This window comes from Athene noctua, chromosome 2 (genome assembly GCF_965140245.1).
Source record: "Athene noctua chromosome 2, bAthNoc1.hap1.1, whole genome shotgun sequence".
Taxonomy (NCBI): Eukaryota; Metazoa; Chordata; class Aves; order Strigiformes; family Strigidae; genus Athene; species Athene noctua.
The window spans coordinates 94,105,243-94,681,958 of NC_134038.1; the positions used below are offsets into that span (position 1 = coordinate 94,105,243).

At 41.0% G+C, this 576,716-nt stretch overlaps 6 protein-coding genes across 14 annotated transcripts in view; 2 read left to right on the forward strand and 4 right to left on the reverse strand.

The window, feature by feature from the left end:
• Window positions 1–14,704: 14,704 nt before the first annotated feature.
• Window positions 14,705–28,813, reverse strand: RPP40 (ribonuclease P/MRP subunit p40). 4 transcript variants are annotated; one of them, XM_074897888.1, is made up of 8 exons: window positions 28,111–28,274; window positions 26,803–26,947; window positions 25,486–25,554; window positions 23,990–24,085; window positions 22,700–22,825; window positions 18,456–18,654; window positions 17,542–17,676; window positions 14,706–15,694 (listed from the first exon to the last, which is right to left on the reverse strand). In XM_074897888.1, the coding sequence occupies exons 1-8, from the start codon at window positions 28,168–28,170 to the stop codon at window positions 15,496–15,498; spliced, it is 1,029 nt and encodes a 342-aa protein (XP_074753989.1). In that variant the 5' UTR covers window positions 28,171–28,274; the 3' UTR covers window positions 14,706–15,495. The 4 variants fall into 4 exon arrangements, with proteins under 4 accessions (XP_074753991.1, XP_074753989.1, XP_074753990.1 ...); XM_074897887.1 differs by lacking the exon at window positions 28,111–28,274 and adding an exon at window positions 28,534–28,813 and having other exon boundaries at window positions 14,708–15,694; XM_074897890.1 differs by lacking the exons at window positions 22,700–22,825; window positions 28,111–28,274 and adding an exon at window positions 28,534–28,813 and having other exon boundaries at window positions 14,705–15,694.
• A 19,272-nt stretch (window positions 28,814–48,085) lies between these two features.
• PPP1R3G (protein phosphatase 1 regulatory subunit 3G) lies at window positions 48,086–51,620 on the forward strand. The gene has a single exon (XM_074899632.1). It carries the CDS (start codon window positions 48,138–48,140, stop codon window positions 49,113–49,115), a length of 978 nt encoding a protein of 325 aa, XP_074755733.1. The 5' UTR covers window positions 48,086–48,137; the 3' UTR covers window positions 49,116–51,620.
• A 127-nt stretch (window positions 51,621–51,747) lies between these two features.
• Window positions 51,748–159,636, reverse strand: LYRM4 (LYR motif containing 4). Its single transcript, XM_074899633.1, has 3 exons — window positions 159,415–159,636; window positions 135,902–136,022; window positions 51,748–57,861 (listed from the first exon to the last, which is right to left on the reverse strand). Exons 1-3 carry the CDS (start codon window positions 159,498–159,500, stop codon window positions 57,799–57,801), a joined length of 270 nt encoding a protein of 89 aa, XP_074755734.1. The 5' UTR covers window positions 159,501–159,636; the 3' UTR covers window positions 51,748–57,798.
• On the forward strand, window positions 159,576–417,668 carry FARS2 (phenylalanyl-tRNA synthetase 2, mitochondrial). Of its 6 annotated transcripts, none has more exons than XM_074899631.1 (8): window positions 159,576–159,687; window positions 166,166–166,252; window positions 194,781–194,830; window positions 231,285–231,444; window positions 238,201–238,332; window positions 312,141–312,301; window positions 335,046–335,197; window positions 416,022–417,668. In XM_074899631.1, exons 4-8 carry the CDS (start codon window positions 231,369–231,371, stop codon window positions 416,158–416,160), a joined length of 660 nt encoding a protein of 219 aa, XP_074755732.1. In that variant the 5' UTR covers window positions 159,576–159,687; window positions 166,166–166,252; window positions 194,781–194,830; window positions 231,285–231,368; the 3' UTR covers window positions 416,161–417,668. The 6 variants fall into 6 exon arrangements, with proteins under 6 accessions (XP_074755732.1, XP_074755727.1, XP_074755730.1 ...); XM_074899626.1 differs by lacking the exon at window positions 194,781–194,830 and adding an exon at window positions 219,608–220,243; XM_074899627.1 differs by lacking the exons at window positions 159,576–159,687; window positions 194,781–194,830 and adding exons at window positions 159,703–160,104; window positions 219,608–220,243.
• An 82,814-nt stretch (window positions 417,669–500,482) lies between these two features.
• Window positions 500,483–509,276, reverse strand: NRN1 (neuritin 1). The gene is made up of 3 exons (XM_074899624.1): window positions 508,962–509,276; window positions 504,928–505,072; window positions 500,483–501,863 (listed from the first exon to the last, which is right to left on the reverse strand). Exons 1-3 carry the CDS (start codon window positions 509,014–509,016, stop codon window positions 501,632–501,634), a joined length of 432 nt encoding a protein of 143 aa, XP_074755725.1. The 5' UTR covers window positions 509,017–509,276; the 3' UTR covers window positions 500,483–501,631.
• Window positions 509,277–551,680: 42,404 nt separating this feature from the next.
• Window positions 551,681–576,716, reverse strand: part of F13A1 (coagulation factor XIII A chain) — a 65,093-nt gene continuing 40,057 nt past the window's right edge. Inside the window, exons 9-15 of the mRNA XM_074899625.1 lie at window positions 567,026–567,129; window positions 566,134–566,222; window positions 565,004–565,157; window positions 564,146–564,433; window positions 561,098–561,258; window positions 557,956–558,092; window positions 551,681–553,918 (exon numbers count right to left, since the gene is read on the reverse strand). Coding sequence (XP_074755726.1) covers window positions 553,774–553,918; window positions 557,956–558,092; window positions 561,098–561,258; window positions 564,146–564,433; window positions 565,004–565,157; window positions 566,134–566,222; window positions 567,026–567,129 — 1,078 coding nt within the window. The 3' untranslated portion in view covers window positions 551,681–553,773. The remainder of the gene's footprint in view (window positions 553,919–557,955; window positions 558,093–561,097; window positions 561,259–564,145; window positions 564,434–565,003; window positions 565,158–566,133; window positions 566,223–567,025; window positions 567,130–576,716) is intronic.

The following is a 576,716-nucleotide window of genomic DNA, read 5'->3' on the forward strand; positions in this document are numbered from 1 at the left end:
CCCTCTGGTAAATTGGTTTTGACTACTGAACTTTCAAAACCAACTAAGCAAGTAACATAGCAGTCTGTAACACTAATATATATAAAATAATTAAATAAGCCATATAAAAATTGTCCAGAAGTTCCTTAGAGAGGTTGGTTGGATGAAAATAAATGTAATTTTGCCGGTGTCTAGAAAAAGACATGCACAGAGTCCCGGACTTTACATTCAAAGACTTCAGAAATCCTCAGCAGAGTTTTGTACCCCAGGAAGTTGGTTTGAATCCAGGTAATTCCCTGATGGAAAATTTCTGGCCAGCAGTCTACAATAACCTGACATACCATCATTATTTCCCTGTCTCTGATGTCCCCAGTTCTCTTCTAAATTCACCTGATGAAGAGCAAGTGTAACCTGAGAAGAGCATCAGCACTAACAGCAAGGACCCACAGCACGTTCCCCAGAAATGTGTTTATCACTGAAGACACAGCAGCCCAGCAGTGCAAGGCACAAGCAAGATAAGCGCTGGATTTTCTCTCTCAGACCACCACCTCGTCACAAACTGAAACCACTTGCAGGGACAAAGGAGAATCAGAGCATCCCACCCAGAATCTCCATGAAAATCAGGAGAGGCACAGCTCCTCTACAAGGATGACAGATGAGATTAAGGATCTTTTACATCTGTTTTTCCTATCGTGCACAACAGGAGCTGTGTTCAAAGAGCTGCGCAAAGTCACCCATGCGCCGTGCCTGGACTGCTGCCATACTTGACCCTGCAAATCGCTGATGATAAAACAGCAGAGTACAACGTTGTTAAGACTCCAGACTTGCCCAGTTCCCCCACTAGATCAACACACACTATCACCACCTCACAGGCTTTTTCATGAAGGAAGCTGCAATCCCAGATCACACCAGCAAGATGAAACTGCACCTTCCAGCATGCTCTTGCTGATAACTAAAGCCATCCACATCTATGTCTAGCCAGTACAGCAGACTGGGAAGAGTTGGAAAGCAGTTATCTAGGAGCCTGAGAGAAGCAGTGGCTTACTCTTCCTGGAGACCATAAGGCCAGAGGCAACAGTGCAGTAAATACTGTGTTAACCGAGGGCCTTCAAACCATGGGAACACCTCACAGCACTTGCAGTCCAAAAGCTGCTGGGTGGCACCTGGCGCCAGTTCTTTCTTGCCGATTTGTGTTTTGTGGAGGTGCATCTAAATGCTTCAAAAGTATTCACCGACCAACTGCTGGCAACTGCCACAGAAATGGTGTGGCCATAAATGAGGAACACCACAAATGCCAAGGCCTCTCAGCCTTCAAGTTAGACATATATTTAGAAATTCTGCGTTAACCCATAAAATTAAAAAAACCTGAACACTGTGGGTCTCCTAGCAGCAAGAACTTGCTTTGCTGGTTGAGACCAACAGGGATTTGATCACAGAATGGTTTGGGTTGGAAGGGACCTTAAAGATCATCCAGTTCCAAGCCCCCTGCCATGGGCAGGGACACCTTCCACTAGACCAGGTTGCTCAAAGCCCCGTCCAGCCTGGCCTTGAGCACTGCCAGGGAGGGGGGCAGCCACAACTCCAAGTGGGATCTCACAACAGCAGAGTAGAGGGAGAGAATCCCCTCCCTCGACCTGCTGGCCACACTTCCCTTGATGCAGCCCAGGATACAGTTGGCTTTCTGGGCTGCAAGCACACATTGCTGGCTCAGTCTGTTTTCCATCCACCAGTAGCCCCCTCAAGTCCTTCTCCGCAGGGCTGCTCTCAATCCACCCATCACCCAGCCTGTATTTGTGCCTGGGATTGCCTCTACCTATGTGCAGGACCTTGCACTAGGCCTTGCTGAATTTCAAGAGATTCACATGGGCCCACCTCTCAAACCTGTCAAGGTCCCTCCGGGTGGCACATCCCTTCCTGCTGGAGGGGAGGCGTGTTGACTGCACCACACAGCTTGGTGTCATCAGAGAACTTGCTGAGGGTACGTTCTATTCCTCTCTGTCCATGTCACCAGCAAAGATGTTACAAAGATCCCAAGGAGCAACACGCTGGCTTGTTGCTGCCTCTGGAAGGATTACATTTGTCAGAGTGCCAGAGAGACTCTGGAACTCTGCATCTCTGTGGGAACCCCTAAGGGGAAAATTAGGGTCTCCTCAGAACTGACAGAAAAATTTAAGACTTCCTCGAAAAAGAAAAGAAGCATGGCAGAAGAAATCTGAGAGAAGTAGTGGAACTATTCTAACAATCATGATAACTATAGTTTTGTAAGTTAGGCTGGCTAGGTGCCCAGAATGGGTAAACAACCCTAAACCAGTTTAACTGACAAGCATATTGCAGTGTGCACAACCCTGGAGCAAAGCAAAATGACCTCTAACTTTTCAAAAATCTTAGCTACAGATTTTCCCCCATCCCTACTTTTATTTGTGTAAATAAAAAAACCTATGCTCTAAGATAGCGGTGAAGTTTGATGTTTCTGACAGTAACCATAAGGTTTAGACACAGAGCTGTCACTAAAAGCATGTGGGAAATTGCTCAGATCTAAATTTTTAAAATCCCTTATATATTTGCAACACATAAACAGCTGATTGTATACACACAGTGCATAATGTGCAGTTTTCACATGTATATTCTCCATGGAAAACTTAACCAATGTTTACAAGCTTTTGCCCATCATAAGAGTTTTAACCACATTTTTTTAGTACCTTTTCTTCTTTTTTAAAAAAAATGTTTTACAAACAAGTCACCCAATTATCTTTGTATCAAGACAACTTTAAACTCAATGTTATCCCCTTGTTACACTGACCTAACATTGTTCCAGCAGAATTTCTGAATTCAACACTTGTGAAGATCAGAAGCGTTCATAAAACCACAAAACAGGGCCTGCTGGCACAGCTTCAGGAGCTTCGCTTTGAAGATTCTCGGTCCAAGATTATATATGATGGGGAAATTTTCCCAAGCGATTCTAGGAACTCTGGAGGTAGATGTCAGGCATCCTCCCTGATGTCCTCTGTTATAAACAAAAAAATTAATATTTTTTTAAACATAAGATGGAACAGTGCAATGATTTTGCACCGTTATTTGACCTGCACAGGCTTTTCCTGTCTAGAAAGACTTGATCTAAATAATAGTTTTCTTTCTTTAGCAGGAATTATGCATCCCCTGATCAAATCATACGGAAATGCAAAATTATAAAAAATTATGTCCCTCAGCTTTACTGATGGAAGGGGCAGGAGTCACATGAAACAGGAATCCCTCAAAGGCTGTGCACTATATCCTTCCTTGCCTTTCGGATCAGTACTGCATCCATCCACATATTTAACACCCTTTGCCCCTCTGCTGTGTTGCCTTTATCCAACTGCAACCTTGAAGCAGAACTTTACCAACACTCATAACAGCTTTTGACAAGGACACATAAAACCACTTGCCATTGGAAAAGGTCAGCAATATCTGTAAAAGAAACACAGGGGTGCTAGAGGAAGCCTGGCACCCTTCTAGCTTGACCTTCCCAGAGCTGCTACTATGCAGCGTTAAAGATGCTAATGCATTTAGCCTTCTAATTTCTTCCTGTTCACACACACATGAAGTAGGCCATGAGCATTGTCAGCTACAATCTGCCAAAAATTATACTTACTACCTAATTTTAATAAGTTCATCTTTCTTAGTGATCATTTTGTATCAAGAGAAAATAAGCAGTCCCTTGGGATCAAGTTCTGTTTCTTTTGGGGCCTTTTTAATTTGGTAGTTTCTCAACCTTTGATGCCTGCTCCCCAGATACTCAGAATCATATAAATCACAATTTTATCTAATCTACATCTTTCCTAACAAAAAGAAAGCCTATTTCTCTCCTAGCATTATGTCAGTATTTCTCTTTGAAGTCCCATGGAGCCACATCCAATTCATACCAGAGTACAAAAAGGACCAGAGCACAGCAACCTTTTGGTTGCCTTCATTCAAACCCTTTAGGCTCTTCTGCTGTTACCCATCTTTCCCACAAATCCAACCTGATGCCTGCTAACGCAATGCACAGCACGCTGGCTCGAGACTCACTGTTTATGCTACTCTTGACACTTCTCTCTTCCCTGCCCCCTACCGTCTCAGTGCTTTATTTATTCTTCTGACTTGTGCCAAACACTGAAGTCATAGTCTGAGATTTCAGTTTACTCACATCCCTAGATCTTTTTCTCATTCTATAGCTGGCTTCTCCCTTTCCTCATAAATGTTATCAGGTTGGAATAACTGAGTCTTTCTCTTACCTGCCACGTATTTACACAACAGACAACTGTAGTTTATTTTCCTGTCCCCCCCTCTCACTAAAACCTGGCAGCTCACAATGCTCAGTCCTTGTGCATTTGCACATCGTCTGGGATAATGTGGACCTCCCAGTGACACGCGGGTTAAGAAATATGAAGCTTATTTTGGCTCCGTTGTGATTCCGACTCCGAGCAGCCAACTTGCCTCTTTCGAAATGTCATTTTTCAACAAAACCCACAGGCTTTAAGACTTTAATTCATCCCAAAACTACATGCAGATGAACAGGCTCCAGCCAGTTCCCACTAGCCATGAAGCCAACATGTTAATAGAGCTCCATCTTTGCTTTCAAAAACCTCATGACAGGCTAATTAATTTAATAGTCCAGACTTCTCTTTGGTTGGCTTCGATTCCCTTCCCAGAAGGCTTCCCCTAGCCCTTTACAGTATCTTGAAACTGTTTTTTCACTATCTCAAACCGTTACTGTTCTTGACAAACTATCTCCGGATTTTCCATGTACCAGCCTTTTCCATCACCAAGCCTGATGCTACTGGGAGAGAAGAAGGAGAAAATAAGGAGTGACAAATCCCTTTCATAATTCCCTAATACCTCCAAAACCTGGTAAATAGCACATTATTCTGCTGGCAATAACACCCTCAGAACAGCTACAGGGACACAATTCAACAGGCAACCTGTCTAACCACAGTACCATGGGGCAAGGACAAACTTTCTGAACCTTAAGAACAACCAATCGAGTTTAAAAGCATTAGCTTGGGTAAAACACTCTACAGCACTTACCTCCAGCCTCCCTATTCTAGTAACAGCAAAATCTTTTGTGCAACTTTACCACTTTTCTCCACTTTTTTTTTTTTTTTTTGGAAGCACTGGAAGACAGAGGTGGTCTCTTTTTATACATTAGTACAGCACTTGACATAATGCTGCTAGCAGACTACAACATTTCACGTTCAGTATAAGAACTTGTTACAAACTCAGTGAATTGGTCAGAAGCTGCACTGTTTCCCTCTAAATTCCCTACTACTGATAGTGAATCCTTCACTGAGAACATCCACACAGTTCATGAGGGAAGGTTTTAGACAGCAGGAATCAAGTTTATCCCCTCTGTAATAAAACTGACTGTAGTAATTGCAGTCTACAGACACAGTGAAACATCTGTGGGGGTTAAAAAAAAGAACCAGCACACTACAGATCAGTGAAGTCAAGAAAAACTTAAGTCCACAAGAAGGCTGCTGCTTGCTTCTAAATGGAAGCAGCATTCTTTGACAAGCCTGACCCAATATGCCCCCACTCAGGGTCACACAGAACAGCTCAGAGATGATGAGAAGACAGCTCTTGTGGCCACCGTCACGAGATGATGCCATTCACAACAGTAGCTGGTTATAAACTGCATGCAAGTATGATGGTTTAACAAGAAAATGTAAATGCCTTTCATAGGCAATTTATCAAGAGGGGTTTTTTTCTTGCCATACTTGCACAAGGGCATGAAACCAAGAGGGATTGTTACAATGCTGATCAGTTTTTTTATTTTTGCACAGATTCTGGTATTTGTAGATCTTCTCTTAGAATAGGGTGGTATTTCGTCTTGCTTGAGTGTGAATGGAATAAATCTAAACATGCTTAGAGGTGTTTGGCACAGTAAGCTATTTGTTCATTAGGAAGAAGAAAACATGTTTTTACCAAATTCAGGACACTATGGAAGAACCTGGGAGTTCTCTATTTGCACTGAAATCAACCATCTTAACACATTCTGGTCTATTCTGCCCCCAAAACTCTTAGAGAGTTTGGAGAAAAACAAATCAAAGCCTCAACTCGTTTGTAAAATATTGTATCTTCTTCTGTATTGCTATCTGAAAGTTCAAAGGCAAAGTTTTTCATGTTTAGTCTCAGTCCAAGACCAATTTCTAAATTCTAGTTTTCTTCCTTATCCATTTTGGCTTTTTTGTGGAAATTGAATCAGAGGAATGAAGGGGGGCACTTTAGTAAATTTTAGAGTAGTAACGATGAGCTGGCACACTTTCTTAAGAACCTGCGGGGCTTCTACCATGACTTCACAAATTACAGGAACAAGCACCTATGACAGAGGGACCTGGGGGGGTTGATTGACAGCCGGCTGAACAGGAGCCAGCAGTGTGCCCAGGTGGCCAAGAAGGCCAATGGCATCCTGGCTTGTGTCAGCAATAGCGTGGCCAGCAGGGACAGGGAAGGGATCTGACCCCTGTACTCGGCACTGGTGAGGCCGCACCTCGATTCCTGTGTTCAGTTTTGGGCCCCTCACTACAAAAAGGACATTGAATGACTCGAGCGTGTCCAGAGAAGGGCAACGGAGCTGGTGCAGGGTCTGGAACACAGGTCGTACGGGGAGCGGCTGAGGGAACTGGGGGTGTTTAGTCTGGAGAAGAGGAGGCTGAGGGGAGACCTCATCGCCCTCTACAGCTACCTGAAAGGAGGGTGCAGAGAGCTGCAGATGAGCCTCTTTAACCAAGTAGTAAGCAACATGACAAGAGGTAATGGCCTCAAGTTGCGCCAGGGAAGGTTTAGACTAGATGTCAGGAAGTATTTCTTTCCAGAAGGGGTTGTTAGGTGTTGGAATGGGCTGCCCAGGGAGGTGGTGGAGTCCCCATCCCTGGAGGTGTTTAAGGGTCGGGTCGACATAGTGCTGAGGGATGTGGTGTAGTTGGGAACTGTCAGTGCTAGGTTAATGGTTGGACTGGACGATCTTCAAGGTCCTTTCCAACCTTGGTGATTCTGTGACATTTTGGACAAAATCTGGTTCATGAAGCAATTTCTATGCTACTGAAAAAGCTTCAGCCAAACATCTGTCCTATGGTACCACTTTTTTTGACCCCTTAACTTTTCAAATCACACTTTTGGGGTTCTTTCAGAAAATGGCAAGTATTCCTGAAATGACAGATCTCTGAGGGGGAAAAAAACCCCTAACAACAAGCACCATCTTAGAGCTATACCATTTGTGAGTTAAAGAGGAGAGTGAGATCTCAGTGCTGGGGGCTTTCTGCCTGTATGACAGTTGTCAGACTACTCTTCCAGAACAGAGGCCAAGAACTCCACAGTTTATATTCCCTGGAAGAAAATCCTGCTTGCTCATCTACACAGGCTGTGGCAACTGCTGGGCAAGCAGCACACTGAGCAGGCCCCTGCCTGCAGCAAAGCCTGGCTGGTTTCTCAGTTTCAGCACAGTGAACAACTTTAGAAACAGATGCCAGTAAATCCGGGAGCATTTGAACTTTCTGAACCAGCCCACAAATGCTTACTGGAGTAACAAAAGAAAAAACACACTGCTCCAGATTACCAAGTACCAAAGCAGTCCTGGATGGGGCAGACCTACCTTCTGACAGGCACGAAGGAAGATACTTTCTTCACAGCTCCTTAGAGGTCCTCAGCATGTAATTCACTTGATCAAGCCATACATTAAAGAAGGGGCAGGGAGAAGAGCACCTGGAGCTAAAGTAGTATCATATTTAGTTGAAATTTAGCAGCAACTCCACTTACAACCCCCAGGGAGGAAAAGTCAGTGGAGATTGTCGTTCACAAAAGAAACAAATCTATAGAATAAAAATTGGCTTACCCACTAGTCTACCAACACCAGTGAAGAGTTTTGCATAGAGCATGTGTGCTTTCTTACATGGAAGTGTCATGGCTATGCTCCAAGCTCCCGGTTCCATAGGAGCTATACAGAGAGGTTCCCACGGCCAACAATACCGTGGGGACTTGAAAGGAAGCTACAGGAATTCTTCAATGTTTAAAAATGCACTCACTTCTTTTCAAGAGAAGGCACAAAGGAGAGAGGTTCCCATGCAAATGTGGGTGAGGTTGGTCTGGAAGACCTTTTGAAGCCACATCTTACACAGCTCTCTGAAACTGTGTTCAATCCCTGATGAATCTTGCCCCTCTAAAACCTTCATGCAAGGCATGAAGCTTTGAGTTCACTCATTTAATTGGGCTTAATGTCTAAATGTTTTGAGCACTGCTTGGGGAATAGCAAAGGAAACCTGGCAGCAAGAAGCTGAGAAAAAGGAAAGAAAAAAATTAAGTCTCTGACCCTTTGAGAAATCAGGGAACCAAACAAGCATCCTACTGCTCTTGTAAAGTTTAAGGGACTTCTATCAACAGGGATCAAAACCTGGCTTCTAAACCTCATGTATAATCCCCCAAATAAAGCTCTGGCTGCTTCGCACCAAATACATCAATTTCTGCCTAGATCACATAGAACTGACATGCTTATAATGAAAGCCATAATTAATAGTGTTTTAACAAAACAATACATGGGAATTTAGCCATGTTTCTCTGTTTGACTGAAAGGGAAGTCGTACAGCTAAAAATCTGAGCCTTCCTCTTGGGGAGAACAGAACAATGAATCTTGCTGCAGAGTGACATACTCCAGGCTATTACAAGAGCTTCAGACCTCAAAGCCACACTCTGAGCATGACTGGAACATAAATAGATTAGCAACTGCTAAGGATTGCTCTCCTCCTAATTTGGAAAGCATTTTCCCACTTCGCTTTTGTAGCCTTTAATGATGCACAACCATTCTTTTACCAAGAAAAGCCATTTCACATTTTTATAAATATCCCAAATGCTTCATGTTACCCTTAGTTACCCCTTCATCCCTCTGTTCTCTGTAATGCTGCTGACTAAATGGAGTCACGTTTTCCAGCACATTATGGACTTGTTTCAAGCAGAGTAAACCCCATACCACTGCCTTCACTTCTATCACCCTCCAGTCATGTAGAGGAAAGACAGGACTTGTTTTGTCCTGGAGTCCTGGATAAAACCACCCCTCTCTGATCAGCAGTCTTTGGAGGAAAACAGATGGGGCAAGAGCTGATTTCTAGATTCTGAAGTAAATTCTGTGAAGACTGAATGATAACCTATGGCACTCTGAGTGCTTTACAAAGTTCTAAGTCTGTTGCATTGAATGGGAAAGTGACAGAGCAGCACAGAACTGCAAAGCTATTTGTAGAAGGTCACCCTTGATATGTTATCAGAGCTACGAGTAAAACCCAGATGTCTATCACAGTTCTTCAGGCAATATTGCCTTTCTATCTCAAACTGTTCACCCCCATCCCCCTCTGCCAAAAAAAGAAACCCAACCAAAAACCAAACCCGCACTTCCATGAGAGCAGGCTGAGCCAGAATGTGAAGACGCACCGTAGTCCTTCACACTGTCTACCAGCTAGTGTAGGTAACCCACTACTCAGCATGCTGGCTTTTCTGGATCTCTGTTCTGAGCACAAGAATAAACGTGTTTCATGGGACCAGGTATCCAGCCTGAAGGCTGTTAATGCCATTGGGGAGTTAACCGCCTACAAGTAGGCACCACAATGCTCTGCTTTTACAGATCTTCAAAAGTCTTTTACAAGTCTTCAAAATCATGTAGGCACCCTCAGGTTAGATCTCAAAAAGCAGACCTTGCAAACCCATGCTGGTCACACAAATACCTTCAATCATCTGGCCAAGGCATCCATTACTCTGAAGGGCTAAATGCCTGCTATTCCTACTGACCTTTAAGATCAGTGCAGCTACAGAGGTTCCACGTGTCTCAGACTGCGATTCCACAGTATTTAACATGAGATGTGAGTCACGATATCCTGTACGGTAGTACAAATTTCAGTGACATATGGAACACACAACCACTTTTCTGTCAAATCAGCCCCAAATACATGATATGGCATTTATGCCAACTACGGGAAAACAAATGATACTCAACTGTCATAAAGCTTACAAAAATATTTGAGCACATTTAAATAAGTTTATGGGGCTATAACATCTTATTTTGACACCAGGAGCTCTAAAGTTGGATTTAGTATCTAATCGAAAAACAGGCTCAAGAACCAACCTATCACTGCTTGGTTTTGTCCTGCCCTGCAAAAGCTGACCATTTAAACTTGTAATTTGCTTCAATAACAAAGAAGAAACCTCTCTTTGTAAGTTGTAATCGGTGTTGCCCCAATGGAAGTGTGATGCCTAGCTCAGTAAGGCTTTTATCCCATGCCAAACTACAAAAACTTGCAGTGTAATAGCACTAACTTCCCTCAGAGCCTTAAGCTATATCCTTAAAAATGCATCTGGTAGCACTCAAGAAAGGTACAAACTTCAACAGTGACAAAGATTAGAAATACTTGTCTTCATGATAAATCAATAAACATGTTATTTTTCACCTGCAATCACATAATAAAACTTAGTCCCTTTGCATTCTCAGCAACCCTACTGGCATATGATGGAGAAAGATTGTTGGTATCCAGCAAATCTAGGCATCTGGCTTAGATATTAATGACAATACTACTAATATCAATGATTACCTGTATTTTACACAGGGTGACAGAACAAGATATACCACCGCTTAGGATATTCTTCAATACCCCAAGTAAAACATACCCATATTCTAATAACTAAAGCCCACTAAATTGTTATAATAAAGCCAGCTAAAAGAAACTTGCACCACCAAGGCACCTTGCACCTTGCTCTCTGGAAAGCTGAACACTGCTCTCATTTTAGCTCCTGTATAAGGCTGCATTAAACCAAGGAATTTTAAGTGGTGCTGGAAGCTACTTCCAAGGATGAAACAGAGGACACTCATTTTTTAAGACATGCCTTCGTTTCTAGTACACATTTCTGAAATTCTTGTTAATATTCAGGTGGTTATTTAACAGCCCACTAATTGAATTAGTCTCCAGTTTTGCTCTTTATGCTCTATTCTGTGACTGAAAATGATTAAGAGAAACAGTTCAAGCAAGTTCCAGTATAGCTACTACATAAAGAAATGCTAAAGACAGAGTCAACTGAATTCATTAATCTTTAATTAACAGCATCGGATGAACTATAACCTAGCAGCTGGAGTACTGGACTAGCTACGAAAAGCCTTCACTCTAATCCCAGATCAGCCACTGATTTGCTATGCACCTCCCATGAGAGGGGGAAAAGGAATACCCCTCTAAACTTCTGTTTTCCTTTTTACCCTTTGTCTGCCTTACCATTTGTTTTTGCAGTAGTTGTAGCAGGGGAGATCTCTACACGTGCAAAACTCTGCAACGGCTCTGAAGCACTGGGTGAACAGCCCAACTGCTAATTGCAATTAACAGCAGTATCAACATCACCCAACCTAGCTCAAGACAGTTCAAAATCTTTGGTGTTTCTGTAACACCCTCAGAAACCTTACAGATAAACCAGGAAGAGGCAGCCTGTAGCAAGGGATAATAAAAGCCCACAAATTATTTCCAACAAAAACTTTATAGCCCATCTTTGAGCAATCTCCCTCACTCCCACGATTGCTATGCAATCCCCAGGCTCATGACGAATGAACCTGTTTTCTTGCTGGCTTTTTTCCAGACATCCAACATTTACATCTTGGCTAGTCTCTCCAAAATGGATATTCTCCAGTAAATGACAGGCAGGACGCAGCCAAAACAAAGCTGCTTCCATTAAACCCTATCACCTCCCTTTCAAGGAGCCTTAGATTAGCACTTATTGTTGTCTCTCCGGCATTCCCCAGATCTAAACTGTGTCAAATCTTGCTGCTTTCCTTCTGCAAGGGAGGGGGCATCTCTAGAATCTGAAAGTTTTTTTCTCATCCTCACCTCTTAACTTTCTCAAGAATCCCCAGTGCTAATATTCCCTTCCTCACACAAAACACTACCACCACATTTAAGCTCCCATTCTTCCTATTATGATACACAAACCTTTATTTCTCCAGGCAGGTTCCTGACTCAGTCAGCATTTGCAAACCAAAAAAGGCAAATATGCTCTATTTAGAGTGATTTTGCATAACACACGCTATCCAACTGCCTCAGCTTTTATCTCCCCTTTGTCAACATGAAAGTTTGTTCTCTATTTGTTCCACACCCACCGATTTCTGAATACACATAACCACTTACTCAAACGTGTGGCTGGAAAAGCACATCATCTTTGCAGCCCATTACCAGACGGTTCTTCTACACCCCCAGTAACCTCTCAACACAATTCCCTTTCCTTCCACCAGCGGAGGCAGGAATGCACAGCTCAGTAGAAGGGCTGAAGTTAAAGCAGAGCAGCTCCCTAGCTCTCAACGACTATCTTAGCAGTCTGTCCACATACCAAGACAACAAAAACCTCTACTCCTCACACAACCATCTTACCCCAGGCTTGTCTCTGCATTCAAATATTTGGCTCTCTTTCCCCATGCTAGATAAAACACTCCCCAGAGGCAAAATTTCTTAGTAAGCACTCACTCCTTTGATCTCTGAAGCAGCTGGTGCACAGCTGCTCCCCATTACTTTTGCAGCTCTCGGGAACCTTTTGCATTTTCCTGTCCTCCCTCACAGGCAGGCACAAAGGGCAAGAACACCACCAGCAGCCATCTTTCATTCTCAGGCAAAAACTTTTATCCCCCTCTCATGTGCCCTACCAATTCTTCCTTGAATTACTGCCCACCTGGCCCAGTCTCAGATCTTCCCTCCTCACCTGTTTGCCAAGCATGTGAGCAATACCCTCCTGTTCCTTTTCTCAGCAAGGTCTCCCCATGCTTGGGAGTCTCCTGGGGACAGTAGTCTGTCCTTACAGACAGTAGGTTAACAGAGGCTGCTGTCCCTCATCCCAGGAAAATCTTCCCTCAGGTCACAGTTTTTTGCAGGTGGTAAGAAAGAAGTCATTTCCACCCCACAGTTTCTCTTCTGTGCAGGTACAAAGCGCAGCAAGCACAGCAAATCCCATCTCCTAAGAGGCAGGCACAGCCTTGGACCTTGCTAGGAAAGAATGAATCTGGTTCATGCAGCATCATCTCACAGTCTAAGAGTAGAACAACTGCAGTGACTATTAACAGCACAAATTTCTCAATGATACAGGTTTCTTTAAAGAAAACAAAGAAAAGCTAGAAACCAACTCAGCAGCTCAAGTTACAGGATTCAGAGACAGTATTTTAATCCCTTCCTTAGATGGAAAAGCCATTTGAAACAACTCCCAGAAGACAACTAAGGACTGTAGGAAGCAGCATAGCCAAATGCCGCCTACCACACTGGGCTTTGAGAAACATTTAGTCCATTGCCTATGTAGACAGGAGGCAAAGGGAACTGTTGACCAATCTGATGAGATTTCCCTAGATAGGCATGAAAGATTAACCTTAATACTCACATGCTCAGGAGAACTGATAAGAGCTGAAATGCCTTCTTCATAGTTTGCCTTCCAGAATTGTCTCAGCAAAGCTACTTCAGTGATTCCAAGGTGCTCTGCAACCAGGTGCCAATTAGAAAAATCACTTCACCTGGTCCTACCGCTGTCATTTCAGAGCCAAGTCCTTATAGCTGCTGCACTCCCGCTGGGACTACTAAGAAGCATATGCATAAGACTTCACTCCTTTCTCTCAATTAAGATGAGAAATGAGAACACCAATACAAGATTCTTCTTTTTGGATGTTTGGGCTTTCTTCTCCTAAAGCAGTATACATTCCACTTGTTTGTGTGCATGTTACACACATTGTCAGAGAAAAAGCTTTATGAGAATCTGACAAAGATGAGCACATTCACTGGAACACCTACAAACTTCATGCAACTTTTTGTAAAGATTTTTAACTCTGTATTAGAACTTCTGCTGTAGGTATAACTTCCAGGAAAGCCCAAGCTTTTAAGAGACCTTCTGATCAAGAGGAAAAAGGAAGACACTTCTAGTTACTAGTGTCTTTTGTGAAGTTGACACATGGCATAATCCTTCAACAGACACTTTCAAACGGAGACTTTAGCCAAGAACTGAGGCATAGTAATAGTTTGCACCAATGCAAAGTAATGAAACAATGTTTGAGCCAGCTATGTAAATAGTTACTAGTTAAGTGTCAAGAACTCCCCCAGACTTGTCCATTCAACTTCTGATCATGTGAGTCTCTCTGCACCTGTGACAAGGTGGCACTTCTGCTCCCAGTAACCTACTAGAAACATCTCATGGCAGGATAATTTTGAAAAACAACTTGATTTGGAAAGCTGTTTGTTTTGAAAGGTGTAGCAAAACTTGAGCAGAAGGGGTTATGTTTAATGGAGGTGTATGACAAACACCATCCAGGATGATTCTCCTCACTGAAGAGAGCTAATAAAGAGATAAAAAAAGAAAACTCAACTGCTTCCCATGGTCCTTCTGCTTTTCTGTGTCACTCACCCTGACAGGAGATTTCTGCTTTTCTGTGTCACTCACCCTGACAGGAGATCTTGATGTTTCCACTACAGCTATGCCCTAACTTCTATTACCAAGCTCTTGCTTCATCAAGTGAACAACTCCCATTTTAGCACTGCATTGGTATGTACTTTAATGATACATACCCACTCCATAAAACAAAAACCAAATAACCCCTATTCCCCACACCCCTAAACCACCATCCAACCTTTCATGGATTTCAGCAGGAGTTAACCTGGATTCTTTATAGCTGCCTATGCTCTCAGCATTATTGCTTACTGTTAATGAAACGTGCTTCACTTCAACTGCATTGTTTGAACGTAGTCCACAGCATTCTTCCCACAAATGTGTCTGCAGTACTGTGACAGTGAAATCTTAGCTCCATGAGTTGTCCTGTAAGCAAGAACCACAAGCTACTTTTAAAAGTAGAGATTTGGCTGTGGTCAGGGTGTGAGTGTGTGTGTAAGTCAATTAGGAAAGCAAGCAGCAGCCTTTTGTATCACTGGTAAAAATCAACTTCTTTCTGATAACCAACTGTGATCTGTGAAATCCAAAAAACAGGTCAGTAAACCTTTACTTTTGGTGTGTTTAATGAGTGCTCCTCCCACTGTCACATACCTCCTTATCCTCACCTTTTTTCTCCTCCCCCCACCAAATTATGGAGAACACATCTGGGTTTTTTTATTCACCAGCATGCAAGTTGAAATGTCTTAAACATGAATTTGAAGGTTTTAGAGACCTTTAATGTAAAGAAAGAAAACACTAAATCCTAAAATGAGCTTTCCTCCCAAATATTTTAGCTAGCAATCTGTAAAACTAACTTTCAAATTCCAAAATTACTCCTGGATAAAAGGAAGCCACCTGCAGTCAATTACTGAGAACTTGAACTCTCAAACTGTGAAGTCTTTCAGAAGGCACTGTATGACAGTGAAGAAACAAAAATCCATTCCTTCCATTGTAGGTCATCCTTTAAGGGCTATTAATAATGGAGAAACATATACAGCCTCTTAGTACTTAACTTGTTACCTAATTACTTTTATAAAACCTATCTTATTAGGTGTCTATACAGTAACATGGAATTACAAGAAAACTGCTGTAGATGTAGCTTTATGGAGGACAGTCATCATTAGTTCCCACAGCCATCTGAAGCCAGTAGTCCAGATTTCTAAAAATGACAAAGTTGTACAAGTTCTCTCCTCCCTTGTGGAAACCATGTTCACTTTCTCTCCAGGAAACAGGGCTGTCTGCAAAGCCATGCACAGTTAAGGTCAGCCAGTATGCCAGTTTTGGTTCACCAAAGTAGGAACTGCAAGGAAGAAGACAAGGTAATCGATAATTAAAATGAAATAGCATCTTCAAGTATACAATATAAAGTAAAAAAAAAAACAAAACTCAAAGACACAGGCACTTTAGTGAAAATCTGTAATTAACAGTTTAAAGAAACCTACTTTAGTACATAATAAATTTGAAAGAAAATATTCCATCAGAAGACATTAGGAAATGAAATAAGATTGGCTCTTGATTATTCTTACCATACTTTTAGACATGGTCAACCTGCAAGTTACAGCAATTAGAAAAAGTTCTAAGTTGTAAAGTAGTTGCTCTGAATTCCCTACAGCATGCATTGTCTTTCAGAAAATAGAACATTTACTGAGAACAGCTGTTATCAGGGAAAAAAAAGACATTGGAGGAAGAAACACAGACAGGCTATGCTTGACACAAATACTTTTACCACCAGAAAGAAAGTGGATTACAAATAATCAAGAGCAGCAGATAATGTCTGGCTTTAACTAGATGTCCTGGTTTTGGCTGGAATAAAGATAATTTTTTCCCCCATTCTTAGTAGCTAGAACAGTGCTGTGTTTTGGATTGGTGTGGGATTTGATATGAGAAGAATGTTGATAATACACTGATGTTTTCAGTTGTTACTAAGAAATCAAGGACTTTCCAACTTTCCATGTCCTGCTAGTGCGCAGGTGCACAAGAAACTGTGAGGGATCACAGCCAGAGCAACGGACACAAACTGGCCAACAGAATATTCTATATAATCTAAAATCATGCTCAGTATATAGATGAGGGTTGATCGGGAAGCTCACTCTTGCTTCCAGGATTGCGGTTTCAGGATTCTCTCTTCTCTGTGATCACTAGCCGGGAATGGGCTGGGCATTGATCAGCAGATGGTGAGCAATCACACTGTGCATTTCTCATTTGTATGTTCTACTATTAGTAGTATTTAAATTTTTATTTAAATTACTAAATTGTTTTTGTCTCAACCTATGAGTCTCCTTATCCTTACACCTTACTCTAGGGTGGGAGAAGGTAAGCGAGTGGCTGCATGGTGTTTGGTTGCTAGCCAGGTTTAAACCATGACAGTAGAGAATAAAAGCCAAGGAGATATGTGTTCCAACCCTAGCCCAGGGAGGCTTCTGCACACGACTTGAAAATTGCTCAGAGTAACAATCACACTGCAGATAAAGCAACAGCAATATTGTCATGAGTCAGTGCTATAATCATTAGCCACCAGCCACTTCAAGTGTCATCTCACACAGAGAGCAAGGAGCTTCCAGAATTTGCACTAATACACAATATGACATCAATCCATGATACACTAGGATCATGTAGTTTAGGTACTGAATTAGAACTACAGCTACCCCGTTCATCACTATCCAGCGTCTTACGTTACAACACCTGATTCAAAAAACTCACTCTAGTTTATCGCAATGTCATAGTAACCTTGAAGTATCTTGTGATAGTCTTTTTGGTATCATAAAGGGATTTCAATGATATTTTCCATCAGTAGATAAAAATACTAAGTCAGACATATTTGAGAGCATCTGATTTTTATAGACAGGAAGAATTTGAAAAATGCAGGTGCTCAGTAGAGCCACTGTTTCTCAGAAATTAAGATAAAAAACAAAATCATTACTAGAATATAGGGCAGGCACTTTCAAATTCGAAGTACCCAAAATCGTTTATTGCTTTTTTTATACCGATGTTAAGTTTCCAGTTCATTTCCTAATTAAAAAAAATTCTTAATTTTGTGTATTTTGCTATTTACCTCCAACAACACTACCGCAAAGTAGTATTTAAAAATTATTTATAAAATTAAAAAGAGTACAAATGTTTCAGTAATGTACTTCTGTCAGCCCTTACCACAGCTGCTCCAATAACTGAATTATCTTCTCAGGAATTATGAAGCCTGTGATGGTACACAGAAAAGCTTTTTCCACTATTGTGTTGGGCTGAGGACAGCAATAGGTTGATATGAAGCTAGATGATTTGTTGTCTCTGGAAAAAAAAAAACAACAAAAAAACACTAAAATAAATATACTTTAAATCTTCTACAGGAAGTTTTAGCAATCAAAACTTGTACCAAAGAAGTAGTATCTATGTATATCATCTAAATACTGAAGCAACTAATGGCCAATCAATTAATACACACAAGATGTCATGGTGCTGTGGGTTAACCCTGGTAAGCACCTAAGCACCACACAGCCACGGCTTACTCATTCCTCCCTTAGTGGGGGGGAGAATTGGAAGGGTAAAAGTGAGAAGACGCATGGGTTGAGATAAGGGCAATTCAATAGGTAAAGCAAAAGTTGCATGTGAAAAGAAAGCAAGTTAAGGAATTCATTTACTACTTCCCAATCTACAAACAGCTGTTTAGCCATCTCCTGGAAAGCAGGGCTTCATCACGTCTAACTGAGTTGGGAAGACAAATACTGTAACTCTGAACATCTCCCACACTTCCTTCCCCCAGCTGCACAGCTCAGTGATAGCTAAAACAGCCCTGTGTTATCAACACCATTTTGGTTCTAAATGCAAACCAGCACCACATCAGCTACTGCGAAGAAATTTAACTCTATCCCAAGCAAAACCAGTACACATGGGTACCCCTAAAAACACATAAATTATTCAAGACTTACAACAAATGCTTAAGGGCGTAACAGACTTCCCACTTAACAGAAGCGTGTCTGTCTTAATTCTTACTAAACTCTTCCTTAAAATACATTTTGGCTTTCCATACTTAAAATGTATTTAAAGATCAAATTAATTCAAATACTTACAAGCTAACTTGATTTAAGACAGCACCTAGCCATTCGAACAGTTCCTCCGTACTGCAGGACTCATCTGGCTTTCCTTGTAGTTCATTACTTTGTAACACTGGACACTGCAAGTCCCTTAACATGCTGAACGTTATTTTTGGCTTCAGTGCCTGTATTTGGTTTTTTGAAAAGTATGACATCAATGTTGATCCCTCTGCACCTTAACAACACAACACCACAAACAGCTGTTATGAAACTACTAAACAAAAGGAGCACTGAATACATGAAACCTTTGTATATGTACACCAGAAAATGCAGCACATGAAACTGCTTACATGATGTTATCTTTGGCAAAAGTCACAGAATTTTCAGCTTCCTCATCTTCCTGGAAATAAAAATTAGTGCAAGATCCAACAACACAGTAAATTTACAATTTAACTAGCAAGCATAGATCTGTCAATAGAAAATACAAGCAGAATTAACTAGGGAAGTAATAAAATAAACTCATTAGAAAGTGTTCTTGAAAAGGCACATGCAGAAGGGAGCAGGAACACGTTAACTGCTTCCCAAGACAAATTGGTCTGCAAAGGCACCCACACTGGCAGTATACCCCTGCCTATATACATGAGGCCAGAGAACATTTTGCCTTACTAGTGCCCATACAAACATCCCCTTCATGCTCATGCACAGATACATGCTGCTGCAGAAGGGCAATGCACGCCTTACACTATTAGGACATCTCTAGCTCAGCATCTCTAGAAATTCCTCAGGCTTGAGTGGGAGGATATATGTGGTAGATACACAAATATAATGCATCTGTAAGAACAGGTAAACGGAACTAAGCTCACATGAATTCAGGAAGTATTCCCTCAAAAACCACTGAGTGTCTAGAGGGATCCCAGCATCACTAGTTCACCAAGAACTGCCTCCTAGAGACAGTATGGCTTCCAGAATCATGAACAATACCCTATAGAATAAATTTCTGCAGATCTCAGGAATACTTTGCAAAAAGCTACAGTGTCATTTAAATTCTTCTGGAACATGCCTTCACAATCGCAGAAAGTTTCCCTTTTCATTGTCCTAGAAGGCACACAGTCAGGTTAGTGGATCTCTTAGTTCTCAGCTAAGGACAAGAGTCCTTCTGAGAGGTCTTAACCCATCACTAAAGGCCACATACTTGATTTTCTAGGTGTGATGTCAAATTTAATTCAGGAACGATAAGGTTTTGAAGAAAAATTATTGATTTACAGTAAATTGAGAAATGACCTTCAGATAAGGTACATCTAGAAAGTCTAGTCATCAAGACTAGAGACTCTCCTACCCACCTGGCTAAAGTGTCTGCCACCCCAGAACATTATTCTCCCTGAATAGTGGAAAAGTGAGCAGGCGACAACATGTTTGAGAACAGATTTATATCAGTGACGTCAAGAGGAATTCTTATGATAGTCTGGGAAACGAGGGTTGAAGAAAGAAGGGGAGATAGTAAAGAAATCAAACTGCATCACAAATCTCACTTTACTAGAAGAAGAAAAAAAATAAGAAAAAAAGTGATAAGTCTTCAAATAAAAGTACATCTGTAACAGGTGTACTGTGAAGGACTTATGGGAAAGGCCATGTTTCTTCAACTCTAGTAAGTGATCCAAAACAGCAGATAAAATTCTAAAAACCTAACCTAGACCAAAAACCTAACCTAAGCAAGCATATTGCAAATTAAGAGATATTAACCAAGTTCCTTTTTGAAACAGTAAGATAACTGACGTGGAATCAATTCTCATAAATTTGAAATTCCAGATAACACATTTTATTTCCATAAAGTAACAAAGGGTTTCTAGGAGACCAAGAAATAATATCTTATTTATGAAAAGTCTGAAGTCCAGACTAGCACTTAAATAACACACGAAAGGCATGTATGAACAGAAGAAATTCAAGAACAGAATAGAGTTCATTACAGAATACAATATCCAAGACTTGCTATCAAAAATTATGAACTGCCTAAACTCCATCAGCCATATTTATGTCATCAAGCAGAATCCCTTCAGGGAGTAGGAAAAGGAGGATTGATCCTTTTTTGCCATCCTTCAAAAAAGGCTGCCTAGTACTGAATGGCACAGTGATAAAGACAGGCAGCCACTGAATTCTTGTTAATTTAGTATTTTTATACAGATATAATTAAGTCTGAAGTGTGCTAGAACAGATAATGTTCCTTCAGCCTTTATTTCCTGTTGGCATTTGTTAGACTAACAGGTTCAAAGAATGTATAATACTGCCCTAGAATTCTTAGTCAAATATAAAAAAATTATACATTTTAAATGTCTGCTGCATATGGGAGCCTCAGCTATAGCCCTAACTTCAGGATATCTCAAAGACTACAGTCAAGAGTCCAACAGAACAATTTCTCTAGTTACAGCATAGCTTTCCATGTCAACAACAACCAGGCACATTGTCAAAGTTTTTTGGAGGCGAGTGAAATTTCAGCCAATAAACATTTAAAATTGCCATAGAAATTACAGTAATAGAAAAGAGAAGAAAAGATTGTTTTGCCTCTGTCATTAAAGACATGAGACACTCCATTTCCCTTTTTCTGTTCCTGTTGGTGCCAGAACCACTAAGTGGGAAAAATGGGTATGAAAACAAAAAAATCCTGTTTTGGGAAGTGACACAAATGTTTATAGGTTTGCAGCAGTGCTGGCCACAGCAAGAAACACGTTATCAGCAGGAAGGCTGAAAGCAGAATGTTCACAGAAGACAATGATTCTCGACAAAACACAGCCCTCTTTTCCCCTTCCAGCAGAACCTACACGATGCCTCGTCTATTAATAAAAATCTATAAAAGTTTTATTTTTGTGAGTACTAAGGAACTAACGAGTCTTTCTTGTGTTAAGAGCACAGAAAGGCATTCAGATTTAACTTCATATTCAGGAAATGATTGACCTGATCTGGTTTTTGCATATTAAAAAGTAAGGATAAGAAATGCTATTCTTCCTGAATGGCACTACACTGGCAGCAACGAACATAAGAAACATAGCAGCCCTAGAGGCATTCTGCTCTCTGCCTTGGGCCAATAAATACAAGCAAGCTGAGCCTGAAGATCCACCACCTTAGCTGGATTTATGTCACCATTTATGGTAGCAACAGTCTTCACTGTGACTCTTTCCTGAGGACTATAAGGATGGAAACAACAAGCCTTTAAACAACTTCATACAAAAAACAAGGAGAGATCCTTGTTGTACAATTAGTACTTAAAAAGGGGGAAGAGAAACATGAAGGACAAAAGTGAAACATGGGACACTGCTAAAGGATCTTGAAAGCAGCTTTAATTTCTCAGATCAGTTAACTCCCTCTCAGACTCGGTCTTGAAAAGCCAGGAAGGAGTGACAATGTAAAAAACAGATAGGAAAGCACTCCCAGGGACCTCTCTAACATGCCTTTGCACTAGTGTGGTGACTCAAAGCAGAACCACACTAAAAGCTACAGAGCTATGATGAAGAAAAACATTTTTTTGTAGTACTGACTACTGAAGTTTTTGCCAATTCTATGCAAATGCTATATATCCCTAAATGCAGCCTGTTCTGAGGTAATAGAAGCAACTGAGGACTTTGGAAAATGATCCTCAGAAGAAGAGCAATACTTAAACTTCAGAAGAAAAATCAATGTAATTAGAAAACAGTAGCTAAACGAACATTAGAAGAAAGGTGATTTGAGACAATACAATTTCTTAGAACAAGTTCTGACTCTGCTCCAATCTCAAGCAAGTGCTTGAGGCTAAAATGATAAAACAGCAAACTGTGTGTGTACACAGCACATGACAGAAATAGGGACTCTGTACGAGTCCTATAACTACTGCTCAAATGAAAGCTCCCCATCTCAAGTACTACACCAAAGTAACCTAAATGTATTAATAAACACTCAAAAATGCATATTAATAATGGTTACATATATCACATTTATAAAGAAGAGGCAGAACTATCAAACAGGCAAAGTTATGCCAGAAAGCCTGGGCAACATAGAGACAAGGAAATGAAGCAACTAATGTGTCTCCTATGAATCACTGTTGTGTTCCTGAAGTGTTCTGCTGTGTAGGAAGTAACACGCACACCCCCCAAAAAAATATACAAAACCAAAAAACCTCACCCAAACACATTTTAATCTAACATTTCCCTTCACTAAAAGTACATTTGGACAATCACCTGAAAAGAACAGTAAACTAAAAATATTTGGACTTCATGTCAAGTTACATTTTGGTTTTACATTTAGTTTTATATTACCTGTATTATACCAAGCCAGTAGGAAGTCAAATTCTAAAGGTTTCTTTTCTTTCAAGGCCCAAAGCACTCTGTTATGTTTCTTGCTATCAGGGTGAAAGCCAGAATCAGTCAAGTCAATAGTTATAACTGCAAAAATGTACAGAAAAAAATTGTTACTCAATTGCAATACATTTCAGTATTAAATTCATTAAGAACTAAAAGAACACAAAGGAACCAAAGAACATTAAACTTCATTTTCACATATACATAATCTTTGTAAATTATCTGATTATGCAAATAAGACTGCCTATTATGTAAATAAATACTCACCTTCTGCTGTCCTTATTTTGATATAATCTGGAACTGCCTTCTAGTGACCGGGACATGCCCATTTTGTAAAGGTAGTGACAGAAGTCCCAAAACAGTGCCTTAAAAATATCTTGGTAATTAGGTAAGCTATTAGTACTAAAAAAAGCTAGTTTCTAACATCAAAAGCCACATATATGACAGTGATGATTTTTCAACTGTTTTTTTCTAGATTAATTGGTCCTAGGCTAAAGGTTTATTTTTCAGATAGAAATTTCATCATACATTTTACTGGCCAAACTGAATAGTAAATGATGTCCCATTTTGCCAAAATTCTTATTATAGATAACAAGTTTTCCCTTCTAAACTCTTTACGTAACTACCTATTAACTATTCCAGGTTCTAATGCATTTGAGATAGCATAGTGTTCATGTTTTTTTTAATTATTTACCAAAAAAATTTACAAAAATCACACTCTGTATATCTCCTCTGCAGCGGTTAAAAAATGACAACATTTTCCAAGTACTTGGTATATGGAGACTACCATTTTAAATGGGTCAAAACGATTCTCCCTTTCAAGCATGCTGTCTTGGGTGAGGCTCTTCACTGATATTTTTTTTTGTATAGTGTGCAAAGATTAAGCTCGACCTAAATTAGTTTACCACTTCATGATTTAAATCAGAAGGCACAGATACAGTGCACAGTATACAGAAATTCTTGAGTCCTGCATCACTCCAGTATAAACACCACAAAGAAAAACCCAGAAATTAAAAATTTTAAAGAGTACTCAAAAGATCACACATCTGCTTCCTTATAACCGCTTTATTTGAAAAAAGTAGTTTTTCCCTCTTCATGCAACCCTTGTATCTGCATCTGGAAAAATACGACCTAGACCAGAACCAATTTTAAAGGAAAGGGAAGTTTCACTATTGCTGATTTAGCATCCTAACAAGGTGCTTCACTGACAGATCTGAAATTAGCACTGTTAATATAAATAATACTTACTATATCTCATTATTTTTTTTCCAGAATACTGAGAAGGGCGACCTTGCAGTCCAAGTTCCTCATAAGTATCCTTATCCACTGATAGAATTAGTTTTCCTATAAACAAATCAAACTTTAATACAAATAATCTTCTATTTAGTTCCCTTTGAAGTCTTCTGAGAACCGTATACCTTATACAATGTTAGCTTTGGATCAATGGCTTTACTAATGTAATCCAGACTCCTTAGTTCCAGTTAAAGGGATTATCAGATTAACCCTTGAAAAAATGTTAGAACTCAATTACTGTTTTTCATCAGAGGTTTTATGAACTAGAATGAGAAAAGTGTAATACTATTCCGGAGACAGTCATAGCTTTTTTACTGTCCTACCTCACTTCATTGCTTCAATCTTCTCTCCACCTGTCCCCTACTGTTTGCTGTGTCATTGGTTGAAAACTACATTACACTAGGGCCTGATTTAGTAAACAGTCATGCCCACACTGCTCAACTAAATGTACAAAAGCAGTTCCTCCAACTCCAGTGGGACTACTCACATTGAGTAAACTATGCTTATTACCAATAAGCTGATACGTGCTGGAACAACTCCACTTCCATGTTCATAAAGCAAATTTGGCAGCTGCCACTCTGTACAGCATTTCACACAACAGATCTCTACTACAGTTTTTTGATTCTACTGTATAGTATAATGTAGACTACAAACAAATAAGGCTGCTGCTGAAGATTTCAGAGAGTGACATCACCAGGAACTGTTACTGCTGTCTCTGCATTAATTGTGCATAGCTTGTTATAACTGTATCATACTATCAAGTATCCATTTTGCTAGACTAAGCTAACAGCACATAAAAGAATTCCTACCCTGAAGAATCTGAATTTACATCTTACATATTACAGAGTCTTAGGCTAGAGGGCTGATATAATAGAAATACAAATTGGTCTATCTGATATATTGTTAAATGGAAATAAAAATACATATTTGAAGCCCAAAATAACTTCATTATTTCCTCTGCATGTAAAATCCCCTGAGATGGAACATTGTTATAAAACCGTGATGTAAACACAACACAGTATATTAACACATCACATAATTCTCAAAAGAATAAACACTGAATATTTAAAAAGTGTTCCTAAGCAGTGCTGATAAAGACAGAATTTGTACCAAAACAGAAAATTAAGACGAGTAAGAAACAAGAAGTTAGAAAGCAATATTTTCATAAAAAATAATCCTCTGTAACAATTGCAATTACAGTTGAAGTATTGACAATATGACACTATACATAAGTGAAGATGATTTTTTTGTTATTTCCTTTAGATTAAATAATTTTAACTGCATGAATGAAAAAAAGAATTTAAAATGAATATTTTTTGATTCAAACATATTTCTAATAAATTGGGAAGTACAGTAAGCATTAAATTTTCCTATTTACATCATTCATAATGGAAAAAAAACAAATCAAGACCATAATTTATTTGCATTACTAAAACCAAACCAAAACATACCATTTGGTAGCAGAGCTGCAGTATTATCTTGATCAATTTTTGTGTTATAGGTGAGCGCGTAGCATGAACCTTTAGTAGTAAAGCAGAAAGCCATGAGATTACATAGTCTCTAAAGACAAACATGACAATATGAAAGATTCACCTCAAGATAATCAAACATGCCAAATACCATTTGAATCACTCTAAACTCTTGTCTTCATCAACTTTCTTCCACCTTCTTAAACAAAACAGCATTTTGTTACTAGTTTTATAAACCTTTATGAACCTTCTAAAGGACCTATAATACAGATAACATTAACAATATGCCCCAATATGCAAACACTTTCTTTCCACCTGTGACCTTCCCCAGTCAGCAAATGAAAACCCCCCTTTTTTTTTTTTTCCAGAGGCATTCCTATTGTTAGTTAACAGGAAGGCAAGGTGGAAGATGTTCACATTACTAAATATATTTTGTAGCATTATCTGCCACAACCAATTTTGTTTTTAAAAATACAGGAATCAGATCCTGTAAACTTGGTATACAAATGTTGCACTGCTTCCATAAAACTACTGACATAAAAGTCATTAATGAGACTAAAGGAAATATGAAAAAGAGTCCCACATTTAAACAGTAATGGATCTCATTTTCCTATTTTACCCATATGTTCTCTGTTCTCCTTATTTGCCTTTGAAGCTTTTTTTCTCCCTGACAATCACCTGAAGGATACATTTATCATGAGCCAAATGAGCACGGCCAGCTCGATGAAAACAGCATGCTCTGAGAATGCAATAGCAAGTTGGCGGGGCAGAGGCAGCATCTTTCTTCACATCATCTTTGCTCTTACTGTGCAAGGATGAGCTGCCACAGCTCCATCAGCAAAAAAAATCCAAACGCAAATACACACCACTGCCCCACCAAAAAAAAAAAAAAAAGCTTATTTCTTCTCTTTTTGTCTTGTGTAGTGTGGAACACAGCTAACACAGCTGTGTTGAAATATGAAGGAATCAGAAAGGGTAAAGGGAGCTGATTTATGGAGGAATCTGCATAAAAATGAGACGTAGAAGATAAACAGGTGTGACTTGACAGCTGGCTTGCAGAACTAAGATGGAATAGAGAAAAATGAAGAGGGAGCAGTCACAGAAGTTTTGGACCCATTGGATATAAACAAATGCTGACACAGCAGAAAAAAAATCAGATAAAGAAATTAGTACAGAATTTTCTTAGTTTTTTTTTTCCTTTAAAATGCTTTTCAGAAAAAATAATAATGAATGGATTTTACTGTATTATGAAAAACATACACTATTACTGCATCTGTCATGTTCTGATTACCTCCTTACCTTTCTTCACAAAAGCATCAATGAATTCATGAGCAACCAATTCGTGAATTGATAAATTCCTCACCACGTAGTACTCTCCAATATCCGCAATAGTACTTTTCAGCACTTCAGGTAGTATGCCACATTCAGGGATCAAAAAAGACACCTAATAAGAACATATTTGTAATGTAAATCATATCCTACAATCCGTTCTGGTAGAAAACCAAGAAAAACTCTTATTTTCGAAGTCGTCAGTACGTTACACCAAAACAAAATTAAGAAAAAATAATTACAAGCTATTGTCTCAAAAATTTATCAATTTGCAAAAACTTTCCAAGTACAGCAAAGACAATATTTGGTTTTCGCATTTCACACACTATATGATAGCATTTGAGGTGTTATGCAAAGGCATGATTTTACACTGCATGACTTAACTAACAATCTTTTTTCAGGTCATTATAAATTTAACTTGAAGTCGCACTGGAACATTTCCTTCAGCCCTTGCTGCAGGAAGCAGCTATAACTAAAAATGTAGGCTAAGCATTTATGTAATCTCAGTAGAAATACAAAGACCAAAGTAGAATTTAAACTACTTTTCAAATCAACAAGTTCTCCTCTGTAGAATATTTTGGAGGTCAGGAGAGTAGAACAAAACTTGAAGATAGATTTATGATTTTCAAAAAAATCGTACGGAAGACGTACATTAAGGCTACAACTGCTGTAGGAGGTTTCTAATTTAAGGGAAGAAACTGATTTTTAAAAGAGATGCGCACCTAGGCTTTCTTACTATACCAGCATTCGGTCTTTTGTTCCAATTGCCTACCTTTAATTACCGTTTTGTTTAAAACCTTTCCTGTAGATGTTTTCATAGATCAAGAGAACGTTTAGGCCTGGGAGCCCAGGGCAAACGAGGTTATTACATAGGCAAACAGCAAGCTTCCCAATAACCATGCACAAGCAGCATAAAGGTTCATCCCCCTGCTCCCTCCCACTTCACCCCTTAAAAAATTTTTTCTGGAACAAAGGAGCTCACAGAGAACAGTCATGTATCTCCCTTTGCACACATACACAAGGGAAGTAACAGCTTAGAGGTGGGCTGCCTGCCACATAAGCAGAAAGCTTTCTAGTTAGCTGCTAAAAAAAAATACTAAAGAAATAGCAAGAGGGTCTGACGGACACTTGCAACAGGCAAAGAAAGGAGAGCGAGCTGGCAAAAACTGGCCTTTGCAACATCAAGTTGTCCGAGACAGCGAAGCAGTTGTTGATGCCTGCACGACATGATACGTCGGCAGGAGGGACAACATGACAAAGAGGACTTTCAGGGCACACCTGCTGCCAGGCTTCAGCGCTGAGGGACTGAGCCTGTCCCTCACGGCTTGGAGTAGGCATTTGTGGTGCCGCTCCCTGCGTAACTTGCCAGGCAGCGCTGCCGGAACACAGCCTCCTCCCCCACCGGGGGTGCTGCCCGGCACCGCCCGGCCAACCGGGGCTAATTTTTATCCTCCTTTTTATAGTCCCGAAAGAGGCGTGCAGGCCGCCTTTGACGAGGGGGGGAGAAACCCTCCAGGAGCACGAGCAAAGCGCCCCGGTCGGGGCGGACAGGCGGCGGCGGCACCACCGGGGCCCCGCCGCCGCCGCTGAGGAGACGCTCCGGTCCCACTCGGGGGGGAGGCGCGGAAACCTCCGCCCGCTGCCCCCACCGCGGCCCTGCCCGCTAACCCCTCCCCGCCGCCGCCTCGCGCCCGCACTCACGCGGCAGTTGTAGGCGTGGTCCCGGACGTGCGCCGCGTGCCGCGAGCGCGCGTGCCGCGCGTGGCCCTTCTCGCAGACCAGCAGGTGCCGCGGCGCCTGGCGGAGCCGCCGCAGCGGCGACGGCGACAGCGCCGACATCCTCCGCCGGCCCCGACAGCGCCGCCAACGGGGGGCGGGGGGGCACGACACCCGCCCCCCGAGAGGGCTCGACTACGCGGAACGGGCGGGAGGAGGGAAGAGGGAGGAGGAGGGGGCACGCAGCGGTACGACGAGATCACTTCCGCCGGCTCCGGCAGCGCAGCTGCTTCCGGGGCGGTGCCGGCGCGGCGCGGCGGGAGGTGCGCGCATGCGCGGACACAGCGCGCGGAGGGCGCCCCCGCTGGCGGGGCGGCAGCCATTACCCGCCCCGCCCCCCCGAGGTGTGTGAGCGCTCGGCGCGCTCGGTCCTCACGGGGTCAGAAACAACCCGGGATGAGTCGGGCGGTGACACCCGGATGGGTGCTGTGGTGCAGCAGCTGTAGGCCACAGCGGTTAAAGCACGGGCGTGCTTGACCGAGTAGCTCTGCAAGCGGGAGCCGGGCCCCGCAGGTATTGAGGGGGAGCCTTGTTGGTTCCCAGGCCATGCTTCCCAACAGGGAGCGGTTTTAGGAGAGCATTTAGGGACGTTGGGAGGCATAAAACAGATAGTCAGAAGTGTGTCCTGGGGTGGTCGGTGGCACTGGGCAGCCTTCAAGACATCTCGAGCGATATCCTTCCTTCTGTCCTACAGCAAATACGAGAAATATGTAAACCCCAGGAGCTGCGAGGGTGCGTGCGCTCAGTGAGACAGGCCACTACTTACATGCTACCCAGTTTTATCCAGGCCCCATGGAGCTATACTGACTATGTGAAGTGCTAAGTCTTGGACAACTGGCCCAAGACAGAGTTGACCTACAGATGAATCCTGTATATTTTATAACTGATAACCATTGTGCTAGTAGGTATTGTACTAAGTTATAACAACCCACTTATGCTGATGTAAAAAGTGCTAAAGCATTGAAGTACTGAAGCCTGAACAACAGGCCCCAAGCCGAAGCTGCTAGCTTGTTATGTAATCATTAACAAAGTATGTAAACTCGCTAGTGAAAGATGCAGCTTAGACAAAATATAATCAGTAGTGAGGAGAGAATGTATCCAGCTTCCCTTGTTTATCCTTGTTCAAGGCTGAGAACCCACCTATCTGGCCTTCTTAGAAACTCCCTTGGTTTCCCCCTCCTGGAGCCCTGGCCAGGCTTTGGGTGGAATCCAACAGGAGAATGAAACCAGAAATTTTCCGCTCAAAACAAAGATGCCAGCTATTCTGGCTGGTCGATCTCTGGTATATAAGGCTGGGCCCATTTGCAGCAACTTTGGGTGCCCCACCTGTGGGTGGACGCACCGCGTAGGATTTCCCACTTGCCGGGACAGGCTCTGCAAACCCTCGCTGTAACCGGGGCTGCCCAGCCACTGCGGGTCTGGATGATGATAATATATGCAAGTGGTGATGTATTTTTCTTAATCTCCATTCTCTCTCTTGTGTAGTAATGATTTAATGCATTACCCTGGTTTTTGCTGTTTGCACTATTCTGCTTTTTCTTACTGCATGTTTTCTGTATTACACTGTTATCACTAGTAAAATATGTCTACTCTTCACTCTGGTGTCTGAGTTTAATTGGTATCCTTAATCAGCAGAACACTATGTGAATTCCTACGGAAAATTTCTGGTTTGTTAGATCTCTGAGTATATTTGTAGTAATACCTGCATTTATACAAGATCGTGAAGATCTTTGTCCGCTGTCACTCCAGATGGGACTGCTCAGGTTAGCGAGCATGGTGTGCAAGGGCTCTGCCTCCAGTGTGTCCTCTCACTGCTTGTTGTGTATATTGTGTATTTTATATAAAGCATGTACAAAAATCTGTGCCTTCCTGCAGTATTCCTCTTCCTTCTTTCCTAGTTTCATGGCTCGTCATGTAGTTTAAAATGGTACTGAAGTGAGGAACCTTAACAAAATGGATGCAGGACAACTAGGAGAGACACTGGACAGGCAGGATAATGCAATAAAAGGATGAGCTAGCTACAGCAGGGTGAGCTCTCAGCAGGGAGGGGCTGTTGAGATAAGGAAGGAGCTGCAACTACTGAGTCCCAAGATAAGGAATGGGGACTCAATGAATACTGAGTTGTCAAGACTATGGAAATGCTGGAGTCACGGTGACTAATAGAGCAGAAGACCTAACTGGGTGAAAAGTCACAAGAGGAAGAGGAGGCATCTTCGGTCTTCATCCTGAAGACCCCTGCCCAAGACCACCAGGAGCCACTGCGCAGGCGCAACGGAGAGGGACTTGGGGCGGGATTTATGTGAATGATTTCTCAAAACTAATGATAATTTATCTCCCTATTCTCAGAATTATAATGAATATGTAAACACTTCACGCTATAGAAAGGAGACGCTTTTCACTCCAAGGTGTGCACACTTGTGGAGGAGTGATCCCCCGTGCACCCAGCGCTGAATAAACATACCTTCTTTATAACCTTACTGGTGTAAAGTCGTTATTCCGCACGTCAGTACCAAGCCATTTTCTTGGTATTTGCTGCTTCCGTACACGGTATGATGTAACCTTACTTAAAACACCACTCAGGTCTGTTCACCAAACATCCATCAAGCTGGCAAACCCAATGGTTGGTTTTGATGCCAGTGTGACAATAGTAGTTCCAGAGATCTCAAGCTTGCTCTAGAAAGATCTTGACCTGCTATTTCTAAATGAGACTTTCAGTATTACTGCTCAGGTGTACATGAGTTTGATTATTCCTCTCCCTTAAGGGTTGGATGCCAAGAGGGAAAGTTTGTCCAGGATAGATTAGTATAGGAACTTTGTTTAGTATAGAAAAGTACAGGTTATGGTAAGGTCATTTGTTCAACAACTGCAGCGTTACACAGATATGAACCATCAACTGCCTGTGATTTTACTCATTCACCAGCTACATATCTTGCTGGTTTGATATTGTAACTTGAGCGTTGTTGTTCACTACCTGGTCAGTTACTGGCTGTTTGGTTGAGGTAAATAGGTAGCACATAGGTTTTCTAGATCTGTATATGCAGTCTGGTGAATTTGTTACAGCTCCAGCTTCAGCGGTAGATATGCCCAAGCTCTGCTTGTAGCACAGACTGCACTTGTCTTGTGCTCTGTCTGTGTTTGGGTGTGCCTGACATTCCTGACTTAACAGCTATAAATAGCTGGCAGTGTGAAAAGGCTGGTCCTTGCAGGGTCTGTGTTACAGAACTGTGCTTGCCCGATGGAAGGAGGGATGCTACTGAGGAGTTACTAGTTCAGCGCTTCTGGCTTGTTAGGCTGATTCAGACCCACTTGTTTCAGGGCATGTGCTTTCTTAGAGCTTGTCTACTGAAGTGACATCAAGACTGCCTCTCTGAATTCAGTGGCTTGTATCCACTAATGTGTGAGACTGAGATGAAGCTACACGTCACAAGGTCACCGGCTCACTAACATTTATGGAGGAGGGCTTAATTCTGCACTTACATTGCCGGTATAAATTGGATTAAATGAATTATTAATCCATCAAAAAAGGCTATGTAATCACAGTAGCCTTCTAATGTAAAGCATGCAAACATTAATGGGAAAAGCACTAGGTGATTAATGTCAGTTATTATCATACCTGTAAGCAGTAGCCTCTATGCACAGACGAGCATCACACTGTGATGATCAGAAAGCCTGTTCTACTAAAGGGTGAAAAGTTCAAGCCTCTGATCAATAAGCCCAGAGATCCAGAGAGGAAATTCAGCTATACTCAAAGCAGCCTGTGGAGTTGGGGGTTTTTTTGTGGTTTGTTGTTTGGGGTTTTTTATGAGCTTCTCTATGCTAATACAGTTTACGCTTTCTGCTAGGGATACAAATGGGTAGGAAAAGAAATTAGGAGAAAATATGTTGGGAAAGGGTCAAGAGAGTCAAGATTCATGGTTGCATATTCAGAGTTAAGTCAGTATTTTAGGGATCTTGCCAGGAGCGTATTTCACTGCAGCTCAGTGGAGCACTGAAGGATTCACATCAGTTAGTTTGGTTCATATGTCAAGCAATTAATTTTACTGCACCCTTACTCATATACGTTGGCTGTCCTATTATACAGTACGTGTGTTTTAGACAACTCCCGGAAGACACTGAACTACATTGAAAAAAACCAAATATTTGGCAGCCCAGTAGTCTGTGCTGTAACATACAGAATTTGCCTGTCTTTAAATGGGCTGTATATATGTACACTAATTGTTGGTAAGTGCTGACATTTTTATAGTGGTTGTTACAGTTTTGTAAGTAATTGGGTATGGGATTTCTGTATATTGTTAAAAAAACCCCACATTTTATAACTTAAGTGACACAGCCCCTGTAAAGCTATCACAGTTTTCCCAAGGATTTCTAACCTGTGACAGGATAATGCAGTTTTACAATTCGGTTTCTGTATACATCAAGAGAGTTAGAGGCTGTAGTCAAGAGAAGAGCAGTACCTTGAGGCAACCTGTGGCAACAGCTTGGAGTAGGGAAGGATCTCTAAAATATTTCCTGGGACTGGTAAAATTTGATTCTGGTTTTGCATAAAATGACTGAGTTTGGAGAGGAAGCCTGATCTTCACATTATATACAGTATCTCTAGTTGCAAAGCCCAGCAGCTTCTTTCATGTACTTTTTTTCACTATTGAAGAGCAATCTTAACTCATTCTTTCTGCTGGATTTTCTGATTTAAAAAATAACATTATAAAAATACCTAGAGTTTCATAAAATCAAATTTAAGCAAGTATTTCACACAGATATTTTGAAATTGTCTTGTGTATTTAAGAGTCATCAAAATATTTTTCTTTTCAGTCACCTTTCTCTTTCTTAAATATTGTTGACTGCAGAAGAGAAGGAAGTTGTCGAGATCTCTTAACCTTGGCTATTGTAATTAGCACTTTGAAGAACAGAAACAAACATAACTCTGGAGCTATGTTCATCTGAAATTAATAAAGTGTGTAAAGGTCTGAAAACTAACAGTTTATTTGATCAGTGTCAACTGCTTTGTTTCACTGAGGAAAGTGGAAGGATGATAAAGACATGGATAGTCAGCTTTATATCCTGTTTTTACACACTTTGGTCCAAATATTCAGAGCAGTGATGGATTTTAAAAAAGATCCCACTCAGACTTGTTTTTCAAGGATATTACAAACAAAGCTTCTGCCAAGCTACTCCCCAAAGCAGCTGTTCAAGTCAGGAAGAACAGTCATTGCTAACCATAGACTGAGTTGCTGGATTGGGTTTAAATGCAATTAAAAAACCCAACCACCACCTGATCTGTTTTTTTCAGAGTTAAAACCCCCTATAATCTGGAAACCTCACACTCACTCACTTTTGTGATACTACAGTTGGAGAAGAAATGAGAAGGATAATTCATCTGACAAGGTTCTGGGGAGCAGGAATGTATTTCATTTATATTCAAGAAGAGTCTTCAACTCTACTTGCCTCCTGAGGATTTGATTTTGGCTGGGCCCTGCATGATGATGGGGAATTTTTATGTACTTTCTCTCTCCCTCTAAGCAGATCAATTGTCATTCACATTACAGCTATGACGAGACACATGCGCTCTTACAAGATGCCTGTTGGGGCAAGCTACACCACAGTGTTTGAGGAAGAGTCAGGAATCTGTTCCCTATTCACACTTCCTTGCAGAAGGTAACAAACTGTGGCTGTGTTCCTCTGGTTGCTCCTTCATCTTCTGGGAAACGTCCTAGGGAGCACTTCCACACATGCCTCAACCTTCCACGGGAAATAAATACGTGTCCCTCTCCTTGTCCCATAACAAGACAGGGAAATGCTGCTGCCTTTTCCATTGCTAAGGTCGCCTCCGCCAGCTCTATGGATAACAGGCACCGTTTTTCCTCAAACTGACTAACCAGTTGACATGATCATGTTAAACTCGTCGTAGCAGTCTTGTTCTCAACCTGAAGGTAATTTTTCCAGTTATATGAATGATTCTGCCAAAGGATATTAGATGTCCCTGCAAAAATTGCCTTGATAATATCCTTAGAGCATTGTATTTCTAGTAACATTAGTGCTGCTCCTGGGATTGCAGCAGATCACACCGTTACTTTATACACCATCATGAAGATACAGAATGCAAAGCAAAGAGAAAATAAAACTAAGCATTCCCTCCTGTACACACCTGTAAAAAAAAAAAAAGAAAAAAAAGAAAAAGTGTACAAATTTAATGTTCAAAGTAGGGTGCATTTTCTATTAAGATCAGTGCAGAATAATTCCTTCCTGTCACAGCTTCCAGCCTGCTTCAAGGAGAGGATTTGCTGTTCCCACCAATAAATCAGTAATATTTCCTGTACTTGTTATTGTGCACTCATTTGTATGTTAATGCATATTGCTGATAAGCATTTAGATTGCACTGGAAGTTTTCCCCACTAAACTGTTTCTTTTACACCCCCAAATCATAAAAGTTCCCAGGCTGCACTTCACACTTCTGCAAACTCATGTGGGGCTGGCAGTACATGTTTTGACATGCACTGTCAAATGGGCAGCAAAGTTTGGCCCGAACAGTAAAATTTCAATCATCTTTTTGCAATGCAGCATCAAAGTCACGTGGTTGCTTGTTTCAAGATGGTGCCAGCAGAGGAAGAAAGCCGAGGAGAGAGGACTGTCCTCTCAGCCAGCTGGAAGCCTCTTTTTCTACGGCTGGATGGTGAGCTTGCCTCAGCCACCCAGCCTGTACACAGGTAGTCACAAAGCAGTCACTGCCTGGATGCCTGATGTCTCCCTTTATTATTAGCTATCAAATCAAGCAACAGAAACCGTGTAGTAATTTAGAAGAACGCAAGATTTTTAAAAAAGCTACATGTTCCTAGGTAAGGGTAGTATTTTTAGGAGGATCTAAGTATTTAGAGAGCAAAGTAGCATTATCGGAAGTGAAGGGTGCAAGATTAAAGTTAGAATTGTACATTTCATTCACTTCAGCAAAATTCAAATTTTTAATCTAGAAATACACTAGAAAAAACCTCAAGTTTTTCTGGAAAGCCAAGTTAAGAAGGATTTTTTACACATTGCCCCCTGTTTCAATACACTTATTTTGGAGTAAATCCTCTTTTCCTATTTCACTTAATTCCTATTATTAGAATATTTACATACTGAGTTGTTCAGAAATGTATGTTATTACATTTGCAATTATGGACATAGACTTGAATAGCCTGACATATTATAAATCACTTTCAAAGAGATGATTTAAAGTTTCAAATCACTTTCACTTAAAAACTTTTTAAAATGTTATTCTGTATTAGCAGGCTGTCCTCATCATTCCACTTCAGATACATTTTTAGTGCTTGGACTATTTTGGAGTACTCCCATAATGCCCAAGCATGATTCGTATGTTGGTATTTTGGTGCCAAAGCATGGCATTTTCACAAGCTGCACCAAAGTCAGTGTGGGTATCCCTGTGTCCTTCAGAAAACATTCTCACACTGAGACTTCAATGTGAATTCAGACTTTTAAATTTAGGTTCCCATTTTTAAGTTTTAGATGTAAATTATTTTCAAAATTTTTGACATTAATGTTAAAGAAATGCCATAAACACCTGGTAATTGTACATGTTATATTAATAAGGCTTTGAACCATTTCTCTGCTTTCACCTGGAAGCTCCAGTATGAGGAATGAGTTTCATGGAGCCCTTGAAGAAAGAGGTAAGGAACAGGAGCCTGGCTAACATCACGTAAAAGCCTGCAGGGTATTTATATCACTAAAGCTATTATCCCTGCACCCACCATCCCACTGTGCTTGACAGCAGCTAATATTAAGCTGGATCATAGGATCAATGGAAACAAGTTTTGTTCAGGAAGTATTAAAAAGACTATGTGAAGGGAAACTCTCAAATTAGCATAAATATACACATACATAATGACTATAAACACATGAGAGTATATGAGAACACAGAAGCCTATATATGTGTGTATGTATATATGTGAGTTGAAGCCCATAACTACAGACATGACATTAGCTTTTTCCTCTGGTCCCCATGATTTTTAAGACTGGAAGTCTCCCAAGCACCTTTCCGAGAAGGAGCGCACAGTAAGATGCTACATGAGCAGACTGTTCTAGACTGCTTTCCCTTTTCTCTTGTTCTTCCCCGGGATGTTCATACATGCAGACTCATTTACTGTTTTTTTTTTTTCCCTTCTATTTTTTTGCAGAATGACTTTAAGGTCTTTCTGTTTCTTAAGTCTGTATTTTGAATGAAATATTAAAAATGCCACTTTGAAAGACAAGTAATCTGTGAATTTTGATTTCAGTTTAAATTTTGATGAACTTAATTGTGTTTACTATAAATGCATTTTATCTAAACAGCTGGGGAAAATGTGAAATTTCCTCCATTATTTTTTCATACATAAAGTGTTTGAGAAAAAAAAATGAAGACAAGCTCTACCACTACAGGTTGGCGCTTTAGCTGAGGTCCAAGGAGCTTCTGTGTCATTTGATACACAACCCATTCACAGCAAACCAGTTGCTAATTGCCATGAAGGGAAGGAAAATTAATTTTATCTTTAGAGCTTGTGTCCTTGTATTTTACCTGCTAGCAGTTTGTGTTCAGATTAGCTTCCCAGCAAAGTGGCTGCTGCTGCTTCTGGCTACATCTGTTAGGATCAGGAAAACCTTTGTACATGCCTGGAATTTTGTTTTAGACGAAAAATCCAGACAAGAAACTGCACCATCCATTCAATCAAGCAAACAGCAAAAATTGGATCAGTGTGAAACAGCATCTCAAATAAGCTTTTAGACTTCACTGGTTGCCTGGAGGATTAGAGCTCTCTGCAGAACATACTGTAAGATCACCACCTCACTGCTTTTATCCACTGCACTTAAATGTGAAAAATAAAGAAAGCAACTTGCATCTTTTTGCAGTTCAGTGTCCGTATGTTATGGGTCTTCCAGTTCTGTAATATGAATCAAGAAATGATGACTACATAGATTCGGTCACAAACCATAATGATAAGACACCCCCTGAACATATGGCAGGAAGGAGACCTAGAATTTTACATAGAGTCATTAATCTTCAAATTTGAAAGTAAGACAGGCTTTCGCAGTTAAATAAAAGCACTTTGCATTTGGCCATGATAAACCTTTGGTTACTGGAGTGAGAAGGAAGTGATTTCTGTTGGAAAATGGATGCATCTTTCTTGTGGGAGGAATAAGAAATGCCATTTTTTCTTCACTTGGGGGGATAAGTAGAAAATAGCATATAAAATTAAGTTAAATTAAGCTGCAATCTTCAGGACAATGGGTAAAAAAGGAAACGGGGAAAGAGAGAAAAATACTCTTGAAATAGGCCATTGAAGTAATTTAACTTAATTTAACCACTGAATCCATTCAATAGTCAGAATGAAAATTAATCCATTGCTCTTAAACTCTTGCTCAGTTCATTAGTTCATTCTTCCCCCTTGGTTGTTAAGCTGCTGCCCCTTGTGACTCCAGCCTGATTAATAAATCACTCCACAAGATAACTAAGGGTTCCAAATTTTGGTTCCCTAAGACTGGCCTGGCTACTCTTGATCTTGTTGAGTTATCCTCAGGTCTGGAAGTAAGATGCTGGGATGGAAAGGATCTGGGTAGGACTGCTTGTATGATTAGGAAGTACTGGTATGTAGGGGAGAGGGACATTAGCTACCAGCAACCAATTCGTAATTGAGACTCTACAGTCTATGATTTACTTAAAAGATTCAGAGTTATATCCTGCACTCATTTACAGCAGCATAAATTTGGAATTGCTTCCTTAACATCTGCAAAGTTATTCATGGTATAAAGCAACAAGACCAGTGTGATGAGTGGAGAGTGACAGTGACCTGCTTACTGCTGTTGGGAACAGGATAATGTAGAGCAGTGAAAACTTTCTGTTCACTGTAATAGTGCTCATGTGCTTCTGTTGTTTGGATGGGAGACAGAGCAGGGTGTGAATGGCACCACTTCTTATTCAGGAACATCTTTATGTCAGAAACAAAGTGTCTTCTTTCAACTGAATTGTTTTTGAACTCCTTACAATGTGGTTTCTTCTTGAAATATTTTCAAAATGAAGTGAGTTGAGTCCTTCTTCACCAAGTAAAAAGATAAACAACTCAGTTTTGGCACCAATAGGTTGCATTTACAGTCTATTATATAGAGAGACAGACATTAGAAATTATGTACTGAAGCACGGAAGTAACAGCCTTTAAATGTCTCATCAGTTTGGGAGTGAAAAGAAATGGGAGATGTGGGACTTGTCTTTTTGTTTCAGCTGGATATGAAAATGGAGACAGAAGCAGAGTTACAGCAGAGTAGTAGTCCAGACACCAGCGAAGGAAACATATTTAGCTAAACTTATTCTTAAATATTTACTGTATGATAATGTGAACTATGTATTATCTGCAGATGGCTCATGAATGGAACAGCCCTGAATTGCGCTAAGCTGGTACTGGGAAGAAGGAGCCTAAAATAACTTTATTAAGGTTGCAATCTCAATTCATGGGGACAATTGATAATGTCCCAATTCATGACATTATGAATCATGATAATATTCTTTGATAAAGCTTTAATGCCACCATCACATACTACTTACATGGCTGGAGAACTTGGAGTTTATTTGCTTCAAATTGTGAAGAATGCAGGAAGGCAAAGGATGGTCCTGCCATGGAGGCAAGTGATTTATAGCCTAAAGGGACTAAATTTTATTGCGGCTCCTGACATAAAAAGCACCCAGCAATGCTATGCAAATTGCTTAAACTGACTTGGTTGCTAACTTTCTACCCTGAGAACCCAAGCAGTCAGGTTTCTGAGGTACTGTGCACTTACAGCTCTAGCTGAAATCACAAGGAGCAATGCTCTGAACCCGTGAAAAATCTTCTATACTGATAAGCAACTTCAAAAGTCAAGTTACACACTTCCAAAATAAGCACTTAGAATATGTGGACACTTTCTACCTTTACGTCTCCGCAGCTCAGCTCTCTAATGGTAAAATCAGGAATACTTCATCTCATAGCAGTCAACTGCTTCTGAAGCTCTCGGAAGATACTGTGGTGCTGAGCACTGTAGAGGATCCAGTGAGAAAATATGATTATATATCCAGAGCAGGACTGGAATACTGTTCAATAAACAAGGCCTACAGCTACACATCGAGCAATGTGGAGAAAAGCAGTGATGACACCACTGAGTAGCTGTCTATCTTGTGTGCTGAGTAACAGTCCTGAGGGAAAAATAGCCTAAGAATGCATAATTAAAGGCTGTAACCTAAATGATACTCTCAAAAAGGCTGCATTAAGGTTACAAAGGCAATCTGATTCTGGGCAATTTCTAGCATATTAGTGCTCAAATCTGTATTCTAAACATTATTTTAATGTGAATGTTTTTGTGGGTAATTAATACTCAGGTCTGTTCTACACTTTACTAAGGCAAAGACATACTAATTTGATGAAACGAACCATATATCTCCATTGAAATGTGGGCACTACAAAAGAATAGACAAAGTATAATTTTTTTACCTGAGTTTGCAGGACAAATTTTATGTACATCTGTGTTTAAGACTGCTGGTGTTTAGCAGAAACCTCAGCTAGGATACTGTCTTGAGAGAAATTGCCAGGGGTTCTTCAAGCAGTAGTAGCAGACGTGAGTTTGTACATGAAACTAAGCATAGAACTTCAGTGGCTAAACCCAGTATCATTTAGCTAATTAGTTTTATATTTTATAATGCTTATAACATTTTGTAACATCAGCTTGGGGGAACATATCTCCCAATCCTTCAAAGCGGTGATTTTGCTAAAATTACTCAGATGCTGCATCTACACATATATTTTCAATTAAATAGTTGCTAAAATTATTTGTAGGCTTAGGCAAAATTATTTTACTTAACCATGAGCATCACTGCAGCTTGTTGAGCAATTCTTTGCAAATACCCAGTACAGGTGTTTTCAGCCTGATCTTTATTTTTTCTAAGCTGTTCTGTGCATCCAGGTTCCTTTATTACACTTGTCAATGCATTCAAGAAGTCTTCCATTTTCACAGCTCAGGTGGTAAGAGTATAGTGGAGGCAGGAAAGAAGAAAGCAGCTTCCTAAAATGTAGTCATTTTATTACATAAAAAACATTATTAAAGTGCCTGCTTTGGTTTTCTTACTAGAACAGCTGTTTTTCAGCGAGAATATTCAGCTAGAACCGGCTGAATAGCTGTTTTTCAGCTAGAACTGTTCGAGATTCTTTGAAGACAGGAAATAGCATCTTTTCCAGTGAAATTGCCATTTGGTCATTGCAGAAAGTTAAATTCTTATAAAAGCAACAAATTGAAGAATGGTTTGTTTCCTTACTGTGAGATACAGCAATAACTTTTTTTAATACCTCTGTGAACTTTCCATAAACTTTTATATGTCAGGTTCAGCAGCAACCCTGACTTCACATTCAGATGCCTCCTCCTCCTTCACCCTCTAACCAGTGATTACTGCCTTCTCTTCTCCCCATCCCAGGCTGCAGCAGGTTACCTCTTGAAGTGTGCTAACGCCCCTTTCATTTTTGTTTGATGATTGTTTCTATCCCAGACTAGCACCCTGACAGGATCACATGTGCCTTGTATTGAAAGGTTCGAGTCTGCTTTGCTTCAGATAGAAGAAGGTCCTGATTTTAAAGTATTTTCTGATATTGAAGTGTTAGGCAATGCTGGTTCTGCTTAATTTTTTTATTTTGTTGCAGGAATGTATTTACAATTAAATTAAATCTAAAAGCAATTACAATCAACCACACCACCAGATGGAGCTTCTTTTCTGCCTTTCCTGCTAAAGGTGCTGAAACTGGGGGACTGAATTCCCCGGGGATTGTGAGACTTAACTGCATTTATAGTCAATGATAGGAAAAGGCTTTTTTTTTTTTTTTTTTTTTTTTTTTCCCATACTTCTGGTGATGCAGGATTGAGCATCCCTGCATTCATACATGGCTATTTCAGTGATTTTTGTTTGTGTACTGTAATGATAGCTATTGTGCCAGTCCTTTGCTTATGCAGGGTTAGGCCGTATCATGCAGTCCTGTTTCTTGTTCATGCAGTTGAGTTTTCAAGTATAGGTTTACTTGTTAGAATGGTACAGGAATATTAAAGCAGCACATATTTCTGCTCTTTTTTTCTACTGTAAAAAACTATTAACATTCTTTAGAAATGCAAATCTCTCTTTGTTCAGACCACTACATAATCTGTTTTATTCACTGAAATTCAACTCTGAAGTCTCCTTTTGTGCTTTTAGCAGTACTGTATTGTGTTATAGATACCTAGTTGCTGGTATATGTATATATACACATCAACTGAAGTTACAGTGTTCTTAAGTCATGGGGATCAGTATAAATGACTGTGATAAACATTCTCTGTCTTACAGGATATACTCAATCAGGTACCTGTTTTGCCATCTACTATCATGGCATAGAAATTGTGAACAAACTGTAACTGAGGCTGTCCTGGGGAACTACAAAGAGACAGGGCTGAATTTATTCTTTTTTCAATAGTTTGAACAAATGCACAATCGAGCAAACAATTTTTAATGTAGGGTTTACACAGCAAGATTACTTGGAAAGCCTATTCCTGTGTTTTAACCCAAGTGAAAGAAATGAGACTGACATCCAACTTACTCGGTTGTGACTGCTGGACTGAAAAGGTTGGCCTGCATTTGCCAGGAGTTATTAGAACAGATCGTATTGCACAACTCTATTTTCCCAAAAGACAGGGAGGTATCTGAGCAGATGAGGTCAGGTAGCACTCCACCATGCCACGTCAAACACAACTCTAAAGAGTGGCAGAGGTTTTGCCAGCTGGCGTCATGAAGGTCCTTCTGACCAGCCAGCCAATTCCATTACCCTGGGAGAGTCCAAGTGAGTTCATGCTGCTATTGATTTTGAGTGAGCTACACACCTCACTGCGTGTGACAAAGACAAACACAGAAGTACAAAACAGAATTAATGTGGGTACAAGTTCATGTCATTTTCCATCTTTGTGTCTTGTTTCCAATGGGCAAAAATCTAATGCCTTAGAGGGGGAAAAAAAGGGGGAAAAAAATCTAATGCCTTGGACATCTAATGTTCATGATGTGCTAACAACTCAAAAAGCTGGTCTAGAGATGTGGGTTTTTTGTAATTTATGTTTTATATACTTTCTAGGAGTTCATTTTGGAGGGTATGTCAAGCATTTGGGATTTTGGAGTGTCCTTAGTAAAGAGGTAAATGTATCTTCTGTGCAAATAAGTTTTATTACTGAGTTTTAAGTAGACATCGGTTTTTCTTTTCCAGAGACAGTCTGCTAGGTGGCAGGGCAGGAGCAAAATCCAGCAATTTAAGACAGACTGCAAGAAAAAAATTGATAATTTTAATAGCCCAGCATCAGTTTTGGGGGTACAATGTCTTTATATCAGACTACTCTGGATAAGATGGAGCTTCTTTCTCACTGAAGTCCAAAGCAATATACTAGCATAATGTAGGGCAAGAATTTGATCCAAATTATATTTTTCCTAGATTGCTAAATAAAAATTATATATAAACATAGAGGGTTTACATGTGAGAACCTGGATCCTAGTGTTCATCAGAAACCTTTGAAAGAGACGTGGTTCTGCAACTTTCTGGAGAACCACATTAAAACAGACAAAACCCATAAAACAAAACCCTTTTCAACTCCTGTGCTGCAAATACATTTTGGAAGCTGAAATCACTTTTCTCACTCACAGCCTGAACTTTTCTTTTTCAAAGACTGTCTATTTGGGTTAAATTGTTGAAAAGCAACAGTAAGTCTCTCTATTAGGACGGCAGCTTGTACATGGGAGGGTTTTTTATCATAATATAGTTTACTGTTTAAAAGTCTGACAAATGACTTAAGATTTTCAGTGTACCACATAAATATAAAAATTTTAGATAAATATTTTGTAAATAGCAAAGGTATTAAGCCAATTCTTGACATCTCTAAGAGCACAGGAACCAAGCGACATTTCAGAAAATTTAGTGAATTAAAAGGTTTTGTGCAACATGTTTTTGTCACGGTTAATGCCAACTTCAATCTGAATTTAGTGTTTGTTCAAGCACTTGGAATCTTTTCCTTACAATTTCTGCAAAACAGAAAGTAAAAAAAAAAAAGAAAAAAAAAGAAGATGAATCCTTTGTACCATTACTATATATTTGCTTACCACAGAGAATGGGCTGGATTTTATGCCAGATGCAGAGAAATCTCTGCTCTACTGAAATCAGTTACAAAACTCCACCTTCAAAGAGGTTAGCATTTCACCCAAATGAAGGGACATTCCTCGCTTTATTGCCAAATACTCGGTATGAGAAATTTTAAAGGATATTCCACATCATTATGGGAAACACAGCCATTGCTGCTATTCAGGAATGCTGAATAAATGTATTTTACATTTTACATCCCGTAAGGAACATCAGATGCAAGACTGCTGAGAGGCAGACATCTCTAAAAGTGATTGTCTGAGACACTCAAAGCTCTGAAGGATTTTGCTGGCTGAGCATCCTGCAGAAATTAGATTTAAATCTTCATATTTAAGATTTGGAAACTAAGGTAATCACTTCCAAATATTTGTTTCCATTTTGGTACTTTCTCTGTTACAGATCTAATGCATGCCTTTTCAGAGTACGGCTGCTTGGTTTTCTTTCCTAAAGAAGAAAATTAGGTATAATAAACTTAACTTCTGAATCATTCCTATTCAGGTCATATAGACCCACTGAGTTTTTCATTCAGTGTTTGACCATCTTCACAAATATAATAAACTGAAATCCTATCCTTATTAAAACCACAGAGAAGATAGAATTTCCCATGGGATAGGGAGCATTTTTTTATTATTGAAAAATTGAGGAGGCTATTAATATCCTCCCTGCCATTTTTGTACAAGCAACGTGACTGTTAAAATTGGGATGAAGAACTACATGATTTACAGAGTGAAGCAAGACCATCATTCAGAACAAACACTGCTAGAATTTTAGAAAAGATGTTACTAATTTTGTGTATGAACTGTGATAATCCCTGCAGATTTCTAAATCCCTGTAAATTGTTTCATAGTGCTTAGGAGTTATTACTCATTCATGTTTTCTGATAAGCTAATGTCACGGGAGATTTTCTTAGAAAAGACTTGAATGGGAAATTGGAGAGATTTGGCATATTTGAACAAGGTACATGCAGGAGTAGAATCCTTTCCTCTTGGACTAACTGGAAAATCTGCTCGGTTTTGATTTGAAGGTTGAAGCTCACATTAAAAGCACATAAAAAGAAATGATGAACAGTGTTTGAATGACCTTCTGGATTACATTGTGTGGTTGAGTTGAGTCAACAGAATCCTCCAGTGACTTGACTCTGGGTGTCTCTAAACAAGGATTTTCATGTTCATTTTGTGGCCAAATGATGACGACTATTTATTCAAGCAGCTTGACCAATTTATTAAATTGCACATCAAATAGAGCTCCAACCCAAAATATTTGATCTAGTGAGTCCTGAGAAATATATACCCATGCAATCATAGTGAGAACTGAGAAAGCAATACCGTGGGTTGCTTAACAGTGATTTGTGTGTTTGTTTTTATTATTTTTTTTTAATTAATGTCATTCGTTAGCCATTTTAGGATGCAAATGCTCCTGCAAGATGTGTGTGGTGAATGAAGGATTGGGACAAGGTGAACAGTTGGGAAACAAGAAGGGGGGAAATGAAAGAAGGTGGTGCTGTTTTGATAGTGTGTGTTTATGACCTTAAACATAACTGGTCAAGGCCCAAGGGAATGCAAAAAGCCTCCTGACTGAGAATCCGCTGTTTCTCTTTTACTAGGAAATCCCTCCACTTTTATCTCAATATTTTCTTTAATAACAAACGTGGTAAATGGTACTTGGGGACTGAGACCCCGGTTGCCCCGTTCTTTTAAGAGAAACCATTTTGAAATACTTAAGAGACAACACTAAATGCCTCCTTAACTAATGTCCACTGGCAACATTTGTCTCATAGTTGACCATCTGTTGAAAAGGTTGATCTGATTTTAAATTACTCGCTTTCAGAACGGTAGCAATCAATTACCACTAAAAATCCGACTTCCCCTTTTATGCCATTAATTGCCTGATTTTAATTATTTTCCTGCAATATGGATTCCTGTTGCCTCAACTGCTTTTGCTTAATTCCTGTTAACAGTGGTCCTTTTCGCAGGCCTGTCTCCCAGGGTTGTGGAATATCTAAGAAATGTATATTAATTGCTACAACATTACTCAACTTATATCAATATTTACAGTGTTTCTCCTTTTGGTGTCCCTTATTTTGCGTGAACCTTTCACATTCCTCTGTAATTTCTACAAGTCCAAATGGCTTTGCCTTATCAGCAAATGGCACATTTTTTTCCCTTTGCTGCTCAAAACATTTGTTAATGATTTGGCAAGATGAGGAAGCATGCATTAGTGGAATAAACAGCACGGGAGGAAGTAAGGGCTGGTTTCTTCATTTCTGTTTTTCCTCATCTTAAAATAGATACTATGAGAAAGTAAAGTAGTAGTGTTGTATTTTATGTAAAGAATCTTGAACATATTGTAAATACTAGGCACCATTACCTACATGTCATCTACTTATTTTTCTTCTTTCCGTCTTGGTAATTTGAGGTGCCACAAGCCTCGGGTGGGTGGCTCATGCTTGCAGCAGAGTGGTGGTGACGAGCAGTTGATGGCAAGCTGGTATTTGCCGTGTTTTCCATTAGCACAGCTGGTGCCAGTGAGAATGTTTGTCCTTCGGTCCTCTTCTTACACTGCTCTAAACCAAACTATTAACAAATGTCGAGTGCAAGACCAGAAGCTAGAGGAGTCAGATTATTTGGCACTTATAAGTAACTATTCGCTGCGCAACTGTTTGGTCAAGGCATAGTGAGAACATCCCCACAGCAATATCTGCTAAGAAAGCTGTTTAGTGGTGTTTCTGCTGCTTTGACATTCATTCCTCTGCGAGACCCAGACTGCACACTCAGTCGAACTGCACTGTATTCACTCATGTTGGGAGGCTGCTTTTTGGCAACCAGACTGATGCTAAAAATAAAACAAACTCTGCAAAACAAACAAAAAAACCCCTTGATAAATCCATAGTGGGAATACATTGCTTCAGAAAGTACCGTGTTACTTGCATATGCTTTTTAGTGTCTCTTCCATGAGAAAAAGAATGGAGGGAAGTTTAATAATGTGGTATTTCTGCAATCATCCGTGCAAATTGCCCCCAGACAATAGCGGTGGCATGCACAATGTATAGAATTAAGTTTGAAAAATTCTCAGATCTGGATCTTAACCATACTGATAAAAATACCTCGTGGTGAGGATGTTGTTTACTATACATCATGCTCAGAAGATAAAACTGAGGGGGATTCTGCTTCTCTATTTGTTTAAAAGGTAAAGCCTGTATTTTGTCTTTCCTTTTTTTGGTTTGTTTTTTTTTTTGTTGTTGTTTGTTTGTTTGTTTGTGTTTGTTTTTGGTTTTTGTTTTTAACTGGAAACTTTGAGGACAATCTGACCTTCAAAAAGGGTGCGTGTGAACACGTGTGTCCCTCCTGAGCCTTTGGATTTGATTTTCCAGAAATAAGAGTTCGGCTGGCACCGAGTGTGGGTGAAAAATGGTTATAAAGAGATTTGGTTACGAAAAACTAAAAAGCCTTTGGTGTTCCTTTTAGCTTTGGGGTTGTGTCCTCGAGCTTGGGTCTCAAGGCTTTTCTCTGCAGCGAGGATGGGTGGAAACCCATTTATTTAAACGTGAAATCTGGGGGGTGGGTGCGTGGGGTGGGGGTGGGTCTCACAAACTCTCACGGCTGCAGAAGATGGACCAGTGGTGACGGGCGCGGCCCCGGGGCAAGCCCCGGCGCTCCTCGGGCCCGGGCCGGGGGGGCGCCGGGGGGGGGGCTGCGGCTCAGCCCGGCGCCGAGGGGCCGCTCGGTTGCCCACCGCCGCCCCGGGGCCCGGCTGCCCCTCCGCGGTGATGCCGCGTGGTGCTGGGCCACGTCCTGCTGAGTCCCGGCCCCCCGGGCTGCTTCTTCGGGGTCACCTCCGACGGGCGGAAGCCTACATAGTGATGAAGCCGATGGTGATGGCGACTGATTCTAAGGATGGCGAAGCCTGCTCCCGCGGCCCCTGGCCCCGGTCTGGCTCCGCGGCGGGGCTCGGGGGAGGGGGGGGACACACGGACGGGACACACAGGCCGGTGGGCCCGGCGGGCGCGCCCGCCGTTTCTCCCCGTCTCTCCGCCAAAGCCCATAAAGCGGCGGGCGGCGTTGCTCGCAGCTGCCTCCTCCGCGCCGTGGTAACGGCGGCCCCCGGGCGGGAGGACGTGCGTGGCCGCCCGTCGCGGCCGCGGCTGTTTCCGTATTGCCCGTCCGGGAGGTCCCGCCCCCGCCCGCAGCGCCGCGGCCGCCCCAGCCCCAGCCCCAGCCCCGCGGGGAGGCTCCGGGCCCGGCGGGGGGGCGCGCCCCCCGCCCGGGGCCTGCGGCGGGGGCGCCGGATAAAGCGGTGCCGGCCCGTCCGCCTGCCGCCACAGGGGCGGCCGGGACGGGCCCAGCGGGGCGCCCGGCCATGGCGAGCCCCGCGCGCCCGCGGCAGGAGCTGGCGGCGGCGGCGGAGGAGCAGCAGCAGCAGCAGCAGCAGCAGCAGCAGCAGCAGCAGCAGCAGCAGCAGCAGCAGCAGCAGCGGAGGCTCCGCGGCGCGGCCCCGGCGGTGCCCCGCGACGCCAAGCGGGAGGCGGCGGCGGGGGAGCGGCTGCTGCTGCTGGAGCTGCGCCGCTGCGGGCGGCCGCCGTCCCCCGGCCCCGGCGAGCACCGGGAGGAGGGGGAGGAGGAGGAAGAGGAGGAGGAGGAGGAGGAGGAAGCGGCGACGGGCGAAGACTGTTGCAGCAAGTGCAAGAAGCGGGTGCAGTTCGCCGACTCGCTAGGGCTGAGCCTCGCCAGCGTCAAGCACTTCAGCGACGCCGAGGAGCCGCAGGTGCCGCCCGCCGCCCTGTCCCGCCTGCAGGGCCCGCCCGCCGAGGAGCGGGGCCCGCCGCCGCCCGCCGGGGACCCCCCGCCGCCCGCCCTGCGCCTGGTGCCCGACTTCCCCGACGGCGGGGAGCCCAGCGCCGAGCGGCTGCGGCGGCAGCGCGTCTGCCTGGAGCGGCTGGGCCGGCCCCCGGCGCCCACCGACGTGCGGGGCACGGTGCAAGTGCAGGGCTGCCCCGGCCCCAAGGAGGTGACGGTGCGCTACACCTTCAACGAGTGGCTCTCCTTCCTGGACGTGCCGGCCGTGCCGCTGCCCCCGGCCCCGGCGGCCGCCGGCGACCCGCCGGCCCAGCGCTACAGCTTCGCCCTCTGCGTCCCGCCGAGCCTGCGGGAGGGCTCGGCCCTCCACTTCGCCATCCGCTACCGCAGCCCGCAGGGCGAGTACTGGGACAACAACGGCGGCCGCAACTACACGCTGCGGTGCTGCGGCGGCTGCCCCGGGGGCGGCCCCCCCGCCCCGCCGCCGCCGCCGCCCCCCGCCGCCGCCAGCCAGCCGCCCCCCGCCGCCCCCCGCTACTGACGCCGCCCGGGCGCGGGGAGCCGTGGGGGAGCCGCGGGGGTCCCGGCCGGGCGGGGGGCGGCGGCCACAGCCCCGAGGCCCGACGCGGGAGGGCGGCAGCCGAGGCGCCCGTCGCGGGGACTCCCCGAAACCCGGTGGTTTTTAAGCGGGCGCCTCGGGTTTGTCAGCGAGGGCGTGGATGTGCGTAGGCTCGCATTGCTGTGGCTTGTGGAATCGATTTCCTTTTTTTTTCCTCTTTTTTTTTGTTTGGAGAGAACAAGGAGACTGAGTAGCGTGGGCTTTGCTTTTCCCCTCTTGAAGTGAATTTTTGAGGTCTTGATTTGGGCTTGACTTCACTTACCCGATTAGTCAGAGATGCACAGAGGACTTGTGTGAAAACTCGGCGGCGTGTTCGCTGCAGATTTAACTTAGGATCCCAGTTTTCCAGGTCTCGCATCCATTTCGAAGACAGTACTGCGACAGCAATGGTGTACTCTTGTCATTTTTTTAATTATTGTTTTAGTTCAATGGACTCCATAACAATACGACTCACTGTTGCGAGCACCTGTCAAACTCATGACAGGCTTGCCTGCCTGTCCCACCTTTGCTGTGCCTGTGGCGGCTCTGAACAACAGGCAGCCTGTTTCAGGGCTGGATCTGGGGCTAGACTGGGCTGCTCTGGTTTTTGTCATTCAGCACACTGATACCGCTCCCCGCCTTCTGTGTAGATCCTGTCTGGCTCATAGCAGCCAACAGGGACTTCTGCAAAAATGTTTTTCCTTAAAATAGACTGGTGACTTCTTCTCACACCGTTGACAAGTCTAAAACTGGGACAAAGGAAGAGTTAAAATATTTGCTGATGCTGGGTTTATCAGGAGAACTTTGGTAACACCTTTGAGTAATGCACTGTGAAGTAAAAGATGGTGTCTGTCTCGCACACAGTTCTGTATTTTCAGATTTGGGGAGCAGTGACTGCTTTGGATGACCTCGCTGAGGAGTGACGATGTGATACAGAGAGGGCGTCCTCAGTAATGAATGAAAACAAGTGCCTTAGTTCAGCTCTCCTTATGTTACATTTTGCACCACATTTCTCAAGTATTTATAATTTATTCAGCTTATTTTGCTACCTATTTTTCAGTATTTGTTTGTTGCTGGGAAAGGTGTTTGTTGTGCACATCGTTGGACTTTATAGCGCTGGACACCTGAAATGATTTCTGTAGTCTGCTCTCTTGCATTGCAAGCCTGGAGCTTGACTACTGCTGGTGTCCTGAGTCCTGAAATGAAGCAAAAAGTACCAATGAAAATGGGTTTGTAAGAATAAAAAAAGCTTTAAAAAAGTTAAAAAGCTTACCATTACAAATCTTTTTTCTGTATAGCAAAACATAACAGGATGCTTCTTAGTTTTGCACCCTGGTTGTGCCCCGTCCCTAACGCGTGCGGTGCAGAGGGGATGAAGCTGTCAGCGTGCCTCACGATAGCCAGGGGCGTTGCTGGCCATAAGCAGCGTTTAGGGCTAGAGTTGAAAATGGCTGTCGGCCGGCCGGAGCCACAAGGCAAATCGCCCTCTAAGTCCATGACAGCCCCCTGTGCTCTTGTAACGGGCACCTTGTGCAGAGCTGTGACGTGAGGAAGCTTAACTAGCACGGGTGGAAAAGAGGCAGGTTTCGGTTGAGTTTTGTTCTGGCTCTTCTGCAGCTTTGACTCGTTTTCTTCTGATACAGTATCTCAAAATTCATTGCCAGAACGCAGAAAATGTTCTGACGTGGACGTATGTTCTTCAGCAAGACCCTGGAAAATTATGTTCCTTTTCAAAACAGAGCATACTGTGAGTTTTCTCACGTTTTCATTTCCTCTGAAGATGTAAAACATCTTAAAGCCCACTATGAGCACCTTAGAAGAAGTTGCTTCTGTGTAAAATTCCCCATACTTGAACATAAGCCTTCAGATAACCTGCCTCTTGAGAGAGCTGGTACAGAATCAGAACTAGAAGCAGGGGGTTTACTGGGGAAAAGACGTGAAGCAGAGGGAGTTTCAGACTAATGTTCCTGCAGTTCTGACAACATGCACGCTACTTCTGAAACACAGCCTACCCTCCCTCCCCTCTAAAAAAACCATACATAAGCCACAGTGTGAGAGTGGGGCCAAATATAAAGAGGTGTTTAATGCCCTCAGAAACCATCTTGCTGTTAGGCTGGTACCAACTGCTTTGAAAACGTGCAGAGTAAAAGCTCTACGCACGCAAACAGAAGAAAGTTCTTACTGTTGTTTTCCAAGTTACACGTAACCTCTCGCCAAAAGCATGAAAGGTTTTAAAGGAGAATAGTGAACTCTACTAGTTCCCTACACAAGTTTGTTTTAAAGCTAGCATGCATTACAGGATTACATGGAATAATCTGGTGTGAATTAGCCTTTCTTCAGATAGCTATGTCAATGAAATAACGTGCTCTTAAACTGATACGTGATGCTAAGATTGGTTCTTCGTTTAAGTAAAATGTAGTGTTTGGGGCTTCTGGGGCCCATTCCTTATTCTGTGTTTATTAATTGCTTTAGAGAAGAAGGAAGATTTGCCAAAAAATGGGAGGGATCTCTCCTTAAATGGAATTGAAAGGAGTAGCTATATTCTGATGGCTGTGCCTGGGCAGTGCAGAGCTGGTACCTTGCAGAATCTCAGCTAGCTGTGCTTATTGATAGAGGGCTAGAAATGTCCCCTGGCACACTGTAAACTGTGGGCAATGGGTGTAAAACGTCGTCATCCAGAAAATATGACGTTTATGTGTTCTCTTCAGATGTGTGATCTCAAATTCAAAATGCAAGAAAGTATTTGCTGAGACTAAACAGTAAAAATCTTTTGAGTGCTTCAGAAAGTTGGTGCCAATCTAAAATCCTGCAAACTGTGTTAATTAAAGCACATTTTTGTGCTTTGATAACAGCTAAAGTGTTTTTATTATTATTACTTTTTGTGAAAAAAAAGGTAGAACCTCTCTCAGACGAGAATCGCTTACTCACTTTTTCATAGCCAGTACATTTTTGTACTGTTAAGATTTTATAGGAGCATAGATTTCCAAAGCAGGTTTCAAAGACTGCCTACACAGAGTTCTCTGTATTTTCATAGATGAGGTCATTGGGGGCTATAGAAATGCAAGGCCTTACCAAAGATTACATCGGGCAGCAGTGTAAAAATCAGAACCAGACCATGTGCGTACCGAATGCTAGCAAGCCGGCATCAGCAAAGCACACGGCTGCTGCTCGTGGTCATAGGTTGAGACACATGGTGTAATTGCAACTTTAAAAAAAAGTTTCAAAAAAGCATATTCAAAACGAAGTAGTTCTAATTCTATAAGATCAAAAGGCCCAATAGGGTAAAACGTTAAGGGAAGCACTCTTCTTGTTCAGCTGCATTACTGTTAATGTAGTATTTTATGAAGATTTGGAGCATAACTTTCAGAGGATGTGCTCATGAACACCCTGCCTCCCCTAACTTAAGGAATAAGAAATTACAGAGATTTGTTAGCACTGTCAGAAAAACTCCAGGTCCAAAGATTTTCATTTTATGCAGATTTCTGTGCCCATGGATTAAGGGCTTAGAGGAGAAATAGCTGCCAAATGGTTTTATAGGTGTATATAAAACCGAAAAGTTTAATATAGTTGAAACTCCATAGTGGGTAACTGTGAAGAACATCAAAGTTAAACCTTCCTTAAGCAATCTTTTGCTGCTTACACTTAAATTCAAATTTAAATGATTCAGAAAAGGACTGTGAAACTTAAATTCACTTTGGTGTCATGAAGAACTGCAAACTTGCATGCAAACTACTTCTGTTTTATTTAAAGCTGGGGCTTTCAGTTAGTGCTTGAAAAGCCTGGTTTCTGCTCCCATTGGCTTCCCTGGGATTTGGACCCAGCCCAAAGTCCTGCAGGAAGGTAGGGGAAATGATCTAGGTTTAATTGTCTATTCTGTTCAGAGGCTTCTGTTATGGGGTTAGGATAACATGGCACTGTGATGAATGTTCATCTGTCAGGAGTTCAAAATCTGCTGTCTATGCGTGGCAGTAATTAAATCACCTTAATTGTTTTTCACGCTTCTTTTTAAGAGAGAGAAGATTACTTGCCTTGGATTAGCATATTGCCAAAGACTGGTATAAATATTTATGGAGGGCACTCTTTCAGTAGAAAGCCTGTACATTCTTCACAGGTCTCCTTAGTTCTCTTACTCTGAACACAGAAGAGTAGTCATTTGAATGCACTACTCACCATCACTTCCCCCTCTTGTAAAGCTTCAGTAGATACTGGGCTTAACAGTAAAAAAGGTAAGTAGTGTAGAAGGAAGCATCTCTTGCAACACATTATTTCCTGTGTAAGCTGCAGAATCCTTTGAAGGTGCGTATGTCTGTGAAACAGGTTTGAGAGTTCTGAATTTTTTTCCTTTTACAGTTGTGAAAATACACAGCATTGGAAGAATTACTGGCTTCCCTCTCTCTTCTTTTCTGCTTCCACATTAAGGGTTCATGAACTACTCTTATACTCTAAAATACTGAAAAAAGAATGTCAGTTCTCAGTAAAAGAGCTACACACCTTCCTTCTTCTTTTTATAAAGGTCATTAAGCAAAACATTCCTAAGAGCATGAAATAATTATGCCTGTGTTAAGAACCGTGGAACAAAGCGATCAGTATACTACTGACTTGAATAATGCCAGGATTTCACTGTAGATCATTATGGAAAACTCAGGAAAACAGCCGGTGCACAGCTCTTTCATGGCTCTGTTTACGTGTACGTATGGTCCGTGCTGGTTATCTGGAGAGATGCATTTATGTTGCATTGCAGGAATTAAAAGTGGAGGGGCTAGTGCATCCCTAGAAAATTATTCTTCCTCCTGATGTTAAGAGGGTGGAAGTAATGCTTTTAGTGCCTTGAAACTTGGTGAAGTTTTATATAGCAATACCTTTCTAGAAATGTGAGTAGTAAGTTAAAATCCTTCTTGGCCGATTTCAACACTGTATCTGAAGTGTTCACCTGCTACTCTCTTGGACTGCTTTCCTCCAGCACAGCTCTGATATACCTGGGCATTTTGAAACTGAGCTTTCAGTTGCAGTAGAATCTCCTGAGAAGTTGTAACACAAAACAGAAATGCCTGTCCTTTAAACACTAATATTAAACAAATAACAAATTGTCCTTTTTTTTTTTTTTCTCTCAGAGCGCTGTTTTCCAAGTTCATACTGTCAAAGTTATGACAAGCTTCAGTCTATGTAAACATTCAAATTTTGATGCATACTGCTGAGGGGTTAATAGTTTGCTATAATTTTGAGATCAGGAACAGGCAAACATTTTTAATACAAAAGCAAGCTTGTTTTGCTAAGACACTGCAGCTTTATTAAAGATATTTATTGAGTTCCCTTCTATTCTAAGGAAAAAAGTTATACTCTTTATAATAGTGGACATTGTACATAAGTCATGGGATCATTCCTTTGTGTTTTAACTATTCCTGTTGTTTACACTGCGTTGACAAAATCCAACAAAGCTCCTGACAGCGTGCCAAGAGAGCGATTTAATGAGTATTGCAACGTAAACGGAACTGGTGAAGCACAGAAGGTGCAGCTGTAAGAGCACAGCAACTCCGAGGCTGGACCACAGCACCAGCTCTCCAGTTCGCTGCCTCCATCAGTGACGATGAGCATGTGCCTAGCCAAGAGTAAGAACAGGGCAAGTGGATATGAACATAATACTAAAGTCATCCCAGCCTACAACTGTTCTTTCTGCGCTGGACTTCCTAAGCCAGATGTGGTTTCTAAATATTTTCCTTCCGTAGTTTGTGAGATTTCAATGATAATGCAGTTGGTAATCTGTTTTCATAAAGAACCGGGTATGTTGTGCCAAAATTACTCGAAATGGACATTCGGTAAGGAAAAAATACTATTTCCAGGTATCTTCCAATCACATACAACTGACATGTGCATAACTAACACTAGTGGAGGGTGCACTTACATATGTGTTGGTAAGGAAAGGAAAGAAAACACACAGATCTGTCCAAAACAGAGAGGGAACAGACATCTAAAATGCAGCACTTGTGCTGGGTTTGAGTAGTAAATGCCAATACCTTTGGTAGGTTTGCACTTTTGTTAACAGGTTAGATAGCATTACACATTACACAGACTTTCAGTCCTTAGCAGCATCAGTTTTCTTAGGATACTTATAGTAAGTAATGTATAAATACTGTACGGTAAGCTGCTGGTTAATTTGGAATAAGAACTAATTTTTCCTTGACTAAGAAAGTGAGCTGTCTTAACCTCTGCACTATGGACTGGGGAGAGGGGGAAATTACAGAGCCTGATTTTTTTTTTTTTTGTATCGATGGGTCCTCTCTGTAGAATGTATCCTGAAGGTTAATACTGCTCCTTTGCAGGTATAAATAGCTAAAGGAGAGATAATCTGAGTGGTAACCTTGAGACAGAAAGTAGGAGCAGATGGCATGAATTAGGAGTGCAGTAGTGTTGTATCAACCACCAAAACTTAACAACAGAATTTTCAGGCATTAACGAGGAAGTTATCTCCTTCATACTTTCGAGAGAATTAGTAAGAAATTTCACATTCCCATGACTGCACACCTATATGACAGCATGTACCATCTACATCTGTATTCTTTTTGGAAACAATGATAGAGAACTTCACTGGAAAGGTATTAGTATTTTGGAAGAAACTGTTACATATTGCAAGGGCCTCTATTTGAGAACAGTCTTATAGTCTTTATTTTTTATAAGCATGGTGAAAACTTAGACGTAAATTGTAAAAACATTACTGATGGAATTATTCCTCTTTATAAATTAGGGCTACACTATTTATAAGGCTGTTTGTTTATTTTGTTCCCTAGCATACATTCTCAGATCCTGAAATGGTATGCAGTGCTTGTTCCAGTAATTAAGCTGTTTTAACAAGGATTTTGCATGTACTGTTTTAGGGACCCAAGTTCCTTAGAGTATAAAACTGGCAGCCCTTCCCAGCCTGTGTCCTTTGAAAGTGGAAGATGTGACATTTCTTTGAGTTCATTGGAAGCTTAAATAGTAATCAAACCTTTCCTTCCCTACACTTCCACCATTAAGTGCACTTAATTATCCAGTTGTGAATATGGAGGTTTAAAATACAGAATCTAATGTATTTTACCTATTAAAATAATTAAATTCAATTTTAATAAAATGTTCACTAAAAGCAATTTACATTGAAATACTTACGCACCTAATAAGAGGAGAATTATTACTGTATTTGCATTTTATTTGGAAGCAAGAATGAAGGCTACATTTGTAGTCTCAGGTAGTCACAGTATCTTATTCTGTACACTGTATTGTTTATGGAATGCATTATTATACATTTCAATCTAATGGTACCAAGTTACAAAATACACTTTAAATGGTTTGGTCTAAATTAGACACTTTGTCTATCCTCTGCTTTAATAATGTTATCACACAGCATGAACAACACAAAACAATGTAAGTTCTAAACAAAGATGAATTTTGGGATGAAAAAAAAATAAGGGGAGGTTTTTAAAGGCCACTGTATCAGGGAACTAAGATTTGAGATTCTGTTCTTATAAAACCCCACAACAATCCCCTGGAAAAAAAAAAAAAAAAAAAGGAAGCTTTTTTTCTGTATGGCACTAAAAAAGCTTTGCACCGCTTAATTCTTCTGCATATATCTAAGAGAAAACAAATTTGAGCACAGCAATGACTTGAATGGAACCTGATCGAAATTTTTGCTTGCTTTTTTTTTTTAACATACTCTCTTAAAAGTGTTGATTATTTTACAGATTTAATAATAATCAATAGAACACTATACTGAGGGTTCCACTTTTGCTAGGCAAAGCTTGCTGCCTGTTCATGACCTACAGTGCTAGTTATTGTAGTAGTTAGGTTCTTTTTCTCCTGCAAAATTCAGGAGCTTTGTGAAAAAGGGAAACTTTGCATAAAGTGATGTGGTGCTTTCTGCTAATAGCTGCAACTTAACAAATTTAGAAAAGAACTCAGTGGTGAAAATACATTTTAAAGCTCCCAAGCCTTGGTGATGCAATTCTTACATTTCCTTATTCTGATCTGTTGTTAAAGGGAGGATGAGACTGGTTATTAACTCTTGGAAACTCAAGAAAGAACTAGTGAAATTTTTATGTCACCTCCTGAAACGTCAGGGGATGCGCGTTAAAGAAACCACACAATGCAGCTTGTCTAGGAGATGAAAACTGTTCACCTCTGTTTTTAATCTTTAAAATTAACTATGTATTTAGTAATTTAATTCAGATGCAGCATATTTTTAAATGAAACAGGATCAATAAGAACTTAAGTCCCAGTATCTGGGTGAGGGTTTCTAAATCTAACACATCTTTTATGCTCAGTGAGAGACAAGGTCAGCAGCAGAATAATGTATCTGGTTACAGGTAGTTTAACGAAGTTTTATTGTCAAAGTAGGGCAGGAACTATTCCGTCACATGGGACATATAAGCACAAATTTTGAGATTACCTTATATGCTATTATAAATCACAACAATAGAATTCAGAACATGTGAACCATTAGAAAATACAACGTTGCTTGCCAAAAACTGAGTCTCTCAGGCATTTCTTCTGCTAAACAGAAAAGCTGACATGTGCAGTGAGTTTACGCATCTCTATGTGGCACTGTAGGATGCTGCAGATGGTCCAGTGTTGCTTCAGGATCCGAGTCTTCTCACAGCTATGTGTTTCCTGGATTCTCAATAACCAATTTCTGCGTGGAATACAGTTGGCTGATAGTAACCTGAAACCAAACCAAAGTGTCAGAAAGCTGAACCCAGAAAGTAAACAGGTTATAATTTCAGCTTCACAAGAGAGATTAAAAAAAAAAGCCCCAGAACTGAGTAGCCCACATACTAAGCTTTTTCATAATGACATCTTTCTGTAAGCATTTTTTTTTTTTGTAAATAATACCGTTACCAGCCTAAACCTTAAGAAAAATAACTGATACATAAAATATCTGCATATATAAAACTCTGAAATAATGACATTGAGGAATACTGTTCAAAGGCTCGTATTAGAAGTTAACATTAGAAATTACTACAGAGAAGCAAACAGGCTGTATATTTAGAAAAATGATAAGATGGATATAGTCAGCAGATACTTATTATGTTTTTTGGGTGGAAAGCCTAAATATAAATTGGATGGTATTGTATTGTTTTCCAGTTACTTTGGAACCCTAATTTAATTTGCCTTACAAATGGTGAAAAGAGTTACACAGTTTGTTCAGCAGTAACATTTTACATGTACTGGAACTGACCTCTTGTTCATGAGATGGTATTCATACCTCATATATTTGTGCTTTCTAGTGCAATGAGGAAATGAAAAAGGACCAAAATGCAGCACTGATGCTTTGATTCCTCTTGTTCTTTAGTACTTTCTAGTCTGCATCGTAACACTGATAAATTGTAGTCAGATGCACGCTTGGCTGCAGTCACACAAAGCTCTTCACAGTTCAGATGTGGAAGGAAGAAGTTTCATAAAAGTAGGGTAATGTAAGCAGGAGAAGACAACATTTACTTTAAAAGTATGAATTTCAGAGTCTAATTTTTAATATCTGTTATGCTCTTTCTTGTCCCTACTTTCTCCCCAAGGCCTGGGGACACAGTAGCTCTGTGTCCTTTTCACATTGAAAAAAGTTCATATATTTATTTATGGAATTAGGACAAAAAAGGCTAGATGCTTAACTACACTGAGCACAATATATTTAGTAGAATTTAATACTGCACAAACTAAGCCTGACAGCAAGCCAGGCTCTCAAAGTAGTAAAAAATTAGGGAAAATTTTTTTTCAGCATTTTTCCTTTACCATTTTTGAGGGGAAAAAATCCTGTCGGCTCTTAAATAAAAATTTCTCATCTATCATCATTTATATTTTAAATGTTAATAATATTGCCTTTTAGGAAACGAACTATTTGATCTTGATAAACAGCCTTGTGTGAAGCTTGTAACGCATTGATTTTAATCTTGAAATATTTATTACAAGAGACCATTTATGAGCCATTCTTAAAGAAGCAGAATTTATCCTTGCCAGCAAATATTCTCCTCTTTTGGCACTCTGAACTAAGTTAGTAACAGCACATAAACAACTCTGATTATTTTTGCAATTACTTATAAAGTCTGTTGCATACAGAATATTTAAAATAAAGGCTGTACACAACTGTAGCATGTGTTACCAAAGTACATTTTAAGCTGTCAACAAGTGTTACTTATCAAAGAGAACTCGCTGCTCTGGGTTACATGGCAGGCTATACACTTTAGTCGCTGCCTTACCACAAACCATGCTGTAGTACTTAATTTTTGTATACTGTGTTTTGGAGCTCAAAGAATCTTTAATCCTTTCCCACACAGTACAGCAAATTTAATGGGAGGCTCAGAGGGATTACAAAAATGCTGAAACCTGAATTGCATTTTTTTTTCTCCACCAACTGGGGAGATAGATGAGGCTGAGTACGTGACTTCTCAGTCAATCATATTCAGCTGGGGCAGACGGCTTTGTAGGAGAAAGGTATGAGCTGTTGTTTGCTGTCTCTGTGCCAACAGGTGATATCATCTACTGCTGTACTTCTTGACCCGAACGCAATAAAATCATAGATGTGGGTATTGAGCTGCTTCCTTGGTAAACCACAGGCGTGCACGCATTTCAGCAAGCGCACAGCCACCAGTGCTGTGCTGTCTGCCTTTGCTGGGCTGCTGCAGCTTGCCTGCTCTGGTGCCTCCCTTCCAGATGCTATGCCATGACATTTTAAGCTCAACTTTGAAACGTAAGGATTTTTTTTTTTTTAACCATTAGCCTTGAATTTCTAACATTATGATCAAGCCTTTCCCATGCACTTTAGACAAAACAAATAGACCTTCCGTTTATAGCTGCTGAAAAATTCACATCTGTAAACATCCACTGCCTCAGCAGAAGTACTGCACGTTACAGTCCTTAACCCTCTGAATCAAACCAGTGTTCCTACAACATCCTCACCGATGCTAAATCTAAAGAAAGTACTTAAACAGCAAGCATCACTGTGGATCATTCTCCCAAATGAAAGACTTAAGTGGCGATGTGTTGTGTTCTTTTTTCATCGTGTGTGTTTGTAGCTTGTACGCTGCATGGCATTTACTCTTCTGGTAGGTGGCTGGAAGCCAGTGCACAGGTCAGTGTCAGGGTATTTTCATCAATCACAGGAAGCTTTTGTGGAAAAAGGCTCTACCGTTTCCTCAGCAACTTTGTTACCCAGAATTTGATTTACCTCTGTAAGGTAACACATTGCAATTAAATTCTGCAGGAAAGAATGCACCATAAAGAACCACTTTGTCATCAGAAGAAGACAATAAATGAAATATAAAGTCTGCTTTTCAGATCTTACTGAATAATGTTTAAATTCTGCCTGCAAAACTAGGTACTTTAAAAATAAGTCTGACAAGTCCAACCCTCAAAACCTGGCAATTTGTCCCTTTTCAAAGATTTAGTACAAATCTATACAGTCAGCTTTTTCTTGTGAACTTGAAAAACTTAATCTTGCCTTCCATCTGAATCCTGGAGAAGACTTAGGGTTTCAGAATGGGATTTATCAGCAGATGTGAGTGAGACAACAAACGGGGAAAAAGAAACTACTGAGCAGTAAGCACTGGTCCATCCTGTAACCCACCATTCTCTGGTTATTAGGTATCTGTGTGTTCATATGGAAACACTATTTTTCCTTGCTTGTAGCTGGCAGCAGCAATCACGTGGAGAAGCCACTTGATGGAATATTTCACTGCTCTTGGGGAAAAAAGCAAGTAGGAGAGGTTTTCTCCAGATACCACAATATCTAAGATGTGTATGGGGAGGTGCAGTAACAATTAAATAGTAGAATCAAGTAAGAAGAATTAAAGAAGCAGAACTAAATATTGAATGAAAATCCAAATGTCCTAAAGACATTATAAGAACATGCTATCACCCTAAAAATTCAAGAATCCAGTCAAACTGACAGCTCTGAACTCTGTCCTTTCAAATGGTCTATGGCTGGCCAGCATGTGACTCTCAGGGACACATGTGGCTTCCAGACCAAGCCATCAGATAGATACAACTGCAATGGGACAGTGGTGACCTAGGAGGTAGCCTGCATCCTTGGGACTGCCCTCCTATCTGATACAGCCAGTGGAGTAGACCCTGCAGACCCACTGCCACTGCTTGCAAAATACTACTAGAAGATCTTCAGCTTTTGAAGGTATGTAGCGTGTCTTGTGGCTTTTATCTATATGAAGATTTTACTTGGCAGCTCAGAGTTGAGGTAGAAGTGACTGTTCCTGTTTCTACAGAGCTGAAAATAAGGTGACTGGGTGTTAAAACTTTTCTAATTTGCCTCAGTCATTTTCGTGTGCATGGCTCTCCTCTGAAGAGTATGATGGCATCTTTCCTTGACAGCTTGGTATATATTCGAAATGTTTGTCCACTTTAATAACTACCACATTTTTTCCTCCTTAGTTGTGTGGGCTCTGCAGTACAAAGGTGGCCAGGCATCTCTTTTTCTCAAGTGCTTTACAGAATTATAATTGCGTGGTGAATAACTTGTGAATTCAAACAAATTCTGTTGAGCCATGATGAAGATACCTTTTTCTCAGTGTCACAGTACTCCTCAATTATCTTCCTGCCAGACTTGACAGTCTCTGAACTACTAGCTACCTGCTTGGGTGAGGTCTCACTGACAAATTTCAATGTGAATGCACTAAAATTACTTAGGTAAGTAGCTAGGTGGCGGACCTGAGGAAGGGTGATGTCCAAAGGGAAATGGCAATGTGCAGCCGAAGCTTATACCCACATGGGTGGATCTGAAGAAAGATGTCTGCATCTTCAGTAAACAAATATAAACAAAACAAAATGACAAGAAATCTGGCTCGTAGTATCTCTTAGCAGGACGGACACACAAGAAGGAAAGACAACAATTTAGGTCTCAGCTCTTGGAGGAATCTTAGCACCTTGCACAGCTGATGATGTATCTTGATGGAGTTCCCCAGCACATAGAAACATCCTTTCCGTAATCGCAGTCAGGGTACACTGTTATGTAAATCAATGCAATATGATTACAGACCCTCATAACGGTACTTTTACCATCACTTTCTAAGTGAAATCAGTATCAAGAGTCATACAGAGGAGTTTCCCTTCTCTGTCCCTTCTATGTCTCACCCCATCTTTAACACAAATTACAAAATTAGCAAACACTGTTTGCTTGTTTAATAACTCCTCTCATTTAAATATAGTTTCTGAAGTAATCTTTAGGGAAAAATTGTCTGCCCTCAAAGGCAAATCAACGCCCGGGGGTTTTTCATGCTACTGTTTATTTTTTGACAGCAGACAAAAGCAGGAGCAGCCTAACAGCAGATGTGCAACACTCTTAATCTACCTAGAATGGTCTTGGTAAATACAAGGCCTGAACAGGTAAAAGTGACCACAGCATGCAGAAGTAAAAAATGTTTCTTGTTTTTCTTAAGATGATAACTAAAGTTGATGCACTACAGATAGTCTTGGACATTAAACACATTTACATATAAAAGAAATATATATAAGTTGTTATATATATACACAGATAAATAAATATAAAAATATATTAAAACCCAATCTCTATATAAATATAGACATCTTTTTTTTTTGCATATCTGCTTGCGGGGAAGAAATGGTTACCTCATAACAGCCAGGGATCACATATAAATATATGCATTTTCATAGTTTTTATTATGGAGAAAAAGGAAAAAAAGTCCTGTTTATTAATATACCTATACCATATACACACATATAGATGTATTTTAAATCAGACTGGCTTGTCCTGTTGCACCTGAAAAGCTGACAGGTGTACCTCACAGGCACACTGCTGAATCTTAACTAGGAAAAAAAATTCCCGATGATACTGAAGTCATATCACATATAGTGCTGTTAATCTTGGCCTCTAGCACCATATGAAGAAGTTGCCCATTTCTATTTTCTTGCGCTATGATAATAAAATGCAGATTAAGTGAATGCTGACAAGAACAGAAATAACAGAAATGTACAAGAATAATAATTACTTCTAAGAGCTGGCAACAGTGCTGTAAGTTGTTTACCTACTATCTTTCTGGTTGGATGATGCTAACCAATTTGCAATCCTATTGCAAACGTGAAGTGGTTATTGTTTTTAAGAAGCATTATCTTTCTTCTCCATGCCCAAAGTCAGATATGTCATACACAGCACACTTTATCATAAACATTTTTCATATTAACCAAAGCCAGTTTAATGTTTTTTAAATTACTATGGACAGCAATTTTTGAAATGATTGTGTATTGCAATAATAAACACATCGATGTGTTTTTTATAAAAACTCAAAAGGAACCAAAAATTCATCAATAGCTTCAGTGCTTTGCCAAATCTTTGTGTTGGTATTAAATGCAGTAGCAGCAGCCTTATTTATTTTTGCTTAGGAAACAATGTTGAAAAACTATATTTGGCTCCTTAAATACATAGGTTGTTTCAGTTCTCCAGAGCTGGAATCAATATGGAAAAAAAGTATGATTTTGGAGACGCTTCCCTTATTTTCAGTGACTCCATTTGCCTACAAAGGAATGGGGAAGGAAGTGAAGGAAAGCACAGAGCTGAGAAGTTAGAACTATTGTGTATTTTACTTCTGCCTGTGTTCAGCAAATGCCATTTTCTTTTTTTCCTTTGTGCCAAAACATCCTCTACAGCTGCTGCTACATGAAGCTTTTGAAAAGGCAGGAAAAATTAATTTATAGCTACCATTTGTCTGGCTTTCACTAAGTAGGAAGGTGCGAAGTAAAGTAAATCAGCTAATAGGCAAAAATCTATCTGAATGTTATTTCTCTTAATAATGATAAATTATGCAATTTTGTTAGCACCATATGCACTGTATCTTGGTACACCTTTATTCAGCCTATCAGAAGGAGGATGACATATTAATTAATGCTCTTATTAATTTATTCTGTGGGTCTCTGAAGAGATACTCTTCAGTGAAAAGAGCAGAAAATAATTTAATCCAGCAATGATTAACACATAAAATACTGTAAGCATATACAATCATGTGTATTTGTATATGATGATCTACTACAGCAAGTGATTCTTCTTTTTAAATGCTGATTATTTCTTAGTTAAGAGAGCCTCTTTTTTTTTTTTTTTTTAATTACACAAACATGCTACTGTCCTTACAGACAACATGGGCATGACAGACGTGGCCTTTGCTCCAAATAGCTACACACTTGATATAGCTTGAAATAACAAGTAAGAGCCCTCAACAGATAAAGAAAAACATTGGAAAGCCAAACGGACAAGATCATGTGATCCTTCAGTAAAGACACTGTTTCACCTCCATCATTTCCTGCAAGCCTCTCGGCCTACAGAAAAAAGAAGCATGACAAGGAAAATACCTTCTTACAAAGTACACAGGGCCCAACAGCAGATGTCACGGGCAGCAGCCTGATGCAAAGGAGAAGCAGAGACATCAGACAGTGGGTCAGAGGAAAGCAAGCAGTGAATGATTTTGCACTTAAACAGCCAGGTGAAGGTTTGATAGAACACACATTTGAGGAAGATGCAGATCTGCAGAGGTAACACTCTGACCCGGTGTGATCTTTGCATGCTTTCAGCATTCTGGCAATCTCCAGGCTCCCATCTCTTCTCTCTTCCCACTTGTTACTGCTAACGTATTTCAGCATCTTGTCATTTCTCTCTTGTTTACATATAAAACCTCTATCTCCACAGAGCAGCTCAAACTCTTTGGAAAGCCAAACACAGACGAAGCAGATCTTCCAAAGAGCCAGTCCCGTGTGTGTGTGTGAAGGGGAACAACTTAATATAGGCTGATCTCCTCTCAACATAGCATGCAGAAGAGAAAAATCACTCAGTTAAGATGCTGAGTGTGGCAAGGAAAGGAATACAAAACATTAGTACTTGAAAATACAGAGACAAAGACCTGGATAACATTGTGCTGAGTGTGGTATAACAGGTACTCTAGTAATGCTGAGACATTTGGTATGTAAATGCCCAAACCATTCACAGAGGACCCTATGTTTTGTAGCAACTACATAAGCAGAATTCATCAAAGCCAGTGGGAGTGCCTGCCTTACTTTTGTCAGTAGTATAATACAACAGCCACCGTCACAAAACACACATTCTGCACTACGTCCAGGAAAATACTGTAATGTTTGTGTATCGCAGATAAACTAACTCCACAATACATACAAAGACTAAATTGTCATTATAAAAGGAAAATATTTCATTCTTCAGTTTCCTCCTGGATCATTAATTGTGAGAGACTTTTGGAATGAAACACTGAAGAAAATTTAGTCCTTACAGAAAGGTATAAACAAATGATAAATATGTTTACTGAGAAGTGTGATAAGGTAATTTTGCAGCCCTAATAGGCTTTCATACTGTGAACTACTGTAGAACTAAAATGAGCTACCACTTTATGCTCAACAGCAGTCATAATTTAAAGATCACCTGTTACGACATTTGTATTTGAAGCCAGATGCTAGAAATGCAATGTACTGAAAGAATCAACTTTAGCCTTACTTCTCATGGAAACTGGGGAATGTGGCTGCTAGAAAGAACTCAAAATGGTTACAAAAGGATGTGTATGACATGTTTGTAGGTTAATGTTTTTCAGAAAATTAGTTATCCACCTGTGTGCCCCACCCCTCACTCTTTTTTTAATATGGCACGTCACCTTCTACATTTATCCTCCCTCCTAGTTCCAGAAAATGTCTACAAGATTTCTGATTTTGTCCTGAACTATGGAATTTACAGAAAGTTCCAGAGACAGTGAATGGCACATATACTTTCTGTCTTTTTGACTAAGATTTGCCTGTCTAAATGATGATTGTCTAAAGCCTTGAAAAGCTTGCAGGCTTTATTTTCATCATATTTTTAAGTGAATGATTCATAAAGTAGGTGCAAGGTATCAACGTACATGCATTGGGAAAGGCTGATCTTCAGGAGCTATGACATCTTGAGGCGGTACCAAGGTACTAAGGACTGAAAAGCAAGACTGGCTGGCTGTAGTTCTGAGAAAACGCATCTGAGGGTCTGTGTACAAGAAACATGCCAGAGAAGATGTCAGATCTCACCCAAATCAAAAGTAGTTCAGGAGTATGCAAGCCCAATGTGGTGAGAACAGCTGAAGTCAATGATTCTTCAATGAAGAAAATGCTGTCAGTGCAGTGGCACAAGACAATGCAGATTGCTCTAGAAAATGTGTTTGGTTTGGCAGCATAGAAAACCTCAGTCACCTGCTGCCTTTGAAGCCAGTAGCTATTCTGATCCCAGCTGGGCCTGCGCTTGCTTCCATTCTAAGTTCATACCTGTAGTATCTTACACGGCACAACAGTCACTCATGCACATTCACTACACTTCCCCTTTGATTTTTCTAAATGAGACGTTTTCACAGTATCTGCAGTATGAAAGCATGTGACTGCATGTACACCTGCAGTAATAACTCCATGAGACAAATGATAAGTACACAACATGTATTATGCTTGAGGACTTCCCAGTGGGAGCTGAGGGGATACCTCTCCTTGCAGGATCCTGCCCAATATTTTACAGACCGTATATACACATATCAGAAGTATAGGAAGATGTAATTAATCCCAGAGCTCAGATCTTAGATTACCTGCTTAAACAAAAGAATTAACTGTAACTAGTAGGAAAACTGCAGCAATTAAGACAGGTTGACACAATCACCTACAACAGAAAGATGCACCAAATAAGGAAAATATTTTTCCTTTCAGTCAGAACATACTTGTGTACATCTGGTAAGGCAATACAGTATTTAACTAAATAAACATGGATTTGTGTTTTTATTTATTCTGAATCTTATCCAAAGCACCAAACATACAGGGGAAAAGTTCAGGTGACTCAGAACTGTATTACTGTTTAATCTACCAATTTAAATTTTCTGTTTGGTTAATGGCCTTTGAGCCACAAGAATATTTAAAAAAAATGCATTTTTATCTGCTACTAAAGTTGTATTTTGGGAGGTGAAAGACACAGTGAGTGAATTTCTACATGAATGGGTGTTAGCCACAGATTAATTATTCAGTGGTGATACATGTGCTTCAAGACTCCAGACTGTCCTTACCAAGATTCCTAGTGCTGGTTACAGGATGGCATAAGGTATGTCACATTTCGTAAAACTGCCAGGTGCTTTAATATAATTTTAAACTAACAAGGCCTTTCAGGGTTTTATAAAAAAGTCAGTCAATCCTCTAACATATACACTTTTTTCTAGACATAAGATACAGAGAAACTCCTATTTTCCTGTCCTTCAAGAAGTCTAAACCAAAGGATTAAGCTTAATTTTATGAGGAACAATTTACTTTAAAGTTCCAATATGTCTCCTTCTCTGCTCTGATGTTACCTTACACAGACCTCAGATGTGATTTCAAGCTGAGCTTTTCTCTGTGCACATTCAAATTACAAAATTAAATTTGAAAGAGAAGAAATAACTAACTGGATTTATCTTTAGCAAATATACCTGTATTTCCATAGATAAATTTTGTATTGGATATTTTTGAATTAATCTGTATCTTCACCCAGAAAGGAGCATCCCATCTACGTAAATACCTTCATGTTAAGTCCCTACTACAGAATTTAACTTATCTGTAAGTGTATAAGGAAAGAACTAAGTTTTTATTTTTCTGCATTACCGAGACTTCCTTTTTTGGCAAAATTCTAACAGATTACTAAACTACAGTCATCTGTTCCTGACAGAATCAAAAAGATAATTTCCTTGTTTATTTGACTTTTGCTGATGGAGAATATCCAAGAATTTCTTTTTTCTTGCTCAGCCATCATTCTCAGTTTAGTATCTCCAAATCCCACACCTGAAAATGACCCATACTTCAGGAAGCTTTTTTCTTCCCCCCCTCAAAGAGTTCCAGTGAAAACCCTACAGAGCACACAACATCCTTGTTCTCACACCGTCAGGGTGTCCCTTTAATTCTTGGGAATCAAAGGCATCAGCATTTGGAATTTCAGCTGGAAAAAAGCATGGCCTGGACGGTCTACACTCTTCAAAAACCTGAGTAGGAAGCAGATAAGAAAGGACATTGATGTTTTAGGACTGAGGATGGATTTGTTGGAATTTCAGTCAAGGTTTGTGACTATGAGTCGTCACTTGTCCACTGTAGCATGGAAAGCCTGAGATCAGTTGGTTCAGCTCAGTTCCCAAAGCAACACCCCAGTCAAAAACTGTGACTATGTTATTAAGCAGTGTCCACAGAGCCATAAAACTGCAAACACAGTGAACCACTCTGTCCCTCTTGAAGATAATCCAGGTGAAGGTGGGTGGACTTCTGTCTTCCTACAGCCTCTCCCCAGGGCAGGGATTGCTACCCCTGCTTCTCAGCATGGAGGCAAACATTGCTTGCAACACCACACTGAAAGGAATCTAAGTCCTTGTGCTTGAACCTGCCCAAGTTTAGGCCAGTGTTCTGCCATCAAACTGCTCTCCAGCCAGCGAGCTCATGCTCAGGCGGTTCCATACGCAAATGAGTGTTTTTCCCAGTCCTCCTCAGCCCAGCCCTTTTTACAAATGCTAAAAAGAATTAACGAGGGAGAAAATAATTATTTGCAAACCCTCCAGCTTTTGAGCAAGAGATATCTGTGTTTGTGTGGATATAGGGTATAGTTTACATTAATTTGTTTAATTGGAATAAACTATAGCAGCACTTTTTTCTTTTTTTTTGGCAGAGATAAATGATTGGGTTTAGCACAGCTGGGAAGAGCTAATTCTGTACAAAGAGTTCTTTCCAGTAGTGTGGGTGGCAAAACACTTTCAGCAACTGGCTTAATTAGTTCTTCCTCCTTTGCAATAGCACAGGACAGTTCACAGAAGGAAAAAAAAAAAAAAAAGATTGTAACAGAAGATGTGGTATATAATAATCCTGTTTGCTCTTCTGGTTTTGCCAATTCTCCCTTATTTAATGTCACACTAAATGGCGGCTTGCCCTGGCATTTCCCAGCACAGATAACGATTAGGAGTGAGAGGCTAGCACTTACTCCAAATATAGGCAGGGAGCAACCTCTGTTCCTTTGCACAGGATTGAGTAGAGCATTCCTCAAATTAAACACCCCAGCCAAATCCAAACAGTACAGCAATGGGATCACCACACAGGGCTTTTCCCTCAGCAGACCTACCATACGGTTTGTGGGTGGCTTGTTTAGCAAGGACTGGGAAGCCCAAGCTGCTAATGAGACCCTCTCTCCAGTGCAACCTCTCTGACACGGATCATTTATATGACAAAAAACAACACGGGTGCCAAGTACAATCATTTCAGCTTCACTGCTCCCAGTGTACAGCATGCCAACTGCAGTGTAACAACCCACTGACACAAACGAGCACTAACTTTAATGCACAGACACCTTCCTTCCCATATGAGCTGGCCAAAAGCACTCAGGCTCTTCCACCAGCACACCCATGGACGTGCAAATGCTTCGCAGCTGCCAGCAAGACACAGCATTTTATGCCAGCAAGCCCATAAAAACTGGGCTTGCAAGATCCACTTGACCTTCTGAATGTTAGTCACACAGAGGGTGAAAGGCCAGGAAGGGTGCAGATGTTTGCATTTACCTTCATTATAGGCTATTTAGGAAACAGCTGGAAACTTTTTCTAGCTGTTTTGTTTTGAATAATGACTCTGGAGCTGTACTTAAGCAAGTCACATATCTATTTAAAAAACATCCCAAAGTGTTACAAGCCATTACCAGTGTTCCTCTTTCTCCTAACAAGGCTTAAGAAAGGCAGGAATGAAAAACTTCTGTTAGAAGAACAACGTGCAGGGGAAAAACGAATTGAAACTGCAGGAGTATTTTATGAAGACAAACAAAATAACCACTTAATGAGGAAACTCTCCAGATACCTTCAAGAAATAGAGGCAGTGTAACTGCAAATAACAGTGTTCACCTGTATCTACAGGGTTTTTTTTGTTGTTGTTTTTGTTTTATTTTTTAAAATTATTTTTGTATTTGCCCATTCATTTCTTTGCCAGCAAGTGGAAGAGTGGAAAACAGGGGGTTACTCCTATAGATAATATTAGGCAGACTGATTAAAAATAAGAACTAAGCAAAACTTCTTATAACTGCCCACTGCTCATTTACTATGTGAGCAGCCTGATACTGAGAATAATATTTTCTAATATTATTAAAAATAATAATTCTGTTATTTCCTCTCCATAACAGTTGTTAGAAAGCCTATGGAATTTTGGTCCTTGGAGAATTGTTAATGAATCTTGGAAAGACTGTTTAAACTTATGTTGGGGGGAAAAAAAAAAGGAGCCAATTAAGGGGACTGTATTGAATCTAGGAATTTGTCAGTGAAGAGTCCTGGCAGAAATAATTTCTAAAACAACACTTCCCAGTTTTTGTGGCTCAACAGCTTACATATTTCTTCATTTTCTTTCCATTTATTTGCATAAAAACATTGAAACAAAAAGGGCAACTGACTATAGACAGAAAACAGTGAAGCTACTTGCACAAAAGCTACAATGAGGTATGTAAACAGAAAGCAGAGATTCCTCCGTTCTTTCAGTACTAATCATCTTAGAGTTACTTTTAACAAAAGGAAAACAAGATTAACTGGCAAGAGATTCAAGTGATTCTTTAATATATGTAATATATTATGTCATTTAACATACATATGCATCCAAAAAATATCTTGCTCACTCTATGCCAGCTTGTTTATTTTGCCATTTAAAAATACCGTACAAACATTACTTATCAGCCTGCATACAAAAGAAAACTCCCTTTTGGAAAAAAACACAGAAAAGTGAGCCAGTAGATGGCACTGTGGTGCTTCAAAAGTCATTCCAGAAAATTCCACTTAAAAACCATGCAAGCCTAAGTACTGCGTTTAACCACTTAGTGCTTAACCAATGCAATATTTTGCTCCTGCTCAGTGCTACATATGCACAACTGAATAAACAAAACCACATGATGTAGCTGCACCGTCATACTAGCCCTGAAACAAATCTTCTCTGCTCTGGTTCCCATATCCAATTAGCTCTGTATGCTAGATTTACAATCCCAGTCTTGAAGAGATGATCCTTATTTGATGACTAATGTCCCAGGAGCCATGGCCATCAAGGGGATACCAGAAAGGATGTGATTAGCTGAAAAATATTTCCTAACAAGTAATCATATACAAGATCTTAAAACCAATGCAGATTATTCCTTAAAAATAAATTTCTGGAGTATTTTATGAATATTCCCATTTTCTTTCAGTTAAACTGCTGATATGCCCTGAAGTGAGAAACTTTAACAAAATAGATGCAGGGCTCTCAGCAGGGTGGGCTCTCAGCAGGGTGGTCTCTCAGCAGGATAAGCTCTCAGCAGGGTGGGCTCTTGAGATAAGGGAGGGGCTGCAACTACTGAGTCCCAAGATAAGGAACAAGGATTCAAGGAATTCTAAATTGACATGCTGAAAAGACCTAACTGGGTGAAAAGTCACGAGAGGAAGAGGAGGCATCTTCAGTCATCATCCTGAAGACCCCCACCCAAGACCACCAGGAACCACTGCGCAGACGCAACGGGGAGGAACTCGGGGTGGGATTTATGATAATGAATTCTCAAAACCAATTGTAATATCTCTCCCTATTCTCGTGATTATAATGAATATGTAAACGTCTTACACTATAAAAAGGAGCTGCTTTTCGCTCCAAGGTGTGCACGTTTGTGGAAAAGCGATTCCCCCATGCATCCAGCGCTGAATAAATGTACCTTCTTTATAACCTTACTGGTTGTAAAGTCGTTATTCCGCATGTCAGCCCCCACAGCTAGAGATGAGAAGACTGTCGCAACCCACCTGTTTCTTGTGCAAAACAGCAGTTCTTTGTATTGCTAAAACCACAAAAACTTGAAAACACTTTGCAGAACTCAACATACAGAAAAACTCAGGAATTTTGTTTAAGAATTATATTCCATACACAGGCAAACTTATTTAAACTGAAGTCAGAGTTGCAATGATCAGTACCTTATCTGCACGCTACTTTACAGATAAAGCTGCTTTATCTTGACCAGCTCTAAGCAGGGGGTTGGACCAGAGACCTGCAGTGGCCCCTCCAGTCTCAGGTATCCTATGAGGCTTACATATCAATACTCCTCATGATATTAGTCTTTAAGAAAAGGTCTAGTTTCACTGTGGTATTCGTTTTCTCAGGAAGTTATAAAAATCCCTGTATCATAACAAAAAACTTTTGGGATAGTGTAATTGAATCTGCCTACCTTAAAACTCTTAATTAAACTCAATTGTGTACTCTAATGTCCAGTTGTATATATTCCCATTTTTTCCATGTCCCTTCTACTAGAGCAAATTAAAGCTCTCTGGTTTTCCTGATGGAGAATTTCAACATCAGGTCTCCATTACTGAAGTGCTAAGGCTTGGACAATAGGTCCAAGCCAGAGCTGACCTATAGATGGATTCTGTATATTTTGTAACTAATAACCATTGTGCTAATAGGTATTATTACAAACCACCTATTCTAATGTAAAAGGTAGAGGTATTGAAGCCTGAACAACAGGCCCCAAGCCAAAGCTGCTAACTTAGTATGTAGTCACTAACGAAATATGTATGCTTATTAATCAAAGATGTAGCTTAGATATCATATACTCATTACTGGTGATGGATGTAATGAAAACATGTCTATCCTGAATGTATCTTTCTTCTTCTTCTCTATGTAGGGGTAAGTTAACAAAGCCACGAAGCCAGTGGTCCAGCCTTGGGACAGATGTATGGCCTTGTTTTAGAAAGAACATAAATAAATGAGATAAGGAGGGAAACTCCCTTAGCTTCTCCCTTGAGCCCTGGCCAGACTCTGGGGGAATCTAATAAGAGAGTGAAACCAGATGTTCCATTCAAAACAAAGGTGCCAGGTGTTCTGGCTTGCTGATTTTTGATATATAAGGCTGGACCCATGTGCAGCAACTTTGGGTGCGTCACCTATGGGTGGATGCACCACGCAGGATTTCCCACTTGCCGGGACAGGCTCTGCAAACCCTCGCTGTAACCGGGGCTGCCCAGCCACTGCGAGTCTGGATGGTGGTAACATATGCAAGTGCTGATGGATCTTTCTTAATTGCTATTCTCTTCCTCAGCTAGTAATGATTTGATGGATTACCCTGTATTTTCCTACTTGTTTAAGTGCACTATTCTATCTTTTCTTACTCTATGTTTTCTGTATTATTCTATTACATTATTTAGTTATTTTAAGTAAAATAGGCCTGGTCTTTTCACTCTGGTGTCTGAGTTTAATTGGTAACCCTGATCAGCAAAACAGTTACCTGATAGGTTAATAATTGGATTAAGAAACAAACAAGAAACCAAAACTTTGGCCACAAATTAATAGCTCAAATATTTTTGCAAATTTAATATATGCAAAACCATCATGCTCACTTGATCAAAGCTGTTCTTTTATATGTAAAAATTCCCTTTTAAAATTATAAGTAGCTTTTAAAGATATGGAAGAATACAAGAAAATGTTTCTTCTAGCCCCCTATGAAGGTATGAGCATTACTCTGAATGTTTAAATATTAAAAATGAATGCCTCCTTTCTGGAACAGTTAGTCAGGTTGGACTGGAGCCCTCAGGAGAATATGGGAAACAGTTCCTTCCTCTTACCATCACTTCTTTCTAAGTGATTCCATCTGTAGAGGTAGATGGCAAGTATCACAAACTCCAAACCATTTCAGAGCGAATGGTGTAAGAGAGAACATGAGCACTGTGGTACTGGATCAAGCCAAGGATCCATCTTTTCCAGATTGCTGTCCCCACCACCGGCCACCAGCAGTTCCTCAGGGAAAGGGAGCAGGAATATGATGCACATGCATACATCCTCCTGCAGGAATGCCGCCTCTGCTACCAGTGACCACAACTTATTAGCAAGTTCAGGGCCATGTAGCTACAACCATGCCACTACTTGAACAGACTTCATTAATTTGCCTGATCCCTGTTAGATCTCATCTACCTGCTGGCCTCCCCAGAATGCTGTGGCAATGAGTTCTACCATATAAATGTGCACTTGGTACTTTTGAACTCTCAAGCTTGATGGCTGATCATTTTGCTTAGACCTTGTAAAACAGTAAAACAAGTGAAAAATATCACTCTAAAGATTCCTTCCTTCATGTACAAATATCCAGATACCAGGAAAAAGGATAACAGCCTACACCAGAAGTACTCAACCAGCTAACATTCACGTGGTCAGGAGCAGAGTAAGAAGGACTAATAACTGACATAATTTCTGAACAGGCTGGGAGAACACCTAGACACCTGAAACTGATCTGACAGTAGAAACTGGCTGAAGTAGGAAAAGACGACCTGACTGACTGATCTTGCTATTATTAAGGCAGAATCTTTCAGAGTGCCCAGCTGTGTCTAGTTACCACACTGGTTCAGAAAATCTATTGTATCAGAGTGGACCCTTGGAATAAGTACAGCGTGACCTCACGTGATGAATTCTCCAGTAGTGGCCCACAGGCAAATGAAAACATCCTTCACCATCTTATTTATGATGTCTATTTGGTCTTGTATCCTGTGACACTCAGTGCTTGGGACTGCCACAGAACCAGCAGAGGGTGACACTGGGTCACCTGATGGTTTTGCCTTCCAGGAAATTCACATGCAACTTAAAATTGTTACTAGCCTGCATCAAACTGTGATTTGCAGGGGACACCACTTATGTGTCAGTGACAAAAGAAATCTGTTATTTTCTTGTGTTCATCGGTAACCCTCTGCTATCATGAGTGCTTGATGAGGAAGGCAGCCTGACCCTCACAAGACAGACACTTTTTGTGGCAAGACTTGGCCATTTTGACCTTGCAACTGAATCCATGGAATCTGATTTCTTCCCAAATTCATCCAAGTGCTTGAACTTTTTGCCCTTTGGCATACTCATAAATGTCAACTTTTCTTGTGCAGCCAGAGCTTCAGCAGAACCAGAGTTGGAGCATATGCAAAAGTATTCGTACTCTAATCATGCCAGGTGGTATTTTCTCAACCCATTCAGTGGCTCCTGGTGTAGTAGTCAACTGATACTAAACAAATCATGCTATACCTAGTTGTTTGTTTTAGAGAACGGCAATTATAGCTAATCCCAAAGACAAGAGATTTTCTGAAGATGACTGTTGTTTCAAAATCCACATTGTAAACAACTGGAGTAAATGATTTCTGAAATTTTTTAAAGTGGGCTTGGTGCTGATTCACTAGAGCAGAGGTCATTGTTTAACCCAGCAACAGTCAAAAGAGATCTTCTCAGATACTAAAAAAACAGTGACAACTGTGGTTGTGCCACAGGCTTTCATTGCTCTTCTATTATAAATTATAGTAAAAAACCCCCAAACTGCCCTTACTTGCACAGACATAGGGAAGATTTGTGGTAGACTTCACACTTACATAGCCTTTGAAGTTCCCCCCCGCCCCGATGTTACACTGCTTAGAGGACTGGTAACTATTTGTGGAAGAGCAACTTTCTAAACCATACCCACCCTACAACCATGGACCATCTGGATCAGGGGCGGAGTTCAGTCTTACAGTTCCCTTAGGCTGGACGCTCCCCATAGACAACATCTGTCCAGAACGAGAAACAGATGTCCAACTTCTCCAGTCTTTTCTGCCCAACTGACCTGATATTCTTTACACCAGTTACTTGGGCAGATTTAAAACAGGCTGGTAAAATCCTCTGGGTAAATTAAAGAGATAATTATGTGACAATACTTCTCAGTCTTAAACACAGGGCTTAATCACTGGGGCTCTCTGCACACTTTCACTAAAAAAGCAGACCTACATAAAATGTATTATCCTCAAGATACTACATTTGCTAATTTGCTGTACAATTCCAGGGTTAACTGACAACTTCTTGCCATTTCTGAAAGCAGTTTGACAGATTTTTCCAGGCATGCCAGCACTCTCTACAGCAAATCTATGTGAGGTGCGATAATATCTACTGCTCCCAAGTAAAATTTCTCAACTCAGCAAGAATTAAGTTTCTTAGAAAATGTTTTTTAAATCTTACAAACTGATGCACAGGATCTTCTGTACAAATCAGCATTTATAGACTAAAATTTCTCACTTTGTTGCAAGCTCACAATCCAGTCACCAGCAAGGTATATTTTAATATTGTGTTTAAAGTTGCGTTAGCCAATTAGCAATTTCTTTAAACTGCAAGCATGCAAATCAAATTTAACTAGTAAGTTAAAATTTTCTACTCTTAATTTTCAGGCATGTATAGTCTTCCCTCCATAAACTCATTCTTTAACTGCATAATTAGTTAGAGGAAAATTCTTTCAAGTGACATTTAAACCATTTTCCTAAGCCTAGTAGGCTTTTATGGTTATATTGTCTGCATTTATGCTGGTAGTAACTTCTGAAGCTGCCAACTCACTTTTACAGCGAAGTAAAGATATTAAGTTCTCACAAGTTCCTACCGATACCTGGCAAACACCTACAGCAGAAAACCAAATTAATAGCTTCTCTGGAAGAAAGGCTACTGCTTAAGTGCAAGTCTCTCTGTTTAGCCACCAGAGAATCAGTTTGGGAGGGGGGAAGTTGTAAATGTTTCAACTACAGGGTAAGCTTATACAAAGCCTTTTAAGTGATGAGAGAACCATGATAATTGAGACATGAGACCCAACAACACAGAAAAGCAGATTTTCTAAATTCACATGTCCTCAAACTGTCTTTTTAATGTTCAGACAGGAGAGACCAGAAAGCTACTGCAAAATAAGGAAAGGCGTATTCAGAGTCACCACTAATGCCCAGGTGTTCCTCCCCATGCAGTGGCTAGCTACTTCATCACCTACCTTTCATCACTGGTTCCCACTTCCAGTGCCAGCTAAAACTACCTCTTGCTGAAAGCAGGGCAAAAGCCATGCAACCCAATGGTCGCAACCAGGTCACGCCTTTCCTGCAAAGTTACACTGTAGCAAGCTACACATGGTGGCAAATACCTGCCCATCTCTCTCCTCTCTCTAGTTTAGATACAAACCCTTAACATGTATAAATTGGAAGCAACAACCAAAAGAGCTTTTATCTCACTGTGTTACTTTGTCCTAGCTGACGTTAAGGGATATAAATTCAATTTTTTTCAGTCACAGAGGGAAATGTTGAATTGTTGGAGAATATTGTAAGAGACTGTTTTGCTGATTAAGGATATCAATTAAACTCAGACACCAGAGTGAAAAGACTAGGCGTATTTTACTGGTGATAACCAAATAATGTAACACTGTAATACAGAAGACATGCAGTAAGAAAAAGTAGAATAGTGCACCTAAAGCAACAAACAGGAAAATACAGGGTAATGCATCAAATCATTACTACACGAGAGATAGAATAGTGATTAAGAAAGATCCATCAGCACTTGCATATGTTACCACCATCCAGACCCGCAGTGGCTGGGCAGCCCCGGTTACAGCGAGGGTTTGCAGAGCCTGTCCCGGCAAGGGGGAAATCCTACACGGTGCGTCCACCCATAGGTGAGGCACCCAAAGTCATTGTGAGCGGGTCCAGCCTTATATACTAGAGACTGGCAAGCCAAAATAGCTGGCACCTTTGTTTTGAGTGGAAAATTTCTGGTTTCATTCTCCTGTTGGATTCTACCCAAAGCCTGGCCAGGGCTTGGGGTGGGAGAGACCAAGGGAGTTTATAACAAGGCCAGATAGGTGGGTTCTCAGCCTTGAGCAAGGCTAAACAAGGGAAGTTGGATACATTCTCTCAGCATTTCGTCCTCACTACTGATTATATTCTAGGCTGCATCTTTCACTAGCTCTGATGCCTTAGTTCTACAGTGATGCCAAGTTTCTTTTCATTACAAAAGCTCTCAAGAACTACAGAACAAGCCCTTAAGTTGTGGTCTAATTAAAAAAGCACAGAGCAAAATAGTCTGAGCAGATGCAATGTTTGGCTTGGCTCATGTTAGATTCGTAAGTCTTCTACTTTATGTTTTTATACCTGAAAAGTGAATGAATGTGTTTTACTTTGTCTAACTTTACTTTCCTTAAATAAAATGGTGCCGCCCCTGCACACGATTCAGCCCTGAAGTAACCCTGCCAAAGAGGTATCACTCTTACATAATGGATCTCAAGCAGTTCATTCATCCAAGAATCTAGTCCAGGAGGAAAGCAAAGACAGGTCACTCTGGATCTGATGGCAGACCCTATAGGTTCAGTCAAATGCATAGAATAAAATTATGATGTTCAACAGTGTTCAGTGTCCCACCTGAAGTGACTAGTTTCATGGTAAGGGAACTAGGGAGAGCGATGCTGATGTGATAGCAAATCATCACTTGGAGGTCTGCTCAGTAACACCCCTTGAAAAGGCCAGAAGCAAGTAATAGTAGGCCACAGCTAATGTAAATAAATAAAACCAAAACCAAACATTAGTCAGTATTGGACAAGAAGAAATCATCTTTTGGAGGGTGAAAAGATACTGGCAAAAAATTGGCAACAAATTAGAAATAATCTGTTAGTTTCATAAGAGGCAGGAGCTTTCCATCTATTTCAAAACACAGTAAGACCCCTTGAAGTCAGACACCATTTACTGCTAAGTTAAACAATGGTAAAGAAAATGCTACATATGAGTGCTCAGAATTTTAACACACTGCGTTTGCTTTTATATTCGTAAAGGGCCATCTCTACACTGTTAAACGCTGAGAACATCAATTTTTACTCAACGTGTTTTGCTTCTGCTATAAAAATATAAGAAGGAAAAAAGTCTCTAGCATAGAGATTTGGTCTCTTTGTGCCAATAATGCTAGTCAATATTAGCATGTAAGTTTTTAATGATTCACTATACTGTTTGATTATCCACTCCAAAAAAACACCTTAATTAGGAGAAATATTGACTTTACAATGTTCAGTCCTACAAGCTTAAGGAATATGAGCTGATAAACCTAGTCCTGAATAATAAAAAATTAAACTGATATAGTAATAAAACCATACCAAAGAGAAAATGTCCTTCTGCATCTAAATTGAGTTGCAGTAGATAATGTTTTACAAAATTTTAGTTTGAATCCTGCTGAGGCAATCATTTATAGAGTGCTGCCTTGTAAGCAAGTTAACAAGTGCTCCTCGAGATGATGTGCTTGTACTGTTGCCACAACGTACTGTCTGGTTCAAAATATTCTCCCTAAGAGTCATTGCACAAAGCAAACAGTGCCAAAGGTCTAGCTGACAAGCTTTTCCTATAAAGGAGAAAAGCCACCTGCTCCAAATTTAGTTTTTAAGAATATCAGAAAGTTAGTGCTTTTTCATTCAGCATACAAAAAAAAAATAATCCTGTGAACATTTTTTTCCAGTTTTCTATCTAATAAAAGTAAAATTTCTCCTCTTTTATATGAATAGAAAATTCTGAGCATCTTTTCAGTCTTAGAAACCGTAACATAGTTACGGTCAATGGACATATGTTTAAAATAGCAAACAGAACTCCACTCTTCATGACAGTAACTCCAACAAATAGACTTTAAAGTCTGAAGGGACAAGCATAACACATCAATGTTACCTTCTGTTTTAAAGCAGCCACAGTATTGACAGTAATTCCCGAGATAAAGCTGTAACTATTTAGGCTACAGAACCTTCACTTCTTTTAAATTCTGCATTTGCACAAGCGTATTTGAAATAAAATGTTAGCTGCCTTCTATAATAAAAGATTAAACACTCTCATTAAGTGCCTAGAATGATAATTTAGTGGAAGACTCTAGACACTTCCTACGTTTTAGTAAAAAAACAGACACCCCCAACAACCACTCCCCCTCTTCCTCATTTCTTTAAAGGACCACCCTACACTCCTAGGTCGGCACTCATAGAAAAGGAGGGAGGCAAAGAGTTTTTAAGTAAAAAGAACACATTTTAATCCATTCTTCCTTGAAAGTAAATGTATCTTTCAGGAGAGATAAAAAGCATGTCTTAGCTGTAAGTAAGTCCTTATGTAAAGAACTAAAGTAAATAACTAAATCCTGGCTAATATTTGACAGTTGCTGCCTTATGGAAACACTGAGGTCTGCAAGGACAGTGGTAGAATGATTAAATGGTAAAACAGTATGTCAGCTGTTGGAGATTAAAAACCAACAGCCTGTATAATAGCAACAACAAAAAAGATCAACAGGACAACAGCAAGCAGTGGCATCAGCATACCAGAAACATGTGTGTAAAAGAGGTTTTAGTTCCTATTTCAGCATCTAAGTGAGTACCTTAATTCTCAAGCACCCTGAGGTGTGGAAGGCAGTGAGACCTACTAAGGTTCAGCCCATTCAACAAATTATGTCTGTCTAAACATCAACTTGGAAACCCATTCTTCCCCCCCCTCCTTTTCTTTTTAAAGAGGTTTCTGGCACTGCTGGTGTTAGCAGCTGGTTCTGAGTGTTGGGTGCTGGAGCGTGCCCCCTTCCTGCTACTGGAGAGCCACAGCCCTGGGGCCTGGCACCACTGCTGGGAGGGAGCCCACGCGGAGCAGCTCCAGGCCTGCCGCTCCTTGATGCTCAGGGTTATCAGACAGCACTGTGAGCATGCTGACATGTCCATAACGCCTGTTATGAGTCATATACACAATGCAACACAGCCAGGACTCTAAAGTGGTATCTCAGGCAGAGCATACATTGGCACATTTCCTTCCCACTTGCAAGAACCAAGGCTCCGTACCTCGACTCATTTGCTTCTCCAGAAAAATGCACCACAGTAAAAACCAACTAGAGGGGCAGGCTATGGAAGGCATTAAATCCCCCCTACAACCACATACGTACAAGAGATGGTCTAAGGAAGTTTTCTTATGGCTGGCTGTGCTCCTTCAGTTCCACCTATGTCAGAAATGCTGTTCTAAGTCCCAATGCAAAAAGGTAAACTGGGGGGATTGCCAGTGTAAACACAACCCTGAGCAGACCTACCCGAAAAGACATTCAATGACGAGCTGTATGGACTGTCAGCATCAGTCAACAGCTGATATGTGCCAAGTCTCTCCCTGTTGTCAACAGGCAGCTAGGAGAATGGCAGCCAGAGGGCAGCTGATTTTGGAGCGTTCCTGGATGATGGCTCTAAACTAGAGTAGGTACGCAGCTACAGTCACCGTGTGGGCTTCCCACAGATGTGGCTAGTGCTGGGTTGCAAGCAAGTGATGCTGTAGCAGCTCAAGCTTTCAACAAGCTGTTTCAAAGTTTTCCTTCGGATTGTTTTAGCTTTAGGTATGTTTTTATTTTCCTTTCATTGACATGATTGAAAAGATTAATGATGAAAACCAGATCTATTGAAATTTGCCTCTGTATGTGAATGGTACCTTCAAAGTTCACCTAGGATCTGGCAATAGAGTCCTTAAGGCTGCTAATAAAACCCCCAAATACTTTATTTGAATGGATGCAGTATGCTGCTTGTACTGATCTTGATCTACTTACCAGAGAAACTAATTAGTAGAATTTTACTAATTAGTAGAATTCTACTAGTTAGTAGAATTTACTGAGAAATGAATACACAGGATAGGCAGATGCATGGAGTTAATAAGTCAGCAAATAATGTAAACAGAAATAAAAGATTATCTACTTAAAAATAATTAGGTAAATAGATTCCTATAGAGAAAGCAGTTCTTAGGTCATAATCAGTGCAACTGTAACAACTGAAATGGACTGGGTACTGATTTCTACCTGTTGCCACAGCTTCTAATTCTCACTTTTTCAGTGTTTTGCACTAAACATTGCATAGTGTTCTCAGTACTGCAAAATACTTTGATCAGTAATATGGAAAAAATATGTTCAGTTCTCTGACAGCACATTTCATCACAGGTAATCCAAAACATTTTGCCAAGATCAGTTAAATTTCACAAGTTTGCTGTGATGTAATGCAATAAGACCAATGTTTTTTAGCCCTTACCTGGTTAAATCTTCTGGTAGAAAACTTCAGTATTTCTATGTTGTCCTGGTTACAGCTATTTTTTTTTTTCCTTCTTAGTAGCTAGAATAGTGCTCGTTTGGATTCAGTGTGGAATTTGATATGAGAAGAATGTTGATAATACACTGATGTTTTTAGTTGTTGCTAAGAAATCAAGGACTTTTCAACTTTCCATGTCCTGCTAGTGCGCAGGTGCACAAGAAACTGTGAGGGATCACAGCCAGAGCAACGGACACAAACTGGCCAACAGAATATTCTATATAATCTAAAATCATGCTCAGTATATAGATGAGGGTTGATCAGGAAGCTCACTCTTGCTTGTGGGATTGTGGTTTCAGTATTCTCTCTTCTCTGTGATCACTAGCCGGGAATGGGCTGGGCATCAGTCAGCAGGTGGCAATCACATTATGCATTACTCATCTGTATTTTCTATTGTTACTGTTATTATTATAAATATTATTTTAATTTTATTTCAATTACTAAATTGGTTTTATCTCAACCTACGAGTCTCCTTACCCTTACCACTTCAACTCTCTTCTCCATTATTCCCTGGGGTGGGGGAGGGTAAGCAAGCATGTGCGTGGTGTTTGGCTGCCAGATGGGTTTAAACCACAACATATGTAACAAAAAATGATTTTTCAGTTGTCAGGTCTGCTTGACATTGAGAAGAATGTCGTCAACACTCACAAGCTACTTTCAGTTCCTGCTGCTAAGATCCATGTTGCTGTCTGTGAGTCAGGATACACAGCATAAACTGATAAAATTTGAGAACAGTGAATCAGAAGGCCCAAGCAGCTCACAAATGAAGGTGAAATGTTACTATTTTGTCTAAAATATTAATTACCAAGTACAGCTTTTGTTCTTACAGATTTTTCTGTTGACATAAGTTCCTGATTCAAAGACAGCAAGAGAATAAGGATGATGATTTCTAATATTCTAATTTCTAATACAGATGATGATTTACAACTGAACAATCAAAGACAGTGATCTGGTTAGGTCGCTACTTCATTATCATTGTCCTGTTACTGAATGTTGTAAGAAGATGGGTATTCTTAGGAGACCTTTTAAGAATGCCAGCAAGAAGCTTCCTAAACAGTATTTTCTTGCAGTTGCAGAGCAACTTAAAACTGTATTCTTGTAGTACAACCATGACTGCAATAAAATGAATACAAAGGCCTTGCAAAAGCAAGCACCAAGTAAAAATGACTGGTAGTGTCTGCAGGAAGGAAACAGCTTAGACGTGGACCTTACAGACACACAATCCTGTCAGATCTCCTCTTCTAACCACAAAAGAAGTTGAAACATGTGAAACAAAAGTAACACCTCCAGATTTGTCTCAAGACTTCAAGCATGGCTGCTGAGTTACAACGCCTACACCGGCAGCTAAGACTTCCCAAATTCTGAAAATTTCCCGTTCCTACAGAAGACAAGAGGTTGTGGATGAATAATCCCAGAGGCTGTGCATGTACGAGGAGAATACATACCTCACCAATTTCTCCAAACCGCAGCTATTATTAAAGGATGATATACTGTGGATGGAAAATGACTGCATTTGTTATTAGAAATCTCTGGCCTCTCAAAGCATGCATTGCTCCATATGGTATTATCCCAGGTGAGCAGGTAGGTATCTAATAATTAGATTTTCTTGCAAGCTCAAGTTTTTAGGCACAAGACTGACGGTTCAAAACCACAGCTTAGAGCCAAGTGGAACTACTGCTGTTATTTGTTGTAAAAACCAAAACCAATTTCTCTCAGTTATAATGTATTGACAGAACCTTCTGGCAGTCTCTCAGGTTGTGAGAGACAAAAAACCCCAAAGAATACACTTTTACAGTGTCACCTTCCCCCCAGTCTTTGGTGTTCAAGTATGTACCCTAACACATTGTTCCATGTCGGGAATGTAATCAACAGGTGGTAGAGGAAAGCTCTGCTTACTTGGCTAGTTCTTGCAGTGCCAGTTCAACAGTATAGCTCAAGTGGCTCAAATGGGTTCCCTGTTAATCTTCAGGTATCTTGAAAAATATGTGGAGGAGAAAGATGAGTGAAGTGTTCTATGCTCCTGGTCTACAGATTCATTTGATGCTTTGCTGTTATCCAGAATCAATCCAAATAAAGTAATGTGGACATACAGTAACTAATTCATAGAACTCAAAACTGATAACATGCAAACATTTATTAAAGACACAGGTGTGGAAATAAAAGTAAACCCACAAACCCTGGTTGTCCGAACAGCCAGGAACCAGCTTAGGAAGGCCAAAGCCCTGACAGAATTAAATCTGGCCAGGGACATCATGAGCGACAAGAAAAACTTCAAGGGTACATTAGCAATAAAAGGAAAACAAGGGAAAATGTGGGCCCTCTTTGGAAGGAAACATGAGACCTGTTTACCCAGGATATGGATAAGGCTGAGATACTCAATGGCTTTTTTGCCTCAGTCTTCACTGGTAAGTGCTCCAGCCACACCACCCAAGACACACAAAGCAAAGACAGGGACTGGGAGAATGAAGAACTGACCACTGTAGGAGAAGATCAGGTCTGAGACCACCTAAAGAACCTGAAGCTGCACAAGTCCATGGGACCTGAAGAGATGCATCCGTGGGTCCCAAGGGAACTGGCAGATGAAGTGGCTAAGCCACTATCCATCATATTTGAGAAGTCATGGCAGTCCAGTGAAGTTTGTGCTGAATGGAAAAGGGGAAACATAATTTCCATTTTTAAAAAGTTAAAAAAAAGAAGACCCATGGAACTACAGGCTAGTCAGTCTCACCTCTGTGCCCGGCAAGATCATGGAGCGGATGCTCCTGGAAACTGTGCTAAGGCACATGGGAAATAAGGAGGTGATTGGTGACAGCCAACATGGCTCCACTAAGGGAAAATCGTGCCTGCACAAATTTGGTGGCCTTCTATGATGGGGTTACAACATTGGTGGATGAGGGAAGAGCAACTGACGTCATCTACCTGGACTTGTGCAAAGTATTTGACACTGTCCCACGTGACATCCTTGTCCCTAAATTGGAGAGACATGGATTTGATGGATGGACCACTTGGTGGATAAGGAATTGGCTGGATGGTCGCACTCAGAGTTGTGGTTAACGGCTCCATGTCCAAGTGGAGAGGGGTGATGACTGGTGTTCCTCGGGGGTCAGTGTTGGGACTGACGCTGTTTAAAATCTTTGTTGGTGACAGGGACAGTGGGATTGAGTGCACCCTCAGCAAGTTTGCCGACAACACCAAGCTGTGTGATGTGGCTGACATGCTGGAGGGAAGGGATGTCATCCAGAGGGACCTTGACAGGCTTGAGAGATAGTCCCATGCAAACCTCATGAAATTCAACAAGGCCAAGTGCAAGGTCCTGCACATGGGTCAAGGTAATCCCAGGCACAAATACAGGCTGGGCGATGGGTGGATTGAGAACAGCCAGGTGGAGGACTTAGGGGTATTAGTGGATGGAAAACTGAATATGAGCACTGACTATAAGCCAGCAGTGTGCACTTGCAGCCCAGAAAGCCAACTGTATCCTGGGCTGCACAAGAGAAGTGTGGCCAGCAGGTTGAGGGAGGTGATCTTTCTCCTCTACTCCACTCTCGTGAGACCCTACCTGGAGTGCTGTGTCCAGCTCTGGGGCCCCCAGCCTAAGAAGGACATGGACCTGTTGGAGTGGGTCCAGAGGAGGACACAAAGATGATCAGGGGGCTGGAGCACCTCCCCTGTGAGGACAGGCTGAGAGAGTTGGGGTTGTTCAGCCTGGAGAAGGCTCTGGGGAGACCTTATAGTGGCCTTCCAGTACCTAAAGGGGGCTACAGGAGAGGTGGGGAGGGACTCTTTATCAGGGAGTGTATAGTGATAGGACGAGAGGTAATGGTTTTAAACTGAAAGAGGGTAGATTTACATTAGATATGAGGAAGAAATTCTTTACTGTGAGGGTGGTGGGACACTGGCACAGGTTGCCCAGAGAAGTGGATGACCCCTCCCTGGCAGTGTTCAAGGCCAGGCTGGACGGGGCTTTGAGCAACCTGGTCTAGTGGAAGGTGTCCCTGCCCATGGCAGGGGACTATCTAGTTGGATAGTTCCATAGTTGGAACTAGATAATCTTTAAGGTCTCTTCCAACCCAAATCATTCTATGATTCAGTGATAACCTATCTTCACTGAGGTAGGTTACATCAAAGATATCTCTCTCTTCCTCCTTCATCTTACCTTTTCCTTTCCTTACAAGATCGCAGACAGATTTCCAGCCTTTGTCCATGTTCCCCCCTCCTGACAAAATACCTTAGTTTTTAGAACTGGTTCATTACTGGGAACACATTCACTCACCCCACCTCCATGCAATGAATGATATCCAACCTCTCTCTCTCCAGCAAAGCATAACTTCTAACTTATATATTGGTGTCAAATGCATAACACCTAAAATCTAGCAACATTTTTTTATATAAAACTAAACAAAATTCACCCTATAAAATACTAGTATTTCATGCCAAATATTTTAAGAATAATGTCATATTGGTAAAAACATTAATCTTCTTAACCTTTGTAAATGAAAATGAAGGGGTTCTGACTCTTATTAGGTCCCCTCACCTTACTGACCTTCCTTGATAGCCATAACCATTGCTCCAGTACGTACAAATATCTGTACAGGTTCTTCTCTGCCCACATATGCAAAATAGAATCACCAATCTACTTCTTATATATGTTAATTAATCGAGTAACTTAAACCGGATTACATTTAATAGGTGATTTTTAACACCCAGCTTAAATTCTCTAGCGTATTTTCCTGCTGTATTTTCTGAGTAAGCATAAAGTGGACTTGAAATAAAAAAAACACAAACCCAACCCACAACAAAGCAATAAACCACAGAAACATCTGATAAAAGAATCCTAATTCAGCATGGAAGGAGAAGCAAGGAACAACCAAGGAACTTTATTTTATTTTAGAAAAATCATATTCACAAGTTAGAACAGAACTTGGGCAGGTCTAAATTGACATTTTCTGCAGCAGAAATATTGCCTAAGCTCTTTTAGAACTTATTTGCAAGCCAGAGCAAATATTTTCGTTTCATCGAACTTGCTAGGCAACTCCCCAACATAAAGTGTATGGTAAAAACACTATTCAGCAATGTCAAGCCTGGAATATTTATTAAAAACATTTGTGATCTATGAAAACAAACTCTAATTCTATGCATATTCAAACTATGAACTACATTTTGTGTATTAAATAGCACAACAGAACCTCATCTAAAACAGGTTTTCATATGGGAGAGAAGAAGAGGTGGTGGTGAGTCGATGCTCTTCTATACATTATTGCTAAGATTTGACATTCTGAGCCACCACTGACTAAAATTAGCATGCCTCATTTTGAACTTGTTTGGATGCACACTGTACTGTGTTCCCCTGCTCGCTCTAAAGTAGAATTAGCAGCAGGATTTAGAAGCATTATAAGGTATTTCTTAGGAGAAAATAAAGGGCATATTAGGACATAAGTTGTGAGTCTGCCTGTACTTTTCTCTCTGATATACCTAACACCATGCAGGCCTAGATGATTACACCTTTTCATCTGCATCACCAAAAATTAGGATATATGTTTACCTACCACTGTAGCCTCTAAATAATAGAAATGTTAGTGTGGAAGAGGATCTGTTGTTGTGGTCTTACGCAGGACAGCTTATGTAAATAATACCATTATATTCCAGGTCCACTGCTTTAGAATACTTAGTCAATTTAGAGGAAAACTTGTTCTTGCATAATTCTTTAAGATCCATCAAGATGACATCCTGTTCTTCTCTAACTCTGTGGCTGACCTTGTTCTGTTAAGTAGTGGGAACAGGGAGCTTTTATATGGCTGAACAAAGAATTATTATCATCCAGTTTCACAACATGGTTGAATGCAATGTTCAATGGTATTTATTTAAGCAAGAAATACCTTTCCGAAATGAACTGAATTCATAATGACTGATGTTGCTTTAGTTTGCTGACAGTGAATTTCACCCATTCTTGAGACACACAGATGAAACAGGAGGGTTTCTACTATATACAAACCCAGAAGCAACATTTGTTAGTGTTAACAATGCAAGACAGCATAAAACATGCCTGCCTTTTGGAGGCTGATTTATAGGATTTTTGGTGCTGAACCTTTGTACTGTACTCAAAATTAACAGCAAAATGGCTGTTACTGTCTTCATGGTTAAAGTCTCATTCTCACAAAGACAGAAAGCTTATTTATGTGGATCATTATTTGCCGGGCTCTGATCCACATTCTCAGTGGAAACCCATCTTGGCAAAAGTGCTGTGAATTTCATTCTCGTCCTTAAAAGGATCACAAAAGAAATGCACATAGACAAACCAGTTTTTGAACACTTGACATTTCTGACCAAGAATTACAACAAGGAAAGAAAGGACAAGATCATAGTCACCGTCATCTTAATACGTCAAAAGAAGAAATGCTAAAGACAGAAAGATCAAGTTCCATAGATTTTAAAAAATGATTTCCTGGGGCTTGGAGTCATCTTACAGTTTGACAAGTTTTTCCATAATACCCAGAAACCTAACCAAGTGACCAATCCCCACCGATGGCCACTCCCTGCTTTGCTTTTCACCTTCTTTTATAAATGCATCCAACTATCAGATTGTAAATCCTGTAGAAACACAAAAACAGCAATGCTCTTCATAATGGACTGAACTGTCCTGGAGGAAAAGGAAAAGGGAATTTCCTATTGTTCCTACTGGCCAATTTCTGTAAACTGTAAATAGAGAATAGAAATAGCTTGTCCCTTTTTGGGTTTCACAGCAGAAATTAGAAACTAACAGCTGGGAACTGATCAGATGAATATTGGAAAATGAGGACTAGGTGAAACAGGTTGGATCAGATGTAGAACATGCAGAACATACCTTCACATAAGACTATATTCACATCCATAAGCTAGCAGAATATATTTAGAAAGAGGAAACTAGAACAATGGGAGTAGAAAAATGTACTGAAATAAAAAACTGCTGATAGAAGTTTATGAAACAACATGCAGAGGGTCCCAAAGAGAGGAAAGAATAAAATACTGTGGGAATTGTGATATTGTCTCTGGGCAACCTGATGATAGTAATTGCTTCATCTTTAAGAAGCAATTTTTTGTGCAAGGGGAAAGAAATAGGTCGATTGTGACATTTCTATGTCACTTGAAATATTTTGCAAGTATCAACTGGAAATTTCCCCCTTAATTATGTGGATATCAGCTTGTGAACTGTGAAAAGTTAGAAGAGGATGTATAGAAAAAAATGAAAAATACATAAATGTTATTGGAAGAAGTACAGAGAATCAAAGATTACCTGGAAGTAGGATGTTATCAACTACCACTGACCGCTTGTATTTTTGTTTACACATCACTCCAGCTATGATGAAGACACTCAGTTTGCTAGAATCCAAGCAGCTTCAGAAAGCTGGGCATTTGGTACAGGCAGGGTAGCCAGGTGCGCAGTCCTACAACACTTGGCAGCATAAGAGCTGATAGACACGCACACTGCATACGGGGCTGATGAGAGAAAGAGAGACAGAGCTAGGAGTTCAGCTGCTTCCCTGAACAAGCTTCACAAGTCCTGGGTGTTTATTGGCTCACCCAGAATCCCTGGTTTTGACAAAAAGTGATACTGGTTGCATGACATGAGGCATGCCTGAACCACTTGCAAGTGCTAATGGAGTTCAAAAAGACAGGCTTTCCACCCCTGCTCCTCCAAAAGTTTATTGCTTTATCTAGAGTGTTTACAGTGGGACTTGGCTGCACAACGTTTTTCTCTTGATTTGACTACTCAGAAAATGTGGACACTGCTTGTGAAACAAAATTCTAAACTATTAATTTACAAGCGGACCAATGTATAAAACTTTCACTTGTGAATACTGAAAAGCAGATACTGAGGAGAGGGCAGTGGAGAGGAAGGTACTTGGCAAACTGACAAGTGAATCAATGTAAAAACTACAAGTATCATTTTAGGCTCTTCACTTACAATATAAATCCCTTATCCAGAACCAAATTAAAGTAAAAAGAGTTGCTGGACAATGATGCATAGAATCTGCTAGAATTTGACACTCCCAAAACAGCAACGTTGCAGTTACTGATTGCCACTGCATACCTGTAAAGCGTCAGCTTCAATAGTGCACAAAAGGCAGCAACTTAAACAAAACATTGAAGCATCTCCCATGGATCTGCTCTTCAAAAAGATTTAAAGCCACTGATTTGCAAATACAACACAGTTGTTTTAACTCTGGGGAAAAAAGCTAAGGCTTGTTTGAAGCTTGTACTAGTTAGCAAATGGGAATCTAATCCCCCAGGATGATTTGAATAAATATATACATTTTTTGCAAGGGCAACATAACTGTAGTAAAAACTTGCTTCATACCAGAGGATAAACATATACATTTCTGAAAAATATGTAACTGTAAAACAGTCTCTTTATAAGAAAGTGCATTCCTTAACAGTGATACAGACACTTTCCAAAGTGTGTGTTTAAGGCATCCAGGCCAAATTGGTGACGATGCTTTCTGAAACATCTAAAAATATTAGAAGTTTGCCACTTGCTGAGATAAATGTCAGTAAATGAAAGAGATGACAGAGCTTTTCAGGTACAATCATTTTGAAATTCAGATGCTCATCTCTCAACACATTGTTTATTTAAAATTCATAAGAATCAACATCCGAGTGCCTTTTGGAGCAATGTAAAAATTAAAAAATTGTGTTTCAGCTTCAGTCTGCCTTTACTATCACAGACACTACTCTCAGACTCCTGAGACTACTTGACAAGACTGAAATTCATACCAAATATGAGTAAGTCTTTGACTGAAACTCAGCATATATTTTACACAAGGCCTATACAGAGTCACGAACATACAAATCTTTCCAGGAGCTCTTATTTTTCTTTCTCCTAGCACACTCTCTAAAACAAGAAACACACAATGCATTCATCCAGACTGAGAAAAACCACAGCATTTCTGTCCTAGGAGGTACAAGGCGCAGCATTAGGTCAGTTTATTTCTAGTTACGCTCATCACACAGCCGCTGGTGCTGAAATCTGCCAGATATAATATATAAATGGAGTTGCTGCTGCATGGCCAAGATTCCAGTGTGCATGGGCAAAAATAACAGCAGTGCAGCTTAGCAGGAAAAGCACAGGGGGAGACAACATTTTATAGGACAAATAAGAACAGTTAACAGTGGTGGTTTAGCCCTGTTAAACCCCAAATTCATGGCTCTGTACATTTGCTGTTGTAAAAGATGTCCTTTCCAGGAAGATAGTGGAGAAAAAGGTGGAAGTTTAAATCCTGTTCTTGCTGAGTCCATTAGTAAAATTCTCGTGTGCTTTAGGTGGGATCAAACTCTATGGGATAATTTTTTAATCTGGTTTTATGATTTTTTGATTAAATTTGAGATAAAAGAATTTTAAAAACAGATAATTCAGACTGTTCTTAGATTTTCTAGAAACACAGAGGCTGCTTCAGCTCAAGAGAAACTGTCTGCCTCAGCAAGCTCAGAAGTATCCATGTATCAAAAAAACCCCTTAATTGGAGAGACTGAATTCACATGGAAATTTTCAGATTTACAAGCTTACCTATTCACATCTGTTTACCTCTCTGCTACTGAAGAACGATGAAATACACCTATAAACCAAACAGAAACTACCAAACTCTACCAGTAAAAAGGGTTTTTAAGAAGAAGACAGAGGCTTGTAAATGGTAGATGAATCAATAAGACTGCTGTTCTTCATGGAGACTAAAGATCAATAAATGACCCTGTATTATTCCAGTGATGCTTCTAAAGGGTTTTGTTAGCATTCCAGAGAAGATGTGCTTACAGGGCTGATCAGTGCTGTGCAACTTTGTTACACACTGTGATAAAGTGATGTTTTTTAACTCTGCAGCCAAAAAAAGAGATTTTTGCCATGTTTCTTGAAGTAATGGAAGAATCATCCAGCACCCATGATGAAACACTGTCTAATCATATGTACTGTGCTCTGAACCCAGTCTTTGTCAAAATGTTGTACAGACCAGAGTCCTCCTAAATTCTGCAGGAAGTTTCAAAGGTTCACTTACTACAAAATGTTGCATTTAAGCTGGTTGTGTGTTACAACGTGTCATGATAAGCAGGTCACATTTTCATCTTCTGATTCACCATGTAAAAATTGTCATCTTCTGATAAGACTGAATCTTGGCAATGGTGGACAGAAAACGACAGCCATGCTACTGCTTCCTTACTGTGCTGATCTGGCAGGAGTAAAACAGAAGCCACTGAGAGAATTTGCATCTTCTCTACTGTTGATAAATCCATTTCATGGCTGCAGAGAAACACGTCTGCACTTGGCAAGGGCTCCACTTAAAAACAAATAGATGTATCATTGTTTTAGTGGACATTACAGAAATGTAACTCCCCAAGTGAATCTGACACAATAACACCTCTTTAACCACCATCTAATGATTTGTGCAGACATGAAACGGAATATTTTACTACTACTTTCAGCCGTCTGTGCTGCTTTTTCTTTCAGCTCAGTTTGCCAAAACTGTAATGGAAGTCTCTGTGCTCTACGCCATCACATGCTTCTTAGTATCAATACACCAATTAAACATATCAGTGGTGTCAGAGGTACTAATAGTTGAACTCTCACACTGGCAGTTGTGTGTATAGCTAGAGCCTGCTAATTATTAAGCCATACTCCTGTTCTACTTTAAGGTTTCTCTCAGTAATAAAGGGAATTCAGAAGGAAGCTTGCCTAGAAGTTATAACATGACGACAGGACTGAGGACTGCCGCTAATTCCTTGTTTGGCCACACGCTCTTGTCACTGTGGACAAGCAATCTTTTGGAGTGCATCTACACTGAAGTTTTACTTTGTATGTGGACCACACTTGCAAAGTGAATTTCTTCATCCTCCATGCTTTGCTCCACATCATGGCCCAGCAAGCATAGGCTGGATTCTGCTCTGACTAAACTACCCAAGAGATCTTCTCCAGAACCACACTGAGTGTGCTCCAGCAGTAAGTGAGCATTGAACGGTCAGGACTAGGCAAGAGGTAGTCCACAGCAAAAAACAAACCCCAAAGCATATACAATGCAGATATCAGGTTCCTGACAAAAAGTACTTTGCTTTATTGACATGTTTCTACAGATCTGCTCTATGGATTAATGTGGACAACATCTCAATTTTTTCAGATCCCCAGGTAGACTGTACCTTTTGGGGATGATGATGTTTGAACCCACACCTATTTGGCACTCAAGCTGCATGTACCAACTTCAGTAGGTCCTTCCGTCACCACCTTAATTCCTTAATTATTACATATCCTTTTTACAGAAATTATTATCCTTAATAATTCCTGAATTATTACAATAAATACTTTCATGGCCATGAGGTGAGCAAGATAACTTTCTAGCAAACACGAAGAAATAAAGTGGTGAGAGAATGACACCTCTCCTCTTCCACAATGATAAGTAAGACAAGTTACTTTTCAGCTGGATCAGCTCTGATGATCTAGATCACTGTTTTGGCTTCATAAATTGAGACACTATCACAAAGAATGTGAGGAGCTGCTTATTCTGACACTGAAAACATGTTAACCAAACTATAGCCTGAACCACGGACATAAAAGTGCCACAAACCCTTCCAAAACAGACAGGAAGATTACATTTATAATATTTACAATATTTTATTTATTCACAGTAGAGATTATTCTAATGATTAGCACAAAAATCAGGGGCATAATACACAACCTGCAGAGTGAAAATCAAGAGTTCAACCAGCAATGCTTTCAGAAAGAGTCACACAACCTTGTAGAGGTTTCTCTTTGAAACAGGTCCTTATGGTTGAAAATTATTATTCTCTATTAATATGTAACCTGCATTCAACTCTTGTTCTACTTAGTGACATACTACTATTTCCCCTCCCTTCCCTGCATTCCTCGACAGTTGAGCAAAATGAATAGCATGTAAACTAAATAAGGGAAAAAATAGAAAGCAAACATCTTTATGCAGATAAGCAGTATTAGCTGAGGTAGTGTAGCCAAATTTATTTGCATACATAATTAGAGAAAGGCTACTACAAACTGACAAGACAAAGGAAGGCTAACTCACAGGTAGCAGCAATGGGATTGACAAATCATTCACTGCAGTAGAAAAGGATTACTTAGAAGGAAAAGACTTAAAGATATATATGGACAATAAAGTGTTTTTTTCTTCCCTTTTATGCCAACCCTTTAAAGAACGGCAGCTAAAACCAGAACTAATACATACAGCTAAAGGGCAATTCTGTACATGCAACTGTCACCCACAAATGATGTATTTCATTGCTTTGTTAGACATGTATTTATAAGCTGCAATGGTGCTAAGCAAGCATGCAGTTTTCCTCACAGTTCCCTGTGTAAGATGTGTACTTTTTTTTGTTCCTGCCTTAGGGCAATCAGTTTCACCACATAAGCTTTGTCACAGAGGACTTTTCCCAAAGCTAATTTACAAGCTGTTTTTCACACACCTATTCCTAAGGAGCATTTCTAGTATAACACGTGGCCTGACAACTGGAAGTACACATCAGAGTGGTATAAGAAGTTCTAACCTTTCAAGTGAGGTACAGCAACTGACTTCAGTGCTCCTAGTCTATCATGATGCAAAACAAAGTAAGATTACTTAGGTACCAGTAGTTTTTATTTGCACTGCAGCAGGCTAAGGATGTACCCGCAGCTGGTTACTGCACCTCAGGTGAGGTAGCAGCCACTTTCAGCAGAAGGATCCGCTTCGCCAAACCTAGTTCAGCTGCTCTCCTTTTGTCTATATTCTCAAAGCTCTTTCCAGCCTCACCTCTCACTCAGTACAGCAACCAAGTTTAAATATTCATAGAGTGCCTTCTGTACCTCATTAAGCAAAAACTACCGAATATGAAGATATGAACGATTTATAGTAGGTGAAATGAGGATGCTGGGGAAGGATGAAGACTGGGGAGGAAGGCAATTGCAAAAAAGGAAGACAACTGGGTTCAAAAATTTTCTATTATGGCAGGAATGTATACACGTCTATTAAGTGACATGGTCAAAATTTACATCAAATATCACTCAAGTAAATCAAGGTGAAGATCTGTGCCTTCTAGAAGTTTTTACTCAAGGTGGAAAAGTTAGACTTAAGCAATAATTTTAGGTTCAGCAGACTGTAATTTATGGTAACATTCAGCTATTGGCTTGTAGGGGCAGGTTAAAAAAGAAATGTCACACAGTATTCCAATACTAATGCTAATATCATTGACAAAAAAGACACTCCGGCAGCATCGGGCACTAAATAAATTGATGTTGCTGATACATAGTTAATATGCAATGTTTTCTGCTCTCAAGGCCAGCTGAGAATGGTCAGCATGAGAGGAAAATCTGAGTGCTGCAAGAAAGGTTTCTAATGATTTAATAGATGGCATCACTTATTTCAAGTTAGTCCTGGCAGAATTATTACTCAGAAGCACTGGAAACCACTTGCATGTTGTCATCTTTAAACCCTGGGAAGTGACGGCCCTGAAGCTGAAACCACCTTGTGTGGTTTGGTTGACGTTTCTCTCTGTAGCAGTGCAGTCTACTTTGGGGTCCTCCTCTGCTGCTTAACTCTCTGATGTGAGCCACTTGTGATTGATCCTCCAGTCTGAGGGCTGCCTAAACATCTGAACTGGGAAACCAACCTTCTGTTTCTCTAAGGTGGAACTACTTATACCACCACTACTGCTGAAAGATGCTCTTTGTATACCTCTGATTAAGCTCCAGTTGCGTCTTTCAGAAGATGAGGGATGTTATTCCACAGCTTTTAAAAATCAGTGGCTGTCATTTGATGCATGTTTTATCCTGTGACTGGCTATCTGTCACTGAAAAAAAGCAGTCATGCCCCTTCCTGCATTTTCTCCTCTGCACACGGCTCCTGCTGACGCCAACATCTGTACAGCTGTTTGGTGAAGCCACTGGGAAAGTAGCCAGGGTAACTACCACCACCACTCTGGTACTTGCCTGAAAAAACCTGCTTCTTAGCCAGCCTGATCCCCTTTCCTATGTACCACACCAAGTACTTATACCCAACACAAAGGACAAGGCAGGACTGTCGTTTCCAGAGGCAGTGCCAACTTAAGAGTTTTTCAACTACAGACTGATGGTTGCAGTCTATCCTCATGAAATTCTTCTTTGGTTTGAAACACATACCCTGCATTTTCTTCCCTGAGCTGCTGAGTGACTAATCCTACATCACAGGCGTGTCTCAGTGAGGCAGCTAATTAACCTCTCTGAAGTGTTCAAGTTTCTGCCCAAGAGCCAACAAAATTCTTTGGAATACCTCAATATCAAACATACTACACAAGATCTCATTTTTAATTGTGTTCAAACTGCAAGTAGAGAAAAATGTACCAAAAGTAACAGTTTTAAGCTATCGAGAAAGCAATTAAAGCAACAGCCGCACTACAAAATAAGTTACTACTACTACAACAAAGATGCTTAAGGAAAAAAGTGCTGCGGTTCTATACAAAGTGTAGCCATCACGATTTGCAAACATCAATACAGAAAGTAAAATTTGTGCCCTTGGTGACAGCTGTCTGTTTGACAGTAGTGGGAGCCTTTTCATTTTTCAATATACTGGGTACTGCTTTACATCAAATATATTTATTAGAACAGCAACAGATATCCTCACTATCTGTCTTACCTGAGGAAAAGTGTGGAAAGCACTATTGTATAACAACATTAGATCCTTGCTGTGCATTTTTGTAGGGGCTTCTTCAGATCGCTACAGGCCATTAACCTTTCACTTCAGGTAAGTAATGAACAATGACTTTTCCAACAAAGGAAATCAGATGTGTTACCAATGGCAACTCCACTTTTAAATGCATGCACCAACTCCCTGTGCATGCACTTGTTACTTTTTTTTTTTTTTTTTTTTAAATCAATTCTGGTATGAAATAAGAAAGGTTCCCTTTGGCTTCACCTTGAGTTGATAATGAACAAACCCTCAGTGAAGCCTGCTCCCAAAGAAGTCTTCCATAATGGCACTGATTAAAAATAAAATTAAATTTCTACTTAGGAAGCAAGATGTATTGCTTCCTGCTTTCCTTCACCAGGGTATCTTGTAATTGGATGAGTGCTAATTGGACACTTGAGCCAAACAATTTAATTTAAAAAGGGGAAAAAAATAAAAATACTCCAATTTCCCTTGATTTCTAACAGAGCTAGCGTCATTGACCAACACCAATAGGCTGAACTGTGAAATCAACACAAGACCGTCATTACACCAGGGGAAAGCTTAGGAAAACCCTGGTGGGTTATTCCTTTTTCATTTTACTTATGTACCATATTAATGTACAACTTCAAGCAGAAACACAGAAGTGTTTCCTAAAGAAGCTGCTCGGACTTAACATGTTTTGTACAATGGTAGGATGGGCAGAATAGGTGCAACTACCACAGGTTGAAAAATGTCTCCGTAACATTGGTGTGATTCTGTATCTGTATCAAATAATCCACTATAAAACAGGTTGAAGTTTTTTGCCCAACATCAGGGCATATAATTTACAAAGGAAGTGGTAAAAGTTGACAGATTCAGGACAGCAAGCTAGAAGAAATAGAGACATAATTAAAAAATAGGTTATTTCTTAGGCAGACACTAATTGGGAAAGACTTGTATCTCTCTGGTTTTTGTTTATACGAAATACATAAATAATACCAGGAAGCCGAAAATCTTAAGTAGTTGGGGGAATAATGTAGTAACAACTGATACTTATTTTTCTTTTCCCACCCTGCTTCATTCCATCTGTTAATTCATCCTTAAACCTTGTGCCCTTAAGTCTTCTCTTCCTTTCATCATTTCTCCTATTAACAGGGCTTCCTCCTCTCCAAAAGCAGCAGCTGTGAACTACTTCCTTTTAACATCTTGCTTCCAAAAAGGACTTCCTCCATGAAGAGGGCACACACCAGCCTGTCTCAGCATAACATGTAAGAGCCTTGGAGAAGTGCTGGAGAACAAAGGAGAACTAGGGGAGGCTGCCTTCCATCTTCTAATGCTGCCTTTCCCTTTGTACTTTTTGTATGGCAAAACCACTAAAAAGGATGCACTGAAAAACTGCATCCCACTACTTCCTTTAATTCCATATACTGGCAGTCATAATTAGATTTTGTTTACGAATTTTAAGACAGATTTAATTTCATGTTAATAAGATGATAGCCTTTAATTTTCTACAAAATATTTGTAATATTTTTGTGGCAGCAATACATAGTTGTATAATGCCTCAGTGTATTTTATTAATCTTCATTCATACTTCCTTAATATTCTGCATGCAGAAACTAGAGTCCAGAAAACTGCTGATGGGATGAATTTCTAAATTCTCTATTGTCTCAAATACCAGCTCAGTAAAGACTTAAAAAACCCCATAATTAGAAGCCCCAAGAGATCAGAGAGACCACTATCTTAATCTGTTAAGGAAAGACAGATTCAGGAGAGATTTCTGATTCCAGCAGTATAAAATTCACAAACCCAGAAAAGTCCTTCTTTTCTTTTTTCCCATAGAATAAAATACATAATGCCAACATTAAAATAATGTTAAAATACATAACCAAAGACACAAAAGATGACTTGACATTTATCTGCTGAATTAAACAGGGCTTGCAGCACATTTTGTATTTTTAGACCTTCTGTCATATAAACATAATTTAGTTTCAATCAATCATTTCTGTATAAATGTGAAAGAAATAATTCCCACAGTGAACCTCTTGATTCCACATTAATCATTCCTCTGAAAGACCATTTAATTACAGCAAGAATTAAATACATCAGAATATTTCCCTAAAATTGTTCTGCATTCTGCCCAGAATTTTCTGCCATGTTCCGTCTTTGTATGAGACCCCTTGTTCCCTACTAACATTTGGGGAAGCTATGCCTGCAAAGTAAGATACAAATACAGATTTCTGCTATTCAGACTGCCTGGCAACTGTATACACTGGCTACTTCCCCTTCCCAACTCCTGAAAAGTTGTTTGCAGGAGAAAATTATAGAAACATGATAATGTCTGAATATTTGCATAAGGAAGATGTATGCTCAATTCAATCTGGGGGTCCTAATTAACAAGCAGCTGAACATGAGACAGCAGGTGGCCAAAAAAGTCAACAGCATCCTGGCTTGTATTAGAAATAGTGTGACCAGCAGAAGTAGGGAGGTGATAGTCCTCCTGTACCCTGCACTGGTGAGGCCACACCTTGAGTATTGTGTCGAGTTTTGGGCACCTCAATACGAGAGAGATATCGAGGTGCTGGAGTGAGTGCAGAGGAGGGCAATGAAGCTGGTGAAGGGCCTGGAGAACAGATCCTATGATGAGCAATTGAAGAAGCTGGGACTGTTTAGTTTGAGGAAGAGAAGGCTGAGGGGAGACCTCATCACTCTCTACAACTACATGAAAGGACATTGTAGAGAGGTTGGTGCTGGTCTCTTCTCACGGGTGATGAGCAATAGAACAAGAGGGAATGGCTTTAAACTGCAACGGGAGGTTTAGACTGGACATTAGGAAAAAAAAATTCACAGAAAGAGTGGTCAGATAATGGAATAAGCTGCCCAGGGAGGTGGTGGAGTCACCACCCCTGGATGTGTTTCAGGGTCGTTTGGATGAGATGTTGGGGGATATGGTGTAGGGAAAAACTTTGTAGAGTAGGGCTGATGGTTGCACCCAAGGGTCTTTTCCAACCTGAATGATTCTGTGATTCTGTGATCTTACAGCCCAGTATGAAGATGCTGACTGGGCTATCCTCAGCTCTAACAGTCGCTTGAACACATCATAGCTTCCCCCAAAAGTTTAAACAGTGAGTGATCCCATGGAACTGTGGATGCTTTTGTAAACTTTCAAGAATAAAGGACCAAAGGAGACCCAGGACAAAGGAGACAAACAGCAGGCTTTAGCAATACACTTTCAGTAGAATAAAGAAAAATAAATCCACTGCAACAGGTATATTAGCTATTCCTGTTGTCTACCTATGTATTTGGAAAACAAAATATCCTGTCCAGCCTTTTTTTTGTTGCTTAATTTAAAAAAAGCCAGAAGTCACCTACAAAAATATAGAAAGTGAATACTAATCAGAGGGCAACTATAAACTTATACTTTATTAAGTCATTTTGCAGTAACTGAATTACTTCACCATCACGAGCAAAGTCTAGCACCAAACTTAGAGGTGGTGCCTTTTTTTAAAATTCTCATTTTCAGTCTAGCATTTTTGCTAGTGTCATGGTAACATCAACTAACACAATGTGATCTCATACTAAAGAAAATGAAGAGTAAGACAAGTTATTATAAATAAATTTTTCTTTGCATGAACTTTGCTTTAGTGGTAAATGTAGTCTCAAAGAAGAAGAAAAACCTCTCTATACACTGGCATGTCTTTAAAAAAAGGGATTGCTCTGCTTGGGAATTAAAAAAAAAAAAAGTACAGATAATTACCAAATACTGTCTCTAGTAGTATGGGTACAACCCCATGAGATGAAACTATTGGTTTCTTGCTTTAGATAACAGTGATGTTAAAATAATTTGTTGTCATGTGGGAAACAAAAACAACTGCATCAGGTTGGGTTTTACATTACCCACATTGTCCAGTAACTATTAGATTGAGTTCTTCTCTTATACTACTTCTCTGCCTCATTCCTTGGTCCTCAGAGATGCCTTTCCAGACTGAAACCATTAAGTAGTTATACATCACTGATTGACATAGTGCTGTTAAACAAGCAGTTTCATTTGTTCAGGGTGTCTTGGTTGAATTGCTCAGCCATAATAATCCTCTTGGCGTAACATTATGGTTCTTTAAAGCCACAATTCACTGCCACAGCAGCACTGCTATGCCAACATGATAACCATTACTGTGAAGAATTCTCTGTTAATTTACAAGCAGAGACAATCATGAGTTTCACTGTAGGCATCTTATAATGCCCCACTAGATCTCTGAACTTGTTCCCTTTCAAGACTGAAGCATATTTTGTTTTAACCTGCAGAAACCTTTTAGCATTGGTTGCCAAGAGCCACATTATGGCTCCATTAGCAGGCGTTTTCTCAGCTACCATTAAGGGTTAATACAACTCTACTGCAGAAGGTAAAGCTGACTTAAAACAGCATGTATGTATCCATTGGGCTATGATGCATTCAAATTTCCTTCATAATAATAAAGAGAATGGGGTAGACTCAGAAGCTTTATTGAAAACTGTTTACTTCCAGGCACACTCTATAAAGCAGAAGGATGCTTTTATTACATGTAGAGGATGCAGGAGATTCTCTAAGCAAAATTGAGATCTAAACACAGTATATGCAGGCCTAGCAAACTGTGAAGTGAAACACAAATATTCCTGCAGTACTACAAAACCAAATGCACACATAGACAATAACCAGCTGCAAAAGATACAAATATTTTTGTGGAGAAAGTAACTCTACTTCTGTAAGAGTCCCTGGGGATATACGTGGTGGTGGCAGCAGATAATGCAAGATATTACAGCTGTGGTGTAATAACTATAGCTGGCCTGCACACCTGTTAAAAACTTGGGTGATCATCAGGTAATAGCTCAGTGTTGCCAACAGTTTCAAGGGATGCCAGATAACAGCAATGAACAAGAGGTTGGTGAAGGAACACACATCTCTCCCCATTCTTCAGAGCATCTGTCACTCAAAAAGTGATGCAACAGCTTGAGCATCGTTAGGAATATCTGCCTGTGTAGACATGACCTACGTGACGGTCATTACACCGGAGATAATAAATACAACAAATTTCTCTGATACATGCATCATCACAAGGTCAGCAAATATTTGTCAGGATTCACTGAAAGAACTATATAACCTGTGCTATCCTCCTTATTCTACAGCAAAGCTTTCTGAGGAGGTGTGCAGAACTAGCTAACTTTCTTGTGTACTGGAACAGTTATGCTTTCTACATACACAAGGAACAATATTTTGCTTCTTTGCAGAAATGCAAAAATAGACTCAAAGTGACCATTCAGGAAATTGCCTAATGTGAAGGAGGCACCCCTCAAAACCCTTTTTAGAAAACAAAAGCATGGCTGTGATTACTTTCTTCACATGGCAAGAATGACATACACTCTTCTTCATTTTCCCCTCTATGTATTTATTTTGGAATATGACTTTTTGTTCCCAGTTTAGTCTTCAGTTGCTTTCTAAGTGACAAACAGTGTGCTATGGGGAAAGGAGCTTTACCTTAGATTAAAATTCTAAGACAGCTTCGCCCTTCCCTGTCTGGCTGTATTTACAGCCACACCTTACATTGCTGAGTCTCAGGCAAGCAAAAAGTGCCTTCAGAAATGCTGCTGATTCAGAGCACCTACAGTGAGACAGCCTGTTATACCTACTTCAAACAGGAGTAGGTGTCCATGCAAGACGTATAGCAGCAGAGTAGCAGCAAACCTCTGTTATAATTCTCGTTATGGCTTTGGGAATTAACTTTTATTTATTTATTTAAAAGAACAGGACATTAAAAAGCCAACAGCTCTTCCCTCACCCACAAGAAAAGACATTCAAATCATATTATATAGTGTTATTACTCACTTGAATCAATCATAATGTTCCAACATGTCCTTCCCTAACTGAAATGTCATCTATACTACATGCTTTATAACTGAGCATAATGAGTGAGAGGAATTTTGGTACAGCATTAAGGAAAATGTGACCAAGATTAAAAAGGAAGTGATGAAATACTAATGCCCCTTCCCGAGCTGAGCGCTGGCAAAATGCTGCAACTTCCAGGGACATCGCTCTTCCAATCATCTTGAATGATGACTGATGCTTCTTCACCAGCTTAAAAAGATTTTGGAGTGAGATTGCAATTAGAGGTTTCTGTGATGGAACAGGTAAAAGTGACATGAAATGCTTGAAGTCTGTCCGGCAAAAGAGAGAGGCAAAAGCCAGATGCCATACCCTCTGAAGACAGGCATGGGAGTGTAACTAGAATTGAATGTAGAGTATGTTATTTTGTCCTTTCTTCCTTCCCATCATAAGCAGCCGTGTTCTCCTCTGCTACAGGTATCTAGAGCTACAGGGGATCCATGAAATTAAATATTCTATATTTAGTGGTCTTTATTTAATACTCTATATTCTGTAACTGTTTCTGCTGAATGGATCTTACCTAAACAATATAATGCAGCTGAACTGCACATTAAAGATGCTAAATGTTTGCTGGAAACTTGGAACAGAACAACACTGAAGGATAAATGGTTACCTTGCCAGTTCCAATACCTGTTGCTGTTAGAATTATCAGCATCTTTGACTCTCAGAAAATATCAAAATCCAGAAAATATTTGAGTGGAAAACTGAAGATCTAAATAAGTGAAGAAAGCAAAACCACACAAGGAATTATAAGCCAAAACAAGGCTGAGGATGTTAAGTCTCTATGGAGGATGTAAAATTTTTACTCTTTCACCTTCTGACTTTGGGGGCAATAGAGTATTTTTAAACACGCAAAAATATTTGACAAGTGCATTTATATAGATATTTATAGTATCTATACTATAAATATCCATATTTACGGTATATTAAAAACCCATCCTCATAACCAATCAAAAACCAAAACCCATCCTCATAACAAATCATATGGACACAGTATTCTATTAATTCCATTACAGTCATATTGTGGAACAAGTCACCTCTCAAAACGTCCAAAAATAATATTCACACATTACGTGAAATATGTTATACTTGGCTTTTTGGATTAAGAGATGCAAAATTATTTCAGTTGTATCTACTTGCAAATCATTTCTTTGTTTTTAAAAGCATGTACAAATAATAGAACTAACATTTATTTTCTTAGTTGAGAGAACTATCTGAAATAACTGGAAAGTTTAGTCCTTTGAAGAGATGACTAGTTTCACAATATGACTGAAATGTATGCTACAGGTTCTATAACGAACAGAGGAATGAGGGTGGGCTGTGAATTTTTTTTATGGACATCACATCTCTACAAACACCAAAGATTGATAAACAATCTTTTTCTTTACAGTAACGTGCCCTACGTGCATTTGCAGTGGGCAACCTGAGAAGTGGCTGCTTTTCTGGAAGGAGTATCTTGGAGTTTCCAGGCAAACAGCATCTGTAGGATAAGTTTGCTCAATGTGCCATCACCCATAGACAGCTCTGTGATGCTGCAGAGGTTTGATGCCTGTGATCTATGGGCAATGAACCAATACATCCTGTGCATGCTTTGGTTATTCCCAGCAAGCAGCCAGGTGATCTTGTCTGTTACAAGCAGCAGATGAAGGTCTCGTGCTGGGCCCCTGGGAGGAAGGGAAGAAGTCACTGTAGGCCACAAGTCACAATACCAGAAGAGGACCACATTTTGAGCACTGACAAAGCAGCAAACTCTGAAATTTAAAAAAAAAAAAAAAAAAAAAGCAGCAAACTGCTGCAGCTCTTATAGGGCAGATAAACATTTCGTGCACTGATGGTGCGAGGGTGCGAGGGTAAGTCCAGCAGGACTGACTGACAGAAGTGTGAAGTGCTGTAGCTCCATCTCTTCTGAGCATAACAGTTATTCAGCACCAGTTGGTAGGAACGAAGGGGGAAAACAGTATTGACAGGTGGAACAAAGGAACAAGATCCTGCAGCATTTGTGGTCCTGCTCATCAAACTGGAAGTGAGTTGGAAGAGTAACAAGACCTCTGGTGCTTGAATTTCCTGATTAGAACTGATTCAGCTTGGGTAAGATCTCAATGTGCCTCAAGGCTTATGAGCCCCATGAGGCAACTTGCAGAGCCATGAAGTCTCAAAGCAAGGCCAGAAAGGAAACACCCATTCTTGGGATCCATCTCAGCAGACCAAGACTCACTCCAGCATACGAGGATGTAAGGTCACGTAAGAAAACACCAATCCTGTCATCTTGGTAACCAGCATGAACATGGATGAGAATGAGCCTGCAAGGAGGTACCTCTGGCAAGGGAGTGGCATTTGAGAAGAGACCTAACACTAGATACACAGCAGGAATGAGGAGAAAACTGCTCTTCATATCTACAAGAAATGACTGAAAAGGAATAGAAATGGAAAGATCACAGGAGAGAAATCAAAGCAGAATGGAAACATGAGCCCCCTTGCCCCCAAACCCTAGTTCCAGCCCAGGGCACTTAAGAGGAACTGCAATGCCCATCGTAGAAGGTTTGCTTTGCACAAACTACATCTGTTCATTATTATAGTTTCCAACAGGACATTGCTGGAGACTATTTCCCATGCACTTTTAATAGTACATATAACAGAATATCTAGAATGCCAAGTTTTGTAATGACCACAACAAATGTTTTATGTTAAAAACTGAAGAGTAGAAAATAGTCATCCAAAATGCCTGTAACTCTGCTAACACCTTCCTGCAAATATCCACACACCACAGACAATGTATCAGTGAAAAAGCTTCAAGCTTGGAATAAAACAACATTGGTGGGAGAATATAAATGGAAAAAGATGTCCTGTTGCTTTTTTCCCCTTCACTGCTTTGGATGTACACATTGTCAGAGCTTTGAGCTTTGTTTAATTATTTTGTGCAGGGGACTGGAATCCTCTAAGTGTTTACATGTGCATGTGAGAGTGTGAACACACAGCAAAATTCAGTAGCTACGCAAACAAGTTAATAGAACTTTTAAACTACTACACTATTCCTCAGCTTCTACTGTTTCAATTTCTCATTCCTTAAAATTCAGTAAATCCAATACCAAATCATTAAGCAATTGCTTCAACTAACAACATTAGATTAATGATAAGAAGAATTACACAGGATGGTATTACCAAGCAGACCCATGCAGTGCAATGTATTTTACCCATCCTACTGGAAAAAAATATTGGTTTACTTGGAACAGTACTGTCTAGCAACGACAGACCTTCAGAGTGGAAATTCGAGGGTGCCATTACTGTATTTGTGACCTGTGAGGGCTGCACAGATCCGCTGTTTTTTATCTCCCCCCTGTGGTCAAGTGAATTCGTAAATCCTCCTTATAGAAGCAGCTTCCTCCCCCTCTCTAGAGCATCTTCTACAGTCAGGCGAAAAGGGGAGGGGTGGGCTAGGAAAACTTTAAAGCCGAACAAAAATTCATTAAGAGGGTAGAAAGCACAGAAAACGCCCAGTCTCGAAAGTAACTCAGTTACTCCACATATTCCCATATAACCCCTAAATCTAATTCCTAACTCCCTTTCCAGCATACAAGTGACTAAACTACAGCTTGAAATAGTACTCATGTTTGACAGTTTGCAAGTGGGTTTAATCACCTTGGTACAGATTTACTAATAATTTATAATCCAATTTGTCTTTGAAATAACTAATATTTCAAGCACCTGACATTGGAGGTATCTGAACTAGTATAATCTCACTGCAATTAATAGCCTCAAACCATTTGATTGCAATCTATCACTACTTCTCAAACAGCACTGATTAGTTACTTTCCATTTTTCTTTAATGTCTCCTGTAAATTATAATAAATAAGCAGAAATCCTTCACCCTTTTAGTTATATCTATGTTTAAAAAGTGGTGAAAAGGGTATGGAAAAAGAGGGCGAAATCTGCACTGTTATTTTAGCTATACTCTTAATCTGTTACAAACGTTAATGTGTCTGTAGGCCAATTTAGACAGGATATAAACGACTGTCCTCTGCTTTGCTCTTTTCTTCAATCATTAAAGTTTACTTAATATTCATGAAAAATACTTTATATCCCTGGAAGCTAAAAGCCTCTCTTTATTCACAGAACAATTACACCTCTGGCTGCATCATAAATTACCTACATTGTCAGGACAACATACTTATAACCTTATTTGGAGGACCAATCCTAGATACGAGAGAAAAGATTTCTTTTCATGCCTAGTAATTAGTAAAAATGCTTTGCTGTTTATTTAAGTTATAAAGAGTGCTCTTTATTTATGGTTGTCAAATATTACCAGGATCACTAGGAAATATTTCAAAGTCAGTGAAAAATTTGAAATAGGGCATTTCCACCGGTGTTTGTGCTTACTGCTCACACACACTGAATTTCCCAAGAGACATATATGCGATTTTGTGATTGATCTTCCCAGAGAAAGGTCTAGCTGGAGGCAGCTGGCTTGGGCTGGGAAAAAGCAGTCACCAAACAGGCATCTTTCTCATTATGACAGGCAAGGGTGGCATTGAAGGTGATATTAAAGCACTTTTCTTGCCTTGTCAAAGCTGTCCCTGCAACTGGGAAGAAACATGCACAGCTTTCCACAAACTGAAATTCAAAAGTACATCTTAACTTCCACTTCCATTGGAAAAACCAAACAAACAAACAAGCAGAGTTTTGTGGAAATGACTTATGAATTACAACTTTGGCTTCAGGTGTAACCTTATGGATCCATTGCTGGTTTATGACCAGAACTTTATTTTTGATTTCTAATGGCAAGTGCTGGTTTCTACGACAGCTAAAACTAAGATGCTGTTTTAGTAAAATTTCCATTCTCACCCCATAAAAATTTCAGAAAAATTCACGATGTTGATTTACATTCCAGTGTTTATCTATTCCCAAAGTAGTATTTTCTCCCACAAAGAGCCATCCTAGATCCAGTAGAGAATACAGTAAAGACCCATTAATAAAAACATCCTTTTGATCTTAAAAAATACAGCTAAAAATATGCTTAAAATCTGAAAGCTGACACAGATAGAAATCTCTGCTAAGTACTACTTAAATGACACTTTTTATACCAAAAATAATCTGTAGCACACATACCAGAGAGCAGTGATAGGATTACTTTTAAGTAATCCAGACACAGAAAATTACTGTCAATAACCAAAACAATTGTTTCTAAAATTGCAAAAAATTAACTGCAGGTTTACAATACTTTTTAAGTGTTCAGTCAGGATCATATAGTAAGCATATAAAAAGCCAACCTGGATTTAGAGAATGTACCAGGCCTGCAAGTGTCTTGACACAGCGTAAGTAAATTTAACGAAAATATGACTTATAAAGTGCAGGGGCAAAAAAAGCCCTAACAAAAGTAAACAAAACCAAGAAACCAAATCAAATTCCAGAATACTGAATTGAGGCATGCTATCAATAAAATTTACATATCAAATTTTGTTTATAAATTAAAGACCACTTACCCTTTCACATATACACAATGCAAAGAGATTTACTGAAATACGGTTATATAAAATAACAGTGAGCTCTCTAAGGTCCACTTAGTGCAATGAAACCTGAATTATTGGGAAAAAATAGGTTCAATTTTCTGCAGAGTGATAACATACTTTACTTGTACTCCATAATCAGGCTAGAGAGATACCTAATGCCCAAGTCTACAGCATGCTTTGATAGGGTGTAAAGAAACCGCAGGTACAGAACTTTGTATGGAGACAAAATTCAGCCACCTTCTGACTGAGGTCAACTGAAAGCCGGCTTTACACGTGAGATCAATAAGAAAATGGAAAACATTTCTAACCTGATGCTATCTGTGCAGTGGTGATTGTAAAATACTGTTGATATTTCCAAAATAACAGTATGGTTTACAATGCTTTAATATCTCAAATTCAAACAAACAGATATCTATCATGTAAAACTGGGTTAGTTGTTTTTTGGGGTAGACTACACAATATATTTTACTGTGACTTTATGTAGTATTCCATTTAATGCTTCTTGACTCCTGCATGAAGTCCAGTTTTGCAAATATTTGTGCCAGTAAAATAACAAAGGCTGAACAGAACCACAGAATCATCTAGGTTAGAAAAGACCTTGAAGATCATCCAGTCCAACCATTAACCTAACAAAGACAGTTCCCAACTACACCATATCCATCAGCGCTATGTCGACCTGACTCTTAAACACCTCTAGGGATGGGGACTCTACCACTTCTCTGGGCAGCCCATTCTAATGCCCAACAACCCATTCTGGAAAGAAATGCTTCCTAACATCCAGTCTAAACCTTCCCTGGTGCAACTTGAGCCCATTCCCTCTTGTCCTATCACTTATTGGTTAAAGAGACTCATCCCCAGCTCTCTGCAACCTCCTTTCAGGGAGCTGTAGAGGGCGATGAGGTCTCCCCTCAGCCTCCTCTTCTCCAGACTAAACACCCCCAGTTCCCTCAGCCGCTCCCCGTACGACCTGTGCTCCAGACCCTGCACCAGCTTCGTTGCCCTTCTCTGGACACGCTCGAGTCATTCAATGTCCTTTTAGTAGTGAGGGGCCCAAAACTGAACACAGGAATCGAGGGGCAGCCTCACCAGTGCCGAGTACAGGGGTGAGATCCCTTCCCTGTCCCTGCTGGCCACGCTATTGCTGACACAAGCCAGGATGCCATTGGCCTTCTTGGCCCCCTGGGCACACTGCTGGCTGTCAATCAATACCCCCAGGTCCCTCTCTGACTGGCAGCTCTCCAGCCACTCCTCCCCAAGCCTGTAGCGCTGCTGGGGGTTGTTGTGGCCCAAGGGCAGTCCCCGGCATTTGGCCTTATGGAAACTCCTCCAGTTGGCCTCAGCCCATGGCTCCAGCCTGTCCAGGTCTCTCTGCAGAGCCTCCCTACCCTCGAGCACATCAACACTCCCACCCACCTTGGTGTCATCTGCAAACTGACTGAGGGTGCACTCGATTCCCTCGTCTCAATCATCAATAAAGATGTTGAACAGGAGTGGCCCCAAAACTGAGCCCTGGGGGACACCACTCGTGACCGGCCTCCAACCAGATTTAACTCCGTTCACCACAACTCTTTGGGCCCGGCCATCCAGCCAGTTTTTTACCCAGCAAAGCCTGTGCCCATCCAAGCCACGAGCAGCCAGTTTTGCCAGGAGGATGCTGTGGGAAACGGTGTCAAAGGCCTTACTGAAGTCAAGTAAACAACATCCACAGCCTTTCCCTCATCCAATAAGCAGGTCGTCCTGTCGTAGAAGATCAGGTTTGTCAGGCAGGACCTGTCTTTCATAAACCCATGCTGACTGGGCCTGAGCATCTGGTTGTCCCTCATGTGTTGCATGATGGTGTTTAGGATGAGCAGCCCCATCAGCTTCCCGGGCACCGAAGTCAAGCTGACAGGCCTGTAATTTCCTGGATCATCCTTCCGACCCTTCTTATATATGGGTGTCACACTGGCCAATTTCCAATCAGTCGGGACCTCCCCGGTCAGCCAGGACTGCTCGTAAATGATGGAAAGTGGCCTGGCGAGCACCCCAGCCAGCTCCTTCAGCACCCTCGGGTGTATCCCATCTGGTCCTACAGACTTGGGTGGGTCTATGTGATGCAGTAGGTCACTATCTCCTCCTGGAATGTGGGGAGTTCGTTCTCCCAAACTCTGTCTTCTGGCTGAGGAGGCTGGATTCCCTCAATATAGCTGGTCTTGTTATTAAAGACTGAGCCAAAGAAGGCATTAAGCACCTCAGCCTTTTCCTTGTCACTTGTTACCATGTGTCCTCCTCCATCTAGCAGGGGATGGAGGTCCTCTCTGGTCATTCTTTTGCTGCTCACATACTTATAGAAATATTTCTTGTTGTCCTTGATTGCTGAAGCCAGATTAATTTCCAGCTGGGATTTAGACCTCCTGATTTCCATAATTCTAAACAAATTCACACCAGAATTAAGAATAAAATATTACTCAGTATTAAACAACCAGAAAACCCCCACCGTGCCTCTCTAATATCTGGTCAAACTCTTTATGCATTTGGTGCTTTTCAACAATAATCAGGAAATTCATTACCAAAGCTCACAAGTTTTTAATCCGCTAGATGTCTATTGCTTATTACGGTTTCCGTCCCCAGAAGCTTAATGGGAGCAGAACTAAAGACTGAGGCAGGACAAAGTAAACTTGAGTTTCTTCACAGATTACACAGGAACTAAACCAAACTCTTTAGGACTCTTGAGAACAAATTCAAAACTCACATGAACTTTAAATCCAAACCACTGTAAGCTCTTGTGCTGGTTTTGACTGGGATAGAATTTATTTTCTTTATAGTAGCTAGTGTGGGGCTATGTTTTGGATTTGTGCTGAAAACAGTGCTGATGATACAGGGATGTTCTAATTATTGCTGAGCAGTGCTTACACAGAGTCAAGGCCTTTTCTGCTTCTCACCCCACCAGGGAGTAGGCTGGGGGTCAGCTGACCAAAGGGATATTCCATACCATATGGTGTCATGCTTAGCATGTAAAGCTGGAGGAAGAAGGAGGAAAGGGGGATGTTTGGAGTGATGGTGTTTGCCTTCCCAAATAATTGTTATGCATGATGGAGCCCTGCTTTCCTGGGGATGGCTGAACACCTGCCTGCTGATGGAAGGTGGTGAACAAATTCCTTGTTCTGCTTTGCTTGATACTGTTCTGCTTTGCTTAACATGTGCAGCTTTTGCTTTACCTATTAAACTGTCTTTATCTCAGCCCACGAGTTTTCTCACTTTTACTCTTCCTGTTGTCCCCCGTCCCAACAGGTGGGCAGTGAGTGAGTGGCTGTATGGTGCTTAGTTGCCAGCTGGGGTTAAACCACGACAGCTCTCTAAAGCAAAGCTGAAAATCTAAAGGACATTTTCTAAAAGAAAAATATACTCACAGCACCCAACACCAAAAAGTGTCTTCATATTAAGTGACCTTTAAACCATCTTTGTCATATATGCAACTAAAGAAGTACCTGTTTTAAAAAGGGAGAGTCCAAGACAACAGGTAAAGATAAAAAAAACCCAGAAAATATGTTCTACACTGCCAAACTTTGTGACAGAACCAGAATTAAAGGTGATCTTTCTAAACTTCTGTTCCCTGAAACTAAACACTTTATTATATCATAGCCTTTGCAAGTTTCTTAGATATCCAGAAAAGAATATGAATAAATATATACAACTTTTCCACATAGCTTTAGGTCAAAGGGATTACATTATTTTACCCTCTCAAAGTTTCATTAATACTACTTAAATGTCTTCTTTCATCTCAGGAGAGACCTTGTTTCCTGTGTCATCTTCTTCACATTAATTCTTTAGCCACTGCATTGCTCTCAATGATTCCTCTTTTTGGTAACTCCCATTTAGTATAGGTTACTGCATAAACATCTATGATTAATCTAAAGTTGTGTCACAGGAGCATGAAAAGACTATGCCAACAACTATTTGTACCACAGGGGGAAAATCTCAAATTGTTTATTAAGAGGCATGTTACCACAGCATCTTTCTGCTGCCTTATAGTAAGTGCTCAAAGACAGCTTTGAAAGAAATGTGTTCCCATTAGAAAGGGTCATACAGTAATCACCTAACTCTCTCTTACAATGCCTTTGAAAACTGTGGGGAGAAGAACGCAGTACATGCCTTAGCCTTTGTTTTCCAAAAGACTTCTGATGAAAAGAAAGTCTGAGTTTAGCTAATGGTTAAAACAGTCAAATACTAGCAGTAATAGGACCAGGACAGGAGTGCAGCCTCCTGCAGAGCAGGGAAGCAGAAACATTGTCGAGGTGGGCTGAGCAGCACCCTAAAATGTGTCATCACTGCCTTATAACTTTGGTATCATTCAGCGTCACGTGAAGTTGGAATTGGTTTGCTGACTATATTGGTAGTCTTATCTTCTGCTACATAACTGTAAACTTCTTGCATTTTAGTTCAGTTAGTAACAAATGGTAGAAACAAGCCAATATAACTGTGTGCTGATACCTACAGCACAGGAGGACAGTCTGCTAACAAGGATAGAATAAATGTTCCTAGAAACAAGAAGTTTAGTTCATTTTTGTAGTTACTACAATAGAAATGAAATGATTAATTCTAAATATACAGTACCACAATCCAAACAAATCTTTGAAAAGTGATTTTTCCATTCCTGCTCTCCCACAATCTCCTGATGCTTTCAGAACCATAGATGAACAGCAACAGTGAATTTTCAAACACACCAATACTTCCAAAACCTCAACCCCAGCTAAAACCCAGTGGAAAATTTTTGCAATAAACATTTCTAAAAATGGCCCAATATATCAACATACTACAGTACAGATTTTTACTAAGGGTGTAAGATTTTCTCAATGGGATATTGGAAACAGCATTTCAGCATCATTTTAGTCACAGTCTTCTGAATGTGATAATAGAGAACAGGAACATTAATGCAAGAAATGTCATCAACTCCTCCTCCTCCTTTCAGGTTTTCTGGCACTTGAAGCGCTACCTTACTTGATTTGAAACCAATACAAATGTGACCCAGAGACACAGACTGGCAGAAAAGCCAGTTGGATCAGGGCAGATGTGGATGTGGCTTCGTATTTCAGGACTTAGAGCCCTGCCTCTTACAGAAACCTTCTTTTGACCACAAGCTGCTCTTCTATTTTTTTTTTTTTTTTTTACTTTTCTTTTATAACTTGGATTGAAAAATAATAAGGTTTAAGATTAAGGTTTAAAAATATCTGGAAGTCGATAAGCACATACCCAAAAGAAAGAAGCGCACAGCACAGTACCTAAATGAGTACAAGACTACCCAGAGCCATTTAAGATATGAGCAGAACTGCAAGAGGAACTTCAGTGGAGGTAAAACCTCTGTGTGCAGTCTTCTTCATGATGAACAGAGAGCACAAAAAGCACATGAAATGTTTACAGCTTTGCTGTTTACCTTCTGACTGATCCTGGGATTAACAATCATGCCATGAAACCAAAGGTAAAAGTCCAGTTGATCATATGATGCAGGACTTGATGGTCTCCCCATATTAGCCCCAAACCCTAGCATTTCCAAATCAGAAATACCTGCAATTGATTATTTTAATATACACTTATTCTAGAAGAGATATTGCTTAAATGGAACTCAGTGACATAGAATTTACATTGTTCTCCTCAATGTGATTTCTACCAACTGCCTCACAGTATCCTATACTATAAAACAATATCATGTACTATAATAGTATCCTATACTATAAAAAAGAAAACAAATAGAAATCTGAAATGCCCCCATTATTACTCTGAAGAAATGGCACTGAGAGGTTCTTTGTGTTAAATAAGGAGATCAAGCTCTTGGTTTTTCCAAAAATTTTAGATGAGTCTGGGAAGTATTTAATGTTTTTTACTACAAAAGCATTCTGACCTGATGGGTTCACAGTAGTAAGCTGTTCAACACCATTCTTAAGAGACAGGGAACAGCGAAGAGAAGAACGTAAGTGTAACGGTACCACAGCTTAAAATATCAGGTTGAAATACCAGGTCTTTCTAATACCATATTCAAATCTACTCAACTCTTTGTTCAAGGAAGAGAGATGGAACTTTTTTATTACTTACTGCAATGAGGGACGTTCTGCTTAGAAATTAAAAAAAAAAACACCACACACACTAAATTTCTGTCTCCATATTCCAAAAAACCCCAGATGTTAACTTCAGTGAGTTTGCTTAACTACTGCATCCATATCCCACATTGGGATATTCCATATCCCATGTTCTGTAGTTTGATGTGTGACTGTAATACCTAGGGCGAAATTGTTATGTGAAATTGAAATCTTTTGCAGGAGTGGCAGGGTTTTAAAATGTTGTATTTAAGCTACTAAGTGTTAAATATATGCCATCTGACAGATCTGAAAGAAGACTGAGACACAAGTGCTATCACAATTAATACAGCACTTCAGAAGCTTCAGGTTAATAGCAATTCAATGTAAATTGCCAAGAACTGGCAAGAACGCTAGGTTTGGCTTTTGCTGCTTTGTCAAAATCCTTCAAAGAAACTTACTACTACTTCACAGCTGAGACCTGTAGGAAAGGTCATTTCAACCACAGCTTTTCTCTAAATAACTCAAGCCAGATTATTAGTTTAGTTGAAAAAAATTACACTACCCAAAGGACTATCTGATTATTCACTCATGTTTCTACAGTTAATACACAAACAAAGTATTATAAATCAAAACTGGATTTTGGAATGCTTCACGTCTCTATGACTGGAAGTCAAATTTGGAAAACAAATTCCAGATCTTACCATCATGTGATGTAGATTTCAAAGCACAGCCTAATTGTAGTAGTTCCTACAGTAGGAACTCTCATACAAATGCTTCATTATTTAATTCACAAAGGAACAATCTGATCATGTCTCACAATGATTCAGAGCAATTGTGCTGGTTTTGGCTGGGATAGAGTTCATTTTCTTTATAGTAGCTGGTATGGGGTTATGTTTTGGTGCTGAAAACAGTGTTGATAATAGAGATGTCTTAGCTATTGCAGAGCACTGCTTACACAGAGTCAAGGTGTGCTGGGTTTGTGTGTAGCAGGGTTTTTTGGTAGCAGGGCAGGGGGCTACAGTGGTGGCCCCCTGTGAGAAGCTTCTTGAAGCTCCCCACATTCCAAGTTGGATTCGCCTCTGGCCAAGGCTGAGCCAATTAGTGATGGTGGCTGTGCCTCTGTGACAACATATTTAAGAAGGGGAATCTGGGAGGAGGCGTTGGAGTTGTAAGGAGGAATTGTGATGAGGACACCTATGTGAACATTGAGGTCAGTGGAAGAAAGGAGGATGGGTTGGAGGTGTGCAGGAGCAGGGACTACCTTTCAGCCTGTGGTGAGAGGGCAGGCTGTGCCCCTGCATCCCACGGAGGTCACCACTGGAGCAGAAGCCCACCTGCAGCCCATGGAGGACCACCCGTCGGAGCAGGTGGCCATGCCTGAAGAAGGCTGGGACTCTATGGGAAGTCCTGGCTGTTGTAGTTTGGTGCTGGGAAGGACAGCAACACGTGGAAGGGAGCAGCTAGGGAAACACTGCAGTGCATGGGAAGGACTCGCGGTGGAGAAAGGTTATGGAGGTCTGTCTCCCATGAGAGGGGAGCCATGATGGAGCAAGGAAAGAATGCAGGGAGTCCTTTCCCTGAGGAGGAAGGAGCAGTGGGACTGACCACACCACCCCATTCCCTGCTCCTTTCAGGGAGGAGGTAGAGAAATCAAAAGTAAAACTGAACCCAGAAAGAAGGGAGGTGTGGGGGGACAGTGTTTTTAAGATGTGGTAATGCTTCTCACTGTCCTACTCTGTTAAGTGTTGTTGTTGTTGTTAGTGTTTGAATTAAATTGATGTTCTTTTTCTTCCTCTAACAAGTCTATTTTTTCCCATAACTGGGAATCATCCCTCCCTGTCTTTATCTTGATTCCTAAGCCTTTTGTTATATTTTCTCCTTCCCATTCCTGATGTGGAGGAGTTGAGCAGCTACCTGGTACTCAGTTGCCCTCTGGGCTCAAATCACAAGGCCTTTTCTGCTTCCTCACCCCAGCTGACCAGTAAGTAGGCTGAAGCTGCACAAGAAGATGGAAGGGGACACAGCTGTGACAGCTGATCCCAGCTGACTGAAGGGATATTCCATATCATATAGCATCATGCTCAGCATATAAAGCTGGGGGAAGGAGAAGGAAAGGGGGACATTTGGAGTGATGGTGTTTGCCTTCCCAAGTAACCGTTATGCGTGATGGAGCCCTGCTTTCCTGGAGATGGCTGAACACCTGCCTGCTGACTGGAGGTGGTGCTGGAATTCCTTGTTCTGCTTTGCTTGCATGTGTGTCTTTTGCTTTACCTATTAAATCCTCTATCTCAACCCACAAGTTTTCTCACTTTTACTGTTCCAATTCTGTCCCCCATCCCACTGGGGGTGGGGGGGAGTGGGGAACAAGGGAGTGGCTGTGTGGTGCTTAGTTACTGACTGGAGTTAAAACATTACAGCAATGTTAACCTGTTTCAGAAATTGCAAGTTCAAACCACAGCAGGCTTCAGAATCAAGATTTTTGAAGTGTTTCAGGTCAGTAACATCATTTCATCTCAGGACCATTCTAAGTAGCTGTGTTCCATCTCTGGTGCCGGAAATTAGTTCCCTCTGGCAGCAGAAGGAAATATAAATTAGAATGTGTATGTCGCAAGTAAAAAGCAATGAGCAGTTATTGCCTGCTTGTTGGCTAGGAGAAACTCCACATACTGCAGAAATGATGGTTTTTATCACTGAAGTTCATCAAGTATGCTGGCACTGCAGTATACACCCTACCAGTACCACATGATGCGTGGCTAAGAGTAGATATCAAGACCAATTAAAAAAAAAAAAAATTATGAGCAATAAGAAAGTGGGTGAAACATTATGACTGAAGATCATAATCTGTTGTTTTTTTAACTACTGAAGCAGACACAGGTATGCAAGCAACACTATGCAACATCAAAACTGCCTGAATGATGTGGGGTAGCTCTGATCAATTCGGCTCACCACGGAGGGTGAAGGTGGCCAGAATACAGCCACATGCATTTCAGAACTGGAATTGCCTTAGTAAAACATCTTTTGTTGCTCTTTATTTCTAATCAATTGCATGTGGGCAAGAGGATATACCCCATTGCACATATGTTAGCAGAATATGCAAATAAGCAGCTGAATATCCATGCCAGTAATCGTCTGTACAGAAACTGGCTTGTTTGGCAGCAATGAATGTCACGGGCAGAAAATTGTAAATGTCTGCATGTGACTAGAGATACACAAAAAATACTCTTCACATGACACTTTAGATAAGAAATTCTGGGCCCCAGGGAAAGGCAGAGTAAAAGGGAAAGATGATTGTTGGGATTCTAGAGGGCTTTGTGTGAGAGAATGGCCATATGAGCAATCCTCTGTGAGAACAAGACGGATAAGAGCCTCAGCAGAGCAAGAATGCGATAAGGGTGTGACCCTGAATGAGGGGGGAGAAACTCGACGAGACAAACAACCCCCAGAAGGGGTTGGGATGGAAGAGTAAGTTACACAAGGCAGGAAGCCTGGCAAGGCTGATGTGGCACTTTTTATCCAATCATAAGAAGGTTTAAAGCGTGGGCTAAGTTAACTGCCCAGTCTTGAGGACTTGTACTGCATGTTACTCACGTGTGCGGCAGAACATTATAAAAGGGCTTGCTTAGTTTTAATAAACGCGCATTGCTTGATCACATTGGTCGTGTGTGTGCTCAGCTCTCCCGCAGATGATGGACCAGGAGGGTGAAGATGGGTGTCAAGCTAGTTAGGGTGTGGGAAGCCCGATGTGGATACCAGGCAGGAACATTCAGCTATGGCTGGGTTGGTCCTTTGAAACTGCAGAGGCCTGAGCTAATTCGGAACATGAATTATTACTTTGTGTCCAGAATTAAGAAAAACATATCTAGCCCCAAACCTAAAGGACTGGTCCATCCTCACCCCAAAATACTAATCATGTGATCTAGTTACAATGTTTTAAAATACTTTTTCATCTGTTAAAAAGAACCAGCCACAATGCACACAGCTCCTAACATGCCACCACTGCAAACATAAACTCAACATTTCAGAGAGCAGGTCTCATTAGAAAAAGGAGAAAGTTGCATCTAGAAACTCATCATAGAGCTAGTGCAGCTCACACAGAGCTGATACTGAAGCTGCACAGTCTCCCATAGTCACAGAGAATTATATGGAGAATCATGATCACAGCACTCTGCATTTGCATTTATTTACTGATCTACTTCCAATCCAGTAGTAACAGATCTACCAGTAGCATGCATTCATACATGAAACATCACATTAACAACGCTGTTCTGAAAGAGATGTTGCAGAAGACGTGGTATTAATCTACAAGTACACAACCCCAAACACATATGCCTCACTGTGAAGAGCTGCAATTTGTGATTTTATAATTAAACATAAGATAGTGGGTATTCAGTATCTCCCCACATGCCTAAAAGAACCTCCTTTAGCTGTACATCTCTTCCATAACCCTAAAAGCACCAAGCCAAAATGAAGTAAGCATTGTGTTTAGGAATATCAACTTTTAAGAACTCAGAGGCTGAATCTGATGCATAAAGGTTGGATGAGAATTAAGGAAAGGAAATAAAAGCCCCCAATTTATTCTGCAATAAGACAGGCTATGCTTTTATTGTCTTTGTTGAAGAGACTAAGGAAAGCATTACTATAAAAACATGTTAAAATGAGAAGCAAATGGCATTTAAAACAGCTTCACTTCCTACTTAGGGTAGACCTGAGAACAAGGGGAGCAAGCACGTAGGAAGGAGAGTGCTTGAAGAAATAAAAGCACAGTAGCTGGCACTTCTCTGCAATAATATTATCAGCCTGCTGAGAGCAATTACAATAGCACAGACAGCACTTGCTTTACTGTGACCTTATTGAATTAAATCTGAAGAAAAAACCTCCGAGATTCAGCAGGGAATTTATTAGAAAATTTTAATGCCAACTTAAATTTGATCCGAAGGCCTCAATATTAAAGGTCATATCCATTACTATATGGTGGGAAACCCTGGATCTCTCTGTTCCTGTGTTCTACCTTTTCTCAGTTTTGTTTTCTTTTGTAAGAGTAGGTCAGATTCTCCTTCTCTCAGCTTCACAGCACTGTATTAGAGGTACAAGGGTGCTATTTACATTTTAAAAAGCCTTAGCTAGCAAGTCAAAGAAAGAACTCCAATCTTACTCTAAATGAAAAGTTGAAAACAAAACCCAAAATCAAGCAGCAGTAATGAAACTGATGTGCTACACAGCTGGATTTTTACCACTTCAAGAAGATATACAAAACATATAACCTGATCTTCACTGAATTATCTGCCACTACACCCAGGTCAACTGTTATCATGACAGGGGAGTCAGATATGAACTGACTTGAGCAGAATGGTAAAGCTGTGTAGCACTGTTAAAAAACAAATTCTTAACTCTAGATCATACCAAACCCTTGAAATTGTAAGTACTGTCACTGAAGTCTGATCAGCTGAGTTTCAGTCTCCTTGTTTGTATGTCAGCAAGCACAACCATGGCAATGGTTACTGGGTACTTCTTCAAGCCCCAACATTCCCCTACCCAGAGCTTTCAGCTTTACAAGAGATGATGCACATGCTAAGCACCTGTGAAGACAAAGTCTACTGTGTAGCTAGCTCATGAATTACTGCCTGAAGGAAGAATTCCCCACTGATTTTCAGAATATCTGCCTGAAGTTACTCTTCTTTTAGTTGAAGATCTAGTAAAGAAATAGAAACATAGATGGCCTGTACTTTACTAGAAGATGAAAAAGACCACAAGTTCTACTTTTACATTGTATTGATTTTTTTTCTTTTTCCAAATATGAAACTGTATTAGAGGGAAAAAGCTCATGTTCTCAAATGCTTAGGCAATTTTGAATCTTACATTCCAGTGACTTCCAGAGTACCTTTAGTTCTTAAGTGCTCATATTAGTCAGCATAAATGTGTGAACACAAGTATACATCCTTGCTATCAATCTGCTCAGGCACCCTTTGAACAAAACAGATACCCTCTTGACTCAGCCTATGAGAATATATATTATGGATATTCATTACACACCTTACTTTTTCAGTAGCCTCAGTATTCACTCAGTGTAGGATGTCTGAGGAAAGAAAGAAGGTTAAAAGACAAGCTAGTACCAGGCTCACTTAGGTTTCAAATTATAACCCACCTGATGACCTGGTAGAAGCAATTTTGGTCTTCCTCAAAAGTACTGGAAAACCTGGCAATTGAACTAGTTTAACCTGATATTCAGGCTATGCTGGCATTAAGTATTTTTGGAGCACAGTGCATGAAAATAATATTTTCTGAACTTAATTCAAACAAGATTTTACATTCTTCATGCTAAGAGACTGTATTGGGTTTGCATGACAAGGTTTTGGTAGTGGGGGGGCTACAGAGGTGGCTTCTGTGAGAAGCCACTAGAAGCTTCCCCTATGTCCAACAGAGCCAATGCCAGCCAGCTCCAAGATGGACCTGTCACTGGCCAAGGCTGAGCCTATCAGCAATGGTGGTAGCACCTCCGAGATAACATATTTAAGAAGGGGAAAAAATTGCTGCACACCAGCAATTGGAGCTGGAAAGAGGATTGAGAATACATGAGAGAAACAACTCTGCAGACCCCAAGGTCTGTGAAGGAGGAGGAGGAGAAGGTGCTCCAGGCACCAGAGCAGATATTCCCCTGCAGCCCGTGGTGCAGCCCATGGAGGGGCAGGCTGTGCCCCTGCAGCTCATGGAGGTCCATGGTGGAGCAGAGATCCACCTGCAGCCTTTGGAGGACCGCATGTCAGAGCAGGTGGACATGTCCTGAATGAAGCTGTGATCCTGTGGGAACCCCACGCTGGAGCAGGCTCCTGGCAGCACCTGTAGCTCTGTGGAGAGAGGAGCTGGAACAGGTTTGCTGACAGGACTTGTGATCCCCTGTGGGACCCACACTGGAGCAGCTCATGAAGGACTATCTCCTGTGGGAGGGACCCCACACTGGAGCAGAGGAAGAGTATGAGGAGTCCTGTCCCTGAAAAGAAAGGAATGGCAGAAACAGCGTGCGACAAACTGACCGCAACCCTCATTCCCTGTCCCTCTGAGCCACTGGGGGGAAGGAGGCAGAGAAAATTGGGAGTAAAGTTGAGCCTGAGAAGAAGGGAGGGGTAGGGGGAAGGTGTTTTTAAGATCTGGTTTTATTTCTCATTATCCTACTCTGATTTGATTGGTAATAAATTAAGCTAATTTCCCCAAGTCAAAACTGTTTTGCTTGTGATGGTAATTGGTGAGTGATCAATCTCTTCCTGTCCTTGTCTTGACCCACAAGCCTTTCTTTATATTTTCTCTCTCCTGTCCAGCTGAGGAGGGAGAGTGATAGAGCAACTTCAGTGGCCACCTGGCATCCAATCAGGGTCAACCCACAGCCAAACTAAATTTAGTTTCACTTATGTCTCAGGTATCTTAGCAGGTTTGAAACCGAAAGGGCAAATACAATTGGAATGCCACTGAAAGGTCACCACTTCCTAAAACACTTGCGTTCACACATTCATACGTCGACCCAAGCTTACCCTTCTAGAGATGGATGCAAACGACCTCTAGCTCAGAACCTGTGCAGCAGTGTCTGGGCTGACATGATGTATCAGCTGCACTCCAGGATGCCTGCTTTTGAAACTAAATATAACTTATTCACACAAGCACCCTACTTCAAAGCCCTCTACAGACAACATGAATTTACTTAATCTGCCATGCTAAAGAAAGTGTCAATGGTTTTGTCTTCTGAATTGCTTTACCCTTCACAAAGAGATTGATTAAACATCTTTGCTTTAATGGAACTTGATTTGGAACCACTGTAATTTTGTTTGTTAGATAGCTGTGTTTTATCAGAACAAAATCACTTGGTCTTATTTGTTGTGTTTTTGGGTTTGGTTTTTTTTTTTTTTTTATTAGGACCTGGGCAACACATGATTTCTTCAGTTAGTAAGAAGAGAACAGAAATTACAGAAATAGAAATTTCAATCATGACGCTGGGTAGGATGGCATCAGGCTTCATACTAGTGTTTAACTCACCTGTTTGCCAGACATTTGTCTCTCATACAAGTTCAAAGAAGTGAAATAAAAACTATCAATCTATTAACAATAGTTTCCAACTAACAGCATCTTATTTGAAATACAGAGAAATACAGTATTTTAGAGTACTAAGCTAGAGTACTATGTGAGGATGGAACTGGGACAGAGAATAAGAAAGTCAAGAGGAATGGGAATGTGGATATGTCTGATCGTGAATTGCTCAAATGACGGGGAACTTTGTTATTTGCATCAACATATGGATGTTTAAATCAGTCCTTTTGTTTCCTAGGACTGAGACCCTCGTGAATTTTTTACTCACCCCTTGATAAAGGGAGTTTATTATCATCAGGTAGCTATATAAATACTCTTTTCCTACTGTTTCAACTTATTAAAGAGGCTAGTCATATTCATTCTCCAGCTTTTCCAACTCCTCATCTGTTGTTCTTTCCCAAAATAAGTATTTATTTTTCTAATCTCATCTTCAATTTAAGCAAATGGTATATCTCTAACTATGTAAAATACCATTTAATTTTACAGCATTTCAGATAATTAATAATTTAATCAACAGTTCCTTCTACAAGTAGCATGATAGTATTAGGCCCTACACAGTAAGACATTAAAATAATTAATTTTATATCATATTTGTTAAAACATTAATGAATTTTATATGAATTTTTGTATGTATACCTATGTTTACTTGAAAAACTTCAGTTCACTCTTAGGGTGTCAATTAAAGATAAGTAAAATTGCAAACCCCGCAAATAGCTGCTTCCCTACTTCTCTCTTTTCCTACCCTTGTGTCCACACTGGCTGTCACTTAACTAGAAAATAACAGCATTAAGTCTTTCTTCACTGCTTGTTAGGCAGGTTTTTTAACTCTTACATTGTCTTCAGTGTGGCCCATAAATAATGGCAAGACTAACACAATGTGGTCAGCATCCCGCCAGCTTTTTGTCTATGCAGATTTTCTTCTCCAGTGTACTTACTGCTACTTGGATCTAAACAGGACAGAGAAGAGAGCTATGTGGATGATAAAAGGATACCTACTGAGATAGACAGTGTTGTAAGACTTGGAAATGCCATGCTTTAATTCCAGCTGCAAGCATATTTTGGGAACCTGGGCAAATAATTTAGTTCCCTATGCACCAAAGTCTTTACATACATGTTTCAATTTAAACAGAAGCAGCCTCCTTTCTTCCTCGATATTATAAGGATAGGCATGTGGTGAAAGCAGTTAAAATCTCCCAGAGCTAACTGCTACTTCTGTAAAGGAGCAGTAGTACTAGTAATTCTCTCTGCCCTCTGCCCTGCTTGTACAGCTGAGAGAAGAGAAACAGTCCCAGCCCTGACAAGTCCCTTTGGATGGCACAACAAATGTATGTGTACTATCATACTCACAAAATTATTAGTAATAAAACTAGCACTTCGAAAAGACTTACTTCCTCCTTCTACTAATAAAACATACCATAGATGTGGTAAAGGTATTTTACTGTCAGTGGGTCAGTTCTTCAGTATTACTCTACAGCACGATTTTGCATACCGATTTTTTTCTCCTCTTCCCCCATGAGCATACATACAAATCATTTAAAAGCAATTTACAACATGTCAAACTGCTTAAGGAGACTCTTGAAAAATCTAATGTATGAAGTTAACCATTGGCATGATTTATTATTGAAGTTCCACTGTTATAACTTGACAATTAAGAAATATTGATAAATGTAAACACATTATTGATGTCAATTAAATAGCACAAGATTGATTAACCTCCCAGAGGTATACTGGCACAAGCAGTTAGAGAGTAATCACTCCCAATAAGTACTCACAACTGACAAATGTACATAGAAATTATACTTCTGTGAGACAAAAAGTACTTTCAGTTAAAATTAAAATCATTTGAACACATAACCAAAGCATTGGGTCAGCAACAAAATCAACACAATTACAAACAAGAACTGTATTAATGTGAAAGGCTAAGTGATTAGGTTGCATAATAGCCTCATTAACCATACACTCAGGTGAAAATATGGTTGAAAATTACCAAAGCAACTGCTCAGCAAGTGTATTATGTTCATAGGAAAAAGACTATGAACTTACTTGGCCACTACGCTGCTGTATTCATAACTACCCCGGTGAGGGACAAGACCTTGTTTACAGGATAAATATCAGATCTTTGTTTCAAAGTATGTATTTATGTACATTCTACAGGTGATCAAATTATAAAGGTGAACTCAGAACTCTGCTTGGCAATGGTTCACTTCCTCCAAAGCAAACAGCTTAGGCAGGACATTCAGGCAGTCCATACCTCAAAGGGAAGAAGCATACATCTGACATACCCCAGAGAGAATAACAACAGGAATCAGTCAATTTGTGATTTAAATGTGACTGGAAGAGTTTGGGCTTTTTTTTTTTTCTTCTTTTACTTGCTTTCAGAATTAATGTACTGGCATAATGCCTGTCACCAAGATGAAGGGCACTGCAGCTATAGCTTTTAATGGCCAAAAAAAACCCAGGCTCACCTCAGAAAGCACAGAGCTAAAGACAGCAATGCACCAGTACCAAGGAGACTGCGTAAACACTAATTAAACTTCACTCTACACTCTTGTCTAGAAAACACTTTTCCCTGCTTAAACTTCCAAGGGCTGGATCAGACATGCTGATAATGGAGTCAAGTAACTTTCTTACCTAAAGCTTGGCCTTCACCACAACTTCATGGTTTTCCATGTATTTCATTGTATTTCCCTCAAATACAAGCAGCTTACTACAGAGACACTAGACAGAATCCAAATTACTGCAAAAAGGGTAACACTGAAACATAACACGTCAATGATAAAATTTCTTTGTTTGAAAGAGCTTTATGTGAAGGCCCATATGTTTATGTTTATTGCCAAAATAAAACTAGATCACTGAATGTGCCTGGCTGCAAATTCAGTCAAATAGTATTAGTGACAAGAGACAATGTCTGCTGCTACGCTAAACCACAGGGGTACTCAGTGGACCCTCAGAGTGGATGTCCAGAAGATTACAATACATGCAGACACACTAGACACAGAGGACCATGAAGACGACTGCATTTACTTTTTAAGTAACTTTTTTTCAGATTTTATCAAATGGCAGTTAATGTTGGTGGGGTTTATAAACAGGATTCATTTGACAAGTAATTTTAAAATAAGAAAAGAAGCGGCACCTTTGCAACTGGGATAATGGAAGAGTTTTAGTGACTGAACTAACAGAAGAAGCATGAAGATAAAAACATGGGGAAATAAAAAGCACTCATGAGGCCAGATTCTTGGTGCAAATAGGACAAATAGAGCTCTTTGCAGGCTGGCCTTATGCTAAGAATGAAGACAAGATTAAATTCTATAGACTGGACAAACTGTGGAAGAAACAAAAAAAGTAATCTGATTTAGAGTGGCAGGGGAAAATTTTACATTCAGTGTGCTGAGAGGAGAAGCATGGCCACCTGAAAGGACAGAAAAGAATGCAAGTACCTTAAAGAGAAGCTAAAATGCTCCCTCTTCCCTTTGTTAGCTGTAAAGGGAAAAACTGTAACTGTAATATGCTGAGAAACTGATGACTGAGCATGGGGGCAGAAAATGTTACAAAAAATCATTGTACCACAGCTACAGGACTAGGTGACTTCTCGAATAGTGAGGGCGTCAACACCAACATTGTCATCCTGAATTACAGACTGCAGTTCAAGGGCAGCAGAACACAGTCCTGGGGATCTGAGACACCAGACGAACGTGCCAGAGCTCCTCCTGGAGGGAAGTGTGCCTGCTCAGCTGCACTGTCACTGAACCTGACACTGTCTCCTTTCAATAGACAGTACAAAACCAGGAAGGAAAGTTTTCTTAGCAAGAAAAGCAAAATGAAACAACAGATTAAAAAGCAACCAACAAACTGTGGGAGATCAAAACAGATCACTGTTGTAATAACAGCACTGTTGTCTCTCTTATTTTTTCCTGAAGTCCTCCAAACAGCAATACTTTTAATTTCCTCAGGATCTGCCTGTACTTAAAATTGGTTTATCCCATAACACCACTGAAAAGGGGACACTCAGGAGAGATCTGTGTTCTGACATGAACATCACTCAATACATATGCAAGGCTTTTACAAGGTTACACGTTTCCTAAGTAGCACATGAAACTGCCATACTTCTCTTTTTCCGATTGGGTAAAAAGGAGGTCCTCCACAAATGTTCCATTCTGCAGCAGGTACCACACAGCAGGAAAGACAAAGTTGCTCAAAGGTTAATATACTTTAATGCTATAAACTCAATCTTCAAACCCTCCCTCAACTGACACAACTACAAACCAGACTGGCAGGCATCAACTCAGGATCCCACAGTCAGACTAGAAACATGGCAGAAGTCATTTGAGCTGGGATCAAAACTACCAGCAGTTACTTCTACGTTCCCTCTCAGCAATATTTTATATTTGTACTAAGACACACATGTATTTGCTGTTACCTCATTTGGAAGAGGTCCCCCTTGAAGTTGCAACAGCCCCCCCTATGAGCTGTATTAATTTACACACTGGGCAGAAGCCCTTGAGACACCAAACACTGGAAAGGAGAAAGCATGAAGGAGTGACAGATGAACACGTCCCCTGAAAACATGAGATTCCCTTGCTTCTGAAGCTTTCTTCAGCACAGACTGGTTCAATCAGTGCTGCTAACGGTTTCAAGAAGCTACTAACCAGCCAGGCTAATGAAGCTTACTCTTTTCCATGTGGAAGTTTACACCTAGCATTTAGCCGATCGGATGTGACATACTGCTGTGCCAAACTGCCCACTAGAAAGTAAGTCCTTCTCCTGTCCTTCAGACAGCCCTCCTCTGTGAGTAACATCAGATGCTCAGAGCTCTGGATGCATTATATAACTTACCATTATTTATGATAAGGCCCCAACCTCACTGGATTAGCCACTAAATATATGTAACAAAAATAATGACAGCTCTTTATGACAGATAATTAAAAGTATTTTAAAAGCAGCTGCCAACACTCAACAGTCATTATTTTTTTTAGGAAAAGCTACTGCGTACATCAAATGCTGTGGTTTACACTAGGGCTCTTAGATCAAATAGACAAAGCCTTATTCTACCTCTGAATTGCCTTTGCTTGTAGCCCAAAGGTTACTTTCAATGCAGGATCTACCTTGGTATTTGATACTGCAAGCAGAACCTGCCACTTGTAATTTAGTCAGCAGGGCAAACAGTAGCAAATCAGTTGTGAAAATACAATCTTGCTCTCCATCAGGGAGTTAAATGAAAGCCTAAAGAGTAACACTGCTCTGGAGTCTCACACAGGTGTAACCTGGAGAGCCATGCCACCTGAAGACATGTAAAATGTTTGTTATACTTCCTGCACGTTCAGATGCTAGAAATTGATCTGATATGGCAGCTCTGGGCTTTTGGCATCTATTACAATACTGCATATCTCCAAAGCTGTCCTACATGCCGAGATGAAAAAGCTATTTGAAGACGCTGGACAAAGTGGACCTCACTGCTAACATGTCCTGCCACGGACCAAGTTCTGATTCACCTGGGTTTCTGTTCAAATTTACCAAACGCTTTTAAAATCCACTTCTATTACATCTTTTTCTTTGTTCCTTCTCCCTTTTCCCCTGCCCCAAACCTTATGGATATTTACCAGAGCTAAAATGAATTTACTCTCATACTGGAATAGAAAACTAGTATAGCTCTGAATTTAATGACCCCTCACTTCAATTTCAATTTCAAGCTTTCTCTTGTTTACTAAAAGACAGGTATTTATCCATCCTAGGTTACACCTTCGTCCACCTGTATCTGTGCCTCTTTCCAAGTAAAAAGCATTGAAACTTAACATATGTTAAGAATTTCTGTTGCTTTTGTAATCATATTATTCCTTGTAGGCTACTATTAAAAAAGAAGAAATAAACAAACGTATATTTATTGAGTTATGTCTTCAAATTGCACAGAAAGTGCAACTTGAACATAACAAATAGAACTTAAATGACTGAGGAAAAAAGTATCTAAAAATGTCACCCCAAAGAGCTTTGGAATGTAAAAAAAAAAAAAAAATCCACACAAAAATCCCCCCAGTGCCTTCTAAAAATCAAAGTCAGCTGATTTAAATTCAATGTTTGGCTTTGCCACAAGCTTCCAGCATAATTTCAGTAAAAGCATGTAGAGAACCAATCAAGTGAGAACTCATGATACGCTAAAGCAATTAAAAACTGACTACCAATATTGCAACAGGCTAGGAGCAAGAGAAGTACAAGAAGCTCATGCCAACCATTTGCTAAATTCTAGATGCCATTGCAAGCATTTAGAAGTGTATAGATGCCTTATTACCTTCAAAAGCTGACAGCATGCAGTGACTTGATAAAACTTTTAATAGGATCTTTGTCCGTGTTTGATTATGCCATTCATCTCCTGCTCTTCTTCTGTGAACAATGCATTTGAAAACTCTTTCCTGCATCTATACTTGCTTTAACAAGTAAATGGCTTGAGAGGTAGGAATAGTTCTTTTTTGTGCATAACATTGGCTCTATCCTGGTTGGAACATGTAGGTGCAACTGTAATAAGTAGCAACTGTAAAAAAGCAGCAAACTTCCAAGGATACTCCTCTTAGATAAGAACTGTAAGTCTATAAATTTTTGTAGAAAAATAGGTATTTGCCATTGTGAAGCTGAAAGGAAAAAATTAAATAAAATTCAAGGAGCTTCTCAAGAAAAGCAGTAAACTAACCTGTGATTTTAAAACTTTGTTGCAGTGACAAACTTGATAAGAGAAAACCACTTCAGAGTTCCAGCATAAGTGCCTGCCAGCAAGAAAATGTGACTTGCCAATATAATATACATTCCTGAAGAGTAGTGTGGGTGCTGCACCCTGTTCTCAGAGTGCTTAAAGAGCTTTTCCAGCTATTCTTTCCTCTTGGCTTCAAAACTGCTGCTAACATAATCAAATACATTAAACTGTACTTTGCAACTTTCTTACATATTCATAAAAATTAGATAGAAATGTGACTTGTAGCCTGAAGCTAAAACTAGTAATAAGAATTTTCATCATGAACCCTCTCCTGCTAAGGGCATCCAGCCTACAGTGCTTTGCAGTATAAACACATGTATCTTCAGACACACAGAATATTTCTTGAAGGCTGAGAAGTTCCTTGAGACAGTCAATTCCAATGTCACTCACAACTGTGTAAATTGGTACCAGTCCCCTGAATGCTCAACAATATGCTTTCAGTCCAGAAATATATACACCTTGAAATGTACTAATTTACCTGCTATTGCTGCAAATCAATCACAAAATTACTAGAACTGAACTATGGAAGACAACAGGAGTATCTGCTGATAAAGCCATAAAGGATGAGCAATACAATTCAAAGCAGGTGCAGTTAACTAAGGTACTTCTACCTTCTGTTTTTCAGAGTAACAATAACTAAAATGGCTTATCTTACTAATATTTATTAAACATGGTTTAATATTTATACTATTTTGATTAGCAGAGATATGTTTCCTTATGCTGTGGCTATATTATTACCAGTTCATAATATTAAGAGTGCTATATTAGTACATTCATTCAGTGTCATTTCCACTTCCATTCAACCCTTACCTGAATCTATGATATTGCTAAGACAAGATACTGCTAATGAATGCCTCAAGAAGGTGCAGTACTTGGCTACACACAGCTGCACTTGCAACTTGGTTTGCTAAAAAAAGTAAATATCCAGAAGAACTGTTCAACTGTTCGTATTTTACACAAATTTCAAAAGATGACCATTCTAATAATTTTTACTGGATGTAGCAAATAGGGAGAAACACAAGAATATGAGACTGAAATCTCACACTAAGTATGACATGGGCTTTTATCAAGGTACAGTCATGAAGCACTTCATTGAAAGAAATGGAGCTAAAGTTACTATAATCAATGAATATTGCAAGGATTAGAGTGTACTTATAATATGCTGCAAAAAGGAAAAATGCTGCAAGTATCCAATATTTATGATTATCAGTGGAACTTTTAAAATAGAGTTCTCATACTTTAAAACCACATTCCTTTATTCTTCTACACATCTGAAGGGAACAATAGAAGAGGTCAAGCCTGAGGAAGATCAACTCAAACTCAGAAAAGTTCATCTGTTCCCCTAGAAAACACCAGTGACCAGCCAGCTGTAAAGGAAGCAGATCCACACGTCCTGACTGTCTAACTGCTCATGGTGCATCTCTTGTCTCCCTGCTAAAGGTCTGTGCAAACCATGGTTCTCATCAGTTTGGAATATTTAAAGGGAGAAACAAAGACTGTGAAATATCAAAACTGTTTTACTGAAGAGTACTGTATTTGCATGATGTCAAAACCAGTACAATTGATATTAAAGCCTTCCAGAGCTGACAGGAAAACCTAAATAATCCTTCTTAGCTGGACAACAAGATGACTGGTAGTTTTCAGCTACAATCTAAAACTGAGGAGGAAGTACTGTGGAGGAAGATGTAAGAACAAGATGTCCTAATAAATTAAAACAAGGATTTAATCAGAACACATAGATCTAATATAGCTTTTGAATTTCACTTTTATATTTTCAGTTCAAAACTTAAGACAGCATGTCACAAAGAAAACTAGCAAATACTTCAAAACACTCAGTATTTTCCTGTCTTCAAAGTGGCTTCTATAAATCTTGACTCTCAGTAACATTTCAGGGCAAATTCTCCTACTGATAATGTATTTCAGTAGAGATGGAAACTCACAAATGAAGTCCATATTAGCATAGCAGGGAAATGGCTGTTACGAAAACCCTCAAAGGACCTCAAGACTTAGCCTCAAAACTTTTTAAAACTTTCTATTTCAAACTTATTTGTGACAACGCATTTCTCACAACGCCCTTCTTTACAGGGAAGATACCACAAATTGTGCTGTTTACACAGTAAAAACACACACAAAAAATCTTCACAAACATCGTTGAGAAAAGAATCAGAGTTGTTCCTTCCTTTATCCAGACTATTTTTAAATCGAAACCAATAACAAGCAGAGGAGGACTAAGGCAGAGATTAATGTTCCTCCATGCTTTTCAGCTTTATAAAGCTACTTTTATAACATTCAAGCAAATTGTACAGTGACTGACATGAACAAAATGACAGTAATCTGTCACTATTTCACATTTCCCACTAGGCTGATTCAAATAGTTATTTATGAACCTTACACTTCAATGGTCACTTTGATGACTAAACCATAAATTAGAATGTAAAGTGAACATAAATTTGATTTTGAAGTAACAACAAATTGTCAGCAAAGTGGGATATTATTTAATTTCTATCGACACGCTATGAAAAAGTCAGCAATACCAAGATGTGCTACATCATAATAAATCCCAACTTAGCAAAAAAATGTATGCTACATCTCATGTTTGCTTCACTGCTTCTGCATTTAAAAATAAAAGCACTTTATATTATGCTTGGTTAGTTTTAAATGTAAGGTCTTAATAATGTCAGATGACTTCATTAGTTAGATCTTCAATTAAACAGCGAGCAAGAATGATTTTTTTTTTCACAGAGCATGATTAAATTTGACAGCAAGTAAATATTGATATGAATTTAGATGCTAAGGTTTTTAATAGTCCTGATGAAAACCTTACTTTTAAGACAGTGTTGCTATTTTTCCAACATTCATCTCTTGCTTTACAGCTAAAAGTGAGATGATGCTGAAACATAACAGGAACAACAGTTCTCAATGTTTTAGAAAAACCTTTTTTTCTTGGGCAGGGGGGAATGACTCAGAAAAAAAATAATCCTTAGTACCCAAGCATCAAGTCTTGCAGGGACTCATGTCAAAAAATTAGCTTGAAAAACAAATTTTCTTTTACCAGATTATTTTCTGTTAAAAAGTTCCATTGTCTATTATGTTACTGTGTGTGTTACTTTCTGTTACTCCTGCAAACATATAAGATAAACACATACACCCTTCCAAAACTGAATGCAGCATGATTATACTTTGGAAAATTTCTAGAAGTGTGACACAGAAGAGATATTTCAGTGTAAGTTTCACTGGTTTAGCAGTGTTAAAAATTGAAAGTTGTGTCAGACTCTTTAATATTCCTTACTTTTCTAGTATATTTTTCCTGAAATTCTTACATGGAACAATGCAAAATTGTGATCCAATTTAAAACTACTTTGGCATTAGCATATTGGTTTTGCATGTGGGAGAAACCCCTTAAATAGCTGAGATTTGAAACAAGCAAAGAAGCAAAACCCTGCAGGTTTAGCAATAACTGAGGCTGTTCGGCATTATTCTTGTATGTCCTAGTGACAAAGATATCCTCCAAGTAGCAAACGCCTAACAAAAAGAGGTAATGTCATTAGCTTGACAATAGTTTGATTATAATATATTCAAGATATTTGTATTAGACACTAGTTTTCTATGCTTGCAAAACTAAAACATACATGGAGAGATTTTAATAATCTGAAAATTCAAGCAATGCTATTCCAGGGAACTAGAACCCTACACGCCCTTTTTGCTTCTGAACATCTTTCCGGCTGAAAAATTCACACCTACATATAAAACATTTTAAAGGAAGATTTATGTTTTATGTGGTAGAGCAAAATGTGGCTCTCAATGACTTCTCAATCTTGGGTCAAGAAAGATTTCTTATAAAATTTCTTTGCCATTACTACAAAGTAGCAAAATGGAACAAGTAGCGTATTAAAATGGTTTTGCTGGTGTAATAAAAAAAGCAGAATCCAGGCTAAGACAAAATAACAAATCTTGTCTAACCTTTTGTTGCTGTCATTTTCTTGAATCAAGTGTTAAATGCACAACATTTTTACTAGTGTAAAATACAGGCTGGTATATGAAACTGTTACCTATTGTTCACGTACAGGCTTGTTAAAGATACTTGTGTATGTACAGGCACATGTGTAAGTTTATGTATGATCAAAATGTTCACTAGCAACCAGAGAACATAAAATGTCCTTAAGCCCAACTACTCCTTTACAAAGTACAGTGGGTATACCAGTCAGAGATTAACAAAGCCTGCCTGTTCTTCCTCTCTTTCCAAGGCAGCTGAAAGACCTATCTGATGCCGAGAGATAATCTTTAGTCTAAAAAAACTTCACAAAAAGGTGCAAGACAAGACCCACACCCCAGAAAGAAGAGTCCACCCTATTAAGAGTCAGTTTTAGAGAAATGGTACCTTTTTTGGGGGTCTACAGTAACAAGGCAATCTGGCTGTGAAGTCAGACAGGAGAGTTTTATTTTAAAATCTGTCCCTGACCCATTATGGCTCAGATGAGTCAGTAGAACCATGCTTTGTCAAAAGAAAAGCTGGAAAGCTTTTATTTTAGCAAGACTTACCCACCATCTGACTTAGAGCTGTTGTTTACTATTTAGGCTCATAGAACCAGCGAGAGCCAAATCCTACCCACATCAAGTTAGGATACCCCAAGTATTAAATGTACTATATATAAATCAGCATCCTCATCACCCAGATACATACCTACAAAGCAGGAACAGAATTTCCCACCTATTTCAAGTGCTTTGATATGTTGAAATCGAAATATTTTCAGAAAAAAAAGAGTACTTGCTATTATAAAAGAGTTGCGTCAAGTAGGTAGTAGTTTAGATATTTTAAAACAAAAATAAATTCAGTACACTTTAGTCATACATTTCACAGCAAAACAGTTATTGTGGTAGCCTCACTAATGTTTTCCTGATTTATCAAAGATATAATGTTTACATTCTTACCTACAACCATTACAGAGTATTTTCTGACATGCTGAAAGGTATTTATCTTAGTCACAATCTAGAAAATATTTTCTGTAGCTTTTGACTATGGGAGACACCACATCCACAAATTGTTACTACTTTGATAGAGATTTCTCTAAGTGGCAGAATCTGACTCTGTGAGTTCTTATCTCTTGCTGTGACGGATGCACTCCTCCTGTTTGAACTAACTGATCTTTGGTCCAGGCAGATGCTCAGCAAGTAGGCCTAACTCAAGTTAATCCTGTTGTCAGAGGCTATCAGTGAGAACTTAGCACCAAACGCCCCCAAAAATGGTTTGGCTGGAGACTGGGCTTATAAGCAGCTGAAACTGCATTAACACAGCAGAAAATCTCACTACAAATCCACTACTTCATGTTATAAATATCTGCAGTCATCAGGGTCTCCTCCATAGCAGCTGGCTCCATGGTGATCTCCCCTTGAGTAGGAATGCCTCTCAAGGTTACCCCTCAAGGCTGAGAGATCCCTTACCTGACACCAGGCATCAGCTGGGTGGTAAGTGACACTTTATGCATGCATGTAACATTTAAGATAAGCTTAAGTGATAATCTTTGTATCCCACACTAACTTTAAGTGCAGTAAATACAAGAGTATTGACGACCAATCCATCTGCACTTATTAAATATTTTACATACCGAAACTTACTGATTAGAACTCAATAAACTAACTCCTAGCTCTGATCTGAGTGATCTCTGACTCTTCTCCTGCAACACCCCCTCTTTCACTGTCTTCTCCAGCTTCCAATACTTCCCTGGAGAATATTGGATATCAAAGCTCTCCAAGATAAAAACCTCAAAAAGAAGAGCTGAAAATGCTACTCATCACCTACAGATATGAGTAAAAACATCACAACATTTAAATATAATCGCATTGAATCAATCCAATCTGAATTGCTTCTTTGAGAAACACTTTTAAAATACAAAAATAGCAGTGTTTTGGTTCAAAGAAGATAGCAAAGCTATGGCAGCACAAAACACCACCTGCTCCTCAGAGAAGAAATTCCAAATAAATAATTTAGCTTGCACCAAAATATTCATATTTAATTGCTGAATCAAAGGGCCCAGCTTCCTACCAAAATAAGAATTCAGCTAACTGACCTGGTGGTTGTTAAAAGATTAATTTTAAAACAGACCATGGAGGAAGAGGTGAACATATTCATTTGGTATTTAATAAAAGTACTGTTGAGCTCTGACCAGTGTCACTAAGTGCAGATTTTGCAAGGAGGCACAGTTTAAGCATTGCAAGCGCCCTTAGAGTTCAGAGGTAGAAGCTTGCTTTCTTCAAATTTCCAGTGGTCACTCTACATAAGACAGTGGGTATTTATGAGAAGTAACAAAGTATCTAAAGTTCAATGAAGTATAATTCATGTCTAAATAACGTGGTACCCAGTGGAAGGAGCAGAGATCCTATAAATGATACTCAGACAAGGTCAGAGAAAAATATTGCAAGTGACTAAACTTTTTCCAGAGAAAAACCTATCACCCTGCTTGGACATATTTAACCAGCATTTACTTAATTCACTTTAGGATATTCTTATACTGCTACTGTTCTAAAACTGTATCTGGAGGTAGGGAAATACAAACACAGAATGCAAGACTATTTGGAGTGTCACAGCCACTCTTCTAAACCTATGATGGAAGGAGGAAAGCATGAGGAAAGGAATCTAATACACAAGCTAGAGGAAACAGATTCAAAGGAAAATTAGGGTAGAACATAGAAGCAAGTGAAGAGATAATAAAACAAACAGCAGAAAAAGCAAAAAGGGCATATAAGCTTTTAACAGTAAGGCCTGTTCCAGTTAATGGAACAAACATCCCTAAATACCCTATTGCAATCATCATGGATAAATGGATGTTTCCCATCCTCTCTAACTCATACTGTTCTCATACTGTTCCTCCAGAGATGTTTTGAGCAAGCATCTATTTTTTTCTATCTGTAGTGGCATAAGACAGTTAACTGAGGAGTGTACAACTTAGATAAAATGAGAGAAATAAACATACCTGCCGATGAATAACCTCTAGGTTTGCTTTGGCTTTATTCACTAGTTCTTCTATTTTTTCAGAATCCTTTATATTCTTGTTTTCTCTGAAGGCATCTCTTATCCTTCTGATGGCATACGTTCTAAACACAAACAATAAGATGACATTTATTTATGGGTGTGATGCAGTTTATAACATTTCAACATTCTTTAAATCATTATGATCTTTAAAAATAAATACACACACACATATGTTTTGCCCAGTTTTATACATATATCTTTTTATTCAGGGTCTTGTCTTGCCTGAGTTGAAACAGTGACCAGATTCCTTAACTGAAAAAAAAATTGGCTTCACTGGAAGGTATTATAGAAAAATTTCATACCAGTCCAGTCCTTAGCGCATGTTATTGCTGTAAACATACTGTTGGATGCCCAGCATGGATAGTGCAAAGCTTAAGAACATACATCCCCAAATTATTTTGAATCAGTGCAACTATTCTTATTCTGCATAACCTTAAAGATCATTGAGCAACCACTCATTATACCACCATTATATGTTATTACTAGTTCTGACATCTAGCAGTCAACAAAGGCAGATGGACCAACCATAACAAAAGGGGCTCCTTCCCTGTCACCCCCTTCCCCTCCTGACAAAGTATACTTCACCCCTCAGCCCAACACTTCCTCATCCATTTCCCCACGAAGAAGGAGGAACTGGACACAATATCTTCAAGTAGGATGAGGTTATGATCTCTAGTTTCAGACAGGTACAAAGCTACAGCCATCTTCAAATCTCTCCCGTTCCTTTTCAACCTAGTAAAGAACCTTTATGCAGTCTGTAATGTACTGCTCAATAAAAAACAGGGCCTATATCAATATTAAAATAAATTTTTCAGACTCAACAGTAGATACTTTCTTTACACATATGCTTGGCAGGGGAAGGAGAAATGGCAGTAAACTGATCCTGCTCAGCTCTCTTGATAATGTCCCACTTCCCTGTCACCACATCACATCACTATCATTTTTACTACAGAAAGTAAAAACCCTATGTGTGGTGCAGGAAGGAGAAAAAAAAAAGGTTGCGGCAAACACCACAAATAGTGTAATATTTCAACAACCATTTTCAGTCTTGTATAAAAGTGAAACATGAAACACAAAATTGTCTGAAACACGATCATAAACCACTCCAAAGACGATGTTGAAAAATAAAAATACTGGGGGAGGAGACTGAGGAGGGGAGAGCAAGAAGAGGAAAGATGAACAGCCAGCAGCACTCCGTACCATTAGATGGTGCTATCCAGCTCCTAATGCAGCCTCCACTGGCCAAGCGGCATATTTTCTCTTTGAGCTCATAAATAATACATTTCAGTCACAGAAATCAGGATGGTTATGGAGTACCACCCTGCTGCCACACACCGGCAGATGGTGCGTGCTTTTAATTAGGGCCTGTTCACCTATAATGTGACACCGGGGTGCGTGCGTGAGTGAGTGAGTGTGTGTTTGTATGTGTGAAGTTAATAGAATGTATTAAATATGGAAGCTCATTCTCATCTGCAGCTGCTGTCCTAGCGCAAGATTTGAAGGGGAAGCTGCTTATTTCTTCTAGAAAAGAAACAGCCCCAAATAATTAAGATGTAGTGTAATTTTGTTACTTCATAATGGATGTAATTCTAATCACTCCATATACATATGTAGGGTTAAACTGTGCAGAAACAGAAAATATTTTCTGAAAAAAGGGAAGGGTTTCCAAAAAGATACAAAATACCATATATATATATATATATAAGCTTAAAAGAAAACAAGAAAAAGCAAGTATCCATTACTGGGTACAAGTTTTTCAAAATGAAATACAAATGAGTAAAAGCTATCTATATGAAAAACATAGATGGGACTAAAACAAATTCTTGTTCAGTATAACACCTACAGACTGGTTTTTTTTTTTTGTTTTGTACATATGGTGCATTAATTGTTCTATTTTTTCTCTCTTCCTCTCATTACACCCAACAGTGGTTGAGAAAGATATGTACTTAGAAAACATCATCAGATCAGTTTTGATCACTAGTCAGAAAGTTGCACTGTTTTTTCCTTTTAAAATTTCTTTAAACCTTTATAAACTTTGACACCCAAATTAAGTTTTCACATATGATTTAACACAATCTTAATTCTACAGCTAAATCAGTACATCTCCAGTATTCTCTAAACACACTTCAAAGACTAGCTCTATGGTACTACTGTTTACTAAGGTTCCACTGAGATTCAATATATCACTTAAAATAAGGATGAGCTGAACTCAAAGCTCAAACCCAATACTATAATGACTATAAAACATCCTTTTTTCCCCATTGAGAGGTGCCAGGGAAACATTTCACCAACACTCAAATTCTTTCAAGATTATGTAAAAAGTGTTAAGTCAAGATATAAACAAACTGGCAGTCTTAGGTTGGTTTGTTTGTTTGTGGTGTTTGTTTTTTGTGGTTTTTTTGTGTGGTTTGTTTTGGTTTTTTTTTTTAAAAACATCTTTTTATATGCAGTAACAGTTGTGAGCAGTGTCAATTCCAAACCTCGGTACTCTCTACACTTCAAGAGTTTCTGAACTAAAATGTACTAAAAGCTAGTACTAACATTAGGTCTGTGATATTGCTGAGCTCTTTTGAAAGTACAGTGAAATAGGTACAACATGTAGTAAAGATACACACACTATGAAAAGACCTTGTTAATTCAGACATATATCTGTCGATCTTTTTAAAGAGCACTAATCCAGAGATCTTCAGGTTGATGAACAGGCTGGTCAGCTGATCAGCTACTCTAATGATGTGTATTTTCAGTTCAATATGCATAAACACCAAAACCAATCATGTACCATTTGAAGGCATGGCTCGAAATACCAGTGTGGCAGAGAATATATGGCTATCTTCATAAAACTTCACATTAACCTAAAAGCAGCAGCAGTAACTGAAGACAGACGGACAGATGAAAAGCCTACCAGCAAATGAAACACTTCCTGTATTTTATGGATGATTATTTACGAAAGCTGGCACAAAGGAACTGAGGGCAGTGTGAGTGAATGGGAGCTGCTGCAGTTTTGCCACCTCCTTGGTAGGCACAGACCTTCACTCTGCCTCCTTCAGACCAGCACAGACAGTCTGATGTTTGGCCATGAGGTGAGCCAGTAACCTGACAAAAGGCCAACCTACCAAAAGGTTGTTTTGTTTTGTTTTTTTCTGGATTAGTGAGTTCCATCAGCTCTGCAGGGAACTAGATCAGCATTAGCTCTGAGGAGGAGGGAATACCACAGTACTAATTTAGATGGATACAGTTTGTTATAGCCCCCACTCAGAGAGGCTGAGCAAGCTGCATAAACAAAGAGGACTCTTCAGTGAGAAGGTACTAAGCAAACTCTCCAGAAACAGAATGGGAAAGCATTTCTGCATACAAGTACACTCAAACAGCTCCTACAGACCTTGGGAAAGGTCCTAGGAATGCAGTATTCATTAATACTCATCATGTTCATTAAGAAACATCATTGCAAATGAAAACTCAAACTGCATTTCACAACTTACTATTTTTCTCACTATTCTTTGGAAAGAGATACTGAAAAATGGCTGAAAGATGCAACGAGGCATTTTCTATTTGTCATCCAAGCACACTGAAATTTTAATAGAGAACACCTCTGATTTTATCTTCTGCAAGCACCTTCTAGCAAGCTAGTGACAGCAGGTCCCAAGCAAGAGTGTACTGTTGAATATATTCACTCAGCACTCTCTTAGATATGCACACTCAAAACACTTTTTGTGATCCCTACTTATGTGCATCTGTCACACAATTAACTCCCAATTAAATCAAAAGTATGTACTCAATGGGTAACAGACTCAGTGTGATGGCTTCAGACCAAAGCCACCGCAGGTGGATGGCTACGCAAGGTAACAGATGCACATCAGTAGAAAATAGAAAGAATGGTTGGGCATTAATACGGGAACAATGCCAGGGCCGAAACATTACCACAGACTCACAGGGAATGGACACTACCAGCTAATGTTAAGTCAACAATGCCCCCACATAATAGTAAAAAACCACAGAGTTATGGTTAGAAAACAGTATTTCCCCTAATACTCAGTCATTCACCTCTACCTTCAAAGAGTTCATCTTTTTCCTTCCCTGAAGCACAATTGAAAACCTAACATGTGTCCTCATAAAAATGAAGCCTACGAGAAGCGAAGTCTGAAACAACAGCTATTAAGGAAAAATGAAATCACAACAGAGGTACTTTAGAAAATAATAGCTGCTTGGGGATTTAGATATTTTTATTTCAAAATGTTTACTTATGTCATGCCTGACCAGAAAACAAAAAAAATCCATTTCCTCTTCAAGTCTTCACTCTTGTATCTGTGCTCTGCTAAACAAAGTGTAAGAAAAGAAGCTGAAACACTGTGTAGAAATACCTGCTTTTAACTAACTACACAGTACTATGTCTTCAAATTAAATCTGCCCAAGCAATATTTTTCTCAGCACCACTTTGCATTTACCAGTATCACAACACGGTAAAGGTGTAAGTCATCTTTCCAAGACAGCTTTACAAACATGTCAACATCTTGTCTTTGTGACTGTGAACAAATATAATGTATTAATAGATCACATCACAGTTATAGGCAACATACTGCGAAACATAATGGCTATTACAAATTGTAAGTCGTTGAGCACGTACACAAAGAGGAGGATCGCAGTACACAACCTGTGCAAGCAAAACAGTTACAAAGAAGAGGCCAACAGGTTAGAATATTCAAGTCTTTCAAAAAAGATATAAAGTAAAATGTATTTTTCCTTATTAGCTTAAGTTGTATTTAATAGATTAAGGCAAGTGATCAGTAGCCAACCTCTAGGATGCCCGCTGTGGTTAATAACTCTGAAATGAAGTACACGCTTTTATTTAAGGACACAATGTGCAAAAGTGAGATACTGATTTACAATACAGTAATATTATATCAAATGAGGGATCGTTTTCATAACAGGTCATTGTCTCCTTTCATTAACTGTATTTTCTTACCACTTCTCCCTTCCAATTACCAATATAATTTTTCTATTAAGGTAGAAACAGCATGATTTTCAGAATTTCCCATTATTACTTGCAAACTGTGCACCAAATTAATTTCCCTAACTGAATTTTCAGAATTACATATAATTTAAAAATGGAAAGTTTTCTAATTAAAAAATATCTGCAAATAATCATTTTAGCTTGCTTTAAACGTTTATTAGCATTAGTGAGGATGTCTCCATGTACAGAATTATTTCAGAGGGAATGATTATCTTTATATATGTGTACATATTTCCATATATATGTATGTATCTACATCCTTTTTTTCTCTGTAAAGGTCTCAGTAAAAACACCAATAAAGGTGAAGCAAAAGCTGCACGCAATTACCATTTAATACTAAAAAAAGAAACATTTGACAACAGATGTGTGTTTGATACAGTAGTAAGTACTTCACAAGGGAGTAGCTGTGACTTGTCTAATTAAACACAGGATGCACAGAAGGGTGTGGACGCACTATTTTATCAGAAAGGTGTTCCTCAAACTCCATGACTAGACAAATTTTCAGCACTGCCACCTCAAGTTACAGCACAACAACAGTGACACCTGCCTGTTTTCTAAAACCAAAGAAAAGCCTATTCCTGGAAGCAGGATTTGTTTGGGAGAGTGGGGGTGGTGGCTGGGACAGGAGGAGAGAAGTGTAAAGAAACAGATAAATAAGACTCTCGGTTAACCCAGTATTATTTCCTTGAATTTTCTGTTCAGAGTCCCTAAACAGTCTTCACAAAAAGTCTATAGAAGGAAACCTACAAGCCACTACTTGGTTTCTCTGCTAATATACAAATATGAGTTGCAATTGAATTGTGAAGAAATATGTCCAGAAGAACAGCACTAGAGATACTTTATGAGAGATGAGAGAAAGAACAGAGGAAAGGGATAACAACTGATGAACATTAGAAAACATGCTTGAGAACTGGTGACAGTGACTCAGTGTATATGATACATGTCGTATGATCAGATACAAGGATCTGTAACTTATTTCTAAAGCAAATCTTGCTCCTTTGTGTCCCTTATCTCAAAACTTCTAATAAAAACTTCAACTGTCTCTGTGCATGTTGCGCTAGATCAGAAAAAGCTTCTGAGTGCCTATTTCAAAAGTTTCTTTCAATTTTCTTTAACCAATCTAAAACCTGAAAATTACTCCCACATTTATATATATATAGACACACACACCCCCCTCCTGTGGCTGCTTTTAGGAAAGGAGAACTTTTTTTTCTGACTGTATCCTTTCATCAGTCTGTGCTTGTACCCTTTTCAAAGAAGAGAGCATGGATGACCACTCAATCAAAACGATCACAGAATCACTCATGTTGGAAAGCAGCTCGGGGTCTTTCTAATCCAACCTCCTGCTAAAAGGCAGGTCAGCAATGGGATCAGACCAGGCTACTCAGAGCTTTGTCCAGTCAAGTCTTGAACACCAGGATTGTGACTAGCCTCTGGGAAACATGCTCAATTGCTTGGCTGTCCTTGTGAGAAACATCTTTTCCTTCACTTTACATCTGCTGTCTCTTGTTCTCCTGCTGGGCACCTCTGGATACTTTGAGGGAATGGCTGCTATTAGGTTCTCTCAATGCTTTTTCTTCTCCAGGCTGAACCAGTCCAGCTCCTTCAGCCTTTTCTCACAGGGCAAGTACTTCTATCCCCAATCACCTTTCTTCAGGTTATCCATGTTTTTCTCGCACAGGGGGTGGAGGCAAGATTGGATGCAGTACTCCAGCTGTGGTCTAACAACCTCCCCTCAATCTGGTGGCTGAGCAACTGCTGATACATTTCAGGATGCTCTTGGCCTTCCTTGCTGCCAGGGCACACAGCTGGCTGTCTACTGGGCTCCCTAGCCCCTTTTTGGCAGAACTGTTCCCTGGCCAGTCAGTCCCCAGCCTGTTCTGTGGCTGAAGCATCTCCTTCCCAGGTGTAGGACAACACACTTGTCATTACTGAATTTCATAAAGCTGCTGTTGGCCTTTTCCTTCAGGCTTCTGAGGTCCCTCTGGACGGTAGCCCTGCCTTTGAGCACACTGGCTCGCTGATTTGGTGTCATCTGTAAACTTAATGAGGAAGCACTGATACTTCCTCTGGGTCATTGATAAAGATGTGAAAACAATCAACCCCTGAAGACTCATTAAATACCATCCCCTAAGCTCCAGCATCCAAACAGTCTTAAAGGTGCATGGCTATCCACCCACCCAGACTGCAATACCCTAACATGGATACAAGAATGTTGTGGGAGTCAGTGTTGAAAGCCTCACTAAAGTAGAGGTAAACAATACCCATTGCTCTTCCCTTGTTCATAAATCCAGGCAATCACATTGGTCAGGCATGATTTACCCTCAGTTCCCAAACATCACCTTCTTCATGCTCCCACAACACTATCAGTGCCATTCATAGTTAACTATGACTATTTTTGCAGTTCAGTTTTTGTTGCTATACTTCTAAAAATAAAAGCAGTTATTGGCTTAATTCTAAGTGTAAAGAATCTCTGCAGAAGGGAGTGCTTTTCAGAAGGTCAGGGTTAAAAGAAAAAAGGAAATATGTCCAAACAAAAGCGTTCTTTTAATCTTAATTGGAGTTGCAACTGCAATGTTATATTGTAGAAGGAGGTTAAAAGAGAGGGTTACCAGTGAAGGACCCAATCGAACAAGTTGTTCAGTTAACGAGGCACTGGGCAAGGATGTGCTGCTGGAACTAGAAACAGAATTTGCCACAGATGAAATAATAGCTCTCTGCTAAGCTTTCACTGCCAAGACCCTGCCAACTGCTCACCAGGACACTTGGGATAGCTCAGCAGTCCAATTACCAGGTGGGGACTGCCTTGAAACCATACGTTCAAATCCTGACAAGGCTGATTTCTCTCTTCTTCCTTTTGAGGCAGATATATACTGTTCCATTTGCTGTGCTGCTGTTTCTGAACAGTTCTTAAAAATGGCCTGGCCTGCTGTGAAATGCCATTACAAATTCCATTATACTTTTCTCTAAAGATTCAAATTTTAGTCCAACGCAGTGGCCAGATTTTCTCTCTTCAGCATGGCTAGGGGTTACCTTCCATCCTAAGAACAGATGTAGCTTAGCTTGTGATCATACAACACATGCAGGACAACCAGACGATCAGGTCCAGTCAGCATGGGTTTATCTCCTTCTACGACAGGGCAAGCTGCTTATCGGATGAGGAAAAGGTTGTGGATGTTGTTTACCTTGACTTTAGTAAGACCTTTGACACCGTTTCCCACAGCATCCTCCTGGTGAAACTGGCTGCTCGTGGCTTGGATGGGCACATGCTTTGCTGGGTAAAAAAATGGCCGGACCCAAAGAGTTGTGGTGAACGGAGTTAAATCTGGTTGGCGGCCGGTCACGAGTGGTGTCCCCCAGGGCTTGATTTTGGGGCCACTCCTGTTTAACATCTTTATTGATGATCGAGACGAGGGGATCGAGTGCACCCTCAGTCAGTTTGCAGATGACACCAAGTTGGGTGGGCGTGTTGATCTGCTCGAGGGTAGGGAGGCTCTGCAGAGAGACCTGGACAGGCTGGAGCCATGGGCTGAGGCCAACTGGAGGAGTTTCCATAAGGCCAAATGCCAGGGGCTGCCCTTGGGCCACAACAACCCCCAGCAGCTACAGGCTTGGGGAGGAGTGGCTGGAGAGCTGCCAGTCAGAGAGGGACCTGGGGGGGTTGATTGACAGCCAGCTGAACAGGAGCCAGCAGTGTGCCCAGGGGGCCAAGAAGGCCAATGGCATCCTGGCTTGTGTCAGCAATAGCGTGGCCAGCAGGGACAGGGAAGGGATCTGACCCCTGTACTTGGCGCTGGTGAGGCCGCACCTTGATTCCTGTGTTCAGTTTTGGGCCCCTCACTACAAAAAGGACATTGAATTACTCAAGTGTGTCCAAAGAAGGGCATCGGAGCTGGTGCAGGGTCTGGAGCACAGGTCGTACGAGGAGCGGCTGAGGGAACTGGGGGTGTTTAGTCTGGAGAAGAGGAGGCTGAGGGGAGACCTCATCGCCCTCTACAGCTCCCTGAAAGGAGGTTGCAGAGAACTGGGGATGAGTCTCTTTAACCTAGTAATAAGTGACAGGACAAGAAGGAATGGCCTCAAGTTGCGCCAGGGAAAGTTTAGACTAGATATTAGGAAGCATTTCTTTCCAGAAGGGGTTGTTAGGCGTTGGAAGGGGCTGCCCAGGGAGGTGTTGGAGTCCCCATCCCTGGAGGTGGTGGAGTCCCCATCCCTGGAGGTGTTTAAGAGTTGGGTCAACATAGTGCTGAGGGATGTGGTGTGTAGTTGGGATCTGTCAATGTTAGGTCAATGGTTGGACTGGATGATCTTCAAGGTCTTTTCTAACCTAGACAATTCTGTATTGCACCTCGTGGAGACTATAACTGTTCATTTAGAAACCCACTGGGTGCTAAGCAGCCTTGCAGGATGCAACTATTTCCCACTTGTCAACGGAAAATTATTTGTCTCTGATGAAGCAACAGTGCTTAGGTTTTTTTAAGCAACAAGGCAAAGAGCTGTAGGGTATTCTAACTTCTTGGACTGCAGTCTGGTTAGTGTGGATCATGATGAGATTTTGATAGGACATTTCTGAAGCACAGCATTATTTCTGAAACTAAAGATTTACATTTAATAAATATCTAGTTACAGTCCTCATATTATTCTTTTAATATGGAAATGATAAAAATGCCAATTCCTTAGGAGAAAAGGGATCAAATATCAGAAATGCATTGACAGCATACAGTTTTAAAATATTAAGTGGGATATTTTGACCTAGAAAAGACTTCAAGAAACAGTTCTCTGAAGGCTATGCGAGGTGAAGCTTTGTTGGTCATTTTGACAGGCTAGTAATCTTGAGCGTACAGAACATTCTCCAAACAAACTTTTATTTTGCAAAAGTGATTCATGGATTCTAGTAATAAAGATGATTAATTCTGCCTCTTGATTTTTGCTCAAGTAAATCTGCACTTTTTGAGAAAGATTTTAAGCATCATATGTCCAAAATGAATCTAGTAAAAACACCCTACATTGAAATTAGATAGGATCCAGTCATCTCATCATGAAGACAGCAGTAAACCGTAACTAATTTATTAAACAACCCACAAGAAGTAACAGACCGTTGTTCTGTCTGTTTATAGACAACACACTAGACGTTACAGGACTTGGAATATTGAAGTAATTCTCCAAACTTTATCCTCTCATCCATTTCTATCAGCTTTACAGCTTATCCGAAAACCTTTGTTTCTTATAACTCAGTCAGCAGTGAGAAACATCCCCCACTGCACCTCCCATCACCATACTGCTATAAATGAGGGAAGGTCATTGAGCCAAGCACTACATGTTTAGTTTAGCAAATTTAAAACATCAGTTTTGACAACAATGATAGATATTTGAAATTACAATGGAATACTCAGCAGCACAGAAAATTATAATATATGCAAAGCTTATTAGTCAAACCTAGAGCCTAAAAAAAAAAAATCAATTTGGAATGCATAACAAACCCACCATCCTACTCTGTGCATACAACAGAGTACTGAATATTATTTTTAGACATTTAGGATTGTAAATAGAGTGCCTTTGGACAATACAAGAAATGCTTCAGGAAGCTCAGATACAGACTACTGTGATTATGTTACCAGAGGCTCCAAAAAAAATAAATGCAGCTTGTTTTGTGCACTATGAATGCTACCTAAGGCACAGAAAGTCAAGTGAACTAGATCCTTCCTTCTGTATTTTTTCTATTTAATTAGTTACAGGATATGGAGGTCTTCACAAATATTTCTTCTGAGCTGTGTATGGCCTCCACCTCTAAAATTGCAGTGCATACACTCTTACTCTCCAAACTGTAGATCCCAGCATACAGTGCAATACTTTGATCTGACCAGACAATATATCATTTAATATCAGACAGAAAAATGAGATTAAATATAAAACATAAGCTATGTTTGTCCAGTGAACACAAGTCATTCAATAAATGTGCCAACAGACCTTCTGTGCATTGAAGCAGCTTAGTCTAACCACAGGACCGGAGATCAGAAACATTCAGGTAGACAAAGAGACAAAGAGAGAGATCAATTTTCTTTCTCCAAGAAGAGAAACATCGACAAAGTATTGGGTTTTAACCTAGTCAAGACCAAGTATGTTAAGTTCAGATGTTAACATTTAAAGGTGAAGATAAAGCTAAGGGAAAGGTCAGTAATTTTTAAACAGTTTTCCAGTCAAACTCTTTAACGCTCTTAGACACACTAAGAAGAAAAAACAATCCTCTTATTCTATTTCTATATCTATGTATGTATTCTATTGAATGAGAGTAAGTTCAGACTGGTACATTTATGTATCACAAAAGGTTCTGCATTTCAAGCCAAAAATGTGTTATGAAAAACCCCAGATAATACTTAATAGCTAATGAAAAGTCACAAGAAAATATTCACTCACATGAGTGATGGCAGCACTTTTCGTTCTTTATTTGTGATTAAGAAAAAAGCTCATACAGCAAACACCAACTCCTTTCCCTCCCATAAGCACATGGCTGTAAGGAGATAACAACTACTCTAAATGTGGAATTAACATCTGGCTTAAAACTCAGTAACTCAGACGAGCACTGGCTAAGGTTACCACGTGTGACATTAGGAGAGGAAAAGAGGTATGAAGAGTGGTCTATTATCATAACAGTGTTTTCAGTATAATGTTTTATTATCAGGGTAGATTACTTTCCCTTTGACACACAACATGACCTTCCATTACCCAGAGTAGCAGATAAGGTTTCCAATCTTGTAATAAATTACCCACAGAAGTTGCAGAAGAAGTCCCTAGCTAATTGTTGCAATAACTTCCACTGATAGAGAATTTCTCCTTCAAGGATTCCAACAAATTATTGGGACATAAAACCCCACAGTCAAGCCTCAAAATCCAGATAGGTTGGTAAGTACTGCCACTAGTTCACAGAACAAGCAGTTCTGTGTCAGTATGTAAGTGTAGTATACTTGGTTGCCCAACACCGCATCTCCATAGCTGGCAGGAATTACGTTCATCCTATGTTTTCATTGCTTTCAGATGCTGATGATAAAGGTGCCACCATCAGTTTGATAAATATTCACCTTCACATGGAAAATCTGCAAATAACAGCCAGCAATTTTTCGTATAAATTATAGACTGAAAATAATAAATCAACAAATTTAGTAAAAAATGTGCTCAGTAGCTCTGGAAATCAGGAAAGCTATTTAGAGGTCTACATGAAATAAATTTCTTATTGTTTTGTAAACAAAACACTTGAACATTTATTTTCATATGGTAAATTAGTCAGGTCAGGAAAAAGCATTATGAGTGAGACATCTAATTTACTTTAGACAGTGATAAAACTGCTTAAATCAATCAATAAATGTTACTCCCTTCAAAACTAGTTTACATAGAAAGACCATTAATTTGAAAACCTATTTGACAATCTATTGGACTAAAAAAATGCTGTGATATTTTAGATGAGTCAGAGATGTTTTCTGGAACTTAGCAGGTTAGTTTCAAGGCAACACAACGCCCTTCTACTTGACATCCAGAACATAATTCAAGCTATAAACTCCGAGGACATACTGCAGTTTCTACTATGTCTTAAGCACTTAATTTGAGCTGTAGTGACTTTAAAGCATTTTCCTAAGAAGGAAGCAGCCTGATGTTATTTAAATAAATAAAAACACTGATTATAAGGGGAGGCACATTTTGATGAATAAATGAATTTATGAAGAATTCCATTAGTGATTCAATCCAAAACTTGACAAAATGTGATTGCTTGAACCTAGCCCCTTCCACTCTCCGTTTCCCTGTTCTTAGCTGTGATTAACAATGCAAATAAATGATGGCTTCTGAACTCCCCCCTCCTCCCCCCTCCCTTAAAACTTTCACAGCTATTCTAACATAGCCTGCAGAAAAGTGTTTAACATTCACTGAACATGTAACCATCAACAGCAGCTATCCACAAGATAAACTGATTCTCTCCAACACCAAGGCTCTGAAGAAACTTGTATCCACATTTCTCCTGCTTATGAAAACGATGATCAGAAGTTTACACCTGCCTGTAACTGCAACTGAGCATAGTGATATCTGTATGTTTGTTGGAGAAAGCCAATGCCAGTAATTAAATACTACCAAGCAAAATTACCATGTATTCCACAAGCAAATACTAGTTAGCAGAAATACATGCTGTGCAAGAGAAAGATGAAGACAACTCTGTAAAGACTGACCTCACAGGATACAATAGACTATTCTCACAGGCACTTAAAGTCACAGAACTAAATTGAATTATATAAGCTTCAATACAAGAATGGATTAGTGATTATTGCAAATATATTAGAACTGATTGTAATTTTAGGGAGAGATTTTTTTTTTCCTTAAACACATACTTTCTCTGACAGCTATAATAAGACAATCTTACTTTTATACAAGGTAATGATTTAGAAACAGGGCTTTAATATTTCCAGACAAGGGTATCCCACACAAGCAGACTGAGAAGGACTGTCAAGGCCTGGCAATGAAGTTTGTGGAGATTCTGTTATATTGAGAATCCCACAAGAAATTTTTAATCTCACGCTGGTTTGATATAAATGGAGCTGTATTTAAATAAATACTAGTTTCTTGCAAAGTATATTAAAAAATGCAGTTAATTGTGTCAATTTACAAATCAGCATTTTCTAAATTTAAGTTAAACACTGTTTGATCTAAATGCTATCAAGTTCAAAAAGAAAAAAAAAAGGTCTGCAATTCAATGAAGATTAATTTGTAATAACACTAACACAACTATTATACTTCTGGCTTTCACAATAGCTTCACAGCTTGCTTTAAAGAGGGATTTTTGAAAAAGGATTACTGGGATGAAGCAGAAGTGAATTCCTGACATCCTGATACCAATACATTCATACACACACATAGAAGCATAGGCTTCTTTTCTTTAGAAGATTTAAACGTGATTTAACCAATTGCTACTTATTTTAAAAGTTAGAAAAATATATCTAAGCAGCAGCTTTTCCCAAGACTTTGTAACAAACATGATGCTGAAGAAAAGTCTAGTCCTAAGTATTATGAGTCTCTGAATATTAGCCAAGCCTGGCATTTAGCCATTCACAGCACAGGAATTTCAAATTTTCCTGAAGAATAATTTAAAGATTTTATTTCATACACATTCTGTTAAGGAAGACAGCATCTGAATACAACTGAATTCTTTCACTTATCATATTAATTTATCATATTAAATATTCAGTTGTACGATGCAGCCTGAGAAAAATGTTAGAATTTTATACAAAGTTCAGGTGAAAAGGAACAGAATAAAATTAAAAGTAGAAAAAATCTGAGGGAAAAAGGCCATTTTCCATAATGCCATGCTAGCCAAAATATTGTGTGAATGACTTGCGGCATCTTCGTTCTTGAGAAAGAACTATGACAACAAGCAGAACCCCCAAAAATATTCCTCACTGAGGACATCATCTGTACCAAGTTCTGCACAAAACATTTGTCCAATAGCTGGCCTGAGTATTCACACATTGCAAGAAAACAATCAAGAAAGTTTTGTTTTCATGCTCATTTTTCTTGGAAAACCATGTAAAATCTAGGACTGTACTTTCTTGGTCAGAACCCAAAAAACCATGGGAACAGCTTTATCAAAGAAGTAGTTCAGACAGCATCCTTGCTATTGGCTGATGCAGCAAGTGGTTCTAAACATTGCCAGATCGACTGCAGTTTCTATTTTTTTTTGCAAAATTACATTGATTTTTTAAAAACCCAGAATGTCGATCTTCTAATGATTACTTGAAATAATAGCCTGTATCTACTGTATCTTGAATAAGTCAATGTTAGGTAATCAGCATCTTTCCATCATGGGCAACATACAGATGGATACAGTGAACTAAATATTAAATCACAGAATCATAGAAAGGTTTGGGTTGGAAGGGACCTTAAACATCATCCAGTTCCAGCCCCCCTGCCATGGGCAGGGACACCCTCCACTAGACCAGGCTGCTCAAAGCCCCGTCCAACCTGGCCTTGAACACTGCCAGGGAGGGGGCAGCCACAGCTTCTCCATACAACCTGTTCCAGTGTCTCACCACCCTCACAGAAAATAATTTCTTTCTTATATCTAATCTAAATCAACCCTTTCAGTCCTACACTCCCTGATAAAGAGTCCCTCCCCATCTTCCCTGTAGTCCCCTTTAAGTACTGGAAGGTTGCTATAAGGTCTCCCCAAAGCCTTCTCTGAGCTGAACAACCCCAACTCTCTCAGCCTGTCCTCACACAGGAGGTGCTCCAGCCCCTGATCATCTTCATGGCCTCCTCTGGACATGCTTGAGCACACATACAAGAGTAAGAAAAGGAGGAGGTATGCTAGGACAGCATCTCAATACTTAAAAAACTATTACTACATTACAAAATGTTTTTAATTTACCAGAAATCATATGCATATGTCTACTGGCATGAATCACTGCCAGAGGCAGTAATTTTTCTATTACTCTCGTTAGTTCTCAAACAAATTCTACTGGTAATTAAATCTTACATAAAAAGAAAAACGTCCTTGTTCTACTGTGCTATACAAAGAACACAAATAATGTCTTAAATAACAATCACATCAGATTAACTCAATTTGGGTGCCTTTACTAAAATAACAAAATCCATTAATCAGTCTTTTGAGGAAGCCCCCACTCATGTGTCTTCCGACTATAAAACTTCAGCTTTTCCAGAACTCTGTATGCCATGTATGTGCTACAAACTCTCCCTCCAAGTTATTACTATTCAAAACTCTGCCAAAAAAAAAAAGGAAGTCATGAAAATTACATGAAAACCAATGGGTATTTATTGTCTAGGAAGAGCATAATTTTACAAGGATAAAGTGAAAGTATTTGGAAAATGACAATTACTGTTGCACCTTTAAATCCAAGAAGGCAACTCTTAATGAATATGATCAACAGAACTTTGATGGAATGATTTTCAGTTGGGAAATGTTACTATAAAAAAAAAATATCAAAATATTTGGCAAAATTGTTTCCATTTGGTTTAAAATTTCTTTTCATAGAAATATGTTCTGATGGTATCAAATGGTTGTTTTGACATTTTTGGAACAGAATGCTTTAGTTGTCTTTCCAAAATATTTTATATATAGAATACTGAAGTCAAATAGAAATACTTGAATACTGTCAGACTCAAAGTCTGACAATGCAAAATCATGTTCTTACACCTCTAGATTTTCCCCCAAAGAGCATGCATTTCCATGTTTTACTACAATTCAGAGTATAATCATCTCAGTCCTCTTCACAGTTCCCATCCTAATCAGTGGATTGAGCACCATCCAGGTCTCTAAAAGTGCCAGCATCTCTATTCAAGCATACATGGTTCTGATAGAATAAGGCAATATACATAAAAGAACCTAAAGTAACACAACAGCAAAATACCTTCATGGTATGTGGTCACTGAAATAACAGCCAAAATTTAACTGTCCAAAGAAATCAATACTGATAAGGTTAACCTTAATCGGTTAAATCTGTGTGAATGCTCTACAAAACTGATCTGTTTTGTGCACATGCAGTGCCTGTTTTCCCATGATTTCAGGTCACACAGCTGCCAGGCCAAAACAGGCATTTGCAACAGTTCAGGATGATAAACACCCTGTACCCAGGACACGTCTCTGTTTTCTCATTATTGTTTTTGTTTTGGATTTTTTTTTTTTTTTAAATCACCATTTAGGGTTTTTTTTCCTCCCTAACATGCAGAAGCATGACACCAAGATCTGACAATCTGCTGGCAGATCTTGTCAATCACAAACTTCATTTGGATAACCAGTGAGAAAAAGGCTTATTCAGCTTGGATAACTGTCACATGTAAAATTTTAACACAGTTGTTAAATTACCTGAGTGACAGAAGTGCAAAAAGAACCAGTGATCAGATGCTATATACTAGGGCCTTAAAGCAAAGAAAGATTTTTCAATTAAAGTGACCAAATAAGGTATGTTGGGAAGAAGATAAAAAAAACGATTTCTGAAAAAGTGTATTTTTAAAAGATTTTATTTGTCGTGAACTATTTTGTTGAAAGAGCTGTTAGCAGAATCTTAAAAGCTTTATGCCCCCTTGAAAGAACAGGTCATCATGAAAGTCCAGGTCAACTCAACCTATACTCATGGAAAAAATCCAGACACTTTCATGAATTGGTGCTCATGTTTATCTATCTGACTATTCCCAGAGCCTGCTCCTTCCCCAGTATCAGGAACCATTGAGAGAGGCACCATGCAGAAGCGCACAGTCAGAATTGCTATAGCAATAACAACTTACTCCTGGACGTCTTTCTTCCTACTGTTACAGCAGTAGGAGAAGGCACCCTCTGAGCAGCTCCCCTCCTTTGCATGGGCTCATTTGGTGTGGCCAGAAGGAGCCTTTGCTGAAATCCAAGACCATAAACCCCTCAGCCTACAGCCCATGCACAGAAAGCCCTTGCAGCCTGCCAAACCAACCTACTTGATCAGATCTGGGTAGCCCTTTTTCCCAAAGGAATAGACTATAGGCTAGACTGACAGGCAAAGCAACGTGAGGAAAGTTAGTCTATTAAATAGACAACAAGAGATTTCTTCTGAAGACAATGATTTCACCTCATATAACCACCTGTATAAGTTTCTACATCAGGCATGCTGCAAGAGGACCCACAAAGGTCCTATACATCGAATTAAGTTGCAGCATGTAAGAAACCTTCCAGGTCCTATATGTAAGAATGGAATCAAGGCACAAACGCAATATACTGACTTTGCATTGATGCTCCACCAAAAGTCCATCTCATTCCAAGTGACACAAGGTATTAAGGGACTAGATGCAGCATCTGTGCCCAGCTGCCAAGGAGGAAGAAAAAAGGTTGCATTCATTCTCAAACAAATAACAACAACTCTCAAACAACTCTGACACGATAGATGGCAATAAAATGATCCTGTAAAAAAAACATAAACACCTGGAAGATAGATAAAAAAAAAGAAGGCAGAAAGCTGAGGTACGATTTAATAGAGACATGACATGATTTTTTTATGTTGCTTCTTAAAAAATAAAGAATTGGAATACCATCTAGGAAATGAGAAGATGAACACATTTAGAATTTCTTCTTTTTTTAGTATCTTGTGTCAAATTTATGCTCAAAGAGTATCCTATAGCAGTTTCACATCTTTCTCCGGAGTACAGTATCTAAGAATCTTGCCATTATGCATGCAGAAAAATTAAAATAACAAAGCGTATGCCAATATACTGCTATGTCCCAGTTCCTCACCTTAGCATAGAAAGTTGATCAGCACACTCACTATTTGAGCAAGGTTTTAATCTGGTAGCAGTTAGCAAGAATTCTCAAAATGGAAAAGACTGACATTAGTGGAACAGCAACAGAAACAATGAGAAATGGTACAATGCTAAACAAGACCCCTCGTCCAAATGTTCAAGGATGGCTCTTTGTTTATTTTTGTGTTTAATCAGGAGTCACAATCAAACTTTACATAATAACAGCTGGCATCTGACACAGTTCCTTCCATTTTCCTATTTGCAAGAAGCAGACTAAATCTTGCATACACAGCAATGATCAACAGCTGAAATTTCTTCTTAAACACAGATCAGCTTATTTTTTATGCATATCAGTAAGAGTTACCCCTCTACACATACAGGATACGCAGCCATTCGTGCCAAATTTAATGATACTGACTACGAACAAGACTTTTTTTTTTTCAGACCCATCTGGACTTAAAGAAGTAGCAACTCATTGCCATGAAGAAAAAACAAACATTTTATTTGAGTGATGATCATTGTTCTTTACTGATTTCATACATGCAGAAGACCTCAAACTGTAGAAACATGTCCTAATATTAAAACTTCATCTCACCAAACTTTTACATTAAATTCAGATATTAAGCTTAGTACAAAACCACAGGAATCACAAACTTTTTTATTGAGAACAGCTTTAATGCCACAAAACTAAATACATCTTAAGAACATGTTCTGACCTATCTAGTGGAATCCCTAAATTTTTACTTCCTAAACTTTCATTCAAAACAAAAAAGCCACATTTATCATAAACACCTTGGGATTTTTGAAATGAAGATTGTCTACATGTTGATAAAATCATTCAGAGACAGACTAAATCAAATTCTGTATGACATTTACCAGAAACAAGTGGAAGGTCCTGCATGTGGGAGGACACAGTCAAAGAGCCCAGCACAGGCTAGGATCTATGTGTTTGGAGAACAGCCTCGCCAAAAAAGAGACCTGGTGGAGAACAAACTGAACGTGAGACAGCAGCATCCCACTGCAGCAACGAAGGCAAATCAGATCCTGGGCTGCATCTGCAGGGGCATTACTAGCAGAGACAGATGTGATCATTCCACTCTGCTCAGTGCTTGTCAGGCTGCACCTGGAGTACTGTGACCAGTTCTGGTCCCCATGATCCAAAAAAGATGTGGACAGACTGGAGAAGTCCAAAGGAGGGCCACAAAAATGATCAAAGGGCTGGAGAACCTGCCCTATGAGGAAAGACTGAAGGAGTTAGGTCTTTTCTACCCAGAGAAGAGGCAGCTCAGGGGGGGAGATCTTATCACAGCTTTCTGATACTTAAAGGGCAGCTACAAAGAAGATGGAGGTTCTCTCTTCACAAGGAGCCAGATGGAGAGGATAAGGGGCAGTGGGTACAAGTTGCACTGGAAGAAGTTTTATCTGGACATAAGAAATTTTTTACAGTGAGAACAATCAACCACCGGAACAACCTCCCCAGGGACGTGGTAGAGTCCCGATTCCTGGAGATTTTCAAGACACAGCTGGACATGGTGATAGATACATGGAGGCTCCCTTTCCCAGAAAAGGTTGGTCCAGATGATCTTTGGGGGGCCTTCCAACCTGGGCTGTTCTATGGGTCTATGACTCCCTAAAATCAGATCAACAACTATGTCGTTCAAAGCCAGAAAAACAATTGGTGCTGAAAAAACAGTATAACTTATTTTGCTTGGTTTTGTTCTTAGGTTAGCAGAGATTTCCTAAAAACAGACTTACTAGTTCTAAAATCTTGAAGGACATGTCTTATGAAACTGCATGCATTCAATTAACATGTTTCCAATGCAAAACCTGTTTTGACAAATCTCCTTCCCTGATTCTTCTGTATTCAGTAGTTTAATTAATCAAAGAATATTGTCCATTCTAATAGAAAAATTAAATTCCATTAAAATGTAATTTACACAGACAAGAAAAAAACGTATTTATAAACAAATATGCAACATCCACCAGTTAACAGAGAAGATAATGGATAACTGAAATAAAGAATTAGAAAGGACACCAGCTGGAAGCATGTCATATGATGTTTCCCAGAACTTTTTAGCCAGCATTAGTATCTTCATAGGCCATAGGAAGGCTGGGAACCTTAAAATCATAGTAATGTCGGTTAGCTAGAATGTCTGGAGCTTATCCAAGCCAATTTCCCACTTGAAGCAGGCCTACCCACAAGAAAGTCAGGTCAGCCGTGGTACTGTTCAGTTAGACCTGTTATGAAAACTTTCAAAAACAGAGATGTCAAAATCTCTCAGGTTGACCTGCCTCAGTCCTGCGCTACTCTTCTAGAGAAAACCCTCTTCCCCTAGGTTCCTATGGGTTTTGACCACTGAGCTTCAGTCATGTTAAACTTTTAAAGTTCAGATTATCCTTGTTTGCAACCAGATGTATTTTAACAGTTTTCACAAGTTTACAAATCCTTTTGTTTTCTGTACCAAAAAGAGACACAACAGAAAGCCATTGTTCAATCACAAATGAAATTCTATTTAGAAATTAACCCTTAAATCAATTTAATTGAGACCGTAAACTGACATTTTTTAAACTGTCAGAGTATCTACTTTTGTTAACCAAGCAGAAGAAAACAGTAGGCTCATTAAGAACCACCTTTTTGACTCAAACCCTAATATCTCCCATTTGCATTCTGATTTTCCTCCAGTACAAATCACCCTTCCTCAGACTGTCTGCATCGGTAATAGGGCAGACATGAAATTACTTACAGTCTACTAAATTCTCTCTTCCTGCTGTTAAAACCTGGCCTCCACATCTGGGCCTGCAAACACTCCATAATATTTACTGCAGAACTCTGGAGATGCCCCTATGTGTTGTTACTCTGAACACTGTCAGTGGTGACCTCAGTTACTTTAAGACATGAACGTTATTCTCCACATTTACAGTACTAAAAGTTCTTTTGGGTGGTAGAAGAAGATTTGGTAATACCAGATGATGTATGGAATATATTTACTAGGAAAGCCACAAAACAAAAACATCTAATTTTCCATCACAATCCATATGTACAGGTTTAAGAGAAAAAGCACAGCAACCAAAGGAGACAAGGAGGAGACAATAACCAGCTGATCATACTCCAAACACACACTTACAAATATGCACTCTTTACGATAATAAAACATTCTGAAGTTCTATAACTGAAATCATGAATCGATAAGATTAATCTGTAATACTTTCTACTTTGCTAGAAGTTGGTTCTTACAAAGGCATTAGGTTTACTCCAGGGTATTACCGTATCACATTATGGCAGCCCTGAGGACATGCCAGGACTGCTTATCTTGGCACGGAAGAACCTAACGGGGTGTCCATTTCATCTATGGGTGCGGCATAAACTCCAAGGCAGAATTGTTGTTGTGGTCCCCACAGGTGTCTACATGTAATAATTGCTGATAGTTTCTTGCTACAAACTGCTATTGCTTTTAGTGCTCACAAATGTGTATACATCACAAGATTTTATATAGCTGCTGATTTTATAGTATCTAAGGACAGGCCCATCAAAACCTGAGATCCTTCCCTCAAGGAAAGGTAAAACTTGCACTGTGATATGGTGTCAAAAACTCAGATATCCAAGGTAAACACATATCCTATGATTTCTATCCTTTAAAATTTGCTAGTATAAAAACACTAAAAGAAACAGAACAAAAAGTTTTACATTGTGTTAAGCAGAAAACTCCCCAGTGCACTTACTGTTGTGTGATAGTTAGCCTTGCATGCCAAAATCTCCATATAGCCAAGATCCCTCAGGTACATACTTAATTCTGGGGGACCTGGGGAGGGCAGTTGGGATCCGACTATGGTTTATAGTCGGGGATGACAACAATTTCCCAAGTCCCCTGTGCGCCATCAGCAAGGGGCTGGGCAGAGGCAGGGCTACTGGTGGTCTGTGAGGCTGGTGCCACCACTGTGAGGTGGTGCTGGCTTGCTGTGGACTGATCTACATTCAACTGTTCACCAACTGCACATCTCATGGGCTTCAAGCCATTCCTGTTACATACAATCCTCCCTTTGTTAGTCAGAATAACGGCAAGCTGGGATACTCAGGTCAATGAAAGGCAGGGGGAAGCCTTGAGAACAGTGGAACTAAAGAAGGAGGGGAACATGATGCACACACACGCTGCTATGTGGAGTCAGCTCCAGCTCGGTTTCAGCCCCACAGCCTTTCTTCTCAGGGCACTCCCTCACACATGAGGTTTGGGGAGTACTTGCGCTATGAAGACCACAGAGCTCACCATGGTTATCCAAGTTCAAAGGCTTCTGTTCCCAATTCTCGCCAGGCTGGAGATGATTCACTGCAAAGGTAGCTCACATGTCTCTGCCCGTAGTCGAACTGAGGGGTAAAGTGAATATGCTACCAGAGGGTAATACAATTTTGCCACTGCTGGTGGGGAGCACCCCTTGTGAATGCAGCAGATACCCAGTGGAGATCAGGCATATGCCTGTAGCAGGCCGACAGGCATACCCTTTGCCAGAAACCGGTGCATGTCTTTCACAAACAGCCAGAGAAGGCAGCCAGCCAGCCACGCAGCACGGCATCCTGTGCAGCAGGAGGATTGAATCCTGCTCTCTCATCACACACAGCATCCTGAGCTTGGGCACAGCACATGGTGACAGGGTTTGCCAGGGAAGCCAGGCTCCTCCAGCCCAGCCAGGGCTGCAACCTGGCCCCGGCTCTCCTCTGCCAGGAGCAGGGCAACATCCACACCAGACACGAGCTTTTTCAGCCTGGGACAATCTGTCTTGTCCCTTCTTCCTACAGCAGGAAGGGCCCATAACCTGGTGCTTTTGAGGCAGCCCGCGGCCAGGCCCAGGGGCCGGGGGCTGACCCTCCCCTGCGCCCCGAGTCGCTCCCCGGCCCATGCCCAGGCCCAGGCCCAGGCCCGGGCAGGACGCCGCGGCCGGGCCCACTCTCGCTGCGACCCGCAGGGCACGGCTGGGCCTGGGCGGCCGCCCGCTCCCCCGCGGGGTCGCCGGACGTCACAGCTCCCCTGCGCCCACTAAAAACGGGCTCCTCAGGCAGCCCCCGCCCAGCCCCAACCAAGGCCGGCACCCGTCCCCCCCCCCCTCCCCGCCGTTACTCGCACGCCTTCGCGGGGCGAAGCGGGGCCGGGGCAACTGCCCGCCCCGGAGCCCCTCCCCGCCCGCCCGGACCGGCAGCGCACCTGTAGTTGTAGCTGCCGAAGCACTGGCTCTCCCGCAGCAGGGCCCGGTACAACCGCAGCACCTGGGCCCGGCTGGACGCTGCCATGTTGCCGACACCAGACGGGTCCTTCCCGCGGCGAGGCCCCTTTCCCCGCCCGCAGCGCCCGGGGCCGCGCCGGCCCCCGGAGCCGCCTCCCGTCACCCGCGCCGGCCCCTCTGCGCGGCTCCGCGGCGGGCAGGCAGGGGCGGGGGCAGCCGCAGCGGCGGCGGGAGCGGGAGCGCACGGCCTGGCGGTGAGTGGCGGCGCGGCCCGCGGAGCGGAGGGGGCAGCGGCGCGGCTCGGCCTGGGCCCAGCGCAAGGCCCGGGGCGGGGGCGAGGCCGCGGCCTGAGCGCCTCGGGGGCGGAAAAGGCCCTTCCCCGGTGGAGGCAGCCCTGAGGGGCGGCGTTTCGGCGCGGAGGGCTTGCGGCCGGTCCCAGGCCCGCGCGGTCCCGCCGGGCCGGCCCTGCCCGGCGCCGCAGGTGCGGTAGCTCCGCCGGGCCTCCCTCCCCTCAGCCCCGCCGCCAGTGCACTGCTCAAGCCTCGGCCTGCCCCGGAGGGGCGCCGCTGCCCCGCGGGGCTCCAGCCGGGTCGGCCGCGAACGGCCCGGGCGCTGTCAGGGTGGGCAAGGCCCAAGGAACGGGGAGGGGAACACTGCGTTCGAATAAACTGGTGGGTGACAGCGGTGTACAGTTGCGACTGTTTTTTGCATGGGGAGGGGGATGGTGGCCAGGTGGGATTGGTACAGGGCCTGGAAACGAGCAACAGGTGATTGCTTCGAAATCGTTATGTGAGTTTGCAGTGAAGGCTGACCGGTGCTCGTGTACGGGGCCTGACGTGTGACAGTCATGTGTGAGTTGTTCCTGTCAGTGTCCTGTCTTGAGTTCTGTAATTTAAACTAACTTGACCTGTGTAGCTCATCTACTGTTTAAGTTAAGTAGTGAGAGACTCTGAAGGAGGTTTGCGAGGATTTCCTGCTTCTCTGCTTTTATTTTCAATGGGAAATCTCAATTTACTTACTATTTTTCTTATTTTTTCCACAGCCCCATTTACTTACTATTTTTCTTATTTTCTTCACAGCCCTTGGAAATGACCACATAGGTTTTACTAGTGCTTTTCTTTAAGGTTCCTCATTCGTGCAGGTTTTCAGAAAAGGAATAACTGTATTGAACTGTGGGTGAATTTAACACCCAGACCCACATGTGTTGCAACTGGCCTCGAAGAGGGCAGTTCCCAGTCAGGAATTGGTGTACCCAGTGCCTGTGGATCATACAGTCCACATAATAGGTTACCTGAGCTATTTAAAAAGTGTGTTCTGCCTGTTTATTTGGTAAATCTTGGTCTTTATTCTTCTCTGCTGTGAGGCTGGGGCTCTTTCTCTACTTAAGCAGTTATTTTATTTTCTGTACCAGAGGCATCCTGATCCTTTTGTTGCTGGAAACAGCATATACCTAGCATCCTCTTCTGCTGCAAGTTCTGCCACTGCAGAATAAACTGTACTTTGTAACTTACAGATATGATGACCCAGCTGTATTTAAATATTATTAATAATATGATTTACTTCTAGTCATTACAGGGTTCCTACTTTCTTCATGGTATGTTTTGTATGTAGTAGATGTTTATATACGTTCTACATCTCTCTGGTGAAAGTGCTTCAATTGCTGCTACTATTTGAACACATATTTTATGTGTATGTACTTTAAGTATTATTATTTGTGTTAGTTGTACATCTGACACAATTTACAGTTTACTGCATAGAACTGAAATAATTCTGTGCTTCTGGATTTAAATAGTATATACACACACGGATTTATCTCAAATTCATCTTTACAAGTGTGCTATATCTTAGCAGCCCTTTTAGGCTTCTAGAAAGAGATTTTTCTGGATGTAGAAAATTTCTTGGATGTTCTGTTTATCAAAACCAAAACTAGAAATGTTATTGGAAATGTTGCATTTTTGTGGAAAAATGAGGCGCTGTGATAAGCATCATGCTTTTGAGGCCTTCTCCTGTAAGTTACAAAACTAGGTCTTTTGGGCTAGCTTTTGGCATTCAGGAAACCCAAAGAGAAAAATGTAAAGCAAGCATGCCCTTTAGTGACCCAATTCTCCTTGTAGTCCAAGCCATATTGTTCACACAGATTGCCATGCCAGAAGTGAGTCTGTCTGAGGCACTGGTCCTCCCCCATTTTTGCAGCTGTTGGCAGCTGGGGTGCTTAATACGTGTTAAAGCAGATAAAGCAGAAATCTTGCTTTGTGTCTGCAGGTTTATTATTTTACCTGAAAGCAGCAGTGGCAACCCTGTCCTTTGTTTTGATCATGGGCTTCAGACAGCATAAGAGATGTCTGTCAGATGCAGAGCAAAACCTAGTTTGGAGAGTTTAGCAAAATTATTTTAAATCATTCTGTAGATGAGTGTGGCAGTTAGTTAATCTAATTTTACAACTGCTCTCTTTGTGAGAAATAAAGTTTTGAAGCTATAATCTTCAGCTCTAAAAGATGAGAGAGTAATTGGGAAGAAAGCAAAGCACATTAAGAATATTTTGTTTACAAAACACTATTGATTTAACATTTGTAAAGTAATTGTAAACGGTTTTGAAATAGCCTCAGGTGCTAAATCTATTCCTGAATCTTTTTTACAGTTTTTGTGATTCTTTAAAAAAAATTGTACATTTTTATTAGATAACCATGTTTTTCTCTTAAAGGAAATCTTGTATGTTTAGAATTAGCAGTAAGCACATGCAATGTACTATCAAAAGCAAAGTAAACATACCAAAGGAAAAAAGACTTTCCTCTTGTCTCCCTTTCCTACCTTAATCTTTATTATACTCAAGGAGGGAAGAACAATTTTTTGCAGAGACTTCTTTGTGCAGTTGGATTGGTGCTGTTGTCTAGAAAAATTCTTAGGTATTTTATGTATTTTATTCTTGGAAGCAATGGATTATGGTCTCAAAAGTTCTGTCATTCTGCAGTAAGTGGGGATGTCTTCTGCTGTGACTGGGGTACATGTGTTTCTTCTAGCCTTCTGTGAATGTGACTCACTGTAAGCCTGCAGAAAATCTGAAGGACCGACACAACCCAAATGACCATCGTTGTGTCCTTTGACACTGGAGCCTAGGTATGGAGAAGCAGTAGTCATCACTTTCTTAGCTGCTGCCTCATTCTCTAGGGGGAATCCACACCTGAATTTAATCTAGACACGAAGCCAGGACCTATCAAGACAGGGGCAGAAGATTTTTGTGGGGTTTTTTACCCCCAAACTTCTCTGGTTTAAAACTCAGTGCTGTTCTATTGTTACATTTTAGAGGGTTGGGGCTAGAGATATGTTTTTCTTAATTGCAGTGATACATATAATCATTGTTGAAGGGGATTGGTGGGTGTTAATTGGTACAGAAGTCTTTGGTTTTGGCATTTGGTCTGAGGAAGGAAGGTGGCCCGTGCCTTGCCTTCCTGCATCTCTTGTGATAAATAAGCACTTTGAGAATGATATAATAGTATCGATATTTGGAACAGTTACTAATACTTAAAATGTATAGCTGCTTTAAAAAAAAAAAGGGTGTGTGGGTGTGAATTTGGATTAAATACCTCCAGAGACTGTGGACTGGTGTGAAAGGAAACAGCTGTTATATTCTCCATTACATATTGGATGTTTTGTCGTACGTTGCTGAATTGTTCCTTGTGGTACTCTATTTCAGCTTTATGTCATGGCATTCAGTGCTTAAGAGAGTAACTGTTTTCCTGGTACACTAATGTTCAGGTTCACTATTTTTCTTTGGGGGTCAGAATGGTAATTGATTTTTGTGATATTATCATCTCTCTTAATTATTGTTTTTCAGTTTGTGAAAACATGCTAACTTTTCCCTGCTGCTGTGGTGTGGTTTCTCTCTCTTCTTCCCTGCTCTTAGTTCTTGATGGACACAGTGGGATCCTACCCAGTGTTGTGTAGAACCTTTAAAAAAAGGACTAGAAATCACAAGAATTTTGGGATTTCAGTCACAAGTGTAACAAATTATAATTTAAACATTCCTTATAATGAGTAAGATTTCCACAGTATCAAAAGGAGGCTTTGAATAACTCTACTTTAAAAAAAAATTATTATTTGGTTTCTATATAGAAGAGAACATTTTTAAGCAGGAGGAGAAACTTCCATGTTTCAAATTCAGCTACGCTCCTACATTATTTGTGCATTTTGGAAAATTCTTCCTAAGAGTTCAATGTCAAGAAAAAAAATGGAATAAAACTCTTCTGTCAGTAACGTTTGGGGAGTTACCCCATCTCTTTTCAGATTGGATTGCAGAATGTTGTGTATTGTTTAAACTAAGACTAAGAATAGTAATGATAGGGAAAAAAACTAAACCTGTGGTGGGTTTTCTGTTGTAATACTTGGTTGTGTAAAGGAATACCTGTTTTTACCACTGCTCCTAAGCCTTTGCTGATTTCTCATGCTTCAGGCATCAAACTGAAAGAAACACTGAATTTTGTTTTCCTTTCTGGCTTCGGTTATAATCTTCTCATTTCCCATGGCCTTGTGCAACACCAGAAGATTTCATGGGCATCACATTGCTTATTAATTATGTATCATGTTAAGCAGCTAGACAGTTCAGCAATTGTGGGATAATTTCTGGATCAACAACCTGCAAGGCTGATATATACATATTGATTTTGAAAGATGTTGGTAAAGTACTTTGAAATGCCTGAAATAAAAATGCTATAAAAATCCAGAATTAAAAAGATAATTTTGTGTAACAGCAATAGGCAAGAGAATAAGTAACAGGGGATTAAAATTACAAATAATGCTTAAATAGTTCAGTGTGATGATTAAATGTGAATGACACTTCTAACCTTAATGCTGATGAAATCCAAGGTACTTTTCCAAGACAAGAACCCAACAAGAAATGAATGTATTTTTGCTGTGTGGTTGATTGTTATACTGAAATCTTACTGAGACACCTAATTATGAGAAGCAAGAAGGACAGGACTTATTAAGTGTTCTTATCCATGACCTCATCAATTCACAAATGCTTTCTTTGTGTTTTATCTAATTTAGTCTTAAATAACTTCCCTTTCTGTGGGGAAAAATATTTTACTTTATGTTGTATATTGCTGTTAAAAAATGTTTTCTGATGCTCAGCCTATGCCACCCTCTTCCCTAAGTTCATCCCACTCTTTCATTTATGCCCCTTAGAGTCATGCTGTGTAATTCCTCTTGCTCCTGTGTGATTTACACTATCATCATATTTCTCAATAGCTGTCATCCAGCCAGGCTAACTTAGTTATTTTGATTTTTTTTTTTCTTCCTTTTTTAGAGGATATTGACATTTTTAGCTTAGGAAGCAAACTTAGCTGTAAATCAAGGACTGATATTTTGTTTAAGAGCAACTGAGAATCAATTTGTAGCCACGCCTGTATCTTTTTTCCTGACTTGCGATTTCCAGTTTGCCAGATTGGTTACAAGTGGTACTGCCAACCTTTTTAGTGAAAGATCATGATTACATTCATGATGTCTTGCTACAGCAAAGTTCTTTCTTCTCTTAAGTTTATTTTTGTCATATATGAATGTGTATGTGACTGTGTAAAAGCATGTGAATATGTATAAAAGCATGAGCACAGTCATGTCCTGGTAGTAAAGGTCATGCTGCTCATCCCAGATTCTCCATGACACAGCATTGGGGATTCATGTACAGGTTACACAATGTTGTGGGTTTTTTTCTGGTTACCCAGCCTCATGTCTCTGGTATGGAAAAACAAAGACAACCTGCTGCTTGGATGCATCCCAGTTCTGCTCCCTGCATTGTGGGCATGGGCCCTCTTGTGAAATTATACTAGGGGCTAGCTCCACTCAAGTCATGGGCTATTGCTTAAGTCCTTCCCTGAAAATCCACTTCACTAAGCGTTTTCTTATTTGTGAATATTTCCTGGAAGCAGTTCATAGCACAAAGTATCAGTGGGGGTAGAAATACTACGTTGCTATAAGGTAGAGTGGAGCTGATGTAACAAAACATGTTTTCCAAGGTAAAATAAAAGTGGAAAGTTTTTGTATAATATGTTGAAAAGGGGAAAGGCATAACCTCTGAGAATGGGGTGTAGGGAAAACACTTTTTTTTTTTAGGGAAAAAAAGTTTAAGGAAAACTGTGGCTTACAATGTACGTGTAAAGCAGCAAGGACTAAGTCAACTGTAAGTAGGCCATCTGTTTAGTTTTCTGACTGTGTGATGAGGGGAGAGGGAATATGATTTTCCACTTGTAATGCATTTTCATTTTATATGGTGCTATGCATCCACATGACTTTTTGTTCTGGTAGCTTGGACTCTTGGTCCAGAAAAAAGCCCAACAATTAAAATATGAAGCTGAAGCAAAGAAATCCAAAGAGAATATTTATGGAGAGGAAAGTAAACTATGGAGCAATGTTTTCATTTGAATGACAGAACCAATATACCCATATTAGCAAATTGTAGTAATGGTAGAGTTTAAGATAACTTAATTTTTCATGATCCTTGACATTCTTGATCTTTCATCTTGTGCTACTATCAGTTTTATGTCCCCAGAGCTCTGGGCAGCATTCATGATAGTACATTAGGGACATATGTCTGAACATATCATGCTTCTGATGCATTTGTAAGATAAGATGAGTTGTCAATATTTTCTTACATGCCTTCACACTTATAGACAGAATTTTATTTTACTTCTGTTTCTTTTTTTTTTATCTGGGGTGACTGTGTCAAAATTTGTCTTTCAGCCAGTCCCTGAAGAGAAGAAACAAAGCACTGACTACAGCTAACAGGCAAAGGAAGCAGAGCTGATAAAAGATTGTTTCTGCTTGCAGGTTAGTAACTACAAATAAGTTTAGCATCTGAATCTTTGACACCAGCACTTCCAGCCTTTTTAGGTAGTATCAAGTTTCACCAGTGAACTCTTGAGAGAGACAATAGTTAATGGCCTTACAAATCCCACTGTTAATCTTACACTCTGTTATGTTCCTGTACCCTAGGAGAATAAGCTAAAGGCAGTGTGTGTCTGTGTCTCTTCATAAAGTTTTGTGTCTTAGCTCAAGCTGGTGATGAGGCTGAATTTAGGTGGATGCATAGCTATGAAACAGCTGCCAGCTTTCCTATAGGATTGTGTTTAGCGCTTAGGGATATGGTGTAGTTAGGAACTGTCAGTGCTAGGTTAATGGTTGGACTGGATGATCTTCAAGGTCTTTTCCAACCTAGATGATTCTGTGCTTAACATTCTGCAGAAAGGCAGGAAAGAGAAATGGGCGAAGAAATAGTTCAAAGTACTGTTCTGGGAAGATGTATGAGATTTTATCTGTCTGGAGTCCTAAATTAAGTATCACCTTGTTCTAGAACTTTTGTGATTAGCTTTTTCAGGTATGCTTTGTAGACTAGGATCAGTTTTGCCCAATATCAGGTTTGGTGGTTGGTTTTGTGGTGGCTTGTGGTTGTTGTTGTTTTGTTGGTTTTTTTTTTCTGGCACTCTATATGCTTTGTTTCATTTATTTTTATGCAGTTGTTTTTCATAATTGTTTTACTTTTGCCTTTTCTGGAAATGAGTCCTTGTGAAGTATGTGTGCTGCATTTAAAATGGAGACAAACAGATAAACAGAGACAAATTATCAGGGTCCTTGCAGAGATTTAATGGTGCTTTGTTCAAAACTTTTTTGTGTATGATTTCAAAATTGATTTCACTTTCAAAACAGTGTTCAAGACCTTCATTGAGAGTGTTCTTATTTTTGAGATTATTAGCATAATCTTTTCATTGTTTTCTTATATATTTTGCTGTAAACATAGCCTTTTTTTGCAACATTTGTTTTAACTTTGATTTTCTTTTACTAATTACTTTCAGGGTGAAAAAATGCATAGTGCATTACAGTAGCTCTTCCCTTGGGAAGATAATATTCTAAAATGAACAGATATGGTATTGCATATGTAAAATTATCAGATATTGAAGAGGTAACTAAATATCAGCTCTGTATACGTTTGTTGAACTTAGAAAAGATACTTGCTTTTCACACACACTAGCTTTGTCAAGTTTTATGGAAGAAAGTTGTTCTAAAGAGAGATGTTGCTTGGTAAAGTTAGCTTTTTATTTTTCTGTTTTCCTTTCTGTCTCCCTCCCTCCCTGCACAGATTGTGATTCTTATTGCCCCATCCTTCTAATCCCAATGTATCTTATTCTGATACTGCCATTTTTCACTGTTTTCTTGGGGTTGGTTATATTCTTTGTATTTATTCTAAAATGCTGCTGGGTAGATGAAGACTTGAGCAAAGTATGTGGGAACACCATGGTTATTGTAGTTGCTTTTCTCAGACTTCCTGTGTTGTTTTTTAAATGATTTCTTTATAAACACTAGTTAAGAGAGATTGCAGGTTCTACCATCCTATTCCCTCACCTGATATTAAGAGTTCATTTGATCCCAGTGTCCCCTGACTGCTCTCATTCCAGATCGTGAGTGACAGAGCCTGCTGGGCCTGTATGAAACTTGATCTTTCAACATGTTGCAAATTAAAATTCTACAAATGGTTTTAAAGAAAAAAATAAGAACACCTCTGTTTTAATTTTGATTCTCTGGGTACTTAATGGACATGGCATTAGCTGAAGATTGTTTTGCCATATGTGACCTTGAGCTGTAATAACACCTTACTCTTCATTAATAATAAAGATTTGATTCTTTCATGTAATTGTTTACTTTTTTTCCTAACTTGTATAGCTTTTTCCACCCAGTTGGTGTGTGCATCTTGGCTCAGAATGCAAGATGAGGTTGTGTTGCCTCTGTTATCTAAAGAATGGATGGAGAAATACTTCTGTGCACCAGAGCTTGAGATGTGTATCCTGAGCTCTAAGTTTTCTTTCACTGAGGCTTGCTCTGGAGAGAAGTATGACTTTCAAGTATCTGGTGCCACAGAAGGGTTATCTGACATAATTAAAATATATGGTTTTCTCAAGGTCTTTCAAACAAAGGCTTTGTCATTCTTTGTGCTGTGCTTTATCTGGAGTAAGTACATCAACATTAGCAAGCCTTATAGGAGATATTATCTGGTAACATTAAGGATAATAAAGCATGAAGCTGCTTGGGAGCCCGTTATCCTGGGCCATGTGGCCATGGACCCAAATATATCCAGTTTTCTAAAATTGATGACAGAGAAAGAAGTTAGTGATTCTAGTCTTGTTCTCTTTACTATAACACTCTCAAACCTTTTTTATCCTGTGGTAGCAGGACTGGATGGAGACACAATTTAAACCTACATTTGAATCATACTTCCCTTGCTTTACTTGCTACAGAGTATCTTCAAACTAGTTCTTCTTTAACAAGTTACAGAAGATGTCAGCACCTCTTGAACACTGTAAAGGTAGTAATGTTCAGCCGTAATCAAATACAGTGTTACAAGGTAGGTGTGCCTGAATACAGATGGATTAATTCTAGCTGTAAAATTTGGCAGAACCAAAGCACAGTTGTATCAGGAAACTAGAACAGAAATAAGCAAATCCATTTAAAAATTTGACTTGTATAGGCAGAATTTTAAATTGAGGGATCTTATTCTAAAATTTCTCATGGGTATTTCTCAGCAGCATTGTCTATAATTCAGTATCACTTGTTGCAGTTGAAGTATTTTTCAGGAAAAAGACTACACTCTTTACCCTTAGGCTCTAAACATGTATCCCTGGTTTGGCTGGGATAGAGTTAATTCTCACAAGAAGCTGGGAGGGGGCACAGCCAGGATAGCTGACCTGAACTAGCCAAGAAAATATTCAAGACCATATGATGTCATGCTAAGTATATAAACTGGGACAGCTGGCTGGGGAGGAGGGATTTCACCTCTAGAATGGACTGAGCACCAGATTCCAGTTGGTGAGCAATTGCATTGTGCATCACTCATGTACATTCATTTATTAATATTATTGTTGTTATTATTTCATCTCTTCTTGTGTTGTCCTATTAAACTGTCCTTATCTCAGCCCAGGAGTTTTTACCTTTTTCTTCCGATTCTTCTTCCCATCCCTCCCTGCGGGATGGGATGCAGCAGAGTGAGCAAGCGGCCATGTGGTGCTTAGTTGCTGGCTGGGCCTAAACCATGACAACATAGATAAGTTAAGTGTTTAGCTACTGTTAAAGAAAATGTTTCCTAATATAAGTAGAATATTTTCAGATTGTGTTTTCTGTCTTTTGGTAACCTGTATACATTCATAACAGTAGAATATACAAACTGAAATTTTTAAGATTGTTAATGGAGGTTGTCTAGGCAATTAATTCTTGTGAGGAGTCTTGAATACACTTATTCTTAACAGAACGAAGTAAGTCTTTCATCTTGAAGCCAAGCAATGCATTGGAAGACTGATGAGGCAGCACAGAGGCTTCATTGAGTCATGTAGGATTTTGAAAAAATACTTTATCCATCCACCTGTGCTAAATTTCGGTGCGGGGATCAAGGAAATAACATCAGAGTAGTTAAAAAATGAATATGTATAGGTAGTAAATAAGTTTGCTAAAACCACTAGGGTAAAGGTAACCAAACTGAAAATGTTTAGCAGTGCAATCTTACTTCATTTTTGTTTTACCTTCTGAAATTTGTATTGCTGTGAGACTAACTGTTTTGAGACAGATACTATGATTGTGTGAGACTGCTGGCAGAGCTGTCCATATTGTTTGCAAATCCTGCTGTTCATGTGCATCCGGCATTTTGTGTAGGTTAAATGGGTTGGAATGAACTGTGTCATTTAGAAACTTCTGTGGTGGGTTGGTTTTTTTCCTTTTACAACATGCCAGTCAATACCACACTCTGTGTAGGCTAGCTGCTTTTTCCTATACTTTTGTTTTATTTTTTTTTCTTTATTATTATTTGCTTACCATGTGATTTAGGATCCAATGTAAATGATGACACAGAGTTTCTAACTAGATTTTGTTTGCTGTATCATTGTATATTTTTGTGATTCTAGACTAGGATTTGGGTTAATAGTTCTTGAGAGATGAAGGGGTCTTCTACTTCTAAACCCCATTAACAGTAAGGGAACACAACAGCCTAAATCACTAGCGCATAGATGGAAGAATAATAAAAAAAAAAAATCTCTTCATTGATTTCTGTTTCACTCAGTCAACAGAAAAGAGCTTCAGCCATAGTGAATCATACCCAAACAATAAAGGCTTTTACATTGTTTAAAAAAAAAAAAAGTGGTGAGTAAATAAAATTTACTTAGTACAACTTGTAGGTCCCATTTACATGTTTGAAATGCTGGGGTTTCAACCCCAAGCTCCAAATTAAGGTTGACATATGGGTGATTCCCACAGCCCTTCACAAAGGGGGGGTGAGTTTGCCTTTAGGCTTCCTTCCAGGGTGGTGCCGGCCTGGCAGGGAGAGCCATTGGGTAAATGAGCCCCAGGTGTCTGCATTAAGTAAACAAGGGTCAGGTGTCCCACTTGGGGATAAAAGCTGGGACCACTTGCAGGCAGGGGTAGTGTCTGTCTGTGAGGTGGATGCCCTGTGCAGAGTTTTCTGTTGGGGAAGGACCTCCTGTCTCCCTGGAACTGGTCTCCAGTCAGGTCTGGCCTTTCTAAACGTGGGCTGTGTAGAGATTCAGTGTGTGGCTTCCTTGGTCTTATGTGTTTGGCTTGTTGACTCAGTTGTTTCCCATCCCTTCTATGGGAGACTGCATTTCACCATTTATTCCACCCGTTGTTGGTTGTGTGGTGGTGGTGTTGGGGTTAGTGGGATTGATGTTGACGCTCACCCATGTGCTGACCCTTTTGTATCAAATACAATTTGGTTATTGGTTCATCTTTATGCTAGCTGTGTCCTTTATGCTAGGCTTAATAATTGGCAAAACAATGTTTCAGAGATAATGGGCCCTTATTAAGGAGAGTGACCAGACAGAAGTGTTTTTCAAGAGCGATATGAGCACCTGGGTAAATTTATAGGAATCCATTTTTACTCATATCTTAAATCATAATAGTATATGTTACCCTGCAGCTATGTCTGTACTCAGTCAAGAGCTGAGTTTAGAACCATTTCTTACATGTCTGGGCACAGTCAAAAAAATCTGATAGCATAATTTTTTAATTGGATGCCTAAAAGTGGCTCTGAAGAAATCTTCTCTGGCAATATGAAGCAGAAGAAAGATAGTAGGAATTTCAGTCGTTTTCTGACAGTTCTCTCTTTAGTCTTGGACAGGGGTTGAGTGAGAAGGGACAAGCAGACCAGGAGATCATTTCATATTCTGACTGTGGATTTCAGGGCTCCCTGAGGGATGTTTTTGCACTGCTTGGGAATAAAATCCTGCTGCTCTGACTTCCTAGTCACAAGGTTCCCAGTTGTGCAGCACAGCCATCCAAGGCTTGAGTAGCTACAGCAAAGGAGACCTGAGGTGTGGTAATAAAAACTGTGGTAACACCATATTCCCTTTCCATTGTTTTTGATGTGGTTCTCTAGCATGAAGTAGAGGAGGTGCTAAGAGTAGACGTCTCTGGTTATACCTACAAAACTTTTTGAACTTGGATGTGATGGATTTGATAAAAGAAAATGCCTTTTCCAACAAAAAGTGCTTGGAATCTTAGAGTAGGAAAGGTGTAAGGTGGCCAACTAGGCAGTATTGCATGCATAAATTTTATTGAAACTATGTCTAAACACCTTTTTTCATTTAAGCCTGTGTCCCTGTATAGATGGAATGTGAAGTTTTAGGCACAGGCACCATTTCTTCTGTCAAAAACTGACAACTTTAATTTTCATTTAACTGGCTCTTGATTCTCAAACAGAAATTATTATATTTTACTATTTAATTTCCTGTGCGATGCTCATTTGATTTGAGATATTGTGCAGTGGCTAGTAGCAGTGATGCATATATTGGATTCCCAAATAAAGACTTTACAGCAACTCTTGTCCAGCTCTGCTTTCAATGTATGAGAGACTTTAGGCTGATCTGAATGGATGTCTGATGAAACTCTGACTTCAAAGAGACAGAACTAAGTATCTGTGCAGCACTGGAAGCTGAGTTTAATTCTGAAATTAAATTCTCATTTTTAATACAAGGATTTAGTGAAAAATAGAATGTGAAAAAGCATTGTTAACAAGGACTGAATCAAAGGCTATTCACATAGGTTTCATAAATGAAATGTCCAGGTTACTGAAATTGTTCAACAATTGTGACATTGCATTTCAAATGTAATTAAAAATAGGTAGTTATTTGATCTGAACATTCATTGTTTATTTCTTTGACTTCATATTACTTTAGATTATCTTTCTGTTCATTTTAGGGAGCCTTATAATTTTAGTGCTCTATTTCCAGTACCTTTTCCATGCTCAGATATGGTAATATATTGCTGCAGTGGTGAACAGTGTGGCACATAAAGGTTTACACTCATTTTCAGTTTTTGTAAAAGAAATTGTTGAAATCTTTTAAAGCTATTGATGTAAGAACAATAGTTGGAGTCTGTTTTCCTTCAAAACCTGGAGTAGCCTCTAATACAGCTTTATGGAAAAGATTATTTAATTGTATGTAATGTAGTCAGCTGTCAAATAATTAATTTAAAATTCACATCTGAAGGGAGATACAAAGTCTGTAGACTCATGGAGTCCTCTTCACTTTCACACTGTTGGAGTGCTTTTGATAAAGAAGAAAGAGGATAGAGTAGCAGTTAGCTGTCTGGAACTGATCCATAGCTTACTGAATTAAATGGGAATTTTTTTCATTAACTTTGATCATCCTTGGATTGAACCTGTATGCATATGATTTAATTAGTAGCAAGCTTGGGAAATGCTGGTATGTTGGCTTTTCTAGTGTCTTATCTACTGAGATGGTAATTACATAAACCAATATATTTGTGTATCTATGATATGGCAAATGCAGAAGTACTTAGTGTTGGCCTTCCTAGTACTGGACCTTCAAGAAACAAAAGGTAGACATCTTACTTCCAAACCTTTTTCTTTCTCGATAATTATAGCATCATATCTCATCCTCTTATATTACACATAAAACAGATGTATTTCTGTGTCACTGAAGATATTTTTGTGCAAAAAAAGAGAGCAGATTGTAACTTTATTGTATGTCTACTTTTTAACCATATCCAAAAACCCACTTAAGTTATATTTAATATTAAGGGTTAAAAATTCAAACTTTTGATAGGTTGTCTTCACCTGATAGCAAAAAAAGAGGTTCTCTAATGTCAATTGTTTAGTTGTCCAACAAAGTAGATTTCCATCATGGAAGGTATGTCTAGTAATGCTGTCACTTTGGTTTTGGTTGTTTTTCTAAATTGTGTGAAACAATGTAGCTTCATGTTGGGAGCTGTCTTTACATTTTACATGAGGTTGGGGCTAACCAGAGGAAACCTCTCTGCATAAAGGCAAGTTTGTAGCAGTTTTATAGGCAAAACTGTTGCACAATCTTGGTTTAGAGTGACCAAATGTCTCATCTGAGCATTTGAAACAAGATTTCTATCACATCAGTTCATGCTGTGTTGTACATCATTAGGTGAGCTGCCCCAAAGTCTTAGCTGTGGCAATTGGTGAAGTTATGATACTGTTTGGGGTGAGGGAGGAAGGGTGGTGGGAGCTTGGAGCTGGCTGTGGGTATTGACACTGGATGCAAAGATTCCGTGTAGATGTGTCCTGTGTTTGCTTTGTAAATATTGGCAGATCCTGTTGTCTGAATGATTTACAGTTTGAGGGTTTACGAAAGCTACCAGACTTCTTATGTATTAGTAGCATAAATAGGAATAGTGGGTAAAAATACCAAGGTAGAAAGTGGCGTGTTAGCTTATAAACCATTCTCAATGTAGCAGTTGTGTAACTAGCCATAAATCTGTCACTTGAGTTTGCTTATACTTTTGATAGTTTGCACCCAGTTTTTAGCACAGTAAGTAGAGGATCTTGAAGGTGTCAGTTGCATACCTGTCAATGAAAACTAACCTAAAAAAAATCATGTCTGTGTCAGTCAAAAAATATTGAAAGGAGCCTCGATTTTTTTTTTTTTTTTTTTTTTTTTAGGGGCATTTAAGATTTACTGAAGCAACATTAAATATTATACCAACAAGATGCTGAGGTTTTAGGTGGTATTTTCTCTGCTGCTTTACAAGAAAAAAGCTTCTGTAACGACTGCAATATAGCACAGAACATATGCTGCTTCTGAGGAAGATATTGCCTTCTTAAATAAGCACGACATATGCTCAGGCCACGCTGATGTGTGATTGTGTATCATCTACAGTGATTTTTGGGGGACGTGTATTACAAGAATATCTCTGTATGCTTTGAGTGATCCAGACCTTGGAAAAGGAATGGAGTAGGTGATCTAAGTAGTTATTTTTTTGTCTCTAGATGCAAATTGATGAGCTTATATTGCTATTTCTGCATTTGCATTTGAGAAGGGTCATAGGTGAACAAAGGATTTTTCTCACTTGCCTTCGTTTCTCAAAAAATTAGTAACTTTTTTTAGGAGAACTATATTGAGAAACTGAGAATGAAAATGTATACATGGTCTACTTTTTTGGTGTCATGGGAATAAGAGCAGAAAAATATTGTTTATTTAATATGAAACAAAATATCACATCTTGGTTGTTGTGTATCTTGAAACAGCATAGGTAAATGATCAGGGTATTATTGTACAGTGTCACAAACCTGCTGTCTGACTGGCACAAGATTTTCAAGGATATAGTTAGAGAATAGTTGTCTGACCTCTACTGATTAGGAATTGGGATTTGATTTCTTCTGTTTGAATATGTCAGTTCATCAACTTCTCTAGCTCTCACGTAGCTTACATGTAGTCTACTGTTTCAAAAAATTACCATCACTGCTGTCCTACCTCCCAACACCTTTGAAAAGGCATGCCTCTAAAAAAGCAGTGACTCCCAGTCTTCTGCCCAGGATCACTCACAGAGGAATGTGCAGTTTGTGTTGCACAGCCCCTCTGCGTATGTATGGTTTAACTCTACAAAGTCTCACCATTAATCTTTGTCCATCTACAGTGAAATGCAACGGCAGCTTGTTTCAGGTTTCTGGATGTTAATCTGTTCACACTTAAACGTATTGCAGCCCAGTGAAAGCAGCAAGTATCCTGGATGAATGATTTTGAAGAAGTGAAATGGATGTGCGTAAGTGTAATCTGCCCCCAGAGTGGCAGATTACCTGTGTATTCTTTAGCAATGACCTTTATCAGTGAGAACAGACTAAAGTTGTATCATTTTTGAGAACTAGAGTGTTCCTTTCAGTTAAGCTGTTGCTGGGTGTTATGTTTTGCCATCACTTTTTGAAGACGTTGAGTTTAATATTAATTCTTAAAAATTCCAGTTTTTAAGATTTGATTCCTAAGGAAATGATGGCTGAGAGATGGTATTTGTACATCTGTTGTAAGCCCTTTTTTTTCCACTTCAGTCAAATTTCATAAGGGGAGTCCGGATCACCAGAGACAGCAAGTTACAGGTGGTGTGTGAGAATAAAGAGCTTAATAAAGGAGAGACCCTATTAATGCCTTGGCTAAAGCAGAGGTAGTAAGATGAATTTGTCCTTTACCACTGAATCTGCAAACGAGCTTTGCCTCCAGACACAGAGGAAATAAAGTTTTGCTGGTTCTACTGCTTGCAAAAAAAGGCTTACTGTAAACTCTTTACCCTGAGGATTAATTATGTTCTGTTGGCTGACACATCTTACAGAAGTGGAAAAGAGAATAGTGCTGTCTGAAATATTTTTAAAAGAACTGAGAACGAATGCTTTATGAAAAAGAAGTGCATGTGTTGTCTTTCAGACTATTTTAGAAGAATAGTGTGTCTACAGGAGAGAGCTTGAGACAGAAGACGCTGTTTTTCCCAGTCTTGGAGATCATTAACAAATGTTGGAATTTCATAGAAATTATAATCAACTGTAAATATACTGTTAGATTGCTGCAGAGGGAGAAGACTGCTTAGACAGTATACCTTACAGTAACACTTCTGCTTCTTTAAAGCTGTCAGTGTGTTGCCATCATCTGGAAAAGTACACAATAGCTTGTCATAAATGTATCAGCTTCCTTGCTCAAGTGAACATCTCAGTTGGTGATGTATGAGATCTTCAGTGAATTATTTTTCAATGAAAGCTGTTCTCATTTTGTGGTTTTAATCCCCTCTTGCCACAACTAAATTCTGAAGTAGCAGTATTCTAGATGTTTGGAATATAAATCAAAACTAAGAAAAATAATTTTATAGTCCAAGAAATCAATTAATCTTTGATTTTTCTTTTTTTTTAATTTTGGTGTTTGATTCACTACAGAAGTATTCCAGCATATTTTGCTTTTTCTCAGTGCAGCAGCTTTGGAGGAGAATTCTGTTGTCTTCATCTTACAGAGTTGCAGAGTTCTTCACTGTGCACTGGTAGCTAGATGCAGAAAGGAAAGAAAAGGTAGGGCATTTGTAGTACATTGTGTACTTCAAGTCAGGAGCTGGCAAGGTAGATAGTAAACGGGGTTTCTAAGACCTGAGAAGTGGATGTATAAATGTGACATTTCTCTGTGTATGACTTGGCAAGATACTTGTGCACCTTTGAATCTTTCAATCTTTTGCATGTATAGTCTCTGCCCATTCTCCCTTTCTGAAAACATGAGTTAGGTCAACTATAGATTTGGCAAGCAAATGTATTTTGTGATTGTCTCTGTATGAGGAATTCATGGGGGAGAGCATTAAATTGAAATTAGTTATAATTAGGTTGCCCAGAGAGTTTGTGGCAATTCTGTCCCTGGAGACATTCAAACCCAACTTGACAAGTCCCTGAGTGACCAGCTTTGAATGCAGTTTTGGATTTGACCACGCCTCCAGTGGTCTATTTGAACCTAAATTATTCTATGATTCTGTAATTCTGTGAATTACTGAAGTTTGTATTCACTTCTAAAGGAGGCTGGTCCTGGGGTTATTGTTATCTTTTAGTATGTGTTAAGTCCTGTTATCCCGAAGCCCAGCTCTGTGACTGTCCATCTATTGCTGTCATTAGGCTTTGCTTTCCTTGTGGGCAGGTTACAGGAGACTGTAACCATCATGAGAAGTTAGAAAGTGGGGGGTACACCTTCACTATAACTGTGCATTAATTCTGTGGGGGACTTAGGAGATTTAAAACAAGGGTGTGCATGCTGTGAGCAACTGGGATATACGTGGAGAAGAATTCCAGTTGATAAACCTTTGTGTTCTTTGTATCTGGATCACATTATCTGGATCATGTTATCCTGAAGCTTGGACTTCTTTCTGGAGTGGACTAAGTTGGAACGACTGACCCAAAGAGAGGGCTCATGTATCCTGAGAGAGAAGTACAATGCAAACTGTTCTCTTCATACTGCTCATTTGCTTTGACCTGCAGTTTTGGAAGGGTGTTTAAAACTCTGTTTCTCTAATGTTCCACCTGTACTGAGAAAGCTGGCCCTTTGTAGTACCCATCACCAGTGCGAGGAAGTGGAGCGAGTGCAGAGGCGGGCAACAAAGCTGGTGAAGGACCTGGAGAATAAATCCTATGGTGAGCGATTGAAGGAGCTGGGACTGTTTAGTTTGAGGAAGAGAAGGCTGAGGGGAGACCTCATCACTCTGTACAGCTACCTGAAAGGACATTGTAGAGAGGTTGGTGCTGGTCTCTTCTCACGGGTGATGAGCAATAGAACAAGAGAGAATGGCTTTAAACTGCAACGGGAGGTTTAGACTGGACATCAGGAAAAAAAATTTTCGGAGAAAGAGTGGTCAGACAGTGGAATAGGCTGCCCAGGGAGGTGGTGGAGTCCCCATCCCTGGATGTGTTTAAGGGTCGTTTGGATAAGATGCTGGGGGATATGGTGTAGGGGAGAACTTTGTAGAGTAGGGCTGATGGTTGGACTTGATGATCCCAGGGGTCTTTTCCAACCTGAATGATTCTGTGAAGCCACAGTAACAGCAGTAGTTAATTACCCATTTTGAGAATCAGATGTATCCATTTTTCCCATTCCCAGGGGACATTACTGCAATTCCAAAACGTAATGGAGAAATGCAACTTTTGCTGTATTTTCTGTATCCCTTTCCCATTGTTTCTATTAAATTTTTTTTGAGTGGTGAGAATATCCAAAACTATGCTTGAACAATTAGTACACTAGGCCATGTGATGCCAGTTTGATTGCTTGAGGACCATAGTACATGGAAAAATCCTCTAGGCAACTTGTAGTTTCACAAAGGAGGATGTATTTTTCCAGTCCCCATTCCCCATGTGCATACATGAAGAAACAACCCCCCCAATTCCAACCAAACATCCTGCTTTTTGAAGATTATGCCTCAGGTGTGCATGGTCAAGCCGGAATCTGGACTTAGAGGACCTTATTCCGTTACTGGAAACATTCAAAGTAATTTGATTTAAAAAAAGAACGGTAGTGATTTCAAATTGAATTGCTTTCCATTGCTTGAAATATGAGGTGTTGTGTAGAAAATAAGATGACAGTAGTATTAGTATTTTTGGAGGCTGTCCTTCAAGATGCTGTGCTGGTCTGCCAAGCATATATTAGGTAATATATTTACATCATGAAATGATACCGTATTACTCGTCACTCTTAAAATGTAGTATCACATAGTACCTAAGATTTGCAGCTGTCAAACTACCTGTTCAGAGCATCACTGATGGTATTATATAAAGATGTCAACCCCAGCTCTGAATACAAAATTCTTAGAAAACTGTGGTGATACTTCCTACTGATGATTGCTAACAGAGGTTCCCTTCTGATGGCCTGTCCAACACCTTTTGATATTTATAACCTGTGATTGCATTTGGTACTAGACTCTCTAGCTTTTACTCTCATAGGAAGCCAGAGCATGAATAGATATGTGAAACAGCCTCTCTGTAGAAAGCTGTTGATGGTAATTCTTGAGGTTCTCTGTTCATCCTGAGCTAAAATTCTAGATACGAATAAACCACACACTCAGGAATGAATGTGCCCCAGGTACTGATGACTGCTATGTAATGCAAGTGATCTTTGCATCTCTAGTCATCATTGTCATCATATCTTCCTAAGTAAGGTAATAAAAAATATAAATAATTTTTAAAAGCTGATTGTCTGGGCTGACTGTTGCAGCTAAGACAGCTCTCTGGCATTGCTTAGTAGCAACAGGATGTCATACAAGTGGCATGAAAACCTCCTTTTCTTGGCTTCTCTAGATGCTATAGAAAAAGATTGTTAGGTTCACTTCATGCCTTTACTCTCTTCTTGATTGTTGCAAGAAAAAAATGTGCTATCTGTTTTCTCAATGAAATGCCGAGTACTCCAAAATGAGATTAACTTAACAGAGAAATGCAAAACCTTTACTACCACGAGCAACTTTACCCAGATGATTTATTTGCTGAAAATAATTAAGGATGTTTGGGTAGCTGAAAACTTTCATCTACTGTGCAGCAGAAGGAGCATCTGGTTTGTTTTGCTCATTTGTTTGCTTTGCTCATAGAAGTTTCCTCATTTTCCAAGCCAGCCAGGAAAACCAGCAGACTTATTTAAACAAAACTCCCTCTAACACACTACTGTAAGGCCAATTAATTAGATTCATACCCTCAGAGTCGATACACAGAACAGCTTAGAAACAAAACCAAACTCCCCTGATTCAGATGACACAAGTTGTTTTCTGGTATAAGAGGACAGAGAGCAAGAGTTCACCTCTCTGATAGTAGGCTGGTGGGACTTCGCCAGCACTAGGACTGTTCTCCTAGAAGGATTCTGATGTTGCTGAGGTGGAGTGGGAACTGAAATAACCTGGTGGGAGCAGCAGCAAAGATTTCATGCATTTCATTTGTTCCTCCAGTGTGGGTAAAATAATTGCATTTCAGGTGTCCAGTCTCTTAGGAAGGAATCTTTTTAAGCAGGTAAATATTGTACTTTTAAAGCCATTTTCCACAAAATAGCTGTGTGTGTGAGTAGAAATAAGCCAAAATAAGTTTATTAAAAAGATTCAGTGGTACATGACTGTTGTGATTTAACCCCAGCTGGCAACTAAGCACCACGCAGCTGCTCGCTGCTCCCCATGGCCCTGGTGGGATGGGGAGGAGAATCAGAAAAGGCAAAACTCATGGGTGGAGATAAGAATGGTTTAATAACTGAAATAAAATAATAATAGTAGTGATGAAAAGGAGGATAACAAGAGAAATGAAACTCAAGAAAAGACACGTGATGCACAGTGCAGTTGCTCACCACCCATTGACCGATGTCCAGCCAGTCCCTGAGCAGCGGTCAGCCCTCCCACCAGCCAACCCCCCGCAGGTTCTATACTGAGCATGATATCCTATGGTGTGGAATATCCCTTTGACTAGTTTGGGTCAGCTCCCTCCCAGCTTCTTGTGCACCTGCTTGCTAGCAGAGCATGCAAAACTGAAAAATCCTTAATTTAGTGTAAGCACTGCTCAGCAACAACTAAAACATCCATGTGTTATCAACTTTATCTTCATACTAAATCCAAAACACAGCACTGTAGCAGCTACTAAGAAGAAAATGAACTCTATCCCAGATGAAACTAGGATAATGACAAAACAGATTTTGTACATTTTATGTCATTGATTACCCATTGATTGTTCTCTTTATATGAAGGTAATACCTTTTTCAAACTACTGTGCCTTCAGGCTCTGATTCAGATATTTAAACTGAAGTGGATTCTTTTGTTCATTGTACTTTTATAAACGATGGTTTCCAGAAGTATAACTGTTATGGGTGGGCTAGTTACCGAGTTCTTTATTTTCAGGAGACTGGTACTGACCATTATTAAGTCTGGTAACCTGGATGGAAAGGAAAGGGAAGAAAACCCCTGCTTTTGCATTGTAATGAGCAGATACCAAGTAATTCTGGATACATTCAAGAAAAAGATCTGTTGAACAAAGCTGTAACAATTTCTGGTCACTATGTATGTGATATTTTCAGGTCTGGGTAGAGTAATTCTTATTAGCTAGCTGTATTAAATCAAATGTGAATGCAAAACAGATTAGAAGAGTAAAATGCAGTGTAAAATTAAGACATGGACAGTTGAGTCAAGTTTTGTTGCTGTCATGCACATCTGCTTTTTACAGAAAATGCTGAAACTTTGTTGTGGGGTGTTTTTGAGCAGGTTTTTAGTAAAGTGAAATGTTTTTGAAGGTTAAAGTTTAGGAATATATCTTTTTAGGTGATTACAGTTTCTTTTTAAATAAATTAAGAGTGTTATGCACACAAGAGGCAAGGTGCTCTGCTCTGGGATAAATCCTTTCCCCACAAGACCACTATGAAAGGATACAGAATGGTCTCAGTAGGCTGTTGAACTATGGATCAGTGATACTGCTTTTGGGCGTGCTTTTTTCCTTTTCATAATGAGAATGATTTAATGCTTGATAAAATCAGAAAATGTGTGATATCTTTAAATAATTTTTGGTTGTACTGTTCTCAGAGGTATGAGGAGAAGCCTTCAACAATGTGTGCAAAGCCATATCCAAGGCTTTTTAAAAATCATCTGCTCTGTTTGTTCTTGTAGCGTGGGCAAGAGCTGTCTGCCACGGCAGTATACCTTACTCATACCTTATTGAAACACAGATGTTTTAAAAATAAGATGTGTAAACTAAACGAAGGAGTAGAAAGGATATTTTGCTACTAACGTTGGATGATTAACATTAAAAGAACTTTACATTTTCTCCTGATAGTGTTGTGGGGTTTTTTTTAGTTGAAGTTAAAAATTAAGGATGTCTGTTTCGCATTCAGGTTTTCAGTGATGCAGGCTTTGCTCCAACTGTTTCATAAAAATATTTATTTACAAAAACCAAACAGTTGTTTTTATTTGATTAGAAAGGGGATGTCATGTGAATAACGCTATAGTTAAAATCCTGTAACCCAGCCTGGAGAGTTTATTTGCTTTGGTGGAAGGCTTTGTTTATTTGGATTTAAAGAGTCTTCTGCTTGGCATTTTATCTGAGAGTTCCCACTCTTAACCCACATTATTTAAAAAAACATGGGCCACTTCATGGATGAACCAAATCACATTAGCTGCTTTTTATTACTTAACTGTGGGTTCACGCTAATGTAGGGAAGACAAAACAGTGGGAATAATATGCATGGCTACAGTGTTGTCTTTTGTACCTCAGCTGGAAGAGACAGGTTTTGCAACTGGTACTTGGTAAAGGTGCCTGAGACTTTAGGAACCAAGTGTCTTGCTTCAGTTCCAAGCAACAGTTGATCAGACTTTCTGCAGCTTTGGCTGAGATACAAAATTTTGAAGACAACCAAGTTTAAAGGAATTTATACAACCAAAATAACTTTAATTTTGAAGAAATTAGTTTGAGTATTGTATTGAATTGAACAGAGTAATAAGCTTTCAGTGGTGCATAGCTTTTCTGTGATGTACCCGGTGCAGTATCTGTTTGCTTTGGTTTGTTATGGGCAGTTTTTAAAAAAACTGCTGTTTGGAAGTTTTAAAAAATCTGTTGTAGTAACTATGAAGGAACCCTGGCCTTGTGCATACATCTACAGAACTCTGACCTGTGTGGATACATGTTTGCTCACATTTTGTGATTTGTATCTTCTCAAAAGTGCTTTTTGTTGTGTTCTCCTTTCTCTTCATACGTGTTTATATAAGCATATTTTAAGTTTAATTATGTCACATTTTTGCCACATAAAAGGAAAAGTTTAGTGCTAAACAGCACAAGTAGTATGATAAGATTATTTTACGTTGCAAAGATGGTGGTGAATGTATAAAGGTCTGTCCTGTTCTGGATAACTTTGTGTGAATCCAGACAGTTTTATGGGATTGAGTTGCTTTGATTTGAGGTGGAAGAATTGGTGATGTTAAACAGAACAGGGTTTTTTTTGGCTGTGTGTCATCTATGAAAAATAAATACAGCTCTGAATCAAAAGGCCAGCTTGAAAATATCTCAGTCTTAGCAATTTTGAATTGCTATTTGAAACTCTTATGCATTCATTCATTGCTAAAACAGTGTTTGGAGCTGATAAAGGTTAGTGCTAAAGAAGAGGCATTTTGCTTTCAAAGTTATGAATGCAAACCAATTCTCTTCCATTCCATTTGTTTTTGTAGTGGTACTTCGAGAGACCTGAGCATTCCTCATTTTACCTTCTGACAGCTCTGACCTTTTTCAATCTACATTTAGAATCAGCAGAAGGATGGTACTCATCACCATTTGGGGAGGCCATCAGAGGAGGTAAACTGAGCTTGTACCATGGTTCTGGTACTTCTTTTTGAATGGAGATACCTGCCACTGCTGTTATCTCCAGAAGAGTACTAACTTTTTGAATTTTGAAGTGCCCCTCTCATTTAGGATTTTGCTATCAGTTCCTTCAGTTAGCCAGAGGTATTCTTTCCAAAGTCTTTCTGAAGATGTTTTGAAAGCAGTGATAATTGCAGAGCTTTTGCTCATTTAAAAGGACATTGTTGGAGTCTTCTATTGTGAATTCTTACAGCTACTGACTTACCATGTACTTCCAAGGGTCATCTTAACACATTATTGTGTTCATGGCAAGTAGTTGTTAAATCATGTAAGGCCCAAATAACTATTTTAAACAAATGGGTCTGCTGAAAGCATGCGAGTAGTGCTGAGGGAATTGTATTCTTTTGTATTTTTTTCTAGTAAAGGATATTTATTAGGGTGAGCAGATGGACACTACTTGTTTTTGGCATTCATTGATAAGCCTGCTACCTCTCCAGGTGGCTCAACAAAAATGATAACACTGTGGCACTGGTCCCATTTTATTTTTATTTCTCTCAGTCTAGTTAGTCACCACATTTAGAGCCATCTGCTGGATTTTTTTGCTTCTGTTTTTTGGTTGTTCTTTATTCTAAAGTCAACAAGGGATCATCTCCAAGAGGGATGGATGCAAAGTCTTCGTATGTTTGCTGAGTATTGGGCTCAAGGATGTTTTCTTTTTGTCATCTCTGTAGCTAGCTTGCAAGTTTTGTTTTCCCTGGCCTGTCTTCATGAAGTAATCCATGCAACACTGAATTATGCTTGTCCTTAGTGAACTGTTCAACTGCTTTTCATTATTAATATAGTGATTGTCTTTTATGTTGAAATGTTAAAAAGAATGAAGAGCAATCAAGAATCCATAGTCTATTGCATTTGTTCTCATCAGAAGAGCAGAACAGAAATAATGTCACACAAGTGATTAAAACACAAGCTTTATCTATATAAAAAGACATTTAAAAAAGTTTAATCAAGAATTTATTTATTCTCTGAAGATATGAGATAGGGAACATGCTTCTAAAATGGAAAATCTTTTATTGTGAGTGTGTGAGACTGTCTAGACCGTGTTTAGAGATAACTGTGTAGGGCTAACACACACCTGTCATGAGCATACGTCTCTGAAGTAAGCCAGTAGCTTCTTTACCCCACTTGCTAACTGTTCAGGTTGAAGTCTCCTCATTTGGATATTTTCATTGATAAATGTGCTCCATTTTCTTAGCAAGTCTTTTGAATATATGCAGTTTTCCTGCATATTAGTTTAAAATATATCACCTGGTTGGATTTGAGAATGGGATCAGCGAAAGGCATATACTTGATACCAGACTAAACAACTTCTCTGTCGGAAGGGCCGGGCTACAGTTTCACAGCTCTGTTTCCCTGTGCTTTCCTACTCTTCTTTCCTTCTTCCTTGCTAACTCATCCTCCTTCCCTCACCTTGTAGGGCAAAGCTGCTTTGGTGTGAGTGGGGAGTGGGAAGTCCCCAGCCCTCTCCCCCTGAGAGACCCTGGAGGTTAATGTGATGCATACAGACCATGAATTCGCTGCTGTCTTTTGTTGAATATGTATTCAATATTTGGCACAGAGCTACTCTCTTTCACCCATCTTTCCGTTGAATCTAGCCTTATTCTTTGGCAGATACTGTTGAAATCAGTGGACCTTCTTGTGGAGTAAGGAGACATTGGTTGGTGTGTGTAAAAATGCTCTGGAGGGAACCACAGACATGAACTCACAAGCAGTATTCATAAGCTTCCACGACAGCTCAGCTTCCCTATCCCTTTGGAGAGCCAGTACTAAGCTATTGGACCTTGTTCCCAGGTTTCCATTTGTCGTTGCAGATTTTATTCTCAAAGGCATTATTAAAACTGATATAGGCAATACTGGAAGAAAAGTCAATGTAGATAAACATACAGCTTAACTTTAAGTACATATTATGTGTCACCACAGGTATAAGAGAAACTGAGAAATTTGATCATGTTAAACTCAGAATTACTTGTTTATTACTTGCTAATTATTAAGATTATTGTGCCATGTTGTTCTTAAGGTTTGGGAACACTGATATAATTGATCTTACTGCCTAGTGGCAGTACTGTAAAGAATATGCAGTTTGAATTTCAGTTTCAATTCCTCTTTCTTGAATATGTTTACTAGAAAACAATAGAAATATTTTTCCTTGCAGACATCTGGGATGTCTTTTGCTCCTTCTCACTCCAAACATTGTACTGTCAGTGCATCCTTTTGCAGCTCTTGCTCCCAGCTGCTTCTATAGGGACACTGAATATCACCAGATCTTTCTCATTTCTTGGCTTGCCCCTGCCCTTTTCCCCCCCTTTTATTGGTTGTTTGCTTCTCCTACCCTGTACTTGTTTTGTTGCATGTATCTGTTGAAAGAGTTTCTCTTGCCACCAGCCATCTATTTAAGGAAATGTCTGAGCACCTCATTATCCTCATTATGGTTACTGCACTATTTTCTCATGAACTATCCTTATGACTATTCTTGCTCTCAATTTAATAAATAGCCATTGTCAGAAGTACAAAGGACAGATAGATGACAGATCTGAGGAGCTGAAGAATGAAGTTCAGATTAGGTTTTTTTGGTTTGTTGGTGTGAGATTTTATAATTTTCTGAGTGGTAGTGTAATATCTATTCTGGGATTCATACTAATAATAGATTATTGTAATCAGTTCAATCAGCAATGGCTTTAGACCACTGAAAAATTATGTAACCCACAGTGATAAAGCTGCTGGGGTAATCAAGAGTGAAATTTATAGATATTTACATATATTTACATTTTTACAGATTTCTAGCAACTTTTCTGCATGCCAGTTTGCCTCTGAACGACATACTTTATCTATGGCTTTGAACTCTTAGTAACTTGTTTTTCTTTGCACGATTATTGTTTGATGACTACGTTTTTGTAATATTGAGCTTTAAACTACAGTAAACAAACAGAAGTGATGATAGCAGTAGTTTGCCATTTGTGTTCAAGAACCATATCAGCATAGTTGAATTTGGTCTGACCTCAGTTATTCCCTCTCCCCCCCTAATATCAGGTACAAAAAAAAATTATTTTAATGTTTTCAGGAGGGATTTCTATATAAAAGGGAGTCAACCTAGATATCTGGGTTTTAATATTGATGGTCTGGACCAGTGAGCAGTGAGTGATATGTGTTTCATCTGTGTCAGTCAGAACTGCTTGAGGGAGAACCTTGCTGGAGTCCATATTGTTTTTATTTCAGTAGTTTAATTCCCCCTCTCAAGTTCAAGGTATACTGGTAATATGGAAAGGTTTGGAGTCACTTTCTGTGGCTTTTCACTAACCTCTGAAATGAGGCAGCACTCAAGTCGCAGAATGGATTAGTAAAGAACAACTAGATTTTAATGCAAAAAACCTTATGTGTGTTTCTCATTCTACAATTAATTTTCTATTTCAGTTTGAACCTGTAGAGAAACCTGCCTAGCAGATATAAAATAGGCCATCTTTGGAAATAGATTGAAAGTGTAGACCCAAAAGCAATGATTCATGACAAGTGTGTCCCTTGCATTTTAAATCACAGTACAAATAGCCTAGTATCTAATGCAAGACATAGGTAACACATTATTTCCTTGAATCAAAGCTGACATATGTAGGTAATAACACTGAGGCATTCCTACATTTGTTTATTTAATAATGTACAAATAAAAGTGTTTTAAGAGAGTAATAAAACAATACAGTCAAAGTGTAGGTATTAACCAAAATGTTTTGTGAGAGAGCATTTTTAGCAATTTTTGTAGTGAAACTTACTCATTTGCCTCATTTGAGGCAAATTTGAAAGAGGGTGTCTGTCAGCTCTAAATTCTCTTTGCTGCTGTTGCACATCTTTGTTTCAAGTGTTCTCCTTTACTGCTGATCTTCTGTTTGTTGCTTTTTTAAGCAACTGGGCTCAATCCTACTGTCAGTTAAACCAGTACGGCTGCATGAAGCATCTGCCCCATAGGTCAGCGTTCTGTCCTTTGCTCTCATAAAGGACTGAGATACTAATATTATCATCTACACATGAATTGCAGTGTGGTGGAGAGGGGAAGGCATACTAATATCGGAGATCTTTGAATAAAACTCCTGTCTTTTTGAAAAGCAGAGGTGAAAATAAAAAAAAAAAAAAGGTGATTACTAAGTATTTTAGAACTTCAACCTGCTTTAAATTCATCTTAAGGAAGGTCATCTAGAGAGTAGGTAAGTAGAGGGAAATGCATGTGTTTTCTCCTCCTTGGTTTCGTTTTTAATATATCATACCATTACTGATGTGAAAGTAGGAAGGACAGTTATACTTAGATTAACAGTGTGAGTGGGATGGACAGAGGGTTTTCATCTGTTCTTTCCATTAACTTCTGGCTAGGACAGGGCATATCTTCTAGAGAGATACTCAGTTTCAGTGTAAATACTTAAGTAAATCGAAATCATATCACACATGTTCCCAGGGAATTTCAAAGAGGAAGAGAGATTGGATAGAAGCGTTCTTCAGTCACCTATATAAAAGCAAAAATGAGTAACACTTTTAATCAAATATTAATAAATTTTGTATGCACATTTGCACACACATATGTAAATGGCACTGACATGAATGATTATCCACTGCAGCAAATTTGTTACCACTTCCTGGACTGGATCTATCCCAAATCAAGGTCTTCTGATAGATTGGGGAACAATTGTTTTTCAACCCTGCTCCTTACCCCATCTTTACATAGAGTAGTGTTTTTCTTTTCCAGAGGTATCCCTTTCCAAAGTATGCGTGGCTTAGGCTTTTCTCACCTTTTCATCTTTCCTCACAGATGTGGACAGGGATCAAAGTGCTCTTGTATATTCAAACCAAGGTTACAAACAATACGTGCTTCATTTACAAGAAATATCAACATAATTTAATTGTGCTTCCTATTGTCAGAACTTGCTCTTTAATTCTTGTGTGGTAAAGCTAACTGATACACTGATGGTTTCAAACCATGATTTATTTTCCTATGTATCTGAAACAAAGTTTTTATGTTGGTGGTTGCAGTTGCCAGCCACCTTAGTTCTGGGCTTGGAAAATTACAAATTCACATTTCTAAGCTTCTTCCATAAGGAAAGTGTGCTTATAAAATGAAAGGTCTGTGTCTGCTCTCATCCCCCCACTCCAGAAGCTGGAGACATTAAGTAACATGCCAAGTGATATGAGATGCTCTATAAAAATGTGATAATGAAAGGACAGGCATGGATGGAGGCGTCTGTTTTTCGACTTTGTTTTCTGAATTGAAAGGAGAGCCTTTAGAGCTGAGCAGTTGTCCTATCTGTTCATCACTAAAATAGTCTCAAAAAAACAGGAAGAGGCAAGCTTACTTTTACATGCCTGTCTTCTAACCATTTGGGTTTTTTAGGGGTGACAAGAAAAAAAATACCTCCAATGAAGAAAAATATTCTTTTTCCTTCCAAATATCACAAAGAAGTACTCCTTCCTTCCCAAGCGTAAATAAATCAACAACAAAAGTTCAGCTGATTTTCTTTCTTTTTTTTTTTTTTTTTTTTCAATCTCTGCAATTATTCCATTTTACACCAATGTGTTATCACTGTTTGTTCCTTCTAAAACTTTATAGTTCCTTTGAAGTAATCAGTACAAGTTTAGGGGTCACATGCATGCTACTTAAATTTGTGAATTATGATGGAAGACACTTCTGTTAAAGTTTATGGTGTGCAGATAAAGGCATGTAAGATTTTCAATTAACCTGAAAGTTTGAAGCATTACAGCTATTGTTCCTGCCTTGTGAGAGGTGAAGAAATGGTAACCTGCTCATTAGATATGAGTACTATTTAAGCAGGAAAATAATTCTGTTTTCTTAATACTTTGGGAATGAAATTACTAGTTACTTGTGGGTTTTTGATAGACTCCTAAATAAAGAGAAGAACAATAATTAACCAGGATCTGCGTGAAGGCTACTGCAATAAATAGGGATAAGTATTATGTCACTGGAAAACAGATAAACCAAAATAATACTTATGCTGGTTGATCATGCATGCAGTATGTATCACTGGTTAATCTAAGGCCAAAAAACCAGAAGGATTAAATCTTTGGGTACTATGAGATGATGGGACAAGACCAGCCTTGTGGTTTTGTTCTGGTATTTTATTATCTATTTTTGTTTTCTTACAGTTCAATGTATTTTGTGTGAGAGAGAAGCTTTTTCAGGGAGTGATTCAGAGCAGGTGCCTCAAATGAAAAAAATCTTCTATTTACTTGATAGAAGGACAACTTTGGTTCTTCAGGATGCAGAGTGTTTTGCTCTGATCTTCTGAAGCAGTTAAGGAGACATATAAACTATTATGAAAACAGTGAAAAGTATAAATGCTTTGCTGGGTTGGTGTCAGATCACAGAGAGACTTACAGGTGGGGAACTAGAGATTAGAGGAGTGGGAAATTTGTATTGTAAATGCATAATGAAAGGTTGTGGCCAGAGAAGGTAAAATGTTTATAAAGAGTAGAAGGATGATGTTATGTAGGAGAGTGTGCTCACATATGTCTATGGCCATGTATGAGTTTGTTGCAGTGAGAGGGAAGAAAACAGAAGATGGGGCACACCTCGGTCAGATTGAAAGGTTGAAAAGAAATAGTGACACAAGAGAACAGTGTAAAACTTAATACATTTTTTTTTAATATTGGCAAAATGCTCTAGGGGAAAAGAATGCAAAAAAACAAAGGCAGGGTTAAATAGGGCATTGGAAATGTGTAATAAATATACAGTAGAGATGGAGTGGGTTAGAAAGAAGGTAAACCGGAAAATGTTTTATATACTGCAGCAATTCTGGGAGGAGTAAGTGAAGATTTTATCTTCTTTTCAGATGGTGTTGTCTCCATCCCTTCCTATTCACACCTCACTGCACTGTCTGCTAACACCCTCTAGATGGTGTTGGGGGATACCAGCATGTTGAGTTTCTCCTGACTCTATGAGTTAGGATAGATATGTGGTGTGTGGTGGCGTTGTTTTTTTATTTTAAATATATATAAAGTTATTTTTGACGAAGTGTTGGCATAATTGTAGGTGGTGTTTGAGCCAGTGCAGATTTAAACACTTAGATGAGGAAATCTAACGCAGTCATGAAGAAAATGGTCTGTTATCCTTTACTTAAAACATTGGATGGATACTGTAGCCTGTTATTTCATAAGGACTTATGAGCATACAGCAGAGTATTTCAAGGGAACCCATCTCTGGTGGGGATTACGTAAGTTTTGACTTGACTTTTCTTTGGGCTGCACGCCTGTGTTTCTCCGTGTCAAGACACTGTTTCAGAGCTCCACATCTTCCTTTTCTTAGCACAGCTAAGAGCCACAACCTCTGCTCTCTGGTAAAGTGGAATTTACACAGTCCTTAAAGAAACTGCAACATTCTGTTGTGTGATCTGTAAGTAGTTGCAGCTGCTCTGTTGTTTGAAAAAAACTAAGCAACCCATCACCCCCCACATACCTGCTAGCAGAAATGGAGTGCCATTGCAAGAGTATTTTTGGCTTGTCATATATAAGAATGGAAGTCAATGTGTTACTGCTTGTTTGGGTTTTTTTTTCCTTTTTCTCTGTTTTCTCTGAAAACAAAAAAATTATTTTTAAAAGTACTGGAAGGACAGAAGTTTAGTAGTCATCCTTCCTCTTGAAAATCCCAAAATATTTTAAAACATTCCGCAGGACACAAAACATATGGCATCATGTCTTTTAATTATTTTTGTGTGATGGGGACATTCTGCTTTGCTTTCTGTGGAGTATATTAAATATATGGTTGTTGCATAGGCTTAATGTTAACCATGCATTAGAGGAAATAGTGGGAACCAAAAGAGATTGAAACCTGATTATTGCATTATTATTCCCATATTTTCATAGGACAGTGCAGTGATGCTGTGATTCTTTTATCATCTTTGTGGCCCTTTCCTGGGCTCCACTGAGAAGCCTGGAACTGGACACAGCACTCTAGGTGTGGCCTTACTAGTACTGAGCAGAAGGGAAGGATCACTTCCCTTGACCTGCTGGCAACTGTCTTCCTAATGTAGCCCGGGATGCTGTTGGCCTTTTGTAGCATGTGACTGGCTCATGGTCAACTTGTTATCCATCTGGACTGTCAGGTACTTTTCTGCAAAACTGGTTTCTTGCTGGTCAGGCCCCAGCATATACTAGTGCATGGAATTGTTCCTCCCCAGGAGCAGTATTTTGCTCTTGTCTTTGTTGAACTTGATGATATTCCTGTCAGCCTATTTTTCCAATCTGTCGTGGTCCTGCTGAATGGCAGCACATTCATCTGGTTTTATCAACCACTCTTCCCAGTTTTGTATCATCTGTGAATTTACTGAGGATGTACTCAATCCCATCATCTAGGTCATGAATGGAGATGTTAAACAGTATTTGACCTGTATTGACCCCAGGGGCGCACTGCTGGTGAACAGCCTCCAGTTGGACTTTTTGCAGCTGATAACAATCTTTTGAGCTTGGGAGTTCAGCCAGTTTTCAGTCCACCTCACTGTCCATGTATCTAGTCTGTACTTCATCAGTTTGTTTTTGAAGATGTTATGGGAGATGGTGTCAAAACCTTACTAAAGTCAAGATGAACACATCCACTGCCAAACCGGTAGTCTTTTCATAGAAGGCTAACAGGTGGATCAGACACGGTTTCCCCTTCATAAATCCATGATGATGGCTCCTAATCACCTTGACATGTTTTGGAAGTTATTTCCAGGATTAGTTGCTTCTCCACCTCCTCAGGGACTGAGGTGATGCTGACTGGCCTGGAGTTCCCCAGATCCTCCTCAACCTTCTTGAAGACAGAACTGACATATTTTCTCCCATCTTTGCTTTCAGCTAAACTTGTCTAGAGAAGACCTTTAGATTGCAGTTGCCTTTTCTTGATGTAACTTAGTTGTTATTTTTGTAAAGACACTTTTAATTTCAACACTGCAAATAAGATAATACTGTTCACTGGATTTAATTTTACTATATGTTGATCAAATCTTCACCTTACAGTTGGAAGCAGGTTAAATTTGTACTGAATATAAATAAGGTCGTATGCTAAAAGCAGTGTAATGTATCTTGTTAATTTTTCTTTTCCTCTCTTCCACTCCATTAGCTGGAACCCGCCCAGGTTAATTGAGAGTGGGAACTCTATTCCGGACTACCATCTTTAGAGAATAATCAGTTTTCCTGAGAGCATCATGAGGAGGTTGTTAAGGAAGGCATTCATAAAGGCCTTCCTTTGATGAACATGAGAAATAATTTATGTGAGCTAGTAGCTCCCTACCACTCATCGGTATGAAACTTAGCAACATTCAGTCTGATCATGGAAGGGAAAGCCTGCAGATTGGTGGGAGCAAGCCAGGACATCGGTCAAGCCGAATTGATTAAATTCTAATTAAATACAGATTCTTTAAAGGAGTATGGAGGCTTTTGTGCATTTTATGTTCTTTCCCTTGAAAATGCTTGATTCTCACTGGCTGGCAAAAAGTGAAATAAGTTGTTTTGTAAAGAGTGTTAGTCCTTTATGCTAAAATAAGCATTGATTTTGCATTTTTAAACAATTATACCATCTCTAACACAAATATAGTTAGTTTCTTAATATTTACACATACTTATTTTATAAAATGGTTGGTACATTTCCTGCTTACCAGCTAATGATTATTTTTGATTTGGGACATGAACAGTTGTATTTGGATGGAATTTTGAATTTAATTAAAAATACGGAAACCTGACATACACTCTCCCCAAAAACATATTCCACATTTAAAACTAGTGGAATAGACTAAACAATGGCAATATTTTTATTGGCTGAAGCAGATTGTTTCTGGGCATTGTGGACTTCTAGTTTTTATAATTAATGGATATCATCTTGAGAAGGAAAGGTGCAGGTGGTTTTGGTCTGACAAGCCTGTTAGGATTTTCTTCTGGAAAAGTTATTCATGGAATATAGTGACATACGATTTTTGAAGTGGCAAAAATGTGTATATATTTTCTTCTGTGTTTTTTTTAGACAGTTATTCTGACCTATGCTTTATTATAATAATTAAATATTCCCAGATGTTAGCAGATGCTTGTTTACTAGTAATGCAGAAAGTTAGTGTTCCCCAGCCTTGTTCTTTATACAGCTTCACTTTGACGGATTTGAGTGCATAAATTTTTTTTAGATCTTACTTATTTTCACAGAAGAAAAAATACGAAGAAACTTTCCATAAAATATCTGTTTCTTGGGTTTGCTCCTTTCTATTTGCTTGTGGGTTTTATGAGATGAGGTCTGTGTATGTATGTGCAGAGTTCAGAATATAGTTCAAGCTTCAACCCAGACTTTGATCCAGCCTTCCTCCATTCCAATAATAATTTGCTCTAAGTGAAGGAAGGAAAATAAATTTCTTAACATGACTCAGACAAATTTTTATTTAAATTCCGACTTGTCTACAGTTCTCAAGTAGGGAGACACCTTTATATTATTTGGATCTGTGGTGCCTAGGCCAGCAGCTCTCTCCTTTCAGATCTGAGGGGCTCATCTCCCAACCTGCCTGGACACATGGCAGGAAAAACGGCTGCAGGACCGTTTCTCCTCATTACATCAGGAGAAAACACGAGCTATCTCATATTTCATGCCATCTGAAGTTTGGACCAGTGCACTGGATCTGTTTCCTGGGGCACATCGTGTGCAGTCAAACCCTGAGGTGATCTAGCTGTCAGGAGGAATTGGTAATGAATGAAGCAAATGGTTGCTATGACTGTTGCAACATGATTGCCTTCAGTGCTGTTTTACTGCCTTATTCTGACAATGAATTAGGTCTAGGATGCATAGGGGCAAATAAAGAATAATGAAATAAAGTATAAATGTATAACTCTATAAATCTACCTCCGTGTGCAGTGTCTGAAAGGTTAATATAAGTGCTGACAGCTCACATACTAAAGTGGCTTCTAAGAGATAGCTGCAACCATACTTACGTTGCTAACAAAAAAAAAAAATAATCTGATTTCTGTATTCTGGTGAATTTTACTTGCATGTTAAGATACTTGAAAATCAAAATCTGTGGTATTTGGGGTTTGCTATGGGAGCCCTGTAACCTTTAAATCAATTTAATAGCAGTATGCAATAGCATTTGCTAAATCAGCATGTATATTACATGCTTATGTTTAGCAAGTCTGGTTCATCAAAGATACCTTCAATTATTTGGTTTCCCAGCCTTTCTTTTTTTTTTGCAGTGGTGGTGCCCACAGCATCTTCCAGCTCTGGGCAAAGCGGTTACACATATGTAAGTAGAAGTTTTTTGTTACCTTGGCGGTGTTTATCTTCTGCTTTGAAGTAGCTTGCCATGGATTGAAAATACATTTCTCCAATGTGTACTCTGAACATTTCAACTTCAATGTTAAAAGAAAAAAATATTTTTCACCTTTGTTACTTAGTGCTTTTATCCAATTGAATGAAACAGCCAGTGAGTCATTAGGTGCTTTCTAGGGAAAAATGATTCTGCAGTCACTAAGCTTTCCACTTTTGTCTGAAGGCACCTCCTTTACCCAAACCTGTGAAGTCTATAATTTTTTGAATTGGAGATTTTTTGCCAAAGGTTGGGTTTTTTTTGTCAGGAAAAAAAGTAAATTCCTAAACCCAGTAAAATCATTGTCCTTTTGAGATTATTTCTGAATGACTCTGTGTGCATGTTTGTAGGAACATACCAGTTGGCATCCGTGCTTGTATGCGTTTGAATGATGTAGATCCTGAGGGGAACCAGGACTTGCTTTGGGAAGTGATTCTTAGAAATTTCTGGATTTGTGGCTACAACATTATGTAGGACCTGTTTATTTTGCTTCCTCTATGAGCAGAAAGCCTTTGGCTCTGCTGAGTACTTTTAATAAGCCATTAACAGACATGCTTTAAAACAGATATGTCTTGTACAGATGTGTTCAATACTGGTGTGGCCAAATCTGACATACAGGAAGAACTGAGCTGATTAAATGAACAGATGCCATTCAGATGGTAAAAGACTGTTCTAAACTCTGCTCTGGCAGTTTTCAGCAACTGCTTGAAAAAGGAAATGAACATTTTTATTGAACAAGTTGTTATTCGGTTTTTTAATGTATATTTATATTATTCTGAAACACTACTGCTGCTTCATCATCTGTCAGTGGATCTTCTGGGGGCCAGATCTTTTCAGTCTCAGTAGTCCTGCTAAAGTCAGCGTGGCTGCTCTGCGCAGTTCTTTCACACAAATAAAGGAGGAGATATAAGAGGAGAAGGCACATCTGACTGTTTTGTCAAATGAAGCCTGATCACTTTCTCTTCTTTTCCTCCAGATTCCTGTACTTATTGTGCTGAAATTTACTTTGAGAATTGTCAAAAGAAGGATTTTCATCAAACTTTGAACTATTGAATTGTTATGCAATTTTTACAGGAATTCACCAGGCAGAGGGGGGGGAAAAAAAATCTGTATATCACTTCAGGCCAAAAATGTTGGCAAGATTATTTCTTGTTTCAAAAGAGAAAAATTTCTGTGCCTCATTAGATTGATTCCACAAAGTGGTATGTTTTACCTGGTGTTAACCTTGGCTCCATGCAGATATACTTAAAATATAAGTATACATGTATTTTAAGTGTACTTTCAGATAAAATAGCGAGGAAAATCTATTTTAGGTTAAAATCAGTGGATTGTTGTCCACCTTTGCTATTGAAACTCCTATATTGCAACCAAATCATATGTTTTGTTATGAAACATGGCATTTGAGGGTGTGAGTGACTGTTAATTTCCACTGCATTATGCACATGCTTACAGCTCCAGAAAAGGATTCAATGAAGCATGTGGTGGATCAAACAGCACTTGGCTACCTTCAAGTCTGTGCTTGTGCTTGAATTCCAGTGGAATCGAACATGAGTCTAATCCAAAATCCAGTAATTAAAATAACAGTTGAAAGACAGTGAGATGATAAGACTGGGGGAACTCTTAAGTTCTTTGGGGTTTCAGTAAGTTTGCAAATTATACTGCTAAAGCCGCATTTTTCTCAAGTACATAATTAGCTTCATTTTTACCTTGTGTTTGTACCCTCTGCAACCCCAGGTAAGGGCCTTGTGCATTGAGATGCTGAGCAGAACTGAGTGAGTGTATGTTATTGGAAAGAGTGAAAAATCAAGCGGGGTCTAAGCTGATGCCAAGACAGACTTGGCAGGGGAGGAGGGGTATGGCTGATTATCAAATGGAAATTCAGGGAGATTTGAGACTCTGTATGACCCGTGAACGAACACCCCAGCATTATGTATATGGGCCAGCGCAGCATTAAATTTTAATGCGAATATCCCAAGTCTGTGTGCTTTTATTAATTGTATAATCAATGAAAATAAGACATTTAAGATTTTAGCCAGCTGAACAGTGATGGCTTATGTTGTAAGGTATATAAGTTTAACCATCACTTCTGTACAGTAATTTGTATTAGCATGACAACTGTTGTTGTTTACAAGTCACAAGTGGTAATCTTAAGATTATGACAGTAAAATTTCTATGCTGTACACTCACCACTGTGTTTTATATACAGTACACCAAAAATCTTTTACAGAAAATAAGTTTATTTACTAACAGTTTAGAGGGCTTTACACTTTTATTGCAGGTAGTTTTCATTTCCCTCATCTGTAAATCTACTCTTTAGTTATTTCATTACTGCACAAAGTCAGGAAAGGAAGATATTTTAATACACATAAGAAACCTGTAGGAATTATTTTACTAAAATTCATATCTAAACAAAGGGCTCCTAAGATTTAGTACCTTGATACTTCATAGGAAATAAAAATATGCGCTCTGTAGCAGATGAAAGGTGATAATCCACCTTTACCCATATGAAAAAATTAAGATTTTTAAAACAGGTTCATGATTTATACTGTAACGTTGCCTGTCCTGCTCCAAAAGTCAGAATAATTCTGGAAGAGGAAAGCCTTAATTTGTGTGGGTGTTTTTTTTTTTTTTTTTTTTTTTTTTATTAAAAAAAAAGAGGAGTGGCTGCTGGTCAGAATATTTCCATAATATGAAATATGATTAATTTGTTTACACCTGTGTGGGATAAATTTTATGTGAAGTAGTGTGAACATCTAAGAGGATTTTGAAATATGATAGGTTTAATTGGTTTCGAAGAGTCATAGCATATATTCTCTGTGGAATAAAGATGTTCCAGAAAGGTGGATGAATAGAACTTTCAGCAACTCACATGACACAAAGCATATAGGCGGTCTTGCCTGAAATTACCTTATGGAGAAGCCCCACATTCATATCCGATCTGTATTTGGGTGGGAAATTATTTTTAAAATATCAAGAGCATTGTCAGTTCTTGTATTTTTTCTGCCTCAGTTTTAAAATAGGTTTCTTGGATTACTTATTTGGTGTAATTTAAACCAGTTGAGCATTAGTAAAGTTTAAAAATTAAAAAAATAGTATAGAGGTTACTCAGAGCAGGATTAACCATGATCCAGAACATGTTCCTCCAACCTAAGTATCCCCTAATTCCTATTCAGAGTTTTCTTTTGACGGACTAGACATTACCTACCTGTGAGTAACCCCTTTTCTCAGGAACAGAAGTGGAAGTGAGGCCTGATGAGACTACAGCTCAGGACTACAAAACTGACATTAGATCTGTAAGGGCAGGGAGAAACGCATATGTGATTTTTACTTGTTACATTAGGTGGAGAACTTTATTGGACTGTCAGATCTCTGAAGACAGCACATCCCTGCTGTGCTAAGGCTGAGGTTAGCGTGCTGTGCACAATGTCCTGTCCTTTCTTTACAAGAAAGTTGTATCTGATTTTTCTACATGGGATAACACAGGATATCCACAGTCTTTCCTGGTGTGCCAGCTTGTGGGACTGGATGAACCACCTTGCTGCTGATATGTTTGAATTGACTATTGGTGATTTCCATATTCCACTTTTTTTGGTCCCAAGTGAATGTGCTGTCCTGAAAAAGCATTAAAACCACAATTTGTGTTCAGGATTACTCAAAATTTAACATCTCCCTTGGAGACCTGTGATTAAGTCTTACACTTGCCAGAAGCAGAGCAGCACAGAATGCATTTATTCTGGCTGAAGTAGACTTGCCACCGAGAACAATGACTTCAAATGAAAATTTTTTTGGAGAGGGAGGAGATTTTTTGTTTGTGTGTTTGTTTTATTGCACTTCTTGCCTGCCCATATTGGGAACCTGCCTGACAAAGATGGATGACAGGATATTATAAGAAACAAGAATATGAAAGGAATTTGCTTTAGCAGTCAAGAAGCAGCCTGCTTGTCATTTTTTTTATCGTTTGTATATGCAATTTCTATCATTTGTATATGCAATTTTAAGAGATTATTCTACTTAATAGAACTTATAGAGGGGAGGAGAGAAAGGGATTGTTTTCTATTCTGAAATGTTTGTGAGGGATACCCTTTATCTTATATTTGTTTCTGATGGAAAGATCAATGGGAAGTCTACCAGGAGAAAGAACAAAGACATTTTGGAAGGAATATTGGAAATGCTTTTGATGGGATGTTGATTGCGTTTTTAGTTTTCACTTACTTTGCTTCACTCAGGGAAGGGTTATGTGTGCTAACTTCTATGTACTTCATCATCAGGTCTGTCTTGAAGTTCTCTGTCCTTCAAAATGCATTAAGTAATCGTGGGATTTTACATGATGAACATTTTAAAATATCTTCTGTATTTGGTTTATTTATTAGAGGGGAAAAAAATTAAAGGTGATTTCAAGGTGCTTTATAAAAAGACCGGGCTGTTTCTTTTCACAATTAAACTTAGTTTTCCTACTGTCATGTTCTTTCTATAATTACTGAGTTGTGACATGCTCTAAGATGCTCTTTATTGACAGCTGATAGGTATGTCAGACTCATTCAAACAGCTTTGAAATGTTTATTGACCTCCACCTTGTTTTGTAACAGAATGAATCTACTTGAAACAGCCTGTTTCAGGGAAAGAAATATGATACTCTATTCTTTATCTTATCTTGACCCTCTTGTCCCCTATTGTTGAGTTGCCAAATTAGTAATTTTACTCCTAATGTAGTAGATTCTGTGGTAATATAGAAGTGCACCCTGAAATATCCTCTTCACTGGGAGGAACGCTCTATGGTGTGCAATGCACTGAGAAGAATTTCAATATCAGAATTGCATTGTTACATTTTTCAGTTGTCCTGCTTTAAAGGTGTCATCAGATGACTTTATGCCTTTCAAAAACATACAAAGGAAAACATTAAATGCATTTGCACATACTATATATCTGACATCTTGCATGACTTTTCCATGGTTATGAGCATTTTTCAATAGGAGGCAGCTGTTACTCAAGTGAAATATCATTAAAAAAAAAAGGGTTTGCTAGATACCACAGGACAGAGGGAAAAGAGGGAAAACATTTTTTTTTCCTCTGCTTTTGCCAGTGTTCACCTGTATTACCTTCTTTTGCCATGGAATATCAGCATTGACAGTTAAACATAATTTCTGAACTGCTGGGGTGTGCACATCGGATGTAGCTAGTTTGGAGCCGCTGTTGTTTATATTTTATAGTGATGGGCAAAAGTGAAAGATTTGTGAATAAAGTTCAAATATGCTCCTTGCGCTTCTGTTTCAATCTGCTTGGGGGTGTTGGAGTAGCAAACCACAGATTAAAAGCTTGTTGCTTTAAGAAAGAAGAAATATTTTATTTTCAAGTCCTTTGAGCAGTAAAGTCACAGGCATCATACAGGTTCATACTGGGCTTAATGCTTAATCTCACTGTAGTCAAGAGAGCAGCCAAGATGAAATGTAAGTAAAGAAAAGAAAAATGTTGGGATGTGAGGAGGAGATAGCTTTGAAAAGGTCGTAGTATGTTTCAGTGATATCAGTTGAAATATTGAATCTTGAATATTGTATTCAATTTCAGTCTCCTTATTCTCTAAAAAGAGAGATCAAAGAGAAAGCAGTAGAATCTATTCAAGAATATTAATAATGGAAATGATGACTTCTGTATGAAGGAATGCTTAAAAAAAATTTAAAAATTGCAATATGTAAGATTGCAGTTTGAAGAGTGGAGTAAAAACAGTTTGTCAGCTCAATATAATTTCCATAGACATTTCTAGTGTCTTTCCATTAATTTCAGTGGGAGCTTGTATCTAGACCACCTAGAAATCTTAAATACAACTAGGATGAAATTATAAATGGAAAAAACCTAATCCAAATGGATTCTTCTGCCTATCCTATGCCACGGAACAAGAGGAAGGGACTAATTGGAATGCAACCATAAGACATTTTAAGTAAATAAGGTACCATTGTTACAGCATACAATTAACAGGAGGTATCTGAATGACCACTGCAGTTTGTCTACTCTTGTATTTCCTTCTATACAAAAAATGCTGAGAAATTTTATAATAGGAAAGGAACATTGTGTTGTGCTTTGTTTACTGATAGTACACAGCTAACTGTAGCTGTCAGTGAGCACTCAAACTTTCTTTCTTAAAATTGCTATGAATATTTGTACTCTTGCCAGTTAATCTGAGAGTAGGAATGCCAATGAGGAGAATAAAATATGGAAAATAATGCTGTGTTTTATATAGCACCTGCCATACTCTAGAATGTTAAAGCATTTACTAAATAGATGCTGAGATGGATAAAATATGACAGTGCCTATAAGCAAATACATTACCTGCTAAGCTTTCAGCAATGTAGCTGACATACAGCCATAAGCACCGTTAAGACTGTTACCAAAGAAAGACTTGAATAGACCTCCAAGAGATAACCCCCTATTATGTGTTTCATTAAAAAAATTTGTAATAATGATCACAGGAATTATAACATACCAAATCAAAACTGGAAAAACCTGGAGATACTGATTAGTCTGTTCTTTGGCCCCAAAAGCAGGCTGAATTTTATACCTGTTTTTTTTAGCACAGCTGTTCAGAAATCTGCATGAAATAATAAAACCACACAAGCCCTCTTTTACAATATGTCACTATTTGTAGAAAGACTTCTAATAACTGATACAAGTTTTTCTAACTTCAGTTTTGGTAGGTACATTGCTGCTTGTCCTAGCTAGGGTAGAGTGGAGTCAAGGTTATTCCATGGGGTGTGCAACTTCCTTTCAGATCTGAAGATGAAAATGCCTTTAAATTTTTTCCTGTCTAGTCTAAATAGTCTTAGGATTTTCAGTCTTTCTACATAGTTCTTCCTTTGAGACTTGTGGTAGTTTCTGTTACTATCTTTGGACTCTTTCCAACTGCTTCACATTTTTTATAAATGTTATGCCAAAAAATTTACTTTTTTATTCCTTCCTGCTAAACAGGACAGGAGTGCTTCTTATTTTATGAAGTATATAGTCTTGTTTATATTCCTGTATGATGTGATTTTTTTTTTTTTTTTTTTTTTTTTAAATAAACCATTTTGAACTTATAATCAGCTCATGGTCTGTTATAACCCCTGATCCTCTTCTGAAGAAGCTGCCATCTGGCTGCTTACTTGCTGTGCTGTAGGTATGCAGCTGACTCTCTGCCAAATCACAGAAACTTGCACTTGCCCCTAAATTGTTCTGTTATTTTTCTGACCACTTCTCTAGTTCGACAGAATAATTTTGAGTTCCAGCCCTGTTAGCCACCATGTCTGCAGTGTTGTCTTTTGAATGGCAGATTTAAACGTGTCCTCTGTTCACTTACGTAGGTTGCTAATGAAAACACTCCTTGAAACTAGACCAAGTTCAGATCCTTGCAAAAACCCACTCAGTATGTCTTTTTGGTTTTGATTGTAAGGTATTAACAATTTTCAGGGGGCCATGTAATCAACAAATTTTGCCTTCATTCACTAGTAATCTCTTGTAGAAAAGACCCACTTATAAGAAAGGATCCATGAGGGAGTTATCTGCCTTTTCTTTGCTAATACAAGCTGGAAAGCATAAAAGGGGAATGAGGAATCTCCTGACTTCTGACCTGTGCTGTCTTTTTCCCACTGTTTCTCAGTGAGATACAATAAAAGTTGACATTTTTAATGATCTGATGATGCATAAGTAGTATGACTGTTTTTCTTCTATGCGCAGAATAGGACTTTATTATTGAGAAATGATCTCATAGCCCAAAAGTAAAAAAATAAAGGTGGGGGTGCTTGTTTGCATGTTAATAACTGCATGTTTGTCGATAGTTGGATGGTGAAGTCAGGGTGTTCTGTGGCTGTTTTAGTACCTTTGGTAGGCCTATGTTTTCTCAGGTTGGACTTCTATAATGACTGGCTGTAACAATGCAAATCACAGTTGTTCGATGTATGCTTTCAAATATCAATGAATAGTCTTTTGCATTCAGAACTTATATTTTTACCTTCTTTACTGTTACATACTTTGTGTCATTATGGAATATACTCTTCTAATTTATTCAATATTTGTATCTATAGAAGGAAATGTGGCATGAGCTAAATTGTATGTCATGAAGGCATTATGTGATATACTGAAAAATACACTAAATTCAATGTAGTTTTTTGTGTGTATGGAGAGAGGGGGCCAAACACAGAAGCATAACTATAGCTAGATTTAAAGTCATCAGTATTCTTACTGTAATGTTTTACTGGTCATGTCTTGTTTGTCTGTAGAATTGAAACAAACACTTACTAAGATTAATCCAAGTCTGTTGATAATTACACTAATTGCCCACAGGTTGCTAATAATAAACCTGTGATTTTTGTGAGAGCTGGTAGAAGTTAGCATGACAGATGTACTGACTGCAATGAATTTGATGCTTGTGGAACTTAAACTGAAGAAAGTGTGGATATCATTAGGATGGAGATTAACATGGTGATTATTTGAAGAGCTGAACACAGGACATCCATAGAGAGATGTAATGTTACACTCAAAAGTATATTGTGTAAGTATCTGGCATGTCAGAAGGCCATGTTCTAAAGTTCTTAATAAACAGATTTGAATTCGGGCTTTAAATGACAAATTCCTGCCATGTGAAGTACATTAAGTGCAGGATTCAAGCGTCAGAACTATATATTTTTTTATTACTATATTTATAAGGCTTACCTGGCAATGAGTTGGGTGCTAGCCCTCTGCAAAGTGGCAAATTTCAGCCTTAAGTGTGAGTGTATGTCATCTTTGGGTACACCAGGAGATATCTTTCTATTGTTTGTTTCTCAATTCACCACAAACTTAGCAAAAGTGCAACAAAAAATACAGCAGGTTAAAAGACCACTAAAATTTAGCTCTATTTTTTTTTTCTGATGAAAAAAATCCGAGTTTACTCAAAACCAAAAGAGATGTCTACCAGAGATGGAAGAGCAGATGAATATCCATTAAGAGCTACAAGGACATTGCCAGGACCTGCAGAGATGCAGTTAGAAAAGCAAAAGATCAGCTCAAATTTAAATTGGCCAGAGATATCAAAAACTACAAAAAAATGGTTCTTTCAGGTACGTAAACAAGCAGAAACACAAGGAAAATATTTGCCCCCCCTGTTCAACAGGAGAGGTGAATTAGTCCCCAACAATGCTGAAAAGGCAGAGGTTCACAACATTTCCTTCATCTCTGTCTTTACCAGCACTGTTGCTCTCCAGGCCTTGGAAGCAAAAATCCAGGTCAATGCAAACACAGACCTACCATCAGTGAAGGAAGAGTTCATATATGAACTATTACAGGAACTTGACCTCTCAAGTCAATGGGGCCTGACGTTATCCACCGAGGGTGTTAAGAGAGCTGGCTAATGTCACTGTGAGGCCATTCTCCATAATCTTTGAGAAGTTGTGGAAATAGGGGGATGTCCCAGAAGACTGGAAGAAGGCTAATGTTGCCCCTATCTACAAGAAGGGCTTAATGGATGATCCAGGAAGTTATAGGCCCATCAATCTTACTTCAATCCCTGGGAAAGTTATTGAATGAATCCTCCTGAGGGCTATCACAAGTCAGATGATTGGGAAAAGCCAGCATGGATTCACCAAGGGCAAATCGTGCTTGACAAACCTGATCTCCTTCTACAACAAAGTAACCTGCTCAGTTGATGTGGGGCAAGCAGTGGACATTGTCTACCTGGATTTCTCTAAGGGTTTTGGCACGGCTTCCCACAGCGGCCTCCTAGAGAAACTGATGTGTTACAATCTAGACGAGATCTGCGCAGTGGGTGGGGAACTGGCTGACAGGCTGCACTCAGAGAGTGATGGTAAAGAGCTCCTTTTCAAACTGTCAGCCTGTCACAAGTGGGATCCCCCAGGGATTGTTATTGGGCCCAGTGCTGCTTAATATCTTCATAAGTGATCTGGATGATGGGATCAAGTGTACTCTGATGAAATTTGCTGATGATACTAAACTGAGTGGGGAAGAGTACACTTTGGAAGTGAGAGTGACCCTGCAGGAAGACCTGGATAGGCTGGAAGTGTGAGCTAAGAGGAACCTTATGACGTTCAGCAAGGATAAGTGTAAGGTCTTGCACCTGGGAAAACATAATCCAGGAGTGCAGCACAGACTGGGATCTACTTGTCTGGGGAGCAGCTCTGTCAAAAGGGACCTGAGGGTCCTGGTGGGCAACAAGCTCAATAAATATGAGTGAACAGTGTGATGGTGTGGCAAAGAAAGCCAGTGGGATGCTGGATTGCATCAACAAGGGCATCACGGGCAGAGATGGTCATTGTCCTACTCAGCTCTTGTCAGGCCACACGTGGAACACTGTGTTCAGTTTTGGTTCCTGCTCTACAAAAATGATGTGGACAGGTTGGAGAGGGTCCAGAGGAGGGGGCACAAAGATGATCAGAGGACTGGGAAGCCTGCCATGTGAGGAAAGGCTGAGGGAACTGGGTTTGTTCAGCCTTGAGAAGAGAAGGTTTAGGGGAGACCTTGTCACCATGTTCTGGAATTTAAAGGGTGTCTACAAAGAAGATGGAGACTCCCTTTTACAAGGAGTCACATGGAAAAGACAGGGGATAATGGGCACAAGTTACTCCTGGGGAGATTCCAATTGAACACGAGGAAAAATTTGCATAATGAGAACAATCAGCCATTGGAATAATCTCCCAAGGGAAGTGGTGGATTCCCCAACACTGGACAGTTTTAAGATTCAGCTGACAAGGTGCTGGGCCATCTTGATTATACAATGCTTTTGCTGAGAAAGGTTGGACCAGATGATCCTTGGAGTCCTTTCCAACCTGGTATTCTATGATTCTATTATTTTGTTTTACCTACTCCATATGGTATGAAAGTAAACATTAGAGCAGAGAAGACATTTGAAAGTATAGAAGAGACAGTTAAAAGAGCTTTCCCTAGTTTGCTACTTTGTTGTGAGAAGAAGCTGGCTTTAAGATTTCAAGGAAACAGAGTCTTGTTGAGTGCTTTATAGTTATTTTATTTTAAATTCATGTAGGGCTAAAGAAGATTGAATACCCACAACAGGTCTACACTAGCAATGATAATGCAGAAAACTTTCACCTGCTTCTGTCTTAATTAAATGCTGATGCCTGGAAGCAAGAGGTTCTAATTTTTTTATTCTTTGTCTACCTGTATACAGCATTTGATCTTATCCTGTAATTATGAACAGAGGTGCTGATTGTAATGGTGTATTTTGTGTGTGATTTTGCAATACTCTGTGATTGAAGTCTCCTTCACTGGATGTAATTCTTCTGTAACTGATGTTGAAATATTAACATCATGCCTAGATGGCTTTCTTTTCCTTTGAGCTGTGTTTCTTGGTAGCTCTATAGTAAGAAGCAAACGAGAACTGAACAGGCAGACTTCAGTTTCATTCTGCTTAAATTCTATTCTTCACATCTCTTTTGAAAACTTTGCTATGCAGTAAATTCACTCAAAATTTGTTTTCAAGTAACTTGCCTTAAAAAATTTATTTTTCATGACATTGCTCTTCAGCTTTGCTGAAGAAAATTTAAACATTCCTATCTAGTCTATTGATCCTTATTTAGCAAGACTCCTCTCTGGTGTGAAGGAATGAACTACACACTGAAAGCAATCAGCAAGTGCTTGAGTCAATCTAATTATTCTCCTCTGCCTCCCAGCAGATGACAGAAAGAAGAATTGGAACAGGAGAGTTTTCAGCCCAGATGCCAATGTGTGTATTGGAATATCAGAAAATTAAATGCTGTCAAGGTCTGGGATAGCAGTGTTAACTTTAAGAGTTCAAAAGATTTCATTCTGAGACTTTTCATCCTTGGCTTAGTTACCTGATGAATTTTATGGAAATATTTCCCAACAGTTATTCTACCATGTGTAAATAAATGTCAAAGGCAGCAATTGGGTACACAGCTTTTCATAGTGGGGTGAAAGAAAATAACTCCTATCAAAAAAAAAAACCAAAAAAACAACCCAAACAACAAACACCAACACACCCCCACCCCAAACTCCAATCAACTACCAATCAACAAAAAAAACCAATGCCAAATAATTTAGTTTGAATGATAAAGGATCTGGTAATTTAGGGAATGATTTTCAGCTCCTGTGTTATTCATTGAAATGTTTTTAGCTTGATGCAAGTAACTTTTTTAAAGCAGTGAATGGTATTCAGTCTGCCTTAGCTGAGAACAGACCCCAAAACAGTCTTAGATATATTTGGGTTCTCATGGAGTATGAGGTAAGAACATCATCCAGCTGAGCACACCTCTTGGTGAGGCTGGAGAAGGGGGTGGGAGTAGGAACATGTAAACAACTAGAAATGTTCAGTTGTAATTTACGAATATGAAATTATTTTATACCTACAGAAGTTGGATATTTACAATTATGCATATAAATCTTTGCAGTTTTGCTTACATGTCTTTGAATAAATTGCCAGTTCACATTTGGGTATTCATTAAATTTGTAGATAAATCAGGCTCATCAGACATGATGAATATGATTTTGTCTACTCAGCCTCAAAAGTAGAGTCCAATATTCATATTTCAGTGTTGTCTACAAAATGAGGTGATGTGCCATGCTAGGCCAAATTTCATTATATCAAGCTGGACAGATTTCCTGTAATTCTTTTTGTTCTTCAAGTATGCATAGAGTAGTAGCGTGAAAATGAAAATAATTCTTTTTTAAGGACCCAATAAAGTAATAATAACTACAAAGAAAAAAACTAAAATCGGTCACTATATTGGTTACATTATAGCTATACTTGGGAAATTGTAACCTTAAAATTAAGTGTAGAGAGTAAAAAAAGTCTAAACTATAATTTTTATTTAATAGAGCTGCGTGGTGGTCCCTGGAACTACAGGAATTTACTGTGAAGGGTTCATACTGAAAAAAATTTGAGTACTCATTACAAATCTGTGGCTGTCCCAGTTTGATGTTATGTAGATGCTGATTATATTTTCCTTGCTGAGTGAGACCTGATTGCCCTTACTCACCTTTGATAGCAGCAGTTCCTTACAGTAATAGTCCATTGGCTTTTACAAAGTTAAGGGAGAGGGACTGTGGCCATGCCTCTTACCTTAAAGTTAAGTCATTGTGACCTTCTTACATCCCATGTAGTTGATACTGGCCTCAGCTAGTCGTCATTTCCTACCTTCCTGCACACCACAAGATCTGCATCTCCTGCCCCTCCATTCAGTAAAGATTTGGTTTCAAAGCATGTTTTTTAATCCTACCATAGATTTGCTTTTACTCTTCCCTCTGGTTGTGGTAAAGATTATAATTTAGAATTATTTAGCACTAATATGCAGTATCTGTCACTACTGACCTCACGCTTCTTTCTGATTGCCTATGCTTGTGGCACCAGACCTGACAATTTTCCTTTCTAGATGCTGCATCTTCATATTTCATGTGGTCTGCCTGGCTTTCAGGGTCTGCTACCATGGTAGTAACGTGGGGTGTAAGAAGGCACCCTCTTCGCTGTTTCATGACATGTTTTGCTTTCTTTTTCATTTACTCTGAGGTTGTCATGGGCTTTGTGTGAGCTCTGCTGAGCTCTTCAGCCTCGGTTCTGCAAAACTCTTTAGCAAAAGCTGACTGCTGTGCCAGGCCAGCACCCAGGTGCTTTGGCCTCAGCAGAACCAAGTCCTAAGGCTGATGACATGCTGTTGCTTTTGGCTAGGTTTTCACTGGTAAATATGATTAAAAGATTATTATCTTTATTACCTGCCTTGGATCTCAGTATGTATTGTGTTTATTTGAATCTCAGATGATTCTGTCAGTTCTCACAAGTGATACAGGAGAGATAACCCACCATGTAATGTTCTTTTTCTGGTTGGACTGGCAGGCTGGCATGGCTCATTCTGCATAATCTGAGATAAGAACAGCAGTGGGGTTAGGTATAAAGTGAAACTGTCCCAAAAGAGGCCCTAACAAACAAAATTTCCTCATCAAAGTAAATGCTATTTTTGGTCCTGGTAAACGTGGTGATCAGAGCTGAAATCCTAGTTAAAAGAAGACAATTTGTGAATGCTGTGCTGGTTTGCAGGCCAGCCCTGCTGTGGAGCAGATACAGTGGCGATGGTCTGTCCCATGCTGCTTCACCTAGTTTGTTCCTTTCTTCTTTCATATCCCTGTTTGCCTCAACAATGCTTCATGTTTACCTTCCCATATCCCCTAATGTCTTCTGCCTCTCCAATTGATCTCTCCTGATAGTACTAAGTACAAGATTAAATTACAATGATGTTAAAGCCTGTGAAGTTTGAGACACAATACAAACACAGCAATGACTCTATGTTTCTTGCTCAAGGGATGTAGGTTTGAGCCTTAAAAATCTGCACATTCAGGGAGAAGGCTGTTTCAGTAGTAATAGTTCAGTATTTCTGAACTGTTTGGCATGATTTCTAATAGGCGATTTTTGGCAAGCTGCTTTTGAAACGTTTTGATTCTATTCACAGTAGCCATTATACTTGTTAAATTGTTGATAAAATGATATTGCAAACAATGAAAAAATTCTGAACATGGAGAAAAATGGCAATATAATAACAAAAATTTAGAAAGAAAAAATAAAGACAAGATGTTGAAGTATAACACTTTTGAATTGGGAGCTGCTGCGCTAATGGGTATAAATAATGCAATACTTCTCTCATGGGGGTATTGTAGAGCTTAATTGGTTAATGGCTGAAAAGCACTTTGAGATCCTATATAGAGATACGCTATGTAACAGCAGAGTACTGCTTAATGAATCTAAACGCTGCTGTATAACCCTGTTCTGTATGTATGTCCAATGGGTGTCAGTGGTGATCAAACCCATGGATCCTATTGTTGGACATGTTTAGCATGTTTTGATGTTTAGCAAGGTGACTATGTTTTGGTAAATCAACATAATTAATAACTTGCTTTAGTTGATAATAGGACCACCTTCTATTTTCATGAAAGTTTTAAATTACTTTTCAATAGATCATAATGCTTTACATGCTTTTCAGATTTGCTTACACTAAAAATTAGCAATGTCCCTTTAAAAACTAAGCCTTCGAATTTATTATATAAAGAATACTGTATAAAATTACAGTATACCTGGCCCTAAAAACATACTTATATTAAAATGGTATCAAAATGTATGAATAAATATAAAATGTGGGAATAAATGTTAGGACATGGAGTCTGACTGAATCTTTTCTTAATTATTTTCTTTTGCAAGTTCCTCTTATGGAGAAATAATACTTGGAAGCTCCTGGAACTGATTTAGTTCTTATGTCTTTGTAGGGAGTATAGATTTTAATACCTGATTTGACACAGTGGTTACAATTTTGTCTTTGTCTTTCTTCATTGTGATTTGTGAGGAAACCTCAAGAGGAGTGTAGTTTTTCATTTTTGTGCATCTTCTGTCCCTTGTGGGATTTTTTTTTTACATTTGCTTATGTGAGTTTTCAATAATTAAGTGGCTTCTGTCATGACAGCACCTTTTAGCTCACATACTACATGGTAAGCTAAGTTTATTTGCAGAGAGTATCACTAGAAGTAATTTCTTGGAGTAATGAAGACTTGAAAACTTGAATTCTAGATTTTTAGAGGAACCCATAGTCCCTTTTAGAAGTTAGTACCTGTTATTATCAATTCTGAGTCTCATTAATTTTTATCTTTAAATATTTCCATTCATTTATTTATTGTTTTCTTCCAAAGCTTATTAGTGTGGTCAAGCAAATTAAAGTGATTTTTTTTCTTCCCCTTCTCTCTTTAAACCGCCTGGTTTGTACTGCTGTAGCTTGTTATCTTATTGTTAGCCTCTCTGTGTGACTGCCAAGGTTTCTTGAATAATTTTCTTGACAAATGGCTTACTCATTAATATTTCAGCCCCATTCCTATCAACCTCAGAGAACTGGTATGCCTGAGGCAGGGAAATGTAGTTCCCTCCTTAGGAGCCTTCTAATCTTTTCCTTAAACGCTTTGTCAGAACCTGTGACAGATAAATGAAGACTGTGCTGTTCAAACTAGAGATGACTTCTTTCTACACGTGTGATCATACATTTTCTAACTGGGAGGTGTTGAACTGCAGTGGAGTCTCTGCTGCAAACTTCTACGTTTTCTTTATCCATACTGAAGTCCATGAGACTTATTGATTCTGAAGTAAAATCCGTAGAGAAATTTGTTTCTGTCTTTCTTTTCTTGATTGGCTGTTGAAATATACATATTCCTGGTAAAGGCTCTGTTCACAGACTTTCATTATTTCTATAATAGAGACAGACTAAGGTGCGATACTGCAGGTGAGTTAGAGTTGAGAACAAGTTCACATCACACCTAGGTCTAAGTGTGGATCTCTGGTGATATTCTGGTTCAAGATGGTAGCAAATATGTGAAACTGATCTCTTTAGTGCTTGGTGTGGCAGAAAATTGATGTGACAGAAAATTTACAATACCTCCACCTCTACTTAGTGTGGAAACATGATAGGAAAGGCTAGTTTGTTTATTACATATATATTTAAACCATGAAATAATGCCCTAGTTTAAAATATTCATTACATTTGTTATTTTATATTAATATTTAGATTATTCTTTTAAACTACATCATGATGTATAGGGTATTACTAAGGAGGGCATCTGGAGATCTATGGTGAGTCATGAATTTCCCCAGTTCTCCTCAAGAATGGAAGGAGATGGTGGGAATCAGAGTACTACCGGGAGACAGCGGGTAAAGTTGAAGACTTTTAGTTTATAGATGAACTGAGAGATTCATGTTAGCTGCCTTCTCTGGCATGACCCATCTAAGCCATTTGATTTTCTTAGTATTGGGTGGGCTGGGTTTGTTTCTCAAATTTAATTTTTTACTGTGCCTTATGAGGTGTCTGAAACTTTGATAATTGGGCATGTCGAGTATTTTGCAGATGGTTAAATGTAGCCCATTAGTATGTATGTTGAATCTGGTATGTAAGATGTTGCTGTGTTTTCGTTGGAGGAGGCAGGCAATCATGATTTGGTAATGATGCCTTCTAAGTTGAAGGGTATCTTTTTTGTCTACCACAGGCACTTCCAGAGAGCTAGGCTTCCCTGCTGGCCCACCAGGAGGATCCAGCACTTCTGGTGGCTGCAGTTGAGCCTTTCTGCCTTACACTGTGAAAGTAAAGCATATACCTAAAGCTTTGTACTTTGTTGCTGTGTATTGCAATGTGCATCTTCATCTCACTGAGACCACTGACACATGGCAATGCCATAAGTGGCTTTCTCTGTATGAGAAGCAGTGCTGAAGTTCAGGAGGTTCTACTGTTTCAGGAGTGCAGCATATACCACGTTTATCACACCTCATGCTGTCGAGTTTTTTTATGGTGTAGTGCTTTGGATTACTATCATGGAAATTATTGATAATTAATTCCTCTGTTGTCCTTTGCACTGTTAGAAAGTCTGAATGTGTCCTATTCTTGGCATTTAATAACTGACTGCAAAAGAATTATTCCCTTCTCTTTTTAAGGCAGGATGATTTCTCTGTGGTTTTATTATGTCCAAATGGTGTAGTTAATAATCAGTGAGAATTAAGAAAGTATACCACTACACATAAATGCTGCTAGTATCTAACTTCTAAACAAATTAATTTTTACTCAGATAAAACTCCATAGCAGTAAAATTCTTGATGGCGTATACCTCTGTAGAAGACTACAGATAATCAAGTTGCAGATATTGGTGGAAATAAAGGAGGCAGAAGAGACAGTGGTAATCTTGACTCCAGTGGGGATTTCATAGGTATTTAAAAGTCTCTGTCTCTTTAATCTGTCAGTTATTTACAGTATGTCTTGTAACAGAGAAAACTAATTGGCAACATTTTCAAGGTATTGGAAAAAGAATATTCTCTCAGGAGACAAAGATAGTGTTTTTTCTCTTGAAAAATATATCCCTTGAAAAATGGATGTGTTTAAAAGCAGGAGACGCATTTGAGAATATTTAAGACTGATTTCTGCGTTGCCTTTTTGCAGTCTGTAATTTGTAATGTAATGCATTCAATATATGTTTGTGTAATAAGGAATTTCACTTAAAATATGGAATTGACTATTATAGTTTTGTCTCTTGTGGAGGGAGGGAAGAGCACAGATATGTCAGTAGGAGCTCAGGTCACAGCTGTTTAACTTTCAGTAGAGTTTTGTGTGCCTTAGTCATTGCACACTACTGAAAGTTTCCACTAAAGGGCTTAACTGACTTCAGTAAAAACAAACTCTGTTTTAGTTTGTGACAAAGAAAATCAAGAAATAATTAAGGTATAAATGAAAGAAAATTAGATACTGTTTCTGAGCAGGGGTCATTTTCCTTCATTTAATTTACTGTCATATCCTTCCCCCCACTTTTTTTTAATTCCCTGATAATTTCTTTCCTCTGTGTTAGTTTATTTTGTTTTTATTAATCTGTTTTTTTCTGATCAACTAAAAATTATATGGTTGGATGGCTCACATTACACTTCTCAATTTTGAATGTTAATGAGCTTGGTGTCTTTCTATCTTCTAGAATCAGAAGTCTGAATTTGTTTGTCTTTAGTCCTTAACTTCTAATATCAGTTCTGCTGTATACTTTTCTTTTTTAAAAAATCGTATACTCTCAGAATAATTCAGCAATTTGATGCACCCGATTAGCTTGCTGATCACAAATTCCAGAGTGTGGATAGTCTGCTTCTGAAGTGCTTAAACCAAATTCACTACAGGTTGTCTTGAAACACGATTATGTCAATCTTTGAAACAGTCTTATACCAGCTAGGCAGCACAGATGCAGAGTTTGCAAGTATTTTGACTACTGAAACTCATTTTACCTGTCTTGAATCATATACCTTGAGAAGTGTTATCTTTTTACTAAGTGGGAAACTTGTGGATAAACCTGAACAATCTTAGAGTGACACTGTGTATCCAAGGAAACTAGTGCCTGTAGCAGCCTTTGGAAGACCCACGGCAATCTGAAAGTTGTTGCAGTGTGATATGAAGACAACTTTTGTCATCATTTTCAGTATCCAACCTGAAACTGAAAGTTGAGTGTACTGAAGTGATGATTCAAAATATTTTCAAACTGGTGCTTGCCCAGAGGCCCTTGCAGAAGTGTGTTTACCTTTCCAAAGACTTGCTGCCCATGATGACTATCTTAGCCTGTCCTGCAGTCCTGAAGAATGTTGAAGGTGGTTGAATATGTGCCTCAGAAGTATGGACCACATTTTCTGTGCTTGATGTCAGGTGCTCATATATGTAAGACAAGGCATAAAATACTGGCCACTGCTCAACAATATCAGTGAAAAAGGTTCATGGTTGTTAATACCTTTTATTTCATATTTAAGAAGGTCTTACATGTAACGTGACAGAAAACATGGTCATGCCTTATCCCAGAAAAGGCTTTTTAATTTTCTTTCTAAATATTTCAAGCCTTAAAACTTTGCCGAAGGTAGCATCATGATTAATGTATCACTATTAGAGAGTAGACAGCAAGCCAGCTTATGACACATTTTTGCTTCAGTTAAGAAAAATAACAAAAAAAAAAAGTTATTCTGTATGTTTCTTGGAACCTGATGATGGATTATTAACTACATGAACTCCAAGTGCATGAAAAAATTAAGAGCCAAATACTTGAAGGCCTTGTTAACTTGCCTGGTGCTTTATAGTGCATGCAAAATTTTCTCCATTGGGTGTTTTGCCATCATCAGGGACATCTGAAAATGTTCTGGCTTTGGAAGGTCAGGTTCTAAAAAGGATCCATTCTAAGTTGTCTGTAAGGCTATTTCAGATGTTTGTGTGTGTAACAGAAATTCAGCATGCTCAGTAAGAGTGAAAGTCTGTTCTAGTGTACAACAATGTATCTGCATTTTAAAATGAGCTTAAAAACCCCCTGAGCTCGTTATTAGTATTGCATGCAAAATAATTTCTCTTACATCCTATGCAGTGTAGATGTGGTCGTGGCAATACAATGATATTTGCTGCTGTATGCCTACATAGTTTTCAAAACTAAAATTCAATGCTTAGCTAAATTGCTAAGCAGACTGGTAAATGTCCAATTTTAGCAGCCTAGCATATGTTTATAATTTTTGTTTTAACATATGCTATGTTGGTTGAACTCCCCTCCCCACACATACGGTAGATAAAAGCTGTCACATCACAAAATGGTGGCAGCCCAACTTTTCTAACATTTTCCATGGCACTTCAGAGTCTTGCATTAATTAGCTATTCTTGGATAGGAGACAGACTCTCATCTTTGTAGAATTTTAGTTTCAAACCCATCATGTACTTCAGTTTATGTATGCAGTAGCCCATCTGTGTTTCTGCAGCCATAAACAGTAAAAATCACAGGGTGTACAGAAAAGCGGTCAGCAAGAGTGAGGATGCCCTTGGCTCACAGATACGAATATCTAGCAAATGGCCCTGAAAGCAGGCCTGTTTGGGTCACTGGTGGGCTCTAGTTTGCTCAAACAAGAGCGTTCTCTCTCTTCCACTTTTCTAGGAGAGGTGGGAGAATAAAACAACACTGGTGCGCAGGCCTTTTCATTGTGAGCTGCTAAACTACCCCTCTTTTCTCCTTCTTTTTCAAGGCAGAAGTAAGGAATTTCACTGAGTCTACGATTCTTTCCTAAACCTCAGTGGAATAGACAGGACTTGTGACAAATACCACTGCAGCTGTGATAATGCTGTCTTAATCCTTGCTGCACGATGACATGGAAACCTGAATTTAGACATGAAGGGACATGTCTTAACAGTACAGCGATATGATCCCTTATCACACCAAACTGCCTTTTGCATGTGCTCCAAAATCACAGTATTTTTTTGGTATTTTTCCTGCTGTTTCCCTGTTGTTAAGCCTCCTGACTGTGGTGTACTTCTGCATGTGTAATGTCTGCTGTACTACTGCACATGGGATGGTCGGTTTTCTGTGGGGGATGAAGGAGCCATGCCCATCAACTGAAACTGCTGTAGAAATGGCACGGTGTCTGTGGTAGCGAACTGACATTGGCAAGTGCAGTCACATCTGTACCTGGTCTATCCACAGCACGGACAGGTTGTTCTGATGCCTTCATCCCTGGTGGCATGGGTGCCACCTCCTGTCCTCTGGTCTACCTGGAATCTGCATTAAAGGTTGTACCCTCATGCTGGCATGGTTCCAAATGTACTGCCAAAACATGATGTATGATATCTTCTCTATCAGAGATCTGAGTTCCTGCAGTTGTATTAGACATCTCAGTATGGAGATTGATGTACAGGGAGAGGCCCATGGAGCTTCTTCAGAGGAGCTGCTGAGGTACCCAGGAATGTGGCAGTGGCATTGACAAGGTAAGGACCTGTGTAATAGGAGATGGCGAGCCTGGTTCTTGCCCGTCCACCTGCAGTGCTTTGAGACGCCCCACTGGTTGCTGCTGGTGGGCAGCCTGCTTCCAAACACCTGCCTCGACTTCCAGCTGTGAGTCAGAGCCACTGTCAAGCCCAGAGCACGTGACCATCTACTATGCTGGTGGAGTGCTTTGCCATCTTTGCATCATAGATGGGAGTGGTGGTTGTTCAATGTTTATTTCCCATTTATGTATTTGTTTTCAGCCACAGGACCTACAGCTGCTGTTTGGCTTGCTGCGGTTAGTTGGCTGGCAGTCACTGCTGTGGGATTCAGGTTTTGTCAGCATGCACAGAAACCAGTTTCATTTTACTGCCAAATAATAAACATGGTGGAAATGAAGGAAGAAAAAGATGAATTTAAACTGTGCTTTTTCAGACCTTTAGATAGATGTCTACTAGAACTAACTGTTTATTTATTACAAGTGAACATAAATAATTAGTGTATTTTTAGCATCAGTTATTTATTCCTAGCAGAAAGGTAAAGAGATTTCTTTATTTTCCAGTGTTCTCCACCCTGTTAAACATTTCTTCGATTTGAAGGTTTCTTGTATGGTGTAAAGAGTGTCAACGTGGCTTTTTCCCTCCTTCTCTATAGCTTCTCTCACCAAATGTAATTTATCACCAGCTGAGTTGAACTAAATCCAATATAATTTTTCTCTAATGATCCTGGAAGTAGCATACGTGAGTCTGTGGTGGGAGATTGGGAGCGGAAGAGTGTCAGTGAAGGACTTCAGTGTTTCTGGCACTCTTGTGTGATACCACGTTGATGATTCCTTTACTGGGTGTTGGCTGCTATTTTCTGTACTTGAACACTGGATAACTAACTTTTCTTTCTTACTGCTTACAGTAGATTTTGCTTTACATTAGAATAATAGTGCAGATAGTAATGCAATTTAGCTATTTAAGGCACAAGCATAATGTTAGATGAAAACTCTTATACAAGTTCATCTTTAGATTTTTCTCTTGTACAAGTTTGTGAAGGGTATATATCACTTTCTCAGAAAAAATAGCAAATTAGCTTTTCTAAACTATCAGAAACTGATAGCAGTGTTGCTCTTTATAAATACTGAAAAATCATCAAGTGAGCCCTTAAAGATGTATATGTTAGTCTCCCTTAAAAATCATGAGTCCTCCAATACTTATGGTTCATGTTCTAATTTCTTTCTCCGTAAGGTTATAATCATAAGAAGAACTGTTTATGTGAAAGTTAAACTTCTTACATGGTTGCTGATTCTCAGACAAATGATATTTAGGAAAGCAGCAAACATCACGAGACTCACGATAAAGTCACGAGAGTTTTTCATATGTTACAGTTATGTGTAAGTTTTGAATTGAATTTTTTTTGAAAAATAAATGTTTGGGCAGATGGTGATATTTACTTAAGGGAAGCTGAATTCATTATCTGACTAGAACTGGGTATTTCAAGCAGCTGTTTGAAAATGAGAACTCACTTTCCATGAAGGAGAACGTATGTTTGGAAATGGAGCCTCTTTTCAAAATGTAAGGCTATCCCTCCTTTAGTCTATGTCATAGGGGTTTCTGGTGTGTGTGTGTGTGAATTCATTTATGAAAGAAACTTACCAGTAACGGCCAAGACCTAATTTGTTGACATAATTTAGCAAACTCTTAAAAAAAAAAGTACCCTTCCTTAAAAGTTTCCAAACTAGGTAAAAGTTGTAGCTACTCTTTTTTCTTAAGATATTTGACCAGAAAAAAAGGTTAAACCAAGTATTTAGTAATCTTATGCTACTCTGCCAAATTTAATTTCTGACTACCCAGCTTGTCTTTATTTTGATATACTGAGATACAGTTACTTCAGGAAATAGACCTGTAGAGAATAGAAGTCAGAACCCGTAGAGGCATAAGTCAGAAGGAAGCAAGCCAAATATGAACATACCCATTATCTTTTACAGATCTGCTTTTTTGGGGACTCCATATTCTAGAATGTGTCTGTTCTGTTTGCATATATATTTTTGGAGCTTAAGAGTATGAAAAATAATCTTATCTTGTTTGTTCTTTTTTTATATTTGTTTCCCTTATGTTCTGATGCAAAGCTAACCAGATGCCATAATCCTAGCTTAAAGATGGAAAGCTATGCCTTCAAGACTGAGGTCTATTCATTGCTTATGTCCTTTCTTCTCCCATTTATTTAAGATTACTTTCATGGGAAGTTCATTCACCCAGAAAACCTGTGGCCCTGGATTTCTTGGTTCATAGAGAAATACAGACCAGTTTGTTGTTTGGGGTAGATGCCTTTCCCCAGTCACTTAACTTCTAATGCCTCTATTTTCCCATTCTGTAATAAGCAATTGTAGTGCTTAATTATTTTACTGGAACCTATGCTAGTATTTGTGAAGCCCAACTATGTATTTTCTAGGGATTTTGCATCTCGGAACGGATTTATGCATTTGGAGTGACTGAAGGGCCTGTGATCCCTAAAACTCTTTGTTTTTAGAATTATGTCTTTGAACACTCCAGAAAATGCAGCTGTGTACATGTGAAGCACAAAGCCTGCTTGTAAACAGGGTGGATGTGTAAAGATGGCCCTTTGACAGGAAATGAGTTGTTCGCTGCAGACATTTTTCAGAATCTCATCACTTCATTCACCTTCCTGATACTGGGCAAGCCTCCCTGCCCAGTACAGTGATGTAAGATGTGAAAATGGCCATTCTGGGAACATATGGAAAAGGGCTTTTGTGCTCACCCCAAAATGCTAGCGTTGCTTCTGACTATGTGGATCCTTTATTGTGATTCTTGTGCAATACTCATATTTGAACTTAATATGCTGTTTATATATAAATATATGCCTTGTGGTCTGGCCATCTGTTTTTTCACAGTTGTTCAGTGGTTTGAAAGGTTAAACTGGTTTTGTCTGGCATTAAGTAAGAATTAATGATTATTGCATAATGTGTGTCACATGCGTCTAGTTGATGTGGAATGCCTTCTGTAGCTTCTGCTAATCGGGGGAGATGATACAACAATAAGTTAATGCTTAGGGTTTTATTATAAGCAAGCCCCTGACTGCTGAAGGGCGTTGTTAAATTTCTGAGTTTCTCATAAGTAATATTCAGTTATTGCCTCATATTTTAACCAGTTGAAAAATACTGTTTCAAAGAAGGCCTGATTATTCAGCTGTAAAGAGTAACAGTATCTGGAATGGGGTTAAGGCTAGGTTTAGAGTCATTAATACTGAAGCAGCGATGCAGAAGACTGATAATTGAATGAGCTATCCTACCTGAAATTTGCTCACAAGGGTATTTTCCCTCCTCTGAAATCAAAATAATGGTTTATAACAGAAACTTTGTCATATTAATCAAACAGACATTTGATTTCACTTATCCCTGTACTAGCAACTCCTGCAGCAAGATTGCAGATCCTAACTCATTTTTTAAAATTTGTCTTTCTCTAGATCATAAACGAGTTAGCAATGGCAATGCTCTGGAAATTCATGAGAGTAGCTAAGTATTCTAAAACAGCTTTATCACCAAAAGTGAAGGTAAGAGGAATTCCCACCCATTCAAGGTATTCTTCATCCAAGACTGTACCTTCAGATTTTTCTGCCAACACACCCTGCTCAAATACTGTGGAACTGTTTGGTAAAGCTTATCCTCAAGATGACTACAGCAATGTCACAGAGAAGATTCTTTCCAAGGTTGGGAAGAACTTGCACAACACGAAGCATCACCCTTTGTGGCTAATCAAGGAGCAGGTGAAGGACCACTTTTACAAACAATATATAGGACGCCGTGGGACTCCACTGTTTTCTGTCTATGACGGTCTTTCTCCAGTGGTTACAGTACAGCAGAATTTTGATAGTTTACTTATCCCACAAAACCATGCCAGCAGAAGCAAGGAGGATAACTACTATTTGAATCGTGATCACATGCTAAGAGCACATACATCAGCGCATCAGTGGGACTTGATACACTCTGGCCTAGATGCCTTTCTGGCAGTGGGAGATGTCTACCGCCGTGATACAATTGATAACACCCACTACCCAGTCTTCCATCAGATGGAAGGAGTTCGGCTCTTCTCCTGTCATGAGGTAGGAATTCTGTAGTTGGAGTGAAAGAGGTTTTGCGTAAGTTGTGTGATCTTGTATTTGCTGTAAGCAAAGTACAGTCACATAAACATGTTACAGCAACACGTGTTCTGCTGTACGCTGATAAAGATCAAGTGATTGATCATGTAGTAATACTTGTAATTTGGGAAAAATATAGGTAGAAAATGTTGAATTTGAAAACAACTATAAACTTCCCTGAAAATAATAGCAAAATAAAACAGTATCTGAAAGGAAACAGCTTGTTCAGCTAATGATCTGCACAATTCAATTCTAGTTCTATCACAAGTTTCTTCTGGTGAGGTCATTTTACCAAAAAGTCTGTAATATTAATACTTGCAGGAGTCACGGATATGAGTTGTTGCAGCTACATCCAGAGTGCACTTTTTATTCTGTCATCTTTTTAATAGCCCTAACCTTCTGTAAATTAATGTCTTTTTTAATGAATTGTTCCGTTCTTCATCTCATCCTAAAGCTGCATTGAAGGATTCATCTGTTGCAGCTGATAGTTTTGGGTGTGTGATACATACACAGTAAACTCATTAGAGTCCAGACGAATCAGCTAAAGAGCTCTAGGTAGATGTCCAAGACTCTTGAGTTTATATATTTTGTTGGCACAGCTTGCATGTTCTGCAAATGCTTGGGTGTCATTAAGTATTCTGCTGTATCATTGATCAGCAGTAAATATAAGCCAGTTTGTTTTCCAGATAGTAATTGATTTGTAAATTTGTGTATGCTTGTAGCAATACTGCCAAATTCACATTTCTATAACTAAAACTAGCTTATTCTAATAATACTGAGATGTAGACCATTCTTAATGTGGTTGCCAGTGGGTGACAGGAGCTTGGCAGGGAAGCCTGATGGGTTTGGATGCCTGAGGGAAAACTCGGGTAATCACAGAGCACTGCTTTTCTCACTGGTGTTTCCTACCCCATGTGGCCACTGCTTCTTCCACTTCAAAAACATACCTGCCTTTGCAGCTGTCCTGTAGCTATGTGGTGACAAATATAGCTTGCAACTGCTTCTTTGATAACCTCGAAATGGAAATTCTGCAGGCCTGTTTATAACTACAATCAGGGTATATGCAAGAGAAAAAAGTACAATACTACATTAAGAAAATGGCATTACTTAATGTTTTATGTTCATAACAAATTTTTTTACTTGGGTGGGAGTTCAGCCATTCAGATGGGAAGATTTTTATCTGCCACAAAATTATAACATTGACACTCTTGCAGGATGGAATTTCAGCAAACCTAGGTGGGATTGATCTAATTATTGAAATTATTGTTAATGAATATGCCCTTTAAGAAATTTTTGTCCTAATGACAGACTGTTTCTTTCTTCTCTAAAAATTTAATAATAGGGATAATATTAGTGATAAGATTTTAGTAATTGGGAACAGAGTTACAGAAATTTTCACTGACATATTCTATCTAGAAATACACGATGTGTAGCAGTCTGATTCATTGCACTGTAGATTGCTTGTTTCTTTTTCTCTTCTTTCTTCTTCCCCAAGGAAATGACTGAGATGTTATTGGAGAATGTTAATAGCTGATGAATTTGAAGTTAGCTCTGTGCTGGAAAATGTGCTTGTATCTCTAAAGAATGAAAGTCCAGCTGGCTTTCTCTACTGATGAACAAAGAATAATGGTATGGTGTACAATGTGTGAAGTCTTGTTTATTGGACAACATGCATAAATTCTAAGCCTGAGTGTGGTCTAAAACATTCTTTTTTGCTTCAGTTGCAGATTAAATACTGGTAGAGTCTTGCAATACATAAAACTTTTTACAGTCATCATCACAAGAGCCTTGTGGAAAAAATTGAATGTGTAATTCTGAAATTTCACTGGGGACTGTTTCTGTTTTGTATTCTGGTTGCCTGTTCAAAATAACCCAAATTTAAATAATTCCAGAAGGAACTGTCTGAACAGAACAAAGACTAAATGGAGGTAATACTACATGAGAGAAATATTTTTATATTCATTTATTTATACCCATGTTTAAGTTGTAACCCACTGAGCAGGAATGTGTGAACGTCAGGGCCTGTTATCTTCATCTCGGACTTTTCATTCATAACCAGACAGTCTCTGGTGAGAGAAAATTTGCACAGTATGGAGGGTAAGAACCTTTGTAACTGTTAGCTACAAGGCCTGTGTACATTTCATCCTATGGCAAATACAATAATAATTTTATATGCTGTAGTCAGCTTACTGTTCTTTGTTCTTTTGATTTATACATCTATCATTTGTCGTCTTCTCAGTGAAAGTGACCACAAAACTGGGGGAGGTGAGAACAAAACCTAGAGTGATTTTATAAGAACTTGAATTTAGAGGAATTTGACATCTCAGTTTGGGAGGGGGCAAAAAAGGTCAGTTCATCCTTAGATGAAATTTTAGGCAGGATAAGAAAGATGTAGATGATGTAGAAAAGTTTCTCCTTTACAAATACCAAATTCCGTAGTCAAGGCTAGGTTAAAAATTCTTTCCTATGACTGAAACCTTTAGAATAATTTTTCTTCATATCAAAGTTAAAATCAGTACACTGGAAGTAAGTGCTGGAAAAACACACCATAGTTTGGCATTTACGGTGTTTGACTCAGAGATACTTACGAGCTATTTCCTCCTTTGGTTGTATTATTTTTCATGGTGGTTGGTTGATTATTTTTGTAAGAGAAAAGTAATCTGTGATTCAAAGATGAGCAGGTAACTGATGCTTTTCTGCAGATTTGTATGAGTGCAGATGTTGGAAGTACTAAAGAAGTTCCCATCTTCCACTCATTGCTAAGAGATAGAATAATTGTTGCTGAAATTTCCCATAAAGTTTTTAAAAATGTCCATGGACTGCTATTAAAGAGCATCTGAAAATATATTTAGACATGTCTTCAGTTTATTTTAAAATAATGTTTTAGGTTATTCTTGCCTGAATATAATATATAGAAGAATTAGAAACTAACAGAAATATTTACAACCAATGCCAAAATAGCTTCCCAAATCTGCTTCAAAATTCTGGACATTAAATCAACTGTTCTTCTTAAATAGTACCCCCAAATGGTATTTCTTTTGTATTCTATTCTTCCAGTATGCCTGGTTTCCTTCTATGGTGTATGATTTTTTTCTTTTCTTAATCCTTTGGGTTGGCAATATCAATACTGCTATAGTCAGGTTTGAACTGGCAAACTTTCCTGGGTGGATTATAAAATAAATTATTTCTGTGCTATGCCATTGTCTTTGGTGCAATTCTTTACTTCCCACAATTTACAAAAAAGATTTTAAAAAATCTCAACTAAATTACACTTTGTGCATTTTAGCCAGCAGAGGGAGCCAATATAAACCCAATGGCAATCGCAGAACATTTTTCAGTTGACAGCAAATGTTTACGCATTGGGAGAAGACTTCATAAGGTATTTTACAGTCTGTACTGAATTATACGTAAATTTTAAGGGGAACAGATGTGAAAACATAGGAATTGCTCCTCTAATTTAGTAACCTTGTTCCAATGGAGGCCAATACCAGATTGTTCAGATGAAGAAATGATGCTCTTGTTAGGCTCGTTTGTGCCAACATCTGAAAACTGTAAGTAGGAGACTGTGAAGAAGTAGTAGGGATCTTGATTCTCTATTGAAAAGTTTTTCCTGGAAATGACACCTTTTTTGATAGGATAGAATGGAAAACTATAAATATTCCAGTTAAAAATAAGGACTGCTCCTCCAAAGCAGTATATATAATTGCAAAAATATTTCATTATTGTGACTTCATAGTGTTTATACCTGAAATACTCTTGTCCTAGTTAATAGAAGTGTATTCATATAAATGCATACTCTTTTCCTCATCTTTTCATGCTTGTGTTCCTTGGCCATATTCCTTGTGTATGGTTAGGAAAAGAAAATTTTTAAAGTTGCTTTTGGACTTTTCCATATGCTTTGGCTTAGGTGTGAACACCTGATTGACCTACATATTTGTTTACATTGGGTTTTACCTTTTTTTTTTTTTTTTTTTAATCAATGTGTGCCATCCTAGGTTTTCATTTGCAAGGCTAGTGTCATTAGGTTTGACTTCTCCAAAATCTCATATATTACTACAGCTTTGGACACTGTGCTGCTTATGTTCTGATGTTGTAACAAAGGGGAAAGCTCCTTCTGTCTTCAGTCATCATTTTTAATCCTCACATATAAAGGAATTTAAATAAATTTATAGTGTTCCAAGGATCAGCCTATTACATAGAGTGAATTGGAGCATTTACAGTATGTGTGAGAATATTTGTGTATGTAACTGGGACTCATAATAGCAATGTTTAGCTAGGCACCGAGGAACATTTTAAAATGCTTAAGTGGCCTAGGAAAGGTACTTTTCTCAGCCCTTTGCAACTTGAAGATAGGGAGGAGGCTTGTCCAGGGATGATATAATACCCTGAAATCAGCCGCTTGAAATCTCCTTTTCTGTCTGTTTCTTCCAATTTGGGTGATGCTCTTCAGTGCCTCAGCTGTTGAGGATTAAGGCTTGGGTGAGGAGCAGTCAATGACTGTAGTGAGATGAGATGGATGAGGAGAGTTGTGGATTGGTGTCAGTCCCTCAGACTTAGGGCGTTTATCTCATATCATGCAATAGCATGTGTGAGTTAGAGGAAATTCAGGATTTCCTGAATGCTTTGAGATAGAAGTATTGAAGTGGAGATCCATGCAGCTTTTTTCTGCGTAGGTGGAAAATTGTGAAATAGATTAATTTTTTGGTTTTTACTTAGGATGGACATCTACCACATATCTCCCTACATGCTTCCATGCTTGTGCCATCTCTTGATGATATGCCTGCCAGGCATTGCTGTACCTGCATCTTAGGCACATCCGGGCATGGGAAATGGCACAGGCTGCCTGCATTTGGTGAGACACCCAGCACAGTAAGCAGTGTGCTCATCAAGTTTCAGGTGCTGCTGCCTCTGGGATGGTGTTTGAGATGTTGGTTGTGAGCAATGTGTCAGTCCCGAGGAACCTGAGAGATGGCCTTCCTCTCAGGGAGCAGCATATAGGAGCAGGGGTGCTGGAGCTAGATCCACCATGTTAAGAAAAAGAAAAGCAGTGTTATTTTGCTAGAATATTCTGAGGTGAATTTATTCCTGAAGTTGCAATTTGACTGAGTGGTATGAATAAAGGGCCTGGCTAGTTCAGGTGGAACTGACTTCACTCTTGCGGATGTCTACCTGAGTTGTGAATGTTGTATTAATCAGTATTTCCCAAGTTGTGGTGTACAAATCATGCCATAATAAATAGTTTCACTGGTCTGAGGACTGACATTGTATTATTTGTTATTTTTTAGTTGAAAATTTGACAGTGAAGGGTATCAGAAGGTCTGTGAGATTTTCATAGTGGTCTGTGGTCTAGAAAGTTTGGAAGCCACTAGCACATCTTTTGTTGCAAAGACTTTATAATATTTTTTCAAACTTTGTCTTACTTTATCTCACCCAGCTCAGAAAAAATCCAACAATGCTTTTCAGAATAAAGTGGTTAAATCTACTCAATGTGTTATTTAAATTGTGCAGGAAAAAGCAGAGCAAGATGTCTGCAAGTGTATTTGGAAAGTAAGGTGCTTAAAAATAAAGGAATTTCTGTTGCCACAGGAACAGAAGTCTGAGTCCTATCATATATGTCTCATTATAACTGGTATCTGTGTAGCAGTGTTGCTTTTTCTTTGCTGTTCAAAAACATTTGTATGGCTTTGCCTTAAACCTGGTGGTGATTTTGTTTTTTTCAGAAACACTTTGATTAGGTTAAAAACCCCCTACCTTTCTTTGTTGTAATTAGAAGTCTGAAAATGTAAGGATGCAGAAATTAAGGTGACCGCCTGCAAGCTTGTTGCATGAAGTGATGTTTGCCATTTTCTCCCCCCCCAAAAATGCTTATCGATACACAGTAAAGAGCATTCTGTCGTGCGCATGATGGGGTGTGTATCAATTTGGCACCTGAAACTGCCTGGATGGGGGTGCAAGTTTACAAGTTACATTGTCGTGGAGGCTGATTGGGACTGGCATTAAGTTTTCTTTTTGATAAGCCATCTTCAAGTGGCATCGCTTTCATCATTCCTGATCCATCAGTTGAGTGTTACAGCACATTTAAAATGTTGTGGAAATGATTTGCTATTTGTAAGTGGATTTAGAGTGCTGCTCTTTGTTCATTTATAGTGATATTTATCAGAACCAGTGAGTCAAAATGTAGTCAGTGTGGCAAGGGTGAGTTGCCACATGCAGATCCTCGTGCAGAGCTAGTCTTAAGTGCCGGTTTGTCTGTGAGTCTTAAGTACATGAGCATTATGTATTCATTATCTTAATTGCTGGTGTATTCATGACTGGCGAGAGAAATACACAACCGCATTTGTGGAAAGACAGGATGTAGTTACAGATCTTTCTGACTTGAAACATGCTATGAATGCTGTCCCATAAAGAGACACTTAATCTTGGACTGAATCCTAAATGTATGAGTAATGAAGTGATGTGAGATTAGAAAAAGTCTGTCAGGGGACTGAAGAAATGTTGGGGTCTTTAATGAAATCCCACATGTGACTTCTGCCCTAGCTTTCTCTGTATTTGTTTAATTAAAACCCAGTATCTCCTGGACATTACATGTTACCAAATTTGACTTTATTCTTATTATGAGCTAAATTGTGAGTAAATTTCATGCCACACGGTAAAGTCACTTCAATTTCTTTCTGCCTTCTTCTTTGTAATGCAGCATCAGTTAGATATGCTTGTAAATCCTTGTAATCTTTTCTTTTTGACTTCTGCAGGATGACACAATATTCAATGTTTTGCACCTCTTCACTTAAAGAAAAAGCTTCTTGTCCTACACTAGACAGACACATAGGTGCTTGATTTATAGCTACAGGAAGTTTCTTTTCTGATAGTAGTAGTGACTGATCATATGCAATACAATAAAATAGTGCATTTTATTTTAGTCTGCACTCAAGGAATAAGTATACATGAAATTGTGGCATCCAGGATGTGTCAGTGTTTTATGCAAGACTGTCTTTCCTCCATTTACTCAGATATGTGCTTGAGAAGAATTGACATCAAAAAGGAGTGACTGTGGGTGATTCTTCTTTTTATTCAAGCTTTGACTTTCTTGGCTTTATGTATATAGAAATGTTAAAGTGTTTCTAATCCAAGACATACTTAACACAGTTCAATCATTGTAATGGTGAAACTGGTGTATCGGTTTAAAGCTGCTCATATTGACATAGCAATGTCAGTGAATGAAAAGGACGGAATAAATAGTAATACAACTGTAAGGAATATTTTTTTTTTTGCTCTGTATAACCCCATCCAGAGCTGTGCTGGAGTTGACATCCTTTTTAACATCTTTATTGATGACCTAGATGAGGGAATCGAGTGCACCCTCAGTCAGTTTGCAGATGACCCCAAGTTGGGTGGGAGTGTTGATCTGCTGGAGGGTAGGGAGGCTCTGCAGAGAGACCTGGACAGGCTGGAGCCATGGGCTGAGGCCAACTGGAGGAGTTTCCATAAGGCCAAATGCCGGGGGCTGCCCTTGGGCCACAACAACCCCCAGCAGCGCTACAGGCTTGGGGAGGAGTGGCTGGAGAGCTGCCAGTCAGAGAGGACCTGGGGGTGTTGACTGACAGCCGGCTGAACAGGAGCCAGCAGTGTGCCCAGGGAGCCAAGAAGGCCAATGGCATCCTGGCTTGTGTCAGCAATAGCGTGGCCAGCAGGGACAGGGAAGGGATCTGACCCCTGTACTCGGCACTGGTGAGGCCGCCCCTCGATTCCTGTGTTCAGTTTTGGGCCCCTCACTACAAAAAGGACATTGAATGACTCGAGCGTGTCCAGAGAAGGGGAACAAAGCTGGTGCAGGGTCTGGAGCACAGGTCGTACGGGGAGCGGCTGAGGGAACTGGGGGTGTTTAGTCTGGAGAAGAGGAAGCTGAGGGGAGACCTCATCGCCCTCTACAGCTACCTGAAAGGAGGTTGCAGAGAGCTGGGGATGAGTCTCTTTAACCAATAAGTGATAGGACAAGAGGGAATGGCCTCAAGTTGCGCCAGGGAAAGTTTAGACTAGATCTTAGGAAGCTTTTCTTTCCAGAATGGGTTTTTGGGCGTTGGAATGGGCTGCTCAGGGAGGTGGTGGAGTCCTCATCCCTGGAGGTGTTTAAGAGTCGGGTCGACATAGTGCTGAGGGATGTGGTGTAGTTGGGAGCTGTCAGTGCTAGGTTAATGGTTGGACTGGATGATCTTCAAGGTCTTTTCCAACCTAGACAGTTCTGTGATTCTGTGACAGGAGCTGATGGTGCCTCTGTGGAGAATACCTCTCGGTGCCTCGCTGTAAGGGAGTCTGCTTCCTTGCCACTACCTGTCTTTCAGGGACTTCCCTAAGGCTGTGCTTTCACAGCCTGTGTAAACTGGTGTAGATTCACACCTTCACCAAAAGTGTTCCAGCCCCGTCCCATGTGCCAGCATGTCTCTTGGTGTCGCCAGTATTGTGACAATTGATTACCGAGCTAAATTTGACCATTTTTATGTTGCTCAGTTTCTCCTGGGTTACTTTTCATCCAAATCTACTTCCCAGCCTGGCTCAGTGCACTGCTGCATGGATACTTGTCCTGGCATGGAGAAGGAGACAGTTCATATGGCTGGTTTGGCAGGATGAGGAGGCTTCCAGGTTAGAGGGCTGGGATTATGATTAAATGTATTTACTTTAATGGTTCTTGTATGTACTTTATTGCCACATCTCATATAATCTACTAAAATAGAATTTTACTTCAGATAGTAAATGCAATATCAAATTTCTAGAATAGCAAAGTGGTAAGGAAAAGTACTTCTATGTACTTGTTGATATAAATGCTGTATTTTAAAAGCAGTGACCAGACTTTCTGTTCCTTGCAATGGTCTGAGGAACCAGTTTTAAGCTGGGGGGTGAGAGGAGGAATGATGGAGAAAGGAAAAAGGGTTTCACGTCCTAAAATAACTGCTAATGAGGAAAATAGCAAATGCATCTTCTAGTGTGTAAATACAGTGTATTCCAGTCCAAAGGGGGAAAATCTCTGTGGCCTGAAGGGTGTTTCTGGCTTACTGAGGGGAGTCATTTCACTCAATAGAAGGAAAAAATAGCTACCTGTAGAGAGTGGTTCAAAGCAGGAACCTAATTTAGCCACTCCAGGTTTCTCTGTGAGGGAGGCTGTGTCTGTCCATTGACCACTCAGTAAGCTTAAGATGATTAACCTCCCTAGGCTAATGCTGGCCTCTGTCAATACAACCTGGCTTTTAAAACCACATGCTGGATGACTGATCTGCCCTGCTGGCAGTAAATTAGTTATAGGGGTGTGGGTATCATCTGCTTCTTCCAGCCAGTGCAGAAATAATGCCAGTAGGAAGAAGGGGCTTTAATCTTTCAGGTGAGCACTTGAATAAAGAATCTGTTATTTAAAAGTATAATATCTAGTTTTGTCAACCTGCTAAGTTTTGATTAGTAATGGAATTTTTGTTAGACTGATGGATAATTTTATTCAAAATTTCTCTCTTTCATTTTTTATTTTGCAATTTTCTACAACACGCTAAGGAGATTAATTTGAGAGGCATTTTCTCAATCTGCTAGCCAAGTCTCCTTCTGATGAGCAATACAAAGTTTTAAATGCTCTTGATGGCATGTTTTTTATTCCCTCAATCCATTTTGCATGGTTTGCATGGTATCTAAACTCAGACTCCTTCTGCATGCATTGTGTCTGTATAAAATGTGCTAGAAGTCTTAATTGATTGTGTCCAGCATTTGTCGGCTACAAGAGGTTCACTTGAACTTTTTTTAAAGCATTTGTGGCACCAAAGGCATCGAACTGCAATTAAAGCAACTTCTGTGGGCACCTGAGATGTTAAGATTACATGACATCTCCTTAGTAAGAGCTAGCAATGCTGGGAGGCTTAACGTGAAGAAAATCTCAATGTGTGGTTTTTTTCCCCTCTGTGTGTACTTGGTTGACTATGGGAAGGTGGAGGAGGAGGGGTAGGAAAAGACACTAGAAACACATTCAACAATTGGCTCTCCATACCCTCCAGACTTAACAGAGTTGGGTTTTATACAGCTGTAAGGATTTCCAACAAAAATTATCTTTAGAGTACTGCCTGTTTGTCTCCCCAAGACATGGAGCCTCCAACAATGTGGCTTAGAGTGTTTTATTGGTCTCTCTGAGAGGATGTAGCTTTGCTGGTGTGTATCTGTTGGGGATTGCCTGGACAGAAATATATGGTTATGTAGAGGAAACAGAAATCTTCAACTTTGCAGCAGATGTGGTGGAGAGTGGCCTCTGCATGCAAAGCAAATCTGTCACATCCCAAATACAACCTGCCCCTGTGCTTTGTAATTTATCTGAAAACCCCAGACCAAAGCCATGTATCCTTAAATGCCCCATAGATAAAATTCCTCTGAACAGAAACACGCTATGTGTGGGAAAACATAGGAAAATGGTAGTCCTTAAATTAATAAATTGTACCAAAGGTGAATAAAATATAAGCAGCTTAAGGTCTCATTAAACTGCTAGGCTGTTTTTTTTGTTTTGTTTTGTTTTTTAAATTTGATTACAACTTTTTAAAAGTGTTGGGGTTTTGGTATTTTGTTTACATCATTCAGTTACTAAAGGAAGTTGAAGCTGTGGTAAATGCCATCATGTATTGTAGTTTTGAGGATATAAATTACATATACTGTACAGTGTACTTTGTTCTGCACAATAGCTTCCAAAGTAACAGGATCAGAAAAAAAGATGTTTCCTTTATAAATTAATATTTTCCTGTAGCTAATAATATTATTTGAAGATATGGTACAGAAATAAAACAGATCTTAATGACTGAATATTTCTGTTCTTATGATGATTTATCTGTGTTTAGTGAACAGAAGTTGTATAAAATCACAGTCTTTACATTTGTATTTCATGATGCAGACTTAGCAGGTAAGATTCCCACTTAAATCAATAAAACTTCATTCTCTGTTTTCATTTAGAAAGTAATTGATGTGAAACACTGGTGTTTTTGTGGTTTTCTTCTAGTTGTTCTCAAGCATTAAAGATGGTGAAGGCTTACAGTTGTTTGAGCAAGGTCATCGCACTGCTCACAAGCAAGAGTGTCACACCATGGAGGCAGTGAGGCTGGTGGAGTTCAACCTGAAGCAAGTGCTCACAAAGCTCATGACTCACATCTTTGGTGATGGTAGGTTCTTGCACCTCTTTTCCTGGACTGCTGATGGCTGTATGCATCTGGACTTTTGAGAAATATTTTGCTGCATAATAAAAACAGGAGGCTTAGGGGTGATGGTGACAGCTGGTATACTGAAACAGCCATGTGGGTTTTTTCTGGTAAGAGTTATAGTCATTTAAGGACTCTTCATTCATATTCTTTACTGTTATATTTTTGCCTTAAATTTGGTCAGAGTTCCATCCCAGTGTCTTTTAAGGTCAGAGTAACTTGCTACTGATTGACCTTTCAGCTGTAATCTGTATTTTGTATGTTATTGTTCTTTAATACTATTATATCCACACCTTACAATATTATTGAGAACAGGCCACACACTCTTCTCTTGGTTTCCCTAAATACTGGCATGCACAGCACCGTGCTGAATCATCAGGCTTTTTGAGAAGAGGTTTTGGTATGCAGTGTGTCAGGGGAACATAGTGGGCATAAATACAGGTAGGGACGTGTGCCAGACCCAACTACTGGCACTTGTCTGGCAGGAGCTGTGTTTTAGAGTGAATGCAGTGTACCTGTCAGTGTGGGTCCTGTGAGGACAGCTCCAGCACAAAGCCGTGTGGGATCCACTCTGCTTTGTACTTGTGGGCATCCTGTGTTCCTGGAGGGACAGAGCGTGGCTATGACATTGCACCTGGGTCTGCATCAGGGCTGAGTGCTGCTGGGGAGCATGTGGGGCAATGAGCACATCTTGCACCAGCAGTGTGGAGCTTGGCAGGAGAAAGGGTACGTATGCACATGTGCTGTTCTGCTGCATACATGCTCAGAGTGCTGTGAGTGTTTTCATAGTGCAAATAAATTAAACCTAGCAGCTGAGGGGAGATGGTGTTTGCTAAGTTTGCACCAAGCTGAAAAATAATTGTTGTTTAGTATTTAGAGTGGGATGAGGAAGGGTAAAGAATGTCCGTGTATATGAATGAAATATTCTCTCCTTGGAAATACCTGCTTTCGGTTTCAGGAGTGGACTTTATAAATGGCCCAAGTTAAAATTGCTACATTAATGTTGTTTCCTGGCAAGAAGGCTTTTCTTTTGAACTGATTCATTTTTCTGTTGAGGAAATACTGGATAGTATTAGAATGCACAGGGTATGCTGGCTACTTTCAGAACTCTTTTAACATGCCCACTGAATTTAGAGCCTTAGTTCCAAGAGTGGATTGATAACGGTAGCAAGTCCTAGATCTGACTGCTTGGATATTTGTCTGAAATTCTCAAGATGAATTTACAGCAAGCAAAACTTGAACCAGTTTTTGTTCTATCTCACCTGGACAAAAAATTTTTAAGTTTCTGAGTTCTGTTTTTCTTGTGGTTGTATTTTACTTAATAGAGGCCTTTTGAAACATACAAAATTAGGATCAAAGCAAGTAATAGTAAGAATGATATTTTGTGATCAACCTCAGATGATGAGGATGTTGTTTAAAGTGAGCAATTTCTAGGAGTTATTAGTGATATCTGAGACTGCAGTGACATCCTTCTCTAACTGTTGACAGATGATGCACTTTAAGCATCAGTGTTGGCTGTTACTAGTTCTTCTACAGTCCACACAGTAACTAGGAAAACATTTTAAAAATATTCTTAAATGATTGGAATCCTACAGACTGAAAGTAGGTGTTGGCTTCTTACAGTAGGGATTTTCTATTTCTATGCCCCTGATATTTTACCTGAAATACAAAGACAAGATATAGATAGTGATATAATTATCATTCTCTGTTTTTCCCCTGCTCTCCCCCCCCCCCTTCATGGACATGTGAAGTTCTCTCCCCTTCACCTTCTTGATCTTCTTGTAAGCTGTCGATACAAAATGTAAAGTAATATTCAAAGAAGCAAACTTCATGCTATGCACTAGACATGTGAGATGGGTGCAATGCAAGTGACCTCGGGCACACATAATTAAATTTGGTTTTGACAGCTGCCATCTTTTAATTTTCATTTTATTCTCTGCTTTACACAATATTTTTGATTACTTTTGTGTCTCAACTCCCTTTTTAACTTGAAATTTAAATGTATTTTATTGTACTTACTGCTCTTGGAAATTGTATTTTTTCTTCTTGTGAATATTCCATAAGGCCTCACGTTCTGTTAAAAGGAAAAATTTCATTCCTTTTTCACTTGACATCAGTTATATTCTTTACAGCCTGTGCTGTCAGCAGAATATTGAAGTGACATTGCACATCTCTTCTAGCAGGATAGCATGATCATAGCTGCAGGAAGCTACTGAATAGTGCTGTGCCGTGTCCGATTTTGCATTCTGAAAGTCATGGACTTTCAGTTTCTTTCATGAGATTTTGCTGTCAAAAAGCTATCTCAAATATTATGCTTAAGAGATCACCTTTCTTAGTTTTCCTCTATTGCCTGCAGATAAGGGGCACACTTAAAATCTGGTAATTTAACTTATACCTCTATCTCCACATGCAGATCTGTCAGTGTAGGAAGTCTGGTTCTGTTTCGTTTTAGTTACCTTGTAGTGAGATTTTCCAAGGTTAGCTGTCTTAGGTTTCCTCATAAAGTTAGTCAGTCTTTCCCTACTCCAGTTTTTTCTCTAACATTTCTGTAGTTTGCCAAAAACTTTCTGGACCCCGAGAGATTCAGAAGTAATCTTACTATAGCAAATATAAAAGAATGACTGTGCTGGTTCTGTGATTTGTGGCTTTCCATTAAATGGACCAAAATTCACTGCTGTCCCATATTTATCTACCCAGCTCCTAAGCACCAGGAAGAGAAGGCGGGAGGGTGAGTAATGCCGTGCTTTGACTGATGGTTCTGCCGCTGCTGGTTCTCACTGAACAGCCACCAGATGTCTTTTAAATCAAACATGTTGTTGTGCTCTTTCTTCTTCTTAACTCTGTTGTACTGATACCTCCTCCAAGTGCATGGAGATCTGTGAGTGTAAGGAGTTTAAAAAAAAAAATAAAAAAAATCATTTATTAAGGACATAAGAATCTGGCTATTATCTTCTGAAAAATGCGAGCTAACATAGATTTATGGGCAGCTAGCTCCTGTCTGCTGCAAGTGAGATGAATTAGCTGAAGCAGTGAGGTGCAGAGTACTTGCAAATCAATATATCCCTCAAGTGACCACAGCTCGATACCTCCTGTGTTCCTCAGCACCATCACTGCACCCCTTTCCTTTTTATCCCATAGACTCCTCCAAAAGTAATCCTCACAACAACAAAGAGAATTTCTGGTCAGTGAAGACCATCTGCTCTCTGGCTTTGTTGCTTCTGTGCTGTAGCATAGCAATAGGCTGCTTTAATGTGTTGGGGATCTTTTTTCTTTCTTTTTTAGTGCCTTTGGTCAAGCCTTTTTCATTATGAGACTCAGGTTAGCACTTACAGATACTTGTTTAGCTTAATATCTGATAACACTGTTACTTTTGAGTGCAAGCTATGACCAGTTCCTTACCTGGTTTCAGTACTCAGAAATAGCAAGAACTATTCACTTTATTCTTACTCACTGGAGATGTGACATGTAAGTTACTGTATTGGGTTTGCATGACAAGGTTTTGGTAGGGGGAGGGCTGCAGGGGTGGCTTCTGTAAGAAGCTGCTAGAAGCTTCCTCTATGTCCAACAGAGCCAATGCCAGCCGGCTCCAAGATGGACTCGCAGATGGCCAAGGCTGAGCCCATGGGGTGGTAGTGCCTCTGGAATAACATATTTAAGAATGGGGAAAAAACTGTGCAAGGGCGATTGCAGCTGGAGAGAGGAGTGAGAAAATGTGAGAGAAGACTCTCTGCAGACCCCAAGGCCAGGGAAGAGGGAAGGGGAGGAGGTGCTCCAGGCACCAGAGCAGATTCCCCTGCAGCCCGTGGTGCAGCCCATGGTGGGGCAGGCTGTGCCCCTGCACCCCATGGAGGTTCATGGGGGAGCAGAGATCCACCTGCAGCCTGTGGGGGACCCCACGCCAGAGCAGGTGGATGCCCGAAGGAGGCTGTGACCCCGTGGGAACCCCACGCTGGAGCAGGCTCCTGGCAGCACCTGTGGCCCCGTGGAGAGAGGAACCCACACTGGAGCAGGTTTTCTGGCAGGACTTGTGACCCTGTAGGGGACCCACGCTGGAGCAGTCTGGTCCTGAAGGACTGCGCCCCGTGGAAGAGACCCACAATGGAGCAGTTCGTGAAGGACTGCAGCCTGTGGGAAGGACTCGTGTTAGAGAAGTTTGCAGAGGCCTGTCTCCCATGGGTGGGACCCCACGCTTGAGCAGGAGAAGAATATGAGTCCTCCTCCTCCTGAGGAGGAAGGAGCAGCGGCAACAACGGGTGATGGACTGTCCACAACCCCCTTTTCCTGCTCCTCTGTGTTGCTGGGTTGAGGAGGCGGAGAAGATTTGGAGTAAAGTTGAGCCCAGGAAGAAGGGAGGAGTGGGGGAGAAGGTGTTTTTAAGATTTGGTTTCATTTCTCATTACCCTCCTCTGATTTGACTGGTAATTTATAAGCTGATTGAGTCTGTTTTGCCTGTGATAGTAATTGCTGAGTGATCTCTCTGTCCTTATCTCGACTAGTGAGCCTTTTGTCGAATTTTCACTCCCCTGTCCAGCAGAGGGGGAGAGATAGAGCAGCTTTGGTAGGCACCTGCTGTCCAGCCAGGGTCAACCCACCGCAGTAAACTACAGAGGTATTCCCAGTTGTCCTAGCTACTGTATGAATTAAATTATTGTGGTATATGGGATTGTCTATTGATTTAGAGAATACAATGAAGGTGACAGTTGTTTCTTCGTTGTAAACTTGTTTTATTCAGATTTTTGTTTGCTTATTTGCGTTTAAAAGAAATATCTCTTAAGTACTAAGATGCATTAAAATTTAAAATTAAACATAGCTTTAAATTTATTTTTTTACCTTAAAAAATTTATTTTAATTAAGAACAAAAAGCAGAGAAATCCTTTTTTCCCCAAAGCTTTATTTTGAAGTAATCAGAGGATTAAAAATAAACCATTATCAGAATGTTGTTACTGAATACAAAACTACTTTAATATTCAGTGTAATTCTTGCTGCAGTTGCAAATTTTGCAAGCTAAATGAAGTTATTTTATATGTGCATGGCTTTACGGTCATTGCAGTTGTACAGCCCTAGGTTTAAAAATGTGTTTGTACCAAGATCAGGAAATTTAAAAAATGTTTTCCACATACCATACACAGGATTTTTTTTAATCTATATAACTTTTTTATTTTTTTGCAGACAAAAAAGCAATAAAAATAATGATTGCTGTAAGTCACAGTACAGTTATGAATGGCATAATTGCTAATACTTCCAGTTTTGTGTGTAAAATTATCAAAATGCTTTTTTATCATTCATATAACATCCTGAGTTTGATTTTTAAGAGAGAAAAAAATTGTCTAGAAAGTCTAGAAAAATCTAGAAGTACCAATGCGTGCGTTTGGAAACCTGCCTCTCCATTTGAAAGTTCATAGTTCCCTGTAACTATTAGGTATTTTGTGTTTTGGCTATGTATGTATGCTTTTGTTATAACTTTTTGTTTTACTTTCTGTAGTCACATTTAACATTTAAGAAGTAAGCAAAGAAAAGCTAATCCTCAAGGGTACAGAAAATGTTTTGTTTTGAAAAACTCCCAGAATAAACCATGCAATTTCATGTTTTAAGTTCCTTTTTTTGAAATAAACCCAGAAAAGCCTGAAAAACAAACCAGGAGTGTTAACAGTTACTGTCACCCAAGCAACCTTTGCTGTGCCCCTTATTTTCAAAACTGGACCTACCTGGTTGTTAATGATCCTAATGTTGATTATCATTTGACTTAAAGGGAAAGACAGGCTTGGGTTAAGGCATTAGCTCACAGAACTTGCAGTTCAATTACCTTTTGAGTTTTTATGGTTCATGTTTCTGAGATTTTTTTTCCTGATACCTAATGGATAGAAAAAATTCTTTAGTGAAACAAAGCTTGTGTAAATCTTTACAGGAACTGAAACTCATCAAATATAATGAGGGCCTTGACAACACCTCTGCTTTTGGCAGCACTGTAGACCTTGCCCTCTTCTGGCTCCGCTGCTCTGAGATGCCAGGGGTTTCTTCACTCTGTGTGGTGGTACTTGCAGAGATGCTGAGTGAGGGAGGAGGGGGATTTACAAAGTGTGCCTTTCTCTCACACTCCATATCCACACAAAGTTAAACTCTTGTCTACTGAGTCCACAATACTCTGTATGTGTTGGTATATAGCGTACCATAATAATGTACAATTCTGTGTATATATATTTCTATTTGTGTGTAGTAATGTCTATTTTTAACTTTCATATTTATACATATACAGAAATAATAGCTTTGTATTTTAAATAGCTTCTGATGAAAACAAGTACTTGCCTAGATGATCCATAAAATACTATGTAAAAATTGAAGACTTAACTTTTCCTGTGAAGAGCAGATAGTCTTCCTGATGCAAAGAATAACAAAATTACTGGCTTTTCCATGATCTTGGCTCATTTTTGGTCCATGCCAGGTGGTTGCTAGAGTTTGACAAATGATTGATTTGGTTTCAAAGGGTGCTTGAATTGCACAAAGCGTTTTTCATATTAGAAAAGACGTGGTCATTTTTTTTCCACAAGTTTTAAGATTTATCGCCTTGCACAAGTGTTGTAAATTAGTTTGTTTGCTATTTATTTTCTCTGGATTGCTGTAATTGGTGTCATTAGTTGAAGGGCAGATTTTACAGATGGTTGGAGGGATGGCCTTTTAAGCATACATGCTTCATATTTATTTATTTTTTAAACGCTGCTACAGGACTGCAAGTCAGATGGGTAGACTGCTACTTCCCGTTTACTCACCCTTCCTTTGAGATGGAGATCAACTTCCAGGGAGAATGGATGGAGGTCCTGGGCTGTGGGGTCATGGAGCAACAGCTAGTTAACTCAGGTACTGAAACTCCTTTACTTCATTGACATCTCTGTTAGCAAACACTTCCAGGGCAATCAGCTTCACAGTCTGAAATGCCCCCTTCTCCGCTGGTGAGTGCAGACATTTCTGCTTATGGCAGCTGCCTCAAGTAGTCCTGAGGTGGAATGCAGCCCTTCCATGCTGTGATTTGTGTGTAGCAATTGGGTGAGCGATCTGGAGCCTGCAAACAGAAAGCTTGCCTTTTATTCTGTGCAGTAAGAAGACAGACAGATGCCAGCTTTCAGAGAAACTGAAAAACTAGAGTGTGCAGGGGTTTTTTCTCTTCTAAGAAAAGTCAAGTGCATTCATAGTTAGGATTTAAACATATCATAAGCAAAAAGGATCCCTAATATTTGGAATATTCTGTATCTCTAAAGTATAGAAAGAGGAATGTGAGATCTTTCGTACTGCTATTTGATTACTGGGTAAATGGTAGGTTGCCTTTTCCTTTTGTTTTGTTTCTTTTCTCAGGTTGGTTATTTATGAGGTTGTAAACTGCTAAGAGCAACATCATTTATTTTAATTGAAATTACTGTAGAGAAATGTCACCTTGACAGTTTTGCTTTCTAAAACTTAAACGTAAGTACAAAAGAAGAGGGGAAATTGGTGGGTTTTTTCTCATTATTTTCATATAGAGAATTTTACATGCTTGTTTTTTCATAAGCTGAGAATAGGCAATTCTTTGTAAGCACAGGGCAGACGGCATGGTGTCACACCTCTGTGTCAGACATTGTTTTCCAGTACTGTTTACTATGTTATTGGGTATGGGAACCTTTTGGAATGTGATCTGTTTAATTCTTGTGTGCTTTCAGATAGCCAAGTTGTTATACTCAGCTGGGGGGTTTTTTGCAGTTGGTTTCCTAAGCTGCTGTTTTATTTTCATGTGCTCTAAATTCTTTCTGTTGAAGTTCAAGTACAAAAACTATGAATAGCTCAATTTTGGCCCCGGTTACTTCGCACAGCTTGTTTTCCTCAAAGTTTGCATGTATTCTAATGTGATCATTTTTGTTTTAAAAATATATCCTCTTCCAGAGTTTCGCCCCAATGGGTTAAAAGTTTATGCTAACATTCTTTCTCAGGCTATTATGTTCATGGTGTCATAAATACAATCCAGTTTGTGATCAGCCTCAGAAGTGAAAGGCTACTGTATAATATTATTTCCATCATATGTAACACACCAGTGGCCAGACTTTCTTCTTGAAAAGCTTTTATGTTGCTCAATTCTTATGTTTAGGTTCCTTTAATGTGTCTGAGAAGACATAAACTGTGGCCTCAGAACAGTTACTGTACGCTCTTCTCTGTGTGTATGTGAATGAATGTACATGAAACACCGATGGTTTCTACAGCAAGGTTTTAGATTTACTCTGCCTCAACTCTTTTTCACCTTTCTGAATTATGGTCTTCAAAATTATATTCCTTCTGTACCAAAACTCCCCTAATTATTCATTGTAATTCTAATCTTGCAAGAACTCATGAATTTAGTAACTCAAGTCTAGCTTTTGAATGACTTTTAGACTTGTATTATTAAAACAAGCAAACAAAAAAAGAGTTTCTTTCACTTTATTAGCAAGGTATTTTTAGAGGGTGCAAACTCAGTTGTGGAGGTGCCAATCATTTTTCACTTCACTTAGAGAGAAGTGCACTTTATGTAGCCACAGTTTTTCTGTTCCCTCCAGTAGCTCTGTGAAAAGGCTTGGCTACAAATCCTGAGTCTCATGTATCTTAATGTGATTTTATTGAAGCATTGGAATCTGTTTACCACAAGTGAGGAAAAAGTGTGGCTAACAATTTATCTTATTTGGCTTAAAGTAACAATAAGGACAAGGTAGTTCACATTTTCAGTCAAGCATGAGTCTTCCCTGCTTACTGCTGCTCTGAGTTGAGTATTCTCTTCTTTAATCCTCTTTCACAACTATTCAAACCCCCAGTAGGTTCCTGGCATGCCAGCTTGCATCTATTTATGGTGAAGCCAAGTTTGCTATTACTAACCCATAGATTTTTAACTTTTTGACTGTGTTATGGCAGCAACTGCTTTTGTCCAAAACTGAAAATGTACAAGTCCAGAAGGAGATTCTCTGTGGAGAAGGATGAAGGTGAAAATTTTCTTTCTTAGCCCCTTTATCTTTTTTTTTTTTTTTTGCTAGCAGAACTCAACTGCCTTCCAAAGTCATCCCACATTTGAACAGTGGTAGTTTTTTAATAGTTTATATCCTTAATGCCTCCAGTATCCACAATCAGTGGATATTTCTTCTTACTCTGATCTCATGCCCCTAAATTTCTTTGAAACAGCAAAGTTTGTTTTAAACCAGTGCAGACCAGCAAGGAATAGGATCTTCATCAAACTTGGGAAGCGGGCCTGTGAGTTCCCAGTAGTTTTGTCCTTGTGCCTTTTGTTCCACATACAGCCTGTTTGTCTTTATAGGAGGCAGTGAAGATTTCCAGGCATAAGAAGTTCAGATGAGCTACTCGGAAAAACACTAGGTTGTGGGTTTGGGGTTTTTCTTGTTCATGGGTTTTTGGGGTTTTTGAGTGTTTTTGTTTTTTTTTTTTTTTTTGTGTGTGTGTAATCCCTACCATTTGTTCACTGATAACGAAATCCTTTAACTACAGGTAAGTATCCCACTGCCCAACATGAAAGCTTCTAACCTCAGAGCACTGATTCACACCACAGTCCTACACCCTCTGATGAGGGAGTAAATGCAGGTGCTTAAACCTATATGTTCTGTCTCTTCTTTGGTAGATGTCTAGAATAGGCACTGCAAATTGCCCATTCCTGTTTCAAGCTTTTCAAGGGGTCTACCAGAAAACAACTTAGTAGAACTGAATGAAAAGGAGAAATGTTACTCATTTTTTGGCTGGCTAAGTTGGTGCTGAAGAAATATTTCACTCTTGGTGTGCCAGTTCACCAGGCAGATGTAGAAAGCTCTTTTCATGGTGTACTGCACAGCTTGCTGATTAAAACCTGGAGAAGAAACTGATGAGTTTTCAGAAATTGTTGGGGTTTTTTTTGTATGGTCTGTAACATTTCTAGTATCTTGTAGTTTGGGGGTTTTGTTTTATGGGTAATTTTTGCTTGATATTGACTATTAAAATATGTGTTTCTGAAATGTAATGTTTATTGGCAGGCATTCCTTTTCCTTCTGTAAGACAGTATTTTCCTAAGGGAAAGGAGGAGAACTTTTGCCTTCAAAATCCTCAAGTCCTTTTGTTTTGTGTGTTATTGGTTGAATATGAAAGACTGGTTTGTGACACAGTCAGAAACAGGCACTCAAAGCAGAAGTTGCATATGCCTGATTATCTGTGGTGGTTATTATTTAAACGGTCGGGATGCTTCAGCACACTTCTTTTCATTTTTGTTTTGTTGAAAATATATATAGTAATATATGAACATATACAAAACACAACAAAAATGCAGAAGAACTGAAGAAGTCTTGTGGAGAGATAAAAAGACAAGGTCCATGCCCTGAAGAGGCTAAGACATTAGCCCGAAGTAGCTTTTTCTTTATGTAGGCAGAAGTTTCTAGTGGACTGGCAGGTCTTACAATAACAACTCCCTGCCCAAAATAACCTCACTGTAGTTCCTTGGAGGTTGACCTCCTTATGCATCAAATTTTGATGGCATTGACAGATAATATTAAGATTATTTTTTTTTAGTCTTGAGTAAAGAATTCTGTTGTAGCTTAATACCTCATGCAATCAGCATTAAATTTGTTGTTATATTCTGAAAGGTAATATTGTGTTGAATTTTTATGATGCCTTCTTATGTTTTGGAAGGAACCTTTCTTTGATTTCAACCACTTTTAAATAGAATGTGATACAGATATTTAGTAGATGTAAATAGAAATGTGTTGATTAGAGGGAAAAATTGTCAAATATGTTGAAATGTATCGATAGTACTCTTCATCACCTGTTTTCTTACTCTGCTCTTTTTTCCTTTTGAGGTCTGTGAAGAATCTTTGTGGCCCTCTTTTTATTTTCCTGCATGCTTCTTAACAAACTAGATTTCTAGTTTCTGACATAGATTTCCACAGCACAGGTGTGATAAAGAACCGAGATATGAGAGGCAACAGAACAAAATAGTGCTTTTTGTCGCAACTTTAATTCTTCAACTTTCATAGAGCTTCATCTCACCCTTGGAATATCCCATTCTTAAAATGTAAACCAGAGCAGGATTTTCCCAGGGAGGGACAACCAGCCTCATTCTTAGTCATTCACCTGGTAGTGGGGTTGATCCAGTCTTTTGAACCATTCAGATTTTCTGTGTTAACAGCAAGGAAGTTTTCTGTTGTCTTGGTGAGTGGATGAGCAAGTAAAATTTTATAAAGGCTCTAAGTACCATTTCCCTTAAAGTCAGTCCGGCTATGAGTGTTTTTTTAAGAATTGTTTGCATTCAGGAAAGTCTCCTACTACTAACAAAATGGAGAATATGGTGTTATTTACTGTTTTCTAATGGTGATAGTTGCTATTTTTGAAATAAAAATATATACCCTGTGATAGTGTTTTTATATAACAGTTGAAAAAACATGCATTATTGCAAAGATGCACTGAATTGTAAGGAATGATGTTACATGTTCCCCTAAGGCCAATAGTGCTAAACTAGAGCAATTATTTGGTATAATGTGAACACAGAAGATCACTATTATAATCACTATTCATTAAGAATTATAAAATCTAACACTGTACTGTTTAACTTTCCATTTTTGGGTGTTTTGTTTTTAATCTTAAACTGTACCAGAGCACATAACTTTTAATAGGAATGTTATGAATTTTGATATAAAGAAAAGTTCATTCTGGTTAACACTGAGAAAAACATAGAAACTTGACAGTATAATAGCACATACTCTGTTTTAGGTTCAGGATGAGGATACAAGGAAATTTTATAATTCAGTAGAACTGATATCAATTAACAGCACATAAGATATTTCTATCTGTGCTTCAGGAGTTTGTTATCCAAGTTTTGCAAAGCTGGTGTTCATTGGTAGGTGCTGAAGTTCCCAGGTCTGTATGGAGTTACATGATTCAAACCTTTGAATACAGGATGTTGCTTACTCAGAGGTTGCGATCACATAGTGTTGCTTAGTACCTGTGAAATTGGAAGCAGTTAGGGTGTGATCCTTTGCTGATGGAAATCAATGGCAATGTTCTCGGTGGTCAGTGTTGCAGAATAGGTTAGCTGGGGACAGAAGGAAGAAAATAGGACTAAAGTTGACCCCAAACCCAAGAGACTATAAACCCCATTAATCTGAAAACAAAACAAAAAAAACCCACACAAACAATCCCCCTCCCCAAAAAACCCCGAACTCCACAAACAAAAGAAAACAAAAAAGCTACAAAAGGGAATTCCATATTTGTTCTGAACTCCTGCAGTATGCAAGAAAATAACCTAAGGGTGGCACACAAAATCAAACCAAAGTCTGGGACATCTGTGTATGCCTGTATCATGATGGCATCCCAAGCAGGTGCTTAAAGATAAGCACAACAGGCATGGTTATGCTGATCCTCCCTGATACATTCCTGCAGCTGTCCGTTTCCTGAGCTGAAAATGTTTTCAGTAGCCATTGTGGAATTCTATTCCATTCATTTGTTGAAATGTTTTCTGCGTCCCGGTAAACCTTTACTGTCTGCAGTGTCTTGTAGCAAGAAACTGCTTAACTTGCATGAGTAATCACTTCCTTTTTGTTTTGATCAACAAGTTAGAGTTACAGTTAGAGGTACTCTTCCATGCCATAAGAGACACTGAGTAGCAGTTTTCTTTTTCCTTGTTTAAACTACTCAGGATTTGTTTAGATCTCAGCTGTAACTCTCATCAGTGACTTCTTTCTAGACCAAAGGGTCCTGGTCAGACATTCACTCCCTGTGTGGGAGCTGATCCATATGTTCTGATAGTTATGATCACTCATGCCTGCATCTTCTCCACGTTATTACTGTAGGAGGTCAGTGTGTAATGTTCAAGCTGTGGGCATACAGTGATTCTGTACACTGGCATAAAGACTTTGCCTTCTCATTTCCTTCTCTGATAAGTCTTAATATTCATTTTGCTGTGTTGACCTTTAATGAGCCTTGAGTTGAAAAATGAAGAGATATTTTGGTACGATGACTGCCAGAGATGATTGCTTTTTATCACTGGCTGGTGGTTTGAAACATCCTGGCACACAGCCAGCCATTCTGCTCTCGGTGGGAGCTCAGGTTGAGGTCTCATTTCCTAAGATTGTGAATCATGAAGGCAGCTGTATTTAGGCTACCAGTGAGAGGAGTTGATAAGACTCTTTCTGTATGTGGATTTCTCTGCCTTCCACAGCAGAAGGCAACACTGATACTTGCAGTCTTAAGAAACCCCTTTTAATTTTTGCTTGTCTAATTTTTGCTTGTCAACTTGAATGTAGTAGGGAATGGTATAGGGGTTTGGAAGAGGAAATGTCAGCTTTCCAGCATGAATAGTAGGAGATTGTCATGGCTTAGCAAGGAAATGTGCAGACACTAGGCTTTTGGTAAGGCTATTGAGGGAACTTCTTGTCAACAGCTTGCATACAATTACAGTTTTAAAAGTTGCTGGGGAGTCTTGGTCTTTCATTTTTTTGTAATATTCTGAATTTAAAGCAAGGATAGTTTTCCTAGTACTGTATTTCTTGTTAATTTTGTGTGTACTGCTAATGAAGAAAAAATTGCTAACCTTGTCTTCATGAATTTTGTTGAACATAACAAAAGGAGTTTGTCATAAGATCTGTAAATCATAGCTTTTGTTTTAAAAGGTGGCACCTTGTTTTTCATGAGTCTACTCCTTGGTGAAACCTGATTCTTAAAGTGTAAGTCTTTGCCACTTGGAAACCCTTTTACAGATCAGTTGCAGGACTTATTTCCAAAATTTAAATAGTACTTGGCCCAGGGCTGCCACCTTCAGCCAAATACAAGTCTTAACATGTAGAACTTGTTTGGCTTCAATGCTGTGGTAAATAAATCTTTCTTTACTCATTCATTGGAGATCATCAAAATTGGTGTCTGAGGGGAAGTAACAATTTTAAGTTCTTAACCTGTCCACTCTTCTGTTTTGTTTCTGGCAAAAGGATTATTAGTTCGGCAAAAGGATTATTAGTTCGGATAGTTCTCTGTGAGCAGCAAATTGGTAGTTAACAGAAAAATTATGTCAGTGTTACCCTACATATGCAGGACTTTTTGGTTTTGGTTGGTTTTTTTTTTTTTTGAATATGTGAATATGTTCTTAAATCAAATATTAGTTGTGGGTGAGTTAGGTTCATATATCAAGCAGCAGGGGGTGTTTTGGGGAAGGGGAAATTTAATATCTTTCATCTAGCAGTTTTTTTCCTGCTCAGCTCTTGCCTGGTAAATTACATTAAAATGTTGGAGCAGATGGTGCATGTGGCTTAAATAGTATGCAGACCCATGTTCTGACTATTCTAGCAGCTCTCTACGGGGACCTTGAAATAGTTAACGCTGTTTGTGTCTATATGGATATAGTGTATAAGGGTAAATATAATGCATTTAAAATACATTCCTGCAACTCTTCAAGGTGAAATTAAAGTTATGGGGGTATCAGTGTCTTGAGCAGCCGGGGCCTCCCAAGAGCACAAGCTAAAATGTTGGATGGGCTAGTTCTTCCCACACAGTACATCCAAAGCAGTTCAAGTCTGCTGCGTAAGCTTCACAGCTCCCCATCATAAACCTCTCGGGGGTTAAAATCTGTTCTTTTTAGGTTACTGTCTGTCTCCTATATGACTACATCACCACAATACCTTGACACCTCCCAGCCTTTTCTGTCCTTACTCTCATGAAAGTGTAGTGAAATAACTGTCATCATTCTTCTTTTACGGGCTGGAACTAAAGTGCACAGGAGACTGATAGGCATGCACACATGTGAACACCGCCGGCAGGCTTTAGTTGCCTTAGTTAAAGTTATCTTTCCTACAGTCCTTACATACTCGATAGCGAAAGCTCTTCCAGTCTGTTTTGAACGTATGGGGCTTGTTTTCCAGATCAGTCTGCTGGGCAGCCTCTTTCTATGGCTGGCTGCAGGGGGAGCCTGGTCTCCTAATTTAGACAGGTACCTGAAGGTAAAGTGAATATCCCACAAAGAGACAGTGTCTCAGATTAAATTAAATTAATGGGAAATTAGGAAGCATCTGAGTTTCAGTGACTTCCCAAGGGTCTCAGAAGTTGCCTGTGGCAGAAAATGGAGTTGAATCTGAGCTTTGTATCTCAGCTCCTGGGTCACCTTTGTCTCAAATCATCCTAGTGATTTACATTTGCACATACATACATATATGTATATATGTGTGTGTATGTATAAAAATTAACCCAGACTGAGACAAATAAGACAAATAAGTGACCAAATAAATACAGAGTGAGACAAATTTGGCCTGGTTTGGTTTGTGTGTGTGTGTCTGGTTTTCTCCACACCCCATGCACCCTGCCCAATGTAAACAGAAAAACTGATTGTCACATCTGGCAAATTTGAGAGACACTCTTTTGAGCTGGCAGGCACTGAAATTTTGCTTTGGCTGGTCAAACATGGAGCTAGTGTGCAGTTGTGAGCTTTTAGAGAAAGATGCAATTGAATTGTTATCTGTATTCTGCAACATTTCATATAGATACCCACAAATGTTTGTATGTGGCACATCCAGAGAAGTGTGTACCTGAGACAGTGCTGACCAGTTTAAAAGGGAATAAGTAATAGGGCAGGGGACCTGATTTTTCCCTAAAAATCTGTGATGATCCAGCCTGTCTGTACAAGAAGCTGTAATTGTAGTCACCTGGGTGGCTACCAGCAAATCAGTTGAGCATGTGCTTGACTTTTAACCTTTGAATAGTTCATATAAAGGACCAGACTTTTAAGTTGAGTGGTGGGGTAAGGGCAATTAACTGTTGACTGCCAAATCTCCTGGCTGAAAGGGCCCATAGCCAGTGACAGCAGAAACATCAGCTGCTTTCTCAGCATCTTCAGACCAACAGTTAGTGCCGGCCTCCTTCACAATTGCAAACCTAAGTGATGGCTTGCTAGGCATCCCAGTCCAGCACAGGGTATAGATATGGCACCACTACGTATTGACACGAGAGCTGGGCCATAGCTTGTGCTTTTAAGTTTTTGCAGAATTAGATCTGGACTCCTATGACTTTGTAGGTTCAAATTTCTAAAGAGCATATATTTTAAAATTAGGTTGACTCTTATATAGAAAAACTGTTTCTTCTATCTCCTTTCATCCCACTCGAAGAAGAAATTGGAAAGAGTTTATTTCCTGCTTTTGGATGAAGATTGCCGTTTGGGTTTGATTTTTGGTTTGGTTTCTTTTGAACTGACTGGAAGTAAGTCTTGGCCTTGCCTTGATAAGTAAACCAAAACACAGAAGTGAGTTGCACAGAGGTGATGCTCCAGTCAATCAAAGGACACATAGTTTTATTTGTTATTTGTTTTGCTTGTTCTGTTACCCAAGGCTACACCACCAAGTCTGATGTGTGGGCTGTGTTATAAAGTTATACCTTTCCTCCGCCCTTCCGTTTTCCTTGTCAGGATAATTTGCCTGTTGTCTCCTATTTAATTTACAGCTCTATTTTTAAAACTGGTTTTTCATCAAGTTTTTCATCCAGAAGGAACCCATAAAATTTTTGAAATGTTGCTTTCTCTGATTTTATTACCTTTGACAGATTCATTATGTATGTTAGAGTTGGTGTTCTTCAACAGAATTAATAGAAGCTTACTCCCATTCTGTATGTGTTTGTGTAGAATGAACAAATACAGTATTCCATTTTATGACAATTCTATTACACCTATTTCTGGAAAATGTGTTATTTATTTACAGGGCTGTTTTGTGGGAGAATAAGTATAGGATTGAATCTTGAAATAAGTAGTTATTATAGAACTTGGATGGCCATTTGAGTTTGTGACTCCATATGATTTTGCCAGTTGAGTGTTAGAGTAGTACTGCCAATGGATTTAGAGGGTAGTTTCCCTTTCATGGTGCAAGACTACATTTTTAGTTGGAATTTATGTTCCTTATCTTCACAATTTAGGAAACTACTTTGTCTTCATGCTTCATTTTCTCCTGCACAAAAATGTCTGTGAAAAAGGTTTAACTCAGTCTAACACTCGCTGCAAAACCAGCAAGGGTCATTATTTTACTGACTGGTACATCTTTCCATACAGTGAATGAAAGCTTCTCCCAAGCATATGTGAGGCTGATTTTAGTCCATTTGGACTCTAAAAAAGAAAAAAAGGAGAGGTGGGAGAATTTGCAGTTGCATCTGCCAAAGTTTCTATTGCCTTTGAAGCAGTTTGCCCATGTGTATGTATTGCCTCTCCTTCCCTTTAGGTTTTTTTAATCAAAAGTAAATTAAAGGTTTAGTAATTCACTATGATTTGTCTCCTTGGGGTCCAGCAGGAGGACTAGAGCACCACACACAAGAGAAGGCTAAACAATGATGAATGTAGTTTATTAAGCAGCTCCCATGTAAAAGTGCTACTCTCAAAAACCTTGAAGAGCAACAATTTATTGCACAGAGAAGGTGTTTCCCTTGGCTTTATTTATGCAAATGAAAATACAGCTAAATAATGCTATTGAATTACTGCACTGTTATGTGATGAATGCTGAATGTTTTTAATCAGCCAAGAGTTGGTCCAATGAGCCTAATATAATTCCTCACCAGACTGGGATACCCTGTGGGTTTTTTTGTTGTGTAGCAACATTCATTTTTGTTGTTCCCGGGACATTTATCAGGATTGCCCACTTGAGGGTGAACAAGAGATTTTACAGGCATGTCTCTAACTGTTCCTGACCCTGCTACACAAAGTTCAGTTGAGATAATTTTGATTCAGCTGAGATTAGATCAAGCATTTCATGAAGTCTTTCTCTTCACTAGATTACAAATGCAAACTTGACTTGTCATTTCTAGAGGGGGAGGTTTCGGGTAGGATGTTTCTATTGTGCATCATTTTTTGTCTTTCAGTCTTCTAGTTAGTGAGAGGAATGGGTGGATGCAGGTCTCCTGTGTGACTGCTGGAGGCTGAACACACGCATCTCCCCCTCTCTGCTCTGCTGTTGTATTAAGAAAATACCAAACCAGTGGTAGTGTATGGGTAGCCCTCCCAACTCCATACCATTTATCAGTATTCAGCTGAGTCGTGAGATGCATGTCTTTATAGAGGGCAACAAGTGGGGAAAGGAAACCTGAGCATGTCACATAGTTGAGGGAGAGTGGCAGCTTTCCAGTGATGATGGGCCGGTTGTGGCAGCAGTCCAGGCTGAGCCAGTGGCACCAGACTCTCATGGCTCATTTCAGCCAGAGGCTGAGAAGATCAGATTGCCCAGATGTCTGTGTGCCAGTGCATACTGATCCACTGTGGACCACGTGGGCAAGCCTTGGCTGGGGAACTTTGTTTGAATTGCGTGTAAGCAAACACAGAACAGCTCAAGAGCCAGTTTGGCCACCACTTCTTTGTTGTTCTTGCCTGCCAACAGAATAACCTTTCATGTTATATACTTTTACAAAGCTAGAGTTTATAATAAGTCAGCTCCACTGGTGCTGTTTTAGCTTGTATTACATAGGATAATTTAGCTTCAGTTTTGCTTGGACTTCATCTCAGATACCCAGATTTGCTTTCTTGTTCAGCATTCATAGACAGTGTCTACAAGCAGTAGAGGGGATAAAACCTGCAACATGTGAATAAAAAGGTGTTCAGAAGGAGGTGATTATGCTATGACAGATAATCATGTTTCCAGAAGGAAGGAAAGAGTATAGAACAGGTTTGGCACCTCCATGCTGCTGGAAGGCATCCGCAGCACAGCTACAGAGAGAAGACAACCTGTTCCAGGCAGCATACCAGCCAGTTTTGAGCAGTATCTGGTGCTGCACCTGAAATGAATCAGGGAAAAATGCCAGCCTTTATTAACACTTTTCCCCCATGTAAATAACAGTGACAGATTACTAATAGATACTAAAGCAGTGTCTCCTTTTTCCTGAACAGAACAAATGCCATAAATTATGTATTCTGATGACTATGCGATAAGCATCAGTAATAAATTTGATCCTAAATATTCAGGAAGAGTCCCGGGAAACTTTTGCATGTAACAACAAATGTCATTTAAGAGGTAACTGTGGAAGTCATCTCATGTTTTCTTTTTGGCCAAATGGACAGTGGAAGGGGGAAAGGCTTGTATTTTTCCTTGCTTCTGAGGGCATTTGGATTTTTTAAAAACCAGCTGAATATTTGAAAATCTTGGCAAGTTATATATACTCTGGGTCAAAATATTTGCTTTATCAAGAAAAAAGAATAAAGAAAAAATCCCAGCGAAGAGCCCATAAATTGGTGGCTACAGTTTTAGAGCTTTTCAGCTCCTCACCCTGCAATTAGCAATAACTTTTATCTCCTCTTTATCTTAAAATTGTGAGAAGACAGGCAAAAGTAGCAGAAGAATGTTTTTTCCAGCCCTGAAGTTTGTTGCTCATTTGAAAGTACCAGTCTTCTTTATGCTAATGACAGAGATTGTCACTGACATTGTAATTCAAAGCTTTTTCCGTTTTAAAAAAAAAGTAATTAAAGTGGATTTACTGAGTTTTCTTTTAGAACAATGACTGATGCAAAATAGCAGTGGGGATTACAACAGAAGAAAAGTTAGTAAGATACATTTAAATAAGGCAAGAGACTCCAGTTAGGGCTTAATCTTTGACTGTATGGGTTGAAAAGTATTTAGCTAATGAATTATTCCAAAAGAACAAGTACATTGAGGAGAATCCTCTTTTCTTATATTAGTTCAGAGTTGCTTAGCACGTTTTAAAAGTGACAGTCAAAGATACACTCCTGACTGGGACTCCTTTTTTAATCTTAGGGAAATATATTCTTAATGCAATTCTACTGCACGTCCCACAGCTGAACCTATAATTGCCAAGATATCTCTGCCACTCTGTTAGAACCCATTGTATCACCATCAAGACAGGGGCAGAATTACTTTTACAAGTCCTGAATTGCTTTCTATTCTTATTGAATAAAAGCTGATGATCTAGAAAGGAAAACTGTACTCTACCTGTATTGGCAGTTGCTGCTGCTATTTTTATTTATTTCATAAGAGTTGGCAGTTCATGTTATAAAGGAAAGGCTATTTTCTCCAGGGTGCTCTGCTGATGAGGGGCAGGTTGTCCAGTGTCTGCCCTCTCGTGGTTAGTTATTTATTTTTATGGTTCCTCGCAGTCTGAGGTTCTGGTCGTCTTCAGAGGAGATTTAATAACTTGACTGGATTACAGCTCTTGCACATGGTAGGCGTGTGAGCAATAGGAACAACGAAAGTGGGCATTTATGAGAGCCACTCCTAAACAGGAAGCTGGAGTTCACTTAAGCAATCTGAAGACGAACTTACTCATACAGTAGTTTTAAACAAAAGTTTTTGTGCCTCCTTTGCTATCAGCTTTCACACATCAATAGTGAAGTGGAACAGACTGTGCATAAGCATTTGCCATATTCTGCATATGGCTGATTGGAGGAGCTGTAAGCAAACATTAGAAAAATGTTGTAGCATTTTCTGTAGATTCCTTAAGTTGTTCTGTGCCATATATGTGGTTTTATAGTAGTACCCAGGTGAGGAGAGTGATGCAGTGGTGAGTATCTGGGTTTCTTTAAATGTGACCCTATGAGCTGCTGTCCTAATGGGACAAGGAACAAGCTGTTTTGTTTTGGCAGCATGTGATGCTGAGCAGAATTGTTTCTAGCTCAAAGTATAATTTTGCTGTTTCTGTTTCTTTACTGTTAATAAGTACAAAATTATCTCAGTAGAAACAAACCATCCTGGGATGGAGAGAAAGAAGCACTCAATATTATATGACTGTAATTCAGTGAAAAGAAAATAAGGTGATTTTTGTGGTGCCCCATCAGTACTGTACTTGTCATCTTTGTGGCTGCCACAGAAGCAAAGTCTTAAAAACAGGGGAGGGAGAGTAGGGGAGTATGCAAGATCGTCAGTGGGTGTAATGTTTACATACACATGACTAGTAACACTATTTTTTTGTTACATTACAGACCATTCATAAACATTGATGTCACTCTGGAGTTTTCTACTGGATACTTTTAAGAAAATGGTATTTAGAAACAAGAAGTGCGGTTAGAAGGTGAGAGTGATAGAAATTCAGGTCATCCTAGACAAGTTTAGGAGCAGTTGCAGAGAGTAATGTACCAGTCATTTCCTCTAGACCTCTGTGGGAGCTCCGATGTCAGACAGAGAATGGTCTCATGTTCTTGCCTCTTCTTCATGGGTCAGTAATTAGATGAAACTTTTTAAACAGCCATCAGACACCTCTCTCATTCTGGTGTTCTTCATTAAATTGGCTATCAGGTTTAAAAGTTTTCATGGGAAGGAACGGCAGCCACTTGCAACAGGCATGCCCAGCACATGAGATTAGGTTGGTGGTGTTTTTGTAGACTGAATTAACATAATCATTCTTAGAGGTGGAAACACAGTCACAATTATCTAATAAATGCAGATCCTTTACTTATGTTCAACAGACAGCCTCTTGCCTTCTGTGCTTTCCACCACACCTGCAGGTGTGATAGCCATAAGAGAAAATCATTAATTCTTTCCTTGAAAGGATCAACTTTGAAAAAGTCAGTGTTCGCCTACAGTAACCTTCTTGCTGCCTTATGATACTCTGCAGGAAGAGAAAATCAGCAACTCTTTCCTTGAAAGGCTCAAATTTGAAAAGCTAGAGTTCCCCTACAGTGACCTTTTTGCTGCTTTACTCCCATCTCCCTTTCATTATCTCTCTTCTCATGGGGCTTGAAGAAAAATGCATACACCTTAAGTTAGGAAAAAGCTCTGTGACTGTACAATTCACAGGTGGAGTTCAAGGAAGGTGAACTAAGGGGCACTGAATCTGTAATTTCTTTTATGTGTGCAATACAGAGCTGGCAGGGCCTTCCCGGGCTCCCTGGAGACACCCAAAAGGCTTCCTAGCAGAAGAGAGTAATTGCAGCAAGTATGCTGGCAGCTGAAGGACAACCCCAAGATGATTTTCAAACCACAGCTGAGGAAACTCTGTCAAGGAAGTGTGACAGCAGGGGAGATTCCTGCATGAGCTCATCAGCTCTGTTCTCCACTACCTGTGGAAGTCTTGTGCAAGACACTGAATTTGGGGGGCTAGAATTTGTCCCAAGCATCCCAACCCATCCTGGTTCTGAACATGTGCCTTGAATGAGAAAGGTGTTTGACTGGCGATTGAAGGTCTCTGTTGAAACCCTGAAACCTGGTCCATTGATTTACATTTTCTTACCCAACTCACAGCCTGCTCCTGTAGAATGAGTTTTAGTTTGGATAGTCTGGTGTATGGACTTGTTTGCCATATCTGCAGAGGTGTGAAATGGAAGCTGAAGTCATCCTCTGGGAGAGAAGAACGGCGGCATGATGAGACGTCATGGTGAAGCTAAGGGTGGGATTGCAGTAAAGTGCTATATTAGGAATAAGTATGAGGAGTTGAGCACTGGTGAAAATGAGGAATAAAAAAGATGCAGTAGCTGTTTCTTGACAGCTGAAGTATAAGACACAGTAGCAGCTGTAATTGAAACAGAGAACAGGTCTGAAGGATCACACTGTCTTTTTTATTTTTCCTTGTTTTTTTCTTTTTTTTCCTAAATGAAATTAGAGAGGGCTTTGGTTTTGTTCTTTTAAGGACATATCAACTGAAAAACCTCAAGGTAAGATGTAAAGTCTGATGGCTTGAAAGGGTTATGGTCTCCCAAGACCTTGCATTCCTCTTCCACTATTACTTAGCCTTACTAGACTTCAGACTTCCTGCAGTGGAGTTCTACCTTACTGAAAACTCTTCACTCTCTATTGACCATCATGCAGATACCCTTAAGACATGATGTTTTGGCACCACTCCAGACTTGGATCACTTATTGTAGATGTGATAGCTTTGAGAAAGCATTAATGTATAGATATGCTAGCACTGTGTCCTCTTCAGCTGCTGAAATGCATCCATCTGAACCCATTGGGTTTTTTTGGTGATGGGTGTTTGTTTTGTTGGGTTTTTGTTTGCTTTTTAAGGGCTGTGGAGAGAACATAACTGAGGAACACTGCCTCTGGCTGTCCTCAGTGGAAAAAACATGGCTGATCTTTGTTGTTCTGCTTAGACGCCCTCTGTTGGATGATAAGAATGGTGCTGTTACATAGCACTTTGGAGCACCATGTCTTAACAGTGTTTTTTAAAAGCTATATTATTAGACATGTTTTGCAGAAGGGAAAACGGATACAACTCAATGTAGTGACTTGTCCCATGTCACCTTACAATCCACTCTCAGCGAGACCGGCCCTCTTTGGTTGGTTGTCCTCAGTAAGGGCAGCATCGCTGCTACCTTGTCACCTTCCACTTGGAAGGTAGCTCTTTACTTCATGTGTTTCTTTTTATGTGCTTTTTCATTACAACATCATTTTCCGCACATTTTAATTAATTCTGAACATTTATCTCTGGCTCAAAGTTTCCTAGTGCTGGTCTTTTCTTTTTTTCTTTTTACCGGAGAAGCTCTGAGCTGGAGTAAGCAAAGCAAACATTGAGTAAAATAAGTTCCAGCGTTATGGTGAGAACTTCCTGAGATTCACAAGGCTTTTTTTTATTAGCCACAAATTTTATATTTGCAAGGGTTGCTTTCATTTCCTGTAACATGTGATTGGCTTGGTGCACTTGAACTGATGCATTAGAAAAAGACTGATGCATTTGGAAAACCCTCCAAAATTGCATGTTAACAATTTCTCTGGAATTCAATGGTACTCAAATTCCACATGCTACATTACAGTTAATATGATTAGATGCTGTCAGACTAGGCAAGATGAAAATGTGCATGGGGTATCAGTCCTCATGTGGCATGATGATCACTGACTACCTGAGTTATAGCTGCTGAAATACCACCTGTAGTCATGGTATTGCTATAACTACAGCTTCTGGTTTCTGTAGCTGGCAAGATTCCAAAGCAGTCTTCTACAGGCTGATGCTGTTGTAGAAGATTCCTGTATATTATAAAATTGCTAGCTTTTCAGATCAGTTCTCGAATGTTTGGATTTTTTTCTAAATATATATGTAGCTTTGGTTCTATCTGCAGAACGGTATGCAATTTCACATAGTAATATGTCATTTGTGTCTGTCCTGGCAATTAGTAATCATGTACACAGGGTATGTAGCACTTTTTCTGCATTGAATAAAATTAGAGCACATGCATGCTTACTGCTAAAAATTGTTTTATTTTATTTGGTGTTTGTTTTCTGAACAAAAATTTCATAGTTTACTGCATGGAAGGACTGATTTCTATATTAAACTATTCAGTAGGATTTACTTGAACTTAACATCTCTGTTGTGTTTAGTCTTCAATTTACTTGTGCACAAAATGGAGATTATAACCTATTGACTTTTCACTGTTGTTTCAATCTTGATTAGTAGTAGCAAAATGCATACCTACTAATGGAAGTCAGTCACTTGACAAGTGCAAAGTAGCCTGAGAGTCAGTAAGTGCAGCAGGGGTAGAACTAGAGTTGCCCAGCCTTCAATTTGAGGGAGGAGGAAGCAACCCATGTGTGGTGGTTTGACTTTGGCTAAATGCCAGGTACCCACCAAGTCGCTCTATCACTTCCCCCCCTTTCCCCTTGTTTTCTCAACAGGGCAAAGAGGGGAAAGAAAATAAGGTAGACCAACCCTTGTGGGTAAAACAAAAGCAGTTTTAATATAAGCAAAGTGAAGCAAAGATCCGCAGCAGAAGCAAAAAAAGAAAACAGATTTATTCTCTGCTTCTCATGAAGAGGCGATGTCGGGCCTTCTCAGGAAGCAGAGCTCCGATATGCATAGTGGTTGCCTTGGAGGACCAAGGATGGCCCCCACCCCCTTCCTCCTTTCTCCCAGCTTTGTATTGAGCCGACGTCATACGGTATGGAATATCCCTTTGGTCAGTTCAGGTCAGCTGTCCTGGTTGTGTCCCTTCCCAAGATCTTGCCCACCCCATCCCACTGGGGGGGGGGCATGTTGGAAAGAGCCTTGGTGCTGTGTAAGCACTGTTCAGCAGTAGCCACAACACCATCAACACCCTGACAGCTCCCAACATAAAACACAGCACCATGAGGGCTGCTATAGGGGAAAACCAATTCCAGCTCAGCTAGACCCAGTACACCATGTCATGGATGCCAGTGATGGTTGGTAAGCAGATGCTGAGTGGTGTGCAGTAGGGCTGGTGTTGGGAGTATGGACTTCTGAGAGAGGCACAGCCTCTGACTCCTGAGAAATGCAAAACTGAGCAGTCTATAGGAAGAACTGTCTGATGTGGAAGTGAGATGTTGATGAGAGGTTTACTGACACCATCTTGTCTCTTTGAAAGGTGGCATCATCTGGCCTCTGCTGAATACCTACCAGAATTCTTAGTCTGGGATGGAAAAATACAAACTGGTATGATGCCCTTCTTCAGTGGACAGCTTTGCTTAGTTTATGTATCAGTGACAAGTGATAGAGCTTCTCCTCCAGCAGAAAGGGTTAGTAGATGCTGTGCTTCCAGAGAAAGACCACATGTGCTGTGAGGCTGTGGGGTTCTGTAGTTAATGATATTAATTGCATCAGTGCAAGGAGCCCCCTAAAAGAGATTATTGTTCTTGAGCATACACTGAGCAAATAAAAAGTACAAAAGAATCCCCACTGCAGAGCTCACAAAAACTAGCACTGATGTGTCAAGTAATGAGCAAACAAACTAGCAAGTGTAGGAAAAACTGATGTAGTTGTCACCTTGGGTTTCTTTCCTAAGGTAGTAGCCTCTGAGTGTTACTGGTTGCAGTGCTGTCAGTCAGACTGCCTAAAATAATGTCCCTGCTTCGGTGTTATCCAAGGTCTCCACCGTTGCCACACAAATGAGACCTTTGCTGGGCACTATTTTACTAGTGCATTTTTATATTATTCTTTTTACTGACTTAAAGATACATGCTGATAAGGCTCATGCTGAAGAGTCCTGCTTTAGCTCTCTGATCAAAATTTAGGACCATTGTCTATCATGAAAACTCATTTTGAGACATATCCAACTTGAACAGTTCCAGAATCCATTTGTGATTGTTGCTTAGAAGCATTTGATGGTTTTGATGCATTTTCAATCACTGCTTACAGCACTAATGTTTTCACGGCACTTGGCTTTGGTGTCTGTGGTCGTTTGCTGCATAGGTGTTTTTTTTAACTCTGCTTAAAACATTCTCTGCTTGCTGCAGCTGTGACTTGTGCCCATCAAGGTAAAAAGACAGCATTTTTCTTGCTGCTGGAAATCTTTCTGCACTGGGTGCTTGTAGGTACCTAGTGATACAGCAGCCTCAAAGCCAGCAACACTGGTTGCAAAGACTGTGGGGGCAAAGTGAGACTAATGCCTATTTCCAGCCCCTCTGGTGAGAACTGCTCGGAGCAGAGAAAACCCCCTCTGTCCTCCCCAGCATGTCAAAATCCGGCAGCTAGCTGCTAATTGCCTTTACAGTGATTCACATGCCATCTGCCATTGCTGGGATCTTTTGTCGTCTGTGGTAGGCTCTAGGCGGTTCCATAAACTTCATGTGGTTCTTCTGTCAGTGACATCGACTCAGTACAGCATGGTAATAACAATGATACTGCTACGTGAAGAAATTAATTAAGAAACTATGTGTTGTCACCCTTTCTTTTGGCTTTGAGAGGATGGCATTTTTTCAGAGAAGGGGATTGGGGGGGGGGGGGGGGAAGCAAGGACAATTATTTCAATTGTGTGCCACTAAGGGTTCCCCCACCCTTACAGAAAGCAACTCAGGGATTGTGGGAGAGAGCTGTCAAAAATAATAAAAGTGCAAAGGATTATTATGTATTTATGTATCACACCGCACCTGCAACCCAGGGGTGAGCAGAGGAGAGCATGACCTCCCTGTGCAGCGTGTGTGGAGGCAGCAGGAGCCCTGCTTGCTGGGAGCCCAGGCAGGGAGAGGTGAAGGCTCTGGTCCTGCCGCAACTTATGTAATGGTTGCATAAGAGTGCTGGTGCCGTGACTGTCAAAAACACGCGGGAAGGACGGGGTTTTTCCCTCCCTCTGCTTCCTTATGTCTTGAACCAGAAGCTAAGTCTAAGATGCTGTTGTTTACTTCTCTGCATAGCCAGAGATGGGGGCTCCTGCTTTTGTTCAATCCTGCCTTATTTTGCTCTTAGTTGTTATTTCTCTTCTCTCTTTTTTTTTTTCTCCTTTGCCTGCATCTACATTTTGATACTCACTACTGCTGCTACCACAGCTTTCAATAACTGAATGTTTTATCGGTATTTTCTAAATCCACCTGGATGACTGCTAAAATGCCACCTTGTTTTAAAGTGGTCTATTCACAGCAGAGATGCTGCAGAATCTCATCTATTTTTTTCATTACCCCATTCAAGCCTTCTTTGAGGATGCTGATATGCATCCTCTATAAGCAAGCGCACAAAGCAGCTTAATATGTTAACGTGTTAGGAAATGGGGTGGTGAAGGAGGGTGAGAGCATGACATTATCCAATCGGTCCATTCCAAGCTGCAAACCTAATACTGTTTTTCCAGGCACTCAGGCGTACACCATTGGAGGGTGTCGTACACCTCAGTCAGCGCAGGCTGGCTTGTGTGCCGGCGAATAAATTAATCTGGGAACAAAAAGTCAGGAAGGTGATTGGGAACGCCGATCTCCTCATTCCCCAGGCAAGCTGTTTGCCAGCTGAGCTGGGGGTCAGTTAGTTCATTTAGCGTGGAGGGGCAATGGCACTTCTGTATAATCCTGACAGCTCCCTCCAAACCACTGGGGTACTAAACCACTGCTGCTGCAGGGCTGCTGGTGCAGCAATTTGTTTGTTTCTGGATTTTATGTGGCTTTGAAGCAAGAGAGAAGCTTTTGGCTCGCGTTTTTATTTCTTGTTAAATGCGTGTAATTATCGGAGTCTGGAAAAGCGATCGGGTTTCTATGACCTGGTTAGCTGCTGGTGGTGAGGTGATTAGAGCAATGCCTCAATCAGCCGGAGGATTCCCCCGGGGCAAGTCTCGTCCCACCCGTGCATCCGTGGCCTGCCTGACACGGGCGGGAGTGGGGCCGCAGCCTGCTGCAGCAGATGAGGACCGGCCGTTGCCATGGAGATCACTAATACAGCCGAAACGTGGAGAAAGGGCACTCCTGGCAGCACACCAGCGCGATGGAGGCTGAATGGCGAACAAGCCGCCCGGAGGACAGGACCCCTGTCAGCCGTCCCAGATGGAGTTTTAATTTCCCTCCTCTCCCCCCACCCCTTTCACAGTGCTCCCTCCTCAAAGGCAGCAACGTGAAGCGCCTGAGCTGCCAGTGCCCAGCCAGCTCTGCCTCCCTCCTCGCCTCCCAAGGGCCAGGGACAGCATCTTGATGGCTGTGTAATGGGGAAGAGGGGAGGGGGACGGGGCACGAGGCTTTCATGAAGGAGTGTGCACCACTTGCCACCGGGGCTTTAGTGGGTGTCATGGGATTTGTTTGCAGCATATGCGATGCTGTTAATGATTGAAAAATTACCACAACAATTAGTCATGGATCGCTGAAGGCAAGGCCCCCAAACACTGTGGACAATATGATTAAATCCATGTATGTGACAATTAACTCTCCTGCAGGTTTATCCACCAAGGAGATGGGAAGAAGATGGACAAAAAAAAGACAGGCGAGAATAATGTGGCAGAATAGACCCGATACAGCTGGCACTATCAATTTTAATCTGACACTGAATTAATCACACTTGGATTAATCCCGTTCTTATTGCACCATTCTGGTTGCCTGTTTATTTATATTCTTCTTCCTTTGTGTGCTACACGGAGGCATGACGGATTTAATTCCTGTCCGTTCCATGTTTTTAAATCTAAAAGGCAAATCCTTCAGTCATGCCGTGTTTGAGGTAGTCTGTGGCGCAATTATCTCATAAAAAATGAGCAGAGTCCAGATGTACCATGCCATGAATCCCCTTCTGTATCACAGCTGAGTAACTCTCAATAAATATTTGTTCACCCACTATTCTCACTGGGTAGGTCTAGTACTGCCTGTCTGTTCAGACAGACATGTAGACACGCAAGTAATGCTTTGCTTGTGCATTTATGTTGCCGTTAGGCAAAATCTGGTGCATGTTCATTGGTGCTTTTCATTGTGCTCATGATTTTATTTTGAGGGACCAAAACCAACCCTTTTGTGATGTTTAGATGTCGTGTTACTAAGAAGATTCAGACTGGAAATGAAAGAAGGTCTATTATAGGAACTGGAGAGGGCAAGTGTAGATGATCTGGCATAAAATTTTTAGAAATTAAGACTTTTAAAGGATAAAAAAAAAAGCACTAATGTTTGCTGGACTCTGCTGAAGCCTTGAAAGAGAAACTGTGTATCGGTAAACAATCTGCTCAAATTAGCCAGCCACATGCCCTTTCTAGCACAGTAAAGGTAGTTTGCTTACTACACTGTTGCTGTGCCTGCACCCTGACAAGTCTCGTGTTCACAAAGTGGCAAGTGCAGTTTAATGGATTGGACTAGTCGCAGCTTAATTTCACTTGTAGCTACTGCAGATTGACCTCTTCTTCTCTTCCCATCCTTTCTTTCTTGTTTTTATTTTGTAATCTCTAAATAACATGCTTTAACTTTGAATTCAACTTGATTCAAGTTTTACGGTGGTATATTACCATTGTGGTCTGCAGTGCTTAACATTATTTTAAGTGTTCAGATTGTGTTCAGACCTTTCCTGGCTTTTAAAATCCCAGTGAAAACGTTGGAGATATATATCTGTGTTCTTAAACAAAGTGACTTAAAGGCATAAGTGTTTCCATTGAAATGACTAGTAAAATCCCTGCTGGTTTAAAATGTCAGTTTTTATCCAGAGTCCTCTATTTATGTAATAAATAACTTGAATTATTGAATTATTAATGTAAATAATAACTTGAAAAGACAAAACGAAGTATAGCTGAACCATCTTCTTTTAGAGTGATAGTTCTTGTCCTCTTGATGCCAGAGTACACAATCTGTACTTCTGCTCTGACCTGTGGGCTTAGCCACAAAGAAATGAGCAAGTCCTGTGAAGTCAGTGGGCAATAAAGGTACAGTGACCTTGATATGTAATTCAGTGCCCAGAGGAACCTTGTCTTTCTGTTGATAATTTAGCTTTCCTTTAGCATAAAGCTAGAGGATGTGATTTTTGTTTCTTGTGTCTATTTGCATGCAAAGTAATACAGTGCAATAGGGATAGAGTGAATATCCTACTCAACAGTAGAATAATACATCCTAGGTGAAGGTCAGAAGAAACTGGCCCAGGTACCTCTAGCATGCCAGAAAATTTGAAGTAGGTTCTAGGCAGAATCTCAGTCTCGCATTCAGCAGTAGTATTGGACATCGTAGCTCAGATAAAACCAAATCTGAGTCAGAGCTGCTTCTTTCATTATGTCATTTGGTCATTTCTCCCAGTTTATATATTTCTGCATCTGGGGTCCATCTGGGTTTGGTTGCAGTTGCCCTTTTTTTCTTTTTTTTTTTTTTTCCATTTAAAATCTCCAGGGAAATAATAACAAGAAGTATTTTGAATGGGAAGGGTTTAAATCCACATCTTGCCAAATGCAAAATGGGTTCTCATAGATGGGTAGTAAGTATTGGGTATTAGGGCTGATCTGGCAATAGTTTGATTCTCAAAATTTCCAAAGCAAATAGTAAAAGGGTTTCCTTTGTGGGGTTTTTTTATTGGTGGTGGTTTGAGTTTTTTTAATTTCTTTTATCATGTGGTGAGATCAGTTTTAGGTTCTGATCCTTTTATATCTTCTGGCAGCTCAGAAGAGGAGTTGAGTGTATTATAAACTTGTAGCAGAGGATTGCTAGCTTTGCGGGGCAGTAGGGATAAAATTGACTTTACATCAATACCAAAATGCTATCTGTACAGGTGACATGAAATGCTAATAATATGTATTTAATTTCTTCTCTTACCTTCTTCCTGCTCCCTCATTCCCCTGATAGTCTGGTGTTCTGCAGTTGTGTTTGCTGCTGCTGTTTGATGGATAGCAAATACTTGCTGATTACGTAAGTAATTGACAACTATGGAAGTTACTTCTTTATTAAGCAATTTATCAAGTGATTAGGAGACCATTTATGTAGACTTTATTAACATAACACCAATAGTTGAGCACATTAGTAGGAAGAAAGTATGAGATGGTTTGAGGTGCATTTTTTAAGCAAACTTTGTTTCATTTCCTCTGAGACTTCAAATCATGGGAGTATGGTGCATTAAAACATTATTGCTTGGGGCTTCTTACACTGGATGGTCTACTGGCCAAATGTGCATTACATTTTACACCAATCAAAGTTTATTTAAATTTAATTAAGATTCATCAGACTGGTTTGCCCTGCCTGTGTTATAAATAGAGCGAGAGCAACTCGACTTAAGTTTGGTTAACGAGAATTGAGCTTCACTGTGCAGTTGCAACACCAGTAAGAGTTGTACTGGCGCGCATAAAAGTTACAAGTGGATGCTTCGCATGTGACAGTGCTTGCAACCTATGTCAAACCTGTGAACAAAAGTGTCATTAAGCATTTTGTGCATGTGGGTGTTGGGGTCAAGGAGCAGGATGGAGTGTGTGCATACATTGATTGCTTGGATCGTTGCACGAATCAAAACCATGTTTGTTCACTGGCAGAAGAGATGAGCTTGGAATAGAGATGAGGTAAGAGGCCTGTCAACAGGAGAGTAAATGTTTTGAGTGATATGGTGAGCTCCCTGGTACCCAAACCTGAACCACTGAGGTGATTCTTCTGATCTTTCCAATTAGGATGTTTCCTCCCTAGACCACATTCAAGCCATGGTCTGCAAAGAGGAACAGTTCTTTTACTCATTTCCCCCCCTGCCACAATATGTGTTTTCCATTTCCCTTTGCATACATGGAACTGAATGGGGACAATGCAACACACCAAATACCAAAAATATCTCAGTGTGTCTGTGAGAATAGAATTGCTTAAGGTATTTCACTGTCAAAGAGAATACATTAATCCAAGCATCCTTCTGAATCAGCACAAGGGGAAGCAGTGCATGAGGGAAAAGGCCACAAAACTTTGAAATTAAAACTGTTGATAAGAGCATTCACATTCTGCTCCTCCCCCAATTGAAATAAAAATTTCCTTTTTCATATTTTCTCTTTCTGTTCTTGCAACAAAATGCTACCTGGATCCTCACCTGAATGTTAAATATTCTTCTCAGAGGGTCAAATGGAAGTGACAAGAATAAGCACTGGATTGAACGTGTGGAGAAAATACCATGCTTCTGTTGGTGCAGTGTTAATAGTTCTTTTATGCAATATATGCATAAGACTTCAAAAGGCTCTTTTGCATTATTAACATACCTCTAGCTTGGCCATCCTAGGTAGAGTAATGGAGATGATTGTATATATTGACCCAAATATGGCTGTCAGTTTTTGACAGTGGTGTGTTAGCTTTGGCTGTGCACTTACTGGTTGTTGCAAGCCAACTCCAGTCTGGAGGCTAGTAAGACATACGAACGTTTGGAAGTGCCTCTGCCAGCGAGTTGTATCTTTCTGGATTTTGGGTTGCTGGAGTATTGTTATTAATTTGAGGAAAATTTGAGCTGGGGAGGAAGCAGGACACAATAGGAGGTTTCTCTTTTTGGAGAAGGTTGCTTTTTTTATCTTCCTTTGGGCAACAACTTGGTACTAATTAAAGCAATTTTTTTGCCTTGTGAAACAAAGACTAAAGGATGATACTGCTATTCTTCGGGGCAGTGCAAAACAATTTCATATGGTCCTTTAAGCTATATTTGTAAGAGTTTAGACTATCACTTGGACAGATTTCATGATCTATGGACACTATCTATAAGTGTAGAATATGATCTACAAGAGTGGAGATGGGGTGAATGAAAAAGCAGAGTATCATGTTCTATTCCACGGTTTCATGGTGCACTCATGATACTTTCAGGATGTAGTAAGTCAGCGAGGAGGTAAAGGACCAGGTTCTCAGCTACTGACTTTCATAAAGTTCTCTTTTCTTTAGCCAACAATGAAAGAGAGGAGATTCTAGACAAAACAGCCAAAACCTGATCTTTCTTTCAATAATAATGCTACTCAGGAAAATTGAGGGTGAAGTTACTGTTTTTTTTCCCTCTGAAACCGTTATAAAAACCCAGACTATATCAAAACTACGTAAATATGTTTGTTTATGTTAGTCTATATATGTTTATATATTTGAGTGCATACACACATGCACACACAAGCCCTTCCAATTTTTTTGAAGTGCCAGAAATGTTTTCTACAGATTAAATTCAAATAAAGACTGTGGGTGTTAGCTACTAGCCTTTCTTAAAATGCATATGTGGAATCAGATGACTAAAGATGTAGAGAGGAAAGAGAAATGATTTATGAAAGCTATCTCTTTGTTTTTACTTATGTTAATGTGCATGACCAGCTAACACATTTGCCTGAAAAGCCTTATTCAGTATGTGGTTTTATTACAGACAAATTGCTATTAATAATTTTTCTAGGAGCATATAAATAAAAGTCAGTATATATTTTTGATTCTTAATTTGTATATGCTGTGAGTTTCTGAAGACACTGATAACTAGGATGCAGGTTTTCAGGTGATACACTACTTGATAGACATATTCTTTTTGTGCTTTCTGTCACATTGATGACGAGCTAGTCAATTTTGTGTTGGTATGAATTGTTTATTACAGGCAAAGAAAATATGTCCTGCTTGTTCATATATTGCCCAACAGGAATCTTAGAAGAAACAGATCTGCCTTTACAGCTTTTCCTGGTAGCAGCAGTATCATGTGGTACCAGTGAGCACTAGATAATTCACCTGTATGCTTCTGTACTGGCTGTACACCTCCATAATTACTCCCCACCTTGGCCTTAAAAGAAGCCAAGTATTACAACCTTGAAAAAGGTGCTGGGCGTGTATATTTGAGGCATAATGAATTACGGTTGCTAATCCAGTTCGGGCGTTTGTATAGGACCAATGCTTGTGTACTTGGTCCCTGAACAGCTGCGATACACGGAATGTGTGCGCTTACAATAGTTCCTCACAGTGCTTTGTACTGTGCATGGAACTATTTAGCTCTCAGGAACTGGAAGTATATTAAAAATACTTTTTTAATATTTGCCTTTCACCACTCATAGCTGGCTTACAAACATCCACCCTTCCTAAGCAGAAGTAAATTCTTTGTCTGGCTGATTAGCTAAAAAAAAAAAAAATCTCTTGGAGACCTCTGCGAGGTCATTAGTGAGCTTTCTTTTCAGAACGTGAATATGCCACCTGCCTTTCATAGCCCAGGGGAGCCTAAAGGCAGTGTGTGTCTTGGAGCACACCACAGAACAGCATCTGCATACTGCCAGACTGATCTGCTAATAGCCAAGGGAAAGAGAGGATTGATGCCGGGGGTGAAGAGAAATGCTGAAACCTTGCAAAGTGTTAAGCAGTGCTCACCTATTTATTAGACAGTTAATGCTGCCTGTAGCGTTAGGAGTGGAGGATAAAAGAAGTGGGGCATGTTGCAGATTGTTAATTGGTCTTAGAGCTGCATGTTGTAATTACTAGCTCACTTTCTTCTCTACAAAGGAAGAAAAATATCCCAGAAGGGACCAAAGCTGAGACAGTTTTCATCTGCTAAAAATCATGTTATGCTTTAAATGCTTCTATTATTTTTTTGTTTAAGAAAGAGAAAAATAATTTTGCTGTAAGACTGATAACCTGCAAGAAGGCCCCTACCTAACGTTGACACCTTTAATGATCATCCTTTAGGTGGTGGGGTAGAAACTGGTGATTTTCTGTGTGCTTTGAAGTAGGTTGTGGGGCATGCATTTGTCTCTGGGAGAATGAGAGAGGTCATTTTAGTAGCCTGATTTTGCTTTTCACAATAAATTGAGAGTTATGTCTCTGTGTCCAGACGTTGTGTAGGCTTGAAGAGCGTGCAGATGTGTTGATAGGACCAATGGACAGAACCGCACATAGGACAGATGAATAGCAGAGCCATGGGTGAAGGTGCATGATATTTTTATATATACACAGTAACTTGTAACACATATTACATGATATAAATGCTGCATCCACAAGTGTACAACTTATGATCTGCCCCGTAGTTCCATCTCTGTTGAAATTTTATTTAAATCACTTACCCCAGGAATTAGCTAGCAGCTTTTTTCTAATCTCTGTGTAAAGCTGCTTCATGAGAAGCATCTGGGGTTTTTGTTGTCCCTTGTTGATTTTCCCCTCAAGGTTGTGTTACTCAGAGATCTAATACTTCATCTCAGTCTGTGAAAACTTTCCAGACTGAAATGTCACAGCCCATCGTATCTGACAAGAAGATGCAGATGTCATTCATTTCCTCCGTTACCCTGTCTTGCACAAGACAAATGTTTAAAGGATGTATAAATGTGTGGGGAGAGATCTTCAGCTGGTTCAGATTGTCATGAACCCAGCTGACGTGTTGCACAAGCTGAACGTCTGCCTTTTTTTATTTGCTCTCCTCTCAGCAGTTTGCAATGTCTAAGCATATACAAGCACACGCTATCCAACACTATCCCTAGTTAACTGAACAAGTGAGTTATGTTTTCCTGTTGTGGTGGAATATGGAGTATGCAACAATACTAGTGCTGTTTGTATCTCTCCTGGTATAAGTGCAAGTGACATTTTTCAAATATTTTGAAACAAGTTCTGTATGTGTAATCCATAGAGTTTTAAAAATACCTTCACAAGGAAGTTGTTTAAAGTCGACTTGCTGGAAATACACAAGGTAGGTAGTTAATTTATTTTTTTGTGATTTTTATTGAGAATGGGTAATTTTCAGTTGACTGTTAATTGACTTGAAATCTTAATCTTCCTGTAGGAATAAGTTCTTTCATTTTCCTCTGAGAGCTTCCATTTCATCATTATGGTCTTCCAGTTTTGTCCTCTCTGAGCATCCAGTTTGTGCAAACTAGATTCTCTGTCCAGCCACAATTTCTCAGTTGTGCTCCCATTTGTTCTATGCCTTGCAGGCTAAGGACAAAACCAATTGCAACATTAAACAGGAGATTAAACTGCGGTTTTATTTGACTCCTTATTCTTGGGAAGTGTCCTCTCAAATAAATCGATGCACAATAGTAAGAAGGACAATGGTTGGTATTTCTGCTGTCTGAGAGTTAACACAGTATTTTGCCAAGTATTGTCTAGGTAAAGATTTCACTCTTGGTTTAAATAAGAAGTAGTTTATTTCCTTTTTCAAGCCTGTCTACTTGCTGCAGGTAATGGGTTAACAAACAGTTGTTCTAAAACTAGATTCCTTGATGCTGATGGACAGATTTATAGGGGGCGAGGGGAGACAAAAAGGGGGTGACTATCTCATCCCCATTGGTACTATTAAGTGCAGTATATGATCTCATCACATGAAGGGGGAGTACGTTTGCAGCCCTCCCTCCTCATCATGATTGTTTCCCCCAGCCCTGATTTGTGCCTGCAATATAGAAAGACGAATCTACATGTCTGCTTTTCCCCCATCTATCCCTGCCCTTCATGTTCTCCCAGGAGACACAAGGACCTCCTCCACCAGCCCCAGCTCAGCTTTCCCCCCGCTGGTGGAGCAGATTTACCTCCCACACCAGCAGCAACTTTGGCTTCCCCTCCAGCTTTGTTGGCATTTAGGGTAGAGGCGGGTAGAACATACTGAACTACACTTTTGGCTCAGTTTAATGGTAATGTCATGCTACAGCCCATGTATTATATGACCTTATAGCAGCTTCAGGTGGAAAACATTCTTTCCATTATGTACTTTTTCTTTTTTTCGTATCTAGAAATAAATGAAGCTGAATGTTGGAATGAATTCCTCCTTCGTAAGAATGCTTGTCTGTAGCCAAGGACTCAATGCATAAATACTTCTTGCTTGCTTAAAATGAAGACAGTGCCTTGAAAATAATTTATTTGGAATTTCCTTCCTAGCTTATCTGACAACTCAACATGGTAGTATTTGGTTGCTAGAACGCACACTTCGCTAAGAGACAGGACAAGCTTCCAACTGTGCATGCAGAAAGCATTTGAATTTGAATTTCAATTAATTCACGTACAGCATGAAATAAAAATGTCATGTTTGGAGGAGGGTTATTGTTGTTTATGCAGTTTTGCTAGAAGACTTGCAGAATAAATGATTGGCTTGTACTACAGCACAGTATTAGAACAAGAAGTGAGTGCATTATTAGCTGACAAGTCATGAGTGGCCTGGATGCTTTAGTTTGCTCCCATGTAGAACTGCTTTGAATATTACAGGTCTGTCTGTTATGTCTCTCATCCTTTTTAACATCATGTTCAGGTAGCTGTTACAACTTTACTTGCCCTGTGATAATTCATTGAGCTATCAGCTACAAATATTTGTTCAGCCTAAGGAGGCCAGGCAGGTATAAGAGAAAGAAGGTCAGATCATGAGGGAGAATATTCTGTGGCCTGAGTTTTTGAGTAAATTAGTATTTTACTTTTGTTCATAAAGGAATTAGTTGGAGTTGTATTGATTAGTCTGCGTGCACGTGCTTGTGATTGCTCAGCAGCCAGGATCTGCTTTGATTTTTGGATTGGCAGAAGTAATGATGCCAGAAGGCCCAAGTACAGGAGAATAAGTGACCCCCAAAGGGCTTTGCTGCTACTAAACATCAGCAGAAACAGCTATGCATTCAAGCACACTCAGGTTCTAGTAGGTGAAAGCACTAGTTGACAGGACAAGGTTTAGCACTGCTAAGAGATTTTTCTCATTAAAATATTGTCGTTTTGAACGGAAAAAGTTATTTTTATTCAAAAATGGAAACCTGTAAAATGAACCTGGTTGATTTCTAAGAAAATTTTCATGATAAATTGTTCCAGAAATATCTGCTTTATCCATTTTGACACTTTTTGACAAGAGATGTTTTGATTTTTTTCACTGTAAGCCATACTGAGGGGTGAAATATCACATTTCTTGAATGTAGTTTCTAAAACATCCTGAAAAAAGCTCTTAAAGACTAACTTTATTATGAATCAAAGGACAGATTTTATACCACTGATTGGAGGAGCAGCCCAAGAGAAACAGAAGCATCTAGGTACTCATATGGTTGGACTAGGTGACCTCCTGAGGTCCCATCCATCCTGAATTATTTTGTTACCCTGCATGAGAGTATATAAAAACAAGGCTGCTTTTCCACTCCTGTGGTCCAAGCCACTTCTTGGCTCTTACTGGGACAGTCTCAAGGAATTGCTGTAAAATACTGTGGTCTGACCCAGAGTACTATGATGTTATACCAAAGCATTGGACATTTCAGTGTAAAAAAAGCAAACAAAAGAGCTGGTCATCAAAAAGCAGAATTCTGTCAGACTTGAATGAGAAAGGGAGGGGATTCTTTGAGACTTCAGGTGTATTGTGTATTAATGACTTTGTGAAGATTCACATCCTTCTGCTTAGGGGCTGAAGTTGCTAGACAAAAGAGATGAGGCACAGGTATTGGAGAAGGTGTAGATCTGCAGCTGCGCCCTTTGTAAAATGTGAATGAATCAAAAGAGCTTCACTTAATATCTTTAAAGATGGAAAAGAATAGTCACTTTAATAAAAAAATGTGGAGAAAAAGACTATTTGAAGACCAGTTAATTGTTATGTAAGTATGGCATTCAGTTTTTGCATCTAGTACATACTATTTGATTTGACTAAACTGTCCTTACTTATAAAATACAGCAGTGCTCTCCCATATGCTGACTGGCTTTCCCATTGACTATGCTATAGAATTGTATATACAGGAATTGCCCAAGGGTCTTCCCCAGCTCACTGCACCAGCACATTGAAACATTTCGGTTTTCTTTTTTTGTTTTACTTCAGTTTTGAAAAGTCTATTTAAGGATTTTATTTTCACTGATGACCTATGTAATTTAAAATCCCCCAGATTCCAAAGTTATAGGAGTTTCAGACTGTTCAGCTCTTAAGGAGCACGAAACCCAGCACTTATTGTATTGATATGATAGTATTAATGACAAATACCCAGAGGTCAGCCAATCCTTGACATGTACACTCTCACTTAAACCACTTGTAATTCTTCCTCCCTTTGGGTTAAATGATCTCTATATTTTGTTAGGTTAGGGTTTTTTTATTTCAATCACCCATTCAGTTGGGTGATCTGCCAAGCATACTGCCTTGTCAATCTGTTTGCTCCTCCATGGACCAAAAATATTTGTAAAAGTTGAAGGGGGAGGTGGGGGAAATGTTCTTTTTTTCCCTGGCAAAGGAATGTGTGAAGTTTATCTCCAGAGTTTTCGCATGGAGGAAAATCAGTGTATCCTTTTTAGGTTCATCCTTGAGATGTCCTTTTAAGAGGAGCGAATGTTCTAAAACCCATTGATAATGCTGGCAGCTGAAAACTTAATAAAAAAAGATGTAGTGATTTTTAATTGAAGTAGTGATTTGTAATTGAAGTAAATGCATTGTCCTACACACAAGATGTTATTTGAACTTGCAAGGACAATAAATGATTACAGCGATGCATAATGACACATTAGTAAATTTATGGTGGCGCCCACTCCTTGCTAGGCACTTACTGCACAGTCTCAAATGACAGACCTTGCAGTATAAAAATAGGTATATGAATGATCTGCCAATAGGATGCCATCCTCTAAAAAAATCCAGAATACTAGCCCTTAGTAGCTTACAAGTATATTTATACATGTTGAGAGTTCATCTTTGGTAGTTTTTGGACACAAGGCATGTAAGCCTTCATTATGAGGAAAAAAACAAGATAGATATGAGCAGTAAATGGAAATAAACCAAACTGGCCATAATAAAGCCTGTCCAAACTAGTCTTTCCATATATCTGTATTTCACCTCAGGCTTTGCTTCTGGCATTCAACATCAGTTAGGCAAAATCTTTGGTCATTAATTTTTCAAACCTTTTAGTTGGTTGGGCAAGTGGAGGAATGGGAAGGAAATCTTCAAAAGCTTGGTTAAAAGCAGTACTGTAGGAGTTTGTGTTAAATGTCTTGCCTTTGATTCTTAATTTATCCATGAGCTTTTTCTTTAATAGAGAAAATGTCTATAGAGGCGGGTTTCTGTTACAGCAATAGTCAATTGGGCTTGGAGGCTCAGACTACAGGGGTAGGGCAGGGATTCAGGATAGGAAGCCTTGGAAGATTTGGGCAGTTCTTACAGAACAGGAAAGTAATTTTTTATAATTTACCAAAGTTGTGTGTAAGTGTCTTAATTTGACTTTGCATACAGTATAATATTAGAAATGTGCTATTTTAAGCATGATTTTAAACCATTCATCAAACTGGGGAAAAAAATCAGCTGAAAACGTGGATTTATAGTAATGGCATATTGGACCAAGACTGTGCAGTTTGTAAGATGCAAGGAGTACGTGCTTTCAAGAGCAGCAGCACTGGTAATATTGGTTGAGGATTAAAATACATCTTCCTGATCTTCCATTATGTTGCCTGAATAGGTTCATATCCCTTTGAGGTAACGTACTATAATTCCAATAAATACTGTGTAATCTTTGAGTAGTGTCTTACTGATTTCTTTCTCCTAAAACCCATCTATACTTGTTATGAAAAGAAAGAAGGGAAAGGGATCTTCTTATATTGCTAAAAAACCTATGTGAGAGCTGGGCGCCACATGCTGCATTGGCACAGGACCAAGGTGATTCCTGCCCTGAGAGTTTCAGGGACATTTCAGCTGTAGGCTCTGGTGAATATGTCCTTCTACAAGGCCAGGTTGTGCTAGCTGAAATGGTCCCAGACCCCAGCAGTTTGTTTTCTTTCCTTGCCAGGCTTTTCCTTTCCTTCAAGCTGGTCCCTGGCGTGGCTGGGATGCGTGAGGCAATAAGTGTACATTTTGTCAAATGGACCAAGCTGGTGGAGCTTAGTTAAGGGCCAGTCACCCACAAAGTTGTGCCACAGACCCAGGGCGAAGAGCAGGAGGCACCCTGTGCTCTAGGCACCTGCAAGGGGAAGACTGTGACGAGTGACTGAGGGGCAGTGGCCACCTCTGCTGCCTCAGCCACAGAGCAGCAGAAGCACCCAAGTCCAAAGGGCTGAGGTAACTTGGGCTTTCTGATTCCTCCAATGCAAATCCCTGCCCAGAAGCTCATAGTGAGGAGGTGAAGGCTGGCACTTGAGTGTGTGTTGACTCCTTTCATGCTCCCTGGGGGCTGAGGGGGTGGTTGGGGAGGGTCTGAGCACAGGGTGGGGCTGATGGACCGGGAATGGCCCCTGCATCCCTGATAAAGGGCTACTGCTGAGCTTGCTCTCATTCCTGAGACTGATGGTTTGCATTTGTGAGCTTTCTGATAAATGACTTTGGAACTAATTACAATTAAACGATCTTGACTTTTTTTTGTTTGCAGGTTATGACTGTCCTGACCTTTTCTCTCTGTACTGGCACACAATAGTATGAAATGACAGACCTGCCTGCAGCCAGCCTGGTTTCTAGAATTACTTGCCTGAGCTTCTGCTACTGCTTTATCCTCTGTGCACATCACTAAATGCTCTGCTTTTGCATCTGAAAATGTCTTAGAGTCTTTGCAATCTTGTGTCAACTTTAATTTGAGGAGGGGGATTTGAAAGTAGCTGCTTCAGTGTCAGCATTTATAGTAACAGTTGGCCTTTCTTTTAAGAAAGCTTCCAAATTCACCACACTTAAATGTACAGCTTTTTTGCATCTCTGCTACCGCTCCCTGCTCTTCAGAATTGGCCTGTGACTTTGTTCCTTTGTCCTTGATTTTTTTTTTTTCTAATGGTGGTTGTTCCTGATTTTTCTGTGCCAGAAAGTTGAGCAGAATAATCTTCTGCGGCACTATAATGCTTGTCAGCTCTTTCCAATCCTGAGTTTTAATGAACAGTTTAGTTCTTTGCCTTTACGCTTCTGCCTCTGCTGTTTTGCTGCTGTGCTGGAGCTTTCCCTGTGTGAGCAAGGGAGCGCCTGGCAGAAAGACAGGATTTCTGTCTTTCCTGCCTAAATAATTCCCACAGACTGCATTTATCCAGCCCCCTTTTTCTCATTCTTTCTTTGCCTTCCTAAGAAAGCTGAAGAGAAATGCCACATCCCTAGGCCCCTTTATACTCGTTTGTGTATCTGTATTATAACAGCAGTGCTTAGCACTTGCATAATCACTGTAATCATTTATGCATCTGTTTTATAACAGGAGTGGGTCAGATTCTGAGGTGGAGTAGAACAGTTCTGGTTCTCCTTTCTGTTTACTGGCTTGGCCAGCACTTGTCATCACTCTTCAGTGTATATTGTATGTAACATTTCATGAGTGAAACCACTGGGAGCCTATGTTTTGCAGATTTGAAGACTACCTTTTTGTTCTTTGGATTTTTGTGGAGTTGTTCTCAGCACAAAAGGTTGCCCAGCTTCAGGAAGGGGCAGCAGAGTAGAGGCAACACAGCTGGATTCAGGTTCGTTCTCTTTCTAATCATTTTAGGCAAGGTCAGCAGGTGGTGGTTATACTCTGAGTGAGGAAAGCGGAGACTAGTGCTGAAATTACCTTCCTGAGCCACAGATTGTGGGGTGACTCAAGAGCTGGCGAGTTCCTGACTGTCCTCTGCTCTCCTCTCTATAGACTCCTGCTGCACTGCAGATAAGCCTGTGAGGCTTAAAGGCCCTCTTTCCTAATCTGATGGTTGATAAACTACTGGTAGAGGAGCATTTCCTCACAGATTTCTATATTAAGGAGCCATTTGGATGCTAGCTGCAGCAAGCAGAGATTCTATGGAGACAGTGTGAGCAATGTCTGTGTTAAAGAGGTCAAAGAGCTGCATCATCTGTAGTCATTACTGCACAGCACTGTGCAGAGAGTGCAGCACCAAAGCCGGCACCCTGGAGGAGCATCTCTGGGTGGAGCTCTCTTCCTCCTCCATTACTCTCTTCTTTTTCTCAGTCTTGACCTAGTTTATTAGTGTTAATTTTATTAGTGCATCTGCTTCATTTTTGTGATTATTAAATGCTTTTGGGGCTTCGTAATTTGATTATTTCAGTGCCTTTCTCAATATAATTGAAGCCCGAATGAATGTTGCCTGAAAACATACTTTATTCTAACTTGATAAATCTTGTACAGCTAAACCAATTTATGTTAATTTTTTTTTTCAACCTTGTGCTTATGTAATTTGTTTAGTGGTGAATTATTATTATTTTCTTTTTTTATCTGGAGTTCCTGAAACTGTGGCATATCTCTCTACTAGGTCTCTTTCTGTCGGTTTCTTTCTGTCTTAAAAGTTTTAAACACTCTATGTTTACAGATTTATATAACATATCCCATCTTTGTAATAGAAGGTTGACAATCCAATTAGACATCCCTTGACTGTCCCCATCCATTCATTTGCATTATTGCCTCCTGCTGTGCTGGCTTCTCTTGTGGTACCTTTTGATGTCTGTTCTTCCACATTATTGCCAGTTCATCTCAGGTGCTATGATTCTTTCCTCATTCCCTGTCTGTGCCACAACTTTCATAGCCTTTCATTTTCTGCAACATTTTTTTTATCTCTCATTGCTGGTCTGAACAAGAATTTCTTTCCTACAGTACTGGGGGAAAGTTTCCAGTTCCAGAAAGGAGAAGCTTCAGACCCACCTCCCCACAAAAGAATAATCTGAACTCCTGATGCCTTTCCTGTGCAGGTTATTTTGATGCCTTGCTCAGCTTGTTTGCTCTGAGGTGAGAGAAGTGTAGCAAGACACTTCTGCCTAACAAAAGTCATATGTGCTCACTGAGTGGGTGGGGAAGTAAGAGAACTAATCATCATTTACCTCCTTTGGAGTGCTGGCAATGTCCAATGCTCATATCTTCTCAAGATGAGAGCTTTGACTTCCACTGTCTTTGAACAGGAGGGAAATGAAGCTGAGGTTGGGTTTGCAAGAACCTCCCCATGGAGGTCTGGGGGTCCTGCCAGAAAGCCTGTGAGCCCCAGGGGATCAGGATCTCCTGGGTTCAAAAGCATGAAGTTGTTGCTGGTTCACGATGAGGCAACAGTCAGGTACTTTGGACTCTTAAGCAAATTCTTGCTGTAGATTTAGTCCTAAAAATGTAATGTCTCATTTTCCTGAGCCTGTCCTTACTGTTCCTACATCTCTAGTAACGGTTTTGCGGTAGTTTAACTATCTTGTCATAAGTATATAGCATACCTCTTCATAGATCATTGGCATAATTCTATTGCAGTTAGAAAGGATTTAAATCACATATTTTGTTATCCTCTATGGTAGCTTGCAGAGTTTTATAGAGCTCTGACTTGGCAGAATAAGGTAGATTGCTCTAGAATGTGGGGTAGACCTTCTTCCAGCAGGAAACTGGGAGAACCTGACATCTGGTTGCACAAGGAGTAGCCTAGGCAGTAGAAGTGAAAAACTGTAAAGCCCCAGAGTTTCCATTACTACTTTGGATCCAGTACAATGTATCCATGCAAGGTACAAAGCTACAGCATCCAATTGTCTGTGCTGTGGCATTTGTCTTTTTCATTTTCTGTGTCATCAAAAGTCACAGACTTCATTGTATTTGTTTTCTTTCCTCAGTGTGAATTCAAGCACTAGAGGAGAAACAGTTTGTTACGGCGCAAAAAGAGCTTGAAACCTCGCCAGAGATTTTCTGTAATTAAAAATGGAATTGGAGTGATGCCTCTCAATTTTCTGATAAATATCAGGGTTATGACAAATAAGAAGCCAGAGGAGTCAGTGTCTCAGGGGATTAGTAATTGGATTCAGAGCCTTTCACTTTCAGGTCATCATTCTGCATCTGGTCCAGATTCATAGTGACCAAAAATCACTGTCTGGTTGCTGCTCAGTGACCTGTGCAGAATGGATTTGTATTTGCAAGCTGGGTATATCACCAGCCCCCTGGGAACAATTAGTAGTGATTGATACCTTTGGTGTTTTCTGCAGGGAGCCCAAAACCAAGTCAAGCCCTTTCTTGTAGAAGCACCACCCAAGAATAGAGTGATGCTGAAAGCTCTCATTGTCCCTGTCTTAGATGTATGGGCTCTCTGCACATGCAGGCTGTCTTGGTGAAGGGAGTTTATCAGCCAAGTACCTTTTCTTAATAATATTGTTACATTTAAAAAACATTCAGATACAATCTTTGATGCAGAACAACTAGAAAACCTTCTACGTTAAGCTTCACCAAGTAGGAAACTTTCATCATGTCCTTACTTATTATGGCAACATGTTCTAAAACTTCAGGGAAAAAAATTAGAAATACTCTAAGCTAGTATTAAAATTGTATAATGCACAGGTGGGTAGGATATACAAATGTTTAATGCACAAATATTTTAAAGTTGTCTGGATTGATGTTTTTCATTTTAAGATACAGGTACTGAAATTTCAGTTTGAATGAACCCATGTTAGTTCCTTCCTGAAGTACTTGCCAAAAATCTTTGTGAAATGAAGTGATTGCACTCACAGGACAGGAAAAGATGTTTCGTTTTCAATTTAAGGAAGCGTTTGGCATAGAACCCTCAGGCATCCACTATATGGTATGTGTGCTGAGTTGCATCTATGAGTCAAGTAGGGGAAAATGTTATTTTTGATCACATGAAGAAGGGAAGCAATTTATATAGTGGTTTCTCTTCATGGCAGAGATGTTTTGGACAGTTGGCAAAGATAATAGATTGCCTAAAGTAAAATGGAGGCTTCTGTTTGCGTTGATGAAGTAGACAGTAGTAATGTCTTACAGAGATGCTACTTGTAGTTTCACATTTTGCAACAAGATTTGTAGGGCAGTAAGAGCGAATCACACAAGAAAATGGGAGACTGAATCCAGCCATGTTACACAGATCAGGATTTTGAAGATAGGTGGACTTTTTATCTGGCAGGAATTGAACCCTTTAATTCCAGTGGAGAGGATTAGACTTGTTATTTTGTTATCTTGAGCTTGCTACAGGGTCTGTAAACCATAAGAGTGCTGTTTGGTATTTGTGGTCTTGTGCAGACTGAAAGGCAGACGGAAAAAGCTGCTCTGGAATGTAGGTTTGCAAAGAAGACAGGCAGATTGCACCTGTTGCAATACCCAAGTAGATTTTAGATCCCAACAAATGGAATTGGAATTTTCCTGCATAGGTAGAAAGAGGAGAGAAAATATCTCCTAATGATCTCCCTGAAATATAGCATAAAAATATCTGAATGATGAGGGCAAGGAACTGTGGGTTTTTTTTCTTCATAATGTTAATAATAATGCCATATTGCAGTGTAATTTCATTTCTGCCAGTTAAAAGCTTATTAAGCTGCTATCATGGTAAATAGGTTATTAACATTGAAAATGAATGTCACTAGCATCATTGAAAATTCTTTCAATTCCCTTAATATCACTTAAATGCTCAGCATAATGTACCAATCTGTCTAAGTTTTGGATCTAAGGAATTATATGTTCTGAAAAAAAAAATCAGAAAACTTTTTTTGTCACTACATTGTGTATTTCCCAAGAATAGAGAATTAATAAACATTTAGAGATCTGTCTACCCAATAATTTATTTCACAATGCTGCATTTGGAATCAAATTACTTTTCTTCCTTCTATTTCCCTATACCCTGCTGAACTGGACTCCAATTTAGAAATAATATGCCCAATTACTGCAGCTTGGTTTTCAAAAAGCAAATCTGCTATTTTTCTGATTTTTTTTTAATGGGCTTGTAAGCAGTTAAAACTGTCAGAATGGCATCCAGAAACTCTTCTGTTCTTGATGAAGATGATAGTCATGTTTAGTAACAGAGAGATCAAAGTTAATTTTGAATGTACCGATTTGATTTCCATGTGTGGAAATCAGCAGTAATTCTACCGAAGTTTATGGATTTTAACCCTTAGCAGAAGCAGCTCCAAAGCCACAAACTGAAATACTGAATACTTGAATACTTAACTTTTTAATTCAGCTTGTTTCTGAAAGACTTATTTTAGAATGTTTTCTATCTTTCCATGCAGATAAATCAGCAAAGCTATGGAAATAAACAGAGATTGTTTATATAATCCTTTCAGATCTTAAAATGTTCTCTTAGTACAAGAGGTTTTTTCTTAGATTGCTCATTGTGGCTATGTTTTGGCAGTGCTGAAGCCAATTTAATGGAACATGTCAATGGTGTGGGACAAATGTAGAATGACAAAATAATAAAGCAGAAGGTAATACAGCAAAAAGTGAAATTTTCTTTACACTATCCTGACCTTTTTTGAAATGTACCATCTTTAAAGGACACAAACAGTACTTTGATTTGTAGCTCATCTAAGTGATGGCATCTTCAATATCCTGTGTCCCCTCTCAACTTACTAGATAATTTTTAACATATATAGCAAAAGTGAGAAACATTACCCGTGAAATAGTACAAAAACCGTAGCAGTGGTAGCGTATGGGTAGAGAGTCAGGAAGTCTTGGATCTGCTATTGCCTTCTTGTGTGACTGTGTCTAAGTCATTTAGGGCAAGTTGTCCTGAGGTATTTGAGTGTTGTGATGCTCTGTGCCTAATGGAGTTAGTTCCCTGGAGCTGCAGGAGCCGTTTTGCCCCTGTAAAGGGAGGGAAATTTGGTTCCTAGGCACTTTTTAAAAGCTGAGGATGATAGAGTGCCGAGAGATAAACGGTCCTTTGTGGACTGTCCAGTAGCACACAGTCACATAGAAAGGGCCTGACCGTCTTTGTGAAGCATGTCTTCTGTCCCTTTATGACTCAATTCTTCATCTGAAAACTGGGATTAAGAATGCTCCTTGCCTCTCATCTATTTAGGCTATAACCTCCTTGGAGTGCTTAGTGTTTGTTTATGTAGTGCTCAGGAAGATGGGTCTGCAGTCCCATATGGGATATCTCTTTCAGCCAGACCATCACAGTAATAAAGACAATCAGAACTGACTGAGTATCTGGATTTTCTCGAACAGCTTTTACCAAAGCATATGCGATATTTACTTTATATGGTCTGAGTGCTGGAGCAGCAGGGAAGGTAATGTCTGGGCTCACTTGAGAGCCATTTGGCATTTTCTGAGAGCTGCCTCAAGCAACTAAGTTGCACTGTCACATATGTGTGCTTAAAGTCCATTTACTTGGGAAAATATTCCTGTGACAGGCAAAGCACTCTTATTTCAGCCATTGCATTGAAGTAATGTCTGTGGCGTGATCTGAAGTAGCTTCACAGCTCTGTGTTTCTGTGTACTGTTCTTTGTTCCCCTCTCCATTTTCCAAGTGTGCAATTTAGTCAGCTCTAATGTTTTCAAAACCTCAGTTCAGTACAGAGAATTATGTGGCACTGCTAGTTCCTTATTTCAAAACCTAAAAACTGAGTGTGTATTTAATACTAAATTTCATATAGCTTCCACACTGTTAATTTTTAATCTATGTCAAATGTTTCTGAATTTGCTCACTGCTGCAACGTGGTACCAAAATGTTTTCTTTTGAATTTTTAGTATTTGGAGGAAACTTGTCAATTGAAGCTTCACACCTGGGTCATACAGCTGCTTCCAGCTCTTTGCTGTGATTTCATTCTCAATAGAAGCAATACTAGTTGTAGTTGAAGACATAACAGATGATGCTAAGCATTTAAAAAAAGATGCTTAAAAATGCTAGGCGTGGGTTTGGTTTTCTCTGGTTCTGTTTCTAAACCATATTTTTACACTGCCAGAAGAATTAAATGTTACTTTTAAAATCTTCTTATGTCAGAATCTGGGGGAAAAAAACCAAACAAGTCTGCCAAATATGGAAAGACTTGGTGAAACAAAGTGAGCTGGCAGCATGGAAAGCCTTTTTTTTTTTTTTTTTTATTAGAGTTTTGAAACAACTTAGTCCTTACCCTGCTGAAGTGTTTCTAGATCTAGGATCTATCCTAGATCCTCTGCTTCTTAGAAGCAAAGCTTAAATCTCAGAATAAAAGCTGTGAAGGAGTAAAGCCTGAGCCGTATACATGAAACCATGTGTACATGCTGCAAGATGTGTTTTAACGTGTGTCCTGCATCCAATTTGACATTCTGTGCTATGGTTACAGTAAAAAAGAATAAGGAATATGTTGTTAGAAGGACTTAACAAGAAGGCTCCTTTTAGCTTCCCAGTAAAAAGAAGATTGCCAGCTCTAGGTGGACAGTTTAAGCAGGTAAGTTGTGATGAATTTGCTGGACATAGAGGGGCTGTTTCTTTTGAAATAATTAATAGTGTCTTTTCAGAGGATTATTTTGATTTTTTTCTTCCTATACTTGTTCTCTCCCCTCAGAAATGAAGGGACTGAGGTTTCCTGGTTTAGATCTGCCTGTTCTGGGGTGTTTTTTTTTTTCATTACTGAAAAGAATCAAAATTACAAATGGCTACAGAAAGGGATCTTCTGCCTCCTTAATGACTTGGATTATGTAGCTGTTGAGCAGAGGAGTCTAAAATAGTCATCTCTTAAAGAAAGAATGCACAGTAGCTGCTGTTTGAGTCTTGCTGTGCTAGACTGGGCTTTGTCTCAGTGATGAGTGAATCAGAGTTTGGGACTGATACTGTGCTCTTCACTCTCATTTTTGTAGTTGTCGTGAACAGGTCTTGGTCTTTTTGTATCCCAGAACTCCTGAGGGTAGTAGTGAAACAATTTGTAGGTGAACTTTCAGTTTTCCAGATGGCATGCTTTATAAAGCATTGCCACAAGCAAAAGAAGTTATCTTTGTACTGGCAAAGGACTGGAGTTGCAAAGGAACCCCCAGACCGAAGAGAGCCCACATACAATATTTATATTTTGTGACTAAATTCAGGAAATGGTGAAAAGGGAGACTGAGTTCTAATGGCCATACTTAATTGAAAAGTTTGTGTTAATAAAGCAATCAGATCATGTAAAGCAAGCTGTTGTCCCGCAACCTCTTCCTGAATGTAAATCGCAGAGTGATACAACTCAGTTTTTCCTAGCTACTGTTCAGTCAGCTTCTTGAAGAATGATAAATGAGAAAAAAAGAGTGCTGGAGGAATTAGCACTTCGGGGTCTCCTTTCATTCATCAAAGAGATGTATTTTCAAGCTTAATATAGTTTCACACATGCTGCCATCAGCAAAATCATTATATTAAGAGGTTTCCAAAGTTAGTAAGGAATTAGGGGAGGCATGCTCTGAAACGCCAAAGACAATCATAAAGATGTCAAAGATTTCCTTTGATCTTCTATTTGTTTTCCATAGTTCCTTCAATAAAGACATAAATCATCGCCTATAACCAGAATAAGGCATGGTTTTCTGAAGCAATGTTCCATCAGTAAGAACACTTGCCATAATAAACCCTCAGCTTTAGGAGTACAGGAGAATCTTGTTCTGACACCAAAACATGAAGTTGAGTTGTCAGAGAGGATTGAATGTTTTACTGTTTCACTTGTTTGCAATTTTGCTTCTTTCTATTCTATGTTTACCTAGAGATCATAGATTATTCTCTTTATTAATCCTTGTATTTTTACATAAGTTGACCAAGTAGCAATTCCAAACAGCTTATTCTTCACAGTGGGCTAGCATACTCTTGGAGTGTCTACTTGATCCAGCTCAAGTTGTGGTGATTTCATTAATTGGTAGGCATGCCTAGGTTAATGTAGGTTAATTTATGAAGGTATAGAGAGTGCTACCCAGCTCCACATAGAGCAAATCTGCTTGGAGAAACACAGCACTTCATTTTGTTTGAAATGCATGCAAGATCTTTGAGAGAAAGAATGAGATCAGTTGCAGGAGGAGCAGGGAAGGATACAGTTTGCATCTCAGGGTATCTGTTTATTATCCAAGAAGTTGGGTGGGCAACATGCTGTCTGTGAGCCAGCAAGCCAACAGCTTCCTGGGCTGCATTAAAAACGGTGTTGCCAGCAGGTCAAGGGAGATGATCCTTGTCCTCTGCTCAGCACTGGTGAGAAACTGGAGATTTGTGTCCAGTCCTAGGCTCCCTAGTACAAGAGAGAGAGGGACATGCTAAAGTGAGTCCAGCAAAGGGCCACAGAAGTAGTTAAGGACTTGGAGCATCTGCCATATGGGGTGGAGAACCTCGAGAAGAGAGAATGCTCAGGGGGATCTTCTTAGTGTATGTAAATACCTGATGGGGAGGAGTAAAGAAGACGGAGCCAGACTCTTCTCAGTGGTGCCCAGTGGCAGGAGGAGATGCAGTGGGTGCAAACTGAAAGACAGGAAATTCCATTTAAATGTAAGAAAAAGCTTTTTTTACTGTGGGGGTGGTTGAACACTAGAACAACTTTCTTGGTGGGGTTGTGATTTCTCTATCCTTGGAGATACTAAAAATGCAACATGGTCCTGAGTAACCTGCTCTAATTGATCCTGGTTTGAGCAAGAAGGGTTGGACTAGGCAATCTCTAGAGGTCTCTTCCCACTGCAGATATCCTGTGAAGGAGACAGTATTGAGGAATAGAGGATATCTGTTTAATACTTTTCACTCAGGAATATCTTAAATAGGAAGGGACCCCAAGGTACTACCTGTGTGATCTGTCTGCTCACAAAGGTAAGCTCTTTAGGACTTATTTGAACTATGACTTTTTCAGCACTCCCAGAGTTCTGATTTTATTCAGTCAGATTGCATTCAGCCTTAGTTTCAGGCTTGGAAGTGAGTTGACAGGAAGGTATTTAACTACCATCCTCAATTTTGCAAGATGTCTTTCTAGAGGTAAAGGTGGGTGATACTAGTTGATAGTATCAGGGGAAAAAAAAGAAAAAGAAAAAGGAAGGATGACCCATTTCTCTACAACCCATGAAAGAGGGAGCTTAGTGGAGTACTGGCCCACACTGTGGCAATTAACTTATAGCAACTATTAACGGTTAAGATCTTAGTAGAGGACCAGATAAGCATAGTTGTTCAAAGTAACCTATCACTTCAGCACAGTTTTGTTTGTCGTTTTTATTCATATAGATAGATAAAATTAGTCATAATTTACCACAAATAGAGTAAATTCTGAGGGCTAGCAGTTCTTTTGCTCCTAAAGGATAGTTCCTGGCATTGGGAAGATGTTTCTCCATTATGTACTGAGGAATCCTTAGGCAAACCTGCTGTAGTGTACCTAGCTGGCAGAGGGAGTGAAAGCAGATACAGACCTTCTTCAAATGTGGTAGTTCTCATCATTTCTATCCACTTGACAAGTAATTTAAACTGCACTTTGTCAGGGCTAGAAATTAAGCATTTAGACAATGTTAATTAAAAAAGCATGAAAATGCCTTGGATACATTGTTCTCTACTTTCAGAGAAGGCAACACAGCATGGATATTTGGTGGAAAAGGGAGAAAGACATGTTATATCTTGATGCTAATTGGTTAATTATTTTTTTCCCTTATATTTCTATACCCTGCTGGCCATACCTCTGTGTTGAGTGTTGTTAGTTATGTGTTTATGATTATGCATAAGTACAAAACTAGTTTCCAGTTGATTCTGAAATTGATATTTTTCTTCAGGCAGTTTGCTTCAGACATCATTGATGGATCAGCTGTACTGTTTCTCAGTCAATGCCCAAAATTTACAGAGCTGTTTCTTTTGAAGTTTTGATTGTTTTTTTCCCCCCTGTTGTTATATAATGCTAATTAAGGCTATTTTTAGTAATTATGTTCCAAAAATGCAACAGAGTGCAAGAAGTGGGACTAGACTATTTGGGAATTTAAAACCTCTTTAGAAGTTCAAAAGCAAAATGTTATCAAAAAAGTCAGGCTGTAACAACAAATTATTGGCTGTGCTCTGGGTGCTGAAGAGAACCTTTGTGGAGTAAGGCCAAGAGGCTAAATGTATATTTAAAGAATGTATGCTTTTGTATTTTTTTCCTCCTGAAAAAAGGCTTTGAATTCTCAACAAAGGATTTTATTTTGCAGGCTACACTCTTTAATGGTCTCTGTTCTCTGCTACTTGAAGTTTCAGAATATCTTAAGAGCTGGTCATCTTTGAAATGTGACCTGGCTAACCTTTTTCTGTAAAATGCAGTAGTACTAACCAGTCAGAACAAAGAGACACTTTCAAAATTTAACACCGTTGATTGACAGAATTGGTATTGTATGACAGTTTTATAGGATGCTGGAATAGCAAAATCACTTCTTGAATCCTACCAAGGTGGCATTTGTCAGTTTTTCACATAAATATTGGCTGAAATTTGTATAATAAATTACCTACATCATAGTCTCAGGGGGAAAAAAAGCCCTGGAGGTTTCAGAAAGATTTCAATCCTCCTCTTAGCAATTCTTTATGAACAAAACTTGTGGTGCATGTTCTTATTAAATATGTGTGCGCATTCATGTATTCTGCTGAACATGCTCAAATTGTTAGATGACTGAGGGTGTGAATGACCACTGATTCTAGATACTTTTCAGCTGCTGCATTTATTACATGGTAAATGCTTCAAAACCAGCATAATTGTGAGTAGCAGGTTAATAAAAAGACCATAACTTACTGAACTTTATATTTGGCAGGTAGGGCACATTAGTCCTAAACTCTGTATTATGTACATAGCACTGCCAAGAAAAGAGCATAGACACTTTCTGTTATACTATTAAGAGCACATTTAATTAAGACAAAACACATAATTATGCTTTTCAGTGTAGCATAGTTCCTTCCCAGATGAATCATAATTTAACGTGATGGTCTCCTTAGGTGTTTGTTGAATGCCCTATTCTCCTCTTGTGTTACTTATTCATGCCGTTTCTGAAGCACAACTGCATGCAGTGACACGTTCACACATGATGCAAGAACATTGTGCCATAATCAAAAGTTTTGTTCACAGATATTCCATATTAAAGAAGGGTGAATATGATGATCATTTACTTTAGTTGCTTTTTTTTTTATCGTCCTCTAAGTATATTCTTAAGCAGAATAAAACTGTATCTGAAATATCAATGTATTTCTTCCAGAGTACTTGGGGAATGTGTGATCTTCGGGATCTGCAAAAGACTGTTTGCAAACATAGTACTTCCTTGCCTGATAGCTGCACACTCCTCTGTGGCCAGACAACAGAGAGTTTACATTACAGAAAAAGGAGAGTGAGTAAGGTGATGCATATGAGAGTGTAGCCCTTTCTTCTCCTTACCCATGGCATTTGGTCCCATGAAATAAGATCAAGGTAGAATCAAACTGCCTTGCTTTACCATCTTCTCTGATTTTTCTGCCTAGTATCATTACTATTTTTCAGGGTTTTTCCCCCTGCCTCTCTTATGGTCTGAATTGTTTCATGCCTGACCGTATCAGAAATGTTTATATTTAGGCTTGTCATCAAATTTTGCTAAAAGCTGGTTAAATCATGAGGGAGCGTTGAGGCAGTTGTGTTTTTACAGATGCTTCCCAAACAAGAATCACAGAAAGAAAAATAAACAGAACCATACATGTTTCCTTCATTTCCAACAGAAGAAACTCATGGAATAAATTGCTTTTTTGTGTCTGTGGTGTGGTGATAATCTTGAGTAGTGAACAACTGTTTTAGTGGTAATGGCAGTGCAACCATATTGGATGTTACTGGACACACGTAACTGGAACTGTTACCATCTCGGTTTTATGTGCTCTTGATTTGATAGGTATTGGTACTTAAAAGAGGTGTAGAGGTCAGAGGGCCATACTTTTCACTCTTTGATTCCTACTGCTGATGCCTGTAATGAAAAGATTCTTCTTTCCAAGGGGCCAGATACCAAAACTTTCTTTGAAAACAACCTGAACAGGAGGTGTTTTATATCTGCTCGTGTATCTACCTGTTGTAATACATTTTAAAGAGTGTACTGCTAAGCCGTATGCATGTTTGTAGGGTTATTGTATAATGGAGTGGGTGAAGAAAGGTTTGTATATGTTTAATAAACCTAGAGGTCTCAGTAGTTGTCATGTTACATCATCAAAAAAAAGTTAACTATCCATCCCCAATGTTGTCACTGTTCCTGGTTGACAAAAATGAGAAGTGTTCACATATGGGTATCTGATGCTCATGTTTCTACCATGTGCTGCTAACAGCCACCACCTCTCTCCAGACAGCAGTTTGATTTCAGGTGAGGTCGATACTGAGAGAGAAAGTGCAGGAGTCAGCAGAAGGGCAGGGGATGAAATCTCAAGGTTCAGAGTGTATAAATTATTTGTGTAGGAAGATTTTTCTCTGTGAGAGGGAGTTGCAGTGATGAAAAAGCTTCTCAGCTGTGTGGGGCTAAGATAGAATATTTAATCTTGTTGAGGAGCTTCTGTGGTATCTTAGTCTGAGAGGAGCTTCTGTGGTATCCACAACCATAACAGATGTTGGATATCTTTGATGTTGGTCTTGTGAGTTGTAGGAGCGTAAGACCCTGCAGCACTGAGGGAGAAATGCTGGCACTAGTTTCTTGCTTTGTAGCAGCCACAACTCATATCTTGAAGGCCTGTGGCATGGTCCAGTCTGGCATTCCTTTGGGACATCAGGAAAAGAGAGGAGATGTGTGTTGTCTCTTTTGGCATTATACTTCAGGCTGCTCCTTCCAGCTATTGTACTGTACTGTTTTTTTTCTAGGGCATCTCTACTAAGCCTTGCCCTCAAGTGGAAGTTGTGTCTTTCATCAGCATGCTTAGTTCTTGTCAGCTGTTTGGGCTGAAAAAGCTTTTTCTTTTTAACTCCAAAAATATTAGTTCAGAAAGATGGTATGTCTTTGTGTGGTGTATACACATCTATCTCTCTCTGTGTAAATATGTAAATGTGCATTGTTGTGTATATGTGATCACACAGTCAACTTCACTAAGTGTCACAGAGATTTTATTGGGTTTGGGTTTTTTTTACAGTAAGGAGGACCAAATTTTGGAAAAACTTTCTGTGGAGGGGTTTGTTCAGCCCTTGTTATTCTGATGATCTACCCGTAAATTTGCAATACTGATTCCAGGTTCAGCATTGTGATGTCGATGATAAAGTGCCCCTACCTATAAACGTGCATTTGTTTATATGGCATGTATTAACAGTAATACTTTAGTAGCTGTTCTAAGATGTGGCAGAGAGAAACTTGACTTTCTTGCAGGTGTCCTTAGGAATGCAAATGGAAACCACTAAGACCTATCTACTTAACTATGACTGTTTACACCATAAAAAGAAATTCACTCTATAATTATATTCAGAATTATAGAAAGCTGTTACTGCTTCAGATTATTTGATCTCTCTGGGGAAACTTCCATCAAACATAACAGCCTACATTTTTACTTTGTTAATTATAAAGCTGTGAAAAAGAAAATGCAAGACAATCTCTACTTTTCTTAGTGTCATAGTAACTTCCTAAAATATTACTGCCTTTATGAGTCCCAGTGGAGTATCTTTCTTTGTGGGGACACCCCCCTCCCCCCCCACCCCCATCCTTTGCATAAATGAGGAATTACATTCCAGATGTATTAAGCAAATAATCAACACACATTTATCGTGGTCTCTTATAAATCCATTCACTTAGGTTACCTGCAGGCTGGATCGTGAGTTTTTCTCCATCTACCCCATCCAAAACAGATGTTGTTTATTCTTTTGAAACATTAACTTGTACGTTTTCTGCCAGGAAGGATAGATTTTAAATATTATCTTCTCTTCTTTTGTGCTATATGGAAGACCAGCTGGGAGTCTTGTAGAGTAATACTTTGCTTTTGGTTTCTATTGAGGTCTTTCATAAAGATGAAAATTTTTGTATTGCCCTCCTATTGGAATGTTTTTCAGAGTTCCTAAATAATGAAGGTGTTAGAGGCCTTTTTATTGCTAAGGGATCTGTTCTTAAAGGTTCAAATCTTAAGATGTCAGACAGAATCCACAGAGAGGACTAATCACTTTGTCTTGTCCATCTGGAATCCCAAACAGCTGAAGTTCCTCGGGAGGGATTTAAGGCTTTCTCCAATAGTGTTTGTGTCTTACTCATGGAAGTCAACTTCCTTGCTTTTTACATTGCCATTCATTATTTCCAAATTGCTTGTCCATTGTGGTTGTAAAGATCCAGAGCGGTGGTTTGTGTGGATATAATTTTCCCAGTTCATTTTCAGAAGGCAGGAATTCTTCTGTGAGGCTTATGGTTTTCAACAAGCGTATAAAATGCAGTCTTTTTCAAGGTTTTGACTTTACTGGCTTATCTATTGTTACTTAAATTTAAAAAAAAAAAAAGAGAGAGAGAAAGAGAAAGGTAAAAAAAAATGGAAGAGAAGGTTTTCTAGTTCAATTCAGCTGAAGATTATTGACCTGTGTCACTTAATCTGTGGAAATACTCAAAACCCAGTTGGACCCAGTTCTGGGCAACTAACTCTAGCTGGCCCTGATTGAGCCAGGGTGATTGAATTCCATGATCTCAAGAGGTCCCTTCCTACCTCAACCATTCTCTGATTCTGTGTGTTGCAAACAGGTTCTTCAGAGAATTATTTCCTTTGGTGCTTTGATATTTGTATGTTCCACTGTGATCTAGTCTGCTATTATATGTGATAATTAAATCATTATGGTCCTACTCCTGCAAGGTCTGTGCAGTTGCTCTTCTCAGAGCATCATCAATTTCAGTGATGCTCAGTTGATGGGCACTTCTAATTGCAGGACTGTAGCTGAGCTGATGCCCAAAAGTAAACATTTGCTGAATTGTGAAACCATCAGGCATATGAAACCAGAACTGCTGTGATGTGCAGCTACTTTCGTGGTTTTTTCTGTGCTCCCCCAAAGCAAGTGCAAGACACTTTATTGAACAGTAAAATCAAATCTCACAATTGGAGCCAGGATGGCTTTGGGTACAAAGTGTTTACCGTTGGCTTCAGAAGTAGCCCTCTAGCACCATTTTGCTCTGAATTCAACAACAAACCATTGTTGTCACTCAGTTGAGCTTAAAGGTAGAAGGCCAAAGAAAAGTTCTTACAAAATAAAAATTGATTAGTAATCATTTCGGGTATGTCTTGAGGATGTCTCATAGTAACTCAGTCCTTTGAAGCTTGTAAGTGCTTTCTGGATGGTCGCTGAGCACCAGATGGATTTGGCTGCTATTGTTGAAATAATCAGACCTGGCTTTTTTTTGACAGGCACCATTTAACAACCTGAGTGATAGCCTTGTGCCTTTATTTCAACAGTGAAACCTATGCTTATGCTACCTTAAGAGACCACTGTAAGCTTTTGAGATACTTTTAAATCTTTATTGATCAGTTTCACTTGTCTTACTTTTTATTAATCTTTTAGATCAATTTTGTAGAATTGTTAAAGAAAATGTATCAACCATGGCAAATATATAGAAGAGCTCCCTAGTGATATCATAGAATCACAGAATCATCTAGGTTGGAAAGGACCCTGGAGATCAACTAGTCCAACCGTTCGCCTAGCAGAGTTCCCACCTACAGCATATCCTTAAACTCCAGATCGACCCTACTCTTGAACACCTCCAGGGATGGGGACTCCACCACCTCCCTGGGCAGCCCCTTCCAACGCCTAACAACCCACTCTGTAAAGAAATGCTTCCTAATATCTAGTCTAAACTTTCCCTGGCGCAACTTGATGCCATTCCCTCTTGTCCTGTCGCTTTCTACTAGGCTAAAGACGCTCAAACCCAGCTCTCTGCAGCTTCCTTTCAGGTAGCTGTAGAGGGCGATGAGGTCTCCCCTCAGCCTCCTCTTCTCCAGACTAAACAATCGCAGTTCCTTCAGCTGCTCCTCATAGGATATGTGTTCCAGACCCTTGACCAGCTTTGTAGCCCTTCCCTGGACACTCTCGAGTCATTCAATGTCCTTTTTGTAGTGAGGAGCCTAAAACTGAACACAGGAATCAAGGTGCGGCCTCACCAAGTGCCTTCTTGGCCCCCTGGGCACACTGCTGGCTCCTGTTCAGCCGGTTGTCAGTCAACACCCTCAGGTCCCTCTCTGACTGGCAGCTCTCCAGCCACTCCTCCCCAAGCCTGTAGCACTGCTGGGGGTTGTTGTGGCCCAAGGGCAGCCCCCGGCATTTGGCCTTATGGAAACTCCTCCAGTTGGCCTCAGCCCATGGCTCCAGCCTGTCCTGGTCTCTCTGCAGAGCCTCCCTACCCTCGAGCAGATCAACACTCCCACCCAACTTGGGGTCATCTGCAAACTGACTGAGGGTGCACTCGATCCCCTCGTCTAGATCATCAATAAAGATGTTAAACAGGAGTGGCCCCAAAACCGACCCCTGGGGGACACCACTCGTGACCGGCTGCCAACCAGATATAACTCCGTTTACCCCAACTCTCTGGGCCTGGTCGTCCAGCCAGTTTTTTACCCAGCAAAGTGTGCAATTGTCCAAACCTCGAGCAGCCATTTTTGCCAGAAGAATGCTGTGGGAAACGGTGTCAAAAGCCTTGCTAAAGTCAAGGTAAATTACATCCACAGCCTTTCCCTCATCCATCTGTCGTAGAAGGAGATCAGGTTTGTCAGGCAGGACCTGCCTTTCATAAACCCACGCTGACTGGGCCTGAGCATCTGGTTGTCCCTTATGTGTTGCATGATAGTGTTTAGGATGAGCAGCTCCATCAGCTTCCCGGGCACCGAAGTCAAGCTGACAGGCCTGAAATTTCCCGGATCATCCTTCCGACCCTTCTTATAGATGGGCGTCACGCTGGCCAATTTCCAATCAGTCGGGACCTCCCCGGTCAGCCAGGACTGCTGGTAAATGATGGAAAGTGGCCTGGCGAGAACCCCAGCCAGCTCCTTCAGCACTCTCGGGTGTATCCCATCTGGTCCCATAGGCTTGTGTGTGTCTGTGTGATGCAGTTGGTCACTGACTGTCTCCTGGATTGTGGGAAGGTCGTTCTCCCAGTCTCTGTATTCTGGCTGTGGAGGCTGGATTTCATCAGTACAACTAATCTTCTTATTAAAGACTGAGGCAAAGAAGTCATTAAGCACCTCAGCCTTCTCCTTATCACTTGTTACCATATTTCCTCCTGCATCTAGCAGGGGATGGAGACTATCCCTGGACTTTTCTTTTGCTACTGACATACTTATAGAAACTTTTCTTGTTATCCTTGGTTGCAGAGGCCAAATTAATTTCCAGTTGGGCTTTAGCCCTTTTGACTTCCACCCTGCATAGCCTCATAGCCTCTTTGTAATCACTGTGAGTGGCTAGCCCCTTCTTCCAAAGGCTGTAAACTCTCCTTTTCTCCCTGAGTTGCAGCCAAAGCTCCCTGTTCAGCCAGGGTGGTCTTCTCTGGCGTTGGGTTCTCTTAGAGCACCTGGGGACAGCCTGCTCCTGAGCCATTAACACTTCCTTCTTAAAGAGCACCCAGCCTTCCTGGGCCCCTATACCCTTCAGGACAGTCTCCCAGGGGATCCTTTCAAGCAAGTGCCTAAACAAGACAAAGTCAGCCCTTCTGAAGTCCAGGAGGTCAGTCCTGCTTAGCTCTCTCCTGATCTCTCCAAGAATAGAGAACTCTATTATTTCGTGATCGCTGTGCCCTAGTTGACCTCCAACCTCCACATGGTCCACCAGCCCTTCTCTGTTCACAAAGAGGAGATCCCGCAGGGCACCTTCTCTGGTCGGTTTACTCACCAGCTGTGTCAGGAAGTTGTCTCCCACACATTCTAGGAATCTCTGGGACTGGTCTCGTTCTGCCGTGTTGTATTTCCAGCAGATGTCTGGGAAGTTAAAGTCGCCCACAAGAACAAGGGCAAGCGATTGTGAGATTTCACCTAAGTGCCTATAAAATATCTCGTCCATCTGTCTGTCCTGATTGGGTGGCCTATAGTAGACTCCTACTACAACATCTGCCCTGTTGGCCTTCCCCCTGATTCTAATGTGACACTCAACCCTGTCTTCACTACACCTGTGCTCGAAGCAATCATAACAGTCCTTAACATACAGAGCCACCCCACCGCCTCTCCTTCCCTGTCTGTCCCTCCTAAAGAGCTTGTACCCATCAACTGGCACACTCCAGTCATGGGAGACATCCCACCATGTTTCTGTAATAGCAACAACATCATAATTTTCCTGTTTCATCATGGCTACAAGCTCCTCCTGTTTGTTACCCATGCTGTGTGCATTGGTATATGTGCACTTCGGATGGGCCGATGTTTTGCCCCCTTCCCCCTTCAAATCTAGTTTAAAGCTCTGTCTATGAGCCCAGCTAACTCCTGCCCCAAAATCCCCTTCCCCCTCTGGGACAGGTGCATCCCGTCTAATGTCAAAAGGTCAGGTGCCCTCTATACCAACCCATGACTGAGGAATCCAAAGCCCTGATGCTAACACCAGTCTTGGAGCCCCCCATTCATCTGCTGAATTCTCCTGTAATCTTCCTCATCCATCCCCCAACCAAAGGGAGGGAGGAGAACACAATTTGTGCCCCCGACCCCTTAAGCGGTTTTCCCAATGACCTAAAATCTCTCTTCGTTGCTTTAGGCCTTCTCCTGGTGATGTCATCACTACCTACCTGAAAAACCAGGAGAGGGTACTAGTCCTTGGGTCTCACTAGGGTAGGGAGTGTTGCTGTGAGGTCCTTGATGTGGGCCCCAGGGAGGCAGCAGACTTCCCTATGAAGCGGGTCTGGTCTGTATATGGGGCCTTCGACACCCCTTAGATGGAGTCACCCACTACAATGACTCTTCTGGGGTTCTTCTCAGAGCTGGTTTTAATACCTGGTCTGAAATGACCTGTGGTATTGAGGACCCAAGTGTATGTTTCTTGCCTCAGTCAAGCAGTATGAAACTTGGTATCATCAGCACTCTTCCTGCAACATAATATTCTTTTTCCTCCAATAATTTCCTAGTACTGTGTTCCTTTTTGGCACATATGGGCAAGCAGAGTAACTATACAATGGATATGAAACACAGAATTTGTACCTTCTCTTTTCAGTGTTAGCTGGGAGGAGTGGGAGATGTTTGCATGTGCTCTTGGAAGTTTTTTGTCCAGAGTTTACTCTGGTAGCCTTTGTGTTTTTCTGGCAGTCTTCATAGTCACAGAATATAGAGCAGTTTAAGGTCAGAGAACAGTACATCTTCATAATTATTTGTGGGCATTGCTTGAAGTGCAGTTGTGCAAATTCACCTTCCTTTCTTACTTGAATTATGTGGATTCAAAGAGAGGAAAGATAGATAGAGGAAGACTGTAGTTTTCATATCATTGCATGTCTGTGTGACTATGTGAATATTGAGCTCAAAAATTTGCGAGAGTCATTACTTAATTGTGATTCTGTGATAATAGTTGGCCAATTTACCAACTTAAGCAGGTCTAATGAAGTTAACATAGTTTATCTTGAGATTACTGGTAGGAGCAGAAGATTGAGGAATTGCACACCAGTTTTGGGGTCACTGGAAGAGGCAGGTGCATTCTGCAATCTTGGTGGATGAGTAAAAATCTCAAGACATGTTTGCCACAAGCAGACTAGCTGTAGCAGAGCTGGCTGGTTGACCTCAGCAACAAAGAAGTGGGATAAATTGTTCTTCCTGGACCTTCCTATTGACCTGACTAGACCAGAACTGGCAGCTGAATTACCTTATTCAAGAAGTGTCCTTTGCACCTTTAGCCTTTGTGAGCCACATAGATTTCCTTGTAGTTTTTCTGGCAGCAAAACAGGGAGAGGAAAGGACTGTTTTGTTCATCTGAAAGGATTGTCCTAACCTATTGTAAATATTGACAAAAGCTAAACTAAGGAATGAACAATGTGACTAGCAATTTTACTGAATTCGGCTTCCTCTCTGTGCTGTGATTAGGTTAATATCAGTTGTGCAGAATTGTGTAATGGCTGGACCCTCTGTCTGTTGAGAAGTTCGAGAGTGATAAAGCAGAGACGCTGGTCCAAACTTTCTTTCATCTCCCTGTGTTGGGGAAGGGCCTGTTTCTGTTTTCTTTGCTGTGTGTGCTTGCAACCCTTGAATTTTTTTGATTGTGTTAAGGTTGAAGCCAGTCTCATATGGCTTCTCATAAAAATTACAGCTTAGCAGGAATCCTCCTGCTTTGTCTGGCCTGACTTTCTAGGTTTTTTTATAAAATCTGAAATAAGGTGAATTTTATCTGATCTGAAGTGTTGTTACAGAATGATGTTGTGTTGCTCAAGGAGTTGTGCAGTCAGGAGATGTTTATGAGCAAACCTGTGGAAACACAATACTTCTGATTCTTCTGCTACTTATGCTGTAGGAAACTAGGAGTAACAGTAGTGAAGCCAAGGAGATATTTTTGTGTGCACATGCATGGAAATTTGAATAAATAAGAACTGGGCCGATTTTTTGTTTGTTTCTTTTGCCATTTGGCTAATGACAGCTTAGATCTCATCTGGTCTAAATTGGCACAGCTTCGCTGATGTTGGAGGAGCTTTTATACTAATTCACACCAGCTGAGCTTGTTATGCAGTCCCTCTGTGCAAATGTGAGGTGGGTTTTTTTTTCCTTTTTTTACCTCTAATTCTGTTTTCCATCTTGTGTTCTTGTGCTTAGTGATCTTTTGTTCTGCCTCTCATGTGCAAGTTTCAGCTCTGACCAATTGACTGCACATAAACTACAAGCCTTTTTCAGAGTAGAGCTTTTTTACATGAATCTAGAAGCCTATTAATTTTGAATCTAGGTTGCATAGATATGTAGAGGATTTGTTTTAAATCCAAAATGAGGATTTGTACTTTTCTATAGCTTTTTTTGTCCCCTGTGAAAACCACAATTTTAATAGCTGAATAAATTTATGGATAAGCAAACCCTATTTATTTCATTTGATTTTTTGAGGACTAAAAATGAATACATGCTGAAATCTGCTGTTGATGGTGATTCTTTCTTAGAGTTCAACAGAAGAGCTTGTGTTTCTATTGTGACAACAAGAAGTAGGAAGGTTTTACATTCATTTAAGCATCACTATGCCTTAGAGCATATCCTATCTTATCTGACTTGGGGGAATTACATGCATTTTGTAGAAAGAAAGCCTATGCTAACTTATGTGCAAACTTCACGTGATAATTACCCAAGGACACCTTGATTAATCTGGTTGTACTTTAATGGCTGATGACATTTTAAATTGTTCAGGAAAGCAAGCAACCATGATGGAAGTGGCGCTCAGAAGCTAAAAACCTCTTATAATTATGTGCAACTGGTGCATAATACATCCTAAGAACTGACAAGGAAAATGAAATTGTGATGATTCTGTTCAGTTTATAATATTTTAATACCAAGTCATGCCTGTGCAACTATAATGATTTTGTAGGGTTTTGTGATTTGTTTAGAGGTATGCATATTTTAGAAGTTTGTTAGTGAAAAAGAGATGATGAAAGGGAAGTTATCAAGTTCTATGCTCCTGCAGCGGTCCATCACACTGTTCTGTCTCATGACCAGTAATATTTGTATCAGAGAAATATGTGGGAAAAACCTGCAGTAGACAGGTGTGATAACCAAATATTGCTTATATTTCTTTCTAGCCAGGAATGCTTAGCAGTTAGCTGACAAGGTAAAACTTGATGATGCGTATTTTCCCATATATACAATATACTGCACACTCACAATCATATATTTTATTAAGTGTAGCTTTTTCATACATGGCTAATCTTGAAGTATAGAGTAAGGAAGTTTTATAGTCTCAGTGACTTCTGATAAAATGGACTATTTAAGAATTTTAAGCACATGGTCCTGGATTCTTACTTGCTTTCAGTCTGTCATAACAAATTCCTCACAAACAGTATGAGTAGGTAATTGATTAGATGAAGTAATTTAAAACTGTATAATTAAGATTCTGTTAACACAGCATCGTTGTGTAGAATTTAATACGTTCAGAAGTTCAAAAGCTTTGTGAAGTTGGAGCAAAGTACAGAAACTTACGTTGAAGTGTATTTTCATGATTCAGACATCAATTCTAGAAATCAATAATTCTGAGCTGCATTGTTCACTTAGTTAATGATTTGGTTTCTTTGAGGAAAAGGCTAGTATGCCTCAAATTTAATCATTTTTAAGACAAGATTAATTGCAATACTTCCCTAACGCTTGATGTGTGCAAGAAGATATGAAGAACTGTGTTATAAAAAATGCTTCATAGACATTAGTCTCTAGACTGTGGCTGGCTCTTGTCCTCCACTCCGCACTGCTGCATCACTACTGGAAAATTATTTTCTTTTACTGTTTAATTCCTTTTGGGTTTGAGATAAGCCAGATGGTGAGGTCTCCTTGTAGGGGAGTTTTCTGCTTGGCATTATCAATTTTTCAATCCCCTATTAGTAATGGAGGCGTTGCAGCATGTAATTCCTTTTGGTCTAGATGGTTTGACGTACCTGTGTGTTGATTTGGTAATTCCTACTATTTCTTATATTTAATTTAAATCCAAACTCACTGCATGGCACAAAACCGGCCAGCTTCCAAGTAACAAACAGATACTTAAACATGGCATTACTAATTAGTATTTGGGTACCTTTACAGGCTTTTTTTCTTACAGATTATAATAACAAGATTATAGAAATGTCAGGGGAATTTTGGTATAAAAGCAGGCATTGCTTTGTCTTTTTTGGTAAGGCATCATCCAAAGATCTCTAATTTGATTTTTTAATATATGCTAGGACACACCCTTTTATGCTTATTTTTTTAGTAGTAGAAATCTGATGGAAAACTGCCCAGAAAGCCAACCATCTGGTATGCATCAAGAGAGCTGTGGCCAGCAAGTCGAGGGAGGTGATTCTCCCCCTCTGCTCCACTCTAATGAGACCTCACCTGCAGTGCTGTGTCCAGCTCTGGGGACCCCAACACAAGAAGGACATGGACCTGCTTGAGTGGGTCCAGAGGAGGCCACAGACATGATCAGTGGGCTGGAGCACCTCCCCTGTGAGGACAGGCTGAGAGAGTTGGGGTTGTTCAGCCCAGAGAAGAGAAGGCTCTGGGGAGACCTTATGGCAACCTTCCAGTACTTAAAAGGGGCTACAGGGAAGGTGGGGAGGGACTTTTTTTCAGGGGGTGTAGTGATAGAATGAAGGGTAATGGTTTTAAGATGAAAGGTGGTAGATTTAGATCAGATATAAGGAAGAAATTATTCACCGTGAGAGTGGTGAGACACTGGAACAGGTTGTATGGAGAAGCTGTGGCTGCCCCCTCCCTGGCAGTGTTCAAGGCCAGGTTGGACGGGGCTTTGAGCAACCTGGGCTAGTGGAAGGTGTCCCTGCCCATGGCAGGGGGGCTGGAACTGGATGGTCTTTAATGTTCCTTCCAACTCAAATCAGTCTATGATTCTATGATCTAGCTCCTGTCAGTGGTGTGAGAGTTTCAGAACTCAGAACATTAATGAAACTGTAGGATCGAAGTCAAGGCGGTGGTTGTTGAACAACTGAGAGGACCAGGATTTTTTGTTTGTTTTCATCAGGATCTATTTGATTTGAGTGAATGATGATTCATATTGGTGTTATGATGTGAAATACTGTATTCCTGGCAGAGGTTTCCACTTTCCAAACTATTAAAGTAGAATCCAAATAATTATTTGTAAAGATCTAAGGAAAGAGGCAAAAAATACTCTCTAACATGATTTGCAGGGATTGCATAGGTTTTTATAGGATGTGAAGCTCAGCAGTTCACCATGTTAGCTAATCCTATGCAAAATTTAGTGTCTTGTGTAATTGGACATCTTGCATCTTTAGTAACCAGTGGGAACCCCTAAAATCTCATGTTTTTATTTTGTTAACTGTAATCATCCCACTGCAATATTCTTAAAGGGGTTTGTGAGCGCACATGTGGAGCTTTGGTTCTATTTTTTAAAAAAATTATCCTATTGAGTGACAAATTGCAAGACTAAGAGTTCTTTGAATGTATCATAAATTAATTGCCAGTTTGCATATCCTTTATGGCAGGACGTTGTTAGGTCTCACAGTCTCCTGAAGCCCAGTGTTAGGCACCCAGAAATCAGGCATTTCTTCTTAAAGGAGATGTTGGAGCCGCTCTCTTTCTCATTTGTGAAGTGGTGCCATAATCCCAAGATCTGTGTTAAATATTAACTAGTTTGTCCACCATGTCCTGAAATTATTAAGTGCTCCATAAATGACAAGTGACATTTATAGACGTTCTGATTGTGGTTTCATGAGGAGGGTAAACCAAAGATGTTACTTTACATGTTACCATGTAGAAGCGTGCAGTTTATCTACCCAAAACTGCATGCCTAATTATTCACTGCAGAGAGAACTGACAGGGAGTTTGCATGTAAATGACCTTGGAGTGAGTTAATCTAAAAATGTAATCTACTGAGAAAGAATATCACAGTGTCATATTTTACCTGCAAATTTTTGGCAACATTATCATACAGTCTTCCAGCTTCCTTTTATTTTTAAGCCCACTGAAATTCTGTGCAATAGCTATATAATATAGAATCATTTAGGTTGGAAAAGACCTTTAAGACCATCAAGCCAACCAGTTTCTGTATGAAGTTTTCTGTTGAGATTATTTTGGTTTTTTTCCTAGCTGAAAATTTCTCCTTAGCAAAGATTGAGCATGATTTTCCTACAAAGAATTACACATACATACGCAAAGCAACAATCACAGTCATGTAGATCAGAGGGGACCTGCAGAGGTCTGTAGTCGAGCCCCCTGATCAAAGCAAGTCCAGGCAGAACAGGTTGCCCAGGGCTTTGTTTTGCCAGTTTTTAAATCTCTCCCAAAAAAGCCTGTACCAATCCATCACTTCAGTCAAGTGAGCTTTCCCACCATGTTTGTAATCCCAGTGAGGTCATGGCAACTGCACTTAGACTTTTTATGTCTCCCGTGTCCTTCCCGTGCTGTGCGCACTTGTGTTCAATCTTTTGCTTTCAGGAGAGAGGCGGAGTATTCCTAGAGCTGGCCACGCCATCTTTTAAAATCGCTGTGGCTTTGCATTGTCTTTAATATTAGCAAGATCCCTTGCCCATCAGAGGGAAGGGTGTCAAGCATGTGGTGGTAGAGTGCAGAGCAAGTATAATAGGATTTGGGTTGATTCAATCTTAATCCACAGCTAATGCTGATATAATATTTACAAATAACTGTTATTCAGTAAATTCAGTAAGTATATGTAGATCTTTCTTTACAAGATGCACAAATGTGCATCCACTGCTAAAAGCCAGCCACTCTGTGTTTTCATTTTGTTGTGTTTTCGTCTTCCATTTCCCAGGAGAGGGACAGTGTGAGGAGGAGAATGAGTTTTTACGGTACTTTGTGCTGGATAACCTGATGTTATTTGCTATGAATATGTAATATGTTAGTTGAGATAACTTAGAAAACCTCCATTAAATTAAAATTGAAAGTAAAAAAAGAATAAAATTGCCTTACTTATCCTTTCTGCCTAAAAAAAAATAATTTAAAAAATAAAACTGTATGTAGCTGGAAAGGGATTAAGAAACTTCAGATAGCTGTTTAAAAAAATATTTAGAAGTGGGTAGAGAAAGTCGAGAAGAAACAGTTTCTATTGACTTGTTATTTCTGTTTTGGAAAGGTCACTGAAAATTTACACAGTGACAAAATAACAACCCAATTAGTATCTGTCCTGTAAAACTAAATGTTAATATATTTCAGATTCTCCTCTATTGACAAGTGGGACTGATGCTCAAGATGGACTTCTCTAAATGAGTGCAGGGCAAAAATTACCAGACAGTTATGAGTTTCTATAGCAATTGCTGTCAACTTTCAAACTGTAAAGGAAACAAGATGTAATTAAAAACTATCTGTAGGTTCATTTTCTAGGAAGAGTCTTCTTTTAATTATATTTCTGATAGCTGTAAGAGACACAATTCGATCATGAGAGTAAATCTTAAAAGCACAGCAGCCCCTTTATCTAGTGCTTAAAAAAATTCTCAGTGGGAAATAGTATTTCATTAATTGTCATTACATAAGAATTACAGAATTAGGGGATCTAACATTTCTTTTATCATTTATTTCTTTAAGTGTCAGTGCCTTTACCTTTCCAAAATTAAGTTCGATGCATAACAACAGATTAATTACCAACTGTGAAAAGGGAACTTTAGTTAGAGAACTAGTGACTTTTTTTTTTTTTTGAGAAAGGAATCTATTAATAAGGGGGTTTAAACTGCAGTTTTTCAACTGAGCAAGAGAAATTATTTTTCTTAATATATTCATTCCTCCAGAAAGAAAAGCAGATGAAGAAAAACAGTCTTCTCTGTTAATTCATTTAAATATTTTACCAGCAAATTAAAATACCATGTAATGAAAGAAGTAACCTTTCATTTATGTTGTATGTATATCAGAATATTTTCATTCATATACTCCATGAGGAAGATAAAAAGCTCACTGAGGGAAGCTTGGATCTCTCCCATTGAGGTCCTGTGATACACACATGCCAGTTACATACTTGAGCTTCTGCCAAGGCAGTGGTCTGTCTTCCATGCCCGTGCCCTGTGCATGAAACACAGTGGTGTTTGGTGAGAAAGGAACTTTTCCATACCTTACTGAAGTCTGCGTGGGTTTTGTTTCTCTGTTGTCTTCAGTGGGTTTCAGATTATATACTCCTGTAGTTTTCAGTCAACTTCTAGTCAGGTCTAATTACATCATTAGCCCACCTTATTTGCAGTTTTGACTACTTATTGAAGGAGGCCATTGTTTTGGGAGGGGAAAAAAAGGCATACAAGAGGTACATACCTGTGTTCAGTAAATAGTACTCTCTTTCTCAGAGTCTGTGCCTGTGAGTAAGGTAGAGAAATACTGGGGTAAAGGGTGCAGGCACATTCATCAGCAGGAGTTTAACTCTGGTTTCCTCTGAAATCTTGAAGTTCATGTGGGCTTATTGGTACCGTAACTTGCTGTCAGCTGAACTCATCCAGTGTTCACTCTCAGGTGAGTATAGCCTGAGTCAAGCTCTCTGCTGTTCGGTCCAGGGTTGTAGTCATCCATCACCACCTTCCTAGGATGCAGGAGGCTCGCTTGCTCAAAACCTTCATGCTGCGTCCCAGAGAGAGAGAGGGAGAAACTTCCTTTGTTGGAGAGCCAGAGTCCTGGGGGAAGCAAGGTTGGGGAGTGGGGGGACAGTTTAGGAGGCAATGGACATGGATAAATTTACTACTTCTGTGAAGGACCACTATTTGGATCAGTTTCCAGGATGATCATTCCTCTGTGGATGAATTGGAACTGCTAGGTGGAGAATCGGCTCTTGCAAGCCTCTGCCTCACTAAGGCAGTAGTTGGAAAGCATGAAATGGGTGCCTTTTCTGTATGCCAGTCTGAAATGGGTGCCAGTCTGTGTGCTTGACTGCTTCTCTGCCTTCTCTTCTTTCCTGAGTGAAAAAGTTCCTAGTTGTATGTAGGAACATCTCCTGACTCAAACTTTTCACATGTGGCCACTGTGTACTTTTTGTTTTCTCAGTGCCTGACTGGAGACTGTGAGGTGTGATATGCAGAAGTGTTGAGTGCTCATGCTTGGTGCTGAGAAACATCAGGTCCCAGGTATCTCAGATTGGGAGCAAAATTAATAGACACTTTTGATCTTAAAGTCTCTGTGCCCAAGTTCCCAGTCTGCAATACAGGAGACAGCAATACTTCCTCAACTCACCGAGACATGTCGAAGAAGAAAAGAAGTCCTTATATTTTTTAAGCACTTAAATATTGTGCAACTGGATGCTTCGTTGAGAAGATCATACAAGAAAGAATGTGTCTTCAGGGCTCTGCTTGAATATTTCTCAGTGTGTAAGGCATTTGGGGTACGTGTTCAGCAATGCGAGGAACGCAAGCAGGGATCGTTAACCATTGCTGCTTCTCTGCTGAACAGAGCAACATCTTGTTTGCCTCATTGAAGAGAGCATTGTAATGTGTTTCTAAGATGAAAACGTCTTAGTGTTCCTCAGGCAACCTTAACATTCAGAATATCTGAATGTTTCATTGAAACACCAAGTGTTGTATTAAGGCTCACTTCTGTGGGCCATTTTTTGGTTGTTTTAAATTGAAAACTAAAAAATGGAGATACTCTGTTGTAATCATCGCATTTTTATGAGTCATCAGTGTAATATAATTACAAGCTTTGTAGAGTAATTCTGTGCTTATATACCTCTATAATTATTACACATACAAAATATTAGATATAATTGAGAGTTTGTATGAACATAGTGGGAGAATCATGATTTTTTTCAAGCAGCTGTGGAAGTTGGGAGTGCTTTATGTGGCAGTCTTTGCCTTCTTTGAATATGTTTTCTAAGACAAACTCCTCTTCCTTCAAAGAAAGCTGTTCCAGTTTGTGCTGTTGGTCCCTGTGTGAGGTAGTAAGCTGTTCTGTACAATACATATACCTAGAGAGAGAGTAGTTCTGGGGTTATCCTGCAGCCCGTCCTTTTGCAATAAGCATTCCTTTTGGTTCTGGCTGTTAGTGGTATAGCTCTATTCACCATCTATAACTCCAGTAAGACATAGAGAGGTGGTCTGTGGAATGCTAATATGTTTGCATAAGCACATGTGTACAGCACCAGCCGGACTCAGTCTATCAGTAACTTAGTGTAACACATGCCTTGTATGTGTCACTCCCCAGCCCAGTATAGGAGAGGTCTGCCAGTGTAGGTGTGCTGTAGGTGTACTTTATACCAGCAGAATGAACTTCTTGCTGCTGGAATTGTGCTGACGCAGACCTTTTGCTGATAAAAAGGTACATCGTTAAGAAGAATCTCTTCAAGATTTCCAAAGAAAAGCAAGTTTTACCAGTTCACTCTGTTGGGGACACATTGCTGTTGACTAATAAGGTAATATTTTGGTTTTCATTTTAGCAAAACATGTGCTTTCCTGGATGCCCATCATGCCTGGGAAAGCGGTCTTGCATGTAAAATGGGACATCTTGCTATTGATACACTTTTCTAGGAAATGTCATTAGAGATAGATAACATAAAAGCAGGATTTAAAAGTGTACATTGAAAGACTACATATAAACTTAATTTTAAACATATAAAATAGAAATTATATCTTGCCAAGATATTAGTCCCTAAGGGAAAAGCAAGTTTTTGTAGGATTCTTTTCCTTTTCTATTGATTTCATTTACTGTAGGGGTGTTGTAGTCACTGCATTTTGCTAGAGAAAATTGCACAGCGTAATCTGTTTCACTTGTGTATTTTATTGCTTGTGCATCTGTTTCCATCATCTTTTACATGCCTTGTCAGCTGCATGGCAAGAGTGGGCAAGAAGATTTTGCAAAATGTACAGCTAAGGTGCTTCCACAAATTATTTCAAGGACTTAAAGCAAAAGCTCTCCTTGTGTCTTTTCCTAAGCTTTTCTTATATAGTGTATACGGGACATTTCTTCCAATTGCAATAGTGTAGAAGCTGGAAATACTGTATTTTGCGAAAATCCTTCAATCGCTTTATGCCAAATTGTAATACAATTTATGTCACTTTTAAGAAACCATTATTTTTCAAGAATAAACACACTGCTGCTGGAACTCAGAGATTTAATACGAATTACTAAGTAGAAGAAAAAGAGTTAATTTGAACTTTAAGGAACAATTACTTCCTCTTCAGTATTTTTTGCCGCTTGCTTCACATGGAGATGGTGGGTTAATTTTAAAAATAGCCACTAACTTACTCATAATCATGAAGAGTATGGAGGTCTGGCTGTGATCCTCTAGTATTACTGGTGAATAAGATGATTTGAAATAAATTATGAATTTTTTAAAAGTGGCTATAGACACTTTGTGCTGTCCAGGAGGAGAGAGGTAAGGACAGGAGAGTATTCAAAACATCATTTCCATTGTGTTTATGTCATATGAGTTCCTAAATCATGAAAGAGGTTACTAGAAATGATGAAACTAATTAAAAGAAATCTGAGAAAGAAATCTAAAAGAGAAACGAATGTGACGTGATCACTCTGAGATGAAAGATTTTTGTTCTATTCCTTGTAATTATACAGGAATGCTTATTTCATGATAAAAATTGAATCTGAAATGGGCACATAGGGTCAAATTAATCTAATCTGATTTACCTGTCTAAGAGTTAAGTGTTTTGTCTGTACATGTCTTATGATAAAGTGAATAATTATTTGTGATTCTCTCTCCCTGTTTACCATAGAGCTGAAGGGGCTGGCTTAGATCAGATACCTAGTGACGTGTAGTGAAGTAGCCAATGGCATCCCCCGGAATTACGCTTCTGCTCAGCATCTTCTTGCCGCTATCTCTGCTTCCACCTGGAAGCCTCCCCAAAACCAAAGAGAATACATTAATAACCATCAAGTTGTTAATGACCAGGTGTGATTTCAAAACATGAATGGAGTAGAAGGGAGAACTCTCTCGCCATGGGTGAAAACCTTCAGTTCCAGTCCCAGAAGAGTGCTGGGCATGGCAGTACCATTCCACAGTATCACTGAGCATGCACAGGGTTAGGCACAGATCAAGTCCTTTCCCAGGTAGTGCTGTTCAAAGGGTTATGGCTGCATAGAAGTCAAGCAGTGCACTACAAGCTAAAGAAACTAATTTGTAAGTTCAGGTTTTGATCCGTCTTAGTGTTCCTGGGAACATGGGCATGAGAGAGGAAATGAAGGACATTTTAGACCCAGGCAGAAGAGCGGTTCATGGCTCACTATGCCTTTTTCTGAGGCATAGAATTGAGTTTCCTGAGGTGTCCTTTAGTGCTACAGCTGTATACTTTTCCTTTCATGCATGCCTTTGCATACAAAATGTAGCTGGACACTAATTGAGCATCCATAGGTATATTATAGGTGCAGATAAAGATATTTGCATGGCCAGCTTGACAAACACCAACTGGAAGTGCTATACTCAGGAGCAATGTAGAGAGAAACGTAAGAGGGCCCTTTTGTAACATTGTCTGCAAACCCTGCTTGGTATTGTCTTATACATAGTACTTCCTGTAGTTATACAATTAAAACATATCCATATCTTTGAATAGCGGGAGACCTATTGATAGAAATTATTTTGCCCAGGAACATAAAATAGTTGAATTTTTTCAGGTAGGAGATCAATAAGCAGGCATGGCTTGTAAAGCCACTCACACTTTGAAGAGCCTTTTTTGAGCAAAAGTGAGAAATGCCTGTTGTAGCACAGGTCTGGTGGAGCAATTCTCTAGTAAGAAGAATGGAAAACTGAGGATAGTGCTTCTGAACAAAGATTTTTCCAGTCTGTGCTGTATGACAATACATTTAGGCACCCAGACCTTTCATGTTGTGATTTTTTGAAATAAATTAATTGTGTGTACCTGGAACCTTGTCAGAACTGCTGTGAAACATTGTAGTGGGATTATGTTGGAGTTCATTGTGTTGGAGTATATATATGCTGCACTTCAGTATGAAATCTTTTTATAGCTTTACCATTAGAATGCTGAACAGATTCTATTGACGGAAAGATTTTGAAAGTCAGTGTTTTACATTTATTATGCGTCGTACCTAAACCATTCTTGGAAAGGAAAGACTATTATCCCAACCCCAGTTATAAGGCAAGTGATGTCTATGTAATCATAAGGCTCTTCATGAGTTTCTTCAAAGGAATGAGTTTGTGGCAGAAGAGTGTAGTTGTTGAAGCATAAACCTTATCTGTCTACTATTTTTATATATTGTAGAGCCAAGGAACCCTGGTCATGAACCCAAGGCTTGTTTATGGTGGGTGCTGTAGAAACACAAAATGTGGTGTCAGTCTCTGTCTGTAACAGTTGCATTTTTTTGTGCAGTGTCAGGCTTTCAGAGTAACCATGAGACTGTGCTACTATCAGCTGAACAGTTTTTAACCTTTAAATATATACAGGTGTTCTGGCTGTTCTGATATTTGAACAGGAATATCAAATGGATGCTGATAGTGCTATGATACTTAAACTGCTGCCTCTGTATCTTCTGAGGATGTCTTAATCTCTTGAAGATTGTATCATGTTGTGATGGTCTTTCTGTTCCTGTTCCTTACTCTGCCTGTTCTTGAAGAAAAGACCATTTCGTAAGACACTAAACAGTCAACTTCTGTATTGGTGAAATTTTGCCAAGAAAGTTGCATCTGCAGGCAATGAATATACATGGAGTGAATTTGTCCAGCTGTACTTATACCCCTGAAAAAATGAGCTTTGTAATTGAATTTTTGAACTGTAGTGTAAACTTGGTCTTTCTGCCAAGTGGCACCCCCTCATATATATCTTATAGGTTTTATGTTTTCAAATCTATGTGGCCCTAATGTCTAGGGAGATTGAACAGTATTAAAAGATAATAAAAGACCCAAAACCTCAAAATCCAACTTTACCTGAATGAACAAAACATTGTGAAAGAAATTGGAATTTGCTTTTACGTACACAGAACAAAAAGAACAGTTCTGGAGCCCTCAGGCAGAGCCAGGGGAAATAGACCCAAGGATTCAATTCATTTTTTGCTCTGTGACATAAATTAGGACAGCAAATTGCACTGTCCTCCATGGAGAATGTCCGGTCTTGAGATATGCAGGGATAAGGGAAAAAACCCTCAAAAATGAAGCAAGCCGTTTGTTCAGATGTGTAGGCTGAAGTACAGAGAAAAAGGGAGACCATATACCATAGAAGTGTTTGTAGTTAATGATTAATATAACAGATTGCTCTTGGGAGTTAAGTGGATACTTTATCTTATATAATTTGAAAGGCTGAATATAATTGCATTGTATGGTTATGAACTTTGAAAAAACATCTGAAGTTTTAAGTAAGATTCTGTTTAATGATGGTTTCATCAATGATTTTGTTGTGAATGCTTAGGAGGGCTTGTGGGAACGGGAGAAATGGACTTGGGCAAAGACAGGAAGATGGAAAGGAGCAGGGGAGGAAAACCGAGGAATTCATAATTTCAGAAGCAGAAAGATAAAAGAATTGGAAACTGAAAGTATCAGTCTGAGTTGGGATGAAAACAGGGAAGTTCCTCATTGTTGCTTTGGTTCACTCTTTTATCTTCTTGCTAATCTAGTTTTCCTGTTCCTTTCTGCTCTGGTAATCCATTTCTCCCTACCAGGAATGTTTTCCTCCCAGCTATTTGGCCTGGTGAAATATTGGTAAAATGGTAGAATGTATATTAATTACTTATTAAGAGAAAGTTGAATCTGGTAGATGGCTTCCCTGAGTAGATATTTTTTTTAATAGGCTGTTCCTTTAGTATGTACCCAGCTATTTTGATTATGGAACAAAAATAAACATACATATTAAAAACTCAATCAATGCCTTTAAAGTTCTTTTGCTTAGTTTTCAAGTGGAGCAAACAGAACAGATCAGTCTGACCCAGGAGACAAAGCTGTGGTCTCAAAGTGACTATTATTGTTAGAAAATTATTCCACATGTGAGATTTAGTAAGATAAGTCATTTTTCCACAGAATAGGCATAATTGAATGTTTACTTCTTTTCTCGAGTTCTTGAGGAGTGGCTTCCTTAGCATGCATAATCTGAAAGCCAAGTCCTTATTTTAGGACGTAATTTAAACTGAATTGCACACAGGAGCCTGAATGCATCAATTTAACAGAGTTAAAGAATAATATGACAGTTTTGACTTTTGCTTTCACTGAAGAGAGCAGTTCAGAAGGAAACCAGTAAACTTCTTGGCCTCAGTTGCTTAACGTCCCAACCACCTGACCTTGCACTTTCAGAAGCTCTTCTTTATTAGACTGACACCTTAGTATTTTTTTTCTTGTAAAACCTTTGACTCCCAATATATGGGAGTTTTATCCGAAGTAGGAATTAATTTTATATGGCTTATTTTTAACATGGGTGAGTGTGGTTTACCTCATTGCTGCGTGCCTCATGTAGAATATGCATTCCAGTCTCTAGCAATGAATAAATATGTATTTTGCAGAAGCTGTTTTTCAAAGCCTTGTTCATAGGCTGTCCATTAATCACATAGAGCTCAAATGTGAGCACAGGTCTTTGTTTCAGGAATTTCTTGGTTTGTGTCAAGTCCCATGTTCATTATGTCTGTGACTTCCTTCTACATAGTATAAAGCACTGATTTGTTTTATAAAACATTATATGAAGTCTGTGTATCCTTGAAAATCTGTTCACCCCTCTTCCCACCATTTTAGATCCTGAATTTTTTCCATTAACAGCCATGGTTTGGACTGAAAGCAGGAGATGAAATTCAGGTCTTTGCTTCTGGAACTCATGCCAGCTTTCAGCTACATGCACTTTGGGTATATTCATTTTCGGGCATTTTGTGAAGAACTCCTTGTATGCAGGCTGTTGTACGCTTCTGACTTTGCCTCAATCCAAGATCAAAATTTAATTTCTTCTCAGTAACTGCTGAGTATAACAATTTGAAGGCCCAATTTAGGCTTTATTGAAAGAAAGATTTCTTTATTGGCAGTTTTACAGGAGTAGCGAAAATTGTTAAATAAAAGCCAGCATAGATACAAAACCAAGTGTGACTGAAGTGAATAACAAAAAAGTTTTGTCAACATGTTCCTAACACTGTGTTGTAAAATATGCCATAAAAATCTTATACAGTGCAAAATGTCTTGCCTCACACTTCTTGAGAAGGTAAACATTTTTGTCTGTGGGTATTTCTGAGGATTCAGTGGGATATAATCCATAAATTCTGGCAGGTCATTATATATGCCTCAGTGAGTAATTATGAAGCTTCCCATCCTGGCTGATCAAATTTAGCTTTCATTTAACAAGGTGTTTTGGAGAATGACTTGACCTGTCTACATTTAAGTGTAAATTGATTCATCTGGGCTCAAAGCTTAAGAGCAGGACAGATTCCTGTGTAAGACACACCTGCAATGATGCAGCCTTCTGGAGTCAGATTGGACTGTCTCAGCCACCAGTGTGGGAAGTCAGTCAAACCATTTTATCTTTTCCTTTTCCATCTTTGGCTACCTGACACGCAAAGTTTCCAGCAATTTTTGTCTGGTGGGTAGTCAAGTTTTTCATGTTGAGGCAGCAGGAGCCTGGCAACATAGAAACCTTTGAGGGCCAGCTGGGGAAATCTCATGTGTCAGAAAGCTTTATCCATTGAGCTGTGTTATTTCAAGCAGTGATGATATGATTGTTCCACCAGGTCCCTGGAATCTGCCACTTTGGCCAGGTCTCCTCATCAGAATCTCAACCTGGTTTTTGCCACATTTAAAGCTATTCTGTATTTGTTCTTTCTGTCATGTTGACTCACATTCACTTGACTTCTTTGCATACTACTTGCCAAAATTCAGTGTATTTAAACATACATATGTGCTGTGAAAATCTTTGTGTTGTTCTCTCACTCAACAGGGTGGTTAACTGCATGTTTCACTTCTAAACCACCTGGTCATTTCCAGTCAGAAATATGTTTAGAAGCATGCTTTAGTCTTGTTGAGTTCTTCAAGGTAGTTCTTCAGATGCTTTAAGTCAACACTACATTAACTCGGAACTTTGCAAATAGAAATTTGGAGGAGAGATCGGAGACACAGTAACTGAAGATTTGGAGTGCAGTGGAGATTTGCCAGTGCTGATCTGAGGAGAAATTCTAATTATCTCAATTCTCCTTTTTCCTTTTTTTTTTTTTTCTCTCTCTCTCTACGAGTAGAGGGAAATCTTCACTAATATGGCTTTGTGGACACTTGAGAAGCTCACGATCTGAAGGTTGGTAATTATATTAGGATCATCCAAGACAAGTTCTGAGGCTAGGTGTTTATTCATAGCTTAGATGACAATGCTCTGAGCTGCTAGGCAGATAGCTGGATAAAGAGTTTTTTGTCTGCCTCATAGTGCAAAAACCTGTGATGTGTCCCAGTTCTTCTAAAACAAAACCCAACCAAAAAAACCCCTGATATAAAATCAAAACAGTCATTGCAGAATTAAAGTACGTAGCAAATCAATTAGGTATAAAGTGTGAGGTTAAAAGAGTTACTATGAAAGCCATTCTTCTATCAAAATATTTAAAACCCACAAATCTTAAATGTAAATCTTTGCTTATCAGGATATACATCTATTCTGCTTATCTATCATATCCTTTTTTCCCTGTCCAATCTACCAGTAATCATCAGTAACGTGGAGAAGGAGGATCATTACCCCCTATCATGTATACTTAAATGTGCATCAGTGAATTAATTAACACTAATGCTTAACCTGTCATCTCTAGGTTTCAGGTTTAGCACCTCTGTTGAGATTAAGCAGTGGCTGTTCAAAACCCTCATGATACTGCTCCAGGTGCTCTAGTTTACCTCTGGAGAAGGGGGTTGATTGTGTTAATTAGTCTACAGAAAAATCCATATGTATGTGAAAGTCTGGCACTTTTGAAATTAATAGTTTTGTTACCGAGACAGGAGTTGATCTAAGACAGACAAGCTGGAAATTTGGGGAAGCAACACCATTGCAATGAATTATCTTCCCTTCATAGTGATAAAAATATAATTACTTTTATATACTAGAGTATGGAGAGAAATAGTACTTTCAGCTTGGAAAAGAAATAGTTTATGGTTTAAAGTCAAAGCTCAAAATCTCTCCCAAAGACAAATTTCAATACATTCTGTGTACTCACTATCCTTTCTCTAAAAAAGAACTCAATCAGCAGGAGCAAATTGTGCAGTTCTTCATGATCATAGGTTTCCAAGGTCAGGTTAGCTCAAAGTCTGTTGGTTGGTCTAAGCACACTAGTTTGAGCAGCTCTGCTATGAGGTACCTTCTGAGTTCACACCCAGTCCTCTGTTTCTTAGGACTTCCACAGTTCCACTGATAAATTGCTTTCAAAGGTCAGAAAGTGCAAAGTCTTGCCTATGAACACATGAGAAAGGACAAGGCAGAACATCCAGACTCCTCTGGGAAGTACTCCATGAAGTTGACCAAATTCCTGTGGCAGTGCAATAGTGCTGAGGTTGCAGATGAGGCACAGAGAGGTTCTGCTGAGGACCTGGTATTCCAGGTAAATAGGCTGAAATAAATTAGAAGAATCAAAGTGATGACTGTGTCTTTTTTTCCCAAGCTCCTTATGCCTGCCTCTATTTAAACAGGACTCTGGACTGTTTCAATGCCTCAGCATTGAAAGTGACAGCATGCCTCAGGGTGTCATCAGTGCCCAAATAACAGGAACCATCTCCTTTGATAGCAGAGACAGGGGTTAGAAAGTAGACTTCTGCCTCCAGCCTCCTGCAGCATGGTGGGGAAGCTGCCAAGTTCAAAGTTTCCAAAAAATAAGAGTTTAAATGAATACTGGAAGAGGCAGGGAAGGCCTTGGTGTAGCTGGATAGCTGTGAGATGTACAGTGATATGACTCAGGAGCACACTGCCAGTGCTGATGGTGAGGAGTCAAGTCTGTCACACATGCACGCATCCTTTCAGCATAAGTGTGTTTATTTAGGCATTTGTTTAAGTTTTAAAAAGCTCTGAGCCTTTGCTGGGCTCTCAGCTTATTTCAAAATCAGTAGGCTGATGGTTAAACATGGAGTTGGTGTTGGAAAGATCCCTGTTTAATGGCTCAGTGCTCCTGCCCTGTAAATGAATGAAGGTATGAATATTTACTTTCCTGGCAGAAATGTTGCATCATTAATATCTGTGCAGCTCTTCTGTATTAAATATTCTTGTCTTTTTATATTTAGTGCTGCATAAAAGAGACGTGTAAGTAAGAGCAGTGGCTTTTCCCAGGGACAGAATCCCAGAGTTCCCTGGTTGGAGGCGTGATGCTAATGCGACAGCAGCTCACATCCCGTTGCTCTGTTTCTTCCAAATGCTTCAGAAGAGGCAATTTTGATCCTCTCAAATGTTGGTAATGGCATAAATGCTTCATAGGCTTGGCCTTGTCTGTCAGCCCAAGTAAAATATAATGAACACAAAATTAATGTTTATGTCTTATATGTCTTATAAAACACAACTGAATCAGGTTTGGAAGTGCTCAGCTATAAGGATGGTAAGGGAAAAGAGGTGTATAGTGTTATGCAGCATTTCTCAAAGTCTATCTGAAACTTTGGACACAAATTGCCAAGGGTGCAGCTTTATTTTATTACCACTTCTGGCTCCTGGACTCAATGATGTGCCCAGTCTTGCTGCATTTTTGATAGAAGTAGGATCTGTCCTGTTGCCTTTAGATCTTTCATTTGGCAGTTACTTGTAGGCTTTTCTGTCTTGACAGTTTACCTTTTTTTTTCTTGGTAAACAGGTGAACATTTTATCAGCAATCTCTCATGTTGTAAACTTAAGCTCTTGAGTTTTTATCTTGTTTGTTTGTTTGTTGCAGCTGGTGCTCAAGATAAAATTGGCTGGGCATTTGGCTTGGGTTTGGAGAGGCTGGCCATGATCCTGTATGATATCCCAGACATCCGACTGTTCTGGAGTGAAGATGAACGCTTCCTGAAACAGTTTATTGTACCTCACATTTGGCAAAAAATAGAATTCCAGGTAAAAGTAGTATATATATAATTTTCTGTCAGTAAGAAGTGTGTGTAGTCCTAGAGAATACCACATAATTAAAATTCTGTGCCATTAACAGATTAGGTTTCAAGGCAACATCTTTACAGCTATCATGATTCTCTGATATACTGCAATAAAATCCAGCTTTTGATGGCAACATTTTTTTCAACCAGATAATGTGAGTTGCTGCTGATACACAGTGAATATCTCTGTTTTGTATAATACTTAAGCATATATTTAACTTTTAAATTTATCCAGAATAGGGATTGATTTAGGCCTGTGTATGGTTTGGGTTTGTTCTTGAATTGTGTCCATAATTCTGTTTCATTATAAAAATGTGTCTGATGCTGAGCATTCAAATATCATAACACCAAATTTTCCCATTGTTTTCACTCTATATTAATTGAAGTCAATGTGAGTTGCATTGTTAAACTGGCAAAACGCTTTATGAATGTGCCTTACCATCTTCAATGTGCCAGCTCTTTCCTCCAGGTGATAGTGGGGGAAGACTGCAGGCTCAGCTTGTGTTTGTTTTGTAACTCCTCTACTGAGGTGATTTTTGTAGTTGGCAACCTTGTCTTACTTTCCGTAGTTGCAAAGTAACCAAGTGTAACTGGATTGAGTGGAAAGACTACTTCCATAATACTCTTCAGCGTGAGCACAAGAAGGTTCAAGTCAGGTGGCATCGCTGGTCTTTGGGGGAGTTGAGCTGACACAGCTGTGTAGATGTTTGACAAAGTCTGAAGTGCTAAAGCAGCAAAACACTTTTTGCTGCTGCCTTTTACCGTTTTACTTGTTTCTGAGCAGCTTGATTATGTTTTTTAAGAACTGAAAATAAAGAAGGGGAAATCAACAGTGATAATGCCTAGATAATATTTGAGTAGCCTCCACATCAAATCAGTAGCAACATCCATTTTTTAACTCATGACAATTCTGACTCATCTCTGGTAGAGTCAAAAATTGAAAATAATATTTAGATAGATTTGGGGGTGGGTTGGAGTTTTTGGGTCCAGTTCTGGTTTGGCTTTTTGTTTTGGGGTTGTTTTGGGTTTTTTTGTGATATGGGCATTAGGGTATTCAAATTGTAGTTATCACTTACAGAAAGAAAACAGGCTTTTGCCACTGTTCCTGAAGGTGGGTCTGCCTGTAGGTTTCCCTGTTCTACAGAATGTTTGTTGTCCTTTTCAATGAGTGCTCAAGTCTCCTTCTTTTCAGCCTGTATCTTTCTGATTGGCTTTGCTCCTGAGGAACACAGGTTGTGTCTTGGTTTACAGATTGCAGTCTGATCTCTAGTAGAACTAAAATGAGATTTCTTGGGCGCTTTAAAATTGTGGATCCAAGCCTCAAACTGATACTGGCAGTAGATTGGGTTTTTGGGGGAAGGCCCAGTTTGTTAGAATGATATGGTCTGATGTTGAAGATGAACTATAGAGAGGCTGGCTCTCTGGCTTTTTAAGTTGTGTATCATTTTCATGTTCAACTTCAGGTGAAGCCAGGTGTAATGAACCAGTCTGAAAATGACAGAGGCATAGGTTACTGTGGATAGACTCAGAGGAAAGGACATGGTTTCTAGGAAGCTAAAAGTGAAAGAAATGCGTATTTATTTTTTTTTATCATTGGTGCTGTTTGGTAATCTTAGCTGAGCAGGGGCTGCTGGGAACACATGGTTTTGTACTGTTTTGCTGGGTAACTGTCTGTGTCATCAATGAGGGAGTGGTGACAAGGTCTTGGTGGATCTTTAAGCATTTCTTCCTGCTGAGCAGCATTGGTTTCAGCTGGCATTCGTTCAGCTTGGAACAAGGAGAAAAGTTCTACAACCCAGAACTGGTATTGTAGAGAGAGTCATGAAGTTGAGGCTTGCTGGATGGAATACATTGTGAAGTAATAACATGAATCAGAAGGTCGGATGCAGTAGGTGGGGGACTTCAAGGAAGAGAAATTGTCAGCTGACACTGTGCTCTTACTGGGACCAAATGGAAAGACTGGAGTAATATTAACTACTGCTTTATCACATTAATGTGTTGGCGGTTGCAGTATACCAACAAATAGGTCACTGAAAAATACACGGATTGGGAGAATGAAGGATATGGAAGAGGGACAGCAGAGGTGGAAAGAGGGATCATTTTCAACCTTTTCTTTCTTTCTTCTAAAGAAAGGATATGGCCAAAGTTTTAGAAACAGATTTTTGCTCTGTTATCAAGCACTTCTTAGGGACTTTTTTTCTTTTTTTCCTTCTTTTTTTTTTTTCTTTTTCCTTTCCAACACATACATGCACACAACCTACCTGCATGTCCCATCTTCAGCTGTGGTAGAATAATTCTCCCTAATTCTTAGTTTACATTTTTCAACTCTGAATAAAAGAGACTAGAGGCAAGCTTGCTTTTTTGTCTGTAGCCAGCATTCATTCGGTATCTTACATTGAGCTTTTTCAAGCTCAGTACTGTACATACTTCTTGTACATACTGGCATTGCTTTTTAAAGTGCTAATGACCCTTCGAATACGAATAGTGTGAAATAATCTTTGGTACTACCATAAGATCTCAGGTGATGGGAGTTAATAAGCCAGTTTTTCTTTCTTTCTGTTCTGTGTTATTTTTCAGGTATTCTATAAAGCCAAGTTGGCAGACCTTCTGTACCTGTTTACTTTCTAAAGAGACATAATTAATGAATCACATGGTTTATTCATATCATATTTGAAAGAAAACTTTTAGCCTGTCTTCCAGTGTTGATGTTGTAAGAAATCTCAGTGGATATTAAAAAAGTATCAGATTTTCTGCATGCAGGGCCATGCAGTACTTTTCAGCCTGACTGAACTGAACCAAGCAGACCAGGTGTTTTGAGAGCCTTTCATTACACAAATTGAATCCTGCAGCCTCAGAAGGCCTGGGTAAATGTCCATCCTTCATGTGCTTAACTGAAATATACCTTTCAACCTTTGGATATGCCCCCCATCCTTTCTTATAATCTGAATGTTATCCACAAACATAAATATTTTTCTTTCTGTTCATTAAAATGTTCTTCAAATACATGAAGTTCACACTATGTAGCAGTAAACTTTAATAATAGCTGGGCTAAATATACTCTTGTTCAAAAATGGAATTTAATTGGAGCATCTTCTTGGGACCTAAAGTATATGTTTTGTGCCTTTTAACAGCCTGAATGTGTCAGACTTTTCCCTGTGTCATCAGTTGCTCAATATACGTGTGCAGGATTCAGTAGGTCGAAAAGCTGACAGTGCTTGTACCATTGTGGCCACTCAGCACAGCAGTGTTAGAGTGCTGCTCCCCACAGATCAGATTATTGCCTTGATTTGGATTACCAAATCACTCTAGCTATAAATTGACACAAGTCACAGCAGTGTGGGGGATCAGAGGCTGGTAATTTGCCTTCAATCACTTGTGTAGGGCTTCTGCTCAGGCTTTAAAATAAAGGCTAAGGATGAACAGGGAAGGAAGGATTAAGCACCTGAAAGGTGTAATATAATAAAACAAATGGCTTGGATCCAGTCTAGTACGCTGTGTTACATCTGTGTTTGTCAGGGCTCTGAGTGTAGTTGCATGTAATTGCTCTCCGGTTCATGCTGAGCCAGCATTCTTACCAAAAAAAAAAAATGTGTCCATGGGCTGACAACTCTCAAGAAAAGGTACAAAACTAAAATTACATTTAGGGAAGGAAGACATTCACAGTTCAGATGAAGTGCGGTGTGCCCAGAGGTGTTAAGACAAATGGGTTCTGGTGGTGGGACAGTTCCTGGAACCTCCATCATTTTGCTGCCCCAGCGACCCAGCGGCATGTCATGTCAGTTGGCTGCTGATGCATTCTCTCCTCGCACTTTCATTTGAAGTTGCTAGCAGCTGTGGCTGCTGTTGTTTTAAGAAATTATTTATTTTGACTGCAGATGAGCCCTGTGGCCTGGACTAAGGTCAAGCAGAAGCATGTTTATGCTGCTCTAAGGGAAGCACTGGTACAGAGAGAATCTGGATCAGATTCCTAGCTAAACTGCAGTCTCCCTCTGTGAGATTATGGGATTTGCTTACTTATTCTTTCCCTCATGTCTGTAATTATCTGTAATATTCTGCAATAAGCCTAGCACCACCTACTTTTTACCATGCCCTTCCATCAGCTCCAGGGGCTGTTCCTTCTTTGTATCTGCTGCCACGTGTAGTCTCCCCAAACTCCATTCCTTCATAATAAGCTGTTAGCTTCAATACTCAAAATAATAGGCTTTCTAACCAAGATTATTCTGATGGCACCAGGATAGACAAAGCTTCCAGAGCAGCTCTGCTGGGAGACCTGAGGGGCTAGTAACCTTTGGCAGTGGAGTGAGGAGAGTTGACAAGCACCTTGAATTGTCACTGTTCACCTCCTGCACAGCTGTAGCCAAAAAAGTATATGTGGCCCTAAGTTAGGAGGCTGTCCCTGCTTGGAAAAGTGAACAGTCAAGGTTAACAGAGATGAGAAAAAGTGTATTTTCAGAAAGATGCAATTGTGCGGAAAGAAGTGATTATTTATATAGGAAAAGAAATCAAAGTGGGCTCATTTTTCTCCTGTGCAAGATAGCAAAGGCTGGCCTCACTCACTCCCATTTGCCTTTGCTCAGAGTGCAATAGGAATTAAGCCCCTATTCTAATGACAAAAGATTTATCCAGTAGCCCAGTTTGCACTATTTGCTACGCATGTGAACCGTCTTGTTCACACAGTACAACTTTTTTACTTTACTGTGCACTTTTCAATTTTCTTAGATAGTCATCATCCCTGTGGATCTTTCCTGTGCACATACCCAATTGCTGCTGGGAGACATACAGCCGTCCTGAAGCTTTAGAAGATGCTGAAAATAAAATGCACTGGCAGGTCCAAGGGGAAACTTTTGCAAATTAAACCGTCTTACTCTATAGCCTTTATTCCATGCTTGAGAAAGAGAGCATCTAGTGTATGTCAGCCACTTCAACCAGTTTGATCTTATTACATTCATTGCACAGGGTGGGTCTGTATGATCCATCATTAGTACGCTACTCCATATAATTTATATTTATCTTCTCAGTCTGTGATTAGCTTTATTTTCCAATAAAAAAGTAAATAGATTCACTGGCTGCTACATTTTTAGATATTTTTCATCAAGATTAGGTAACTCCATGCTTAAATGGTTATTCATTTATTATGTTTACTTTCTAATAGTGCATCTATTAAAGGCAAATACGCAACCATTAGTATGTAAATTTAACTTGGATGTCTGAACAAATGAGGTACAGCCTCAACTGTGATTTATTGTCTAATTAGTTTTACTGTAATTGAAGACATATAATGTGTGTGTATGCATGTGGAGGTACAACAGAGAATAGATGATGGTGTAGCATAAACATTTTATTGGTATGACTTTGGGAAGGTTGAATTTCTTATGAGTGACTTACGTAGATCATTTTATATGAACGTCAATAAAACCTTTACAGTGCTGTATGTCATCTCAGGTTTGTCTGTATACTGTGAAGAACATTGTGAATCTCCTTTTTTTAGTTTGCATAGCCATGGGAAGGCGGCAAAAATATCTTCTTCATTGCAGAGATGCTTCACTAAGCTGCACGATTGGATTAGAAATCACTTGATCATCATGTCTTCTCTCATCAGAACATTATATCTTGTATTGTTGGTAGCCAGTGCTGGTATTGAAGCTCTGGGAACCTGAGCCCTCTGGCCTCAGTCAGGCAAAGTACTGAAGCACATGCTGAGCTTTAAACTTGCGAGTAGTCCCATTTAAATCAATGCAATAGTTCCTGTGCCCAGTCAAGCATAACCTAAATGCCTAAATAGTTTCAGATCAGAGATCTTCATACTTCCTGGGATCCAGCTGAGAGTGATCAGTGCCTTGCAGGGCTGAAGCAGAGGAAACTTTCAAAATGGCTGTTATTAGCAATATGAATTTAATCTGGCAAATCACAAACTTAATTTGTAAATTCTTTGATGCAAGCCAGTTTTACTGATCAACACTTGGGTAAAGAAGGTCAACAAGCAAGCATCTGGAGAGTAAACAGGACTTGAATTCCCATTCTCAACTGAAGACAATTGTCTGAAAACATGGGAAGGAAAACAGAAAATAGGGGCTCAGAAATTAAGAGAGTGAGTAGATGGACAGTCACATGAGACTGGATACAAAAAACTCAAGCCACTGAGATAAGACTTAGAGGAAGGTAGAAGAGAGAAGAGCTGTACTTTGGGCATTGGGAGCAATATGAAAAAATCTGGGGGCAAACAGAGGAAGTTTAAACAAGATGAGGGTGAGTTGGGGAAGGGAAGAGTCTCTTTTTTCTCAGAAAAAGAGAGTAGGTTTAAGACAAAAAGCAGTTGAGACTGATGCAAAAGTCTCCTTCTAAATCAATCAGAAAGTATTCCCAGACTTTGTACTGTATAACATACTCTTGATCTCCTTTTGAAAAATCAAGAAGTATGAATGGCCACAAAAATAATGACCACAAGCCATCAAAGCAATTCTGCACTTTAAAGTATTATCATCACTCTTAGGTTGAGGGTGGGGGGTGGTGTTGAAAGGAAGAAATGTCTGAGAGCAATGATTGAAACACTTATAGTAGCTCTCCAAAACTCAGGCATACCTCAACAAAAGAAAAGGCATGATGAAAACTGGTGTATCCAATGCTATCCTATCCTAATTTGATTTTGTGGACTTTTAAAAAAATCAGCAGCTTACATAACCAGTGAACTGCAAATGAGTAATATAGTGGCTTTTCTATCATAAGATATAATAAACAGATGCTCAGACACACACGCAATTTCACTGGAGCACAACTGAACCTGTGTGCTCAGCCTTTCAAGGTAATGAATTTTCCAAACACATTCAGTGCTTTATTTCTCTGGCTATTCTTAGCTTTTTATTTCCCCAAGTAAAACCTGAGTGAGGATACTTACCACAGCTACTGGTTCTATAGATGCTGTGTTTTGTTTAAAAGAGAGGTTGTGTCTGACATTGTACAGAAGAGCAGATATGGGAAGGTGTTGAAGAGTGTTTCCTGAATCAGTTCAGTGTGCTAGGAACAGCAATATGGGGATCAAAGGAGTACCCTGTCTCATCTTCCTGCCACATCTTTGCCTTGGCTTTCATTCTTCATAGAATCTAAGGCTAATTCAGGTTGGAAGGGACCTCAGGAGATCTCTAGACCCACCCCCTCCTCAAAGTAGGGTCAGCTCTGACGTCAGCCCAGGTTGCTCAGGACATTAGCCAGTTGGATCTTGAAACTTTCCGAAGATGGAAACTGCACAAGCTGTTTGAGAAACCTATTCCACTACTTGAGTGTCCTCATGGTGAAGAAGTTTTTTCTTATATCCATTCTGAAATTGTCTTGTTTTGACTTACATCTGTTGCCTTTCATCCTCCCACCACACATGGGAGCAAAAAGCCCAGGTCTGTCTTGTTAAAGACTTCTTTATATGTACTTGCAGGTTGCTGTTAGGTACCCCTGAAGCTGCCTCATCTACAGGCTGAACAAACCCAGCTCCCTCAGCCTTTTCTCACAGGGCAAGTGTTTGAGCCCCCGATCTTCTTGGTGGCCCATTCCTCCAGTGTCTTTCCTGTGCTGGGGATGGGGGGGTGGCAAAAGTGGATGCAGTACTCCAGATGCAGTCTAACAAGCACTGAGTAAAGAGGAATGATCACTCTCTCGATCCTGTTGATACAGGCCAGGATACTCTTGGCCTTCTTTGCTTGCAGGGTGCATTCATGCCCAATTGCTGTTCACCAGGAGCCCCAAGGTCCTTCTCAGCAGAACTGAGTTCTTTTTGCATGTTTTCTTATTATCCCTTCTGTGGCTTATCAAGGAGATGTTGCTTTTCTTCACTGTCAAGGCACTTCATAGCCTGTTCTCACCTAGCAGCTCTTAGTCCTTATGCAGAAACTGATGCCTGCATCAAACTGGACAGTGATTTCAACATTTCTTTTCACTTGTTAAGTGTCCATGTGAGCATTCTGGGTTTTTTCTGATATTGCTTCTCACACTGGGGAAGAGCTCTCTGTGATATCCATTTTCCTGTTCTCTTTCAATCTTCTCCTTCACAAACTCCCAATTTCTTGCAATGTCTACCAAAACTGCTGGCAGCAGATGTCTGAGGTGGTGAAAAGCTAAGAGACCTGTCTGTTATTTCTGAGTTTCATTTCATGGTTCTAGTGGACTCTACCTCAAGCCTTCATCTGCTTGTCATTTTGTCTTACAGTTAGCACATCAGCCTTTAGGGGCAGGAACCATCACAAGACTCCACATTTTGATTCTAGGTTTGTGAAACACTTAGTGTGCCAGAACCCAGGCCCATGACTAAGGTTGCACTGAGATGACATTACTGAAACTCTTGGTAAAAATAACCACTGGTGGGGCTTGTGGTTCCCAGCAGTCCAGCTGCTACCCTTTGAGCTAATACTGATGATGCAGGTTTTCACACATACCCGGTTTCCATCCCTCCACCCACCTACTGCAATCTAGTCTTACTGATATCATCCTGTTGAACCTGGACAAATCAGCAATAGTTTAATTCCTTTCTGCTTGTATTTGAAAAAATGGCAATAGCCCTTTGCACTTAGATTAGACAGTGATATTTATCTTATGTAATATCTCCGTCTGTTGTCTGCTGGAGTGCCAAAGGGCAAAGCAAATCCATGTCATCCATCTAGCAGCCACCTTGATAATAGTCAGATGTACAAAGAAGCCTATGGTATTCACTAGCAAAAACATAGTTCTTTTCCACTCCTTCACCTATGTTCCTTGAAAATACTTTAAGTAATTCTAGGTTGTTTTCACAGTCTTAGAATATTTGAAAACTCTCATGTTTACCTCTGTTAAGTTGTCACATGCCAATAGCAGAATTGTTCTTGCTGGTGGTGACTTGAAGCAAAAAAAGTTAGTTTGAGCTGTTCTTTCTGGATGAGTTTTCTGCGTTGTATACAACTGTCCCAGTTGAAATTTGTTTAGAGTGAGTGAAGTATATGTGTATACATGTACAAAGAACAAAATATTTCATCCTTACTTTCAGTTTTCTATGCTAATACATAGTTAAATCACCAATAGAGTTTTTATGACTCCAGGTAACTCTATAACCTGGATGTAATTATGTGTTTCCTCAAATTCTCAGCTATGTTGGAAGTTCAGGGCTTTACTAACAAACCTGGAGAGTGCCATGGGGGTTTTGGGAAGCTTGCAATGTGAAATTACCAATGTGTCCATCTGGAATATGTCCTCTTTTTTTGACTGAAGGTCCAGTCAGATAGAGCAGTTGAAGCTTCTCCCTGTTTAAAGGATGTTGGTGGTTTTATGACTGCTCTGTATGACTTGTTCCCAGAGCCTTGGTTCTCACAGTGTCAGGATGAAAAGCATAATATTTTCTTCCCTCCCACTTACCCATGTTCCCATGTACTGTTCTGCTCTGCTGTTCCAGTTGTACTCCAGCAGCTGTTTATGTGGCTGCACTGTGAGGTGGATCAGGGACCCTTTTTCCTCTGTGGTTCCTTAAAGCCATATCAGTTCCCCAATCCACTTCTCAGTGGTGCCCCACACTCTCCACACAACTGAGGAGACAGAAGTTTTCTTTTTGGAGGCAGGATAAAACCAGGGGACTAGAGAAGAAAGAACAGTGTAACTTAGGTGAAGACATACAGCTGTTTTTGTTGAAAGTTTTTTGTCACTTAGATTCCAGTGGTGGCATCCCAAGTGAAATACAGCTGTGCAATGCTCACGAGATCCAAAGGCCACTGAGTCTGTAGATGTGTCCTGTGAATTTCAAACTGGGCTTTCCATATCTTCCCAAACAGGTGCTTGCCATTTTCCTTCCATGTAATTAATGTAAAAATACTTACACTAAAAAAAAGGAATATTACCTGTTGAAAAACAAATTAAAAACTCAAGATCACATTTTTTTCCTGCCTCTCCATAGTCTGGAAAGTTGGAACAAAATGGCAGAAACCCAGCCTCTCACAAGTCCACAAGTCCTCAACAGTGATAACATTCACAACATATCCTTGAAAAGCTTTGGCACAAGCAAAAGAAAAAAAAAAAAAAAAAAGGCACATCAAGAATGTCCATCTCAGGTGTGGCTGAATTTAGAGCATGTTGTTAGTTTAGAGGATGATGGGTAAATATGTAGAGAATGTGGTATAGCCAGCAGGTGTGTCATCAATACAAGGGAAAGAGAATCCCAGCAGCTGGAACAGACCACCAGGAATTTCCTTCAAATTTGTTTTTAAACAAAAAGGAGCAACTGTAGCCTTGACTAAATTTTGAGCTCACCCCAACATAATGTAAATAAAGAATGAATTTCCATTTACAAATGCTGCTGCAATGTACAGTTACTGTCAGTAGAATTATTTTGCTGCTGATGTCTTTTTTTTTTTGTACCAAAAAACCCAATGTAACCCAGTCAAAGTACACCTGATACTATTTAAATGATTACTTCGCAAAAAGTACAATAAGCTTCAAAAAGCATGTGTTACTATGGTTTGCTATGATCTCTAAACCTCATATATTTGCAGTTTGACTGGTTGAGGCTCTTTAAAACAAATAGCTCACAAATGAGTAATTCTGCTGCTGAGTATATCAACCAATCTTTATTGCATCCCAAATGATGAAGTATAATGGTTATACAAAGTGCTTAAATAAGCCATGGAGCAATTTCCATCAGTGATATATATGCTGAAACCCACATTAAATTAATATTAGGTGAAGGAGTAAACCTGGAAATCTAAAATAACAATAGATTTTGTATTAGTTATGTGAAGTTATGAGAACCAGCTGCTGGTGGTTTCAGAAGGAATCCACAGATGTTCAGAGCTTTCAGTCTTACTGTCTACAAAAGTATGTAGCTAGTAAGGAGGGTAACCCTTTCACTTTTGACAGTATTTTTCCAATATTGTTTTAATTATAGTTCAGGGAGTAGAATTATGGCTAGGAGGATAGCACAGTAACTATCTTGACTTTAATCTTTGGCCCTGACCTGAGAAGTGACTCAGTTTCCCTACTCGATAGTTCTTTCCCATGCTGTTTACAGTTGTAGCTGTCTTGTACCTCCTGCCTCAGCGTGATTTCTCCAATAATATCCTTGGGTGGGAAGTTCTTCAGGACAGGGCTCTGTCTACTTAATGGGACCCTGGTTTCTGACCGGCAGACCTAGGTGATTATCACAATCTGAATATCTGCATACATACAATGGGATTAAATACATCTTTGTGAGTGTACATGATGTATTTGGTGTAAGAATAAACTCCTGTTTAAAATATGCCTAAGCACTTATGGTATGCAAGTATGTGTCTTTGGAGACACAGGTATGTATTGATATGCATACACAGCCACAGAAATACAAAGCAGGTGGGAGGAAGAGATATCTTGAAACCAGTAGGAAATATGCTCTAATTCTTTCTACCAGTTTTGGATAAAAGGATGGGTTTTGTCATAGATGAGTTTGCTTGATAACTGTTTTAACATTTGTGCCAATGTTTTACATGCAAAATATACATTTTGCAAAGAGCTTTTGATGAAGTGATCTATAAAGTCATGCCTAAACCCCCACAGTCATCATCTGCATCATGATTAGCCATTGCAGCTCAGCTGTAAAGTGTCCCTAGGAAATGAGGGCTGGAGAGAACAGTCTGGGTGCATGTGTGCATATGCGTGAACAGGAGCACCTTTTGAAGTACATGGTGTTAATAAAAAACCCCTGATTTTCAGCTCCTATTTCTCTGATCAGAATATGAATTAGGCTACAGAGAATAGCCAAACAACAGAAGGCACAGTTGGGAAGAACTGTATTATTCTTATCATACCCATCCTCAATTTCCTTCATCTTGCTAGTGTGAGAGACACATGGACCACAGTAGTGACAGCCTAAAACAAAATGTGACAAGTCAGTAATGCTTTGGGGTCTGTATGCTGCAGATGATTTGTTTTTGCAATTTTCTGAAAATGAGTAGTGGGAAGAAATCACCTCTTTTGAGGATTGCTTGCATCCTTCTGCTCCTGCACACGTTAAATCCAGTTATCATAATTATTCCCACATGTAATCTGTTCTCTTAAATCAGCAATAGTGAACCCATTTTCTTATTCTTGCAACGTAAGGAAAGGCACTAAAGAAATGCCTGTTGTGCACAAGGATTCTGGTTGTAGAGATTTAAATGTTCCTTACGTTGTGTCATCACGTATTTAAATGCTTAGTGTATTTTTCATGCTTTTTGTATTTAGTCTGTTCTTGGCTTTATGACTTTTCTGTTGTTTTCTGTTCCTAAGTGTTGTTACTCTTTAACAAGAGTATAGCTTTAGGAATGCTTAGGGTCTGCCTGAAAGGAAAAATTAAAGATTTTTCTGCCCCTTCTGAGTATTGGAGAAGTAAATAAAGCCATTCATTTCTGTTTATCCCTAGCTTACCTACTGTTCATTAAGAAGTTAGATACTGTTTTTAGCTTGCTACATTACCTTAGTGTTTTATTATTGGTTTTGCACTTTGGAGGTTGTGATTTGTATGAATTTAGTACTTAAGGGGGAAAAAAGTGAAGCTGACTACTCTGGAAACTAAAGTACTGGGTTACGCCAAGAGTCATTGCAACTCAGGACGTTTCCCCAAGTAAAGAAGGAAACCCAGCTATTTTAGTGACTTTGGAAATCATGAAGAATATTTCAAAACCACCAGTAATCTGCTCAGGTAAATTGCTGCATGTGGCAGTTGGGATCTTTTAACTAACTAGGGAGCATAAATTTTTATGATGCAGTATCTACAGTAGCATCTCTCAGACGGTACAGCTTAGCTCATAAGTCTGAGAAGTGTAGAAAGACAAGGACGTTCCTTTGTAGCATAGCAATGTCCAGGGCATCATATGAAATTGGACCTGGCAAAGAAATATGAAGCATCATTACCATTGTCTTGGAAATCTCTATGCTTTTTAGGAGGGAGAGGAAAAAAAACAAAACAGACAAACCAAAAACCAAACAAACAGTTTGTTAGACAGGAAGAAGGACATTTTCAGGTGTTGTATGTGCCTGTAAGATTTGTGATGCCAGCTTATTTTGGTGTAAACCATATTCAGGTATTCTGGAGATTCTGCTATTTAAACAATAACTCTCCAGAATGTTGGATTTAATGAGAAGAAAAGGAAATATAATCAACAGTGCTTTATATGAGATTTTTTGTCTAAGCTGAAATAAAATGTTGGGTGCATTTTGTTTCTATTGTTCTGCTATGTATTTGGAAGAAATACATCTTCATATTGCTGCAGTCTCTTTCCAAATACTCGCATTCTTTATTTAGATATAAATCTTCTATATGAATTGTTGATGTGTGCAGTATTTTACCCCACTGAGCTATTTATCTCGGCATTATTATTAAGCATAATGAGAAAAAACATACAAACCAAGACATGAGAAAGGAGGAAACCTGACTTCTGAGCATGGCAAAAACACTGTGACTGCCTGCAGCAACCAATGCCTTCTGCAGAAATTGCAAGTGCTCAGCACTGCTGAAAAAGAAATTCTTAGTATCTGCTGAGAAGTTGGGTTTCTGCTGATTTACACCAGTTTACCACCTGTTCTTTACAGGCATGGTAGATACTTTTTAGGAAAGTGCAGGATTGTTACATGGAGTCTTTATTCACTGATGGTTTGTGTCTCCTCTCCCTCTTTATCCCTGCTACAAAAAAACTGGTAGAGTGATTCTGCCCGTGGGGTGGGAGATTTGGGTAGGAAGGACAGACAGAATATGGTCAGCCTGTGCAAAATACATTCCTAAGTGCTGATTATTAGGTTTGGTGTGAGAATATGCTTCACCATTTTGGTGATTCCAAATCACTGGATTCCTTTCCTCAGGACACAAGCTTGCTTTCTATAGATGACACCACAATGTAATAAATAGATTGGCCCATCTGTTGCCCTTTGTTTCTCAACAATTCTCTGGTAACAACTGCTCGAATGGGAAAGTGATACCAGAAAAAGCATTTATTGGCTTTTAGTTGTTTTGCAGTGATATAAGTGTGTTTGAAATGGGAGATTAGCGCTGTGAAACCAGCTAGCTCAGTAGGCCATCAACTGGGAGGCTGGGGAAGAAGCATGAGGAGAATGCATATTTTTCCACAGCAGACCTAGAACTTCTATAGGAACATGTCAGACTAATCTCTTCTTCACCCTGGTGCTTTCAAAAAGGGGTTGTAAAAAGCTGGGAGGTGGGTATGAGTAGTAGAGACACATCCCTTTTGATGGTTCTCCCTGTGAGTCCTATCTGTTCTATGGAAATGAGATTTTTTTTGACTAGTCAAGCACAGAGTGGAAGGTCCATCACTGGTATTTAGGAATCATTTAAATTTATTTTTTGGTGTTTTTTGTAATCAGATCACAAGTGGCAAAGCATATCCAAATGTCCAAATGCATGGGTATCTGGATTTCTCTGCTGTGATTTATGCAACAACCCTACCTGTGATAGTACTTGGTCAATCCTTTTTTTTTTTTTTTTTTATGTCTTTCCTGCACCTTTTCAATTCCTTACTAATCATATAAAAATAATCTTTTCAGTGGCAATAGAAGTTATCTTTTTGTGTCTGGAAAGCATCTCAAAAGCCATGTGTTGTTTCTTAGGTTTTTGACAACAGGTCAGTTTAAAATACATATTTGCACTCAGTGTATTGTGGCTTTAAACTTGGAGCATTGTCCATGACAAATTCAAATGAGCTTGACTTTAAAATAAAATGCTTGCAATTTAAAATAACGTCATGCATAAGAGAACAGTGTCCCTTCCTGGTTGGACTGCAGAGGCTTAATAACTAGCATTACTTTTGAATAAACACGTTTAATGGCAAGCTTTCTATTCACTCATTCTGCCACAGCACCAGTCCTCTTGTGCATTCTTCATAGTGCTTGGAAAATGTGGAGGAGCTTATTTAAGGAGTTTAATCTTTTCATTGGCTGTTAACTTTCTTAATTTTTCAGTGTCATACTAGGTATCGACTTTCCTTTGTCAGGCAGGCTCCTTAACAAGCTGCAACTTTTAGCGTGCAAGAAAGGTTGTATTTGTTCTTGTGCATGTATACATGTGCATGCGTTTGTGATGAGTCTTTGGGGTTTTTCTCTATTCAAAGGTGCTTCACTAGCATTGGAGAAGGTGACTAAAGGAGATGATAAGAAGAGCTACATTGTGAACACTTAAGCAGAATATAAGCAGTTAACTCTTGTTTTGCACCTTCAGGGAACCTGTATCATGACTTGAGAGATAAACTCTTACCTTCAACAAGACCCCATAGGGCTTAACTTAGGTGGGGAGAGGACAGAGTTCAGATGGTGGCATGCACCACACAGTAGAGTGGCATCTGGTCCACAGATTTGGCCAGGCACAAAGCTGCAGTTCCTGCCAGGAGGCCTTAGCTGCTTCATCCTACATTGTAGGCTGAGTCTTACCTAGAAAGACAGACTGTGTCCCATGACACCTACCTGCTCAACATGGGTCTGGGACGGATGTTTCACCTTTGAGAACAGTTTAATTTTCTGTGTTTCTTGATAGCATTGTTTTCTTTCTTATATTTCCTGCAAGGTACTTCCTGTATCTCTGTAATTCCATGATTGTTTTTCCCAAGGGATGCCTTTAGGCAAAGAGAGTGCTTTGCCAAGATGAGGAACAGTAACCTAGTGCTGTTTAATTGTGCAGGCTACTGCTGACAAACAAGCTGGTCTTTCTGCCGAACATGATTTTCTTCAAGGTATTGATTGCTAGAAGGGAATCTGACATCACTCCCCCTTTTCACCCCCATGAACGCCTGTGAACTGCACTAGTTGGAGTGGGAACTGGGATATTATTTGATTGATTCGACCTACGAATGTGTGTTGGCAAATCCAGTCATCTGGAGTATCTGTAGTCAAATGTGGCCGGTGGTAGCTTTCGCTTGGGTTCTTGTCTCAAACGAAGGAGCAGGCTCAGAACCAGGACTCCTAAACAGAGCTTAGAAATCAAAAATTTCCATCAAGCATGACAAATGAAAACCTTTAGGAATAGAAAGGAACTAGGCTGGTTAGAAAGTAAAAAGGGAAGAAAATGGGGATGGCTTTGGAAATGTTTGGGCAATCCTTCCCTTTCCCCCAGCCCTAGAGCCTCTAGAAGACTTAATTGCATAGTACTGCTACCATACCTAAGAGGAATTGTACCTAAGGTGATGTACACCCAGTTCTTGTCAGTAGCTCAATGTCTTTATGCTGTTCTCCATACTTGCTTCAAGATGAGAAATCACTAAACTAGATAGGGAAAGGAGATTCGGTTTGGTAATATTGTCATTACCAGAATGCCATGAAAGAAGCAATTTTCTTAAAAAGAAAAGACATATTAAGCCATACCTAACCATCCAGCTCAAGTATGCTGTCTCCTTTGACGGCAAACTGGAAGTGCTTGTAGAACAGCAGAGCGCATATGGAAACAGCGGGATCCTTCTCTACTTTTACTGCTTAAAGCTGAGAGAGAGCTGCTGAACCAAAAATGCAGTTGGATCGCTCTGTTTAACAGTAAATAAAGGATCTGTCCACTGTGAATTTATATAGTCCCTTTTGGTTCCGTGTAACAGATCCTTAGTTATGGTATGCACAGTGTGAAAAAAATGCACCCTTTAGTTCATTTTAAAACTGATGCAACCCTTGCTCTCTCCTCCTTTTTACTTGCTTCTGTGAGAAGTAGTGAAGGGTGTTTCCCTTTCCACATTAAATGAATTAATGGCTTGAAAGCCATTTGGGACACTCAAAGGCACTCACATGATATTCAAGGCAAGGACAGAGAATTCTCACCCATGTGTGAAGAAAACCTCTTCCACTCAAAATGGTCCATGTACAAGCCAAGTGCCTGAAATCCAGGGAGCACATGATGTTCCCATGGACACATGATACCTGTATGTGTCCTGCAGAGGTGAAGAGCTCTGTTGGGGGGTGCAGACTGCCATCCAGAAAGGACTGGTCGTACTTGTGTGTTCATCCCTGAGAAGCTCAGAGACCACTGGAGGTTAACACTCTTCCACTGTTCCCTACGAGGGACAGAGCAGTGCATCAATCCCAAACTGGTCTATTTGCTTTTGTTTTAAGAGCTTAATCCCAGAACATATCTCTATATCTGCTTATCAGACTTTATAGAAGTTGTCTGTTGAAATTTCTCCATTTCCTCCTTTGGGTGTATGTGTGTGTGTTTACACATAAATGTATCTATGTGTGTGTATACATGTATGAATATATAGAATTTACTATATATAACTAAGAAAAAAATTGATTTGGTGAAGGGAAGGGTAGAAAACTTATAATGGAACATTGTGACTGCAAATTTTAAGCCATGACAGCCAAGAAATTCAAAATTATGCTTCCTGCAGCAACTGTAATTTGTCTACACTGGTCATAAACACGAAAGTGTAAATCTAGGAGCATACACACTAATACAGGAAACTTCATTATGTGCAAGGGGGCTAACTTACAGTTGTAAATTTGCAAATTTGAATTTCATGCCTGTTACGTGTTTAAATTTCCTATGATAACACTGAATTAATGTAGTTTCACCATGGAATATATTAAGAAAGGCTTAGCTATTAGAGGACTGTAGCTTTCATTTTGATGAGAATATGTCATAGCATTAGAACTGTATAGTTTATGTACATATTTCTTCAAAACATGGGCAATGCAGGACTGTTAGAACTTGACAGCCACGATGCTGCTAACTCTCATATTTTTCTGACTTAGACTGGTGATGGCAGTAAAGCATGGCTGGCTTTTTAATAGTTTGGTTGCTGTGGAGTTGCTAACCCAGTACATGTCATCGTTAACCTTGCGTTTGTTTCGCTGCTGTCAAAATACAAGTACAGCTTTTTCCTCTGCTGTGTTTGTCGCTTGGTTCATTGTGTCCCCCCATCTGCAGCCAGCATCAGGGAGAGAACTGAGTGAACAGCCACAAGCACAAAACTTCTGTCCCGTTGGCATGTTGCACTCATGGTTACTGCATCTGGGAAAATGTGGGGTTTTTTCCTTATAATGCCAAATATTTGTGGAAAGTGCTGAGGTTCATTCTGTTTTTTGGAAAAAAAGACACTCTGTGGCCTTCTGCCGGCTTGCTCACTGGCACTGTCTGTGCATTATCCCCGGCTGGTTTTCCTCTAGAGGTGGGGGCTTCTGCCATGTATTATATTTTCTCTCCTGTGCAGCTGTGAGGTAGCTGGATCCAGGCTAGCTGATGATCCTTTGCCGTGTGCAGATGAACAGAGACTACTCTTACAGTGACCAAGTGATTCCTGCTGCTGAGGTGTCCAGAGTAGTACCATGGTGTGGCAACATGCGCAGAACCCAAGTATTTGCTATTTTATGCTGACAGATGAATTCTGGTGCATCCTGTTGCTGCTTAAGACGGCTGTCTCTCAATGCCTCAAGCTGCTGCAGTGCTTCATCGAGCATATATTATCATAAACCACTGAAAGAGGCAATTTTTAGCTGGCTACAGAGGTCTGTGAACTGCAGTGGTGGAGGAACAGGCTGGTGTTTGTTTAATCAGCTGCTGCAGGGGCAGTTATTTTGGACAGAAAGGTGAAACAGAGGGCTGGGGATGAGGAATGTCCTAAACTATCACAAACCCATGTAGAAGACTCCCAGCCCTGAGTTTTCACTCAGGCATGGGAGAGGCAGGCTGGCAGAGCAGGGTACAGCACTGGTGTCCAGCTACAAACTGCTGTACTAAAATTAGCATCCTGAGAGGGAAAACCTTGCAGTTTTAGTAAGTACTTGGCTTATTTATTAACCAGAGAAGGAGGTGTGACTAATGACGAGTAAACATGTATCATTGAGGGTGGATCATCATAAGCTTCCATTTTATTATTAAAAAAAAATATAGTAATTCAGTACTCCTAAATGCTTTCACCTTGGGTGACTGAAAAATGCGATGTTATTATTTGCAATATTCCTTACAAAGTGGGCTCAGTGGAGTCCTATAGATAGTGTAATTACTGGGAAAGCACTCTTGTTTTCTGAGGCTGTTGAAAAATGTCAAAGATAGTGCACTGCAGTGTTTGAAATTGAAAGTAAACAGAACATTTAAAGTAGCACTGTGATGACAAATCTCTGATGGGACCCAACAAGTGGTGCAGAGTTGTCTGTGCATCGGCAGTGCTATCCACCAGGCCTGGCCAGCGCCTCGCAGCAGCGCTCTGCAGGTGGGATCAGTTCTACTTTTTCCTAAAACTCTTTTCAGTTCCCCAAAAAACTAATGGGGGTGGTCAGGCAGCTGAAGGAGGGTCAGCAGGGCTTCCAGGCTTGGGCAGTGTGCCAGGAGTCAGCCAACAAAGAGACATCAGAGCCAGCCAGTGTCCTGTTAGCTTCTCCGAGCATTGTGCTGGAGCACACCTCAGTTGTGAAGAGAATGTAGCTGGAGGTGGTGGCTGGAGGTGACAGCAGGGCAGAAAATGTAGTGGGAAGAACACATTGCTCTCAAGGGGAGGCTAAAATGTCTGTAAGCTCATAAGGAAACAGTCTTCGGGGCTGCCGTTTGCCTTGAACCTAGAAAGGGATGAACATCAATGGGCTTTATACCACTCTGTTGTTAAAGGACAGGAGAGTTTAGAAAGGAGGACAATGATGGCAGTGAGACATCTTGGACCACAGTATGTATTTGCTGGGGTGCTGTCCTGCTTGCAGCTGGGATAGAGTTAGTTTTCTTCCTAGTAGCTGGTACAATGCTGTGTTTTGGATTCAGTGTGAGAACAGTGTTGGTAACACAGTGATGTATTACTCGTGGCTGAGTAGCACTTATCCTAAGTTAAGGATTTTTCAGTTTCCCATGCTCTGCCAGCAAGCAGGTGCTCAAGAAGCTGGGAGGGAGCATGGCCAAGACAGCTGACCCAAACTAGCCAAAGGGATATCCCGTACCATAGAATGCAGTGCTTGGTATATAAACTGGGGTGGGGGGGTGGGTGTTGGCTGGGGTGTGGATTGCTGCTCAGGCATTGGTCAGTGGGTGGTGAGCAATTGCACTGTGCATCACTTGTCTTTTATTTATGTCTCTTTATTATATGATAATTTTCATTAATATTATTGTTATATTTTGTTGTTATTACTGTATTTTATTTTAATTATTAAAATTCTTATCTCAGCCCATGAGTTTTACTCTTTTTTCCAATTCTCTGCCCCATCCCACTGGGAGTGGGGAAGAGTAAGTGAGCAGCTGCATGGTGCTTAGTTGCTGGCTGGGGTTAAACCATGACAGGTGACTGAATACAATAAATAACTTCATTTTGACCTGCCAGTTGGAGACTCTTGTCCTATCCTCTTCACGTTTTAGGTGTAGCTAATAAACAGTTATATAGCTTATGTAGCTCTACAACAAACAGATCAATATGTTTGAGAACTAGGAATTTTACCCTTATACTAGCTTTAGTATTGATATAATACTGCAATGATATTGACTGCAGCCAGGTGGTGAAGGGACAGTGTAATATGGCAGTATTACCTTGCCTTTTACCATAAAAGATTTTTCTGCATTATAAGGCGCTGAGAAAAGCTTAGTACCCAATAATAAAAAAGTTACACTTACTGTTTTTAGCATTTGTCCTTCTAGTCTTTGTAACACACACAAGCATACACACATCTGTGCACACATAAAACTACAGTTCTGTATCTAGGCTAGTAACACCACTGATTAAGTCAAAGAATTAGTTTTCTTATATACTTGATAATTCAGGAGGGCCAGACTCTACAGTTTATTACATCTTTGAGTAACTTTGATCACATGGAATTTGATGACACTGGTAATGTAAATCAGACTGTTGTACATTTGCAAGATCTGACCACATTGGGTCCTTGTATACATCTCATTTTAAGTGGGAAAAAGAGAGCTGTTTTCATGTGCCTGACATAATCCTGCTTCTTTTGGAATGGATAGCAAATACTCACTCACTACAAATTGTGGGTACTCTGCTTCTTTCAGGGTTTAGACTATTATTGAGTTACTTGAACATGCAGTTATTTTTATATAGTGTCCTTGTGCCTGTGGGAAATGAAAGTAGGCACCTGCTCAAATGGAGTGGCCGGGAGCCTTATTTTCTGGTTGATAAGTTAAATGTCCTGAAGCTGGGAGTTCAGTGAGTTTTGGACTAGTCCCTGCAAGCTTTGCAGTGTGTTCAGTAGGCTGCTGACATACAGCAGTGGTAAATATACTGGTAGATAGGCACGAGGTAAGAATATAGGGGTCTATGCAGGACTGTAACTTTATTTAACACTAACACGATATATGTATCAAGTTGATGACTAAGAAGTATCTTCAGCATTTGCAGCTGTGGCTTTTGTATAGCAGAGGAGATGTTTACATTTCATTCATTAGTGTTTTATCAAAAGCTCTTGTGTGATGGATTTATTGTGCAAGTTTTTTTTTTTTAATTTGGTGTACAGGTTGTGAATTAATTTGACAAGTTTATTCCTTTAACAAGTTGGATAATCATTTGTGATTCACAATTTTATTCGGGGGGGGGGGGGGCGCTATTAATTTAAAACTTGCACTGTATTCCCTATCAGATATTTATTGACTGGTTTACGCTGTACAGAACAGGATTTGAGTAAATCAGCATGCTGTAAATTTGCCTTTTTAACAGGTTTATTGCTTTAGCAGGTATTCACTTAGGATTTCACTGCTCCATCATAAAACATTTCCAGGCGTGTAATACATTTTTGAGTGAGATAATATACTGTATAGACCAAGGTGTACACATCAGCTGTCATGTGCATATAAGCAAAATAAGAAAAGATGTGTTCTCCTGCAGACCCCAACAATCTTGTACAAAAGTACTAATTTCAACTGCAGTGCATTAATGGAAGGCAGAAGGAAGATATTGCATGACCTAGAGGGCATGAAAGAAGAGCATTACCATTTTATTTTCTTCAAAGAGGGAAACATCTCAGCAAAGGCACAATCTGAAACCCACTGACTCCAGGAAAATTTCATCAAAACTGAAAAATTAATAATTGTCTTGGTTTTTTTCTCTTTCTCTTCCTGTTTTTGCAAATAACACGTTACACTGTCCTGGCCACAAGATGAGATCTTTCTGTCTGCAGCAAAGATGTCCCTTCATGTTTAAGAGTCTGTTGTGGTACTTGTGGAATTAATAATTATGCTAACGGCAATACTTTTTTTGTTGTTGTAGATGTTTGGATGTCTATAAAAACCACTGGGAAGCAAACAGATCCCTCTTTTAAAGCCAAAGTGTCTTTCTTATTGTAACCTTTTTATAAGAAGGTGCCTATTGATAAGACTTTCTTAGAAATTGAACAATACAAATAATAAACATATGTGATATAAGAATGCTATAAATTACATATAAATTTTATGCATGAAAATGATAAGAATTTTTGAATCTGTAAAAAATCTGAAAAATGCTTTTAAAATGTGCTATTCTACCCAATGAATAATTATGTTAAAATGATCTCTTCCTTTTAAACAGCTCTGATCCAAAAGTGTATTCAGGCTCATAAATGCTGATTTTAGCAAACAAAACAAGTTGGGTTTTTTCCTGAATGAATGAATGAAAGTGATTATCAGGAGTTCTTTAAAAGACATTTCCTAGTATAAAATCTTGCATCTCAGTTGTTTACGAGGTCAGTTTGCACTTCAGAAAACATTTCAGCAAGCTTCTAAAATGTATGCTCTCTGTGCTGTACAAGTTCAAAACAGTTGTAGGTATACCTACCAAGTGCAGCCACTTACAAGGGTTTTTTTTTCATTTTTTCAGCCATTCAGCAGATACCCACCTTTGATCAATGACATCTCCTTTTGGCTGCCTTCTGAGACCTACTCTAAGAATGATTTCTATGATTTGGCTCGAACCGTTGGTGGAGACCTGATAGAAAAGGTTGTACTAGTGGATGAATATACCCATCCAAAGTAAGTAAAACGTTTAACACATTCTTCCTGTGGTCAGAATATAAATATTTTGTCAATATTTTAGTTTTGTATACCAAGAAATCCTTGATTCTTTCAGTCAGCACATTTCATTTTTTAGCTCCAAAACATTTGCACAACACCTTCAAAAATAAATATTTTTACTTGAAAATGTCTTGTATTTCAGTTTTGTACTAGTACTGAGTTTCTGGTATTCAGACCACAAGCCCAGTGTGTTGTGCTCAGTTAATCACAGCAGCAGTGAACAACTGCCTTCCTCAACACATCTGCCAGAGCGTGACACTCTTAACCATAACATGTCTGATATTCTAGTCCTACTCTTCACTCAGTGGCTGGTGTTTGTCTCCTTGTTCTCGTCCTTTCTTTTTCTAGTCCTGATTCACTAGTAGACCTTTACTATAAATGTCAGGGCTAATAATGATTTGTTGCAGAATACTATTGTTGGTGTTCAACAGAAAGAAAAAAAAAATAGACTTTGTTCCTTTCTTTCTGACACTTATTTATGCTGTTGACATCTCTCAGGCTTCAGAATACCTTCTTATAGATATAGCAGCACTGACATGACCATTGTGTGCACAGGTTACTTGTCCAACTGATACTATTAGTTGTATCAAAAACTGAAAAGTACCAGCTATTACATGCTGTTTCCCAATGAAGTACAAATATGCTGCTGGCTACCCAACTTTCTAAAACTGGGTTTTAAAATAATTTCTCTTCCCTGAGACTTTTTTTCTAGTACCATAGAAAGGCAGGTAGTAAACCTAACTGCAGTCTTTTTTGAAGATGATAGGAAAATGCTTCATGTTGTGTTCCAGCACCTATAGATTATATTTTTATTTCTACATCCAGGTGTTTGACCCCATTGTTCTTTTGAATTTGATGTGTGTTGCAGACCAGATGGATAGATTATTCTATGACCTAGTTTTCATGGTGGTTCAGTGGATTAACATTTATTTGGCTTTTTTCCTTTTTACCCTTTTTGTGTGGTGTTATGAGACTGTTTCTGCTGTGTAAAGAAACAGAAATGTCAGTGGAATTTGTGTGGGCATCTGAATGCTTTGAGTAATTAATTCTTGAGTGGTCTTCACATGCAAATCATGTGACATGATCTTAACCCTATACTCAAAACAATGTGTCCAGCAGAGGAATATAGGCCAGAATAAGATAGTACTAATCTTTGTAAAGAACAATGAGACTGGATCTTGCAGAGAAATTCAAGTTTCTTGCAGGTATGGATAACTTCTTATTGTCATTGTATTGGACTGCACCATTGTATCAGTTAGCACAAGTGCGTAGATATTGAAGGCTGCTCACACAGGTTGTGCTGAAAATATATTTGTTTTCTATCATGATGGTTCTGATACAGTAAAAATAAACATTTTTTGTAAAAACTGGGATGTTGGACCCATTTTTTGGAACTGGTCCTTTCCGTTCCTTCATTCTGAATGTTTATTTTATGTATAACACCTCTGTGTTCATTGCCATTTTTTGTATACATTCTTCCCAGTGGTACGAACCATGTAGTCATCTTTGTTGTTACATCTTCTCTTGGGGGAAAATCCTGGGTTTAGTGTAAGCAGAAATTCCAAGGATGAAGGTTTGGAGAAATCTTGTTCCCTGTTCCCTCAAACAGAGGCAGTATTGTTCTGTGATTACTCTAGCAGTTTACTGGAGGAATCCACATGCACTGGGAGGACCTCGCCAGCAACACTGCATCAGTCATAGCTCAGCTCATGGGTCATGGTTCTCTTTACTAAGAATATTATCTTCCATACTAGTAGAATGGTGGGGTAGGGACAGGATTTGCTATTCTGGATTTCTGCTGTATGTGTTTCCTCCTTTGATATGCTTTGACACATGGTGAACATATACCAGGGGTGGCAGTTGTTCGGTACAAGATCATTTCTTCCTCTGCAAGGAATACACCTCTGGTTCCCTCTGTGACTTCTGGAAATAGATGGGAAAGATGACAGCTTGCTGAGAATTGTCACACAGATTTAGGACTTTCCTATTATTGTCCTCTAAAGCCATTAAACCTTCACTCAGCAGACATCCAAATATGTTTTCACACTGCAAGGAGGAAACATTTCTCACCTTGGTGTCTGAAGAATTTGGGTGGTGACACTAATGGATTTTTAGTAAGTGATGTTGTAGTCCTCTTAGTTTGTTCAATTGCAACAACAATAAAAGAAATATTTTTAAATGCCCCATTAAAAAACAGTAATTCCAAGGAGATTATGTACTTATTAAAAAAGATAAAAAATATAACATAATGGTTACTTTGCCCTTTCTTCTCAGGACAGGGTGTGTGCAGATATGTAACTTTTGCAGATTGATGACGGAAGCCATTATAAATAATTTTGTCTGTTCCCTAAAGCCTTTGGAAGGTCTTTAAAGGTCTTTGAAGGGTGTTCTGCTTAGTCTTAATCCCGAGCTAATTGTCTTGTTACAGGAACAATACAGTGGCTTCTTTAATTCAGTGTTGCAAAAAAGCCTCTGGACACAGAAATAAACATAAGAGATCCTCAGTGTTTTTATGGATCAGTATGTTACAGATCTAGATGCTTGTAATCATTATCTTTGATTTTGTAGATTCTGGTATGGAGAATGGGAGAAGAGTGTATAGGATAGGGAAGCCTGCAGTGCTTCTGTCTTGAATGTTATTTACAAGCAGCTTAATAAATTCATGCTTGTAATTAATTACTTCTAAAATTTAAAAATCGGACTTTTTTTCATCCTTTAAGAATACCAGTTTCGTGAGGAATTGGGACATTTGGTAGTCTTATATTCCTTCTTAAACTACCTTTCTTAGTTATAGGACTATAAAGATTGAAAAACAGAAAACGCTGTACAAATAAAACTAATTTAGAACACAGAAAGAGGTCTTTTAATTAAGGTCCTTTATAGAGGCTGTCTGTGGGATACTGTGTGATACAGGCTTTTCTGTGGTTCAGAAAACTTTCAACGTTCCACTGGGGTTCAGACTCATAGCCATGCTCCAGTACATTGCAATTACAGTATGTATTAGCAGTGAAAATATATTCCTCTACAGGGAAAAGGTAAGAGGGGAGAAAAAACATGAGACAAGTAATTGTTTAAACAAGGAAGAGATGTCTGGGAGAAAAAAAAAAAAAAAAAAGTAAATCTTGATTATCTGCTTTGTAAGGTGATAATGTTGAGACATCTTCCAAGAAAGCACAGGCAATTAAAAGATAGAGCAGGAAGGAGTCTCATCACTGAAAAGCACAAATTTAGGAGAATGACAAGTTACTGTGCTTAGGGTAATTAAGAACCGTTCCAGCCTAAATGCATTTTAGGTAAACTTAACTAAACCAGACACAGCATTGAGGTAAACTGGGTAATATATGATGTGTGAAGAAGGCTTTCTAGAAAATAGACTTTTTGATTTTGTTTGGTCTGCAAAAATTTTCTTTTCCTTACAGCTGAAACTAATTGTAATGGATGCCAGCCTAGTGGGGCTAGATCAATTGTGAAATGTTTCAGGCAGAAACTTACTTCATACTGCAGTCACATGTTACTTTGAGGTAGAAAAAAAAGCATTCCCTATTAGGAAATAATGTGTGAACGGTAGTTAGGACATATAGGCATTTCAGTACTTAACTCTTGATTTTGTCATTCCTCTAAATTCCTCTTCACCAGTGCAACAGGTAGACCACACAGAGCAAAGAAATCCATTGCTCTATTCCAAGCAGAGAACTGAATTTTGGCAACTAAGTCGAGGTAGGTCGCTTTTGCGCAAAGTGATTCTGGAAACCAGGATAACTGTAGGGATGCTCAGCAAGAGTCCTCTGATCCACAAGAACTTCCTCCCTGTGCCTTCATCCCAGCGATTCCAAATAGGTCCACCTGCCCCAAACCCTCCTTTTGAGTCAAAAGTGTCAAACTAAATGGAGACCATGGACTGAATTCAGGTGTCTGCAATCCCCACCCTCCTCTCCGCGTTACAGATGAGTGTTTGCACAAGGTATCACATGAGAGGAGATGGCCTGTGAATCTCAGCTGCCAAGCAGCACTTGGCACCCTAGGTAGCTGCTCAGGAGCTTTAGCTCCACAGTCAGACTGTGAAATCTGGGAATAGTGGACCCATGCACAAGGGAGGAGCATCACCTGCATAAGATGTGGCTCTTGCTTTCAGAACATGCATCTGGGGAAGGGAGCAAGTAGTATGAGAGACTGAACAGATCAGAGGATAATTCTGTCAGCTTTTGATAGCTTTCTATCACCTGTAGCATAAAAAGTCATCACAGACCTGTACAACTGAACATGAATGGGAAAGTAAGGCCCACTGTCACCTGATTTTTAGGATATTATTGAAATCTACATGTATCAGGCTTGTCCTGATAACACAGTCAGGGTGTAACTTCATCCAAGATGAATAGTGCAAAACATGGATGTAACACACCCATTATTTAGGTATATAAAGAATAAATCAGCAGATATGAAGAAGAAGTTGTGGCTTTGCTGAAAGTCCAAGGAAACTGAGTGAAACTGTAGCAATTATGGCAAGAACAGGAGCGGGGTATCTGTAAGGAAGGCAGAAGAGAGAAGAAAGGTCACTTTGCAGTGAGCAAAATGTTTTCCACAGCCCATCCTGTGGATTTAAGCCCTCTCTTTTGATGCATTAGCTGCAAATATTCAGATTTTCATACATCTAGTTTGTGGAACATATCTTTCTGTGCATGGTCTGTAAAATCAGTCCACTGTGACTTGCCTTGGGTTGTGGTGTGCTGCATGAGCCTTGCAACCAGTCAGCAGAAGGCAGTGACACTGTTTCTGCTACCTGACTGAACTATTTCTTTCAAATCCCTGGAGATCTTTAAGGACCTTTAAGCATTGCTATGCAAATGCATGATGAGTGAGGATTTGTGGCTGACATTTTTCCCTTTGAAACATTCTAGGGAACAAACATTTGCAAAAAAGAGAATATTTTGGACTATGTTGATACTGAAGAGAGAAAAGTCAGGGTTTTTTTCTGTACTTTTTTCCATGGCTGTTGTACCCTCAATATCTTTAACTTCAGGCCTTCTACTACACAACTTGTCTAATATGTCTAATCAATATGAATGACCTTCAGAAGTTAAATCAGAAAGTAATTGCTTTTCCGTGGTCAAGACTTTTCCAGTTTCAGAAAGGAAACAGGTTTCACAGGGAAAAAGGCTGGCTGAATGGCAGTCAACAGGTAGGAAGGTCTCAGCCCACTACAAATAAGCAAATAAAAATTGCTGCCATGCAGGGAATCCCAAGAAAAGCAGTGTCTTGCATTTCTGAGACAGTCAGTAGAAGTAGTAGAATAAGTTTTTGACCTGTGTTGCCCCAACGTAGAGGACAGACAGAGAGAAGAGTTCAGGGCTGAGTACCAGTCCCCTACAATATAGCACCACAAAGTGAATCCAGAAATGCTGAAGCTGCTTATCTTTGCTTTGGGCGAGCCCTGCAAATGTTTTTTTCAGCTTAGCATGATGAGTCTCTTCTTCTAGGTACCTTGCATAATCTTGTCAGGTGTGATGTCCTAACGTTCTCATTCTGAAAAAGTGTTTTCTGCATTTTGCAGAGAGGTTGTTTTCTTAGTGGTCTGGGACCTGATTTTTTTAAAGTTTGATACTAGTATTTTTTTTTGTTAGAAAGAGAAGGGAAGGAAAGAAGGATATGCCTCCACATCTTCCTTTGTAAGGAAGATACATAGGTAGGCAGAAAAAAGCATACAAAACCAAGCACGAAATGCACTGTGTCCTCAGTGGTACTTAAGAGGTAAATTTTTAATCAGCTCAACTAAAAATACTCTGAAAAGGCAGTGTGGAGACAGTAAGGGGAAAAAATTGATTTGCTGCAGTTTGACGGCTATGCTGTTAAAAATATAAGTGAGGAATAGGTAAGGGAGGATTTATTCTTGCCTTTGAGTGAATTACTTGCACATTTCTAGGGTGAGATCTGCACATTTTTAACAGTGTGTTAAATGAAGTGAGAGGAAATGTATTGGCTGCTGAAGGAGGAAGGTAGGTGCACTTGTGGCACCATCTTTAGAGACTTTGGGAGTACTCGGATGACCTGTGTCTCTTCTTTTCCAAATAGTAAAAGGGATGGATCTGACAGCGAAGAGTCAGATCCTATTGACTGCTGTGTTGTGTTAGTGCACACCCCTAATTCCTTGTTAGTATACAGAAAAAACAAATGTAATAACATCATTTTCTGATTTGTTGCACTTTTCCTTATCTAGATGGAAATAAAATCAAATACTTTTAGGTCTGGTTATCTGTTGAAGCTGGCTTGGGTTTGTCTTGCTTTTGGAACCGGTGAATTAAGCAGAATAATTCTGAAGCACTGCTTGCTGCTAGTATTACGCAAATTAAAACAATCAGTTCAGTCCCTGAACACCTTGTTGTTCTTCAGCCTGAGCACTTTACAATTTGCTGAGGGATTCTTTGAGATTATCTTTAACTGCTGAACTGACGAAGTCCCAGCAGCAGCTTCTCTGCAGAAAAAACAACCCAGAAGCTGCTTTTGACAGTAGCTAGCAGAGGACCGATTTTCTATTAATGAACTGTGTTCTCCAGCTCTGGATTTCTTTCCTCTCATTTGGTCAAATGAGTGTAAGACTAATATTTTTGCAATAGATGTCCCAACTGTTCATGGGAGGCTCTGTCAGTGGATACTATTGACTTCTGAGCCTTTCTTCAGCTGTTGCAATAGAGCATAACTATATAGTAGCTAGTTAAAGTACTACAGTAGTACCCATGGTTCATCTTTTCCCTCTCTTGTCCCGACCAGGAGCTGTACCACCTGTTTTCTCTCATGAATGAGAGCCTTTTCTGTCATTTCTTTTGCCTTATGAGCTTCAGTTTAGAAAACATACCTGTAATGGAGGTTGTGTGCTTTTGAGTGTGTTTACTCTCGGTATGTGCATGTCAGACATTCCCCTGTGTCCCAGTCCAGCCCAACAGCCCGAGGTGTTTGCTTTTTTCACAGAGTGGCCCCAACTACTCTTCAGTTTCTTCCTCTTCCCTGACTCTTCTCTTTTGAACAGCAGCTATGTGGAAGTAGTAGCTCTGTTCTCACAGCAGCTCCTGATTAGAGGTGGTCAGGGACTTTCTGGCTAAATTCATTTAGAGTAAAGTCTGGTCTGCCCAGAGAGAGATGCTTTATGAAAACATACAGGTTCTGCTCATGTCCCATCAGAGCCCAGGTAAGCTACCACCTGAGGGCTGAGACAGTGGAGTTTTCATCCTAGCTGCCTAGAGGAGCCTGGACTTGGGCTCCATGTCTGTAACTACAAGGTAACCCTGCCATGCCAATTGCTACATGGCTCAAGGGTGTTTTGCACTTCCCACTTTCTAGCAATCATGATGTCCAGCTGTCCCCCACCAGGACTGAGACTGTCAGAGTTGAGCTTTCCCAGATACCCTGCACTGTAGCAGGGGCATTCACGGAGCACAGGACAGCCATATGCTAGTTTTGATTTTTGAGGAAAATTGAACTGAAAAGCTTTTAATTCCTCCGTTTCCTCCCCAGCAAAAATATTCTGGATTGGAAAGAATATAGATAATTAATTGAGTAAATGTACACATACTTTTGTTTTAAAAAGACTTTTTCAGATATTTTAGAAATTCTGAATTTCAACCAGCTCTGTTCCAGCTTCTTTATAGTACATACTGGATGAAGTCAGAGATAGCAAAAATAAGCGTGCACTTTTATAGCACAAGCCATAAAATATTGTTTGATATGGAAACAGACCTTTTCAGTGCTATATTTATTATGTATACATGTGTAGATTTGGAATCTGTCTGCATATTTTTGTTAAGCATCCTCTTCAAAGGTTTTTAAATGCTTGGCCTGGAGCTTTTGAATTCCAGTGTGGATTCAGGTACCTAATTCCCTCAGGTTGCTTTGAAAGTCTCCCAAATAGCAGTTCCCTGCACAAATCTAAGAGTGTCATAAAGAACTGTGAGAGGAGAGACAGAGAAATCTACCCTGTAGAAACACTGTGCCCTTGACCTGTTTGACATCTGCTTATTCTGGGCATTTCTTGCTTCATCTGCCAGAAGGATGGACCTGAAAAATACAATTAAATGCTTTGACTTTGTTTTACAGAAAAGAAAAAAAAATTTTAAATCCTTGCTTTATACAATAAAGTGTGAGTTCTGTGACTTACAGCTTTTTATACAGCTTGTGACTGCCAGTTCAGACCTCTGATGCCAGTGTTTACTTGAAGACCATCTAGTGGGGTAAAAAAAAATCAACTGATCAGGAAAGACAGACTCTACCTTCCCTCCTATCCTCAGTGTTCAGACAGGCACCATACAAATAGCTGTTCTTAATGGCACAGTATTGAAGTCTGAGGTTTTCTTCAAACCACTGTATTCAAATCAATTGTGGGGCAGACAGTGTTCTGCTGTGCCGTCATTGGCTCTGCAGAGACTTCACTGAGAAAATAGTCTTCACTAACAGAAAATAATTTACTATTAATGAGCTTCAGTAGGAGTCCCATTATTCTTCTTTGGTGGGAGGCTGGTGGCTAACACTGGCTTGTGGGAGGATTGGTATTCAAGAAAGGAAAAAGATGAAGTAACCACAGGTTCCCATTGAGGGGGGGTGGGGGGGGTGGAACACAGCCCTGAAGTGTGATGTATCACCAGTGATATTCCACAGGAAATGTAATCACCCTTCACGGGTAACGAGAAAAGAAGAAAACTTAAGTACGTGAGCCACACAGAAGACAAATGTCAACTCCCTTATGTATTCAGGCAGATGCAGAGGACAGCCTTGCTGTATAGCAAAGGGATAGCTAGAGTCACAATGAATCTTTCTAAGAGGCTGCTTGGCTGAAGAGCTTAACCTTTCTTCATCATGTCAACCTGGAGTCAGCCATTCACCACCAGTTCTCAGATGCAGCCCAGAAATCTTTGCCACAATTCCCAAAGCACTTCACAGGAGGCGTCACAGGAATTAGCACAGTGATTTATTGACAAGCAGTGGGCCGGTGAAAAATGGCTAAAGGAGTCAGCTGCCACAGGATGCACAGGGGATAGCAATAGGCTTGCGAGAGCTTCTGAGTGCAGAGAACTCCTAGTGAATTGCTGTCCTTGTAGACCAGAGGTTGAGACTACTGTGCAGAACTGTTTTTTATAGTATGTAATTGTGAGCAGATCAGAGTTTGAGAAGCACTGCAATGGCTGTATGTCAGAGACAGAGTGAAAGCTTTTGTAATCACATTCGTTAGATGGTAAATACTGTGTTCTCTGATAGCTTGAAGTCAGTTTAATCTTGCAGTGCCTTTTGAAAGTGTTCTACTCAGCAGCTAGGATGGGGGAAGAATTCAGCACATGTAAGAGGCTGACTGTCCTTCTTTCACCTGGTGCTTTGTCCCTCTCTTTCTACTTCACATTGAAATGGTTGTCTCTGCCTGCCACTGCCTGGGACGGTCATCACTCTGCTCTGCTCTCTGCCAGAGGGTGGGATGCAATGACCCTCCCCTCTTTTCTTGGTCTCTACCCCTGCTCCATCTGTTCTCCCCCATTAACACCATAGCTGGCCATCCTACCCCAACCAGCTAGGAAGTCAAGGTGAAGCAGTCCTGTCAAGGTGTCATGTCCCGCTCAGACGAGGGGGACAAGTGACTCAGATTCGCAAATCCCCAATGGAGTGGATAAGATTCCAAGTCCAAGCATTTATTAACTACCCACAAGGTACTAATTGAACACATGATAATTGGCTAAGTATATAGCAAGTTGTGGCAAACAATACAATATGCCTTGCATTTCTTAATGGAAAAAGGAAAAGAGGGAGATAAAGGGAATGGGGGAATACAGATCACTGGTCTGGGTTCCTGCGCCGATTCCACCGGCGAGGGTTCCAGGAGGTGGCCGTCTTTTTCACTGGCATCAGTCTTCTTCGCTTCACTGCTCTCTCCAGGTGGCCGGGGGGCGGAGACCCCCCTTTCTTCTCCCCCTTGATTTATACCCACTTTCCTTGGGTCTGTCCCCTAGGTTGACCCACATACCTACACATCCCATGTACGGGGAGGGGTAAGGTGTTTCATGGAATGATGTCATTAGCATGATCATGGTAGCCTTTGTTAGCATATTGAGGGGTGTTAACTTTAGTATGCCTTTTGTGGATAGTGAAGCAAAGTTCATTCACAGGACAGACACATGGCCCTTGAAATTTCCCCAGGTGCCTCAGAGGAGGGCTGTCCTGTCTCCACAGGGCACTCTCCCCCAGCTACATCGAGCAGCCTTATCAGCTTCGACCTCCATAGAATGCACCCTGTGACTCATAATTTTGTCTTGTGAGTGTTTGAGGCATTTCTTCTATCCGCCTCAACTTGTGATTTCCCAGACTGTTTTTCTAGTTTCTTGCAGGCCTGGTTTCTCATCACTCACACAAGGCCACCAGTGACCAACGCCCATGCTGCAGGAATTCCTGCAAGAGAATATGGATGAGGGAGGGAAATGTGTTTTGGCTAGGTCTCAGATCTGTGCCTGAAACTAGTTTTTCTTTAAAATAATAGACACATCTTTTGTATAGCTCTTGTCCTACTCCTTAATCAGCTTTTAAATGAACTTCACCATGCAAGTATAGTATGTTTGTTTTCTATAGTGTCCTAGGCAACACATCTGTAGCTGATTCTGAGTTTCTCCCAAATTCTCTTTTAATTCTTGAATGGACATCTGCATGGGAAGGTAGAGATGGTATCATTTGCTTATCTCTTACAAGAATCTTTCTAGCCACAGAAAGCAGCCACAATACTGAGACAGGCAGACCACACATTTCTTAGGATGATGAAGGACATCATTCTCCTCTGTGTTGAGAATTGCCCATCTGTGGTGCCTGCACACATTTGCACTCATCTGTTGACAAGGCCTTCACAGAACTGTGTTGAGGCTGGTAATATGGTGTCCAGGCCTCTAATTCTTAGGCTAGATTGAGCCAAATATACATCCTGTAAAACTGCTAAGATGGGAGATGAGGGGGGGGGGAAAAGTCTTTATACACCCCTCTTCTAGTATTATTGCACAAGAGAGAGATGGATTTGGCACTAAATGATTAATCCTGCTCTTTATATTTTATGGATCCAGAACACATTTTTAAGGGGAAAAAACCCTATAGCTAGGAAGGCTTTCTTGAAGCTGAGTCTCAAGGCATTAAACAGCTCAAAGGTTATTTATCTCCATGCTGGAAAATGTCAACATTTAGGCAGAGAAAACAAGGTTTACTTTAATTTCAGAACAAACAAATGTCAGCATTCCTGAAACAGATCACAGTATCTTCCCATTGTTTGTTTTGTGCTTGATAGATATTTTATTTTAACCTCCCAGTTAACTTTAAATAATTAATTTTAAAAATTGTTGCCAAGTTCTATCAAGTGCTAAGCATCCTTGTCTCTGGGTAAATTGAATAAATTCATGGGACTGTGCACCCAGTAAGATCTGTATACTATAGACATGGACTTGAACTGCAAAACATACATCTGAATGGTGACTGCTGCCATTTCTCTGGAATTCAGGTTTCTGTCCTCTCAAACACTGGCTGGTAACAGTAACATTAACACTAACACCATGCAACTGTTCTATTATTTATGAGGCATCACACAGAAATGCAAGGGAAAGGTGCTTTTTAAAAATCATTCTGAGGATAAAGAAAAGATTTATGTTTAGTATTTTCATGCCTATTAGTACACATGTGGGACAGATAGATAGTAAGGAAATGAATGACTGTTCATACTTGTAACATTTGAATAGTTTGTGTTCATACTTTGTGAATGAACACCAGAAGGGAGACAGATGAAGACTGATTTAATATAGTTCTTATGGGTTTTTTTTATTACCTTTATATATGAAGGTCTCATGGTTCTCAGCTGAGATATTGCCACCCTCATCCCATGGACCAGTGAAACAGGAGGCCAAAGTGTTAAGTGACATGTCTAACGAGTCACAATGGAAATTTAACAGTTTTGGTCAGAACATTGCCTTCCGTTGTGTTGGATAGATGGGACATGTGAGCAAGTGAAAATCAACTAGGATGGTGCAGCAGATTCAAGTTTTTCTTAAAGTAGATGGCTAGGCTTAATTAGGCAAAGCCAAGGGTTTAACTGTGGATTGTGTCACTTAAGCAAACACTTTTCTTAGTGTCTGCTAATGCAGATATTCCTGGGTTGGACTTTATAAAATGAGTCCTTATTTGAGCTTCTGAGTGTTAGCAACTCCCACTGAAATCACTGGGTATACTGTGGGAATTTGTCATTCATAGAGTATCTAAAAAACCCAAAATGTCCATAATTTAATGGGACACTGTGAAAAATCAACCTTCACATCTTTTGTGCTTTGTTACCTATTTTTGATCATAATGCTAATTCACCTGTTCAGAGTGTTCTAAGAGGTGAAGATATGTGAGTATTTCAATACACAGCTTTTGGATGAAGATGATATTCTGATGTGGGGAGAAAAGGTCATTGAACATGATGTAATTTCATTTGAAAAAAAGGAAGAGAATACATAAGAAGTGTTTTAAAAAATTGAAGGTAATGAAAGAAACCAGTAGGACCATCTTTCTCCATTGTATTAGTCTAGGAGGAAACATTCAAAACACTGACTAAAATGTGCAGCATGATCTGTAACAAGTCTGCAGTACTGCATATCTTTCAGGCAAATAAACCTCTGATTACACAAAAATTTGCAAAGGCTGTCAATCTTGTGCTTCAGAAAATAAGTGACATCTGCCTGGGGTCATGCTGAAATCCCAGTATGAATTATGGACCTACAGTATTTATAAAATCACTGTTGTATTTCATACAGCCCTGAAACATCTGTTACTAGACAATTCTATCAGCAGGATATTAGATTAAATAGTGTCTTCTTACACCTTAGTATGGTAACATCTATTTCCTGTATGTTTAAATATATAAAATAACTATATGATCTCAAACTTCCCTTTTTATACAGTAGTGACCTCAGTGGGCCCTTTTCGACTTTTACAGTCCATTTTCTAAATAGAAATTGCATTTACATGCCAGTTCTGAAACTGTTTTGCCAATTGACGGGGTCAACATAAAGGACACAGACACCAAATTAAAAAGATGAGCTTATTTTACTTTAGTTTAAAGCAACAGAAAGAATAAGCAAGGTACTGCACCTGATCATTACTACATAAAGTTAGCTATAGTAATTAAGAAAGATACATCACCAATTGCCCTAATACTTTACCATCATCCAGATCCATGCTTCAACTGGGGTGCCCCATCACAGAGAAGGATCGGAGAACCACTCCCAACAGTTGGGAAGCCCTATGCAGTGTGTCCACTCATAGGTGAGGTCTCCATCTTATCTGTGAGAAGGTCCTGCTTTTATACAGTTTAAGAAACAAATCACATTTAAAAAGGGCACGAAAACATCTGGTAGATTGGCTTCACTTCACTTGGGTGCATCCCAGATCTGGCCAGGATCCCAGACACATCCAAGGAGTTCCTGTCTTCTAAGAAACATCTGGCTTAGGGTCCAAAAATATATATTCTTTATAGTTTTCAGATGATATTGCCATGGTCATATTTCATGCTGAAATGATACTGGTTGGGAGGTTCACTCAGAATTCAACTCTGGTTTGAGGCCTGTGGTTCAGGCCTTTTTATGTCAGAAACTGAATATTAACCTAGTAGATCATGATAGTAGCTGTTATGGTCCACCAAGGTGAAAGTGTGTTTATGCAGTTTTAAAGTGGTAGATACCTAATATTACAAACTCAAGGTCTTCTACTCTCCTGATTACTAATCCAGTTCCTTGTGTTGACTTTGAAGTAAATCCACTTTCAGTTCAGTGGAGAATATTTTAGGAATAAGTTTCTAAGGTGATTTGGTGCAAGTAAATTAACATGCTTCACTGGTGTATAATTGTGCTAGTTTTATATGTGTTGTGAATCTATTGGATTTGAAATCTGCTTGGAACCCATGCTTATTTTTTCTTTAATCTTCTCTCTGTCACATGAGACCAATTCTATCACATACAGTGTATTATCTCTGTGGTGAAAAGAACATTTCTGTGTGCTAGATGGAAAACTATCAACTTAGACAAATATAGAATGGAAAATCAATATATAATATGGATTCAATACCTGCTTTAAGGTTATCTTCTGTGTAATTAGTATTTCTTCCTCCATTCACTCTTCTTTTTTCCCTACATTCAGCTTCAACATCTGTTCTCTTTCTGTTGTTTTCCTCATTTGCAATCCTTGTAGCAGCACACAGAAAGCAGGATGTAAGATGGTTGGTTTCTGTCTGAAGCAACAATGTCCATACCTGGAAGAAGTTAAAGCAAAGAGGTTCTCCTGTTACTAATGGTATTAATTTTTTAAAAGTCAAAAAACCCAAATGATCCTCTCCATTAATGCAAGCTAGCTGAAGCCTCAGAGATGATTCAGGGATTCAGAATGGTTCTCCACTGCCTTTCAACTTGCAGGTTTGGTTTTGAGTATGGCAATGTTTTCACAGGGTTTTAAAGTTTCTTGCTTTAAAAGCAGTATTTCTGCTGCTATTGAGTTCTGCTTGGTGCATTGGGCAAGACGGCAATGAAAGCTGAAGGAAAGCAAAGGTGAAAGTAGACACAGGGAAAAAGCACAATAACTGAAAGCGACGAGTATCTTCAAACACGACTGATGACTTTTCTGGATAACTGGATTAAGAAGCTCTAAAGGGCCATTATTCTCAGAAGTTGATGTTTAGCACTTCTGAAAATGAGGCCAAAGAAGAATTCACCAAACACCTATATCTTTTTGAAATCTTGGCTGAGAGTTTAAAAAATATGCCTATGAGAAATAACTGCGACCACAATTCATGCACATTATTTTTGCTATGTAATTAGACTTCCGAATGTGTCCAGGTGCTACATGTGTCCCTGCAGTGCTGCTGCCTACCCAGGTATTCCCTGTTCTGTGCTTCATTCCTCTCTTCAGTGGTGCATCTTGCAACAGGCAAGCCATCTTGTCAAGTGACATGCTGCACGCCAAGAATTGTGCTCTACCTCAGAGAAAATAAGTCTTGGTCCTTAAATCAGAAGTTCTGCTATGGATTTCAGTGTAACAGTACTTGACTCCAGAAACCTGAAGATTGCTGGGGCTAGAGATTGTAGCAGTTTGAAGTTAACATGTGTTAGTTAGTCTCTCACTCTCTTATTCTTTTATTTATTGGTTATTTTTGGCTGGAATCCTATTTTGATAAATAGATCTGCTTTGACTTGTAAATTCAAACTAATTTGATTTATTCTTTAATCCTGCTATGGAAAGTATCTACTGTTTGCTTGTCATCTTCATTGTAATTGTGAATAAAAAGAAGCATCCACAGGAAAAGTATATATATGCATATATTCTGTGATAACCAAATAGCCAAAGCTGTTGTAAGTTTGATGGGCAAGAGCTAAAATCTGTGACTGGTCAGACTATTGAATGGAGGAAGTGCTGTGGAACAGTTCTGAAGAATACTTGTTTGTTGACCCCAGCTGTGTTTGCATAGTGTACTGCCAACAGAGTGCAGCAGCACCATAGACTATCATGACTATTAGTTTTAATTGAAGAATTGTGTCCTTAACTCAAAGGTTACATGTAATTTATTTAGGTCACTGAAGAACTTACTTAAAGAGTACCTCAAGCATACACAAACATAAAGGCTTGCAAAGCAGAACAGTAGGAAGAAAAACACCATATATGCAGGAAAAAGCTGTCTTTTCAACTGTATGCTATAGATTGTAAGTTAAAAAGACCTGTGTAACCTGTCATTCATGGTAAGTTACTATTCCAGTGTATTAGTTTGTTCAAATGCGTTACCAGTTCCACATGAACAGATCATTCTGGTGCTGAAAAACACGATTACTAAAATAAGTAGATTTGAAAATAAAATATGCCATCGGCAAGGCACCTGTGAGTGATAGTGGATATTTGGAGCGCTTAACTGCCCTTTCCCCACATTCAGGGTTGGCACATGATGAGCCTACTGAGTGTCATCCCAAGGAGTTCTTTTTCTTTTTTAAAAAGCAGTCTGAAATTCTCAGCAATTGTGGGGGTTTTCGGCTTATAATGGGGCATCTTCCATGTTGGAGAAAGTGGCAATATTAATCGTTGAAGAGCCGTTCTTTGACTGACACTGAAACTCCCTGCTGTTTCCAGTGCAGCTGGGAGTGTGACAAACACAAAATCAGGACCTCAGAGCACCAGCCCATTGAAGTAAGTCAGTAGAAACCATACCGTTGACTTAAGTGGGATTAGGATCAGGCCCTTTGTGTTTCCCTGGCTCATTAAAACCCAGTCTGTCTACAGGGAGCACAGAGTCATTTCTCTTCCAGGAACCTAGAAGTATTGCCAGTGAATTCAGTTCTCCATTAAGAAATACAATGACTGCTGTTAGAAATACTCTTGTTATTCAGGAGGGACGTTCTGATATTTGCTCAGTAGAGTAAAGTGGTAGTTAATAATGAGATTTGCATTACAGTTGCATTCAGAAGTCGCTCCAGTACCTTCTGGTATTTTGGAACTACAGAAGGCACCTAGATGTTGTAACAGAACACTTGCACTGTGCTTAGACACATTTTTATGTGTTGTGAAAAACTGCTCAGCTCTGACTGAAAAATCAACCATCCCCAACTTTATTAAGGACAAATAAAAACACAGGTTCATTATCAAATTTTCTCATATTGTAACACCAGACCAACCAGGTATAGGACATGAAAGAGCAACTAAGACTGTAACCAAGAAGGGCTTTTTTCCTATGTATGCCAATGTCAACTCTTGAAAGCATGCAGCTAAGGAAGGAAGGGAGAAGGTAACTAGCCATTGCTGACTTTGACTTTGCTGAGCTGAACTTTCACTTTGTATTGCCTGGTTTGTCTAGCTAGGAAACAGGTTCCTTCACCATGTTGTTTGGTTTATTGTTTGTCATTGACAGGCATTTATGGGTGCTGACAGGGCTATCAGTAATTCCATTACTGAAGGATACCCTTTTTACCTTTAGGACAGTCTATCTTAAAAAGGAATATATTTGCTTTGTAAGAGGCTCTGTGAGTTTGCTTATGTAATGTCACAAAGATGCGATCAAGGTGTACTGTTCTTGGTTTTGTTCTTATCTACAGTCTGTTCCTGGGTCTCAAAAAAGTAACAAGAGTAATAACTTTTATGTGAAATTAAAAGATGTAACGATAGAATGGAAAATAATCTCTCAGAAGACTGAAGAGTGAGGACTAGTTTACTTAAGCATTAGGAAGGGCTGTAAATGAGATTACAAAAAGTTTACCTTAATTTCACTTTTGATTGAAAAGTTTGACTTTTCTAATTGAGGCTGCTTGCTAACAGCCCAAACATGCCTTAAAGGGTATGCACACCCTTTCAGATGTAAAGTCTGGCATGCACCTAGTACCTGCTGCCACTGAACAGTTCTGGTAGCAGAACAGCCCTGGAAACACAGGGAGTGCTGGAGTAATCCTGTGAGTGTCCCTCTAGCTAGGTGTCACATAGCCAGCAGTAGCAAGTCCAGGATGCTGCAGAGGGCAGTATATGAAATCCTTCCCTAAACTGTTAGGAAATGATATCTCCATTACATAATGTCTCCCTAATCTCCATCTGTTAGTGACTGCTTATAGTGGAACTGTGGGGATTATTTGTATACATATCCAACTGCAGTTTAATCCTCTTGATTCTTGGCATCACTAGTGTTTTGTGGCAGTGAGTTCTACAGGTTATCCATCCATTGTTTTTAAAGCAAAGTATCAATTTGCAATGTGGTTTAGTTCTATTTGACTTTGTACTAGGAGGACAAGTAAAAAATACTTCCTAATTAACTTTCACTATATTGTGTATATTTATTCAGTTCTGTTATTCTCTTTCAGATAAACAACCTTGATCTTGTCAGTCACTCCTAATTCAGTTGTCTGTCTTTGACTAATAACTTTTGCTGCCTGACTCTAGGACCCTTTATTACCTCCATATATTTTTTAGGTGTGGAGATCAGAATGAGCCTGTATCCAAGGTGAGCACATGACATTGATTTTTATGCTGGCATTATAATATTTTAAGTGGTTTGTTTTCTTTGTTCCTTTGGGAAGATTCTAGCTTTTGTTTGCCATGTTTGTGCTGAGCAAATTTCTTGATCTTTGGGGAGATGGTGTGATGGGTTTTCCTGCAATGAACTCTATTATGTTACTGAATTTTATTTCTACCCATTTTTTTAGCAGTAAATTTTGAAATCTGGTTATTTACCCTATCTTTCTTACCAGTGCTTCTTGTGTACTTTTAGTCAAAGGGATCGAGAGATGGGAAGAAAAGATAAAACCACTGTTCATCTTTGGTAGTGTTGCTTCAAGTGGTTTTTTTCATTTATTGTCAACAAAAAGTTTGGAATATACTTTGAATGCTCAATAGTGGTTTCATTTTTTTCTTCTGCACTTTGTTTCCATATGCATAGAAGTAAGCACATATTTTTTTCCTCTGGTCATTTCAGTGGTCTGTGGCCAACAGGCTGAGAAGCACAATCTAAATCATACATGGAACCGGTGGTCAAGCCATAGTAAGATATGTTTACCTGGCACTTTTTAAGATAAATTACTGTCACCTCCTTAAGGCAACCTAAGACCTTTCATTCCAGTGCTCCCTGAGCTCAGCCTAGCTCCTCAGTTGAAGTAATACCTTTTCAGGTGCCTTTCCCCTGAAATTCCATTGAACTTCTGCTTAGGCACAATTTGCAGTTTTAACACTGCAAAATAGCAACTAATGATAACAGCTCAGTAAAAGCTGCCCTTAAGTTATCAAAGCAGTTACTCTACTGGCCTGGGAGAATGGAAGAGAGCTCAGTTCTTTGTGACCACCCCAGATCAGCCGTTGATCCCAGTGTTAGCCTGAAGAGTCTATCTCTCCATCTTTCCCAGCAGGGTTTCCAGCAGTTGATCCTCCAGTGCTGCTCCCTGGGCTGTAGCTACAGAACCTGTCAAGGAGCAGTCACTAGCAAACACTTGTTTTGTTAGCTTTGATTATGGTATCAACAAAGCCGATGTTTTCAAAGTAAATAAACCAAGTAAATTATCTGCAAAGCCCAACGTTCCACTTTAGTTTGCCACTTTACAGGTGTGGATCATGCAAGTTTGTAATTCCAGCGTGTCTCTGAAATTACACTTCTGCGGCCTTTCCCAGTGAGCTGCAAAGGCACCTGAGAGGCCAGAGTCAAAGTTGCAAAGGTGACTGTATAGTTTCTCTTAACTTTTGGTCTTCTAATAAGAATTAGAAAATATGCTATTAATTCTTCTCCTGCTTTCTAGAGGGCTTCAGTTTCAGCCACACTGAAGGATGTGCTCCTACCTTCTGAAAATGTGTGGCCAGTTTCTAAGCCTGTAAAGTAGCTCATCTGAGCTTCAGCTGAATCTAAAATCTTCTACTGGCTCTCACAATTCCTGGCAGTGCTGGGACAAACCCATTTTGGGATGCTTCTTTTCACTGTGTTTTAAATAGGGGGTATGCTCCCTCCTCACTGAGAATGTTTTTGTGATTTTTAGGGTTTTCTTTCTCAGCATTGGCATTCGCCTGTTTGTCTGTCTAGCCCCCTTCCCTCCCTCTCCCCCTAGTTTTCATTTTCAGTTATTTTTGTTTATGTTGAACTTCTGCCTGCTCAGCTGCAGCAGAGCTCAGTGTTGGCAGCCCGCCTTGTGTTGTACAATTCTACAACTTCTGCTGCTTAGCAGCATGTTGGAAATCACTTTGAAATAAATCCATGTTGGACCAAAAGCAGCATCTTTGTTGTTACCCCCTCAGAATAATTTGGTGCTATAATTGGAATTCTCATTTGAAATAAATAAACATTATTTCTGATCTATAGAAAGATCTGGATGCATAGTCAGTGAGAGAGAGATGCGTGCATACAGTCTCATCCCTGGAACAGAGATGCATTTGCAAAACATGCCTGGCACTTCTGGTGCCTTGGGACAGGTTAGCACTGGAGAGGGAGGGCTGGAGGGAAGCACCCAAATCCTTTCTGGGCCCACCTTGAGACTTGTCAAAGCAATTGTTTATTCTGTGCTGCTCCTGACATGAATGTGATGTAAGCCTGGTGTTGTTTCTGCTCTCATCTTTGGAAAGCTGATACTCAGTGGCAAGAATAGGAAACTGTGGCTCTACCATGCTCCTGCCACCTTACTAGTCCTTGTATAGCATGTGGGAAGGGAGATGAAGCTGTGGGCTTTCGTTCTTCCTTTGTGTGTAGGCTGAGAGCTGCGCACAGCCTAGGATTTCCATTTCAATAAGGATATGCAGGAAGTTCAGAGAAAATTGACAGGAATAATCAGAGCAAGAGAATGATTGAGAAAACCAATTCTGGTAGAGATGATTTGGTGATGAATATGTTAGAGAGCTAGAAAAACACAGGTGGGTTGGAGAGGATGGGTAGAGAAGGATGGTTTCATGGCTTCTAGTACAGAAGGTAGGATGCTTCAAATGAGACTGCTAGGAACCAGCTTCACAGCAAGCAGCAACTCTTTGCAGGAGCGTGACATAGATGCCAAAAGTTCATGTGGGTAGAGTGGATGAGTTAATGCAGAGGAGTATATACTGAGACATGAAAAACACATAGAAGCAACATGCATCTTAGGAATGCTTTGTGTTGAAAACAGATTGGAGCCCAGGAGAGTATTAGATGCTTGTGCTAATACACATGCACATTGGTTTGATTTTTTAACTTAAGATATCCACTTATCAATACTGTTTAACTGTGTGTCTGGGTTTGTGGGGTGAGGGGATATTTTTTTTTCTGCAGACAGGACAGGGATATATAAACCTTTGGTCTGGCCCAAAACAGCTGTTCATGTATTCTTGTATGGTGTAATTCAGTTGATATTTTTCTTTTCAGGGCTTTGAAACCTGGGAATTTTTGCTGCAGGCTATTGCCCTTTTTTCTCTGTACACCCATAATTGCAATTAGTTATTTGATTTTTTAAAAAAACGATCTCCTGAAACCTGATTGCATGAAAATCTGATGCTGTAAAGGGAGCATTTAAATCCACTTTGTGCTCCTTTAATAGAGAAACACCTAAGACACAGACACTTGAAATTGCTTTTTCAAGCCAAGAACATGGTTACTGTTTGTCTGTCACACCAGTAATGGTTCCAAGAGTTTCTGTGAATTCAGTCAAGACACTGTCTAGTGCAGCCAGAAAAGCAAGGGGTGAGAAGGTACTGATGAGATAAAAGTAAGGAGGGGAAGACCTGCAGCACAGCTAATTTGCAATTAGCATCTTTCCACTTCCCTGTTGTCTGCCTGTCCTGCAATTCCAAAGGAGACAAAGAATTTGCTTTGAAAGGATGCTAAGGATGGCTGTAGAAAGCTGTCAGGGCTACAGAGAGCGACATGTCTGTGGTGCTAGCAGAGGAGGGGCAGGTCATGCCCTGTAAGATTCTGCGGAAAGAATCATTTAGCACAGCTTGATGGGAATTGGGTAATGACAGTATGTTTGGAGATTAGATTGAGAAGTAAATGATGGATGAACTGAATCATCAAAAAAATACTGTATACAGCTGTCATGCCTGTGTTCTCAAGATCAATAGCTGTCGTAACAGTGAGTAGTTGTCCCTACACTGTCCCCTTTTCCTCCCCAACACAACTTCCCATTTCATTCCTGTTGCTCAGTAATGCAGTAGCACCTATGAAAAAAGGTGAAATGGCATACATTGTATTTTAAACATAACTGGAAATCCATTTGTTTGGTTTTTTTAAGAATCACTTTCCATTGCAGTTTTCTTCTGAACATCAAATGGATGCGTACATTTCTTGAACATAATAAAGTGTGTGAATCATTATTTTTTTTTCCATCTGCTTTATCTGACAAAATTCCTCCTTCTCCCTTAAATTATTAATGATTCATATTCCAACATTCCTGAGGAACTGGGTATATTGGTACTGGCACTGGAGAAAAATGGACTCCAGGAAAAAGCTTACTGTCTTCTTTCAAGCATTGGGTAAACCTACAGCTTTCAGAATTGCTAAAATGAACTTTTCTGGTCATTTTTATTATTGCCTTTTTTTGGACTGAAAGAGGGGGACTCTAGGGACCTTGCTGAGTTAGTCCTAGAAAGATGCCCCAGGATCTGTGCCAAACCTTTCTTCCTGAAACAGTCTGCAGAGTTCAGTTTCTGTGAACACAGTAGAGACAGAGACAGAGGCAGTTTCTTTGCTCATGATTTCTGGGTCTGTCTTCCCAGTGGGAACTGTTCCCCTGACTGTTGTCCATGTGGTCTCTTAGCTCCATATTCACTATGGTTTCTCAAAAGCTGCTGGTTTTCTGGTAACTTTTTTTATACAGGATCCGAAGAGCAGCAGCCACTCCATACCACTAGAATCAACCCAAACTAAGGAAGCCCCTTAGTCAATGGCTTGACTTCACTTTGTGCTTCATTTTGGGCAGTATCCTCTTACTGTTTTAACCACCACTTGACAGATGAGTGTTCCACTGGTTGATGTTTTCAATCTGAAAGAAATCTCTTTATGTCATTACCTTAACCTTAGTCTGTGTATGATGATGCGTATTCATAACTTCCATTGTAGCACTATTGCATAGAATACCAAAGAGCCACCTCTGGCTGGAACATTTGGTGGGTATGTTTTTGAAGTGGACAGTGTTGTGAGTGCAAGTTAGCCAGTCATGGACCTGGGAGAAAGCATGGCTGAAGGAGATTTTTCTGTACCATTCCTATGAAATAGTCCAGACAAAATAATCTTTTCAGATAGAATTTACACAGAAAAAAACCCAGACTTATACACAATGACTTTAAATTGTAGAGTAGACTTTTATATTACATTTTTTATTAAATTGTGGACTCTTTAAAGTTATTATCTTTGAACATTGATACATTTCTATAACTTCATTATTTTTGTTCCTAATAAAATTCTAAAGAATCAAGATTATTTCTTAGTGCTTAGGATTGTATTCCCTTTAAAGTAAGTTGTTTAAACTATTCAGACTGTTTATGCAAGGTTCCTATCTTCATACTCCTTCAAACCTAGGTAAAATCCGTTTCCAGAAGGTATGTTGCTGCAGGAGGCACATGCTTGTGCCCCTGTCTGGCTTGTTTTACAGCCTTTCCCATGCCCTGAGGCTACAGACCTGTTCCTGATTTTGGTTCTGTCATCCAACCTTCTGTAAAAGCACAGTTGACAGTGACTTCAGACTAGGTTGCTCAGAGTTTTATCCAGTCTGCTCTTGGAAACATCCAAGGATGGAGATCACACAGCCTCTCTGGGCAACCTGCTCCACTGCTTGACTGTCCTCATGGTGAAAAAGCCTTTCCAAATATCTGATCTGAACCTCAGTTAATCTTCATTTACTGTTGTCACTCATCCTCCTGCAGTGCACTGCTGTAAAGGCTGACTCTCTCTTTTCCATAACCTCCTTGTGGGTACTAGAAAGCAGTCAGTAGGTCCCCCAAGCTGTGACCCCTCCAGCAAGGCTCCACAGCCTATCCTCACAGGCCCTGTGCCTCCATATTCCTTTAGTTCTCCATCACTACCGAGTTTATTACCTTTTTTTTTTTTTTTTTCCTTTGTTGCTGATCTCTGTGTCCAATACCTGAGGATTTTTGTCTGCAGTCAACATTTTTGATCAGTCAGATCAGTCCATCATTACAGAAAGCATGATCTGGAACTTTTGTGGCTAAAACCAACACTTCTGTGGTGTTTCAAGCCTGTGGCACCAGGCATGAGGGAGCAGTGGCACTGCTGATTAGATCAGCAAGCTAAACTGGACCATTATCATCACCAGCACAGTGCAGCACCTTAAAAACTGGGGAAAACCAAATGGGAACCAAAATCTTTATTAGTTTAATGGGATGTAAATAAAATACTTAGCCAGAAGACAGTCCTGGTTTCCGAAGAGTTTGTTTCATTTGGGCACTGGGTCATCTGTGTCCTGGTTTCACCATAGGTGGAGGTGATGGTGGTGATTAAAATGAAACAGGAACACAGCTGGCTTAAAAATGAGAGATTGAACCGTTGTATGAGAGCTGAAGGCACATGTGTTTAATCATTTCTCCGTAAGGTTAAAATTTTATTCAACAGCTAGAAGGATGAATGTTGATTGGAAAATCCATAGCACAAATTTTCTACCAGCCTGGCCTGAATAGGGTAACAATAGATAGGGTGACAATGCCATTTTACTCCTGTGGAAAAAATGGCTTAGCATTTCAAATAATTTAATTTTCTTTAATTGTGAAATCAAAGTATATCAATCAAATGTGAAAAAGAGCTCAATAAATTTAATCATGAAACACTAAGTTATGGCTAGATGGTAAGTTTAATTTTGTCTTTATTTCTTTTGATGACACAGAGGAGTCTATTGGTTATGATGCTCAGGTAATTACCTATCGCAGTGATAGTTTCAATGGCACAAGATTTCTTGTGTTTTCTACTTGAAAAATGTTATGTGTGAGGGGAAAAAATAATTTTTGCAATTTTGAAGATTGTCATTAACAGACAAATGTATTTTGAATTCAATCGGGAGACTGTATTGTAAAGCTGGCCTCTTACGTTTCTTGGTCATTTTAAGCACAGTTCATAATGTACAAAAAATGCCATTGTCTCTACTGTCATTTTATTTCAACTTTTCTAAGTATCTCTGCATAGCAGTGTTTTAATGGGAGAACTTGCTTGTGATGTTTTGTCTTCAGATTTTTCTTCCTCTAGGGAAGCCTTTTAGTCTTTTAAAATGACATTACAACTTGCTCAATAACTAGCTTGGGAATTGGAAGAAACCTGGGAGGAACATTGGAAGAAGAGACCTTTGAATAGCAATTTAGTAGCTGTATGTGGAACGCTGAGTTAATATAAAACTGTATTACTATTCTACCAGTGCTAATAATGCATAACATTATTCTTCTGTCTTGCATTTTTGAAATAATATGTGTGTACAAATCAGTCTTCACAACATCCTGTGAGAGAGATAACTATCAACATTCTAATCCTCATAGTGTATTAAATGAGAATAATGACTGTTTCAAACAGAGAGCACAACAAGAGATAGAAATAGCATGTTTCTAACTCAAAGTCCTGTAGCAGGTTGCATTGATCTTCCTATACATCTTTCTCAGCCCAATTATTACACTTTACCTTTGCAAAAACATCTCTTATTATTCTAATTTTGCAAATTTCTTACTTTGCTGAAAATCATAGAACAGCTTGGGTTGGAAATGACCTTGAAAGATCCTCTGGTCCAACTTTGTGTGGGAAAGGGAGCCTAGATTAGGTTATCTAGCACCCTGTCCAATCACATCTTGAAAACCTATGGTGATGGGGACTTTACCCCATCACTGGGGAAATTATTCCAGTAAATGATGAATGATCTTGATATAAGACATACAAAATGTACTTCAGGATAATCTGTAAGTGGTTATACAATAGGTTGCTACATAAACAGAACGTGTGTGTATGAGTCCAACTGTATTCCTATGTGAGGAAGGGAAGCAGAAACCATAGTGCTCTCTAGAGCATAAGTCCCAGGCTTTCTGGGTTGTAGCTGGGATTTTGGTTGACTTCTTTCAGGTTTCTGACCATACCCACTTCTTGTACTGAAATGCTGGGGTTTCAACCCCAAGCCCCAAATTAAGGTTGACATATGGTTGATGCCCACAGCCCTTCACAAAGGGGGTTGAGTTTTCCTTTAGGCTTCCCTCCAGGGTGCAGCGGCCTGGCAGAGAGAGCCATTGGGTAAATGAGCCCCAGATGTCCCACATTAAGTAAACAAGGGTCAGGTGTCCCACTTGGGGATAAAAGCTGGGACCACTTGCAGGCAGGGGCAGTGTCTGTCTGTGAGGTGGATGCCCTGTGCAGAGTTTTCTGTTGGGGAAGGACCTCCTGTCTCCCTGGAACTGGGCTCCAGTCAGGTCTGGCCTTTCGAAACGTGGGCTGTGTAGAGATTCAGTGTGTGGCTTCCTTGGTCTTATGTGTTTGGCTTGTTGACTCAGTTGTCTCCCATCCCTTCTATGGGAGACTGCATTTCACCATTTATTCCACCCGTTGTTGGTCGTGTGGTGTTGTTGTTGGGGTCAGTGGGATTGATGTTGATTATGTATAATCTGACTTGTTTGTACCCCCAGTGCTCACCCATGTGCTGACCCTTTTGTATCAAATACAATTTGGTTATTGGTTCATCTTTATGCTGGCTGTGTCCTTTATGCTAGGCCTGATAACTGGCAAAACATATACTCCAATCTCAAACCTAGGAGAAGCTATTGCATTTTTGTCAAGTTCTCAACTTTATTTAGCACCTGTCCACATGATTGAATGGAGGTTTGGTTATGTAGGCAGTGTAGTTGGCAGATGATGAAAATATACTTACTGCTCTCCTAAGAATGATTATTGAGTTAGTACTGATACAGATATAGTTTATTAACAAAGGCCTTGATCTTGCAAGAAATTCAGCTGAATTACTGTAGAAGCGCTGTCCAAAATCCTGTAGTGGCATGGGGAAGGAGGAGGCTTTAAGGACCTCAAAAGTGACAGCGTGTTAATTGGTGGCTCACAATGCTGAGGTTTCTGTGCTGCATTTTTTGTATTCTGTATCTGACTAGGTATATCTTTGTTTCTGTGAACCATGTAAATTCTGTTATTTCATGCATAAAATCTTTGAAAGTCCTCTAATAATTAATGGATGTATTACCTATGCAACAACTTATCAAACTATTGAAATACAGTCTTTTCCATTATATATCACCGTATTTTAATCAGTTTCTAAGGAACACACCTAACTTGTACAGGATGAATAAAATCCTCTTCAAAATTCTTTCTGCATTTTTCCCACTGTCTTGCTGACCCAGCGTGTCCCTTACTCCACTGCCAGCTCACACTTTTCTTTTTCCTCTTGCCTCCCCCTTGCTCATTCCAACAGTGTGTTTGTTTACTCAGGCTCTTGAGCTGTCAAAAATTCTCTTATAGCTTTTTTCCCCTCACAGCCTTAGAATAATACTCTATCTCCTGATCTTACTTTAAAGCTCTTTCTCTTCAGTTACAATGGTGCTTTTAATTGTAAGTGGTGGTATTTAATAAAGATTACTGCTAAATGAAAAAATTAATAATTTTATTTATGAATTCAGGGGCAAGTTAGACTCCCGGGTATGATTCTGTGATTACTGTTATTACTTTCACTGGGACTTTCGTTCTGCCTTTCATTTTTTTGAGAAACTTTCTTCTCACTTAGGTACCCTTGATAGTTGAATAGTGAGGCAGTGAGTAATTTTAATGTTAATGCATCACAGTTCTGTCCAAATCAGATTACAAATTTGGAAACTGTTTTACTGCAGGACATGCACTGCTGAGACAATCTGTAGCGCAGATTTCCAGGGATGGGACAGCTAGTTCTGTGTTTTACCTGCAAAACCTCCCTTTCTAGGGAGGTGGCCAAGATGGCAGTAGACTTATTCTGCACACTTCCTATGCAATGAATCTACCTGTTACAAGGAAAAACAAAAAAGGTCTGTACACCACACAGTCTTCTTGCAGTGGTTTGTGCCTCTAAGACTTCTTTCAATACTGTGACTAGCATCAGTGTCTGTTTCCCTTTTTTTTTTTTTTGACAGGTATTTCTCCGTTCTTGGCCTAAGACAGATCACGGTTACTCAGACAGAAAGACAACCTGTTTGAAAATCATACAGTACTATAGATTTAAAACCATCTTGCTGTTGCAAATTTCATGTATGGTTAACTAAAAAACCCGCAAAACAACGGTAGAAGTCAGAAGGCTTGGTGCTCCTCTGTCTTTCATTTGCCTTGCTGTTCTTTCCACTTATACGAGTGTGTGCTAAAACAGCTTCTGCTCCCTGCTACATATCTGTGAGGTGCTGGAAAGATTCTGACCTCAAAATTTTTCTTTCCTTTGTTTGGTAGACAGTGGTAGCTATAAGAATAAATCAAGTTGTGTTCAAAGAAGATTGTTTCTTCACTCTGAAAAGTTTAATCTTCACTTTGATAGGAGATTTCCTACATGGTATAATTTTCCAGCAAGTTTTATCAACAGATTTGTTTTTTTTTCCAGAGCTCTTACTATGGCCATCCAAACTTAGCATGTGTTTTTTTGAGAGTCTTGCCAACTTTAAAATTCTAAGTGTGAAAGTACAGAATCAATCTTCTAAAAACTTGGCTCAGTGTTTGTCTGACTTGTGTTCCATAAAAATAACTGAATATGAAGATTCTAAGATCAGCCTTTTTTTTTTTCCCCTTGAGGTGTTAGACTGCAAACATTTTCATCAGGACTTAGGGAGAATCTTTGTTGGTAAAGATGTAATCAAAATTTGATTCATCCTGTCATGCTTACTAATTCTGTAAAAATAAAGATAATTATTCTGCAGCTGCTTAACTTTCTTCAGCAAGTGTTAAATATACTCCTTCCTTCATTATTTTAAACTTTACAACTCTTTCATTACAGCAAATTTAAACTTCCTTTTTAAAATTATACCAGTTAGTTACGGGAGTATCTTAATAGAAATTGCAGTAGACTATCTACTAAGAATTATATGCACCTTCATTTGACAAAGAGTATACAATATGCTTTTCATTTAATACCTGCTTCTGACTTAAAAATGCCTCATCAGATAATTACAATCTATTTTCTCTACCATATCACCTATTAAAAATTTTAAATAATGTAGGATTTGGAATAAAAACAAACACAAAGCATGTGGCAGTATCATTGGCTGTTATGTTTCAGTCTTACCTAAACTGACTTTCCTACTCCTGAGCTAGCTGAGATTTATATATGCAGCACTTACTTGGAAGTTAGTATCTGAAGGACTCAGAGGGGAGCTGCAGTGATGCCTTTGCCTGGGGCTGCTGAGCCTCCTTCCCAGCTGCCAAGTCCGAGTCCCAAGGGGGTGATGAGCGATGCCTGAATGAAGTGGAACTCTGCTAGTATAAAACTTGGTATATACAGAAAGCAGTAGGTTCACACAGTACAAATACATGCTGTGGCTCCGATCTGCACATGTCTGCACATGGTACCTTTAGTGGCATGGATAGTCCTTGGGTGTACTCACAGGCTTTCTGTTAAGCAGATCTAAGTGTCTGTGCACAGTTGTCATCTTTGTGTCCAGTCTTGCAAAAATCGTGTGTATAGATGGCATTAATGTGTAGTTTCATGGAGTTCAACATTCTTATGTTTGAAGTTTGTCTAATTTCAGAAATCTATAAATAAAGCAGCTCAAAAGTATGTAGGTCATAATATCGGGACACCAGCATAGGTCTGTATGTTACAAGTCTTATTACTATGCATTAGTGGTTTTAGTAATGGAAACATTTTAGGACATACAGAAATATTCTAGCTAGAATTTCACTTCTGAATTTGAAAATCTAAATTGTCTGTTGAATTATTTAGAAGCACTTAATCTGATCTAGTCTGTACATTTAGTCTTCATAACAAGGGAAGCTCTTATTAACCCAAAGATTCCATTAAAAATTACATACTCTAGCTGCCCTGGGTGATTGAGTCTTCAGACACTAACATGGGTATACCCTGTATTCTGGGAAATCTGCAGTTTCTTCCAGTCAGCACTGACAGGCTTACAGGTGGTCAAATACAGTCTAAACATTAATGCTGATCGTTCATCTTAGGTAGATGTTGGCCTGTCATGAAACCCAAATCATATTACTTGTTTCCATGAACCAAAGTGGTCTGCACTAAAGAACTAAATTTTCTGTCTCAAACATACATTCCAGGCCATTGATGTTAAAATCTGTAACATGAAAAATAAAACAAAGCAAACAGAGGATATATGTAGATGCATGTGGACGTGTATTCAGAAGAATACAAAATGAAATTATATCTATCTGCTGTGTAATAGGCACTACCTGCAACTATATATATCATATCATTCATATAAGGTGACCTTTCCTGTGTCTAGAGAGAATAGAGGGAAGGCAATGGTTCCTCTGAGGCATGAGGTAGAGATCAGGTCTGCTGTTTAATTTTATGCAGGTTTGTGCGCATTTTCCATTTGCTAGAGTTGGGTGATCTGCTCCTCTAGCTGTTCCCTTGGGATCCAATGTACAGCCAACCTATTTTGGGTGTTGGATCGACGTTGCTTCTAGAGTAGAGCAAGGAGTAAAGTGTCAATGTGTGTAACAGAGGTTGCGTGGTGGTATGAGACACGGTGCCTGACTAGCATGAATGAAGATAATGTGCACTAGAAAGTCCACCAAGGCTAATGAAAAAGGGACATGATGTTATTTTCTGACTGTCTGTGTTATAGCAGCCCTCAACAGAATGTAATTAATCCGTTGCTGGCACATGGAGTTGCCAGGTTGGCCTAATGGCAGAGCATCTTTTCTAGAGTAGATCAAGAAAGAGTATCTATCTCCTTTCCCTCTGTCCTCACCCTTTATGAGAGTACCAGACCAAGTATGTAGGACACCAGTCACCCCAACTGGAACTTTATAGACATCCCATTAAGAATGGTAGAATTGCAGTCTAGACTGCAGAAGTCCGGTGGCTTGAGGAAGCATGTTAGAAGGAAAGAGTCTCCCCAAAATTATGCAGGGTAGTTTGCATGCTGTTGACTTTCTGTATACAGTGTGCAGAGTAGCATACTGCAGAATGGTTGACTTGCTGTGTGGCTGGGTGCACCTTTAACTGATAAAGTCTCAGTTATGTATTTTCTAAGAGAGAAATCCATTTTTTCTAGAAGAGAAACTAGGCTACCTAGTGTGATACTAAAATATGCAAAGGGCTGTGGTTTAGGATTAGAATTTAGAGGTTTGGGGGGGAGGGGGAGGCGGGAACTGAGGTATGTTTAAGCAGAGGTAGACTGTGTGTAACTGTAATCTCAGGAGAGATTATATATTGAAACATTGCAGATGAGCATTTCTGTGTTCAGGCCTCACTTTCCAGACAGAATTGGACTAGACTAGCTGTTGCTTCTTAACAACCTACTACCCTTGTATAACATCAGGTTTATAAACAGCAGGTCAGCCTGTCTTTACAGTGTTCAGATTGTTTTAAGGTTCTTGAACAGCAATTCTCTTGCAATTTTGAGAGTCTCTATATCTGATATTTTTCAAAGTTTGTCATTAAGTGGGAGTCAGAGGAGCAGCCCTGTCACCTGATCGGCACTGCAGGGAACCACACCAATCAGTTGGTGAACTGGCACAGAAACATTCATTTTGAGATTACCAGCTCAGATCCAGTGATGGTCAAGAGCATTGTGAGGATGAGGAGGTGCAATTTTCTTTATCAGTAAGGAAACAGTAAAATTTTGAAAGCATTTACATGTTTTGAAACTACACCATTTAAAAATTAGTGCCCAAAATGGAAATTTTTGTTGCTTCATCATGTGGACCTTGGAACGCGTAAATGTGGTCATCAATTGAAGTATTAGGGGCAACTGAAGGTCAGACACTGATGCCTTAGCTTTCCCACTGAATGAATACACAAAGCCACCGATGGATAAAGAATTATTCCACATGAGTAAGAGCATCAGAGCACATCTCTAGAAGGGCCTGGTTTTGAGAATAGTCTCAGACAGTCCAGAAATATTAGTAAAAAGAGTAATCTAGAAAAAGTTTGCAGTGCTTCAAGGATCTGAAATGTAAGTTTCCAAGGAGTAGAGAGTTTCAAACACAAACTTGATCTGAAAGATCATACAGTATAAAGAGAATTGCAGTAGTTGTCCAATGAAAGTGAATCAGGAAATAGTGACTGTAAAAATTAGATTGTAAGGTTCTCTCTGTCTTGCATATCAAATTTGCTCAGTTTATACTTTAAATGAAGAGACAGTTTCTAACTCCCATGCTGCACAGTCAACCTGTGATCTAAAATCAACATATGTGCTTTCTTCCCTTTTTTGAGCATCACTATCAGCAAATATTTTGTACTCAGAACTTTACAAACAGTTTTCTGGCATGCATAAAAGCAGATGAAAATACAACCGTAATGTTGTGTGGCTGATTTAGTGTGCTGCATTTGTATCAGAAGTAACTTAACTTTTTTGACCTAGTAAATAGATATCATCAGCAGTTTTATATGACCTGGCAAGATACTACTTAGTATTGAGAAGGCTGTACTTCTTTGGCTATAAAGAAATTATAAACAAGAGAGATTGGAAGCTTAAAGTGTTTAGTATTTTAAGTGTGCCACTAGGGATATACAGGAATCAAATAACAAATACATTACAGCATTGTCAGCTCCTAGGCGGTTGCTCCATTATATTACCCATATGCAACTTCCCTGATAGTGTAGAGTCTCTGTTATCATGTCTGGGACACTACTTCTTTCCATGGCCTATATCAATGGGGTGAATAAGGGGAGAGACCATAGCTTAGGTTTCTCTAGTTCTGCTGGTTCCTGCTTGCTGGTGCAAGTTAGAGCAATATCTATGACACTCTAACATATGTTGGGAGACTGGATCGAGGCACAGTTAGGCCATGACTGGATGGGTGCCCAGGTGGCCATGGGCCAGCATTAGTCCCTCATCCCCTAACGGAGTGATTCTGAGCCACTTTGCAGTAATTACAGCAGAGGACCTATATCTGTGGTACTGGAGTCAAGGCGATTGTGTTGATACTTCTATAAAACTGAGTGCTCACAGACCTCAGCTGGATACTGATGTAATTAATAAGTGTTATGGCTTCTGTCCAAGTAGTTAGATCCTAAAATACTTTACCTCTTTTAATTACTGCATGGGAAGGTAAAGCTAAGGATTGTGAAAATCTAGAAAAACAAAGAAGGGCAACAGTTCCCCGTGGAGGCAGGAAGCTTCTGCACACTTGTGTCTCTGTGTATTAATTGGTTGTTTGTACATACACAAATGTGAGTGAAGTGATACATGTTTAAACATCCTCATGTCAGCCACAGTTTTATGGAAATTAATGCCTTTATTATAAGTGAGATGAATTTTGAGTCTAACAGTACAACACAGATGGGAAATACAATGCATTACCCCAAAATGAAGGGAGGACAAAGTATGTACAAATCAGATGGTTAATGCAATTCAAAGTAAACACAAAATATGTGTCTTCATTTTGGGCACAGACATGAAAAAATACTACTGAAGTTGAAGGTGAGTAATCAGAAAGTAACTAGATCAATTATATAGAAAAAAAGCGATTGCCCTTTTCATTTCAATGTGGGGGGGAAAGAATTAACATTGACGGGGGCATATAGTTTGGTCTAGTCTTAGAAATAAACATCTGCCTGTCCACTGTGGGGTTTTTCATTTAAGGAAACAACTTCTGTTGTTTGCTGGAACTGATGCTTTTGTAAAGAAATTTGTCTTGATAGTGGCCTCAAAGAGTCACAGATATGTTTGAAACCACTGTTATTCTTCGTTCTCTCTTTGCTGGCCTTGATTCCACTCTAGCAGGAGGCCCAACACCTCCATAGAGATGTGCTACAGGACAGCCGCAATGAAAGAATATTAAAAGTTATTTTGTATTTTCAATTGCTATTATATGAAAATCAAGTAGACACAAGCTGGTGGTAGCACTTAGTGCAGAAATCTTCTCTAAACCAGTCATATGAACAAATGTTAGATTTTACTTTGGGCATAGAAGAGATGAAAACACCAGTGTGGCATTTGTGAACCTGCATGCAATGATCTAAAGACTTTACTATCTTAGACCCAACCCTTTTTTACACTAAAGTTGTAATACCCAGATGATTTATGGAGAAGATACCATTTGGCTTTTATGTTGTGGGCAATAGAAGAATGATTGCTTCTAAAGTGTTGCTGTTTAGTGAGATATTAATGAAGGGATAATCCATTTACATTTTTACAGCGGAAGTTTTGTAATGCTTTTGGGATTCATTTATTCTTTGCATTTGCAAAATAACCTCTGCTGAAATAAAAGCCTTAGTAATTTGCTGTAGAGGAATAAAGTAGTTTGTCAAAAAAAAATTTTTTTTGAGGCTCTGTACAAAATCCTACTGTTGAAACAATTACTTGCTTTTAAAATAAATTTTAAATATTTTTTCACAGGCTTCTTATAAAGTATATCAGAGTTGTAAATTCCACATGCTATGTATTCGTTAAGCACTGTGTATATATTTTAACTATGTGGGATTTGTTGATCTGCAGTAGATAGTGAGATGCGTAAATATGGGTGACATGTCAATTTGTATTAATCTTCTCAATAGCAGTTGTTTGCTGGTTCTGCTCTATCCCATCTCAATTCTCTTCTAGGCGATCAGTACTTTCATCTGCTCCTGCCTCTGCTTCTGTCGCACAGTTCTGCCGGGAAAAACACCAAGATTGCCATTATTCTGTGCTAAGAGGGCAGTATAGAGTGCAATTTTCATTTACAAATGAGTATTATGTTACTCTACTGTCTTGGCATGGCAAGAACTAGACAGAGTGCTTATTTTTAACTGCAGACGGTGTTCTGCTTATGTGTTTTCTGCTGCTCAGGTAACCTTTGCAGAAGATTTGGGGCAGGGAATGAGGGAATAAGGATGGACTGACAATGCATCTTGTCAGGTGGCTTGTTGGTAGTTGGAGGTGATGTACATTGGAAAAAAACACATGCAGTCAAAAATGTGACACAGCTGACCAAGTGCTTGGATGCTTCAGCACTAATAAAGAAGCTGGAGCAGAAAAAAAGCCTTCTATATTGAGGGAACTTATCCATTAGTAAGGTCTTACTGCATTCTGTTTCTTCCAGATCCTTTTGAGGATGGAAACATTTTAGATTATAAGAATTTGACTCATGGCCTGCTCTGCACTTTGCATTGCTATATGATGAATTTATTTTTTCGACTGTTGGCCTGTATACTCCATGTATACATATATGTGTGTGTAAATTGCAAACAAAAGCAGGTGATTTCTTGACTCTCTTTTTCGTATTCAGCTGCAGTATCTGTAAAAATTGAACAAATGACACGGTGTTTGCCACTGTTATGCATGGTGTAGCTGTGTGTGAACACTCAGCCCTGCAGCTCAGGGAGCTCTCGTGGACTCTGAAACAAGCCATTTGTTATGTGATCAGTTAGTGAATAGGAGACACGTGCTAAAATTACCCTTGGTACTCTCAGCTGTAGAGCACTGGACTCTGGGTGGCACCTGGAACAGCACAGACTTCTGAAAATGTAGCAGAGGAGGAAAATAAACTTTATTCAACTTTGCTTCTTTTTGTTGTAGCGTCCATGAAGTACTGGGTAGCACACCTCTCTAAGAAAAGAGAATCCAAAGCCAATGCAGGCCTACAGACTTTTTTCCTTTGTTGATTAGATCAGTAAAACAGATCTTGTGTGGTCTGTTTTTCTTAAAAGCTGTTACAGGCAGTGGTAAATGAGGAGAGTTCCTGCATCTAATATCAAGCAACAAGGAGAAAGGAAAAGGACAACTGTGTATTTTTAAAAAGTTTAGCAGAGAGAAAAGATCTGTTATCCAACTTTGGATATTATCTAAAAGATAATGTTTTGATATAACCCATTAAGCCATTGATTTCAAAGCAAGTTACCACTGGCTGAAATTCTGTTGTCTGTGCTGTGGATGGAGATCAGACAAGGACCCTGGAATGGTGGTTTTGGACTTAAGATTTATTAAATACATCCTTATGAACAACTGTGTGTAGGATGGATAGTGCTCTAAAGCCTCCTATCCTAACCAGAAAAGCTTTTCTGATGAAGAAGCATAACTGGTGATGTAAGCAGTGCGAAGGATGGGGATGTACTATATTGAACTTCTTTTTCAAATAGGTGGAGTATGCATATGGCTCCAGCAGGTTGTAGCTGGTGAGAGGGCTGTGGAGATGGATAAAGAATAAGATATTACTGGTCTTAAAATGCACTGGTTGTAAACTGTAAGTATATCTGGAAGAGAAAACTTGCAACAGCCTATATTATTTTATACTACTTGTGTAATTATGTTCTTTTTAACTGCAAAATTTAGCTAAGAGAAATAAGTTCTTGAAAAACCCTCATATAGCAGCAACTGCAGGAAGCTGTGATGGCTTTCAGTGCACAAAGGAAAAAGACATGAAACAAAATTTAGATTAATCAGCTTCCAATTATCCTTTGAAGTGTCTTTAAATCATCACTTTAATATCATACTCACACTGAACCTGATTTACATTCAATTGCAAACTTCAAATATAAAGTCCGTGGCTAATTTCAGGGTGAATTCTAGATGGGAGATGATATGTCCCTGAAATGTATCATTCATTTTCACATTTAATACTTGTTCAGAAATGGAGCCAAAACATTATCCTGAATGCTCAAACAAATCTTGTGGATTACAAAGAGTTCTAGCCAAATGGATTATAGAAAAACTATGCTAAATTAGAGATTATTCTTGAGACGTTACCTAGTTTTCTGTGGGGAGACTTACTGGCCAATTATACTATTGTGTGTGAGTTTTTTTAAATAAAAGTTTTCTTAATTTGAAGATCAGATTTCAAGTCAAGGTCATTTTGCTGAAAAGTTACTTTCAGATGGAGAAATAGCATATTTGTATTGGGTTTGACTGGCCAGGTTTTGGTAGCATGGAGGCTGCAGGGGTGGCTTCTGCAAGAAGCTGCTAGAAGCTTCTCCTATGTCTGATAGAGCCAACACCAACCAGCTCCAAAATGGACCCACCGCTGGCCGAAGCTGAGCCCATCAGCAACGGTGGTAGTGCCTCTGGAATAACATATTTAAGAAGGGGGAAAAATTGCTGTGCACCAGCAATTGCAGTTGAAAAGAGGAGTGAGAATATGTGAGAGAAACAACACTGCAGACCCCAAGGTCAGTGAAGAAGGAGGGGGAGGAGGTGCTCCAGATGCCAGAGCAGAAATTCCCCTGCAGACCATGGTGAAGACCATGGTGAGGCAGATATATATACCCTGGAGCCCATGGAGGTTAACAGTACAGCAGAGATCCACCTGCAGCCTGTAGAGGACCCCACGCCAGAGCAGGTGGATGTGCTTGAAGGAGGCTGTGACCCCGTGGGAACCCCACGCTGGAGCAGGCTCCTGGCAGCACCTGTGGCCCCGTGGAGAGAGGAGCCCACACTGGAGCAGGTTTTCTGTCAGGACTTGTGACCCCATGGGGGACCCACGCTGGAGCAGTCTGTTCCTGAAGGACTGCACCCCGTGGAAGGGACCCACACTGGAACAGTTCATGAAGAACTGCAGCCTGTGGGAAGGACTCACATTGAAGAGGTTTGTGGATGATTCTCTGCCACTGGAGAAGGGGAAGAGTGTGAGGAGTTCTCCTCCTGAGGAGGAAGGAGCAGCAGAGACAACATGTGATGAACTGACTGCAACCCCCATTTCCCACCACCCTGCATCACTGAGGGGGAAGGAGGTAGAGAAAGTTTGGAGTAAAGTTGAGCCCAGGAAGAAGGCAGGACTGGGGGGGAAGGTGTTTTTAAGATTTGGTTTTATTTCTCATTACCCTTCTCTGATTTGATTGGTAATAAACTAATTTTCCCAATTCAAGTCTGTTTTACCTGTGACAGTAATTGGCAAGTGATCTCTCCCTGTCCTTATCTCAACCCCTAAGCCTTTTGTTATATTTTCTCTCTCCTGTCCAGTTGAGGAGGGGGAGTGATAGAGCAGCTTTGGTAGACACCTGGCATCCATCCAGGGTCAACCCACCACAATATTTCAGAAAAAATTAGTGTGTGATACATAAAATGAATAAGGTTTAGCTAAGGTTGCTCTTGCTATTAACTGTAGATTCCACAATACAAGATCGTCATTTTTAGAAAAACAATTACCCCCTTGCTAGGACAACCTATTCTGAATCCAAAACTTTCTGAAGTTTTGTTCTTTTCATCTGGAATTTCTCTGTCCAGTCTATGTTCAAAGAAGACTTTCAAATGTGAGCTGTATTTAAGCAAGTGTATCCAGTAAAGTGAGTTAACCTGAAATGACTCCAGGAGGAATGATAAAAGCAATTGGTAGCAATCTCTATATAAAATAAACCAGAAAGAAGAAAAATAACTTTCTACAGGGAGATCAATAATAAGTAGGACTCATGTTTTCTAAAGACCTTGGGAACCAGCTCGTAACTTAACTTGTTAAATACTGCTAACACTGAAAAGACTGATTTCTTTTTTCCCCAGAAGTCTGAACAGCAGCAGACCTATGACAATTAAGACCTTTAAAAAAATGTCCGTTTTGACATCGAAACCAAAGACATGTAGGGAATCTGATAATTAGTCTTGACAATTTTGGGATTAAATGCTTCACTTCCGGACCTTGATGTTGGAGACTTTTCACCCTGTGTCTTTGGTCAACTGAAGAGGATAGGTTTCTCCTTCTCTGAGTCTAGTATCTTAAACTTGCAGTGAATACATGTGATTTATTTTTCTGTGCTCTGCTGATGCCCTGTGCAATATTGTTCCTTGGAAACTCCCGAGGAAGAAGAGATGTCTGTTTGGTGACTGTGAGGATGTGGTGTCTTGAAAATGGTCACTGTGGTCAATTCCTCACCTTTAGCAGACATTTGCTGTATAGCAACAAAAATTAAATGTTTGCTAGTGTCTATTCATTGGAGACAAAGTTTTCAGTCTGCTGGATTAATCTGTGGTGGAGAACTGAGGAAGCTGCTAACCTAAAAGAAACTAGCAGCATCTATCCAGGCCTCCTTGGTGCATCATAGACATGGTACAGGTAAGACTCTTTCTCACCTCCAGTACACATCAAATCTGGAAATAACCAAGCAGACAAAAAGTTATGCTTTTTAGTGCATTTGATCCCTTTTTTCCTCAAAAGATTCACCAGTACCTGGAGCACATTACCTAAAACTGAGATGCTTATTTTCTCTTTTAAACTGTGCGTTTCTCCCATTCTGCCCTGTGCTTGAGAAAACTCTTCTCCCAGGTTGGCATAGCAGAGTTAGCATCAATGAGAGAGGGAAGGCTGTGGTGTTATGGCTGGGATTTTTTTGTGTCTTCACTCTACAGACTCCTGGAAGGTTATGCAACAATTTGGCCGTGTTTGAGTTCTCTCTTTTGCTTTTTTGCTTAACTGTGATGTCAAGACCTTTTTTGGGAGATGTAACGAACCATTGAAGAAACCTTGGGTTTGCTGATGATCATTAGAAATGTTTACTAGTCTTAAAACTACACAAGCTTATGGGGAATTGTGGTGTGTTTTGATGAGTGTATTTTATTAACAAGATCCTTCATATTTTAATGGGCTGTTTCTCAGGCATTTGAGGTGCTGTTATCCTAGTTAGTCAATTTTATGAAGTTAAACAATAAACGTTTAAAGTAAAACCTCAGGAAAATTGCCAGAGTGCAGAATAGATCTGTCCCTCGGCAGATTTAATTTACTTTAATTTTCAAAATGTTTTTCTTTTAGTTTAGTAACATGTATTTTAGTATTTTGAGCAAGAGACAACAGACTTTAATCTGAGCCTCTAGGTCTGAAGGCAGAGAAAGGAGTGATCTATTTTCTCCAGAGGATGGCAAGCTTTGTTTTCAATTAACCCAAGCAATTGCAATATTGGGCCTGTTGATGCTTCTGCACTTGAAATCTTCGTGGCTGAACCATAGTGAAGTTAAACTTGGAAGTCAACCAATAAGAAACCTGGAATGGTCAAATTAGAACAAATAAATGCTTGGTGTATGATGTATGTTTATCTTTTATGTTTTCTACATTTACCTACTTTTATAGACAGTAGTGGCACCTTTTATGTTTATGAAAAACTAAGTTAGTTATTTAGCTATAGCCTCCCTCTTCCACGTGCGTGAATCTTAGCGATTCAGTGTTTTGTTTGGGCAGAGCAGGGAAAGTAAATACACAGCCTGGGGGGCAGATAATGCCCATTAATTCCTTTTATTTTCACCTGGCCTGCGGGCATGTAATTATTTTTCACGTGTTACTGTCAGAAAACCCTAAGCTGTGTGATTAATTTGAGTCTATCAAAGGTGTAGAAAGGTGTAGTTATTTCTCATGAAGGAACAAGACCTCCTTTCTCCAAGGTGGAATATAAATCATATAGGCATGTAGGAGGGAAGGCAGGCTCCACATTACGGTAAGCACAAATTTCTAGGCAGGAAACTCTCCTGTTCTACACAGCCATTACTTACTACTCAAGCTATTAGCCCCAGGCACGAAAGGCTTAGTTTCATGGCACAGATGGCATTTCATCTGCCCAGACAGCTGGGCTAATTTCACCCTTGGACCTGTTCTACAGGAGGCCTTCAAAAAGGGTTAAGAACAGTAGGGTCTGGGCTTTGCTGGTTAATATGTGCACTCCTCCCAGTTGCTAGTTTGCTGAAGACACAGTACAAGCATGTTTATCACTCTGGTGCTTTTAAAGCATAGAGCAGACTAGAAGTGCTTGTACTCATGTTTTGGCCATTTTTCAAAGTTATATTACTGTATCTATTTTTTATTTTAAAATGGTGTTTTAAAAAATATTTAAAGAATTTTGAAGAAAGGGTTATAAGAGGGATATTAACCTTCCCTATGGTCAGGAGCATTTCTGTTCCCTGGTCAAGCTGTTTAGGCAAGGGAGCACTGCAATGAACTGAATGTATAACCAGCTGTCTGTTACTTGTGGCTCTGGAGACAGAAGTACCTCAAACAGTAGACAATTTCTGATCACCCTCCGGGTGATAGGGGCTGATGCCAAGACTTGCCAAGGACTGCTGTGCAGAGCAGAGCCAGCTCAGGTCTGCAAGGGCTTGTTAACACCTAGCACTGCCTGAGGCGTCCGAGCTGGCCCTGGAAACAGTGAAGCTGCGTTCAGCCGTCTTGTTTCTGAGCGTATAATTCCATCTGGGCCTGAGCTGCTGACATGGGGCCAGCTCTGATGTCTCTCCATCTGTGGCACAGTTAACTTGCAGCCCCACTTCTTGGGATCCCCTGACTTCAACTGTACCATCTGCCTCAGCTCTTGGACTGAGCAAATTGCTAATTATTGTGTGTACTTGTATGGCCCAGTTTAGGCATTTCTGCGGCCCAGATTAGTTGATCTCATGGGTCGTGATCTTGTTTAATGTATAAAAGACCTGTACTTGTCTGTGCCTTTTGGTTCTGACTTATTTTGCATATTTGGCGGAGCTGGTTTTTATTCCCTGTGGGAGAGGAACATCTCTCTAGCTCTGGGCCCTCGGGCTGGGACTTGTTAAGTAGGATAAGAATAAGGAGGAGGATTCTCATTGAGTGGAAGGAGGAACCCCATTATCAGAAACTGGAAAGTGAAAGGGACATCCCTGATCTACAGTTGAGAGGATAATCAGGAAAAACTACAAGCCAAGCCAGCATTTCAGAGGAGTTTGAAGCAGTAATGGGAGAAGCTGCATTAGAGTTAAATCCTTCAGTGCATTTGCTGCAGAATTTTTCATCCTCAGATGAAAGATGATGAAATATAATGAGCACTGAGTAAAGCAATCTTAGCTGTAACCAAAGCCTTTTGAGGAATAAAAGCTAATTTTTTAAAAAACCCAAACATGCCTAAAATAGAAAAGCTAGTGGAGCCTGTGAACACGTCCCCATTCTTTGGACTTGTTCTTGAGTTGTTTTTTTTTATTTTCCTTCCCTTGTTTTCCTTACTCCCCTGCATCAGGCATTGCTTGATATCATCACCTTGTTGTCATATTTGCTTGGGGAAACAAATCTGTCACAGCAGTTTCCTGTCAATACCCTGTCTTGAGTTAGCAGTATGTGCCTAACTCCAGCACTGTAGGATGATGTTGCTTTTGCTGATAAAAACCCACTCTTTTCATTATCTATTGAAGAATGAACCTCACACTGGCATTACCCAGATTTGGAAACCAAGTGTGCTGTCAGAGACAGAATTTGTAACAATTCTTTGAAGTCACAGTTTCAGGCCTAGGTATAGAGTTTATAACCAGATTTCTATGGAGCATAAAATCCAGTACAGGCTGGATCATTGGGCTGAGGTCAATTGTATGAGGTTCAACAAGGCTCAGTGCAGGGTCTTGCACTTGGGTCACAGCAACCCCCATGCAACGCTACAGGCTTGGGGAAGAGTGGCTGGAGAGCTGCCCCATGGAAAAGGACCTGGGACTGTTGGTCAAAAGCCACCTGAATATGAGCCAGCAGTGTGCCCAGGTGGCCAAGAAAGCCAATAGCATCCTGACTTGTGTCAGAAATAGTGTGGCCAGCAGAACTAGGGAAGTGATCTTAGCCCTGTACTCGGCACTGGTGAGGTCCTACCTTGGTTACTGTGTTCAGTTTTGGGCCCCTTGCTACAAGGGAGACACTGAGGTGCTGGAGCGTTGTCTAAAGAAGATCAAGGAAGCTGCTGAAGGCTCTGATGCTTAAGTCTTATGAGGAACGGCTGAGGGAACTGGGATTGATTAACCTGCAGAAAAGGAGGCTCAGGGGAGACCTTATTGCTCTCTATAACTACCTCAAAGGACATTGTAGTGAGGTGGGTGTTGCTTCTTTCTCTCAAGTGATAGGACAAGAGGAAATGGCCTCAAGTTGCACCAGGGGAGGTTTAGATTGGATATTAGGAAAAATTTTTTCACCAAAAGGGTTGTCAGGCCTTGGAACAGGCTGGCCAGGGAAGTGGTTGAGTCACCATCCCTGGAGGTGTTTAAGAGACATGTAGATGTGGCACTTAATGACATGGTTTAGAGGTGGAGTTGGCAGTGCTACATTGATGATTGAACTCAGTGATCTTAAAGGTGTTTTCCAACCTAAAAATTTCTATGATTCACATTCAGAATGGATTCTCTGATGTTCTGTAGTTTTTCAACCCCATTTTTCAATTTTTAGCATTTATATGTAAAAACACATATATAGCACTAATACTCCCAATGTAATGTTGTACCTGTACATAGAAGAGTCCCCACAGAGAACTGTCAGTATCTTTACTTTTCTGTCACCTATTGTTTCATTCTCATTAGAATTTTACATTGCTTGGTATACTGATGGTGTCAGGGAGGGTAGCAGTGCGAGGAGACCGGTTATATCAGTTGTGTAGTGGTTACCAGTACCAGACAGTTTGCAAAATGGTATTCCCGTAACAGGAATTTAAAATAGAAATGAATCAATCTTCTAGGTTAGATGGTAGCACTGTTTGTAAGGTGATATGTCCTAAGAAGAGCAGACACTTAAATGGATAGAAATGACAATGACTAAGCAAATGAGTGTGTTTGTCTAATCAGTTAATGAAAATCACTGAATGGCTATAGTGTGAAAATGGTGAATGTAATCTTGTGAATACCTTCACTAAATGTTGTGTCAGAGGTTTAAAATGATAGCTCTGCTTTCACCAAGATAGGGAAAGCAGCGATTCAGTAAATCGCAGAGCAAATAGTGCGTGTGAGAGGATGGAGGCCAAAGAGGATAATGTGCATTAGTCTACATATGTGGATCCACATAAATCTTTCTGGTTGTTTTATGTTTGCCAAGTCTAAATTGGAATTAATGTGGTTGCTTTTTTTTTTTTTTTAATAAGCACTCTCTGTGTTGAACCATTCAGCTAAGTTTTCTACCACGTGGAAACTTGCTTCTGAAATAAAATGACCACCTACAATTTAGCTGGAAATTTAGGCTTTGTAATGCAAAAGATCAATAATAATGTTTCCATTTGGTTTTGGGGTTTTTTTTAAAGACATGTCTTTTTAAGCCAACAAATGGACTGAACAGAGAATAAGTAAACTGCACATCAGTAGGTCTGAATCAACAGCCTCAAAGATTTGATGGACCCCATCAAAACAGACAGGCAGTAATAGCTGTGAAGGAGGCTGTGTGACATGCTAAAGATCAGCAGTGGGCCAGTAAAGTGGGAATGTGAAGGACCTTCAGCTTCTGTCAGGCAAAACAATTCAGGAGGCAGTCAAAATGCCATACTCAGCATGGCCAACGCCAGTTTCCCCGTCCTCAGAAGCTACCTCCAGGACTTTGGTTTGGAGCAGTTCTAGGCTGAAGAATCATGCGTAACCAAGCTAGTTTGGCATCCTTGCTGGACACATACTATGTCAGTACGTGAATGAGCCAAAAAAAATCATAGTCTCATTGTCAGTCTCCTGACCAAGCCATCTTTTCCTATTTCTAGAGTATGATCAATGCTTAAAAAAGTGAATTTAGGGTATCTGGCATGACTCTTTCCCTCACTCTGCAGTTGAGTAAGGGAATCTAAGCAGGCATCTGGGACACCAGTTAACAGTCTTTAACCTAAAGCAAGATACAGGATGAAAGAAAAGGTCTCTTTCAAATGACGCTGTCCCACATAATGAACAGGCCCACCAAACTGGATGTGCATTTCTCCCCAGCAGACAGGCAGATGGTGACTGCACCACTGTCTTTCCAAGGAGTGTCATCCCAAGGTGTTCCCTTTTGTTTCAGCATATGCATGGTTGCACAAGCAATACTCAAAAAAGTACCATCTAGGAACATCTTGGCCAATGCCCTGGCTGACATGAAACCATCTTTAGCATTTAGTGCTATCTTTTAATTTCTGCCATACTTTGTGTTTTCCACACTTACAAATCCATTTGTAAAAATTGTTATCAGTACCTACGTCGATGAGTGACTACACATAACAAACTAATGCCTGAAGAGCATCTGAGAGCAGCGCACTGTTAAGACAGTAGTTGTTGCAAAAAGAAAATGAGCTTGAAAAAGCTTTGTAAAGACCAAGCAGGTGAGAAGACAAACAGTAAAATTACTTAAAGCACTCTGAGGCAAAGTGAAGCTGAGGTGAAAAGAGCACAGAGTGAAGAGCCAGGAACCAATAAGTTCAGGGAAAGATAGTCAAGGCAGAAATGTGGGAAATTTTCTGAATTCCTCAAGGGCCCTGTTTTAGTAGTTTCTGCAGCAGTTTCTCTTGGATTGAGTCTTTTCTTTGGCTTTGTTCTCCCTTCCCTGGAGTCAATCCAGAGACACCATGTCAGTCTTCACTTTCTGCAGAATTAACTGCATTAGAATTTTATGCTTTCTCTTCCATTGCAGCATGAGTTTGCTCAGCCACTTCTGCAGCTCTCTCCCCTGGCCTGGCTTGGTATTGAGCTGTCTGAAAACATCACTTCCCTCACCAGTGGATTGGTCCAGATTTGATGTTGCAGTGCATTTAGTTTGAATGTGGTTAGTGCTGCAGAGGTGGCACAGCTATGGGAAGATGAGCTGGAGTCTGTTTGTTGTGCGCTGTCAGCGGTGCCATCCTGTAGTGGCAGGATTGTTGGGAAGGATATGTGAACAGATAACACAAATGTTGAAGAGGCTCCAGGAGGAACCTGGCATTTAGCAAAATGTCTTTCTTTTCAAACTGACAAATTAATAAATGATGGAATCAAAACTGGAATCCTGCAGTGTCACTTCAGAGTTGGTGGTAGGAGTAGAGCAGCACTTTAACACCTCGCCTGAAGGGAGCGAAAAAAAAGCATGTTGTGAGTTAAAAGGAGAAATGTTCATCCCATAATTGCCTGGTGCAAATTTCTCATTTACAATAAACTGTCATTTGCAATTTTCAGCCTTCAGAAATAAGTGGCTTGGTGTTCAAGACTGCTAAGTACCAAAAGTTGTGTGGGTCAAGTTCTGTTGAGAAGATAATCTGAAAAGAAAGTAGCAAGATAAATGTTATGACTTCCATACCTTTGATTATCAGGATGGGTGTACAAAAAGAAGAAAGCAGTTCTCTCTCTCTTTCAAAGCCCACTCAGAGATTTTTAGAGCTGCTTTTAAAACACAAAATCAAATAATTTTATTACATGCAAAGTGAGAGCATTTAATTTTGAAGCCTTTAAAACATGGACAGAAGGGCCCATGATGCCATTTGAGGCACTGAGGTAGTTCTGAGTTTTAACGTTAACCTGTCTATCTCAGTATGATACTACTGACCTGTCCCATGTTCTGAGGACTAATTACTTAGTTTGCACTGCTACTCTGAAGACATAAAGCACATCTCATGTCAGGTAAGGTCTGCATCAAAAGATTCAAGAAAGCGCTAAGCACCATTTTGAGTTTGTTTTCTTTTTAAGTCATCTGGCAGCACCCTTCCAATCTACCAGTGTGCTACAGGATGTTTATTTTAGGCTGAAGGGAAGAGCAGGCTGTTTTCAGATGTTTTTAGTTCACTCAAGCCATTTTTGCTTGCTAGAGCTTTAAGTCATAAATTGATTTAGAATATGTTAAGAATTGCTATAGGTTGTGAATAGACATTTGAAATGCTGTTTGAGTGAGTGTGCCCTTAATGCCGTAAGCTCCTCAAGAAAAGAGGCAAACTGCAAACCTTTATCTTTTTTTGTGTTTTGTCATGTAAAAACCCAACCCAGTCCTCCTCCCAGCATTTTGAAGGGCAGCCATGCCTCTCAGCTGATCATCTGGGAACTTCTGTTGGTTTCCAGGGACAGAGAAAAATCAAAGCAAGTAAATAAACAAGGCCTCTGAATGTTATAGGGGCCTATAGAAGAGCAGGAGGGATATCCTAGTGTCTTAGAGGTTAGCTTGAACCAAACTCTACCATGCTCTGAAAAAATGAGGAGTGCAGATTCCAAAGTTTGCATAGATAAAAGAATAGCTAGACTGGAGTGACCCCTGACAATCAGTTCCTGGTCCTCTGAATTGTACCAATCTCTTTGTGAAATTAAAAAAAATATATATAGGGGACAAGCAAAGTGTCTCCCTAAACCTCTTTGACAGTAACTCATGTAGCTGAATACAAGGTCTAGACTCAGAGACTACCTTTGCTTCTTTATTGAGACGATTGACCTAAGGTCAATGGATAAGTTCTTTTCAGCAGTCTGTCATGTGAGTGGTGGTCTGGTCTCCTAGGTCTGAGTGGAGCAGTTTCCAGATCAGAGCCCTTCCAGCAAATGACATATTTCGAGGTAAGCTGTTTCCCATGGGGGTAGTTGATCCAATCTGTTCTTTTTTCCATCACTTTGCTAGTCCCAGCTGTTTATACTTGTTCACTTTGGGCTCTGATGAAGTAAATTCTCTTTTGCAGTGACCTTTGCCTCAAGTGTGCAGTAAATGGCTCAGTCTGTCTGTATTCCACTCTGTGATACAACTTTTCAGTTCTGACTTTTTTGCATGGAAGATACAAGAAGGAAATTGCATAATACATATTGTATACCATTATTTCAAACTACCCCTAAGCTCCTACTTTAGATTTTAACATGTTCAAAAAGTGACAGTGGTTGTTTTCTGCTCTAGGCTAATCTAAATTTTTCTGTCTGTCTTTATGAAGTGTGTCAGCAATTGTAACATTCCACTGGCATTTCATCAGTAATATTTTTCTCCATTTAGGATCACTCCGGTGAGATTCCATGACCACATACATGGTCTTTGTCAAAAATACACTGTTTTGTACCACTGTCAGCAGTCAAATATAAAGAGAGAGGAGATCAGGTAGAAGTAAGCTTAGGATGTATAGTGGTATTTTATCCTTGTTCCATGTGCAAATACTCCATTCCTCATGTCATGCTTGTTCACAAATCCCATTCTTTGCAGGTTTTTTACTTCTACTTCCCGAGTGACACTTCTGTCACATCTTTGAACTAATATAATAATGATTGGCATTTTTATATCCTGAAGGTTTGTAGAGAATTTTAGTTATCTGTAGAATAAGGTGCAAATCTGGAAATGTGTGTTTGGATGGGGGTAAGTCATTCTGCATCACTACTAATGTAGGTGTTTTGAATGCCTGTTAGAAAGACCCCCCTTTTTCCCTTTGGATGTAGCCTCCCCTCAACAGCTGTTCTAGCATAACAGAAAATGCCATTGCTAAGAGGAATCCTCTCTTCTCCTTTCCACTGAACTGGTGTGACATGATATTCAGTCAAAATAAATCTTTCAACTTCAAAACTGAAACACCTTCATGAATCCAGAAGATGGTAGCTCCACAGCAGTTGGGTGGAAGACTGGCAAAGCAGCTGTCGTTGATTCAAAGATGCTTTTCAGTGGGAGAGTCAAGCAGCGAGAGGGGAACACGTGTAAATGCCTCCGGTGAAGGAGAACGTGGCCCACCATGAAGTCTGACGGGAGGAAGGTCTGCAGGAGATGCGTTACTTCTGGTGCCATTTCTCTCCTCCTCTGGGGATTATTCTTTTTTATGTGTCTTTGGGACAGTCTAGGTTTCTACTGTATGGAGCAGATCAGGAGACCTCTTCCTCTGTTCAGGTTAATTTGGCAGACTAAGCTAGAGGGTTGCAGGGTCTGATGTGGGTTTGTGCAGCAGAAACCAAGTCCCTCAGATTGTGTGCCCATGTTTCTTTATTTATACTGCTTTGAGGAAACATTGAAATGCTAACAGACAGATGTGCAGATCTCTAAATTTTATACTGCGGTAGGAATCAGGGAGTCCTGCACAATAAATGGGCAGAAGGAATGGCAAGGTCTCTGTGGCCCCAAACTACTAATTGCTACTCTTTCCCCTCAACTCTCTGTGCTACTTTGGGTGACATCACTTTTTCCAAACATCAGTTAACTCATCTGTGAAAGAGGGCTAATCAGATTTGCCTACCTTATGGAGATTAATTTATTAAGTTTATATTGCAAAGTGGTGTGAAGGCATAAAATGTTATGGAAATGTTGAGTGGTGGCCATGTTATATTAATTTTGTTTATTGAGTCCCATCACACATAATGTCAATGCGCTTCTGCAAATTATGGCAGCACAAGCTAATCAAAATGTAGGCTTTTCTAATGCTGTTTTTATTTTGCAATACTCTTACTAGTTTTCCAAATCAATATGAGTCAGGTAAATAAATAAATGGCCTATCTTTTGTTTAGCAGCATAGGCCATTTTAAAGTCTGCTCTGGAATCTGGCTGGGAACTTCACTTTTTACTGTTTCCTATATTCTGATCATCTCACAATTTTAACCCTTCTGTCCCTTACTCTGTCTTGCTCTTCCAGGTTTTTTTAAGTGATTCTGCTGCATTTAAATCTCTTCGATCCTTGATTTTAACTTTCTGGGTCTAGTGCTATCACTTTCAATGATTTTGATTTGAATTTCACCGCATCTTACAATCCTGACTGGTAGGTATACGCTCAGTACTGAATGTTTACATGTGTAGACCCAATGGAGAAAAAAGCTCTCTAGTTCATCTATCAAGGGATACAGTGATTAAGTGTACAAGACTGAAAGTTCTGCTCTGCTGTTCCCTGTTGCAAACAAATGTGCTTTCTCAAAACCACAACTAAGGAAAGAAGCAATACTTGGCAAAGAAGCTTCCATTAAGAGCACTTGCTGGAAATGTCTGCACATTGCTCCTGAAAAATACCCTACAGGACACTGCACTCTTCAATTTGCATTCTTTAAAATGGGCAGAGAAAGAATTTTGTCAGGGGACCTAGGTGTCTTGTTTAGAAAGCTCTTGTAAGATGCAGAAGTCCATCACAGCCTGAGCCACTCCAAAGGCAAAGCAAACTCCCAGATGATCCTTGAGTCCCAGAGGTGGGTTATTCGAGAAAGAAAGGCATTAACAGTGACACAGAGTACATGAAGTCCACTACACAGAGAGTGTTTGTCTTGATCTTCAATGTAGTGCCAGAAGGTAATTAGGTGTTCCTGTAATCAGACCATTTTCAAGCAGAACTATTTTGAGGTGAAAGAACAAGTAGAGGTTGGAAAAATAAGTACAGTGCCCGTATGTAAATGATGCATTCTCCCAGAAAACACTAGCTGGAGGGAAGCGCCATATATAGCGTAGGTTTTTTCATTCTATTTCTACAGAAAAGCTGTCTTTGAAGGTGTGGGTTAAGTTTTTGTGTATCTCTGCAGATGCCTACATACCAAGCAGTGCGCCAGGGACCAGACAGTACACTATACACTTGACATCATCAACTTCTTCTGCCCTGAAATGTCTGGCATCTCCCAAGGCTGACACACAGCAGTAACCCTAAGTGGATTGGCCTGGCCAGCAAGCACTACTTTCAGAATCAGACAAGTTGATCTGGCTTCTGAGCTGCTTAAACTGTGGCTTATTATAGGCCAGATTTTGATGTTAGTAAGATTAGTTTAAACCCAGAAGAACTTGGCTGATACTGGTGGATTACTTCAGGGGGTGTTGCTCCAAGTCTGGCACTTTCCCTTGAAGTCAGAATGGATTCTTCTTTCAGCAGTGTGGTCTCAGGCTTCCTGGAATTCCCAGTGGCCCATAAACATGTTCTCCTAATCCAGGGAGATCCTGCAACTTTGGCACTTAGTGCCTTTTCCACATAAAGGAACAATTTCAAATTCATTTTTAATAGGCTTCAGTGGTTTTCTCTTGGGACTTGTATAGTTAATAACTCATTTGTTGAGCTATTCATTCTCAGGGAGTTGAATGTTCTCCCTGTGTTCCTGTGGGAACACTCCAGGCTGAGACTCCGTGTACCAACCCCACATGGACAAAGACGATATCACACCATCCGCCATCATGTATTCATTCTGCACAGCTTTGACTGAGTGTGTGCTTGCATGTGGGGAAGTATTCAATTGATCTTAGGGTGGCAGTTCAGTTGAATAGGGTTCCCTCCCTCCATCAGCAACTTCACAGAGGAAGAGTCTGGTTCTCTTGTCCAGGCTGTGGAGATAAATGGCACTGTGAGAACATGCAAAAATGGTGTTCGAGAGCACATCTTCGTTGTGAAGTAAATTGTACAAATGTCATGGACAGGGGGCACATGGGTAGAAAGGGGTAGAGAGGAGGAAAGATGGGGAAACTGTAGCTTTAAGTAATGAAGAGACAAGAGAAACAGACTGGACTATATGCAGTCCTATCAGTGATAGAAAAATGTGAGGCTGGAACATTGCAGACCAATGAGCTTGGCTACCAGGGGCTCAACATAATTAATGATCTTTGTTTCTTTAGGATTTACAACATATGGTATCAGAAGCCTTGAAAATGCCAGATTTTCTATCCTGGAAATTGCAGTTAGTGTTTTCAATGCACACAGCTTTGGCTTTGCTCTTTTTTTCTCACAGTTAAAACATTCCTGTCAATGAGCAAATGTCATGCTTTAGGCCCAGCCGGCCACTAAGCACCATGCAGCCACTTGCTCACTCCTGCCCCCTGGGGAGATGGGGAGGAGAAAAATAGAACAAAAGGCTGGTGGGTCAAGAAAAGGATAGGGAAAGATCACTCATCAATTACTGTCACAGGCAAAACAAACTTGACTTTGGGGGTGGGGGAATCAGTTGAATTTGTTACCGATCAAATCAGAGTAGGATAATGAGAAATAAAACCAAATCTTAAAAACACCTTTTCCCCTTACCCCTCCCTTCTTCCCGAGCTCACCTTTACTCCTGATTTTCTCCACTTCCTTCCCACCAGCAGTGCAGGGGGGCAGGGGATGGGTGTTGTGGTCAGTTCATCATACATTGTCTCTGCTGCTCCTTCCTCCTCAGAGGGAGGACTCCTCACACTCGTCTCCTGCTTCAGTGCGGGATCCCTCTCACAGCAGACAGTCCGTCATGAACTTCTCTGATGTGAGTCCTTCCCACAGGCTGTAGTTCTTCACAAACTGCTGGACTGGGTCCCTTTCGCAGGGTGCAGTCCTTCAGGAACAGACTGCTCCAGTACAGCCTTCCCACAGAGTCCCAGCCGTCTTGTGGCGCAGCCGCCTTCTCTGGAGTGGGACCTGCCACAGGCTGCACGTGGGCATCTGCTCCACGGGCTGCAGGGGCACAGCCTGCCCTCCCACCACAGGCCGCGGGGGTCTCTGCTCCTGCACACCACCTCCCCCCCTCCACCACTGACCTTGGTGTCTGCATAGGTATTTCTCTCATCCCACTCCTTTCTCCCCTGCAGGTTTTTTTTCCCTTCTTAAATATGTTATCACGGAGGCACTACCACCGTTGCTCATGGGTTTGGCCTTGGCAGAGAGGTGGTTTCGACTCGGAGCTGGGGGAGCTTCTAGCAGCTTCTCACATTGTAGCCCCTCCCCGGCTACCAAAAGCCCTCCACACAAACCCAGTACAGCAAATGGGCAGAAAGTTGAGCCAAACCAGTGCAGTTGAAGTAACTTAGGATGAGATTTTATTCAGCAAGCCAGAATGTTACCACCGGTACAAGTGTCTCCTGACACAGAATGGGCTGCGCAGCTGTAAGCAGCCAGTTCAGATAGAAACCAAGGTGTAAAGAAATCTACAGAGAATCAGGAACCTAATTAGAGGAGATCATGTCTGGGCCTCACAAAGACCAAGCCAAGACTAGGCTGATGCTTCCCTGACAAAAAGGAGAATGGACAGACAGCAGATGTTAAAATTAATCAACAAAATGAACCATGTACAGGGCAAGATTGGTTTGGTTTTCTACAACGTACAGAGGTGCTGCTTTATTTTACCATGGGAGGTGCTGTGTCAGTATATCAGTCTGTCAGTTCTGAACATGATTTTTCAAAATGTCCTTCTAGTAGGTGCTAGTCAAATTATGATCCCTCAGGTCGTGCAGAGGAAAAGCCACTGTATCTGGCTGTGTTTCTCTCCTGAATGCCTGTAGCATTTCACTGAATGCTTTCATACACTTGTATGACAAACTATCTCCAACCAATAACTCTTTACACGTAAAATTAGAATGAAGTGTGTCAGTATAGCAGCTAGTACAAATTAAATTCACAGATTGAACTGGCAACAGTGAAGAGAAAAAATCGTTGGCTATGAGGCAAATTCAAGGAACATAATGCATTTTTGAGACAATATTAAGCGTCATCGGTTAGGCAAAAGTGATATGATTTCATAAAATCCTTGTAGTATTGTAAATGTGTCTACCAGGCAAAACATTAATATTGCCAGTATTTATTGCACTGAATAAAACATGGTGCTTTCTGATCATGGGGTCATGTAAAGCTTGTTCACATTCACAGGGGTCCGCATCTCCCGAGTCTTGTGCAAAGAAGGAAACCCAAAAACGCATAGATCAAATTTCAACTGAAACCTAAGCATTAAGGTTTTATTTATTTATTTATTTATGATCCCTAAATATTATTTGTTGATTTAAATTTAATTATTTATAAGCCAAAGCTTTATTTATGTATTTATTTTTGTGATTCCCATATGATCGTAAACACCTCATTTTCTCTAAAAGTTATTTAAATTTATGAAAAAGTTGCCAAAACTTTTTATTTTTTCACTGCAGAATTCATCAAGCTGTTGTATTAGTAATAGCATCTAAGCTAAGTGATTTTCCTATTTGATGTATTGGTTTTGAACAACTTCGGTGTAGATGACTGAACCGTGTACTTACTTGGAAGCAAATGATGTTGTGAACAAATAATTACGTTTGAGATATTGAGTAATATTTTACGAAGTGACCTTACCATCAGTTTAGGTCAACAATGGTATTCAAGCTTCTGAAGTCAGCTGAATGTAGGCACTTGCACATTCCTGTACATCTGGACCTCAGGCTCCTTGAAGGAAGACCTGATGTTCCTAAGCTCTCAAAAGGCCTTCTGAAAATTTACCCATTTTCAGTAAGTCCAGAATCATGCCCTATTATATATAATTTTCCCAACAAACCTGTCATGTTCTGTGTTGTACATAATGAAACTTGGATGCCTTGCAGAACAGGTAATGCTAGAAGGATTAGAGTTGGTTTTGAGCGTTGCAGCTGCTTGTGTCCCTTAGTGTTCCCCCTGCATTGTAAATGTTTTGAAGTGTGGGTACATTCAAGCTAAAATATACGACTGTGGAAGAAAGACTGACTTGTTCAAAATTATTATGGCTGTTGGCAAAAGAATTTGAGGCTATTTCATAAAGCAAATACAGGTGTGAATGAACCTTTCGTTGTGGATAGTGGCATGAAGTAGGCCAGTGTGTGTGTAGCGGGCTGTAACAGCTGCTAACTTTTGCTTGAATTATGAAGAAAGCTCCTGCACAGATACAGTGTATTTTTATAGAAGACACATCTTCTGAAAGAAGCCAAAGTTTAGTGCTTAGACAAGGACTCAACATCAGATGTAAAAAATCACAGTGCCATCTATTTTTATTTCAATAACATTAGAGAGCAATGGAGGGGAAAGAAATCTACTTCTGTGCTGTGAGAGTAGCTTTGACTGATGACTAAGTGCCAGCCTGGGGAATTATAGTAGCTCTGTGTGTGGCATGCTTTAGTTTTCTTGGATTTTGAAGGAACTGCAGAGTTTGACCTGCAGGTGCCAGCTTGGTCCATCTTTAAAATTTACCTGAAAAGGGCACTTAAGAAGAGGCAGCATGTGCTGTTTTCAAAAGCACTGTCTGTCTTGCTCTTACAGAAGCAGCTGAACCGTGTTGGCTACTACAAATAGCAATGAAAATTTCCTGGGTAGAATTTCCGTGAGGCCAGTGGAAGTCATAGCCTCTGCATTAATGAGTGTCAGCCCTCCCCGTGACTCTCTCTTGCTGGTTAAGGGCTCTGAGGACACTGTGTGAGAGTCTGCAGAGCTGGTTTGTTCCTCCAAGGCAACCCAGCTGCAGCTAGCTGTGCTGCTGAGGGCACTGGGCTGCAGAAGCATCACTGTTTGTTTCTGATTTCACCTCTGGTGTCAGCCTGTTGCAAGGGTTTGGAGGTGTCTTGGATACCTTAATTTTCAAACTTGCTTCATAATCGTGTCTTCATATCCCCCATTAGTAGTCTTTGGGGGGAGAGCTGTGAGAACCAGTACCATCACGAGTCTGAACGATTTCCTGACCTTATGGGAAATGTGGGCCCCAGGGAAATCAGCAGCAGTTTGCTGTCGACTTCAACAAGATTGACGTTTCACCTGTAATGTCTGATGACAGCAGGGAGAGCATGACAGGAGCTTTGAAGAATGAGTGTCTGAATATGTACGTGCAGTGTTAGTAAGACTGATGAAAATGCAAAAAGCCACTGAAATTTTGTAAGCCATCAAAGTAGGGAGACATTAAAGATGCCTTGGATAATTCAGAATAGCTAACTGATTTGCTCATGGGAGATCCAATTCAATGAGTCCTTTGCATACCTCAGCCAGGTTTAAATGAGTTGCCTTGTTCTGGAAATAGCCTAGCCACCACAGACTGTGGTATGTATAGGTTGATCTACCTATGAAGAAGTAGGGTAAATTGTCCTGTGCCAGGCACCATGCTGTTGCAGCTAGATTGCTTCTGCTCCAAACCTAGGTCTAATAATGCTAGCTCAGACACCTCTGCACTGCTCTGCTGTGTGTAGCACCAATGTGCTATCTACCAGAAAGATACCTGCAAACAGTAGCTCTGGGAGGGATAATAAAGCTTAAACGTGTTTGAGAAGGAAGGAGGTTGGAGCAATATGAGCCTGTAAATTGCAGCAAGTTGCCAGGATTTTTGAAGGAATCTCAGACTGAATGAAGTGACTGTACAGATAACGCAAATATATAATCCCTTGTGAAATTCAGCTCTTATGCAACCTACAAGCCCTTAAGCCTTATTTTAAAATGAGCTAAACTCATTGTGGGGAAGAGCAATGACAGCAATAAAATCTATTGGGGAACATGGCTAAAGAGGGATAAATGCCAATCAGAAAGGAGTATTTTGTAGTTCTTGGAGATGTTGATGAATTTTAAATATACAGAGTAACTTTAGGAACAAATTGGTGTTGACGGCCTAGGAAGTAGGATTGCTGTAATTTATGACTTTGACATAAAGAAGGATGCTACATAACACTTCAAGTGCTTGTATATGTAGATATTTGTGCTGATGTAGGACGGAGTAGTTTTTTGAACTTAGTCAGTCCTGAAGGAGAACTATTTCTCAGCTGAAGATGAAGTCATGTATCCTGCCCTTTGATTTAATTCCCTATCCATTTGATTGTTCCTTCTTCTCATTAAAGGAAGTGAAAGAGTTGCATGCAGCTGTAAATATTATGATGCTATTATATAAGTTGTGGGCCTGTCCCCCTTATGAGAAAGTGTGTTCATAGCTGGTCCTTGCATCTTGACAAACATCAGGAAAAAGATATCCAGGAAGAATAAGTTGTCTGAGATGTAAAAATGCACAAGACATGAGGATGAATTAAATGTATTAGAACTGCTTAGGTTGGGGAGGAAACAGATAACAGGTGACATGAAAGAGGAATGTAAAAATAATGAATAGTGCAGAGAAGGCTGGCTGCATGCTCATGCTTACTGATTTGCAGATATAACACGAACATCCAATGCAATTAGAAGGCACCACATTCAAAACAGTTAAAAGGAAATCTTTTATGACAAAAGTGCATAAATAATCACTGACACGAGAATCTCTTGAGCAAAAGAGCTGCAGTGAGTTTGTAAGAAGATTAGACTAATGTATGAATGAAATATTTCTGCTTTGGTACATAAGCCCAGGCATTTATGGATGAGAAAAATCTTCCTCCATTGGCTTGTTATCAGAGAAATGTTCTTTATTGAGCATGGGACTGCTTTCTCAATGAACTGATACTGGATGCTTGAAAGGACCAGAGGGCTCTTGATCCGTCTTACAGCACCAATCCTTCTGTTACTGTAGGTTGTTTAAGGCTCAGTCCCCATTTTTCACCTTTTGCTATTTGAGATTTTTTTTCTGTGGGTTAGCAAAACACTAATTTTTAACTGACTTGCAGATGCCTACCTCTAGATCAAAGAAGCACACAATTCTTGTTTGAAATTTAACTTAGCTAGATTTATCTTTGGGTAACTTTGCAGTAGTCAATAAAGTTACCAGAAACACTAGCTAGGTTGAGGTTGTTCAGGAAGAAGCTCTTTTTATACTGAATTAAAATCTGCTGGATAAATAGCAGTTGCAGAAGTAGTAAATTACAATCTTGGCATTTTGTTGCATAGTTAAGGTGATATGGAACCAAAGATTAATGTGATGTGAAAATAGTGGATAGTGCAAGGATACAAGTTGAATGAAACACGGCCACAGCTCCCATGTTATTCTGAATTCAGAGTCAAAGCCTAAAGGCACACCACTGCAGCAGGAAAGAATGGAATCCCTCATAAAGACCAAGCAGGGTTTTCAAATACAGAAGCATCTGCTGTATGGAAATGAAAAGCAGAATTTGGGGTTTTTTCCAACCTAAAATACCTTTTCATGGGAAGGTAGACTCCATCAAATGCTTTTATTTTTGACACTGACAAGTAACAAGAAAGACACTGAAAAACCAAGCCCTGCAAAGGGCCACCAAGGTGGTCAGGGGTCTCGAGCACATGACACATAAGCAGCTGGGGTTGCTCAGGCTGAGGAAGGGAGCTAGCATAAACTAGAGCAACCTCAAGAGTGTTTTCATTTGGGAGTTCCCAGCCTCACTGCTGCAGCATCTCCCCTTCAGTGTCACCTTCTCTCTGCCTTTGCTGTGGGGTTAACAAGGCCGACAGGGACAGCTGCACAAAGTAATGCTATTGCTCATACCATCACTGGCCTCCGTGAAGGCCATTAATAAGGCAGAGATTACCTGTGCCTTTTAACCCCTTGTCGTGTTCTGTCCTGGAGTCCTAAATGTATCCTCAACTGCAGTGTGCTTCCCAGTGAAAGGATTCTCCCATGATTAAGTCCATTTTTGAAAGTGTGTGTCCCGGTATTATCTGGAAAGGAGAAAATCTGGGTCTGTATTTTTAGACTGGAATCCTGTGTTGTCCCTTCCTTCTGAGAACAGCATGCCATCAAGGACATGATAGAATGAGCTTTCCTTTTTTCCCTGAACAGACTGCCAGTGAAGTTGGAGCACATGATCCCCAGTGCAACAGTGAAAGAGAAGTTTTGAAACATCTTCAATAACTTTTTATCCTCTCTCCAGGAGGACAGACGTATTAATAGATCACAGAGTAGTTTTCCTCATTTAATTACAAAGATAAAGTTTCTAGGTGCTTTTTTTCCTCTTTTTTTTCTTCTTTAAAGATGAAAGTTGAGTCTCCTGTTGGGGGGGTTCCCCTTGGTCGGTCAGTCTGTCTTGCTTGCTTGCTTGCTTGCTTTCTTGCTTTCTGTTTTTCTCTTTGTTTCTGTCGTGTGGTTTTTTCAGTGTCATTAAAGTGTTCAAGAGAAGAGGCTCTTCTCCCAGACATTAATGTTACCAATGCAGTTCAGCTTTGACTATCATATAAATGTGACTACAAAATTTTCATCAATGCTGACCTCATCAAAAGGGCATTCTTAGTATCAATAGCTATAGCAGCTGAGCATTTAAAATGCAACCTGCAGCCTTATCTGTTTTTCTTCCTTAGCCCTTTGTTCCTTGTTGAGTTCATAGGATGGCGAATTGGCTAATCAGAAATATCTGTAATTGAATTCACGAAATCTACGTCAATTGGAACAATTGCATCCTTGCAAAGAAAATTTTCCCTTAGGTGAGAGGTATTTATGTTTTACAAATGAAAATATTGGGAGTTTACTGCATTAAATCATAACAAAATGAAAATTCTTAACAATTTTCCAAGTCCAGCTTTGGGTCTGATCCTGTGAGCTGATATGTGCATTCAGCTTTTAGTGAACCTAGAGGGAGATAGAGATGATTGCAAGTGGCAGATCAAATTGTTATGCAGAGTGTCCACAATGAAGGTAAATTCCACACTCACACAAAGTAAATTCTTCCTAAATAGGAATACAATTATGTTTCTTCAACTAAGTGTTTAACAAGGACATTGCAGCATGCAAAACATTAGATAATCTTTATCTAAGGGCTAAGAAATAAATGTTTCCATTGTGCAGAAGGTAAGTCCAACATATGACATACTAAATGTCCTGGAAAGTATATATTGCATTATTGGATAAGGTTTTTGTTTTATTTATTATTCAACAAAAAGCATTTCAAAACTAGTGAGTAATGAATCGTTTAACAACTTCATTTGTAGCATACTTAATATGCTACTTTTTCTGCTTTTCCATTGAATTAGTACATTGGTTGATTTAGTGATTTTTTTTTAGACCTAGCCAATGTCCGATAGGATTTACATCAAAACAGTCACAAAATTAAAACAATAAATAAGTAGTCCAACAGATTCTTTCAATAATAGCTTAATTCTCGCACCAACTTATCCAGGGTGATATTTATTATAGACCTAAAGGGCATGGAATTAAAACGCATATGAATTAGCAGAAGAATCCAAACCAGCAGTGAAAGTCAATTTTGTAGCCCTTGTGCTTTCTTGCATGGCTAAGTAGGAAGGTTATGTCATTAGAGCCAATAAAACAGTGTTGGGATAGATGGCAGGCAGAGAGAAAAGTGTGCAAGTGTTGGATGTCCGTATAAATATATTCTTGTGTCTACAGGCTTAAGTAGATGAGCTGAATTGTAGAAAGCAACCACCACAAGTTTGTGCCTAAACTTTAAGTCCTGCTGTGCACTGAGCCCATCCAAACTGCAGGTGATACTCTCACATTAACTGTCCATTTCCCTTCTGTCCTCTGACTCCACGACAAACTGCGGAAAAGTCTTCCTGATGATCTTCTGGAAAAAAAAAATATATGATCTCCACAAAGAGAGCATGGTAAAACAGCAGCCTGTTAGAGAGTTAGTTGCAGGAGAGAAGCAGAAATATGTGAAATGGTGCTTACTGCCAGCACTGTAATCTGCTGACTGTGGTGGAGGGGAAGGTGGTGACTGCCTCAGTGAATTTCCTGTGAAAAAGGCTTGACTGAAAGTTGGTTTTACTTGTGTTTTGAGACCAGGCTTCTCTAGACACCATGTGGGTGCAAGGCTCTGGACTTGGCGTTCCCCAGTGGCCAGACCTTGAACACTGGGCTGGGATTTTCACAATTTCATAGGTGAAAGGAGGATGGTTCAAGTCTCTCTTTGGAGTCAGAGATCTGGCTAAGTCGCCACGTGAGCACTTTTCTTCTCCCCGGCTTTTTTTAACAGGTCTATTTGCTTTGGTTTTGTGTTTTTACACCACATTCTGTTAGGTGTCGATAGAAGAGCCACAGTTCATGTTGCAGGAGAACTCAGCAGGGGTGAGTCTTCAATTTTTGGTTTTGTTTTTGCCTTTGTAAAGGAGAGCATATGCTCTGAAATGTCTGTCTTTCTGCCTTTCTTGTAGCTGTAGTCTAAACTGCGTCTTGTGTAACATTAAAATGTGCATTCAATGCTTGTCTTTTTCCAGTAGAGGTAGCAGCCTTTGCAGAAAGGCAAGCTTTGCAGTCCTTTGTACAACCTGGAAAACCAATACAGAATATCAGGGCAGTTCATCAAAACAGATGTATGAAACCTTCAGGGGACACCGTTTTCCCAAAAATAGGCCCTTCCTCTATGTGCACACAGACATGTTCCTGTAAGCAAATTTTCCGGAGACATCTCTGACAAGCATTTCCTTCCTCTGTGTTCCATGTCATGAAAATCTGCTGCTTCATTGAATTGGGATCAACAGCTCCTGCTTTAAAGGTGACCTTGGACTTGTATTGCACTAAAAGAATATTCTCTTCCTGTTTTTCAGAAAACACCTTATGCAGGCAGGATTTCTTAACAAGTCCTGCAACACCCACATTTGGCAAGTGTGCATATAATAGGTGCACGTGGAGTCATTCAGGTGTTCAGAAGTGCAGTTTACTTGTTTTGCACCTGGATATAGTGTCATAGCTGCATAAATCTCCCACTAAAAAGGAAAACTGAAGTTAAAGAGATTTATTATTTGTCTTTAAGCTATTGATCCTGTAGTAGTTTTGTGCCTTTTTAAGGAGTACATGTTTAATTCCTCATCACAAAGGATACTGCCTGCAGCATTGTCCCACTGTAAAGGAGCAGGAGGAAAGCTGTAAGGCTGCCTGCTCTCTCAGTACACCAGAAGGAAAGGGAGTTTCACGAAAGCAGCACAGCCTGGTGGGCTTGCGGCTTTTGAAATCTATCAGTCATTCCTCCACTGACAGCAAAAGAAGGTTTGCAATATCACCCGATGTTGCTCTCTTGGATAGGGGAGGACCCCAGGCCAGGACTCCAAGCTTGGATTTGCTCCCAAATTAAGATTTAAGCACATATTGGTTATCATCTTCAGGGAGTGCTTCAAGTGATCTCTTTCATGCCATCCCACATCTCCCTTATCAGTTTACCTACTTCCACCTTGAAATTTTGTGGTGTTTCTCCTTTTCCTCTCAAGTGGAGTCAGTGAACATCCATGCCCTCCTACTTATACCTTGTCTGATTTTCTTCTGTGACCTTACAGTGATTTATGTCATAAGATAGATAGACACTTTGCTAAGTCTGCTTCTCCCTCCATATTCTGAATGTTCAGCATTAGATTTTGGTTCTGCCTTTCATGGTGGTACTGGATATCTCATTGACTTCAACAGAACCATGCCAACAGTAAGGTGATATTTGTTTTGTGTCAGGTATCAGAATTTGGCACCTAGTAACTTCCCCTCTAGGGAATATATATATATATATATATATATATATATATATGTGTGTGTGTGTGTGTGTAGGGCTTTTTTTGCTTCCCACCTACCTTTCCTTTCCAAATTCCCTTCCTCAGGGAATTTCACAAATAAATTACTGATGATCTAGACGTAGAGGAGCAGACTGAAGAGTAGGGTTTAAAAATAATTTGACGCCTGTAAAATGGATCATTTTCACAGTTAAAGTTTTTTTTCTCTTATCTCAGAGGAGCGTTGAAAGTGCAAGGAAAATGTTTTTGCAACAAAAATTACTGGCAATTTTCAACTAACACAAAAGTATTGGAAGTACTTGTGGTTTTTTTTTTTTTCTTTCTGAACTCTACTTGAGTGCTGTTCTGTTAAGTGTAACAATATATACTTGTATTATAGAATATATATACTAAATAACACACATCAGTTAAAACTGTATTTCCATCTTCCCAATTACCCTTGCTTTACTTTTCAGTATAAGGATCTACTTGAATGATATATGAATGTTAAATCAAGATACGTAATTGTTTCTTCCAAATTCAATCACAATATTTATATGGGTTCTTTGTGCTCTTTTAATTAATTATTTGGAAAAATCACAGCTGTCTCTTTAAAAATGTAAACACAAATGGAAGATAGTGATAAAAGAATTGCTTGCTTTTAGAAAGCTTGTGCATGAGCTAGTTTGAGGACAGGGAGGCAGTCTAACACAGCAGTACAGAACCCTGTGCAGGCTGCAAACTTTCCCAGGAAGCAGGGCAGGTTTGCTGTGTGTGGGCATCCCCGCGCTCACCCGCAATCAGTTGTTTAATCATGGATCTATTTTGTGATTGTTTGGTGGCTGTCGCATTTCTGAAAGGAAACACAAATGAATTGGATTCTCTTATGCCTTCAGACAAACATCCCAAATCCCACAAGCCTCTCCTTGCTTTCCCATGAATCTCTACAAGTATGAGGAACAGAAAAAAATTTGCTGACAAAATTAATGTACTTCAAGGTGAACCCTCTTTGGTGTTCTCTTGATTCTCATATGGGTTACAAGCAAGCAGTATCATTTGCATTGCAATAACTCACACTGAAGTTAAAGGGATATGAAGGATGTTTTCGGTTAAACTTAAGAAAGGCCAGGTTAAAACTTCCAAGTATTGGTCCTAGATGGTACCCACTGAAGATATCACATCTTGCATTGGCAATTGCTTATGAGAGCTCAAATCAGATAGGAGCTGAGCTGTCAGGTTCTCTGGGTTTGGTCCTGGAACTGTGATCTTAGGCGGTGTCAAAAACTTGTCTTTTGATTCACCGTTCCCAGTCTTCACTCCTGCACTCATGCCATCCCCTGTGTTAGGGCATTTAAATCAGTGATCTAAATCAGGGGACTGATCTAGCTGAAAATTTGTCCTCCAGAAAAAAGGACAGCGAGGAGGGTTGTGCTTCAGCCACATGGATATCATTTGTCTGCACAACTGGCTGTGTGGCCACAAAGCAGGGCTGGTGCTACCAACAGGAGTGAGCAGTGCAAGGGCTACCTCACCTGCTGTTGCTATTGAAGACCTTTGCTGCCTGCTCTTTCCAGAGGAAGAGGCTGTGGTATTTGCTGTGGGAAGGGAATAATCCACAGCCTTGGAGGATGTCTAACAGAAGTCAAACCAATGCCCTTTATCTTCTCTTGGAGACTGTCCTTTTCATGCAAAAATACTTGCTTACCACCTTTCAATTTTGCAGGTAACCTTTGCAGCCATTGCCACATCAAAGATTGCAGTTTAGACTAGTCGTATTTGTGTTTGGACCTACTGCTCTCCTCATCGTGATGGATGAGGGGAAACAGACTTTTTTTACCTATTAAGCTTGAGGGTAACAAATCAACTGCCAGTCATTGCTCTCATGTCTAATAAACTACCCATTTAGACTGCTCGGATGTTTCATAATACCCTGCTTTATTCCATATTGAAATATCTGATGAAGAGGAAATTCAAACATATAAGATACAGTTCAATAAATACATTTTAAAGCATTTATGTGTAAAGTTTTACCTTACTTATTTTCCAAGGTTCATAGTAGGAGTTCTGTCTTAGCATGTGTTGCCACTCCACACTGTGAGATTACCTCTAAGAAAGCACATTGTCTCACAAAAGAGTTGAATTGTGAATCCTCTCCAAGTCTGTCCTATGTTTCTATGTTTTGCATGGTGTTTCTAGGGGATTACAAGTTAGGGCAACCATGAAGTTGGTACCTCTGTACTGAAAGTAGTTTTCGGGTAGTTTTTACAGCTCCTTTCCTTTGAATTTCCCAAGTAGCTTCAGTTGGCTTCATGTACAGGATTCACAGCTCAATGCCAGCAAATGCCAAGCCAAAAAGAAAGTAGAAGGAAAAAAAGAGTGAAAAGCCAGAAAAAGAAGACTAAGAGTGATTGCCATCTAAAAAAAACCAAAAAAACCCAAAAAAAACCACAAACCAAACAAAAAAAAAAAACAACACAAAACCAACGAAAAAACCCAACCACAAAACCCATAAAGGCCATAGAGCATGTAATGCTCATGAATGTTGCACTGCTCCGGACAACGCTGAAGCTGGGAGTAATGCTCTGATTCTTCTTATGCAAGGACATCTTCAGAAGAGACACTCATTTTATATGCAATGCTGTCAATGTCACCTTTGAGGAAAATCACCGGCAAAGCTTATTTGTGAGTAACTGTTCCTTCCCCATCCACTTTGATTGCCTTTGCCCCTTACCCACATGCTGTAGAGTAGCTGCAGAGACCACCTCTCCTGCTTTACAGCAGAGGGAGTGAAGAAGATGCAGTTCCCCTTTGCTCCTTGTCCTGCTGCTCTGTGCTGCACTGCAGGCTTATGCTACCTGGGACAGAAGGGGCTACACAGGCACTGTGTGGGAAGCCTTCGTCTCCAAGAGCCTCAGCACTGCATTCCTGAGGATCAGCAGAGAGCAATTCAGCACCGCTGCCTGGGAAGTAACAGCTGCCGAGATACTGAATATTCAGAATAAGCTTGGGGGCTTAATACAAGGGTGAGAAATCGTAAAACGGAGTGCTCTTTGCTGTCTCTTCCTCTCTCTCTTACAATATTTTTTAAATGGCTGAGTTGTGCCAAAAGATACAAGTTGTCTTTGAAACAATTTTTAAGTGTAAATGTGACATTTCCTCCACTAATCACACTTTCTTCAGGTGAAAGATAATAGAGTTGTCTGACTAGCTCAGCCCTGCGTCTTTGCTTGAGTAGTTACTCCAGAATGAATTATATCCATAGCGCTCGTTTCATAAGTTCTTCTCTTTTTTTGTGTTAAGCACTCAGCTCATTTAGCATCTCAGTTTGAATGTGAAAATATTCTAAGAGGTGAAAGATCAGTGATTTATATCTAGTACCCAGCATCCTTCTGCCCAGTCCTCGTTTTACTTTGAGTTGATTTCATAACAGATATATCAGTGCACAGAACATACTGTATTTTTTTCCCAAAACATTAAAAATCCATGCTAGTTTCATGCCTTCTAATTCTCAGTCAGTGTGGATGGTATATAATCGTTGCTAATTATTTTTTTGTTATTAATTTTTTATTCTTGAAAATCCCAGTACATGTATGCTCATTTCCATCTTCTCTAACCAAAAGCAAATCACTCAATGTCTCTAGCCATATGGATTTCGTATGCCATTCAGAGCAACCCAGTCTTATGTGGTAATGACTCAACAATTTACTGAATCCAGTTAGCAGCTTTATAGATTGTTACTCAAAGTATCTCATAGTTAAGTTTCATAACAGTCCCACTTAGATTATCTCACGTCCTCCATGTAACTATTCATTAAAGGCAACCATGCCTTCTATCAGCAAAGGACCGATTCACCATTAATATTTCTTTCTTTTGATCCCCACACCTTACTTCTATCCAGTCTTGCTTCTTACTTTTCAAAAGCCAAAGTCAGCTTGGACTGATGTCCCACAATACAGGGGAGTAGTTAAAGGCAATGAGCTTGAACAGATTCATCTTTAATGGCAGTAACCTCTTAAGCATTGCTGCTATATTTGATGAAGTACTGTAAGAGTGAGCTTGCAAGCACAGGTCTCTCTTCTCCGGATCTGTATTACATTTGCCAGAAGGGACAACTTTGCTTGCATAAATGAAATTTGTGCTAGAGCAGAGGCCCTGTGAAGGTCCCTACACACAGAAGGTCTGCTCAGACCACTGACCTCAGGCTTAACTGGAGTTTGTACTGTTTCAAAGTTCAGCTGTCATAGCTGTTTTTGTTTACCTCTTCTCATGCTGTCCTGAACACAGTCATTCATTCCCTAACTGAACTTGTGTATCATCATTTTTATGAAGGGGATCCAACTGGCTGCTTCTGCTGATCAGTTTTAAAAACATTGCTACCCAGGAACCTGTCCCTCTTGTTTTGTAAAACGCTGGCTGAATCCTCAATTGGCAGAAAGAGATGTCACCCCATTGCCTTCTGTGGACATAGGTCAGGAGGTTGGACTCAGCAGCATTTGGGGACGTCCAGATGGGTTTTCTTCCTTTCCCATATATCTGTCTCATTTTGAACATAATGTATCACATGTTTTTACATGACTTTAGGGGGGAAAAAAGGAGGATGTGCTTTAGTGCTTATGTGGATTCAGTGAATTACCAGCTTGTGATTTTAGCCCCTGTTTCCACATGCGTTTCTCCTGGAGGAATAAGTCTTGGTTTGTGCTGTTCTCATCCCCTCATTGTGCTCACACAGTGACTGGCATGGTCATTCAGTGAAACAGATTAGGAATCTAAGCCTTTTTTTCTTTTTCTACCTGATGATTTTTCAACCACATCAGCTCACTAGTGTGATTCGTCACACATGCAGGCACTCAGGCAGATGTGCTTGTTTAGTACAGTAGGGAAAATCTGAGAAGCAGGGAGAAGCACCTGGAGACAGGATTGGAGAAGGATTTGTGCAAACAGTGCTGCTGCTCAGTTTTATTGACCCACCTGTGTCGTACTGAAATGCTCACCCAGTATTTGGGGAAAAGAAAATAGATACAGGCTCAACCTTTCTTTAAAAAAAAAAAAAAAATTACAAACAAACAAAAGACTCCAAAATTGATCCAACACAGTATAGATCTAAGCATGGGCTTTGTAGGTGAATGCTGTGCCTGATCCAGATTCTTTCATTGCTTTACTGTGGAGTTTCTGTGATGTATTGTGGGATGTACAGAATTAGAACTGGGATCCTCTGAGATACAAGAGACTAAGCTTGTCCCTGCCAGTACAGATGTGCTAGCAATATAAGAAAGCTCTCATCCAACTTAAAAGTGCTTATAGGTGTTTTGATGTCCTACAGCTGTCTAAGTCCCGTGCAACCCATGCTTTGGGCTAATGTTTCAGCTTCTGTGGTGGATTTATCCTAGTGAAGAATGAGGTTGTTTTAACCTTCACTCATATGGATGCTGTAGTAAAATCACAATACATCAAGTATCATTAATGTTAATTAAATCCTGTGGATGAAAAGTGTGTGAGTTTCAGGAATGATGTCTCTCTCCCTTTATCTAGTTCGTGCTGATATTACTGGGTTATCCAAACTCTGTCTCTGTGTCTTCACCTTTTGGTAGAGACTACAGTGCAAAATGTCACAGGGATGTTGTAGTCTCCTTCTTCTTCCTCTTTAAGGGCCACCGTTTCCTCCATCATCTCTTCCACTTTAAGGAGGTATATTCCCTCACTAAATCCACGCACCCAGCACCTGTGTTTGTAGCTATCTCTGCAGAGAGATGGTGTCAGTGGTTGGGGAGAAAAGTTTGTGCGTGTGAGTGCAATGGAGAGACACGGTGGATGCACATGATTCAGAAGGGAGCACAAGTAGCATTGCAACCCTCTCAGCGGTGGGTGCCTAATAATTTTCATGTTCTTTGGTACTGTGTATGTTTCAAAACACAATGTTAGAACACCAGCCATCCTGGCTAGGTGTGACAAGAATTAGGCAAAGTAGAGAACAAACTCTGCTGATCTTAATGGTGTGACCTCCCAGAGGCACTTGATGAGATGACTGTTCAGGTGTCTGTAGTCTGTCAGCTACCTGTAATCTCAGAAGGAGCATCTCCTTCCTTGTTTGTTACTGTAGTTCAAATTAAGAGGACCTACTAGCAGAGATGATGGTGTTTAAGGTCATGCCACCAAATTGCTGCATCTTATACCAGTCTTCTATAATTCTCAAGTCAGTAATCTAAGAATAACTTGAGTTCATTTCAGGAAGCTGTCTGGATTAATAGTTGGTGTCTGGGTGCAGCTGTATGCAACCTAGGCTAAACTACCTACAAGTAGGGCAGATATATGGGACTGTGGTGCAGGAGCATGTGGCATGTGAGTCTTTCTGCTATGACTTAAGCAATTGCGTCAATAATTCGATCTCTTTTTTGAGGAGAAAGGAGAGTATATGTCTTAAATTTGTTTAAGAGAGTCTCCAGTTCATGGAACAACAGTCTGCAGTACTTTCAAAGTAGTACGTGCCCCCATTAAGCCACTCTTCATTACTGTACAGGCATAAGTCATAAATAGTTTATTTGTTTCTTGGCAACTTCATATTTCATGTAAGAATAAAGGAACATACATGCAATGGAACTTTTATGAGATCAGCATTTAATCCCTGAAAAAGATTTAGAAAACATCAGAATTTCCTTGAAACTGGTGATCTTATCTGTCCAAGAAAACTTGCAAAGATTAATAAAAAACTAGCCTTTGCAGCAATGGCTGTGAATGTGTATGTACACTTACATACACATATTCTTGTACAAGTACGTGGGGTTATTTTTCCTTGTAGCAGCATCATGGCCTCTCATCCCCTGCTGCAAAAAGCAATCTGGGTAGATAAAATGAAAGGCAGCTCCTTCCTCGCAGCTATTGTATACATACGGAAGAGGTAAAGTAAGTGAATATAGAATAGCAAGTGAGTGAGAATGGGGAAGCCAGGATAACATGTACAAATAGAAGGGAAACATGGCTGGTTATTCAGAGCATTACATTGACGTTCTGTAAAATGAGATTTCTATTACATTTCTGTGTCTTTCTATCATGAGATTAGCTGATCTGCAGCATGTCCTTGGACATGTCTTTTCCTCTGTGTTTTTCAGTCTCTCTATCATAACAGGGCATAAAGTTAATTAACTTCTATGTCAAAATGTCAGTCCCTATAGTTGTCCTCCTCAGGGCTGACCAGCCTTCATTCAAGGATTGGTGTCTCAGATGTTTCCTAGTCCCTGGACTTCCCCAGATTGCCTTGGGGTGCAGATTTACAACAGACTTGTTTGCAGCATTGTTTTGTCAGAAGTAAGACTTTGTCCTTATTTTAAGATTGCCTGGGGTTGAATGTGGACTTGGAAAGCTGAAAGTAAAGGGTTAACCTCTTGATATAAACTCAGTAAAGCGTAAAAGAGAAAGATGTAGTTCAGCCTATCAAGGATATGCAGCATCTTCTGTGGCTGTTCCTTAGAGCTTTCCTAAGGCATCTCTCAGCCCTGAAGCAAAGGGGACAAGCAGCTGAGTGACATTCTCCCTTTGGGATGCTGTCTTACAGAGTGGACTTTTCTGGGTTTTTTTGTTTGGGTTTTTTTATTGGCTTTAGGCAGTGAAAGGTAACTCAGCAGCACTTGCTTTTCTGTCTGCTGTATGTCACATTGGCCTATAAGGCTAATGAAGGGTTGCTGACCTAAAGAGTTTAAGTCATTTTCAGGGGATTCCTTTCCCCTCTCAGTCTGTTGGTCTCTGCTGTTGCCCTTCAAAAGTTTTTCCCTGTTTGCTTTATTTCCAGGGAACATAGTGTTGGCAACACAGAGCTCTTTTGCCAGGGATAGCAGCTAAGGTTTGTATTTCCTACCTCCCTGGCTTCCTGAACTGGGCTTTTTTCCCCATCACCTTTTAATGCAGTGGGATAAACAAATACACAGTGTGTATTCAGTTGGAGCTACAAGGAGCTGTCTTTGCTACTCAAGTAACTTTCTGCATTTTAAAGACCGTTACATTATTTTATGCTAAAGAGTTGAGGAGTACTGCCACCTAGTTCATCCTCCTACTCCAAAACAGGATCAGGTCTACTTTTAGCATTCCTGACAGACACTTGTATAACCAGTCCTTAAAGATTTCCAGCAATGGGGACCCTACTGCCTTTCCAAGTGAATTTTCAAGCTGAACATTTCTGCAATATGAGCTCATTACTTTCATCTCCTGATGCTTGTGAATTTTGATGAACAGATTATTACCTAACTCTTTGTAGCAGAATTTTATGTATTTGAAGGGTGTTTGCACTCTCTCTTTAGGCTGAGCAACCTGTGTTCTCTCAGTCTTTCCTTATAATTTGTGTTATCCAGACATCTGCTTGTTTTCACTGCTCCCCAGTGATCTGCCTTCAGTTGCCTCACATCTTTCTTGAGATGTGGAGAGGGTACTTCAGCTGAGCCAGTAGCAGCGTTGAGTAGGGCAGAAGGATGTCACTCCGGCTGTGTTCCAGCAGTTCGTCCCAGAGTGATGCTTGCTTAGCTTAAAGCAGCACAACATCATCACAGGTTCACCTTCAGCTCGTAGATTCTGTGTGGTCCTTAGATACTTTGTGCAGCACTGCTGTCTGCCCAATTGTTCCCCATCCTCTACGCATGCAGCTAATTGTTCTTGGCTAAGTAAAGAAGCCTACACTTGGCCTGATTGAATTGTATCCCTAGCTTTTCCAGTTTGTCAAGATTATTCTGATCTTGTCCTCAGTTATACTTACTGTTTTACCCATCTTAATGTAACTTGCCAGTTAACAACCACTTCTGCTGCATCACCTATTCCATTAATGAAAATATTCCATCATCTGGCATCCAGGATGAAGAACCCTACAGGAACAAGCCTTCAGATATGGCTTTGAACTGTGGATAACTGCTTCCAGAAACAACAAATTATTGGCAGCTACTTTAGCCATTTGGAATATCACCTTCTAGTAGTAATCATACTGATCACCAGTTTTCTCATCTACCTTCATGCAACTCCCACCCAAGGTGAAATGTTTAGGAAGACAGATCTTATACTACATAATTTTATGAACTGGATTTATTATATTTCTTCTTTTTTAACTTTTTGTTATAACTTTTAAAAATTTTTCCTAAGATTTCTCAAATTTTTCCGAAACTGCTTGTAACTACCAATGGATCCATGGTTTGTGGCATATTGATTTTAGAACATTTTCTCTTGTCTGGTTTAGCTGACTGTGATGATATGTTCCATGTGCACAAACACACTCCTACACACATATCTGTCCCCCATGGTGCTTGCTACTTCCTGTAATTTATTGTTTTATTTATTGATTATTGATTTATTAGCCTGCTACCATTTTATAGAGGGAAATTAGGTTGTTTTGACTAGATTTGCTGGATACATCCCTGGTTTTTATTTTTTTTATTTCCATTGTGTGCTTACAAGTGGTTTGATTATCTGCATCAGAGTCTTTCTGAGAATTTGAAGTAAAAGCAAATGGTCCATAGCTCCAATGGCTTCCTTTTTTTTTTTTTCCATTTTCAGAAATAAGCCCTCCTTACTTGTCCTCCACGAACACTCAAAGACAATTGATAATAGCTCTGAGATTTCTTCTGCTCATTCCTGAAGTATCTTAGGGCAAAGTTCATCTCTTGGACAATTTGAGAACATTTGATTTACTCTAGTGCTCCCTGTGTATTCCCCATTCTGGGCTGAAATCTTATCCCTTATTTGTTCGTATTAATTCCTGCTAGTGAGAGGATCAATTGGCCTTTTTTAGGAAAGTCTTAGCAAAAATGGCTTTTTGATCTTCTTAGTGTAATGTCTTAATGGCTTGCTTTCCTTTCTTGAGTGGCACACCGATAATTTCATTGTACCATATGGTGCTTTATTGTGTGATGCTCATATCATCTTACTGTAGGAGGTGTTCACTATTCATACATCCTATCACATTCACATTTTACTTTTCGTAAAGAGTAGCCAAAATATTAAGGGGGCAACATGACAAACATGGCAGAGTTTTCCAAACTAATACTATTTTTGAAAGCTGTAAAATTTCTGACCAGTGCACCTGGTTGGTATATGTTGTCATCATTTGGTTAGTTTCAATAGCGTTGTGATGTTTTCCCCATCATTATATTTAAACTAACCAGGCAAGCCTCACCTGTCAGACACGGGTTCTTTGTCTGTCATCGTGGTCCAAATGTATTACCTGCACAAATGGGACCCAGCAAGAGAAATGTTTAACAACCAGACAGTTTTCCTGTGTGTTAACAGGAGATTAATCTGCTGGCCAGTAGTGTTATCCTTACTTTGAGGACTTTTTCTGAGTTGTCTTCGCAAGGCAGCAACTGTCAGAAAAGCAATGAGACTGTCTGTGTGGAACTGCACCACCCTTGGGGAGGGTAGGTGGGGAATTTCTGCATCTCCAAACCAAATCCAGTTAGTCAGATTAAGGCTCATAAAACCTGACAATTCTGAGAGGAAAAATAATGTATGGACTGGAAAGAGATAGTAAACAACATTTGACTGTGCAAGCGGCTGCACAATTTTCACCCAGTTTAACAGATGCTGTAAGTAGCCCCAGTGAGAAACCTCATACACAGGTACAAATGCTTTTAAGTTGCCTTCTAGTGCTGCAGACTGCCCACGGGGGCAGGCACTTTTAATGCCTTGCTTTTACACAAAAAGGGGCAAGTGATTTCTTTTAACCTCTACTTTCAATTTTTAAGTCCCTTCTTGTCTTCTGGTCTCAGGTTAACTCCTGTCTTCCTGCTCCCTCCTTCTCCCCATCCTGTTTTCTCCTGATTTGGGATTAGTTTGTCACTTAACAAACAACACATTTGGTTATCCTGACGTTGACTCTGCACTTTTCTCTGCCCTGTCCATTGTATATGGGAAGAGTTGCTTTTTTCTGCCGTAGTCTGTTTTGTTTCCAGGGCTGCTGTACAATTTGCAGAAAAGAAGAGTGACTGGAAGTGCATGTGTGTGGAAAGAGTAACTTGAAAGAAGGGTAACTCATAGGGTCTGTGACTGCATTTATCCAAGTCTCTTATCAATGTGCTGTGTGACCTTGGAAAAATCATTTAAGTTCTTCATCTGAGTCCAGAGCCATGTTCCTCTTTACCTCAACTCTCAGCAAGTGTAAAGGGAACTTAAACACCTAGTTCCTGGGCGTGGTGAGGGCAAAGCCACTAATCTCAGTGATGAAATCTGTACAAGTACCTGAAACAGCATTCAGTCCTTCCCATGCACTTGTCTGCCATCTAACTTTGTAGACCCTGATTTCTGCTAGTACTCAGTAGAGATACATCTGAACCAGCTGTCATCCATCCATCTTCATTTCTTAGGAGAATTAATTGTTTTAAATTCTCATATAAATTCCCTTTTTACTCGATTATGAAATATGTTTTAATTTGACAGTGATGTTATTTTTAGTAATACTTTTGTAGCCTTTAGTATTAACATCTAGTTTGGGGGAAAAACTGCTAAATATTTATACTTCTCTTCTTTGATCTTTCACTCAGAAGAACTGAAAAGGTATCACACTTAACATTTTTACTATAAATATTTTAGATAGCATTTGAAAGAGTCCAAATTCACCTCTCATGTTGGATTTGTTCAGATTGTTGAGATAGGTTGTCACTCTTAAGTGCTTCCAGATGGCATTTCAGTTACCAATGGCTGGAAACTTTTGAGCAATGCTGTTGTGGCTAATGACCACTGATGGAATCATTAATATTGCTGTTTGACAAAAGTAGAACCAGAGCCTCTTCCATCCTCTTACTTGTATGCTATGGCTCAGAGGCAGATGAATATAATGTCTTTACACAAGAAGCACAACAACCCTGCAAACACTGTGTCTTCCAGAGTTACTCTTTGCAAAAAGGTTTTGTCCCTGACCTGTTCCAGTACTAGCCAGTTGCCCTGAAAGGGCACAAGGAGTTGTGAATCAGATATTCAAGTCATGAAGTTCTGCCAGACACACAGAGCCTGTTGCTGCCGGAGCTGCCTCATTCTACCACTAAATTCTTAAGGATTTTGGAGGTCAAGAGAAATGTGGAAAAAGTGGGAGAGCCAGCAATGACAGAAAACATGTTGATTTGTTGTGGTTTTACTCACTGAAAATGTAAATTTTTCTGTAAGAATTTTCTGGCTAACAGCCAAAACACTTCAGCTGCCAGTGCTGCCAGGACTTCCAGGTATTGCATGCTTCTGTTCTCCTCAGTATGCTCTGATTTCTCATCAGCTATGTCAGCCAAGTTTCTTTTCCAGAGAGAGAGGAGGTGATCAGTCATAGGAATTTTTTTACCTTCACCTCTCATGGGAAATGCAGTCCTGCCATGGGTCTGAACTACACAGGAAAGGAGAAAGTCAAGGAGCTTAGATGGCAGTTCCCATGAGACACAATATCCAAATTGAGTTATTTTGTTCGTTTGCTGGGTTGGAGAATGTTTAAGCCTCTAGTGGTCAATTTTTAAACAACAAATAATGAAAGGTATTACCTCTCACATTTTGTTTTGGTGAAAACTTGATTAGACTTTGAAAAACATCTGACATTGAACCTTTTCTAGTCAAACCTAGGGAACGTGAAGTGAAACGAAACCCTGTGCTGTACACAGAACAGGTATTTTCTCCTTTCTGATGTTGGGACTATTGCTTTTTCTCTCTTACTTTCAGCATATGATTATTTTTCTATGTTTAACACACAAAATTAAGTGTCTCAAGTATTTACCAAGCAACCTTCTCTTGTTTGCCAATGCAATGGATAAAGGTTATTTCACTGGATTCTGTACATGTGTATTTGTATCGGAAAGTTTGATTTTTTCCTGTCTTTATTCCACCTGTGCAGTCCTGGTATCTGTCATAGTGATAACGCTAAAGAAAAAGTAGGTTTTTCTACCCTATTCTGAGCTTCACAGGCTTGCACATGTTCTGATCTTCATGTGCATGCCTACTACATGGCTTTATTTTATTCCTGAAAGGCTCAGCCTTGGTAAGTTGAGAGACTCATTCCATTAGAAGTCCATAATGTTGCATCTATCTGGCATGATGAGTGCTCCAAGGTTACTATGCTGACAGCAAGGCGAGTCTTGAAAATATTCAGCCTCTAGCCTACTCTTGAATCTTCCTGGATTTAGAGCAGGATTTTGAACTGACTCAGTAGATGGAGTAGTAAACTCCTAAAAATTGAGGAAGCCCAGTGTAACTGAGAGCACAAAGTTTGTCTTACAAGAGAGACAACTCTCAGTCACTCTAAGGAGTGACTCTCTAAGTTTAAATCCATGTGAAATGGATTCATCAGTACTGGTGTAGATCAGATATGATAGGAATTCTGTTGCCGGTGCTTGATAGATGATTTTCCCAAAGAGAGGTAGATTGGAGGACAAGCAGTCATCACTGATGCTGGAATCCATCCCCTTGAGAACTCATTTCTTACGTGCTTTACAACCATTGATCATTGCTTTCTTCAAGGAATCAATGAGTCATTGTATTAAAAGCAAAAACACAATCCCAAACCCCAAGGCTCTGCAGTTTTTTTCTGGCCTTCCATGGCAGCAAAAGTCTGTGTCACAGCTTATGATCCTGTGGGGACTTTGGATTTTCGTTTGGTATAACAGAGAACTGTATTTTTCTCCTTATTCTTCACCCTAGTGATATTTCATCATTGCCTTCATGTAATGGATTCCATTACTTTTGATGCTGTGAGGCTAAGAGCTTTTTAATGGGAAGTGCTTGGATCTGAGATAGCTTGTATGTATCGTTGGCTGGTTACTGAGACGACTGTAAGAGTGCACAAGGGAAATACTCTCAGTTTCTTGTGTAACTTGGTCTATTTACAAGAGTTCCCAAGCAAAGCTTGGCGGAAAAGAGCCTTGCACTGCTCATGTTAGTTGTTCTTTTGCTGGCATGTATCAAGAAACCAAGGTGGCCTATTGAAATGGGAAAGAGTTGTTAGGGGCCAAAGTGCTGGCCAAAGCACAAGCAATTGCTTGAATTGTTTCATGAAACATTGAGTGAGTACATCTAACAGCCAGGAGACTTCCTCTTTGAGGTGATCCTTATGAATTATTTTTTTTCAGTATATATCTGTTTGTATCTCTTCCTTAGTTAGAAGAGGAAAGTCATGATCAAAATTTTCTAACCAGTCCAGTGTTTTCAAATACTTCACAATAGCTTAGATCCTACTTACAGCTATTTAAGTGTCTCAGTGACTGAGAAGCTGGAAAGTTTGTGCTTTCACTTTTCATCTACCTTTCATTATCTTAACTAGCAGGTGTTATTTATGTCCTCTGCCACTGCATCCGATACCATGCTCTTTATCTCTCTCAATGAGCTAGCTGTTAACGGATTTTTGTCCTTTTTTTTCTACATTAAGAAAAAAGCTTAAAATGGAATTAATACGAAAGAAAGAAAGAAAGGATGAAAAGGCCAAGCAGGTTCAGAGTTTGGTATTCAGAGACAGATTTCACCAAGTCCAATTAGAAAAGAGCAAAAAGTCCATTACTGTCTCAATTTTGTGAAACAGAAGAGCAATATTTCAATTCAACTGTCAGTGAACATGCATCTCTTTTAAAGTGACCACCCAAAAAATCTACAGCGGTCAAATAATGTTGACAGTGTCAACATGGTTATGTTGATGTGAAGTATCTTTGAAGCTGAACTATCATTCTGCTAGGTGTCAGGAGGAAAAGATGTGCAACAGAAATTACCATTCCCTGTTTTCAGTGGGTTTAAAACAATTATTTCTTCTGGAGGTGATCTAGTGCCTTTCACTAGCATCAAAATTACCTTAAACAAAAACATGTCCATTTTAAAAAATATGCTGGTGTATACAATACACTCTTCCAGAGAAATGCAGTATTAGCATTTGAAAGGACTGATGAGAATGCTTCTTCAGGAAGGGCCTTTGTTCAGAGAATTACTGCTATATTCTACGTGCATATCACCATGGTAATTGAATATTTGCCATTGATAGTAAGGTATATAACACAAGCCTTTTGCTGTTTTCCATGATGTGGTTCCTAGCAAAGAGTGCTATTTGTCAGTTTAAAATTTATAGTATGACATTTAGCAGTTGTGCCTACTATCACAGTGGTGGATGTCGTTTGAAAGCATGAAACAAAAAGGAAAGGGTAATTACCTCATCTTCTCCTTATAGTTTAATATTCCTCCCCATTTCCACTTACAACATGAACCATTCTGTTGGAGCCACAAAGCAAAACCAAAGCTGTGCTCTCTGCATGGCTTTGGCAACTATGATGCTCGTAACATGAGACAGTATTTTCATTTCTTCCCATCATGATCCCTTTCAGGATATTGTTGCAAACAAAACAAGCCTTTTTCTTCCCTGAGCGTGACATGATCTCTGTGGAGCGTGTAGTGATCACTGAGTACTGTGTGAAGGTTTAAGTAAGGTAATTGCATGATGAATCTTTGGGGGGGATATAGGATACAGACTGCTATGTCAGGAATTGGGAGACCCTCAAAGAACCTCATTAACTTGACTCACTTAATAGAGGGAAAATAATTATTTTAAATACTTGTGTTACCATGTGTGTAGATCTTTTACTTTAAATAATATTCTGTAGGAAAAGATGCAATATAGATATGATGGTGAGTGGTACTGCTTAGTGCACTGCTCAGAGTTCAAAAGAGATGGTACTTTTGCTCCTTGATGCTCTGGGAGATTGTCATCTCTACTTTTCTGTTCCTCAAAGTAAATCCAGCTTTCTAGGAAACCGTCTGGTTCTGTGTTGTCCTCAGCACTTAAGAGCAAGAGTAACATCCCTACAGAAATCTCTCTGCTTCCGTGCTTTATTTAAGACAGATGGAAAGTAGAACACAGTTAAAAAATGGGGGGGGGGGGGTGGGGGGGTGGGGGGGGGGTGTCCCCCCACTCATTGCTGCCCCTTTTATCTGCCTCTTCAAGTACAGGATGGAGGAGTTTTCATTCTTGTTACAATATTGCATGTACATGAGACAAATGCCAATACCAGGCATCTCCTCTTTAAGGCAACATTTTGGTTACCAAATGACTCTGTGTCTTAGTCTTATCTAACGACTGAGACAGGTTCCCCTGTTAGGTGCTTTGCTGTTCTTAGCTTCTGGGCTAGCTTTCTAACCAAGTTGCGTTTAAAACATCCTTTGGTGGACTTCCATGCAGGGAAAGCAAACACACAGATACTAATTTTTATAGCCTAACATACCCTTTCATTCTAGCCCTGGTCCAAGTGTCAGGTTGCTTTCATGTTTGTTTTATTAGACTAGTGACAGACTAAGGCCCCTTAATTTCCTGCTGTGTGCAGATAGCCCTCTGAAATAGCGAAACATATACACTGACCTACAGGTTGGCCCCATGCCGTGAATCTGACCTGGCAGTGAGCAGCTCCCTAGAACATGGAGGAGGCTGCACACCAGTTCCTGAAAATCACAAGGCAAAGCTGTTTCCTCCAAAAAACGTATGAAAGAGCATTTGGCATTGTTTCACTTGTGTTTGTTCGTGGACCATATTCTTGTTTTCTCTTGTGGCATCAGAATAAATAAATCCCTGTCTTCCTTTTGCTGTTGAGCAGTGCTTCACTGTATTCACTGCGTTTCATTACCTGAAAGCCGCAGGCTGGTGCAGAGGAGACTTGTGACACTAAGATCAGCTGAAACCTAATGGGAGAGGAGTCCACGTGACCTTGAACCACATGGACTTGTCTGGTGGTGCAGTTTAGGTAAATTAACCCCAGTGTGCTCACTGTTAAGCTTCTAGTTTGTTTTTTTTTTGGTGTGTTTGTTTTGTTTTGTTTTTTTACCTGGTGAAACTGCTGTTCTAGGTTTTGGCCTCAGTTTTTCTGTGCAGAGGATAGAGAGCTACTGCTTCTGTATTGTCAGGCTGCAGCATGACATGCAGCAGAGAGTTCATTATGCATTAGCAGAGCCATCTTCAAGGTAGGCAAACACTCGGTGACTGTGCAGAACAAAAGGAAAGCAAGAAAAGGAATCAGCAAACGTATTATTTGCTGACAATAATTGTTTCCAATTGCAGTGATGGCAGTGATTAATCACATTGTCTTACTACGGTATTTGGGGGTAGGGCGGGCCAAGAAGTACTCTTCCCCATATCCCTTGGAAAGTTAGCTAATACTACTCTGAAAACAATGATTAAAGTTTTGAAACTTGCAGTGTGTCTTTTACTGAAACAGCATTGAACCATATCCTACTTTCTAGTTAGTAACAAAGATGCAAATAAACCTAGCTAAAAGGTGGGAGAAAAATGCAACATACCATCCATGTGAGTTATGTGTAGCCAGCCATGTGTATTAGTAGCTACATCTTCTTTTGGCTATAATTAAGATTAGATTCATTACATTTAATGCAATCCCTGGTTTATTTCTCCTGCACCAATGCTTAGTTTCAGCTGCAGCTAATAGAACTCTAGTCCAGTGCTGCTCCATAAGACCTCTACCTTTTCCTAATTTAAATGCCTCCTAAAGATGCTGGTTTTCCACAACACCCACAAGAAACTATTGTGTCCTATTCTGACCTATTTAATTTGCCTCATGAATGAACTGCTCACTAGGATGGAGGGATGAGGATACATAAACATGTGGGTCAAGAGAAATCATTACCTTCAGTTAACCATGACCAGGGAAGAAACAGTGCTGGAGCTGCTGTGGCAGGAGTAGATCACATTAAATGGTGGTAATGAGTTTTCCCTCGTGGGATATATTCCCAGTATATACAAGACTTCAGGATCAAGTCTGTGACTACACATCTTCTAAATACATTTTCAGCCAAAGCAATTTACACGTTTTTGATCAGGTGGGTTGCTGTAGCACCATTAAAAGCTGAAATACTACCAGCTGCAATGGTATTTGGCAGCCTGGTTTTGAAAAGTCTTTCTATTGAGCACCAATTCATTATTATTCTCTGTTATTCAAATTTCTCTTGCACATCTGGCCAAACCCTTGTTATTCCATTTACTTGCTTCTCCCAGGTCTGTGATCTCAACTGCTTTGCAGAGGTGGAGCAGAGCAGAGCAACTCCTTCTCTGCAGTTACACCTCCCCCTCTTTTCTCAAAGATCACTTTTCTCTATCATCTTTCACCCAGGGAAACCTCTTGGCTGTTTTTTAGCAGTTAACTGCAGTCAGCCTAACACTTTACGAAGTGCAGTTTGCCCTTTCCGATGCTGGACAGATTTAACTTGCTTTATCTTCAGAGCACACAAAAAAGGAGGAATGCTTTAATTCGAAATAACCTTTTTGTTGTAAACTTCCAGTGGAAGTAGGGCAAGCTTCCCAATCATGTTGGGTGGGACAAAGTTGGTATCAAATAGCTATTCTATTCTGAGATAAAAACTACCCGTGCCCGTTTCTAGTAGGATTTGAGGTTGAAATTAGTATCTTGAGAGTTATCTTTGTGTAGGAGCACATAGAACCTTAGTTTTAATCAAATAGTCATAATAAACATGGTTGGTAACATGAAACAATTTTCAGGAGAGAGGTGACCCGAAGTTTGTTGAATGATTTTGTGTGCCATTAAATGCAGAGTTCTGCCAGTCTGAAAGATCCCTCTGTCTAGTATTTGATCTCTGGTTTCCTGTTATTTTTCCCCTCAGATTTTCTTTCTTTCACTGAAGTGAGTGTTTACCTTTGAAACAAGAAGCTGTGTGGGCTTCATTTGAAACTAAAAATAAAAAGGATGCCACCACTGCCATTTAAATTCAGTAATACAAGTACTTCAATTGTAGAGATGTCCTTGCAAGAGCTATGTACTCCAGCCTGTTTTCGATGGAGAGGAAGATTTTTTGCTCTCTTATTCAACTTCCTGTTTTGCTCCTGGTTTTGCATTAGATTGTCTTTGCCTAACTCAGCAACTCTTAAATACTTTTTTTTCCTCATCATTCCCTCTTCTCTGTTCCTTTTCCCTGTTCTCTTTTGCCTTTTTCTTCTCACAGCAAGGGGTAAGAAATTTTGCCATGTGTGCCGGCTGTCTTGTATCAGCCCATTTCTTCCTGAGTTTGCTGGACTGCTCCTGCACCTCAGCTGCAGCACGGCCAGTTGCATGACCCTCATCCTGCATCTCTGTCCTCCTACAAATGGACACTTCAGATGCATTTTTCCCTTGTTTTTAATTTCCAGCGAAGGCAAAGTAGTCATCTGAATTGAAAACTAAATGTTTTACTCTGTTTTGAAGCTGTGTGTTTGGTCTCCTCTGCCAGGCTGGAGTCTGCACAGCAGAGCTTGTGAGATGCCCCACGTCAGCTAACAACATTGCTCTCCAGCACACAGAGGTTGTGCAGTATTTTCCTTATGCCCGTCACTGCCAGACTCACTGGTCTGAGGGTGATGTGTGTGTGCAGTGCTTCCTCGAGGTAGCTCAGTTAGCACCAAAATGAGAGAGCTATGGTGTCAGCAGCAGTTCAGTGGTGTTAGCATAGCCCTCCTCCTGGGCTTGTTTGCTCTGGTAAGAAGCTACTACACTGCAATACAAGTTGAGGTATAAGGTGGACTTCAGCAAAGTCCTCTGCCAGAATTAAAATTCAGCTCAGTCCCGCTTCTCCGGACTGTGTATTTTAGCATTAAGGTGATTTTCAAGCAACAGGAACAAAATTAGACCACAAATAAAAAATGATCCAGAGGGTAAGTGTTTGGACTCATGTATTTGCATTTGTAGGCACATGTATTTATGAGTCCTCTTTTGGTTTATATTTTGTAGGACAAAGAAAGTCAGCCATTGCTACCGTATCATTTACCGCCATCCGGAGAGGACTTTAACGCAGGATGAGGTGCATCGCATCCATCAAGCTATTGAAGAATCAGCAGTTCGAGAACTTGGGGTTGAGGGCAGGTTCTAGCATCGCTGGTCTGAAGCTCTAATGACAGTTGCTTTTTCCTTTTTTTTTCCCTTCTCTTTTTTTGTTTCAAGGTTGGGGGTTACAAGTAAAGAGAGGGGGGTTGTGACTGAACCTAGCACATGGAAAACAATTGATAAATGGGGAAGTGGCAAAACTACCAGGTAATAAACATTACTACTGAAAAATCATTGACAAAGCGCTGGCGCTTTATTTTAAGAAATGAGGAAACAGCAATAACGTAAGATTCCCCTCCTGTTACAATAAGAAATACACTGCCTGGTGGTTTTCTGTGTTGTTAATTGGTCCCTGGGTTCCATTAAACTGTAAATACTTGGCATTATTTCTGTGTTGACAGGATCTTCTCTCTGTGTAACGAGTGAAGCAAATCAGAGACACAGATTAGCTCAGGGAAGAAATACCCATCCCTCCCTCTTTTTTAAATAAGAAATGTCAGGTTTTACTTCAAGAAACCTTCCAAGAAGTTGGCTCTCTTATCTGGCTAATATTGTCATCCGCTACAGAGGAGCCAGTGTGGCTCCGGGGCCAGGCTTGGCTGTCTTCAAATGCCAGGTCATTGGTGAGTCTTTGCTGTTGGATCCCCCTGATCCCACAGAGCTGAGCAGAGCTGCTTAGCAAGGCGCTCCAAGCTGTACCGCCTGCCCCAGGTGAGGAGCTCCCTTGTCTCAGTTCTCCACACGTAGGTACCAGTGCAAGATAAGTCTTTTCCCCTGTCACCAGCAAGGAATTGATATCACACAGGGCAGGATGTCAGAAAAGAGAAACTCTTCCCTACAATGCCCTGAAAAGCAGCTGCCTTGATCTCTCACAGTATCTTACTTTCCAGCAGCAGTGTCTGCTCAGAAATTTGACCTTTAAGGCAGGAAACCAAACTAAAATGGGATCTCCTACTATTTCAGGCACCAGTCGCTTTACAGGATGCTTGGCTTTTTCATTGCAGGTTATAATAGATAAATTCTGGCAGTGGTATGATGCTAGGACCTGTAGAAGTGTTCAAATGGTCTGATAAATACTTGATGAGCCATTGCAGATGCTGATATGGAATATGGGACCTGTTTTTCCTTGTAATGGTATTTCATACAGTCTTGCAGGTCACATCTGGTTGCTGTGCAGGCAACATTCCTTACTTCAGGGAAGAAGGCAGTAAAAGCACTGCAATAAACAGCATCTAACACTGATTTATACCTTATCAAGAAACATCTGTGCAGCAGGCTTGTACTTAACCATAAGAAGCCAGTTACTATTGCAGATGTGACAGAAGCAGAAAGCTCATTTTAATTTCATTACTCAACATATTTAGCTGTGTAAACAAATCCTAATCTAAATCACTGTTGTGTTATCCAAATAACTTGATTATGAAAACAATGTGCTAGACTCTCTACAAGGCAAAAAGAACGGGTGCCATTTAGGCATCAGAAAAACCTACTTGGTTATTTTTTTAAACCATGATTTACTAAGATCCATAAATAAAGCCTAGTCCATTTGATGTTTCTCTGTCTCCATCACTCTTTGCCTTTTCAGGATTCTCAGTGAGGACCACCGAAGAGGAGAATCACTCCCCTGAACTATACTGAGCAGTAATTGTTCCAAGACGGGTCCTGATCAATGCTGCCACATGGGGCAGCAAATTATGTGGATGTTAATTGATGGAATTGCCTATGGAGAGAGTACTAAAACCTGCCTGCTGTATGAAAGAACTAAGTCTCTTCAGAAAACAAGAGACTATCTCGGGTGGAGTACACTGCAAGATTTCCCCTTTTAATTTATTGATTAGAGAAGTTTCCCTTTTCTGCTCTCCAAATCCTTCAGTTCTCTCATTCTGCTCAGCCAGTTTTGGGGACATAGAAATCTGGGGAAAGCAAGGAAGAGAAAATTGAACAATGAGCCTATGTCACTGCAGCCACAGACTGTCATGTCTGGCTTTTCAAGGAAACTTGTGTGTTCTTGAATCAGCCGGTCTCCAACCACTAACATCAGTTGTGTTTGATGTGTCTGGCTGTGAACTGTCTGCATTCTGGTGAGGAGGGGCTCCCTGCAACAGCCAGGTCTTGGTGGAGTAACATTATTTTTTGAGACTTAAAAGATTAACCTCATGGGCTAAAAGGATAAGGGGGGAATGCAAAGCTTTCCCTGAAGTTGACCTGACACCATGGGATCATCTTCTGGAGTAGGTGCTTTCACAGCAGCAACTTTCAGACAAAAATGCGAACCATTAAGATTAAAACAAAAAACCCCACCTTCTTCAGGAGCAAGTGTGCTTCAATTATATGAAGGATTTTGAGGCCTGTAAAATCAGATGGGCTGGCTATGAGCATAATATGAATAATTGGGTATGTTTAGATTAGGTAAGACTTTGTCATATATATTCTAGGATTAATCTACTCTAAAGACCTATTGTTCTGGCAAAGATTCACCACTACTAGCAATGCAGACCTCAGATCAAAAGGCATCACAGTTGCATTTTTATGCTGCTGTCCTTTGGAAAATATGACTTTCCCTTCAAAGCCTGACCTTAATTTTACTGGGGAAATAGCAGACTCTTAAACCATATGGTCCCTTGTAGATACCAACAGAGAGCCCATGAGAACCTAAGGGTGTAATAGGCATGATTTGTTTTACCACTGATCAGAGACACATGATGCTAACAGTATCTCAGGGTCTGGGCTGATCCTTGGTGGGAGTATAGAAAACTTGACTGAGGAAGGTCCTTTGTACAATCACTGACCAACGCTGTCAAAGAGGGGCTACCTGCAGCTGTCTCTTGGCTTTTCTTAGGACAAAGGTAGGTGAACTAATCTGGAGACCAAGAACAACATAGCTGCCAAGGTAAGTTCACTTGCTAATCTCTGCTACCCTACAGTCTGTCATGAACATCCCTCAACCTTGAATGGGCTACAAGTCTAGTACTGGTAGATGAGTTCCTAAATATTAGTGATACCGCCATGTGGAAATATTAAGGGGAGCAGCATTTGAATAATTAATGTCCATACTGATTGACTAGCATACTGACAGGCACAAGCCCCTGCTCTTTGTTTTTATCAACTGTGTTTATTTTTGTGTGCCGCTGGGTTTTATGTCAGCAGCCTTTAATAAAAGAGAAAAAAATCAATTGTAGCAAAAGAAGCTACATGTCCTCAGGAGAACTGGCTGGGCACTTCTATGACCAAACAGTATGTACTGTTTTAATGTTCTGGGCGCTGGTTTTGTTCCTAGTGGCCATTGGTTTTCAAGTGATTCCTGGAAGACTAAAGATTTAGCTTTAACACCCAGTTTGGGATCTTCCCTGTAAACTGTCACCGAAGTGCACTGAGACTTATCTGGTTTTGATGTTCTCATTAAAGACACTGCAATGGAACAGTGTTGTGAGCTAGATAAGCAGTAAATTGCTCTGTGTTTTTACAGGGTTTTCGTGACCTCTGCCATAGTATTGCCAGGCACGATCAAACAGTTGCACAAATCTGAAAGCAGTTTTGTACTGAGAATCCAAACTAGATTAGTAAATCACTGGTGATGGTTGTTTGCCTCCCACTGAAAATGTTACTCCTGTCCCTTCTGCAGGTTAGTGGCCATACTTGAGCACTGAATTTATTGTCTTCTTACTCTATGCAGCGGTACTGAGTTTCTCATGTATTGGCAAATTGGTCAGCCCTTAATAATGTCATGTAGAAATTAGCGCTTTTTTTCTAAATGAAAAAAAATTAATTTGTGAGCCTTTTGTTTGTTTGATAGTTTTTATCTGCAGTGATTAATGTGTTTCAGCTGTCCCAAGTAAAACACATGGCTGAGACAGGACTCTCCAGTGGCCCATGGAAGTAAACACAGGGAGTCTTGCCCCAAAAAGCAGAATTACATCCATCTCATTGAGTTCATACTTGGATAAAACTGAAGAACTTTGTCTTCACTATGGGTTGACTGAAGGTTGTCTGGTGCTCATTAGTTAAGCCAAGGTCAGAAAGCACTCTGTGTCTTGCCACCACCTCCCCAAACACACACACAGAGGTTGTTTTATGTGCATGGAAATTCTGTCAAAATACAGTGCAAGCATATAAAATGGTTGTGCTGGGTACTTGAGGCCTGTTAATTGATATTGCTGAACTATGCCCATCAGAATTGTTACCATCTGGGAGAGAAAATGGGTTTGTACTTCAGCTCTGAAATAAGTAGCTGTATTTTGAAAGCTCAGAGCTCTCTTCAGCTATTGTCTGCTGTGTGTCTTTGCCTAGAGAAGTCTGTTTCTGTAAATCAGATTTGCTTTCTGTGTAGAACAGGCCATATTGACTAATCGCACACGCCCTGATCGGATTTTAAGACATGTGAGCATTGTCTCTGATGGGCCACCAGAACTGAAGCAATCTTGTGAGGACCTTGGACACATTTGTAGGGGACACAAGAAGCCAGCCATTGGCACTTAAACATTGCTTTTAAACATTACTGTATTTACACCTGAATTTTAAGCTGAGTATCTCAGAGGAGATGACTGCAGTTCAACACAGAGTGCAGGCGTATGCTGGTTGAAGGCACTGACTTCTCCAGAATCTGTTGTATGAGCTTTGATCATCATTAACATCTGATGCACTTGCATGTTTGGCAGTTCATGCTTTTGTGCTTTTGTCAGATGGCCTCCATTATTCTATTTATGCCCACTGTTAACTAAGTAGAGTCTGTTTTGGTCTGCCTTTTATACTTGGAAAACTGTGCCAAAAATCGCTTTTCCCATGACCTAGCATTCTCATTTCAGTTATGCTTACCTTCTCTTACAGTTCTTGCTATTCAAAAGTTTGGTATAACTTCGGTGAAGAAGCAGTGTCACGCTGTAGGCAGGGAGATTTATTATACCACAGCCTAAAGCCCATGTTCCCATGCCGCATTACTGCAGGGTCTCTCTGTGCTCACCCTCTGGATGCAGGTGATTAACATGCGGTCCAGGGAATTGTGCTTCTGCCTGCTCAGTAATTTGCTGGGCAGCACTGCAGTCATCCAGAGCAGCTGCCACTTAAATGGGCAGTAGATTGTTCTCTTTTTATTTTAGTGTCTGCAGCTTCACTTGTATCACAGTGTGATACAGCTAGAAGCGCTGTGTTGGTATTTGCTGCAGCTAAGCATCAATTAGACGCATCTCGTGATGTGGTGCCTGTGCAGCCATTTTTCAGTAGAATACTGTGTGCTTGTGAATGGTTATTACCATCTCCATCTACAGATGTGGGTCAGGATTTAAAAATTATTAGACCCCAACGGGTACAGATAACTGCTTGTGGGATTTTGTCGATGTCTGTGCAGGTTTGAAAGTCCTACTGGGCATCTGTCCAAATGTTTAGTCACTTGAAACATTTTGTAACCCAGCACTCTGTGACCGTGATGACACTGGTGTAGTTTTGGGAGAGCGGAGTAGGTTTAGTGAGAGATCACAGGGTAGCTGAGCAGCAAGGCAGGAGGAGTTTTCTTCTGATGTCCTGGGCTCAAAGCACTGCATTACCCTCCCTCCCACCATGCTACTGGGAGTCACGGATGTGAGTTTGGCTGCCTGCCTTAGCATAGGCACACAGTAAATAATTAGCATGCACAGCGAGGCTGTTTGGTCATCAGTTATTGTTGTAACTGATGATTAATTTAAGGGTTTATTGATTCTCATGCCAAATCCTTACTGGTGGTAGAGAAACTAATAGTCATTCACAGGGTCTTTATTGACAGATATCAGTATAAGAATTGAATAAACCAGTGTTTGAATGGACATGTAGGTCTGTAGGTTGGTTTGTGTCTTCCAGATCACGAGAGGATTGACAGAGGTTTAACTCAAGTCAAAGTCTAACCACATGTATCGCCTCTAAGGCCCTTTTTGTTGGGTGTTCAGCAGCTTGGTGGGTGCTTTCAGGATGGATGGGTCCATCTGAGATCACCAAACAGCTCTCCAGGGACATCTGCCTAGTGTCCATCAGGAAGCCCTTGCCTGGGCACTGGGGGTGCTCAGCACATGTCATGCCTTGCACAGCAACACCGGTGGAGCCTGATTGCTGTCCTATGCTCACAATATGCATAAGCCTACCTCCTTATCCCCACCACCCCAAAAAGCTTCCTTGCTTCAACAGTCTACTAAGCACTATTTGAGCCCCCTCCCAGACCTCAGCTCTTCACCCCTTTCTACCACAGTGCCTGGTGCCTTGCCAGAAGCTTGCTCAGAGGGCTTTCACACTGGCTGGCCAAGGGACCAAGCAAACCGGGTTGATGACCCCCTGTACACATATGTTAATATTTGGCTCTCTCAGCACAGCTGCTGTTTTTCACAAAATTTGCCAGAACGTCATGCCTTGGAGACCCTCACCTTGAAGTCCAGCATGGATGGATTTATTCCAGGGGGTCCAAAATTCAGAGAAGGTCACTGACAGTGGAAGGATGGACACCCATCACTATTGTTCACACTCTTGCTTCCTTAAGAAGATGAGACAGAGAAAAGGCAAGGTTGTAATCAAGGTTGTCAGTGTAAATAAGCATACCCTGACTGAAAGTTCAGACAGGGGAGACAGCATATTAGTAAGAACCTGATGCCCATTGTGGTCCCCTGCACATACTTCCAGAAAATTATTTTTGATAATAACACCAGCCTTCTGTATGTGTTTACAAGCTGCTGTGTTATTGTGCTGTATAGTGTGTATCACTCTTCATTCCTTTACACTTGCTAGAAACTGAAAAATTTGAATTTGGTTAAGAATGAAGTGATTTCCTGTTGTTCCTGGTCTTGCAACATCACCTCTTATTTTTGAACAAGGAGGGCAGCCCAGCATTGCTAAGGAGATCTTCAGCATCTTGCCAAATTATATTATTTCTGTGCTGCAGATACAAAAGCAGATCTGTTGTTCCCCATACTCTGTGTGATTAGAGACTTTTCTCTACTGGTGCTTTGCTCCAATACACAGAAAATCACCTTTTTCCAAGAAAAATTCAGTATTTTCTGATGCCTCCTGCTGTCAGAGAGCCAACAGTCTTCTGAGCACTCTCCCTTCAAAGAGCAATTGAATTTTGGGCAGAGAACTCCCTTTCCCACTTGAGATGTTTTCCTTTCAGGCTGAAAGACTTTGTGGCATCTGTTTTAGACTCCTGTGCAACACCTGCTGCTGGTGACAATGCAGGTCTTTTTCTGCCTTGCAGGAAGAAAGGTGACTTAACAGAAAGGCCAACTTTATAAAAGAAATTTGAATGACTTAAATGTCCTGCCCTAATTAAAAAAAAAAAAAAATAGATCCTAGCCTCTTAAAAGTTATTAATAAAAGACGCTTTTGATCTTTACTAGAGGGCAGGATTCTGCAGTGGTAACATTTCCACATCAGTGCAGCCCATGAGGCTCAACAGAGGACAGCTTTGCCACTGAAGGCTCTTTCATTCATGTTTGCAAAATTGCTTCTTAGTTTTCTGGGTTCCTTTCTATTTGGTCACACATCTGGAGTTGTTGGCTGCACCTTCTCTGCTTACTCCCTAACAGCTTCTGTGGTACTTTACAGATTGAATTCCTTGACTGTTCAGTGTTGGAGTTAAGCATCCTTAGGGCTACTGTGAAATATATATCCAGGGGAGTCAGGACTTCAAAAGCACCCAGCTCCTGGGGTGCTCTCTGCATTGCTCCTGTGCAGCTGGGACAGCTGCCAGCCCAGTCACCTTGCCCAGGTGGCCCAGCCTGCAGCTCAGACCTTGTTCTGCAGGAGCAACAGACTTCTGGAAACCTCTTGTGCATGGGCATGGATTTGCCAAGCTGCGCAGGAACCAGTGCATCTGTGAGCACATTTCTGCCCAGACAGTAGGGGGGGCTGCCCATGACACCTGGAAGGAGATCCATTTTTAGGCCAGGAATGACAACACATGGTTGGGACAGGGAGGAGAAATTCCTACCTTGGGTTCAGTGTGTTTCAGGAGAGCCACTGTAAGATGTATCAGCTACACGCTTAAAAGGAACCTTGCTACCTGCCAAGAGAAAAAGGCTCTGCAGAGCACAGGGCAACAGATGGCAAAGTGGCTTTTAACTTCCAGGCCTGTTGACTGCTACCACTCTCTCTGGTCTGTGAAGGAGATCAACTGGAGGAGAGGTTGTCCAGGCACAGTGGTTCCTCTTCTAGCACTGGTGCTTCAATGGAGATGTGATGAACGGGAAGAAGAGTACTGAAATTTCCCAGTTGTGAGTAGATGTGAGATGACCCCCTGTACACATGAGATAGTCGGCCCTGCATTCGGATAGCATCTGTTACATGCTGCTAAGGAAGAGGCCATTTGTCTGGAGTGGATGGCATCATGCATGGCCATCTACAGTCCAGGTAGATGCTGAGTCAAACCAAGAGCCTCCTTGCAGTCTTTTCCAGGTTTGGTAAAACTCAAAAGGTTCTGTGCAATCCCCATATAGATCATGAGGTCCACAGTAGGCCATGGTGATCCCACTGGCCTTTCCTACATGGCCATTAAGTTATTTTTGTAAGTAAAATCAGAGCACTGTGTATGGGACCCCATCCAGAAAACTCTCTGGAAAAGCGCACCCTAGAGGTGTGATAGAGTAGGCTTATTATGAAACCCCCTCACTTAGTGACAGACCTAAAAAGGAGGGGCAAATTTGACCATAAATGTGAGACTTTTTCTTAATAGTAACAATAACCCTGAGCTTTCCCACAAGATTAAGGATCTTGAAACATTTGTCAGCTGAAGATTAAACCATACACATGTATCAGACACATGGCTGGAGATGCTAGGGTTTTGTCTGGTGCCATGGATTAAGTCCCGAGTCCAGGTGTCCCAGAGTACCCTCTGGTCCAGTGCCAGAGTCCCATTCTGTAGGTGGTGCGTGTCCTCAGCAATGAAGGAAGAGAGGACCATAGAGCTTTAACTGATCCTTGCATCACTAGGCAGGATTAGACCCCGCATCACTACTCTGCCTCTCTGCATTGCAGTGGCATTTAAGAAATTACACTGGATTCTTTCTCCACCTGAAGCTGCAAAGTCAAACCAGAAGTGTTACAGTGACTGAGAGACAAAGGATGAAGAAAGAAAACTAGGAGGTGGGGAGGGTCACCATGCATTTAATTTTCCCCACTCCCCAACCCTTTCTCCTTTTCAAAGCACATGTTGGGTGAGGCTAAGGGGGCAACTGGTAGCACATTTACAGGACCTTGGTCCTCTGTAGATATGTCTTCTGCAAGAACCTCAGTCTGGCTCGTGTACTGAAACTATTTCAGGAGCTACACAGTTGCTGCCTGGGGCTTTAGCATGCTTTGGACTGCCAGAAGATTTAACGTTCCCAACCGAGAGCTCTTGGGCACCTTAGATCGTCTGTAAGGAGGGAGATAAAATGCTCAGCGTCAAGACTTAGCCCTGCAGGGGCATCACTCCAGACACGATGGTGCAGAGAACCACAGTGCTTCTCCTCGCTCTGGTTCTTCCCTGCACCGAGGCCAGTGCACACTGCCAATGCTTGTATTGGGGCAACTTAACTCAGACACATCTTTACTGGGTGCCATGAGAGCTAAGACTTGTAATGGTGATGGAAACACATTTGCTTTTGTGAAAGTCTGGTAAGCATACTTGAAAGCTTTTCATCAAGTTATTGAATAGCATTTTGTTATTGTCTCAATATGATGAGCATAGCTTGGCAGTCCAGACACTTAAATAGAAGATCATGTATGTAGGATCTCTCAAGGCATTCATTTTCTTCCATTAACTTATTCTGTTTCCCTTTGTACCCAAGCAAACTTCTGCCATTCACATCCTGTGGCAAGGAACTCAGTACTAACTAAGCTGTGTTAAAAAAGAAAGCATGCTTTGGATTGGTTTGAACCTGCCTTCCAGCTTCGCCTGGTGTCCCAAATCCCAAAATAACTGGTACAGTCAACACCAAGCCCTCAATAACCAGAGAGGCACTGACAAATCTAGAAAATTTTTGGAGGAGAGTGACAAAGCTGATCAGGAGAGATGGAAGTACAGGTAGATGACTTCACATATGAAATGATGCAGAGCTTAGCTCTGGAATGACTAACAAATGTGTGGTTTGTGAGACATGTAGCGCTCTGATGAGTACGAACACCCTCCCACTCCTGAGCGTGAGAGAGAAATTTTTAGCATGACACGCAGGGATATAACAAGGGCTAATAGTGTGACAGTCAGGCTGAATGTAAGGTAAAATTTCCTGACAGTGAGATACATTTTGCTGTGGAACAGTCTCCCAAGGGAAAGGGCAGGAGCCCAACCGCTTGGTCCATTTTAAAGCCAGACTGGACAAAGTATTAGGAAAGGTCTGCCAGAGAGGAAGAATTAATTGGCAGGAGGACAAACTCCTATGATATGTTACTCTCTGTAATGAGTTTTGATTGATTTTAAGCTCAGAGAATAACAGGGAGATAAAACCGAACAAAAAGATTAAGAACTAAGAAAAAACTGTAGGTTTGCTTAATAGTCATGAAAAATGCCAGATTGAGAGTTCCTTAGGCCAGTGGTGCTATTCGAAAATAGCATTGCAAATGGGAAAGTGAAAATTTTTACATTGGTAATGATTATGGTAATGACTTGTTTTTACAGAGCCCCAGTAGTCCAGAAGGATCCAAGAGCACTTTTCAGACTGGGGGTGTGCACATGTGCATCCATGTAATGGGAGAATTGCTGCAGCTGACACTGAAATGCAGCAACCACTGAACTGAAACAACCTTTTTAATGGCAAACAGCAACACAGGGCAGCAGTTTAAGATGGGATATAAAGAATAACTTCTGTAATTGAAACTGTAAGAGAATTGGTTTTTGGTTTGGCAGAGTTTCATTAACTGATGAAGTATCTAGGCAGAAGTTTTTTTTGCAACTTCCTTTCCCCATGTCTTTGCTTTTAAGGCAACAGGATCTGGCAATGTTGACCTGGCTTCCCTGGTTGTTTTTAGGTGGGTAGGGAGAAATTACTGAACCAGCATGACCCTGAGCCGAACCACGTTGGACTGGCATCAAGGATGGGCACAAGGTCACTCCTGCTGGTCTTGACATCCCTGGCTCTCTTGGCCCATGTCACCCTCATGCTCTTACCTCTTGGAGGCTTTTTGAGAAGGGTTACTTGAAGCTGCTGTATTTTCCAGGCTGTTAGCCCTAGGTATTTGGTTTGTCTAGTAACACCTTGCTCTGGCCCTGATGCCTGAATGTGGCTGCTATAGGCAAAGCCTGCATCTTTGTGTAGTTTTTATCTCCTTCTTCTGAATCCTGACTTCCAGACTCTGAATTCCTGGAGGACAAGAGGACTCTCATTTATTTTAGCAAAGACAACAAGAAAGCCTTACTGGAAAAGTATGAAAATGTGAAATAGTAAGATCTGTTTATGGAACCAGAAAAGGCAATTTGGGAAACTTGAAATATATTATTAACTGCTTTTAATATCATTATTTTAAAGTGGATGGTGTTGTTTATCATTCATGTGAAGAACAACTTTTTTTCCTTTTTTTTTTTTTAAAATAGGCAGTCACAAATCTAAGAGAAAGAGTTAGAAAGTATCCAGAATACAGATGTTCTGCATTGTTTATCCCCCATGAAACTAGACTTTCTTAGTCAACAGCCTAGAGGTGTCATTTCAGTTGAAAGAGGAAGGAAATGATCTAGGTGAGAACTTTACAGATTGAACATGTCATCCTTCTGGAGCCACATGCTCACCATGGAACTGACTCACATGACATTAAAAATTGTTCTCATTTACACTGTCTGCAACACTATGTTTAATGTAATATTTGTTAGCTTCACAATTAATCAAACGCTCTATTTGTTAATGAAGGTGGCAGACATTCCTGTATGAAGTGCCGTTGACTTTTGAATAGCTGAGGTATTGTGTAGTCTGGCTACCTCTATTTTTTATACAGATTTATCCAATATTCAAGATTTTTGTTCAGTAGTCACTACAGATTTAGGTTTTTTGGCTGTTAGCTAGTCATGCATAAATCAGTCAAAATTATCCTTTGAATATTTTTATTTTTCATAAGGGTTGGTTGGAATTAGAGTTTTCACTTTAACCACCAGAAAGTTTAACATTTCAACACAACAAAATACACATTCAGGCCTGAGACAAAATCCTGCCACTCTCATGCTTCCAAAATATCAGAGTCCCCAAAAATATTTATTTAAAAACAACTGTTGTGATAGTCCTTTTTTTTTGCTCCAGACTGATGAGGCATTCAGCCACGTTAGAGGAATTGCTACTTCCTTATGTACAGGTGAGAAGTCAGCTTGAAAGCCACTGTAAACCTTCATGATTTGGGGTTCCCAGGGCTTGCAGGTTCTTAGTGTTATGGCAGCTGACAAAATGGTTCCACCAACAACTTCCACCATGTCAGCTGCCAAAATTGCAAGGTTCCTCTGAAATGGCCTGATTTTTTTTCTGGACCATCTTATGGAAAATTTCTCTGTCTAAAAACTTTCAACTAGTCCCAGGACTTAGACTGTAGATCAGTGTTTGACTTCCAGTAGGATACATATTTCGAGACTTCTTTTTTTTGTGAATGGGACTTACATTCCTTTTTCATCTAAGCATCTTAGCAATCCTACCTTTCTTAATAACACAGTAGAAAATCTCTTGAGCTGTGAATCGTTCATCAGCTGCTGTTACCTGGTATAACATTCAGTCTGGGTACACTGTCTTGTTTTGGGAGAAAGGTGGCCTTGGCAAGAGACTGTAGATCCCTTTTCTCTGTTTGCTTGGTGACTGCTGATATGAGGAGGCTGGAAAAGGATGGAAAGGGACCTCATCTGGGATCTAGCAGCAAAACCATGGCATGAGTGAATGTCATGATCATTGTTTCCTACTTAAATGCTAAAATCGTATTAGGTAAAAGGAGGGATGTAATTCCAAAATCCAGGCACAGGGCAGATCCTGACCAGTCAAGAAGTTCTAAGTACCATAAGAAATTGTGTGATTGACTGAAAAGGGTGTTGGAGGCTCTGCTTTTTATTTTTGCAGTGGCCCTGACCAGTGAGACCATGAAGTCAATTATCTCAGTCTGCCAGTCTGTAAAATGGGAATGATCATGCCAGTTTTCCTCTGCCCATGTTTTGAGACTTCCACAGGTAACACACTGCACAAGCCCACTTTATTAGCATGGGTATTTAACAAGATGATGTTTACATTTACATCACAGCACACCCCAGTCATACAAGGACCATGTACAGTATCTGGCACAGTGAGAAAGGCTACTCAGGAAGCAGTCCCTGAACTTCAGCCGGTCACCATGGCAACAGAACAGCTTAGCGTGGCAAGGAAAGAGGAAAGCGATATATTCTGTTAAGGATAACTTACAGCATCAAGGCTGCACTTTGAAATATTTCTGGTTTTCTGGGTCTGGGCTTGCAGGACAGATTGCTGAGCTCTGGGATTTCCTTTCCCTTAATCCTCTTCTCCAGCTCACCTACAATGAACAAATATGGGCCAAAAAATTGAAAATCTCAATGGTGAGAGGTCTGCAGGGTAGCCTTCCCTTGGCTTTTTTGTTGATAGGATGGGTGGGAGGGGAACCTGCACCTCTGAAGCCCTTCTGCAAGGACTGGTGTCGAGAGCTGATGAATACCATCTGCTGGCCTACTTTCTACCCATCATTTCACACATGCAGCTGCCAGGTGCTCCCTTTAGCCCCTGGGCCAGCTACCTTTCTAGGGCAAGGACTTTTCCTACAGCTAGCCCCAGGGGCACCAGTCACCCTCAGAGCCTTGAGCAGAGAGCAGGGAGGGATGCCTTCATTGTTCAGGCTTCTCAGATGGAAAAAGGCTTTTGCTCTGCACCCTGCAGTAGGCTTTGGTGTTGCCATGCCCTATGGGGACCTGATCCCAAACCCTCATGGTGGGTTTTGCAGTAGTACCTGGCACAATGGGAGGAAGTCCTTGGGGAGAGGACTAGCAAGAGCTGATACCATCCCAGAGGTTCCCGTTCACGTTGTCCATGTTTCTCTGAGTAAGCTTGGCAAGGGATGGGGGCAGTACCCTGACGTCTGTAGCATATTTTGCATTAAAGGTTTCATTGTCTTTAGCCAGGGCCTTGCAGACAGGTAGCGGGGGAGCCAACTTGGCTGTGCAGAGCCAAAATCAGGTGCCTCCGCACCAAGGAAGGGCTGGGAACGGCGGTGTCTCAGCTGCCAAAGGCCTGTTGAAACATGCAGCAGTAACCAAGGAAACTTCATGCTAGAACCAGCTCAGTGATGAATTGCTGCCTAATAACTGACTGCTAAAGGGTCCAGGTAATTCAGCTGCTCCTGAAGCCCACGTGCCCAGCACAACACAGGGTCGCCACTGAGGGGCTCTGAGAAGCCTCCAGATCCCAGCAGCTCACTGTGGTTGTGTGTCTTTGCTGTGCCATCAGGTGTGACTTCCCTGGCCCACAGTGCCATCTTACACATGGGCCGTGTTCTTGGGTGATTCCTGCTGTTTCCAGGATTGTTTGCAGTCGGTAACTGGGTGCAGGCACTCCAGGCAGTGGCAGTGGTTGGGGGGATGCAACAGTCATTCAGTGTCACATTCTGGTGGGCACATGAAGCCTTTTCTTTGGTGGCCCAGGGCTGTCTTGCCTGGAAGAATGCACCGAATGGTCTGCTGGTGGTGACAGAGCTGGTGAGAGGCAAATGCTAAAAAGTGCGTCAAGGGAAGCTGGAAGTTGTAAGAAAGGTCACTTTGGAGATGGGGAGAGGGCCAAGTGGTTGACAGTTGGAGGCTGCCATGTTAAGTGACATGCTCTCTGCTGTTTTTATTTTACAGATTGGAGGAAAATAATCTGGCAAGAACTTTCCTGCTGATGAAGCGTCATACAAATGGACAAGGTTACAGGGTGGGGGCCATAGATTTTACAAAGGAAATGTTGGAAAATGCCTGGTGGGCCACACGTGCTAGTGAAAGTATGAGTGAGCTTCTGAAGATGGGAGAAGACAGGGGTCTAGGAAATCTCTTTAAAAACTAGGGAAAGCGTAGGGAAACTTAAAAGAAAAACAAGATAAAATGGCAATTGCATATAAGCCTACGCATGCACTCACTCTCTTGCTTTTTCTCTTACACCCACGCGCTCAAGCACATCTTTCTGTCCGAAATAGTAGGGAAAAGACATCATAGTCTTTATTGTCAAGGGTAATTTCTCTTCACGTGTCACTACCAACAAATTCTCAGATATATATTGCACACAACTCATCCGCCTGCTTTTTTCCTTTCCCAAACCTGAAGGAAACAAAGAAAAAAGCCCCTGTGAACTGTGGAGTTGAAGAGCTACATGCTGACAGCTCTTGAATGGATGAAGGCTGAACACAACTATTTGTATGCTAGTAATGCAATGGGAGGCAGCAGGGTGGTTGTGTGGGGGGGTACCAGGGATCACTTTTCCTCACAGGACTGGCTTTTGGCCTGTGCCTCTTTGCATTTCGAGACATCAGGGAGCCTGGCTGCAGCTCCATGGTGCGTTTCACTCCCAAAATGCTTTGCAAGCAGGGGGGTTTCCCACCCCTCATGTTCAGCCTGCAAGGAGTATTGTTGAAAATAACCTGCGTTAGGGTAGATTGCTCCACAAGACTGATGCCTTTTGGTTGTATGGGCTGCACAGTGATTTTACACAGCGGGATGAAGACAGATGGCTGCCAGCTGGGTTTAAACTTGTGCTGTCCCTCCACACTGTTGGTGATAGCACTAATACTCTGCTCAGAAGGGCTGAACTTGGGGTGTCTGGGGAGGTGGGGCCATCGCATGCTCAGGTAAACTCAGCATAGTCTGCCTGGGTTACATGAGCAAAAGCTTAGGCCCACACTAAGCGTTCTTGGACTCTCCCTTTCCAGGGATAATCACTTAACATATGCTTGAAGAACCACACAGCAGACTACAGTCAATTTGTGTCTTTGTCCTGTATTTAACTGATATGGTAAACTTCCCTGCTGGATATTGGCACAGGCCCTCTTGGCTTTAACTGGTGTTTGTCTCCATGAGACTCTCCATCCCAACACTCTTGAGTGAAAGACTCCACCAGCTCATTTAAAAATGAGGTTTGCTCATCAGAGTCATCGCCCATGCAGAGAGGAAAAAAAAAGAATCCCTAGACTGTTGTGGATTCCTCTATTCTGTATACTCATTCCTGGCTCATGGTTGGGAACTTACAGTGTGCAAGAGAAGATCATTATGGTTTCTGGCAAGGAATGGAATTTGTATTAACAGATTATTTTATTTTATTTTATTTTATTTTATTTTATTTTATTTTATTTTATTTTATTTTGCAAAATGCTAAATAATATCCAAGATTCCTCAATCCACTTCCAGTGTTCCCTTCTTGCTACATGAAACTACTGAGTCTGAATTGAAAATATGTGGAAAAAAATGTAGGGTGTTTTTATGACGCTTGGAAGAAAATGGATTTGCAGAGCTTCTCTCTTTAAATGTGTCAACATGAATGACATCCTAGCTGGTCTTGCAGATTGCATGGCATAGGCAAATAACTGCTATTTATTGCATGGACTGTGCAATTTTTTACCTAGCTATTTCTGCTACATGCAGAGTAGATGAAACCAATTTTCCTTCTACATTTATATAGTGCCTGTCAAGAGATGCATGCAGTGGTCTCCACTAATGCTCATTTGCACCATGATTCCTTATCCAGGATTTAACCCCTCCTGGAGTAAAACTACACCACATCTGTGATACCTATTACAAAATGAGATAGATTCTGTGCCACGTTCTAACAGGTTACACGTGGCATTTTCCTTCCCTTTGGCCTCCCTAGTCTCCTCTGTAACGGCAACCTAAGGCAAGTCTATCACGGTTACAGGAGAAAGACCTTGCAATCAGCGTTGGAGAGGCCAGCTCTAACTCTTTAAGGTCACTCAGTCTTCAGCTACCAGCTTGTTTCAAAAGGGTCGCAACATAAAAATGTATTAAGAAAAAGAAGAAAAATCATTCGAGCAAGGCTCAACAAGGGAACTCAAGTGCTCTGTGCATGGATGTCAGTAGAAACTATGTATATAAGCACATCAGAGTTCATTTGATTGCAAGTTTTGATACTAAGGTAAAAAACTATCTATTTCTTGTTTTCTCGCCATCTGTATTAATGCAGATGTTTGCCCCACTGGCTCTGGGTATTCTCTACTAGTACGTTATTTACAAAATATGTTATGCTCCGAATAGTCCTCTGGATGAGAGTATCACTTCTGTTGCTTACAGCTGTCATCAGAGGGACAATGCATGTGTCTAAAGGTACCCCTATATTTTGCTGAATCAGGTTCTGAGTTTCCTTGTACAGTAACATATTGCATTTCTCCTCTCCATTGCTGATCTAAATACCTCTCTTTAGTGATACATACAAATTATATCTGTGATACAAGCATTGTGCGTGCGTGTGTCTGTATGCCGTTTACTTGGGCAGAGCTTTTACCACTCATTTATTTTTCAGAGTAAGAAAAATAAAGGTCTCTGTACTTAGCCTACGATGACAGTTTTGCAGCAGGAGAACACTGAACAAGAAAAATGAAGACTGCAGAAGTGGAAGGAGGAAATGAAAGTTGCTCTACCGACAGGGCTACATGAATTCAGCAATGGGTGGATTAGGCTGAGTGTTATCAGTGATGATGAAACACAGCAGACTGTGGTAATGAAATATTTATGAATGGGGAAATGATACTGCATTCTGCACTGCAGCACAGGGAAAGTGAAATTTCAAGAATACTGTAATAGCAAAACCCTCCATTAATTATCGAAAGCAAGCTGTAATGCCAGTTACTATGACAACATGGTCCCCTATGTATTTTGCACCAAGGGGGGGGGGGGGGGGGAAGGAGGGGGCTGCTTCTATTTACTGAGCCCATTGTATTTCTTTTTCTGTTACTGTTGTTAATTATGACTGTCCCAACCTGTAACTATGTGGTTAATTTCAGTTATAAAATTATAAAGTGACTATTGGCTAAAAAAATATAGGGAAAGCCTTTAATAAGTAATACTGGTCTTTTTATTCTGGAGAGAGTTAAAGATGCCCCTTCCTATATTAAGGGACAGACTATTGTTATTAATAATCTTATATAATATTAATGCATTATAATGCCACAATAAAAAGTGAAATGCTACTAGAAGTATTATTATTAATAATAATTTTGACTATGTTAGGCTTTCATTCACAAAGCATTTTAGAAGCAGTGATTAATTAAAATGTCAATATTGGCATACTAAATCCACCACTATATTTCCAGATGGGGCAAAGGAATGTACAACCTCTGCCCATTTATTTTTAATTAGTACTTATTTGGTTTCTTAAACCCATGACCCTCTTTCAGATTTCCACTTACTCTAAGCACAGCCAAGGGCTTTTCCTGGCCACACCTCTTCCTGCTGCAGTCTATGTGAGCAAAGCAAGATATAGACCATGATGAGGAAGAAGGACATCGGCTGAAACATGTCTCAGGTCTGTGGCAACATGTCCCATTAAAGCAGCTCTGCCAGCTCTCCGCATGGTACACACTTGTGGACAATAGATCTATAGATAGTTACTAAACAGAATAGGCAGAGATGTGCCCTCCAGGCCCTCTGCCTCGATGACTGTAGATGCCAGGGATAGATGGGAATAATGGGCCACAGACAGTGGCCAGGCTGACCAGTTCTCACTAGATAGCACATTCCACTGCCACTCCTCTGCTTGGACCATTGCTCCAGGCCAGTCAGACATTTCCTGTATTTTTATCTTCTTATTTTTAGGCTTAGTAGTGCATTTCATCAGTTGTTATCAAAGGGCTGTACAGATGTTCCTACCAGAAGTTCTTAGCCAGAAGTAGGTGTCTTAGCCCTGTGCATTTGACTGGGCACAAACCTGACTGGATGAAGAGGAAGTCAAACATGGTAGTAGCATCAGGATTCCTCTATCGCTGCTTAATAGGAGATGCCATGAAGGATATAATTTCTTATGTATGGGTATATGTATGTGCTTATACATGTACACACATATACAAACATATGTTTCATATGCATAGAATACAATAGACTGTGCATGATGATGGACATTGACTTAGGGAGGAAGGATTTTGCCTGATTTTGTTCATGATGAGCTTACTGAATGGATATGGAGAAGAAATCCATTTATTAATTTTCTGTTACTGCAACCTTCCCCATCTTCCTCTTCTTGCAGTTCAGAGCCCTCACCTCCTCTCTGGTCGGATGCCTTATTGCTATCTTAAGGCGGAAATCACCTGCCTTGATATGGGTCAAGACCAGAGCTAGGAGCCCTCCATGCCCTTTAGTAGCCTCTACTTCTTTTTTTTTTTTTTTTTAAATAAAACAAAAAACACAAACACAGCACTGTGAGAATGATGTGAACCCTGTGAGCAATAAACAATGGAGTAATGTAATCCAGCCTCCCATCACCTGATGAATGGCTGCAGGAAGCCAGCGGGGAAGGCAAGGACTCCATTTTCACTGTGATGAGAGCTGCCCCAAAGGACCAATACGGATGTGAGCTTTCCTCTCCTTGGCTCCAAGGCTAGAAACATCCAATAAATAGCTCAGACTAAAACTCACTTACTTACAAACAACAGGGGGAAGGACAAGCCTGGTAGGTATGGGAAAGAAGAGCAGGTCATATTGGTTTAACAGTTTCAGAAACTCGGCAGAGAAGAAAAGGTTCTGGTAGCTGTTTGTTTAGTGCAGAAAAGGCAAGAAGTAGCCTTGAGCAGGGGAAGTGTAATAATATTCCTCAAACACGGTGTATGGAGGTCTGCCAGAGACAGGTCAGATAGATGAATCCTACCCCAGCACACGGGGATGGCTGGACATCCTGTGTAGCTCTCCCCTGTGTCAGGAGCTCTCCATTCATCTCATCCCAGGAGGATGTCCATTGGTAAGGGGCACAGCTGGGCTTCATAGAAAGTCAGTTCCAGCATGCAGAGCCACGTCATCTTGGGCAGAGGACGAAGAGGGCCTTGTGTGCTGCAGAAAAATCATTAGCCCCAGGGCTATTTTTAGTGCAAAGGAAATCATGCCACAAATAATTCCCTTTGCTACCTAGAGGTCACTATCTACATCTCTGTGTATGTGGTGATGTCTGCAGGCCCATACTAGAAAGAGGCTGAGCTGGGGATGTCTCTTTTTCCTTTTCTAAATGCTTTTTGATTGGCAGCCTCCTCGGGGTAAACCTTGAGAGTGTGCACACACATGTTTGAGTGTGTGTGTGTTCGTTATTTGTCACAGGGTGATTGCAGGGGTAATTTGGTGGCCAGATAAACTTTGTCTTCTTTGGGATGGAAGACATTGTTAGCAGATTTGTACATCTTTGTGTGGAAAAGACAACCTGTGTCCCTAAGATACATCAGCCAGCAGAGGTAAGCCTTGCCTGGCCCTCTGGGTTTGCTCTATCTAGCTTCTGCCAGCTACAGTATGTATTACCCCATCTACACAAGGATTGACTCATGAGTTAACCTGTGTCAGAAGTCATCTTTGTTGTCTCAAGGAGGACGGAGCAGAAAGCTACCATGATACAAAGATTTGCAGCAAACCTTGGGGTCAGTCTAAAATAAATGTCAAATGTCTGTAACACAAACATTTAGAGAGAGCCCGGACTGGTGTTTACGGACATTTTAACCTGTTGAAGTGAGAGCCCAGTTACCAAGCTGGAGGAGGCAACCTCCAAACAGCACTACGAAAAGGAGTGTATGAGCTGCAGCAACTGAAGGGCTGCATCTGCGCCTGCCCAGTGTGTAGGAGGAGGGAGGGAAATCAGAAGGGGAGTTAAGTTTCTGGTTGCTTCTGCTTCTGACAGCCCCTAAGGTGCTAGGGAAAAAAATAATAATCCTTGCATTAGATATGTTTGCATCACTCCATAAATAATGAATAACAAGTCAGACTGAGCAGGGGCTTCCCTCAGAGGCGTGAAAGCTCTAAGGAAAACTGGAGCGGGAGGCCATACGTTGCATGAGTGGCATTTCTCCCGCAAACTCCATGTCCTTGTTGCAATTCAGCACATGCAGGTGGCCAGCCCTGCCCGAGCCGGCGCTGGGAGCCCTGTTTGTACTAAATCAGTGAGCAGAGAAGCCCCTTTCATTAACTGAGGGATTTTATGTCAGTGCTTTGGCTGTTTATTCTTTCTAGTGCTATTCTCTTCAGTCGCTGCAGGGATTGCTAAGAAACGCGGGGGAACGGGGAGCACTTAGTCAAGAGCAGAAATATTCAACAGTGAAAGGAACCCCTGAAAATTATAGACATTTTCCAGAGTAGCTATTTTCTCTGCCTGCAAAGTTTCATATGCTCCATGCTGAATTACCCTGAAGTGCAATTAAAATACTTTAATGTTTGAAATCTGGAAATCCTCAGTCCTGCAGTCTTAATATCATTCCTGGCTGTGAAAGAGGAGGGGAGGAGGGAGGGTTTTATTCTCACCAGGCTGCAGGGGGATTTACACCAGTAGTTTTCATCCACTTCACTGCAAATCCTTTCCGATCAATATGCAGGCAGTGCCGGTGTGCAGGGGGAAGGCAGAGGTGCTGGTGATGCTGGCGTCTCCCCTGCTTCCAAACGAGCAGTGCAGCTCTGACACCCTCCCTCTGCAGCTCAGAGTCAACCAGCCACTCTGTGCCCTGCTTTCAGCAAACCTGGAATAATTTTTATATCGACTCCTCTGGGAGGAGGTATAAAGCTAAGACTGCAGTTCTGCCTCTGAAAGTTCACTTTTTTCCTTCTTTCAGAAGCAGTTAAGCCCTGACCTTTGAATGCAGAGTGAGGGTGGAGCCAAGGCACGGGGTTCAGTTTGGCTCTACGAGTGACAACCAGAGATCATAGAATGGCTTGGGTTGGAAGGGACCTTAAAGATCGTCCAGTTCCAGCCCCCCTGCCATGGGCAGGGACACCTTCCGCTAGACCAGGTTGCTCAAAGTCCCGTCCAACCTGGCCTTGAACACTGCCAGGGAGGGGGCAGCCACAGCTTCTCCATACAACCTGTTCCAGTGTCTCACCACCCTCATAGAAAAGAATTTCTTTCTTATATCTAACCTAAATCTATCCTCTTTCAGTTTAAAACCTTTACCCTTTGTCCTATCACTACACTCCCCCATAAAGAGTCCCTCCCCACCTTCCCTGTAGCCCCTTTTAAGTACTGGAAGGTTGCCATAAGGTCTCCCCGCAGCCTTCTCTTCTCTGGGCTGAACAACCCCAACACTCTCAGCCTGTCCTCACAGGGAAGGTGGTCCAGCCCCCTGATAATCTTCGTGGCCTCCTCTGGACATGCTTGAGCAGGTCCATATTCTTCTTATGTTTGGGGCTCCCGAGCTGGACACAGCACTGCAGGTGGGGTCTCACGTGGAGTAGAGGGGCAGAATCACCTCCATCGGCCTGCTGGCCACACTTCTCTTGATGCAGCCCAAGGTGCAGTTGGCTTTCTGGGCTGCAAGCACTCATTGCTGGCTTATAGTCAGTTTTCCACCTACCAACACCCCCTTCTCTGCAGGGCTGCTCTCCATCCACCCATCACCCAGCCTGTATTTGTGCTTGGAATGAGATGAGATATGAGAGAATGCTGTACCCCTCTGCTGAAATACATTGGAAAGCTGCAATACATAAGGTCACTGTGACCATCAGGGAACGAAGGAAAGCCAGTTTGTTCTTCCCTCAGCTCATCCTTGGCCCTCTTGCACTTTTGCTGCTCCCCACAACTGCCCAGATGGAGTGTGTGCGTGTTTGTCTGGGTATGTGTTATAGAGAGACAAGCACTCAGTAAGCCAGGAGAACTCTGCATTGCTAACCAAACATTTAGATGAGGGATATCAGACTTTTCTTAAAGAGCATGAGCTTAATTTAAGATTCAGCAGCCAGGCTGAAGCAATTTGCGTGTGCTGGCAGAAGGCTGCCTGGGTGAGTGATGGGAGCCCCCGATACCTGGAGCATAGCTTGCTAAGCGAGAGAGGCTACAAGTCATCATCTGGGTACTTAGAAGCAATGTCCTTTATGATCCTCTGATTCATGGGCAAGGAGCATCACATAACTCAGGGACACTTACAAAGCTCTGTGGTGCCATCCTTCAAAGTTTCACTACAGCTACTTCAGTACTGACTCCAGACAACTCTCTGACTCCAGGCCCAGCTGAACAGGGGCCCAGCTCAGCTCAACTCTTCACGCTTAGAATTAGTTAAGGCACTTACTGCTACAACACGAAAAGAAGCCGTGGAGGAGTTTTCCTGCCTAGGAAAATTCATTATGACAGAAACGTAATTAACACTGAGCAGCAAAATGGAGAGAAGGAAAAGCAGATCCCTATGGTTGATGTCGTTGCACCTAAAGCTGCTCACAGCTCTCTACTGGTGCTGCCGGTTTATCTGCTGGCTAAGGGTCTGCCAAAAGAGCAAAAAGCCTTACCTACATGGAGCTCTTGACACTCAGGTGCAAAAGGGAGAATGAGTGACGATGGCCTATTCAGTGTCCTGTGGTTAGAGGAGTATCAGATAAGACACCTGTAATTACTAACAAATCAACTGGAAAAGCCTAGACCTTTGGGCTGTTACACTGCAGACATGGGTGTACCAGTGATGGTGGCTGGAGCTGTAGCCGCCCTGTACCAGCACCTGCTTGTAGCCAGCTAGACCATACTGGTCCCAGCAGCTACAATCTATTAGCTGAGCACTCTTAAAACACCAGCACAGAGACAGGTAAGGTGTGTCTGATGGTGATTTGAATAACCTGGAAGACTTGTCACAAAAGTGGGCAAGAATTGATTTTGCGATTCACCAACAGCTGAGCTGCAGGTACAGCGAGCTGCAGCACAGGGAGGTTCAAAAATGGTAGGGACTTTAATGCCTTGAGATACCATTAGCTCTGCACACGTTTGTGGGCATCTTATCTGCTGAGAAAGTTTTGGAATTTCAATTCCTTCTCCGTTTTCTGTGCTTTAGTAAAAGTTTCTCCTGCTTAATGGCATATCTATTAGGAAAAGATTATCCAGACATACTGTGTTTGGAGGGCAGCAGATTTTGGTGCTGCTAGTATATCACTACCTCATTCCACTGCTAGAACAGTCTTTACCCGGAGTATGTGCTGAGATGTTAAGCATTTTCTGTAAAGAGCTATTTATTAAGCAGAGAGTGTATCGAGATAGAAGTAAGTGTCCAGTTTTTCTGGGAGAAAAAAGGAAAATCTTTGTAGGTTAAAAATAGCTTTCAGATTGCAGAGGTGAAACCACCTGAGCTTAGAGCCTTGCTGCTTTTTAATAGGCAAATGAGATATTTCATGAGGGATTGCCTTTCCGTGACTATTGAAATGAGTGTCATCTTCTAGCAGCACCTTCTGAGACATGAGGTGTCTGTCTCCACAGGAGGAACAAAGCGGGGAGCCAGGTGAGATAGCGGGGGAGACAATGGATTCCCTCTGCACCACGGGACACTTCACAGTGAAGAGGGTATTGCCATTTATTGTAAGTGCCCTGTCATTAACTATTCATTGCAATGTATTAAATGGAGGGATCTCACAGGGCTCTTATGTACTTCCTCAGAATTATGCTCTGGCTTCCCTGAAGCATTGTTTGGGCTGAGCATGACAGCAGTTATCAATGGAGCACTTGTGGTGACATGTTTGAGAGTCCTAATGCAATTTTTTAATTCTCCTCCATCAGTCTCCTGCACTTTCTTTCAAATTCAGATGTGGATTTTTCCAGCGTGTCCATCCCAGAGGATGAAGGCTATGTCTGCTATGGTCTTTGTTCTGCTCTTTGCCTTTGATGTGAGCTGGTCCCTGACTCTCTGTGTACCCACCCCTTACCAGAGTGTGTCCTAGTTAATTTTCCTCTGCATTTTCCTTCCCAGAGGACATGTCCTTACTTCAGACACTGAGGACTGGCCACCACAGCAGGGACAAATGGCAAGGATGGTCAGAGAAATGAACCAGCTTCCTCATCGGGATTAAATAAATAGACTGGGGGGTCTTCAGTCTCCAAGACTGAACGGAGGTAGAGTGGAGGCTTACAAAATGGTGTAGAGGGGAGAGATGCAACCATTTCAGACAGTTCCTCACTCTTTCCTTCCTACTACAGGCTCTACACATAAGCTAGCATATGGCAGGCTGAAAGCCCACAAAAGGAGGTAGTTCTTCACACCACACAGAGTCAGGCTGTGGGAACTCCTTGTCACGGGAGGGTGCAGGTGCTGGAAGTTTCTGTGAGCTCAAGGGATCATGACGCATGTTCACAGAAGAGAAATCCATTGAGAGTTATTACATACAAGGCTTTGCCTCGGGTTTAGGAAGTCCCTCAGCTGCAAGTAACTGAAGGCTTAGAAAGTATCTGAGGTAGTATCACACTATGCTTGACTCATTTTTATGCTCCTTCCCAGCACTTGGTTTTGGTCTCTGGGGGAGACTTGTGTAGATGAATGTCTGATCTAACATGGGGTGGCTCCTCTTGTGTTCACCCTGTCATTACCACAGTGCATCCCCCTTTAGTGTGAAAAGACCAAGGCTGAACTACCTCACAACCTTCAGTAGGAACTAGGCTAGTGAATGCATCATCACAGCAGGGTAAAGCTGCTGCCACCAGCTACAAATTTGCTCCTCTTCCAAGGTCTGTCCCTTTCCATTTGGATTTATGGTCTGCATTTTACTGGCAGAAATTATTCCCAGCACCCACTAAATATCAGATGCTTTATGTGCCTGAGGTATGATTACTTCTGCAGTACAGGAGGCCTTCCCTTTCCATGAGCTGTTGTACTTAGCAGGCACTACTTGTCACGGATAGAGGACCACTAAGCATTCTCTCTTATACTATTTTCATTGGTTTTTATATGTGCGTATTGTGATTACTACATATTGTTGTTATTATTAATACTGGTTTTATTACTATATAATTGTTATTAAGCTTTACTTACAATAATGTCTTTATAACAAGTTCTTATTTAACCCTTGTTTTTCTGTGATGCTTGGTGACTTTCTTGTGCTGAGCTTGACTTACATCTGTTGGAATTTACAGCACAGTTCAATATCTTAATATCTTAATAAACCTTGCAGGACATGCTACCTTCCCAGGCTGGAAGGGAAGGAATTAATGTCAAGGTGTCAGTGATATTGAGGCATGTTACCAGGGCCTGCCCAACCTTCCAGGGTGCCTTGGTCCTTCTGGGATCTCAATGATCCCTGCAGGACTTGAAATGCAATAAGTGCAAGGGAGACAGCTAATGAGGGAACCTCTCTGTGGCACCAGCTTCATCGTCATGAACACTATCTCTAAAAGAGCTGATTTATTTTCTGTGCTGCCTATGATGCATGAAGCAGGGGGCTGAAAATCTATTTTAATGCCAGTGAGTGGTGTCAGGTGAATATGAGCTGACATAAGAATCCAGACAATTAGAGCAGCTTCCCTTGACCTGATATTAGCAGAGGGTTTTCTGCAAGCTGTGATAGATGTAGATCCTCAACCATTGATTTTTTTGGTACCTGTCCACGAATATTATGATAAAGTGTTGTTTTTGTGAGGTTATTTTTTTTTAAAGAGAGTTGAGTTGCTGCAGCTTTGTGAAATATTGGTGATGCAGTTATCTATGAGCTATCTAAGCACCATGACACACAGAGCATTAGAATTCATCATGCTTGTTATTGTCCTTTTACAAATGACTTTATGCCAACCAGTCAAAGCTTGGGACTAAAAATGCAGCTACACAGATGTAGCCGCACACCATCTTCTGTGCAGAGGGTCTGATTTGATCATAAAGAGGTACTTCAAGGGATTATGGAAATAAAGTTTTTCATGAAGCAGATAGGGGATGTGGACTAAACACTAAAGTCAGGAGAGGACTGAAAATACAAATGTGACAAGAGGTTAGAAGAAGATACTTGTTAGCTAAAGGTAATAAATGTGTGTCCAGAAACACAGGGAACTAGGGAAAGCAGAGAGATGCATTTTTGTTTGAGAAGACTCCCTGATGGCTTCATGACACCCATTCTAAGCTTGACTGAGCTTTAGGACTCAGGGATTCTTTGCAAATAGGTTCACCTGCACCTGAAGTCTTCTTTTTTTCCTGTGGCAGCAACACCTTTTCAAAAGATTCAATTGGCTAACTTACAAAATATTTTTTTCCATTATTTCAGCCCTGATTATAAACTCTATTCCATGGGGTCAGTGGCCCTGGATGTACACTTTCCTCCTCTCATCCATGTGTTCTGTCTGTCCAAGCATTCCTTCAAGTTTTGGCTTCATTTTCCTCCCTCACAGCTGGATGACTTAATCACTGAAACATCCAGCCATAAATATGTGGTGTCTCTAAAGTGCTAGGGACCCCTTGTACACTCAGCAAAGACCCTGGAGACAGCAGAGTGAGGGGCAAAACCCCTTAAGGTACCTCAGGAATTGAAAATTGTGTGCTTGTGTCAGCCAAAACTGAACTAGCTCATTTGAGAGGCAAACCTTATTAACTGAGGCTTGGGGCTGTGGCTGGCTCCAAAGGACACTAGTGAAGGGGTCTCTGGACTGTACCATACTGCATAAATGAGGGGAAAAAGGTGCTCAAATTTGCTGTGTTGAGGTATACAGGGTGAAACACTTTCGTTCATGTCTCCCAGCGGTGTAATAAAAATTTAATCATCCCTGTTCAAGGGATTAATCCAGTGTAAGATTAGACATGGTGCAGCCAAAATGTGCCTATTTTCATAATGAAGAAGTTTATCTTTTATATTTATAGGGGAGTTAAAACAAGGGGAAGACCTTGTGTACCCTTTAAGTGGTGAGGGTATTATAGCTCGTGGGTGATTGCTGGACAGTTTTGTTGAGTCCTTATCTCACTACCACTGGTCTGAGGAAGAAGAAATTTTATTGGAGAAAAAAAGCTGAGTCTCACAGGAGTGAAGTGGGGTAACACCTAAACCCATTAGTTGAATTACCTGTTTTGAAAACTGCAGGTAAATGAGAGCACATTGTAAGGCATAGACTTTAGAAAATCTGAAAAATTGACACTGAAGCCACAGAAGAGGGGATAAAGACCTTGCCATTATACTTGTACTGAGCATCCTGTAGGAACAGAAGAGGGATACCTCTTGTCTGCAGCTGTAGGAGGACAACATTGCTGGGGTGATGTGTACCACCGGGGAGAAGTCTTAACCTGGGGTGGTTACAGTGAGTCCCCCTGCCTGAGAAGGTGCAAAACCAGGAGCAAAATGTCAGTATTCTCAAGCAATTTTCCTTTGTCAAGCTTCACATGACTGATGGCCTCTTTTTATTTTGTCAGACACCTATTCCACGGAGAGAGGGGCAAGAAATAGCACTGTGGGTGATGGAAGCCCCATTTCTTCTGTCACCCACCAGTGGTCAAGCAACTACTACTACCCCCGTTGCTGCTGAACGGGGACCCACCAGTTGGAAAGGCAAATGTGCAGGACTTGCAGAGGTAAGCACTGATAGAGGGTAGAGAGGAGGTATTATGTCATGACTGTATCAGAGCCAAGTCATCAGAGTCTCTGGCACATGTCATGCCCCCGATAAACTCTCAAAAAGCAGAGCAGATCATATACAACATGTGCATGTCTCAGCAACACTGATTAGCACAGGTTACTCTAGGCTTTAAATAAAATTGGTAGAGTTATTGTTAATTATCTTACCCCAATTGTCCTACTCTGCCCTGGTTAAATGACCTTTTTCAATCACTACCACTCTCTCAGATTTCTTTCTTATTAGATGTCCTCCAGTGTTTCACTTAGGACGTTATTATGCTTTTCAGGGCAAAATCATTTTCTGCTTTCTGTACAGCAATGAGAATCCCCCTCCTTGCTTATTCCCTGACCTAGCCTTTCTGCTACTTTCTCATTTCATCATATTTCATCAGTGGGGAATATTAATCAAGGCCTGGTGGGGTCTTTTTCATTTGGATTGCAGGCAGTGAGATGCACCATCTTTAAGTCATAAAAAGTATGTCCATAAGCAGCAGAAGCAATGAGATGTAGTTTCCTAAGAACTTCTGTAGAGATTGAACTCTGCTGTCTAGTAAGGGCTGAATTGGCACTGCTACCAATTAGTGGCATGATTAATAATGCTTGTTTTCACTACTCGGTTACTTTTATCTGTTAATTATATAGGAACTTCAGATTTTTTTAATCTTTCCCACTCTGTCAACTGGACAATGGCTTCAAAAGTGATTGTGGAAGGGACTGGCTGTGACAGAAACACAGACATATGATCAGAGAGCTTAGTAGTAGACCTAGTTTCTTCAGGAAAGAAGTCTAAAAATTTGCAATAAATGTGTGCTTTTTGGCTTGCTCAAACAGGGTAGGTGGTAGGATACACAAAGTCTTAATCATTAGTGTGCTGGATATACTCTTGTCTTATCCTGGCTAGAGAAATAAGCCTTCAGCTTTCAGTGGTGGTAAAGCTACTGAAGAAGAGTGAAGTGGAACAGATCTTGATTTCCTCCATCCCAGCTTGGCTTGCCAACAAAAAAAAATGTGCAGCAAGACATTTTGCAGAACCCTTGCGAACTATATAAAATATCATTATCAAAATATCTTTGATGGCTGTGCCCAAGCAGCATTCTGGCATGTCGCTATGAAGTATTTCAATCCCAAGGGGATTTCTAGGAAAAGTTCAGGCCAGTTGCATTGCAGATGTTTCTGGGCAAGCTCCTGTATTTCCACAGTACCACTTTCATAGAGCAGAACTGCAAAGAAAACTCATCTTAGAGCTGAGGAAATCAGTCCCTGGTGATGGACATAATCACATTACTGGCAGTATGACCTGCCAGGAGTTCAGCAAATGGTGTCAGAGCCAGCTCCAGCAACTGTACTTTATTTCTTGGTGGCTATAGTTTGTAAGAAGAAATGCACATTGGATCCTATCATCACTGTAAACACTATAGACTTAGGTGAGCTAAGAGTTATGTTGTTTTTGTTTTGTTTTGTTTTGTTTTAATACGTTCACTAGATTTATCCACATTAACAACAAAAGCTATTTCCTTTCAGGACTAAAAGAAAGGTGCATCTAGTCTGGTATCACATTCCTGACAGTGGCCAACAGAGGATAATATGGAAATAGTGGATGAACAGGAAAATGCACAGGGATATCACCCCAGGCTCCAACAAATTGCAGGTCAGATATTTTCTAGGTCAGATGTATTGTCTTTGCATTTAACAGTCCTCAACAGATTTTTCTTACAAGAAGTCATCCAGTCCTTTCTGAGCAATGTAAAAACTAACATCCAGAGCATCCCATGTCAAGGAGTTCCACAGCCTTGTTAGGCACTTGGTGAAAACTATTCCCTCATGTTTGTTTTGAACATGCCAGCTTTGCTTAATGTCCCCTGCTCCTTATCCTGGGAGGGACAATGACTAATTAATTCCTACCCCTTACAAAAGCATCCATTTCTTCTATTGCTGGTTTTCCAGGTTTTTCCATTTTCCCACCAATTTCCTTGTACTCAGCATTGCTGATTTTAGAATTAAAGACATCAAGTCATCATAAAATAACTTGCCTTTTGTCATGGATTCCCAACCAGAGCAGGATTCCTGGAGAGCAGGATCCTCCAAATCCAAGTGTGTGCCCAGCAATGATGCATCAACAGCATCTCTCATGTATCTTCTCAGCAAAAGGAGCTCTGGAGCTGCTAAGCATTTGGAGGAAGACAACCCTCGTTAAAACATTGCTGTGGCACTTCGCAGAGGTGGTTCTAAATGCATCACTCTGCTTTGTGCAATGTTTGTGTAATTTCTAGGGATATAAGGGAAAGCAATTTGTACTGAGACTCTTCCATCAACAATAAAAAGCTATTATACAGCTGGAATACTTGGCCAGTGTTCTTGGTGCAGATGACAAGTTATGAACAGCTGTGTTGCAGTAGAGAAATATAATCAGACTGTCTGGTGAAGATGGTTGAGGGGCAGTCATTCACAGAAAGTAGGGCAGCCTCGAGTTTGCACAGGAGGCTGCTCGCTGCTTTGCATACGTCGTGGTGGCAAGGGAAAGTCTCTGCTTCACAGGCTCACTGAACCTGGGAGCAGCATCGCTAGACCCTCTAAAAGGGCATCACACTCATGATGGTGTGACTATGATTTAGTGAATCCCTAATGGTGCAGAAGAGCAGATTTGTTTTTACACAGAAGCTTTTAAGCTGTGATGCTGTTTTCAATTGCCTGTCTGCTGCACAGAAAAAAAATAGGGAAGACCAGCAAGTGGGTGTAACAGCTGGGTACCTGGACTTTGGAAGTATTGGAAAAAGCTGCCTGCTGCTTCCTTCTCAGCCTGTTGCTGCACAGATTGAAGCTGAAGTTAGGATTTAAACAGTGAAATCCCTAGCTGGTGTCAAGTCTGACAGTCTGCTGCATACTGTCTTGCTCTGATACATCTGAACTCCCCTCTCCCCACTACCAGTTTCAGAGGCAGAAGAGCCCTTGGGATGCCTCTTCTCTGTGATTCAGGGTACAGCCTGATAGCAGGAACACTGCTTACCCTCTGCGTTTATCAGGGTGCAGGCAACGCAGAGGCGTTAGTAGGCGGCGGAGCAGAGCCCCTGCTCGGAAGCTGCCCGTGTGACTGCAGCACAGAACGGCAGCAGCTGAAGAATAGTTGGAAGCTATTTCTGTCATCTCCTCAGAATGATATATTTTTAACAGCCTTTCAGCAGTCAGAGCTCACATCCAGAACTGTAGCAGGGATGTAGGACGGACAGCTATTTTCCCTGCTAGCATCTTTTGGTCTCAGTCTGGAGAGGTCCCTGTGTTCAATTCCACTTGTGCCGGGTGGGCATTCCCTTTAGGGTAGCCACCTGAGGAGGCAGATTTTGTGAACAAATTCCAGGTGTGTCTTTGTCAGAGAACAGCCATCTGAGGTTGAATATTTGTAGTTGCTCCCCGTCTCTGGGGTGTGAACGTGTCACCTAGGTGTAAAAAGCCCATATGTTACCCATCCTGTAAACCTCTGGTCCCTCAGTCTTAGACAGATTGCTATTTTTTCCATTTGTTTTGGACAAGCAACTGTGTAAATGAAGCTACATCTTGTTGGTCATACAACTAAAAAGAAGAGATTGAAAATTCCTTGGGGCAGAGGCTGTCTTTATTGGTGCCTATTATAGCTCACACACACTCCTGAGAGGCAATGCCTCATAATTAATTGCTAAATAATTAATAATAATATGAAGCAGATACTACTCAGGAAGTAATTAACCTCCTTGTGCTTACAGGGAAGTCCTATGGAATGGAAGAGTAATTAAAGACTCTTGAAACAACACAGAAAAACTCCCACTGATCTCAACTGGGGCAGGTATAGGAATTGAATCTAGTAGGATTTGCTCAGATATAAAATAAAACCAACTTTGTTTCTGCAGGTAAAATTTCTAAATCTGATAATTTTGGTAGATCTATACAAGTATGCAGCCTGGATTAACAATTTTATTTTAATTTAATTTAATTTAGGATAGTATGAAGCAGTTGGCGATAGATGTTGGAATTTTCCTTGGAAAGCAAGCAGGTGACTAGTTCATGCTGAGATAGGGGGTTCTCACAATTTCATTCAGGCAGTATCATACAATGGACAAAAGTAACACGTGGATGGCAAAATCAGGTTTTAAGAAGTATCTTTAGGTGACATGATCCTTCCACAAAGGCACAGAGAGAGTGTAGCATATTTTTTTGTTCATGCCTGAATGAGACTTTTTCAGTCATTTCAAAGTTCCTTCAGATTATTTCACACAGTTAGAGGAGATATGAATTTTCTGGGGCTTTGGAGCTGTCATTGCTGAGGGAACTGAAAACATCAGCTAAGAATATCAGGTCACACAACCACTTGATATTACTTAATCAAGGTAAGCCTTGCAACTCTTGATTCATAATTTCATTGGTCTCTTCTTGCAAATCAAAACAAAAAGAAAGACACAGCCTCCCCAAACTCTTGAAAGGTATTTTTAAATCAGGGTGAGCTAGAGCTCCGAATTTCATCATTCCCAACAGCATTCATAATGTGCCCCCTTCAAGGATGTGTGTCTCAACAGCATCTTGATGCACTGATAATGAACACTCTCATTTTCAGGATTCACCAATGTCCTTTGTAAGTCCTTCGATTTTTCTTTATTTTCTTATTAGACAGGCTATTCCTTCTCTCCCGATACCAGGTAAAGGTGGTTGCATTATGCTGCTTTTGTCAAATGCATGACAGAGAGTATGAGAAAACGTCAGTCATTTTTGTTCTGTCTTTGGGGCTTTGAGGAAATTCTGGCTCTCAGGAAACTTCCTATTTTTTCACCTCAGATGTACATGGCAAACTTGGAGGTTAGTACTCACCAGTAGTTCAATGGAAAATGAAATTGCATTATATTCTCCTGAAGCTGCTTTTGGTGGAAACTTCTGCATGGCATGACTTTACCATTTCAAATAATCGATAAACCAGTTTACCTGGATTCCTGTCCTGGTGCTTGGCCCCAGATAAATCGTGCCAGCCATCCTTGAGAAGAGGCATGGCCCAAGACTATGCTGCATCCCTGGTGCAAGTCTGAGGAAGCCCACTGGGTCCCTGCACTCCCTGTCATCCTTCACCACTGCAGCTCAGCCAGCAGCTCCAGGCTTAAACCTGCTGGAGAGCCTGGTCCCAGCCCAGTGCTTTCAACCCCAACCTTAATGGACAAAATCTCACTCATGTTGTTCCTTCACATCTGAGAGTCCAAGATGTCTCCCCAGCCCTGGCTCTCCTGCTGCCACAGGCCAGTTGTCCCTTCTCCTTTGAAAACGAGGTGCGTTAAACTCCAGGGGCTGTGGAAGAATAGCAGAGAGCAATTAGTGGTGGAGGATGTTGGCAGGCACCTTGTACGTTGAAATCTACCCCAAACCCTGGTGATCACTGGATCACCCTGCAGTGAGCTTTGGGGAGAAGGTCCTCAAACATCTTTTTGCCTGCTGCTCATGCCCAATCTGTTTTCTGTGGCCTCTGTGATGAAAACTGCACACCACTTCTCTGAAATTTAGAAGATCATAGAATCATAGAATAGTTTAGCTTAGAATGGACCTTTAAAAGACATCTAGTCCAACCCCTCTGCAATGAGCCAGTCCCATCTTCAACTAGATCAGGTTGCTCAGAGCACCGTCCAACCTGACCTTGAATGTTTCCAGGGAGGGAGCATCTACCACCTCTCTGGGCAACCTGCTCCAGTGTTTCACCACACTCACTGTAAAAAATTTCTTCCTTGTATCTAGTCTAAATCTACCCTCTTTTAGTTTAAAACCATTACTCTTGACTTATCACAACAGGCCCTGCTAGAGTTTGTCCCCATCTTTCTTATAAGCCCCCTTTAAGTACTGAAAGGCCACAATAAGGTCTCTCCAGATCCTTCTCTTCTCCAGGCTGTAAAACCCCAACTCTCTCTGCCTTTTTTTATAGGAGAGGTGTTCCAGCCCTCTGATAGTTTTTGTGGCCCTGTGGACCCACTCCATGGATTTCCTGTGTTGAGGACTCCAGAGCTGGGGTACTCCAGGTGGGGTCTCACCAGAGCAGAGTAGAGGAGCAAGATGGATGTTTTTAAATGCCTGTGAGGGGCCAATACCAGCAACTTCCCCATCTTTAAGTCACCTTCCAAAATAAATCTCCCTCTGACCTCTTACTCTGTGGCTTCAGTGTGAGAGACTGCATTTTCATGGCACACTTTCACATAGGTCATGCAGACGGCTGGAAGACACCAGCCCTGGGAGATGCTGCATGAAACCTGCTTCTTTCCACCAACTTGGCTTTTTCACCCTGTTCAGTGACTGCTCACTTTGATAACAGACCACGTAAATTAATACTATTTATTTTAAAGCTTGCTGTAATAACAAGGCTGAATTTTAAATCTTATTTTTTCCAGTGCAGTATGAACCCACTGTTTAGGAAAAAAAAAAAAAAAAAAAGTCATCCTCTACAGGGTTTATAACTCTAATTGAGAAACAGTTCTCCTTAGAGATGCATTGCCATGCTTTAGCCCAGGCACAGGTAATTGAGAAAAGTCTGGAGAAGCCAGGCAGGCACCCACCCACTGGTAGAATTCCCCCTGACAATCCCACTTAGAGCTTGGACTCAGGGTCCTCCCCATTTAACAGCCTCCAGTGACGGTATAGCAGAGGTATTTATAAGCGTGCTAATGAACATATTTCCATTTGGAAGATGAACATCAACACTCAATAGAAGTTAATTAAAATTATGTAAAACACAACCTTGAAAAGATTGACATTAGTGACAGCTTGGCTTCCCTCAGGTTTCTCAAAACACAGCCTCCTAGTCCAGATCCATAAAAACCTGCTATGGGGTCTCAAGGCAACTTTTTACTTACCCTTCTCTGAATCACCATTTGACTGTTGTAAGTAGGAATTTGACCTGAAAAGAATGGGGGATCAGTTAAAAGAAACACTAATAAAAGAGTGGTTAGGATTTTCAGAAAATTTTAGGAGAACTAGTGTCTCCTGTTCGCTAGCATACTTAATCTGACCAAGTTGCTAACTGCTGTGGAAAGGACGACTGTGTCCTCCTCCTTCCCCCTTGGCCCACTGCTGTTTTTCTGCCAACTCCCTTGAATGAATTGAACCATGATGCAACTGCTAATGAGATGAAGTGATTGAAAACACACACCCCCCCCCATGCCCCTGACAAGATTCATTTTCCAGTGGTGTTATCCCAGTGCAATTGCAGAATCTCTGGATCCAACACAAGGGAGCTGGAAGAAACATGAGGGAGAGGGTGGCACTCTGAAACAGCCCTCAAAGGGCCACTGATCCTATCAAACAGTAGTCGGACATTTGCTCTCCTGTGATTTACACAGTTAGAAAAATCCTAATCTGGAGCCAACTTTCACCAAGGCCATCTCAGATAGGAAGGAACCTCCCAGATGAGTTTTGTTAGCTGAACTAGGAGCTGCATGCCACTGTCATCGCTGGGAGCAGGGATAGCCAAATGCAGCGGCTCTGCAGTACAGGTTGTCCACTGAAAGCTATAGGATCTCCCACAGAAATGCAGTTCTTGGCTTAGACATCACTCCTGTTTCCATCCCGGGGCAATAAGCTAGTTAGTGATGTACATCTACCTGACAGTGTGCTGTAGCTTGCAGTCAGTGTGACAAGTATCAAGCTAACCTGTACTAATTATTAATACTATATGTAGATTTTCCCCATCCAGGTGGCTTAGGAGTCATTAGCATTAAATTCCAGAGGAAGTTGCTGTATTGTCCCTGGTCTCTGGATGGCACCCAAAGAGCTTGAACAAGAAGCAGAAGAGGGCGAGGTAAGGAAAAAAAAAAACCAGGAGAAGAGGCCAGGGCTCAGATCGTAGTGACATGATAGATTTACCTGGAGGGAAAAGCAGCTCAGGATATTTCCTTCCTGCTGGCACCTGTGCTGCAGTTCCCGGTGCCTCAGCACTTCTCTCCAGCCAGACTGGAAACCCAGTCACTGAAATGTGAATGTTTAAGAGTCGGGCTGACATAGCGTTTAGGGATATGTAGTAGGAACTGTCAGTGCTAGGTTAATGGTTGGACTAGATGATCTTCGAAGTCCTTTCCAACCTAGTTGATTCTGTTATTCTGTGAAATGGTCCAAGTTACAAGAAAACACCCAGACCTCCAACCTCGCATGCCACAGCCACCTCTGGGAAGTGGCAAAGAGCCCTTGGAGCACTAACAAACACATGAGGGCCACTAACATCTCATGTCACCACATCCCTGCTGCAAGGGTCATCTGGTCCCAGACACCCGAGGGCATTCCTGCTGAGTTTGGTGAGCCTGCTCGCAGCACAAAACTACTCTTGTGTGCAAGTGCTTGCAGGATCTAGCACCTGATTTGAATTCAGGTGCTCAACAGAGGGATCCGCAGTGTAAAATATTGGCCTATAATTCTATGAAACCTCTTAAAATTATCTTTCACCTACAGGCCACTGATGCTTCAGTCCCTTGTTGCTGAGGCCTCTCTGTTTCAGTGTGTCAGGGACCTGTGTTCCCCCAGGCACACGGCTGGTGACAGCAGCAGTCACTGTATGTGCCAGGAGAAAAACATGGTTTGAGCCTTCAGTTCCCACCCGTAATATTTATTTTAATGTTTTGTTCTGACTTAAGACATTATTGCATAAATGCTCTACCACTGCCCTAAGGGGATGTTTTAAAGTGTTTTGATTCCTTTATGTTGTTTTCTTTTCATTCTGTATGTCAAACAGAGCAGCTGGGAGCCTAATGCACAGACTAGGAAGGTGGAAAGGTCCCAGTGTCACCAGGATGCCACCCTCCTTGCAGCAGCAGGTGGCTGAGAAGGTGAATTTTGCCTGGAGAGTAGAAGCAGGAGTATTCTAGATTTTTGATAAGAAATCTCAAGCGAAATTGCATTGACTAGGGCCTCATGCATACAGAAAAAAAAAGGCAGTGGTAAATCACAGTGTAAATTCAATGAGAATAGGCATCTAGCCTAAGTACCCTGTTTTACTTGGGGCATAATTTTCCAACCCCTCTCAAAGTAAACCTTTACTTTCAACTCCAACAATAATGCTAACCCTACTCTGGGCCTCATCCTCTCAGCCACTAGTAGGCACTCCATCCTCTCAACCACTAAAAGGTCCTCAGAGATTATTATTATTTTTGTCACAGTCAGGTTCCCGTGGCAGCCCCTGCACAGCCCCACACCAAATATAGCTCTGAGCTTTTTCCTCCTCTCTCTCAAACCCAGCCACTGACTTCTCAGCTCTAGCCACTGACTTATCTGTAAGACAGCGTGCCCATTCTCTAGATACTCAGTATTCCTCGGAGATTAATTCTGCTATCAGATCTCTATTTCCCTGGGCAGCTTTTTTCAGACCCACTGACACATGTCCAGTGGGGCTGGAGGCTTTTGCTTTTCCTTTATATTGGCCTTCACTCTAGTTTGAGCCCTAAAAACAACATCCCAGCCCTCCCATGGACTAAGCATTCCTCAGCAGAGTGTGCTTTTTCCACCTTTCATTCTCCTCTTGTGTCCTCCTGCCAGCCCCTGTATTAACTGTAGCTCTGGGCTTTAACTTCTCCTGTCTCTTAGGGAGCAGTCCTGCTCTTGCTGCACCCTGACAGGCTGAAAACTCTGCTTCACAGAGAGCCTCAGCTTTCTCAGAGGGAGTTAATAAAATCACACAATAGTTGAGGTGGGAAGGAATGTCTGTAGGTCATCTAGTCCAACCCACCTGCTGCATCAGGGCCACATATAGCTGGTTGTCCAGGACCATGTCCAGACAGCTTCTGAATATCTCCAAGGATGGAGACTCCACAACCTCCCTTGTTAACCTGTGACAGTGCTTGGTCACCCTCACAGTAAAGAGTTTCTTGATGTTCAGAGAGAACCTCCCATGTTTCAGTTTGTGCCACCGCCTCTGGTCCTGTCCCTGGGCACCACTGAAAAGCGCCTGGCTCTGCTGTCTTTTTCTAAAGGGTTTGAATCATCTTCCCCACTTCCTTTAGGCTGCACAGGATAAGCAAGGCACAGATTTGGACACCTGTCCTAGGTCTGAAAAACAGGATGAATAAAATTTTGAAGAGTCAGATTTTGGGTCAGCTACAATCATTTCCTACTGTCATTAAGTGCTGGAAAACTGTGTGCTAGCGGCCAGCAATTGTTTGGGTATTGGTCCTGTGAAACTGTTGCTCAAAACAGAGCAGGCTTTGCAAAGGCTAAAGATACAACGCCTTGGTCTCATCTAGGTAATCTGATTAGGTTCTGAATTTACAAAGGCTGAGGTACATAACAGCATAATCATACTCAAGTAGGAAGGGATCTCTGGTGGTCATTTGACCCTGCCTCCCTTCTCACAGCACAGTTAGCTTTGAAGTTAGGTCAGGCTACTCAGGGCTTCAGCAAGCTGAGTTTTTAATGTCTCTGAGAATTAAGATCCTGCAATGTCTCTGGGCACCTTCCAGTGTTTGATGAAGCTTGTTGTGATGTTTTTCCCTTAAGAACTATCTGGAATTTTCCAAGCCCCAGCTTGTGTCTTGCAGCCTCTTGTCCTGTCACTGCACCTCTGGGAGGAGCCTGGGTCCATCTTCTCTAGACTCTCCCTCCAGGGAGCTGCAGACAGCAATAAAGTTCCCCTTCTGCCTTTTCTTCTTAAGGCTGAATAAATCCTATCCCCTCAGAGCTACAGCTGGTATAGGGCTGAGAAGGGTGTGCCAAAGGAAAGGCAAGAGCTTCAACTAACAGTGTCCTGGGCTGCATTAGGAGGAGTGTTTCCAGAAAGTTGAGGGAGATGATCCTTCCCCGCTGCTCAGCACTGGTGAGGCCACACCTGGAGTGCTGTGTCCAGTCCTGGGCTCACCAGTACAAGAGACGTGGAGCGTCTGGAAAGAGTCCACCAAAGGACCACAAAGAAGACTGGAACATCTTGTGTGAGGAGAGGCTGGGAGAGCTGGGAATGTTATTTATTATCTAGATAAATAGATAACTTAGATGAGACCAAGGCATTGTGTCTTTAGCCTTTGCAAAGCCTGCTCTGTTTTGAGCAACAGTTTCACAGGACCAATACCCAAACAATTGCTGGCCGCTAACACACAGCTTTCCAGCATTTAATGACAGTAGGCAATGACTGCATCTGACCCAAAATCTGACTCTTCAAAATTTTCTTCATTCAGTGTTTCAGATTTAGGATGGGTGTCCAAATTTGTGCCTTGCTTATCCTGTGCAGCCTAAAAGAAATGGGGAAGATGGCTCAAACCCTTTAGAAAATTGTTAACCTGGTATTGGCAAGGGGAAGGAATTTCCACTTCTGAGGTGAAAGTTAGGAAATTTTCCCACATAACCCAGTTGCTGCTGCCCTGAGTGATGCAAGAGCCCTTCTTGGCTTCATCTCCTCCTCTGTCACCCATAAGCAAACTAAAACCTACTCAACATTGCCCGTTTTCACTGGAGGCATTGGATAGATGCTTCCTCATGCTGTTTTGCTGCCTGTAAGTGACCTGACAGCCTCACTGACATTTTTCCCCTTTCACGCAAGTGACTTCAGGGTCCCCCAGAATTGGGAGGGGGTTTCCTCCTATTCTTCCCTTCCTTTCTCCTGCTTTTCCCTGCCTAGATACTTGTTGGAAAGAAAAAGGGGCATTAAAAATATACGTACTTGCTATGGGAACAGGGAGGAGCAGCTGCCCGTGACTCAGTGCAGCATTAGATTAGGGCAGACTGGCTCTGGGTTCAGTATATCATGGTATGCTCCAACAGCTCACTCGGATATTTCCCCAGAGGGGAAAGCCTTTGCTTTCCCTCTGAATTCATCCATCACCAGGCAGAGCACACTCATCAAAAATGTGGAATCTGGCTTCACTGCAGGATCATTACAAGGGTTTAAAAGAGAACATTTCACCACCTCATATATCTTGTCAGACAACACCTGGCAGGTCAACTGGGGAAGTGACTACCCTTCCCAGCTGAAGCACTGGCTTGAGGAATATTATCTACAGACACAGATCAGCCCAAAGCAATCCCCCCAAGCTAGGAAACGCAGAAACTCAGAGCTAATGTAATGTTTGCAGCATCTACCTGACTCTCCATATTCTGTGTATGTGTCTCGCTCACAACAGAAAGGCAAGCGATTGCCGTCATGCAATATTGCATACACAGCGTCTCATCCAGGAGTGCCTAAGGCTGACTCCATCGACCAGCACACAATGGTTTCTTCCCTGCTCCTTATGCCTGGAGCCACTCATAGACTCATTTTCATGTGAGTTTGTCTAGTCCCTGTCTGAACCTGCTTACCCTGCTAGCAGCCATGGCAATGAGATCCATGGGTGAACCTTATCCTATGTGAAAAGTTATTTTCTTCTCTTTGTTTTCTAAAACCCACAGTCTGGTCTTTTCATCAGCTAAATTCTCATGTCTAAATTCTCTGGTGGTGAGAAACACCATTTCTCCCATTTTGGGTTAATCATATGAAACACCATTTCTCCCATATGACTTAATCATATCAAATTATTGTTGGCTCCAGCATCTCCCAGCTAGATGGTGGGGAAACTTCAGGCTTTTAAAAGGCAACCCTTTGCTGGATATTAGAAGTGCTATCATTGCTATGCTCTTCTGTGCCAGAGCACAAAGCCTGTGTGGCAGTACTTACAGACTTCCCCAAAAAAACTGTACACAGGCTGACACTACACTTTGTCCTGGAGTTTCTTTTCAACTGTCATGTGCTGATGAGTTGAATCCCAGGCAAGGAGAGAGACAGATGTGCTGGGAAACTAATTTACTTATTTCTTTTCCTTCTCAGGAAATGCAAGCAAACATAATTAGTATGGATTTATACAGTGCCTGTAGGGACTTTGACAAATGTAACCTCTTCTTTATGATTAATAAATGTTTTAAAATGTGTCCAGAACTGATCAAGATACTGAAATCAAGATGTTTAGTTAAGGCCGGGAAAATTCTTGAGTACTCCCATTTTGTCTTTACAAAATCAAAAAATAGTATACTGAGATACAAATGATACAAAATCAGGAAACTCTCCTTCTCAGCAATAAAGCCCCAGAGAGTTAACGTCATCAAAGAAAGCGGAAGTTAAACCAAACTCAACATTACTTATGATGTGCTGTTTCTATCGGTACGCAGCTGAGCATAATTCAGGAGTGTCTGTTTTCAGTGTAGCCTTTACTTTGTTCTGTTGTCAGTGCTTACTTAAGGTACCAGGCAGAAACTACAAAATCATATTGCAGGCTGTTTTAGTCAAGTGCCTGTTGAAGCTAATTTATCAAAGTAAAAAAGTGGTTATGAGGTATTAGTGGCTACTGAGGCTTCACTTACTTTTCCTTTCTTTCTTTTTATTGCCTTCAAAATGAAGACCAATTGCTATTTTTCATTAGGATAAAAAAAAAAATCTTGTTTTCTATGACAATAAACAAACATTCTCACTATCCCAGCAAATAAATACCTTGAAGGTGAAAAAGGGCAGAAAAGAAGAAGAAATAGAAGAAGAGAAGCAACTTATGGGAAAGTTTTTACAGGGTAGGTAAACCACTGAGACAAAACTATGGTGTGAAGGAAGATGAGAAAGGCTGCTCCTGAGGCACGGTCCTAGCCTCAGGTTCAACACCAGTTGCTATTGTTTGCAGGGACCTGAATGCCTGCCCACACTGTTTGCACCATGGCTACCTTCAGCCATGTGTGGTTTCACTCTCCTTTGCCTTGAGAAAAAGAGGGTCATAATGTTGTGCCATTTATCATGAGTTTCATTGCCAACAGCACCAAGAAAATTCATACACAGGAGTGTGGAGCCAAATTAGTAATCTAAACTGTTTTCTCTCTTAAGCTTTCAGAGTGGAGGTGGGAAGCAGACAACAGAGGAACATCCTTTTTCCCCCCATGATTCTAAATGTTAGAAGGAATGGTCTCATCGAGGGTTTTGCTGTAGGCTGTGTAGTAGAGAAGGGGAGAGAGGAGGAGATAAGAATTTTGGAGAAAGCAAGAGAGGAATATGCAAAGATTTAGGAGCTCCCTGTCCAAAACAGATTTGGAGCTGCTCTTCCATCACTTTGTAAATTTTCAATATTAGGCATAATGCCTCTTCTGGAAGCTGTTATCACTGGGGTACCCCAGAGTGCAGATAACAAGCACAATAGCAGCACTCTATGCATTTATCTACAAGTGCCTAGCGTTGCATGATGCTACAGAAACAAATTATACTTGGTACTTGTAAAATGCTGAGGAGTGGTAGAAGTATAATTACCGGTTTTCCAGCATGACTGCTCTACTGCAGTAAGTATGGCAGAGTCGACATCTTAGTGGAGGAAAATGAGTAAAACATCTTTTTATTTCACCAATACATTCTTCTAACTCCTACTAGTGTTTGAAATCTTGATGCTTCCAGGAGAAATGATGGCCTGGAAACTTTTTCTTCTGCCTCATTTTTCCCATAATCATCTGCGGACAATGAATTGCCACCTATTAGCATCCCAGCCCTTGTTAAAATAGGTCCTTTTTTTTTTTTTTTTTTTTTCACCTGAGTTATAAAAAAAATTGTTCCAGCTTAGTGCAGTGAACTTGTCATAAACATTTAAGATGTACCGTAGTGTCACATTTTCTAGGCAGTATAATAGCATTCCATTTATTGTTTCCCAAGGACTAAATTTGGAAATGAATGGCTTTATGAAGAGGCTAGTCTTATATTAAAGTTGATTGATTCCATTCACCCTCCAACAGGCTCCTCAGCAAAACAATTTCCTCTTAATTAAGCAATATGATGTAAATTACATGGTAATTGATTTAATAAAAATATATGATGCAAACTAACATGGGGAAAAACATCTTAAGGAACAGCAGAATGATTCTCTGAACAGAGCAGGTAATAGGAAGGGTACTGGAAATGAGGTTAGAAAAACAATAAACCCGAAGCTTTTATAGATTTTTTTTTCATCGTTTCTCTTTCCCTAACAGTTACAGGGATAAATTCTCTGCTATTTCCCTCATTTTCTAGCATTAAAGATGTTTGAGAAACTGTCCCCTTTTTCTCTGTTCTATGCAATTATTAATCTATTTTAAAAAAACAATAGCATCAGTTCTGATGTTTTCTGAGGCAAATAAATGTACTTTTCTGACATTTTTTTGATCTAGGTACTTTTTGAATTTCAAGTGAGAGAGATTTTGAGTTTCAAGTGAGGAATGTTTTCCACTTCCTGACCAAACTCCTGTGCTAATACTCTTGTGCACTGTTGCACAAGTGTTATTGCTTATATATACATTTTGTAGAAAACCTATGGGACAATGTTAAGGCAAAATATCCTCTGCCTGCACTCCTTATTTCAAGCACTGTTTGTTTAATCTGTGGAGACATTAGGGACTACCCAGTTGTGAAGATTCATAACACAGTACACAGTAATTTCAGGGACATCCTTATGAAAATATAGCTCTTTGTAGCATGTATTTTCTCTGTGGCACAGTCTTCTCTGGAGCCATGTAAAGGTAGTTTCCTATCTGTCACTTGCCATCATCCATCCCTTTATGGTGTGGATGAACCTTAGAAGTTCATGTTGCAGAAAGCAGAATTTTTCCATGTGGATCTCTGCCCAGGGATGTTCACAGGAGGAAAAACTCTTTGGTAGTGCATATGGGCAAGCTGGAGAGAGGGAATAGAGTCACAGCAAACTGATGAACTCCTGAAAAGGGATAGAGACGTATTGAAAGGTTGCAAGAACATAAGCAAAGACTACAATGGCAGGGGAAGATACCCAGAGAGTGCTGTGAAAGGGCTGAGTGAAGCAAACCTTGGGCAAACTCCTACAACTCACATAGGTGTTTGACTTTTCTTGAAAAGCATTGCTAGTTGGATAAGTGCCTATCCGTATGGTTTCAAGGCCTCAACAAGTGTCTGAGGTAGCAGTAGATTCACAACAGGCAGTCTGATTTTAGCATGATTAGTTGCAGCTCTCATGTCTGCAAAATTAACCCAACAGCCTCAGAAGGGCAATCATTTTGGAAAGAGACAGTATTTTTTTCCAACTTTCCTTTAAGACAAAAATCTCCAACTGTCATTTTGTGGATGTCATTTGTTCTGATCTCAGACAGAATCAGAAAAAATAAGCACAAATACAGAATGTTTTCTTGTGGTTTTAGGATTAAATTAAGTTTCTTTAGGAGTCCTTTAGAAACACAAATACATCTCAACTCAGGCTGTGGCCAGACCTTCAAATTCAGATCTTATTTTGGTTTAATTTCCTTTACTGAAGCAAACCATCAGTCTTTCCTGGCAGGCAGTCCACCCCAACTAGAATATTTTCCATAGTGAGCTCCAGATAGGCAACATCCTAATGTATGCCTTTAAAGAAAGAAGAAATATCCAGAGTCCTGATGCCTTCAATCAAAACAGTAAACAGTGATTTCCAACCAGCCTTTTCCGCAACAGATTAAATCCAGGGAGAAGCAATCATTGCTTTCTGAAATCAGCAATGTTAATCCTTGACATAAAGGAGGCTGGTGAAGAAAGGTTAGCTTTGGTGTCATCGTGCCATTAGGTCTGAAAGGCTCTGAGAGATGACTAGTACAACCTGCCATTCACAGACCCCCAAGGATTTCTTTTTTAAATGAAAGGTTGCAAAAATCTCATTCCCTATTCCAGCATTGCACACACATGTTCCCCTTCCCCCCATCAATCGGAAGAAGATAATGGGAATCAGGTCCTTAATGGAGGGCAATTGCAATTCTGTGCAGGTGGGAAGGCATAAAACATTTGCCAGCCAACCTGTTTTGACTGGTGGTCAATGAAATATTAATATGTGACCTTCATCACTTTCACTTTCCATTAAAAACCTCAGGACACTGGAACCAATGTATTTAAAAACACTTCCGCTTCCTGGTAATCAGTATTTAAAGGAGAAATAAAAATATATCTGTGCTCCTTGCATTTGTGACCAGAAAGCTTCCTCCAGACTGGCTCTGGTCTTCGATGCCAATGTCCTTTTTAAAGGATTTCGGATGCAACTGAATGTAAGAGGCATGTAACTCCTCTGCATATCTAAGCAACATTTGCCTGTGGAGATGAAGAGATGAAGGGTTCTTGCCCCAGCCACCCCTGTTGCTGGACTGTTGCAATGATCTCTCCTGCCCAGCAGGATTCAAGAAAGCTGTCTAAAGTCTAAAAGAGTGGAGCTACCTCTTATCCAAAGGTCAGTTGAATGTAAAGCTTAGTAAATATTGTGTCTTTTCCTGAATATGTTGATTTATGTTATAGGGTGGCCAGATAGCTGGTTTAAGCAGGAATGAACCAGTAAGAATTTACTCTTTTCCTTTTCAACCAGTGCTCATAATCAAGCATATTTGCATGCACAAAGCTACCTTAGCGTTCAACGACAACTTCACCAGTGTCACCAACACCACAGATGACTAAGCTGGTCTACAACCAGAATAAACCTTAACTCATCCATTCTTTGCCATGCAGATGAAGACAGCTGTCTGGGAATGATGGGAAAGATGGCTTGGGGGCTGGAAGCACAAAATGTAAAAGTCAGAGGTGCATCACTGGTGTTCAGGTCGTGCCACAGGCTTCCTTCATGAACTTTGGTAAGTAACCTCATTTCTTGCTCTTAACAGATCATAAACTCCTTTGTGTTGTTGGACTCAGAATTGTTTATTGCATCATGGCTTTGTGTCTGTGGTATGAGGTGAAATCCTGAAGCAGCTACAGTTAGTAGGAGATTCTGACCCATGGCTGAAATTTCACCCCAAGGCATCGTTATGATCTTGCTCATGTGTGAATGTTCCTAATAAGTTAAAAGATACTGCTTATCTGAGGGAAGTTATACAAATGTCTGATATTAGTAGTTCTGGGTCATGCAGTGTTACAGATTAAGTGGTGTTAAGAGTTGTTTCATGCATGATAAGCATGCAGAAGGCTTGGCGCAGAAATTACAGTAAAAATGAAGATATTTTTTGGTGCAGAGACATGTTTTGAGCTGTTTTAACTTGATAATGATTACAGATACAAGGTCACAATTTTAATCACTTTCTTTTCCTTCTTTTTTTTGGGGGGTAGTAATATTATTTCCCTCTTTTCTATTGGATCGAGTTATCCTGCCATTACATGGACTGTCCTATGGTTTTGCATCACCCTGCAGCAAAATTAACCCTGGACAAGAAAATTAAGTTGGAAACAGCGTGAAGGAAGTAAATGTTGTGGACAGAAAGACATCTATAACACCTGACTGAGCATCAGATGTAGGCTTAGTGGTTGGTGGAGGAAGGAAGTCCTGTGGAGCTTCTTTTCCCTGAGCAGTTCAAATTCCTTTCCCACTGCTGGCTCTGCAAGGCTTGATGGAGAGAAGTGTTATTGCTTGGTGCAATATGGCTTGTGTCTGCAGTGCTCAGGGCTGCGCCCCTGGCATGGAATGGCCAGGACACTCCTTGACCAAAGTCTTCTCTGATGCTGTGCAACCCCTGTGACTCTGAAACGTATAGATCACTGTTATATATGTGGGTGGGTTTTTAATCCAAAGTGTTTTAAGTGCCATGGATGGTTGTATCACAGACTCCTCAGTTAGTGTCTGCGTGACAGGCATGTGATCTGTCCCCTGGGACAAGGGGGGAGGCTGCAAGGCTTTCTAGGACACTGCTGGGGCTTGTCCTGGGAGGGAAGAGCTGAATAAGGTGGCATCTGTGGCCACAGTGTCTGTCTGCACTGTTCCCCCATCACTTGTGCTCAGATTTCCTCTGGGATGGAAATGATTGATTTACTCCAGAAGGAATGAACTGCCACACAGGCGCTGCAGAAGGCAGTGGAAACAAGCTGTAGAGAGGGAAAAGATAATCCCAGCTCAAATCTTTACCTTAATTGTACCCTGAGCAGCAATCTCCACAGTAAAAGAGAGCATTGGTCTCTACTCTTACCGTGACTGTGGGCCACATGACACACAAAAGGCTCTTAAAAAATATAAATTGTCTCACATGATTGCTACCCCAAGTGATCATTCCCTGCAGAAGAGAGCAAAGCCTAATGCCCCCTGTCCCTGCCCACTCATGCCAATATCAGTGTGGTTCTTTTCCTCAGCTCATCTTGCCACATGTGGGAACAGGCTTGTCCATTGATGCTTTAGGCTTTATGCTTTTTCCTACTCTGAAAGGGTATGGATCGTTGCAGAAACCAGCTGCTTTCTGCCTCTGGGAAGTGGAGAGTGTGGTAATATGGGGCACCTGTGGCTGACATTTGCAGAGCCTATCACCACCCCTACATCTGATGTCAGGGACCAATCCCTGCAGTAAAAGAGCATGTAAATGTGGAAGGAGCCTTGCCAGTCTTTGTCTTCTTTGTAGCTGTATAAATGCTGTAGCATTCAGCAATATGCTGGACTCATGAAGGTTTCCAAACCCTTCAAACTCTGATCACAGTTATAGGTCACAGTATCAATCTGTGTTGTAAAAGAGCTTGAAGAGAATTTCCTCTTCTCAACAAAAATCCTCTCACTGTGTCTATAGGCCTTGCATATTGCAAGAAGTAGTTATGCTTCTGACATTTTATATTCTCTAAGCTATTACTGTAATCCTAACACAAACCCTAATGTTATTGACAGACAGCAGACAACCCCCCTCCCTAAAGGAGTACATAATTTTCCCTCTGCTAATACCAGCTGTCCTTACACTGTTGAAAGCCCTACAGCAATGTATGCCTTGTTAAAGTGAACTACAGAAGCCAAGCCCACCCCATCCCCTGTGCCTGCTGACAGCCAAGGGATCATTTCCTGTGGGAAAAGAGAACCTATGGCCTTGGTAATAGCACCACCAGTCCTTTTCCTAGCATTTTGTGCCCTCCAGAATAGACTGACTTCTAGAAAGTGTCACTGTCCTCACCCTAATTCCAATCCTGACTGTATCCTTAACTGTAGCAAAAGGACCACAGTGAAAATGAAAAGAAGGAACTGATCCCTGACACCATCTTTCTGCCTAATTCTGGGGTCTCTCTAGAATCCAGAAGGAAACTGAGCAGTAGAATAAATCCTTACCATAAACCCAAATCCTATCACCAGTCCTCCTTCTACTGCAGGAGCTAATAACCACAGTGAAAGAGAATGTGATACCTACAAACATCATTCTTCTTCCTAAAGCTGTGGGTCCTGATGTACTCTGTAGTGAACTGGCCTCTTAAAGCTGTTGCTAGGTATATTGTCTTTACAGATGGCAGCAGGCAGAGATACTGGGGAAAATAGGTGCGGAGGGGCTAATTCCTGACCATTAGCAGGCTCTGAACTGACTACAGCCTTCCTGCATAGCCGCTGAAACATTAAAAACACACACGTTTGTTCATACACGTGTTCACTCACATACATATGCATAGTGTTTTCTCTCTTCAAAATACATATATTAATGACACGGCTTTTCTTCCAGCCTTCAGAGAAAGGCCTTTTGTAACAGGAAGGGTAGGCCGTTCCCTCAACCTAAGAAGAGAGGTTTAGAGTGCAAAGTCTTCTGAGACAGAGTTGAAGGAGTGTCCTTTGGAGGCAGCCACATTTCTTGCTTTCCAAGTGCCCTTTTTGCAGACCCTGGGAGATGCTGTCCTCTCAAGGTGCCTGAGTTTCCTCTTGGATGTTCACTCCCAAAGGGAGCTAACATGCATACAGGATGTGTAATCAGTGGAGTCGGACAAAATGAGGAGTGACCCGATTTGCCAGTCCAGACACATTAGGCAGCTACTACCTTAATTACCTACTGGGTGTCTCAGTTTAGGCGATGTGACAATTTCCCAATGATAGCAATTATCTTTTCAGGCTGCAATTCACTTTTTGGTGAGTTTATCAAGACCTTCTAGATAAAATATGCACGAGCACATCTTGCCCATCCTCCACAACTAGGCTTCTCCTACCAATGGGTTAGCAGGCATCCTGGTATAGTTGGCAGCATTAGAAATTATTTTCATCCTTGCCGCAGCAATGAGATGGTAGAGAGCTTTCTTGCAAGAGTCCTTTAAACTTGTTCTTGGTACCACTTTCTTGATCTGAGTTCATCCATATTTTACTAGAAAATGGTACAAAACAAACATAGAACTAAGGCATAACCTTTAAAAAAACAGACATGCAGACAGACAAGATTATGAATGCTGTGGGTTGTTTTTTTTTTTACTTGTCTCATTCCTGAAGCTGCCTTCAGCAATTTCTGTAAGAAAATACTGTTATTAGTTTTAGTAGTATTACAGTAGCATTCAGCTAATGATTTTTAGGAAACGGTTACAGAAATACCTATTTGTCTGTGTATGTGAAAGAGAAATATGCCATTTATATAAAACATCCTGTCCATGGTTGTATGCAGTTAGTATTGGAAGACTGTTTATATACTCAGTTGTACTCTGTTGGTGCTAAAATTGATTCTTGGCTGAATTATTTTGCAATAGGATAAACCCACTAATTGTGCACCTAAATAAAATTGAATTTTAACAAATTGAATGACTTTTATTTTACCTTGGATAATAATTTATTGACACAGATAGAACTCTTTAATTAAATTTGGCATAGCCAGGTCTGCTGAGGACACATTAAACCCTTTTGTCATGTGATTTTTGTGCTTTTTTTAAATTTTAGACCATCCCGATATTCCTAGATTAAATCGTGTTTATTACAGCTGTACAGCCGGTCAATTATTTTGACTATGCAGTTCTTAAGGATCCCACGTGGATTTAGCATAGATCTTCTGTGAAGAAGGACTATTAATTTATATTTTCTCATTAAATACATCAGAGATTGAAATCCATTGTTGCTATTCTGGAAATAGATACCCTAATTCAGGAGTACCTAGCCTGCAATCTGTAAAAATGGAAGGCAAGCAAGGAGGACAGACTTATATTCATCATCAACTCTCAGAGTTCAGATCTCAATAAAGCTGGGAAAATTTAGTAGGAAAAAAAAAAATAGCTGCAGCAACACCAGTGCTCTCAGGGAAACTGAAGATTCGGGGTGTCACCTACTCCTCTACAGGTATTATCTCACCTAGAGGAGAAGCCAAGGAAGTGATCCTGTCCTCTGCAGCAGGCAGAGCACAGTGATAATCCTTGTAACATGGGGCTCTGGATCGTTCCAGGACACCAGAGTTGGTCCCTGTGATCTTCTGCTTCGTGGAGTGCAATGGAAACTTGAACCAGAAAGTAAATGTCCATAAATGTCCACTAAAGCGTAAATCAAAAGGAACTGTTGGTCTGCTCTGCAGGACAAACCTCAAAAGGTCTCTACCAGCACCTCAGATCCCCAGCAGTGAGTGCTGCCAACCCCCTGCCCCCTTGAAGTACCATAACTGTCACCAGACAAACAGATAAAGAGCTAAGAGGCTAAGAGCCCTTCTAATGCAAGATTAGCAGATGTCTTCATGCTCGCTCATAAGCCTGCAAGATCAGAGAGGGGAAAAAAAGTTTTAAAATTGAATTCTTTTCATACTTGGGACAAGAAGACGGGTTTAAATTCTGATTTTGTTATTGTGCTTCACTCATAATAATGACACATTTTCTTGTGATTCCTACATCTACATTGTGTTTAGATCTTATGTTCTTGTGTTATACAATTACACATTGGTACTACATGCAGATATTTACATTCAGAATAAACACAGAGAGAAAAACTGCAGCTGAAACCAACCACATAATAAAGATACATGCAATATCAGAGTACACGTATCAGATTTCAGTTAAGGTTTCCCCCCTTCCTAATTTTGCAAACAAATTGCTGAATCGTTTTCAAACAATGAGATAGCTGGTTTTGTTTCTTTGTGTGGAAAAAAAAAAAAAAAAAAAAAGACAGTGACTTTGCTGCAGCTTGGCTCAGGGAATGGCCTCTTTGGTTTGAAGGGATATCGCCCAAGCAGGGTAAAAGGTTTGAAAACCTTCTTTGGGTTAAATAGTCCAGTAGGATTTTGGACTATACTGAAATGGCACAGGTTTATTCACAGGTAAATACCTTGGGGTGCTTGGGGGTCACCGGTTATTGACATCTTCTGCCAGTAGCACCCTCTCTTGCTTTCTCCCAGTTTATCACTTCATTTTGCAGTTTGTCAGCCTAATATTTTTTTTGTCCTGTTCACCGTCTTTCCTTTAGTAATACAACAGGCAGAAACCATCAAGCAGCTCAAAGCAACCTCCTTAGGTTTTCAGAATAAAGCTATTAGCCAAGGGAAAGCACAACTTCTTCCCTCCTTTCCCCATCTGGTGTGTGCTCTGCAGGGGTGCAAACTGTCAGTGTATAATAGGCTGACAGGGTATTAAGAGAGTGGCCACCTTTACAAGGTATAAATTCGTATTTGTATGACTTTAAGAATTTTTTCTTCCCTCAATTTCTGCTGTATTTTGAAATGGGCTATGTAGCTGCGTTTGGCAACGGAGATGAAGGAAAAGGAGGCGGGGTGAGGAATGAAACCATAAACAAGACAGCCCGAGACAGCCCCTTGTTGTGAGCCTTCCTACTTTGACACATGCTCATATTTTTTAGAGTACAGCACATTGAAGTTGATTGTTTTGGCTGCTCTTGCTCCTGGTTCTTGGCTCCCATCCTGGCTTCTGGAATACCAGGAGGAGTCCACCCCCTGCCAAGCTCGCAGGCACAGTGCAGGGGAGCTCACCAGCATCATCTGCCCTCTGAAAAGCTAGTCCTCTGCTGGGCATATGGGGGGAATTGGGTCTCAGGTGAGGTGGCAGGGATGCCAACTCCTACTAGGGGTTTCAAGGGAGTGGATGGCACAGAATGGATATGGAAAGACAAGGCTGATACTCAATCCCTTGTTTAAAAACCCCCCCAACAATTAATTTCATATAAAAGGTGTGGAGGAGGCCAAACCAAACACATGCTTTCCCAAACGCGTATAATCTAAAGTTTTAGAAAATTTCTGAAGATATCTCAGCTACAATATCTAGAACAGAACATTTTAAACTGTCTGCTGGCACTCAGTGGGTAAATAGCAACTGTTGTCTGCTTGTTGGCTTTTTTTTCTCTCTCTTTCACATCTGTCTGCTCACCTGATTCTCTCTGTGGCCTGCTAACTCTGAAACTTACTGTTGTCATTCAGGTCCAGCTAGAGTGCTGTGTCCTGTGTGGGACACTGCACTTTAAGAAAAGGAAAGACTGACTGAAGAAGGTCCAGGAGCCCACAGTGAGGTATGTCTTCTGAAGAAATATTGAACTAACTGGAATTGAGGGGGGTATATGATAATTGCCATCAAGAATGTAAAAGGCTACAGTGAGGGGAAGGAAATACAGTCATAGAACCACTGAGATTGTCAAGGACCTCTGGAGATCATCTAATCCAAACACCTTTTATGAGTATGGTCAACTAAAGCAGGTTGCTCAGAGCCATGTCCTGTTGGGTTTTTAATATCTCCAATGATGAAGTCACCATAGCCTCTCCGGGAAACCTCTGTTAATGTTCAACCACCCTTAGAAAGGTTTTATATTTAAATGGAATTCCCTGTGTTTCAGTTTGTTCCCATTTCTTCTTGTCGTGTCGCTAAGCACAACTGAGAAGAGTCTGGCTCTGTCATCTTTACTCCTTCCCATCAGGTATTTATACACATGGAGAAGATCCCTCTGAGTTTTCTCTTCTCCAGGTTGAATGGGCCCATCTGTCTCAGCCTGTCCTCATATGTCAGATGCTCCCATCCCTTAATCATCTTTGTGGTCCGTCACTGGACTTCCTCCAAGATGGAGCATCTCTCTTTTACTGGGAAGCCCGGACCTGGACGGAGCACTCCAGATATGTCTCACCAGGGCTGAGCAGAGGTGAAGTATCACCTCCCTCAACCTGCTGCCATTGCTTTTCCTAATGCAGATCACAAGGGTTTTGGCTTTCTTTTATGAAAGTCACATTGCTGGCTCAAGGTCAAACCTGGTGTCCACCGGGTCCCCCAGGTCCTTTTCTGCATAGCTGCTTTCCATCCAGTCAACCCCCAGCCTCTACTGGGGCAAGGGGTTATTACTTCCAAGGGGCAGGATTTTGCTGTTCCTTTTGTTGAATTTCATGAGATTCCTGTCTGCCTATTTCTCCAGCCTGTTGAGGTCCCTCTGGATGGCAGCATGACCTTCTGGTGTATTAACCGCTTCTTTCAGTTTTGTGTCATATGCAGACTTGCTGAGGGTACTCTTGAGCCCAGCATCAAGGTGATTAATGAAAGTGTTAAACAATACAGGCCCTGACATTGGCCCCTGGTGACTGGCCTCCAGTTGTACTTCATGTCACTCTTTGCAATACTTTGAGCCTGGCAGTTCAGACAGTTTTCTGTTCATCTGACTGTCCACTTCTCTAGCCTGTACTTTATCAGTTCTTCATCACGTAATCTATTTGTCAGCTCTGTAGTGGATAGGACAAGAAGTCGCAACCATAAATTTCAGCAAGAGATACTAATATTAGACAAAAGAATAAAGTAATGTTGGTGACAGTGAAGCACTAGGACAGATTTTGTGAGGAGATGGTAGCTGGAATAGATGACCCATTAAGGTGATCTCCAGACTTGCAAAGATAAGCAAAGAAAGTGCAGAACTGCATTCCCTCTCTGATTCCTGTCTGAGGTAAATGGGCATCTGGAAAGTCTCTGATCAGGCCAACAGGTTGTGAAAAGAGGCAGGAAGAGACACTGCCCAATTAAAAACCATAGACAAACATGTTGTTCAGTTTGTTATGAAATTTCTTCTTAGAAGGGGAAACACAGTGTTAGATGTGCTGATTTGGAGGCACACTGATGGGGTGATGGTACAGGAGAAGCAGATGGCACAAGCTGAGGTTTTCTCCTTAGCTACAACTGAGAGTTTTTGTGCAAGTTGGGACTTGCGTGTTCAGGGCTTTGGTTCTGAGAGAAAGGAATGGCAGACTCCATTAAGGGAGTCTGAATCAGAAGTGATTCATAGCTTGTGAGGTACTCAGATATTTCATATGAGTGCCATAAAGTGACTTGAAAAGAATCAAAAGTGAAATATGAGGCTGGATGAAAGGGAAAGGACAACGTAGTGATCCACCCACTTTTAAGGCCAGAAGAGACCATTATGGTAATTCAGTCAGGCTTCTCCCATAGCACAGACCTCAGGACTTCACTGAACTAATTCCTACTTCAGAGCAACAGCTGTGATTGAACTAGAGCACTTATTTCAAGAGAAACTGCCCAACTTGTTCTTAGAGGGAGAATGTAATGGGAGAATCCACCACTGCCCTCAGTAAGTTGTTCCTTCCCTATTAAATATATGTTACTGCTTATTTATCTTGTTTTGACTCCTGACTGTCTGACTTATTTCATGTTGGTATGCTGGCTATGCACACTGTTATTCTAACTCTGTTCCCTGGGCATGGGACTCTGAGCATCACTAAATAGCTTTTTCATCTATTAACTAACTCCCTTGAGCCCTGAAGCCATGGGTGAACTAGGAGACCCATTAGCACTCTCTAACTCTTGATTCTGGGTGAGTGCCTAGGCTGTGACCTGATTTTACATGGAGGTGCACACAGCCTGCCACTGCCACCACTCTCTATGCTTTACTTCTACACCAGAAAAGCCCAGGTGAACTGACTGGGTAGAAAGCCTCTTCATCTGTCTCCCCAAGGGAGATGGGAAGGGGATGAGAACCCTACGATATGCCGCAGGATGTGTACCCAAGGTGGGCTAGGTGGATGCACAGAATATCCCACCTTAAGAAGCACTCAGCAACCTGTCAACAGTTTTTCAGTCTCATCACTGAACCCTCTCTAGGATTTCAGCCTTGCCCTGTGGACACCATCTCCAGATGTACTGTCCCAAGGCCAGTCATGCTGGTGCTGAGCACAGCGGTAATGAAACTTCCTGAGATAAAATGACAAGCAAATGTTCTGCAGTTTTCTCTCCAGATTTTATTTTGATTTCATTTGAACGGTTCTATGCCTAATTGTTTGCCTATAGTGAAAACTTAATGTGTTGATTTTCCAAGGGCTACAGAGCAGCACTTGGAGAACAATCAGTCAGATATTTTGTCACATCCCAGGCAGCCCTAGCAGCATTTGCCTGAAATGAAATGTAACATCTCTACACTGCAGGCAATATTTTTGCTGATAACGCTTCTGTGTATCTTGCTAAATAAAAATAGATCCCTTCTTTTTTGGTTTAAACATCAGTTAAAAGAAAAACCAAAACCCCACTTGCATTAAGATGACACAGTACCAAACTGGAAGCTGAAGTCGTCCTCCACATTTGGCTGCGGTCACATCAGGTCCCAGACTTGATCCTGAGCCATCTGCTAATTGCTGTGGTTTTGCAATCATATATCCCAAAGCTAATTTAGTTTGGAAGAAGCTGTTGGAACATGGATTCATCCTTGGAAATCACATAGCATCTCTGTTAATGGGGACTGCAGATTGCTAAACTGCTCCAGCCTGCTTTGCCACAGGATAAACTCAGATAGTGTCCTGTCTTTTAAAGGATTCTTACACCCTGGAGTGTTGAGTAGCTTTGGAGGATGCTGCAAGCTAAGGGAAGCCCTGAGACCATCTGTCCTTATTATTGGACCCAAGGGCTGTAGAGATACTGAACGTGTGGACATGATGGGGAAGCCCCCCAGAGCACCCAGGAACTCCATATAAGAGCATGCCAGCAATTTGCCTGCCAGCATGTGGGAACTGCTTTGTCAGGCAGTTATGGGGCCCATGGTGTGTGGGATGCAGGGTAGGCCATGCTCTGGGATGCACTGGAGGTTCCTCTGTCCTGCAGCTGTCAAAGCCCAGACTGCAGCACTGCTCTGCACCCCAAATCACCACCAGCCACACTAAGAAAAGGCAGAGGCTAAATGCAGAGTGCCTTCAGACCAAGGTGGGATATTCAGATTACTGAAAGCCTGAGAGTGTCCCTCTGAATGCAGCAACAGCACAAAGCATTCCTGGTGCTGCCGTACCAGCCTCCTTGGGGGCCTTTGTCCTAGACATGGGTCTGTCACAGGTATTAGAAACACCAGACTAAACAAAATGTGTTGGAAAGATAGGCACTGATGTGTCATCATCTTCTGCTGCTATAACCAGCGCTCTTATGATCTCCATTACTCTGATGCCCCATTTGACTCAGTCTTTTAAGGTACTTGTCCTCAAGACACCCCGGTGAGGTAAGGGAAGTGCTGCAGATGGGCACAGACACCCTGTCTGTGTTAATAATAGTAACAAACATTCCCAGAGCTGTCTGGTGCTGCCAAGGCCAGAAGCACCATGTGGGCTGTGAGGGCTAACAGGCTCACTCCTGAATGGGGCCACAAGTTAGAAGGCACAGGCTGTGGCATGAACTATGTCCATGGAGCAGGCCACATCCCCCAGCCCCCTTTTCCCTGCCCCATGTTTGAGGCACATGCGTGGGCTCTGAAACTAGGCTCTGCAGGCTTCACCACCAGGTTAGCAGTTTCTGGTTAAGTGGGTGCTGCATCTGCTTTTGCAGCCCATAAAAGGTGATGTCTTTAATGCTTTTGCTATTTCCCCAGGCCCAGGGGGAAGGAGACAGCTGCCTCCTTTGGGTTGGAGCCAGCAGAGGCACAGCTGGCCATGTCAGATCAGCCTCATCCCAGCAAAGAAGAGAAGTCCACCTCTGGAGACTAGCAGTCTCTGACAGCTTCTGATGAGCTACAGACAGCATGGAATCAGCAGGCAGATTGGAGTGGGGTGGGGGGTTTCGAGGCTGTTGGACAAACTGCTTCTTCCCAACTGCTGTATGGGGCATCCTCAAAAAATAAGTCCTCTCCTTACCTGGCCACAATCACCTCAGACTTATACCTTCTACAAGGGTCTGGGTTTTCTTCTTCTTTCCTCAGCACCACTTAACTGTTCTCAGGATGAATTTGGGATGGAATCAGGCTGTCTTTCCTGGAACAGGTCCCTGTGCTTTTGCTATTTGCAGCCTGCGCATTACAGAGAGGGGCTGTAGTGCCTACTGCTGCTGTCAGCGCCCAACCAGCAAGAAGAGGATGGTTTCAGAGGAGCACAGGTTGCTGTATGACCACCCTGAAGAGTGCTGGGCTGCTCTGCTCTTTATTGGCTACCCATGTTGGTAGGTTATAACCTGAAGGATAAAATATATCTCCTTTGGATGGCCTTAAACTTCATGCACTAGTAGAAGCCAAATGTCCCAGCTGTTGCAACAAAGGGTGTTGAGACATTCACATGCACAGAGTTAGCAGGGTCTGCAGCTGATGGGATACATCAGTTCTTGTGAAAGTTAATTTTGGGGGAAAATGAAAACGAGAGGAAAGGGAAAGGAGGGAAAGGAGGGAAAGGAGGGAAAAAGGAGGGAAAGGGTAAACTTTCCCCAATGTCCATCCAGCAAAAGACATCCTATTTACCCCCTGTGCATGCTGGGCATGGGCTGGAGGTGGTTCACAGCTTGGTGACACAGTAGGCTGGGCAGATGTGGTCCCAGACTACTGCTGTTTTGTCTGATACTGTTGCTATGGAAGACCATCAGTTGAGGAAATGATGGACTGTGTCTGACATCCTCTGCATTCATACCCATTAGGTAGAGCCTCCCATTCCTCACAAGGATTACAAGGACAGGTGCTTGAACCTGGATGGGCAGGATGTCTGGTCTTAGACCAGGATTGCTAAGGGCATGGCATCCTCTCTCACAGAGTCAGAAAGTTTAGCATTGGCTTCCTGGTGAATAGGTGGGTCTGGCTGGACATTTGCATGCAAGTCAAGTTTAGATGGGTTATTTTGTTCCTATTCTGGGCAACAGGCTTGTGGAAGCTTCACCTCCATTTCCCTTAGTCTAAAATCAGGTAGTAAAAGACTCCACCACTCTTGCTCCACTCAGTCCCTCTTACATTGCAGTAAGAATAGCCAGGTTGATTGCTGCCATGATGCTGCTATGAGCAAGTACAGTTGTCTATTAAAAAAAAAAAAAAAGACAAAAAGCAGCTCCTAATAGTGGGGTTTTTTTAACAGGATTATGCTGAATTCAGAGTAATTTGAAGACTAGTATGAGAGCAAAAGGGTTTCATGAAGAGAAATTCTGCTAGAAGATGGTGCAGGAGGACATACCAAAGTGACACACTCAGTATTGCTTCCTGCATTACCTGGCCCATGCCACACTCAGACAGGGCTTAGGATATTGCTAGATTAAGTGCTACCCAGCACAAGCCAAGAGCATGATGGATGTAATTCAACAGTAGAAGCAAATGTGCTCCGCACTGTAGGCACATGCCCTCATCTCATTTTGATTTCTTGGGCAGAGGTATACCCAGAGAAGCTACATCTCATTTTCCTGCAGATATTGCTGTCCTTTCCACTGATGTCAGATTCATCCAGACACTCTAGGTAAGCACACAAATATTTTTGTAGACTTGTCCCAGTCACGTGGCCCACCACTGTTTGGAAAGTCTATGACAAAGGAAGAAACAGCCTGTTATCAGTCTGGCTGCTTTACTTGGGGTGCTCACATGGGTAAAGGGAGGTACCAGAAACAGGCAAGGCGGGACCTGTGCTCATTGTGCAACACCGTCAGGGCAGGGGTCTGTCTTTTCTTCATTTCATCTTCATTCATGTCTGCAAAGCACATAGCTGTGGCCTTGTGTAAATAATGCATAACATGCACAGACATATTTTCTACACGTCCCTGCCCGCACAGATGGCTTCAATGGGAAAATGCCATTGCTGATCATTAAAAGACAACAAATTCTTCAATTACCAAAATAAATGAGTAGTATATTGTTGGCTCTTACAGTAAGCAGGATCCTACATGGTGGGGTTTTTTCCCCATGTATGCACCTTTAGCAAATTGATTTGATAAAACCCGGTTCCAGACATCACCTTATTTCAAGTTCAGTTACCTAGGAAACTGCGATGTACTGCTGGGACGAGCTGCCCGCTCCTGCTCCTGTTGGAGCTATTACACACATCAGCTCTGCCTTCAGGAAGAGCAGAATGCTGCTGATGCCGACTTCTAGCCTTTTTATGCAGATATGGGCTCTGCACACGTGCGAAGAGAGGCACACATGCCCGTGGGAGGGAGACACACATACTATCCACACCTACATCTGCGTATTAAAAATTGCTCATTTAACTATGAGACTACATGTAGATGTTGTAGCTATCTATAGCATGCAAACGTATAGATGTACGCTCTAGCTGTGCATACATTCGCGTGTGTACACATACCCCTACGCAGAGTGGCTGGTGTGTATGTGTGTGCTTATACATGTAGGTGCTGCTTCTCATTACATGACTAAAGTTATCAGAGCTTCCACAGAATGTTAATTTTATTTGAGGATCTGAGGTAACGCGGTCTGGTTTTTTTCAGAGGACTTGTTTGTGGAAGGTGAGTTCACCTACTTTGAGACAATAAGACCTTTGCACTCTACTCTGCATTTTCTGAAAAATTATGCCCTTGAAGAGCAGCTCTAGCACATGACAGTGGTACTTGTAAAATAGTTGGATGGTAAGAAGCCCAAGCACCACAGTTATTTTGTGAAACGCTTGATTTTACCCCATTACTGTAATGTGTCCACAATAGCAGCATGTCTCTCAGGTATGAGATATTCAGCTGCACAGTGGCCTAGGGACATGGCAGGCTCAGGTGCTAGGCTGAAGTTGGAAGGATATAAGTGAACAGCTGGATAGGAGAATCCCATTTCCTTCCTTGTCACCAGGGCCCAGGACCTACACCTCACCATGGGAATGCAAACACATACATAGTCCACTCGTCTACTCTTGTTTAACACAGGTAACACTGACTGCAGCTAGTTCTTATTTAGTAGACAGTCCTGTCAACAAGAAACACCCTTTTCCCCATGCTGTCATTCTTCAATTTTCCAGAGATAGTGGATGATTTTAATGGGTTTTTTTACAGGAATGTGGAGCCCAATGTGCATCTCACAGATGGGAAAATAAAATCTGCTCTGCATATCTCTGATTACTTTGCTCTGTGCCATAACTCATGTAACCATCTGCAGGTATCGGCAGTCCTTTACCCCATCTTTCACCAACTACAAATACTGCGGTTGCTCTTGTAGAAAGGAAAATTTCCTTTCCTTTCCAGCCAGAGAGGCTACCCTCAGATGCCATGGTAGGAGATCTGTTGTCTGAGGCACAAAGTCTATCCTGATGGATTTTGAGGCACAATATACATCTTGCATTATTTGCAGAAGAAGATGACCATTACCTGTTCCTTTTGCTATCCTGTATGGGAGGTCAGTGGGTAACAGGGATAAGAAACTCAGAAGAAGAACAGTGAAATCCTTCTGCCCCTCTCCCCTATCTCCATAACCTGCATCTCTGGGGTAATGAGCAGCAGAACAATGTGTATGTTCTAGTGTATGGGCTAGAGCAGTGGCCTACAAACACCCACCCGCAGGGAGCAGGGCTATGTCTGACTTTTCCTCCAAGACCTACCTCTCCTTCTGACCTGTCTGGCTAGAGACTCAGCTCACTGTCACAGATGCCAGTGTAGCAAGCATCAAAATTGTTGAACCATGCTATATTGCTAGTCAGAAAATTACTAGTGAGGTCTAACTGTCCAACAGAAAGAACCCAAACACTGAATCATGCCTTATAGAATACATATATATTCAGAAAATACGCAGTACACTTTCTAAACCATTGCATTGCACTAATTGACTACAAAATATACGTTTTCCATCAGCAAGTATCCTGATTAGGCATTTGTCAGGTGCATGCTTGCCGTGTCAAAGCTATTAGAGTTTGCAAGTAACTTGTTGACCTATTTAATTTGTGCATATCTAGATAGACAGTCAGGTAGATATTTGAAAGTCCAGTTCAGTGACTGAGAAACCTTTATTTTCATCAACCTGTCAGCACTGGCATTAGCAACATGTATTTGGCATTATTCAGTCTAATATAGAGTCCTGTTGTTCCTTGTAGTTCCCCTGTTAATTGTTACATATAAGTTTTATGACAAACTTGGCTCATGTCTATAATGCATACTACATATGTCTATGTGTGTATACATACACACATACATACAAAGACCTGTATATATATTTATACCCATACATGTACACAGAAGAGCATTTATATATGTTTCAAACTCATAAACAGCTAATGTGGAAATCATAGACACAGATTTTCTTTCATACACTACCTCCAGGATGAAGTAGGGCATTTTTAACAGTACTGAATGATGCTGAGGGAGTGATCAACAGCCTATCCAGATCAAAATCTCTGCAATGCATCTTTTGCTTCCTGGGGCAATGATTCATGCAGCTGGGGACCTACTTTTATGAATAGATGTTCAGAGAAGGGATTTGCCTATAGCAATTGTATCAGTGCCTAGGACTCTTTCCTGGAAACTTTTATATGTGTCAGACATTTCAACTGAGTTTATGTGCTGTTCTGCATAGCAGCATCTCTGGAAAGGTTTGCTTTCCTGGCTATCTATAAGTCACTGATTTTTGATTGTTGCGTACCTATATCCTAGAGGATATTATGTTTGCTTGGATGCATTTCTCATTTGAAATACTGAAAATGATGAATAGAGAAGCTTTGGCATCAGCCAAACTTGTGATAATTGTCTGAGCTGTAAAAGCTGATGGGGCCTCACAGAGATAGTGTCAGCAGATGCATCTGTGCCTGTGTTACCCTGCTTTCCCAACATCCCCAAAGCTTGACTGCTTTTTTTGACAACATTACAAAAGCAGTGTAGAAAGGGAAAGAAACACGGTTAGAGAGTGTAAAGCATTTACTTACTTGGAGAACTGACTCAAGGTATGGATAATGCTAAAAAGACAGAAGACCAGCCAGAGGGCTGTAACATCTAGGAACACTTTTTTATCTCCAGCTGATATTTTTCATGTCCTGTGCCGTACAATGTCATCCTGTATATCTCCTCTGCCAGGAAACCTACGTAGGCAATAGAAAAATGCCCCAACTGCAGCAGCTTCCCCACCCCAGATCCACAGACACCTTGACTTTACTTAGAAGAACCAAGAACATAAAGGGAAAGGGGAGACTTCATCCCTTCCCAGCCGGGGTCAAAGTTGGCTCCTTGAGCTAATGGATGTCTCTGTGAATCTCTGGTCAGTGGCCCAGCCTCAGCACAAGCACATACTCGGGCTTCATCCTTTGGAACTGCTTGTGTTACCTGTGAAATTGGTCCTGACACTTCGAGGCTACTTGACCCTTTCCACACTATACTCCTGTTTTAATTTCTTTATATCTTAGACTGAGCATAATACATTTTTTTGGAAGATGGCCGTATAACAGGTTCACAGGTCCAGACCTCGTTTCCCCATTTTAGGAGCAATGCACTTCAACTGGAACAGGAGCAGGGCGGGGACACCAGTGGAAACAGAGGGAGTGGACTGGCTGTCTTCTGAGTGAAGACTGAGTTTGTCTTGTTTAGCCTAGCAACGAAAAAGCTGACAAAAACTGGAATTGCTATCTGCAAATACCTCAGAGAAGGAAAATAGTTTCTTAAAGTCAGTTTAGAATGATAGTAACTGGTTTAAAAAATGCCTGGGAGTCAGTCTAGATTGGAAATGAGAAGCTTTTTCTACTATCAAAGTGATGAGGTCGTCACACAGGCTTTCACAGGGTGCCATGAAGCCAAAATAACCCAATTAGCTTTAAGGTGAAGCTTGAGCAATTGATGAAAGGGAGCCTCCAGAGCCGTTGCCTGCAAGTGCAGGACCCTGGATTGCATGACCTAGGAGGTCCCTTCCAGGACTGCATTTCTAAGATGTGAACTACAATTTTAACACAATACTTGAATGCTGAAGTTTTAGATATCTCAAGCAAGGCTTTACTGCCTCTACCACATTTCCACAGCAGTGCTGTGGAAATAAATGTATCATTGCTTTAGCTCTTCTCAAGTATTAAGGTAAGAGTGTGTTAGAAACATCCAGGAGAAAATTAAATAATCTTCTGTTTGGTGTTTTGTCATGTGTGCTACATATTTTATTATCCTTTGAATAATATTGAATAATGGTGTATTTAGACAACACTTCTTTTCAAAGTGTCACCATGTAATTGAAGACTGTATTTTAACATAAAGATACAGTTTCTAACTTTTCCTCAGCTTTTTTGACTTTTGAGTGCTTGAGTTTTCAGTCTTACGGTTCTTTTAACAGAGGGAGGTGTTTCTGTGTCACTAAGATAATAGAAAGTTTGTATAGGTATCAGTAGCAAAAGTTAACAATAACCAAAATAATTGATTTTCTAGTCAAATTATAACTGGACTTGTTAAAGCTTTGTTTTACTAAATCCACTTTCAAGAGTTGAGTAACTAAAAGAAGACAGGGAATTTCAGCACTTGATAACATTCTCATTCCTAAAACCAATTATTTTCAAACATGTCATCTACACTACCTCTCAGTGAGGATTAACTACATGACAGGCTTGAACTTTTAAAAGCAAGTGAGTTTTAAATTATGAAAGAGCAGGGGGAAAAGGTGAGACTATTTTTTACCATACAGAAGCATGTAAAGTTTTTCAGTGCCTCATAATTCGAAATCTTTTTGTCATAATTGTAATGAAAATTATTCCCCTTCTCTTCTTTTCTTACCTCCCTGAAAAGAAACACTTTGTGATTGGATGGTGTAGACTAATTTTTAATGAATCATTTATCATACAAATAGTTTATTGAAAATTAATCTCCCCCATCTAGCCCAGGGGTATTTTTCTGTTAATTGCCTTGCAAGCATTTAAGTATATTTGTATTTCAAACTGCATGGACCAACACTAGTTGAGTGCTACATTTGTGTTCTCTGACTAGATGGGATCGGCACCAGGAGCTAGGTATCTTGTCTGACTCGTTGTGATAATTCAGAATCCAATTTTAGAAAATATTCATGGACATTATATGAAAATATTTCACTGTACTCTCCCAGAAGTACATTTCTGAGTATTTTTAGAGAATGAATCTCACAATTCTCACATTCCCTAAATCCTCCTAGGTTAAAAGGCGTGCTGCTGCTGCACTACTCTGCAGAAGAGAATCTTTCATTCTCAGAGCTGGCACAAAATGAACTCCGACGCTTGATATTTGTGGGAATGCTACCTATACTTTTCTAATTGCTTGTGGGTTTGCACCAAGTGTGGAATCTTTTAGCCCCAGAGCAAATACTTACAGATGTGGGAAGCTTGTTGTTATTCAGGATCTGATTTACTATAGGGAGTGTGACCTCAGTGAAATTTCCACTGATGAGATCTGTGTTACCAGAACATCAATTTCCCACACAGGCCACCAAAATGATAGACCTCCAAAGTCAGTGTAATCAAAGGGGTCAATAAATGTACTCACTCAAGATAGATAGGAGAATATCAAGATTTCAGTGTGACCTAGGTTGGCAGAGTTTCCATTTGAACAGCCTATTGATGTTCACTTTTTTAAAATTTTGGGCTAAGCTCTAACTTGAGACTTCAGTAAACCCCTGGAAAGGCTGAGGAAAGCCAGCAGTGTCAAAACAGTGGCTTAGCTAGTGGCCAAGGATAGATAGCTTGCATTTCTCAGGGGTGTCACATGAATATTCTCTTTTGGCTGGAGATATTAATGAGGAAGACATTTCCAGGATCAAAAATATACCTGGACTGAGAAAATTTAATCCTCAAAAATGCAGGAGGAATTATCTGAAGATAATTATAAGTTTCAGGATTTAAACTTCAGTAGAATAGGATGAGATCTGTAGGAGAGGTGGTCTGTGTCATATCTAAGGTTTTTGGCCATTTTTTTTTTTCCACAGAGGTATTCAACCTGGCCACTCTTGGCAAGATAGTATTGGACAAGATGGGAAACACACCGGCTTCAGTGCAGCAGCTGGAGATGCTTCCCCAGGGCTTGAGGGCTCAGACACAGCATTCTATGGCAGCAACTTAATGCCTATTACCAGGCGTAAGGCCAACAATGGGAGGTGATCCTGTGCATTAGTCCACAGCAACTGTGAGATAAATTACATTAGTTTAAATGTCACTGAAGGAAGTTTGGCTGACGTATGCAAACTCATTAAGATGCTTTAATCCTAGCACTCTAGAAAAAGGTGGTTATTTCAACAGGCTGAAATAGGATGGGGAGTCCTCACTGCATGAGACAAGAGAGCATCATGCACAGCTCCTCAGGCCAAGAGACAATAGGCAGTCCTGTCTTTCAGGTGGAAAAATGAACTATGCAGTCTTTCCCTTTCTGTAGCACCACTGCTTAGCCAAAACAATAAACAACAGCACAAGGTTCAAGGGACTAGGCTGGCACACCTCATCCTCCAGTTTCATTCCCCACAGAAAAAGGCATTTTCAGGTAGAAATGGCTGAAATCATTTCAGTCAAAAAAGGAGCAAGTGGGCGATGTTTTTTCCATTAAGAACAATCATAAAACTAAGTCCTCTGTCAAAGAAAATTAGAGACCTCCCCAAAACAGATTTTTCTTTTGTTAAAACAATGCTTTGCTTTGTTGTTTTGGTTTTGTGGGGGGTTTTTTGTTGGTTTGTTTTGTTTTGTTTTGTTTTTAATGGGGTGGTATATTTTGCATTGAAAGCAATTATTTTTTTAAGGAGAAAACTTAGAAGAAAAGATTTCTCTTCCTTGCAAAACGAATTTTTAACTGGGTTCATCCATAGACATGAATTAGATATTAAAAATAGTCAGAGAGATTTTGATCCTGCCAACTGTCAAGCATACTGCCAACAGAAGCATTTTAGCTTTATTCTGAATTTTTAGCACATCAATAGCTCTCCTAACCTTGTAGAGATGGCCTGAATGCTGCAAGTTAAGTGCGTGCTCACCATCTACTTGGTGGTGAGCCCAGGTTTTCAGGGTTTTGCAGCTGAACTGACAGTTCAGAAAATAAAGTCTGTCTTCTTTTATTTTTTTCTTTTTAGATGACAAGTGTACTGATGGCCAGTTTCATTTCATTTGACACAGATGGTCATTTCAGTTGGCAATCATCCACCAAAATACATGTCACCCTTGGCTAATGACCTACCCTCATCGATAATCTTGTGACATCTTTTCCACATTGTATATGACATGTGCCTGTGAACTTCCTGCAATAACCACTTCGTGTTTTTAAATCCCAGGCCGCCAGATGCCTGGCTCCAAAATGTCATTTCTTCCTCACAAGTACACACCAGCTGCTGAGCGAGTTTCCTCTGATGCTTCCTCCATCTTAGCCCTAGGGGCTGGTGGAAAGGGTCATGTAAAGTGCCGTGAAAGGAGACATCTGCCCTCTGCTTCCATCCATCACACCACGCTAGGCCACAGCCTGAAGGAGCTGGAGCGAGTGGTCTGTCCTTCCCTCAACCTTCCCCTAGACCTGAGTTGGAGGGATGCTTCACCAGCAGCACGGTAGATTGGGGAAGATCTGTTTGCACCTATATTTTCTGAGGGATCTTAATAATAGTTATTAATGATCCCTAATAATTCCAGATCCATATTTTCTCGACCTCTATAATGATTGGGGATTTATAGTTTTGCCCTCTGAGCTGCCTGATCACCTCTGAGGAGAAAGTTTAGCCTTTTGTATGCACTAAAGCCTTAAAACCTGATACGGAGTCCTCTCTAATACGTGGTTGCCTGATTGGACTCAGGGTTATATGACATGCAGGATGCCATCAGCTACTACAGAAGTAAGTGGTGAACAAGATGTTTGCAAGATAAAGTCTTGCATGTCCATGCAAGACTTTCTAGTCATTATTTGAAAGATATTTTGCAGCCTGATCTTTCACCGGAATCCTTTCTACCCAGCTGACATTTGTTTCCGTCACAAGGCTATTTGCCCAATAAATTAAAGAGTCGATAAAAGTAGTGGCCATAAATCTTCTCCATCACTAATTACATTAAAAATGAGGAGACTGCTATTCTGCCTCCTTTATTTCATGTGATAGTTGTAGTAGCAGTAGCTGATCTGGCTAATAGTCCCAGTAGTCTGTCTTCAGCTATGGCCCACTGCAGTGTCACAGGGAGAGAGAATACGAAAATCAGGCATGTATAAAGTAATTTTTCTCACGAAAGGACATCTTAATATCAAACAATGAGAAGCTGTGGGACTTCCTAACCTCGGTGTTGCATACCTTTCCCTTGGCTGAGGTTGTTTTGCCATTGTGGAGAAATGCCCTCTGGGAGCTGCCGCTGTGTGACTAACACTTGGCAGTCATTCCTCTGCGTGAGCTGTGGGGAATCTCCATCACTGTGCAGCCATCTGAACCTCGTTTCTGTGAGATCCCAAAGGCCTTTGCAAGGTTTGTTTATTATTAGCCTCATTTATCTCTCTCATGACTGATTTTGAATATAAGGAAAGTGGATCCTATTAAAAAATTCATGCGTTACTATCTAGGACACAGAGTCAAGTGTGGAGTAACCCATATTTCATCGTCATACTATTAAATAACAAGAATTAATTTACTTTACACCAACTAGCTAAGCACAGTCAAACTAAATTTTAACATGTGGCAGAGAGCTGACATCTGCTTGATTAAAGATGTCATATGTGGATCCAGGATATTTTATGAAAAAGATTAGTGAGTTCTTTCTGACATCACAAATTACCTTGTTGCTCTGCTAGGCAAACATTTCCAGTTTGCAGTGCCCTCTCTGAACTGTTGATCCTAACAGTGCAGCCCAAAGAAGAGGGCCATAAATGATTGTAGAAGTCCTGCCCACATGACTATGGTGTGTATGTCTGTGTGGGAGGGAGTCGTGTTTGGAAAAGTAACAAGATTGCACGTCCCATCAAAGAGTATCCAGGGAATGGAGTTCTAGGTTCATCTGTGAGCAAAGTCCCTGCGGTTAAAACTGTGCTTGGTGAGATGTTGTCCCAAGCGACAGTATCAAACCCATTTCCACCCTTTGCTATGCATGGCCACCTCCTTGGTTGTGCTGAGTGTTAGACAGTGTTGTGATGTAAATCAAAGTTGCACCTGTGAAGACAAATGTCATCAGCCCAAAGGTCCTGTACATTCACCTCAGCACAAATGGGGGGGGTAGGAATGGATGGCAGAATCTAGCAATGTGTGATGTGGGTGTTGTCACCCCTGTCTGCCCCTGCCAGCCCACAGCCCACCATGCCCTGTTTTGCAGTGTCCACTTCCATTGACTTTCTGGCATACAAGAATGAACAGTGACAGAGCTTTTGGGCCCACCATGCACTCTTTTTTTTTTTTTTTTTCTGAGAGGGATCATTACAAAAACAAAGGTCATTTAAAAACACACACTAAAAATCCCATTTTAGATTAAAAAAGCACAGTGGAGTTTGACCTTTTCTGTGTCTTTTGCCATGATTCCTCACTAGAGCTTTATATGGTGTTTGTGGTCATGACGCTTTATTATTCCCACTGCCCTGTTTTTTCCTTCTAGGCATTAAAAACAGCAAAGCTAAGAGGCACAAATTTTAGTTAGAACTAGTTGACCTACGCTTTGCAAACAACAAGTGCATTCTTGGGTAATTCACAAACAGGAAAAAAGAGACAAGGTCAATGATCAACTCATTTATTGTGGCTTGACCTATCTTACTGAGCCTATGGTCTGCTACTGAGCTCTTAGGGACAGAGTCTATACCAGTGTCTGAGATTTACAGACTGAGCACAGATCAAGGGGCTTTCCATCACAGGGCCTTACAGGCTCACCTTGCAGACTGACGGGCTGATTTTCAGTGGATTGATGAATGAGTTAGGGCACTGAGTCTCACTCTGAGCACAAGGACTAGAGCTCTCCATTCAACTTGTCAGGCTACATCAGCAGTACAGAGATACTCAGAAGAGAAATCTGCTGCAGCACAAGATCTCTTTGGGGTAGTGGGGAGAAGCCCCCAGCCACAATAACAGAAGGACATAAGGACATTAGCTGTATAGGAGCATGGAATTTCCTATGGAGAGTCCCCACATGGATTGGAAAATACTTCAGAAGCGAGTCAGCTCTCAGAAACTAGTCCAGCCATAAAAATGGACAGTCATATAGCTCAAAAAGGCAAGAGAGGCAAACAATTTATCTTGGTTGCCATGAGGTCCCCTGGTTCCTTTTGCAAACAAAACAATGTACAGGGGGAATAACCTCTGCAAAATGCCAGCCCATACAACCCATGGCTTTTGTCCATCTGCACAAAGGATCTCTCCTCTGCAGCACTCTGCAGCCCTTGCAAAAATAGCACTGTCTTCTCTGTCTTATCACTGTGGAGAAGAAAATGATAGACAAACACCAGCTAATGCCATTCAATGGCTATAAGGATATGAGCAGTGTGGCTTATTTAGAGTGGAGAGGGCCAAGGAAGCCTGATGTTTGTAGCCCTTCTCAGGGAGCCAAGTCGCATACATACACATTGCATTGGGATTTTTTCTCTTCCCAGAAGTGCCAGTTTCCTTTGGGTGCTTGTCCCTCACTGGAGATATGAGAGATTTGGTCCAGAACAATTTATTTCTCATACATGAGTGAATATATAACTGCCTATCTTCAGTTGACTGATGAGAGCCTGTGTAATGTGGCAATCTTCCTCCTTCATTTGTTGATATGATGGATGGCTGCTCTCCATGAGTGCTGCTGCCATAGACATGGATACCACCAAAACAGGCAGCACTCTGCAGTGAGCAACATCTGTAGGAGACAACCTATACAAGAGTGAAAAGGTATTTTCCCCAACTTGTTCTGCAAGGACAAGGCAAACAGTATGCCCTATCAAAATGCTGGTTTGTTTTCCTTTGGTTTCTTTCCTTTGTTTTTACTGATTACATGAAAAAACAACTCCATTTCTCTTTCCCAAAACGTCCATGGTAAAATTCATTTCAAATCCCTTCCATGAGCTGGCTGGATAGAAGATCTTCCCTTAGGACTGCTCAGCATACTCATTACATTGCTCTCACTCCTCTAAGATAATGAATCATGTATCCTAGGACTTGCCTGCACTTGAAAGTTATCACTGATTAAGGTAAGGTGCAAATATAAAGTGCCATTGCTGTTTCTTAAGAGCAGCTCAAGGGTTGAGCTAAGCAGGAACAATGCACTCTGATTTTGCAGTAACAACATCCACACAGGGTGCTAATCAGGAATAGATGATTGGAAACAGCTCAACACAGAGGCATGACGTAGGTGTATCAGCTGCACTCTCTTAAACCTCCCCAGAGGACTCCAGCTGCCCTTGCCAACGGCAGAGAAGCATTTCAGGCAAGCACTGTGGAAGCTCCTATGGAGGATTTAAATTAATACTGTACATGTTGAAGTCTGCACCATGCTTTGCAATAGGTAAGCAGCAGTTACCTTAAACCATTAATATTAGTTGAGCTATCTGTTTTGCTAAAAGATGGCTAAAAATAAAGGCTGGTGTGTATGCCTGTTGAGCAGTCAAGAAAATTAAAAGGCATTTAGCAAAATGTTCCAGCTGCAAATGAAGTCCCAGAGCTAGATGAGACTTGTCCACAAGAGCCTGTGACTAGTGACAGTATTGCTGCTCGACCAAGTTGTTGTTAGGCAACAAAGCTACGAAGGAACATTTAGCAGGTTGCAAATGCTCTCTTCTTGTCCTTCACTTTTTCAAATTTTATTGAGTGATGCTGCCCTTATTCTGTAATTGTCCCTGCTCAGTGGAGGTACTTGACAAGCCATCTGGGAGGATCTATCATTGCATAACCTCATACCGGACTGGCAAAGCAGTTCACCTCTTTTGACTTGTGCCTGTCCCCTTCATGCAGCTGAGGGCACCAGGCATTCCTCAGGCATCCTTCAGCAAGATACCCCTGGAGGAAAAAAAAAAAAAAATCTTAGAATTTGACTTTTCTCTATATTCTTCATGCTCTTAGCCTAACCCAAAACACTGAAAAAACCCTACACACCTGTTAAGGAAAGGTATGAGGGAATTAGGTCTCTGGTCTCTAATACTTATGCAGGAGTGGAAAAACATCCTACCCTTACTATGATTAAAGTGCCTGTGGGAACTATTCATGCTTTCAGGCCATCTCTGGCCACTTTATTCCTTTTAGGCCACTACAGGTGTCTACAGAGATGATTATAGAGGCTTCCTGGTCGATGCTCAGAGAAAAGCTGGTGTTTCCAGAAGGCAGTGCCAGGCTCTGTGCCTGCTGGGGACACACCTGCTTTGACCCACCCAGACCTGCACCAGCTGCACATGGGTCTGTGGCTGCCCATGATCCAGCTCCTACCTCGCAGCACTCACGAGGTGTGGGTGGCGAGTGTCTCTTTCCCGTGTGCTGTGGGGTGGGATCCAGCATGGGGGCTGCTATCGGGTTTGGCAGCAGGCCAAAAGTAACTACGCGAGGGTCGCTCCTGCCCTGTGGCTCATTCAATGCCCCACTGCATCTGTCAGCTGGGCTCAGCCTGTCCTGGGGTCCTGAGCATCCAAGAGAGGGCACAGAAGGGGGGGCTTCAGCGGCAGGCTGGCAGAACTGTTCTGGGGTGTGGGCTGACAAGTGCAGGGAGAACAGGGAGATAAACTCCTTGAGAAATAATTTGCAGCACTGCATCTGAAACTTGCTTGGGGACCTGCATTATCTAGCATTGCCCCATCAGCTGATTTCAGGGAAGATTCAGAGCAAGCCCCTCCACCCAGTGAAGAGCAGTGTCAGAATTTGCCTGGCAATGGAAGTGAAAAAACATTAATTACCTAAGGGAGTCTGGCTAAGTCTGTTAACAAAAACTGACTTCAGAGAATACAAGTGCATACAACCACACCTACTTTTCAGGAAGGACAGGTAAAGGCGGTGGGATACAGCACAAAACGCACTCACAATGACCTAAGACTATTTTCACAGTTTTCTATATTATCATTTTTTTTTCCTTTCAAAAATAACTTTCCCATCAATCCAGTCCTGAGGCAGTTAAGACATGGGACAAAAAGCTACAGCTGACCCATATCTGCACACCAGCCTAAGATCAAAATATTTCATTAGTGTCTTGAAGTCTCTAACTCAACCTTTGTTTAAGCTTGCAGATCAGCAACCGCAGCTCCAGTTGGTAACACTGGGGACTCAAGAGGATCTGGTACTTTTGAAAATCAAGCCCAGAGGGACTCAGAATTTCCATCAGTTCTGCAAACCCAAGGAAACTTCCTGATGGTTGCATTTTATATTTGTAGTTTCATTGACCTGGAAAACAATACATGGAATATATCTTCTGTGTATTCCTCAGACAGTTTTCACATGGTCATCTTCATTACCAAATGCAATACTCCCAGCTGCATTCAGTGTATTCTTTTGCTCTAAATTTGTTTTCCAGAGCTATATTTCTCCAAAAATATAATGTGACTTGGAACTCTACTTTTATGATCATAAAAGATTTTGTTCACGTTATACTCTTTAACAGGTGCATCCAGAGAGTAAGCCCATTTTAGGAACCTGTCAGAGGAAAAGAGCTAAAATGAGTCGCCAAAGCTGCTGTCTGACCTTTAAATACATACTTAAAGCTCCATCTCAGGGCTCCAGAGGCCCAAGGACTTTCTCTTCTCAGTGCCAAATGCAGAGTGTCTGCAGGTCAAGTTTAACCCTGGTTCCTCTGAGCAAGATGCTGAGTCCACAGGCTAAAGCCAAATGCTGTTTACACAGAAAATTGTGGAAAGCCTCTGCCTGTCACCAAGCAGCTTTCCTGTACACAGAATGGAAATATTCAGGGTAAGCCTTTTCCTCTTGACTGTTTCCTCCTACACCTTGTTCTTCTGAAGCAGCTCCTGTAAGTAACGTGAGATAGAGAAATCTGTCTGACACAGTGTAATAATAGTAAAACTCCACTGCCTTATAATCTGCTACCTACGCTGGGAGTCCATCGGCTCTCCAGGATGTGCTGCCAGGGGACACTATCCCTAGGACAGGGTTTGACATTTGGAGGTCTCAGCTGACCACAGTTACGGTTGATGAGGGGAATGCAGTTTATAAAGCTGCTGGGTAAAGGTGTGCTGCAAAAGAAGAGGAGCCATGGAAGAGAAGGGTGGCCGGCTGAGGACATGAGGACTCTGACTGAGAGGACTTTCTTACTGCTCAAGCCAGGAGCTGAGAGAGACCAACCACCTGTCTGCTTGGATTAGAGGTGTTTCTCTGACCTTCTAGAGAACAGATGTCACCGAGCAAGAAGGGAGCCAGAGCCTGAGGGAGGATGCGCTTGTAGGGCTGATACCTAAACTGATAGCATTACAGCTTTTTTCTGGTGTCCCCTTGGCACGTGAGGGGTTGGGCTATTTGCTAACATTGCATAAACACAGGCAAGCTCTCAACACATATCAGTGGAAAAATGTTCCTCAGTCAGTCCTGGCACAGGTCGGACTACCCAGCGGGATGGGTATCTCTGCTACTCTCTCTGCTTCCATAAGCCATCAGCAGCCAGTGGCTGGCATGCCTCTGGAGGAGGCACCCACCTTGCACATCTCAGCATGCCAGCTCCTTTCTTCTGCCTGGACATCAGCCTGGGCGCGCTGGCCTGAAAAGTGGGAGATAGTTTTCCCTTGTTGTCTCCAACTAGCATAAAGTGCCCCAAGGAACAGTATGCTTAGACAGGTTTTAGCCCAAATGTCAACAAGATTAGTCACTGGCTTCCTTGTAACACCCCCTCCCTGTATAGCTGTATCTAAGGTTGGGTTAACTCTGAAGCATAATGATGGCAAGGCTAAATGATAATACTGCTAACTGTCTCCGTGATAATTGTTTTACATACCTAGCAGGCTGTGTCCAGATGTCCAGCACAGCTTCATGTCTTGGGATTTCTTCCGTCTCTCTGATCCCAAAGTAACATATGCTGACTTTGCAGTGCAAGAGCAACCTTATGTATTTGTTTAGAAGTCTTTGCCCCAATAAGACTTTATAAAAACAGCTGACCCCTGCTGGTTTTATACTGGTCAGCAAATATTTGCAGTGGTGGTAATGATTGATGACCAGATCATAGTGTTTATTTCAATAAAAGCATATGTTCTGTGAAGAGCAAATATTTCACCTGTAGCTGTTCTTTTATCGCATTGGAATGCTAGAAAACCATGGAAGGAAATTGGAAAGCTCACAAGAGGTCACGATGTAAATGTCTGGTCCATGTCATTCCTAATAGATGTTTGGCCAATCTATTTGTAGTCACCTCTAAAGCTGGAAAATTCAGGTTAGGCTTAGGAAAAAGATATATTTGACAGTGAAGAAAGCGCAGCACCAACAGAGGCTAAGGAGATATGCAATCACTCTCAATGATGATTTTTAAGACATTAGACATGAGCCATGTTTCTGATGGCTGCCTGACTGCCTGTTGCAGAGACACTGCTTGGGATGTTTGGGCAGTGAGTGTCTTGATGTAGGAGGTCAAATTTTTTGTTCAGATGTGTTTGTTTTAACAGCTGTAGGTCCTCTTCTATGTTACTCACCTTGCTGTTAATGTTGAATTCTCCAGACACTTCAGTGCAAATTACCTTTTCTTGTTGTCTTAGTTTTTTTCTAAGATAGCATCTCTGCAGACCTCTTAGTCTTTCCTCCAAAGAACCTGGAACATAAGGGTTTATGCAAAACTGTACAAGCAACAGTTTGCATAATACCTGCCCACTCTTAGAGTACCTCTTCACACACCGGGCACCCAGCTCAGGCACCACAGTTGTGATCTGGTCTATATGGTATATTCACTTGCACCAAGAGGTGAATTTGGTCACTCACTCAGAGGGCTTGTTTTAGCAGGTGGGCTAAAGCAGCAAGACTGAATGAAGTCAGTGCTCATTGCCACGTGGACACCCCAGCCCGGATGCTGCCATGACTCTGTCATAGGACATGAAATTTTGTTTGCACCAGGTACCGCTAGCAGTAGAGCAAAGCACAGCAATTGTCTGGGAGGTAATCATTCCCTTCAGGTTAAATTAAATTTTTGTTTGTTTGATTTAAGACAGTTAGGCACAGTTTTCAAGCTCAAATAATAAAAGCCACACCTGAATTGAAAAAATAGATGGCAATGATATTGACATATGGCAATAATAATAAAGATGTACTGTCCACAAAATCTTTTCTATTAATTAAATTGAACCAAACCAAGTTCTGTGTGGACTATAACCCAGAGGCCAATGGGTCTTAGGTATCTTTGAGAAGAGGGATCACTGACCTCAAACTCTACTGGGACAGAGGAGGAATTCTATGGCCCAGGTGATTTTTTGCTTTGTGCTTTAACACAGAGAAAGCTGAGGCGTGTTGACAGGCACAAAGCACATGCTTTATTCACTGGTTTTGTAGCTGATGGCATACATCACGTTCAAGGTTGAAATGAAAATTTTACCCGGTGGCCACCCAAGAAGAAATGTAGTCTGGAATCCTCAAATGGACCTCCTCTCCTGGGTATCCATTCCTGCACAGCAGGGGATCACAGTCATATCAACAAACCCCCTGTAATTTTCTCCCAGTAAAATTATACCCTTCATTAAAGGCTGCTCAAGTTGCCTTTCAGTGATCTTTGTCTGATGACAACACTGACACTGACTGGATTATGCTTAATTGGATACAAATGTTGCCTGCTAATTGGTTGCTAAGCCTTGTACACATCTGTAATTAGGTAATACTTATCATATATTAAAATTACTATTATTTACTCATTATCTGTCATATTAGTTCTAATACAGAATCATCAGTCTAGAAGGCACCAAGTGGACAGGGTGTGGGAACCTCAGTGCAAACTACAAATAACTCAATGTCAACATGATGAGAAGGTAGAGGGGAAGATGACAGAAGGACAGCTGAGGCATAGGAAACAAACTCTTTCTCAGGGAATACAACATAATAAATGCACCAGTGTAAGGCCATGAGGAGAAGAGCATTGAGATACCAAGCCAAGGGACTGCCACAGCAGCCCCAGGGTATGTTAAGTGAAAGTCTACAAGCAAAAAAGCCCTCTAAAAATTGCAAATGGAAGGCTTTTAGCAATAGGCAAGTACGAGCACTTAAGCACTGTGCAACATTTGGATAACACAACCCCCTCTAAGCCTCATAAAAATGACAGTAATAGGGAGTGAGGTTTCGAGCATATCCTGCATGCTGGGTACACCCAGAGTTTCAAACTATCCCATGCATTTGGCACACAGAAATTGATGGGAAGGTCTGAGCTTTTATTTCTGAGTTTCTTTGTGTGTACAATGTACCGTAGGTGGGGAAAATTAAAGAATAAGGAGCACCTAAATCTAGAAGGAACAAAGCAGAACTCAAGAGCTGACTGTCAGTAATTGCATCAGGTGTAAAAATACAATTAGTGACATTATAATTACTGAAATTAAATATCAATTTATATGAGTATGCACCATAATACTTTTGACAGCCTCAAACTTTGTGTGATAACAAATAAAAACAGGATGACAGCTCTCTAATTTGTAAAGAAGTAGTACTAGAACCATTGAAGTTCACTTAAAGGATTTTATTCTGTAAGATAACAAGGACAGGAAAGGTTTTAGTGCACAAAAGATAAGTGCTTATAAATGCCCAGTAAAACCATGCATACATTTGCAGCTATTAAGACACAAAGCAGCTTTTCTGAAACACAAACATGGTACACGGAGTAACAAATCCTGCAGCAGCACCACGGAAAACTTTGGTCTGCAGGAGAAAGTGCTAAGAGAATCATTCCCTTTGGGACAGGAACCACCTCACTTCAGATACTGCAGGCGTATGGGTTGCGTGCTAGTTGTGTTGGTGTCTACCTCTAGTCAGTAGAGAGAAACCGGTACCACTGGAGATAATCCTTACTATATAAATATCCATTTAGAATGCCTGGTGGTGAGATGACTCCAGGTGATTTCTCTCCCCTACTAATTTTCACAAGAGATCTTGTCATCTCCTGGAGAATATTTTCTCCGGCATGCCTTTCCAAGGTTGGCCATTTAGGTGTGTGAGAGTTCTGCAGCCACAGGCAATGATTTTTTTTTTCCCCTTCAAAACAGCTTCACTTTCCTCTCCCACTTTCCCTCTTTCCTCCCAGTGTTTAGGTCCTTTTTGCTAGCAGGATGACTTTTTTTTTCCCCCTGTTGCTAGGTTGGTAGCCTAGTTTCCCAAGGAAAGGAAGCTTATGAGATCACACTGTCTGTGCAAGTGCCAGTCAGTCCCTCCTAAATAATTTTTTGAGCCTATGAGCTGGGTTTGATCAAACTTGACAGGTGATGGAAGTTTCAAAGGTTTGAGCTGCCTACAAGTGCTGTGGAAGTAGGCGGGCAGAGGAGAAAAACCCTGTGAGTGCATCCACTGCAGAAACACAACTGTATTACTAGACACCAGAGAGTCCACATAGAAACAGTTATTACCACTGAACACCACGGGAGATACATTTTCACAGCTTCAGCAGCTCACAAGACAACTTGTCTAATACAAGCATGAGCAAAATGTTCTTCTCCCCTTCTTCTAGAGCACAAGGCTTCCTGTTACAGAGCAGCAGGGGGGAAGCTCAGAAATGACAGGTCGGCAGAGTGAAATTTAGAGCTAATTGCTGCTCCTTCTTGTGCCAGTACTCATGTGGCACTCTGCTCCACTTCCCTGTGGCTCCAGTACCCCCATTTGCATGATCTAGTTCACACGGAGGACAAGATCAGAAACTTTAGACCACAGACTAATGCGAGTGAAACTAGTCCTAAATTGCCATGAGCTGTCATGGCTCCGCTGTAGTCAGTGAAGCTGCCTTATAATGGGCCGTCATTTCTAAGCGCAGCTCCATGACTAAGCATCCAGCTCAGGGTTTTTTTGCATTTGTCTATATTACAGTTGCTAATGGCAATTTGTTTAACAGGAGCGCGAGTCGGAGCATAAGCTCAAGACCAGCAAGAGCTGTGCCTGGTGCGTAGGCTGGCTTTAGCTTATTCCTGCTGTGGCTTTTCCTAGAAGTCAGCCACCTCAGGACTGTCTGACTAGTGAGCCTGAACAAACTCCTCACAGCTCCTTGTTAAAACTAGCAATGGAGAAAACCAAGCTATTCACACAGGTGGGATTCAAAGAGAAGCTGAAATCACTCAGATTATGGAAAAAAACCCCAAACTAACCACAGCTGACATTAAAATGGAGACTGGGGAGTCATGCAACTTTGTATGTTCAGTGAAATATTGATGTTTTCTTTTTCTCCTAAGCCTTCTAAGTATTGATGTGCCAGATCTCTGGTTTAGATGGAGAGCACACAAATCACCAACACCTAGAGAAAAGGGAGGGAAGGGAATGAAATGAACCTTTGATGTACAACAAAACAGGGAGCTAGCCATCAGTGAGCTACGTGACTGAAGATGGACCGGGATCTCTGCAAGAAGGACAAGTATTGCAACTTGTTATCGACAGCCTAGTCAGGGGCACAGGCTGAAATTCACAGCCCAAAAGGCCTGCAGCACAGCATCTGCATTGAGTAGGTATGCTACAACATTGTTTAAAATGAGGCTTCTTCGGAGAGAGATGTGAACCACAACTCTTGTGCACCCAGGGCTGAATGTTTTCTGTTACACAGCAGATCTGTGAGGCCACAGGGAAGCATCCTTTACCTATTATTTGTTGTTGTCATTTCAATCCAGACGTTTTTCTTCCGATGAAAGCTAAAAGATAAAATAAGATCATTCTAATTAATAATGCCTACCTTCTCATGTAGCATTTTTCACCCACCAAGGTTCTCAAAGTGCTACTTCCATTTAATAGGCAGTAGAAGTAAGGGTGAAGGAGATCAAATGAAATGTCTTGGCAACAGAACAAAACCAAGCCTTGCATCACAGGTCTAGTAAAAGGGATAAGGGCGCCTATTAAGCCTCAATGAAAAGCAAAGCTTAGGACAATTCTCTGACATATTGGATCCTTAAATGAGGCGTTGCGAAACTAATGAGACCAATGTTCCATGCTAACAAGATATGTTCCGGATTTTTCATCTGACAACATAATTTAGGAATTTCTTGGAATATGGAAAATTAAATGGGGCGGTGCCTTTACGGTAATCATTCCTTTGCAAAAACAGCTTGTGCCAGAGGACTGAAACACTGGAAGTGCCCCAGAGGAGCACAGGAATGGATAAGACTTCTTTTACTACCCAGTCAAAACAAAACACATTAAAAGAAGCATAAATACCTAACTATCAATTTACAGCAAAACTTCTTGTCCTTAAGATACTATTATTAGTTCTGACAAAGAGAGATGCTATACTAGACACATGATTTGACTCTTGAAGAGATGCATTTGGCAGCATTAGATCATGCACCTAGCTGCTCCTGAAGTAAACATACTGATAGGGTCTGTAGCAAAGCAGGTGGTTTAAGGAGGGATAAATCTGATTAAAGCAATTCCTATTGATGTAGTGAAGATTCTTTTTTCTTGTTTTCTTCATTTCTTCCTTCTATTTTCTTTTTTTTTTTTTTTTCCAGTTTGTTTGGCTGGGTTTTGTGGTTTTTTGTTCCCTGCCTTAGGGAGCATCAGTTTGAATAACCAGTAGTTTCCAAAGTGTTACAAAAATTGGTGGTATTAAAGGATGCACTGCCCATCCACTTGAGTCTGCTGCTTCACAGCTAAAAAAGGTGCCCTGCAGATTTGATCTTTGATGCTTGAGAGATTTAGTGAGTTTTTCCACAGTCCTTAATAAACCAAAAACATAGGCAAGAAGTCTGGAGGCCCAAAGTATGATGCACACACAAGCACTTAATATTTTGGTGGCATGAACCTGGAGTTCACATATGGATAGCATCTCTGTCAGAGGCAAAACTGGGCATTCAAAATCCTTACCTAGGCAGAATGCATACTGACTTCAGGGGGTACTTTTTCCCAGAGAAGAACTGTGTAAAGAAGATCAAGACTAGTTGTGTGTCCCCTGCAGCAACGCTGTTTCTCTTGCTGAGGAGACTTCCAGCATCTCTGGGCATGGATTTCTGCTGGTGAATACCAGCACTCAGGTGAACTGACGGTCAGTCTCACCTTGACCTTCAGCAGTCTGTTTCCATCTTTCCTTCATATCAGCTTGGGAAATAAACAAACAAGCAAAATAAAACAAACAATAAAACCGAAAAAGTAGAGGCCACAGGTTGGGTTTCTGATCATTCAAATAATTTAAACCTATTTCTGCAGTACCTCCTGAAAGGCAAAGCCTATGCCAGCACAACCTGCCCATCCATAGCTCAAGGATGGGGCTTTTGTGTAAGATCTTCTAACACAGACCCACTGTGGCGATTTGAGGAGAAAGGAACAGCCAATAACTCACCAGTGACAGTGGTGTGTTTCTCTCTCGATATCATCTCCAGCTTTTCTTCTCACTGGTGGAGCTGGGCAGCAGAAAGTCTTTAGCCCAAAGCAAACAGAAGTCCCTTGCTGTACCACCACTACAGTGGGCCTTGGGTTGAAACTTTCCCTCAGGAGAGACAGCAGCCAGTTGGAAGCAGATTTGCCAACAGCACCATTGATCATCAGCTGCCTGTAGCCTAAAGCAACTCTTTCAGACAGCTAAAATTGCATCTGATTTTGTAACAGACTCCTCTGCAGTCCCCATCACTTTGCCCACCCCACCCCCACGCAAAAAAAAAAAAAAAATCCAAGCCCACTCTTTTGCCCTATGAAGTAGCAAAATGTGAAGAATGAAGCAGCTCTGAAAACTAACCTGATTTGCCACCTCCTCCCACGAGTCCTGCTAGCCACCTCCTGCACCGGCCACGCTTTGCAGCAGCCTGTAAGCAGGATCTAGCACAACTAAGGTGAAGAAGAGAGAAAAGCTAGAGGAAGAAGAGGAAGGAAAAAGACAGAAAAGCTGCATACCTAGAAAGCCAGGGCTATTCCTACTGCCCACCCTGGAGGCACCACCTCTACATCAGGCAAGAGTAACAACAGAGGGTGAATCCGTCTCTCTGGATTTAACAAGCTCAGTTTCCTTTAATTGGGGCCCTCAGGCACTGCTGTAGTGCACCTAATGGCACTAATTATTAATGAATCAGCCCTGATGAGTAGGAAGGCTGAACTGGCCTCTGTCTTGGGTTGTCAGCCCTTCACAGAGCCTACTGGATTTCACTGGGTGGGAAAGCAACTGCACAGATTTAAACTGGGCCCTGGAAAGAAAGAGGGCTGGGAGAGTCACTGATATATTTGTCCCTAATCTGTGCAAACTAGCCCGTGATCAACAGCACCTCACTGCTGCTTCTTGTGAGGTGTAGACATAGCCACTGGAAAGACCTGCAACAAATGGGTACTGCACCTTAATTTTATACCATCTCTCCCTGCTCCCTGTATAAGCACCAACCTATTTGCCCTCACTACCACTCAGACAGCTTTTCCTCAGTTTTCTGTGTCCTGGCTCAAGCTTTTGCTCCCAGCACAGGCCCACTCCATCTCCCTGTTATAGCCTTTGAACGGGAGCAGATGGGAAAGGGACTTTTTTTTTTTTTTTTTTTTCCCCTTTAAAACGAAAAAATCGACCGCCACCACCTCAGCCCAGTGCTGGCGCAGCCTGGCCGCGTCGGAGTGCAACCCAAAACGGGGAACAAGGCGCAGCCCTCCCTCCAAGGCTCGGCCGGGCTGCCAAAAGGTGGAGGCTTGCAGAGAGCAGCCGTTTGCCAAGGAGGGGTTCACGCAGGGCCGGGGGGGGGGGGGGGGCGGGAAGGAGTCGACTCTCTGCAGCCCCCCGGGGACCGCGGGGCCGCGGTTGCTCAGTCGGAGCTGGGGACGGGAATTAGGGCAGGCAAAGCCGCAGCGGCTGCAGCCCTCCCCGATTATCCAGCCAGCTAGAAAGGCACTGGCTTCTCTTTTGTTTCAGCTGTGGGGTTTTTCCCTGTTGATTTGTGTTTATGCTTTTTTTTTTTTCGCCGTGTGTGCGTGTTTATTTTTGTTTAAGTAGGTGATAATTTTACTGTGGTTACTGCCAAAGTTTAAATGCTTTTCTGTTGCTTTTTTTTTTTTCCCCCCCTTCCCTGTTTCACTAGCTCTCGTTTGCTCAGGAGTTAAGGGGTGTTCAGAGGCTTGGACGTCTCCAGCTTTTGCCGCTGCCCGGGGCAGTGGGACCAGCCACACAGGGCCACCCCAGCCTCCCCCCGCAGCGCCCTCCGGCCAGCCCCACGTAGAGGAGCAAGGGACAGGGGGCAAGCCGAGCATTCTCGAGCCCTTTCTGGGACTTGGGGGAGAGCTCAGACCTCGGCCACAAAACAAGGCAAGACAGAGCAATCATCCCTCGGTTACAAAAAAAAAAAAAAAAAATAAAAAATGACCGTTGCGCTCAGGCTTCAGAAATAAACCCTGGAAAGGGCAGAGGGGGGAACAACCAATGCCTTGCGCGGTGAGGGGCTCTTCTAGAATTGAACAGCGGGAAGGAGAAGGGGGGAGTTTGTTAGTTGCTCACGTTCCCCGAAAAAAAACCCTCTCTTTCCGGTGGGACCGGGGTTTGCTGCCGTCCCTGCCTCCTGTGCGGGAAATCCCGGAGGTGCAACGCAGGGGTTTGAGCAGCAAATGCCTCCTTGCGGCCCGGCTCGCCCAGGGTACCTGGCGGCCGGCCTGAGCCCCGGGGATGGGCGCCCGACAATTAGGAGCCTGAAAGGAGAGACTCGCCGGGAGGCGTTGGGGGTGCGGCGGGACAGAAGGGGCCCGGGCACGGCCACCGGCGGCACTGGGCCCCCTCCCGACCCGCTCGGCTGTTTTTCGCCTGTTTGCCACCATTCGCCTCAGCGGAGGGCTAATTGGGGGATGTGTTAACTGAGGAGAAATGATCAGTTAGCAATTCACCCTCACGCGAACTCGAGTCCACTAACGAGCTAGAAATCGCCCCCTTATTACGGAGTTTCCACTTTCTTCCGAGGGGTGAGGAAAAGCTGGGGGGGGGGGGGTGTCGGGCCCCGTCCAGCAGCCGGGGAGGTGGGGGGTGCCGGGGCGAAGCGGGCTGCTGTTGCCGCCGGCGAAAGGTCCCTGGGCCCGGCCGGAGGAGACGGCAGGCTGCGGAGCCCCCCGCACCCCAGCAAGGGCTCCCTCGCCCCTCTCTCCTCGGCAGCTGGCATTTCGTGCTATAGGAAATCGTAACAGCAGCGCCTGACCTCATGAATACAGAGATGTACACGGAAAAATCAATTTAGGTCTAGTTCCTCTGTGGGGAGGGAAAATAACCCAAACCATTTGCTCTGCTCTCCAGGGTTTTCCTTTTTCTTTGGTGGTGGGGATCGTGTCTAGAAGGAGGGCAAAGGAAAACGAAATGCAAGCAGACCTGTGTCTGCCGAAGCGAGGCTGAGCTCTGCATAGCCACCCGCCACCCCCCTTCCCAACACAGGCATAATGTATTTTATCATTAAAAAATCAACATTGCTTCCAGTGGTAAAGGCGCCTAGCTCCAGTTCCTGAGCGCATTCGTTGCTGGGATTCAATCCGTTTGGGAAATGCAGATTGGCTTGCGACCCACTGTTTGATTTATGAACTGTTACATTTGCTATTGCTTACACATTACATTGCGGACCTTGGCAAGGAAGGGGAGCAGGGCGAGGGGGTGAAGGAGAGCGAGACCCTGCCACCCTACATATTGGCAAAGGAGACCTATTGCGCAGGCAGCGGCTCCCCACCGAAATAAATCACCTCAAACCAATTCGCGGCCCCTACCTCCCCATCACCCACTCACCCACCCACCCCCGGTCGCCAGCTGGGCTCTCGCCTTAAAAGCAAAAAGGACGTGTTTACTCTTTGATGTGCATTTCTTTATAAAGGCATCAGGCGCCTATAAATAGCCGAGGTTAGAGCAGCTTCTGCTGCGAAATCAATACCCCGTCCCCCCCTTCCCCTTGCTCCTTCGGCTGAGCTGCCTTATTAATTATGAACGGGCTCCTCTGCGCCCCGGCTCCGGCTCCGCAGCCTCCTCCTTAATGGTGGTTGCTGCCCTCCTTCCCTCCCTCCGCCGGGGCTCCTCCGTGCCGCTCCGCGCCCCGCGGTCGCCCCCGCGGGACCGCCGCGCCGCCCGCCCCCCGCCGCTGCGCGGGGTTTCCCTCGCCGGCTCCGGGCAGCTGGGAAGCGGGGGTGTTGCGTTTTGGGGTTTCGGGAGGAGGAGGAGGTGGGTGGAGGATTTATAGCATATTTTTAAGAAAGAGATGAAGGAAAGAAAAAAAAAAAAAAAAAAAAAGGAAGGCTCCGACTAACCAGTTCAGCCGCTCTGTCCTTGTTTGAACTGAAATTGCCACGTTCATCAAGGGATCGGTTCGGGATTTCGCCTTCCTTGCCTTAAAAGCCCTGTATTTTCCGATATACTCTAGACATATTTTATAAAAAGGACGACACCCTCATTTCAAACAATAATTTTTATTTTATACTTCTGTCTATACTTTGTAGCAAATCTTTTTTTGTTATTTTTTTGCTGAATTGACTTTATAATAAACTTTTGTTTAAATTACATTTTTCTTCTCTTTTAAAATCAAGGCTCTTTTTTTTCAAAATCATTTTGCTGTTGATTTTTTTTTTTCTTTAGGTTTACATTTAAGCCCCCTTTTTGTGATCCCTACGGTTGGATATTCAGGTATTTTACTCGTATGTGTAACATCTAAAACAAAGAGGAGGAAAAAATTAAAGGCAGTGAATTCGGAAAGATGCCTTCGAACAGCAAGTAAAGGTAAACTCTCAGAGATCTGTTAGCAGCATTCCTTCACTCCTCCGGGCATTTAGACACGTCTTTCTATCGTTTCTTCCTTCCGTTCTTCCTTCCTCCCTTCCTCCCTACGCTGTTCGTTTCCCTCTCTCCCTCGCTCGCTCGCTCTTTTTCCCTCGAGGAAAAATGATCTTTTTTTTTTTTTTAATTTTTTTTTTTTTTTTCAGTGGAATGACCAAAAACCAAGCGACTGTGGAGGAAAGATGAGAGATTGTGAATTATTCACCATATGCTTCACACGTGGACATCTACCTTGGATTCATCGCCAGTGCCTTTTTTTGTCTGCGTTTTTTGTTCTCGCCTCGCCCACTGCCACATTTTTAGGGGAGCCCGTGGCCCGCCGGGAGGTACCCGGCCGATTACAATCTTAGCATTAGGTGGCCCGGAGCCGTTCCTGAGATTGCTTTTGCACAACGAGGGCTCGAGTTTGTATTTTTATTTTTTTTCTATTTTTGATTCGAAGCGATAGTAAAGCTGAGGTCCGATTTGGGCTGCGCGCCGCTGCCTGTTTGGTAACATTTGGCAAATAAAACACAAAAAATAAAGGGAGAACGCTTCCACAGTCCTACATGGGTGTTTCACCATCAGCAGCCACCACCACCACCACCATCATCATCATCAACCACAGAAAAGCACAACGTCCCCAAAGCAACGGATGGACACTTCCTCTAGAGATCCAGCACATGGAGGGGGGGTGGGTGTGAGTGTGCTCGCCCCCCTAGAAAGGCAGCCAGGTCACTAGGGCGGCCCACAGAGCCGCCAGGAGCAGGGGCAAAGCCGGCGGGAGGAGGGACGGGGCCGCGCCGCTGCCGCCTCCGCAAAGTTCAAATAAGCTGCCTTGGAAATCGAGGTTTTTGGATTCTCGTCTCAATTTCTCCCAGAGGTCTGTCGCTCCTTCCTGGCAATCGGTGAGCGCTGTGAGGGTGCAGACGTGGAAATCATCCCAGTACCTGCAGGAGGGGAGAGCAGCCGGCATCAAAACAGGCACGCACCCACCTTCCCGGGGAGGGTGACACCACACGCACACTGACCCCTCGGGCCCCCCGACGGCGGATCGGGGGGGCATGCCTAAAAGGGGGGCTGGCGCCCGGTAGGGAGGAGCCGCTGCCTCCCCCGCCCTAAAACCCGGGCCGAGCCCTCCCTCAACCCCCCCCCCCCCCTCCCCCAGACACCGGTTTCTGGGAGGGATCCTCGGCCCCTCGCCTTCCCCCGGCTGCCCCACAGCCCGTCCCGGGCTCACACTTGGCGCTGGGCACCTGTTCCCCGGCTAGTTCCCGGGGGGGGCTGCGGCTGGCGGTGGTTTCGGGGTCCCCCTTTCCCAGCCCCGCCTCCGGCACCGGTCCGGACTGGGCGGGATGGTGCAAAAATTGCTTTTCTGGGTGTCTGCTGGAGGGGGTCTTTGCCTGACGGGGGGAAGGGGAGTGCACCCCGCGGCTGGCAGACTCCAGCCTAGGAGCCCACGGTCTCGCCCCGGGGGTTTTTCTGTCACCGGTGGTTGCGGGCAGGTGGGGGTGGGAAAGGCACCGCTTTCCGCAGGCGGGAGGCGGTGTCCTGGAGGGTCTCCGTGCGGTGTTAGAAACCCTCGGGAGGGAACCCCCGGGGCGGGAGGAGACTCTGACTGCAGAGGCAGGAGAGGAGGAGGAGGAGGAGGAGGAGGAGGAGGAGAAGGAAGGAGCATCCTCCTGGGCGGCCGGCACCGGCCCGGGGCGCGGGGAGCGGCGGGAGGGACTCCTCATCCAGGCACCGAAGCGTTTCTCCTTCCCCGGGCTAATTCCCAGTTGTTCCCACAGAATTTTCCTTTTCCTTTCATTCCCTTCTTCACGGGGCCTGGCCCGGGGTTTGCCTCTGGGGCAGGACCCGTCCCACTGCCCCACCTGCGGGGGACGGGAGGACCTCTCCGCGTCTGGGTTATCGAAAAGCACCCCGAATCTGCCCTTTGCTTCCTATTTCCCCCTTGCCTCATGGCAGGCGCCTGCAAATTCAGATCTCGATTTTCTTCTTCTTCTTTTTTTTTTTTTTTTTTTTTTTTTTCTTTTTAAAGTAGTCCTACAGACTCTAATTTATGAGCACTCTAAGCTGGTTGTAGACTCCCAATGTTTGCTACATTTGTAATAAATAATGAGATACTGAGAAGCCAGAGTCTGAGAGTGTGCCTCTCCTGCAGTATTTCTGCTGTAATTGCATCTCCCAAAGGAAAATTAAATCTTTCCCCATCTTCTTTCAATACACATCCCGGCACAGGATGAAGGCAAACGGGTGGTGGGCGGTGGTCGGGAAAAGGGTTTTGCCTGGAAAAGAGGTACATTTTACAGGTCGGGACTACTTCTGGTCCGGTACTCCAGGGCCAAAGGATATCATATTAGGACGCTGCTGCCCCTGGGTATTTATTTCTCATGCAGGACATAAGGTAAACGGCAACTCAGCACTTAACTAGTGAGGTGCCAGCCTTGGTAGGTGCTTGGCTCAGAAATCTCTAGGTAGGAAGAGGAGAAAGAACGGTTACAGACTCCCTTTTCCTTTTCCTTTTCCTTTTCCTTTTCCTTTTCCTTTTCCTTTTCCTTTTCCTTTTCCTTTCTTTCTTTTTAATTTCCTTTTTTCCCCTTTCCTTTCCTTTCCTTTCCTTTCCTTTCCTTTCCTTTCCTTTCCTTTCCTTTCCTTTCCTTTCCTTTCCTTTCCTTTCCTTTCCTTTCCTTTCCTTTCCTTTCCTTTCCTTTCCTTTCCTTTCCTTTCCTTTCCTTTTTCCTTTCCTTTCGATTTTCGCGAAGCAAAAAAAGAAAAAAACTATCCCAAACATATTTATGTCTTATTTCTAAACACGTTTTGTTGTTGTTGTTTTGGTTTGTTTTTTGTTTTTTTTTGGGGGGGGGGGCGGGAGGAGTTTGTGCTGGAAACGGGGAGATGGGAGAATACCCTGTGCAGCCGGAAGAGACGGATTTTTTTTATTTATTTATTATTTTTTTAAATTTTTCCCCTTCCAAACGTTATCGAAAACGTCCATTTCTGCCTCCCTGTTCTGGACGGGAAACCCCGAGATGGAGCGGGCAAGGCCGGAACTGTCGGCTTCCCGACCACCGACAGCCGCCTCAGGTTTCCCTCCCCTGGTAAGATCAGCTTCCCTGAGCTCTGGGGAAAAATACCCCAAATTTAGGGCTCCTCCAGCTGTCCCAGTTCCTCCACCTTCGGAGAGATATTGGGAAGGAGGGGAACAGGAGCCGATTTTGGAAGCCGAGCTATTTTTCTCTCTTTATTTTTTTTTGTTGTCGTATTCCTTTTTAGCATTATTATTATTTTTTCCCCTTCCTGGTTGCCCGTTCCTTCTCCTTCCCTCTGTGCCAGTAAAGGGGCGAAACTGAGGGGAAATGGGCGTCCCCGGGGTCAGGGGGGCCCGAGCGGCGCAGGGAGGTGGCGGGAGGAGGGGTAATTGCCCCCTCTGCCGCAGGGAGATTAATATTGTGGCCGGCTTTTTCCTTTTTAATTCCATTCTGGTTTTTGATTATTTGCCTGCCCAGCGCCGGCTGTCCCCGAGCGGGGTGAGCTGCCTCACCTCGGCCTGCTTCTGCCTTCAGCGCCAGGGAGGGACCCCAAAGCCTGCCAGTGAGCAGCGGTCCCAAAAGCAGAAACAAGGAAAGGGATAACCACCCCCCTGCAGCTAATATCAGCATCCCAGTGCAGAGCAGGAGAAGGGAAAGAATACGAGCGAGGGAGGGCGGGGGGAAGAGATTGAGAAAAAAACCCAACCACCCCTATTCACGGAGGGAAAAACTAAAGAAGACATATGTAAAATCTCCCTCCAGACTTCACTGCTGCCCCAGGCCGGCCTGCCCCCGCGGTAGTGCGCTTGGGGGCACCTCGGCGCGGAGCATCCGACCCCGGAGCACCAAACCCCGCGTTAGATCCGCGTCGTCCCTTCCCACCGCCACCATCCAGCCTCGCCCCCCTCGCCCAACCCCGGGTGACACCCCCTTTAGTCCCGTTCTCCCACCCGGGGCCCCGAAGGAGAGAGGAAAGACCTACGCGCAGATCGTTTGGAGATTTCTCTTGTCGTCCAGGTCCTGCGGGTAGTTGGCCATGTTATCGCCCAGCCGCAGCAAACAGTCCGAGAAGCCCCTAAAGACCGCATCGCACCGCCCCGCCGCTCTCACCGCCTGCACCAGGTACGCTGGGGGGGCAGGGGCACAGGTCAGCTTCGACGGCTCCCCGCCCGCCCCGGCCCCCCGCTCCACCGCCCCCCCTCACTTCCCCCCCCCCCCCCCTTTCTCAAGGCGCGCCCCGCTGGGCAGCGGCGATCTGGGGGGCGGGGGGGGCCGGGCCAGGGACTTCACCGGGCACATGGGGACATGAGTCAGGTGCTTTTCGCCCTTCGCTTTTTTTTAGCTCCGGGGGTTTCGGTGCCTGCGGGTTAACCGCGTTGATTTCAGTCTTTTTTTAAAAAAAAAAAAAAAATTTTTTTTTTTTTTGAGGGGCGAGGAAGAGGGGAGGGGAGGTAAAGATGCGCTGCCTGCTTCTCCCCGGACTTGCTCCTTTGTTAGAAAATTCCTCCCCGAAGCAGCAGGCGCGTTTCTCCGTACAAACACCGGCGCACACGCAGGCACGCACACGGCTCCTTCTTGCCCAGGTGCCCTGGCAAATATCGTGCGAGACGCAGCGGGGAAAAAAAAAAAAAAAAAAATAATAACAACCAAAAAACCACTAGCAAGAGTTGCCCTAAAGACGCGGCGAAAAGCGGCCCGAGAGCCGCGCAGGTAGCGGCGGGGTCGGCTGCCGGGGCTCGGGGCTGCGGGGCGGGCAGGGGCAGGGATGCCTCCCGCTCCCGCAAACCCGGGCACCCCCCGGAAACCGGCACTCGGGTAAATACACCAGTAACAAACCCAACAGCAACCGCCTGCCAACGGGGAAAGAAAATGAATTATGGCCTGCGTGAGACGCGCCCGCGCCCTTCCCCCCCCCCCTCGGACGGTGTCCCTGCGACCCGTCTCGTCCCGTCCCGCGGGGCCTGGCTCGGCAGCAGCGGACACGAGGCGGGGGTGGGGGGTCACCCCCCGATCCGTGCCGCCAGGGAGGTGTGTGTGCGTGTTTCCTTGCCGGGCCCCGGTTACAAGCTAAATGGCTGACTCCGAAAAGAGACTGTTTCGACCCAGATCCCTCTCTCGTCGTTTTTTGATTCATCGCTGACACGACTTGGTGGCCACTCCCCTCCGCGCGCACACACACACTCACACACACACACCCCGGCACCAGCCGCCACATCAAACCCCCAGCAGGTTACAGACATTGGCCGCGGCAGGAAAAAAATCCAGGCAAACACACAGCGGAGAACCGGGGGCCATCCCCAGGGTGAAGCCGTGCCCTGTAAAACCCGCTCCGGCCCACGCCGGCAGCTACACCGGGAAGGGGAGGGGAAGATGCCACGAATTTCTCCGAAAACGTGACGGGGCTGCGCTGAAAATATAGGGTCCGGAGCGGAGCCCCTGCCCCGGGCCGGAGTGTTGGGGAGGGGGGGTCGGGTATGGAAGCAGCGGGGCGCAGAGCATCCCTCCCCTCCCAGGGGCGGCCTGGCCCTCAGTGCCTGCCGCACAGGGTGCCCCCGACCCAAAGCCACCCCAAACCCCACCAATAATTTAAAAAAAAAAATCCAAAACAAAACAAAACAAAAGCAGACAGACGAGGGTCCCGCCCGGTTAAACGACAGTGGGATTCCTCTTGAACTAGGTCGCTTGTTCTTTGCCGTGGCCCCGACCTTCCCCCGCCCCCCCGCTTTCAAAGACAAGGGTGTGCAGCAATTTGCAATGCAGCAGGACCGCAGGAGCCATCCGTACCGGATCGTGTTCCCCGCCGCCCCGAAACCCGCTCCCCGTCCTCTCAGCCCGCCTGCCCTTTAGCTGCGCCTGGTCCACCCCTCCTGTCCCTGGGCGCCCTCCCCCGAGACTCGGTCCCCTCGCTCCCTCCCCATCACCTCCCAAAATGTCAGGGATTTCGGACAGCTCCAATCCCCTCTGCCCAAATAAATAGATAAATTAATAAATTTTTCCTCTTTTTTTTTTTTGTTTGGTTTGGATTTTTTGTTTTGTTTTGTTTTAAGCCCCGGTCCATAGACATTTTGGGAAGGAGTTGAACATCCATTTCACACGAGCCGTTACCGGGGACGGGGCAAAGGCAAATGGCCCTTCGCAAACCTCACACCGACAACCAGAAGCTAATTGGGGGGTTTGGTGGTGGTGGGAAGGTTACCCGAAATACCGAAGGAGGAGCAGAGAGGAGAAAAGCCCTCCACGAGCTTCAAAGCCGTCCGCTCCCAGGGCACCGCAAAGAGACCGCACCGCCACCATCTCCGCGGTGTGCAGCAGTATTTGGGGGTAACTTTCCGAATTGACTGCTCATGGTCACGCCAGCCCGGGGACGGCGATTCCCAGCGGATCTAGCTACCTTTGGAAATTTCACAGTCGGTAAAATCCTCCTCCCTCGGCTGAATCAAATAAACACAAATGAGAGAAAATCCTCCACCTCCAAACGAACGAAAGAACAAAAAATGCAAGGGCTGAAATTAAAGGATAACATCCAAATAATGCCTTCCCCCTTCTTTCTCTGACAGTACAGAAAATGGCCTTCTGAAGAGTTCAGCCTCATTTAAAATGAAATGGTAATACGAATGGAGGGGTTTGCATCGTATATCCACATCTTCCAGAGGTCAACATTTCATATCAATATTTCTTTTTTTTTTTTTTTTTTTTTTTTCTCGATGAGGAAATGTTCAAGGCATTTTGCCTCCTTGTTTCCTCTCTCTCTCTTTTTTTTTTTTTTTTTTTTCCTCTTCTTTCTTTTGGTACCCACAAAATGCTGCAGAGATTGTCTGGAGAGGAGGGTGACCGAGCAAAAGGATCTCTAAATAGAAACGCCGAGCATTTTTTTTAATTGTAGCAGAATTCTTCTGCAGGCAAATATTTTCGAAGGTCTCTTCACACCTGATAATTTGTTTTAACCGCGTTTTAAACGCTTTTAAATCGCCCTTTCCTTGAAGCCCAGTTTTGGGTCCTGCTCGGGAATATACATATTCAATATATAATATTTAGAATTTGCCTGTACAGGACCAAAGTGGTCAATAACTTGGAGATTGTTTAATGTCTGTAACTCAAAAAATTTTCAGCGAAGAAATGTTGAATAAAATGAACCTGAGAGCAAATCAACAAAAAGAACCAGCGAAAACCTCAAGATATTGAACAAAACCAGCCACGAGCACACAAAAACACATACCGGCGTGGAGGGAAACCTGTTCTATTTTAAGTAACTTAGCATACATAGAAATTTGTTGGACCCGCTCGTTTTTTGACGGCGGTTCTCGGAGCACAAAATTAACGATCGGGCGGTGGGACTTGGCGATTTTAAAATAATTTTCATTTGTTTAATCCCCACTTTCGGGTGGATTTTTTTTTTATTTTTTTTTTTTTTAAAGTTAGGGTTTGTTTGCTTTTAGGCTGCTCTGCAAATGGGAAAGCCTCCAAGTTCCCAAAGGGAGCCTTTCGCTTGTCCCCCTGATTTTCCGCAAAAAAACTTTCCAGCTAGATCTTTCGCAAGACATTTTTGGCCGGTCCTTATTTCTCTGTCCCTCGAGGAGGGGGGTGGAATTCTTGGCACTGGAGTCCCCAAATTGTCGGTGGAAAGGAATGCAGGGGATATCCGAAAAGCAGGTATAAATACAGCCGTTCGTGGGGACGGAGAGAACAGGAGGGGTAAAAAGGAGGAAGAATAAAAGGGGGAGGGGGGGGAGAGAGAGGAAGTATGAACGAGCATGCACTGATTTAGGAAAACAAACAACAAAAGTGATTTAAGAGGAATAAGAAATCGACTCCCTTTCCTGCAGACCCCCCTGCCGTGAGAGCGTGAAGAACCGCGAGTCTGCCGCCGGGAAGGAGGCAGAGGGAGCGGGGAGCGGGGGTCCCCCCGCCGCCCCAAACCGCGGCCGTCAGCGCAGGTTATTTCGACATTCCGCTTCTGCATGCATCAGCCGGGCTTTGGTGCACACAACTTGGTACCGAATCTGGCAGTCCACTTACCTATCTGTACAGCAAGGATCAGAGAAATATATCTGCCGTTCAACTTAAGTCCCATCCTACATTTAGTAAAACCATTTGCGGCTGCAGATCTTTAAATAGTTACTTTGGAGAACGTGGGGGAAAGCTGAAAAATAGGCATTGCCAACAAGTTCCGAGCAGCGGAGGACTTTGCAGACAAGAGGGGGGAGACAAGAGGAGAAGGAGAGAAAGAGGGAGGCAGAGGGAGCGGGCGCGGAGGACTAGCTGGGAATGGTTCGCTCCATTAGGAGGGGGCGGAGGAAGAACAGCCTCACGCCCACCGCCGGCCCTGACGCGGGGGGATGACACGGACCGGGGTTTTTTCCCCCCTTCTTCTTCTTCTTCTTCTTTTTTTTTTTTTTTTTTTTTTTTTTTTAAATGTGCACCTTGGAAGAGAAACGCCATTTATAGGCATCACAGGCTGGATTTATCCGCTCTCCCCGTGTCCCCCCCGCCCCATTAATCGACGAGAAACTCCCCCCACCCCCCGCCCCGCGCTCCTCCTGCCCCGAGTGGCGGCGGGGGGGGAGGCAGCCGGGACCGTCCCCCCCGGGGCGGGAGGGATGCGGGGGCGAGGGGGAACACGCACACACACACACGCACACACACACACGCACACGCACACGCACACAGACACGCACACGCACACAGACACACAGACACACAGACACACACACACACACACACACGCAGATGGAGACGGAGGAGCCGCCCCCCCGGGGGTGGGGATAGCACGGCAGAAACCCCCCCCGCCCCCGGGCCGCCCCGTCGGGGCTGGCCGGCCCGGCCCCCGCGCTGTGGAGCAGGAGGAGGAAAGGGAGGTGCAGGGGTACCCCTCCCCCTGCCCGCCCCTCCCCCACCATGACGTCACCCCCAGGATGAGGGGGGGTGGTGGAGCGGGGAGGCGGGGGGAGCTGGTCTTTCCCGGCCCTACTGCCCGTGCTCGATCCTGCTGGCGGCAGCCCGGCTGTGGGACTGCAGAGGGTGGCGTGGGGAATGGGGTCACGCGTGGGGTAGCCCTGGGGAGCCGCAGTGGGGCCCGCCTGCGGCCGGGGGCCACCGCACCCCCACCCTCTGCGGACAGGCTACAGGTGTGGCAGGGATGGTGGAGGGGATGGTGCCAGCCGAGGATATGCAGAGCGCTGCCAGGGACCGGGCTTGGTCTGGGGTGCTTCTGCAAGCCTGATGCCTCCCGGGACCCTCTTGGAGGCCACCCCCTCCAGCAGCGTGAGAAGAACTTAAAAGTGCCAGCATGGGTTTCTCCTGGTGCAGCCAAAACCACATGCTACAGCCCTCCCACTGGGATCTTCCACAGCGAAGTTATTCCCCCCAGCACATCCCCGACCTGCACCAGCCACCTGTAGCACCTCCAGGAGCCAAAGGGGGACTGGCTGGAGTGAAAACTACTGTTGACCTTTGCTCCTCCAGGTCCCAGTGCCCCCCTCTCTGCAATCCCACGGTGCTGGCAGTGCTACGGGGTCCTGGACCAGCTGGGCTACCAGTTGGTCCCTCTCTTTTACCAACCATCCATGACAATCCTCTGACCTCCATGATGGAGGGACAGCAACTGCCAGGCTGGGTTCCCGTGATCCCCACGGGCTGCAAATCCCTGAAGCCCACCAGGCAAGGACAGGGATTGCATGGGATTAAATGAAACACTACGATGGAAAGTGAGGAAACTGGAGGGTAAAATGAAAAACTCCCTTGCCATTTGCCTCTTTAGGTCTACCTACTATATGCAGAGGCAGCCTGCGCATGCATTCTCTTAAAGCTGTCATGAAACACCAATCTCTGTTTCTTCAACTGGAAAGCAGGTATGATGTTGGGTAACTACGCTAGCAATCACCCAGGGCCTGCAGATGAAAAGCGCTGGCTTGTCTCCTCAGCACCTTTCCACTATTCCTTTTTGTTCCACCTTTTCTTCCTATTCATAGATCTTCACTATGGATGGTGAGCTGGATTAGAGGACAGAGCTGGCTGAAAACTAACCTGGGGAGTTTAAAAAAAAAAAAAAAGGTTCGTTTTCAGCCAGCTCCCAGAGCCAGCTCAGCATGTGGACACATGGTGGGGAAGGCAGTGCAAAGCACAGGCAGTGGGTGCCGCGTCCCCTGGCAGCTTGCCCTTCCATTCACTCAGCCATGAAGCTACAGCCGTGGGTAGAGTTGTCTTTTACACACTTGTGAAGAAGGCATCGGTGGCAGCAAGGTGGCTAAGGCTAAGCTTCAGACTGTGCACTGGATTCTCTTTCAAAGGAACAAAAGGTTTGAGTTTAAGCTGGAGCTAAGGCAAAACACTTTTGCCCAGCTCTGCTACTGTGGTAATGGGTGCTTTTGTAATGCATCAGAGACTGAAGTGGATATCAAAATGTGGAGACCTGTCCTTGAGGAGGGAAATGTTAGATAGCCCCAAAGATCTTTTATGTGTCACAGTCAGTGCATTACCAGCATAAAAAGAGAAGAGGATGAAAGGAGTGTGGGTTGAGGTACATGGATATAAACATCGAACCTACCAGCTCTTGGCAGCTTGGCTACTTGTGGCTGTGTTTGCTCTTAAGAAGGACAAGGCACCCTTGCAGGAGCACCAGGTTGTGGAAGCTGCAGCAAGAGGAATTTCTTATTTCACTCCTCTGCCCCATTGCTAACTCTATTGGTTTATTTATGCATTCTTATCTGCTACGGTTTTGTCTGTTCCTTTTTTTCTGAGGGCAGACAAGCTATAGCTTCAGGTTGAAGGTTGGGCTGGCTCCAAGAAACTTGCATTGAACATGATTTTGACATTATGTAAATCCGCTTTGGAATGAACTTCAGGGCAGTTTCTAATAAACAATCAAGAAGAGTTTAATATCTGGCTTTTGGTACGTCCATCAACACCAAAATGACTGGAGCCCCTGGCAATCTGGCCAGAAATCTCATGAGAACAGGCATTTCGGGGGGATTTCTGGCCAAGTAGCAACAGCAAAAGATCAAGCAGCTAGAGGCATCAATTACAGAGGCAAAAAGGGCCTGGCCAAATTCCTCTAAATGTTCTTGACTATTGGGGCAGTCCAGCTCTGTCTGAAATTCAAGCCTGGCTCCAGCCTTACCACCTTTCCTGCCCCAGGAAGGGGCCTGTCACACTATAGATTCTGAACAAAAGCCAGCAGTTTCAGCCCATCTCAAGTAGCAGCTCTCTCAGCTCTGCTGGGACCTGGGGAGCAGGATGAAGTGGGGACAGTTGTTTATGAAACTATCCTCTTTTTTCTTTTCTTTTTTTTTTTTTTCCCAACATGATATTAGAAGATGCTTGAATATCAACCCGTCTCTAAGAGCCATCCGTGTATGTTTCAGAAGTGGCACTTCTGATGCTGCCTTGCTCAGTCCCTGTTAGGACAATTTGCTCATCAGCACGATTTTGCCCTTGTTTTTAAGAAAACGGGCTTCGTCCTCACAGCAGCCTCATGCTCTGCTTGGTTGGGTTGGCGGCAGTGTCATCCCGCAGGCGTGTGTGAGCGCTGCCGTGGCGGAGGCAGACGGACAGAGCCCACGACTGCCGGACAGATATAGCTCTGCCAGAGAGAGCGGCGGGGAGTGCGGCGTGGGCTGCGCCGGGTGCCGGAGCGGCGGGGTAAGTATTTGGGTGGGCAGGCCTGTACTGTCGCTGCCGGGTGGTGAGCAGCGTGCTGGGCTGCTGATTTAAAGCAAGCTCAGCCCCATCTAGATTATCTACCACAAGGGGACCCACCACGTTTAGTGGATGTGATTCTCATTTAGCTTTCAGCTGACTGTCATGGCTGAACCTCAAAAGAGGCAGCTGGCTCAAGGTAGCAGAGCGAGCTGCTTTTCCTGGCAAAGCTGGCTGCATCTCTGCATTTCTTTCTCCCTTCCTTTTTTTTTTTTTTTTTTTGAATGCAAAATATCTCTTCAAACAGCTCACACGGTGGGCTCCTCAGTTCATGGTTGCAAGCTGGTAACAGGGATAAAGACCGAATCCTTGGTGCTGAAAGTCAGAGGCTGATTTATTCTAAATGCCGGCTTAGGTTGGAGGGGAGGATCCAGTGATCACGGTGATATTTAAAAGTCCCTCCTATGGGTGTGTGAGAAACGTATTCGCTCTTAGCTCATCCTGCAGTAGCATCGTCTCTACCAGGAGGTGACTGTTTGCTTTTACTCTCCTTCACGATCAGCCTGAGATCTGGCTTTAGTGAAGCCGAGATGAAGCAGGAGCCAGTGACTTGTGTCTCCGTACCCTCCCGTCTCGCAGATGCCCTGAGAAGGGGGGACAGACTGGCAGCTTTACAGTCCTGCAGAGGTGGCTGTCCTTGCTTGTGCTGTGTCTCCTAGCCCTCAGCTGCTACCTTCCCTAGAGGAAGGTGGCCAGCCAGAAAAATACATGCAAATATGAGACCTAGCTGAAAAATGAATAGCTGTTCACAGTATGAACCTCCAAGATTTTATTTAAGTAGAGAAATCATGAGAACACACTGAAAATGTGACAGGTAGGATTAAAGAAATATCTTTCAATAACAGGTAGACTTCTAAAGCTTTTTTGGGTGCCCTTGTTCGTTAGGCTTTTGACAGAAAAATTGAAGTTATGCATCTGAGACCAAACTTTGCCCCACATCTGCCTAGAAGTTAGTACTAAAACAGTGCTTGTCATTCACCATGAAAATCATTGTCATTTGATGTTTGTGAAAATATATGTCTGAAAATATAAACTCTTGTTATGGTTCCACATAGAAAATTGGGAAAGAAGAAAGTATATGGCTGAATGGATGTAAAAGGGATGCGATTGCTTGTTACCGAATCTTTAAAAAATGGAAAATGCTGGGTAAGGAACCTATCTGACACAGAAAATGATGGTCTGATACAAATTTAGAAAGTGATTCGAATAATGCAATCTTCAGTCTCAGCTTCTGGGATTTTGAAAGGGGAAAACCTGAATGCCAGACCTCACTACGTTCATATGAAAAGCTCAGCCCCTATGTTAGTTCTTCAGTAATTTTCTCTTTTAAAATGCAGTCTTAAAAAAACAAGATGTCACTTGACCATGATCAGCTCCTGCCAGCCAATCCTGCAAAGAAAGCAATATCCATTACAGAAACAGTAGTGTTAGCATTTAACTGCACTCCTCAGAGATATATTTTTGGGAGGGTGCCTGTGTGTGCACTCGAGATTCCGCAGCTTATTAGCATGACCCTTTTCTATCGGATTGTGGCACTGGCATTACTGCTGAGCACAGGCAAGCTGAGGGGAGGTATGCAAGCCTGTGCTGCTCTAGCCAGATGGAGTTCACACCCACTACAATTATGTTTGCAACACATGATTTGCTTAAGGTGCCTGTGGATGTTTCAAAGAGTAGGATGGTTTCAGTAAAGCAGTCTCGAAGAAAGCAGTATCAATCCTTAGCATCTTTACCACTAAAATTTTCCTTCAAGAAACATAAACCTAAGGCCAGTCTGTACACTTTTCCTTATAGACTGGAGGGAATTATATAGACCTGGAAAATGGCTGTGAAAAGGCTGATATTGCTGGATTTCCTGGCATCCAGGCTTACTGCTGTCATAGAACACAGAACAGCTCAGGATAGAAGATGATCTCCAGAGAACATCTGGTCTGACATTTCATGGGAAAGGGAGCCTAGATGAGATTATCTAGCACCCTGTCCAGTCACGTCTTGAAAACTTCCAGTGCTGGGGACTCCATCACATTCTTGAGGAGATTGTTCCAGTGATTGCTTCATTATGGTGAAATCCACACTGCGTAAAGAATTGTTTTTGATGTATCATGCCAGACCTGTTCCTCACTCTCTGACATCCTTAATAGACACGTTGGTCCAGATACCAATCATCCTGAGTGCATGAGAATATCCTTAAATACATTTCTATGGTATTAAGATAATTTCAGTTTCTCTGGTTGCAAATGGCTGTAACCATGTTCTGGATCTTGGTTCTGAACCAAGCTCTGAATCAAGAATAACAATGTCATTGCCAGAACACAAACTGGCTGCACAAAACCTTTATCCTCAGGATGTATTTATAACTAGTCCTAAAAGTTGCTGGCATGTGAACGTTTCTTGTTTCCATGGACGTCGGCACCACAACTTCTATTGACCACAGTGAGACAGGTCGTTCCTCAGTGGGGTGATATTCTGATTTACGTGTTTCTTCCATTGATTTATAGAGTATCTACTGCCACAGCAGCTATTAACCTTCAGTTACAGTAGGACTTCAATAACTGAAATACCACTCTGAGTTTTCTTTATAACATTCAACATGATTTGTTCTAGAAAAAAGCAGAAATATATATTTAAAGAATCAGCCATATCAGATTTCCAGCTATCATGGGAAGATACTGCTTCTACATTTCATTTTTTTTTTTTTATCAGTCCTTAGTTATGAAAACCAGAGTTTCAGGGGAACTTGGGGATTTAGGGGGCAGGGAAATGATGTGTTAATTAATTGTGGGATGATGAGAACATTGCCCGGACAGATGTTCTGCCAGTCACACATATATTGCAAGAACTTCAAGTGAGATCTCACTTTCCTATGAAGGATGAAATCTGTGAGGAAGAGTGTATACAAAGGTGAAAAGGGCTCTGTAACAAGGAAAAGCAGGATGGATCTGCACATGCATCCTGCAATCTGATTTGCAGCGGTGCTAAGGACATGCAACTTCTTTATTCCTTTCTTTCTCCACTGTTAGCTTTAGGAACATATTTATGACACTAAAAACTGGGAAAGGTCAGAGACCAGTCCTGTGAATCTCAGCAGAAGGCTTCTTCTTGATGTTAACTGGGAATTAGTTTCACAGAGGCATGACCTCAGCGGAAGTATACGTTCTTTAAAAACCATCCTTCTTCAGAACCCACATTTGGACCACATTTGCCTTATGTGTGCCACAATCGGTATAATTAGCACAAATATCACTGTCATGTTGCCACACAGGTGATTACAGCTCCGAAAGTCAAGAGCAGTGCTATGGCTGCTGTTCATAGGTGCATGGAGCTACTAAACAGCTGGCAGCCTCCTTGAGGATATGTCTTGCTCCTCAGCATGACCTAGCAGTGCAATAAAGAAGCTGGAAAGGGATGTGGATAGCTGTGGACTAAATGTTTCATGCATCACTTAGCCATTGCCATTAGCTAACACACATCCAGGATCTAAGACCACCTTTGTGAGCAACATTGCCTAGTAACATTAAGGAGTTATGTCGTTTTCTTGTGTTGCCACCCGTGATCATTCTTGCCTTTGGGCTTTGTAATGATCTGTTTGCTCTGCTAGACCCTAGTAAATAGGGACTGAACCCCAAGGGCCTTGAACGAGCCCCCTCCACCCGGGGAGCAGGCAGTAGCCATTAAAGGCAGACTGGAAAGTGGCAGGCTGTTGTAGTTTGTCTGTCCTGTCACTAGAGTGAGACATGCTCACGAGCATTCTGGGCTCTTCTTTTGGGAGGTGCTGAGCAGGCCTGTGGGGTGCTGGTGCTGGTGTTGGCACTGAGGGGGCACCATGCACCATGGTATACCTTGGCATCCTCTGCAGGCTGAGCCTCGGGCTCAGAAACTCTCCAGGTTACCCCATTCTACTGCAAAGACATATTTTTGTTTGTTTTACAAATGCCATAGAACAGCTAAAGTGGTCCAGGAGGTGTGAGGGACCCTAAAAATCCTTTTTCATGACCTCTTGACAGCTGTGACTACTAACCCCCAATTCCTGGGCATATAAGGGTGTCTGGTCTGATCTGTAGTCCAGCAGAGTCTGCCAACATTTTTCTATTGACTTCCAAAAGACTTTGAGTCAGACCATCACACTGCCTAGCCAGAGCGAGACCAAGCAGCAAGGTATGTATTGCAGATATTTCTCGGCAAGGCAGCAAGGAGAGCAAACTTTTTACTGAAGGGTAAAAAGACAGCGGTAGTTCTGACATCTAAATAAAATGACTCATTGATGAAACTGCCCTCTCCCCCCCTCTGTGACATGCCCACCTGAAGACCCGTGATTTATGACAATGTATTTCAGAGGGTCCCATAAGGACATTTGGGATTTTTTTCCTTATTCTTTCGTTTTCTCAGAGCAAAGTGTGATGCCCTGCCAGCGAGTGGCTTGTGCAGGTCCAGACAGAGAAAGCAAGCTGCTAAAAGGTAGTGATTGCAGCACTGATCTCTTGCAGACTCTGCAGTGTGAGGAGGTGGTTCTGAATCACAATGAACTTAATTGAACAAGAAATGGCATTGATTTTTCCTTTTCAGCCCTCCCCATTGCTCACAGCAACAGTGCACTGAACCTTCTGCCCATGCCAAGTAGCAGAATTGCACAGCACAGTAGAATGGAGATTTTTTATTTTTGTCCTATAATTAGCATGTATTTCTTTTTAAATAGGGTAAAAAACAAAGCTCTCTAGGCTTTGAATTTTCATCAGGAAAAAGCTTTGCCTGTGCAGTATGAGTTTCAGGAGCACAAGGAAGCAGTTATGTGAGAAACCATAACTTACTTTATACTCCCCTGGCCAGGAAATAACATTGTTCTTGAGTTTATCTGATTGTTGAAAGAACTAGAACGACACAACTGCCAAAATGCTGAAGGGCTCCTAAAAGGTCATTTTTTATTTATTTTTTTTTAGACAGATAAAGGTGCATAAACTGCCTCCAATCGGCAGGGAAACAGGAAGAAAAGCATTCCACACTCCACTATTGAATCATTGCTATTTTTTGCCCTGTTAATCAGGCATGTTAACACATAATTACATTTGAACAGCTAGTGATTTCCTACATAACCTGTTAAACATATCAGTGAACATACCCTGGTGTTTACTCTTACTTAGAACTGTATGAGGACTGTGCACATTTTCCAGTGTTTTTCCCCCTACTTTCCCAAACATGTCAAAAAAATAAATTACAGAGGTATCTGGGAAATTCTCTAGCAAATTCATGCTAGCAGTCTTAGGCAGTGCCCATATCCCAGCTCTGGTATCATAATTGGGTTCCCGGCAATGCACAGCTTGTTTTGGTCTTGGTGGGAATTCTTCAGCTGAGATTGCCAGGCTGAGCAAGGGAGGGGAGGATGGCTAAGGGAAATTTCAGTGCACGGCACTAAGTAGAGCAGTGTATACCATGTACCACAGTGAGATCAGCTTCTACCCTTAATAAACATGTATCCCCCGTAGCAGGTACTGGACACCAGATCGATTTGATCTTATATTGGAAATGAGAGGGGAGGATGAATGGATTTAGCCCATGTAGCTCAGCTGGCTGGGGTGATTTCTTACTACATTCTAAGCTGGCTGTATGTGTGTTGTAAGCTGTGCCTCAGAGCGAGGGGAGGCAAAACTGACCTCCTCGTGAAATCCATGGCAGTGTGGAAAGAGTGACCCCTCACAGGGAGCTGCCAGAGGTCCCTGGGGGAAGGGAGTACAGCCACCACACCTCCACCACACTGTAGATCCTGGCTGCCAAAACAGCATTTTGGGGCTGTAATCAGTTTTAATGCTGGGGCTGATTTTGAGAACTGGCTGTTGCAGAGTCAGCCCAACACGTTTCTCTCGCCTGCCTCCTGCCACTTGATATTTTCATTGCTTTCTGAGGAGCGATTAAATGGATAGTGAGCATGTATCGGGTTTCATGGAAGTCCTGTCATTGACTTCAATAAGAGGAGGATCAGACTCTTCTAGAATCAATATAATTCATGAAAGCGCTGAACGTTGTACAAGAACAAAAGCAGTGTGGTGTGTTGCAATATGATACGTATAACGAAGTTACTGGCATCCAAACACTCTGTCTAATGGGGAAAAAAATGCATCCAAGAATTGCTGTTACCGAAAGCAGGGGCTGAGCTGGGAAGCCTAAGAAATGAAACAGCAATATTTTGGGTTAGCATACCTGTGACATGTTTGGGCAAACTTTTGACACACCTCTCCCGTTAACCATCCACGCTTTGCAAACTCACCTCCAAGCCCCACGGGGAAGGTTGTGGATTTCACCCCTACCAAGCCTGCACCAGCGTAACAAGAAGCTGATTTTGACATTGGAAGGACATTGGAATTTTTGACATTTGACATTTCTGCAGTTCTGATAAAGGCAAAGCCTTTAACCAGCTGAGTAGGTTGAAAAAGTCAGCCAAGACCAGAAGAGCCAGGGCAATCCTCACAAACTATTGGGAAGAACTGGGTGGGACTGGGCTTCTCTCTGTGAAAACAAAAGTAGAGCCATTTGCCACAGCTCATAGCAGTGTTTGTGGCTGGGTATATCTTTTGCCAGTAAGACCTTCGGGCCAACAGGTGAAGGCCCTCCAGCCCAGTCCCACAGCTAATGCCCTTGTCCCTCAACAGTGAAGCTGCTGAGAGGCTGGAGGCTGGATGTGAACACCTGGGGAATGGCTTGCATCAGTCAACACTGAGCACGTTAGAGGATAGAGCCACACCGTGCATCTCAAAATGAGATGGCTGTTCACCTACTACAGCTGTATTGGGTTTGGATTCTGCCATTTTTCAAAAGAATGTCTTGAAACAGAAAAAAAGTATCAGGAAAAACAATAAAAAGTCTAGCAGTCTGATAGTCTATAAATACAATACAGTGAGACTATGATGTATAGAGCTTAAAACCAAAAATATTTCATATATTAAGAAGCCTCCAGTGATTCTGCTGTGAAGATTATGTCTAGCTTTACATGCTAAGCCTCACTTTTCTGACTTTCTGCAAAAAAAAGCTGCTTTCTCCTTGCAATTTTTCAATTATTTTCTGTAGCCAGAGGAGGATTTTTGTGTGTGCAAAGTCTGAGGTTAATCTGACAAGGAATCTTAGAGATATGAGCCTGAAAATTGAGACTAGGGTTTCCCGTTGGTACAGGATTTTCAATGGTTTTTTATATTTTATTTTAAAACATCCTATCTCAAAACTCAAGGCGTGGAAGCCTTTCATGTGATTATTTAGCTTTCTTCCCTGAAAAATTATTCTCCTATAAATATTTTAACAAGGGCATTGTTTAAGTCAAAGAATTCTGCAGTGTAATCATTTTAACACATCCCCCTGCTTTTAATCTGTTGCATGTCAGCAACAACCTCTTATTTAAACAAAAAGTCTACCTACCTGCTAAGGTGCTATGCCTTTACAAGCAAAGCAGGCTGGGGAACCCTCTTCTGTCTATACTACAGTTTTATGAATGAAAACCTTAGGCAAATTAGGAAAGCTAAGCAAGCAGCTTAAAACCTCCTAGAAGATCCATGTTTGTTTCTTTCTCTTATTACTTTCTGTAGTTTATTGATAGTTAAACAGGTTGCTAGATGTGTTTGCATGGATGCTGTTGCTAGGTGTGGTGGTACAGGTAGCCACAGATGGCTGGGACCCTCGGTGGTGTGTACCCGGTTAGGGGGTGTCCCCCATGCCAGGACTGTGTCAGATGAGAGGCACAGGTAAGAAGCTGGTATTTTCAGTGTTGCTGATGGTGGGACGATGACAGCCCTTGTCAAGGGCTGTTGGCATTGTTATCATCAGATTGACGTGAGGTCCTGTGTCAGATGCACCCAGAGGAAATGTCATTGTCTTCTCTCAGTGGTTGACTAAGGAAACTCTCCCTCTCCTCAAACCTGTGAGGAACATGAGATGTGTCTTGGGTGCTTCTGGGACATGGCTGAGAAGAGGAGTTGACCTTCCCTGCTCCTTTGGACAGTTAAATTCATGTGCATACTGAAGTTCTTAGTTCACAAATAAGATTTAATTATATAATTTATATAATAAATTATAAGGTTTATTTATTACTTACATTATCTAAATAATTAAATTATAAATGTTACTGATTGTTATCCCTGTTGCTAGGAGGCTTTGATGCAGGCACAGTGCTGAGCTGGAGATGGCTTGGCACTGTTAGCATCAGCACCACCTTATGGCTTGTTTCAGCTCAGGGCCTGCCTAGGTGACCACACTCTAAACAGTTCTGGTGTGACTCAGGTCTGGCATTGCAAGTATATTCGGGGTCAAGAGCTGTAAGTAGTAGGAGGTTTGCAGGTGTTACCCAAGCAGAGAAATCCCAGATAAAATGAAAACCTAGCTGGTCTTTCCTTGTTTGTGTTCAGCTGTTGTCTAACCTGCAGCTTCCGAAGTCTACCAGTTGGATTTTTTCTTCCTTTTTTTTTTTTTTTTTTTTTTAGGATCTTGGAAAAAGAGAGTTTCTTTAGATTTGTCACTTATGTGATAACTCACCATCCAACTGATACACAGCAAACCACACCAGTATCACCAGAGTGCTAAATTACTTTATTTCTCGTTGTTTACTCTGGTAGATAGGAAAGAGATCTATTTCAAATCGGTGGGACTAAAACACAGTAGTGTGAAGTGGAAGATAAATCTGAGGTGCTATCAGATTTCTTAAATCCTAGCCCATGCTCTGCTCACTTGGGACTCCTCTGGCTCTGCAGCTGGCCTATATTTAACCTTGTATTTCTTGCCCTTGCAGCTCCTGGGCTTTAAAAAACAGATCTCCCTGGATATCATCCTGGTTCTTTCTGTTACCTGCTTCATTCCAGATTTCAGCCTGTTCAAAGAATGGTTGATGAAGCTGTTTGTTTCTCTTATGTGATCGAACAGATATTCACTGTGGGAATACATCTTGTTTTCCCTTGAACAGTAAGAATCCACCATCAGGAAATAATGTTTCTGTTTTTCTTCTCTGTGTTGGTTTTTTTAGTTGTTCCCCCCCCCCCCCCCCCCCCGAAATGTACTTAAAAATAATGGTTTTTGTTTACTTATGCCCCTTTCACTTCTGTGCTTCTCTTCTAACATATTTTCTTCCTTTCATTTTCCTGTATTCTAACTGGTTTTGTTCACAGGCATATACTTCATCAAAATGCACCTTATAAAGCATTTCCAGCCACACCAAGTGGCTTTTCACTTGCCACAGTGTGCAGTCTGTATTTTGGGTGATGGTTCAGGTTTCTTCAGCTGTCTTGCCAAGATGGAGCTTAAACTCTGCTCTGCTAAACTCAGTGTGACTTTCGGGCCAAGAGATTCCAATCTCACATCAATCGTAGCAATATTTTTAAAATAAGTAGAGTTGAAAATTGTGACTGTATTCATAGTTTATTCACTGGTTTTTAACACTTACAGGATTTTAAGGAACCATCTTCAAATTCACTCATTGTATTACGCTTGCTTATGGCAGCAGCTGCTACCTATCAGAGGTCCCTCGTGTCCTTTCACTTGTAGGCTGACTGGATCAGAACAAGACATCTGCTACCATGTGGGATCTCTGTCCACCCTGGACACCATTTGATTAACAGTTCTCCTGATAGCTCTTCCAACAGGATCTGTTTTCCCGCCATAGATCTGGAAGCATCACACAGGAAGGACAATAGTGTGAGCAGCAGAACATTCACTTCATTATAGGAAAGGTAAAACAATTAACATAATGAGTTCTTCAAAGTGTGTAAGGGTCAAGATACCATAGATTCACAGACTTAGAAGACAGCAGTGTAATAAATCCCAGAAGCAGTTTGACAACTTAAGAAAATTCTGAGGCTATGATGGCACTTGCCACAAGAGGCAAAGAAACCCCCAACAAAACCAAAGCAAACGTCTCTCCCGTGTATCCTGTTCCAGGGCCTTGACTGTGGAGGACTGCTAGGCACAGAACTATTAGTCTTATTAGTTTGAAATTGTATCCTGAGAAAGTGACTGAACTTGGAAAGATGGAGAGAAGAATTCCACTGAGGAGCCACAGAGCTGGTGGGGGACATAAAACTGTTCATTATTCTTCAGGTCTGGGGAAAAGTAGGCAGAAGTAAAGAATTTATTTTGAAATACATTCTGGATATTTCAGACACTAAGTGAAATTTGCACCAGCTGAATTGTTAAGATACTGTTTTTTGTTAAAGGGAAGAAAATAATGTAAAGTCATGCCACACAGGGGTGCTTTTTTTTTTTTTTTTTTTTTTTTTTTTTTAAAGTGACATCTAAATTAGTCCGATAAACTTAGGAGAAAACTAATCTCGACTTTTGTAACTGGAAGCTGTACCACTATACAACACAGCATCACCTCTCAGAAGCTGTGATTAAGGACTTGGCTAGTGGCTCATTCCTGCCCCAGAGCTGAGCCCACCAGTAACTTAGAGAGTTAAGAAGGAAATGCTCTTCCTTGATCCTGGGTTTCCAACAAGCTGATTTAATCCCTCAAACTGAGAGTTGCTCTAACTTTGTCTTTAATTTCTTCAGGATATCTGGATGGCCTTGGGGGTAGAAAAGTAATATTTATGGGGAAGATCATAAAAGAAGAGCTACTCCAGGCTAAATTTTGCTTTTTGATTCATATGCGTTGATGATAAAGGAGTGTCTTGGGCTAAAGAAGGAATCAAGTTTACATCTCATGTAAAGGCTTGGGTTTACTGCTACAAGATTAAACAATCAACTTTGATTCAGGGTTTTATAGCAAGTGATTGTGGGCTTGCTTTTGTAGTAACAGCCACCATTAAAGAACTTTTCAGATTCTTATTGTAGACACAAAAAAGGAGGGGCAAGTGGTTAAAGCACTTGAAATATAAGGCTATAAATTTTATTGTATCAACATGTTTTTTCTTGTTCCATTACTAGTTAGAGGAAAAAAAATGTTTTATTATATTGTTGATGATTTTAGGGGTAGTCTTGCACTGTCCTTTGCGAGAGAGGAAGATTTGGAAGTCCTTTGTGACCTATGGAAGTGGCTCATCATTCTGATTACTCTTTTAAAGACACAACATGCAAACCACATACAAAGTGAGAAAAAAAAATAGAGTAAATCCTGTCATGGAGAATACTGTCTTCAGCACTGATTTTTTTTTTCTAACAACCTGTCTGGAGAAACATAGATTCATAACAGTTGCTCCAGGATCTGGCAAGCTGCTATGTTTCATTGCTCTGGATACTACTTTTAGGATGTTTTTTGGATCACATATGATAAAAGATGACTTTGTCTTAGCTGATTATTAGCTAACAAACACAAAAAGTAATATATAAAAGAAGAGAAGTAAGGCAGTGAATGAAAATTATGTAGGAGGGCGAGAGTGGCTGCAGGAATCATTGCGCCATGTTCTAGCTGCTGTTGAGGTGTTGTCACCAACGTGATGTAGTCATGTCTTGATGATTGTTGGAAGATGAAGCCAGGGTGGTAATGTTTGCTTCTTGGACAAGACCACACTGTACCTTTCAGTGGCTTTGAAATAAATAATGCTCCTCCCAGAAGTGTTGCAGCTTCGTCTTATTAATGTAATCAATCCATACATTTGGAGTTTCTCACTCATGTCAAGCCCTGACATCAGCAAGCCCAGGAAGGTGTTGTCTGACCTATGCTATCTTTAAAAGTCCACTTTACACTGGTGCATTTTTGTCTCTGCTGATTTTTGTGAAACCTCATCACATACCAGACTCAACTTTCATTCCTTTGAGAACTGGCTTCTTCATAAGCATGCACCAACACACAGAGAGGTCCACTGAGAATGGTGTTAGACATGGGCATACATTAAGGCCAGGCTAAAACCAATGATGCAGCATTTAAAGATGAGTTATGTCTCTACAGCCTCCCTTCTTCAGTGATAAAGTTCTTCTTTTCTGCAAATAACTTTGATGTCTGCAGGTAATATCAGTCTTCCATGAGTGGAGGATTCATCCAATTTGTGTCCAACCAGTCAATGCTTCTCTTTCCCAAAGATGGGGTCTTAGCATCTCTCTTGTGGTTTATGGTGATAGGGAGATTAGTGAGTTAGCCCTTGAAGACAGCAATATCATGAGTAACCCAGAGCGAGAACACAGCTCCATGGAAAGCTTCACAATACAAGATTTGCCACAAAAAAAAGCTTTGGACAACTTCCATGTGAAAGTAATTACCTCTGTATGTGCCACTGCCCTGAGTCTATGTGGAAGTTCATGGAGTTGGACTAACAGGGCATCATCAGAGTCTGAATTTGCAGCTACAAGTTAGCTGCTTCATCTCTCATTGAGAAGATTGGTGGCTATTCCAACCATGGGTCCAGTAGGTGTCATGGTGGTGCTCTGCAACTGCAGCTTGACTAATACTGAATCCTGTTTCCTCAGGGGCTACAAAACAGCCTTGGCATCATAACATCTGTCAATCCCTGCTTTATTAGGTGTGAACATGGGGCATGAAGACCTAAGCGAGCTAGCAGCAAGTCCCCTCGCACAGCTCAGAGCATTTCTGAAGGAGTTACGAAACATACAAATCCTTCATATAATCTTGTAATAAATTTTTGAAGGAAACATTCTCTTAAACAGCTGTCTAAAGTCTGTTTCCATGAAGATCTCTGTTTGGGAGCTAGCCTCCTTGTTTATCTTACAGAAAATAGTTTTCCAGTGTTTCAAATTTTCAAAGGATCTTGAGAAGGTGAGGAGAATTTTCCTTTTACATAAGCCATGGGAGAGCATTTGTCATTCCTCTTCACACCAGTGTGTTTCTGTCTTCAGCTGTGACCCATCAGAGTCCCTCCACTTGGCTGCTGCCCTGCTGTCCTCCATGCACAAGCAACAAAACATCCATTTTCACTCTTTTCTCCAGTTCAAATGATCTTGTAATCTGATAAAAAAGGCCATTATGGAGACTGAAAAGCCATAAAACGTTGTAAGTCTTGTCCCCTTCTGATTTTCCTGACAGTACCTTTCACTCAAGCTGCCAGAAAGCAGCATCTGCTTCCCTCATTGCCCTGGTGTTTCCTCCTTGTGACAAAGGAGAATCCTCTTCTTCATTACAAGACATTTTTTGCCTCCTGTTTTGCACCTGCATCTTTTTTCTCCCAATTTTTTCTTCACTTTAGTTTACAAGTCTTAATTTAGAAAGGAGCAAACAAATGTTATTCTTCCCAGATGCAGTTATTCTTCTCTTTACTGATCCAGCTGTAATAATTGGCTGATGTCCTTCCTTATTCTTTTTTTTCCTCTTCTCTTTCTCTCTCCTCAGATTTACTCCTTTTCCCCACCTTTGCAGTTTCACCTCCCTCCTCTCCTTATGGCTTGTCATATCTGCTTTGTGCTCAGTGGTGGGATGATCAGCTTCATCGTGTGGTGCAAGCAGGTCTTGAAACAGTGACTCTGCTCTGCACTTGGAGCTTGAGGTGCTGCAGGCTGCATCTGGGGATGCTGGCCAGCCCCAGGCTCTGTTTGGCATTGCAGCCCTTTGGGACAAACTTGTTTGTATCACAGAAGACAGCTGGTGACATCTCAGAGGTTTGGCAGTGGTGGTGGTGGGACATAGCCCAGTGCAAATGACATGCTCTGTTTTTAATTCCTAAAACCTGGAGGAAAGGAGCATTGCAGAGATGGCCTTTGCATCTCCTGGAGAATTCTGTAAATTCTGGGTGAACCCCAAGCAATCTCAAATGTCTCCAACCCCTCACTCCTTATAGCCCTTCATAACACCCCTGTGACACACAGCTGTCATGTGACAGTGGTCCTTTCCCTGTGACAGCTTGTCCAGGCCCTAATAACTGAGATCAAACTGGCTCAGAGCCCAAGGCAAAGGCTTTCTTCAACATACACCAGTGTAACTTAATATAAATACGCTGCCTGTGAAACACATAACCTTGAAGGAGTTGCCATTTCTAATTCAAAATGTCCCTTCAGTTGACAAGTATAGCTAGTGTCAAGTAGGGCTCACTACAATTAATGGCATTGTTGGAGGAACAAGCACTAAGGTATAAGCATGAGTATAGGTGTTGGGGTTTGTCCTGCCGCTTCTATCAAGCACTCATATTCATCTCCGCAACCTTTGGCCTCTAAGCAGACAACGGTGTGATGCAGCTGTAATTTAGCCCTGGTGAGCATTGAATGCAAATGTGCCTTCCTATCAATTAAGCAGGAAGAAACATTCATTCGGCTGCAAACATCCTGACTGGTAAAGAAAGCAGTTTAATTACTGAATCTTGGTGAAATTCAGCTTCGTTGAGAAATTAAGTCTAGTTCTCTTCCCATGTGGATGACTGCACTTCTGTTCCCTCAAGGAGTGTGGTAATTTCTTTCTGTGGTACTCATGGTTGGTTAAAAATCAATTTTCTTTATCTTAATTCTATCTACATAAAATTCTGCTGTGTGGTACCTGCAGCCACCCCTTTGAGCCCAAATGGTTACCTGTGTTGACTCTTCTTAGATGAAGCTTACCTCATAATCATTGTGTCATTATTTAGTGTGATCAAAAGCTATTATAACAGATCTGTATAATTAAAATAATTAATTTAACTAATTACCTTTTTTTTTTCCCCCTAGGAAAACAGCTGTAGGTAATAGAGTACTGCTCTTGTCTTAATCTTCCATCTTATTTCTGTACAAATTCAGCCTCCCACATGTGGACCTTTTTCTCGTTTAGTAAAAATAGAATAAAGCAATTTAACAGGATCTAGAAATTCTCCAGGACAAGTAATTAAGGTCTTGGTCTATTTGTCTGCCTAGCTTTCATAATCTGCCAAATACACTTATATTACTGCTTCTGGTCTAAAACCTGGGGTATAGACGGTCTGTGCTTGATTGTGTTTCGTTCAGATTAGCACACAATGAAAGGCCTCATATGCAAATATTTGAGATTTTGATGCTTAACATGAAAGAATAACAGAGTTGGAACCACTTATTAAGAAAAAATATTCACTTGGTTTTCATTATTCACCCCACCTTGACTCCAAAATCCTGACATCAACCTGTGATTGTAAAGTTTGAGTATTTTTCAACTGTTAAGGAAAAATACATTGCCAGTTCCTCGCATGCTGTAAATTGGCACATCTTTCTTGAAGCCAGTTGTGCTTTGTTGACTTCGTGATAAATGAATAGCTGGTCCATTGTATTCTGAGTCTTCATCCAATTTTCATTAAAATCAAATGCTCTTGCCAGCTTCCTAGAGAGTTAGATCAGACTCTGGAAAACAACAGGCAAAACTCTAATTTGTGTGATTTTACCCAAGGAAGACATTTACGCAAATGTCCTTGGCTAAAATCCAACATGTAGAGCTGAAGACTTCAAATGACCTTCATTCCCCCACCTTGAGTGTCCCAGAACCAATGTAAAGATCCCTATGAAATATTTAAATTTCAGATCTGAGGCCACTAATATTAAATGGCACTCCTCAGCACCAAATGCCATCCAGCTGACCAGAGGGAAAAATTTAATGTACCTGATCTCTAATAGGATAAGAATAATCTTAAAGTTTACAATTTGTCCTTTCATCTTATCAACAAGCCACAATGGATTAAAGTAACGTGCTACACAATTCTAGTTCAGTGAGAAGAGGGAAAAGAAGTGTGACAATGAGTCATCTGGTACAAAGCATCAGAATTCAATAAATAAAGCAATTTTCTTCCTTTTTTTTTTTTTTTTTAGGCAAACTGCCTTTTATCCGATAAGGTCTGCACAATAGCAGTGTACTTCCAAAAGTGTCACTCTCTAGAGGCAAGAGAGCATAAGAATACCAGTAACTTGTGGGTGATCTACTTCTCTTGTGTATAAGCTCGTATGCTCTTTTTATCGGAGCTTCTATCTCGGTAAACCAGGGGCAGCACACATACTTTTAAAGCTCCTCTCCTCTGAGACTGATCCCCGGACTCTAACTCAAGTCCTTGGACTGCTCACTTACAGATTTACAGTGCCCTCAATCAGTCCTACAAATAAAAACAAGGAACAGGGACTGTTGTTAATAAGAGGCCCTGAATTAGAAACCTTGTGATTTGCTGCTGGCACAGACAGATCGGCACAACCTTGTCAGCCCTGCTAATAAACTTCAGTCACAGGGCTGACCTGCTGACAGGGTCCACAAGCTGATGATATCTTTCAGCTTTTGAGCAAAGATTGTTTCACATGTCAGTGTGAAATATTTCTTTATTATATTATTTTTAGATTAATGTTTTTATTAGGGAGCTAGAGTGAAAACAGAACTTGAGGAAGAAGGGAGGGCTGTGACGTCAATATTTTCAAATGCTTCCCCCTCCTCTCTGCCCCTTAACCTATGCTGAGTTACCATTCAGTGATGAAACCTTGCAGCTCCACTCGTCTCCCAACAAGAAGTCAAGGACCACAACGTGGCAGTGCTGGATATTGAACAAAACACAGTTCATGAAGGGGGGTCCCAACCCCAGGAACCTGCTGTCTCAGTAGAGGATGAGAGATAACATATGGTTGTTGGCAGGCAGGGAACAGCGAACTAGATGGCTACAGGGGTCAACGTAACCGTCTCCACACTGCTCTACACAGAGCTGCCCGCTGACAACACTCTGCCTCTGTCCTCACCCTTCAATGAGCTGCCTGCCCCAAGTGCATCCACACTGCACATCGCCAGATACACCTGCTGAGGAGGCCCCTGCCCTGTGCTACACCACCTTTGGAAATCTCCCTATAGTACTGGGCCTGTATGCAGCCCTTCAGCACACCTGCTGCTACCACTGCATTAACATGAGGCATCTGGATGGTGGCATTAGGTGGCTGATTCTTACTGTGCCTTGACAGCTCTGTGCATGCATCATGCAGGCTGCACCTGAGAGATGTGAGGGTGCACCAGTGAAGCAGGTCAAACCAAGCAGTGGGGGCAGTTTTGCATGCAACAGCAACTAGATCTGGGGGACTCTTTGCCAAAGGAAGCTGTATCTTCTTATGGTTTACGTGAGTTCATAAAAGACTGAGGTAACCATTTAATAACTGTTGGAGGTTACTAAATATACATATAAACTTCCAGTTCAGTAAGGCCATGAGCAAAAAAAATAGTTGAATCCTGGGGAAGTGTCAGTAGAAAATATCACACACGTTTGCCCTGGCCCTATGCATTCCTTAGGCATCTGTGGATCACTGCTGAAGATAGGATGTGGGGGCATCTAGACCTTTGTTATCATCTGTTACACCATCCCAATGTTCATTAATGAGCACCTTGTGTCTGTAGGAGCATGTGTGCTAACAGTGGCCCACTGAGGTCTGGATGTGAAAGGCTGCCTTCAGAGGCTCTTGTGGTCTCCACTTTAGGAAGTGAGTATGTGTATTTATGTCCTCTTCTGGGTCCAAGGGCAGGTAAAATTTGCAGACATCTCCAAAGCCATGCACTGGCTGGTCAAGCCACAAGTTGTGGCTGTTAAAGATATCTATAGTATGCAGGAGATAGGACATCCCCACTGTGCTGGGACCACCAGTGGGGCACACTATCGTCTCCAGTGGTGATCACTGCTCCATTGCCCACTGGGACACCACTGATGGAAGCAGGAATTTTATGCACACACCTTGGCCATACTGGCCATGCACATGTTACCCTTGATGTATCACAGTGCTGCCTACCTTGATGGTGGGCTTGACGCTAGGTTTAAAGAGGCCAGTAGTAGTCCTGAGGTCATCCAGATCCTTCACCCAACCTGTCACAGGGAGCCTGACAAGCCAAGCAGCAGAAGCCAGCAGACCCTTGCTCTTAGTGAATGCAATTCTCACAAGGGAGAAGGAGCACACTATCTGTGCACACACTGGCAGAGTCCTCTGTCTCCATAACCTATATCACTTTACACCATGACTAGTAACACTGACACTACTGTCTACCCCTGCAATATGCTCTATCCTTCTGTGACTTCCAACTCCATCCCTTCTAATAGTTTTCCCTTCTCTGCCCCCTCTTTTCACATCCTTTTCATATCCTCCTTTTCCCTATTCCTGCCCCACCAACCTGGCTGGATTCACCACACCCCCTCACTGAAATCCTCTCTCTTTGAGAAAAAAATGTTAATTCTCTTTCAGACTCTTAATTTTCTGAAGCAGGAAGAGTAGCTCCATGCTGTGGGGACCAGCTGCTCTCCCTTCCTTCACATTCCTTCAAAAGTCTCCATGGTACACATCCTGGAGGACATACATGACAGTTTGCCATGATCTGGATGTGTTTCTCATACATTTCCATGTCAAGAGGGACACAATCTCCTTGAATCATCCAAACATAATCAAATGTGATCTGACCTTTTACCTCAAGCTACTATAATCAGGTCACAACTGAGCTTTTGGCTCAGTCAAGGCTGAATGTGGTGAGGGGAGGGACTAGCTCAGCACCAGTATAACAGAATATAAATTCTTGCCTCACATATCTCCCAGATTTGAAGGCCTGCTCAGCAGCCTTACTTAATGTGCTTTTCCCCTTTCTACCATCTTCTGTCCATCATCTGGAGACAGGTGTGAGTTGTAGCAAAATCTTCACAGCTTAACACAAGTAGCAGCCTTATAAGTCTCATATACCCCTGTCAGCCACAGCCTGACTGCTGTAGGGTGCCTCAGGGTCCCTTGATCATGCCACGGTTTGATGACACTCAGAGAATAGGCCTTTGTGCTACACCATGTTGGTGGTGCCCAGCATGTAGATGATGTTGTTCAGTGTATTGTTTGTTGAACTGGACATAACTGGACATTCACACAGCTATGCACAATGTTTTGGAGAATACAGTGGTACTGGAACTCATGCAAAGGGTGTGACAAAGTCTTTTCCCTTGTATTATCACAGAACTCCAAAATAATGAAATTTGATTGTTATCAAGGCCTGCATGGATGCCCCAGTGATGGAAGTGATGAGATATCTCTAAAGATCTCTGCACTTCTTTGGGAAGAATGTCCCTACAGCAGCTGCAGACCACAAAGGAAATGTTATTGCAGCTTTCTTGTTGGCACTCTCACTGAGCCAAGGTTACAGGATCACACATCACATCACATTTGGTAAGTTCTTACTGTTGACTGACTGGGACATCCAAAGATCTCTCTCCCCAGCCAACACTTCCAAATGTAGGTTTGGTCTTCTTCATGTAGATATTCCACCACAAGGATGAGTAGGAAACTGGGCAGTTTGACTCCTTCATATGGCTTCCATCACTGGTGAGTAGCTGATTAGATGATTGCTCGAGTTTCTGTATATGTCTTAATACAGATACTTCCTTGCTTTGCTACAAGCTCATGAAATGAGTGCAGTGCTTGCAGGTTACCCCATGACTCAGTGTAGAAGTCTCTCCTTAAAATGGACCCTTCATGGGCTATGATGTCTACAAGTTCTCCAGTCTTTGGGTAGCTTGTGGATGGGTGCCCTTCTGCCACCACTGGAACAAGGTTTATGGTGTGCCCAGCCAGAATATCTGAGCTCTGGTAGTGAAGTATCCCTTTCATTAAAGGCAGTGCTGTGGTCTCGATCCTGGTGTGACTGCTTAGGCTTTGGGCCAGCAAATGCGTCACCTCCCTCACACCTCCAGAGCTTCAAGTTTGTCCTGTGCAGGTGACTGGTGACTTGCTATGGCTGACCAAAGTGACTGGACCAGGGCCTGACAGAGAGAAACAGGGATGCTCTCCTGCCTGTTTAAAACAGTGAAACAGGGAATGGTGGCTTGGGGACTCAGCTGACATTTGACAGGCAAAGATCTAGCCGTGCAGATTTTCACATGTGTAGCAAGACAAGCTGTTGTGCCGGTAATAGAATGAGGAAGGCTGAAAAGAAATATTTACCTGACAGCATCCCTTTAAACCCATGACTCATCATCACAAGTGCATTTCTGATTCTCTTTCCATTCATGTCTCAAGAACCAATACCTCAGTTCATGAAAATTTTAGGCAGTTGCTTTTCTGCCTGGTGTTACAAACTCTTTCTAATGGATGTGGGTTGTACAGATTACTTCGTTATGAATGAACAGTGCTCTGTTGAGGAAGTCCATGCACTTTCTCCAGCTTGTTACCAGAACACGTGAGGCTGTATGTAGGTCTGATGGGGTCAGACTTCAACATCTGAAATGGAGCAGTGATGGAGGAACTGCTGCTTCACATGCTTATCAGCCATAGCCTCAGAAAAAAAAAAAACACTGGAATTTTGGGGCTCTGCTTGAGAAACAAAATCCTTTGTATCAAGGTGCAGGTCTGGTTATAATAAAAGATATCATCCCACATTATTGCATTGATTATTGTAATTATGCCCTTTCAGGAATTTTTCAGGCTACACTATATCCAATTATAGCTGTTTAAAATACCTTTGTACTGTACATCATGTGATACTGGAGAGAGGAGGTAGTAGATGTATTTTATTTCACTTCCTGTTCTTACAGTAAGGGTTTTTATAGATAAAAGAGAGTTGGCATTATTAATATACTTTATTTCACTGATGGCTATATCTGAAGATATCTTTCTGAGCACCATGCCAAAAATGTACTTATCTGTATTTCTGCAGTGCAGCATGTCCAGTTTTAAAAAGAGTTGAGGAATAGGCCCTCCATACTCTTGGACCATTCTTTTGTGGTAGGATTTATACACTGAATTTTCATGCACTTCATTTGCAACAGAACACATAAAATTGTGGCACTGCTGACGTTGAAAGCAGCAGTGAAACTGACTTCAGTGGGAACAGGATTTCTCCTTGAGTATCTCCTTATGTTGATTAGTACTGCTTAGAGGAGATAAACCTTCTTGGCTTCCTGTGCAAGGGAGAAACTTTCCTAGGAGAGTGACTTCTCTCTTTCTTCCTTCTTTTCCTCCTTTACAGCTTTATGATAATTTTGTTTGTTTAATTGTTTGGGATTTTTTACTTGCCTAAAGTTGAAGACAAATGACACCTAGGCTTTAAATGACCTGGCTATGTATCCCCTTTTCCTCTGTGCAGAGGGTGAGTGCAGTACTGATGTGTGACTTACTTTCACCACCATTAATGGATTTAAATAATGTGTCAGTCTTCTTTTGATTCCTTCATGGGAAAAAATCTTAGAAAGGGAGATCTTCCACAAAAGCCATTCTAAGATGAACATCACACTGTTTGTCAGTTCTTGAAACTGCTTTTCCTCTTTCTTTCTTTCTTTCTTTCTTTCTTTCTTTCTTTCTTTCTTTCTTTCTTTCTTTCTTTCTTTCTTTCTTTCTTTCTTTCTTTCTTTCTTTCTTTCTTTCTTTCTTTCTTTCTTTCTTTCTCTTTCTCTCTTTCCCACTTTTACCTTTCTCCTCTCCTCCACCTTGCCTTGCCTTGCCTTGCCTTCCCTTCCCTTCCCTTCTCCAGCAGGCAAATAGCAAAGTCATTATTGGAGATGTCAAGTTCTCCTCCTAGGAGTCCTTGTTTCTTCAGTAGACACCTGGCACGATGAACACGCTTCACCCTGTTGGCATACATGTGAATACTGCATATGTAGACATCATCAAGTGCTCTCATGTTTTGCTTAACCAGATGTAGTTTTACAACTGAAGCATCGAGTGTCCCTATGAGATGTAGTTTTTTTCTCTGCTAGAGTATGAGCAAGCCAATTCTTGGTGCTGCAGATTACTCTCCCCTGCTCTGATCTGTCATCCCTCCTTCCTAGATTGAGACCCTCTGCCCTTTCCGCCCTGATCTTGCAAGTCTCCAGCAGCTCTGCCAGCCTCTCTGAATCAGGCCCATGGGATGTGAATGCCAGCAACTTCCCAGCTGCTGAGCAGCTGACTTGCCAGACAGGCCTCCCACCACAGCACAGTTTGAGGTATTGATGGTTCCCGCTGGGGTGGAGAGAGAAGAGGAAAAGCAGGCCTGTACTGTTTGGCAGCCTGCTGGGTCAAGACTGTTGGTTTGAAAAGGAAAAGAAAGGAAAAGATATTATTATCCATTTTTCCCCAGTTGTCCCTCTGTGCTTTCAAACAGTGAAGGTCAAATCTGAATGCTGGCATTTCCTGTGGGCATTGTCAAGTGTCGCTAGGAAAAGGAACCCCAGGTGAGAGTCTGCGGATGTCCCATGCACCCTGCCGCTCCCACTGCTCAACTCTCAGCAGTACTGGCCCACTATGGCTGGTTTATGTAATGAATTCCCTCAGCCACCCCAGGCTTCAAAATGCATTTGGGTGCATCAGTCTCACAGTTTGCGTTGTTATAGGTTAATGTCTTCTGATCTCTGAGTCACTGTTGATGAGCATTCAGATATTTGGAGCCTCATCACCTTGCATGCATGAACATTTTCCAGCAATGTTAATGAGCTTCTCAACCAATCATTATTGACTAGAACATACCCAGAACAAAGCAGAGCAAACCAAGTGGGAGCAAAGTAGCATGATGCTATAATCCAAAATCCTGATAGCCAAATTCTGACCCGCTAACTATAACACATCTAGAGTCAAATACTTCAAAATTAGCTTTATGTTTCCTTTGCCCTGTGTCAAAATACTAATTTCTAGTCAAAGACAGAAAAACAAAAAGTCCTACAAAGTAAAAAAAATATTTCTGTAATATGTCTGAAAAATACTGACTTGAGTTAGGACTTCCTACGTAGCATGAATATAAAGTTTCAGTAATTCAGATGGGAATATACGATGCTAAAATGTTCTAAATCCCCATAATATGTGGTTTTTTTTAAAAAAAAAAAGGTGACCAGAATCGTGACAGATTTTTATGTCTATGCTCATGCAGACCTACTAGTCTCTATAGTTGCTCTTATAGTAGCAGGCACTGAGATCCTGTATGTAAATCATGTTGCAGACTCATTAGTGTTACTGCTGCTTGGTTGCTAGCTGAGACACCAGTTCTGATTTAGGGTATTTTGACACTTAGCAACAAACTAAGCTTTGTGAGCAGGTGGCTGAGCCAAAATAGTAGCAGAGTTTGCAGTTAGCTGAAATAATAACAAGGAATTGCTGGTCAGAATATGCTTTCTTTCTTGATTTATTAAAACAGCCTAGGAAAAACTCGTTTGTGAAGGATCCACGCCCACAAGACACCTGTTTCAAAACCACCATGGTACAGGTGTGTTTCTTCACATGCACGGGAACAATTCTCACACTTGGACTGTCCAACCAGTAGAACCATTCACCTGTGGGGCCAAAGCAAACAACATTGTGTCTGCCTTGCCTACCCAAGAGGTCTTTAACAGCTCGGTTCTAGACTCTCCCAGCAGCTTCTTGCACCTGCAACTCTAAATCTACCCTCCTTTCCAAAATGACCTTGTTGTGCTCTCTGCCTGAAGAAATTATCTCAGTTAGTCTGTAGGACAGTCTCTCCCAGTTCTGGTGCAGCATTTCCCTTTCTCTCACCCCACTCAGGCTGTACAGAGAGGCTAAGGACATCCACCATTCTTTTGAGGGTCTGTCTCAGTGACACTTTGGACCAAGGACCTCCTCTCACTGGTTTCCAGCCTGGCTGTCAAAGTTGACCATAACTTGTCCAGCTCCACACACAAAACAACTTTTCAGAAAATGGAGACAGCAGGAAGGTGTCCCTCTGCTGTGCAGTGCCCACAACCTTTCCCTTTCTGAGAGGGAAGGAGACTACTGCTCCCGACAACAAGACTCAATGTGTCAGAGGGTCAGATTAAAACAGAAGAAAAGCCTGAAAATTCTGAGGAGAGCTCAGCTCTCCACTTCAGACAACACAAACTTGGTTGGGCTCTCCAGTCACTCTTCCTTTATGGTGCATGTTTGTTGTCTAATGCAGGGATATGAAACCCAGGGCTGAAGCTCAAACACAGCCTGAAAATTCATCTCTCATGGCTTGTGGCCACTCAGTTTTTTAAGGCATAACCATTGCCTTGCCTGAAGTCCTGTACTCCTGTGATGGCTGGCTAGCAGTGGTTGAAAGAGCATCAGGGTTCTTGGCAAGAAGGCAAATCCCCACCCTGGCTTCGCGACCGGAGGAAGGTGCTTGGGATGTCCAAGCATCTGGGTGCTCATCACAGCTCTGTGATTTCATTGCGAGGCCGTGAGCAAACCTCTTCCAGAGCTCTTGGGTTCTGCAAAATGGGGCTAGAAATAGAAAATTTTCTCATGTGCGAGACTTGCCATCTGTTTGGAAACCTTGCTGGCAGGTTCACCAGCTGAAAGTTAAAGGCTTTGTATGGGAGGATGAGAAGGTGTATGTGTGTGTGAGGCAGGTTTCGGTGGTAGCCTTGCAAAGACTCATGAAGCAATCATGCCAGCAGCGGCAGGGACTAGGGGCACAGCGTTGGTAGAGACCACTGTGGGTATTTCTAGCATGATGGGTTGGACATGAGGCTCCACACTCAGGCCTGTAGGCCAGTGAGTGGTAGTTACTTGGTAGCAGGCATCCATTTTCTTGGTCACTTCATTATGGACATCCAGCCTGAACACTTTAGAGGGGCAAAACTTATTTTCAGAAGACAGATGATCATTCTCTGGAAAAACAAGCTTTTGTTTGAACTTGCAGAAATCACTTGTCACTTTCAAAAATCATGACAGTTTACATTTACAGTTTACTATGTATAAAGAACTAAGTTTTATTAACATTTCCAGAAGAAATAATTAAGATATTGCAGAGAATTATGATCCCAATGAGGAAGTAAGCTGCAGGAGAAGAGGAATGGTTAATAAGCAAGAAGCTTTTCCCAGAAAAATACCATTGCCATTATCAGGAAAGCCTGAGGAAAAGTGATATATATAACTCAGGACATGAGTGAATTGTCTGGCTTAGGGGAGGAGGTAAAGGAGAACTGTTTTCTAAAAAGTTATTTTTAAGATGCAGGGAGGTCTTTAAAACCCAGGCAAGCAATCTGCATATTACCTTCACTAGCACAGGGAATCCAGCAAATGAGCAGCAAACCCAAAGGGCTCCATCCCAGATAATAATTCTCATGAAAGGGATATTTAAGTGTACCCCTGAGGCTTCATGGAGAGATCCAACAGGAACTTCTGTGACAATTGCACTGAAGAGAAAGAAGAAGAATAATCAGTAAAGCCTGTGGCATAGACTGGAGTTAACTGAATAGATTTAACCCTATGGTAAGTGGTCAGAACCTGGCATTGCTTCTATGAGCACCAAGCCTAATTATTGCTATGTGTTAAATTAGATTATTTCTTAGCAGTAACTCCTGAATAATCCTTTACATGTTCATGAATGAAGAGACATAAAAATATGTAAGCTGCTTTCTTACCAACTTGAGACATCCTAAAGGATCAGGGCTCAACACCGTCAGAAATCTGAGTGCTTCAGAGATGCTTGAAGATAAGTGTGCATGTATGTGTGTGCAATACATGTGTGTGGAGACCTTGAGGGCCTTTTGGTAGATGGTGTACAAACATTTAACCAGAATAACTTAAGATAAAATGAATGCAGGGAGCAGTTTTGGCAATGGACAGATGGCAAGAGAGAAGTACTGACACTTGGACTTTTGAAGCTCTTGTCCTACATCTCAGTGCATGATTTCTGAGTTGTTTGGGAACTCAACAATGTACTCAAGGCTACCGAGTCAAACAGAACCAGGCTCAGAGTTCAAAGGTATTACAAATCTTCTTGTCAAACCTCCAGGGGGTCAGGCTAACATTCAAGCTACAGGATATATTAATGTACTTTGCCGCAAAGTTGATTCATTTTCATGTCAACAGTCTGTATATGTGTTAATATTTCAAAGATCAGTAGGTCAGTTTAAAGGGAAAACAACTGGTAATGCTTTAGAATCAATACCAACTGAAGTGACTGACTGAAAGCAATAGAAAACCATCAAGGCTGTAGCAACAGAATGAAACAAGCTTTTACAGAGATATAGCTGTGGCTAAATTTGAATGAAAGGCATTAAAACATCACTGGATGTTCTGCTAGCATGCCAAAAAAATTGTATCACTGTGTTTCTCCATATCACTGAGCCCCTCTGAACCAGCCTTCAGTGTAGTGAGATACTTAAGATGATTTATAAATGAGGAGGAAACAGGTGAAAAGTGTTTCCAAGGCTGACACAGTAGTAAAAATTTTGGTCTGTGATGAAAAAAGAAAACCTGGCTGGAGTATGGAGATGTTGTTTCACTGTGCTTGTCACACAGCAACACCCAATTGTTGTACTTCTCAAATGAAATTTCGGAGTCAAAGATGACACAGCAGTGTTGAGTTCAGTGTTTGCACCAGTATTAAATTAAATTTATCAAAGACTCGGGATACAAGCATCCAACCTAGGGTAATTAAAAGTGGATCTCTCTGTTGCAATCAAATACTACCTGTTAGTCAATAAAGAGCACAAAGCCAAACCAAGACCTGAGGTAAACTAGCTGCTTTTGGTATTACTTTTACCTGTCTATACAACACAACAAAACATAGTTAATATTGATTCTTTTAAAAGTTGGCACATTATCAATGCTCTTGTATGTTTTGGTAAGACATATCTCCTCCTGAGAGGGGCCATGTGCTTTCATTTAAGTCAGTGGGAGCCAAGAACTTTTTACTCAGTACCTTTAAAACCAGCCCTGTACCTCTTCTAATCAACCATCTGTTGCTGGAAGCATTTGTTGCTGGAGATGTTACATGTAAGATAACTAACTCCTCTACCTACTTCTACATTGTATACAGGATTTTATTATAATCTAGTGTAATAATACCATGTTTCTAAGACTTTTTAAAATCCACAGCCTATGTAAGTCTTTGGGAGAAAAAATCCAACTTTCTGACCATCACACAGGTTTTCATTTGAAGCCGAGTAAGAATTAGCCCATGCTTTAAAAGCTTTTTTACTATTATTTTCCCTCATTTTTTGTTTTCCTGCAGGTGTGAAGTTTTTGTTAAAAAACCAGCAGTTGCTCTGAGGATTACTTTCTGGAGTCAGTGGCTCAGCATTGGTCCTTGGCTCCAGGCAATACTTGCAAACTGTATGACCCCTTCCCAGCTGTAAAACCAGGACACAAAGCAAAGAACCAACTTGCACAAGGATGCCCAAAAAGCAGCTGCAGAGCCGATTTATCCTGAATCACCTTCCAACTTTCTCTGGTTGGCCTCATTGCTTCCCTTGGCAAATGACTTATCAGCAGAAATGATTTTCCCTTTCTCTAGCTTCAGCAGTGGATTCAGTTCTTTCCTATAGTACAGAGCTATGGTCCCTGTTCAGGTTCTCTGATCTTTTTCCATTATTCCCCTTGATTTTCCTTTTAATCTTTGGAAATCCTCTGAAGTCAATATATGTGACAAGAGAATCAACAGCCAGACTTCTGAAGAAGAAGATTTACCAGCTCTTCCTCATGTTATTGTTTATGTTTTCTGGTGTGCACTAGGAAGACTGGTGCTGCTCCTGGAGCTGACTTTATTGCCCCATCTCCTTTACCAGGAGATTATTGAGGTGGATAGTGAATGGATCTATTGTAACCCAGTCAGACATCAAAAATATGCCTCAAAATTAATGAAGCACAAAAAATAAAAAAAGGAAGAGGAAAAACACTGTTGTCTTTATTTGGTGTTTTCACATGTTTCTTATTTTATTTTCAATGGACAGAGGAGGAAGCACAAAGTCAAATCACTGTCTCTCTCCCCTCACTGATCACTGTGATGGGTCTTCATGGCCAAACAAAGGGGAGAGGAATGGATTTCTGATCTCTGCTGCTAAACTTGCCAAACTAATCTCAGTTAACCTCCCAGACACATCAGCCTTTACGTCCAGGCTTCAACCCCAGAACCCTGGGTTTGTGTTGCACTAAAGCCCCAGGCTGGTGAGGCTAAAGGACTGACAGCCTCTGGACTGTGTCACATGGGCTTATCCAGACAGTGCAAGTCCAGAATCCTGGCTGGTGGTGACTTTCCCTAGGGAAGCTCAGCCAGCTGGGATTTCTCCAAAAACCCTGATCCTACTGGAAGATAAAAATGTTGAACTGTCTGGATATGTAACATAACTTAATATAATAAATCTTTAAAATAAAAAATTATAAGAACTGGACAATGAAGTCCTTGTAAAGTTAGTTATTGCAGTGGCCCATTGTTTCAGCCACTATTGTCCCACTGAAAGCAGCATGAGATACTCCCACTCCCAAGCTGCTTGTGCAGACAGCCTACTCCAAGCATGTGTTGCCGCAGATTTTCAGGGCTGAAAGGGGGGATCCTACCACCGGTACAATGTCCACAGATACCCTGCACCTTGGCCAAGAATTTTGCCTTCTGACCTTCAGGTCTATGACACCCACTACTCTTGTTTTTTGTGGGCACTGAATTGTGTCTGAAGTTTCTGCCCTAAATTCAGTAAGGCCAAGGAAGGAGAGAGGGAACCCTTACCAAGGGCTGGGGGAAGGGGTCAAGGAGCACCACAAGCCCCAGATTGCCCTGTTTTGCTTCCTCACTGGCTATTCAAGCTCTGCTCAGAAAGCAGAGCTCATCGTCACAGGTTTTCTGTTGTACAGGACTGCATTTTCCCCATAACACACAGTGCAGTGAGAAACCAAAAGTTACCTGGAAAATCAGGATGCTCAATTAACAGCTCATTTTTGAGACGTCAGACTTCGTGCCACATTTTATGGATTCAGCGTATGACCCTCGTTAACTTTTCCCATAGCAATGAGTATGCTCTCTCTGCACACGGGAGCCTTGTGCCTGCAATCAATCAGCTAGAGCTGCAAACCTCTAATCACTCATCGCAGACAGACCCACTAGCCCACCACCAGAGGAGTGCAGTGTCGGTGAGGGCATACACAGTCTAAACAGTCATGACCCTCATCTTGTTCTTCTGTTATTCCCTTCCCTTCCCCTTTACATTTTCCTCCACTCCCGCAGGAGAGATGAGACTGGAATCCAGCCGACAGGGGTTGCACTCACTTCACAGTCATCCTTCCTGCCCTACCACACTGTCCATCCTGGCCAAGGAAGGGACTATTCCTGTGGAAGGAAATGTGTAATTGGTATATACAGTGGTGATGACTGCCCTGAAAAGGGGCTGACTTAGTATCAGATATGTACTCCTGTTTCTGAGCACTTGACTTTGTGACTGCTAATGTCTCCTATGTAGACCCAGCAAGAGTAGGGTAAGGTGAGTAATAGGAAAGGCAAATTCCCAAGACTGTCTTTACACGCTTGGACCTGCCAGGTCAGAGCTGCCAACAGAGGCAGAATCAGGAGGAAGGCAGCTGTTAAAATCTTGGGAAGATTGCAGCCTTAGCCTGAAGCTGAATGGGCAGCATATAGTGCACCAGCACTATTATTTTAGTCCATGGTTTGTTTCTAAGCACCTCTTTTGTAGGGACAAGGTTTGTGCAAAGAGACCTGTAGGGTGAAAAAACTTTAGTGGCTGAAAGCCTCTTCAAATATCACTTTTCTCAAGGCCTTTCAGTTCTGGGACTAAGCTCATGTGAAGTACCTCTGAGGCAGCAGAGAGGACAGAAGGCTTTTGGGTGATGTGGGAAGGAGGAAGGGCACCTTGTACCCAGCCCTTCTCTGGCACTGCAAGGAGATGTCTCACCTTCCCATCTTAGACACCACTGCTCTAAGTTGCTATGAGCACATTCAAGGAGAACACTTTTCCCAAGGCTTGCAGTCCAGCTTGGACCAATACTGTTAACTGTGCTTTTGTTGAGTGCTCATAGCATCAGGCCTTTTGGGACAGTAAGAGATGCACAGATGTAAGCAACATTACAGACAGCAGTGCCACCAAAGATAAGTGAAATGCAACACTTTTCCTCCCCACACTCATTTTTTTCTATGGGGTCTTAGCTCATTCTTTCTTCAAATACCATTAAATGACGCTTTTCATAATTGCATAATTGTTCAAGATCTGATCAAGCAACACCTTATCTGGCAAATCAACCCACTGATTAAATTGTGCAGTGGCACCCTGATTGGCAGGTACAAGTTGGGCTCTTATCAGTTTCTTTGACACAGTGGCAAAACCAAATCAGAAGCAGAAAACCCAGGAAAAAAATTAGAAGCAGAAATCATACAATCTGTTACAGGAGTTCCCAAACACAGGCTGGCTTAGAATCATGAAAAGTAGATAAAGAAAAGCTATGTAGAATTATTGTTGTCAAGACAAGACATTCATATAGACAAAAGAAGAAAAATAAACCCCACTTTCTTTTCAGTACAGATTTGCCTACTGAGATGCGATACCGAAGTTACTGCTGTGTGTGCTTCTCATTAATTAGTGCTTCACTTGCTCTAAAAGCCAGAGTGGATTCTCTTGACATTTTTTGCTTAGAGGCCAGGTAATATCCATTCTGTGGGCAATACAGAAGTTGTGCTAGAACAAATTCATGCTACTCTAACACATTAAAATACTCAAGCTATTGGTAATAGTATCTGTCCAAGAGCTTGCAGCTGATATGCTTGAAAGCAAAGCAAGCCCATTCCATGGGTTTTGCTGTTCTGCTGTAATATTGTCACTGTTACAACACTGGTTCTGCACAAGTACCAGAAACCTGAAATAAAATGAAACAGCACTCACCTTAATACAATTTGTCCCCCTACAAGTCACTTAGAGAAAATTGTTCTTCACAGAGTTGCATTTAATTTAGGATGGCCAGAAGTTGCATCTTCTGAAGTGGGTGAAATAGGGTTTCTGTAACTGTCCCAAATATCGCACAGCTGGCAACTGGGATGCCTGATTTGGGACTTCCCAAAGCACAGCTCACTTCTGGCTGCAATGAACCTAAACCAGCCCTTTCCAGGAGAAGAAAACATCTCTGCAGAGGAGTCTGGCCAGCTCCAATGACTGTAGAGCCACTGAAGCTAATTCACACACTGATCTCCAGAAATATGAATCTAATAAATTCCTGATATCGGAGCATTTGTCCTGGCAGCTGCCTAGTTCAGTAGTAGTGAATACCCCCAGCTCTGGCAAAGGAGAAGAATGGTAGTACCAGAGTGGATAACTTCCTAGGTATTTCCAGAAGACTGAAGGGAGTTTATCACCATTCCCAGTCCAAACCCACAATGTAATCGATATAAAGCACTTCTTACAGTATTTAGAAGAAAGTGTGGACTGAATGGGGCAGAAGGCAACAGAGATGTTCTTGATACACAAGAAGGGGTGTGACCCATAAAGTCCCTTTCCTGCTCCAGGAAGAGAGGTATTCAACAGCTGGTTGAGCAGTGACATAAAGGAACCAAGATTCACTTGGTGACAGGAATTACAGATGTCAGAAAGAAAACTGCATAACCAGTTTGCCTGCTGGCATATCTATGCTGTTCTATATACAGCCTCTTCTGCCTCGCTCCCTCATTATTGTTCCTATTTGTTGTATTTGTGCTCTGGCAATCAATGTCTAATACTTAAAAACCACATGCAGGGATTTTCAGCATTGTGCCCTTAGGATAGCTGTAAAATGTGTGAGGAAGTGTCGGCAGGTGCCCTAGCACCCAGGACACCCCCAGCACACAGAGCCCACTGTGCTCCAGGGCAAACATGACACAGTGTGCGTCATATTGGAGTGGCCTCAGGGCCACACTGAAGAGGCAAAGTAGGGATGGAAGCAGCTGTGGGAAATGATGATGGAGAGAGAAGAAACTGGTATCTTTGTCTGCACTAGGAAGGAGTTGAAGTACAGCAAAGATGAATGCAGTGTCTTCACTTGGTCCATTAACTCAGTGGGTTTTTATATATCCAGCTAACATAAGGCTGAACAAACTAAATGCTCTTTCCCAGAAAAACTGATGTTTTTTAAGAATATTCTGACATTACACAGCTTCACTAGAAAGACAGCAATTAGACACTCAATTTTTATTTTACTTTCTTATATTCCTGACCCCGCCACAGTGTGGTCTGCCTTTTTTTTTTTTTTTCCCCACACAAAATGATGGCTTTTCCCATTTGCCTAACCTCATACCTTCAGTTGTAACCACCGTTGGATGCAAGTTAATTTGCAGTTTGACGATGACACTTCCCAATGCTAAGTGTCTCTGAACACAAAGGCATTTTTTTTCTTGGGCACCAGTAACGCTGATGAAGCCCACAGAGCTTTGGGAATAGTTAAAATCTCTTCCAGAGCTAGCTGATTGGAGCACAAAGTATTGTTTTATCATGCAAAAATTGTGTCTACCTTACTTAACCAGTTGAAAGACAGAAAATAATCCACTACATGTTGCAGTGGGGTTTATAATGGCCCTGTGCAAAGCTTATCTTATAACAGGAAAATGTCTTCCTATAAACTAAACTGTTTAGGCAGCAGAGGTTTTGGAACATCGTCTTTATAACAGTCCCTAAATTAGCTCAAGTTGTTTGCTTTATAAAGGACAACAAACACAACAAACTCTTAAGCAAAGAGCAGGGTAAACTTTTACAGCTGCAAAGGGGATTTGGAGCCAGCGTACAATCACCAATGATGTACATTGCATTTGGTTAAAAGGAGACAAGTTCCCAAAACATGCATCTTCATACAATCACAAGCACAGATACAGCTAGATTAGTGTAAAGATACTTTCAGTTGTCAAATCGGATCAGTGTGCTGCTCTGTAGAGGGCACCAGCAATTCCTGCTGATAAGGAATTAGACCTGAGGGTTTTTTTCCTTAAAGTTGATCTATCAAGAGTTCATACCACCAATTCTGAAGGTGCATTTTGACTGTTGCTTACAGTGTACAGTCTATTTGTGCCTCATAGGAGTGAACAGTAGTGGTGTGAGTACTTTTGTACCAGAGAAGTAGTGAATATTTCAATGCTCTCAGATCACATAGCCCAGGCAGACATTTGCCGTGTCACAGATGCTGAGCTCTTGACCATCCTTCACATCTTCTAACCAGGAGCATCTTTTTGAAACAACAGTTTACAGTGCTTTGGTTTGCATCAGAGTGGTCTTGGAGCACACATTTTTTCCGCTCTGTTTTGTCTGAAAGAGGAGATTGAAGAATGTGCCAAAAGCTCTACAAGTACTCATAGCCATTCAGACCAGAGGTTGGCAAGTCCAGTATGAGTCCTCCAAAATAAAGTGTAGCTATTTGGTACTCAACACCAGCTCTTTCACTCTGCAGATCTGCTTCTGTTAAACTTACTAATGCAAATATAGCTGAAGAATACTAAAGTTGAGTTACAGCTCACTAGATTTACCCCTTACTTGACGAGGATTTGGCTGTGCAGTTGTCTGAAGTTCATGGGAGCATTTCATTATTATTCTGCAGGCTATTTCTAAACAGAGGAATTTTGTAATCGATTAAATATCCTAGGGATACCCAATAACCACTGTGATACAGAGACATATTTACTCTGAAGAACAGCAGAATGCAGATAACATTTAAGAGCATCTCAGAACCCTATGAATCGACATAATTATGAAAAAATGAGCTGGTTTTCAAATGTTAACACCCTTCTTCTTATCAGTAAATTGTGGAAAGATGATCCACGGTCTTTTCAAGGGCAGTCATACTGGTAGTTTTATGAGAGAGTGAGGTATCCTGAAATAACACATGCAAAAGAATAAAATGTGTTCAACCTGGACTGAGCTTGTAACCAGGGCAGGTTTTGAATCTGTTTCAGCCACAGTTGGATCTAGGTTTAACCTAATGAATCTGGATCCCAAGACACTCCCATTGTCTCTACACAGGTAGGCCATTCACTCATTAGTAGTGTCCTTTCAAAATACACATGTAAAACAGCTGTATTGTCTTTAAATGATACATAAAGTGACACTACTGGGAGAAGTTCAGAGGAGAAAAACAAACCTGATCACAGGCATGGAACACTTTCCACACAAGGTAGGACTCCTAAGTCTGAAAAAAATGTGATTTGAGGGAAATACAGTACCGAAGTTTACGACAGGGCGAGCTGCTTATTGGATGAGGGAAAGGCTGTGGATGTAATTTGCCTTGAATTTAGTAAGGCCTTTGACACTGTTTCCCACAGCATTCTCCTGGTGAAACTGGCTGCTTGTGGCTTGGATGGGCACACGTTTTGCTGGGTAAAAAACTGGCTGGAAGGTCAGGCCCAAAGAGTTGTGGTGAACGGAGTTAAATCTGGTTGGTGGTCGGTCACGAGTGGTGTCCCCCAGGGCTTGGTGTTGGGGCCACTCCTGTTTAACATCTTTATTGATGATCTGGACGAGGGGATCGAGTGCACCCTCAGTCAGTTTGCAGGTGACACCAAGTTGGGCGGGAGTGTTGATCTGCTCGAGGGTAGGGAGGCTCTGCAGAGAGACCTGGACAGGCTGGAGCCATGGGCTGAGGCCAACTGGAGGAGTTTCCATAAGGCCAAATGCCGGGGGCTGCCCTTGGGCCACAACAACCCCCAGCAGCGCTACAGGCTTGGGGAGGAGTGGCTGGAGAGCTGCCAGTCAGAGAGGGACCTGGGGAGGTTGACTGACAGCCGGCTGAACAGAAGCCAGCAGTGTGCCCCGGTAGCCAAGAAGGCCAATGACATCCTGGCTTGTGTCAGCAATAGCGTGGCCAGCAGGGACAGGGAAGGAATCTGACCCCTGTACTCGGCACTGGTGAGGCCGCCCCTCGATTCCTGTGTTCAGTTTTGGGCCCCTCACTACAAAAAGGACATTGATTGACTTGAGTGTGTCCAGAGAAGGGCAACGGAGCTGGTGCAGGGTCTGGAGCACAGGACGTACGGGGAGCGGCTGAGGGAACTGGGGGTGTTTAGTCTGGAGAAGAGGAGGCTGAGGGGAGACCTCATCGCCCTCTACAGCCACCTGAAAAGAGGTTGCCGAGAAATGGGGATGAGTCTCTTTAACCAAGTAATAAGTGATAGGACAAGAGGTAATGGCCTCAAGTTATGCCAGGGAAGGTTTAGACTGGATATTAGGAAGCATTTCTTTACAGAAGGGGTTGTTAGGCGTTGGAATGGGCTGCCCAGGGAGGTGGTGGAGTCCCCATCCCTGGAGGTGTTTATGAGTCAGGTCAACATAGCACTTAGGGATATGGTGTAGTTGGGAACTGTCATTGTTAGGTTAATGGTTGGACTGGATGGACTTCGAGGTCTTTTCCAACCTAGATGATTCTGTGAAGTCTATGAAATTATAAACCATATGTTGGAGAGAAGTTTTCCCTGATTATTCTTATACCAGAGATACATGGTGTCAAAGAAGGTTAGTAGGAGAATGAGGTTCAAAGTAAATATATTTCTTCATATCTGTTGATAGTACACCTGGGGAACTCCTTGCCCAAGCATGTGGTAGATGCTAAAAGGTAACAAAGCTACAGAAGCTCACAAAAAAAATAAAAGCCACCAAAGCTCCCAGAGAGACTACATTGTACTTGTGCTCAATAAGGAGGCTGCTGCAGCATAAGCAAAATACCTGCATTTGCAATGCCACTCATTACTACTACAATTTTCACTAGACCAGATGTTTCCTACTTCTCACAATCAGGGGTGTCACAATGCATTTGGACTGCTCAAATTTACAGGACAACATACTCTGTAAATTAAACTTATTTTATGAACTCACTAGGAAAGAAAACAAACACTTCAAACAAGGTCTAAATCCCCTTTGTACAGACTAGTCTAACACACAAATCCACTGATTCATCACTTAATTAATGTTTCTAACTCACAAGTTCTCTAATTCATAACGCAGAACTCAAACAGTTATGAACAAAATAGTTATCTAGTCAACAGTGAGAGTGCTCACTCTTCCTTCTCCAGCACTTTGTGGGTGTCCCCTGTATCACACCTGGAAGCACAAAAGCCTCAGCAGTCTGGCTCCTGTTGGGTTCACTTCAAAAGATTTCTGCGTAAGCTGATGTATTTATAACTGCCAGTTTGGAAGTTTGATCTACACCATCTCTGTAAGTTAGTGGATTCTGAAGAAACTGTCATACAATCAATACACAAGGATAATGGCTGCAGGAGACAGCAAGCTGTGGGTGATAACAGCTGCATAATGACCTCTACCCCTTCCTGTCCATAGCATCCTGCCTGCGTGCTGCTCTAGTTTTGACCTAAAGAGAGTCCTCCCAGCATATGTCAGGCTCTAGTATAAGCTGTATGTTAGCCAAAACCTGTGCAGGACTTGAGTGAGCAGTCACAAGGGGACCCTTTTATTCCTGTGGAGGCCAGATAAACCCAACCATGTTTGGGTTGGGCTGCAGGTGACTTAAGGAAAATGTTGAGCCCAGACTGGATCCCCTTGTAGTGCACACACAGCCATGCAGTTAGTTTGCAATTGCTGACTGCCTCTCTGTAGAAACCTCCATCACCCAACCCTTCCGCCTTTCCCTTCCTCATGATTTTCCAGCCTTGCAGACATAACTTGCTCCTCAGACTAGCCGTGGCCCTCAGCATGGGTTTATTGACCTATCTGCAAGAGGAGGTGAATATCTGTGCTGCTAGCCCACGTCTAGCTCCAGTGATGGCCAGGTCTGCCTTCTGCCACCACTGCCAGTCTCTCCTGTCGATTCCCTGCATTAGCAACACAGTTTTGAGACCTTCCTCTCTTACAGCTTTCTCTCCCCCCTGCCTCAGCCTACCAGGAATCTCCTCTTTGCATCATTTTGGCCACGTTTTCCCTTTTAGCATGCAGTCCTTGTTTTCTTTCTTCAATATGCAACTCAGCCTTTTCAACTTTGGCTTTAAGCACTGAGTAAATCTCTCTCACCTGCATGTCAAAACCTCCTGGCCTCTCAGGCACTGTCTTCCATTACAGGTGCTACTCCAATATACATTTCTCTAATGTACATATCACATCCCTACTTGGTACCAGCTATCATGACAGCTGCAATTACAGGACAATCCCTCTCCTTCCATCAACACTCACAGTACACTTGGACTTTCCTCTTTCATTATGGGGCTATTACTTTTGGTTTGAACAAGCTCAGACACTTTTCCCACCCCTCTGACCTGGTCATCTTTCTCCATTGCACCATCACTCAAGTTCAGAAGTTAGTACCAGCAGCCTCTATGTCCTCCTCAAGAAAAACAAGGACAAACATGAAAGCAATATGCTGAGGAAAGGGCAATATCTAAGTCCCCAGTAGGAGAAAAAGGCAGGAGACCAGAGGTGTCACCTATTTGACAGAGCATTTATTGATTACTTTCAGTTCAAACCAATTATCACTGGTAGTACTGGTCACTAGGAAAGCCAATGCTCAGTCACATTCTGTGATTTTGTTCCACAAATAAGATGTTACCACTGCTTGTGAAAGGTCACAGCTTGGTGATAAGCTAGCAGCACAGGAATCAGGACTTGTCAAGCTTTTTCCATGCTTTGTTTAGCTGTAAGAGCAATTATTTAATGACCTGATGTCTATACTGACTTTGTTTTAGCTTTTGCTTTACTTTATCCAATTGCCTGGTGAAATGTTTGTTGTTATATGTACTTTTTGTAACTAATAGACAGTAATAGCATGTAGTTATTCTCTGTAGAGTGAACTATTTATGACCCCAAAATAAAATGCAGCATAAAGGTTCACTAGCATGGGATGACAACAGGGATCCTGGCAGTACAGGTGTAGGATGATGCTGCAGGCCTCAGGCTGCAAATAGCTCACCAGTGGTTAATTCCTAGTCATCAAAGGGTGCAAGATTAGGGTAGAGTAGACAAATTTTAGATGTAACAAAGGCAAGCAAACAAGTACCCAATACATGTAAAATGCCTCATGTATAGCAAATTTTGATCTATTGTGGAGTTGTGAACCAATGGAGAAAGACCAAGATGTGGAATGTATTAGTAAGCATATAAAAATGTCCTCTGGTGGATCATAGGGTGAGAAGAAAGAAATTTTCAATTGAGCTTATCCCAACAAAGAGGAAGATATACTCTCCCTACTCATATCAAACTCTGCTTGGTGGAGGACCTGGGACACTGATAACTTGCTGCTACACATGTCCCCACTCCAGACTGAAGACATCAGAGGGGCAGTGTAATGGTGCATATAAAAGCAGAGAAAGGGGAGTATGTTAGAAAGTTTGTGTGTATCAATTTTACCTGATATAATTTGGACTATAACTGTTAGTTGTAATATAAATACAAGAATATCATTCCATCCTAATTATCTCAGCAATTAATAATTATTTGATTAGACTATTTTAAACAAGACTAACAATATATCTTCCTAGGTCTGCCTGTAAGGTGTGTTTCCTTTTGATCATAACAAGATTTTGAATGTGACAGATTGATGGGAATTGAAGCAAACTGCTCCGTATCTTGGATATAACAAGTTGGTAGCAAATGAGGTGTGCTTTCAGGAGTGCACAGACTTTTTCTTGTACTTGGCTTCTCTGAGCTGATGGTGTGGGATCTGTGTGGGATCTGTGGAGGCAGGGGTTTGGTTTTGGACTTCTTCCTCCCCAGCCCATCTCTGAGATGTAGTGGTTGGGTTGAAGACACAAGTTCACCCCACTCAAAAGAGAACCTCAGCTGAAGAGTTTGAACTCCAACTCTTTTGGGGTTCAAAGATCCTCCAGATCTCGGGCTGCCAATCTGACCTTATTACTGATTGATTATTTCCTGTGCATACATATCACAGCACTCACTGCTTCTTCAGTCAGATTTTACCCATGATTCATGTGACAGCCCATCCACAGGGTGATGAGTGGCTGAAATGCTAGAGGCTGTCCTCATTTTGTCCTTAGGTTTTTGTGAGCAAGTCTGTACAGAATGAGTTGGCTGGTGATGCCAAATCCTGTTGACATCCCTGGCCTCTATTCTCAGTCATCACTTCTATTTGCTTCAATATACTTCTCTATAAACTATCAATAAAAATACTTCCTGTCTCCTGGTGAACATCATTCAGCTTAACGACTGTTAGTAAAATGCCCTGAAATACTAGCTGAGAGAGGCACACTTCAGAAGTGGAATGTAGGTAAGGTTTCATTAGGAGCATACTGGCCACTTAATGGGCTCTGACATGTTAAAGCAATTTCCAGGGGAATCTGGGGATTCTCTTAGCTGGCACTGAGATGTGTTCCCAGAAACTGTCACCTTCTCCAATGCATTAAGTAGTCTGCTGCTAAAACAGAAAGAAAACCAAAGGTAAGTAATTAAACTGAGCCTGTAACTTTTTGTTGTTGTTCATTTAAATAGAGTTTTCTCCTTAGCACCAAAAAAGGGCACCTTTATTAGCATGGCTTGGAAGTGAAATACTTTAACTTTTACAGTTAAGATGCAGTAAGTGGTGTCTACAGTGCTACTATATAGAAGAAATGATTGATTGATTGACTGATTGATTGAAATACAGAACACAAAACACAAGTGCAAATAGATATGCTTTATTTTGAATTCTTACTACGCTGTAGTTATAGAAAGCAGGTTTCTATGCAAGAGCAAAAAATGGATAATTTTATTAGAAGATGTAGACTCTAGTAGGACTACTTGATTACTTAACAGAGATTGACACCTTGCATTTCAACACACTGTTGTATCCCAGAGGACTTATATGAGAGACTGACATTGCAGAGTTTCTAATGTGGTCACATAAGCTGTACAAAATGAGTGCATGCCCATGCCTGAAGTGAAAGCCCCCAAATGTCTGGTGTCCCTGGATCCAGGGGTACTCACTGACCCTATGAGGTGGTACAAATATTTGCTTCGTTTCTCACACTTAGCAAAAGAGCAGCTTGCATTTCTCCCTTCCCAGGACTTGCTTATTTTTAACAGCTGGTCATAGGTTTTGCAGGAGGCAATGGGTGGCGATAGGAGGAGCAGAAGGCAAGTCATCTCCCTTGCTTTCTCACTATTGAGACAACAAAATGACATGGCCATATACAGTACAGTAAAGCCCCAGTGTTTAATGAGCATGAGGCTCCTTTTAACTTCTTTAGAAGCCCAGTTAGCTCATCTGTGCTCTTAGTATGGGACATGCTCTTACACACTGTGGTCAGTGGAAAGGAGCTGCTGCAGCTTGTGGCACATGTATCTTGGCCTCAATGAAAAAAATCCCAAGAAAGATTTGAGGGGAGATGATAAATGAACACACAAACACACGCCCTAGCACAATGGGATACATGGCTTAGGATGGAACTGTACCCTCCATGGAAGACTAATGGAAACCACAGCTTCTGGGCCAGAAGGTCCTCAGGGGAGGAGTGATGACTTGGGAGGCCCCACTGCACCCCACAGAGGAATATGCTGCAAGAAAGGCAGGATTCAGATCCAGCTTGTGGAGTTTCTGACTCTCAGGATACATCTTTATTCCTTTTCCAGCTGAGCTTCTGTCCCTGTATATTCCTGGGATTGCTAATGTAACAGGACTTCATTCTCCAGTAGCTGTGATTGCCAGGAACTTTCAGGCATGGTTTAATCTAAACTCATCCCCAGGTGTTTAAATTAAAGTCACCCCTAGCTCCAGTGAAGAATATTTGCTAGGCTTATGGGGCTGGCAGGAGAAGACCCTCAGGCTGCCCCCTCCACTCCTCTCTCCTTCACCCCATTTACCAGCTGTCAGAGCCTGGACTCCTTTGGGGCAGTGAACCTTCCCCCAACACACACACACACACACACTTGTGGGAAATAGGGCTACAGGGTGGTTTCAGAAGAGAAGAAAAGGATGAAGAGAGAACACATCATACAAAAGAGATATGACAAGGAAATGCAAGTCTGATGTGATGAACTCTGAGCAAGGACATTAAAAAACCTCTGTATTTTCATCAAGCAGAGAGCAACGGTGTATCAAGAGCATATGGGGTGGGATGAGGGCATGAAATACAGAAGTGAGTATGTGTGGTGCTTGCACACATGAAAGAGTAGGAGAAAAAGCATAGGAAAGCAGCAAGAAGAAACAAGGAGCTGGGAATATTCTGGAGTTAACACATCTTGAGAGATGCTTCCAGCAAAGTGAGCTTTCTGTGAACTGGAAAATTGTAACAGTGTAAGATAAAACAGTCCCTTTAGCTTGAAATACCTGTTTTTATTGCAGCCTGAATGATCTACCGCAGGGTTGTGTAATTCAGTCTAAGAATTTATAACACTGGGTTCTTTTTTTTTTTTTTTTCTTCAGTGAAGTATCAGGCCTTAATTAAAACTAAAGTTCAGACTACTTTGGTGAATGGAGCTTTTCAGATTCCCTTGCAGCACTAATGCAAAAGACCATAAATACAAGTGAACTATAGGAATAATATGGCCTAGAATTACCTTTAATTACATGTATCTAATTTTAAATCATTCACGATCCAGGTGCTTTTTCATTCTCTCTCCATTCTTACCAATTAATTTTCTTTATCAAATCTTGTTCAGCCGAAGGATGACAAAAATAACAATAAGTGGATTTTGACCTCTTCTCTGCCCTCCTCCCCCCCACGATATTTTGAAATAAGCTAAATAAGAGATGAAGGCAGCATCTTGGTTCATGGTTTCTGAATCTGGACTCTCAGCTCACCATACACATGCCTCAAAGCGTCACAATTCAGGCTTGCAATCAGCTTTCGTAACCCTGGTTGTTTTGGGATGCATTTTAATTCCCAGATCAAGGTAGAGTTTGCTGGGATTTGCCTGTAGGGAAAAAGGAAAGTAACAATACCGTGATGGGTCAGCCAGTCCTCTCAACCTTACCCACAACTGGAGAAACTGAAGGTGGACAGTATAACATGTCTCAAATTTTTATGCTTCACTCATTTTCATAAGTATCCTATAAATTATTCCCTCTGTCACCTATTCCTCTCTGAATTGACTCATTCAAAGCCTTTTCTAGTCTTTCCTCCAGGCTAATTATAAATTTCCAAAATGAATCCACTTTATTCTGCCTCCTTCCACTTCCTTTCACTTTCACTTTCAGAATTATTTTCTTTACAGCTAACATATTTTTTTCTATGTTATAATTCCGTTTTACCTGTTTATTATAACCTATAGCCTGTTGGTGATTCCTTAAATAGTTAAATAAATCCTTGTTATGAAGTGTCCAGGGCATTCCCATGCAAACCCAACGCAGCACTGATGAGATGCTGAGACCCTTCACCAGCTTCTATCCTGAACCACCCTGCCACCATTGTAACATCAGCAGACCTCCTCACTGGCCACTTCACATGACTTCTTCGTGTCCATACAAGTAAGCCAAAGTGTTCTTGGGTGTCCTGCTGTTAGCAGTTACTCTTACATTATGGATGACTCTTGATAACTCATACTATAAGGCAACTGTATTCTGTGCTGCTCTTGATTTTCAGTTTTTGCTGCAATTGAGATACATGGAAAGCCCCGAATATTGGATTTCTGTGTTTTCTAGATGCTTTCACTACGTTCTGTGTGCAGATTCTGATGGCTGATATTGATTGATTGATTGATTGATTATGTTTGGGGAATGTCAGGATACAGTTTCTCCAAAGGAACCAATGGAGAAGGCAACAGAGTGGGGAGCTATTTATAAAAACAAATGCTCTTTTCCTCAGTATTAAGAGGATTATGAATTTAGCCAGTGTTCTCATCTCACATGGCTGTGGTATTCTGCAAACAACTGAATAGAGTAAAAGTAAGCCTACATTTTAGTTAGTTTCAGATTCTCATCTGGTAGGATTTGGCTCTCAGATGCCATGACCTATGCCAGGGTCAAGACAGAAATGAGTGCCCAGGCTTAGCACAAGTTGCCATAAGAAAAGAAACCTTAATTAGCTCTAAATGACCTAGCCTGGGATCCTCCCACCTGAATATTTGTTTCAGTTCAAGTCTGCCCCTGCTAAAAAGAGGTATTCTAGCTCCTTAGAGGTTAGCTTAGGTACCTCTACATGGCACTGCATTGTATTTTGCGTCATAGGTACCCTGGGGCATGTACTCAGTTTTAGGAAAAAAAAAAAAAAAGCAGAGGAAGATCATATTTTTGGTATGAGCATGTGTAGACCACTTCCAGTGAGGGCTTTCCCTCTTTTTATCTTTGTTCTTAATGAGAGGTATTCTGTCCCCTCAGCTGGCCTACTGGCTCCACAAAATGCCCACTAAAATGGTAGCATGACAAAGTAATGACTTCAATTGCTGCACAAGGTTAATACCCTTTTAACTTAGAGTTTATGGGAATGATCTGCAAGGGATTATTTGTATGGAAAATAAAGAAGATACTATACAAGTCTTGCTGTGCAGCAAGGTTTGGTCTACTTTCTTGAGCACTTGGAGGCCAGATCCTCTAAGGAAAGGTTTCAAGGTTTCCAGACCACAACTTCACAGTGCCCCAGTGAGAGAGGGTGGCACTACCATGTCTGATTCATAGTGCTATCATCTCTGCATATATATACACACACACTTTTTATTTATATCTATATGTCTATATCTATCTGTGTGTATTCAGAAAGACATCAGCTGTGCTGGGAAACCAAACCCACCTTTTCTGGATTCCCTACTGTCCTACTTCTAAAACAACTTCTTTACAAATGCTAATGCTAGCTGAGCTTTGACAGGAGGAAACACCTGAAGTGACTTACCTCCTAGTGTGAATGCATGCTTGGATAAAATCCCTTTAACACTATCCATCACTGCCTGATTAATTCTCATTTGTCATGCAAAGATTATGCCTCATGTAGGAACTGCTGCTGCCAAAGGCTTTTCCATAAGTCATGCTCCTCATTTGGCTGAGGCTAATAGTTAAATGCCACTCTCTCTATATATATATACATAGATATACACATACATATATAAACTTTATGAGGATATATATATATATAAACTTTATGAGGGGTCAAGACTGAAGCCCCCAAGCCACTTCAGTTCCAGAATAATATTGTATCAGCTGGATCACACATACCTGGTTTGTGTAGTCACCCAGGTGATACAGAAAAGCTACCTTAAAAATACAGAGACGTCAAAACTCTCATCCCCAGAAAGAATTGCAAAAGCCAGGTCCATCCCAAAAGACAGTTCCTGATGCACAGGGAAGCAGTGGAAGGGTGAGGAAAGCCTAGAATAGGTTTAATTTTCTGCAAATGGAGTAAAGCCACCCTAATCTGATTTTCCTGGGAGAGAATTCAGTGATGAATGGTTCTACATAATATGCTGAGCCATCACCACACTGGAGCCATTTATCACTCTGAATGCTTGGAGGCAAATGTGATTATTATTTAAATAAACTACAACTGCCCCCTGCTCTGTCCTCTCTGTGCATAACCTGCAGCCTTCATTCATCTCAGAAAAGTTAAATCTTAAAATGACTAAGCTGATCCGTTTCCATTTTAAATGATGTCAAGGGCACTACTGAAAAGGAGAAAACATGGTGTCTTGAAGGAAAAGGACATCTATTCTGTGAGTAATTTTTTACCCTAACTCCTGTGCCTTTGATGCACCTGACAATTTCTGCATCCTTGAAGGATGCAGTCCACAGCAGCTTTTGGATTGAGAAGGATGCAGAACAACAGGGGAGGATAGCACAGCTGGGTAGCAACGAGGACTCTTGCTGCAACTTGTGTAACTCATGTGGACTGTGCTGAGTCATGTTCAGCAGTGTCTGTGACATACCACGTGCACAAAGCAAGCACGGTATGATGCCCTTTCACAGTCATTTTTCTACCCAGCTCCACTCTGGAGACTGGTTTTGATCTTTTTATCCCTGGCCCAGGTGCAATCAGGCTCAGACCTCCCCTACTGACTGCAGATAATGCTGACAATTTATGCAGCTCCTGAAGCACAGGCAATTTTTCAAACTCCTTTTGCACACACCTGGGGACCATCAGTTCAGGTAATGATAGATAACATTGCTTTGGCTGCCCAAGACTAAGCAATGGCTCCAAAATTTTCCAAGGATCTCAGGCATATATCCTGGAATTAGCTAATGCTGAGCTTATAACTTTGAACTCAAATGGAAAGAAGGTTTAGGAAACAACTTGCTTAGCATGCAAGTATCACTGTGTCAGCATGAGGTGCAACTCTAAGGATAATGAAGGTGGCTTTTCTTTTCCTCAGGCTTGGGAGCACCCTGTGCTGGGAAGATGTCTCTGTGCCAAGGCAGCCCTGTGCAGTGGTGCTACCAAGCGGGAGAAGCTGTGTGCTTGTACACATGCTGCAGCCATCCCAGCAGGCTCTGCTGCATCCAACACACATTTCGTGTCTTGACATAACCTTCCAAAGATCATCTGAGGTACCTGAATGCCTTGTATAATCATGATTAGTGTGAGTGGAGAAAAGCCCTTTTTGAGAAACAGCACAGGATTTGATTTGCACATACTGAGCAAATGGCAGTAAACACTTCATGTGTAGGATAAATCTGTCTTTCTGTGATAGCAACTTGTAGGTGCTATTGTCAAACACTAAAAATAATGTAATACAGTGAAAAAGTAAAGTCAGGCTGCATTAGCAACTACCCACAACCACCACCCCTTACTCCAACGGTGGTACTGAACAGATGAAATGCTCGCACAGTCTTTCTGCACAGTCTCTCTGGACAGCCTGACTTCTTCTGACTACTGAGACCTATAGCTCCGCTGTGTATTGAATTTTACAGTAAGGAGAGAGTGTCTGAACTGAATTACTCAGTGCAGCATTAGTTAAGTGTCTCTTGTGAGGTTCCTCCTGTGAGCAAGCACGGGATGAATCCCAGCTAGCTGTGCTTTCTTCCATACCTGAACTCCTTTTTCATCGTTCTCAGCACACCAGGACCCTCAAGGCGGAGCGTGACATTCTCCAGGGTTTGTTTCAGAGGATTGGTGAATTCCACAGTCACAGACATTTCTTTTCCAGCTACCATCTCACCCTGGGTCTGCAAGACAAGGAAAGGACAATGCTCTGCAAGCTGGTAATAATAAAATGCCCCATGGTGAAATCTGTAGTGTTTAATACACAGTGCTTGTAAGGAAGGAGAGGAGGGGGAATGGAGCACACGGCAAAACAGCTTGAGGTAGAGAAAGTATGGTCAGAAGAAAACTGTTGGATGGGTCCATAAGTACCACTGTAGATTATTTTACCTATTGCACTTTTCCCTCAAGCCACATGGCAGATCAAGAGGCAGGTCCTCATTTCCACAGAAAAAACAGAAAACTGCATGCACAGCCCTGGAGCTGAGTGTCCAGCTGAGGGGGCCTCTCTCCCAGATTCACTCCCACTCTCCATCAGCACTGAAGTACATGACCTGCTCAGGACGTAAACTCCAGAAGAGAAGGGCAGGTCTTATTGCCTTAAATTAGAAATGCCAGGTCACACTGCTTGCACCTCCTAAAAGTGTTGTGCCTATCTCCCCCTGCCGTGCAACTGCCTCTTGTGCCCTGAAGGGTTTCTAACCCTGCGCATGCACTCTTCCTAGACCTGAAAGCCAATTGTCCTTCAAAATCCTTACACAGAAAAAAGCAATACGTGGAAAATATTAAACTGCAAGACTAATGAATAGTAATCACATTGAATTCCACGTGTATTGCAGTACACAGCTGAAGGGATCTGTCTGTCCCTTCAGATCAGTGCCGGTACAGCTGTCTGGAAAACACCTCCAAATGAACATGTTTTTAAAGAAAGACTACATGCATAGGGATTTTGTTGTGGTTTTTTTGTTGGGCTTTTTTTCCCCACCCCCCCCTAGAAACATAAAATTTCTCACAGAATATAAAAGGCTTAGGCAAGGTTTTTCAACTTACAGCTGGCAGATCCCAGATGGTCCATGGACTACTTAAAGGGCCTTGAAAAAGGTAACTAAGAAAAACAAGTATCTTGTCAATTAATTTACAGTGCTATGCTGGGATCCGCAGCCTTACTGCAAATTTTTAAGGAGTATGACAGTTGCAAAAAGCTGGAAAGACTCTGGTCTAAGGGATCACTCTGCAGCAAATACTGATACACTGACTGCAGTAAAGAACAAGATACTCACAGCTAAGGTCTTAACAGCATTTGGCCACCTGACTTTGCAAAAAGACATCAGTGGCATTTCCAGAAGCCCTAGCCCAGTTAAAGGTCTTATGCCCTCCTTATTTCAACTGCCCATTTAAGATCACTGGGGGGATTCAAAATCATCCTGAACTCCCACACATGCAACTGAGACCATGATCTGTATTTGCTGAACTTATTTTTGTAACTTAGTCTCAAGCTAAATTAGAATAAGGTGTCATTTCGTACACTGTTAACTCTGATTATCTCCTTGGACCAATGCAGAAAGATCAAAGGTTTATTTGAAGGCAGAGGGGGAAATAAATTTTTTTCATTCTCCCTTACTCTCACATTAAGAACTCCAGCCTGACAGTCAAATTCAATGAAGAAATCTAACAAGAAATCTAGGGAGATAAGCTTAATCAGATTTCTTAAAAAAACAATAAAGCAAAGTTTCCTATATAAATACACAGGTATACACACACATGCACACACACACTTTTAAAAAAATCCAGCTATTAAAATTTCAGTTTATTTTTACACATCACAAAGAAGCAGAGAAGAAACAAACTCAGTTTTACTAGAAGACATGGTTATTGGACAATGGACCTATCTCATATCTTAAACATCCATTCCTCATAACAGCAGGGAGGCTAAACTATTTTAAAGCTCAAAACTGGGATCCTATACAAGATGTTTGCTTTAAGTACTGAATTGAAAGAACTCTCTACTTTCAAACTTTGGTTATCAAAGAAAGGTATTTGAAGTAGATTTTGTCTTGTTTACCTCCTTTCCAGAATGCTCAGTAAACCAAAAAACTTTTATTTGAAAACACCTACAATCTGATCAGATCATAGCAACATTTCTGCAGCCCATGAAATATTTTGCAAACTTCACTGTAGTTTTGATCTACATTTTTTTAAAAGGTTTTTTCTGCAGAAGGCTACTGTTTCGGATTACTACATTTATTATTATATGGAAACATGAACATTGGTTCAAATAAATATGCAGGGGGCGAAAAGGTCCAAAACCATATATTTCTTTCAAGGTCCTGAATTTTAGGGAGCTGCATTCATGTTTATGTAAAGCTTACTGAACAGGTGTTCTGATTTTTTTTTTAGTATTGGAGAAAAAAACAGATCCAAATGACATCATTCAAAGCAGATGAAGGCTCAGCGCTTTTGAAAGTGAGGCAATTTATTTAGATGCCCAGTTATGAATTGAGAACTCTCAATGTCAGCCGTGCCTTTGCAGTATGACATAGAGTCCTTCTCCTGCCACAAACATTACACTTCTACACTTTCATGGGTACCATGCCACCACCTGCAGAAATGCTTGAACTTTCAGGACAATCGACTGACAGTACATTCACACAGTGGCAGTAAAGCACTGAAATCCTCAAACCATGGTCCCAAATTGACGTGTCCCATTCAAGTTTGGAGGAACTTTCCTTAACACCTGCAGGAGCTTTCCAAGCCATTTTACCTCAACAACAGCGTCCCTCATTCTTCAGCAAGAGGCCTCTGTGCTGTGTTGCTTTAAATACAACAGACTTTTGAACTAGTTAAAGACTTGAGTGACTTGAGTGAGTAACTTCTATTATCCTTTCAGTTTCTCCAGCTTTATCAGACCTTTTCCACTCCTTCCTCTACTGAGATCACTTCAGCTCTCTATCGGTGATGCTGTCAGTCTTAGTCTTTAATGTAGGGATACTCAGTACAATATATAACATACCTATACACCCTTGTACACTCCAGCTAGCCACTGCTTTATAAGGTCCATGTTAGACTGAAGGTCGAATGTGCACACACACACAGGTACACCCCCCATCCCAGAAATCAATGTGCCAACCTTGTAGAGAACAGCCCATGCGCATCATGATGGTCGCTCCCCTCTACCCCAGCCCTGAGCTACCTTGATCCTCAGGGTGGGAATTTCCAGGACTGTTGCCTTCTGCGTGGCCAGAATCTTCCCTGTTTCATTGATCCGTGCCGTCACAAAGAAATGAAAGGAAGCTTGGTCCAGCAGGTCACTCAGGTACTCACTCGATTTGATCACAACATCAAAAGAGCTGGCTAAGGGGAGAAATGATAAAGAAAAAAGACATATGAAGCAATCTAATGGCTAATTTCTCCTCCCACCATGGCCAGTGACAGTTACACAAGTGCCTCGACCCACCACCAAAGAATAACTTTGATTTTTTTTGTCCAAACTACCTTAATTTCTTTGCCTCACCATTCCCCCTCTTATCTTGCCTTCCTTCCTTTTAGGTTGTGAGCTTCCTAGAACAAGAGCTTGGTTTGTGCACAGCTTCTGCCCAGTGCCTGTCACCACATGCCCAGGTCACTGTCGAAGGTTTCTAGGCACCACCTCACAATAAGTAAGAAGCAAGACTGGCAATAAATATCTACTGGGCACGAAGATCCAAATCAGCTTTTGAGTGTCACCCTTGTCGATGTTTGCTCTTTCACTTTATTCTTGTGCTTTCTCTGCTTCTCTTCTTGGCAGAGAGATGCCAGCAGGTATGCTCCCAGAGCAGCCATTGTGGGGTGTGAGCCCATGTAAGCTACCTGGAAGACCACCTGCTCTCCAGGACATGTCTAGATATCTGCTTTTGTCCTACACTGGGCTTGTGTGCAAAATTTAGCAAGAAAGTCCTCCTGTCACCATCATGCCCTCTAGAGAGCTTTCATATTCTCCCTGACAATAATTATTGGAAGGAACAAGTCCCCCTAGGCTAGACAGTTGAGATGCAGGGAATCATTAATTTTAACCATATTGAACTACAGTTCCCAAGCCAACAGTAGTGTGAGAATGTGATGCAGAGAAGCAGACCTGCTAACTAAGTGACCAGGCAGAATATATAGACATGGAGCACTTGCCTCTATAAACATTCTTTATAACCCTATATATTATATACACCAAGATCTCTCAGCTGTTAACTATGATTATTACTGTTATCCATTATTTGTATTGTATTTGTGACATACACTGTACACACTCAGTGTGTAATTGAACTCAGTTGGGTAAATGACATTCACTCCTTTTCACTCTTTTGATCCGCTCACATCGAAACCAATTGCTTGATTTGGTTTCAAAGCTATTCCCTTGGTGACCAGCTGACCTGGATTTACCAGGCCAGCCTTAGGTGCTCCTTCTCCCTCCCTCCCTCTCTCTCTCTCACTCTGTATCTCTTGTAAAAGGATTTCCTATAATGTTCCAAACTAAATTATAAATAAGGCAAGATATTTCTCATCTGTGTAAACTAAGTCAATAAATAAATAAGTTAGTTACAGTTGAAGATAAATTTACAGTGGAAAGAAAGATGAACACAGGAAAAGAAAAAAAAAAAAAGAATAATAGACTTCAGATTCCTTAACATTGGCTGTGCTGGTAAGTTGCCAGTGCCACTTACTGCACTTGGGAAAGCCAAGGGAAACCCAAAATCAAGCTGCCTTACAGCCTTTCAAAAAAACAGAGAGAACTAAATATAACTGAGTCGATGAGAGAGCACCTTTGCAGGCACTAGAAGGTTTAAACTATTAAAAACCTCAAAGATGTTTTCATCCCACACAATTACTTTAATAATTATTCTGAAAATCATGCATTCATTTCCTTTTTGAAAACTTAGTTTGCTTCACTCTTTCAGCCACATGGGCTGGAAGAATGTCTTTGACACATCTTTATTGTATTGAAAGTTCTGTTACTTCCAGATATATATACACACTTGCCATGAACGAAGTCTACAAATTCTTCTTGAGTTCCTCAGAAGGTATTTTCCCATCACACCCCTGACAAAGTTGTAGATGATCACCCTGTCTCCCTTCACACTGTTCATCTGCTCAGACATCATTCCTGATTGCATGTGTACTTTTTTCCAAGGCAAAGGCAAAAGAATTCACCCTCAAATTTTATGTATCACCTTCAGAGATGGCATAACTCGTGAGGGTTTTTTTGTCTTGTTGTGGAACAAAGTGCTCCACAAGTTAACTGGTGGATAACTGTAGCTCAGATATAGGCTCCACAAGTTAACTGGTGGATAACTGTAGCTCAGATATAGGCTAATTTCCACCTTGTAGGGTGGTAACACCTTAAAACTTGTCTCCTTGGCCAGAAGCAGTAATGGGGACATGCTTTTGGTACACATACAAAAAAAAATCCATGTTCAGTTTTCTCAGGTGCCTCTCTCTAGACCGTGCTCACTCACCATCAGTCAATTCAGAATTTTCAGCACAGTTTCAAGAAGCTTTTTACAAACCATTTACTTAAATTAGAAAAAATGAATTATGAGGGTCAGTGATGCTTAAACTGCTATTAATTTCATTTCTTGCAGAGGAACTAGATGAGCCTCAACTCACTGCAGAAGTTGTGTTTCAGGTAATAATACCTTACACAGACCTTTGATGCAAGAGCAGACCTAAGTCCTGGAGACAAGCACAGATCACAGCCAGAAAGGGTAGCAGGTATTTGCACATCTCCTACAAGATGACTGGATTTTTCCCTGTTAAAGCGGCACAGAATTTAGACCAAGCAGTTGAAATTGATTTTTCTTTTACTGTACCTAGCCAAGTCTCCAAAAGTTTTGCAGTATTTCAGATTAAATATTTAGTAACTGATGCAAGCCACTGTAACCCCCACATTGTGTTTTGACAGGCTGTGTTGAAACAACCCAATGCCCATTTCCAGACTTCCTGCAAAAGAGTCAAGGAGTTAGAAAGAACCAGCAAGCAGGTCTCAGGGCTTTTTTTATAGACTGGAAGTAGAATTTTTATTAACCTTCAACTGTAGATCCCTATAAGTGAACTCCTACTTTATGGCGATTAATCATCTCCAAATAAAAATGTGCAGTTTTAGATAATGCTTAAAGTGAGGAAGAAAGCAGAGGATTTTTTTTTTTTTTTTTTTTTCACAGCATGGTGGGAAAAAAGCTAGCAGGTTTGAAATCAACTATGCAAGTCTTACATGAAGAGGGTTCCAGTTCTGCACTGAAAGAGTGTTTCTTGAATTCATTTTTTGTGACTCCAGTATAAAACACTATGTTGCCTGAAAGGTAGGTAGTAGCAGTGTAGTGGTTGTGACTTTTGTTCCTGAAAGTTATAGTGACTTTAAAGTCACTGCCAAGGACTGCCTTTTGCACTCGGAAGTCCATGTCAACATCCGTCTGTGGCTGATATGTGGTGTCTTGTGCACTTTGTTTTTTAATGCCATACATCACAGCAGTCTCAAGAGCCAGTCTCTCTTCCTCTGAGCCTAGAAATGAATGGAAATCAAATTTAGGAAATAAACAGGGGTACTGCATTAGCCCACTCACCGATCACAAGGGTGCATTTTCCAAAGTTTGTGGTAGCTGAAATGAATGGATGAGGACAGTGAACCTTGCTGTGGTAAACTTAATATTAGGAGAACTTCACAACTTCTAAGTCAGCTCATGTTAAAGATTCAAGTCATATCAGATAAATTGATGTAGCTTAATTGATATTAATGGGGCTACACTGATTTACTCTGTGCAAATAGCTGGCTTGAGTAAGAAATGTCTAAACATTTGTACAGAAAGCCTTGAATTGTTTTGAATGCTTTGAGTTACTCCATGATTACCCTTTGTTTTCACTACAGCTTACCCAGCCTAAAGCATTTCTGAGTAGCAAAGCCTGTGTGCTCATCAAGGCATCTGCAGTGGGATGGAGTTACAAATAGAGTTCCAGAGGGCACCTTGGCAGCTTTTCATGAAGCTTCCTCAGTGCCAGAGGTTTGTAAATCCACCATCCAAGATCTGACTGAGGTAAATCTACATCAGTATGGTCCCACCCCATTTCAAGTTACCTTCTTGGAACTTGTACTCTTCAGTAATCTCCATCATTCCATCACCCCCAACTTCCTTGGTCACAATCAACTGCCCAACATGGGTTGTGTCAATTTTTTCTATCACTTGGGTTCCATTTTTCTCCCTTCTTGAGTAAACAATATCACTATTCACCTATAAAATTAAATGAAAAAGGATTGAGAAACATGGAAGCAGAAAGAGCAAGGGAAGCCAGCCTATCTCCCCTCAAAAACAGTGACATGTAGACTTGAAGTCCCACTAATTACTCACATTGAAGTCCCATGTTTAAAATTACTTATATGTTGCAATAAGGACTAGATGCATTTTACTATTTGCAGCTCCAGAACGACAGATGATGTAAGCTTGAGTAGGCTACAGAGATACTGTTAGGACTTGGGGAGCAAGTCTACATATTCCTTGCAACAAAAAGCTTTAGACCATAGAGAGAGGAATGCTTCATAGATAAAATATTTTTTCTGTCCTAAGCTAGATACAATTCAATTAGAGAGAGACCTGCTCTACAGCCGCTGCAATTCTGGGCACACAAGCTCTGGTGGTGCAAGAAGTTAAAACTCTTGACCAGGCCCTCTTGCTCCTCATGGAGATATTTCCCTCTCAGATATGCCAGTCAAACCACTGATGTGAGCTCTCTTTGATCCACTGCAGACAAAAGGAACATGGTGAGCAAAGACTTTTTAAAAATAACTGCATCTGTTTTGATTGAAATAAGCAAGGGAGCCTTAACATAAGCAACATTGCTGGCAAGCCTGAGAAGGAAGTAAAAGCTAACAAGGGATGAAGATGAGCAGCTAGAGCTAGTGACTCATTTGTCAGCATAGCTGGAATCTGGGAAGGATAAATGACCACAGGCTGAAGTTTCATTGGAGCCAGAGTAGCTTTTTCTGCTTATTACATTGGTGAGCAGAGATTAGAGAAATCTCTGTCATTCATTAGAGTCATATCACACCTACTGTCCTGCATGTCAAAATATAATTATGAGATTTTTCTCTGATGTGGACTATATGTGAAGTAAGTTCTCAATCCATAAATTGCAGTGGAGCCTTATCTGCTGTCTCACCTACGGCCCCACTGATGTCACTCAAAGCACTAGAAGTATTCAGGTATGTACCTCAGCATAGACAAAAGGAGCATCAAATTGGAAGCAAACGTGACCATGTTTAATGGCTTGAACTGAGGCTGGGCCACACCTGTACATACCTATGGGGAGAAGAGAGATTAAGTGAAAGATTAAATTAATTTTAAAAATGTCAAAATGTTATATTTTCTCAAAGAAAAAGGGTTCCTGGTGTTTAGTGAACTCTTTTAATAGTTTACAGGAACTCCTGACCAAGAAGTGCACAGCTTAATTTCTGTTACTAGCCTTCTAAACAACACAGACTCAAGTCTGAAACAACATAATGCTTCGGTACCTTAATGGCACCGTAAAGAATACTGTAAGTCTCGAGTGCTTGAAACACAGTTACAGCTGTTTTGGTTAAAGCACATAATTTTGTGAGGGCTCAGTTATACCACAGACTGAGAAAGCTCTCACTGCAAATTTGCTAAAGATGTCTTTAAAGAACTGGAAAATTAAGGACTGGGATGAAATAGCAGTGGCTTTTCACTTTTCCTCTCCTACCAATTGCCTGCTCAGGAAGTTTAGTAAGGGCTGCAGGCATAAAATGAAGGATTCATTTGATCAGGCTCCTGTATAGGTTCTCTAAAATTTTAGAAGCCATCTTTTGGCTACAGGACTACTTCTACTCTGTTCAAAGCAGGGCCCTTCTCATGCACGATTTTGTGCACATGCATCATAAACAGTGTTATAATAAGAACAGGTTTATTTTAGAGCTCATAACAAATCAGGAGAAGGTCCTGAGCATGGGTGAATGTGGTTACCTGGTGCAAGAAGTTGTCACTGGCCATATAGTGCCATTGGCTCAGCTATCATCAGCTCATTGTTTGCCACAAAGAACCCAAGTGTTGGAAAGAGAGCTAAGGAGGACTTAAAGTGATATTACCATCACTGGTTTCTTGGGGTGTCCCATCAACAACCTGCCATCCTCCAAAACCAACAGGAAGATCAGGTCTGGTCATCCAAGCTTCATTCCAGCAATGATAGTTCCTTAGGCAAGAGATAGGACCAGAATATTAAATTATTGGAAAGAAGCATACAGACCAAAATAAACTTGTGTAGTTATGTCCTGCCATTGCTTCAATAACATTTGCCAATTTAGGAATGAAAAAATTGGCTCTTTCTAGAGAATAGATTTTTAGGTCTAAAAGTCTGGTAACTATCTGTTAAAACCTGAAGGCCACAACCCTTCATTGTACTTTCTTGACTGCAAGCTGAAGAAGCTTTTTGATTCTTCTAATGTGTTCTGAATGCAAATGTCTCAGAAAACTTGCCAGTGCTTGGAGATTGTTGGGGTATATGAAGAGCTACACAAACTACGATCCCTTTCCAGCCAGACACCTCCACTTTAGTCTGCCTGCTAAAGCAAGCTTTGGATCTTCTTCAAGTCATTGAAGCATGGTCTGCTTTATAACTATTAAGACTGAAGCTTTGGCACCTCTTCTGAAGAGATTTCAGGATCAACTTCTGTCATGATTTAAGCCCAGCTGGCAACTAAGCATCATGTGGCTGCTTGCTCACTCCTCCCTCCAGGTGGGGTAGGGAGGAGAATTGGAAGAGGGTTGAGATAAGGACAGTTTAGTAGGACAACACAAGAAGAGAAGAAATAATAATAACTGCAATACTAATAAAAGAGTATATAAAGCGAGCGATGCACAATGCAACTGTTCACCACCCAGAAACTGACGTTCAGCATGTTCACAAGTTGCAATTCCATCTCCCCCAGTTTATATACTAAGCATGATGTCATATGGTATCAAATACCCCCTTGACTAGTTTGGGTCAGCTATCCTAGCTGTGTCCCCTCCCAGCTTCTTGTGAAAATTAACTCTATCCCAGCCGAACCCAGAACAACTGCATAACATACAGTGTGTAGCTCTGTTTTCATGGCTCAAAACAGATGTGCTTAGCTGGTTTCCATGTTGGATGAGAAAAAGACTCTGCATAGGCCTTATGACTATCCTCACTGTGGAATCCTTATAAAGTCTTCTCAGTGTGTCATGCTAATGATGGAGGTCAGATCTCCTAGACCATACAGTTTTCCCTAAAAAATATCTACAACCACTGTGGGCCAAGTATAGCCTTTAGGGCCCAGGACAGTATGCTGAAAGGTGAATTTCTGAGAGTGATTCATCTAGGCACTCAGGGTTGAAATACCCTCACTTGGATGGATGTTCATGTAAAGAAAAAACACTACAGCACCATCAGTCTGTCCAGAATGTTTCAAAGATGAGCAGATAAGAAAGACAGATCATGTAACTTCCTGCAGTGCTACCGATGCTGAAGGGAGAGCACAGCAAGAAAAAAACACAATCTAGGGAGAGGTCCTTGCAGTAAAGCTGGTGAAGTGTTTGAATTTCATTACTGCAAAAAATAAAAGAAGAAAGGAGGAGAGAAAGGGGCAATTTTGCTTGCAAATTATACATATCCTACAGCAGATATGTATAAAATTACATCTGTGTAGCTGCTGATACAGCCCCTAGTACACTCAATGATATTAGCAACCAAAATGAGGATTGTTAAACTCCAACCATTTCATTAATAATAGGTGAAAACCAGCCATGGAGCAGGGTCGGAAGGATCTGAGGCTTGTCTAACAAGACATTTCAAAGTGGAATTGAAAGCTTGGATCGGGGTAAAACTTGTCAGTTAGGAGAATTAATGAAGCAGCACTACAGAAAAAGGAATTATTCAAGGAAAATGACGCACACTCAGAGAATGTTTGATGCTGCTGAGAGTAGTCAGTGCTGAATCATGCTCGCAGAGCTTTGCTGAGGGCTACCAGAGAATGGAGACGTACTTTGTGATAGGAAGTTTTTCGAAAACTGTTATGCCAACATGTGAGAGAGACAATCCCTGCCCTGAAGCCTTCACCGGTTCACTTTGAATCAAACTCAGATGTGTCATGGGCTTTGTGTTCCGCAAAAGAACCACCTGAAAAGCAGGCAGGAGGGAAGGATGATAAAACCAAGGAGGGGGTATAACAGTGTGGAAAATGGCAGCTCTGCTTCAATTCTGAATTAGGTAATGCAGTTTTTCTATATTTTTTTCTATATTCATCCTAGAGGACAGGACCTTTCTTACTGGCTTTTATAGGTGTAGTGTTGGGTGAAACAGGACAGCAATTTCTTTACGTCTGCTGCCACGCAAATAGCAACTACACTTCAGGATATGCAGTGTGAATGGACAGAAAGACATTGCTTGTAACACACATGAGCATTAAGGAAAGGATGATGAAGAGAACATTTGCCTCTCCAAAATGTAGCAGAAACTTCTGTCTCATAGAAGTGAGCACAGCTGAGGACCTGGCTCCACAGCCATAATTTGTTAAACTGATTCTGTAGTTCTTGTATTCTACAGCAAGCCTGAGACATTAAAGAAAGAAAGAATGGCTATACAGATCAATGTAGTGACCATTAAATATTTACAGAGATAATTACGAATAGACTAAACAAAGCAATGGGGAAATTAATAAAAGATGATCAGGTGGGTTTTATGCCTGGAAGACAATTTAAGAAGGGTACTTCGTATTGCTTATGAGACAGGCACATGCTGGAAACAGCTGCTGCCCTTTCCTTAGCTAATAAGCTCAAGCATTGGGGTTGAGAGAGGCACTGATAACATTATTGAGAAATTAGAGAAAAGTGAGCTGGAAGTGAATGGGAGAGCAGAGGTCTCAGAAGGGCTTTCTACACAGGCCTGGACATAAATGAACCCTCATAGAGCTGGGTGACTTCAAGCAAGTTTCTGCTGAGGTGCTGACGTCGATCGGCTTGGACTTCACAGTAGGAGTGAGTCTTGATTCCCATCCAAGAGAAATATCCCTTAAGTGTCTTTATATCATCATTAAGAAAGACAAGGAGAACAAAATAAGGGGACAGAAGCAGTACTGATGGGCCCAAATCCGGCCAGATTTATAAAAATAACTTTTTGCAAAGTCTGTGATTTTGTATATGTGTTTTGTTGCTGTCGTTGTTTCCTGTCCTGAGGGAGAAGATGATCTTTAATAAAAATAAATAAATGTCAGATAACATTCAGAGGGAGCCCCACACTCAGAGATTGATTGGACTAAAAATCCTGGCTCCAAGTATCCCTAAAGTCTGAGAGTATTTTAAACCTGAAGACAGACCAGGTCCAGCAGTACAAGGCAATAGAAATGATATATTAATAAAGAAAAAGAGCTTTGCTTCCAGTTTTCAGGAGATTATAAATAAAATGATAAATATATTTTAAAAAATCATTATAAATACATTGAGCTTGTCCTCTTAAAAAAAAAATAAAAGAAATAAAAGAGACATTAAAAATAAAATCAAGGTTAAGGCACAAGCCATTTAAAGTCGGCATGTGGGCTACCATGGAGAGTTACAGAATAATGAAGAGAAAGGACACAGAGGAGAAATGAAAAGAGGTGTGTAATATATTAAGTCATGCCCAAAGGGTTATGCGTACCATGTACTAATAAATGCACCAGGAGGATAAAAGGATGAACAAGGCAGTTTCAAAAGTAATCAAGCCAAAGAAAAGCAAATGTAGGATGGGAGGATGAAATGCTAGTGTGAAGTTGTATATGGATTTAAGTGGAGCAAGGATAATTTTGGATGATCTGTCCCTGTCCCAAAAGAATGGAAAACAACAGGACTGAATAAAGAAGTCTTGGGAAACAGCTAGGAAAATGAGAGGTAGGGAAGTAAAATGAAATGTCAAAAGTGGGTGAGAGATGTTTTATAGATCAGATTAGGAGAAGGGGAGAGGAAGACACGAGACAGTGAAAAGTCTGAGGCATGGCAACGATCCATTACTGTGTGTATATGGACTGAACAGTGAGGTGGATAGTCATTTGGTCTTGTTTCACATCATTTATAAACAGAGGAGGTTTCAGAAAAGTGACTGTTTCTCTACAGCTCTGTGAGCCATAGAAGGACCAGCCCCATGAGATGTACTGAGGTCCTGCTGTCACATAGACCCGATGCAGCTTAGCAAACTGTCAGCCCTCAAGGATCCTAACAGGAGGGAACAAGGCAAACGGGAGGACCACAACCCTGGACTTGAGGGCAGCAGACTTTGGCCTGATTAGGGTCTTGGCTGGAATAATCCCATGGAAGGCAATTCTAGATAGAATATGGGTCCAGGAGAGCTGGTTGCTTTTCAAGGGTTACCTCCTCCAGTCTTAAGAATGGTCCATCCCTGTGCACAGGAAAACCAAAAGTGGCACAAGGCCCACATGGTGAACAAAGTGGTTCCCATTAAATTCAAACATTAAAAAAAGTGTGCACAAGATGTGGAAGCGGAGACAGTTGACCAGAAGGAATATAGAGACCCTGTCTGCGCATGCATGGACAGGTTTAGGAAAGGCAAACCCCAGCTCAAACGGAGTATGTCAATGGATGTGAAGAGCAGTAAGAAAGGCAAGCACATCAGTATCAAAAAGACGACTGTGGAAAATGTGAATTGTCTGCTGAATGGGGCAGAGGACCTGGTGACAAAGGACTAGGAAAGGCCAAAGTATTCAATGTCATCTTTGCCTTGGGTTTTACTGCTAAGATTTGCCCTCAGGAATCACAGCCCCTGAGACCAGTGTGGTAGTTTGGAGTAACGAAAATTTACCATCAGTAGAGGAGGAACAAGTTTGAGAATATTTAAACAAGCTGAACACATAGAAGTCCAATGGATCTGATGGGGTGGACCCAAAAGCGCTGTGTGAGCTAGCCGATGTCATTGTAAGACCACTCATATCTACCTTCAAAAGGTCATGGTGATTGGAGGAGGTTCCTGAGGACTGGAATAAAACAAATATCACTCCTTTTGTAGAATCATGGAGTTCTTTATGTTGGAAAAGACCTTTAAGATCTTCATGTCCAACCATTAACCTAGCACTGCCAAATTTACAACTAAACTATGACCCTAAGTGCCACACCTACATGCCTTTTAAATACCTCCAAGGATTTAAATACGTCAGCCACTTCCCTGGGCAGTCTGTTCCAAAGCTTGACACAGTGAATATATTTTTCCTAATAGACAATCTAAACTTCCCCTGGTGCATTTCCTCTTGTCCTAACACTTGTTATTTGGGAAGAAAGACTGACATCTACCTTGCTACAACATCCTTTCAAGTAGTTGTAGTGAGCAAAAAGGTCTCCCCTCAGCTTCTTTTACTCCAGACTAAAGAACGCCAGTTCCCTCAGCTGCTCCTCATAAGACTTGTTCTCTAGACCCTTCACTAGGTTCGTTGCCCTTCTTTGGACACGCTCCAGTACCTCAATGCCCTTCTTGTAGTGAGGGGCCCAAAACTGAACACAGTAATCAAGGTGCAGGCTCAGCAGTGCCAAGTACAGAAGGGCAATCACTTCCCTGTCCCTGCTGGCCACACTATTTCTGACACAAACCAGGATGCTATTGGCTTTCTTGGCCACCTGGGCACACTGCTGGCTCACATTCAGCCAGCTGTTGACCAACAGTCCCAGGTCCTTTTCTGTGGGGCATCTTTCCAGTCACTCCAAGCCTGTAGCCTGTTCTTCAGGAAAGAGAAGGAGTACCCAGGGAACTACAGACTCATCAGCCTCACCTTGATCCCTGGGAAGGTTATAAAGCAAATTCTTCTGGAAAACATTTCCAAACATATTAAGGACAAGGTGACTGGCAGTAGTCATTATGGATTTACAAGGGGCCAGTTGTGCCTGATCAACCTCTCTTTCCTCTGACAAGCTCTCTGACGGAGCTGCCACGCAAACATGCAGAAATCCAGGTCCCAGGCTGCAGAGAGTGCCTGAGCCTGTCAATCCTGCTGGAGGGCAGCAGCGACAGCACCTGTGTGCGCTGTGATCAGCTGGATGACCTGCTCAGCCTGGTGGCAGAACTCAAAGAAGAGGTTGAAAAATTAAGAAGTATTAGGGAGTCAAAAGGGAAATTGATTGGTGGAGTAGCACCTTAGCACCCCTGAAGCAAAAGGTGCAAATAGAGGCTCCAGAAGAGCCAGGCGATCCGTCACCCTCTGGCTATCAGGTAGAAGGAGGGGACCTAAGAGATGGGGGAGACTAGAAACAGGTCCCTGCTCAGGGAGAATACTCTTCCAACATCCCTCACCCTCCACGTAGTCCCTTATAGATATGGGGACCTGGAACTTTTGAATGAAGTAGAGAAGGATGAAGAAAATTAGTCAAACAAGGAGCAAGATCAAGGTCCACCAAGGCCAGGTTGCTCTAGACCAGGTATTAAAACAAATCCTAAAAAGAACCCCAGAAGGGTCATTGTAGTGGGTGACTCCATTCTGAGGGGTGTTGAGGACCCAGTATGCAGGCTGGACCTGCTTCATAGGGAAGTCCGCTGCCTCCCTGGGGACCAGGTAAAGGACCTCATGGCAAAAATCCCCACTCTAGTGAGGCCCAAGGACTACTACCCTCTCTTGTTTTTTCAGGTAGGTAGCAAAAATATTACTAAGAGAAGTCCTAAATCAATGAAGAGAGATTGCAGGGCTTTGGGGAAACTGGTTAATGGGCCAGGGGTACAAGTAGTGTTCTCCTCCAGTCCTTCAGCTGTGGGGATGGATGAAGAAGATTACAGGAGAAGACAACAGTGAACTTGTGGCTCCAAGACTGGTGTTATTGTCAGGGCTTTGGATTTTTCAATCATGGGTTAGTATACAGGATGTCAGACCTTTTGGCATCAGATGGGATGCACCTGTCCCAGAGGGGGAAAAGGATCTTGGGGCAGGAGTTAGCTGGGCTCACTGAGAGAACTTTAAACTAGGAGACAAAAGGGGACAAAACTGGAACTTCTAGATATAAGCCCCAGGGTAGATTACCAGAGTTTGTGGGCTGTTGTGCCAGCAATGACCCTCACCCTGCTATCCCAGTGGAGGCAAGGGATGGAGACGTGCAGCACAACAAAGATGCCAGGGATATTGATGGATCAGTAACAGTGGTAACACCTGTGAAAGGTCAGGCCCAATTTAGGACCTCTAAATGTGAAAAGGTGATGGGACATCAGCTCACCTGAAGTGCATGTATACCAGTGCACACAGCATGGGTAACCAACAGGAGGAGCTTGAAGCCATGATGCAGCAAGAAAATTATGATGTAGTGGCTATTACAGAAACATCGTGGGATGTCTCCCATGGCTGGAGTGTGCCAGTTGATGGTTACAAGCTTTTTAGGAGGGATAGATAAGGAAGGAGAGGTGGTGGGGTGGCGCTGTATGTTGGGACTATTATGATTCCTTCGAACACAAGTATAGTGAAGACAGGGTGGAGTGTCTTCACGTTAGAATGAGGTGGGAGGCCAACAGGGCAGATGTTGTACTAGGAGTCTACTATAGGCCACCCACCCAGAACCGAGAGGTGGATGAAATATTCTATAGATACTTAGAAGAAATCTCATGATCACTTGCCCTTGTTCTTGTGGGAGACTTTAACTTCCCAGACATCTGCTGGAAATAAAACACAGCAGAGCAGGATCAGTCCCAGAGATTCCTGGAATGTGTGGGACATAACTTCCTGTTGCAGCTGGTGAGTAAACCAACCAGAGAAGGTGCCCTGCTAGATCTCCTCTTTGTGAACAGAGAAGGACTGGTGGATGATGTGGTGGTTGGAGGCTGACTAGGGAACAGCGATCAGGAAATAATAGAGTTCTCTATTCTTGGAGAAGGGGCAGTAGAACTCACATCCTGAACTTCCAAAGAGCTGACTTTGTCTTGTTTAGGTACCTGCTTGACAGAATCCCTTGGGAGACGGTCCTGAAGGGTATAGGGGTACAGGATTGCTGGATACTCTTTAAGAAGGAAGTGTTGATGGCTCAGGAGCAGGCTGTCCCCAGGTGTTGTAAGAGAAGCCTGCGGCAAAGAAGGTCACCCTGACTGAACAGGGAGTTTTGGCTGCAACTCAGGGAGAAAAGGAGAGTTTATGGCCTTTGGAAGAAGGCGCTAGCCACTCACAATGATTACAAAGATGCTGTGAGGCTATGCAGGGCAGAAATCAGGAGGTCTGAAGTCCAGCTAGAAAATAATCTGGCTTCAGCAATCAAGGACAACAAGAAATGTTTCTATAAGTATGTCAGTAGTAAAAGAAAGACCAGGGAGAGCCTTTATCCCCTCCTAAACATAAGAAGAAACATGGCAACAAGGGACAAGGAAAAGGCTGAGGTGCTTAATGCCTTCTTTGCTTTAGTCTTTAATAGCAAGACCAATAAGACCAGTCTAATACTGAGGGAATCCAGCCTCCTCAGCCAGAAGACAGAGACTGAGAGACTGACCCCCCCGCAATCCAGGAGGGGATAGTCAGTGACCTACTGCATCACACAGACACACTCAAGTCTATGGGACCGATGGGATACACCTGAGAGTGCTGAAGGAGCTGGCTGGGGTGCTCGCCAGGCCACTTTCCATCATTTACCAGCAGTCCTGGCTGACCGGGGAGGTCCTGACTAATTGGAATTTGGCCAGTGTGACACCCATCTATAAGAAGGGTCGGAAGGATGATCTGGGAAATTAAAGGCCTGTCAGCTTGACTTTGGTGCCTGGGAAGCTGATGGAGCTGCTCATCCTCAGTGCCATCATACAACACATGTGGGACAACCAGATGCTCAGGCCCAGTCAGCGTAGGTTTATGAAAGGCAGGTCCTGCCTGACAAACCTGATCTCCTTCTACAACAGAGTGAGCTGCTTATTGGATGAGGGAAAGGCTGTGGATGTTGTTTACCTTGACTTCAGTAAGGCCTTTGACACTGTTTCCCACAGCATTCTCCTGGTGAAACTGGCTGCTAGTGGCTTGGATGGGCACAGGCTTTGCTGGGTAAAAATCTGGCTGGATGGCCGGGCCCAAAGAGTTGTGGTGAACAGAGTTAAATCTGGTTGGCGGCCGGTCACGAGTGGTGTCCCCCAGGGCTCGGTTTTGGGGCCACTCCTGTGTAACATCTTTATTGATGATCGAGACGAGGGGAACGAGTGCACCCTCAGTCAGTTTGCAGATGACCCCAAGTTGGGTGGGAGTGTTGATCTGCTCGAGGGTAGGGAGGCTCTGCAGAGAGACCTGGACAGGCTGGAGCCATGGGCTGAGGCCAGCTGGAGGAGTTTCCATAAGGCCAAATGCCGGGGGCTGCCCTTGGGCCACAACAACCCCCAGCAGCGCTACAGGCTTGGGGAGGAGTGGCTGGAGAGCTGCCAGTCAGAGAGGGACCTGAGGGGGTTGATTGACAGCCGGCTGAACAGGAGCCAGCAGTGTGCCCAGGGGGCCAAGAAGGCCAATGGCATCCTGGCTTGTGTCAGCAATAGCGAGGCCAGCAGGGACAGGGAAGGGATCTGTCCCCTGTACTCGGCACTGGTGAGGCCGCCCCTCAATTCCTGTGTTCAGTTTTGGGCTCCTCACTACAAAAAGGACATTGAATGACTCGAGTGTGTCCAGAGAAGGGCAACGAAGCTGGTGCAGGGTCTGGAGCACAGGTCGTACAAGGAGCGGCTGAGGGAACTGGGGTTATTTAAGTCTGGAGAAGAGGAGGCTGAGGGGAGACCTCATCACCCTCTACAGCTACCTGAAAGGAGGTTGCAGAGAGCTGGGGATGAGTCTCTTTAACCAAGTAGTAAGTGATAGG

Coding starts and splice junctions, on each gene's coding strand:
- RPP40 (XM_074897887.1), bottom strand. CDS start 28,671: ATGTCGGCGCTGTCGCCGTCGCCGCTGCGGCGGCTCCGCCAGGCGCCG. Junction 24,086..25,485: donor TGCAGCTCTGCTACCAAATG/GTATGTTTTGGT, acceptor ATTTGTTTATAG/GAAAACTAATTCTATCAGTG. Junction 18,655..22,699: donor ACTGGCTTGGTATAATACAG/GTAATATAAAAC, acceptor TGTGTTGTTAAG/GTGCAGAGGGATCAACATTG.
- PPP1R3G (XM_074899632.1), top strand. CDS start 48,138: ATGGCGAGCCCCGCGCGCCCGCGGCAGGAGCTGGCGGCGGCGGCGGAG.
- LYRM4 (XM_074899633.1), bottom strand. CDS start 159,500: ATGGCAGCGTCCAGCCGGGCCCAGGTGCTGCGGTTGTACCGGGCCCTG. Junction 136,023..159,414: donor TTCGGCAGCTACAACTACAG/GTGCGCTGCCGG, acceptor GTTTGTGTTTAG/AACGTATGCCATCAGAAGGA. Junction 57,862..135,901: donor TAGAGGTTATTCATCGGCAG/GTATGTTTATTT, acceptor GTTTGGTTTCAG/GTTACTATCAGCCAACTGTA.
- FARS2 (XM_074899626.1), top strand. CDS start 219,626: ATGGCAATGCTCTGGAAATTCATGAGAGTAGCTAAGTATTCTAAAACA. Junction 238,333..312,140: donor GCAACAGCTAGTTAACTCAG/GTACTGAAACTC, acceptor TGTTTGTTGCAG/CTGGTGCTCAAGATAAAATT. Junction 335,198..416,021: donor GATGAATATACCCATCCAAA/GTAAGTAAAACG, acceptor TATATTTTGTAG/GACAAAGAAAGTCAGCCATT.
- NRN1 (XM_074899624.1), bottom strand. CDS start 509,016: ATGGGACTTAAGTTGAACGGCAGATATATTTCTCTGATCCTTGCTGTA. Junction 505,073..508,961: donor GATCCTTGCTGTACAGATAG/GTAAGTGGACTG, acceptor CTGCCCCCCCAG/CGTACCTGGTGCAGGCGGTG. Junction 501,864..504,927: donor AATCTCCAAACGATCTGCGC/GTAGGTCTTTCC, acceptor CCCCTCCTGCAG/GTACTGGGATGATTTCCACG.